This window comes from Candoia aspera, chromosome 2 (genome assembly GCF_035149785.1).
Source record: "Candoia aspera isolate rCanAsp1 chromosome 2, rCanAsp1.hap2, whole genome shotgun sequence".
Lineage (NCBI taxonomy): Eukaryota > Metazoa > Chordata > Lepidosauria > Squamata > Boidae > Candoia > Candoia aspera.
The window spans coordinates 206,459,033-207,035,748 of NC_086154.1; the positions used below are offsets into that span (position 1 = coordinate 206,459,033).

The 576,716-nt window shown below is 41.0% G+C and overlaps 2 protein-coding genes across 3 annotated transcripts; one reads left to right on the plus strand and one right to left on the minus strand.

The window, feature by feature from the left end:
- The first annotated feature begins 90,207 nt into the window (after positions 1 to 90,207).
- GADD45G (growth arrest and DNA damage inducible gamma) lies at positions 90,208 to 92,397 on the plus strand. Of its 2 annotated transcripts, none has more exons than XM_063295242.1 (4): positions 90,208 to 90,395; positions 90,625 to 90,762; positions 90,939 to 91,152; positions 91,664 to 92,397. In XM_063295242.1, the coding sequence occupies exons 1-4, from the start codon at positions 90,343 to 90,345 to the stop codon at positions 91,772 to 91,774; spliced, it is 516 nt and encodes a 171-aa protein (XP_063151312.1). In that variant the 5' UTR covers positions 90,208 to 90,342; the 3' UTR covers positions 91,775 to 92,397. The 2 variants fall into 2 exon arrangements, with proteins under 2 accessions (XP_063151312.1, XP_063151313.1); XM_063295243.1 differs by having other exon boundaries at positions 90,628 to 90,762.
- Positions 92,398 to 527,402: 435,005 nt separating this feature from the next.
- Positions 527,403 to 543,379, minus strand: DIRAS2 (DIRAS family GTPase 2). The gene is made up of 2 exons (XM_063295247.1): positions 543,226 to 543,379; positions 527,403 to 528,625 (listed from the first exon to the last, which is right to left on the minus strand). The coding sequence occupies exon 2, from the start codon at positions 528,590 to 528,592 to the stop codon at positions 527,993 to 527,995; it is 600 nt and encodes a 199-aa protein (XP_063151317.1). The 5' UTR covers positions 528,593 to 528,625; positions 543,226 to 543,379; the 3' UTR covers positions 527,403 to 527,992.
- Positions 543,380 to 576,716: the final 33,337 nt, after the last annotated feature.

The window sequence follows — 576,716 nt, forward strand, 5'->3', positions numbered from 1 at the left end:
TCCCTCACAGCACATCATCTGATAGGCAGCAATATGTTTGTATTATATCTGTGGAAAAACTAAGACATGAAAGTAATATATCTTTGCTGCCAGCTTTACAACTACCAGCCACTCCTTGTTTAGCAGCTACCTCATTTAGCGACTGCTCAAAAACATGACAGTAATTTTTTAAAAAAATCATTTTTTTAACAGTCCAGAGTCCCACTTTTTGGGGGGAGATGGGTGGTGACAGAAATTTGAATAAATAAATAAATATTCCTGCCAATGAGTGCACTTATCAGCAAATTTTGTGCGCAGTGCCAAAAAGATCCCTTCCACAAGGGCACAAGAATATTTACTCTACAGCACCACCCACATGATTACACTTTTAATCAGGTATTCATTTCTTGTGGTATAAAAGTTGTACATACTTCTTGATAAGATGCAAAATCGCCATATGGGAGTTACCCAGCATCATCAGCTCACTTCCAAATAAGGGATAGCCATCAGCAAAGCTTTCCACTTATATCAACTTTGGAGATCATCAAGAGAGCCAATGTGATGCAACATCTAAGGTGCTGATTAGAATCAGGGAAAGTGAGCCATGGAAGCTCACCAGGAGATGGGATATAAACCTAACATATAAAAATCAATGAACAAAATACATTTAGAACAATCATGGCATCTGGTGCCATGTCTTCCATGCCTGAATGTCAGAATCACTGCAGAGAGTTTGGTTCAAAATCCAACCACATGAAGAGATCACATTTTTAAAATAATAGCCAAATTAAGCTTTATTCGAATAAATGCTGTGAAAAAACATACTGGTAGAATGTAGTTTAGCATGAGAATTAGTAAAGTTCCTAAAGACTATAATGAGGGGAAAAAACAAGCTCATGTATTACACACTTCTGCCAATAAGCAAGAGCTCACTGGAGAACAGACATATGCTCACAACAGGTGCAGCTCAGCCCCACGCCACATCCCCTTCTCTGTTTGAAATAGCAAATTCCAAAACACAATATTCATGACCTGAAGAAACACAGACTGAGAAGGCACTCTTTGCTTTAGCCATCCCAGCTTCCTGAGGATATTATTACAAATCCAAATAATACCGACTCCCACTGGACAAAATGTGCCAAGGTCCCAGGTCAGGGAAGGTTCTCCTTTTACTCGTTTGGTAAAGCAGCATTATGAGAGAAGAATAGCTACTGTACTCTAGACAGGAATACTGTTGACTGCTCAGACTGCACTCTTTTTTTTTTAAATTCTATCCACAGACCAGCCAATACCTGATTATTTCCACCAAGAAAACCAACAGATCGAGTGAAGTCTGAGGCTACCAGACTCTCAGCACAGTGGGAATCTGGCCCTCCAGAACTTGGTGAACTGCACCTTCCAGCATACTCTCCATTGGTCATGCTAGCCATGGCTGCTGGGGATTCTAGTTCAGCAAACATCTGGAGGACCAGATGTTACCCACCCTGTTTAGAAGCAGCATTTCGCGCTTGAGCCCAAAAACATAAAGATGCAAATATCAACGTAGAAATTTAAAACAGCCTTGTATAACTCAAATTAAAATGTAAAGCTATCACAGGATTTCATATTGATTGTTTCCTCTTCTGCTCCTTTACTCATTTTTTTTTCTCCCTATACTATCTCCATCTTTACAAAAGGCCCTTTTTTTTCAGCCTCCTCCTCATGGAAGTGTCACTGGGGCAGCAGAAAAGGTCTTTCAAATGGCCAGGAACCTAACAGTGTAAGGTTGGGCGGCCCCCGTAAATCATGACAGAGCAACAGTGGAAATCCACCTCTTCCATTGAACCCTAGACACAAAGGGGGTTGCATATTCAGACTGTAAAAAGGGCGGGGGGAGGGGGTGGTTGAAGATTACTAGAGGCAGGTGAATGTATGAACACTGATTGCTAAGAAAGAGAAAACGTGCCTTTGTAGCCAAAGGTCACGTCACCAGATATTTCTGGGCAAAAGCAAGAAGGGGCGTCAACCATCCTACGGAAGAGACTGAAATAAACTGAATACAAAATGCAGACCCCAAACCAATCAAGCCCCCCCACACGCTCGAATGCAGCATCGCGCTCTTGTTTTCCCCTTCAAACCTAAGCCATTAGGCAGTGGAAACGTTTTGGTATCCGTCGTAAGGAGATCCGCCTGTGGAAGGTATGGGATGCGTTTCAGAATACCCCGGTCTACAAACCGCTCCACAGTGGAAAACTAGGGCGGCCAGCCACTGCAACTCCACATTTCCTTTATACTAGCCCGCGACTGCCAAGCGACCGCCACTCCCTGCAAACTAGATCGAAAAAACACTACCATTTTCCAAGGACCTTTTCCGATCATGTAATCTGGCAACCTTCGGCGCTCTCGGGTCTAATTTGTGCCTCTCTCTAAGCCAGGGATCTACTGTTTATTACACGCCTGGCGGGGGATACATTTCCAATGCAAACACCCCGCCTCTCCCGTAGCTACGACCGACCGCACACAGATTACTCTCCACCAGCTCGCTTCAAATGCCAGCGTCGCCCTGGTCTTTCAAAAGGATCGTTTTTTTCTTTTTCCTCCACGACCTCCAGCGTTCTGCAAATACGAACCTGGCGAAGAATCGCCGCTCACGAGATCCTCCAGCGGCTGAAGCGGTTGCAAAGAAGGAGAGTTGCTCCTGTCTGCCTCTTTTCTCCTCCTCCCTCCCCGCCCCCGCGCTCCGCTGCAGCAGGCTGAAAGAGGGAGGCTGCGGTCAGCGGCACGCACGGGATACGCTGGGAAGGAGCTTACCTGCTACTGCCCTCCAACTTCTTTATTCACGGTTTTGTGAAGACCCCCGCCCCCCAAGCGGCAGGAACCGTTCCGCTGGGCCTCGCCGCGTGCACGTCAATAGATGGGAATAAAAATGAACCCAGCTGCACCGAGAAGAGGAGGAGTTGGTGCCAGCGTGTAACAAGTTTGGGTTGCCCCGCAGTTATGGCGGCGATACAGCGGGGGAGGAGGCCAAGCGAGCCTATGCAACAGCGGGCGGCCCAGAGAAGCTTTTCTGCCCTCCAGCGGTCCGCTTCGGGACGAGAGGCGGGAGGGGGGATGCCTTGGGCAGCGGTGGGGGGCGGAGATTTAAAAAGCAGGGCTCAGGCGAGGAAAATCAGCGGGGGACTAAGGCTGGATTTGGGTAGGCTGGGATTTTTTTTCTCCCTTTCTCATCCCGTTCATTCAGTTCAGATCAGGACGATTAAAAAAAAAAACTCCAACACCCGACCTTTTAGATTATGATCTAAAGTCGACCTTTGGGGGCTCGTGCCGGGAAGACCATAGGCGGGATCTACGAGGGCGCGCACAGACTCGCGCAGACATCCCTCCTTGGCTCCCCACGAGGTTGCACCGGCCCTTCCCTTACAGACACCAGGATTCTTCTTCACGTGCTATTATTGTTACAGTCTCGCTGCTGGCTTTTCTGGGAACTCAGTGCAGACAGGCGGAGGTGTTGCCCAATATAGGTATGTTGCAAACAATGACCATGGGTCACTCCGGAATGGCCCGTTCCTCGTGGGGGTGGGGGAATATTATTTCCTATTTTTTAACTATTTCTACATCTTAAAAGTTGGGGGGGGAAGTGGCCTGTATATTTTTAAAATAGTATTTGCATGCTAAGGGAAGCAACATAATCACCGGTTATTTATCCTGTTATATTTATACTTTGTGTAGGAGGTGCTGATTCAGAGAAATTATGCGGCCATCCTCCCCCGCCCCCGAAAATTTAGTAACTGAAGGCCTTCATTTCCCAGAATCCTGAGAAAAGAAAATATACAGTAACTGACGAGATGAAGCAAAGAAGCACCTGCTCCTTAAACCAGTTTGCCAGTTTCTTGATAAGTTAGAGTCAACGGGTCGTCTGCTAGGACTTCGTAGGCAGAATTTTTATTCCACTAGTGCTGTTGGTATTTATACACCAGCCCCACTGAGATGCAGGAGAATCTTGGCCTACCCTTGCTAATAATGTAAACCAGAATAATACCTGTTGGTTCAGGACAGCCTTTCTCAACCTTTTGATCCTGGAGGAAACCCTGGAAATATTTTTCAGGCCTTGGGGAACTCCTGTACATTCAGGCTCAAATGTAGGCTAGAAGTCACAAAATTATATTTTTTTCATGTGCAGGCCTGTAGATATGCATTGACAAGTATTCTTAAAAATAAAGAATGAAGCCTCTTTAATGTGAAGTTGCCCGAATTTGAAATAATTTTTAAAATAAAATGATCTCTCAGGGAACCCCTAGTGACCTCCCTCAGAACCCTAGGTTGAGAAACCCTGGTTTGGAAGGTCTGTTCCCTCAGAAGTTTTCACTTACCTTCTCCCTGTACCTGGTAAAATGGAGAAATTAAAAAATAAAAACCAATCTCTAGTGATGTTCTCATGAGTAGTGATTTTTAAAAAATAATTAACAGTTGTCTTACTATGTAGTTGCAAAGGCTTATAAAAAGCCCTACAGAGGCAAATAAAGTATACAATGAAAATCGTACTTTTACACAACAGATAACATCCAAATCAGACCTTCCAGAATATACTGTACTGTTGTTCTATTAACAGAAACACAATGTGATGCAGCCTTACAATGCTTGCTAAACAAACAGACTTTTTAATTTCTTGATCACCTTTTTCTGGAGAACACTTTGGAAGTGTGAGAGTCCACTTTTTAATCTGTTGTGAAGTTCCACTGAATCTGGCCCAGTAGTCTGCCATGTTAGGGTTGCCGACTGTCCTCTTCCCCCAGTCGCATTTCTGTGCATATAAAATCTGCATGATGGGCAGAAAATACAATTGCTGCATCTTTGCATCATTGATGAGTATTGGTAAGCTAAATGGTAGAGCACATGTTTTGCATTTCCTATTCTGATCTTCTTACCTTATGCAAGATTTTTGTCTTAAACTCTGGAGAGCCACTGCCAATCAAATGTAGGCATGGAATATATTCAGAAGAGGGAGTTTCTGCCTTCCAGATGTTTTTGAGCCTAGTAGACTCATCTGTTATGGTTAATGGTAGAGGATATGAGGTGTTAACAGTTCAGCAAAATCTGGAGGACCAGAGGTTCTCCACTAATGGAACATATGTGCCAATAGTCTGACTTGGTAGAAAATCTTCTGCCCGATATCCAGGTTGACAAACCAAGAAGATCCCTACTGTCACAACTGCAAAAAAAGTCAGATTATCCAAATGTGGCTCTCTCCTTGGGAACAATATAGAAGTGTTTCATCAATCTCACTTTTTTTAAAGTCTAAGCTATGCTAGTCTGCCATCCAAGTACTAAACAAGTCCACACTTGTTTAATTTTTTATAAAATCACAGTGGCCCAATATGTAGCTCTTTAAAGAAATAGAGCAGGAAAAACTAATAATAATCCTGTGCTGTGTATGGCTGTGACAGTATTAGCATCCACAACCTATTTCAATTGTTAAATGCCGTACTAACTTTTGCTGGCCTTTTGAATGCTAAGAGTATTGTTTATCATTTGTATATTGTGCTTTCTTTTCAGAATAGGTAAGATAGTGTTTATACTTTGCCACCCACCCCTCCGTTTTATTCTTAAAACCTCACTTTGAGCACGATTAGGACAAGAAGATGTGAGTTGCCCAATTGTCTAATGAGCATGATGGTTAAGTAGGGCTTGACCCCAGACGTAGATCACATTCACATGACAGATCATGCTATTTTGTGGTTTTGCTTAGTGTATCATCCAAACATAGAAGCATGGTCATTTTGAGGTTAGGTACAAGCCCTAACCACAGTGTGGCTTTGCGTAGCTGCAAAGTGCAGCTACTCTCTGCTGCTCTGCTTTTGTTTCTTACTCCTTGTGATACATAGAAAGGTATCTTAAAAATGGGGTGGGAAGATCATTAGCCTTCAGGGACTTTATGCCCTGATTTATCTCTGGGTCACCAAAGGCTTTTTGTGGTCATTTGCAAACAAAAATAAAACAGAAAATGCTGAAGACCAAACAGCACTGACAGAGAAGCAAATTGTGGATGGTCATGTTTTGCTTTATTTCCTGTGGGGGTATTCACTGGGTGATGCTTTTATCATGCTATCATTAAGTCATATTTAGTATGTCTTGTCAACGTGCTCATGGGCTCTCATACTACTAATTCTGGCTTTTCTACTTCATACCTTTTTTCTCAGACATGGGGAAGAAATGCATCTGTTTGCAATGTTTGCTTTTCCCATCTTCAGAAAATAGTTAAATTATGATACCATCCTGCTGTCTTGTTGGAAATTTTGCACATCAGTCACTGAATGATTATATGACTTTCATCACTGACCAAAATGGAGGGGTGGGTGGAAGAGTATAAACACCATCTTAACTATTTTGAAAGGAAAGCACAATATACAAATGGTAAGTAATACTCTTAACATTTAAAAGGCCAGCAAAAGTTAGTATGGTATTTAACAATTGAATTATTCAATTGGTTATATCCTCAGAGGGTACTGAACCATACAAATACGTATAAGGGTGACCTGATATTGTTTTCCTTCTCTCTCCTTATTGCTGTAGGTCACTGATAGGTAGAGGTGTTTTTAGGGGCAGGAGGGGGCAACGGGGGTCAAATGACCAAATGACCATTACACTCTTGTGATGCAAGCTCCACCTCTCTTGTATGTGCACCGTGATGTCACAGTCAGGTACAAAAGGGCAGAGCTTGCATCACAATGGTACAACACTGCTTTCATTGTTTTGATGAAGGACTTTGATCTTACAGATCCCTGTGCTTACTGAAAGTTTGCGTTTCACTTCATGCAATACACTTTGTATTACACTGATCATTTGGGCAAAGACTAACAGCATTCTATGTTTATGTTTAAGTACCTGATATGGAAAATTAGATTAGATTTTTTTTTTTTAAAATGATGCACACTTGAAGGTAACCCTATATCCATCCATGTAAATGTGTCCAGGTCAAAAACTGGAACCAATTTAGCTCCTTTTCCATTAGTTTATTCCCATAAATTTCAAATAAGCTGGAACAATCTAGTAAAGCAAATTGAATTTCAAATTCAAAGTAGAAGCAAATTATACATGTTTCTAGCCCTGCTCCCCTTTTCCGCTCTGCCTGAAGGCCACAGTTCACTACAAGAAGGAGAAAATATTTTAATTAGATAACCACTAGATTGATTTTAAAAAAAAAGATGATAGCCTTGCTGGATCAGAGCACTACCTAGCTTCCCAGAGTGGTCAGAGATGCCTCTGTGAATGTCACAAATATGGCATGAAGTTCTTCGTTTTTCTCTAGCTAATGATATTTGGCTTTCAAATTGGGAGGTTTCATGTATCCATAAATATCCCTTAATAGAGCTGTCCTCCAAAGCTATACTAATCCTCTCTTAAAGGCAGCTAAATGAGTTGCAATCACTGTGTCTTTTGGCTCAAGCATTGTCCAAATAATGGCTTTCTTTTATCTATCCTGAATCTGCCAATCAATTTTATTGACTCTTTCAAGAGGAAGATTCCTAATGCTACCAATCAAATGGCATTGTGTGACTATTCCATTTTTTTCTCCTTAATGGATTACTCTGTGGTAAGAAAAAAGGATAGAAGAAGCAGTAGGAAAACATGAGAGACTTGTAAGTGGGAGATATTACCTGGATTCCCTGTAAAACAGTCTGAACAAAGCAAGGCAATTTTATGTTAAAAGTCTTGCTTGGAAACAGCCCTAGAATTATGAAGGAAGAGGAAAATCTTTCTCTGTCCCTTTTCTATATATCTTGGATAATTTTAAGTTTTGTTCTTTCCATATAACCTATCTCATTTAATCTGGAGCAACCATGTCAAATCTGTGTTCCAAAGATGCTACAGCTGAATTTCTATAAGAGTGCTACAATATTCTTCATATCCTGATATTTCTGCGAGAAGCCTTACTGTAAGCACTACATTGGCCATGTGGTACAACTGAGTGTCAGCATTAGAAGTGATGAACACAACTTTGATAAGAAAATTCCACCCAGAGCAGTTTGTTTCATCTGTCTTAACTGCTAAATAGGGTGATCAAGAAGCGAGAAGATTGGGGAATAGAGACAAAAGGAAGGAATACAGAGTTGTAAAGAGTGCGAAGCCTCAGTCAATAGCTGGAAACTTTCCCAGGTCATCTCATTTCCTGAGTAACACTTTAAACAATAATGATGTCTAGTAACTTGTTCCATTTAAACAAACAAACAACTGGACCTCAATGTTACAGGGAGAGGATGAGACAGTATGAAAAGGGGAAGGCAAATTTAGTGGTACTTCAATGTGAATGTGACTCTGCAGAGTCAGCTAAAGTCCTGCCATCAATTTCTCAAGAGTTCAGCGTTTTAAATTATCTTTGATGAAAGCCCACATTATGGGACTGAGTAATTGGAATGAGAGTGCAATTAGGTATAGTCTTAAAATGCTTTTCATTTCAAATAAGGGGCCTTCCAGATGACAGGGCACTTTCAGCATCATCACTGGCCTTTGCAATTGTGTTGCATTCTTGTGTCAAGCTGTTTTATCATTGAATGAGGAAGTATTTTGTCAGCCTAGCAAATGTTCCTTCAGAAGTGGTAAAGTATTGCTTCCCTGACCTTCAAGGGGCAGTTTGTGCTTCCATGGGCGGGAAGGAAAGTTTAAGGCAGTGTTTCTCAACCTTGGCAACTTTAAGACATGTGGATTGCAATTCCCAGAATGGCTGGCTGGGGAATTCTGGGAGTTGAAGTCCACATGTCTTAAAATTCCCAAGGTTGAGAAACACTGGTTTAAGGGATTCTTGCCTCATTCCAGCTCCCAGCTCCTGGGCTTCATTATAAGGAAATGCTGACATTATGGCCATGGGTCTGAAAGCCAGTGGAGATTCAGACTTTTTATTTTATTTATTTATTTGTATTTCTTTCTAACAAACTGTATGTGACATTTTCCCCTCAAAGCAATGAGAAATGTTCACAAACACATGTTTTTATGCAACATAGGAGAGGGGGAATGCTAGCATTTTTTTTCCTTTTAGTTTGTGAAGAACAAGATGGATTTTTAAAATATTCTTTCCAAGCCAAGTGAACATTGGAAAGAAATGGGCTTGAGACTCTGCCTATCCCATGTCATCCTTTAATTTAATCTAATCTAATTTAATCGCCTTTTTTGTTAATTGATCCAATCATATCAATCAGGACAGTATACCACAAAGTTTAAAAAAACAGACAAAAATTATAAACCAATGTAACATAGCACAAATTGCAAACAAATATTCAGATGCGTGTCCATAGCCAATCAACTGGAGCTCAAAGATTAGGAAAGTTTTAATAATTTTTCTAAATGTAAGAAGAGAGGATGCTACTTGAGCTTATGAGGGAAGAGTCTGCCATAATATGGGGCCAGCACAAAGAAGGCCTGCCACCTCATCCAGGTCCCAGGAATCCCAAGAGGCACTCACAGCAGGCTTCATGAGATGATTCTACCACACGGGTACAGTCAGCTTTGGCAAGGCAGTGCCTGATATAAACTGGTGCTGTGTTTAAAAAGACTTTATAAATAATAACTAGGATTTTGAATTGGGCCCAGAAACTAATAGGAAGGCAGAATAGCAACTTTGAAGTCAGTGTTGCTCTGCAACGGAGAGACTGTGCCATCAGCAGTCTGGCTGCTGCATTCTGCATTTATTGAAGTGAACAGATGGTCTTCAAAGGCTGAAGTAGTAGTCCAACCACATGATGACCAAGGCACGTATTACAGTTGCCATGGCATCCTGGTCAAGGGTGAGCTGCAACTGGTGCACCAATTGAAACTGGGCAAAAACTCTCCTGGCCAGTTATTTTCCCCTATGATTAAAGCAAGAGCTTGAGTCCAAAAGAATGGCCAAGTTGCAGAGTGGACCTCCTTCAGGTGGAGCACAACCCCATCCAGACTAACTACCAGGATCATTGTCAATAGATTGTCTCAAAGTGTATTGACAAAAGGCAACTCAGTCTTGAAAGGATTTAATTTAATTTGAGAATGTTTTCCATCCAGATTCTGACAGCCTTCAGATGCTCATCAGAATAACTTTTCAACCCGGAACGGAACCAGAACAAATTGATTATGCTGGAAGAAGCTGACGAAAGAAAGATTGAGTTCAAACATGAGGCAGATATTTCCTGAGGTTTGAACACAATCTTTCTTTTGTCAGCTTCTGAATGTTTTTTGAAAAACATTCAAAGAAAAATCCCCAATGCATCCCTATGGGAGAGGCAATCGGACAACAATTCTGAATGTTGCCCATTGCTCCATTCTAAGCCCCATCTCCTATTTCCTCTAGTCACATGACCAAAGTGGAGTGTATGCAGCTTATTTCCCAGGGCACATCTAAACAAACCTCACACAGTTGCAGCATGAAGTAAAAAATAAACACACACATAGAGGCACAATGTCTTCATTGCAGAGAAGGACATATAGACCTCCTCCAATGGCCATTGTTAGTAAACAAAGAATTCCAGAAGTCATGCTCTGCAAGCTTTCCCTAACTTTTCTTTTTTGGCACAGACCCCATGGAACTTGAGGGGATGGGACTAGGACTCAGTTCATTGACCAGCTCAAAAGAATAGCAGGTAAGCACTGATTGGATGACAAATTTCCCATGCTTTTTTATTGACCTGAAAGGGTATGTACTAGTTGACTGAAGGATTCATTCATTCATTCATTCATTCATTCATTCATTCATTCATTCATTCATATCTTAAAAACACCCAACTCCCAATGACTCTGGGTGCTTTACCCCATAAAGAAGCAAGGACAATAAAATAAATGAACAAAGAAATGTGTCCCCCCACCCAAAGAACCATACAGAATAAAACTAAACATCTTTACAGGGGCTAACCACTACCCTACCACAAGGCTTGGGAAAATAACCAGGTTTTCAGTGCCTTCCAGAACATCACCAGGCAGGGAGCCGTACAGATCTCTAGAGGGATACCATTCCAGAAGGCAGGCACTGTGACAGAAAAGGCATACTTCCAGGGTCCCACTAGATACTATTTGTTTCATTGAGGGCACCCGGTGCACATCCATTCTGTCGGCTCTTACCAGATGGGCAAAAGTTGTTAGAGATAGGTGGTTCCTCGAGTAACCAGGCCCTATATTATGAAGGGTTTTAGAAGTAATATGCAGCACCTTGAATTCACCCAGAATCCGACAGGCAACCAGTGCAGTCACCGTGGCATGCCCATTACTGCCTGCAGTGCCATATTCTGGATCAGCTGTAGATTCTGAATAATTTTCAAGGACAGCTCGATGTAGAGTACATGTTCTCAAGAACACATAGACATGTGTATTGTGTTTAGATGTTTGAAAGACTGCAAATAGCCAAAACCAACCAGATCAGTCTTGTACATACAGTAAACTGGATTGAAGAACCTATAATTCCCACCATCCCTCCCTCCCTCTCTCTCTCTCTGTTATAGCCTAGCATTTTATTATGTGTGCTCTGTGTGGGTGTCCGTAGGTGTTGGGGGGAGGGAGGTAGCTAGATATACTTAGGGATGTTTCAGTAAGTGTTTGCTTGTTTGTTTTTGCAATCCTCTGGACACAGTATCTGTTTTGTGAAATAGGCGGAGACAAATCCATGACATTGCCATTACTTTCTTGGTCTAAGTTTGTGTCCCTAAGTTTTACGTAAGGAAAAGATCAGAAAACTGAATTTAAAGGGTGATTTTGTGTTTTAGAGCTCAGGCCCCACACTTCTTTTCTGTTTATATGAAGTGACTTCTCTTATAGCTTCAGTGGTTCACATTCTGGGAAATGGTTATTTTCGGTAGCCATATGCACCAAGGCAGAGCTTGTGTGACAATTACAAATGTCTCCACTCATGTAAAACAGTTATTAATCCTTTGCTAATTCATATGATAACTTTATTTTTTTGTTATCTTGGAAAGATGTAACAAAATATATACAGAATGATTCCTAAGAGAGGAATTTATTTTCAAGCATAATTATTTTGTTAATATTTTAACTGCTTGCTGGCAGCGTAGTTGCTTGCCTGTTCGTTTGTTTCTGTGTTATTCACATGCCACTTCCTTCTTTAAATTCTAGGCAGCTTACCCTACAATTCAAAAATAAACAGTTATAAAATTGAAATGACTAACTCAAATTAGGATTAGTACAGTTATCAGGCTCCTTTGTAAGCACGGGTTAACACAATTGCAGCATTGATTCCTCACTTTTTGCAGAAAAGCAGCATTTTCACTGTCTTCTTGATATTAGTAACAAGGGATTCATCCTGATTTCAGGAGGGAAGCTATTCCAAGGGGAGGAAACAATAGCAGAAAAGGTTTAGTTGTGGGAGGGTTTGCGGGGGGAATGTCCATTAGCTGAACCGATAAAAATAATTATCTAAGAATGATTCTGTGTAATATTTAATCATGTGGCAGAGTAAAGGCAAAAGCCTGTGTATACTGACTTGAAAGTAAATCTCAGAGAACTCAACGAAGCTTAATTCCAAGCAGACAAGTATAGGATTGCACTGTAAATGAAATGCTTCAATCTGTTGCATTCAGTAAAATTTTAATAGCAACTTGCTGTTGTCTTATCGGCCTCATAACATTATTTGTATTAAATTCGACTGTTTTGCCTAGGGACATCTTGATGTTGTCTTCTATAAGAAGGGACTTACACCTATGAATTAGTATTTAGAATCTGTTTTAAAAGCTGAAAGAACCAAAATGCAATCAGTTTAGGATTCATGCTTTAATCGAATGTGGAAGAGGATAGATAAGGGACTTAAGGTGCATTCTTGAAACTGGTTCTAATGTGCTAAGTTAGGGTTCAAAGAGTAAAAGTTGCTTTATGACTTTTTTTATTTAGATTTCTCAGCCAGTAATATGTACTGCTCAGCAGTGTTGCTAATAATGGGCTTCATATTTCAGGTGTGAAGGCAGGGGCAACAATGGGGGATTCACCGGTGTCAAATGGTGGAAGTGCCTATGATGATTATAACTCTACATCTTTTTATATGTATGTGATGCATATTATAAAGGGATGGGGCTCAATCACACAGTAATGTCTGCCATTTTGACTGTGTTGACCTCCCCCCCCATGGATGCCCCCTCATAAATGAAAATTTCTAATAACTAAATTTGAGAGGCACAAAAACAGGCCTACATTTGCCTACCAAACTGAATGGAGGCTAATAGCCATTTACTGTGACAACCCCTATTTTTCCTAGTCAGGAAGCAAAAACATGTCTATCAAGTTCCAGTTGAATTACTAGATGTCACTTGTAATCTTGTGTTCAGCTTGGAATACAAATTGTGCTGATTTGCTTACGCTGCAAAATAAATTAATGTCAGTTGCCCAATATTCACTGTATATTGAATTTTTAGAACAAGAATGAGAATTTGCAAAAGATGTTGGAAGTGCAGCACAATCAAGTTCCCAGATATTACAACATCACCATTCAGTACCTGGCTGAGTGAGTCCCAAGACAACATGGCTGAAAGCTGTCAGAGTCAAACAAATTCCGTATTTTGTCTCTTAATAATGTCAAGAGATGTGTCATAAAATAAAAGGCAGCTAAGTTCTAGCTTGTCTAATCCAAAGATGCTTCTTTGTTCATTCAGCTCTATGATTCAGTCATCCTCTGCAGAATGAGTACTGATAAGATCATTAATAATATGATGTGTGACATGGAGCTGACTTCTAACTAATACTTTAAAGAAACCACAGACATTTTCAAAAGATTCATGACTGACCAGACAAGTCAGGTACAGACAGTAATCATAGCTTTTCTGCTGAATCTTACAAAGCTAGGGTTTTAATGTTAGTTTGGTTAACTATCCAACTCACCTCTAAAATACAGAAAATATAATTAAACCCGTTCATAAGCTATACACATTATATTAAGTAGGTATGAATAAGTGCCTCAAAGAAAAATCCATGTTTATTTCAGTTGGAATATACCTCCTAATCTTAAAGCTTCAGAGGAGCCTTATATCCCAAGGCAAACAAAAATATTTTAATTAAATACTGTGGTTCTACATATTAGATGGAACACAAATTAAAAATGAAAAACTGAATTAAAGTAATCTACAAAGCCTGAGTATACACATATAGAAAGTCTTCACACATTCAGGAGAAGCTGTTATGTCAGTAGGCTTTGGTAGTGACAGTCTCTCAAATTATAATGACATGCCAAAATGGCAAACTTTTTAACTCTGGCAACGCTGAAGATGGTAGTGGAGGAAGGACAACGTATCTCATTTGCAGCATATCTAACTGGTTTGCAATAGGGAAAAACACATGCCCCACTGGCTGGGATTTTTTTTTTTAGGAAACTTTTTAAAATTTTCAGCATAAAGATAAAATACAAAAAGAGAGAAAAAGATTAAAGAGAGACTGAAGAAAAAAGAGATAAACTAAAAAGTGCAGAAATAAATATACAGCAAAAATAGTGACTTCTGACCTTCTCCAGCACAGATATATATAAAAAATACATTAACCTCTTGCCCCTATTTTAACTATAACAAACGCTATTTTTATAATCTCTACCAACCTAATCTTCAAATCCCACAGTCAAAATTTCATCTTTTTCAGTTACAAGCAGAAACTCCAAAAGCGGTTTCCAAGTAGAAACAAAGCTAGACAAGTTATTTTCTTTAATCAGTACGGTCAGTTTCGCCATCTCTGCCAGTTCCATTAATTTTATCATCCATTCTTCCACTGTAGGAATTTGTGAATCCTACCTGCTGGCTGGGATTTTGATACACAGATGATAGGCAACGCTGGCAAAGAATATTAGAAGTCTGCTGTTTAAAAGCATAGTCAGATGAACAACAAAATATATGTGGAATGAGATCAAATGAAAAAGCTTAGTGTAGAGCTTCTAGCAAGTGCAAAGTTCCACATTTGTCGTTCCCTGTCAAGAAGGCTAGTGAATATGAACTCCTAAGTGACACATGAGCTTGATTTATTCAATGTCACAGTGAATAGAGAAGCAAAATGGCCACCTTTACCAGGAGATATTAAGCAACCTTCCCTGACCTACTGTTTTCATTGAGCTACAAATCCCACAATTCCAAACAAGTAAAAGAGTTGCAGTTCATCTGTAATGAATGCAATGCATCTGGAAAGGGGGGTGCTAGGTTGGGAAAACCTGCCAAAAATGATGTGCTGAAGCATGTACGTGACTGAACTGTAGCATTCAGTCTCTTCTCTATAGCTGTGATGTTCCGATAAACATTAAGTTTGTACAGATACAAAATTGAGACATGGAAGAAAATTCCGTTAAAATTCATCCTATCCTGACATATAAAATGCTGGTTTGTTATTTTCAAGGGATAGATTAAACTCAAAAACATCTGCACCATGGGACATCTAAATCTGTGACTGAACTCTTATTGACTTACCTCATTAGTTTTCTCCCACATCAGTTCATAAATGGAGTTCAGTCATATCAACATTATAAAATATAAATTGGCTACTTGACACAAAGGAACAGCAAAATCTTCATTATCATTTAGATATACTTAGAGCTGATCTCAGTACTATTTGTTGGCACATCACATGAACTGCAGACTCAAACCACAAAAACCACATTGTTTTCATGAGTAGACAGCTACTCCTCCACTGACTATAAGGAAATGGACAGACAATACTTTTATGCAGGCATGCGCCCGTACACAGATACATATCCTGTACCAGGTATATGAATCTGCTACATTCCCTGCAACAATTGCACATCCCCAAACTCTTGCTATAGCAGACCTTGGTTTAAGACTAGGCGGACCATATTTCCTTGAGACAAAAACGGGACATTGGGATGGCAAAACAGGACGGGGTTAAACGTATGTAATATTCTGTATTCATGAAAAAGTAAGACAATAAAAAAAGTTTTAAAGAGTTTTTAAGATCCATTTGCTGATCCTTAAACAGATTACTGTTTATATAAAAGGATTTTTGTTTTCATTAAAATGAAAAATGTTTATTACATGAACATATTGAGCTAACAATTATTCTTCAGTGACAGAATACAAAAATTTAGGTAGACGTAGAGGGGGACTGTATTTTATTGCTTTCGCTATCACCATCACGTCTCATAAACAAACTGATATTTTTAACTGAAGCCAGAGTCTTTTCAGCATCCTTATGTTTCTGGCTATGTAGATATTGGTTGATGTCACTTCTACCTCCATGAACAATGGAAAAATGGATATTACAATGTTGGCATACCGCTTTTGTTCCATCACTGCTCAGTTTGTCCAGTTTAATAAATTTGAATTCCTTCTGGAGGTTGTCATTAAAACTGCAGGTCCTCCTCTTTGTCTTTGGCATTGCAAGGGTAGACTTCAGGCTATAAAAAAATATGAGTCCAGTTCACACTAGGTACAAGGCAGGCACTAGGACTGGCATGGAAGCCAGCAGGTTCAGGCATGGAGCTCCAGCCTGGAAACCCTTGGAGGCTTCAGCAGCAGTGCGGCAGCAATGGAGGCAGTGGTGGAAAGCGGAGGAGGCGAGGAAGGGAAGACTTGGTGGAGGATGGGTCAAAACAGGACACAATTGACATTTATATTAAAATGACGGGACAGTTGGGAAATGTTAAAAAAACAAGACTGTCCCGTTCAAATGGTCAGCCTATTTAAGACAGCAGCAGAAAGCAAAGCCATGCCCAGTCTGAGAGGGTGAACTGCATTCACTATACAAATGGAAAACACTGAAATGCTGTAATGGTTATGGTCCCTGACATTCCCATCCTCTAAAGCAGGGACGGGGACCTGTGGCCCTCCAGATGTTGAGCAGTAATGCCCATCACCATTGTCCTCATTGGCTGGGGCGGAGGAAGGTTGAAGTCTAGAGGGCCGCAGATTCCTTTTTCTTTTTTTAATCCAATCAATCATGTTTGATTCTTGGAGGCTGCCTGGACAAGTTCCTGCAGTTTTCCTGGTGAGGTTTTTCAGAAAGTGGCTGAGAGAGAGAGACTGGCCCAGGATCACCCAGCTGGCTTTGTGCCTCAGGCGGGACTAGAACTTCCAGACTCCTGGTTTCTAACCTGATGTCTTAACCACTACACCAAACTGGCTCTCACAGGTTCTTTGCAGTATTATGAATGCGTAAGACCAGAACATTGTAGTCGGTTACTAATTTTGTTGCTGTCATGACAACGTTACGTATGGCGTTATATACCAGGTCTTTGCTTCAGTATCTTGTACAAGGCCTTAGTGGGTGCAGAAATGACCACAGAAATGAAACATGCACACATCAAAAGGGAAAAATCTTTATATAATCTGCTATCTAAAAATATGTCATATTGCTCTACTGCCATTTTTTAAAGTTCTTCTGTTTGTTCGTTTATCATATTTATATGGCCACCGTCTTACTTATAATTCCACTGTTTTCATCTGAGAAGACATTCCACCAGGGCACTGGACAGGCTGTCCCAGGGAAAGGAGGATCAGCAGTTTTTTGTCAGTCCCCATTTCTGGTCCGGTGGTCCTCAGTACAGGGTTGTGGTGGCCAAATTGCTGGTGACCTTGGCCTCAAACTATTGCTGATAAACACCAGTTCTCTCCATAATATGGTCCTGCTCATCCACAGTTTGGTGGTGGATGGAAAGGTGGATATGGCATATAATACTGAAACCTGATTGGGTGAGAATGGTGATGTCAAGGAAATCTGCTTTTCTGGGTTTCAGCATCAGCACCAAGGCCTGGCATTGATCTATAAAGGCACGTTACTTATGACCAGGGGCCCTGCTCTTGAGATAGTGGCTTGTGAATACCTGTATGTTCAGCTGTGCCATAGATACAAGCTAGAGTTAGGATTAATCTTGTGCCAGTATCTGGAAGCAGTAGAAGCCTGGATAACATGAAACATATTTAAATTGAACCAAACAAGGTGGAATTACTGTTTCTCCATAAAAATTTGGTTAGTTCCAATGTTGTCTCTTGATGGCATGGCACTGCCCCTGAGGGAGCAGGTCCATGACTTAGGAGTCTTCCTAGAATCACAGCTATTGCAATTGCACAGGTATACTATTGCACAGGTGGAAGCTGGGGCTGGGAGGACTTTTGTCCAGCTTTGGCTGGCATGTCAAGTATAGCCCTGTCAGTGACTCATGCCCTCATCCCTTCTCAACTAGACTACTGCAATATGTTCTACATAGGGCTGGGTTTGAAGACCACCCAGAAACTGTAGTTGATACAAAATATAGCAGCCCAATTATCCGCCAAGTGCATATTTTGCTTGTGCTTTGAACTTTTCATTGATTACCAAATAGTTCTGGGTGCAATTCAAAGTGCTTGTTTCAACCTATAAAGCTCTACATCACTTGGCACCTACAGTAGGTACCTACAGAACTGCCTTATCTTATCTGGATTGGCCCATTTAATATGTTCTTCCTGGGTCATACCATACTTTCATGAAGTAAGGGAAGTGGAGGCCAGGAGTTGATGGTCTGGACTTGTGTGAAATGTCTTCACCTTAGAATTAAGACTTGCCTTATCCTTTCTAATATTTCAGAAGCTACTAAAGACAAAACCTTTCCAAAGAGCATTTGATTGAATCGTTTGTTATTGCCATATTTAATTTATTTCACTTTGAATTACTCATACTGATTTAATTGTTGATATTTTATTTGGTTCTCTGATGATTTGTTTTATTTGTTTTCCATTAACACTTCGTTAATTTGTTTTCCATTAACACTTCATTTCCCATTGTATTGTAACTTTCATTAGTTATCAATTGTTTTAATTTCTATTGACTGTGGGCTTTTTAATTATTGTGGATGTTTTTGTCAGTTGTTTTGTAAATCTCTGTGAGTCTGTATGGATTTAGCAGTACACAAGTTGAATAAGTAAATAATAATTGAAATCACACTTTCAGTGAAGAATAGTCTGTTCAAAATGCTAATAGTAAGTACAGTAATGCAGGATTCTATAAAAGTGTTTTAGCACTGTAACATACCACATTGTTAGCTCTACAAGGCTTAGGAACAGATTTGGAGAAACAGGGAATAAAACTGCTAAATATAATATTGTGTTCATGTAATGAACTGCTAACATACAGAACAAACAGCCAAGTGAATAAAAAGGGAAGGAAGAGTTCCTTTTCATCTGTTCCCTTCCTTAACCTGCCTTTGTTGTGTTGGCAGGATTTCAGTCCCTGTGATCTTTGTCCTTCTAGTTGAAAGGCATGCAAAGACCTGATATAACATGCTGCCCTATTGATTGAATCCCTTTTGCCCAAGCCAAACCAGGTCATTGTTCCATCAAGTATGGAGTTACAGAAGTTTTTCTTGAGATGTGGGGAGGATTATTATTTTTGTCAGGCAGAAAGATTTTACTTTCCCTCCACTTGCATTTATTGGGTTTCTTATTTGAAAGAGCAAACAGTAGTACAATATCTGGTTACTTCTCAAGCATAAATTAAATAAAATGCTACATGATAGCATGCTAAAGAGAGATTTATTTATTTTTTCTGGAGGAATGTTTTCAACAAACAGCTCTACCAGGAACAGAATTCTGACTGCCACAGACTCATAAAATAGGCTCAGCAAGATAAAGATCAGTCCTTTGATGAAGAGCTATTACAGAGCATAAAAGAACATTTTATTGTGGCATAAAATGTAGAGTGAATCTCCCATGCATAAAAAATAAACAGGAAAAGACTGGAAAAACTCTTCAGAATGTACAGGTAGCCCATTTAAATTATACTTACTCAGTTGCACAAACATTTTCCTTCCTCAGTATCCTTTAGGAATCATCAGTGGTCACAACTAGGCTTAATCCCTGGCCTTATAATTATTGTAATGAAGAGTTGGATTATCCAGATCTAAATTCTGGATATTAAATGAAAGTATTATGTATTCATTCAAGACTTTGTTGCGCTCTCCTATTTACTTTTATTTTCACCTATTTTTATTTGTAAAACTTATGCATTTTATTTTATTTATTTGTAAGATTTACACTACAGTTTCTAAGAAGTGCTTACAATTTTTAATGATTTAAGCTTGAAATTATCCAATTTAAGCTTTAGGTGATTAATTATTGACTACTAATGAGTGGAGTAATTGGCGATGGCCACTTTTAATTGGTGGATTGTCAATAAGGAAAGTGTGTATTGTTTTGAAACTATTTCAAACAATTTTTTTCTCCTGGTAAATTTACATTTAGGTAAATATTAATATTGTTTGGAAGATAGGTGACTGCTTAACTAAATAAACCAAGGGAATTTTTATTAGGATTTTTTTCTCCAGAGATTAAACAGTAAAACTGGAGCACTGCACTTAAAACCTGCATTCTGTCCTTGTACAGTGGAAATAGCTAAAAGTTTTTCCCTTTGCATAAGCATTAAGCTAAACCTAAAGCAAATGAATGCTTCCTGGAAAATAAATATATCTGAGTAAACTACTCAAGCTGTTTTACTGAACCATGACATACCAAGAACCTTTCCCTGGAGGGGATTTTTGATTGAAACTTGCTGAATCATACAGATATAATCAATCAATACATATTTTTGAGTCCCAGACTGAAAAACCATTGTTTGTTTATAGTACATTTTAAATTAAGCTCAGCAACCTCTAACTCCAGGGACCTGTCTATATAAGATTTCTTGTCAACAACAATTGGGTGTGTGTGTTTCTTTTGGCCTTTTCTTGGTGCCCCCCCCCCACCATCTTTCCAATCTAGCCTACAGCTCTAGGATTCCCTGGTTTTTTCCCATCTAACTACTAACCATGTCTGATCCTGGTTAGCATTTTGCAATCAGGCAAGCTGGCAATATGCTGCTACCTACATAGGCATGCATTTATTTAGGTTGCCTCTAATCTATAGCTGTACAAGTGTAATTTTAGCAAATTGAGTTGGACTGGTACAGAAATTGAATCCTTATGAAGGTTCTTACATATATTGTAGAAGGTTTATTGTTTGTTTGTTTGCTTATTAAATTCCAGCTCAAGCCAAGAGACTATATTGGCAGATGGGTCATGTAGTTCTGCTTTTTTTTGTAGTTTTTTTCTTCTTTTGCCAGAATTCCATAGCTGAACAGGATGTCTGGGTATGAAATGAAATAGAGAAAGGCTTCAGAAAAGATCAGTGAGGGTTGTTTGTCTTCACTGACAGGCATGACAGAGCCAATCCATCCCTCAGGGATTCCTGCCCTGAGTTAGAGGATGGGGATGGGGAAAAGAAAAAGGAAAAAAAATAAAATAAAAACAAAATAAATAGAATTGATGAATATCTAATAGTAATCACAGTTTAATCAAGAATTTCAAATTGATTTTATAAATGTTCCAGCTTTTATCTATAATACTGTAAATACATTGTGCTTAAATTAAGTAGTAGGCAACACACCAGCAAAGTACTAGTTGCTAGTAAGCCTTTTCATTCTGTACAAGTAAGCAGTTGTTAAAGAAAACCCAACCAAAGGGACAACCTCCCCTTTTATCTCTATTATTTGTTGTTTTCTTCCTATTTTCAAATGGTATTAATTTTCACAATGGCAGTACAATAAAAAAGCAGATATTAAACCTGTTTGTGACTTTCTTTTGCCAGATCCTTTATGTCTTGTCTTGTTTTCTTTTTCTTTTAGCCTGTATCTCAAGAATTACAGCCTCTGAAAATACATTGCCTGGATACTGAAGCTCAGCGGATAGTTTATATCAAGCCACTTCCTGACTGTTGGTCTGCTACAGCAATTTTGCTTACAAAATATGATTTTTATGTCTAAAGCAAAGATAACTGTTAAATGCTGCATCATGTCTTCATACTTACTCTACATAAAAGATGTTGGATGCTCTGACTAGGTTGCTGCTTTTTTGTTAAATAAGCATGGAGTTTAGTGGGACCAGCTATATGTTCTGTAAGAGAAAAAATCCTGCTTCCTGTTTTGTGAAGCATCAACAAAACCATTCAGTCTTTGAAATAACTGGTCCATGTCCCGACCTGCATTATAAAGTCACTGTCATGTGCATTTCTGAACATTTACCCCAGGAACATGGTTAACATTGCCAAATTCTCAATGTATTTATGAGTCATTGCAGCAGGAAGCAGATTGATTGTTGAAGAGCCAAAAGGCTGCATCCAAACATCCAATTCATAGATGTCTCTGGGATGAAAGAATGACAATGGTAAACAGGGTATATAAGCATTTTACATTTCATCACTTAATAGAAAGCATTATTTCCTTTACACTGTGTTAAGCCTAATGTAAATTCAAACAGACAGACCTTTTAATTGTTCCTATTCTATAAAAACTATGATCATGCTCCTGGTTTAAAGAGTTCTTCACTGTAATTTCAGAATTAAGTACATGAATCAACAGAGGATCCAGGGTGGGGATGTTTCCATGGTCTAGCAGGATTCATGGCATAACAAGTAGCAGATCCTGTATCACTTTCAATTCCGTGCCAACTAATGTTGACCAGAATGGAAATAGAGAGGTATCCTGCATTTATTTTATTTTATTATTTTATTTATTTTCTATCCCGCCTTTATTATTTTTATAAATAACGCGCAGCGAACATACCAAATACTCCTTCCTCCTCCTATTTTCCCCCACAACAACCCTGTGAGGTGAGTTGGGCTGAGAGAGAGTGACTGGCCCAAGGTCACCCAGCTGGCTTTCATGCCTACGGTGGGACTAGAACTCACAGTCTCCTGGTTGTTCTTTTAATTTCCCCACTTTGCAAAGTGGCTCCAACACCACCAGTGTTCTGCTTCACTCTGTTTCTGGAGCACTAGTTTGGAGCCTTATCATCAACAGGAACTGATACTGGTGAAGAGCTAAGATGGCTGTCTGAGATGGGATGGGAGGTTTGATTACTCTGGCCATTATCACCCACTTAATCTATAATTCCTGTGTCTCTGGAGAAGAAAAAAGTTGAGACTGTATCACCACCAGGTTTGATCAGAAATAACTCTTTTCATGATTGGCATATTACTATGTATTGCACTAATGTTCATTTGTTAATTTTAAGCCATGTTGGGAGGCAATCTTAGCCAATATTTAAGTAATAAATATAATTAATAAACTGAAGGATAAGATAGCTGGGAAGCACTAGGAGGTGAGTGGGATTTTTTTAAAACATTAAATTATATAACTATAATATTACTAAAAAGAAAAAAAAAACCAAATACAGAGAAATAAGAAAAAAAAATAGGGCAAACCTACATTTACTACAATAGGTTTACAATGCAACTGCGTTTTTAAACAACAAATCTTGCCCACATGGAATCATAGTGATCTTTCTTTTTCTTTGGCAAAGAGCCAAATTCATAGGTTGAAAATACACATATTCAGCCGAAGATTTTAAGTCTGAAGTAATAGTCTCTTTCTAACAAAACAAAACCATTTTCTTGAATCTAAGCTCATGAAGTCTAAAGTTCTTTATAGACTAATATTCCAAGTTTTTGGTATATAGTTTAATATCACATTAACATTTTTAAACCTTATTTTTCATTGCCAAAATTATATTAACAATAGTTTGAATATCAGACCAAAACAGAACAGCTATAGAACAAGACCAAGTCATATGTGACAAACTCCCCTCAGTACATTATATCCCCAGCATAAAAAGGTTGACACCCAATTCTTCTTAAGCATTCAGTGAGGTGTCCAATAAGCAAGAGAATGAATATGTTGATGAACTAGTCTTATCTTAAGATCTTAAAAAGAGTATTTAACATACATTAGGTGGTAAGAGTTGCCAAAATGTATTTTGAGAACTGTAACTGTATTCAGCATGAGCCAGACTCATACCACACATCAAATATGCATCAGAATATTGGCAATGCTCAGTGTTTTAGACTGCTTAGAGCAGCCTTTCTCAATCTTTTGACCCTGGAGGAACCCTTGAAATTTTTTTCAGGCCTCAGGGAACCCCTGCACATTCAGGCTCAAATATAGGCCAGAAGTTACAAAATTAGTACATTTGTTTCATGTGTAGGCCTGCATATATGCAATAGCAACATTCTTAAACTAAAAATAAAGAATGAAATTTACCTTTTTAATGTGAAGTTGCCTGAATTTGAAATAATTTTAAAAATAAATTGTGATCTCCCAGGGAACCCCTAGTGACCTCTCGCGGAACCCTAGGGTTCCACAGAACCCTGGTTGAGAAACCCTGGCTTAGAGTCTACCTCCTGGGATGTGTCTAGTTTGGTCATATTAATGAGGATTCATACAAAGTGGAACATGTCAAAGAAAGGCAAAGAAGACAATCAGCAGACTGGAAACTAAGGTACAGTATATAAGGAAAAACTGGGCCATCTGGGTATGTTTAGCCTTGAGAAAAGACAACTGAGGAAAAAAAAACTTATTTGGTTTTATAGCTTGCACAAATCAAAAGACTAGATTACAGCGTATGAATGTTTTGTTTTAAAAACAAAAACAATAAATCAATAAATCAATCAAAAATAATAGTTCAGTTTGTATTAGTTTTTATTACTGTAATTAAAATCTCTAATAAATAATTAATTTATTATTTTCAATAATAAATCAACCCTCTCTTCAGATGGACGAAAATATCCTTTAACTAGGTGAAATAAAACTCTTCAATGGTCTTCTAAATGTCAAGTGAGAGGGGGGTTTACAAATCTCAGGAGCAGGGAGTTTCAAGTGTACGGGCCACCACATACAAAGACTGTTGTCTCATCTATGCCCTTCTAACCTTAGATAGAATGGGAACTCTTAACTGGACTTCTTGAAATGTTCTCCCCAAATAGGGAGATTCAATTCTGGCAAAGTGGTGCCTGATGTAATCTGGTACTATGCCATATAGGACTTTGTTACCAGCACTTAGAACTGAGCCAGGAAACCTACTGGTTGCCAGTTTTACACAGCAGAATGTCAGGACCTGTTTGCTAACATTCCAGACTGTAGGACACAGAATAATGGTCTTACCTGACAGGAAGGCAGATTCCAGCTGAAAGCTAAGAGGTAACATTGGTTTTTTTCTTGGTAATTTGCATTAGAATCAATGAAGTATTGTGATTCTTAATGGTTTAACAAAATGTAGAAACTAAAAGTTACAGGTTTCTTGAAAAACATATGTATAAACAACCTGTCCGATATGACTAACCTTACGTGAATTGCTTTTCTCTTTAACCCAGTGTTCTTCACCTATAAAATGCAAGTTTGAAGAGGGCTTCTGCCCATATTTTGTTACCCTCTAAAAGTTAGTTATGGTGTCCAAACACAAAATGCAAATCTTTTCAGCACTTTAAATCATGCACCCATGGTATGCAGCCATTTAAGGCTCATCCTCATGTCCCGCACTATAAGGACACTTGACTAACTGCTTTTTTTTATTCCTCGTGACATTACCTCAGCCTCAGCCTAAAGCTGTCTTTAATAGCTGCACCATTAGTGTAATTTTCCCTCTTCTGGCATAAGTCTTTCTATATAAACAATCCAATTTGATGAGGTTGGCAATGGCACAGTCAGGGACAGGGATTTCCTTATCTCCTATTGGCCACCTAAGAATCACCCCCCCTCCCCAATTCAGATGTTGGACACTGCCCTTCATTGCCATTTTAGCTTGGGCTGTGAGAAAGAAGCCACACATGATTTGATTATTTTGATTATGGGAATATTGATCACCTGAAAGACTGCTGCTTATGAATGCTGGTCTTCCATACACCCATGCCAGGAACAAGAAAACAAGCAAACAAAAAATAGCTGACAGGTTGTTGAGGATTATGAGGGGTGCTGGGTGAAGAGAGAAGAGATCGGTTGAATTGCTAGTGAATATTTTTTATGGATCTAGCAGTCTTCTGGAAGACTGAAACTTTTAGTTTTTTAAGATACAGTCTTGCTTCCTCCACATCCATTTTGGTTCTGATTAATGGATCTTGGAATTCTTCTGAAATATAAAGGAGAAGCCACAATTTCTGTCATGCAGAATCTGACCGTATATGTGGAGGTCATACTGAAGTTGCATGATCCAAATGCCAAATGATGAAAAAATAGTGAGGGAGGAGGGTGGGGTTTTTGGTAGGATAAAACTGTTTCAACATTCTGTTATAAACATTCAACGTTGTCATGGGAAAATGATAATATCTTTTATGGGGCCATTGTCTTACACATTTACAGTAATAAGAATATTCTGTGTTTGGATGAAAACAGGCTTTCTTATCTGACTTGAAGAGTTGTTTAGCATGTGAAAACTTTGCAAATGATCAGTCTTCAAAGACTGCTGTGCAAAAATAAATGGTGTTGAGAGCAATTTTACATTTTTTTTGGTGCTATGCTACACATCTTCAAGGAACAGAAGCAACTTTGATAGGTTTAAAATCTAGGTAACTGTGGAAAGCTACTTCTGAAGATACTAGCATTTTTGCATATGCTATTATTTTGATACACACACACACACACACACACAAATATTTATGATGGGGCTAGATTAGGCTGATAGGATGTTCAGGCTGCTGATGCAGTCAGAGGCAAAAGGAAAATTTAATACTGCAATTTTACATGCATGCATGCATACAAAAGAATAATTTTTGCCAAGACTGAACACTGACATTCTGGAAAACAATGAACTAAGATGGACTAGAATGGGTCACTCACATCAGCTCTTCTACTACAGACAAGAAAATAATAAATGGAATAGCTAGCGTTGTTAAAAAATCAGTGCTTGCATACTACCCAAAATGATAGAATGATCTAAATTAGAATCCAGGGCAAACCAATCAAGATTATGGTGATCCAAGAATCAAATACCTTCTTCCAACAGCTTGAAAGGCAATGCTGTGTATGGCTATAATCTGATAGACAACACTAGAATCACACTGACTACGTTTTCCACCAGTAAAAATGGAGAAGCTGTATTCAGTCAGCAAAAACAAGAACTGATGCTGACTATGGCTCAAATCATGAATTTCCTCTTCCAAAATTACAGCTTAAACCAAGATTATGTCAACAGGCAGACAACCCAATGCAAATAGGCACAGAAGAACATATATTATCTTCCTAGGCTTAAAGTCACAATGATAATCACTGGAGCCATTAAATAAAGACTTTTGCTACTTGGGGGGAAAGACTGTGACAGATCTAGACACAATATCAAAATGCAAAGCTATCACACTGACAAGAAAGGTAATGTCAAGGCCACTGTTTTTCCGATTGTGACATTTGGCTTTGGGATCAGAAAGGCTGAATGAAGAAAATTTGATATTTTTTTTGAACTGTGGTGCTGGAGAAAATGATTGAGAATACTTTACATCACAAGAAGAACAATCATTCAATACTAGGTGAAGTAAAGCCAGACTGCTCTTTAGAAGCAATCATAATGAAGCTAAAATATGTGAGACACATGATACGAAGACAAGAATCACTGGAAAAGCCACTGATGCTTGAGAAAAATCAAGGGCAGTCTAAAAAAATCAATGGTATGACAAATACAAGCAATAAGTCAATAAACTCTCTTGTTCTTTCTCTTGAGTATAGGACAGATTTGATAGAAAATTATTATTATTCTGGGATTTTGACAGGATCAGTGGTATAACATGGCTATTTCATATAGCGTTCTATTCTCTCCACATAATAGGAGGGGAATTATACTGGAACTCTGTCCAGTGTGTATATACGTTATTCTGGTCCGGGCCCAGGTACCCACATTCAGATTCAACTCCTTTAAATTTAAAATAAAGCAAAAATCAACTTGTTCATTTGGTTTCCTTGTCTTCATTATTGCAAGGTTCTTTTCATTTTCAAAGAAGTTCCCCTCCACTCTTATTCTAATTTTCTACTCATTGAAAGTCAGACCACTATATGCAAAAAGGCCAAAATGGAAATGAAAGATACACAACAGCAGAGATTAATAGAGTTAAACTTTATGAATTACTGCAGCAAACAGTGCAGCTGTTTTGAAAAGGGCATGCTTGTTTTTACATGGCCAGGAGATATTATCACTATTTCCGGGTACAGATTGGGAATTTTATAAGCAGGTGGCTGGCTGGGTATCAAACTGATATGTGAAACTACTTGGTCTGTATATATATCTATAGTAAATGATCTCTGCAAACGCCTCTTTTTCACTAGCAAGACTGTGTTGCACAGAGAGGCTGATTACCTAACACATGGATCTGCTGGTACCTGCCTCGGTTGGCAGCTGGAGCCACCTAAAGGCCTCAGCCACTCCAGAGTTGATCTAGATAAGCAAGGAGTGAGTACACCAATCCCATTTTATCTTGTGCACTATATTCCCAAGTTTTCATTTAAAAACAGTGATGTTAATATCTACCTAGTCTGGAGGGCAGGCTTTGCTGTTTACAGTACTTCAAAGAAAGGGAGGCAGGGAGATGTAAAGAATAAAAAATAAAAAGTTCATGCTGGAGATGCTAGGAAACAAATAAATGGCTCCAGTTCAAAGGTAAAAGCATTCCATATCTGAAGCAAGAGTCAGAGGATGAGGCAAACAAGTCAATAGCTTGACTTCTGCTAGAACTTTCAGTCATCCAGGTAGTTAGAGCAGCAGCTGACTTTAGGCTATCACAGATACTGTTTCAACGTAGGAATGAGCCACAGCGAAGAGCCCCAGATAATGTTCTATCTCTATCTAAGCACAGCTATCACATCCTGCATTGGATGGTGCAGCGGCCTTTTTCTGAGTAGACCATTACCCACAAGGTGCTGCTCCCAGTAATCTGGCACTTCCTGGTTCTTTTTCTCTTGACTCAGAGATGCTCTTGTGACTTGGTGGTTCTATCCTTGCTTCAGGGTTTGAGTTGGGTTGGGGGCAGTAGAAGGTGATTCTGACAAGACCTCAAAGCTGAGATAGGGGCTTCTTTGGATTGGTTTTACTAGGCATTTTATCCTTGGCTCCTCAGAAGAAGGCTATTTTTATTATTAACTTTGTTATTAACTAGGGATGTTATCTGGAAAATCACAACATAGAACTAAAGGCCTAACTCTTGTTCTTTGTGAAGGTTTCAGCAGAAGGTTGGTGGACTTTGTACTTTAGCTCTCTGAGCTGAAGGACTGCTAATCAGGGCTATGACTGACTGAATATAAACATGTGCCCAAGAGAGTTATGTGCATAAAAGCTGCTGACAAGCAATCACAAATATTTGATGAATTAAATCCTCCCTAGATATTGAGGGTTGGATTCAGATTCCATGCACTCTAGGAACCATGTATGCATTTTTGTCTCTTCCCTTTTATTTCTTCTGCCTGTACATAATCTCAGAAGATTCTAGAGGGCACTTCAGCTTTCTAAGAACTCTTTTTGAGAAGTACCAGGGACTGCAAGGGAAAGGAGGAATCACAAACATGGCCCATCCATTCCCACCCTTCAGTACTAGTTAAAGTGCTTCTCTAAATCCAGCCTTCCACTAATTAGAAAAAAACAGCAAGGGTGAGCTTGGTGGATCCTACATTGGCATTTGCTTTTGCAGTCTCACAAACAGGCTAAACCTTCCTGGACTAAAAGGAACCTGCTGGGGATGGCAAAGAATGTTTTGACAGCATACTTAGGGGTACCAAATCTGGGCTGGAAAAAGCTGGATTACCACTAGGTGGAAGCTGAGAGTTAAGGGCTTTATGTATTTCTAAGTGTTGGCATTTAGAAATAACTCTAACTTTACTACCATCTAGCCAACCAGATATTTGCAGCCTAAATAGGATAGCCCTCAACCTGACAGCACCAGGAATGTCTATTTTTTATGCATTTTGTATTCTAACTGTTTCACTGAATATCTTTGGAGCAGGATGGTTTGCCAGATTTCTGGTATAAACAAGAAAACTGTATAGAAAAGTTGAGAAACAGAGCATGCAAGCTAGGAAGGCATATTTAAGATACCAGTTGTTAAAAGAAAAATAGATTAGTGGATGACATTTTTTTAAAAAAACATTTTGGCTCTGAACAATGGCCTGGCCTGCACTCCATGCAGTTTGCTTTATTGAAACATCCATAGCACTGGGGACTTCTGGGGAAGAAATGGAGAACTGAAGATGGCTTCGTGAAAAATAGAGCCGACAACCGCAGCAGAAAGAAGAGCCGGAGAGCAGACCGGCTGTTGGATAATTCCTCTCCAGAAAGGAGAGGACTTGAGATCACCCACAAGTGCTCAAGACAGTTGCTCCCCATGAGGAGGCCACAAAAGAGTGGTCTCTGGTGAGTTTAGAGCTCTGGGAATGGGGAATAGCCATCTTGCTCAAACTGTGGTTGGCACCTTTAAAAGGACACTGGGTTGACATATGTCCTTTTCTAATCACTTTCGGAAATTGCTTGTTAACTGTTTTTCAGCTATTAGGAACCTTTGGACTGACAAGTTTTACAGCACTGGGTGAGTTTCCTTCAATCCTTAGCAAAAGAAGTTGTAACTACAAGTTTAAGAACTTAAAAAAAAATTTTTTTTGGAATAAACAGCAAAAGAGTAATTAAAACTTTGATTTTAGAAAGTTACAAACGGACTAAGGGTCAAGATAAATTTGAAATAAGATTTTGGAATTAATTATAAAGAATCCCTTCTATGGGAAAATGCTTTTGTTCTGAATTCTTAAAAAAAGATTTTAAAAATTGAACACTAGAGGGAACTAGAAGAAACTAAAGATTACAATTAAAGGAGAATAACACTCAAGGTTGACTTACTAATACAGAATGAAAAAAATATTTTAACATTGGACACACTGAAGGATATTTTTGAACAATGGACCCACAAGTTAATTTTAAGAGTGTCTGCCTCTATAGATAGACTGTGTTTAAAAGATGCTATGGAAGAGGAACAAGTATTACCTGACATGATTGAGACTGATTTGAAAGTGGATTTAAAAATGACAGGCTACAAGAATGACATGGAAAAAGATGTTACACTGGACATACAAAAGAAACTCTTTTTTTCCCTGCATCTTCTATTTTTTATTCTTTTATTCCTTTTTGTTTGTACTAGTTTTTATTGTTGTAAATTGTAATCTTTAATAAAATTGCTATTAAAAAAAAGAGACATCCATAGCATGCAGCTTCTATCATCCACATAAATATAGAGGTTTTTGCTTTGGAACAGTGATCCTCAAATGGTGGTCTACAGACCACTAGTGGTTCATGAAGGTCACCTCATGGTCCAACTCAGCCTTCTAGCAATCACTATCAGTCAGCTGGTTTCTGAAATATATTACAAGTAAACTTGAGTATTAAAATTCAGAAACTGATAATACCTAACAGGTTTCAAGTGCAGTTATTAACTGTGAGTCCATATGCGCTGTGCTAAGTGGAACTGTGATCTTGCACAGGCAATCCAAGTATAATGAATATATTAAAATAGAAGTTCATTGGGCTGGAGAGCCACTTACCCTAGCCCCTTATTACTCAAAGAATCCAGCAAGTTCATGCTAACAGTAGTTATTATGGTATGGGGTAGATAAAATAATTCAAGTAAATTTGGAATGAATATTTTGGTACATGATTTAGTTTAAATAAGCCTTTAAAAATCAGTGGGATGGGAAGGCATATATACATGCAACTGTTATCACTATCTTATTTGCAAAAAAAAAAAAGTATTTCCATGTTCTTTAGACAAAAATGTACAGAGACAGGGTGTGCTTCATTGGGTGGTGTCCACATTTTCAAAACTTATATGTAGTGATGCATACAGAAAGTCTGAGAAAACAGTGCTTTAGAAAATGTACTCTTTACTTCCATTTATTGCTTTAAAATTATGTAGTAACAAAAATCCTTCTAATCAATAATTTGAATGATTCCTACAGAGGACAAAGGGAGGATGCATTGGGTATGTTGCTTCCAATGCACATATACCAGGGAGTACATTTTCCCTGTGATTTTTAATTTGCACTTTGGGAATGTTTACTAGTGTAGCTCCATTAGCTTCATCAAGAGAAATGATAATCCCAACTTATGATTCTATGCAATTATTAAGTGTTACTGTAGAATAGTCTATCATATTTCTTTACTACTCACGTTCCACAGCCTAGAATGTCCTTGTAGATTCAGGCAGTCTTAATGCATACTCCTAGTTCCTCTACCCAATGGCTGCCATTCATTTCAATAGTAAGAGACAGGTCTGCTCATGGTAGTGAAGAAATTTCTCTGTATAGGTTTCTCAGTTAACAGATGGGAAGTCTTGCTTGCATAACATCTTATGTAGACTCCTCAGAGTACAATACTAGAAGATTGGGATTACCCAATGAAGTTGACTGGCAATAGGCTCAGGACACAGAAAAGAAAATATATGTTGACATTATACATGTCGATTTATAGGACTCATTACCACATGTCATGGAAATGCCCACAAGCTTAGCTGGTTTTAACAGGATTAGATGATTTAATGGAAGTTGTACATCAAGAACCATAGGTTTTAATAGCTAAATGCACAAAGGTAATACAGCTCTGAAAACACACTTCCTGAAGAAAACTACCTGCCTATAGAAGCATGTGGCTGGCCATTGTTACAAATTGCTTCCTAATCTATATAAAATTTCAGTCTGATCTAACATTTTTTGGGGTTTTTTGTTTGTTTGTTTTAATGTTAACCAGTTTCTGGATTGAAAGATCTGAATTGCTATGGATGGATAGATGGATGGATAATAAGGCTGTGCAGCAGTTTGGAATCAATACCAAAAAGGGATTTTGGAGCACATATGTAGCACCTGTCTGCAAATCTTTAAAGATGCCACCTTTTCCTAGGATTATGCAGCTGTTCCTGCAGCTCCTGGGTCAGCCTGGGAAATGACACAGATGCTTTAAAGAGTTGGAGATAGGTGCTATGTTTGGACCTGAAAACATACAGTATTTTTGGAACTGAATGTAAAACACTACATAGCTCAAACTGATACCAAGCTATGTCTCATAAATAGCTTATATATAATAAGAGATATCAGCACATTTAAATGTATTATAATAGTATAATTGAGGAAATTAAACCAAGAGGCAAGTCCAGTGCTATTTATGCAGAATGAGGCAGCTGCAGATGCTGGTGTCATGTTCATCGTTCCAATGTTCTGAATACATTGTAACGTTTCGCATGTCACTTTCCTGATACGTGTTTGCAGAGTGGGGATTTCCAGCCGTGCCAGGCTGTAATCTCCTTGCTGTAACTGTGGAATGTATGTTTGGGTTATGGAATGTCTTCAAGGTTACTTTCTCAGGCCGATGTGGGCAACCGTTGCTAACACCTGGGAGGGAGTGGTTGCTAAGCGGGAGCGAGGGCGGAACCGGGTTTGAGGCGAGGGTTTTTAGTTTGTATTTGGCGCGCTGTTGCTCATTCTCAGCTTTCTTTGTATTTGCACACTATTCTTTCAATAAATCAGTTTTCATTAAGAACCCGCTTGTGAGGCTGAGTATGTCAGAATAGGCAACCATTACAGCTGGAGGTGAAGAGGTAGAATTACAAATAGGGGTTATGTACAGTATATGACATGGTAGAAGGAAAATACAATTTATCTATAAACATGCTTTGTGCTTCTTAATGCTGAGTATTGTGAATGCAAACAAATGTAGTTTGATTTAAGATTGGTGTGTTATTTTTTTCTGGCTGAAACCTTAAAATCAACTGATAGATGGATTGCCGCCATGCCACTTGGTGGAAAGGACCACCGTGTGCCATTCATGTAGTCTAATTACTCCTAAGCTTTGATACTACTCATAGGTTTGGCAGAGAGTATCACAAAGAATAATCACAAACCCATTTGGCTTCTGTATATGAAAGTGGGACAAAGGGCAATCCCAACTAGGCAGCCAAATTAATTATAGCATGAAATAATAAAAGGATAAGAAATACAGCTAAAGCTAGTTTACCACAAATCATTCCACATACCCTCTCCACACTTTTCTGTCTTTGCAAACCATCCTTCATTCCACAATACACCACTTTATGCTTGTTGTTCTTTAAACTTCTCATCTTTCCTTTTTGAAGATCACATTGTCTCCATCTAACCACAATATTCTCAGGTCTCTCCTCTCCTCTCCTTCATTCTTTTTTCATATACTTGCTTTCCAATTCAGTCCTCATTCATTCTCTCTATATGACCAACCACCTAAAAGTACTTATTTTATACTAGTCACTCACGTTTGCATTCAGTACACATTCATTCATTCATTCCTCATTCTTAATATATCCTTTTGTTTTATTACACAAACATCTTTTGTACCCAATCCCCACTCCATTCAGCTTCCTTTTATTTTCCTCCTGATATACCCAGCCCTCATTTCCATATAATTTTGAGAGCATAAGCATGCTCTTATACACAGCCATTATTGCTTTTTTAAAGAAATGGATGGATAGATGATAAGGCTGTATAGTACTTTGGATTCTATAGTAAATATATGCTTTGAAGCATGTACATAGCACCTGTCTGCCACTCTTTAAAGGAGCCACCTTTTCCTGGGATTATGCAGCTATTCGCCGCAGGTGTTGTGCCAGCTTGGGAAAAGATACAGCTGCTTTAAAGTATGGGAGACAGGTGCTTTGTTTGCACACAGAATCACCTTTTTGAAAATGAATGTAAAGCACTACATATCTCTAATTCCTTGCATCAGATAATATTTTACCACTACCTTTCTTCCAGCATTTGTACACATAACATATTTTTCTCATCTTTTGTAAATTTTCTGCAAAATGCACAAATTAAACTACCTGCTATAGTTTTTCATCCTTTATATATAACTTGCATCCATTAATTCCCTTTTCCATGTCAAACACAGCCAGCTTGGTTTTTGATACATTTATTTTCAGATCCATGCTCTTTATTTTCAGATTATACTACTGTATCTGTCTAATATTCATTGCAAATTTTTTGAGTTTTCAGTCAACAACATGGTATTATCTGCATAAAAAAATACATAGACATTCATGTCTCCAGGAAACATGGTTCTTACATGACCTCTAACAGTACAAACATTCTTAAATGTGATGTAACTTCTTTGAGGTCCCTCATATTGTATGTTGAATCAGCCTTCCTTGTTATCTATTAACATAGGAAACAATACATTTAAAGAGTAATTCTGAAATATATTATTGTTTTTCTTCTCCAATGACATCCTGTGTGTGTGTGTGTGTGTTTTCTAATTGTAAAATATAATAATAATGTTCCTACATCTAGGTTCTGCTAACCTGAGAAAAAAGTAAATATATTCAGCAATATATATTTAGCAGCACTATTGTATTAAAACTCAAGTCTTTATATACTATTTCCTAAAGGGTAAATTCCAGACATGAAAAAGATCATGATTTTTAAATGAATTGTAAAGCATTAACCCTTTTGCAAGGTCTTGTGTTTGAAGTCTATCCCTCTGAGTTCTCCTTCCTCCCCAGCCAGAGAATCCAACTGGGGTAATAGGATATAGGCAATGACATGGTCATTAAGAACTCTAGTGTGAAAAAAAAGCAAACATTAATTTCATAAGGTGTTGAAGAAAGGAGTGTAATTATTTCTAAAAATGCTTCAATTATTGCACCCAACTCTGAGGGGCTTCCACAGGAGGATTTTGGGCTGCTCCTGGATCAGTGCTACACCCCTAGGACCCCACAAAATTGTCCCATTTCATTTATTATTTATTACTTTAATTGATTTATTACGTGCTTCAGCTGCCAGAGCAACTCTAGGTGGTGTATAAGGAATAGAGATTAAAAACTGAACTATCAGAAGAGAAAGCAGCAGATACATCAGACTAGATTAAGATACAGCAATACCATAAAAACAGTCACCAGGAGGTGGAGTTCCAAATCATTGTGCCCCAGAACCTGCAGAAGGGCCAGGTCCTTATGGCTCTTCTGAAGGCCAGCAGGATAGGAGTCACATGGAGCAATGCTATTTCATAGGGCAGGAATGGTTGACGTCTGGCTCAACTGTGGTACAAGTAGCATTACTCTGAGGCTAGTTTTCAGCTGAAAGCACTAGAGCTTTGAGGAACACAGGGACAGGCAGGAAAGCTTAGTTCTGTAATAAATGTGAGCTAACTCTCCCTTCCAGAAAAAATGGTTCCAAATCAGTGTCATCTGAATTAGCGTGATGCATGAACCTAGGTGACAGCTGGGGAAGGCAATGGCAAACCACCTCGCTATACTCTGCCAAGAAAACGTCGCAAAAGTGGCATCCCTCCAAAGGGTCAGACATGACTCAGTGCTTGCACAGGGGACCTTTCACCTTCACATGAACCTAGTCTGGAACTCTGGCTGAATATCAGCTTATTTACAGCAAGAATAAAGAATCTTGGGCATGATAGCCATGGTCAGCCAGCTCCTTCTATCCATCCATCCCTTGGTGGGTGTTCCAAAATATATTTTGCTTTGGCTTAACCTTGCTGTGAGGAAACAGCCCTAGTTGGCCAGTCATGCTTAAAACCTCTGAATTTTCTGGGAAAGCTATTCCATTCCCTGTCTCTCTCAAGTCACCTTCTGCTAACATTACTTTGCAAAAAAGACACAAAACTGTCTGGCAGAAGGTTGCCACTTCCTGGCTCATTCACACCTACCTAAGAAAAAATTGACAATAATTACTCCACTGCCTAAGGAAAGAGACAGCTATCCATCAAAGTCATCCCTTTTGAACAGCACAGAACCTAGCCAGAGGCCTTTAGTTGTTATTTTTTGCTGGTCCTTACTGGCCCATTCCTGATGTTCCTGGCTTGTATCTTGTATCTGGAGTCACTGGCTAAGAGAAGAAAAAAATAATAAATACAATTAAATCAGGAACCCGAATAAGTTTACCTTACTTTGGTATATACATTTTGTTAGACCAATTTTTTTTTGGTACAGGATTTCGTATGCTAAACCTCCCCCCCTCTGCCATTATAAGATCAGAAGAATGGGAGCAGCATCCCGATTTTAATGTGTAAGTTCTATGTTTACTGGCTTACTTCACAAGGTGAAAGGATGCCCAAAAGAGCCCCCTGCCTTGCTGTTAAGAATATGATTCTCCAACTTCCACATCATATGACTTCAACCAGGCATAGAAAGTCTGCCAGCATGTCTAACTAGGAAATGATAGCAAAGTAAAAACTGCAGATGGGAATTTCATTTCATTGCTCTACGGATACTGCATTCCAATCAAGATCGTGCACCCTTATTTATGCCACTACGAACGAGACTGGGCATCTGTCTGTTAGTTCAACCAACTGGTTACTTATTAGGCCAAAGACATTTGTAGCTAATCTACAGTCTGGATTGTTTCTCTATCAGAAACAAGCCTCATATGTATCAAAAGACAATGGCTTGACCCCCAAATCTATCCTACACAAATGGAAGGCATTCTTGGTTTTGCCTGGTGACATGGTTACAGATTCTTCCTCTGGTACAACTCTTGCAGCCTGAGGTGGGGTACAGAAAATCCTTATTTTGATGGAAGCAACTTTGAAACAATATGTAAACAAGAGAGTTGCAGAAGCAGGAAGGAATTCATTTGATCACCATTTATAGCAAAAGAAAAAAGCAGATAGAAAATCTACAAAAAGAGGAAGACTTATTTGTTCTATCCAAAGTTTTAGCTCCCAGTGATTTCATAATCACATTCATGGCAACAATATCAAAGTGATTTGCCATTGCCTTCTTCCAGGAATTTTAAAAAAAACTTTCCAGTCTAGCTTGGCATTTCCTGATGGTCCCCCATTCAAGTACTAATTAGGTCCAACCCAACTGAGATTTTGAGGTTAGCTAAGATTAGCTGCAGTCCCATAGCTGGATTGATTGACTGATTATGTGCCATCAAGTCGTTTTCAACTCCTAGCAACCACATAGATAACTGGATGCACCAACCAAAATGACACCAAAGACTGTGCAAGCTTTCAGTTTCTCCAGAATGCATCTTTAGGCAAGATATTGCAGGAAGCAGGGGATGAGGAAAAAGGAACTCCCCCAAATTAGCTAATTGTTGCAGCCAAGGTCTGAAGTTCAGAGTCACTCTGACATGGCATTTTTTAGGTTGATGCATTTGCTAGTGGAAGGTGTCATGAGCATCAAGTTAAACAATGCATTCAGGGGTAAAGAATATGACTGCAGCAAAACATACACAAAGGGAAGGATGGGCTTTTTTGTTTTCACATCCTGGTTTTTGAAACCTCTTGCCTATGTAAGAGTTCTGGTGGAACTTCAAAACTTGCATTCAAGTGTGGGAGATGAAGCTGCCCTACCATTTCTGCTTTGAAAATCTTTTCCCCTTAATTGGGATGGGGTGGGATGGGGTCTCTTATGCAACATGGAATCTTAAAAAGAACTGAGAAAGCAATTGACATATAGCTGTTGACTTCCTCAGCAGGTCAAGTTTCAGAAGTGTTATATCTTCAAAGCAAATGGCAGGAAGCCTCTCCTCACTCAAAAGCAGTATAGAAGTGGGTACTTGCTCTTTAGTTCTCTGATGTTTGTCCATTTAATCTGAATAATTTCTCAAAAGTTCTTTACAGTTTTTTTTTATTTTGCCTGTAGGTGAGAAGTGACCACATGAATCTATGCATATTTATTTGGAATTATGTCAGTTGAATTCTGTGGCGCTTGAGTCCATAATTTGCAGCCTTAGTCATTTATATAAAAATAACATAGTTATACTGCTGTGTAATACTTTTAGACTAGAATTCATTCATATCTCTCAGTGGCATGCATATATGTGTGTGTGTGATCAAGTTGTTGTCAACTCTTAGTGACCACATAGATTTTCTTTTACACACACACACAGAGGAAATATATACAGTACATAATGGGAGTTGTAGACCAATATATTCAGGGATCACCTGGCTGGAAAAAGCTGCTGTTCTACTAATTGTACTTTAAAGTCAATTGTGCCTAGAATTGCCATTACAAAAAAAAAAATCATCCCTCTAACAGCAGCCTAGGTGGGTGAGAATGGCTCTGTTTACATGACAAGTTAACTATGGTTTACTGAAATAGCCAGTTGGCTTGGCTTATACCACATCACACCCTGAACCATAAACAAGCCAACCACATACCAGCAGACATGTTGTGTGGATTCAGTCATTAGCAGGACATGATATTTATTTTTCTCTACTGCTATGAAAGTATCATCTACAGATTTTTGTGAGCTTATGCCTTTTAATAAAATGTGTTAGTCAGAAAAGGTGCTACCAGACGCCCTCTGATTTTCTACAGATTCTTTCAGATCAAAGTGCTTTAAAAGGCATAGAAGCCGATCTGGACAGTTGGCAACCTTAATGTTGCCCACTGCACCAGCACCCAAATAACTGATTTCCTGTCTTCCGCATCTGATAGAGCTTACAATTAAAGCAGCAGGTCTGCACCTCTGAGGGAATGCCAGCTTAATCCCTTCTTTTTGCTGTGGTATGCACGGAAGTGAGATTGTTAGCTTGGCCTCTGTGGATTTCACCAGATGGCAATGGGTGCAGATTAGAGACAGGAAAGGGAGTGTCTCAGCAGCCAGTAGTTGTCTTTGCTAACATGATTATAACCTGCGCAAGTACCAAAATATATGCTAGAAGATACCCTGCAATATTAAACAACTGATGCCGTAACACAGTCAATTCAAGGCTGTCATCTGCTCCCTAATAACCCCTTTGTTTTTCCCCTGAGAGGGGACTGCCTTCAGGTTCTGAGCAGTGCAATATGGGGAGGGGGGAGGGAACAGGGACACTACGTGGGTTGCTGATAATAACTTTGCTTGGTTTGCAATTCAGTGAATGGAGGAGGTTTTTAGGCCTTGCATGTGAAAAATGTATACACAACAGAGCATAAATTATTCACTCCAGTGGACATTAATCAAAGAATAAGAAGTATTAGCAGGTCAGAATGCTTGAAATTAGGTTGGTGGAAGCAAAAAACCATGATGCATGAGCCCCTCAGGGTAGACAAGATGACCTAAGAGTCTACTTGTGTTTCTCTGATTCAATTAGCTTAACTGCAACAAGACTGATCTTTTGCTAATGGAAATCTCTGTGAGTCAATCTGAAAGTATCTCTCCTTCTGCTATCCAAGTCCTGATCGTTTAATTACATCTTAATATTTAAAAAGAATATTTTGGCAGCTTCTGCTATAAACAGAAAATTGTAATCAGTCCACTTTTCTTTCATGCAGCATCAAAACAGAGGACAAAACAAGAATTGTTAGAAAAACAAACAAGCAAGCTGTCCATGCCATCCTTAACCATGAAACTTTGCTAAAATAACTAAAGCATCCAGTACCCTGTAATATAAAAAGTTGTTCTTAGCTTCAAGGAAAACCTCTGTAGATATTATGCTGCCCAAAACATGGTCTTTAACTTTGTGGAAAGAAAAAAAATGAAGGAAAAAACTTTCTAAGGATAGACATTTGAAATGAGGAGGCCTGGAGGTTAAAAGCTGCAGAGGAATTGGATTATTTGGTGACTGCATTAGTATGCTTCCCATCAGCTTTATGGATGAGCCTTTAAGTAAATAAAAAAGAAACAGTCAAAATGTTATATAGTAATGTATGGGGTTGACAGTGTCAGCACTGGCTGAAAGATGATTTAATGTGTAGTACAGTGCTTCCCAAACCTGGGTGTTGTTGTTTATTCGTTCAGTCGCTTCCAACTCTTCATGACTCATGGACCAGCCCCGCCAGAGCTTCCTGTTGGTTGTCAACACCCCCAACTCCCCCAGGGACGAGTCCGTCACCTCTAGAATATCATCCATCCACCTTGCCCTTGGTCGGCCCCTCTTCCTTTTGCCTTCCACTCTCCCTAGCATCATCATCTTCTCCAGGGTGTCCTGTCTTCTCATTATGTGGCCAAAGTATTTCAGTTTTGCCTTTAATATCATTCCCTCAAGTGAGCAGTCTGGCTTTATTTCCTGGAGGATGGACTGGTTTGATCTTCTGGCAGTCCAAGGCACTCTCAGAATTTTCCTCCAACACCACAGTTCAAAAGCATCGATCTATCTTTGGGTAAATTACCCAAAATTGGGAAAAAGTGGTTTTTCTCTGGGCAATGACACACGAATCAATTAAATTGGCTTCAAGTGTTTTACCTACATACATTGGGTGAAAAGGACTTTCAGATAAGCAGTTTTGGGTAATGAAGGAAAAGGTTTGGGAAGCACTGGTATAGTATGCCACCTTGTAGCGGGGGGTTTGCAATCTTCTGAGCCCTGTGCAGGCTGCAGTGATGAAGGTTATTCTTTTTTTTTAAAGAGATCTCTTTATTGTGGTCATTAACCAGCACAAGGAAATTGTTATCCAAATATCCAAAATATCCAAAACAAGATTGAGAACATCAGGATAATTAGGAAAAGTACATACTTTTGGCTAAAAGACAGTATTAAATCAAAATATGCTAAGGGGCTTGTTCAGGCTACACATATGCAAAAAGAAAAAAAAGAGATTAAAATTAGCAATCTAGGTAATATAAACTTTAAAATAGCAAAATAAAATGCAAACACAATACATATACATATATATATACAGTACACATACACATCTATCTATCTGTCTGTCCATCCATCCATATATACATTGCTATCTGATCAGTATGATTTAGTTTCTTTGAACGTAGCTAAATTTTGTTATACTGCCTGTAATATTAGGCAGGCTTTGATTGCCCACTGATGATCCCGCCATCAATATTATTATGTTTTGTTTTGTTTTATTTTAATGCATTTTTATAAATTTGTATTTTATTTGTAATTCTGGTCTCTGACCGTAATAAAATATTGATTCATTGCTACATACATGCATATCCGTAAATAAAACAATAAAATTATCCAAAAGGGATTTAAAAATTATAAATTTCTCTTACAGACCCTTGTCAAACCTGGGAAGGATGTAGTATGATAGCTGACAGGGCAAGTATACACCAAAGCATAAAATAAGTTAAAAAGTAGCCAATGGTTAATAAAAAAAACCCAAATCCTGTGTTTTGATTTAATATTAAATTGAATCAATTTAACATTAAATTGCAATAATATCATGGATAAGAGAGGAAATACAGATCATTCTCCTTGGAAGACTATTGATTATTTCTTGCTACAAATTAGGAGGGAGTGAAGGGAAGGGAAGGTGCTGTGAAGGTTGGAGGGCAAGGGTGTGGGATAAGCCACACTACCAGCTGCTGGTGGAAGAGGGGAGAAAGGGGGTGATGTGCCCCAGACTTACGCTACTCACACAGCCTGGATTTTCTTGTGATGGAAACACTTCAGGCTGGTGCAGGCATGTCCATTCTCTTCCACTGCTATATTGTTTTTCCTCCCTGTTGAAAAAGCTGGGCACACCTATAGGGCCACCATAAGACCTACATTCTCATAGTTGTTCCAATATCAAAATGCTGTTTTACTCTTGCACCAATGGCAACCCATGACACTTTCAGGATGTCCACAATCTGATGTGCTCTCTTATCAGTGATGCAATCAGGTGATCATAGGGGGTGGGTTAGGTCTATGAGAAACAGTTATTTTTTTATTTTAAGAGTTGATACTGCATAATAGAAGCAGGGACAGTGGTCTCCAAGGACTGGCATGAGACTCAGCATTGTCAGACAATACTGACCAATTACATTCAAAATTTCTAAATGGCAAGTAGGGAGACATACCGAATGCATATTCATCACAAAGCCCACCCTATCTTTGCATGGTAGGCTAAGCCAAGGGCAGGTATCCTATTGCGTAGCAGTTACAGACACTATCCAGCACCCATCTAAATTGCACCACAAACATTTGGTGGTAGATAGCATCATTCCCACCACCAATTTTTAAATAAAAATACAAGCCATGGTGTCTACATTTAGCTCACAAAGCTTAATGTACCCATTTTGCAAAGAAACTCTTTCACCTCACCCCTTCCAAAAATAACAACAACAAATGAACAGTAATGTTTGGCCCATCCACTCATAACATCACTGTGTTTCTAGCCATGCCCTCTATGACCCTCAGGCACCATAAAAGAAAGTAGGGAAGGCCCCAAACAGATTGGCTACCTCTGTCAAAGCCATATTGTGAATATGCCTAAAACATGGTCATTTTGTGCTCCTGTAGGGTCATTTCTGATTTAGCAGGTGGCATCTCCTGGCTACATTTGTCTGGATTGAGAACCTAAGCATTGGGCCTGATTAGTACTAGGCCAGGAGACCACCACAATACTAGGGCTATAAGCTAGAATGGGAAGTCAGATAAACATTCTAAAACAAATCTTTGGCAAACAATTTTGTACTAATGCTCTAAGATGAAATCACCAGGAGTTGAGCTCCACTTGAAGGAAACTTTACTTTTTAAGAAGCATTTTCGTTGCTCTGTTTTTGTTTAGGCTTACAACATTAGCTTTCTGGACTTAACTGTAAGCCTCGATAAATTTAAAGATCATCTGTAGATGATACAATTAAATTCTTATTCTATATTTATAATTATCAGCATGGTAAGCTGCATGAACCTAGCAGCTTATTGAGCTCCCATCAACAAAAAGTATGGTCTGTAGAGCCATAGCAACTATGCCCACTTTTCCTATGGGCTAGCTGATCAAACTGGTGGGCAGGAAATATTTTGCAGATGTCATCCTGCCATTAATAGAAGCAAACCAATAAATCCAGAAACTGCCAACCAGTTGATCACACAGTTACCTAATTGGTGAGGAACATAGCACTGATTTTCCACTGTTAATGAGAACTGGAAGGGAAGGGAACACTATAGGAGAGGGATAAAGTATGTATACAGAAATATGTGTAAAAGTGTGCATGCGACAATGAGTAACCTTCATCCTTGCAACCTGCACAGCGTTCAAAAGATTGCAAACCCCTGCTACAAGGTGATATACTACACCAGTGCTTCCCAAACCTTTTCCTTCATTAACCAAAACCACTTATCAGGTTTTTACTATATAACTTTTTGACTTTAAAGCTGATGGGAAGTCCATGACACTTTCAAGATGTCCATAATCTGATGTGCTTTCTTATCAGTGATGCAATCAGGTGATCATAGTGGATGGGATTAGCCCAACACCTCAAATCAAATCTTTATTATGGTCATAGACCAGCATAAAGCCCAACACCTATTAGCTACTTCAGGCTGGTGTAGGCATGCCCAGCTTCCTTCCAGTCCTCAGCAATCCCCTCCAAGACTCGTTTGATTTGGGGAGCCAAAGAATCTTGCTCTTTCAAATTGGGCTCTCCTGCTATTCATGTCCCAGTATCCACAGATCAACTCTCTGATGTGTTCTGGGAGAGAAAGAGTCTGAATCAGTGTTCAAAACAAGGTCACTGGACAGCTGATTTGGGAGGCATGGGTGCTGTCTGGCAAAGAAGTGATGTTCTCCTGCTTTATCTGGCAGTTCTGATGACCTGGATGGGGTTGTTTTGATCATAGGTTTAGTGTTTTATCAAAAAATAGCTAAATGTGTGCTCAAAACAAGCTCTCTACACAATCGGTTGTCAGGCTGGGGAAGCTGCACAGTAAAGTGGGAGAGCCTTACTAGGCAGCATCCCTTAACCTGACAATCAGCTATCCAGTGGGCTTGAGGAGGTAATACCGTTTTGACAGATAGCTGAACCCGATATCAGCACGTGTGGCCAGATGTCAAAACCATACACCTATCACACCAGTGCAGTGTTTGGCTGATGACATCTTACCAGCTGATGTTCAGAAAGCTAAGGTTAGCAAAGGCAACACCACCATCTTACTTCATAACACATAAAGAATAGCGAGATAAGGAAAGAATGATGTGGGTGAGAAAATACTTGTTTTTCATGCAAGGAGACCTCCACAAAACAGTTGCCTAACTTTTCTGGTTTTTCTGAGGAGTGGCTCATACTTACAGGCTGATATATACAGCTGGGAATAGATAAAGAGAAAATACAGGATAATGAACCACGCATAGCTACTGCACTGATAGACTTGTATCCACATGGTATGCAAAAATTCTCTTTCTCATAGGGTGTCCCAAAAAGTTAATCAAAGTTTTTGTGTTATAGGCAGATCCCCAAAACACTGAGTACATGAGCTGAGCTGAGCTGACCAGTATTTTCCCTTGCTGTCAATGGAGGAGGGCATTTTCTGTGTATTTGTTCATTTTGTTTAAAAGACTGGGGTTGCGACTTACTCCTGAGTAAATGTCTATCCAAATATAAATTTGGGGGTGTGTGTGAAATTCTACAGAAGCCACAAATTTCAAAATACATGCAGGGGGCCCCTGGGTTGACACACAAACCTTTGGTTGAGTGAGCCAAGGTGTGGCTGCACTGCAGGCAATACATTCTTTAAATGTATATCATCTGGCTGTGAAAGGTTGAACACCCCATGGGTGAGGTAGGAAATGATTTTAATGATACAACTTCATACCCAGCTGACTTGGAATGATAATAGTTTGTTGCATCAAACTGTGTGTCTGCTTCAAACAAGTTCATTCTTGCTCCAATTTCTGCAATGTACAGGCTCAGCTGTCACAAAATTTGAGGCTGCAGCCCACACAAATTATCTGCATACAGTCTTAAGAATCTTTTACCTCCTAAGCCAATGATCTTTTAGAGCAGCCTTTCCTACCTGCTACTCATCAGAAGTATTGAGAGTGCAATGCATATCTAGGGGATATGCTGTGGCTATGATTGTTTTACGTACATTACAGCAGAGGTGGCCAAGCTTTGTTCCTGATTTCATCTGGCTACCTTGTTTATTTGTGCTTATTAGATAACATTTTGGTCTGAACTGAGCCCTATGGTGATCAAATGAAATTGTGAGCAGGCATCTATTCATTGCAAACAATTCTAATTTGTTTTCATTTGTTTCCTTGAAAGGGGAAATTTCATTTCAAAGCAGCAGATGGGGAGGAGACAAAGATACCAGGGACATCTATGGGAGAAATCAGCAAGATCAAAACCTGCAAGGTGGCATGTGGACTTTGTAGTTGAAGCTACACCACTTCTGTACATGCCTCCTGTCTTGCAGATTTTGACACCCCTCCTCCCTCCAAAACCCCTAAAAGATGCCCAAACTTTCAGCCTGGACTATATAGTGTTCACAGGTCCTAGGGAATAGAGATTCACAAAACTGCCGGAAAATTACAGAATTTGAGGATGGGGAAGAAGAGAAACAGAAGGAAGGGAACTGCTTCTCTCTCCCCCCCTCTCCCCCCCCTGTGTGTGTGTGTGTGCGCATGATTTCCCACCATGGTAGAGAGGAGGAAAGAAACGGGAAACTCTATCCTTCCACTTGGGAAGCCCTGCTGGTTCTCCAGCTCTCATCCTTCATCGCTACTTTTCTTGGGGCCCAGCCAGCTAGATATCTGCTGTAGATAAAAAAAAAAAAGTCACAACTGCCTCCATCCGTTTCAGGTGCATGTTAAAATGCACCTGACTTGGACTTCAACTCCCAGAATTCCCCAGCCAGGCTGGGTTAGAAGCTGCTTGAGTGTCTTTATCAGAAAGCCAAGACAGGTATAAAATGTATTCAGGAAGGCTGGGAGATGAAAAGGGTAGTAATCTGAAAGTACTGTGTTGCGTATTTTATTCTTGCAGCCTTAGATGGAACTCGGGTTAAGATTCCCAGGATATGTTTGTACCAATACCTGAGAGCAGGCCATCAGCAAGGAAATAATTGTTGAGAGCTAGCAGTTTGTGCAAAATGCTCTGTTAACTATGATTAGGGCTACCAGATGTGAGTTGCAGAATTCCAAACATCCACTAAATGGAAGCAGAGAGATACAAGAAACTCATAACATGTTATTTTCAAGACACAGTTAAATTTATATTGTTCCTTGTCTTATTTTAAAGCAGTATTTTTCAACCTTGGCAATTTTAAGATTAATGTGTGGACTGAGGGATTCTGGGAATTGAAGTCCACACATCTTAAAGTTACCAAGGTTGAGAAACACTGCTTTAAAGTAAGTGCAGGGGAACTAATCTGGACAAAGACCTAGTGCAGAATGTAAGAGGATTTGTATCTTTACTTCTATAATAGGCTTTACAGAGAATTTTTTTAAAAAATGGAAATAGGCAACAGAAAAATTGTTCCACATTGTTGGCAAGGATCTAATTGGACTTGTCCATAGAGTCACCAGGAATCAAGTTTAACTGCAAAAAAACTTTTCTTAAATTTCATGAACAAGATCTACTCTTCAAAGCAGGTTTTCCCAGCCTAGTATCATCCATATATGTTGGATTACATTATTATATGTGATGAGAAATGTATTCCACCAATCTAGAGAACAATGGGTGAGCAAGACTGGTATAGACAAAGGCAGTACTGTAGATAAATAAAGTAGTAAAAATGTAACCATAACGTTTGGAATTTATATTTCCAAGAATGAGGTATACATCTGAATGTTTCTTCTTCCCAGCAAACTTTAGAAGAGCCTATAATGCAATCTAAAAACTACTCTGAATCTATTTAGCCTTGCTGGAAATGTGCCAGAAAAATTCCCAAAGATTTAAGGAAAAAGAAAAAGAAAAGAAAGCATCTTTAACTAGGAGGAGTTATCTGATTAACATCTTTTGGATAGCTACACATAGATAATTTTTTACAACACATAAATTTTCATTTTTTAGCTAACTGCATAGCATCAAAGTCTTAGTTTACATGCCATGAAGGGACATTTAATAGGCTTGAATAATGTTTTGATGAATGCAATGTTTTGATATGAAATCACAAAATATATGTTCCATCTTACTGTGGAAACAATATAATAAAGTGTTTTCTTTGTTTCTTATTTTTAGACAGATAACTTACACATTTATGCCAAGACAGCCTCCTACCAGTACTTACAGCTGTTAGCTGCAGCTGTTGACTCAAAATCCATCCATCATCAGGCCTTTAAGATGGAAGTCTCTTAACAGTTACTCATAACTTTTTATTTAGCTGAAGAGGAGATGTCACACAAGGTTCAGTAGACTCCCGGGAACCTTATCACTAGAGTGTTTGATCCACATAGTAAGCAGATTGCAAATGCTGTGTTGCATATCTGGCAGTCTGCACATGGGAGCCATAACCATTTAAATGTCCCTTCATTCAAAAAGTTAGGTCTGTGACTCCAGTATTTGGAGAATGAATCTGTACAACTTGAAAAAAGGTTTACTAGGCAGGGGAAAGTTTAAATACTTGATTCATTTAGTACCATAACCTTTTAAGGGATGTGGATACAATCATATACATGTTTATTCAGAAGTAAATGCACTCTATGAAGCATCTGTAGAACTGCAGTGAAAATGTTTTTCCTTGTGTGCATCTCAGCTAGCATTGTGAACTGACTTTGTTTTCTGTTAGTTTAGTTCTATCAGATCAGGAACTCCAACGCTGACCTTGGTCCAGAACTTTATAGTACATCTTATTCAGGACCTCCTTCATTTTTGCTCCCATTGCAAAGCCTTATTAGGGTGAAAGTTCTTGGTTCTATGTTTAAGGCACTGAGGTTAGCTGTTTACAACTACCTATCCCATCTCCTATCTTGACATGGTCCTGTTTAGACAACAAATCAACAAAACTGGGAAATCCAGGTTCAAGTTCCAATTTGACTAACGAGTTTACAGTCTTATTATCTTGCAGCCCAACCACTTTACAGGGTTATTGTTATAAGACTAACATGGGAAGAAATCCCCAAGTTTACTATCTTGAATTCTTAAATGAAAAGTGGGATAATAATAAATCAATAAACAAAATTGGGTAAGATTGTGCTGTATATGAATGAAATACTTTGGGCAAGTGTGATGATTCCTATGCTAAAATAAGATAGAATGGTTCACTTAGAGCTTTGTAGGCTGCATAAACATAGGAAGATCTACTAAAATCAAATAATTTCTAGGAGTGTGGTTAAACTAAGTCTGGCTGTTTTATAGTTAAACTTTTGGGTGTTTATTTAACATTTAGGAAAGATTAAAAAATCATTAACATTTTATTAAAGATGACTTCCTTTCAGCTGTAACACCCATTCTAATTGTATTCCTGAGGTTTTGCTGAATAAAGAAAGAATGTGCCTCTTCTGCCCTCTAGTGGTAAAGATATATTGTAGTATTTATATTTTCAACCTGAGAAAATCCATTGTTCTTTCTCCCTAGCATGCCCCCTAGCAACTGGAAACTTTTTTGCAGTAGCGTAGTCTATGTATAATTAAATTAACCTTCAATAGTGCAAGGAAGCAGTAATAGCTTATGTAGCCAGCTCAGATCGTGACATGCTTGAGTTACAGATCTATTCCTATATGACACAGGGAAAACTGGAATAGATTACCTTTCAACCATGCTATAGAGTAGCCTTCCTCAGTTGGTACTCTAGATATTTTGGACTTTAATTCCTTGAATTCCCAACCAGCATGATCTTTGGAACTGACAATAATGGGAATGAAAATCTAACACAGCTGAAAGATGAGAAGTTTGAGGACAGTTGTTTAAGAGGAAAGGGGGGATTTTACTTTAATGACAAAGTGTGTCATCCTATAAATGAAAACTCAAAAGGAAACTCCATTACGTTCAATAGTGCTTGTTCTCAAGGAATTACCCATGGTATGCTTACTTAGTAAGTAGTACTGGATCATGTGGAATTAACACCTGAGCATAAATATGCACCCAAAGGTGATGATTCTGTACACATCAAAATGGGAGTAAGCTTCACTAACTATATAAGTTGAAACTTGCTTTATAATTCAAATTCAATATTATCACAATTTGCTATGAAAATTGAGTGTTGCAGGAGAAATAGATGGAGTCAGTGGAGCTTCAGTGTGACTCCATTCTGAAGCTGAAATACATACTGCAGATGTTGGAATTCTAGATTTGTACAAATTTCTTTCCTAAAAAAAGGTTTTCCAAGTTACTCCCTGCTTCCATAAACATATTAATAGTGCTTGAAATATACATACATATGTATGTATTGTTAATGTTTTCTACTACAGATTAAGGTTACTATGGTAACTAATCATTTTGGCTGGGTGCAGAGGTTGAATTCAACTGTCCCCTTTTCAGATGTTGATTTTTGCACCTGGGGGGAAAGAATGTGCCTGAACTTGTTTTAGTTTTCTGTTTCCCTTCTGTGTAGGCATGTAGCTGCTCTCACTGAGGGCCTGCAAGAATGCAGAAGCCTTTAAAGATGTTTTGCTTTCTGTAAATAAAATTATTTTTATAGAAATGCCTGGTGTGTGATTTTTCTGATCTCTCCTGGGCTAAAGGCTTTCCCAGCAATCTGCCAACAGGTTATGGGCCCAGTAAGCCCAGTAAAACCCAGAGAGAATAGAGAGATCAGCTCCACACCTCATGCACAATTTAAAGGCAGGTAGCAAAGACCTGTGAAGATTTTCTTTTGAGCCACCTGGAGATTTTCCGGCAACTGCCGGTCTACAGGACAAAGAAGCCAGCTGAGGTGACTTGCAAAAGAAGGAAGAAGCCATGGCTACCTCCCAGCCCTCAGCGATGCCTCTGGAGCACCTATCAGAGACCAACTATTTGAATTGGGCCCTGAAGATGGAGATGTATCTTCGCAGAGAGAATCTTTGGCTGCCAATTGGTGAGCAAACCCCCCAAAATCCCAGTGCTGAATGGCTTAGACAGGATGAGTGGGCTAGAGCCACCATTATCCTGGGAGTTGAGGACAATCACCTAGTCCACATGCGAGGTATGCAGTCTGCAAAGCAACTTTGGGACGCTTTGAGAGACTTGTATGTAAAGGCAACAGCAGGGAGTAAAGTTACCCTGACAAAAAAGCTGTACAAAGCCTACCTTGCAGAAGGAGATAGCCTTCCTGAGCACCTGCATCATATTCAGCAGCTGTTTGTTGAGTTGCAGGAGAGAGGAATGGAATTTACACCTCTCACAAAATCCTATATCCTCACTAAATGAAATGTGGGACACACTGATTTGTACCCTGGAGGCTATGCCTGAAGCAGACCTCACCCCATTGTATGTTACACAGCACTTACTCACTGAATGGGAGAAGAGAGAGGAAGGATCCTACCCCCTTCTCTTCTGGAAAGCTGCAATACCAGAAAACAAGGGAAAGGAAGGGAAAGGAAGCTGAGGCCACAGCGCTAGCCAGCCAGTGATGCTTCACCTGTGGTTCAGCTGGACATTTGTAGAAAGACTGTGCCTTGAGACCCAAGAGTAGAAAGACAGAGAAGAAGAACACAAGGGCAACACAGAAGAAGGCTCTTCAGACAACCCAAATTGCACAGGTTGCTGAGAAGGGTAATTCTGATGTATGGATGTTAGATTCTGGGGCCAATTGTCATTTATGTAATTGTAAAAGCTCTTTTGTGTCACTGTCTAAAACTGAAAGACAAAGTGTAACTTTGGCTGATGGGTCTGTGACCAAAATTATGGGACAAGGTGACTTGTATTTATCCTGCTTAGGAGAAACTGTAAAAGGTGTGTTGTATGTGCCAAATTTACAATCAAACCTTTTATCTGTGGCACAATTGGCTGCATCAGGGTATGTCATAACATTTAAGAAAAATGGTTGTGAGATACGTAAACATGGAAAATTGTGTGCTACTGGTATATTAAAAGACTCCTTGTACATTGTGCAAAATGCAAGGAAGCCAAGCTGCAAGGCTGCAGTTGGCAACACGCCATATCATGACCAATGTGTACACCTGATGCACAGGAGATTTGGTCATGCTAATTTCAAGTATATAGCACAAATGCCACAGCTGTGTGCTGACCTAAAGATAAAACCCTGTGATAAATACTTAGACTGTGTAGTTTGCAAAGAATGCAAAACACTAAAAGCTCCTGTGAGTAAGCACAGTGACAGAGTTACAACTAGACCTTTGGAAATTGTACACTGACATTATTGGTCCTTTTGCTCCAAGTCTTGGACAAGCAAGGTAGGCAATGACCATCATTGATGATTTCTCAAGATACACATTTATCTACATCTTAAAACATAAAGATGGAGCATTTGAGAAATTTAAAGGTTTTGTGACATGGGCAAATGGAAAATTCCCTAGGCCTGTATCTGCACTCCAATGTGATAGAGGAGGAGAATACCTTTCTCACAAATTCAGAAGGTTCCTAGTGGAAAAGGGGATAGAACAAATTCTTTCTAACCCTTACACCCCTCAGCAAAATGGTGTTGCTGAAAGAAAGGGCAGAATCTTGCAAAATGCGATGGAATGCATGCTTAAAGATTCACATTTATCTTTTAAGTACTGGGGAGAGGCAATATCTACTGCCACTTATGTTCAGAACAGGTTGTATAACTCTGTGATTCAGGACACTCCATTCCATTTGTTTTATGGTGTGAAACCAAAGGTAAGCCATCTTAGAGTGTTTGGTAGCACTGCTTGGGTTCACATTCCAGAACAACAGAGAAGGAAAGGAGGCCCCACAACAAAGAAAGCCATCTTTGTTGGCTATGAACAAAGCCAGAGGAGCTACAGGTTCATAATGGGAGAGAAATTAATAATTAGCAAAAGCGCTTCTTTTGCTGAACAAAACTGGGGGAGATTAAATTCTAGCTCTCCAGTTGATCTGACCACCACAAGAGAACAGCAAGGACTTGCTGATGGTGATCTTTTGCCTGATGAGGACATTAAAACAGAAAAGCAAACTGAAGATCTGTCTGATGAGACAGATGCTTCTCAGGAAAGTGATAGGAGTCAAAATTTAAGCCCTGTATTACCTCGCAGATCTCAGAGGAGTAATAAAGGCGTTCCTCCATCACGTTTTCAGGCTGAAACAGTAAAGGCTTTTCACATATTCACAGAACCTGAGTCTTTAGAACAAGTGAATGCTTTACCACCTGAGATGCACAAAATTGGCATTCTGCCATGCAACAGGAGTGAGCATCCTTGAAAGAAAATAAAACATGGAAACTGGTAAATCTACCTCCCAACGAACGCTGTCTGGGTTGTAGGTGGGTTTTCAAACTGAAAAGAGATGCTGATGGCAAAATCCAAAAATATAAAGCAAGATTAGTTGCAAAAGGGTTCACTCAAAGGAAAGATTTAGATTTTGTCAAGACTTTTGCACCAGTTACTAAAGGTGAACCAATTAGATTACTGTTAAAAGTTGCTGCACTCAAAGGAATGTCAGTTCACCACTATGACATTCAAACTGCATTTCTCTATGGTGATTTAGACCACAAATTATACATGCAGCAACCCCCTGGCTATGAAAAAGGGGAGAATCTAGTCTGTGAACTGCAGAAGTCAATCTATGGGTTAAAACAAGCTGCTAGATCCTGGAACCAAAAAGTAGATGAAAAACTGCAGAATTTTGGTTTTGAAAAAGGAAAAGCAGATCCATGGGTATATATGAAGAAAGACAAACAAGGCTGTATGTATCTGTGCATTTATGTTGATGATTTGCTGCTGTTCACACCAACAGAAAAACAAAGGCTTGATTTTGAAGCCTGCATGAAAAGCCATTTCATATTAAAAAGCCTTGGAATTATAAAAACCTAGGTTTAGAAATACACAGGAAGAAGGATGGTAGCTTTCTGTTAAACCAAAGGGAAATTAATGTTAAAATAATGTGAATGGAAAGACAGAGTTGTCAAAGAAAATTGGTTTGCATCTTATTCTGTAGTATAAAAAGGGGAGTGTTAATGTTTTCTACTACAGATTAAGGTTACTATGGTAACTAATCATTTTGGCCGGGTGCAGAGGTTGAATTCAACTGTCCCCTTTTCAGATGTTGATTTTTGCACCTGGGGGGAAAGAACGTGCCTGGACTTGTTTTAGTTTTCTGTTTCCCTTCTGTGTAGGCATGTAGCTGCTCTCACTGAGGGCCTGCAAGAATGCAGAAGCCTTTAAAGATGTTTTGCTTTCTGTAAATAAAATTATTTTTATAGAAATGCCTGGTGTGTGATTTTTCTGATCTCTCCTGGGCTAAAGGCTTTCCCAGCAATCTGCCAACATGTATGTATATACGTATGTATGTGTATACTGTATATATATGTGTGTGTGTGTGTGAACAATTTTGCTTATCAACTAAAAGAAACAAATCTATATTGATGTTAAGGTTGATATATTTACCATTGCAAGCAACACCAAGGCTGGCTTTATCTCACAAAATAAGACCTAATACAGATATTCTGGTTAAGGAAAAATGCTGTCAAATAATGGTGAAAGTAGAATACAGTATAAAAAAATAACGTTGTTTCCCACAAAATAGTTTTATTCAATACATTTATATTTAATAGCATCCTCTGATGCTCTTCACTTTCTTCATGTTATAACCTCTAGTGTGAAAAGGCTTTTGTGTTGCCACCCTTGGGTGATGAACTAGTTCGCATGTGTCACTCATGATATGAATCTGAGACTCTCACCTTAACCCTTATCCCAACACACAGCCCCATCAGTAATATAAACCTAAGAGTGTCACCAATCATAAAACTTTAATTCTGTCACATTAAATTTAACTATAAATCTCAAAAAGCAAAACCCTCATCCAATACAAATATTTACCCTAACCTTTACTCTAGCACTCAACTGCAACTTTAATGTAAATCTAAGACTACCATTAACTGTAAAACTGACCTGAGTTGTAATCCTCACACTAAATTTAAACATACACAGTATCTCAAGGAAATTTAACCCTAATTCTAATTTCACTCTAAAACTAATACAAATATTTAGTCTAACCTTTATCCTGGCACTGAATCCCAACAATAATATAAATTTAAGGTTTCCATTGTCCATAAAAACTCACCCTAATTCCAAACGTTACACTAAATTTATCTATAAACTTCCCTGAAGCCGATTTTAGGCATAAGAGCCTTATTTCATCTGTGAAACATGGTGGCAGCAGTATCAAGGTTTGGGCCTCCTTTGCTGCCTCTAGACAGGATGGCTTGCCACCATTGTTGGAACTATGAATTCTGAATTGTACCAGCAAATTCTACAGGAAAATGTCAGGGTATCTGTCTGTGAACTGAAGCTCAAGAGAAAGTGGGTCATGCAGCAAGACAATAACCCAAAACACAAGTCATACAACCAAAGATTGGTTAAAACAGAAGAAAGTTAATGTTTTGGGATGGCCAAGTCAAAGTCCTGACCTTCATCCTAGAGAAATGTTGTGAAGGAACCTGAAGTGGCAGTTTATGTGAGGAAGCCCACCAACATCTTTGAGTTGAAGCTGTTCTGTAAAGAGGAATGGGCTAAAATTTCTACAAACCGATGTGCAGGATTGTCCTCTTCGGACTAAGAAATGGCCAGGCAGTATACACAAGGAATCCTTTATTTACAGTCAACTATTTACAATAATTAAGAGTCCAAAGGTGAGACAGTACACTTCACTCAAGTCCACTCAGGCAAGGAAGGGGAACAAGGCACTGCTGCAAGATCTGAGGTAGCAGAAGTTTGTGGCAGCACAGCGAGACAGAACTCGGCTAGCCCTCTCAGCAAGGTAGCAAGACCAGGTGTGGCTAGGGCATGAGGCAAGGAAGAAGCTCAAGGCTCGACTGCAGGGTGCAGCACAGGAAGGGAATGAGGCTTGGTTCTGGAGGCGAGGCTGGACTCTGCTGGAGTGGCAAGGCAAGACTCAGGTCTAGAGACAAGGCAGGACTCGGCTGGAGTGGCAAGGCGAGGCTTGGAACTGAAAGACTGGACTTGGTTGGAATGGCAGATTGAGGCTTGGAACGGAAGGCAAAGCTGGGCTTGGCTGGAATGGTGATATGAGGCTTGGAACTGGAGGCAAGACTGAACTCGGCTGGAGAGGCAAGACAAGACTCGGAGCTGGATACAAGACTGGACTCAGCTGGAACGGCAAGATGGAGCTTGGTGCTGAAGGCAAGATGGGACTTGGTTGGAGAGGCAAGACAGGATTCGGAGCTAGAGACAAGACTGGACTTGGTTGGAATGGCATGCAGCGGAGGAGAGTCCACGCAGATAGAGGAAGCTGGTCTGATTCCGTGTTGGCTATAGGCAAGGCTTTGGGCTCTGACTCTCAAGAAGAAGCTGTCAGCTCGAAGGATCGGTTGTCTCTGGTGGCTTGCTCTTGGCGCTGGTGCCTTTTTAAGTGATCCTTTTTGCACTCTTTCTCCTCTGTCACCAATTGGGCTGCCTTCTGCTTCTAGCGCTTCTCTGCTCTCCTCTCTTGCACACTAATTGGAGGATTCAAACCTCCCTCTGGATTCTGTCAATCAGTGTCTCTGAATCCTCCCGCTCTGCTGAGTTACATCTGGTTTCTAATTCCTCGAATCCTTCTGGATAGGTTCTACTTTCCCCTTCTGGCTCAGCACAAGTTTCGTTTTCAGAATCAGGGTCAGACTCAGACCTTACAAGGACTGATCAACAGTTATCAGAAATGTTTAGTTGCAGTTATTACTACCCAAGGGTTACAGAAAGCAAAGGTTCACATACTTTTGCCACACACAATTATGTAGCTTTGGATCATTTTCCTCATAAATAAATGAACAAATATAATGTTTTTGACTCATTTGTTTAATTTAATTTAACTCTTTATGTAGTTTAGGATTCATGTGAACAGATCACGTTTTAGGTCAAAGTTATGCAGAAATATTGAAAATTCAAAAGAGTTCACAAACCTGACATACTCTGCAACATTTAGTCTCAACTGTAACATAAACCCAACACTAAGCATAAACACGCACCATAATACTAATTCTCACAGTAAATTTAACAATAGACTTCGGTGATAACACTAAGCCTAACTTCACCATAACACCAGCACACGTATTTATCCTAATCCTTATCTCAGGATGCAATCCCAACCATACAGAGATGAAAGTGATATAATATAGTTAATGTTAGACCTACACCTGCATTCGTGTTCAGAAGAATTCAGGCACTTGGAAGGTAGAAGAAGGAAAGAGCACTGTGTGTCAATGGGAGAACATGTCCCATGGGAGAATTGTCCCCAAACTTCTATAGGAGTGAAGTACTCTGGAACATTAATATCTTCATACATTTCCATTTCTAATTTGGATCTTTCTGCCTAAATGTTTTATCCCTGCTCAGAGAAAAAGTGGGTAAGATAAAATGTGGGCTACTTACATTTAGATGAACAAAAGAGAAGTAGAGTAAGTTTGAAGCCAGATATGTTCATCAAACTCATTTCATTAGGAAATTCCTCTCTAGGCAAACTTTCTCAGTGGTTAACAGCAGGAAGTCAAGTCATTGTAAAGATAGCAAAGATTCTTCATAGAATAGTAAACGAAGTAGTTTTTTAATGTAATGACTTCCATTGTAATCTCAGGTTGACAGAGCTTGGTTTTAGGGCAAAACAAACTTTATATAAAAGTATAAAGTAGAGTATAAAATCTGATATTTAGAGCTTTCTCTTCTACCTTTCCCCTAATGAAAGGATTATCAAAACAGAGAATATCAAATCCAAACCCAAACCAGCCCTGAAAGAAAGTTTTGTAACTAGCTATTTTTCATTGCCATCTACCCATTAAGTTGCAATTGCACTTGGAAAAAATTCTGCTTTAGGCTGAACTCATACATCAAAGTGGATCTCACTGTTATGGCCGCCATGCTGACATTTTTCACCACATCCTGTGGACATCCTCGAGCCCTAAAGTAGACTGTGCACTAGAGCATTGTAGCAAGAGTTCCTAACCCCTTTTAGATCAGTGGGAACATGTGGAATTTGGAATGTACGTTGTAGGTATTCTTATAAAATGATTGCCATGGTGTTCATGATCACTCACAGAAAATAAAACAACTAACCTAAATTCACACACACATACACAGAGTTTAGGTAGAATAAATAAACTGGGAAAAAAAACTTAAGACAGAAAGTCTGGCAGGCAGCAGAGGAAGAACTGACAGGCACCAAACTGTAACTTGAGGCTTTGGCTATTAAAGTTCATTATTATCTCATTTCAGCTAAGACAAAAATGGATTAGAGCTGAGTCTTCTGGGATATGAAAACCAAGAGAAAGTTGGGGGGTAGGACAAAAGAAATTAAGGAAGAAGGAGAGAACAAGAAGCAGAGAGAGAATGTGTGCACAGATGGAGAAGAAGGAAGGAAAATTTCTCATTGTTTTTCTTTTTTCGGATGGTGCCAGATCTTCCCCAAATATTCTCTCATTTCATAAGCCTGGAAGAATGAAGAGAAAGGACCAAAGAATTAGAATTGTTCAGCTAGCCATTGAACACTTCTTACCTTCCATCCAAAAGTAACTTACTTTTCTGCTCCCATTAGTTTTTTGGTCTGGCTAATTCAGGGTTGACTAAGAAAATGTTAATTTCACTTGTCTTCTCCAAGTGGCAAGGAGCAACAGCCCATAAAGCCATCTTTAGGAGGGATCTCCACTGTTGTAGATTTGACAGATTAAGTAGGAGCAGTGGTGCTTTGAACCCACATCTTATAATTGTTTCCCATACTAGATCTTCAGATTCAAATCATGTACAAAGATGCGGTACTTACATCATAATGTAGACCAAGGTTATGGTAGGCTTCCATGAATAGATAATTGGTGGCCTTGATAGCCTGGACCTTTTCTAGATGATTGCTGGATGTTATGTACTTTGTGAAATGCTGTGGAGGGAGAAAAACTACATCAGAATAATTTGAGAATAATTATGAGTATAATTATAATTATCTCAATAATTTGAGAATAATAGAGAATAATACTGTAACTCTCTTTCCAGAGTACAGATAGCTGCACACAGAAAAGTGCTGATCCACCTAGTTGTTGATCATAAAATATTCAAAAGAGGATCTTTTAATCAGGAAAAAACCTCCATGGAAGTGACTTTGAGATTTGGCTTCCCAGCCAAATTATAATAGCCATGTAAACCCTGAGCAAAATCAAGTGCTAATACTGGTTTTATCAGGTGTCATGGGTTACTGCATCTCAGAATATGTAGGAATGAAAAAAGAAAAGAAAAAAGAACAGCTCTCCATACTGAAGTAATAGATTCCATACAAAGGAAAAAAGGATAGATGAAAGCATCTCCCTAACACATCCTTTTTTGTTAGACAAAGACTTGATTGTATATTCGCTTTCCTATCAACAGTGTGATGTGATAGAAAGTTTTATCTCAGTTATGTAAATGGATAAAACTGCTCTATATTACCAAAAGAGAAATTACAGTAGCTTCTTCTGATTGCTTGGAAATAAATAGAAACTCATTAATTCCTTCTGTCTCTCTCTCTCACTCTCTTTTTTACCTCTCTGGTTATTTATTTACAAAAAAGCTGCATATTTAAAAAATTCTAAATAACTTAGAATAGTAAAAATATTAGGTATAAGATGATACACCTCATAAAATCACAATAAAACCATGGACTATATCCACTGCATTCTGCATACCACTATTTTGAAAGTTCTGTGAAAGACGACGGTTTTCTCCTCCTTTCTGAAAAGCATCAGGGATTGGGCCATTCAAATGGAGGTAAGTACCCATAGAATACCGTCTCAATTAGATTGTGTTAGGCAGGCAGATTCTACCTGGAGTAGACAATTCCATTGGTAAGTAGGGCCCAAGTGTATAGAACTTTAGATAATCATCAGAAACTTGATTTGGGCCTAGATGCCTATGGCAATCAACATAGGTCCCACACAATAGATATTATTCTATTAAACTAGTCAGTATCAGTCAATAGGTAGGCAACTGCATTCTGTGCCAGCCACAGTTTCCAGGTGGTATTTAAGGGCAATCTTGCTACAAGATGACAGGAACATGAATCACTGTCTTTAGTACTTCCTGGTCCAGGTTGCATTATTGTAGATGCAATAAGTGCAAGAAGTATTGATCCTTTGCCTTCCTGAGCCTAGAGATGTGAGCTCATACCTGTTTCTGGGCATCATTTCTCCTAATTTCACCACAGTCATTCCAGGTATCTCCTTATATGCTTCATTTCCCAGAGCTTCTCAGTAAACCCGAGAACAAGAAGTTGTTTGGAAACAACCTTTTCAAGCAGTTTTGCTGTCTCCATTCCAGAGTTTAACTAGGCATCCCACATCCATAAGGCTCCTGGGGTGACCATCTTAATAGCTCTGCCACCTGCATCAAGTTTGGGAGTGGCCATGAGCCTCAAGGAGACTTGGGAATGATCTGACCCCAAGAATGGGCTGTTAATGTTCTTCACTCTCAGATCATATCCTAATTGTCCCAAGGTGAAGACTATTTGGGTCCATTAGGATTTGGGAGAAGCCCATGAGTGTCATAGTGGCCATAAGTACCTGAGATATTCCCAGTCTGAAACCCAGAATATGGAGGCTGAAATAATCCAGGATGCAAAGTCTGTGGGAATCTATCACCAGCCTGGCAACAATGTCAGGGAGCTTGGGAATGGAACTTGCTGGAGGTACATCAATATCCCCAGCTTGTTCCAAGCTTCCACCTTCACCTATAGGACTTCACATCTGATCACCTATGTCACAGCAGAAATAGACACCACTAAGTTCTTGTGAAATATAATTGCCACACCGCCTCCAAGCCACGTATTGAGGCTGGTGTATCACATGAAACCCAATCAGACACATTTCAGAAAGAGGCACCCCTCCATCATTGCCCAGCTTAGTTTCAGTGACACATGCCAAGTCTGCTCTCTCCTGCAGCGCTGAGTCATAAAGAAGGGGAGTCTTACTTCAGAGGGATCTGGAATTCAGAAGTAGCCTGAGTCCAGAGCTTCAGAAAACCCACACCAGGACCTTGGGTTGATGTTGAGAAGCCAGAAATGAGGATAAGAACCTGATACCGTCTACTCTTTCTGCTATCTATTCATAGACTGTTATTCACCCTCATCTTCTTTTTAACACTTACCCCCAGGATATTATGTAGATGCTCTATTGTTGGCACCTCAGCCAACAAGCTCTTGAGCATTTCTGCAAAAGCCATGGAAACTTGTCTGAATAGGGTCTGCAAGAAAACAGAGAGCAAATCATTGCTGAATTATAGTTTGATCTCTAGAAATAGCACATCTGGGATATGCTTTTTGGGTTGTTTTTTTTTTGGTTTGGTTTATTCCCTTCATGTTAGTCTTGATTCTTGGTGATTGCCAAGACAGATTGTTTGCCATTGCCTTCTTTCTGGGGCTGAGAGAGTGTGACTGGCCCAAAGTCACCCAGCTGGCTTCATGCCTAAGGCAGGATTAGAACTCATGATCTTCCAGTTTCTAGCCTGTTACCTTAAACCACTATGCCAAACAGGTCCTCGGGAATATGTTATAGAAAACTATATTTCTCTGCCTCACAAAATGAAATCCTGTTTTAGAAAAAGATTTACACTGTAAGAATCATGTGGTAGGAATAATGGATTACATATGTTGGCTTCTTCTCCTTATCTGAAAGATGCAAGATTCCCTCCTAGTTCAAGATTAAATACATATTAGCACTTTTGATCAGCAAGGAAACAAATACTATAGACCTGGACGGTGCATATTCTAATATATTCAAGATTAGTAGAAATTTACCTTGTCACAGATTTCTGCTTGCCGTTCAGGTCCATTTCCTATGAGACGTCTCAAAACAATATCCAGCAACCGTGTTTCCAGGTCTGACGTTATGGGTGGCTGGATTTTGCTGGCAGGAGGTGTGAGATTCTGAGTTAACAAGATGCTGACCAGAGCTTGTAACTATACACACATACAGAAAGTCTACTATTAGGAAGAGGACTCTGTGCTCCTGATGCTGCCAAAAGCCTAATTATCTGCTCATGAAGCTGCTATAAGACCATGGTCTTAAATAGCTCACATTCTTTCCTGTCAGGGAGCAGAAGCTCTATTGAAATCAACATTGTTCGGTTTGCATGTAGATATGTAGCATCATATTCTAATATTTTCTTTCCTATATTTCTGCAATATAAGCAATTTTCAGTGTGTTCATCATAGAAAAATGAGTAAAAATCCTAATATGGACAAAGCAAACATTCTTGGTCCATTTTGGTATGGGAAGGGGATAAAGCTTGCTTGAGGCAGATTCTTTACAGATTTCTGTAAACAGTAAATTTGAGAATCCAGAATTTATCTTTAAATCTTTTGGAAGAGCCAATGATACCTAATTTATTGCCCATCAATTGCTGAATTGTCAGGCTTTATGGTCACTGAGGTACCTCCTCACTGATTTGTGGGCTTTTTTTCTTTTGCACTTCAGTTAGATTTTCTGTTCATTTTCCTGAAAAGCAAAGCTTACCTGCTCTCATCCAGAGAACTATTTCTATTCTTATGCCACATCACTTTGATTATTATTCTCTATAGAATGAGTGCTGCAGATAAGACCCACCTTAAGTTAGCAACTGCATTCATACCATTTATCAGAAGAAAAAGAGCAAGAGGGTGGTTATAGTGTTCCTCCAAAATTTCCTAGAAGAAAACAACACAGAGAACAGCGAAAGTTAGTCCTGTGTGGCTCTTCCTAACTGCCTATTACAGCATTGGCCCGTTCTCCTGCACCTCCTTGAGGGTATTCTAGCATTTCCAAAACAGAAAATACCTGCAGATAAGAGGCTAATCTAGATGTTCCTTTCCTTGGGATGCTGCTGTCCTCTCCTTTCATACTCCTCCTTTTTCCCCTCATAGAAAATAATCTGCATCAAAATCTGTTTTCACACCAGCAGAAGCAAGAATTCATGGCCCAGTCCTCTTCCCTGCCTCCTCATGGGACAGACCCTTGAGTCTTTTTCCTCCAGGTATTAGCCCTGCACCCAGAATATAGATTACAGCTCCAAAATAACCAGCTTCAGTTGTTAACCATGTGACGAGGGCTTGATGAGTAGTAGGAAACAAGGTAGCATAGGTTTCTTATACCTGCTCCCTAGATTTGTGGGCGGATGTACTGACTGAGCCCCTGTGCTCCTTCCTCCCCCTCCCTTCTTTGTCCTCCCCCATCAGCAGGATGACCCAGCTGCCAATCACATAGCAGCTGCCAATCAAATAGCAGGGTTAGGAGGAGGCAGGGAGGAGGAGAGGAGGAGGAGGAGGAGGGAAGATAAGATGGTTGCCTGGGGCCTCACAACAAATAGGCTGAATAAGCAAAACCAAGGCCCCAGAGTCAAATAAGGAGGCAAACTAAAAGACAGGCCTGATGAGAAGAAGCAACAGGAAAGGAGGCAGCAACTGAGAAAACTGGGGGGAGAGAGATGTTTATTTCCTTCCCTCAGACTGGCATGAAGTAAAAGTTCTTCAAGCTGTTTCCCTCAGATGGAGCAAAGATTGGGAAGAAATGGAGAAGAATAAAGAAGCCCAGCCAGGAACAAACCAGGAGAAAAGATGAAGAAAAGTAAAGACTTTGGCAGAACAGAGAAAGCAGAAACTAAAAAAGATAATAGACAGACTGCTCTGTAGGAAAAGTGCTGTATAGCTCTATACGAAGTGACAGTAGAGATATACTGGGATTAAGACAACAGAACTATAGAAGTCAGCCATAAACAAATATATTAGGCTACTGCAATTAATCCAAAAATGTTCACCAGTGACCTTGCATTTTGTGAGGTATCTGCTGCTAACTGCCTTCTGCTACTATCTCTCCTTCAAAGGAACCAACTGAGCTGATGTTTCTATGCTTATCACCAATGTTTCCACACAAAGCAAGCATGCATACATCTCTGTATACATAAACTTCTACAGCTGGTTCTGGCTTAACAACCACTCATTCAGCAACCATTTAAACTTATGACGATGCTGAATGAGTGGTACTTACAACTGGTCCTTGCACTTACGTTGGTGACAGTGTCCCATAGTCATGTGATCGCCATTTGTGATCTTTGCTGGCTTCCTACAAGCAAAGTCAATGGAGAATCCAGCAGGTTGCAAATGGTGACCCCGTGATGTCCTTGCTTAACGACCCACAGTGATTTGCTTAACGATGGCCACTGGAAGTGCCAGAATTTAAGTTGCTAAGCAGTGTGGTCAAGTGATGTCGTACTTACGACCACATCACTTGGTGAAAGAAATTATGGTCCCAATTACTGCCGTTACGTGAGGACCACTTGTATATGATTTGGAACCCTGATACTGTTGGTTTTCAATTGTACAGAAGGGTACACTCACCACAATTTTTTCCACAATTTTTCCTTTTTCTGCCAAAGGGCCATAGACAGTATTCATGGCGTTCAAAAAATTGATAAATATATCAATGCCCTGGAAGTTGCAAAAGTCAGAATGTTAGTCAGAAAGAGAGATGTTTGGCTCTTGTCTGAAATGATCAAAGCATGCTTTCTATATACAATGATTGACTCTATATGAGGTTGAAGCTGGTACAGATTTTTCCTTTCTGCTATGGTAGAAGCTCTTTCTGGACAACCTAGCACAGAGAAACAAGTTGCTTTGGAGAGTGGAGAACAACATGAATTTGGAGTATAGTCTCCAAACACTCGAAGACAGTGTTTTAAGACCTTCCTTCCTTCCTTCCTTCCTTCCTTCCTTCCTTCCTTCCTTCCTTCCTTCCTTCCTTCCTTCCTTCCTTCCTTCCTTGGTTCTACTTATGCAAATACTCATAGTTATAAAACTTATAAAAATAACTTAGACTTACAACAGTTGGGAAGCTTGATACTCTTAAGGGAGAGCAATGCCAAAATAACATCAGGAAGTACACTCTTTTTATACATGCTTATTGTTCCTGATTGGCTGGATAGTCATTTTTGTGGTGGGTGGGTAGGAAGGGGTGGTTATTGTCCTTCCAGGTAAACAAGACAGGAAACATGACTAGATGAACTAATTCTACTTTATTGTAAGGCTACATTAACAGAATCTTGCAAATCTGAAAGTACAAATCTCCCACCCTCTCTATTTATCACTTGAGTGTTCAGGGAGGCTCTTTCCTCAGTTTCTTCTTTAGACCCTCTCTTGCATTCCCTTTATTACCCAAAAGGCCTCATGGTGCAGTTGAGTTGAAGGGTGGTTTGTGAACAGAAGAACATTTGGAAGGACCAAGAATTGGACATGACTGAACAGATAAAAAAAAAAGCCAGTGAAGCCAATATGGTGATTTACTTTTATGTTCCTTTCATCATAAATAATTGTTTTCTGCCAAGGTAAAAAAAATCTTCTTTTCAAAGTTGGCATAGTAAAGTAAAATAGCTCATCCAAGCCAATATTTTATTTTCAAAACTGCTGCATAACTGAAGTTTAGCTCTTTTGTCATGTAGAAGAGTGGTTTATTTTCAAAATCTTATTGTTGCATTATTCCCAACAGAAATCCAAGTGAAAACATCATAAAATTGCATTCAGTTCCTCAAATTCTGCAGAGGGCAGGGGATTTATAAAGCTCTTCAGAAAAAGAAACATAGATGCATTTTGTGGAACACGTGCCTCATATTTCTCAATATGCCATGGTGGGTTTCCTGATGTGCACCTGCCAATATGTTAAGATCAAAAAACAGGGACATTGTTTATTCCATGCACAAAATCTTATTTGTTTATTTTGTTTCTTCCTCCCAGAACACGTTCTTTCTCTCAAGTCATAAGGGACAAAACAATACATTGGTAACTAGGGCTGAAGCAGTGTTTGTCCTGAGTATCTGGTTGATTCTGTCAGTAATAAGTATATTCTTGTCTCAGAGATTAAGCCATGCATTTCTAACTACATTTGGGTGTTACAATAAAAGTGCATAGTGCAGCAATAAGATTTTTAAAACAAAACTCTGTTCTCTTTTGAAATGCCCTCAGCTGGAAAACTAAACAGTATAATGAAATGAGGCTATGCAGTCCTTCAGATCTACTTTAGAACAAACATAGCACCTGTCTGCAACCTGTTAAAGCAGATTCAGATGGGGCTCATGTGTTCCAAAGCACTTCTTCCAAACTGAATCCAAAGCATTGCCCAGCCCTATTATAAAATAAAAAGGTATTCAGTTTTATAAAAGGCCTAGTTTGGAGATAGATGCTTTGAGAAATACCATTTGAAAGTTTCTCACACTAAAACCATTGACTCACCTAACCAACCTCTGGAGCTCAATGCTCCTTCCAGCTGCTAGTGACCAATACTATATAATACATCCGCTGCTTACAGTAACATTAAACCTTCTCCAGTTCTTCTCCTGATTTTTGTAATTGGCTTTGGCACCAGATGGAGGCAGAGATGGGGCATTGCTGCCTTGATTAGATTGTTCCCATTCCTGCTGTTATTAGGATGCACGACCCTTACACCAAGGGGCCAACCGAAGATTTTCTCAGAGTGCCTTTTTTGGGAGGTTGACCTGCCCCAAACCATGACTGTCCTGGCCGAACCAAAAGAATTGGCAGATATAATGATGCAAAGAGACATATAGCTGCAGTTAAGTATAAGACAAATGCAGAAAGTCAAAAGAATTAAAATCCTCCTGAATGCTGATGAGCTGTTAGACCAATCCACCCAGCAGAGTGACAAAGCAGTGAACACAGAACAATTTTTTAGGGAATTCTTCTTGTGGTAGTGATGGTGATGGTTGATATTACAGTATTTCCACCCAGGGCTGCAACTGGGGTGGGGGGCAAGGAGGGCATGTGCCCTGGGCGCCGTGTGGGAGGGGGCGCCAAAATGAGTGTTGAGGGGCATCAAAATAGGTGTGGAATCCATGTTTGCCCCGGGTGACACAGACCCTAGTTGCGGCCCTGTTTCCACCATCATCCTTGTAGTACAATTGTCCTTTCCTGTGAATTACACGCACAAAATGTTTTCAGACAGTGAAATATCTAAGAAACATCAATGTGGATATACAAAAGCCAGTTACCTCATCCATTCCAATGAAAAAAGAGCATAGGTACGATCCAAAAGCAAAGTTATGGTCATTAAAAAAAAACTATTGAATACAAATGGCAATTTTGAGAAAGGACTATGGTTCTGAGGTTCAGTTATTGCTTACTTTCTGGATATGCCCATAATAGACCAGTCACATGCTAACAATACTGGAAAAGTCATTGAAAAGTGTCTCCCTGATTCAGGATTCAGCCCAGAGAACTGTGCACCGTTTATCCTAGGTAATACTTCTCCAATTATTTGCAGGTACAGCTGAGTTTTGAAGCTTCTATAGAAAAAAATTAAGTGATGGAAAACGTATAGTTTAGCTGCCATGCATGCCATTTAGCACAATAAATATGGCATTTAAACCTCTTTCTTTTGATCTACAATTTTCCATAATTATTTTTAAAAAGTATTAAAATAAATTCTAATTTCATTTTATAATCACATAGGTGAAAAAGATCCTCAAACTTGCATAACATGTTAGTTAAACATGTCTCATACACTTGAAAGAGTCCTATATATTTGTGATGGACTTAAATACTATTTGTATCTCAGTATGCTGATAATAAGCCTATTACATTATAAAACTGGATAAATGTAGGATCCAAATGTAGAATAGACTAGCAAATATATTAAAGGATTCAGTTTATAAACTATATTTTTATTTATTTATTTATTTATATTTCAGATTTCTGTCACCGCCCATCTCCCCCAAAGGGAGACTCTGAGCAGTTTACAACAAAATATACAAATTAAAACCATAAAGCATAAATTACTATACAGTCTACCACTATGAATAGATAAATATACAATCCTTGTGGCGAAAAGCTCTCATTCAATGGGGAGCGCACTATGGCGCCAACCACCCCCAGGAAGAGCTGTTGCCCTTCCCATCCCAAGCAAGGTGGCAGAACCAGGTTTTCAAATTCTTCTGGAAGGTCGGGAGCGAAGAGGCCTGCCTCACCTCCAGGGGCAGAATATTCCAAAGGGTGGGCACCACTGCAGAGATGGCTCACCTCCTGGACCCTGCTAGATGGAATTCCCTTGCTGATGGGGTCCGTAGCATGCCCTCTCTGCATGACTATATGCTCTGTTTCTGCATGAAATTGTACCTTGATTGGAGAATGTTATTATGTTGCTTCTGCATGAGAAACCTACGATCCACAGTCAGTATGTGGCCATGATGAAGATATATCTTGACATAGTAGGATACTTTATTAGATTATTAATTAACCTGAAGGAAATACACACACACACACACACACATGCACGCACACACATATATATATACACACAGTCAATAACATCAGGCAGGTATGTCTGCAGGGTGTGGTAAAAAAAGTGAAGATGATGGCCACGATGATACAAGCAAAGCTCTGCAGTTTTTACAGTATATGTGGAGCTTTGTTTGCACTGTTGTGGTTCCCATCTTCACTTTTTTTTTTTTACCACATCCTGTGGATACTCCTGTCATCAAAAAGACCTCCAAGGGTCAGACTACAATATGTTTATTCATTCTGCTCCATCGTAGTTGATCAGGAATCTGGCTTTTGATGGATGATCTCTACAATGAATGAGGAGATACTGAAATAATCTGCATATCAAGCAAAAAATCCATGCAATCCATCCAGTGACCCAGTATTGAAGACAGCAATCGTGCTTGATTTTGTAGGGAGAATACTAAAAAGACGATTTGGAGCAATTACTTGATGTATTTGCTTGGTACACACAAATATACCAATATTCATATGGAATTCACATGGTACCTGTCATGAGTGCCATTGAGCTGAAGACATCAGCGCAATGGCACACATGACAATAGCAAGGAAACAGGGGAAGGGGCTCAAGATAAGTAGCCATCAACTCACAAAGACTGAAGGACAAGAAACAATGGCTAAACGGATCGCGAGGCACACCCAAGCTGTTAGCGCTAACGCAACGGAGATCGCCCAGCTGACAGCAATCACCGGAGGAATAGAGAAACCGATGATGGGCGATCCTGGAACGCCAGCGGGGCCTCGCAACCCCTCACCTACCGGCAGGACAACGTGTTGGACAAAGGGGGGTGACGTAACCGCGAGTGAGGGGGCGCAGACCGGCGCGGGGTATTTAAACCCCGCACCGGCACGCTCCTGTCACTCTCAGCTTTTTTCCTATACTGTACCTACACCGTGAATAAATCAGAGCCTGTTCCACAGAACCAGTGTCTGAGCATTATTCAGAGGTAGGCAGCGCATGACATAAAGCTGAGAGTCATAAACTCAGCCTCGCCGAGCCCCACCGGACGACAACGAGCCGCGGGAGGAGTAGACGGCGAGAAGACCAGGAAGATGAGGCCGGCGCGACGCGGACAAGGAGGGCGAGCCGCACGGCAAGAAGCAGAGGAGGACTGACCGAGGCCAGAGGCACCGCGGACTCCCGGAGCCATGGACGCCCACCCGACCCAACCCGAGCCTCAGCTCCAACCCCAAGGGGAGATGGCGACGGAGGCAACCCGACCACGGGAAGGAGCAACATACCTTCCGAAACCAGCGGAGAACCCCGCGCCCCACATCGCACCCCAGCAACGGGCGTGGAGCGACAGCCCAACGGCGGTAAGCACGGAGGAGGACGATGGAGACACCTAGCAGACGGCGGAGGAAGCGGACCAACGGCCGAGAGAGACTGAACCCCACCGGCAACCCACCCCCGCCGACACACCGACAGAACCGGCCCCAGCGGCGGCGCGGATCGTGGACGAGGAAGCACGAGCTGGTCTCGCGGCCATGCAGACCCAACTGGAGGAACTCCGGACCATGCTTCAGTCGCTCATGCCCCCCGCGCCGCCCAACGACGTCCCCGCACAGGTCCGCACCCCGAGCGAAGCGCCGAACCCCCACGGGCCAAATGAAGGTCAACAGACGGCCCAGGCGGGCGACACCACAGGCCGGGAAGTGAGAGGAAGGGCCGCACAAAACGCCCGGGCCCCAAAGGACTTCCCCATCTTCTTTGATGGGAACCCCGCGAAACTGTCGTTCTTTATCACGAACGCCAGGGAGTTCATGGGGAGGCACGGACACTCCTACGACTCCGAAGCGGACAAAATCGCTGCCGTGGCGATCAAATTACAAGACCGGGTGGCGGACTGGTACGTCCAACTGTACGAGTCCAGCTCCCCCGCCCTCGCCAACTTCCCCGCCTTCATCAAGGAGATGAGAAGCTACTTCGAAGACCCACTAGCCAAAGTGAGGGCGAAGAGAGCACTCCAAAGACTTAAACAGGGCACACGCACTGTCCCAGACTACGCCCTCGAGTTCAAAGCCCTCGCGGGGAAGGTCAGCGACTGGTCCGAGACCACCCTGCTGGAAATGTTCAAAAAGGGGCTCAACCGCGACGTACTGCAATGGGCCCTCTACCGCGACGACCCAGAAACTCTACACGGGTGGATCCACCTCGCGGGGAAAGCCGAACACGCGCACCGCACCTTCCTCATGACAACTACGGAAGACGCGAACTACAGCTGCAAAAAGGTACCCGCACCACACGTGGGGACGGCCGGCCCCACATACCCAAAGAAGAAATTTAATCGGGAGCCCTGCGGGAGTGTGGAAAACTTGGGCACAAAACGGCGGATTGCTTCGCCAACCGACTGCCGACCAGTGCGCCTAAACCCACCCCGAAAGCTAGCCCCAAACCACCTAACCTGGTGCCGCCCCCTCATCGCCGAATGACCGTAGCCACAGCGACACCAGAGGAAGGCTGGGACGCCTACTGGGGGGAAGAGGACAACGTAGACCCAGACCAGCCAGCGGGAAAAGCTCCCCGCCTGCCCTGAAACGCCTTGCGAGGCAGGCGGTGGGACAGCAGCGCGGACCACCTCGACGGAACGGCGAAATCTCCGTGATAATGGCGGCAATTAAACTCTCTGCCGGCAACGGAGCCACCACGGCCGCGGCACTAGTGGACTCGGGGTGCTCAAAAAACCTCATCCACCCCGACTTAGTCGCCAAACTCGACCTCCGCTGCTTCCCCCTCCCCACGCCGCTGGCATTCCACCAGCTAGACGGCTCTACAGCGGGAGGGAAACCAGCTACGATGCAAACCGAGCCGGTCACCCTGCAAATGGGCACTCACACCGAACGCACATCATTCGTCGTCACCCACATCGGACGGCCCATTGCAGTCCTGGGAATGCCATGGCTCGCGACAAACAACCCGCGCATCAACTGGGAGACCCGCACCTTCACATTTGGCGACGGCAAGTATCGGGCACCAGTTCCAGCAGGCAGAACCAACCCCACTGTGGGACGAGCAGAGGCGACTACACAGGACAACGCCGCTACCACAGCAGACCTACCGGAACAATACGCCGACTTCTCCGAGGTCTTCGGAGAGGCGGAAGCTGACCAACTACCCCCCCCACCGTAAGACGGATTGCCGGATCGACCTGCTGCCCGACGTCCCCTTACCTAGACCGAAGATCTACTCGATGACCCCGAAGGAGATGGCAACCCTCCGGGAGTTCATTGATAAAAACCTAGAGAGGGGATTCATAGAGCCAGCATGCTCACCGGTTGGAGCCCCCGTCTTATTCCGGGAGAAGAAAGACGGCACCCTACGACTCTGCACCGACTACCGGGGCCTAAACGCGGCTTCCCTGTCCAACAAATACCCCTTACCCCTGGTGAAGGACATGCTCGCCCACCTGTCCACGGGCAAAGTCTTTTCCAAATTGGACCTTCGCGAGGCATACTACCGCATCCGAATCAGGGAGGGGGACGAATGGAAGACTGCGTTCAACTGCCCCCTAGGCGCCTTCCAGTACAAAGTGCTGCCGTTTGGACTCGCGGGGGCCCCCGGGGTGTTTATGCAGCTCATCAATGAGGTACTGCATGAACACCTGTTCAAAGGGGTCCTTGTCTACATAGACGACGTCCTTATCTACACGAAAACGCACAAAGAACATGTGACCCTAGTCAGGCAAGTCCTCGACAAGCTCAGAAGGGCACAGCTCTATGCCAAACCTACAAAGTGCGAATTTCATAAAGCGCGCCTAGACTACCTGGGGTACCGAATCTCCAGAGACGGCATAGAAATGGACCCCGCAAAAGTCGAGGCGGTGCTGAACTGGGAACGCCCCCGCAACAGACGCCAACTCCAGAGCTTCCTCGGCTTCGCGAATTTTTACAGGTCATTCGCCCGGGGGTTTGCAGAGATAGCCCTCCCCCTAACGGACCTCCTCAAAACCAAAGGGGTGGGGGACACCCGACGCGCTAAGAACCCGGGCACAGTATTGAATTGGACTCCCGCGTGCCAGACCGCATTCAACAAGCTGAAAGCGCTGTTCACCACGGAGCCAATCCTCGCGCACCCGGACCCAGAACGGCCGTTCATGGTCCAAGCCGACGCCTCAGACTTCTCCCTGGGGGCCATCCTACTCCAAAAGGACCCCACGGGACTCCTGAAACCATGCGCCTACCTGTCGAGGAAATTTTCCAAGACAGAAAGGCGATGGCACGTCTGGGAGAAAGAAGCCTTTGCGGTAAAATCGGTGCTAGAAACATGGCGACACCTACTCGAGGGAGCCACCCAACCATTCGAGGTCTGGACTGACCACCGGAACCTCGAGGCCCTCTGAACGCCCAGACGCCTTAGCCCAAAACAGGTCCGATGGGCCCAATTCTTCAGCCGCTTTAAATTCCAGCTGAAGTTCATGCCGGGCAAAAAGAACTTCATGGCCGACGCCCTCTCCCGACTGCCCCAGGATGAAGAACCCGCCCCAGACACCATTGGGACGGTCCTATCCGCCTCGCAACTGGGGATGGCCGTGACCACCCGAAGCAGCGCTCGGAGGCAGCTCGACTCTACGGCGCAGCCGACGGCGGGACAACCTGCGACCAGACGAAGCCCACCGCAACTACCAGGGGGAATACGCACGGACCTCGCCGCCGCCCTAAAAACCGACCCCTGGTTCCTGGCAAACCCCGACAAGGTAACGATGGCACAGGACCTGGCATGGGGGGAAGGCAGAATCTATGTCCCGGACTCGCAACGCCAAGCGATCTTGCATAGGTCACACGACGCCAAGCAAGCGGGACACTTTGGGTTCCTCAAGACCCTACACCTAACAAGGCATCAATTCTGGTGGCCCGCGCTCAGACGAGACGTGAAAGCATACGTAGCGTCCTGCCCAACGTGTGCTAGGGCCAAACGGGCACCAGGCAAACCCGCGGGGCTATTACAACAGGTGGCAGAACCCTCCCGCCCATGGGAGGAAATCTCTATGGATTTTATAGTGGACCTCCCACCCAGCCAGAAGAAAACGGCCATTTGGGTGGTGAAGGATTACTTCTTGAAACAGGCCCACTTCATCCCCTGCACGTCGGTCCCGTCCGCACAACAACTAGCCAAACTCTTCCTCATCCACGTGTACAGGTTACACGGATGTCCCGCACGTGTGGTGACCGACAGGGGCACACAGTTCACCTCTAAATTCTGGCGGGCCTTCCTAAAGCTGACGGGGACCCAGCAGGCCCTATCCACTGCCTGGCACCCCCAGATGGACAGAGCCACAGAGGTCCTTAATGCCACCCTAGAGCAATTCATATGCTCATACACCAACTATCATCAAGACGACTGGGCCGAACTGCTCCCGTTTGCCGAAGTCGCATACAACAACGCCGTCCACACGAGCACGGGGAAAACTCCGTTCGAGGTAGTCTCAGGGCGCGACTTCGTCCCCATACTGGAGCTACCACAACCCCCAGAACCCCAGGTGGACGCTAGCGACTGGGGACGGAAGATTGCGGAATCGTGGCCAATAATCACGGCAGCGCTGAAGGATGCACAGGCGGCCTACAAAGAGCAGGCCGACAAGCACCGGCACCAACAACCAACGTTCCAGGCGGGGGATATGGTCTACCTATCCACCAAATTTCTAAAGTCACCCCAACCCTCGAAAAAACTGGGGCCTAAGTACATCGGGCCGTTCCGAGTCACGCAAACAGTGAACCCGGTGGCAATACGCTTGGACCTGCCACACAACCTACGGAGACTCCACCCGGTGTTCCACACCAGCCTCCTGAAACCGGCAACCACCTCTCGATGGCACCCAAGCACGCCACAGCCCTCACCGGTGATGATCGACGGGCAACATCACTTTGACGTAAGGGACATACTCGACTCTCGCAGGCAACGGGGAACTTTACACTATTTGGTCAGGTGGAAACACTTCCCCCACCCAGAATGGGTGGCGGCGCACAACGTTAACGCGCCTGACCTGACCCGGGCTTTTCACCGGGCATACCCCGACAAGCCAAAAACAAGGCTAGCAAGCCGTCACCTGCAAAACCCCTCCCCCGTGGGCCCCCCCCACCTACCGTGCCCCAAGGGAAAGGGCCCCCCCAAGCCCGCGACTTGGGTGGACCTCCCCCCCCCCGCCCCGGGCCCACGAGGCAGTAACAAGCGTTCGCCAGCACCCTCCCCCCGCCCCGGGCCCACGGGGGAGTGGCAAGCAAGCCAACAGGGCATCCTGGGGGCAACGCCCAGGAGCACACATAACAAAGGCGACGCACTTTGAATAAAAAAGAAGGGCCCTACCTGGAGCCGATAAGCACCCGACCAGCCACGCCTCTCTCCTCGCCGAACTGAGCCAAACTAACAGGGTGTGGCCGGAGCATGCGCACCCCAGGGTGTGACCTGGGCATGCGCACTAAGGACACACCCTAGGGAGGCACGTGGTAGAGGGCGGAACAAAAGGAGGGGCGAAAAATACTCCGGCGGGAATTTCAAAAAGTTTCTTTTGACAGCTCTCCTGGAAAAAAAAAAAAAAAAAACCAGAAAACCGGGGGGGGGCACTATTCGGACAGGGGGCAGTATGTCATGAGTGCCGTTGAGCTGAAGACATCAGCGCAATGGCACACATGACAATAGCAAGGAAACAGGGGAAGGGGCTCAAGATAAGTAGCCATCAACTCACAAAGACTGAAGGACAAGAAACAATGGCTAAACGGATCGCGAGGCACACCCAAGCTGTTAGCGCTAACGCAACGGAGATCGCCCAGCTGACAGCAATCACCGGAGGAATAGAGAAACCGATGATGGGTGATCCCGGAACGCCAGCGGGGCCTCGCAACCCCTCACCTACCGGCAGGACAACGTGTTGGACAAAGGGGGGTGACGTAACCGCGAGTGAGGGGGCGCTGACCGGCGCGGGGTATTTAAACCCCGCACCGGCGCGCTCCTGTCACTCTCAGCTTTTTTCCTATACTGTACCTACACCGTGAATAAATCAGAGCCTGTTCCACAGAACCAGTGTCTGAGCATTATTCAGAGGTAGGCAGCACATGACAGTACCAAAGTTTCACCAATTTACCCCTTTGTGCCTTCATGAAATAGGAGTGATTAATTTTGGCATCAGCTTTCCAGACTGCAAGATCCTGCTACTGAACAATCACAGTTTCTAGCACTTACTCATCTTGCAAAGTATATAGTTGCTCCACATAGTAACATATTCTGTGAAATGTATTTCAATGTGGTTAGAAAAAAATATATAACCAAGGTCAGTAGCAGCAAAAGCATATGCAGAATTAGAAACAGTATGCACAGAGATGGCACCCAAGAGGAATATATTCAAGAAATACAATTATATTGAATAATCACTAGCCACTGATCTGATTCACAGAAAACCTGTTTCTTGTAGAAATTTGCAGACAAGGAAAAAATCATCTTGAGATTTGTGTGGCCTGGTCAGTGACAAGATCTGCTTCAGCCCAAGTTAGCTGTCACTGTTTGGATATATACCTTGATTTTGAGTTAGGGAGTCTGCTCCCACAGTATCAAACACTGTTTCAGCTCCAGTTACTACTGTCTTGTTCTGTTGGAGCTCTTCTGTGAAGCCTTGAGAGACAACATATGTGCTTTGGGTTGTAGAGGATGGAGCAAAATCAGTGAATAAATCCACCATGTCCTTATTTCTGCTCTTGACATGTTAGCACATATAACTTCATAAATGTATTTAATTATCTATTTAAAATTACTTTGAATTCAATGTTAAGAATGATATTGGCAATGCAGATGACATAGTAGAAGGAAATGGAGAAGCAAGCCTGGAATACTACAGGAGGACTATAAGAATGGCTAGCATGGCCCAGATCCTTTCCTCCCCAACTTCAAATTTTTGTTTCTCATATAATTATACCCCCAAAAAGAGCAAAAGGGTTACCCTAAGTAAATGCACAGACAGTGTGGGCAATAAAAAACCCAAGATGGCAATCCCCACTGACGTAGAAATCTGACCTGATACTCAGCAGAACGTAAAAATCTAGCTAATTCTGCAGCCAATCATGGTCCTCTAAAATCAGCCGACCAATGCCAGACTGGGAATCCATATTTCCAGTGATGCTATGTAGCAGGCATTCAGTCACCTCAAATGACTAATGCCATATTTCACTGGTTTTAAACCTCATTCAGAAAGGCCTGATATCTGAACCTGTGCATCTGTAAACATCATTCCCTTCGTTGTATTAATGTCAATAGTTTATTAGCAGATGACTGCAAAATCTCACCCATCCTGATTTAGCCAGTTTACTGGAAGAAGGAAGCAATGTGAGTTCCTCCTTCCTGCTGCAGAACCAATGCAGATTGCTGACTTTCTGCTCCCATTATCAGCAGGAAACCAGGAATCTGTTTCCCAACAGGCAGCTGATCACCTGATCTGATGACTGATAGGAACAGTTGCCAAAAATCTGAAGGATGCACATATTTGCAGCTATAGGCATAGGCTGATACTTGGCCATGCCTAAGTAGTCAATGCAAGTTTCCAGTAGCTGATATTCTTTTTTTTCCCAGTCCTAATGTTATTTTTACTATACTGGTGGGGACAGGCATAAATGTCCAGTAGTGACATCACCTGTGCCATGATGTCATCAGACACATGGTGTGAATTATGCAAATTGTGCCAGTCCTGGATGGATGCAGATTATAGAGCTTGCATCACTTGTGTAATGATGTCATGACACATGTGATGTTATTTGCCCCACTTGGCCACCCCCCCCCCCGCAGACACCCATGGGGAGAGGGTACTTTTTGTACCTTTTCTCCATTATCTATCCGGATATCGGGGGAAGAGGCTGGTGGAATATCTCCCCTGTTGTCCTGCTTGCTGGTGTGTTTTTCTTGATTATTTTTTCCTTCTTTCCGAAGTGGGGAAACCTTTGAGGTCATTTTACGAAAGAAGGACCACACTTCTCCTATCCTAGAACAACAGGGGGAGGGGATGAGCAACAGGATTTAAAGCACTTTCCTCTCCTACATGACAGCACTTAGTTGTTATTCAATACATCAAGTATGATGGAAAGATCCTAACTGGCTTTTTTGCAGATGCTTCCTCAGGATTTGAGATTGTGGGCATGTCGCTCTCTCCAGTTGTGCTGTGATGTATCTCCACAGAGAGGGCTCTTTCCGCATAACTGGCGGCTATTAAAGAGAGCAGCCACAGGAACCAAAAAGTTCCCCCGCTTTATTTGAAGAGGCAATCCCAGCCCCCTGTGACTGCTATTGGTCCTTTCTCCTCTTCCACTCTGCTCTGGAATAAATAAGCCCTAAAAAATTTCTACTTACATTTTGTGTAGCTTTCGCTGCCTTGTCTTTCTAAATCAACCAATTAGCAAACAGTCCTAGATAATAAATACTTATGCATGACCAACAAATAGCTATAAAAAGGTAATGTAATGAATCAAGGGAATAAATTATCCCCTTTATTAAGCAAAGGGATAAATAAATAATAATTACATTAATGCAAGCACCCTAACTAATCGGTAATGATAAGTATGTAATAACATATTGAAAACAAGTCATTCAAAATCTCATGGATCCAACTGGCCCTAGAAGACTATCAAAGGGCCCTTCTGACCCTTGATGTGCCAGGAGATGATTTCACAATGGAGACCTTATCATAATGGTGACACAGCAGAAAACATGTCACAATAGCCTTATCAAGCTGATTCAACTTTAGGCATTAACCCTGTTTAGCCCCAAGGTTATTTGTTGCTTTCCACAGTTTTTTTTAATCCATGTTCAGGGTGTTGTATTGTGACTTTGTTATCTCTCTCTCTCCTCTATGATCCACCATCCTATAGTCCAAAATTATGAGAAGTAATACTCTACTCTATTTGCATCGGGCAGAACTTACTTCAACTAGGGTGGCCAGAACTGGATATCACACTTTTATAATGAATTGGACAAACTGAAACAAGTTCAAAGAAGGGCCAAGAAGATGATCAGGGCCTAGAAACTATGTCTTATGAAGAAAGTGTGAAGAAATTAGATAGCTTTGGCCTCAAGGAGAGAAGACTGAGAGGAGGTTTGTCGTGTACTCATCAAGTATCTGGAAGTTTGTTACCCAGAAGGTCAAGATTTGTTGGAATAATGGATTTAAATTATAGAAAGGTAGACTCCACTTCAACTGGAATATTAATACTGAGAAAGTTCAACACTGGAATCAAGTATCCAATGCAGAAGTCTGATTTAAGATTTTGTTTGTTCATTTGCCTGTTTGTTTTACAGATTTGGAATTTTGAGTTTGGACAGAATTAGAAATAAGCTTTTGACTGTGACTATAACATCAGATGAATTGCTATAAATAATTATATTATTTATTAATAAATAAAAAATAAATATGTATTTTTATTAATAAATAGTATAATTAATATTTAAACCATCATCTTCAAGAAGGAACTGATATTTTATAATGCATTTCCTCTTTGGATGTATTCAAGCATGCATCTGCTGTGTACATTTTAGGTTGGATACTTGCACTGAGCATGAAATTGGATCTGATGGCCTAAATGCCCTCTTCTGATTCTCTGATTCTATGAAAAGGCATATCTACTGATTAACTTGGAAAGAAATATAAATTGAACTCTTCATTTTTTCCAGTTGAAGTTCTATTAAAAAAACAAGTACTCCTTTGTTTTTAACCCAGATGCTGATGGGTGTATCCTATTAAACAGAAAAGGAAGATATATGTCCCTTTTGAATAGATTATTTCCTTCTCTCAGTGCTCTACAAGATGTTTGCTAATGGCACTTTTATAGCCAGAGAAATGCTGACTGACAAAAAGTCATTTGGTGACCTTTGAAAGCTCTCTTTTGTGTCATTTGTTTTAGGTCAGGCAAAGCATACGGTCTTTGAACAACCTCCCAGCTGTTCAACCTACCTCTAAATATGCCTTTTAATTCTGAGCGCTATCCTTATTTTTTGACTGTTGTGGGAGGAAGAAATAAGATACAGCATTTCTTTCTTATGTGAATGAGCCAAACATGGAGCTCTCTTCAGCTGAACTAGTGACTGAGCTTTGGGTAATATGGCATGTTGTGCTACTGATATAATCGTCATACTTTAACTGTTTTTCCAGAAAACCGACTTTTCTATCTCCCAATCCTGAACCCAGTTTATAACATGCCTAGGGCTAATCTGGACTGCTTTGACTATTTTCAGGTCTATTCAGATATCAGAAAGTATGAGTGTGGCTATGTATACACAACTAGAGTTTGTGGAGAACCTCCAGACGAACAGTACCTATACTGTCTGGCCAAGAGTAGAGCACAAAGAAATGAATTGGTACATGCTTGCCAACCAGGAACTGGATATTTAATCCTACCTGCTCAGGCCCAGGCTGAAACACATCTCCCCAGTTCACAAAAAGAATAAGGTACTAGCTTTCCCCCTTATTTCTTTACTCTCCATGGTTGCAGACCAGGGTTTCATTGTCCTCCAAATTCTTAATGCTAGCGTGCCGACAGTTCTGTATTTCGACTTGTTTATCTAATCATGGCAACATCTTGCTACACTGGGATCCTAAGAGTAGGAAGTTGGGGGAGTCAAGACTCCCATTCAGGGGGAATACAGACTAGCGCTTCAAATACAAGACAGCAGCACTCTGATGTTTCTGAGGTAGCGTTTACTATCTTGAAAAAGTCTTTCCCATCCATGGATACAATGCCACTGGCACAGAAATACCGTATGTCAAAATCACTTGCAATTGCAAGTCCTCAGCTATGACATCATATGATCACCAAGGAGCTCACCTCATTCTGCACCTTTGCTGAGAAAACATTTACGTCCGCATTGAAGTCTGTCATGTTCAGTTTTAGTATCTGAGGATTGTTAATAGTTTCGTTTTAATTTGTGGCCATTGAATATGTTATACAATTTCTTTGATATTAGTATAATAATGGTATTATTACTGTACACTACCTGGATTTGTTTAACATGAGGAACAATATAATTTTTAACAATTGAAAACAAATAAAGCAGTCTAATAACTTCAGGTTGTCTGCATCCATCTGATAATCTCTATGCCAAGGATTATATTAAGCCTCATTTTATAAACCTTGTTCGTGTCACCCAAGTCACCCAAGTCACCAAATCAAATCAAATCTTTATTACAGTCAAAGACCAGCATAAGGAGGTTGGGATACAGTCAGTTAAAAGCATAGAAAATATATTAAAATCTAAAAATAATATAAAAGCTTATTGTTGTTGTTGTTTATTCGTTTAGTCGCTTCCGACTTTCCGTGACTTCATGGACCAGCCCACGCCAGAGCTTCCTGTCAGTCGTCAACACCCCCAGCTCCCCCAGGGACGAGTCCGTCACCTCTAGAATATCATCCATCCATCTTGCCCTTGGTTGGCCCCTCTTCCCTTTGCCTTCCACTTTCTCTAGCATCAGCATCTTCTCCAGGGTGTCCTGTCTTCTCATTATGTGGCCGAAGTATTTCATTTTTGCCTTTAATACCATTCCCTCAAGTGAGCAGTCTGGCTTTATTTCCTGGAGGATGGACTGGTTTGATCTTCTTGCAGTCCAAGGCACTCTCAGAATTTTCCTCCAACACCACAGTTCAAAAGCATTTATCTTCCTTCTGTCAGCCTTCCTTATGGTCCAGCTCTCGCAGCCATATGTTACTACGGGGAACACCATTGCTTTAACTATGCGGGCCTTTGTTGTCAGTGTGATGTCTCTGCTCTTAACTATTTTATCGAGATTGGTCATTGCTCTTCTCCCAAGGATTAAGGGTCTTCTGATTTCCTGACTGCAGTCAGCATCTGCAGTAATCTTCGCACCTAGAAATACAAAATCTTTCACTGCCTCTACGTTTTCTCCCTCTATTTGCCAGTTATCAATCAAGCTGGTTGCCATAATCTTGGTTTTTTTGAGGTTTAGCTACAAGCCAGCTTTTGCACTTTCTTCTTTCACCTTCATCATAAAGCTCCTCAGTTCCTCTTCGCTTTCAGCCATCAAAGTGGTATCATCTGCATATCTGAAATTGTTAATGTTTCTTCCAGAGATTTTAACTCCAGCCTTGGATTCCTCAAGCCCAGCATGTCGCATGATGTGTTCTGCGTACAAGTTGAATAGGTAGGGTGAGAGTATACAGCCCTGCCGTACCCCTTTCCCAATCTTAAACCAGTCTGTTGTTCCATGGTCTGTTCTTACTGTTGCTACTTGGTCATTATACAGATTCTTCAGGAGGCAGACAAGATGACTTGGTATCCCCATACCACTAAGAACTTGCCACAATTTGTTATGGTCCACACAGTCAAAGGCTTTAGAATAGTCGATAAAACAGAAATAGATGTTTTTCTGAAACTCCCTGGCTTTTTCCATTATCCATCGGATATTGGCAATTTGGTCCCTAGTTCCTCTGCCTTTTCTAAACCCAGCTTGTACATCTGGCAATTCTTGCTCCATGAACTGCTGAAGTCTACCTTGCAGGATCTTGAGCATTACCTTACTGGCATGTGAAATGAGTGCCACTGTTCGATAGTTTGAACATTCTTTAGTGTTTCCCTTTTTTGGTATGGGGATATAAGTTGATTTTTTCCAATCTGATAGCCATTCTTGTGTTTTCCAAATTTGCTGGCATATAGCATGTATTATCTTGATAGCATCATCTTACAAGATTTTGAACAGTTCAGCTGGGATGCCGTCATCTCCTACTGCCTTGTTATTAGCAATGCTTCTTAAGGCCCATTCAACCTCACTCTTCAGGATGTCTGGTTCTAGCTCACTGACCACACCGTCAAAGCTATCCCCGATATTGTTATCCTTCCTATACAGGTCTTCCGTATATTCTTGCCACCTTTTCTTGATCTCTTCTTCTTCTGTTAGGTCCTTGCCATCTTTGTTTTTGATCATACCCATTTTGGCCTGGAATTTACCTCTGATGTTTCTAATTTTCTGGAAGAGGTCTCTTGTCCTTCTTATTCTATTGTCTTCTTCCACTTCCACGCATTGCTTGTTTAAAAATAATTCCTTATCTCTTCTGGCTAACCTCTGGAATTTTGCATTTAATTGGGCATATCTCCCCCTATCACTGTTGCCTTTTGCTTTCCTTCTTTCTTGGGCTACTTCTAGTGTCTCAGCAGACAGCCATTTTGCCTTCTTGGTTTTCTCTTTCTTTGGGATGTATTTTGTTGCCGCCTCCTGAACAATGTTGCGGACTTCTGTCCATAGTTCTTCTGGGACCCTATCTACTAAGTCCAGTCCCTTAAATCTGTTCTTCACCTCCACTGCATATTCCTTAGGAATATTAGTGAGCTCATATCTAGCTGATCTGTGGGTCTTCCCTAATCTCTTTAGTCTGATCCTAAATTGTGCAATAAGAAATTCGTGATCTGAACTACAGTCAGCTCCAGGTCTTGTTTTTACTGACTGTATAGATGTCCGCCACCTTTGGCTGTAAAGGATGTAGTCAATCTGGTTTCGGTGTTGTCCATCTGGGGAAGTCCATGTATAAAGCCGTCTCTTAGGTTGCTGGAAGAGAGTGTTTGTTATGCACATTGAGTTGTCTTGGCAAAATTCTATCAGCCTATGTCCTGCTTCGTTTTGTTCTCCCAGGCCATGCTTACCTGTAATTCCAGGTGTCATTTGACTGCCCACCTTAACATTCCAGTCTCCCGTGATGAAAATAACATCTCTTTTAGGCGTGTTGTCCAGTAGGTGCTGCAGATCCTCATAGAACTGCTCTACTTCAGCTTCTTCAGCCATTGTGGTTGGGGCATATATTTGGATCACTGTGATGTTAGATGGCTTGCCCTGAATTCGAATTGAGATCATTCTATCATTTTTTGGATTGTATCCGAGCACTGCTTTAGCCACTTGACTATTAATTATGAAGGCTACTCCATTTCTTCTGTGGTCCTCTTGTCCACAGTAGTAGATCTGGTGGTCATTTGATGTGAAGTGGCCCATTCCAGTCCATTTCAGTTCACTGACGCCCAGAATGTCTATCTTTAATCTTGACATCTCAGCAATAACCACATCCAATTTGCCCTGGCTCATAGATCTTACATTCCAGGTTCCAATGGTGTGTTGATCCTTAGAACATCGGATTCGCCATTCACCACCAGCACCGTCAGTTGCTAGCCGTCCTTTCGGCTTTGAGCTAGCTGCGTCATCATGTCTGGGGCTAGTTGAACTCATCCTCTGTTCCTCCCCAGTAGCATTTTGACCATCTTCCGACCTGGGGGTCTCATCTTCCGATGGTATACCAACATATCTCTGGTTGTACTGATCCATTTAGTTTTCACGGCAAGAATACTGGGGTGGGTTGCCATTACCTTCCCCAGGGATCGCATTTAGTCTGACCTCTCTGTCATGACCTTCCCGTCTTGGGTGGCCCTTCACGGTTTAGCTCATGGCATCATTGAGGTGCTCAAGCTCCAGCACCACGACAAGGTAACGATACTTTGCTGAAGATAAAAGCTTATATATATAAAAAATTTCCTTCTCACCCCTATGGTTGGTATGTGTCTTCCTCAACCTTGGGCCCTCTACCAGTGGCCTGGGAGTTTGAGGGTTCTGCACAGTATCTTAGCTATTCCTAGCATTGCACTCTTCTGGACAGAGAGCTCTGATGTTGCTCCTGAAATCTGTCGGAGCCACTCTCCCAGCCTAGGAGTCACAGTCCCGAGTGCTCCCACCACCACTGGAACCACTTTGACCTTCACTTTCCACATCCTTTCTAGTTCCTCCTTCAGGCCCTGGTACTTCTCCAGCTTCTTAGACTCCTTCTTCCTGATTTGCTGTCACCTGGCACTGCTACATCTATCACCACCACTGTCTTCTGGTCCTTGTCCAACCACAATGTCTGGTTGATTGGCCAGAAACCTGCCTGTCCGTCTGGATCTGGAAGTCCCATAGGATCTTAGCCCTGTCATTCTCCATGACCTTCTGTGGAATCTCCCATCTGGACTTGGGAAGGTCTAGCCCATATGCTGTGCAGATGTTCCTGTACACTATGCCAGCTATTTGGTTGTGCCATTCAGTGTATGCTGTTCCTGCCTGCCTGCCACTATGTGTTGGACTGTCTCTGAGGCCTCTGCACAGTCTGCACCTCATGTCCTGTCTAGTGTGGTAGACCCCTGCTTCTGTGGATCGGGTGCTTAGTGCCTGTTTTTGTGCTGCTATGATCAGTGCTGTCTTTTAGTCCAGCCCTTTCCAGCCACTGGTAGGATTTCCCAAGGTCAGCCACCTCAGCTATCTGTTCATGGTACATCCCATGCAGGGTCTTGTCTTGCCATGGCACTTCCTCAGCTTGATCTTCCTCCCATGTCTGCTGCTGCCTCAGCCATTCTCTCAGTAGCTCATCTTTAGGTGCCATCTTACTGATGTACTCCTGCATGCTTGGGTCTCCTCCAGGACAGTGGCTTTGACACTCACCAGACCCCACCCCGCCTCTTTCCGGCTGGTGTATGGTCTTTGGGTGTTGGGCATGGGGTGGAAGCCTCTGTACATTGTGAGGAGCTTCTGGGTCTTCACATCAGCAGCCTCCATGTCCTCCCTTGGCCAGCTCACTATATCAGCAGGGTATCCGATGACTGGCAGGGCATGACTCTTCAGGACCTGTCTTATCCTTTGGTGGTACTTGGATGTTGCTGTCTTCCTTGCCTCCTCATCATGTTCCCATGTGACTGTGGGATACCAAGGTACTTGTAGCTGGACTGTATGTCTGCTATGTGGCCTGTTGGTAGTTCCACCCCATCAGTCTTAACTACCTTCCCTCTCTTTACTACCATCTGGCCACACTTCTCCAGTCCGAATGACATCCCAAGCCCTTTTTCATAAGGAAGAAGTTCAAGCCACCTAATAATTTTTTCCAGCTATAATAAATCCCTTTTTAAATGTGGCAACCAGAACTATAAATTGTATTCCAGATGCAAACATATCTCAGATTTATGGAACAGCATTACAATATTGGCAATTTTATTCTCAGATGCTTTCCTGATTCCTAGCATAAATTGGCCTATTTCATAACTGCTGCTTACTGATGCAACATCTCCGCTGAGGTATCCATTATGACCCCAAGATCTTTTTCCTGATTGGGCCCAATGTATATATAAAATTAGGGGGTTTGTCCACATTTAAGGTAAATTGCAGTTGCCACTTCACCCACTTTAAATTAATCTTTCTATAGCCTTTAATGGTCAGTTTTGGATTTCACACTGAATAGTATGGTATCATTTGCAAACTGGGCCAATTTGTGGCTTATGCCTAAGATCATATATACACATACTGTACATATATGAACTTAAAATGTACCAGTCCTAATATGGATATGTTGAGAGATGCCACTTAATTCTGTCAAATGAGAAAACAGGCCATTCAGTCCTACTCTTTGCTTTTTTTTTGTTAGGCAGTCCATTGTTAGCAGTCCATTAAAGCAGCATTTCCCAACCTTGGCAACTTTAAGATGTGTGGACTTCAACTCCCAGAATTCCCCAGTTTGCATTAAGGGACAGGTCCTCTTTTTCCATGGCTATTGAGAGAGCTATTGATAAGAAACTTTGTCAAAGACTTTTTTTTTAAATCAAAGCATATAGTGTTCTGAGGGACACCTCTACCTACTGTATGTGTATGTTGACATTCTAGAAGGTTGGTGGAGCAGTATTCACCTCTGTACAATCCATGCTGAATTTCCTTCAGAAAGGATTATTCCTCTGTGTGAGTATTTAAATTATTATTATCATTTCTATCATTTATAGAAATATAAAATGCCTGGCTAATAATTTCCCAGGTCTCCCTTGGGTTCCTTTTAAAAAACTGGTGTCACATTGGCTACCTTCTAGTCTTCTGGCACTGAGTGAATCTGAGAGACAAATTGCATATTTTTGCTAGGAGGCCAGTAATTTCAGATCTAAGTTAAGAATTTGTAGGTGGATGCTATCAGGACCTGGTGATTTATTCCTGGGTATTCTCTCAAGATTGAGAGCCAGTTTGGTGTAGTAGTTAAGGCATCAGGCTAGAAAACAGTGAGACGTGAGTTCTAGTCCTGCTTTGGGCACAAAGCCAGCTGGGTGACCTTGGGCCAGTCATTTTCTCTCAGTCCTAGGAAGCAGGCAATGGCAAACCACTTCTGAAAAACCTTGCCAAGAAAACTGCAGGGACTTGTCCAGGCAGTCTCTGAGAATCGGACGTGATTGAACAGATATATCTATATACAGTATATCTATATATATCTCAAGATGTCCTAGAACAATGCTTCCCAAACCTGGGTAAATTACCCAAAATTGGGTAAAAGTGCTTTTTCTTTGGGTAATGACACACAAACCCATTTAAGCCAAGTGTTTTACCTACATTGAGTAAAAAGGGCTTTCTGATAAGTGGTTTTGGATAGTGAAGGGAAAAGTTTGTCCTAGAATACCTTCCCTTGGTACTTCAAATTGGTTTAATTGTTCCAATTTCCTTACTGAGAAAGTCAATGCAGGCTTAGGTGTCTGTCCCTTATCTTCTCTTGTAAAGAAAGATGGAAAATAAATTCATTCAAATTCTCTGTAATACATCCTTCCTGAGAATCCTTCTTGCTCTTTTGTTATCTAATGTCCCAACTATTTCATTGGATTAGTTTATGCTTTGAATATATTTAAGCAAGTTCTTATTCCTTCACTTAATATTTTTGTCATATTTTTCTCAAATTCTTATCTGTGTTTTGGGTGTGTGGGGTCGGGGAGACACTTTTTTTTCTTTGCTTATTAGCACTTAACATATTTTCTGCCAGAGTTTGTGCTCTTTTTGTTTTCCTTGTTAGGACAGTCTTTTCTAAAGGAAGTCTACTTAATTTCCTCAGCTTCCTAGGCACTGTGAGAAAGCCATATGGACTTCTTGGAGATGCTTGACCCTTTCTTACATTGCATAATACATTTCAGTTGAGCTTCATTTATTTTGTTTTTAAATAAACCTCCAGGCATTATAAAAAGATTTCACCCTCTTGACTTGTCCTTTCAGCCTCTTTTTCACAAATCCCCTTACATATATTTTCAGAAGTCTCTTTTTTTGTACTCAAACATGGCGGTGCTGGACCCCACTGGTAGTTTCCCATGTATGTGTGTGATAAATGTAATAACTTAATGGTCAATGGTCCTGTTGCTTCCACCACATTTACTTCTCACACTAGATTATGGTCACCGCTTCAGATTAAACTAAACTGCCTCCCCTCTGGTCAGTTTCAAGACCCACTCTACTAAAAGAAATATCATTTATCTAGAGATGTGGATTCTTTGTTGTAGCCTGAACACGAACATACCAAGGCTATGTGAGGATATTTGTAATAATCAACCAATATTTCAACGATTTCTCCTTTGCATGCCTTTCTGATTTGTTTTTCTCAAGTTAGCATTTGATCAGATATATTTCTAGATCCAATGTACATGTGTGGCCAGTTATTGCAATCCACAGTGATTGTCTTGCAATGTTTTCTACTACATTAAATTGTATATCTTCTTTGATATAAGAACAACAGCATTCTCACTCTTCCTGTCCTTTCTTTAAAGTCTGTATCCAGTAATCATTGTGTTCCACTATTTCAAATTATTCCACCAGGTCTCTGTTATAGAAGTTTCTATGTTCTCTTTTGCAACCAAACACTCTAATTTCCCATCTGGACTCAAAGTTTGTTTGAAATAACTAAACTACCCACAACCAAAAGTTGTCCATTTTCCTGAGGAATATCCTTGATATGAATGTGAGTTCATAATTCAAAGACCTTTCCCCTGCTATGAAAACATCACCCTTATCCTTGAAATGATGTCCTTCTTCCTCAAGACCCTTGTTCTCCCTGACAGCTATCATCTTGGGAATGGGATGAAACAACCAGACCAAATAAGGTCTTGTCTACATGTTTCTCTGGCTCCCTAACCTGCTCCAATTGAGTTACCTTTGTTTCAGTGGGATAAACTTGTTTCCTGAGAGCTTGGACCTCACTGCACCACGCCCAAATCCATGATTTAGTCTAAAGACATACTGTGCAATTCACTGGAAATCACCCAGTCCTCTGGCTTTTTAAATACTAATTACTATTGGTAACATCATACTAATTATTATTGGTAAGTTGGATCCCTTCTTCTTTAGATACTCTTTGGTCTAAAAGCCATATGTTATCCTTTCACAGCATTTGGAACTCTGGGCTCCTCAATGGGTCATTAAATTCACCTGGGCACCATACCTCTGGAGGGGGGAGGCTGGTGTGCTTCCTTCTGTCTTCTCCTTTGCTGCTACATTTATCTGGCCCTATTTGCTCTTTAATGCAATTGCTCTGATTGGGAGCTCCCACCTGCCTCTCCTCTTTTTAGAAAGAGTGCTGGCTAGGAACAGGCTGGACAGCTTCGTCAATTGACTGTATTAACTCATGGCATTTCTTCTCATGTACAGCACGTGATTCAGGTAGATGCTCTTGGAAGTGTATTTCCAATAGGACTTGGTTACGATTTTGTAAGCTAGATTGCGTCCAACTCTCTGCTTTTCCCTGGAAGCCATTGAATGGCATATCCACAAGGTGGCACAATTCTATTTGACATAGAAAGTCATTTCTCCTTTCAAAGGAGCCAGTACGTGGCAACAGCTGCTTTCATGTGCCAGAACAAAATGACTACTAACTCCCAGAGTGTATGTAGAGAGAATACGTACAAGGAGTTAGCACAGGCTTTCTATCTGTTGTCAGTCAGCAGACTGAAAAATCTGTGTTGGATCTACTGGGAGGCTTTTTTCTTCTCCTCTTAGAAACTTGGCTTCAGCCAACTGTTACAACCTGAAATATGTGCATCGTCACCCAGCAGGTAGCGCTGTTAACCTAGAATTGCTGAAATGAAAGAAATAAGACACAAGGAAAAAGGAAAGGCGGGGAGACCTCGGCACGCATGGGATTTTCATTTCTTTAATTCACAAGATAAATTATTTGTGCTCTTTTCCCTGTTGGAGGCTTCCTGCCTTAAGCCTTATCATTAATGGCAAGGAACACTCTGCCAGCCTGTCCAGCATTCTGTTTCCTCAATGAAAAGTCTACAAGCAGGACTGGAGGACAAAATAAATCTTGCACCCCTGTTCCCCAGTCACTCATTCACTAATATTGGAACGTTTGGCCATCCTGCCTACTAGCCACTGATAACCTCATTGTCCATGGCATGTCTACTATTTTCCAAGCTGGCGTCTGTTATATCTTGTTGCAATGAATTCTGCAAGTGAATCATGGGCCACCCAAAGAGGTCCTTCCTTTCATCTGTCCTGAATCTTCATTCCTCACAAGAAGATGATCTTGGAGTCCTCCTCTTTGAGAACAGGTGTAGCACTTTTTGCTTTCTACCTCATTTGACTGGTTGGGCCTAGCAGAGGGGGCCACAGGCCAAGTGTGCTTGAGTGATGTCCTGCAATGTCTGAAGGTGTGGTTTAGGGGCAAAGACAAAGGCCAAATAACAGAGCCTTTTGAAGAGGCGGCTCCAAAGGCCTCCAAATTCAATTGCACTTTGGAAGCGTGTGCGCAAGTGGAGACATTCATCAGCAGGAGCAGATTGGCCGACCCAAGAGAGTAATGCAATTGTCCCCCGCTCCCGGCCTCCCTCCTCGGCCCCCTCCCACCACCCTTCAGCCCAAAGCAAATCTTCACCCAGTGGCAGGTGGACAGTGCAGCTATGAAGAGAAAGCCTCAATTGTCTGCGCTCCAAACTGCCACACGCCAGACCTCCGCTATTGTGAGGTCTCCATAGAAATGCAAACGAGCAGCGTGTGCCTTCCACAATCTGCTCCCAGCAGCAGCTCATTAGACATGCCGGACTGGATCTACAGTACTCTCATTCTGGTGAACTTTGCAGGAACCTCCCCCTCCCCCTCCCCCTCCCCCTCCCCCTCCCCCTCCCCCTCCCCCCCCCCTCCCCTCCCCTCCCCTGCCCACAGGTTCAGTCTCCTCTCCTAGCAAAACGTATTTCGGATTGCTTCTGCAAAATAGCAGCGTTTTGAGATTTGAGACGTTAGAAGACTGAGCCATCGTACAAATGTGGAGATGAGGACCACCTGACCCACTACCCACACGTTGTTAATTTAGTTTGGACTTGGTAATAGAACAAATTATTTCATTCGGGAACAGGATGGGACAGAGTTTTTGCAAATAGAATTGCCTCGTAAAAAGAAAGGACTCAAGATAAACTCCCCCGTGTTAGCGCAGTTGGCGGAACTTATGCCACAAGTTGCCCATCTAAGACAATCTCCCTCCTTTGAGTCATTCGCTCTTCCCTCCGCCCCGCTGCAAAGATCAAGTATGTCGGCCTCAGTCTGCCTAGTAACATCATAACAAAAGCACCCGTAGCAGATTCGAGGCATTGTAATCCCCCGTCCCCTTCCACATTACCCGCTCCCCGCACCCAGTTCACCCACGTGGCCTCCCGGCACGAGCCGGGACTACCCGACTGTCTGCTTAACATAACAATACACCCCAAGCTCAGCCAATCAGAGGAGGCGAAATTCCGGCAGCTGCCGGCACAGTAGCGCCGCAGCCTATATATAGGGCAAGCGCCGCTCTTTGCCACTCAGACTCGACTGGGAGTTTTGGGAGTAGGAGTATCCGAGGAGCTTCGACTTTGGGTTTTTGTTGTACCGCTTTCCAGATTATTTTTTATTTGAAGCGCGGAGCCAATCTTGTGTGGATAACCCTCGTGTTTTATTTTTCCTTGTCTTTTGGACCATTATGACTTTGGAGGAAATTCACGGCCAGGAACCAGTGCCTGAAACGAGCGACAGGTAACTATCCTCCGGAGCCTGTTTCTTAGGGCTCAGCCTGGGGAAGGGGAGAGAGGACGGGGACTCCTCGGCACCCGGGAAGGGAGCCTGGCGCGAAGCCGTTCCGTGCCTTGGCAAGACTGAGCTGGGGAGGGGCGCGTCCGTTGCCGCGCAGCGTGGATAGACTGGCCCCCCTTCAGGGCCCCGTTGGGCTCCCGCCACTGACCCGCTCTCCCCGCTTCCCTTGCAGTAGCGCCTCTAGCAGCAGCGGCGCGAGCGGAACCAGGATGCAGAGCGCCGGCAAAGCTCTCCAGGAGCTGCTCGTCGCCTCTCAGCGCCGAGGCTGCCTTACCGCAGGCGTCTACGAATCGGCCAAGCTGATGAATGTGTGAGTATCTGGCTCTGACTGCGCAATGTGGCCGTTGCTGGCAGGCCACACGGCCAGCCTTAAACGCCAGCTTGGTCCTTGGAGCGAGGGGCTTAAGCTCTTTTCCCCTCCCCCGTGATTGGAGGATCCCCGGACCCCTGCTAATTCCTTGCTTTCCCCTCTTAATTTTCCTGCAGTGATCCAGATACCGTGGCTTTCTGTGTGCTGGCTGCAGATGAGGAAGATGAGGGAGACATTGCCCTCCAGATCCACTTCACCCTCATCCAGGCTTTCTGCTGTGAAAACGACATTGACATTGTTAGAGTAAATGACATCCAGAAACTAGCTGCCATCGTGGGCGCTGCGGAGGAAGCTGGGGAGCCCCGAGATCTGCACTGCATTCTCATTACGGTAAGTGTCTTGCATCTGCTTAGAGAATATTTAGATAGGGCTGGCTGCAGTCCTTTGAGCTTGCAAAATTTCCCAGTGTTTTTTGTATCTTGTAGTACTTGACCTTTATGCAGGATTATGCAAAGTGTGGGATTTCCCCTACATCTCTCTTCCTCCCTCCACCCTTGAGGTTGTTTCTCTGTGTCACTAGTTATACTTCTCAGGCAGACAAGTGACTGCTAGAGCAATTTGAGCCTCCCGGATGTATCCAAGGCATACCTGAAGTGTTTTCAGCAGTAGACTATTCCCAAGGGAACCAATTTTGTACATTAATTGACAGGCCTGAGATGGCATGTGCATATTGAATAGCACATTGAATTCCATGCAAAAGCATTACCACTGATATTTGGGGACATCATAGTTGTTTTTATTATTCCAAGTAAGGAAAACATTTTGCTTTGTGCTCTAAAATACTTTGATGGCTTCTAGCTTGACAGCTTTCACTAATAGATCCTGGTTTTTATTATTGTAGAACCCCAATGAGGATGCCTGGAAAGATCCAGCCTTGGACAAGCTGAACATGTTTTGTGAGGAGAGTCGGAATGTCAATGACTGGGTGCCCAATATTGCCCTGCCTGAGTGATGGAGGCTGAAAATCCAATGCATAGAAGAGGTTCACACCTTTTGTTGCATTCCCTTGTCCTGGAGTTACACATCTGGGCAACCCAACAAGTGGCTGGTTCTGGGGATTAGCCTGGTCAACAGCTTGGATTAAGTCGCTCAGTCAGCACACAGTGGGATCTTATGGAGAAGAGAAGAAAAGAGAGATGGGGATGGCTTATGCCAACAGGAAGTCCCCACTAAACTGCAGTGGTAAAGAAGCTGGCATGTCTGGAGCTGAAGAAGTATTTCATGTTCTAAGGAGCAGAAGAAAAAAAAAACTGTTGCAGGTTTCCAAGTCAGATGAAATGGTTGTGATAGCAAAATAGGGGAGGAAGTTGGAAAACTGGACACAGGTGGCATGGGAATGCATGGACGCTGTAATCAGGAATGGTTGATGGGGTACTCAAAGTCCCCAAGAGACTGGAAGCTTAGTACACACTGGTACCATTGCATTTATATAAAGATTTTAAAGAAGACTGATCTGTCAGAGGCCTTTGGACTACATTCTGCATTGAAAATCAACTTTGCAATAATTATTTTTAATTGAAATTGATGCTGCTATTGAAGATCTTATATTTTATAATAAATTTTGAATTTAACTTCTTATGTAGTGATGGTCTTGATGTGGGGAAATGGATATGCGATCAAAGTTTAAATGAAGCAGATGGGGGACATTATATACTGACATACATATAGGAAATCTTCAAAAGGTGTAACATGTACTCAGGTACTAGGGGTTGAAGCACAATTGATCTGATACAGTCTTGGGCTTTATACCTGCTGTTTTTAGTAAGTATATATTTTTTATCTATGGTGTGTAGCTCCAGAACATTTAAGAGTGGTTGAAATGTACACACGTCAGCATATACTATGGAGATAACCACAGCTCCTGGAATACATTTTAAGTTACAATACTGATTAAAGATGCACATGGCTTAGCTATTTCTGTATATCATAATAAGATACCTTAAGTACCTATTCACATTTTAAAGATTGGAGCAGCACACAATTTTGTATCATTGGCTGAAAAGATTTAGGCAGTGAGAGTGGCTGGACAAAGGAAATACCTTCCATTGAAGTGACTTGACCTTTCACCTACCACATTGCAACAGCTGCTTCTTACAACAGCTTGCGAGACTAAAGAGCTGCATGTTTAATGAGTCCTAATGTAGGTTGCCTTTGTTGTGCATTGAAAGCACAGCACATGTTACTAGCCAGCTGAGCATTCAAAACACTGAAGGAATAAAACATTACAAAAATGGTTTTGTAGTATCGGATGCCTGACATTGAGATCAGCACTATTAGTTCAAAGATAAAAGCATTGGAGAAATGTTTCATACCCATCTTTCTCTTCAGACACATTTTTCCCTGCAGAGTTGATTTTTGATAGATGCAGGCAGACTTTTAGGCTGAACCATTGGACACAATTGCACTGGAAATATGCAGATGGAGTGCCAAAAACTTGCAACTGCTTCAGGCTGTCTGCTTGTTTGTCCATCTGCCATCTGCTGCAACAATAGAATCAGTCATTTTAGCTTCTCAGTTGCTGGAAGAATATTTTTAAAAGGCAAAATAATGATAAAAGTGTGGACATTTGGTTCTTCAAAGAATGGCTTATTTGCCTTGGTATGTTTTGAATTGGATACTACTCTGTGTCAGTTTCAATGAAGCAGTAAACACCCCTTTTCTCTATTTAAAAAAAAAAAATCTATAGAAGATCAGCCACATTTTTCATCTTTAAAATTCTGTAGTGGGACCCAAAAAAGAGAACAGGATTTAGTGACATTAGATGCCTTTGGGGAATCAATACCATTTTCTGATTTGTCTCTCTGGTTTCTTCATTTCACTCCAGTGAATGAGCATTGTGATGAAACTATCTCACCAGTTTCTGATACCACTTATCCTTACATTTGGACCAGAATAGCTGGTTGCATCTTAGGGGGAAAAATCATTTGCAGCCCTGGCATTTAAAACTATTCCTGGCATGATTGTACATATCACATTCCTCACGGTGCCATTTGGTATATGCTTTTACTATGAAAAACCTTTTAATTGGTGTTGCAGCTGACATAAGGAAAGGGCACTGCACCGTGTAAACAACAATATATAGCTCAAGTTAGTAGCGTAACCCCCCTTTCTGATGTAATTATGACTGTGTGTGTGCATGCGCGCACACACGTTCACGCTTTCGAGTCAGTGTTGACTCCTGGTGACTACCTGGAGTTTTCTTGGCAAAGTTTTTCAGAAGTGGTTTGCCATTGTCTCCTTCCTGGCCTCCTTCCTAGGGCTGAGAGAGAATGCCTGGCATAAAGCCAGCCTAAGGTGGGACTAGAAGTCACCATCTCCCAGTTTCTAGCCTGGTGTCTTAACCACTACACCAAACTAGCTCTCTATTATGACTTAAACTTTGCTATATGAACTCTACAATAAGCAAGAGCAACAGGATTATTTACATTAGTGAAAGACTCAGCGAAATGAAATTCCATTGGTTCTCGATAGTCAAGCTTAATACAATAATCTATTAGTGAATCATATTTCCTGTATATGAACAAATAAATTCAAACTGAGAGATGCTGAAGCTCAAAACCATTTCAAACCCTTTCTTCTAGTAACAGATGTAGTGAAACTCAAAACCATTTGAAAGCCTTTTCACAAATGGCTAGGACTGAGGATATTCATTGGTGAACATTTGAATGAAGTTGCTTAAGTAGCTCTTTGACCATGCCTTTGGCAGAAGATCATATAGGATACCTCCATAATTACTTTGGGTTGATAAAAGTCTACTTTTTGAAAGACTTTACAGGATTCTGTTAGTTTCCCTTGTATATCTCACCTGATGAGGTCTGTAGCCAAAAACCAGGGAAAAACAAAACACTATCCTGGAATAACTTTATGCAAAATATGAGTCAAAAGCAATGGCCTTAAATAACTTAATAAACTGTTGATGTGATAAGATGGAAAGAAGACCTTAAAACAAAGCAGGCATATTGTGTTATAACTGGAGAGCCAACTTGTTGTGCATACTAGTTATACTTGTCAAGAGCAAAGTTATACTTCATTTGTCTAAGCAGGAAAGCAAAACAACATTCAATGAACTTGCTGCCCTGAGGTGACACTGCTTCAACCACGTGACAAGATGTACTGTAGAACAGGTTGGTGAATGGACGATCAAAGCTATGGTTGTTTTTCTTGATAATTCACTCCAGAATGTACTAGCACTCTAATCCTAGAACACATCTATTAAATAGAAAATTCAGGGAGTTCTATCTCTAAAGCTCATTGGATCTCACACATATCTTAGATTGGAGATGTCCCCAAACCCTTCAGGTAAAAGCAGTAAATACTCTGCTTTCTGATTATCTACATCCGAACTGGACAACCCATTTTCTCAGTTATTGCTGAACCCCATCATCCTTAACCACTGGCTGAATTAACACATAACAGGACTTCAACAATAACTGTAATATCCTTAGTCCCCCATTCCTGCTCTTATTATAGATATAGCAGCAACAACAAACAATATGGCTCGTAGAATATGTTATACTGTCACAGTTTCAGTAACACTCTTCCAGTGATCCACATATTGCAGCAGATTGGGATATGGCGCTGTTATTATATGGAAACAAAGTGTGTAAAATGGCAACATAGCTTGGGTGTGCAGGTGAATTCATATTTAGTTTTGGAATGTAACATTTCCAGACCTGCAACTGATAATGCTGATTACAATGTACATATATATCTTCTCAGACAAAAATATATATGATTCAAACCATTGCTAGAGTTTTGATTTTGTTAGGCCAGATCCTGTGGCTCAGCATTCAATAACCTGCTCCTTTCCAGATGTATTCAACTTCAACTCCCATGATTTCCAGCCACATTTTGGCCACATTATCTGGGAATTATGGGGCCTGCATCCAAAATGTTTGAAGGGCACCACAAAGCAAAAGTTGCTGCAACTTAATTAGAACCTTTCTGTATATAGGCTTCTAGATCTATTCATTTATTTATTTTCTATCCCACCTTTATTATTTTTATAAATAACCCAAGGTGGCGAACATACCTAATACTTCTTCCTTCTCCTTTTTTTCCCACAACAACAACCCTATGAGGTGAGTTGGGCTGAGAGAGAGGGACTGGCCCAAGGTCACCCAGCCGGCTTTCATGCCTAAGGCAGACTAGAACTCACAGTCTCCTGGTTTCTAGCCCAGCACCTTAACTACTAGACCAGACTGGCTCTCACTAGACCAAACTGGCTCTCACTAGACCAAACTGGCTCTGTATATGCTGGGATATGGAATTGGGTCTCAGGTTTACACCTAGGCATATAGAATGTCATGTAAGAAGCAGTGGCACATATTTACACAATCCATATGACCCTTTATGTAAGCAAATTGCATGAATGGAACATACATGCATATAGATGCTCTTTAACCAATGACATGTGGGGTATGCATACGTGGAACTCTGCATGCACATGAGTTCCATGTTTGATTCTAAAGTGTGCATGCTAGAGCAATTGTGATTTGACTCTCAGTATAATGGTTGTTTCCTATATGTACTCTAGAGCCTGCATCTAGTCAGATAAAAGGACTAGGCAAGGGTCATCAAGGTAATTGATGTTCTCAACATCCTCCTCAACCAATGTCAGGAGCAAAAGTGCTGTCAAATTACATAGTATCTTGGTTCATATCCCTGGATAGAAGTGTGCCTTTTGACCTGTCTGATCAGGAATGAGATGGGAAGGATAGCATCTACATTCTGAGCTCATCACATGGATCCATTGCGTGGATCCATTAATACAAAGATTAACACCACCTAGACCAATGGAATCCTGCATATTGTACATAGTGCATGTGACAACCAACAAGAACTGGTCTCCAGTAAGCTTGTACAATATTTTATTTTACTTTTCAGAGAGAAATCAAGCATGACAGGAAGTCTGATTTTACAATCAGGTCATCAGCTGAAGGAATATTGGGATGTGTGTCTATGTGTGTGCTTACAGATATATGAATATAGATTACTATGAAATAAATAAAACCAATACATGGAAATAACATACTGAGCAAAGTACAAAAAGATTGTGCAAAAGGTATCTATCCCCACAGTATCTTCTAGATATATTATTTTCAGTTATTTACCTTTACAACAACAAAGCTAAGGCAGAGTAATGTTAGAGGCAGTAGACTCTGCAAAACCGCACAGCAAAGTCCAAATCTAAAAGCCCTGACCAGAGTGACATGCAGACTTTGTCTCCTGGAACATGCTGTTTCATCTTTGGAGGCATATCATACTAGTGAACTGATTCATTTGTTTAGCCATATGCATACCATTGGCCTTAAGAATCAAATGTGAAGCTTCTCTTGGTAGGTTGTATCACATCTGACTGCAGAGGAGATGAAGATTTTGCTTCCTGAAAAGAGAGAGGGAGGGAAGTGGGGTAGAGGGGAAGAGAGGGAGCTCTACTAACTTTATATAATTCCCCACCTTTCTATCTAATACTGCCATCTTCTATGTGCAATGACTTTTTATTTTTAATGAACCCAATGAAGCATCTGATTCCTCATTGCAGCCCAAAGTAGAACTGACACATCATGCGAGAGAGTATTTTGTCACTTAATATTAATCGGTTCCAATAGGTTTATTAGGCACTGTCCAGTCTGGTAAGTATCCAAAGCCATTTTTCCAACATGATCCCTTCACATGTATAGGACTAAATTTCCACCAGCACCAGCCTGGAGAGCACCAGATTAGAAAAGATTGCTAAAAGTATGGCTCCTCCTCTTATAGGCAGGTGTCAGTTTTATCTGTCCACATACTCTGAGTGCTTTGGGCTTGGAAAAGAATGAAGGGAACATCGTTAAAAGAATGCCTTTTTGCATTCCTAGGTGTGACCTCCACTCCTCTGTTTCAAAGGTGGTCAACTGTGCAGGCTGGACAAAAGCTTTTGCTTATGTTACTCATACCCTCCCCACCTTTTTAAAGAGATCAACATCTGGTGTTTAGAATTACAGTGGCTGGCTTCCAGATATGTAACTCCAGCCACAGAGCTGTCTTGAATCCACATTGGGACTCCAGTAGCCACAAGCTTGCCATAACAATTAAAGCACTTGATATCAACTTCTAAAGCCCTTTCTCTAGTATCTTCCTATTTGGGGTGAGGTCAAGGGTATGGGTGGTCTGTTGCCTAGTGGGAAGGGTATGATCTGTTTTTATATTGTTTTTATTGGTTGCTGTGAGCTGCCTAGAATCACTGTGTTAGGCAGCCATATAAGTTAAATAAATACTGTAAATAAGATCTGCTTTAGGTGCCCTCCTTATTGAGGTGTGATGAGGAACTACCTGGGAGTGGATTTTTTTCCTGTGACTTTGGAATGCCCTATTCAGGGAGGAACGCCTATTAACTTCACTGTCCTTTTGTACCAGGCAAAGTTGCTTTCACCCCCTCCCCAGGCATTTTAATCAATTAATAAAGGTGATTCTCACTGTATGTGTTATTTAGAAACCTTTAAACTACTTGGGTGCTGCTTTTCTTGTCTCATTACTTTAACCTTCTGTATTTTAATTACTTCAATTTCTTGTGTATTTGAAGCATCTTACTAGAAATTTCATCTAGTGAAGTTAGTTACATTATTCTTTTCAGAATTACTAATTAATCATCACTCTTCATGCTAAAGTCAAAGGCTTAAATCATGTAATATTTTAAGCATGTGTATGTTTGTGGAATATGATCAGCAGAATATAGGCCATATTGTAATATCATACCTGTACTCTCAGGGCTAATTCATAAATATATACATGTCACTCAGTGACATACATTCTAAGGACTCATCTTTGCTTTTTTCCTTATATATCTTCTATTTCTCCAAGAAGCTCAGGGTGGTGGGCATTATTCTCTCTCTTTCCCCCTTTTATGCACACCACAGCCTGATCATCTGGATATGGTAGAGTCACAGCACATCTGGCCTATGTGTGTTGTTTAAATTCACATGCTGATAGACAATTATTATTTGCTTTCATGTGTGGAAACCACTGTTCTCAAAAGCAATGGCTTTTCACTCTGATTCCAGTATTAACCTGAGCAACTTGTGAAAGAAAAAAAAATAAGCTTAGGGCTCCCAAATCTGAGATACAAAGATCCAGATGGCCACCAAACGCAGCAAAGAATTAGAGGATTTCTAGATGTGGTAGAGAAAATAAATCTAACAAAAAGAAGAAGAAGAGGTTGTACCCTTTCTCCTCTTTGCCTATTGGACATGACAAGAGTCAAATCCAGTTCCCCTCTTTGCCTAATCCTATCAGACCCTAACTGACCCTCCCTGCCCCCAGGCAAAGCCCCCTGCACTCCCATCTAAATAAAAAAATAGAAGCCTTGCTCATCAGCTCACAGTAGAGGCCAAGAGCAGCCCTAATAAGGGAATTTCCATCTCCTTAACAAGGGACTTCCCCAGCTCTGCTGCCCCTCCTGAAAGGGTTGCTTAGCTTAACAATAGAAACAGCCCCCAGTACAGTACAGGAACAAGGACCTGCCCCAAACTGGCCAGCAAATCAGATGCCTAGGATTTCCCACCTTGTAGCCCTCTATAAAAACCTTTACTTTCCTATTGTTTAGGGTTCCTCTTTCTTGTAAAGGCAGGCACCCAACGACTGCAATAAACATAGTTCTTTCTCCTCAGTGTTGTGCTCTGTACTTCTGAATTTCCCCCAACACAGATTGCTTTGCTGCATCCAATAGTCGTCTGGATTTGTTGCAGCCCACATCGGTAGTCCTAATCAAGTGGCTTAGAAAGATTTCTTTCCTAAAACTGTGTATTTTGATTTAGCTCAAGCGATATGCATGCTTACTTAGTGATGGATATGTCTTTTAGGAGTCAGTTCTTCAAAATCTTCATGAGCCCAGGAGAAGATAACAGGAGAGAAAGCAGGAAAAACTCTGGTCTCTTATTTTAGCTGAAAAAAAAAGCCCCTTGATTCAAGTTTTAATCGCTGTAGCCACCTTGTTTTCAGAGATAAAAACAGGCTGCAGCCACAAATTCAGATTACCAAACACACTTACATAAACCACCAAGAAACCTTTCCCTGCCCTTCATGGCAACTCCTGGAGCAAGTAAAAGAGAAACTAAATTTTTGAGAAACTAAATTTTCTTAGTTTCTCTTTCTCTGAGCAATTGTGTGGCCTGTTTTCCTGTAAGAAGCATCTGCCTTCCAAGTGAGGGCTGCCAAGAGATCTGTTTGTTCAGGGAACATTTGACTCCCAACTTTGATTTTCCAAATATAAAAATATATCAGACCATGGAGAAAAATTCAAATAACTCCAAGAACATTTGATACCTTCCCACTCTTGCTACTATAATTATTTCAGCTAGTTTCTGAAAGTCATGAAATCAGCATTACAGGCATTAGCAAGCACGTGGCTTACCCCCCTCCCCCACCTCAAAAAAGCAAAAGCTCTTGCTGAGTCATACAGTTGTAACTTTCTTCCAGTCAGAGTTCTGTACCTTTAACAGTGGTTAACAGGCTGAAATTCTACAAGTGAACCTTTCCCTGGCCTGGAGAACAAAAAGGCCCTGCATGATTAGATTTGGCTCATTGTGTTGCTGTTGAAGGGCCAGGAATCCTCCTAGAAGAAGCAGACAGTTCAAACCATGGGGAATTGCCTTTGGGATAAGATCAAGTCACTGATTCAAGTAGCAGAGTTTATTGCACTGACCATTTCCCAGGCTTTCAGGCAGGAGTTTCTATTACATTTGTATCTTATCTTTCCTTCTGAAAACTCAAGGTAGCAAGCATTTTTTTCCTGTTCTCCGACTATATATTCCAACTGTAAGTGTATACATGGATAGGCAGGAAATTAGTCATTGGTCAAAATTGCCCAGTAGGCTCTTCTCATGCCTACCTTATATTAAATATGTTACACTTGTCTTGTTGATAGATAAGGATAAAACCTTCATACAAAGAAAGAAAAATACTAGATTTAACTGAGTTCCTGTTGGCTATGGATAACTCTGTGGCGTTGAGAACAATCCGGTTGTGTATCTTCTCTCTCCTAACCATTTTTCTACTATTCTTGTATCCTGGAGGACAAAATGGACCTCTTTTTTTCTTGCACCCAGAGGAACAAATAGCTTTTCAGAAACATCTAAAGAACATGTGAAATCTATGGCTGCTTTCAATCAGGTGGCTCCTATGGACAGCATCTCCTTGAGTAGGTCATATGACTTTTGTGACATACATACCAGCATTGTGATAATCACCTGAACTTCACATCTTCAGTTATAAAGGCACAGTGATCATAGTCACCTGATTTCAGTGGGGAATTGTCACATATGATCTTGGGCTACAAAGCTACAACTCAAAGATTCACCTTTTACCTTTACCTTAAACTAAGGGATTATAATCTAAGGCTCTGGGGCTTCTAGCATCTTTCTCCCAAATCTTTGTTAGAGCCTCCAAAGCCCCTACAAACATTTCTGCTGAATTATTATCTTTTAATATGGCATAAGAAAAATATTCAGAACATGTCGTTTAAGGCTTTTTGTCCTGATCCTGTATACCTCTTGGGGTGTAGCCCCTACTATACAGCAGACAAAGAGCAAGTGCAACTCTGTAGCTGAAAAAGGTGACAAGTTTTTATTTAAGCCTAACGATGAAACAGCAGGTGGACCATTTCTTGATGTTCCTTCCTGATCTTTTTTTCATGTAAAAATTCCCAACTCTGCAGTCTGATCTCCTACTTGATCCTTAATCCATCAGAACTGAACTTCACTTTGGCTGTTAGCCTTCTGAGACAGTCCTCCCTGATATGGTGAATCTTCCAGTTGAGACTACAATTACCAGAATTCCTATCCACTAGAATATAAAGCATCTGCCTTACGATGTTCATAAAGAATAAACTATGAGTATACCCAAACAAGCATGCTACTGGAAACAATTAGAAAACAGGAACGCTTCCTTCCAATTGTATATTTTAAGGTTTGTTATCATGGTATAATGCTATAAATTGTTGTATATATCCTATAAATTCTGTTCTATTCCTGCTTTCAAGAAAATCTTGAATGGGTATGAATACACTGAATGCATCTCCTAGTTGGTGGAATACAGGAATCAGTCTGTTGGGTTGCAGAGTAACTCTAGATTTTTGTTAGAATAGAATAGCATGAATGCGTTTGGGACAAAACTGGCCATTACTTTGCTTGTGTCCAAAATGTGCCCAAACTGACCAATACTCTCAATACTGTTGGCAGAGAATGTCCCAAGCATGTGGATGAAATTAAGTTTGGTAACTTAACTGTAATGGTTGCCTATCCTAACAGACTCAGACTCACAAGCAGGTACTTAATGATATCTGATTTATTAAAAGAATAGTATGCAAATACAGAGAAAGCTGAGAATGAGTAAAAGCGCGCCAAATACAAACTAAAAACCCTCGCCTCAAACGTAATCCCTCCCCTTGCCCTGCCATTACAAACTCCCCCCCCAGGTTCTGGTAACCGTTTGAACTGCCATCCTGGGAAAGTAACCTTGAACACATGAGATAACCCAAACACATTCCAACCCAGCAGCCAACAGATAACAACTCCGCCCTTCCCAGATGAAACACGTATCAGTGAAATGACATGCGAAACGTTACGATGTACCAGCAACATTGGAACGGTGAACATGACATTAACTTACACATTCTCTTACAGAAAAACATTATATAAAAGCATTGGATAATCAAAGCCATGATGGATGGTAGAGATAGATATCTATGGGCTCACCTGGTGACAACCATGGCATAGGGAAGATGGAATGTGAAATGTATGAGGTGAAAATGATAAACAGCATGTATGAACAGGCAAAATGAAAATAAGTCATATAGATATGTTGCATATTTGTGAAGCTAAGAGAAAGGGGAAGGATGTAATTGATCAGAATGAAGATGGCCTGCTGTTATGGAATGGACTTTATGAAATCATTCAGGAAAATGATGCTGTAGGTTTGATTATGAATAAAAGGCCTAAAGCATATGTCCAAAAATATGAATTCACAGTGTTGTGGGTGTGTATGAAAGTAGGAATCCATAGGCAGGTGATGACTGCATGCTATTCTTGCTTGTATGGCAATAATGGAGTAATTAGGTTTGAATTTGGGGTAAAGTATACAACATTCTAAAAGACTGCAATCCAGGGAAAAAAGATACTCTGTTGAGTTCCATGAATGGCTGATGATGAGACAAGTTAGACAAAGAAGCCGGGCCATTTGGAGCCCTAAGAATGAAAAAGAATGCTTACTTGTGAGCATTTAGAAACAGTTCTGTTTTTTTCAAACACGTGATTTAAGCATTTGTATGTACATACAATTGGAAAAGAAATTGTAAAAGCATAATCAGTGTGACTGGTTGTAGTGAAGGACTTACAGAATAAGTAAAGGATATGAGTGATGAAAACTTCAAAAAGTGGGACAGATCATTCTTTGGTAGAGTCACGAGTGGATATTAGGAAAAAATAAATGTGGAAGAAAAAAAAGAAGTGAGGTAGAATGACTCCAGGATGAGAAACCATGAGCCATGTATGGAAAAATATTAGAAGAGATATTAATCTATCTTCTAATAAATTAGACAGTATTTGACAGAATTCTGGTTGAATGGGCACAAAAGATTGTTAGTGTATTTGGGAACAGATGAGGTTTTTGGCCTTTGGTTTTTGACTGACTGATGTCACATATACCATACAATGGTTATACTGTTTCCTGACCCAGATTCTTGCTTTTTGTTACATTTTTTAAGCTGTTGTTTTAATTTGTATTCATCATATTGTATGCTGTCTAGAGTTGCTGCAGCAGTTGTGATGGCTTGTAGATTGATTAAATAAGTAAATGCTAAAACAATTACCTGGCACCCTAATCCACTCAGGTGCATAAGACACAAGCTTCGTTTTGGGATCAAGAGTTGTTAATAACAAATACAAAATGGGGAAGTTATTTCTTGAATTAAAAAACTTAACTGGGACCTGCTATTCCAGCATACTTGGAGGACACCAGGATCGGATTACTAAGGATAAATTGTTGGTACTGTAGAAGCACATATGAGGGATAGTATTTTTAGGAAGATGTTTTCAATTTCCCTCACTAGAACTCTCCATATAAAATGTTCAGAGCTTTCATTTAAGTTTAACAAAGACATAACAATTGGTATGTACATGTGCTATACAGTACTTCCATTCACATAGTTGTTTACTACTCATCATTCACTAAGTTGTTTGCACCTAGCCTACCCCATGGCTACAGCAATGTTCTGTAAATAAATGTAACAGAAAGCATGTTTTATAGCGAATAGCACAGCTGAAAGATATACTAATACTAATACCATTAAATACAACAAGCAATCAATATTTTATTCTGGTCACAGATCAGAATTAAATATAACAAATAAATGGAGAAATAGGTTATTTTTGTTTGGATTCTCCTTGTATGTCCAAACTGAGAACAGCTGCCATCATACTGCAATCAGACCTAGACAGATGTAAGACACTCTGTGTTGTGTAAAATAGCACTAGCAACTTTAATCCACTGGAGATTTTGTAGCAATTCTGTGCTCTGAAAACGAAACACAGAAGTATCAAAGTAGTAACTGTTGCAATTGGCTGTCACAACATTCAGGTCTGAATCTTTTGTATGGAATCATTAGGAGGGAAAATGAGCTTCGTCGCTTGATTTTGCAGTGAAATGGAAATCATACAGGAAAGAATGGTACTAGGTACTCTTCCATCTAATGTTTGTGAACATCTGAAGAAGCCCTCCACTGGGTATTTCAATAGAAAGCAGCTGATAGCCAACTACTTTACAATGTCAACTTTCCTTCCTATGAAAGCACCGAAGGTTATTTAAGGTCCTATCACTTTACAGGGTTGTATGAACACTTGCAGCATTTGTCATCATCACATGTTTCTTCTGGAATAACAAACAAAACTTCAGAGGGTAGACTCTAGGGGCATTGTGACTGATGTCCTGTAGAATAAGGTACAGGTCTGGTAAGAGGACTTTCCATTCTTTCTGACCCCAATTTTGCATGCTATTCATTTCCCATTTTCTTTATTCTGTAAGCTGGTAAGAATGTACACCTTCAGTGCAAAACTATTTGATTTCTTTCTGGGTCATCTTATGGTTCTTCCACTAAGGGAGAGACAGAGTAAATTTTCTAATTTGCAGGAACTGAAGGAATCTCTGGGCTTTGCTTGGAAATGTTACTCTGGCATTATTTATACAGTGAGTTACTTAGGGCAGAGGGGAAGGAGTCTGAATGGAGGTTTTGCTGACTCTTGACTGAAGTGCAAGTCTGCTATTGAGAAATAAAGAAATACATTGTGGTATACCCAGTAAGCACTAAGTCAATTAATTCATACCCTATTTGTCCTAGATAAGTCTAGCACTGAACAGATTACTTTCATGACAATGGAACAATTTGATCTATAGCTCTCTGTTTCTCAATATATGTTCCACCTTTATTTCTTATAGGGAACAGGGAGTGGCTGATTGAATTGTACGTTGTCACCTGTATAATATTAAATATCCTTTGCAGATCTGTGGGATGACAATTGTTTATAGTGTTTCATGATATGGCTGTCTGAGTTTTTCCTCCTCCTCCCCCTTTCTTCAGTTTTATGCAGCTTTAATCCACAAGCTCTTACTTGATCACAATTTCAACTTCCAATAAATAAAATTAAAATATAAAAAATCACAACAGTAATCAGAAACAATCAAATATGTCATAATAATCAGTAGCAGCAACAGCCATCATGGAAATAAATACTAGCCATCAGTGCACCTGGATTCCTCCTCTCAACTTTGGGAACGGCTAAATCATATGCCCATTTCATTCCCCAGAGCCCAACAGAAGAGGCAGAGAGTTAGTCCTCCAAAAAGTAATGGGGATGAGACTATCCTTTTCTCTGTGAGCAATGGCTCTAGATGGGGGGGGGGATGGAATGAGTGAAAAGGATCTTCTCTGGGCCTGCTCTAAACAACACTCTGTAGGATCTGGAGCCCCTTAGGAAGTCCTCACTGGATGGGCAGATTCCACATGGAACAGGTGCTGTCAAAGATTATTTCAATTGTTTATCAAATTGTTATAGCTGTGCATTACAAACGGGCACCTACATCTCGGCCTGCAAATACAGGATAGGCTCTAAGGCATCAATTTATTTGGAAGAAGTGTTACTATCAACTTTATGAATAATAACTTGTTTGGATATGAGGAACCCAAGCTTATGGCTTCTATATAATGGATCCCTTTTCCAGAATTTTCTTTAATAGCCTTAAGATCATGTAAACATGTGTGGCCAACAATTAAAAACATAAGAAAGATCAGTCTCAGGCTAGGCAAGAAAACTATCTCAACTCTGGAGCTACCACATCTGGGTTGCAAAAATCAGGATGGCCACTAGACGGATGCAGAAGTAGAATTGCCTGGATCTCTTTGCTGCCATCTAGTGGTAATCCAGAGTATTGTAGCTTTCCATTCTGGAATATTGATTAGAGATTATTGATGAGATGGAGCTTGGGGCTGAGGGAGGAGAGCACATTCCAGGCTGATAAGCATTCTCACAGCTTGGAGACTGTGGATGGGCCGAGGAAGAAAGTTAGACTAGCACTGCCCTAGATTCCCAAGGGAGACTGTGAATTTTAGTCCTTCCTTAGCCACAAAGCCAGCTGGGTGACCTTGGGCCAGTCACTCTCTCTCTCAGGCCTAGAAAGAAGGAAATGGCAAACCACTTCTGAAAAACCTTGCCAAGAAAACTGCAGCGACTAGTCCAGGCAGTTGCCAGGAGTCAAAAACTGACTTGAAGGTGCACATGTGCACGCACACGCGTGCTCACACACACACAGAGTATTTCTAGGAGATGATTGAGTAGCTTGCAAAGGACACAGACTAATCAATATCTGGGGTGACCTGCTCATGTGTTTTCCATGTGGTTAACTCCCTCTGAAACATAACACTGTGTCATAAGAGAGAGTTGGCCTTGGAGGTGACTGGGTACAGTATAGTCTTTGGTCAGAGCTGTGTTAGAGCATGAATGGGTGAGTGAGAGGGCTGAGTTCTTCACAGGATAGGATACTTTGTTCCTCCTCCTCTTTAAGCAATGAATAATGATGTACTTACCTAGGATGGAAAGCATCCTCACAGAACTTCCTATGCTATAATAATTATGTGTGAGTTAATTCCTATAAATGGCATGTGTACACAGAGGTACAGATAGGCACCTCTGAAGACAAATGAATTTTCATGCTGCTGAAAACTCATGCCAATATGTATTGATGAAACACCCTCTCCCCTCCTCAGTTTTCTGAAATGCCCAATTTTCTTGAAAATATGCAAGAGAAATTATCTTCTATACATTTTAACAAGGATCAGTAAAAAGTCAAAATGACACATTTTATTTTACACAAACCAGCCCAGTCTTGAAGGTTCATGGCAGACTCATGAAATGGATAGTAGGTTCAACTAGACAAGGTGGAGAATATAAGGACATTGGAATACATGTAAAGAGATTTTGAAAACTATGTGGGTCACAACTTGGGGTGCCTTATTTGAGGGAAAACTTGTTTCCAGTGGTTTCTGCCTGTTGAGTAAGGTTGGACAGAGTGTGGGGACTCTGGGTCCCTTCGGTGAAACAGGGTCATCTTAGTGGGATCCCAGAAGCATGTCTTCTCTGTCATAGTGTCTGCCCACTGGAAGAGCATCCCCCCAAGATTTGCATGGTTCCACAAATCTTTAAAAACTTGGCTTTGCTCCCAGGCCTGTGGTTAGTTTGTTTGTTGGGCCTCTGGGAGGTTTTTTTTTATTTTTGGGGTGCATGTGCGTGTATGTATGTACTGAGTGATTTTGTCTGGGCATACAAGTCCTTTTCTCTTTCTCTTTTCTCTTTTTCTTCTTTTTAACTACATTAGCCACTCAGAGTCATTTTGGAGTCAGGCGACCTTCTAAATCAATAACAACAACAACAATAATAAATTGATAACTATGTTCAACAGAATAGAACATCCTCCTACTCTACCATGAATAATTTTGTTGTGCTGTATGTCTTGGCTTCTTAACATCTGGCTAAAAAGAAAAATACTTTAAAAAACCTGGTGGATATACATCTCAGTTGGTTCATCAGAAAAGAAAAGGAACACAAATACCATCCTGGAGAGTGTTTCACAATATAAGAGTAATTAGAGTTTGAGACTTTCTCCTCCACTTCATTCCTTTATGTAGAACTACAGTGTAATGGTTGCCTACCCTAATAGACTCAGACTCACAAGCAGGTACTTAATGATATCTGATTTATTAAAAGAATAGTATGCAAATACAGAGAAAGCTGAGAATGAGTAAAAGCACGCCAAATACAAACTAAAAACCCTAGCCTCAAACGTAATCCCTCCCCTCACCTTGCCATTACAAACTCCCCCCCCAGGTGCTGGTAACCATTTGAACTGCCATCCTGGGAAAGTAACCTTGAACACATGAGATAACCCAAACACATTCCAACCCAGCAGCCAACAGATAACAACTCCCCGAGATGGAATCCTCCGCCCTTCTCAGATGAAACACGTATCAGTGAAATGACATGCGAAACGTTACGATGTACCAGCAACATTGGAACGGTGAACATGACATACCGCCCCCCCCCCAAAATACTAAGGAGCAGGTTTCATAGGATAAGCCAGATGAAAACGTCTAACTAAAACAGGAGATTGAACATCGCGGGCAGCCACCCACTCAGGGTGGGGAAAATGCTTCCAGCGAATGAGGTACTGCAGGGTGCCACGAAGCCTGCGAGAATCAAGGACCTCCTTCCCCTCAAAATGTTGCTGTCCGTCAATCATAATTGGCGCAGGACGTGTAGGCTGCAGATGCCACCAATCGGAGTGGTTGACAGGCTTGAGCAAGCTGCAATGAAAAACAGAATGTAAACATCTAAGATTGTGAGGCAAATCCAATTTAAACGTGACAGGGTTCACAACTCCCACAATGGGAAAAGGACCAACAAACTTAGGAGCCAGTTTTTTCGAGGGCTGAGGAGACTTAATGAACTTGGTGGAAAGGTAGACCTTATCACCAACTTTGAAAGCAGGTTGAAGGGTTCATCGCTTATCAGCATGCAGTTTGTAGGCGGACTGGGCATCTGCCAACGCTTGTTGAATAACTGGCCAGGAATCACCCAGGTGCGCAGCCCAATCAGAAGCAGAACAGGGCGGTGTTGTGGGTTGAGGTAAATCAGGAATGGGAACAAAATCCCTGCCAAACACAGTACGGAAAGGTGTGTGCCCTGTGCTCTGATGGATGGCGTTGTTGTAAGCCACTTCAGCAAAAGGCAGGAGATCAACCCAATTGTCCTGCTGATAGTTGACAAATGCCTGCAAAAATTGTTCAAGGGTAGAATTAAGAGCCTCTGTAGATCCGTCAGTCTCCGGATGCGACGCAGTGGACAATGCTTGTTTAGTGCCCACCAGCTTTAAAAATGCCCTCCAAAACTGAGAAGTAAACTGTGTTCCGCAGTCTGTGACCAAACGGGAGGGGCTCCCGTGAATCCTGTAGATGTGGACTAGGAATAGGCGGGCTAACTGTTGAGCAGACGGAATGGAGGCACATGGAATGAAATGGGCTTGTTTGGAAAAGTAGTCTTTCACCACCCAAATCACAGTCTTTCTCAGACTAGGAGGCAGTTCAACAATAAAATCCATGGAGATCTCCTCCCAAGGGCGGGAGGGACTGGCCACAGGCTGCAGCAAGCCTTGCGGTTTGCCCCCCTTCCGTTTAGACATGGCACAGACAGGACACGAAGCAACATATTCTTTGACATCACGTCTCAGTGTAGGCCACCAGAATTGGCGGCGTACCAGGTGTAAGGTTTTCACAAAGCCAAAATGGCCAGCCACTTTATCATTGTGAGATCTATTCAAAACCTCCCTTCGCAAACTGTCAGGGACATAGAGGCGGTTCTGCTTCCAAGCGAAGCCTCTGTCAAATGTAACATTATCTCTATTCGCTTGCAACCAAGAGTCAGGTTTCAGTTCTGAGAGAAACTTTTGTTGCAATTGCAAAGGAACTGCCGGCCTTCCCCCAGCCAGTGAAACTGAAGCTGAGGGCAGCTGCGCACGAGTCTGACTGCAAGTGACAGCTTGCAATCCCAACTGGGGTTCCGTCCACAGTGTACCCACAACTTCAGGCGCCTGGACCGAATCCTGGGGCAGGCAGGAAAGCGCATCAGCCAGGAAGTTTTTCTTGCCCGGAATGAACCTCAATTTGAAATCAAAGCGACTGAAAAATTGAGCCCAGCTGATCTGCTTAGGACTGAGTTTACGGGGCATGCTGAGCGCTTCCAGATTCCTATGATCAGTCCAAACTTCAAAAGGACATTTGGCCCCCTCTAAGAGGTGGTGCCATGTGTCCAAAGCAGCCTTGACTGCAAAAGCCTCTTTTTCCCAAACATGCCATCGCCTTTCCATCTCAGAAAATTTGCGGGACAGATACGCACAGGGCTTCAGGCAGCCCGCAGCATCCGCCTGAAGCAAGTGCGCACCAATTGAGAAATTGGAAGCATCCACTTAAACCACAAAGGGTCTAGTGGGATCAGGGTGTTGCAGAATAGGTTCAGCAGTGAACAGGCTTTTGAGTTTGTCGAAAGCCAACTGGCATTCAGGTGTCCAACTGAGCAATGCTCCCGGGTTCTTCACCTTTCGTGTGTCCCCCAGCCCCTTGGTACGTAATAAATCAGTGAGAGGCAATGCAATTTCTGCAAACCCCTGAATGAACTGGCGATAATAGTTGGAAATGCCAAGAAAACTCTGGAGCTGCCTGCGAGTGCGCGGGCGCTCCCACTCCAGAATAGCTTGAATCTTTGCAGGGTCCATTTCAATACCCTTGTCCGAAATCCTGTACCCCAAATAGTCAAGCTGAGTCTTATGAAATTCACACTTAGACAGTTTAGCATAAAGCTCAGCCTTTCTCAGTTTGCTAAGTACTTGCTTCACCAAGCGCTCACGTTCCTCCACCGTTTCAGTATAAATCAAAACATCATCCAAATAAACCAGTGCCCCTTTGAACAAATGCTCATGTAACACTTCATTGATCAATTGCATAAACACCCTAGGTGCCCCCGCCAATCCCAAAGGCAAAACCTTGTACTGGAATGAGCCCAGAGGACAATTGAAAGCAGTCTTCCACTCATCCCCCTCCCGTATACGGATACGGAAATAGGCTTCCCTCAAATCCAGCTTAGAGAAGATCTTTCCCTTGGCCAGATGTGCTAACATGTCTTTTATTATTGGCAAAGGATATTTGTTTAATATCAAAACTGCATTTAATCCACGGTAATCTGTACAAAGTCTCAATGTCCCATCCTTCTTCGCTCAAAACAAAACGGGGGCGCCCACTGGCGAACTAGCTGGTTCAATAAAACCCCTGGCCAGGTTTTTGTCCACAAACTCTTGCAGCGCCGCCAGTTCCTTTTGTGTCATGGCATAGATTTTTGGCTTTGGCAGTTGTGCATCTGGGACCAACTCTATTGCATAGTCAGTTTTTTGATGAGGTGGGAGTTGGTCCACCTCCTTCTCACCAAACACATCTGCAAAACTCTGGTATTGCTCCAGCAAGCCTTCCAGTGGGGTGGCAGCCAAATGCGGGGTTGCTGCCGCCGCCCTCCCCACTGCTGCCTGTGGAGCGTCGTCCTCCCCAGGGGCTTGATAGAAACCATCCCCAAAAGTCAAAGTCCTATGCACCCAATTTATATATGGGTTTTGCTGGACCAACCAAGGAATCTCCAGAATGACAAAAGGACCCCCCACAGGCGCCACTACAAACGGCAGCCCCTCACGGTGGCTGCCCATTTGTAACGCCACCATGCCCATGGAATGGGTGACTGGCTTTCCCCCCGCCATAGAGCCATCAAGCTGAGTAAAAATCATGGGGCGTTTTAGAGGGAAACTGGGTAACTCCAAAGCAGTCACCACGTCAGGGTGCATCAAGCAGCGCGAACACCCTGAATCGATCAAGGACCACACTTCAACAGTTCTTGTGCGGGAGCCTAGCTTCACTTTCACTGTCAATGTGGGATAGTTGCCACTCACCGAAATATGGTCACGCCCTTCCTCTACCACCTGCCCAGAGGCGCCCTTTAAAGCAGGTGGCTGGTGTTTCCCGCCAGCTGGAGTATATCGGGCTCCCCCTCATCCCCGAAGTAAGGAATTTCTTCCACTTCAGTCTCAGCCAAAGCCGCCTTCATTTTCCTGGGTAAAGAGGGAGATTTCCCCGATGACTTTCCCGGACGTTCCTCGGTCTTTCATTTCGGGCACGCCGCTGCTCGGTGACCGTCCTTCCCACATTGGAGGCATTGTCCCTTCGCATAGCAGCGTTCTTGCTCCTCTTCCCAAGCACGTTGGCCGGATTTCCCAGTGGGTGCAGCAGTGCGGGAACCCTTGCTGAGCCTAGCATATCTCATCACCCTCCGGTGAGCAAAAGTTTCATGGGCATGCTCAGCCTTCCCTGCCAGCTGTATCCACTCATACAGGGAATCCGGGTCATCTCGCCCAAGCGACCACCTTAGGTCCTCCATATTCAGACCACCCTTAAAAAGCTCTATCAGGGTGGATTGGGACCAATCCTCAACTTTCCCAGCCAAAGCCTTAAATTCCAGAGCGTAATCTGCCACCGATCGTGGCCCCTGGCACAGCTCCCTCAATGCCTGTTTTGCTCTTTCCTTAGCTAACGGGTCTTCAAAGTGTAATTTTAATGCCCACAGGAATTCCTCAAACTCCTCCAGCTCAGGGGCCTCTGATTGACATAACTGTATGTACCAATCGGCCGCCCACCCCTTGAGCTTAGTGGCAATGGCATTAATTTTGGCTCTTTCTGAGCGGAAACACTGTTCCCATTCATCCATATAACTCCTTGCATTGGTAAGGAAGAATGACAGCTTAGTTGGATCCCCATCAAATTTCACGGTAAAGTCCTTTACCCCCACTCCGGGTGGTCCCTTCGCCACAGCTGGACGGTCGGGCTTCCTCCTAGCCCCCAAGGATCTCCGCTCTCGAGGAGGGGACCTTGAAATTCTTACCCTCAGTGCTCTCACTTCCTCTCGGTGCCGGGTTCTACTCCTTTCCTCCAGGGAAGGTGGGGGTGAAGAAGGAGTCGAATACCTATGACTAGACTCCTCTCTCCTCCTCTCCCGTGTACCCCAGTCCATGGACATTTTCCGAAACATGAATTCCAAGGACTCCAATTTAGCCTCCACCAGTTTTATACGATCAGGGGTTTGGGAATCCTCCTTTCTCTCTTGCCTCACCACGGTTGGGGACAACGGGTACCGCTGCTTCCAAGACGTTCTTGACATCCCTGGTAGGGTTCCCTGTGTCTCATCCCAGGTGATCAACTCTCCTGGTGACTCGCCGGTCGGTTCAGGGGCTCTTTTACCTCCAACCTCCTCATCTCCTGGGCTGAAGCTCGACCCCTCCCGAACTTCTGAAGTCTCTCGAGGAGGGACTCTCTCCATTCTTATTACTGTAGAGTCAGGTTCCCCCTCGCTCGAATCCTCGCTTTCAATGGTTTGTGGAGTTGGTTTGCTCATCGCTAGCACTTCCCCTCACAAATAAATTTGGAAAGGGGCTAACAGAAAAAAAAAATTCTTTTTGATTCTCAGCTTTATGTAGTGGTTGCCTACCCTAATAGACTCAGACTCACAAGCAGGTACTTAATGATATCTGATTTATTAAAAGAATAGTATGCAATTACAGAGAAAGCTGAGAATGAGTAAAAGCACGCCAAATACAAACTAAAAACCCTCGCCTCAAATGTAATCCCTCCCCTCGCCCTGCCGTTGCAAACTCCCCCACCCCCCACCCCCCAGGTGCTGGTAACCGTTGGAACTGCCATCCTGGGAAAGTAACCTTGAACACATGAGATAACCCAAACACATTCCAATCCAGCAGCCAACAGATAACAACTCCCCGAGATGGAATCCTCCGCCCTTCCCAGATGAAACACGTATCAGTGAAATGACATGCGAAACGTTACGATGTACCAGCAACATTGGAACGGTGAACATGACATACAGCTTCTTCTAGATTTGTTGGAATTCTAAAATGAGACACATTTTTGTCAGGGTTGACTCTACATTTCTCAGAATGGAGCAGCAGGAGTTGTGGGACAGGACCTGGTAGAGTGATGCTGGATGACAAGACTGTATATGTCCTATACTCCAGACAAGGCATTTGCTCTCAGATCTAGTTGGGAATACTTCCTATCACTAGCTCTGAAATCTGGTTATGAATCTGGTGATATTTATACATAGTATTGTAGGCAGAGATGGGGCAGGCATGTGCTATATATAGCCAAAATCATGCATATCCAGAAGTATCTGCAGAGAAGGTCAACAAAGTCAAGATGGTGTGATCAAAGCTCTGACTCTGTTCTACGTGTGTTGTGTTGATACATGTGTAGTCCAGGCAGTTGCCAGGAATCAACACATGTATCACACAGTCATGGCTTCCATCTTGCTTTTTTTTTTTTTACACTCGCTCCCCCCACTCCGGTAGTTACCACATCTATTTAAATACTTTTTGTTGTTGTTTTTCTTCCATATTTAAGAGAGCAATTTAGCTGACTCAGAGTTTTGAGAAAGCTTCCTCGTCAACACTGTGAAGTTACTTCAGCTGAGCAGCATCTAGTTCATAAATTCAAACCGCCGTCAACCCCAGCTATTTCTATTCATAAAGCCTTTCATGGACACTTCTAAGCAGTTGTCAGCATTAAGAAAGTGAGGCCTGCAACTGCTATGCTGTGAGGTATGAAAGCAAGCCATATTCATTTCCAGCCTCATAGTCCCAATGCCATTCTCATTCCAATGTGCAACAAGTGAGCGGAGGCTTTAGTATTAGTGCTCAGCGTGTGTGGGAGCTTCAGCAATGTGGAGCACTGAATCTGGATTCCCATGGAAAAGCTGGCTGTTCAGGATTGTTCTGAAAGATTGATGTGAAAATACTGCTGCTACATTATCGTATATTTCCAGGGTATGCAGAGAAACCACAACAGGTGACTAAAAATGAGTTTTTATGAGAGGCTTCCTTTACTTCAGGGAATCAGGGGTTATCTGAGGTTGTTTCACAATAAATAAATAAAATTTATTTAGTGCACCCACATATTTCAGGACCTTAGCAGCTACACCCCATTTCTAGAGATGTTTGGGGGTAAACTGCATTGTGGTTACTGTTACAGGTGAAGTGGGCAACCTGGTATTTGTGTGCCTGATTTTGGGATTTCTGCAGCTCTTAAAAACCTGTGAATGAGATTGCTGAAAATAGTTTCCCACCATTTTGGGATAGGAAACCCATGAAAAGCCTAGAATAACCTGCCAGATAAGGATTACAGTTTAAAAACCCACCTCCCCAAAACTGAGAGAAAAAAAATCTCAACCCTGCCCAAGTGCATGATTTGTCCATGCCTGCTTTGTACCATTATCTGTTCACTGTGGCCCTCATGCCCACTACAAATATTAAGTAGCACTCCCACCCTCCAAAAAGTTGCCCACTTTTTTGAGATAAAGCAACACATCTCAAATGTTTGGACACAGATCCTCATAATAAGCCCTTCCATTAAAAGAGTCTGGTTACCTGAGGGACCGCCTCTTCCCCGTATCAACAGCCCGTCCCACCCACTCATGCAGAAAGGGCATGCTGCGGACCCTGTCAATAAGAGAATTCCATCTGGCGGGATCCAGGAGGTGGGCTTTCTCGGCAGTAGCGCCCGCCCTTTGGAACATCTTGCCCCCATAGGTGAGATTAGCCCCATTGCTTTTAGCCTTCCGGAGGAAGTTGAAGACCTGGCTCTGCCACCAGGCTTGGGGCAGGGAGGAGAATCAACATACTTGGGGTTGGCTAGTGCCTTAAAGTGCCCCTCCTACATAATGATTGAAGAGATCATAGCCATCTGGATTTTATGAGCTGGGGTAGTTAAGAAATCATTTTAGTTTTAATGGGATTTTATTAGAATTTTATTGTATATTTATTTGAATTTTTATTGTATATTTATTCTATATTGTAAACTGCCCAGAGTCCTTCTGGTCAGAGGAGATGGGTGGTGACAAATTTGATAAATAAATAAATAAAATAAATAAACAGAGTATCTTTGCTTAGTTGTGAAACATATGGAATGAATCTGGGCTGGTCACTGTCATGCTGCCTAACTCACCTCCTAGGATTGTTGTCAAATTAAAAGTTTTGGGGAAACTATGCCTTACCTTAGCATATTAGAACAATACTTTTTAAAGGAAAGTACTCTACAAATTCCATGTGGGTCAATAGAACAAGGCTCCAAAAGTGGGGACATTTAACCTACATGGGTATTGTTTGGACAGGGTCATTCTAAATTTTAATTTATCATCCCTGGAAGTCAACACAGGTCTTTCCATGCCCCTGCCCCACCCAAAATCAAACCATTAATTGGAGAGTTGCTGAAAAATGGACAAAAATCGTAGTGTTAATGATGTTAATGTTAAGGTTAATGATCAATAAATTTAGGTTCTACCTTTCACAGGACAGTTTAATCTCATTTTTAGAGTCTCCATCTTCCAGAAAAGAATGGAAATATTTTAACTTGAATGAATGCCTGTGTATTTCAAATAAGCCACATCTAAAGATGTCATTGGATATTCAGCCACATACTTTGTTTTTGTATTTCACATTGTGTAGACTTTCCCTCTGCTCTTCATGTTCCTCTTTAATGAAATTCAGCATAAAAGGATTCTGAATGTTCTTATTCTGCAGATAACTGCAGCATACAGGGATTTCAAACAAGAATCCAAATATCGTTACTCTACTTTCCTAATAATGATGGAACAAATATCAAGCCCTTCCCCGTCCCATCATGATCAATCAAACTAATATCAAAGCATAAAAGAGCCTGAACTGACGTGAAATTCCATACCATGGGGTCAATGAATTCATTATTTCCTAGACCTTTTAATTGCTAGAACACTGACAATTAGAGAAACTAGAGACTGTTTCTTGTTTTATATGCTTCAGAGCACTGATCTCCATTTTTGTGATACCCACCAAAAATCTACATTCTACATCCAGGATTATTTATTTATGTATTTATTTGCTGGATGCCGTGAAGATGTATATGTGTATGCATGCATTATTTTGTTTGGAGCAAATTCCTGGACAGTTAGCTAGTCTTTTAGACTACTGAGTGCTCCTTGACTTTCAAGAATTCTGAGTTTTGACCATTTTGTTTCCAGAACTGCACTTGCTGACAGAAAGGTGTGTTTTTATTTGATTTAAAAAGACTGAACATAATGTATCTTTTCAGTGCCTCAGAGGGAGACCTTACTGATATCATCATATGAAGCTTGTCCAGGAAAAAAAGAACAACAGAAGAGGGGAAGAAACACCAAATAAGGAGTTTAGGTTGACTTTGGCTTTGTAAAGTCTTCAAAAAATCTTGTGTTATCCTTTTGTGCATCCATTTGATCAATAGTCTCTTTCTCTAAAGACTGTCAAAAGGCAAAGATAAAATTACCGTCCCTGCTTATTTTGCTGTCTACCTATGGAATAAAAATGTAGTATGGCAGGTTGGTGATTGCACACTTCCCTGCTTAGAGAACAACTTTGAAAAGTTGATCATTCCTTCTAAATAGAATGAATAAGAAGGTAACACAATTAGAGTGTGTTCTATAAATGTTTACTCAGAAATCAGTCACACCGCTTGCATAATACTATACAAACTGAGCTTGTGTTGAAGATAGTGAACATAGAAGTCCACCTTTGGAAGAAAGAGAAACAATCCCTGGACAGTTAGCTTGGCTTTGGACTATTGAGTGCTCCTTTGCATACAAGAAGGACCATTGGAAAGAGTGCTGAAGTACTAGTGCTCCCTGGGAGGCCCAGTGTGATTGGGCATTTTCCATTTGTCTTCTTTGTATTGGTTCTGACTGGGGCTGGAATTACAAAGGACTCACTGCCCTGATGAAGTGGTATCAAGTGGGTTGCCATTTTGGAAGCTCTTGCAGCAGGCTGAAGGCATGCCCATCTGATCATATTGGTTTGGTTATATATGTGTTTGTCATTGTACTGTTTAGCTTTATGAGAGCATTATAATGAATGTATAGCTGTAGAAGTTGGTCTTGAGGGTGGGGAGTGTAGAGAGACAGAATGGGGTGCCTCTCTTGAAGTGCTTTCTGCAGGGATGGTACATCATTGGCAGATGGGCTGTTAAAATAAGGAAAACTCAATGTAATTGCTTGAAAACTATCCTATTTTTGGTATCTCCCCTACCTTTCAGGAGTAAAGCAGCCAGGTCAGGTCAGTATGTCTTCTGATCTTGCTCTGCTATTTTTAAATACTAGGTTAGTCCATTATATGACAATTTCCATTCATAATTTGAGGATGAGAAGGCTAATGATGTTTATTACTGAGATCTGAGTGGATGTCATGCGCTGCCTACCTCTGAATAACACTCAGACACTGGTTCGCGGATCAGGCTCTGGTTTATTTGCAGGGCAGGTACAGCGTTGGTAGAAAAAAGCTGAGAGTGACAGGAGCGCGCCGGTGCGGGGTTTAAATACCCCGCGCCGGTCAGCGCCCCCTCGCTCACGGTCACGTCACCCCCCTTTGTCCAATACGTTTCCCTGCCGGTGGGTGAGGGTTTCCGGGATCGCCCATCATCAGGTTTCCCATTCCTCTGCTGATTGCTTTCAGCTGGGCGATCCCCGTTGTATTGCCGCTGATGGCTTGGGTGTGCTCCGTGATCCGTTTAGCTATTGTTTGTTGGCCGTTAGTCGTTGTGGGTTGATGGCTACTTATCTTGTACCCCTTCACCTATTTCCTTGCCATTGTCATGTGTGCCATTGCGCTGATGACTTTAGCTCAACGGCACTCATGACATACTGCCCCCTTTTCGAATAGTGTTCCCCCCCGGTTTTCTGGGTTTTCCCCGTGGAGCTGTCAAAACGCCACATTTTTTTTTTTTTTTTCAAAGTTCCCGCCGGAGTAGTTGTCGCCCCTCCCTTTGCTCCTCCCTCTACCACGTGCCTTCCCAGGGTGTGTCCATGGTGCACATGCTCGGGTCCTGACCTGGCGTGCGCATGCTCCAGCCACACCCTGTTTGTTTGGCTCAGTTCGGCGAGGAGAGAGGCGTGGCTGGTCGGGTGCTTCTCAGCTCCAGGTAGGGCCCTTCTTTTTTCTTATTTAAAGTGCGTCGCCTTTGTTGTGTCTCCTGGGCATTGCCCCCAGGTTGCCCTGTTGACTTGCTTGCCACTCCCCCGCGGCCGGGGGGCGGGGGGAGGGTGCTGGCGAACGTTTGTCACCACCCCGTGGGCCCGGGGCGGGGGGAGTGAGTCCCGGGGGGGGGAGGTCCACCCAAGTCGCAGGCTTGGGGGGGCCCTTTCCCTTGGGGCACGGGAGGCGGGGGGGGCCTGCGGGGGGGGGGGTTTGGTTTTGCTGACCTTGGTTGCGGTTTGTCGGGGTATGCCCGGTGAAATGCTCTGGTCAGGTCAGGCGCGTTAACGTTGTGCGCCGCCACCCATTCCGGGTGGGGGAAGTGTTTCCACCTGACCAGATAGTGTAGAGTTCCTCGTTGCTTGCGGGAGTCGAGAATGTCCCTTATCTCGAAGTGGTGTTGCCCGTCGATCATCACCGGTGCGGGCTGTGGCGTGCTTGGGTGCCATCGGGAGGTGGTTGCCGGTTTCAGGAGGCTGGTGTGGAACACCGGGTGGAGTCTCTGGAGGTTGTGTGGCAGGTCCAAGCGTATTGCTACCGGGTTCACTATTTGCGTGACTCGGAACGGCCCGATGTACTTAGGCCCCAGTTTTTTCGAGGGTTGGGTTGACTTTAGGAACTTGGTGGATAGATAGGCCATATCCCCCGCCTGGAACGTCGGTTGTTGGCGCCGGTGCTTGTCGGCCTGCTCTTTGTAGGCTGCCTGTGCATCCTTCAGCGCCGCCGTGATTACTGGCCATGCTTCCGCGATCTTCCGTCCCCAGTCGCTAGCGTCCACCTGGGGTTCCGGGGGTTGAGGTAGCTCCGGTATGGGGACGAAGTCGCGCCCCGAGACTACTTCGAACGGAGTTTTCCCCGTGCTCGTGTGGACGGCGTTGTTGTATGCGACTTCGGCGAACGGGAGCAGTTCAGCCCAGTCGTCTTGGTGGTAGTTAGTATATGATCGTATGAATTGCTCTAAGGTGGCATTAAGAACCTCAGTGGCTCCGTCCGTCTGAGGGTGCCAAGCCGTAGATAGGGCCTGTTGGGTCCCCGTCAGCTTCAGGAAGGCCCGCCAGAATTTGGAGGTGAACTGTGTGCCCCTGTCGGTCACCACACGTGCGGGACATCCGTGTAGCCTGTACACGTGGATGAGGAAGAGTTTGGCTAGCTGTTGTGAGGATGGGACCGACGTGCAGGGGATGAAGTGGGCCTGCTTTGAGAAGTAGTCCTTCACCACCCAAATGGCCGTTTTCTTCTGGCTGGGTGGGAGGTCCACTATAAAATCCATAGAGATTTCCTCCCATGGGCGGGAGGGTTCTGCCACCCGTTGCAATAGCCCCGCGGGTTTGCCTGGTGCCCGTTTGGCCCTAGCGCACGTTGGGCAGGACGCCACGTAGGTTTTTACGTCTCGCCTAAGCGCGGGCCACCAGAATTGACGCCGTGTTAGGTGTAGGGTCTTGAGGAACCCAAAGTGTCCCGCTTGCTTGGCGTCGTGTGACCTATGCAAGATCGCCTGGCGTTGCGAGTCCGGGACGTAGATTCTGCCTTCCCCCCATGCTAGGTCTTGTGCCATCGTTACCTTGTCGGGGTTTGCCAGGAACCAGGGGTCGGTTTTGAGGGCGGCGGCGAGGTCCGTGCGCATTCCCCCTGGTAGTTGCGGTTGGCTTCTTTCAGTCGCCGGTTGTCCCGCCGTCGGCTGCGCCGTAGAGTCGAGCTGCCTCCGTGCGCCGCTTCAGGTGTTCACGGCCATCCCCAGTTGCGAGGCGGATAGGACCGTCCCAATGGTGTCTGGGGCGGGCTCTTCGTCTTGGGGCAGTCAGGAGAGGGCGTCGGCCAGGAAGTTCTTTTTGCCCGGCATGAACTTCAGCTGGAAATTAAAGCGGCTGAAGAATTGGGCCCATCGGACCTGTTTTGGGCTAAGGCGTCTAGGCGTTCGTAGGGCCTCGAGGTTCCGGTGGTCAGTCCAGACCTCGAATGGTTGGGTGGCTCCCTCGAGTAGGTGTCGCCATGTCTCTAGTGCCGATTTCACCGCGAAGGCTTCTTTCTCCCAGACGTGCCATCGCCTCTCTGTCTCGGAGAACTTCCTTGACAGGTAGGCGCATGGTTTCAGGAGTCCCGTGGGGTCTTTCTGTAGCAGGATGGCTCCCAGGGAGAAGTCTGAGGCGTCGGCTTGGACCACGAACGGCCGTTCTGGGTCCGGGTGCGCGAGGATTGGCTCCGTAGTGAACAGCGCTTTCAGCTTGTTGAATGCGGTCTGGCACGCGGGAGTCCAATTCAGCACTGTGCCTGGGTTCTTGGCGCGTCGGGTGTCCCCCACCCCTTTGGTTTTGAGGAGGTCCGTTAAGGGGAGGGCTATCTCAGCGAACCCCCGGGCGAATGACCTGTAGAAATTCGCGAATCCGAGGAAGCTCTGTAGTTGCCGTCTGTTGCGGGGCCGCTCCCAGTTTAGCACCGCTTCGACTTTTGCGGGGTCCATTTCGATGCCGTCCCCGGAGATTCGGTACCCCAGATAGTCTAGGCGCTCTTTGTGAAACTTGCACTTTGTAGGCTTGGCATAGAGCTGCGCCCTTCTGAGCTTGTCGAGGACTTGCCTGACTAGGGTTACATGTTCCTCGTGCGTTTTTGTGTAAATAAGGACGTCGTCGATGTAGACCAGGACCCCTTTGAACAGATGTTCATGCAGTACCTCATTGATGAGCTGCATGAACACCCCAGGGGCCCCCGCGAGTCCGAAGGGCAGTACTTTGTACTGGAAAGCGCCTAGGGGGCAGTTGAACGCCGTCTTCCATTCGTCCCCCTCCCTGATTCGGATGCGATAGTATGCCTCGCGAAGGTCCAGTTTGGAAAAGACTTTGCCCGTGGACAGGTGGGCGAGCATGTCCTTCACCAGGGGTAAGGGGTATTTGTTGGACAGGGAAGCCGCGTTTAGGCCCCGGTAGTCGGTGCAGAGCCGTAGGGTCCCGTCTTTCTTCTCCCGGAATAAGACGGGGGCTCCGACCGGTGAGCATGCTGGCTCTATGAATCCCCTGTCTAGGTTTTTATCGATGAACTCCCGGAGGGTTGCCATCTCCTTCGGGGTCATCGAATAGATCTTTGGTCTAGGTAAGGGGACGTCGGGCAGTAGGTCGATCCGGCAATCCGTCTTGCGGTGGGGGGGTAGTTGGTCAGCTTCTGCCTCTCCGAAGACCTCGGAGAAGTCGGCGTATTGTTCTGGTAGGTCTGCTGTGGTAGCGGCGTTGTCTTGTGTGGTCGCCTCCGCTCGTCCTACTGTGGGGTTGCTTCTGCCCGCTGGAACTGGTGCTCGATACTCGCCGTCGCCGAATGTGAAGGTGCGGGTCTCCCAGTTGATCCGCGGGTTGTTTGTCGCGAGCCATGGCATCCCCAGGACTGCAATGGGCCGTCCGATGTGCGTGACTACGAACGATGTGCGCTCGGTGTGAGTGCCCATTTGCAGGGTGACCGGCTCGGTTTGTAGCGTGGCTGGTTTCCCTCCCGCTGTAGAGCCGTCCAGCTGGTGGAATGCCAGCGGCGTGGGGAGGGGGAAGCAGCGGAGGTCGAGTTTGGCGACTAGGTCGGGGTGGATGAGGTTTTTTGAGCACCCAGAGTCCACTAGTGCCGCGGCCGTGGTGGCTCCGTTGCCGGCAGAGAGTTTAATTGCTGCCAATATTACGGGGCTTTCGTCGTTTCGTTGAGGTGGTCCGCGCTGCTGTCCCACCGCCTGCCTTGCCACGCGTTTCAGGGCAAGCGGGGAGCGTTTCCCGCCGGCTGGTCGGGGTCTGCATTGTCCTCTTCCCCCCAGTAAGCGTCCCAGCCCTCTTCTGGTGTCGCTGTGGCCACGGTCATTCGGCGGTGAGGGGGCGGCCCCGGGTTGGGTGGTTTGGGGCTAATTTTCGGAGTGGGTTTGGGCGCGCTGGTCGGCGGTCGGTTGGCGAAGCAATCCACCGTCTTGTGCCCTAATTTGCCACACCTCCCGCAGGGCTCCCGGTTGAACTTCTTTTTTGGGTATATGGGGCCGGCCATCCCCCCGTGTGGTGCGGGTACCTTTTTCCCGGCATAGTTTGTGTCTTCCGTGGTTGTCATGAGGAAGGTGCGGTGCGCATGTTCGGCTTTCCCCGCGAGGTGGATCCACCCGTGTAACGTTTCCGGGTCGTCGCGGTAGAGGGCCCATTGGAGAACGTCGCGGTTGAGCCCCCTTTTGAACATTTCCAGCAGGGTGGTCTCGGACCAGTCGCTGACCTTCCCCGCGAGGGCTTTGAACTCCAGGGCGTAGTCAGGGACCGTGCGTGTGCCCTGTTTAAGTCTTTGGAGTGCGCTTTTCGCCCTTACTTTGGCTAGGGGGTCTTCGAAGTAGTTTTTCATCTCATTGATGAAAGCAGGGAAGGTGGCGAGGGCGGGGGAGCTGGACTCGTACAGTTGGACGTACCAGTCCGCCGCCCTGTCTTGGAGTTTGATCGCCACGGCGGCGATCTTGTCGGCCTCGGTGTCATAGGAGTGTCCGTGCCTCCCCATGAACTCCCTAGCGTTGGTCACGAAAAACGAGAGTTTTGTGGGGGTCCCATCGAAGAAGATGGGGAAGTCCTTTGGGGCCCGGGCGTTTTGTGCGGCCCCGCCTCTCGCTTCCCGGGGTGTGGTGTCGGCCGCCTGTGCCGTCTGCTGACCCTCCGCTGGCCCGTGTGGGTTCGGTGCTTCGCTCGGGCTGTGGGCCTGTGCGGGGACGTCGTTGGGTGGCGCGGGGGGCATAAGCGACTGGAGCATGGTCCGGAGTTCCGTCAGTTGAGCCCGCATGGCCGCGAGTTCAGCTCGTGCCTCCTCGTCCACAGCCCGCGCCGCCGCTGGGGCCGGTTCCGTTGGCGCGTCCTCGGGGGTGGGTTGCCGGCGGGGTTCATCGTCCCTCTGCCGCGGGTCCGCTTCCTCCGCCGTCTGCTGGGTGTCTCCGTCGTCCTCCTCCGTGTTGACCGCCGTTGGGCTGTCGCTCCACGCCCGTTGCTGGGGTGCGATGTGGGGCGCGGGGTCCTCCGCTGGTTTCGGAAGTCGTGCTGCTCCCTCCCGCGGTCGGGTTGCCTCCGTCGCCATCTCCCCTTGGGGTTGGAGCTGAGGCTCGGGTCGGGTGGGGTGGGCGTCCATGGCTCTGGGAGTCCGCGGTGCCTCTGGCCTTGGTCGGTCCTCCTCTGTCTCTTGCCGCGCGGCTCGCCCTCCTTGCCCGCGCCGCTCCGGCCTCATCTTGCTGGTCTTCTCGCCGTCTACTCCTCCCGCGGCTCGTTGTCGTCCGGTGGGGCTCGGCGAGGCTGAGTTTATGACTCTCAGCTTTATGTCATGCGCTGCCTACCTCTGAATAACACTCAGACACTGGTTCGCGGATCAGGCTCTGGTTTATTTGCAGGGCAGGTACAGCGTTGGTAGAAAAAAGCTGAGAGTGACAGGAGCGCGCCGGTGCGGGGTTTAAATACCCCGCGCCGGTCAGCGCCCCCTCGCTCACGGTCACGTCACCCCCCTTTGTCCAATACGTTTCCCTGCCGGTGGGTGAGGGTTTCCGGGATCGCCCATCATCAGGTTTCCCATTCCTCTGCTGATTGCTTTCAGCTGGGCGATCCCCGTTGTATTGCCGCTGATGGCTTGGGTGTGCTCCGTGATCCGTTTAGCTATTGTTTGTTGGCCGTTAGTCGTTGTGGGTTGATGGCTACTTATCTTGTACCCCTTCACCTATTTCCTTGCCATTGTCATGTGTGCCATTGCGCTGATGACTTTAGCTCAACGGCACTCATGACAGTGGATGAGCTTGGTGGAATTGATGCTATCCAACTTTGCCTCCTAGCTATTTGGTTCAGCACCAGGTAGAGTGCTTTCTCTGTTGGCATTCCAGTTTTGAGAGCCAGTTTGGTGTAGTGGTTAAGGCATCAGGCTAGAAACCAGGAGACCATGAGTTCTAGTCTCACCTTAGGCACAAAGCCAGCTGGGTGACCTTGGGCCAGTCACTCTCCCTCAGTCCTAGGGAAGAGGCAATGGCAAACCACTTCTGAAATCTTGCTAAGAAAACTGCAGGGACATGTCCAGGTAGTTGCCAGGAGTCAACAATGACTCAAAAGCATGATGGATGGATAGATGGATGGATGGATGGATGGATGGATGGAAGGGAGGGAGGGAGGGAGGGAAGGAGGGAGAGAGAGTTTTTTAAGAGCAAGTTTGGTATAGTGGTTAAAGCATCAGGCTAGAAACTGGGAGACCATGAGTTCTAGTCCTACCTTAGCCACAAAGCCAGCTGGATGGCCTTGGGCCAGTCATTCTCTCTCAGCCCTAGGGAGGAGGCAGTGACAAACCACTTCTGAAAATCTTGCTCAGAAAACTGCAGGGACCTTTCCAGGCAATCACCATGAGTTAGTACTGACTTGAAGGCACACACACATACATTCCAACTTCGGAATGTCCTTCTCCTGAAGGTCAACCTACAACCAATATTATTTCTCTTTCAGTGCTGGATGAAGATGTGACTTTTTACTACTGAATTAAGACCTTAATCATCTACAATGAAGCTTTTGTCCCTTTACTTCTCTGTCAATGTTGTTCTGTTGATTATTCTGTTTCTCATTTTATTTATTTTATTTGATATTTTGCTTTATATGCATTGCAGCCCTCCTCAAGTTCTTCTGGATAATGGACAGACTACAAATATAATAAACAAACCAATAATGATACTTTTAAAACTTCTGAGATTTTAAAAAACAATACAATTTTCTTAGAAAGCTGAATGGCAAAACATATAATTAAAACACTTGTTATGTATATTGTTTGGTCCCAATGCCCTCCCAGCCTCTAAAGCTTCAGAGGCATTGGGGATGTTAGAGTAGGCCTTTACTGAATATAAACAATTTATTATTACCATTTTTAAAAATAATAATAATTTGGACACTATACAAGAAATTTGGAGTAGAGCATGGCTTCAGGGTTTACAGCATGTTAGATATATTTCTTATGATCTAAAAACTTGATTAGTTCTGCAAAACATCTTTTTAGGGTATATTGGATGACTCAGAGAATATTTTTAAAAGGTTGGCTTTTATTCTTTCTATGCTGGAGCTGTATTAAATTTAAAGGAACTTTGATATACAGTATAAATTAATGATGTCTCCACTTGGAATTCCTTATAGATTAGGCACTATTGCTATGGTGAACCCAGGTTCTTTGAAAGCAGTTAAGGGCTGAAATTATTAATGTTTTGTTAAATTATATTCCCCAGATTTGGAATCTTTCATTCTGTAAAACACTGTGGATATAGTAAGCTTAGACTGTTGCAAAATGTGCTCAATGAAGAATATTCTGTCACAAATTCTGTTGGCTTAACATTTTTCATTGATCTTCCTTTGAATCATTCTTTGTACCAAAATTCACTGAGTTCAATCAGACTCACTTAGTAAATATGTTCATGATTGCTCCATGACATCCAGTCCTATTCATATCTTTTCCAAGTCCAACTATGTTTGATTACATTCATTCCCATGTACTGTAAATACACAGAAGTGCAGCCCATATTTTATTGCTGGATTGCACTCAACAGATTGGAAAAGAGGACTGGATTTCAACTATCTGGCTAAAAGTGACAGAAGCAAACAAGAGATATGTGTGCCCTTCTAATTTCTTGAGCATTTTCAAACAACCAAACAAGTAGTGGCAGATGCTGTCTTGTTTTCCTAGATCAACTATGTGGTACTTTCAATGGCATGCTGGGAGATAAAACATGGCTTCTAGTTTACCAAGCCCTTTTTATACATACAGAGAACCATCTGTGTTGCTTGACTGCTGGCGAGTCTCTTCTTCACTTCCATGGTTAAAACCATCAGTTACAACATCCATTTTAAGGCTTGGACTTCTGCCAACTGCTCTTGATCGATGCACATCTAAGTGTGGACTATATCGCAGAACCTAAATGAATAAGTCTGATGTTAAAACTGCCACAGAGTCGCATGCAATACAAGTCCTATGGAATATTAAAAACATGAACCCCAACCTAAACTTTGAAACAGTTCCCACTGCTCCATACACTTCAGATTCTACCATGTCCTCAAAAAGATATATTAGTCAAACCTACATACCTTAGGTCTTTCAATTATTCTCAAGTGAATCCACTGTGGGGAACTCTTTAGGAAAATGAAATCACTTAGTTAATGGCTTGGAAATGTCATTAGGGAAGGTGTCATTTTTATGGTCCTTCAGTGACATGAGCCATTAGGATTAAAACTGTGGGCCTAGTACTATTTCACTAGGGATTATTTTCTGGGTGTAGTCCAGGCCACTGACTACACTTCGGTTTTAACTGCTTTATCTTTTCTCTCCTCATTACTGAAAAAAGAACTTATATCACAGGAAGGGTTCAATAAGTGAATTGTGAAGAAGGCAATACTTAACAACTATTCAATGAAAGAGGATGCATTATTGTAGAGTTACGAAATCTGGGCTGCAAAGACCCGGAAAAATCACTCTTTGGCAGCAGACAGATGCAAAACATTCCTGTTGTGGCCATCTAGTGCTACCTGATTTTCACAGCCTGGATCTGGTAGTCTTAGCTAATGTGAGTTTCAGTTAATTCTCCAGAGCAGTGCTTCTCAACCTCAGAAACTTTAGGATGCATGGAGTTCAACTTGCAGAATTCCCCAGCCAGCATGCTGGTTGTCCACATATCTTAAAGATGCTGAGGTTGAGAAACACTGCTCTAGAGCTTCCATTTCTGTATTTTCAGCTGCTACAGATAAGGTTCTGCATGCTCTAACATCTCCAAAATCAGATAGCAAAAGCTGATTTTAATTTTAAAATATATTGATGCCCTATCTTATCAAAATCATTTTGATAAAATACACAAGTGTGTATTTGTTCTATGCTTAGGCTAGTATGTGTGCAATAACTATTGAAATGGAGATGAACAGGGAACTGTGAATTACTCTCTGATTATAATAGCTCAACTGGATTCCTTGTAGCTTGAAATTAATCTGGCCTGATTTTAAATTTACACTCACTTTTCTTTCCCTCCAGTCTTTCAACCAATAAATGGGTTCACTCAACAGTTTGAGCAATGATGTCCTCTGAAGTTCAGTACACAAAGATTGCACTCAGGCAAATAATCATAGCCTGTAATATCTGATTACAGTAGGACTCATTGTTTTGGGTGGCCTTTTTCCAACCTGGAACCCTCAGATACATTGAGACTGCACTGCTCGGAATGATTGGCTTCACTGGCTGAGACTTTGAGGAGTTCCAGTCCTAAAACATCTGATGCCCTTCTCAGAAGTAGGAAAAGCAATCTCAAAAATCTGATTGATTGCAGGGGCCTTATTCCATGGCTACATGCTTCAGTTAATAGATTCCCCGTGTAGCAGCATTCTCTCACTAGTCACAATCACCATTATCTGATGCTGAAATCAAGCCGTTTCCCATTTAGTTGTAGATTATAGGTTGCTCCCATACACTCATCTGGTATCTTGATAACTGCTGCTACTCACTGGCTCAGTGTTCTAATACTTTTGATGGAAGTCTTTCAAATCCTCATTGGAAACTGCCAATACTTAAGTATATTCTTTCCATTCTTCTGTGATAGAATTAATCACTCACCATGTGAAACTATCCTGTCCACTAGGGCTGACCTACTTCAGAAATGCTTTGGAAGAAATTATTCAAATATTGTGCCAGTGTGGAAACTATACTTCTCTGCTCTCTGCAAAAGTTGCCCTATTTTTTTCATGCTTCTGGGTGAGCGTGAAACAAAAGGAGCCTGTGCTTTAAGGAATTTACTCATTAAAGCTAATGCATCACTTTAAAGCAGCTGCACCTTTTTTCAGGTTCATGTGGATGCCTGAAAAAAGTCAGACTGTATTAATAAACATTAGAGAGATGCTGTGCTAGTGCTGGCATGAGATGTGAAACACTTCTTCAAGAACATTTTCAAAGTGTGCACAGTCCACCATCCTGGTCACAACGTCAATCTCTTTAACTGTCATTTCTCTGCAGGATTTATACTGTTCTATAATAACAGTAAAGATTTTGAACATACCATTTCTTAGCATTTATATAAAATTATAGAGTTTCTTTGGTTTCTTGGAGAGACACAAAGGTTGTTTAAGTTGGCAGCATAAGAAGTTCCTGCAAACACAAAATCTCTAGCTGCTGGCTAATGGGACAGGATGACCTTAACAATGTTTTTGTTAAAGGCAAGGTGTTGGCAAAGAGTAGATGATATTCGAACCACTGTTCATTCAACATGCAGGCTTGTACAGTGAAATTTAAAAACAGTTGCCAAAATGAGGAGTGAGGGAAACAGATGGAATTGCAAATAATTTCACAGAAAATTTGATGTTACATTAATTTAAATTATAATAGTGCTTCTTAATGTAAAGCTTACATATGACATACTGATTGAATAAAATAGCTACGTGTCTCCTTAAGACAATTTCTAACCCTCCTCTGTATATTTCCTCCCTTCTCCTAAATTCTTGCATTAAATCAAAATCTTACATTCAAGCACTAGGGTTCCCCAAGCATCTGCACTGAACTGGTGTTATTTCACTAGTTACAAATCATGAACTTATTCCATCATCATGGCTTTGTTGGGGCCAAGTAGAAAGGAGTATGTTACAAGTTGGTACTGAACCTCAGGAAATAATGTGAAGATCCTGAATATATCCTTGATTTGATCTATATGAGCCTTTTGTTGTTCAATCAGTTGCTTCTGACACTTCATGATCTGATAGACATCATTTTGCCAAGATTATCTGTCATTAACTCATTCTCTGAGTTCCTATCAGATCATGTTTCCTTCATTAATGATAACATCTAACTATCTTATCTGTATTCAGTTTGGTGTAACTTAAGGCACTGGATTAGAAACTGCAAGACCATGAGTCCTAATCCTCCCTTAGGCCACACTCTTTCAGCCCAACCCACCTCAGAGGGCTGTTGTTGTGGGGAAAATAGGAGGTAGGAGCATTATGTATGCTGCCTTGAGTTGTAGAAAAGTAAATAAAGTTCTCATGATATACTCAGCCTATATCTGAGTGAGATGGGCAGTGACTAAATTTGATATAGAAATAAAATAAATATATATGAAATAAATAATGTGATAGCATGCAGTCTTGGCACAATCCACTCCCAAATTAGCACAAGTTAATTTCTCCATATTCCATTCTGTTACTTTCTGTTCATCATGCAAATTCTTCAATAGGTAGATGAGGTAGTCAGTATACCCAATTTTTTTTATTTACTTAGTCACAAGTGTTTGCATAATCAATAAGGCAAAAAGTATGTCTGCCTTTTCCAATATTCCTCAGATGCTAGCAGTGTGATCTCTGTTGCCCGTGCCCCTTCTGAATCTAGCTTGTACATCTGGCAGTTCTCATTCCATGCATTGTTGAAGCCTGGATTGCAAAATCCTGAGCATTATCTTACCGGCATGTCAGATAAGGGCAAGTGTTCAGTCTTTTGAGCATTCTTTAGCATCATCCTTTTTTGGTAGTGGAGTATAACCTGATCTTTTCCAGCTCCTTGGCCACTGCTGTGTTTTCCATACCTGCTTACAAACTGAAAGTAGCACTTTCACTGCTCATCTTGTAAAATTATAAATAGATCTGCTGGCAAGTGCAGCACCCATCCTCTGGAATGACAGTCCCCCAGAGATTCATGCGACTCCCATCCTTATGACATTTTGGAAACTGTTAAAGACCCGATTCTTCTCCCAGGCCTGCACAGGGTGATTGTGAAGCCCCCTTTAGTTATAGTTGGTTTAATAGTTGATGTATTCTCCCAGGCAGTTGTGACTTTTTATATTTATTGTTTTCTCTTTATTTATAAGCCACCCAGAGTTGTCAAGGAGAGTTAGGCCACCTCAAAATTTTATACATTTGATAAATAAAAATAAATTTCATCAACTCCTGCAGCTTAGTGGTTAGTGATATTTTCTAGAGCCCATTTAACTTCACTATCCAGGCTATCTGGCTCTAATTCAGTGATCAAACCCTTATATGCATCAATTTGGGAACTTTTCGTACAGGTCTTCTGTACATTTGTGCCATGTTTTCTTTATATCTTCCTACTCCAGTAAATTTTTGCCTTCTTTGTCTTTTATCATGCTCATCTTTGCATAAAAGATTGATGTATGTAATTTTCTAAAATAAATCTCTTGTCCTTCCTCTTCACTTGGAATTCTCGATTTCTTTGCACTGCTTATTTATATATAAAACATCTTGCCTTTTTCTGATTTTCCCTGAACACAATATTTTGCTGGGAGCAAGTCTTCCTCTCCCTCTGTTGTCTTTTGCTTCCTCCCTTCTTTCAACAAATCTACATACTGTAGTGTCATTTCACCTTCTTTTGCATTTCAGAATATTTGTTCTTCATCTTAATAATGCCATGAATTTCAGTCCAGAGTTCTTCAGGCACTCTATTTTTCACATCTAATCCATTAAAGCTATTCTTTACTTTCACTACAAAATCTTATTGAATATTGTTGAGGTCATATCATGCTGATCTGGTGATTTGTTCTTTTTAGTTTGAGTTGTGGTTTTGCAAGAAAATTGTGATCTAAGGCACAGTCAGTACTGGTTCTTGTTTTTATTGACTGAATACAGCTTATCCATCTTTGCTTGCAGAGTATATAATCAGTTTGATTTTGGTGTGGTCCAGAGTTATCTTTTAGGCTGTTGGAAGAAAGTATTTGCTATAAACACTGAATCGTCTTGACAGACCTTGATTAGTCTGGCTTCTACTCCATTTCATACACCAAGGCTATTACAAATAATTTTCAACTATTTCAGCTATTATTTGACTTCCAACTTTAACATTACAGTTTCCTATAATTTGTGTGATGTCTGTTTTTGAAGTTCTGATGATAAGAGGTTGCAAGTTGTCATGGAAATGTCCAACTTCTATTTTTTCTGCATCTGTTATTGGATAATAGACTTGTATCAGTATAATTTTTATTGGCTTGTTTTGGAATCAAATTGAGAATTTTTGTGTTTTACTGGAACACAGATTTTGACACTCATTTATTAATAATGATGGCTACTCTATTTCTTCTATGATTTTTTCTTTGGTCCACCACCATGCTCCTCTGATATGAAGTAACCTATTCCAATTCATCTGAGTTTGCTGATTCCCAGAACATCAGTGTTCGATTTTTGACATTTCTATTCTGACACAACATCATATTTTCCTTAGTTCATGAGCCTGGCATTCTATGTATCAGTCGTATACATATCTTTGCCATACTGAGTTCTCTTTTTGCCTCTTGGTACACCAGCATCTGGATGTTCTTTTAGATATAATCTAGCCACATCACATGCACTAGTGCCACTTATACTTATCATCTGTTCTTCTCCAGTAACTTGTTGGCTACCTTCTGACCTGGGAAAATCATCTTTTAATATAATGTTGACCTTGTCTTAGTTGTGAATGTCCATTTGGAATTCTTGGCAAAGCACGTGGGGGACTGCCGTTTCCTTTTTCTGTGGATTGTATTTAGTCTAATCTCTTATCTACACCCTGACAAGTATGGGTGACTCTTCTGAGAGTATATATTCTAAACAGTATAGCTCACAGTGTCATTGAGATGCACAAGCATCTTCATCACTGCAAGGTAATGTTCCATGAAGGGAGTTGAGCTTTTACCCTGTTTGTCTGTGCATCAGAGAATGAGAACAGGATCTGCTCCTTTAAGGAAAATCTTATTGACTTTACTGGGACTTACTCTTATATTAGCTAAATATGTAGCTATATTTATTGAGCTCCTTCAATGAAATCAGTGCTGCAATCTAAGGAAAGTCTAGACACTATGTGGATGTTTGCTATGTTTCCCTAAAATGTTTTTAAAGCCTTCAAAAAACCTCTCTGTGAGCTTTATAATGACCATCTGGTTGTCCACACCTGACATACAATCATTATTTTTGGCATTTATTTTCAGATCTCTTGTTTAAAAGCTGATAGCCAATGAAAGAGCCAAGATGACTCTCAGAGCTTATGGTCTATGTCAACAACTACAGCAGAAAATAATGAGCAGCTGGAGTGAATACATCCCAGCCCCATGTTTAAGCTCATGTTTTGTTCATATGTGAAGCTGTTGAACAAAATACTGCTTTGCTACAAAGGCAAAGCTCTTTGTAGAAAGCAAGTTCTATTCATGAACAAGATAAAGAGCTAAATTTGCAACATATGTTATTTACAACAAACCAATTGGCTTCCTTTAATCAGAAGACAGAGCAACTTCATAGGAACAGTAATTGTTTTCCTCCCCATAAGGCATGATGCTTATTTGACTCTTTGTAATTCATGTTTTTCTCCTTTTCATAACATCATTTAATGACAGTACGAACCCTATGACTAAAGAGTGAAGTCTTACCATTTTCTCTTATGAACCTCCTCAGCTGTTGCTAGACCCTTGGGAAAGTCTTTTAGAGACATTCTTGCTGGCTTTTTCTATCACCTGAGAAAAATTCACATATTTATCAGCTGTCAGTGTAATGAACAGTATAATGAATTCAAAGGCTAAAAGGCAGAAAGGTAGGGTGGCCATGAGACCTGAGTTATGGGGCTGAAAGTTCCTGGAGCAATAGATGTCAGTGATGGACATAGAAGATGCCATATCTTCCTTAGGCACCCACACTGGGAGTCTTGGATCAGAGAGTCCTGTCTTAAAATTTTGTAGCATGAAGTCAATTTGGTTGACCTTCATTTTCCAATAGAGAAGACTTAGTTTCACTTGGTTCCTTATACCATGTAGAAGAGGAGTGGATTTAAAGCTAGCCCTTATTTAACCCATCACCATAAGACAGATATGACTTTAGACATTTAAGCCTGGCCTTCTGTCAAGGCTTGCTAACTTTATTTTGACAATGTGGGTGTGGTTGCTAAATATAACTTCCTTAGTAAGCATATGGCATATAATGAAGTCTAAAAGGATAGGACCTTGTCCTAATATTTGATATGTGGGGAGTCACTGAAGAGAGGTAAAAAGATGGAGGTAGGAAAAATTAAAGAAAATTTACACACTTAAAGAAAATGATACATACTTAACCTTAACAAGAACAGAGGGTGTTAAAGTGTGACCCTTTGGCTAGGAGTTTGAGAAACAGCAGCAGTTCAGCCAAGCTCTTTGGAAAAGCTTTGTCTTGCTGGACTTCTGCAGAAGTCATGAAATGGCAGGACAACAAAGAGGGGGATGGATATTTCGGTTGTCAACTTTTTATTATACATATAAATTAGCCATCCTCTGGAATGTACAAATGAAGCATGACAATAAAATATTGGGGAGAGCTTTACTGCTTCATTTCATAATATATGGCATAGAAACGTAGTACTGGTTTTAAAGGGGATTTAATTTAAGGCAGTTGCCTTAAAGAGTGAGCATTCATTCTTATATTGTAGTCTATGAGAAAAGCACCATCAGTGAGTCTGAGAACTGAATATTAAACTAACATGAGATCAAAACTTTATGTCACTTCCTTAATATTTCACAAGCATTATCCAATAGACCAGTGTTTCTCAGCCTTGGCAGCTTGAAGATGTGTGGACTTCAACTCCCAGAATTCCCAGCCAGCCTTGCTGGCTGGGGAATTCTGGAAATTGAAGCCTACTCATCTTAAAGTTGCCAAGGTTGAGAAACACTGCAATAGACAGACATCTATTACAATAGAAAACCCTAACCTGGAGATGTTGCAATCTGTAATATAATGCAGTTGCATTTCTTCTTGTCCCATTTCCCAGTCCCCCTGGTTCTCTCCGTCATAGCCTTGGTTTCTTTGCAGTGGCACAGAACTGGAATATCCTTTGCTTTATCAATTCTGTGCACAAAAGGCCTTTTTTTTTTTTGCAAACTTCTCTGAATTTTACGTTATCCTTGGAGAACCCTCACTGTGCTGAATGGGAGATCTCTAGAGGGAATTTATTTCAAATGTTGTTATTTATTCGTTTAGTCGCTTCCGACTCTTCGTGACTTCATGGACCAGCCCATGCCAGAGCTTCCTGTTGGTCGTCAATACCCCCAGCTCCCCCAGGGCCGAATCCATCACCTCTAGAATATCATCTATCCATCTTGCCCTTGGTCAGCCCCTCGTCCTTTTGCCTTCCACTCTCCCTAGCATCAGCATCTTCTCCAGGGTGTCCTGTCTTCTCATGATGTGGCCAAAGTATTTCAGTTTTGCCTTTAATATCGTTCCCTCAAGTGAGCAGTCTGGCTTTATTTCCTGGAGGATGGACTGGTTTGATCTCCTTGCAGTCCAAGGCACTCTCAGAATTTTCCTCCATTATTTCAGATATCCAAGGTCAAATTATTTTCCAGCAGAAAATCTCACAAATACCATCTTTCCCTGATAGTAAAATACTGTCATTAATTCCATTAATATAGTAAATAATTAGAACTTGTTGCCTTTTCATTGCCCCTAAAAACAGCTGCCTGAAATAGATGCCTTATTCTGCCTAATAGTAGAGCTGGCCTGTATCCTCCCTACAAAAACTCAACTGGAGGTCTTAAGGCTTTCTATAACTACTCTTTCCTACAGTACTAGAAATGTTACTGTATTTTTCCTTCTACTTTTTGTATTCTTGCATTTCTCATATTGAAAGCAACTTTATAAACAAGCCACCAAATAAACACATCCATCAGTTTAAGAGCTGGCAAGTTTGCAGTGGCTGAGGAATTAACTTTTCAAAAGAGAGGGAGGAGGTGGCTGCAGGGAACAGGATCATGATGACAAGACAAGGCAGAAATAAGATTTGTGCATTTCGCTGTAAAACTGTTTTATGGGTGTAAAATGAACAGGAACTCATGGCTGTTACATGATGGTTTCCTGCTGATTTTCAGTGGCCTGATCTCAGGAATATTTAATCACAATATATAACAGGTTTGTGGGCCAGATGCAGCCTGCTGATTGCCTACAATTGTATTAATTGATGGGAAAACTTGACTAACCAAAACACTGTTAACTCTGGTCTATGCAAGAATGTATTAGACTCTGAAGCTGAAAGAAAAGAGATCCTTCTCATATGCACATTCCCTAAGGCTGTGCTTACTGAAACAAAAATAAGCCAAGTTTTATTTTCTTTTTGTTTTAAAGCAGTAGCAGCAGTAGCAGCAGCAGCAGTGCCTTTTATTACATATAATTACCCCAACAGAAGGACAGAAATTCAGTCATCATTGTCCTTTAATAGCAACAAAGGCAAGGGTGGAAATGTGCTATTCTAGAGGAAAGAATGATAGTTCTTTGCTGTCAGATTTGATCCCCTCCCATTTCTCTGTAGTGACTGGGGTGTTCTGTGTATGCAAAGCACATTCTCATGGCTGGCTGGGGAATTCTGGGAGTTGAAGTCTACACATCTTCAAGCTGCCAAGGTTGAGAAACACTGCTCTAGATTCCCACCCCCAGCCATCAGGCAGAGTTCCTGGAACAAGAGGCGAACTGAAACTGGCCTTGTGGACATTGGCCAGTCTCTTCTCGTTATTTTAGCTCACGCTGCCCTCCCTTAGCAGGAAACTTCCCTCAGAGGGAAGCCGGCAGCCGCGTCAGCCCATATTTACTCTTTTGTACGCTTAACCGATACAACGCAGGCTGCTTCTCACCTATTACTACCCACATTGGGATATAGCTGTCTGTCAATATTTGTCATAGTTACCTTGAGCCTTTATGAAAAATGTAGGCATGGGATTTCTTTCCTCCCCCCCACCCCCATTTCTGAGATTCACCTTTGTGGAGGATAAACAGCTCACACTATCTCTGTTTTGTTTTTCAATTACCTAGGAACCAGCAATAAAAACATTCTGTGGTTTCATGTGAATATGCATACAGCCAAACCATAAGGAATGTGTCCAAAGTAACCTGATTTTAGAATGAGAAGAAAAGTGATTCAGAAGATGTGTAAAACAACTTTTGCTGCACCTGCCTGAAACTTTTTATGTAAGTAAAGAATAGATTATATCTACTGCAGCACTGCTGAAATTGCATGAATCATAACACTGTATTGCTCCAGCTACATGGTCGGATGTGCAGAAACAAATGATTAGAACTGGGATATTTGGTAAGCATAATTCCTCCCATAGCAAAAATACAGAGGTGTTGTGTGCATGCAAGCAGATTTTATGTAGTCAAAACACACTATCAGTGCACAAGCAAGGGGAATCAGCAGACAGACAGGAGCTCCGAGATTTGCAGAAGTGCAACAAACAAATCTGAGGAAAAAACCTTAAGAAAACTCTACAAATAACACCATTAAGTCTAGGTTTGTTTAGTGCTATGGAATGCTGAATCACTCTTGAGAGAGAGAGGAAAAAAGGGAGGAGGGAGCTAGAATGGCACATCCTCAAAGAAGGTATGGATGACTGAACAGAAGCACACCACACTGCAATATTTTGTTGCAGCTCCTACTCCCACATGCCAAAGCTTTCTAAGTTTAGACCTACTGTCTAAACTACTGATGAACACTGTGTACCAGTTATGAATTTCCCTTACATTAAGTAAAATCAGGGGGCTGTCAAATATGTCAAATGCTGGTGGGGTCAGGGGACAGAACTGTGCTTGCAACACATTCTGTCTTGTATGGCTGAGATGCTCCAGTGGTGAACCCTTTCCCACCCTTGTGCTGAAGCAAGATTTAATTACCACTCTAGTCTACCTATGTGGCATGGACAGCAAATATTTTAGGCCAATCCCGTTGGCTTGGTGAATCATGCAGATCTACCCAGATCCACTTGTACACAATTGGATCAGGCCAGCTTGGGCCTTGTCCAATTTTTTTTCCCATTCAGTTGTGTCTGATTCTCAGAGACTGCCTGGACAAGTCCCTGCAGTTTTCTTGGCAAAATTTCAGGAGTGGTTTGCCATTGCCTCCTTCCTAGGACTGAGAGACAGGGACTGGCCCAAGGTCACACAGCTGGCTTTGTGCCTAAGGTAGGACTAGAACTCACGAGTCTGATGTCTTAACCACTACACCAAACTGGATCTCTTGTCCAATGTTAGTGGAAAGCAGATCAAAAACATTAGCTACATAAAGCATTTGGACTGAACAGAAGTTTCCCTGCCTATGATTTCTTCAGACATTTGAGAAATGATCAGAAATTCTTGGGACCTCATGAACAGTTTTGCAAATAGGACAGCTAACACATGTATAGACCATCAAGAGATGCTCAGAGTTTCATGGAAAAGGTATTTCAAAGCCTTCTGGAAAGTTAAGTTATGATCCATTTTTCTAATTTATTACTGGGGCATAGCAGGTGGGATTAACTCTTAGTGGATGTTAATGTTAATAATAAAGTTACCCAACCCTCTTTGTCAAGGGAGTTCATCTTAGAGCAGTGTTTCTCAACCTTGGCAACTTTAAAATACGTAAACTTCAATTCCCAGAATGCCCTAGCCAGCCCTGGGAGTTGAAGTCCACATATCTTAAAGTTGCCAAGGTTGAAGAACGCTGGCTTAGAGTGTAGTGAAATCGACTACCTTATACCCTTCATTATATCCTTTGTTCTTGGGGGCTAGGTATGTGGGGTAATTTATAGATGAGATTTACCTTCTCAAAGCAGTTAAGCAATAACACATATTTGATGTTGAAAATACTGCTCCTTTGTGGTTTGTGTAAAAACTTAGTGCTTAACAGTCTGATTCTGAGACATTGGGTTTTGGAATTTTAATAAACTCCATTATTTTGCTTGAAAATACAAACAAGTGACTTATGCAATTTTCAGATAGTATGGGAAAATGACTTCAGGAAGTACTTAGCACTTTGTAAGTTGTGCTGTCACTAGCATTCTCTGGTGTATTCTGCTGGATTTTAATATCCTGGCAGATATTAATGCCAAGCCAACAGTGTGCAGTAGATCGCAATCCAGTTGTACAGAAAGGTAGTTGTTACAGAATTGTGATTAGCTGTGCCATAGTATGGAAAGAGGTGGGCACCTGAATGGGCAACTCACTGCAAGTAATCTAGTACAGACATAGAATATCAAGATCTATATGTGCATAGAATTAACAAGTGCCTCATGTTCCAACAGTAGAAATCTGCTTCCCCATGTAGATTTACCTCCTGTGCATCAGTTGTCAGACTTGTAGCCCAGCTATCTGCAAGCTACATAGAAAGAAAGGAGACCCATGTCAATGTTGGGAACTGTTTGAAGAAGGGTTATATATTTTGTGTGTGTACATGTGTGCACGTGCACGTGTGCATGTGCATAATAAATACAATTATTGTATGGTAAAAGTTGGTGACAATTTTAAGGCTGCTATGATAGCAAGATGTAGTTCAATGCAATTCTTTGCTTAAATAGCTTAAATAATGGCCACTTAGAATGCTGTCTCATTCAGTTATTCTTCCCATTATTTTTTTCCTGAAAACTTTTTTTACTTCTGCAAACTCTATTTCTCCCTCGATGCCTGCTCAGACTTTCCTTTAGTGCTGGGATGGTGCCAGTTGGCTCTCATAAGGATCCACAATTGGAAAATGAGTTCTCTGTTAGTATATCAGCAGCAGTTGTGATCCTGGCAAAGGCAGCTAACTCTTCCCTGCACAGAGCATTTGCACTGGCCAGTCCCAACATGTGGAGAAATATAGTTATGGGAACCAACTCATTGTGCAGCATCATGAATGTTTTTATCACTCTTAATTCTGCAGATTCTGTTTGCCAGGGACCTTGGGACAAGAAACCCCATGACTGATAGTATCATGGAATTGTGGCTAGCCAAAGTACAGGCAGTTCCTTAGTGCATTTTGTTGACTTTCAGCTGAATTGTGCAACTTAATCCAAGATATGCTCTTTGCTCCTGAGTTAGTGCCTCCAATTCTGCTTGGAGTTGCAAACGAGCCAGGTACCTGGCATGCAGCTTTTTTTTTTTACTAACGTAATATTTGATACCAAGTCTGCTGTATAGGAGTTGCGTGCTGATGAGGCAAAGGAAGACATACATTCTGTACTGGACATGCTGACTTCATAAGAGTGCCTGATAAGTAATAGGAATAGTCAACAGCTAACTCTCCCAAGGCAAGGAAAACAAATTGCTGCAGAACTTTCCCTGTACTCCATCAAATAGTCTGAGTAGGTGGATAAATAAACTTTAAAAAAGGACCGTTTTTCTCTAATGAGACTTAGGTGGCTGTGTTTATTTTAATATTTAGAAAATTCCCATGCAACTGTTTATGGTTTGGGGCAAACACATAATGCTTTGCTTTATGCACAAATCCACATAATGATCAACAGAATGTGACTATTTATTGTATTGGCCCTGGAGTATCTCTCCTGTTTAATAATCTTGCTGAGCAGGAAATAATTTTTATTCAAAATTCATCAATAAATTTCTTAGCAGCATTTCTAATTCTTCCCATGCCCAAAGTTTGCAAATAGCATAGATGAAAATTTGCAAAAGTAACCATATCCTGATAAATCTGATCCAGACAATACTCTAGTATCCTGTTATGACACTCACATTCATCTTGGGGCAAATGCATGATGAAATAGGGCTCTTTTCATTTGGTTTTGAAATGCAAGGAGGGTTAGAGCTGCCTGTAACTGTGTGGGGAGAGAATTCTGCAAGGTAAGAGTTACTGCCAAGAAAGCCTCTTGTGATGTTCAACGCCAATCTACCTTGCAAGGGTTACAGAGTTACAACCCTTCTCTTAATGTTCAGATCAGACATTCAGATCCAATTCTGGCAAAGTGCTACCTTATGTATCCTGGCGCTGTTCCATGTAAGGCTTGAAAGGTAATGAGCAGCACTTTGAATTGGGTCCAGAAATCTACTGGTAGCTAGTGCAGTGACTTTAAAAAAGATATTATTCTACACCAGTGTTTCTCAACCCTGGCAACTTGAAGATGTGTGGTCTTCAACTGCCAGAATTGGGTGAATTGGGGAATTCTAGAAGTTGAAGTCCATACATCTTTAAGTTGCCAATGTTGAGAAACACTCTTCTACACAGATAAGCTTGTCCGGCCAGCAGCCTCACAACTGCATGTACTTGGACTTGTTCCAGAGGATCAGTCTGAAGCAGAATAGATGCTTCATCTGTGTCAGATTTTTCATAAAAATCCACTGAAATATGCCTTCTTTAATTCGATAAAAATGCCAAAGAATGCCTTCATCCCAAAAGACAATTTAACTAATGCAACTGGGAGAAGGTTGTTCATTATTTTTTTTTTTTTAAAAAAAAGAAACTTCAAGGCCTGAAAAGGAAAGAGCCAAGTGCTTTTACAATAGGTGATTGGTACCTTCTGGGATCGAACCTCAGGCTGCCAGACATGTCCACCCGATTGTGGAGGGTGGAGTTTGATATAATGGTTAGCTTTAGGGTTAGGGTTAGGGTAACCTAACCTAACCCTAGCTTTGCCAGATAAGTGGGGCCCTGGATACTTAGAGGAACACCAGCTGGATGTATTAATGGTAACAGGATGAAAATGTTATTGACAAAATGCTACATATATACAAGGACAGCTTTACGTCCCACTGAGTAAGGTCACCAATAAATAAACATGCCCCTGCAAAGGGCATCTGCTATGCCAATAGCAGCTGCAAGTGGAAGAGTGTAGCCTGGAATAGTTGCAGTGGCACATCCAAGAGCTGGGGTGAAACACATTCATTCGTACTGCAATGCACTAGCAGGGCAGAAGGCAATGAACAATAATCACCGATGTTTGCCCAAGAAAGTAACTAATGGCTGAAATAGTTTTGCTGGCTGCAAAACCCTGGTAGAAAATGGAACTAAAAAAAAGGTAGAAGATGGGGACCTGAAGTGTGGTGTTTGGAATTTAATAATGAATTAAACATATCATCAAGCTAACCTTTAACTATTTTATTGATTGATTGATCAAATTTAGCCACCGCCCATCTCCCCCAAAAGAGGGACTCTGGGTGGTTTACAATAAAATCAAGCGCAAAATATAAACATTAAAATCTCATAAAACAGTTATTATAAAATACAGTAAATAAATAGAATCCAAGAAAGGTATAAAATCCAGGCTGGTGGGTGGGACTCTAGGGTGCGAGCCACCCCTAAGAATGGTTATTCACTTTCCCGCCCCAGGTGAGACGGCAGAACCAAGTCTTCAGGGCCTTCCGGAAGGTCAGGAGTGAGGGGGCCTGCCTCACCTCCAGGGGCAAGATATTCCAGAGGGTGGGGGCCACTACAGAGAAGGCCCGTTTCCTGGACCCCGCCAGATGAAATTGTCTTACGGACGGTGTCCACAACATGCCCTCTCTGGATGATCGGGTGGGGTGGGCCGATGTAATGGGGATGAGACAGTCCCTCAGGTAACCTGGCCCTATGCCATGTAGGGCTTTAAAGGTAATAACCAACACCTTGAATTGGACCTGGAAGCAAACTGGCACCCAGTGCAGCTCGCGCAGCAGCGGTGTTATATGTGCCGACCTAGGGGCACCAAAAATAGCCCGCACGGCTGCATTCTGGACCAGCTGAAGCTTCCAGATACTCTTCAAGGGTAGCCCCATGTAGAGCGCATTGCAGTAGTCTATATGGGAGATAACTGGGGTGTGAGTGACTGTTCGGAGGGCTTCTCGATTCAGGAATGGGCGTAACTGGTGCACAACCTGAAGTTGTGCAAAGGCCCTCCTGGCCACGACTGCCACATGCTCTTCAAGCAGGAGTCGTGAGTCCAGAAGAAACCCCAGATTATGCACTGAGTCTGTCTGGGGCAGTGCAACCCCATCCAGAACTAAGGATGACAATTTCCCAGAAGATGAAGCACCATCAATCCACAGCCACTCCGTCTTACCATTTGTTATGCATATCATAACAAAATTTAGAGAAAAACCTATGAGAACTGGAATACTGCACTTCTAAGCTGAATAGCTTAAGTAGGGAGGGAGAAACACAAATGAGCAGAAGAGTAGATCTTATAGTTAAGTCCAGATGTCTGTCTAGTGCAGCATCATGTTTGCCCCAGTGGTGAACAAGAAGTTGGTATAAAATATAAAAATATGAGGGCATTTCTTCCTACTGTTGTATCCCAGCAATTACTACCCCAGAGCAAACCATCACGGCTAGAAGACTTTATAGAATAATATATCTGCTTCGTTTGTACAATGATGCCATGATGCAAGCAAGATCATTTGCTCCCTACTGTCTCCTTTGTGGATGCCCACAGGTCCACATTTGAATAACTATCGCCAAAAGCATTTGAACATTTGGAAACTCAGTACTTTTCTTTTTTTTAATAGCCTTTATTAAAAGATTTTACATATATCATAAGAAGTACATTCAAAGAAAAAGATTTAGTAAATGTGAAAGAAAAAACAAAGAAAAAAGGAGATAGAAAAAAGGAAGAGAAAATAAAAGAACAGAAAACACAAAAAGAAATATAAAGAAATGGCTTCCAATCTTCCTCAGCAGTTAAACACACAATTCTAATCAAACCTCTCTTTTTAAGATTACATCATAATTCCCTTTTTATTACAACCTATTATTTCTAATCATCAAAAGCATAAGTCACAATATCATTTTCTTTTTTACAAAAAAATCCATAAGGGGTTTCCAGTCATTAATGAATGTCAATAATGACCTTTCTCTAATCAAAGAAGTCAGTTTGGCCACCTCAGCAAGTTCTGTCAATTTCACCAACCATTCCTCCATGGTGGGCAGTGCTGAATCTTTCCATCTTCGTGCATATAATTATCTCACCACGGTAATCATATTTTGAAATAATCTTCCATGATTCTTTTCCAACTGTGTATCCATCAGTCCTAAAAGGAAATGTTCTGGCTTCAACTGAATATTAATCTTTAAAATCCTCTATATCAGTGTGTGTATTTGAATCCATTTTTTTTAGCTTTTTAAAATGTCCACCCAGCATGATAAAATGTCCATGTTGTTCACATTTTCAGCATACATTTGGAATGCCTTTATACATTCTAGATAATTTCTCTAGCATCATGTACCAATGATACATCATTTTATAAGAATTCTCTTTAAGGTCATAACATAACATAAATGTTGACCACATATTTTCCCACTGATCCATCTGTATATTATAACCAAAATTCTTAGCCCGCTTTATCATACGTTCTTTAACGTGTTCTTCCATTTCAAATTTCAACAAAAATTGATACCTTTTAGCAATTACATGTTCATCATCTGTACACAACTGCACTTCAAATTCTTTGTTCTATATTATAAGCCTTTTTATTCATTTTAAATCTTTCTGATAGCTGTAAATGGGAAAACCACTGAGAACTATATCCTTCTGCCATCAGTTGCTTTCTTGATTTAATTTTATATTCCCCTTGGTGATTCTCCAATAATTGGAAAGTCAGTACTTTTCTGATCACTCTAACACATGTGTGTTGATACTCTCATAGAACCTACAAGGTTACTGAGATCAGCTTAAGTTGGCTGAATGTTTTAGTAAGATTTTTTCTTCTGTATAACTTTAATAATACATTCTAGTAGTATTCAGCCAATCTGCCTGTAACTCTCTATACCCCATTTGCCTCAGTTCATTTGACTTCTGTCCTGAAAGCATTTGTTTGTATGTATTGCTTTTTATCTTCTGCCATGAAGAAAGATAGAAAGAATCCACTGACTTCTTTGCACTCTTATTTTACCTCTCTGTGACTTACCTAGTGAGCACCATTCACCTAACATTCTTTTCCTTTTTTAATTTTAGTCTTGTTCTTAATAAAATACTACTAAATTTCCTCCTCCTCCTCATTTCCATTATTGTCTACTTGCATCTCCATTGCCCAATTTGTATCTTTCTCATTTCATCAGACTTTATCTTTTTAAAAAGTTTCTTCAGCTGTTTGACAATTGTGTTGCTATTCTATTGAACTTGATTTTATTTTATGTTATCTGTGGTACAGTATACATTCTCAGTTCCTATTACTGAGTCTTTTACTCCCTTGACTTTGTATGTCTCCTTATGACCAATCCCTTCTTTTTGAGAAATTTCCACTTTTAAAGTCAAATGCAGTTCTAGGTGTTTCCAAACAAGGTTCTTATTCTGGAATTGCTCTGTATAATTCAATAACTTTTATGGGTAGTGGTGGTTCCAAATACACTGTCTTCTATTTGGAACCCTCCAAGGTATACCTAATCGGACACGATTGAATGGGGGGGACAAAAGCTTGCAATGTAAGCAGCAGCTAGCAGTGGTTGGTTCAGCTGAATCATGCAGTAAAAATATGACTCTGCAGATTTAGAGGCAAATTCTTTCCTGGCTGTAGTATTAGCAGAGCAGCTGCTCCATTGTGAGAGATTGTAAACCTATAAAACATTAACTTTGGGGAAGAACGCTTGACTTCTTGCAGAGCTCACAATTTATGTCACAATTGGTCAGTCCTAACAGTGCTGAAAACTCCCCTCATGACCCTCTGTTTGCTCGGGGTTCTAAGAGTTGTACTCCAGTAACAGGGGACAAGAGTTCTCAGATGGAGCCAGTGCAAAGTCTCCTTACTGCTTTTTAAGAATATCCCAAAGTAACAAAAAATAAGGGTAGCATTATTGGTTGTGCTGCCTCTTACGCAGCATTCGTTTTTGTTTTTTTCTGCTAGAAGGACTAGCAGAAAAAAAAAGATAGTATAAGATTGTGCGTCCAAGTAGAATGGATTACCCGTGTCTGATAATCAAAATGTATTTCATTCACTGAATTTCAGAGTATGATTTGTGCATGTTCACTTGTGGAGATGGACTTCAGCTTCCAGCGGTTTGCTTCTGTCTTGGACCTAAGGATTTAGCAATTTACAATATCTTTCATTCTTCGCCTCACCTTCTCCTTTCATTTAATCTTAAAGCTGCTATGATGTACATATCTTCTTTCCTTCCCAACTTTATCCTCTGTCAAAACACACACACATTGCAGTTGCTGCTGCCTTTTGGCAGAACATCTTGTTATGACACTTGATCAAATGCAAGTCTTTTGACACTGTCATTACAATGATTCAATCACATGGCATTTGCTGTTTGTTATCCAGGGACAGGTCCTGAAAATCATCTTTGCCCTTATTAAAGATCCCAACTAACTTGGAAAGGACTTCTGAGCAGAGCAAAGCTCTTGCATTTCAACAAGTAAGGCTATTCTTTTGGCAAATCTTCAAGAGACCCCTCCTCCTCCTTTCGTACCTTTGACAAAAAAAAACAACCAACAACCTTGCATCCAAATGTTGTAGTCTGTGGTGGCAGTAGGGTAGAGAAATCTAAGTTGGGGAACTCTCTGAGGAATGTCATGACACCAAAGGTTGCTTCAGCTGTTTGCTCCTCGGTACAGATGGAGAAGTAAACAAAACATATCTTAGGAGAAAGAGAGAGAAAGGGGATCTCTCCTGTTTATTTCCACTTCTCCAAACTCATCTCTTCTCTCAACAGACAACGCAGAGAGAATTAAGTGGTGATAATCATCCAGAGTAAAAAAAAATAAGCTCCAGCAGGACTATTTTGAAACTTCCAGTATGTCTATCCTTGCTATATGAATTCCTGTGAAAACAGCCTTGGTTTCAAGCGAACTGCGAGAGCGAGGTTGGCTATGCTCTGCATTTTCATCAGCTTCGTTGAAGGCAAGGCCTGTTTTGTAACAACCTGGCTTTCAAATGGCCTCCTGTAATTGCTTACAGGACTGGGCTGAGCTTGCATGCAGCACCCGTAGTTTGGAGGGCAGCAATGATTATTATGCTGAATGCCGCTCAATAATCATATACGTGCTGTTCAAGCACCAGGCACAGAAGCTTGCAGGGTTCGAGGCTGGGGCTCCAGCAGCTGAAGCAGTGTTTTTCTTTTGGCAACGATTTGCCAGCCAGTGCTGCAGGGTTGTTTACCTGGTGAGGATGACATTATGTAAGGGGTATGATTACCTCGTGCCTGGGAGTTATTTGTAAATAGGAACTTTGCAGCTAATCCCCCAAATGCTTGCTACACTTCGCTGCTTCACAACAGTTATCGGGCTATGGCACGTGGAGAAACTCCTGTGTTGTTTAGCTCTCATTTCTACATAAATTCTACTGCAAGGTAAGGACACATGTAATGCAGAGAGGGCCTCTTTGCCACCTGGCTAGCCAAGCACATTGCGTTTTCTTTATCCTGGAGAACATCAAGCCAATATCACTTTGCTTTCCTGAAACTCTAGTCCAGTGTTTCTCAACCTTGGCAACTTTAAGATGTGTGGACTTCCACTCCCAGAATTCCCCAGCCAGCAACGCTTATAGCAAGACTGGCTGGAGGAATTCTGGGAGTTGAAGTCCACACACCTTAAAGTTGCCAAGGTTGAGAAACACTGCTCTAGTCTGAGTAGGCAGATGTTAAAAACAAGGATGGAGCTCCTGGATTCTCCATAGTTGTGTTGAAATGGGACTTTCAGCAAGTGCAGGTTGCTGCAGAAGCCCTGCCTCCTTAGTACCCAGCCACCTTAATACACATGTACTCCCATACGTGTCTTCTTATGTAAATCTTTGTGCTCTCAGGGAGGCTTACTGTCAGATGGCCAACATAAAATAATCACATTTTCAAAAATACATGCAAAATGGGCAACACTACTTCTAGCTATGATGCTGGGGACTTTAACTGACATCAGTAATGGACCCTGAATCCATACAGCTGACCTGAACACATGAAGAGGAAAGAAGCACCAGTAGACTAATTCCTCGGTAAACATGTAATACTATGTACTATATATTTCTTAGGCAGGGTCATCTCTGGAAGGTCATCATTGCAGCCCCCTTAAGAAGTTACTCTTGAGCAGGCTTTCCCAACTTTTGGGCCTTCTGGGCTTACAGACCAATATATATGTAAGATGCCAGGGGAAAAAGATGATTCTTAAGAATGCAGCCAATGATGACCTTCCAGAGATGACCCTGCCTAAGAAATATATAGTACATAGTATTACATGTTTACCGAGGAATTAGTCTACTGGTGCTTCTTTCCTCTTCATGTGTTCAGGTCAGCTGTATGGATTCAGGGTCCATTACTGATGTCAGTTAAAGTCCCCAGCATCATAGCTAGAAGTAGTGTTGCCCATTTTGCATGTATTTTTGAAAATGTGATTATTTTATGTTGCCTTTGCTGGCAAACCTTGAAGCTGCATTTTTCATATGCTTTCCATGATAATTATTTAAAAAAGTACTTGCCTTATTAAAATAAAGCGAGAATGTGTATGAGGGATTTTGTTTGGGAACATACTAGGTGGGTGTCTTCTTGAAACTGTATCAGATTCAGATAGTCTTTCTGATTATACATGGCATTTCTCTCTAGGAAATCAGTTGCTAACTTCTAGGAAATGAGTTCAGTGTTTATGATTTTCCAACTGCTAATCTCCCCCGTCTGCCTACATACAAAAAAAGTGAGCATGACTATTTAACTTCCATTTATTTATGCTGTCTACAAAATCCACCTGGCCATTTCTTTTCTCTTCAAGATTAAATACCCACATTCTTTTCTACTCCTTAGAAATTGCCTGCTCTTCAGCAGGGAGAGGAGATACTTAAAATTCAGATCTAAACTGAACGATATAAATCAGAAATGAGGGTGGAGAGAACCACAGCACAGTGATTCCTATTCAAATCAGATCTAGCCAATACCAGTTTTAACATTTAAAAAGCCAAACAAAATCTAGAGATCTCAAATCCATCTAGCTTAGCCCCAAAGTCCAAACTACATCTGACATGGGAATTCTGTGACTTAATAAAATGGGATTCTTCTTTTTTTTACATCATTGAAGTATTTTAAAGTTTCTCTGGGTGTTGTTTCTGAATGTACTCTACTGTTGTGAGGTGGCAAAGAAACCTCACTGATGTTTTGTATAGTGCAAAAATCCATTGCTTTGCTCTCTCCCTAGGGGCCCAAGTGCCCTGAACTAAAGAAACTTCATGGGCTACTCCCATGAAGCTTAACTGCCTCTTGGTTTCTTTACTTAAAACTTCATTGCTGTGTGGAAAGACAGAGAAACTGCAGTCTGCCAGAGTGAAAATAGTACAGCAAAAGGCTGGACACTTACTCCCCGCATGTCTGTTATTTCATAACTAAAATAAGGTTAAGAATCCCATACCCAACCATCAGAATTTTGCTCAACATGACTTGCCTTTTGGAAAAACAAATAACAAATAAAGCAATTTCTTTCCATCAGCGCAAGGGAAAGTGCTTTCATTCCAATGGAGAACAAAATTCTGGCTCAGAATCAATGGAAAAAAAAAGTTGAACTTTGGGAGGAGTCAAAAGTATGATTTCCCCCGCTTTAACTGTGTAAGATGAAAGTTGCCTGTGAAGTTCTGCAGCTGTCACATCTGTTGCAGGACCCTCTTTTTATAGAACAACATGTGCTCATTCAGTACATTCAGAATGTAATCTGTGTTGCTTCAGAGCATAAGTTGAGCTCTCTGGGCCCAAAGCAAACTGGGGCTCCCCAATGCTAAGAGAGCTCAGGTGCCAAGTCCACCCCCAGGCTGTGGCAACTGAGGGTGTGCAAAGAAGGGGCATATGGTCCCTTCCTCCCTGCTGCTGCCACACAACTAGGCCAAAGCCCCACAAGAGGCTCAGAAAGAGAGCAGCCAGCACTAGTGAAGCTGCTAGGGCCTCTGAGGGCTCCATTTCTACCATCCAGTCCAGCCCCTCCTTGGCCCCCTTCTACAGCAACAGCTTGGCAACAGCTCTTCCTTCACTTGCCAGCAGACTATGTAGAGCAATGTGAGTGGCTGGCTGGGGAATTCTGGGAGTTGAAGTCCACACATCTTAAAGTTGGCAAGTTTCAGAAACACTGGTGTAGAGAAAGACCTATAGAGTGATGGCAGTGGAAGTTCATCTTGAATACAAGGTGCTTTCTGAGGGGTTGAGGGGCATAATTATTGTCCATACACTGTCCACTGGCTTCTGTGTCCCCACCCATTGTACCACCTTGGGCCAATCAGGTTTCTCTTATAGACAAGTGTGTATCTTGACCAAGGCTATTTTAAAAAAGGGATGAAAGGCCAGGCCAGGCCCCATTTCCCTACAGGCCCCAAAGTGGACACTTTCCTTGCTTTTATTATAGTTAAATCAGAGGAAGCAATAGAACTCATTGGCCTCACTCACTTGACTCATGTCAGTGTTGGAGAGACCATCCCATCACTCAACCCCTCCAACATTCTCCATATTTGAAGAACAGTTGCAAAGCAACATTATATACTGTATAGTCTCTGTAACAACCCCAGAAGCAGCAGTAAAAGCCATCAAATTCACAAAAAGCTTAAGAAAGCTGCAAACTGCTTCCCAGTCAACTGGTTCAATTTGCTGCATTGGAGTGAGTCTCAGCCTCACTTCTCAAATCTCACATGTATATGAAATTACTTTTTCCAGCATCAGAAAGACTGGTTTCTTCAATGGCAGGAATGTGCTAGAACCAGTTAGGAAACAAAAGCCTTCAGTCAGTAACTGATTAAGGTCTTGTCAATTTCAGGTAGCCATGCAAGGTGGCTGGAAGGTACTAATCAACTAATTAAGGTCACAGAGCTGAGTTTGTTAACTTGTGGTTGGCATTTATTAGGGAAGCGAGAAAGGCTGCTCAGGAAGAGATACTCAAAAATCAATATTTGATTTCAGTACCATGCCTTACAGACGGAGGACATGAGGACAAAAAGGAGGACATGTCCTCCTTTTGCTGAACATCTGGTAACCCTATGTAAGAATTGATTCCTGCACCATGTCCAGGGTTGGACTGCATGATCTCCAAGATCCTTTCCAACCCTTATATTCTGTGAATCTATGCACAGGAGTTGTAGACTGAATTATGCCATGCTGTTCCCAAAAGAATGTTTTATATTAATGTAGCCACAAAGAAATACCATAAAACTGCCTGTTCAATGGATTATAGTGTGAGCTCAGACAAGGGTACATTCAATCTCCCCCACATTTCCAAAGCCTTCCAACTGACATGTGATAAAGAAGACAGCCCGCCATATATTTTGAACTTGATACCTTCTTCCTATTGTTGGCATATTTATTCCAATAGTTGAAGTTCAGTTGCAACATTATGTAGCATATTCACAAAATTAGGTTACAGAGCAACACTTTCATGTCACTAATTCAGGAACTCAAGGGGCAGGAAGTTTCAAAAAGCCCAGCTGGATAGTTTATTTATGCCCTGGTATTGCAATTTCATTAGCAAGTAAAGCCTTTCCAGGAAATCTGAATTTACTTGATAGGAGGGGGGGGGGGGGGGGAGAAGGGAGGATGGTAGTTTTACCAGGTGGCCTGTTTTTTGTTTTTATTTTGAATAGGCTTCTCTTGCTGAGTGTAGCTGGGGATTATCATAACTGGGAGCACACTTCCTGGATTCTCGAAAAGAGCCTGGATTGAATGGCGCTGGATGCCTGCCAATCCAACTGGCTGGCTATTACTGCTAATTTGCCAAGAAAAAGAGGGTAAGGTGCTATTCAAATGACAACAACAACTTCAGCTCCCTAAATTACTCCTTCAGCTTCCTTCTTTGTAAACTGCACTGTGATAGATATCCATCCATTGTGATAAGCTTTGTTTATTTTTTTAAAAATATGTTTACTTTGAGAAGGGAAGGCTTACTTGGGAAAGGATATAAATAGTTCACAATGATAAACACATGAAAAACACCTTGATAAAGCTGTCTGTCAGACACTTTGGGTTAGTCACTCTAAGCCCAGCTTACCTCAAAGGGTTGTTGTTGTGAAGATATAATGAAGTAGGATCCCCAGGCAAGCTGTCTAAACCCCAAGAGAAAAGAGGGAACCTAAATCTAAACATTAAAAGCAAAAATAAAATAATAGTCTGAAAAGTCTTTGTGCAAAGTACTGTAACTCCTGCAAGTCTCCTTGTTGATATTCTTCTGTTCCTGGTCCTGTAATAGGCCTCTCCTCTTTGCTCCTTAGCAAAAGATGCCTCCCTCCCTGGGTAGTTTTGGAACCTTGATCTAACAGAGTTATATGCTCTTCATATCTAGCTTTCTGACAGAGCTACACATAACTTCCTTGAACTATTTATATCTTTTCCCAGGTAAGCCTTCCCTTCTCAAAGTAAACATTTTTTTTAAAAAAAGGAACAAGGCATATCACAATGAATAGATACTTATAGCAGTGCAATTTGCAAAGAAGAAATGCCTACAACATTTTCAAACTGAGGGTTCCACTTCCCCTTGATGGTCCTCTATGACTTGTGCCTGAAAACAAAACTTTTAGGAATGCCTGGAGACTGGCCACAGCAGGACTGTCGCTGCCCATGTGACTGGGCTGATAGATAGAAAATGCTTTGGTATTGTTATCTGGTGTAATGTTGGTGGAGGGTTCTAATGGGAATATGTTCCTATCACCATGAGTTGATTGGTTCCCTTCATTTGCAGGTGGCATGAGATTTTTTCTGACACATCTTAGGTAGTTTGATGGATGTAGAATGGAGCTTCAAGGCATGCTGTGAGCGTACGGTCTTCTAATGATCTTGGAGGATGTTCTGGTTGTGGATTTTCTTTTTCTACTCTTATGTTGAGATACATGGGACATGGCAGTCATTTGGCTGCATGGTGAGGACATCTCTTTCCCCTATTCATCCACTCCCAATGTAATGTGAGCATATTGGCTTGCTGTGCTATTCTGGCTAACTCTGTGTAGAGAGACTTGGAAGAAATTAACTGAAAGCTCTCTAGAGTTTAACCTTATTTATCCATACAGACTATGGCGTAGCACTGGATAAAGCTAGCAAGTATCAAGCATCTGATGTACATTGAAAATTCTTTGTTACATTTTTCTTTAAATAAGAGAAGTTATCTGAATAGTAGTTTATTTAAATGAGAAGTTCTACAACAAAGGCTATTTCAGAATGCAGGGACTGTACTATTGCTCTCCTTATTTCAGAGATCTTTGGTATTTCAAGAAATATATTAAGATGTATTTTGTCTGTGAACAAAAAAACATATTGCAAAGGACAGTAGGCTCAAAAGCAAAATGAAACATCCCTTGTTACCTTTGGATTTATAGGAGAAAAGACACAAAATAAACACTATAAAGTCCACATTTGTTTTGTCTTACAAAAATGTGAATTGTATCAATAAACATGGTGTTTTTATTGCAGCTCTCACTAAGCTAAAAGCATTCAAGACTTGGGTCATTTATTATTAGAGTGGTACTTTTTCAGAATATTAGATGTGAATGCTCTATGACTCTAGAATTCTGCTTGGCAACCAGACCACACTCCATCTGCTGCCTCACATAATGTGATAAGCCAGGATCTCTGGCACAAGCCAACTTTCATTCTTCTATTCACTCAGATTCACCCTTTCAGTTTCCCATTGTTCTTTGCTAATGGCCTTACAGTGGGTCTCCCTGTTGCCTTTGGAGTTATAGGGAGGCCACACTGGGGTAGGGAGAAAAAGAGCCTAATCGCCCTTTGAATTTAAAGGGGCTTCTCCACATGAATAATGCAATGGGGAAGAGGCTGCCAGAAATGTGTCCTGCCTGCAGCAAGAGGATGTTGAGCAGCCCCAGCAGCAGCCTTCTCAGGCCATCAGCTGCTGTGATGAGTTGGGCCTTCGAGTGTCCTGTTCCAGTATTCCACCCGAAGCTTCTCCCCCCTCCCCCCATCTGTAGGCACGAGTTGCCACATGGCCAATCTCGCATCATCTTTTCAAGCCTTGTGCAAAGATGGCCCAGATAGGGTGACAGATGGGGCTAGGTTAGTTTTGAAGCCAATTAGTGGCCTGCTAGAACCACTGAATGAGCAGAGTTTAACACAACTGAGAAGCTATACTCAGAAAAAGAATATTATCTTAGATAGCTTCAATGAGCATGTCAGAGAAACACAGGTTATTGATCTTACACACTTAATTCTCCCAAGCATAAAGAATTACATGCTTAGACATAGTAAGTTCAAAGTAAAGTAAAATAACATTTTACTCATTTTTATTCTTGGTTGTTACATCCATCTTTGGTGGAAAATGAAATTCCTTGTATCTTCTGTTCTTTCTAAACTTAATTCACCCTAAACTCTCAGCCCAATAGCTGCCAAGAGCTGCGTGGAAGAAAAGCTAGGCTCATGGCTTTAGGCCCAAGATGGAGACAGAGGAGTGCAGCAGGCTTGCTGCCTCCTCAGTAGGTGGAAGGAGGAGGAAGAGTGAGAGAGGAAGTGGGAGCGGCAACAAACAGCTTCCTCAGAGTTTAAGCGTGGGACAAACTCAATTTACACGCTAATACACATGCTAATGAGGCATGCTGATTTTGCCAGGACTTCCAACAAGATTATAGCCAGACTGAAGCCTGGGAGCATGTGCTGATAGCTCAATTCCGGACCAAAGAACAAGAGAAAGAAGGGGAGGGGGGGGGTGGAGGAAGGCAGAGGGGAGTGAGAAGATGCTGAAGGGAGCTCTGTTTCAACCTGACCAGTTGTGCACCAGAGAAACCACCTGTATTTGCAGTTTGTTTGTTCTGCTGCCAGAGTCTCTCAAAATACACAAAAAGGGAAATGTTCTTTGACCATAAGTTGTACCTAAATGCAAACTGGTACGGACAGTTAATTTGTAGGAAGTGGGGGAAGCAAAGGCAGAAGAACAAGGAAATATACTTACTTTGCTTTAATGTTCAGAATCATTATAAGTGGTTTTATTGTCCAAAACAAGATAGGCAGAAGACAGCTAGTCTGCTAATTAAATCTTGGATCTTGGACATACTGGTAATAGGGCAGCAAAAATAGTTTAGAGGGTATGTGATAGGGTACCACATCTGGTCATCCAGCAGATGGCAACCAATCCATCTGGTGCCATCTAGTGGTCATTTGGGTTTTTGAACTGCAGAGATAGCAGCCCAAATACAGGCCAGGTGCCTGGGACAAACAGCAGCCTCCATTATATCTATCATCTGGTATCTAAGGAAAATCTCTCAGTCTGTCTAATGGTAAAGCTTTGGAAAGAGAAACACTGAGGAATGTTTCTCCCTCGGGTTAATAATAGTACAAAAAATGTTAACTCAAATGAAGAATTAATGTAGAGAATCTTCTGAGAATTTCTATGCAGTATCCAGAACATGACTATAAAGCTATACAAATGTGTACAGTGATGTCTGATGGGGGGACATTGTAATGGGGGGTGCTGTGGTATTGTAATGCAAGCCCCATCCCTTTTCTGCGTGTGTTGCATTGTTGCACACATATCTGACAGGTGCAGAACTTCAGGAGCATGGCTGCAATGTTGCTTCTGTCAACCTGAAAAAGCAGCAAGAGCCTGTGGATGCTCCTGCTCTATGTGTGCATTTATTACTTGTTACATTAGATTCTTTTACAAATATATTTTCCTCACTAGCTCCATTTTGTAACAAGTCCTCAAGGTTTGCAAACACTTTTTGCTCATCTAGCTAGTCATGTGACCTCAGTTTCATAATACGTATGCGTTCTGGTTCTTGCAGAAATGCCAAACACATTATGTCCCTTTATGCCTTATTCCCGATGCAATGTTTAGATATACCAGTTGTTTGTTTGTTTGAAAAAGGAAAAATATCCTTTAGACCAGTGTTTTTCACACTTGGCAACTTTAAGATGTGTGGATTTCAGCTCCCAGGATTCCCATGCCAGCATACTGAAAGCTGCCAAGTTTGAAAAACATTGATTTAGATTATATATGGTAGGGCAGCCATTCGCTCTGTGCTGTATATTCAGAGAGCAAGCGGAGATGTTTATTTTAATTCAGCATCCTGTTATGTTCATCGATTTGCTGCCACTGGGTCAAGTGTGCATAAATGTAAATTGGACAAATTTTTAGCACAAATCTATAGTAGACGGTTAAAAGCATATAATTTGCAGAAAGAATGCATAGGTGTCAATTACCACGTGCAGAATGACTTTATTACTTAACTCTTAAATCCATTAAATGCAGATTTTTAGGTGAGAATTATACAAGATATTGTATTACTATTTTTGGGCTTAACTAATTATGTTGTTTTATTTTTGAGCAAGCCAAATATGGCAGCTGAATCAAGTTTATCCAGAAAAAAAACCTCACTGATTTCATTGGGATTTACTACCAGGTATTTATGAGTAAATGTATAGTGACAGAATATAAGTATGATTGATCAGAGTCAATGGAATCTTATTTAGCTGGAAGTACTATTGCAGCCAAACATTATGACTGAAAGCCAGAATCTACTGTGAAGCCTATTTGTGTTTGCGTGCCTTGATTTTAATCAGGCCAAATCCAAAATTATGAGTAGGAATTATGTTCTGTAGGTTCCCCAGATAGCCTAGTCCTGCAACTTCACAGAGTGGGCTATATTTTCACTGTTTGTCAGTCCTCCTTAAGACCAAGGAAGAATTCACAGAACCAACTGATTTCTGTTAGGGTGGATGGCTAACTTGTGGAGGGAGGTTCAAGTAGACATATAAATAAGTAGGATGACCTCCTTATGCATCATCCAAGTGTCTGTTTCACGTGTCTATTTTAACGAAATTAAACAATTTAGAACTCTTTATATCTCTTTGCTAGCGGATGTCCAGATCTTTGCAGCACAGATATGGTGTTCTATTTCAACACCACCTGGGTATATGGATTCCTTAAGACTCCTTAGACATTTGTTTTGTTTGTTGCTTGTGTTTAGAGTTTGTGTTACCAGGTGAAGGGAAAGAAAAGGCAGGGTTTGTCATAGAATAATAGCTGAACATTTCACACAGTTTTTCATTAGCTTCAAATCTAGTACTTCTTTTAATGGAAAGAGTTTTTTAATTTCAAGAATTAATTTAGATCCAACCTATTTAATTCAGCTGGACTTCTAAATATGGTTAGAATTACTGCTTAAGTCTATATAGAATTGAAAGCTCAATTAAGTTTTAAAAAGTGATAACAAACTCCATGAGGATTAATTCCACTTGAATTAACTGCATTTACTGTATCTTGAATTAGTTGCATTTATCTTGACCTCAACTTTCTCTGACCATGAAGATCTGTTTTATTTTCTGATTTTTGCATTGGTGAATCTCACTACCATGTCTGCTTCCTTCATATTATCAGTTGTATGACCGATATATGAATGCTCTTAATGAATTAACAATACTCAAAGCATATAATATTTAAATGGCATTTTTGGTTCATGACTGCCATTTCAATAGAACTCTTGTATCTGATGTGTGTATTGCATGTTCTTGATCTCTGTAGTTGTCTGTATGCTGATGGTTTTGACAGAGAATGCTGCCACTCTTTTTGGATTTGCTAATAATACTGAAAGCCCCACCACACTGCTGAGTTAGCCGCCTCCAAAGTCCAGGCACGTGGCCTTAGTCCGGCATGCAAATGAGCCAGAATGCTTTTGCCCCCTGGCCCTCAAAGCTCCAGCTAGAAGCCTGACTCCCGCAGAGCCATTCAGCAGGTGCTAAGCAGAGGGCAGGTGTACCACCAGCCATATGTTGCACTTAGTATAGTGTTTTCTTCAAGTTCTGTAAATTGCAAGCCAGGTGAGAGGAACCGAGTAAAAATATGCATGCTTAAAGAGCAGAGCTAGATGCGTGTTCAATATGCTAATAAAGGCTGACTATTATAGGCAGTGATTTAATACTGGTTCTTCATTGCTTATCTTGAAATAAACACGATTCCCCAGAAGCATTTATGAAAGGGATTCTTCTTTGCCCAGTTAAATATCAGAGTCGCTTTGGTGAAATGTGTGGTGAAGAAATGTGAGGGCTAAATAGATAAATAAATAAAATCCAGGAAGCACATATCAGATGGAATTGTCATTCTCAATTTCCTCAAGCCTTGTATTATTAAGGATTTTGTTTAATCAGTAGTAGATGTGTTCTCTATAGATTTTCTGTACACATTTCAACAATGCCAAAAAACACCAAAGCAAATGTGTTGGTTTTTTCATGCTTTCTCCACCCCCAAAACTGAATTGTCTCAAATGCTCAGGGGAGCCTTCTTTGATCTTCCTGCAGCTGCCGTCTTGTTGCTGCCAACCCAGAGCTCAAAAGAGACAGATTTCAGAAAAACGCTGCATACACACACACACACACACACACAGGGTGAGGGGGGGGGGACTTTTAAGTTGAACTCCTGTATTCTCTTACCTGCAAGGCTGCTGCTGAAATTTGTTCTACTTACATCTGAGTAATATAGAGAACTACAGTCAAAATCCTAATTTGAATCTTTAGGATTTTCATTTTCCTTGGTTATAATTTTCAGTCACTTAAATTGTTTAAAGGGTTTCACTTGCATGCATACCATTTACAGCTGTAAAATAGTGCAGGCATCCCTGCAGTCTTCGCTTTTGCAAAAGCAGAATTATATATGCAATGTTAAAATATATGTGCATTTATTAACAACCATTTTTAAAAATTGACAGAGGACTGCTTCTCAAATTGTACTCTTAGCAGGTGCCTAATAATCCTGTGAGTGTAGATGTTCTCAAACAGAGAGTCCCTGAATTTGCTTTATCACTTTTACACTTTGCCTACATATGTTTGTTATAGTAGCTCTGCTCTGGAAAAGGTGTGGAAATCATAGAGTAGAAATTCACATGGAATAATTGCACAGGTATTATTTTTAATCTATGCAATTTTCAGGTTTGACAACCTACCCATGAGCAGTGGCCTTTTTTCAGCTGCAGAAATGCTTTCTGTGCAGGAAATGAATCATGTTCAAGGATCCTGATGTCTGCCAAATAAGAAAGACAAACTACTTTATATTCAGAACTGGGCCTTGTTTTTGTTATCCAGACAAAGAGTGCAGATCTTGATATTTCTATCACTCTTTATACATTGTAGACTGCATATTCTACTTCCACTTGTATGAGAGCAGCAAAGCATTATCTGAAGGGTATGCAAAAGGTCTGAGGGAGCACACCTTAAGCTACTGGCCGCTTGTTTCCATCTTACCCTGTAATTTCACAGTTGATCATTTCAGTGTGGTAAAGTTATAATGCAACCAGACAGGATGCCTGCCCTGCCTTTTCAAGATGAACTTTTTTGTTTCCACCGAACAAAGCTGAAGTTGAACGTGCCTGAAAATGTGGACCGCGACTGGCCAAAAGGTGGCCTTTGGGGAGCTCGTGCTGCCAACTGTTGAAAATTTACACCCATGTGTATCTTCTTACTTGCCTACCTCCCCCCTCCCCCTCGTGTGCCGCTTAAGGAAGCCACAAGCCTGCAGCTGACAGCTGTGCCCTGGGCGGCTCAGGAACAGCTGCTTTTTTTCCTGGGGTGAAATTAAAAGATTAGGGGGATGTGGGCACGTGCTGGCTTCTGGGGGCCGAGAGGAGGCTTGATTTAGGGTGGAACTTGTCTGCAGTGGCTGACAAAGGGGCTGGATTTGCACTAGCCGCGGGGTCAAAGGGGGAGCACGCTTTGCCAGAGACAAAAGATGGGAAGTGGGGGAGTCTCTGAAAAGAGCGCTTCAGCTCCGGCAACAGCTGCTCCTGCACCAGAAATTTGAGAGTCTCCTTTCACGAATACAAGAGGCCCGTCAGAGCAAAGAGGCAGAGAGGCCACGCTTTGCAATGATGCCATTGTTGGCAGCTGAAGCGAAGAGAGCTTCCAGCAGTCCTTCCAGATCACCCCTACTGGGCAGAGACAAGCAGGAGGAGGAGGAGGAGGAGGAGGAGGAGGGGGCGTGGGCTAAATGCAAGGCCCAAGGAAACAGAAAAGTGTGCCACAGCAGACCACGCAAGGGGGAGTGAGCCTAGGGGTGAACCTAGAGGTGAAATGTGTTCATCGTTCTTGTACATCGTGGGAGATACACGTGGCTATTAAATTTATTTTATGTTATCTGTAGGTTTCTGAAACTTGAAAGCTTATGCATGACATCAGTGTTTCTCAACCTTGTCAACTTTAAGATGTGTGGACTTCAGCTCTTTTCAACCCATGCTAGCTGGGGAATTCTGGGAGTTGAAGTCCACACATCTTAAAGTTGATAAGGTTGAGAAACACTGATTTAGAGAAATAATCTAAAGGCCACAACTGTTCTTGTTATTGCATAGGGTAGGAAAATTCATGGTTACAATTCATTCAGAGAAAGGAGTCCATTATATTGTTGTTCTGCGCAAAGGCTTTGTCACTGCAAGTTTCATGAATCCAGCTTTTACAATTTTGATGAACCTGATATGAATCTTAGTATTATTTTTGACACAAAACTGCATTCACACATGAGTACCCAGTTCTTCAATATAGCAATTAAAACTTAGTCTTGAATGAATGAATGAATGAATGAATGGATAAATAAATAAATAAATAAATAAATACAATTGCTTCTCTGAAAAAGACTGCAGAAGAAGTAACATTAGGCTGTCTGTCCCCAACTTGTTGCTCTCCAGATACGTTGGGACTTCCGGTCCTTTCAGCCCCCAGCCAGCATGGCATTCTGGGAATTATATTTGGGGCATTAGATTTAAGGTTGCATTCAGCAATGCAGAGATTTTATGCTCATTTTAAAAATGTTATTATCAAAACAAGTGGCCAGTTTTAGTCAGTTTCTTCAAAAGATTTTGTTTATTAAATGTAACTTAAATAATAGTGTAGTACAGCCTTTCCCAACCTGGTGGCCCCTAGATGTTTTGGGAATGTTCTGGGAGTCTTGAGGATGCCAGATTGAGAAAGGCTGGTGTGGTGATTAAGAACTTGGACTGGACTGGGAAAACCTAGGGTCAGCTCCCCAACTGACCATGAAAGTGACTTTGAGGCAGTCACTTTTTTTGTTTTTTAATCCAACTCACTTCACATAGTAGTAAGGAGAAAAGTCAGGGAGAGCTCCAGGTGTATTGCCTCAAATGTAATAAATAAATACAAAATATATCTGCATTAGTTTAGGCATCCATAAGCTTTTGAGAAGGATTCCAGTCCTTGCCACTGGCCATGCTCTTGGGGCTAATAGAAGTCCAAAACTTCTGAGGGGCACCAGGGTGCTTTTCCCAGGCAAATCAACATTAAGGATATAATATGAAACATGTAAAGGAGAAGTAAGAAGGTGCAAGTTCTTACAATCATGCTTAAGCAATTTCTTTTTCTGTATCAAAAAGCTCTTACTCATTTGTTGTATAAAAACACGTTATGATAATGCTTTCCTTTTTGGGGTGTGTGTGTGTGTGTGTACACACATAGAAATTCTAGTATCTTTCTCTCTCCCTCCCTCCCTCAAAAGACATGTGAACATTGCATGCGATTTCTGGTTGTAGCGCAATACGTTAATGGCAAAGAAGTGATTGAGGACTGCAGCTGGGACAATGTGTTTGCTTTGACTGGTGGTAAGTTATTAGACTATAAACATGCTTACAAGATCTTGCAAAAGACATTGCTTCTGACTTCTAGAAGTCAGGACGAAAATGTCAGGTTACTTTAACCTTGGCATACGTTTTGCCTATGATCAGAGCCATTTGAAGAAATGGAGATAGTGCAGAAGAAAACAGTATGTAGTATTCTTGAGCTTACCCAGATCTGCTGTCCTTCCAATTTGTTGAACTATAGCTTCCACCCCTTTCAGGAAGCTCAGCTGTGCTGGCTAGGGAAAAATGGGAGTTGTAGTCTAAGGTCATCTGAAGCACACCAATTTGGGAAATGCCCATCTAGGTAGCATCTGGTGTATTAGACTAATTCCTGTATAGTAGCTTGTCTTCTACCTGCAAAGTAATAAATGATTAATTACAGAACAAACCTGAGATCATTTGTTCAGCAGATCAAATGGTTCTGAGGAGGATAGCTAAATATGAGGTTTATTGGAAAAGCTCAAAGGATGGCAAGCTTTTGAAATGCTTGTTCCAAATGAACAAAAACACAATTGTGTTGGTTCCTTAAAGTGAATATGAGTTAATAAAGTTAATAAGGCAACATCCTTTCCTTCTGTTTGTAGAACATGAATTTTATGACCCCCCAAGCTGTTACACTATTAAATTATTCCTGCATTTCACATTTTGCCACCAGCATAGTTCAAACTGCAGCTGCAAGCAAAGAGAAAAAAATGTGGAAAAAGAAGAGGCCAAGAAGGAGCTGTATCTCCTGGGCCATTATTTGTGGGAGTGGAGAGATCTAGTTGGAGAAGTCCAAACTTTTTTTTTTAATTCAAATGGTGTGGGGCACAATTCTTTAGTATATGCCTGAGACTTGACTTGAGATTTGCAAACAACCAACCAACCCGAAACTCTTTCTGCTTCTGTCCTGCAAGATGAAGCAAAATACATGCTAGGCAAGGTGAGCAGAGCTAACCATTTCTCCCTCACTTCCTACCTGCATTCATATTGATGTTCTTTTTGATCTAACAACCTTGCACTGATGCTAGGGAAGCAGATTAACTCTGATGCCCCTTTGGGGCGTTACACTGCTGCACAAAAAGATCCCAACTTTCTCCTCTCTCTCACACTAAAATCAAGTGTGTTAGAACTTAAGTGATGTGGACATGGGCAGAACATTACTCCAACTATCAAGTACAAGGCAAACTGTTCAGACCCAGATGAGCTCTTCACTTGAAGTCTATCAGCTTAACTTGTTCACTTGGGTTATTTGCAGCCATTAACTCTGCACAGACTTTTCTGCAGTCTGCATAGAGCACAGCATGAGTTGATCAGTACTGGGCTCAGGGATAATTTTGACAGCCTAGAAAGTGTTTCTCAACTCTGGGAGTTGAAGTCCACACCTCTTCAAGTTGCCAGGATTGAGAAATACTGCCCTAGAAGGCAGGACCAGATGGGCTTTGCTTTCCCACCCCGTTGTGATTCTGTGATACAGCAGGTAATCTGGTGTAACCCACATGTCACATTACATCCCTGGACAATGCTCTAACAACTGTCTCAGTGTCCATCCAGTGCTGAACCAAAGCTGGCATTTACATCTCATATCTGCAGTGAAAGGAGTGCTAGAATGTGAGTTTGGAAATCATAATGTTGAAGTTGTGTTATCAGTTCTGCCATTGCCAGTAATAATAGATGAGAAGTTAGCAAGCAGACCTCTGCTGTGTACAAGTGCTCTGTACTGTGGATTCATTATCCTTCCACACAGACGTTTGGCAATGGCTGCCATTTCTGTATTACTAACTCAAATGCACCAAAATCCACACTGGTAATTAAGGACACAGAGTCCTTGACAATGGGGGAGGAGGACACAAGCAACCCATCCCTGACATTTGCAAATTGTGGTACTCTCCCCTTGCAGTACAAAGGCAGCTGCCTACTGATAGCATCAATTCATGCATGTGGAGATCCAATTGTTTCAGTCTGCCTCTTGGTTCTCTCACTGAGAGAGCAGATGACTATCACCAGACTGGTTCTGCCCAGCCTAGATGGCTGGTCCCATGAGCATCGTGATGCCAAAAGAGCCAAGACTGACCTGTTTGCAACCAAACATAGATGAATTAAAACTAGAAGCATCCCTTTCCTGCTAGAATCTACCCACCCAGTACATGCCTGCAGAGAATGTATGCTAAGTGTCCCGAGCTGGATGTGTGACAGCAGGAGGCTATGTGGAAATGAGCATGTTCTGTGGGGTATCCTTCCTCAGGAACAGCTTTTCCCCCTCCCTCCCTGAGGATGGATCAGCTCCTTCCCTTAAAACATTCAAGGAAGACCTGGTTATTCCACATAGGCTTCAAGGACTGAGGGGTGGAGAATGATTAGTATGTTAACTCTGGGATGAAAGAATGGTACTATGGATATTAGGGATTTTGTTACAGTATTACTGATTATGAACTTTTATGGTTTAGTTTTATTTTGTGGTTGTCTAATTGTGTTACAGGATTCGGTCAGCCAGTCATTTTGAGTGAAGCAGCATAAAAGATGCAGAAGTAAATAAATATATGGTGTAATGGTTAAAGGGTTGAACAAGGAGTGGGGAGATCTAGTCCATCCTCAGTCACAGAAGCTCACTGGGTGACTTGGGGCCAGCCACTCAGTCCAGTGTACCTTATAAGGTTGTTGTAGTTGGGAAAAATAGAAGGAGGGAGCATGTGTATGCCACCTTGAGCTCCTGAACAAAAAAGGTTGGATACAAATGAAATCAATAACTCATTAAGGTGCTACAGAGAGTTAAATGAGCATTATTGCTTTGGTCATCACATGCTCATGACTACAAAAATATATACTAATTGCCTGAGCTGAAACAGCTCTGTAATTGGGTCTGCCTGGTGATTGTCCATGAGCACACATGTAATTTTCCTCATGTTTTTAAAGAAAGAAGGCTATTTTGTTGAGGCCCAACAAGTCAATGTTAAGGCTTCTGACTTTTATTAAGGTCCCCAGTATATGCTGCACTGTTCAAGCCTTTTATAAACAAGAACTATAAACAGCAGCATATTGGTGTTAAGTGCTAGTCTCAAAACTGCATAAGATCACTTTGGAAGCTTCTGGGCATATAGGTTACTTTGAAGAAAGGGTATGATGCTCAACAAAGTGCCTGTTGGGAAAATATGTGCCCTTAAATGAATTGTGGATTTCTTTTGCCTAATGCATGAAAGCTCTAATCAACTAATTCATACTTGTGACATTAGTTACACAGACATTTTCTTCACACAGGCATCTGTTCTAACCACCATGGTGCCAAAATGATGAAATGTGCATTGTGACATCACAGTGCAAGCTCTGCCCTTTTCTACTTGCATCACAACATTGCACCCAAGTATGTAAGGGGTGGAGTTTGTGTTACAATGTCATCATGCCTCCCTTGCCCCCTGTCCTCCTTGCAAATGCCTATGTGTCTTTATTATGCATGGTCCCAGACCAAGCCATTGCATAAGCCTCAGACAGTTTATCTTGTGCTTTCCTCCATATGTATCAATCTCTTTTAAATATCACACTAAACCAAACAAAGAAAATGTTTCTTGTTTGTAATCCTAATTTGCTGTGTCATAGCTTATCCTTTAGTTAAAACATTCATTGCCAAATAAGGATAATAAACTGCGCAATTTGAGAAACGGAATTCTACATCGCCCACATGTTCTAGAAAGGATTCGTGTCCCTAAATCTGAAGGAGTGAGAGGAAGCTGAATTGATTCAGCGTTCCCCTTTCCCCCCACCTTATTATGTGGAGATCTTCTGTTGTCTCCACTCCCCCACAGAAAAAGAATCTCTATAATTGAACGTAGAAGAAAATCAGAGCCTGTGGTGTGTAGGTGACAGACCATGTTTTAATGACTATCTGGGCATTTGTGCAAGAAAGCCTCAGAAGCTAAACAGCCTGATTATTGCTTGGCTGGGAGACTGCAGGGAGGAGGGGCGGGGAAGGCGGATGGCAGGGAATCCTAGACAGGAAAGTTGAAAGTACATCCCCAAAGACAATGGCTAACCACATCCACACTGCTGCCAAGAAAATTGCACACATACTTCTTCAAAGTTACCAGAAATCAAGCTTGACTTAAAGGAGCTTTACCTTTACCCTGCCAATCATCCTCTATCAAGGGACTGAGCAGTTTTGAGAGAAGCCTAGTGAGGGCTGGGTGCAGCCATAACTGATTGGCAGTTGGTAAAGCTGTGATGTTATCTCCTCTGTGCACAAAAGTCACAGCTGTCTGATGCTAACTTCAGAGAGGGGGGAGTTCCCTCTTTCTTTCCACCTTCCTTGCTGGGGAAGCAGGTGACCGCCAGCTGTCTGAAACCACTTGACCCTCTGTGCCTGGTCCCTTGAGAGGAACAACTCAGAGAACCAAACAATGCAGGCCTGCTGACCCAAAGACAGCCCAGCCCAGAGACTGACAACCTTGATGGGGCTTTGGTGTTCCACCGAACACCCCTGTATTTTCAGAGAGAGACTCAGCAGGTGTGTTTCCCCCAAAGAGCTGCAGCCATACAAAAGCCACACGAACCCTTCCTTGCTGGGCCACAGAAGATGTCTTCCATGCAATTGGATTCGCTGCCAGAATAAAGAGGGCTGTGGGTTCACTAGACTTGCCGTATCTGAGTCCAGAATCCTCTTTCTAATTTTCATCTTGGATATATGGTGTAATACTGAAGGAGTAAGTGCCTCTGACCATGTGCAAAGTGCCTTCACAAACCAATGAATAAGTACCATCAGTTCTCCTGAATTTGGAAATAAGACTGCAAAATATTTCTCAGGGAATATGTTTGGTGCATGTGATAGAGCTTGGCTCTCTCTCTCCCTCCCTCTCTCTCTCTCTCTCTTTAAAGGTAATAGCATTGGCTGTAATCCACAACATTATTTTGATTCACTTCTTTGTAAAGTGCTTTCTTCTAGACAGATGGCTTTTAGAGCTTCCAGTTATAAGAAATTACGCAGGTTTTCTCTCATCCTCTCCTGAACTGAAAAAAGTATACAGAAATGAAAGGAAGGTGAGTTACAAATGGAATTCATCATTGTGTGGAACCTCCTCCCAATAAAATGTTATATTCACGGACAGGGGATTGTATAATAAATGTACCCCCAATCTATCATCTTCAGTATGACAAGCAGTTGCAGGCACATAGGCTTTTGTTGACTAGCAACAGGTTGACCCTAAAGGTTCATGTTTGGGAATCAATGTATTTATTCTGAAATGAATCTGTGTCAACGACTTTAGAAGCCTGTCTGGTTCAGCAGAGTATTTCCCCGTTGTATTTTTACTGAGTGGTTATTCTTCCAGGCAATATCAGTCTGTCTACCAATTAGTGACATGGAACAGACACTAAGTTCAGAAAATCATAGTTTTTTGAATATTATTATAAGAAAAGGAGACCAATTCAGAAAGAATCGGAAAACATGGCTATACAGAATACAAGTGAAGCCAGGAAAGACTTATTCAGGCGTTTCTGAAAAAAATAGTGGGACACAGAATCAAGCAGGCGTCTTGACCCTCAACTTCACCCATGCCATATATCCCCCTCCATCCCTATATAGCCCATGCATATAGGGAGGAGCTATCTATCATGCACAGTGTTGAGGGCAGAACTATTTGGTTTTGCCTCAGAACCTACTTATCACTAGTTGGACGGTTTCAGTTTAGATCAAATGAGTCCCACTGACCTCTTGCCAATGACTGCCAGAGCAAACACGAAAAGCCTATCATGGGCATTGGTGCAGATAATAGTACAGGGGTACCCTTTCCATTTCCACCACTGTTACATGTCATTATGGTTCCTACGATGGAGGGTTCACATACCAGTGTAACTTGAACCTTCATGGAGAGCCAGCCAACAGCCTGTCACCTCTGGTGGTACAGGGGGCAACTGTTTACACATTCCTCGAATCCAGGAAGAGAATGCCTAACTACATGACTTGTTGTACAGTACATCAGATATTTAAGTTTCTATATAACAGGTAGCTGTAAATAGTCATGTAGAATAAAATTTGCTGCCTGATAATAATCACATCCTGTACAGAGAAACTATTCTGTGGGAGTGTAGTGTTCTGAATGCATAGCTCATATGGTTGTTTTTCTAGGTCACATTTTCTCCGAAGCAGCTCTTGGAATTACTTTGTCTGGTCCAACATGCAGAAGGATTTTGTTCTCACACTGAATACCAGCTGGAGATGCAAGACCCACAGGTCTCTAAATATTCCAAGGGCTGCAGAAACAGTGCAGCTTCAGCTTTTCTCCTCCTCCTGCTTCCTGCATGCCTTCACAACCTGTTACAATCAAAACTCAAATCCCGCTTACTAAAGGCATGAGAAAGTCTGCAGAATCTGCTTATCTCTTCAAGTACTGGAGAATATTCTGTCACATGACCCATCTGATTATATTAGTACCTCAAGTCATTTCTTAAAGCAAGGAAACTGATTCTTTTGAGTTCAAAATTAGATTTAAACTGCTGCATGTAACTTCTATGCCAATCTTAGCTGTTGGATAAATGTGAAATAACCGCAATACTGTTCACGGGCTAAAAGATTTATTATGATCCCTGAAATACATTTCAGGGCAAAAATCCCTGTAAAGCAGGCTCCAATATTCTTTTTAAATGAAATTATACAACAAAGCCATAAAAATACTCCTTAAAATGCAATGCATACTTTGCTGAAATGATAAACAAAATTATAAATGCAGAATGTATTTAATAATACTCTAAAACTAACAAAGTGCATACTGGGATTTTCTTCTGAAATTGGTGACTTTTAATAGAAACTAATTCTATTGTGCTAAGCTAATTAACAAAAAGAAAATATAATACATAAAACAATATTAATGAAATAACGTAATTCAAAACTAATAATAATAACAAAAAAAATGGGCCTCGAAAATTATGTCATAAATAGTCCTACGTTGTCAGGCACTGCTTCCCTTGTACTTTTGTCATTAGGAGAGAAAACAACAACAGAAATTAGTTGACCAATCACACTTATGACAAATTGATTGCTGCAAATCAACCAAAGCTTTCTGGTTTTTTAGCCAACTCCCATGGCTGGACAACACACGCAAAGAGCTGCATTTGCTTGGAAAGGCAGTTCAAAACACTATTCAATAGCTGAAAAGGCCCTGTGCCTGCTTTGTGCTTACCCATCCCACCATTCTCACTGGTGGACTAGAGTGTTAGGTTACAAATGCTAATTTTAAAAGCAAGCTTTCAGACCAGGGTCTAACTCAGTGTTTTTCAACCTTGGCTACTGTAAGATGTGTGGACTTCAATTCCCAGAATTCCCCACCCAGTAAGGTTGAGAAACACTTGTCTAACTGAAGGCCATATTGACTAAATAATCTAGGTGTAATGGTTGCCTATTCTGACAGACTCAGTCTTACAAACAGGTACTTAAGGAAAACTGATTTATTGAAAGAATAGCGTGCAAATACAAAGAAAGCTGAGAATGACCAAAAGCGCGCCAAATACAAACTAAAAACCCTTGCTTCAAACCCAATCCCGCCCCTCGCCCCACCATAGCAACCACCCCCTCCTAGGTGCTGGTAACCGTTCCACATCGGCCTGGGAAAGTAACCTTGAACACACGCCATAACCCAAACATACATTCCTCAGTAACAGTACGGAGATTACAGCCCGGCTCGGCTGAAATTCCCCTCCCCGCAAATGACAGACACGGATCAGGAAATTGACATGCGAAACGTTACGATGTATCCAGACCATCCGAACGATGAACATGACATACTGCCCCCCCTTAAAGAAACTAAACTAAGGAGCAGGCTTGGCAGGATAGGCAGCGTGAAACTGGTCAGTTAAAACAGGGGAGTGAACATCGCGGGCAGCAATGGATGACCCACTCAGGATGAGGGAAATGTTTCCATCGGACCAGATATTGCAGGGTAGAACGAAGTCTTCGAGAATCAAGAATCTCCTTGACTTCAAAGTGCTGCTGACCATCAATCATAATGGGAGCAGGAGGTGAAGGCTGCGGGTGCCAGCGATCTGACTGGTGGAACGGCTTGAGCAGGCTGCAATGAAAAACGGGGTGCAAACGTTTCAGGTTATGAGGTAAATCCAACTTAAATGTAACAGGATTAATCTGTTCCACAATAGGAAAAGGGCCCACGAACTTGGGTGCCAACTTCTTAGAGGGCTGAGGGGATTTGATAAATTTGGTGGAGAGATAGACTTTATCCCCAACTTTGAAAGCTGGCTGTGGCGCCCGCTTGGAATCAGCGTGGTGTTTGTAAGCAGCCTGGGCATCTGCAAGAGCCTGTTGGATCTTGGGCCAGGAGTCCCCTAGATGTGTTGCCCAGTCCGTAGGGGACGAGGGAGGAGACGTGGGTTGAGGCAGCTCAGGAATGGGGACAAAATCCTGGCCAAAGACGGTACGGAAAGGGACTTGCCCGGTGCTTTGGTGCACTGCGTTGTTGTAGGTGACCTCAGCAAAGGAGAGGAGATTGACCCAATTGTCCTGCTGATAATTAACAAAAGCTCGCAAATACTGCTCCAGTGTGGAGTTAAGAGCCTCTGTAGATCCGTCAGTCTCAGGATGCGACGCAGTGGAGAGCGCTTGTTTAGTGCCCACCAATTTCATAAAAGCCCGCCAAAACTGGGAAGTAAATTGTGTGCCTCTGTCAGTCACCAAACGGGCGGGGCTCCCGTGGAGCCTGTACACGTGTACTAGGAAGAGGCGGGCCAGCTGTTGTGCAGATGAGATAGATGTGCATGGAATGAAATGGGCTTGTTTTGAGAAATAGTCTTTCACAACCCAAATCACAGTTTTCCTCTGACTCGGAGGTAAATCCACAATAAAGTCCATAGAGATTTAAGGACTGGCCACCAGTTGCAGTAATCCCTGAGGTTTTCCAACCTTCCGTTTGGACATGGTACACACTGGACAGGTGGCAACGTAGTCCTTGACATCACGCCTTAGCATGGGCCACCAGAACTGACGCCGAACCAAGTGGAGGGTCTTTACAAACCCAAAGTGACCAGCCACTTTATCATCATGAGAACGGAACAAAATGTCCTTGCGCAAATTGTCAGGGACATAGAGACGGTCTTGCTTCCAAGCAAAGCCTCGGTCCCAAGTAACATTGTTCATATTCGCTTGCAACCAAGTGTCAGATTTCAATTTGGAGAGAAACTGTTGTTGCAAGTTAGAGGGAATTGGCAAACTTCCTGCACGGGGCGAAAGTGAAGCGTCGGGCTGCTGTGCGCATGTTTGGCTGCGCGTCACAGCTGCCATACCCAATTGGGGTTCAGTCCACAATGTGCCCACCATGTCAGGAACAGAGCTGGAATCCTGGGGCAAGCGGGAAAGGGCATCAGCTAGAAAGTTTTTCTTTCCCGGAATAAACTTTAACTTGAAATCAAAACGGCTGAAGAATTGAGCCCACCTGATTTGCTTTGGGCTGAGCTTTCACAGCGCACTGAGCACTTCAAGGTTCTTGTGATCAGTCCAAACCTCGAAAGGGTGTGTAGCCCCTTCCAGCAAGTGGCACCAAGTGTCCAAAGCAGCTTTGACTGCAAAAGCCTCTTTTTCCCAAATGTGCCACCGCCTTTCTGTCTCAGAAAATTTACAGGATAGGTAAGCACAGGGCTTTAGACACCCCGACTCATCTGCCTGCAACAGGAGTGCTCCAATGGAAAAGTCAGAGGCATCCACCTGAACCACAAAAGGCTTGGTTGGATCAAGGTGTTGCAGAATGAGTTCAGCAGTGAATAGCTGCTTAAGTTTGTCAAAAGCCACCTGGCATGCAGGCGTCCATTTAAGCAACGCCCCAGGGTTCTTTACCCTTTGGGTATCACCCAACCCTTTGGTTTTGAGTAATTCAGTGAGGGGCAACGCTATCTCAGCGAACCCCTGGATAAATTGCCGATAATAGTTAGCGAATCCCAGGAAACTTTGGAGCTGCCTACGCGTGCGTGGCCACTCCCATTCTAGGATGGCTTGAATTTTTGCTGGATCCATCTCAATACCCTTGTCAGAGATTCTGTAACCCAGATAGTCAATTTGAGACTTATGAAATGCACATTTGGATAGCTTAGCATACAGTTGAGCTTTTCTCAGCTTGCTGAGCACTTGTCTCACCAGTTTTTCATGTTCCTCCCTGGTTTCAGTATAAATCAACACATCATCCAAATACACCAAGACCCCTTTGAACAAATGGTCATGCAAGACCTCATTGATCAGTTGCATAAAAACCCCAGGCGCTCCCGCCAACCCAAAAGGTAACACTTTATACTGGAAGGAGCCCAGAGGGCGATTGAAAGCAGTTTTCCATTCATCCCCCTCCCGTATGCGAATTCGGAAATATGCCTCCCTCAGATCCAACTTAGAGAATATTTTCCCCTTCGCCAGATGTGCTAACATGTCCTTGATTAACGGTATGGGGTATTTATTTAATATTGATACTGCATTTAATCCATGGAAATCTGTGCATAGTCGCAAAGTCCCATCCTTCTTTGGTCTAAAGAGAACAGGAGCACCTACCGGGGAATTGGCTGGTTCAATAAAACCCCTAGCCAAATTTTTGTCGACAAACTCCCGTAGCGTTGCAAGTTCCTTCTGGGTCATGGCATACATTTTTGGTTTAGGTAATTGTGCATTAGGGATAAACTCTATGGCACAGTCAGTTTTTCGGTGCGGCGGCAGCTGATCCGCCTCCTTTTCGCCAAACACATCTGCAAAGTCCTGGTATTGTTCTGGCAGCCCGTCTAGCGGACCGGTGAGGAAATGCGGAGTTGCCGCTGCCGCCCTCCCCACTGTGCCGTCGTCCATATCACCCCCCTCAGGGGCTTTGTAGAACCCATTTGCAAATGTCACAGTTCTGTGCACCCAGTTTATATGGGGGTTTTGTTGGACAAACCAAGGCATTCCCAAAATGACAAATGGACCCCCCACAGGGGCCACCACAAAAGGCAGTTTCTCCCAATGGCTGCCCATCTGCAACGCCACCAACCCTGTGGAAAGAGTCGCAGGCGACCCTCCCGCTGTAGATCCATCCAATTGCGTGAAGATCATAGGACGTTTCAAAGGGAATGTGGGTAACTCTAACGCAGCCACCATGTCAGGGCGCATTAAACACCTAGAACACCCCGAGTCAATCATTGCCCACAATTCCACCGTTCGAGTGCGGGACCCCAATTTCACCTTCACTGCCAGTGTAGGGAAATTTCCACTCACCGAAGCGTGATAGCACCCTTCCTCTTCCACCTGCCCAGCAGCACCCTTTAAAGCAGGTGGCTGGTGTTTCCCACCAGTTGATTAAGAACAGCCTCCTCCTCATCTCCAAAGAAAGGGACTTCTTCAGGTTCGGCCTCCGCCCGCGCCGCCTTCATCTTTCTTGGTAGGGAAGGAGATTTTCCAGACGACTTTCCTGGCCAGTCCTCGGTCTTTCCCTTCAGGCATGCCGCTGCTCGGTGCCCCTCCTTTCTGCAACGCAGACATTGCCCTCTCGCATAGCGTCGCTCCTTCTCTTCCTCCCAGGTCCATTGGCTGGATCTCTCTGGAGGAGCCGGGGTGCGGGACCCTTTACTAAATCTCCCAAACCTCATCGATCTTTGGTGGGCAAACGTCTCTAGGGCATGCTCAGCGCTGCCCGCCAGCTGAATCCAGTCGTACAGGGTTTTTGGGTCCTCTCGCCCCAGGGACTACTTCAGAACCTCAGTTTCCAGTCCATCCTTGAACATCTCCACCAATGTGGATTGGGACCAATCCTCCACTTTCCCAGCCAGTGCTTTAAATTCCAGCGCATAATCCGCTATGGATCGTGACCCTTGGTACAGTCCCTTTAATGCCCGCTTCGCTCTTTCCTGAGCTAACGGGTCTTCAAAATGTTGCCGTAATGCCCACAGGAACTCCTCGAAGTCTTCTAACTCCGGAGCATCCGATTGGCACAGCTGTACATACCAATCGGCCGCCCTCCCCTTAAGCTTGGTGGCAATGGCGTTTATTTTGCCCTGCTCTGACCGGAACCCCTGTTCCCAATCCTCCATATAACTGTTAGCATTAGTTATGAAGAAGGACAATTTGGTAGGGTCCCCATCGAACTTTACCGTGAAGGGTGGGGGTCTCACCGCTTCTGGTCGCTCAGCCCTTTGCACAGCCCCTAGCGAGCACCTCTCCACTGGAGGGGACCTCAAAATTGTCACCATCGGGCCCCTCTCCTCCCCTCGACGTCGGGCCCTGCTTCTCCCTCTGGGGGATGGTCGGGGTGACGGTGGGGTGGAGTGCCTGCCGTGGGACCCTTCTCTTCGTCTTTCGGGCGAACCCCAGCCCATTGACATTTTTTTCAGCATGAATTTGACCGAGTCTAATTTTGCCTCCAACACCTTTATACAGTCAGGGGTGGGTGACCCCTCAGGCGCCTCTTTTCTGACCACAGTAGGTGAGAGCAGGTACCGCCGCTTCCAGGAGGCTTGAGTCGCCCCAGTGACCGTGTCCTCTTCCCAAGTGAGGTAGTCACTGCCCGAAGTACTGGTCGTTTCTGGTACTTTTTGACGGCCCTCCTTCCCCTTCGGGTTGGGGTTGGTTTCTGCCTGAACACCCGGAGCGTCGCTGCAGGGTACCTTCTCCGCTCTCACCACCTTGGAGTCCGGTTCCCCTTCGCTCGATGCCTCGCTCTCCATCTCTTGCAATCTCGGTTCGTTCATCGCTAGTGCTCCCCTTCACAGACGAATCTGGATAGGGGCTAGCGGAATAAGTTTTTGAGATTCTCAGCTTTATGTAATGGTTGCCTATTCTGACAGACTCAGTCTCACAAACAGGTACTTAAGGAAAACTGATTTATTGAAAGAATAGTGTGCAAATACAAAGAAAGCTGAGAATGACCAAAAGTGTGCCAAATACAAACTAAAAACCCTCGGTTCAAACCCAATCCCGCCCCTCGCCCCACCATAGCAATCACCCCCTCCCAGGTGCTGGTAACTGTTCCACATCGGCCTGGGAAAGTAACCTTGAACACACGCCATAACCCAAACATACATTCCTCAGTAACAGTACGGAGATTACAGCCCGGCACGGCTGAAATTCCCCTCCCTGCAAATGACAGACACGGATCAGGAAATTGACATGCGAAACGTTACGATGTATCCAGACCATCGGAACGATGAACATGACACTAGGAATTGTAGTACTATAACATATCTGGAAGATACCACCTTGGGTCTGCTCAAAATTGTCATACTGGCATTACTTGCTATAGCAAGAGGTGTACTGTAATGAAGAATGCTTTCAACATCAAGTCTAAACAAGAACTACTGGTTCTTCAGATGAGCTCTGTTGCTAATTTTCACAGCAACAATATTTTTTTAAAAAAAGGCACAAAGCTCCATATGATTTTCTTAGCTCTCTTACCTTCTTAAAACAGATACATAAGGATATGGCTTTCCTGTTGCATAATATTGCTAGTAATAGGCATAACACCACTTGCACATCTTTTTAGAGCCTTAACACTGGATGTTTGAGGGTCTTCAGCCATAACTGGACATAAAAGCAAATCCATCATGCCCTCACTGTGTCAGCCTAAATCCACTGATTTTACACTTTCAGCAATTACATTAGCATGAGGAATGTGAAAGTAAGCATGCCCTCTTAGCTACATTATTGACAATGATCTGAGCTACGTTAAATGGAAATGACCTGTTGACCTCAGTAATAAAAGTCTCCAACTCATCGCTGCAACTTTTTTTGAGATGGATGAAATTTATCTAAGAGCAGTTTTGTTGAAGAGTCCATGTTTACAAGAAGAAACTATTTGTTTAAGGAGGTTTAGATATCATCATTAAGTAGGGTGATTTGAAGAGACAAATACTTTTAGCGTCTAACACATCTGAAAGGTTGGGGAAGGCTACTGTAGAGGAATGAGGAAATAAGGAATCTGCAGTAGTGTATTGTTCCTGCTTGTGTAATCACCTCTTCGTTTGCTTTGTACCTGTACTTCTGAAGGTTGAACTAGATCCTGAGTTGTACAAGTGCAGTGTCCTTTGTGCACAGTCACACACATACTCTGTTCTTGCTTCAACATGAATGCATCCCAGTAAGTAGTTGGGCATGCTACTGTTGTGTTGCAGTAGAAAGAATGGAATAATCATGTGAGCCAAACACAATTAATTTCTATGAATTAACCAGAAAAGACTGCTGATGAAACTTCAAGCAACCATACAATTCTTTCAAACTACGTGAGCTGCAGTGGGTCCAACAGGTATTAATAACACACACACACACACACACACATGCATGAATAACAGCCATTTTGCCTGAGGCCTCACACACACTCATTGACCACTACTGGCCGATGTGGTGGTCTAGCTTTCTAAGTCTGCTTTGCTTTGCTGATCCACATTAGATTTCTTTTCCTAATAAGCCTTATTGAGTTGCATCTGAGCTCCAGTGTTTCTTGAAACAGTGCAGGTCTGATCCTGAATCCTCCTAGTGTGTTTTCCAGTCCTGGTTTGTTCTTAGTTCCTGACTGCTTTTTAGTTCTGGCTCCCATTTCCTCACTCCTGACCCTTCAGGCTGCTTCCATTACCAGGTCAAAGGGAACAATTCCATTGTTTGGAATTCTAAACAATGAGATCATCCTATCAGGAAATTAATAGTACTGATTTTAACTGCTGTGGCCCCACATAGACATTATAAAAATCCCTCATGGCATTTTTGGAATTAAAAGTACTCTTACTAACTAACAGTTCTGCTAGATTAGCAGGTGATATAGGTGGGTCAACACCAGCAAATATTTATAGAAAAGATAATGTCAATTCACAAACATCTAATTAAAATGTTAAGAGACTAGCAAAGTCTATTTCTGTATATGCATGATTCTTCTACTGACAGAGTAAAATGCAAAGTTATAATCTACTTTTATGTCTGTTTGGGAAGATTAAAAAATAAGGTTAAAAAAGACATGTCATCCTGCTAATCAATTGACACAAGAACTTTCTGTACATACAGGAGAACTCAGAGTCATTAAAGTATTGTACACACAAGTCATAACGTTCTTTGGCTGCACAGTCTAACAAAATCAATATGTAAAAAGAGAAACACGCAAAGAATAGAACTAGCTTTCCAAATAGCAAAGAAACAAGCAAAAACTGTTACACAACATCCCATCAACATGCAGAATTTGGGTACTAGATAAACTGGCTGTCAAACTCTTAAAAGACTTAGTCAATAAAATCGTAGCAATAATATCCATAATCAATAGTCTATTAAACCATATGATGATCAAAAGCCAACAGTGTAAGGTATGAATGATTATTTCAACTGAACTTCAGCATTCATTTTACGTTTGCAAATTAATCTCCATCTCTCCACTCAATTCAAGACCTCTCCCAGTTTTTCTTCCCCTCCCAGATTCTTGCCTCTTAATCAGATAAACATGGTTACTTTGCTCATCTTTAAGAAGGGCTCAGTTTGATGCCGTACAATAAACCAGGATTAAAACACTATGGCTTAGGGTGATGTTTGCTGTATGCATATGAGAGAGAGAGAGAGACCTGAAAGGTGAAAAGAAATTTGTTACTTAGAAAACAAATAGGGCAAATAGCATGTCTACATTAATTGTTGTGTATCTCTATGTATTTGGTTCCTATAGTAGCTAGATATTTGCTCCCCCCCCCCATTTGTAAACAGGGTGCTGCATTGGTACAGTCTCTGGCAAGTCTGTCCTGGCTGTTGCATTGGACTGATTACCCAACCCTACTCACTGCATGAGGGAGGCGGGGCAGGAAGGCAACATGGCTGCTCCCCCTCCTGCTTCTTTCTATTCCCAAGCCAGCTACCACATGATTGCAGCAATTTCATTCCTGTCACTGCACAAATGGAAGAATGGAGTGACCTGGCCAGAACAGAGGAAGAGTTTCAGACAGTCCCAAGAAGAAGACTCAATTGCTTACTATTAATTATTGTCGCTGCTGTACATAACTGCGCCTTTCATATTCAGTGGCAATGTTTGAGGGCATTCTGGGGGCTGCATCCAAAGTTGGGGGGGGCACACAGTCTGGAGTCCATGGTTATAAACCTCTCTTAGCCAATGGTTTTCTTGTCTTGGGACTGGCACCTCAGCTAATTGCATTTAAAGACTCCAGCAGCTGGCCAGACACTCTAACAAACACAGTGCTGAGCAAATGAATGCCAAAGGTTCATCACATTTTCCACAAATATTACATTACCACAACTTAACTTATTGAAGTAGTTTGAACTAAATAAAGCTTTGGCATAGGACTGATAAATCTCAGGATTTATAGCTAATGCTTCCTATGTGTCTGAGGAAAAACAAACAGCCACACATTTGCCATTCTGGATTCAAACATAAGAGATGAATCTGTCGCAGGCTTAGTCAGAGCTTTCTCTGAACCAAATTATTACCCCAGTTCAATGTGGTGCAATTAAACAGAAGTTCAAATGATTAGTTGGGTACATAATTCAATCTTATCATAAACTTATGATGATGAAAACATGTTCTAGGGCTAAATGTGTTGCCCTTAGGATGTTTTGTCCAAAGACAAAACATGGACTCAGGCTGGAAGCCAAACCTCCTTCCATGAATATCAGAAAGAATAAATAATAGATTATCCTTCTCTTATTGTATACCAAGTGTGTGGCCCTTGAAAAGTTTGAGTGTGGACCTCAGAGAGCTTCAGCAGTTGCCTCCAAATTGTAATGTCTAATGTGACAGAAAGGAAACATTTTTTATATACATGGCTAGGGAGTAATCATACTGTATCTCTTGTTCTAATTACATTTAAATGTGAAATTGCCTTATTCAATTTTTTTTATTGCACTTCCATACTGTCCTTCTGTCAAATCATCTAATTCTAGCAATGCCAATCATTGGAATGTACATATACTATATTTTTGGGCTTGAAAGTCCAATAACTGTACTTTGGACCTCTTTCAACATCTTGGCATTTACTGTATTTAAGTAACAAGGAGAAACAAAGTACAGGAGAAACTAAAGCTGAACAAGTAGGTATATACTAGGAACTGTGCTCTGGCATTTAGGGAACCTTCGTTTAAGAACTGAGTCAGGATGAGATCACTTGAGGCTCTGACTTTTTCATTAGAGAAATGAGTTCTGATATTCAGAATAATGCAGCAAAAAAGACTTTGTGGGAAAAAAATCAGTTAGTTTTAAAGGAAGTTTGCATTTTGAGAGGATCAAGGAAGATCAATTCAGTGACAGTTTTTTAAGTAGCTTGCTTCCGAAACCATTTCTGCAGTGGTCTCAGTCATGCTTTTCACCAAAACATGGATTGGGTAACATAGTTTTGTTGAACGAGCCAGAAAAAAGCCAGTTCAGTCTCACCGATGAGCAAAAATGGCATGATCTGTTTGTGGCTTCCTGGCCAGTTCCAGATTTTCTTTCCATTTTTTTTAAACCATGCTACTGTGGATGTATTAGAGGACCATTGCAGGAGAAAGGAATAATTGTTAGAAATTTTCATCCCTTTTCCTTGCAAGGGATCCCTACTGATTTTACTCATGTCTGCATTACACCTCATAATAATATTAACAACAACTGTAGTAATCTTTCTGTTTCTCAGTGCTGATAGTGGCATTGACGTCTTCAAATAATCATTATCTAAAACCTGGTGTATTCAAAATAACATTATGCCAAGCCCATGAAGAATGCTTGTTCAAACAAAACCAAATAAAATCACTTGGTATCATCCTTCCACCTGAAGATTAGGGACAGATTATCATGGAGAAAATCTATCTATGTGATTACACATGGAGTAACCAATGAATTAATATTCTCCTTGGTCTGTATTAATTAAAATAAGATATTTGCCCTCCAGCCTATTCTCATGTGATTCTCTTCAGTGGCTCGAATGCAGAATATTTCCAAGAACTATTAAATGAGATCATATGAAATTTATAATATGCTTTTTCCCACTTTCATGAGCTATGAGGAATCTAGGAGCAGCTTTACATTAATACTATTCAGTTTTCTGGGAGATAATGTATAATTTCTTTGTAACATCTGTTACCTGTTCACCAATTAAACATTTTGGAAGTAGAGTCCTAGGGCAGGAAACAAAACCAGGATCCTGACTCTGATTCTCTCCAAAGCAGCTTTAATGTCATAAAGTGCTTCATGTCAGCCAGTTCTATCTAAAACACTCATCTGTGTTTCTTTTTGTTGCAATTTGAACTCTATATTCCTTGGTGCCTTTTGATGGCCGAATTCGTGTTTATATCCTGTCCTTCCATCTCACCACCAGATTTTAATGATGTCACTACCAAAAGCTAAAGAGTCAGCTGTTATGGAAAGAGAAGCTCTACTGATCAGCCTGCTAGATATAGTGAGAGGTAGCCTTCTTAAAATCTGTTATCTGCAGAGATGTAAGCATGGATATTTAGCATGGATATTTATCAATTGTGGCATGTGAGAACTGTGAATTATGTGAGACAGTGGGCAATGGATTGGCATATGGGGATCTCCTTTCTATATAGGTAATGGTTTTTGATGGAAAAAAATTGACTATAAATTAACAACTTCAGGTGCTTCAGTATGTGAAGTTGAGGACATGACCGAGCTTTAGGGTGTTGTCTAACTTCCAAACATTCCAGGAGGAATGGAACAATGACTCATTGCTACTGGAAATAAGAGTTCACCTGGATGGGCCCTTAGATTATCATCACACCCAACAGTCCCTGTTTTCATATATTGTGAGTCACCATCAGATTTCCTTTCATGACCCGTGTTTGTTGCTTGGTTTATTACTTGGTCTTATATGCTGCTTCAGCTTTCCAACTGTAAGCAGTTCACAAGATTTCCCCATCTGTAATCAAATGTAAAACATCACAGAACAAAACTCCAATGATAATAACACTCAACTGGTGCCCTACATTCCATATCTGGGATCAACCTTCACCAGCCCTCACTTTCTGTCCACAAAGCCCCTGCAGAAGATCCAGATTTTAACCATCTTTCTAGAAGTATGGTACGGACAGGACCATTCTTGCTTCCAAGGTTAAACTGTTCCAAAGGAGTGAGGGCAAAGCAGAAATTTGCCTCCAGGTCCCAATCCCAATTGGATCTGCCATGAGTGGGGGCAAAGAATGCCCCCCTGCTGGCTTCTTTTGGTTGGGAAGATTCCACTTGGAGCAGAAGATTTAATTCCTGGCTATAGGAGAAGGGGAGTTAAGGGTCTGTTCTAGATGGCAGGCCCCTTCCCAGGGACAATCAATGAATGCCTTTGTTAATTTCCAATCCATTTGTAACATGGATTATGCTGTCTCTCTCTTTTGGGGAGCTATGGCAGTCCCAGAGCTAGGATCATGAGAAAGGAGTTGTATAAAGGTTTCAGAAAGAATAGGGAATGCAGAATTACAACATTTAGGAGAAAGAGATGCACAGATTTTATTCAGTTCTCATTTTGAATGTGTTTTTCTTGTGTGAGTGTGCCTGTGTGTGCACCTCCTGTGTGTGCACCTCCTGTGTGTGATCTCTCTTCTTCTCATTAACTAGTAATTAGGGAAATTAAATTTCTCAGCACATTTGGAAACCTGCTATGTGCAGAAGCAATTAATAACTCTGAGTTTTCTTGCCCTGTCAGTACCTATTTCATATTCACTCATTGTCACAGTAACCTGCTACGTGACAGAAGGCATATGACGTTGCACAGGAAGCGCTTAGAAACAGAGAAGAGATGTTTTGCTGACCAGCTACCCAGGCATGCAGTCCCTACATGGTACAGTTTTCAAGAATGGAATGTTCCATCCAAGGCCTTTTTCCATCAGGATAAGATTTTCTTCAGTGCTGAAAAGAAGCACAGTATTTTCTATTTTGGTATGTACTAAAAACATTTCTAGGCCATTCCTTTCTCCCAAATGTTCAGCTGATGCCAAATCAGTGCACTCTTAGAACAAAAATACAATCCCATCATCATAAAAGCTTAAATAGCTACCAAATTCATCACAAAGATTCAGCTGTGAATTGGGACAAACACCCATCCCAATACACACATGCTTTGCACCCTTTATGCTTATGGATGCAAGAAGAGTGGCCTAACATTATTCCTTCTGTGGCCTCCAGAGGCTGTCTAGAGTGGATGAGGTCATATATTTGAGCCTTTTTTTTATTGCATTTTTAAGTCTTCAAAGAGTTTCAGGCATCTGTTTTACCCCCTTAAAAATACTGAAATTTGTCTTCCCCCAAAAGGCTTAGTACCTGTTCACTTTGGGTGTGTGGCTGATGTCATGCCATGCAGTCATCTTTTATAAAGCTATGCCTGGCTAGTGAAGTGCATTCTGGGTATCTTAATTTTGGCAGAAAACAGGAAGGAACCACTTCTGTTTGTTTTACCTCAGGAACACCTTTCTTTCATACAGCTGCCCTTTTACTTTTGACTAATACATAGAAACTGAAGTCAAAGTGGACAGCCTCCAGTGTGATGAAACTAATTTTGTCATAAGTCACCAGAAAACTAACCCTTCCTAGAAACCTGCACCTATGTTCTGTTTGCTTCTTAACACAGGATTGCAGCATAATTACCGGCTTCCAAGGTCTTGTCAACCTGGTTTCAGTTAAAAACCCAGCTTTCCTGGAATGCAGCTATGATGACACTGCTTGCAATGCAACCAATTCAAGAGCAAATTTGGGATTTGAAAAATGTCTTGTGGTTTTCTTCTTAATCATAGTGGACAACACCAATGATGGAGTTTTTAAAGGTTAATAAAAGAATTCCAAGCATCTAACAGCAATCTTGCAGACTAGAAGCATGAACCAAAAGAGAACTTGCACATTAAACTTAATTATGTTCAGAAATAAATTCAGTCTTCACAATGTAGTTAGATGCACTAAAAATAGAGATAGCTTACTTTTATTCAGTAGATCTGGATACAGGTAGGTTCATAGTAGAAAGCACTTGATCATCACTGGTTCTTTGTAGACACTTTCTATGTGGAATAGAAAGTCTGCATGAAGGCGAGATGGTAGGGGGAGGGCTACATTCCTGCAGCACCTCCTGCTTGCATGTGTGCCAGAAGGGTAATGGAGATTGTTAATCCCCAAGCCCAAGAAGGAGGAGGAAGTGGAAATCAGGTGACCCATGTGACATCCCACAAGCACAATGGAGATGCTTTTGCTAGAGAGACCCCCTTATGCTTATGAGACAATGCTGAGTTGACCCCTGATAATTCCAACAACCAATGCTCACCAAAGAAGCAAATATATCCAGCCTTGCTGCTGCAGAAAAATGTCATCATCTTTCTGAAGACTTCCAAACATTTGGAAAATGCTAGTGCTATCTCTCACTAGCTAAATGTTTAAGCAGCTGCATACCGCTGTTGTATTTCAACGTGATATTTTTAACACATGGCCCCATTTCCATACTTAAAACTGCATCTGTCGCAGAGTATCCAGTGGGAGGAGCAATCCATAAGAGTTTTGATGATTAAAGTGGAGGACAGCTTGCCTTTTCCCACTGTGTGACCTACATTTCCTGGGTGCACTTCCATTATCCAGCCTTCATGCTACTTTCCATGTACTGTATGATGTGCTTTTCATGAAACAAACCACAGCAAAAAGAGACAGACAATCTCTTTTAAGAAGCAGAATTTCAAAATGCAGGCAAAGGAGGTGAAAGGAAATAGTTTAAGTGAGTTACAAAAAATTGGGAAGAAAATAAAACATTTCAAAAGTAACTTCAGGAAAAGTAGTAACTTCCTGTAGTAACAAACTGCTGTGCGTGCAACCCACTGAAAGAAAATATTTATAGACTCCAAAAGACTTTGAAGAAAATGTCCTGCCCCTTTCCTGCAAATAGGTTGCCTGCTTTCTTGTCTCCCTCCCCACCCCAGAGTAGAAGCCTCATCCTCTCTCTCTCTCTTTCCCTTCAGTGTCTCTCCTTTTAAGTAGCCGTGTGGTTCCTGCGGCTTTTTCCAACATTCAGGATGGCAATCGGCCATTTCCTAATTAAGAGGAAGCCTTTCCTGATGACCTTATAATTGGTTAATATTGAGTCCTTCATGATTTTATTGTTAAAAGTTGCTCCATTTCAGCAGATACATTTCTTTTCAGTATAAATCAGTTGAAAAGGAAAGAGATAAAGAGAAATGTGTTTATTCCTATCAATTGTGAAGTCTACTTTCTATTAAAAGTAATTGCAGAGTTGAACAAAACAAAAGCATTTAAAGTTATCACAGAGGAAACCATACAGGGTTATAAAATTAAAATCGTGCAAGAGGGTCATGGTAAGAGGGACAGAAATTCACTAAAGGACTCAGAAGCATGAGTTCAATATAAAGCAGTCTTTTTCAAACCTGGTAACTTTAAGATGTATGGAAGGAGCGTATGGGAAGAAACTTTCATATAGATATTATGGTCCCAAGCCAAGAAGGGCTTTATAGATTAAAATTGCCCCCTTGAATTGGAACTAGAAATGATCTGGAGCCATTGTAGGCATGATTCAATCTGGAAAGTCCTGTTTCCTTCACTTCTTGTTTTCCAGTCCAAAATCTCTTTTGTCCAAATGTACTGATTTGTTTTGAAAGTGTCTGTTGCATTTTTTAAAAGTCAGTGCTAAAATTAAAATGACTTTCCATGCGCATTTCATAATGTCTGCATTTTGTTTGCAGTTTTGCCTAATGCCTACACCTTTCAAGCATTTCCCTAGATACAGTGCATTTTATACTATTTTAATGAATACTAAATGAATATATTGTGTTTCAGGGGCCTGCTTTTGCCTAATATGCACATCTCTAATACAAAAAATAGTGAATGTAACAAAAAGTAGCAGCATTTTATTTTGCCTGAGAGTATGAAATCTTTAAATTAAATAGGATTATGTGAAAGTGTGAATGAATCTAATTTCTTCTTTATTTACTAAAGTGGTGGAAATTATTGCCATGTGTGTACATGTGCATGTATGTAGGTAAATATATGGACACGGATGCTTTTAATGTATCTTTAGACTTCAGAGCAAGATTCCTGGGGTGGCCTATAAGTGACAATGCAAAACATGCCTCCTCCATTCATTCATTTCTTCTCAGGAGCAGCGGTGACCTTCTTGCTCCTCTTTTTGAATGCCGCTTAGCAGTAGTAGCTAAAAAGTTCAGCACGTGTCTTAATGCCTCTTTGAGTGATGTGTGGAAGACTGACAGAATCCCCATCACCTGCTTTAGATGCTCTAAGTGCAATCTACAACTTGCTTCAGGTTGAAGGAAAGGTAATAGCAGCAGTTACTGTGAGTACGTAAAGTGTCAGAGTGGCTTTGTATAGAGCAGTGTTTCTCAACCTTGGTAATATTAAGAGGTGTGGACTTCAACTCCCAGAATTGGCTGGCTGGGGAGCTCCGGGAGTTGAAGTCTACACATCTTAAAGTTGCCAAGATTGAGAAACACTGGTGTAGAGGAAAAGCATTTGGCACTAACATTTTAATGTTTTAAACCTCGCCACACACCATATTACATCAAATCCTAGAAATGTCTGACCGTAATTGACTCTTGGGATCTACTACCATGGTACTGCAAGAATGAGTAGTCCTGTATAAGATGAACTGTAGCTTGCTGATACTTAGAAGAAATAAGTGATACGTGAACACATGTTATATAAACTGATCATATATTTGGAATTTCTGATTTTTAACACTTTGCTATGCAGCTTTGTATAAATGCTGGCCTTTTATTTCAAGGACTGGTTATGCACAGACTTTAAAGTATATGTGGTTCTGAAGGCATTCTGTGTTTTTCATCAGTTATATATATTTTTCCAAAGAAGGAAATCCTTTTAGTCCTCATGCTTGCTGATATATTTGGAAATGTGATGGAGAAAACAATATGTAAAGTAAAGAGAGGTCCCAAGCAAAGTTTAAAATCAACATTATTTAAAAGGATGCTGTAGGCTAGATTCTTTTTAGACCTTAGCTTTGGTAAATCAGCATATCTAAGATTTGTAAGGTGTATCATTTTCTTAAGAATATACAGAAGACCCGTATAGGAAGGATAACAATATCGGGGATAGCTTTGATGGTGTGGTCAGTGAGCTAGAGCCAGACATCCTGAAGTGTGAGGTTGAATGGGCCTTAAGAAGCATTGCTAATAACAAGGCAGCAGAAAATGATGGCATCCCAGCTGAACTGTTCAAAATCTTGCAAGATGATGCTGTCAAGGTAATGCATGCTATATGCCAGCAAATTTGGAAAACACAAGAATGGCCATCAGATTGGAAAAAATCAACTTATATCCCCATACCAAAAAAGGGAAACACTAAAGAATGTTCAAACTATCGAACAGTGGCACTCATTTCACATGCCAGTAAGGTAATGCTCAAGATCCTGCAAGACTTCAGCAATTCATGGGGGGAGAATTGCCAGATGTACAAGCGGGGTTTAGAAAAGGCAGAGGAACTAGGGACCAAATAGCCAATATCCGCTGGATATTGGAAAAAGCCAGGGAGTTTCAGAAAAACATCTATTTCTGTTTTATTGACTATTCTAAAGCCTTTGACTGTGTGGACCATAACAAATTGTGGCAAGTTCTTAGTGGTATGGGGATACCAAGTCATCTTGTCTGCCTCCTGAAGAATCTGTATAACGACCAAGTAGCAACAGTAAGAACAGACCACAGAACAACGGACTGGTTTAAGATTGGGAAAGGAGCACGGCAGGGCTGTATACTCTCACCCTACCTATTCAACTTGTATGCAGAACACCTCATGTGACATGCTGGGCTTGAGGAATCCAAGGCTGGAGTTAAAATCGCTGGAAGAAACATTAACAATCTCAGATATGCAGATGATACCACTTTGATGGCTGAAAGCGAAGAGGAACTGAGGAGCCTTATGATGAAGGTGAAAGAAGAAAGTGCAAAAGCTGGCTTGCAGCTAAACCTCAAAAAAACCAAGATTATGGCAACCAGCTTGATTGATAACTGGCAAATAGAGGGAGAAAATGTAGAAGCAGTGAAAGACTTTGTATTTCTAGGTGCGAAGATTACTGCAGATGCTGACTGCAGTCAGGAAATCAGAAGACGCTTAATCCTTGGGAGAAGAGCAATGACAAATCTTGATAAAATAGTTAAGAGCAGAGACATCACACTGACAACAAAGGTCTGCAAAGTTAAGCATTGGTGTTCCGTGTAGTAACATATGGCTGCGAGAGCTGGACCATAAGGAAGACTGAGAGAAGGAAGATCGATGCTTTTGAACTGTGGTGTTGGAGGAAAATTCTGAGAGTGCCTTGGACTGCAAGAAGATCCAACCAGTCCATCCTCCAGGAAATAAAGCCAGACTGCTCACTTGAGGGAATGATATTAAAGGCAAAACTGAAATAGGTTGGCCACATAATGAGAAGACAGGACACCCTGGAGAAGATGCTGATGCTAGGGAGAGTGGAGGGCAAAAGGAAGAGGGGCTGACCAAGGGCAAGGTGGATGGATGATATTCTAGAGGTGACGGACTCGTCCCTGGGGGAGCTGGGGGTGTTGACGACCGACAGGAAGCTCTGGTGTGGGCTGGTCCATGAAGTCACGAAGAGTCGGAAGCGACTAAACGAATAAACAACAAAAATCATTTTCTTCTTGCTAATATATCATTCTATAGCAAGGAGACTATTTGAGAATATTCCTTTTCCTTAGGGGTATCAAACTTATAGTCCATGGGCTAACTGCAATGATACTTACTGTTCAAAATAACAAGCCATAAAATAAACATTTACACCATATAGATTAAAATCCCCTCTCTACTTTCTCATTTAATGGTGGGTTCCATTTGGTGGGTGCTACTAGCTGGTTATAGTGATGAAGTACATCGCCAGTTGTTTTGGTCTAAAACTTTATATGCCATTCAATTATTATCATAAGTGTATGTGGCAAAGTTTAATTCAATAGGCAGAGTCTGTAATAAACGCATTGTGGGATAGCTGGGTGGTTGCATAATGGAAAATGAGAAGAAAAAGGGCAGCCCATCTTGAAAACACCCAAGTAGCTAAACCAGCTGGCTGTAACATTATTGCAGAACTACTTGATGGGTGGCCTGTAAAGTGGGCCTTGATAGGTTTGGGTTCCTGCTTCTCCAGGATGTGAAACCATGGCAGGATGAAGGTTTATATTTTGCTCGGGAGGGGTTCTTTTCTCCCCCACATTTGTTTTGATCTTGATATTGGGTGCACACTTTTCCAGGCAAACAAAGTGGGAGAGAAAAGCAGCTGCCACAGTAGCTCCAGAGAGGAGGAAGGCTTTGTGAGTTCCCACAGCAGACACCAAGGCGATGACCATGGCTCTTTGTACATGAATAGTGAGCCAGACCTTGGAGATCTGTCTGGGACTCATTTCATTTGCTTGAGGTAGATGTTTGTGCAACATCTTGCTGATAAAAATCACTCAAATTTGTTTAAATCTGGAATCTGCATGGGCAAGTTCTGAGGAGATGAGTGGAATCATGTCTTGCAACATTACCTGGGATTATTTTTTGGCTTGTTGGTGCTGAGGATGTAAATCAAGTGATCTCTAGGATGAGCACTATCATCTGTAGAGTAGACTGATGACCAATCTGGCTTCTGTATGAAGCCAGTCAGGGGTAAATGGGTGGATCAGGGAGATAGTCAATTCCTCATTGGGAGAGGAAGTGATGTCAGCTTCCTTGAAAGAGGCAGTGGTGTACCCCCTGTTAAAGAAGCTTGGATCCTTGGATCCTGCCTATTTAGAATACTATTGTCCAGTTTCCAATCTTCTCTCTTTTAGAGAAGATGGTTGAGAAGTGGTGGTGCTTCAGCTGCAGAGTGCTTTAGATGAACTGGATTATCTGGATTTCTTCCAGTGAGTGTTCAAGCCCGGTCATGGAGCAGAGACAGCACTGGTCAAACTGATCGAAGACATTTGCTGGGACCTAGATGAGGGTAGTGTGACCCTCCTGATTTTGTTAGACCTCTCAGCAAATTTCAGTACCATCTATATCATCTGTGATATCCTTCTGAACTATTGTGAGGGCTGGAAATTGGAGGCATTATGCTTAAGTAATTCCATTCCTTCCTAAATGGATAGTTGGAAGGTGGAGGAGGAGAGTTTTACATCCTTGTGGCATTCCAGACAGCTCATCTCTCCCACTCCTGCTTTTCAATATTGACATGAAGACAGTGGAAGAGGTCATCAGCTGATTTGGGTTAGGTGTCAACATGTTAATGATACTCAGTTATACACAGCCACCCTGGGTTGGGCTGGGGATATGGTGGAAGTCCTGACAATTGTCTTGGTTGCTGTGAAGAACTGGATTGGAAGGAAAAAGCTGAAAAAAAAGATAGAAGTGTTGTTTGGTGAGAAATTCTCTGGCTCTTGTGTGGCTCCAGCTTTTATTCTGAATGGAGTAGGACTCCCCATGAAGGAACAGATCTGTGACTTATGGTCATTCTATGCTCATGGCTATTGCTAGAAACACAGGAGGAGGCTGTGACCTGGTGGCCTTCACCAGCTTTGGCTGGTGTGTCAATTGTGATCCCACCTGGAGCAAGAGGACCTGGGAACAATTACCAATGTCTTATCATTTCTAAGGTGGACTATTGTAATGTGCTCCACTTGGAGCTTTGAAGACTACTTGAAAATTGCAATGGGTACAGAATGAAACAGTCTGTCTTCTACCTGGAAACGACAAGATTTTAGTTTAAAATGCTTACATTACTCCAAGGCAATCACTCAGTAGAATCACAGGTCAGTAGGCAGGTAGATAATAGTTTTTAGCTTTTAAAAGCAAGAATTAATGTCCCTATATCATATACTTGCATTTACCAAATAAATGAAAATGAAATGTGTAATGATAAGGAATTAGATGTCACCAAAATACTGAATTACTGCAACCAACCCTTCAGCTTTGAACATGTTTAGAGGCTAAGACTCAATAAGATACCCATCCTTGCCCTACCACAAAGTGGAAATAGATCCAAATCCAGATCTTTAATTTGCCCAAGAATTAGATGCAGAAGTAAGCTTTATAAATAAAAAACATCCTGCAATTTTCTGCTTTTGAGTCATGTTGGACTCTTTCCTTCTGAAAGCAAACTCCCTCTTTGAAATCTGTTTAAAAAAATAATAAATCACCAAATGCTGTGAAGGTTATTTGCTTAGCTGCCAGTTCTGGTGAGTAATCTGCCCAGTGTTGAAGGGAAATTTTTCTTGTGGTGATTCAAGAAATATTCTGACTTTTTTGGTTAAGCACCACTGTGTGTGTTTCTTTAAAGTCTGTGGGTTTTTCATGAGCTCACAGGTGGTTTCAAAAATGTAGCACTTCACTTTTAACTTTTTTCCCACCATCCATGATAAAAGGAAAGCTAGGATCTTTTTCAACAAGCACTTTTGAGAAAAGGAAAGAAAACTTCAAGAAAACGAAACTCGATTTGGCTGGAAAAACATAATTAAAGGCTGGTTTCAATGCATATCTGGTCATTTATCTCCTATCTGGAAATTCCTAGTGGTGCTGCTTTCTTCTGAAAGTAATATTTCTTTTGGGTCATGTTTACATGCTACATTTCACAGTGACCTTGAGGTCAGGGTAAGGCAGTGTCATGAGATAACACCCCCTCTCCCCAGTTTCTGTTTCCCCCCCTTTTCCCCACTGGAGATGTCCGAGGCTGGTTGGAGCTTTTCCTGAAGGGCACGAAAAAGAGATTCTCAGATAATGGAAAGCTTGTAGATAATGGGAACATCCTAGCACACACACCCATAATAGTTATGTGGCCTGACTCAGGCAGCATAATTTGAATCACGATAGCACTTAGAGACAAGAAGGGTTAATCTCCTGGTTCCAGTAAGGGCGAAAGGCGTTTCTTTTCAGGAGCCGTCCTCCTCTATCTGCCCATTTTTAAATGCACACAAATTCATGTGCATTTTGAATGTTACTTTCTGAATTATACATATTTGTTGCCTTTTTTCTGAAGAAAGATTTTTATAGGCAGTTTCAACCAGAAAACTGTCAATGCAAACTTTTAAAAAAGTCATCAACTAGCTTATAAGGGTGTTTGGATCCACATATTAACCTGGGAAGTGCAAATTAATTTATTTAGAGATTTTGGTTGCATTTAGAAATTCTGGTTGCAAAGGATAATAAAAATTTCCATAAACCATTCTTTTCCCCACCTCATGCCTCTACTTAGTAGCCTAAACAGACAGGCCCACAGGGAAAAAATTTCCACTGATGTCTTTCCATTCTTGACTGAATCAAGGCAGAGATTTTCCCACTAACACCTTTTTTTATTTTTAATCAACAAAAAGCAAAGACTTCCTTCTCTGTCTTTGACTGAATCAGTGCAAGGCTTAATAACACATTATTTCTGGTGCCATTTCCTAAAAAACCCACAGTGATAAGCTAACAATTCAAAGTTATCTGCTGTAAGCTCTTTGAAGTTAATTGCTTAATTGGGAAACCCCTTTCAACCTCTATGCATGACCAATTCTTGGAACAGAGTGGGCCTTTTTAGGAACTGTGAAACCAATTGACATTTAGCCCATTACATTAACAACCAATTGTGCTGTTTGTACTGGGAATCCAATTCTCTAGATAAACTTACCTTTTAACAATGTTCCACTTTCCCTGTAATTTGGAATTCAATGATAGTTGGTATAATAAATCATTAGCTTTCCTTCTCAGTGTTGTGCTCCATTCTCATTCTTCCTTCTGGGTCTGGTTCCACTTGGTGTTGATGTGGGGGAGAGGTCCAAACTGCAGCCCCTGCTTTGCGGGGTGCTGCAGAGCTCAGTATATTCCCCCATCCTGTTTAACATCTACATGAAGCTTTGGGTGAGGTCATCCTAGGGTTCAGGATGAGGCATCATTAGTATGCAGATAATACCCAGCTCTATATCTCCACCCTGGGTTGTCCAAGTGATGCTGTGGAGGTCCTGTTTTGGTATCTGGAGACTGTGGGTTGTCTAGATGGGTTTCAGCCTTGCGAGGTAGTCCAGACAAGAAGCACATCCAGAAGTATACTAGCAATAATTTTATTGTAAGGTTGTATGCTGCCCAGAGTCACTTTTTGTGAGATGGGTGGCTATATAAATTCGCTAAATAAATAAATAAATAAATAAATAAATAAAATAAATAAATAAATAAATAAATAAGATTATATTCACAGTACCTTGAAAATCTGAAAGTACATCTTTTCCCCCTTGCCTTTACAGTCCAAGAAACTAGAGACTGTCCCTTCTGAGAAGTTTGCCATGTTCACATTCCTCCTGCAGACTCCGCTGCCACTTGTCTGACTTCTGTCTAGTCTATGGCTCTTCCTCCTGTCATCCATGATCACTCCCACATACCATTACAATGCAGAACAACAGGCTTCAGATCAACCCTAGCAAGACTGAGTGGCTCTGGGTTTTAGGGCCTCCTAGTTCTGGGAATTGTCCAGCTTTAGTTCTGGATGGGATTGCACTATTCCAGGTGAAAACTGTATGCAATTTGGGGGTCTTTCTGGACTCATGGCTCTTGCTCAAAGAGCAGGTGGCAGCCGTGGCTAGGAGAGCCTTTGAATACCAATGGGTTGTGTGCCAATTGTGTCATTCCTGGACCAGGAGGCTCCTGATTGAACTACTGCAATGCACTCTACATGGGGCTACCTTTGAAGATCATTCAGAAATTCAGCCAATGCAAAATGCAGCAGTGTGGGCAGTTATTTGTGCTTCTTATTTGGCACATGTGCTATCTCGGCTTTGCAGTTGAACCATTCCAGGTTCAATCCAAAGTGCCTATAAAGCCCTTCACGGCTTGGAGCTCAGTTACTTGCAGGACCGTCTCTACTCAGTTGTATCTATCAGTCCTGTCAGATCCAATAAGAAAGACATGCACTGGGTCCCACACATTAGGGGGTGTTATCTGGCGGGACCAGGTGGAAAACATTTTCTGCTGTGGCACCCAACCCCTGGAATGCCACCCTGTATATTAGGCTTGTCCTGACCTTGCTGGCCTTTCATATGGTCTTGAAGACCTGATTTTGTTACCCAACCAGGGGTTTGGGCCCTTATCATGATTGTGTTAATTGTGTTGGTTGTTCTTTGATTTCAACTGCTGTATATTTTATTTATTGGTTTGTTTATAATGCTTTTATCTTGTTTCTAATTATTGTTAGTCACCCAGAGTTGTGTATTTATATAGGCAGCCAAATAAATTGAATAAATAAATAAAAAGAAAATAAAAAGTCACATTAACTTTGAATTGGCTCTCTAAACAGCCATATCTTTTTCCAGGCGCATGTGAAAGCATGAGAAAAGAGGGGCTGTTTTAATGGGTAGTAGAAAGATGCTATGTTCATGTGAAGCATGCAGCAATTTTTCAGAAGCATTTTCAAATGCAGTAGGCACAGTCTTAATATACATTCCAGTTGAAATTGATCATCAGTAGCAAGTGAATAGACATGTACTAGAATCCCTGCTCAGAATTTTCCCCATAGTCTTGAATGTTATTCCATTTCAGCTTAAATTACTGATTTCTAAACTTTCACTTCTACATTAAAACTAGCATGAACATTTGTTTTCCATGTTGCTTTTGCACTTTTTGGTAAGGTTGTAGGATCATACAGTGTTTATTCTACACCTTTCTGGTTTATTACCACCGTATTAATTCTTGTATTAACTTCTCTTAGCTAGAGAATTACAAATGTCTGTAAGGAATTGTAATTTGGTATTCTCCTGGGAACCAAAACTCTTTATTTCAAGAATTGAACCTGTACTAACTCAGGCAATGTTACTTCTCTCCCTTTTTATTGCTTTCAGGTTTTCTACTTTTTAAAAGTGTGTGTATGTGTGTGTGTGTGTGTGTAATAATAATAAAATCATAAAAAAGAGGGAAAAGACCCTGAAAAAATATGTTATACATAGAACAACTCTAAAAACATTGGCCATTCCCTTAAAAGGCTTGCCTCTTGTCAAAACAAACAAAGGAACAAAACCAACAAATTCATATATGGATTGAATACTCATATCAACTTTCCATTATTGCAAATCTGCTGTGAAGTTCTTCCTGTCTTGTATGATAATTCTTTTAGTCAAGTCCAGGTTTGCTTCTGTAGGATTGAGGACCATAATCTGTTCTTTTTTAAATTGACAAAATAGATTCTCAGCATTTAGGGGAAGCTGTCTAGTTTCAGGTTAAAGCCATAATTTTGTGATCCAGAAATACAGACATTTGGCTAAGAATGTAACCCAGGGCTTCTCAGATTTTCTGATACCATTATCCCCTAAAATGATAAATTCATTTCTGTGACTTCTCCTACCTGCATAAAACAAATGAATAAACAATATTTAAATAATGAAAAATTAAAAGCACTGTTGTAGTTGGCAGATAGTTTCAACAGATGGCTAGGCCTATATACTTAGCCATCTGTCAAAACTTGCTGGGGCTTTGCTCTCCCCTTTGTCTCACAAAGGGGTATGTGCGCTGTCAAAACTTTATTTGGATTTCGCTTCATCGTTTTCTGCTGTCAAAAGCCAGTCTAGGATTTATTCCCCACTTTGCCACAGGTTTAAGCTTTAAGACAAGTCTAGGCAAAAGAGGAAGCAAAGTGAGAGTGAGTTTGGACAGTTTCCCAGCTTTGCATGTGTAGCCTTGTTTCAGTTTCTCTGATTCCCTCTTATGGTATGAGGCCAGAACTTGAGGAGAGATTAACTGTTTTCGAAGTATCGGCCACTGGAAACAATGCCAGATGTGGAGATCCCCCTGGGGGCTATGTGACAGCCTTTGTGATCTTGGAGGAAGCATCTGCCTTCCTTCCCCTTTGGCCCTATAACCTCTCTCTATGCAGTGTGTTTGCTGCTGCCATCAGGCAGCAAAAAATCCAGCATTTGATAAAGTGACCCACATAAGAAATGTGCTCCTTAATTATGGAAGGTCCTTTAACCCCTGCCTGAATTAAAGCCTGGTGGGAGATAGATACACACACAGAGAGATTTAGATTTAGATTTAGATTTAGATTTAGATTTAGATTTAGATTTAGATTTAGATTTAGATTTAGATTTAGATTTAGATTTAGATTTAGATTTAGATTTAGATTTAGATTTAGATTTAGATTTAGATTTAGATTTAGATTTAGATTTAGATGATTTAGATTTAGATTTAGATTTAGATGCTAGTACTCCGTTCCATTAGAGACAAGTGCATTTCCAGAAAGCAGATGTCTGTCCTGATGGCCCTCCTGCATTGGAGGAGAAGGAAGGCTGAGCTGATCTCCTCATGTTGTAGTCCACCCCACCTCCCTGGGCAGCATACTTCCAGCTTTTCAGCACCTGCTCCTCTGAGGATTTCTTTATTACCAGCAGCATCAGATCTACCCTGGAGCTCCTTGAAGAGCTTGGTTTTTGTCTGCCCACAAGTTTTGCTAAAGCAAGCAAAAGCTGTCCTTGGCATCCAGGCAGCTCTGAGAATGGGAGCCCACCTCCCTGCTAGATGTGGAGGTCACAAACCATGGACAATGTTGATGTTGTCCCATGGACTGTGGGTACTGAAATGGGAAAGTGGATGGCAATTTTTTTTCCCCCCAACCCCTGTAAAAGAGGAGGCTGAGTTAAATGCAGAGTAGGCTCACCACATGCTTCAGATCTCGATGAATGGCACCTGCTGCGCCTGAGTCTCAGTCCAGAATGGCCAGGAACTAAGTTGGCCTGTGCACTCCCACCCTGACAATGCACCCTCCCCATAAGTCTTTTTCTGCTTTGGATGCATCTTGTTTGTTAGCCTTTCCTTGCTTTTGGTGTTGACTGTTGCAAGGACTTCCTTTCCTAGCAATCTCAGTGGCAAATTGGGCAACCTATTTTTGCCTGCCAAAAGCCTGGCTCATGCAAGGCAGCAGCAGAAGGAATTCTGAGGCTGGCCTGAAATCTTAAGAGCAGGGCAGCTCTGGAGGAGGGGAGGGTCAGGCTCTGGGCCCAATTCTAACCCTCCCCTCCAGTGCTGGCAGCATCTCCATGGTCATTGGCAGTCAAGGGGTGACCAGACCATGTGCCTGCCCCTGGGGCTTTAAGTCAGTGCTGTGTTGTTCCCTGCCAAGGGCTCACAGACATGGTACTCTGATCCTTTCCTGGGCCCTGGAAGAAATGGTGCTGTCAGAGCTCACCTCTCTTTGCTTTAATTGGGCAAATCAGCATGCCCGGGCACTGGTGCAATGAATTTTGATAGTGCTCCAGCTTTCAATGTGCAACCCTCCTCCTCTCCCCAATTTACATCCCCTGTCAAAGTTGCCCCTAAGCCCTGGAGGGTTCTGATCTGTAGCTTGAACATCCTTGGAGTAACCCATATGAGAATCATACAGTATGGAAGGATAGATTTTATCTTGTCCTGCAGAGACAAAATTAAAATTAAACATGTACAGTATCTCAAGGAAAGAGAATTGTGCAACCCAAGAAGTAACATTTATTTGCATTTATCATCCACTGAAAGCTGCTGTGGGGGTATGCTTGCAGAATAGAATTGCACACTACAGGGCTATACAGTGGGGTTATTTAAAAGCTGGAATGTTACTACATGAAGTTGCATCATTGCCTGCTGACACTGCTTTGGCTCCACTTTATACACTTTTAAGTTGCTATATTTAGCAACTGCGCTTTTTTCCCCAAGCAGTTTTATTATAGGCAATTGAATTGTAAAAAGAGGCGTGTCTCCTTCACATTCAGAGTACAGTGATGCTACTCAGCCATTTCTAACTGCAGACTTTGAACAACTTATGAATCATAAGGGAAAAACAGGCCAGCAGGTGGGATGGCTTTATGTTGAGCTTGGTCAGGGAGCTGCTGGGAGACACACAAATGATGCCTACAGTAGAAAGCAGCTGCTAGGGAAAGTAGATGCTGGAGAGTGTTCAAATATTAGAAGAATGCCAGTGAGATGGAGAACACTTGCTTTTTCCAGCTAATTTGTGGAAAAGGCATTTTTCAACATTCTTGTCCAGCAGCCTTTGGCTCCATAATCTAGCAGCCTTAAATGGCATTCTGGCATCCATCCAGAGGCTAGCAATTCAACTAGGCCACCTGGATTTGCTCTTCAAATGGTAAATATGGTGGAATTTTGGGCTTTTACACATCACTAAAAATGGCTTGGTCTGTAATCAGATTTTTTTAAAAAAAAAGTTTCACTGGACTGAAAAAAGAAAAGAAGCATGATTGAAATGCAGCTGCCCAAGAGCAATGTGTGCTTGCAGATGCAGCCATAAACTCAGTTCAGATGGTCTGTGTTAACATTGCCTCTTTGGTCCTACATGCACATTTGTACCAAATCTTTGCTGCTGAACCCTATGTTAGAACGTTTACAAAACAGAGCTGGTTCTTTGTCACAAAAATGTAAGGAAGAAGATTGAAATACATATGTTAAATGTGTATTGCCCTTACAGAATGGCCAGATTGTATCACTCTTACAGTGAATCACACTTTACTTCAAGCACAATAGTGGGTGAAATCTCTGATTTAAATGTATGTTTGGCCTAGTAACAACAACATGATGAAACATGTTGATGTCTTTGGTTGAAAATCCTCTGGGCAAGTTTAATCAAGCCTTGTTTACATTTAAAAGCAACTTATGCTCATTTATTGGTTTTCAGGGATGTTTTGCTTCTTCCTTTTGTTTTCTCATATTATCCATTGTAAATAATGCACCACAGACATGTTGTAACACAGATGCAATTTTATTGGCTCAACATAAGTGGGTGAGACACTTCTGATGTAGGAACATACTATAAACACATGACAGCTGGGAGGCTCCTTTTGAAAATATATTTTCAAGATGAATAAAACCTCCATGTAGAGCAATTTGTATAAATCACATGCAAATCATAGTGTTCCTGCATACATGTGTGTATGAAGTAAAATACTTGAATGACTGGAGAAACAATGAAATAGGACACTGCTGGACATTTTTAAAAAAGCCCAGGGAAAAGTAGGTAGCTCAGGGAAAGAAAAATAGTAATTATAAACCTCCCATTCCCCACTCCCTCCCCATTTTTCTACCAGGTTTCCAACCAACAACCTTTTATTTACAAGACAAATGTTATTACCGTTGTGCTAATGTAGCTTACTGGTAAATGGAGTTCTGGAAGACATTAGAGACCGTAGTGATAATTATCTCAATTGAGGGGGTGTTTTTGCCTCTGCAAGTAACCAAAGAACTGATGGGATTAATGTATAATGAAGTAAAACACACCAGGCAAAATGGATAGGCCTACTCAAGGTGACCTAAAGAGGAAAAGAACACTTTAAAATCACAATAGGAAAATATACCCAGAGGTCACATATGTGATGGCGGTAGGGTGAGTACAGAGTGACAGCATCCAATTCTACCCTCAAAAATGGTTGCTGGCCCATTCTGGCCATGGGACAACCAGATATGTCTTGAGTAAGAGTTGAAAAAAACACTGTTGATTGCATCACGGAGTTCATGCTCTAGTTTGGCAATCATTACATTATTGTTCTGCCTCAAGATAGACACTGGAGCATTTCCATTCAAGAAAAAATAAGTGTGAAACAATATGAAAAGCTAAGGACATAGAAATATGCTCTGTCCATTAACTGACAATGCTCTATGTCCTGATGGACAGAAAGATATTCTGCATCAATGAATACTGCTGGAATTCTGAAAGTGTTATCCTGGCATCTTCTACAAGATAGCTGTCCCACTATATCTGATATCTACGATGTGGGATTGAAGGTTTACTCCATTATAAAATCATGTTCTCCTAGTTAGAAATACTAGAAAAATGTTCGTAAAAGGAGGAAATAATAATAATAATAATAATAATATAATTTAAAAAACATTTTACACTCTGATATTTTTAGAGAGAAAGGGAGGTTTGAGTGAGACACAAACGTTTCTTGAAAAGACATCCTTGCTTAATGTTGAAAGGCTATTCAGTATTTGCAAATCATTTTCTTGACCTGCAGCTTTAATGTTTGCTGTTTAAACGGGTTTCTTGTGATAGTGGCAGCAGACAGGAGATAATTTAGATAATATGTTTAGACATTTTCTTTCTCCAAATCCAGAATTGACTATGTGATGGCATCACAAAGCCAAACTGGAGGATAAGAAATATTGCATTTATTCCCGCTATATTTCCTTGTGATACCATGCGGCTAATAAAAATTGGCTTTGTACTAATATTAAATAGGTCTAGGTAGTAGTTTGGAACTGAAGGGGAAATAGTGATTTGGTGCTTGTGGGCAACTGAAGCTGCATTTTTTCCTGAGCTTGCATGGCTGCTGCAGGACCCCTAGAAAATACATCTTTAAGAAGGTGTTGATAGTATGAAATGCTCCAAATCACCTTTTTTCCTTCGAAATGAGATTGTCACACAGCCCTGATATCAGAGAAATAAACTAGATGGGGAGTAATACAGTCTTCCATATTCTAAAACAGAGTTTCTCAACCTCAACAACTTTAAAATGTGTGGACTTCAACTCCCAGAATTCCCCCAGCCAGCACACTGGCTTGGGGAATTCTGGGTGTTGAAGTCCACACATCTTGAAGTTGCTGAGGTTGAGAAACTCTGCTCTAAAAGGACACCATTTTACTTATTTGCTCAAAGTTGCTGAGACTGAGAAACACTGCCCTAAAAGGACACAGTTTTTACTCATTTTGTGGGGCCCTATAAAAATTAATCAAAATGTATGTATGTGTACATACTGTATGGGGTAACTTGTGGTGTGGGAGCATTCTGTGAGCACAGGCAGGACATGTAGCTCATGAGTCCCCTTCACAGAAAGATGAGAAAGAAACTTGCTAGCAGTCCTAATATATATTTCTATGTAGGTATGTGTGTGTATATGTGTGTGTACACAAACACATATAGAAAAAAACACGATGCAAGCCTTATAGCAGTTAGGCATTAATTCTAAGCATAAAAGGGAAAAAATACCATCAAGTGAGCATCTGAGTGAATGAAGTCTTTGGATGTGAACATCACAGTAGGAGAGCTCTCTAGGAACTGGGAAGCATTGTGGAATGTACATGCACCTGAGTGATGTTAAGAACAGGGCAGGTTCCTGAAGAAGACATGGACTTTCCATGGCATGGAAAGATGCTAGGTTCTTCTTCTTTCGTATCCAGATCAAACCTTAAGCTGCCAAATATGATGCCACCTTCTTGGCTTTGTCATTGGCCAAAAACAAGTTATTTTCAATGCATACTATACAGATGTTAGGTGTTACAGCTACTCAATTGATTATTGTTACTGAAGACCACAATCCTCTGCACCATTGCCCAGAAGTATCTTTGAAATCAGTGACATTCATTTCCAACTAAAAATACATAAGAAGGGGCTTTTTAAAATCATTTGGCCAACACTGAAACAGCAAGGTTAGCAGAAAGCCATATTTGATTGGATAATTCTGAGCTATTTAGGCTAAGCTGGAAGTTTTATAAATGAAAATGATAATGGCAATGCCCTTCTTATGGAGGTGACAGTTATTGATAGAAGTCAAAAAGTTGATAGAAAGGGGTAGCTGTTGGTAATGTAGTCCTCTGGTCAATGAGCATGTTGTTTTGGCTCTTGTGATCATGGAATGTGATCTCAGCATGAGTGAAAGGGCATAAATCATCTTAGTAATGGAAAGGTATATCCTGTGTATCCTTTGGGGCTTTTAATTTTGATTGGTCTGACAATGACAGATAATTACAACATAGTGACTCTTAATGATTCATGTGTATCAGTATTAAAATTCATGAACTATAATGTTCACTATCTTCTCACAACCCTACCAGACTAAAGGCAGAGCTGTATGATTCACAAACTTTCCAATATAGCTGTTTAATACAAAGCACTTATATAATAATACAATAACAACTTACTGTTAAGATTATTATGATGCTTTTTAGGTATTAAAGAGATAATCTAGATCACCTTGCAGAAAACTCTAAAATGTAGATACCAGCATTCCACTTAGCTCTTCTCTAAGACAAGTGTAGGCAATCCAAAGGCCAAAGGCAATCCTCACTCCCACATCTGCATTCCACCAAATCCCTCACAATCATGGGGAGAGAATTGAGGTGTTAACAGAGAATGACTTGCTTCAGTTTGTTGGCTTTACTAATTGTGGCTTGGTGTCACAAGGTGCTTGAGGGAGATGGGGGAAGTGAGGCAAGGAGCATAAATATTGATATAGTAGCTGGCAGGGGAAAATGTGCTAGGAAGATGTGGGCCATTTCAAGAAAAGGAGAGCAGACCACTGATTAGACACTTTTCCTTCAGGTTGCAGACTAACCAAGGAAGTGAATATGACAGTGAAGATGGCCATCCCACCTAAAGGTCCTGCTTTTTAATTCCAGGTCTGTTGCTGATGAAACATCTATTACCCAAAACTGAATCCTGGATGAAAGGGCTAACTATGTGATTAGCCAACTGTTCTCAGACACAACTGATATTGGCTTTTAAAGCCCTAAAGGGCTTAAGGATTGACTATTTGAACCAAATCTCTCCCTATGAATTTGACCAGTGATTTAGATCACCAGAAGAGGCCCTTTTGAATATCACCCTGCTGTCAGACAGTCATCTGCAACACAGGATAAACATTTTCCTCTTTAATTCCCAGTTTCTGGAATGCTATTCCCATTTGCCTTCCCACCTTCTCCCAGTACTTAGGAAAACATATCTAACTCACCAAACTTTTAGATGTTAATTGATTTTAATTACAATGATTCCAATGATGATTTTAATTTGATGTTACTACCTTGGTTTATGTTTTGTATTTTGTTTTATTGCTATAAGCCACCTTGACTGCTTTTGGAAAAAGATGCATGGAATATATAATAAATAAATAAGTTCATACAACATATTCAACAACAAAACCACCAATGTTCTTAAGTGCTATTTTTGCCAGGTTTTCTTGTTGGTGAAACTTTGACACATTCTTTCTGCTTTTTAAACAATAGCCCAATTCCATATAAAATTGATCCATAATTGTTTAGACCTGGCATCTCCATGACATTACTATGACACCAGACCTGTACACTGCAGCCCTGAATTTTTCTTTTTTTAAAAAAAATTCCAATGTCTGAAAATACTGTCTGCTCCTTTTCAATTCAGAAGCTGAATTGGTCATTGAGGTCAAATGTGTCTGGCAGGACCAGCAAAAAATGCCTAGTTGATGACCCAAGAGTACAGGGTGGACTATACAGGAGTAGGCTATTCTGTAAGTACCTTGGAGTTAAGCTGCATGATATTTTCCATGCCCACACTGGAAAGTAATCTGATAGGTAAATAGTTGTATGAATAGAACCAAGAACCTTATCCACTGCTCAGGGACAAGGAATAAAACTGATTCAGATATTAATAGCTAGTGTAGTAGATACCCTTTGTATAGCCATTTACAACTCATTTACAAGTAAACATGACCCCACTATATAGGTTACATTTCTTCATGTTATTAAGCCTGTTTTATAAATAATAGGTTTGAATGTTTTCTGATCCAGTTTTCCCTCCTTCAACACACCCTCACAATAGATTTTAATAAGTAGGTTATCACAAGAAGTTCAAATGACTCAGTTGGAGACATTTTGTAAAAAAGACATACAAACAAACAGAATTCAATTAGAGCTTTAGTGACAGATTCCTGGAACTTGTCACTGCAGAAGACAGAAAAGGAAGAAATTGCATTTCAGAATCAATGAACAGTATTAGAAATTAGAAAGGGTAGTGTTGTCAAGAAGGCCAAAAGGTACATAAGATTAGTGTTACAAACTCCTAGGACAGTTAGATTAGCACTGAATGTTTAATTAATTGCTGCTCAGTGTTAGGCTACGAAAGAGAGAGAGAGAAGGAGAGATGCACACACAATATTTTCTAACATGTCCAGTTACCAACTCCATTTGGCGATAGTAACTGGACATGTGACTGGACTAAGAATGTTACATAAAGATGAGTCTAGCATTCTGTGCTGTGTTGGACAGAGTGATCTAGCTTTGTTATTATGCAAGCTTATCAGAAGCATTTTCAGTGCTCTTAGCTAATTAGCAACATTGCCAGCATCCTTAGCTCTACTGTAATGAAGTCATTGTCCAGAGTTCAATCTGAACCTGCCTCACAGGGACTTGTCCTTTCCCTCTCTCACTCTCTCCAAGAAATATTGTTAGCCTACCTGAAATGATAATTCTTGGAAAGGTTGTTAATAGAACATCTTATATGTTGCCTCAGTCTTTTGTAAGAGACTAAAGTTGGCTACTGATCAGTTTGACCAATCCTATCAACGTTTGGGCAGGTGTCAGTGTGTTTCAATGCATTCCTCAGAGCATATGACCCATGTCCTTTGCTGTGCATGATGGGAGGAGCATAAGGTAATTTGCACCAAAAAGAGGATAGTTAGATATGTAGTCATTTTTGCTTCAGTATAGAAATAGGATGGATGCAACAGGCTGTGGCGGAAATATGTCAGGCAGACAGCAGGTCAACATTTCCTGTCCTGTATTGGAAATCCTACCATTGTATGCTTGAGATGGAACATTTGCACGCCACATGCAGCCTATCAACACCTCTTGTATGTCCCTCTAGACATGGATGGGTAGGGTCAAAGGTTTGAGGCCTGATTTTTGTGTCAAGGAGGTGGTTGGAGAGATTTTAAGGGCTTTCAGCTTTGCACGAGGACCTGAAATTGGATCTCTAATCTTAGTCCAATATTCTAACTTCTATGACATACTAGACTGATTCACTTTTTAATCCTGTACACACTAAATCCAAGTTACAGTCTTTGCAAGCATATAGGGAGCAAGCTCCAGTGAAGTCACTGAGATTAACTTTTGAGTAAACCTGAGTAGAATTTGGCTGACAATGTTTTATTTCCATTGTAATAACAATCAGAGCCCTAGTGGAAGGTCGAGGGCTTTCAGAATAAGCTTTTTATTGTGCAATCACCCTGTCCTGAATTTTATAAATGGCCCATTTGCTACTGCCCTCCATGAGAACCTCTCAGTTTCTTCCTTCTATTTCTTCCATCTCTTTTTATTACAGGAAAAAAAAATAAGAAGGAGGAAAAGCCAAAATAGGGGCACATCTTTTGATTTCCATCACTAGGAGTCTACCAACTGGAAGTACTTGTCGTTGTGGAAGTATAGATGCCAGAGTAACAATACTACAGAAAATGGCATTGTTTTACCTACACTAATTATACAGCATATAAGCACTCAGTGACAGTGTCCTTTTAACCTCCAATACATTCACCCAACTAGTCATTTCAGAGAAAACAGTTTCTCCGTATCACATTTAATGAGATAGCTTAGAATTCTGTGAAACTCAGTGAGGGCAGGCAAATAGCACATTACTGAAAATTGGTCACAATTAAAACTACCTAAGACACAGTGCTGAAGTTCTGATAGTTTCCAAGTACTGTATATCATTTGTGGAAAATAAATGCAAATAATTTAAAATCACTGGGAGTAAGGGAGGAATTTTTAAATAGGGAAAACTGTCTTGCTTTTTCTCAGTTCAAGAATGGATGTAATGCCTGTTTCCAACCAGTACAACAACCTGTTTTTTTATACAGAGATAAATGGGGATACTTCTTTAAAAAGCAGAGAAAATGTGAAATTCAACCCTGGAAAGGGAGAGTAAAGTCTGCAAAGGACAAAATATATAAATGATTTAAGGGCACTAATATTGTAGGGCAGGGTTCCTCAACCTTGGCAACTCTAAGCTGTGCGGACTTCAACTCCCAGAATTCCCCAGCCAGCTTTGGAATTCTGGGAGTTGAAGTCCGCACAGCTTAGAGTTGCCAAGGTTGAGGAACCCTGTTGTAGGGGATAAATACTGTGAAAAAGCAGATCCATTGGTGTTCCTACAACTTTTCAGGCACCCCCAAATCTACTTACATGACTTTAGATGGGAGAGCAAATGTCTTCTGCCGAAGTTATGCAGCAGCTGCAGCTGCAGCAGTAGCTAGCCAACTTTGGCTGATTTTGAAAAGCTAAGCAGAATCAGACATGGGTAGTACTTAAATCAGGGACTGCAAGGAAATATTTAGGTTACACTGGGAAGTAAAAAAAAATATCTGGAAGAAGTCACTAACAGACTGCTTTACTGTTGCCAAATAAGCTATGTAATTTGACCAGGAACTGAGCTTGACATGGAGATCTTATCTGAAAGCAACTGCAGTTATTTTTCATTATTAAAAAGTCAGCATGAATTTGCACATTTTCAGTCTTACATTATTATAACCCAAGCGTTAACTGAAGAAGACTTGACTGGATATTCCATAACAACTGAACTAATAACATAAATGTGAAGGAGCCATTGCCATCTTTTTGGTTAAGGAAGAGGATATTCTTCAGTTATGGTCGAGAATAAATGACTACATGTAGCTTTATTTTAGAGTACTTGCATCAATGTAAGATGCTCTGATGAACAACTGCAAAGATCTTATCTGCCTATTTATTTATCTAAGTGTATCTGAGCTCTATGCCAAAAATGGTGCTCAAGGTAATCAACAATAGGAGGTATAGATAAAAATAGAACTATAATTGAAACATAAAAACATTGGCAACCACTTCTGTACTGCTGCCAGGGAAACCATACTCATGTGTCAATGAAGCCAGGAGGATCTACACTCAACTTTAACTTTACTTTTTTTAAAAAACAGGTATATTTAAAAAATGCAATTTCAAGGGAATCAGTACTAAATAATACTTGCATTTCCATTGCCTACTTTAATATATTTAGTTTTTATTTTCATTTGGGGTTTTCTTTTTTGTTTGTGGCTATCATGCATCCGAGTCAGTTTGTTGGATATGACATAATACATCACTGATTTAATTTATCAGATCCTGAAAATAGATTTTCCAATCTTAACATGGATTTTGGATATAAGTATTTCCACTGAGTAAGGGAATACTCAGTTGTCTGAAAGGACAACTCCGTATTGGAAGGTTAGGTTATAGTCAATCAATCAATGGCTTTAATTGCATATGTTTTCTATCATGTATTATAAATATTTTTATTCATATTGAATTGAAGATTAACTTCTGGTAATAGTACAGCTGTCAGGGTTTTATATAGATCCTGTGTCAGAACCAAGATGGCAGAAACCAAATTCAGAAATGTAGTGGAACAGAAAACTAATGCTTGGAAGAAACATACAAGAAATGTAAGTAGTAAAATCTTTTGCCATAAGCCCAGCTGAGGTGAGGCACACGGCTACCAAAGAGAGCAAGTGGTCAGCTCTGACACATGAGGTCTAGAAAACTTGATAAAGTGCAAACTTTGCTTTATCTTTTAAAGTCCCTTTATCAACAGCCCCTCCTCTTCCTCCTTCTCTTCTTCCTCCTAAACTGGGACTGTGTCAGCCCTTCAAGGTAGGAAACTGAAGTCATGCATGCCAATATTATTTTTATTATTCAGATATAGTAACAGAATCTTGCAAGTCTGAATCTGCTTCTCCCCTTCTCCACTTTATCTTTGTGAGAACTAGGGAGGGTCTTACCTGACACATTTTCTCAGATTAAAATTCTGCCTTGGACTCAGGTTTCTGTTAACTGACCATTGTCTTGGTAGCAGCATTTCCTCCTGTCCCTCAAGGCCATTCCATCTTCCCACCACAGACTGACTGAAGGGAGATATAAAATTTATACCTATACTTATATTGAACATATACTATATTTAGCTGTGCTGATTAGGACTGAGATAACTCAAATTCAAACAAAATTTGAAAGACCCTAGTTTGTTATTTATATCATACCTGTTCCCCATGAGCTCATGATGGCTTACATAGGAATCTTCCTTCATTTCCACAGCAACCTTTTGAAGTAATGTGGACTCAGTTTAGACTGAGAATGCATGACTGGCCCAAAATCACCAATGAGCTTCTGTAGAAGAGGATCCATTTTAAGAAAAGTAGAATGGAAAGAGAATGCCTATAACAGCTTTTTTCAGGTCATTATAAAAATAAAAAATGTTTATTATTATTATTATTATTATTATTATTATTATTATTATTCAAATGAAGACTATTAAAGAATATCTGTCTTGATTTTGATTGGCATTTCTGAAGCTCATTTTACGAAAGAAATGGATACATCTCATTTAATGGTATCACATGTCTTTCTCCACCTATATACCTTTACCCAGTTACTTGATGATGCTGTAATAGACTGAAAGTGACTTGGCCATGTTTTAATAAGCAGTTGGCAGCTTCCCAGGTGCCACCGACCTCCTTAGCTCTGTACAGGCAGTAAACTGCCAGACAGCTCTTAGTGTTTTTCCTTCTGCTACAGCTTATGTCAATTAATTCATAGAAGCTTCAGATCTGGAAATATTTATCTGGCATTCTCCTGCTTTTTTTCTTTTGGCTGATGCCACTGCTCAGTCTTCCTGAAATGGAAATTAAGGTCTTAAAACTTCAGCAATAGGGGGGTTACACATAAATTTTTGAGCACAATTTGGGGACTTCTGCTGAACTGGTTGTTTTTCCCCTTCATCCACAATTGGAAAATGGACACTGAGGAATACATTGTAGCTTTTCTTTTTAAAGAATTTGTGGGCAAAATCCATGAGAATTGGAAAAGGTTTTAGACACCCGACAGCGTATCTATTCAGGCATCTAAATTCCCTCCTTTCATATAGAACAACCTTTAGCATTATGAGTAACAGAATTGGAACAGCAAACTGTTCAGCTGAACTGTGAACCTGTGGTTGGCAACTGCCAAGGACTCAAGGACCACACTGGGTATTGCTATGGCATGTTGAGAGCCATACTTTAGAGTGAGTGGGATCAGGTTGAAAGTGGTCCCAATTTGTCTGAAGGATGGAGTTTTCAAGGAGTGAACTGCAAACCCTATGTAAAGAATGAAGCAGGTAAGATAGGCTCACAGAACAGTTCTATCAACACTGAGCAGTGGCCTCCAGACCTCAAGGCCATGAAGAGAATGGCTAAGCAACTGCTGACTTAAAACAGCAAAAGGAAAAGGCTTAGTATTTAAGTGCCAAAGGGTAGACACATAGGGTTTGATTTCTGTGAACTATTTCTGAAAATATATGCCTTCATTCTTGTCTGCAAGAAAGCAGCTAATATAGCCATGTAGGGTTTGTAATTTTCTGTTGTATAAAAGTTCATGAATATGGGGTTAAATGTATGGAGAGTTGAGATTTTGTGGTATGTCCGGTATGAAGCCCGACAGCAACTGCCTACTTTTACTGAAAATGCATTCAGTTTTTCACTTTTCCTTTCTGGTTCTAGAATGTCCCCCACCCCCCATCTCTTATGCACATCTGTCCCCATAAGACAGATCTCCTTTTTTCCTCATTTCACCTTTGTCCTATCCAGCTGCCAAAATAGACTGTTCACATTTAATCAGGACTGGTTTCAAGTCTGGTGGTGGTGGTTCATCTTGTGTATGTCTCATGTCCAACAAGTGTCTGAAGCCAAGCAATGCTGGTGAGCAGAGAAGCGGCTTAATAGTTACAGACTTCAAAGTTATTCTGGCTATTTCCATAATCAAGCATCCATGGGTAGGGGAGGAGTAGGTGTCAAAAGTTAGGATAGTGTCTTGATTGTGCAATTGAAGCTCCACTACTTTTGAGTGTGCAACAGGAGAGGGCTTTGATTGTCCAGTCATGGTACACAATCTTGACTTTTTTTACCCACCTGTGGATATTCCTGTTCACAGTAGTGTTCACTGTCCTTACACTGCTGTGTCAATATGACACTATTGAACACAGTTTTATATCCCACATTAATGGCTAGGTGAGGCCATAAACCTGTAGTGTGAAAACAAGCCCTGTTGTCATGCATCCATTGTTACTGGAACTATGCCTTTTTCTACTCTTTCTTCTCATGATGTGGCAGCAGGGAGATAAAAGCTTCTTCTTATAATGATTTCAAGGACTAAAGGCAACTGTCCATGTTATGATCCCATAATGTAAGCTTCTTCTGCCTAAAACATCCAGCTACCCATGAACTTCCATCATAGTTGAGGCTGTTATAGTAACCCAGTATAGCATCACCAACTAATATTCAAACTGGATGATAACTTTTGCTAAGTGATTCAGTACAAATCAGTAACTTTTTAGATATTATAATGCCATCTATCTCTCCTTAATATGCCATGACTTATGAAAAGGATGTTGAATGGTACAAGCATGCATCCAATTTAAATTTATCTTAAAATATGATAATTAGTTTTTAGGTTCAGGAATGTACCCTTACCTATGATTGGCCAATCACTTGTGAGTCCCTTCCTCCTCCTTCCTTTGTGATGTCCAAATTGGTTTACGTGCTTTTTTTCTATCAGTATCTCTCTCCAGCAAAGCAGCTCTGCTTATGAATCATGAGAGTGGTAAATTTGATGTAGTCCATTCAGAAAGTTGTCTATTGAACGATCACATCTCTATCACTTAAAGGTTTTGCAAATCCTGTGAAAATTACAGTCAATAATCGCTGTGAAAAACAACTGGGATAATTATGAATTGTCCAGAAGATTGCCTATCAAGCTTTGTATTTTCCTCCACTTGTAAAAAAAAAAAGTTTGTTCAACAGGATGATGGAAATCAATTATATAAAAGCCTTTCAGTGGATTATAAGCATCAGATATGAAAAGTATTTCTCTTCAGTATATCTAGCCATTGAAATATACTTAGCACTAAACTGCTGTACAGTATCAAATTATTTGCTGAACTGCATTGAATTTATCAGCTTATTTTACATTGACCTCATTGACTTGGCTAGTCTAACCTTAGTTGGCTTCATCTAGTTTAATGGGAGGAGAGAATGAAAAAGTATATTAAAACACAGTTGGAGTAGAATAATCTGCTATTTTAAGATGAAAGAATATTTTGTTCTAGCAGGTTGTGACCTACCATAAGGGTCCTTGGGGACAGTAAAATAAAAAGATCTTACAAGTAAAATACATAAAGGAAAGGTTTGGAAAGGCGACCATGTGGTGGCCATGGCTCACTGACAGAGTATCTGCTCTGCATGCAGGAGGGCAGAGTCAATCAATTTCTTCTTGAAGTCCTGATCAGTCTATTTTGGAAAGAGTCAATAATACTGGGCTAGATAGACCAATGGACTGACTTATTATTTGGCAACATCCTGTAATCTTGGGTGGTGTAAAAAGTTATTTTCTGGTAAGATGAACAACTTTATTGTGTATGCCTGGGCAACCCCTGATGGTGCTGAAAAAGTTACAAACAGACAGACAAGCAACTCTGCATCTGAAAAGCAATATTTTTAGCTCTTGGATTAATTAGAAGAACAGATGGAACTCTTGATGGGGGAGGCATACAGAAGATTAGAAGGGCTGTTTGACATTCTAGATTCGTGATCTTGATTATATTGTTAACAAATATCTAATGAATCTACAAAACTGAAGCCAGAAGCACAGAATATTGCCCATATTATCTTCTAAATGAAGAAGAATATTTTCTTTCTGCTTGCCCAAAGATTGTAAGAGTAGAAACAGGTCATTTAGTTAGCATCTAGATGGAATGTGCAGAATGGCTTTTAGACCTACTTTTTGCTCAGGGGATGAATGATGCATTTTTCCACATGTGAACAATGACTTCCTTCTGACATTGATCCTACTGAGGAAGAAGGTCATGACAGAAAGGAGGCAAATTAAGACCTTTCTTGCTTCCATGCTGTAAAAAGTCTCAGCAGGAATGCAGGAACTCTGTTGCTGTCATGATGCAGCCAGTCATTAACCAATATGTGGCACTAGGCTGCTGTTTTAAAGGCTAGAGTGTGTTTAGTAAGACAGAAAATGAAAAGGCTTTAGAAAACTCACTCTCCGGGGTGGGGCCTGGTGGGAAGGAGGACAGGAAGAGAGCAAGACATTGATATAGAGAAGGAGGCCAGAAAAAAGAAGGTATAATGGAGGGAAAGCCCGAGGGAGATTCACCTGCTCTGTCAAATTGAGTTTATGAAACATAAAATAGGCCCCTTTGAGGTGGTGAGAAAAGAGGAAGTGAGAAAGAGGGCTTGAAACAGCAGGCAACACAACACCTGCAATGTGTGCAGGTACAGGCCTCAACAGATGCTTCTTAGCCCTGTTTCAGTTTCCCATCTGGTCCCAAACTGCTGAAAAGCTCTCTATGAGAGGGAGGTGTGAAACACACACACACACACACCCCACAAATGTTATTTCTAATTCATAACTCTGGAGTGTTGGAAACAATCTAAGCAGAGCAGGAGGTCAATTAATCCCCAGATAATTAATCTGAAATTGATGGACACCATCCCTCCAACTACTTAATAAACAGGAGAAAAAAAATGGGTCACGCTGACATGTTTTAGGGTTATTGTTACCTAGTTGGCCACAAAGCAGAGGAAACGCCTTTGCAAAAACAAACATGCTGTAATGGCTAAGGAAGCAACAGCAGCAGGTACCGCCAACAGCAGCCTGTTCTAAATCTGTGCAGAAGCCTTTTTGCTGTTGATGCCCTTCAGATCTGTGGGCTGTTGCAATAATGGCATGCCAGCTAGGGAATTCTGAGGATTGCTGTTTGCCTATTTGGAGAGAGCCCAGATTAGGGAAGGCTGGTATAAAATTTTAACCAATATTAATATGTTTTCCCAGATTCCTTGTCTAAGGCTGCAGTATTGAAAACATCAGAAGTTTTCTGAGCCAGTGAATAGCACCTTTGGGCAAAAACTATTTGCCTCTATTATCTACAGAATGTACACATTTTTGACATCTTGTTGCAGGATACAATTTGGGGATGGAAATGGGTGCATTAAACTGCTTAACTTTGAAAAGGGAACTTTTGAACAGGGTTTTAAGACACTTCCATGCAGGTACCAGCTTTTCCCCTCTTAGTTTCTACAGAAGTTTCACTTTGCCACATGGGTGGCCTCATTGACACTCCTGGGGCTAAGAAGGATGAAGGATGAAGATGTCAGATGGAAAGACCAACTAGCTGGCTGGAGGACGGGGACAGAAAAATCAGCGTTTCCATGAGTGCCTTGCTTCCCTTCCCCATCATGTTCTTGCACCATTTACTTTCTCGTTGAGGGGGAAAAAACCCAGTGACTGAATGAAGGAAGTGGCAAAGGTTCCTCCTAAAGGAAACCTGGGGGAAGATGCTATCACACCTTGACTTCAGGATGGAGAGAAATCCTGGGAACACAGAGAGTGGATTGGATGGATGAGGTTCCAATCAGTAGGAAACTGTCTCATTCATAATTCCAGAGGAAACACCACAAAGATAATTATAGAGTCTGCAGCCTCAGCTGAACCAACAATAAATATCAATGGTGTTGTGGGAACACAGAGGTGCAGTGTCAGTTCTGGATCAGTGCAGCCATTTAATATTAAAAGGCTTTATACATAATCTTTTTTGAATATACTGTGTGTGTGTGTATACATGCATGCATGCGTGTGTGTGTGTGTGTGTATTAGAAAATTTTATATGAATAAAAGATAAACATCAAATAAATATATGAAAAAAGAATTTTAAAAAGAGAAAGATAAAAGAAAAACTGCAGATTAAAGGAAAAGAAAAAGGCAAAAGTAAAAGATATTTAAAGAAACAACTTCCAATTTTCTTTACATCAGTTACAAACTTATTGTCTCTCCTCCCCCTTTAGGATTATATTACATAATTCCCTTCTTTCCACATTCAACCCTTTTTAATTAGCAAATCCAAAAATCGCCAACTCATTTTTTTCCCATCTTCAGCAAAAAGTCCATAAAAAGTTTGCAGTCTTTTATAAAAGTACTTATTGTTTTATCTCTAACCAAACAGGTCAGTTTTGCCATTTCTGCATATTTCATCATCTTCACAATCCATTCCTCCCTTGTGGGTATTTCAGTATTTTCCCATCTTTGTACAAATAATAACCTCACTGCAGTTAATGTGTACAAAACCAGTCTTCCATGAGCCTTTTCTGTTGGTTATCCATAAGTCCCAATAAGAAAAGTTCTGGTTTCATCAGAATATTGATTTTTAAAATTCTTTGCATCATCCAGGGCTTGACACATAACCAAGAAGCTATTTAGAAGCTATTAAACCACTGTTCATTAAAGATATAAAACTGCTGTATATTAAAAATTGTAATAAATACAGTAAATGGTAAAAACAATAAAGCCCACCATTTCAATAATACGTGAATTATATTTAGGGCAGCTGATAAAATGAGGGAAAGGCATTTTTAAGCACTCCCCTGGAATTGTAGAATAAAGTGGGTATCACTAGAGAGAATGTCTGCTTTCTTCTCATCCCACCTGAGTAAATCTCAGCAAGGTTTGATATGTTCAGCAGGACATCCCCCTTGAATGTAAAGATAAGATAGAAGGAAATATGCAGAAGGAAGTGGCCCCTTAAATAATCTGATGCTAAACTACTTAGGGCCTTGTACACTATCTGCTGAAGATGTTGCATTTTTAGTAATTAGAGAGAAAGGGCCATTTTCTTTCTAAAATACCACCATTCCAGATGGTAAAACCCCTTAGTTATATCCCTGAAACTTGCTTACTTCATATATGAAATATGGAATTCTCAAAACTCTGAAGATGCTGGACTAAAGGATTAGACCTCCACTCAGTGATTTGGTTCACTGATGATCTTAAAGTCCCAAAAACATTGTGAGTTATTTTTCAATCAGAGCTTTCCACCTCAGGGAAATCTATGAACCTGGGTAAGTAGTGAGGTTGGCCAGAGGATAATTTGAAGACAATTGGCATCAGTGGCTCATTTCCTGCCATTTCAAGAGAGTGGAGAGGGGAAGACTCCAGTGCTTGCTGAAAGACTTTGGAGAAGAATTTGAAGTTGACAACAACCAGAGTTGCTTTGTAATGGTACCATTCTGGACCAGCATTTTGCATCATAGAAAATGAAAGCCATCTTTAAATTTCCTCATGCACTTTTAGGCCCATAAGTAATGCTATTGGCATTATCTAATTAACAAGCAGCATGGCATTATGAAGCTTTAGTAAATTAGGCACTGGAACCTACTATTCCAGTTATGATTTATGAGTGAACCTTGTTATTTTGGCAGGTACTTAATGGAAAACAGGATGTGATTTAATCTCTTTGTAATGTATAGTTGTTGTTCTCTAGTTTTTCCTCTCTTTCATTGACATTTTTGCTTGTGATATTTGTATTTTGAGTTATGTTTACTGGGAATGAAAAGGAGATAGGTAAGCAGATGTGGTACTATTGGTAAACATGAGAATTGGATTGGGAAGGTCAGAATAAGACATGACATTACAGAGGACACCAGAAGCCATGGTACCATAAGATGTGTGGGAAGTGATTTTTATCAAGACTATAGCACATTGGAAGGGAAGCATTGACAGTTCCCAGCCTTGATCTTGATGAAAAATTATTTCCCCTTATGTCTACAGTATTATTAAAAAAATAAAGGTACTGTTAGCCTCAATGGAAGCTTTTTCTCTTAAAGACAATAACCATGACTATGCGAATGTGTGGATTTATTTGGAGTGCAGCAGGAAAGGAAGACTTAATATGCTACATACTAACATGTTATCTCCCAATATGCTGCTGTCCTGATAGAAATCCTAAGTACCCAAAGAGTTTGCTGCTACAAAATTATAAAATTACAAGAGCCATAAGGAAAGGTTTGCAGTAGGTTAAAGAAAGGAGTGTCTTGCCATAATCATATGTTGAATATAGGCACTGGACTAAATCTCAGTCTTTTCAAGCTGTAAATGGTTTCTCTCTCTCTAGGTTAACTGTGAGGTTAAGAGTACAGTCAGATGTTCAGTCTCATGATTCTCATATAATTCTAGTTGCATCATATGTGACATCATAGAACTCCCCAGTAGCACCTGACACCTAGTTATATCAGCACTGTCTCTATAGGAGAGCAAATTATATTCCTCCTCAGCTCAATATGTTCAAATTTTTGTATCTATTATAACTTGAACATGTAATTCAATGAATGGCTGTCATACAGTCTTATGGAGTCTAGTGTTTGACTCTGGCAGTAATGCAAATATTTAGTTTTAAAAGATACAGTACAGAGATATAAATGCTTATTTGAGAAGATTTTGTGAGCATATTTCTTCATGTTAATCAGATGAGTGATCATGTGTATATGTATTTTTCTTGTGCTAATCACATGAGAAAGGCAAATAGGTTTTGATCACCTGCTGGTACATTGGGGAACATTTATTTACTTAGGAATGCTCTTATAAAAGCTCTCTAAAAAGGAAGATTTCTCCCATGTGAACCTGGCAGGGGATGAAATATGGCATTTCCAGCACAGGGTACATTGAATAGATCTACAACTGAAAGCGTCCAAATTATTTTTTTGTTTTTCTTGCCAACTTCTTTGCTAGTAGTTTTGACTATGACAAGCCACCTGCAGTAATGCCTTCCTCAACTTCACCTATCTGATGCTTATTAACTGACACTTGTTATTCCTCTGTTATTGTTCTAATTAAATCTGCAGCTGATTGAAAAAGAATTAATTAACACAGCAAGAGATTTCCTCTGGGAAACTATCAAGCTTCAACCTTCTTTAAGAATTCAGCTGAACCCAAAGTGATCTTGCAAGTTGGAAAAACTGTACTTATCACTGATCTTCTCTATTTAGGACAAAGGTTAAGAGAAACGTACTTGCATGTAGTTATTCAGTAATAAATGCCTTTGGCAGTTCAAGGGGACCTCACACCATGTGTTTTCCTTTTTTGAGTAGAGTTCACTATTGGAAGGCACAGGGAAGGAGTGCCCTCTGTTACAATTCCCTGTTGGAAGAGGTTATCTGAAGAGCAGTCACAATTAATTCCCATTTAATAATAAAGAATAATAAGGGAGAGCCAGGGCCTTGTAATTGCTCATCATCAACAGTTACCACCTGGATGTTGGCCTGAGCAGGCACATAAGGTTACATTGTCAATTTCATCTACTATGGTGAGATATACTGTATAGTTAGTGATCTTAGCTGATCTTAAAAAAAACAAACCCTAAGAGAGCTAAATTTATTTAGTTGTTGGGTAGGAATCCATAACAAAATATCAAGGTTTTAAAGCTGGACTGAAAAGTTAAAGAAGCATTCCAGAAGGCAATGGCAAGCTCCTGTACTTCCATATTATTGCCAAGGAAACTACATGTCTATAAGGTATAGTCACTAGGAGTTGAGCTTGACTTGAGGAAGTCTTCACTGTTACTTATAATTGCCTATATAATAATTATATCTACAGTACCAATATAAACAATCATATATGAATTTTGTACAAATCTTTCTCCTCTTACATTTATGTGAGCATTTCATTGTATTTGGGTTTGTGCACATAGATGAAATACACATACATACAATATACATACCATATAAGGATATAATGCATAAGTGGCCAACCTAAAATCGTATTTTTGAATCACCAGGCTTGTACCTTCCAATCCTTTTGATTAAAATGATTGGCAATGTATTGGATTTTCAGGAGAATTTGTGGCTGGTACTCATAATACTAATAGAAATAAAAATAAGAATATGAAAATTTTCCACACCCTTATCCAAGATAGGGTAAAAACTATATGTAATGTATAGTTTACATTGTACTGGGATTGTACTGGGATTCATTGTACTGGGATAGACTGGAATTGTAGTTCTAACAGAGACAATGTAAGAGGTGAATGCTAGTTCATGCTAAATAAATCTTTGATTGCAGGTGAATGATCTTTTGTTGAGTATCTAACATGTAGGTAAATGTTTCACTATCATTCAGATCCTGTATTTCTATTTTAATTTATGAAAAAAGTCAGGCAATACCAAACTGTGTGTTAAGCAGAACAAATAGTGTGTGTTTCAGTCCATTAAGGAGATTGAAAGTCATCCTCACTTACTGTTGTACTTGATGCCCTGTAGCGGTACTCCTGCAAAATACTGTGCAAGTCAATTCAAATAAGTAATATGATTATGTTCACATCTTTAGTTCACATCTCTTTGATGTGGTGGGTAGGAAATCAGGGAAGAACCTGAGTTAGACCGACATCTTTTTAAACCTTAGCACTTGACACTGGTTAAAATGGCTATATGTCAGTGGTCTGTTACACTCAATATTATTTCTGTATCATCTTTTCTTAATTTTCCACACTTTCATCCATGGACTAATTGCATGTGTACAGAAGATTCTACTAAGTTAAGGGTTAAAATGAAGTCCATAATAAACTAGGACATGAATATTATTTTGACTTGAGGTCTCATTTGTGTCTTTTTAACAGAAAATGAATAAACTTGGGTTTAAAATTTTTTTTTTATATATATTGAGAGAGTGAGAGATAGAGAGAGAAAATGCATTCAAAATGCTTATTCAAAGCCTTTTTAAAAGTATTTTTTAGATACGCAAAAGAGATTTTACTTATACAATGTTCTGTAATATATCCAAATAAATTACAGAGCTTGATCCCACCAACATGCTGTGAACATGGACCATGTATTTCTGGCACAGCAGCAGTATAAATCTGACATTAGTAATTTAAATAACTAAAACCAAATTTAAATACTTCTGCTTGGGCTGCTGACATTCCAAAGATTCCATTTTTCCTCTGGGAACTTTTTGTTCTGTGGGGACTCACTGGCTCTACCTGCTTCCTACCCGCTCTTTTTAAAGCATATTTAGGAATAAACATTATAGACCAGGGTTTCTCAACCTTGGCAACTTTAAGACATGTGGACTTTAAGACCCAGAATTCTCCAGCCAGCATGGTTGAAGTCCACACATCTTAAAGTTGGCAAGATTGAGAAACACTGTTATAGACCATCAGCTATGTCTGTTCTCTGTTCCACAGAGGAAAGGCTAGCCCTATAAAACTAGCCCAGATTGTCCCATCACTCAGGAAGGTTGAGAATATGAAACAACAATAAATGAGAACATGATCAAGGAGTCTTGGGCAAAGGTTGGAGCAGAGTCTGAGGCAAGGCATACATATTTGTATATTTTATTGAACATAAAGAGGAAATCTGCAGAGAGATTCATGGTATCAGAGAATGGTTAGCAAAAGGCATTTCTTTATAGCCCTTCTGGGTCAAAAGAAATATATAAGCTTGGATTTGGGGATCCTTTCTCATTTAATTAAACACCCCTATTGCTCTTAATGCTTGTAGTGAAATACCTGGATTTCAGAGATCCAACATCAAAATGCTTTTCATGGTGTTCATAGTGTTGAAACAGGTGGAGAAATATGATAAGCCAATCAGGCTGAGTGGGCCCTTGCTGAGTGTGTGTTCTCTGGCTATTTGTTCAAGAGCTCTACTCCCACAGACATAAATGATTTATTTTAAATATAAGACATGATTTATTGCACAAAGATCATCTTTGGAAGGAGGGCTGTTTTGCTGCTACTTGAAAGAAAAGCACTGGAAAAGGTTCATATTTCAAATATCACCTTTGTTGCCAATAAACCTCTGGGCTCAGAGGAGCATCAGGCAAAGTGGGATTTTCCTTCAAGTGTGCTGGGAAACCTGAGTCCTTTTCTGAGACATCCAATATTCCACTTGGCCTGACATCTTTTATAGTATTTTATGACATCTTTCAAGACTACACCTTCATATATTCTGATGCTCTGAAGTGTAAAGCTTTTGAAAGAGATTAAACCCTTTTCCAACCAGCTGCTGTAAACTGGTGTCTGGCATATGGACAATGGATAAAGTTGCCTATTTGCAAGAGAACTAGAAAGTCAGCAAATACTCTTTAGCTGGGACGATTCCATATTTAGGACAAAAAGGCTGTTAGCCTAAATGTCTTTAGCTCAGGGTGCACCCCACACTTTAACTGATGCTGAGTGTTTTTTTTTCTTTCCCCAAACTCCATGGCTCTATTCTCACAATCTGCTTAATCCAGTCAGCCACTAACCCAGTCAAATCTCCCTATTGATGGTTCTAGCAGCACAAGATTACTCTCCTCCATTTAAAAGACCCCATTTTAGTGCTACAGAATCCCTACCCATATTTTCCCAAACTGACTTGGTAGCCTATGAGACTCTGCACCCAGGGGGCATCAGCAAGGTTTCACAACATCACCAGCCCCTTCTGTATGTCATGCAGGCCGCAGAGGGCATGGAAGGAAAAGAACAAGTGCAATAGAAAACAAGTAGAGCTCCGTGCAGGGGTACTCACAGGGAGGGAGTAAAAAGAGTCAATATGGTGGTCACAATCATGTGATCAAAGCCCCATCCTTTTTTGCATGTGGTCACATGACTGTGGCTGCCAGCTTGATTTTTTTTAACCTCCTGAGGACACTCTTGGCTTCAAGCTCAATTCATACAGAGAATACTGCTTCTGATCATTTGGGCTTGTCTTTTGGCTTGTCCCCGCTGTCTTTCTCTTTTCCAGCAACTCCTTCCCACCAATTTTCATCATACTGTTTCATTGATCCCAGCCTAACACTAACCCTTTTTCTTCCCCCAACTTGGCCACAAAGGGCAAAATATAAGCTGGAAAATCTCTTACTTCTCTCCTTAACTGCCAGTGCAATCTGCCACAAAATGGCCCATGAAAAGTCAAATTCTCTTATACTCTTTGTTATGGCTTCTAGATCTGGACTGAAACAGCTGTGTTTCACTGGGGCCATAGCCAAAAAGGAGAGACTGGTGCTGGTGGAAGCAGGCAGGAATGGGAAGATATATAGTTCAGCAGCACCCAATAAAGTTCTGAAAACCAACATTTTACCCATATATCTGGTTTAGAAAATCATCCACAGGAATTGTAGGAATTTTAGGGAAAACACTAAAACCTGCTTTCAGAATGTATCTTGATTAGATGAAACAGAAATAATACAAAAGTGTCTTGGTGTCAAGCTTTCAATCACTCAGATGATATGAAAAGCAGGGAAGAGGAAAAAGCAAGTAAGTGTAAAAGAAGCAAGAAAGTCATAGCTTATTTTGAAGTTAGTCCCAGGATGTAGTTTGGGAACTGTATGCAGAATCAGGGTTAGGTGTTCCAAGTATCAGATTGCAGCTATGTTTGGCAACAACGGAACTAGTCATTTCCTTCCAGCCATGAAAACAGAGAGAGCCTCCAGATTTCAAACTGCAGACTCATGGCCTAAAGCTTGGACTTCTTTACTTTTTTCTCTAGCTCCAATTTTCTGTAACAATTTTCTGGATAAAGTGTTCTGGAAAACCTAGAAGCTTTGATAAACTTTTGCATTTTTTGGGTTTGTCCTGGTATAGATATCACTCACTGTAAATTCTGGGCGTTTTGTCTCATGGATAATAAACATATAACTGCTTTTCCCAGTGAGCTGGCTCTAAACTGTAAGTAGTTCTCACCTAAGAACCCTAACTGGGACCAGCAACTCTGTCACTAAGCAAAGCGGTTGTTAAGCGAAATATCAAGTGACCATGCCAACTTACCATGGCAGTTCCAGTAGTCCCGGTTGTGGTTGTTAAGCGAGACATCACATGACTTGCGACCTCCTGCAGGCTTCCCCATTGACTTTGTGTGTTGGAAGCCGACTGGGAAGGTCGTAAATGGTGATCACATGATTGCAGGACACTGCGACCATTGTAAATGCATGATTTACATTTGTAAATGTGCCTGAATTACGATCACCTGACCGCAGGGTAACTGAGATGGTTGTAAGTGCAAGGACCAGTCATAAGTAGCTTTTTTCAGTGCTGTCATAACTTCGAACAGTCACTATATGAATGGTCATTAAGTGAGAACTATCTGTATAAACAAGTGCTATATGGAGAACATTGTATGGAAGGAGAACATCTAGAAAGTCTATAATGAAGGCATGAATAAAAAATTAAGCCTCAAAGACAGTTGAAGCAGGAATGGGGAGGTCTACTGTCAGGATGAGTAAGAGTTAAATGGGTCATGAATATGGCACATTCATTCATGACAAATGTTTCTACCTAAATCTGGCCTCTAATTTCTTGAAAGTTTTTTTCTCCCCTCTGTAAATAAGACATTTGTTTTTCTCCCTTCTTCTCAAAACGTTCCCATGCTATTACCCTTTTTACTTCCCAGTTCCTTGGAGCTGATCTATGCTCCCCTTAAATTCTGCCAATCTTGAGAAGCAGAAAAGATTCTGAGAACACTGTAAACCAATAAATGTTCTTGTTTACAGATAGAGAGCAGAATAGAAAAAGTACAGTTTAATTGGCACTCGATCACATGAGCCACCCGAGGAGCCAAAATCACAAACAGTCCCCTGATCTCCACCTCACTCAAAATGGAAAGAAAATAAATTGCCAGCACTCCACACACATATACCCAACTACATCTATGTTTTTAGTTCATGTTCTGTGCGTTTGTCTGGCCATATGCTAAATAAATAAACGAACTGGCTGGTTGCTGAAAGGGAGAGCTACAGAACTTCAGTCCACCTTTCCTCCATTATGTTTATCAACCATGGTGAGCTATGATGCAGAAAGGACATTCAGTTGGCATCTTTGCACCAGACATTTTTCCCAGTAATGCCAACCATGATTACATGTTGCTGCAGAAGTTGAGGGCGGAGGGTGAGACATATTCTAAACAACAGGATGCTAAAGCTCTGGATGATGGGGACAGGTTGCCTTCAGTGCAGGAGCTGGAGCGAGACCCATGGAAAAATGGACTGTCCAAAAGTTCATCAGAAAGTCAGCATTGTAAAGAAAACACCAGCTTTGTTCCAATTTCAAATAAGCAGCAGCAGCAGCAGCAGCAGAGCCAGGTAAGCACAAAATCAGCCAACATCACGTAAGTCTGCAGTTGACTTCAAACCAGCTCAGAAACCTTGTTCAGAGGTATCCCCCATGTCCATGGGGATGGGGGTGGGGCTAAATGACAAACATTTTTGTATCATTGTGGCTGGCTATGCCACCCACATGGTGCTTTCAATTTATTCCAGTGCTGGTATTACTATTGCAAGATGAAAGAGGAAGTTGTTTTCTATAACCCAGCTTTTCCACTATCCTTGCTGGCTATCTACATCTTCTCATCTTAAAAACTTGCTGGAAAGAATTGCCTTTTGAGGACTTGAAGAGGAGTATAGAATGATTGCGTACACACGTGCACACATGTGTCCAGTATAACAGTTCTTAGAAATGTTTTAGCTTCTTTTATAACCTCATTGTGCTACTGTTTGTTGGCTTTGCTATGCGCTAATTTTTTTTAAAAAAATTCTGGAGTAGTATATTACATCGATAGTAAAATTATTTCTGGAATAATAGCTTACATCGAGAGATTTGGTTTTAAAATGTACACAGTGTGGGCTGAATACAGGGCATCTGCTTTGTACAAAATGGAAGGAGAAGATATTGGAGAATGTTCCTTTTTTTTTAAAAAAGTATATTTTAAGATGGATCCAGAATTAACAGAGAAAGTACTTTGTTTTCATATTTTCAGAGCTAAAACAAACCAAGCCAAGCTGTTCAGTATTACGATTTTGCTTTTATATAGCAGGCTTGTGAAATCATTCTATTAGTAACAAGATTAAAGCAAATGAGAAAATGAGAGTACAGGATGGGTTCAGGCCTATTCCTGCTCCATATCAGAACAAGAAGAAACCATAAATAAAGATGTGACGTCAGGAAGTGACTGGTTGAGGTGGCTGTATAAATAAACACCATTTGTTTTAAAATCTCAGCAGATCTCACCTTATCAAATTGTGAGTTTGTATAGCATTGTGTCTGCCTATATTCTGTCTTCGGTTTCCTTAACGCAGGTTCATTTCCATGCATCCATCCATATTTACAAGCACATATTCTCAGGTTCAACATCTCTTGCCCAAGCACCAGGTTACATATCTGATTTAGTGGGAGAAGGCAGAGGCTGAATTTCAACATTGCTGTGAATTCACTGGCCAGGTGATAGATCCATGCCTCTTAGTTTGAGTTTTACTTTGAGGGAAGGGATGGTCGCATGATTTAATTTCCTGAATTAAAATCATAATGGTTTAACCATAGTTAATTTTACATGATTCAGATGTCCCTTCTGCCCTACTGTGCTAATTGGTTATGGCTAGTGCTGGGCTACCTCTCACTCCCCTCACAAATCCTATCTCCAACTTCTGTTGTTCCTCAACACGTGCCTCTCCTGATGTTTCAGAAACTTTAATGGCTTCTGTTATTGCTGCTATTGCCTTCTCTTTTAGGATCAATTGCGAGATCAAGTTTTCTGATTCTTTATCACTCCTCTAACACTTTCTCTTCTCACCCCATACCTCCCCCCTCCCCCTTTCTCTGTGGACTAGGAGTCTTTGGCATGGCATGTTGGATGACAGTATTTCAAATGACAATTTGGAGGAAAGATCTCCTTACTTCTCATCACTATTATTTCAGTCAGAGCAGAGGAATAGTTGTGGGCATTCTTTTCTAACCCAAGAATACCTCTGCAGTGGAGAAGCTGGTGGGTAAGGATAAATGCTTCAGGTGGGAATACTGGCATATGCCAGATTCACATTTTGAAACAAGCAACTACAGTTGGGAAATTACAGTGGACCATTTCCAGTTTAGCTTGCACCCAGCACACTCCCAGTCAATCCCTATATCCAGTTTGGGGCAAGAACACATGCCACTCAGTTTAGCTGGCAAAATTATAGCTTCATGTTTATTCATTAAGCATCAGCAAACATCAAAACAATTAACTGGTGGAAGTCAGATATAAGCAGGGAGCGAAAGACATGAACAACTGGCAAGTATTTACATTATTTATGTGTCTATAGCTATATATCAAAAGGCACAGAATTTTCCAAGGCCACTGGAAACAATACTGTGGGCAGTCCCAAAGGGAGTGTGGCATTTGGACGTTCCAGCTTTAACCCTTTTATCTACTCAACAGCAGCGGAATAGAGATGGAAAGGTGGACAGCAGGTGATTCCTCTTTTATTCTGCCCCATGAAGAAAACAGTTTTGTGGGTGGGGTTGATGTACTCAAGAATTATATCATTTGGTGATATCACTGGAAAGTCCTGCGAAATTATATTTCCATTGTTTCCCAGTGGCTCCTTGGATAAGGAAATTGGTCTTTTCCGAGCTGGTAAATATACTTAATAGAATTGCAATTTTTTCTCTTTTCATCTGTATAGATAGTAATCACCAATTCATTATATTTCTCTATATAATAACACTAAGTTGTTGGAATTAATAGCCTTTAATACACTAGAACAGTGTTTCTCAACCTTGGCAGCTTTCAGATGTGTGGACTCCAACTCCCAGAATTCCCCTGCCAGCCCACACATCTGAAAGCTACCAAGGTTGAGAAATGCTGCACTAGTATAAACATGAACTGGGAACGTTGCACTGGTGAAATGATATAGGACCCTGCTGACAACAGGTAAAGCCACTATACAATACATGAAGAGAAGAATTCCCAGTCAGAATCACTTACATCATTTAGGAGGTTTAGCATAAAATCAGATTAAGTAAGCTGGAGGGGCAGCACTGTATAGTATTATGCATATCATGGAGCAAATGAATAGAGAAGAGGTTCTATCTCAACGTTAGAAATAAAGGTCATTCAGTGAAACCAAATAAGGAGACATTCAAGACAGGCAAAAAGGAAGTCCTACATGGTTAAACAACAAAGGCGGCTTCTTCCTTGTTTGGACATGGCCACCAACTTGAATGAATTTTAAAAAGCATAATGCTATAAATAATGGTAACCAGAGGCATCTGTAGGATCCAGTTCTTTTGTCAAAATGATGCAAACAGTGTCGTGCTATCACAATGTCCCTTTCATAGATGGATGTGACATCAGTGCATGTGCAAAAGGCAGGGAGCTTGTCCTACATCAGTGAAGTGCTATTCCTGATATGTGCCTCCTCCTGACACCTGTAATGGTATGTGGGAATGGCCTTGGGAGGCAGAAGGAAGAGCTACAGCCTCAACAATGGTCTGATAAACAAAATCTGATTCCGGGGCAGAAATGTAATTTGAGTAAGTATCTCAGAAGGGACCCTCCCTAGATTTCAGGGGGGTAAAACTAAGGGAGGGGAGAGGTACTTTCAGACTTGCAAGATTTCTGTTATTGTACACTTACAGTAAGGGTAGTGTTAGTACTCATGGTTGGTGCTTCTTGTCTGGACTACCCTGTAGGGCTGACAACACCCTTCCTCCAGGGGTGTCTGCAGGGAGGCAATTAAAAACAAAGTCAAGATGGTGACCACAACCATGTGATTGAAGATCCATGATGCAGATGCTTTGATCGCATGGTTGTGACTGCCATCTTGAATGTTGAGCCCCCCCTGTAGAAACCCCTGCCCCCCTCTGATGACAAATCATGATAGCTGCATTTGTACCGCCAGGAACATAGGAAGTATATTACCTATGTATGCCAGTTACTGGAAAACAACTGGGAAGAAGTCAGCTCCCCTCATATCTTCTTTATGGGCTTCTAATAGACATCTCTTTGGTCACAGCAGGAAGAGGAGCTAACCTAGATAAGCTTTGGTGTGAGGAGTTTTCTTGTTACATAAAAAGTAGATCACACAGTGTTCACAGACTATGAGCAGGACAGGGAAGAAATAAGAACCTGTTGGACAATATGACACAACATTATGCATTGTACAGGTAGATACTGAATTCTTTAACAAGATTCCTGTTGACAGACGGTGTAGGAGGGTGGTTCCAGGGTATGCTGAAATGACAAAACTGCATTGCACTTATTCTCTGGGCAGCCCAATACCTCACTAGTTACATCTAATGAGAACAAGCCACTCATTGTCATGATAACACAACAGCATCATCCATTTGCTCACACTTTGGGGAGCTTGTTGTTCTTCCCCTTTCATGAACCATAGTTTAACTGGGAGCCTCTAATCAAGTCCAAATCAATTAGGAATTAAAAAGAAATCTACACAAGTCTTGCTTGAAGTGCTTGTGGGTATTCTTCTGAGAGTGGTGAAATAGAGGACGGAAGGAGTTGCACTCACTTTCTTGTTTGTTCAGATTTATGAGATGGCCATGGGAGATTTTCTATATACAATAGGTCATTCTAGGAATCATAGAAAGGCAAAGACTGGCACCATTATTAGTGTATCAGGGTTTTTTTTAAGAGAGAAAAAGAAAGAAAGAAAGAAAGAAAGAAAGAAAAAGAAAGAAAAAGAAAGAAAGAAAGAAAGAAAGGATTCATCCACAGCATCCCCAGTTACTCTGTATATTTTTTAAAAGTGTACACAACCATCATCCACCCCTATTCTGATCTGGTGAATTTTATCTCAGATATTTAATGAAAGATTGGTATGTAAATTGCCAAAGTGAACAGTTACATGGATCAGACTTACTCTGGTTATTTATCCCCATTGGACTGTAAATAAATTTCAAATCATGGCATACATAACACTTCAGTCATTAGCCATATATTCCTGATTTAGACATGATGAGAAAAATGGTTTATTACATGCTGAAGTTTAAGCACCAATCCCAGCAAAAGTAGGAACAAAGGAGCTGTACGTGTAGCCAAACCCTTTACCCATCTACACTTTATAAGTCATCTTATTATCTAAAACAGAACCAATTAACCAATTAAAACTTGAGCGATAGGGAAAAAATACTGCGTTTTGAAACTGTTTGAATTTCTGGAGACTAATCTATCATCCTGATGCCAGGCCTAATCAAGAGTGATATTCAAGCAGAAGATATATTCAGGCTTGCTATGTCTAGTAAAAATTAGCATAAGAAAAGCAACATCATATGCAAAAGTCCTTGTTACTACTTATATATATGCTTCTCATAAAACGTATACTTACTTTTTTATTTGCATCATCCATCACCCTTGCATTTCATATTTTGTATACAAGGGAGAAGTCTTCAGGGTGTTGTCGCAAATTTTATTGGTTTCTCCATAGAATGGTTATCTATCATGACATTGCCTTTACTGGTAACATTATGCAAAGCATAGAAAAAGAGTAAGAAATAGTAAGCCAAAGACATTAAAGACATGGATAAAAAAACAGAGAAGGAAAAAGAGCAAAATCTAGTTTACCTGAACACCATTTACTCTACCTCTCCATATTTTTATATCATCGCAAGCCAATCTTGCACCTACTGCAGTCTTATAATGCTTCACACATTGCCTTTTGCTCTTAAATTTATCACCTCTCTCTTTTTGAGTATTTCATCAACTTCATCCAACCAGGATCTTCTTGGTCTTACCCTTCGTCTCAGCCCATTCACCCATCCTTTATGTATTTGTTTTGTAATTCAGCTTCATTCATTCTCTCTCTGTGACCAAATCAATTCAAAGTACTTTGTTCATACTGTACTTTTATATTTGAATTTTGGATTCAATCCACATTCATTCAGAACCCATTTGTTCCTCACCCCATCTCTTCTTATCTTAGACTCTAAGTATCAACTCTCACTGTATTCAAAGTTTATGTTTCTCATTCCATGCATCAATGAGGGCATGTATTTACACAGCCATTTTCACTTGTTTTGCAAATATTCATTCCTCACTATAGACCACATATGACTCACTACCTTTCTACTAGCATTTGCACATCTCAATCTTCTTCCCCATATTTACTATACTCTCTACAAAGATAAACAAATTCATCTACTTGCTATAGGGTTTTTTTTTAAATCATTCCCTCACTTGGTTCTGGCCAGGTGCTGACTGTGAAGCAGATCAGAAACTGCTAGTGTGGTTTGCATCCTTTTTGAAATGGTTCATATTGGAACTGTCCCTCAGAAACACAAGCAAGAACTTAAATGATGAATAATTCTCAGCTAAATTTCTGATGGCATTGGTGAGAAACCTAGAATTAAAACTAATATCACATCTCACTGGCAGTTAATCAATTAAAAAAAATGAGGTATGCCCATTCATGTGGATCTAGCTTTTAGACTGAAGGTACAGTTCCTTAGAAGATGTAGAAGAGAGGCCATTAGTTCATACAGGACAGGTAGTGCAACAAAGCTGTGAGTGAAGGAAAAAAAAGTATTTGCATGACAGTTTCACTATGTGTGGGGAAAAAAATGCCTTCATGACATATGTACATCTTGTCTCATTTGAGTATGCCAAGTCCTAACTGAACTTCTTTGTCACCTTGACATCAGTGATATAATTGTCCCATTGGCACTTCCCTGAAAGAATACTGTGTACTTCTGTTTTGTTGATTATAGATAGAAACCAGTGATATTTACTGACCATGATTATGCACACTTGGTTAATGCAAATAGAAGTGCTCCCATTAGTAAGTCATCTAGAAATATTAGTTATGGGGCTGGCTTTCATGAAAGACATGCTTTGCTCATTTCAATTGCCATATATCAGAATTACTTGGAGCAGTGTTTCTCAGACTTTTGGTAATCATGGGCCACTTTTGGAAAATGTGAGGACTGACCAACTAAACAAATATCACCCCTTAAGAGCATTGGAGTTGAAATATTTTAATAGGATAATGTTACAGATGTATCTGTGTATAGCTCTGCATTCCCTTCATTTTTAACAGCCTTTTAAAACTTGGTTTTGTAGATGATGATGATGATGATAATAATAATAATATATTTACAACTTGATTTTTCTTATGTACTCCATGTCACAATCACAACTACTCTTAGCACAATCACACAGGCCAAACTGTTCAATAGATATTTCAGAATACTAAGGGCGGGGGTGCAAGTTGATCCTGAGCCTAAAGAAATGCAATATTTAGATATACTGTATATTTCTGTAATTCCTATTTGCACTTTTCTTTTGGCACTGCTTGTGCAAGATCAGAGCTCTATTTAGCACAGCCCTTTTGGACCCACAGTCAGGAACTGCATTCAAGACATGTTCACTATGGTCAGTTTTCTGAATTTTAGTACACATGTTGCTCTTCATATTATCACTTGTGCTATTAAATGAACCAGTTGCCAGGTTTTCCCACCCAACAAGCAGGCTGGGCTGGAAACAGGTAAATGGGCACATGAGAAGCCAGGAACTTCTGAACAATAGGTTTTATTGTAGTAGAACTAAGGAGCTATGACAAAGGAATTCCTGTAACTGCTGTGTGTCAAAAATGAATGCTATTTAGAATAAAATCAGAGTTCATATGTTTATACCTCTTTCTTCTTCCTGAATTATGCCAACAGTTCTTTCTTTTGGATTGGAGGCCCAGTTTCCATCTGTCTCTTGTTCTGGCAACAGACAGTTTTGATTTCAAGTTACTTTCTCTTGTGTGAGACTTCTTATGCCCGACTTGGGCTACTGATCAATTCTGGGGGATCAGCTACAGTCAGAGAACAGAGAGGCAGTGGCTGAGACAGTGAGCAGCCTCTGCCCAGCCACCTGGCAGTGAATGTGGGAAGGTGTGGGCTGAGCTTCCCAAGTGTCTGATCTAGCCAGCTTTGGGGCAATGAAACTAGGCAGGAACTCTGGCAGCAGAAGCCTTGATTGCTGACTAGGTGTGACTATAGGGAAGCAGGGCTGATGTGGGAGTGGCTCTGTCTTGTCATCTGACTGGCAATGAATTCAAGGATGTAGCAAACCGAAGTGAGAAGAAGGCTTTGGTTGGTGAAAGTGGGGAGGCTGCAGCAACCCATCTGGTGGTTTGAGGATCACTGGCTTACAGCATTGGGAATGAAACACATTTTAGCAATTGTTGGCCTACAGGTCTGTTTTAACAATCATGTAGAAAGCTACTTAATCAAAGCATATCAGAACATTTACCTTTGGTTGCTCACACATGCTTTGCAAACCCTTTATGATTCTGTTATGATTTTTGACTCGATGTCTCTGTTCAAGAGAATTGTAACAGGGCTCAGACCTGCATAAAATCAGGCTTACCACAAAATTTAGATTTTAAATGGAAATACATTACATTCCATGTAATGGGAAAGACTGATTGATTCACCTGCAAAGTCTGCATCAGTGCTATCAGTTTATGGAAAATCTCAAGGCATCCTTCTAATGTAGCGGTGGGCAGCCTTTTGGTGGCTGAGATTTGCACTTAAATTTTTTTCTGGGCATCTGAGGGCCTCAGAGTAGATGAAACTGCAAACTATAGGGAGGGGTAGAAATATAGGGGGCTTTCTTCGTTGTTAAACTTTGATATGCCCAAACCACTACAGTTTCTGAGGGGTTCTATTTCAAAATGATGGGAAGTATGACATCAACTTTTGGCAGTAGTGATCAGAAGGATCCCTGAGGTCCTCAAAAAGAGGCCTTGGGGGCGCAACTTGCCCGTTGTTTTCCTAACAGACGTTCTCAGACAGAGGTCTGTCCTTTGTAAAATAGACTAAAAGTCTATTTATGGGCCTGCATGCAATATTTAAAACAGTATTCTTTAATATGTTTATAGTGGGGATAATCTTTGAATGGGAAATATGGCTTCTCCTTTATCATGAATTTTAAGTAGCCAGGTTAATTATGTGAGCTAACTTCTAGGGCTCTGTGAATCTCTGAAGTTTTGAAGCATTAAATTGGATGCCTCCAAATCAATTCAGACCCAATTCAGAGAGTTTTGGCAGTTTTTCTAAACTGATTTGATTCTTCAAAATGAGTCAAAAGTTCAAAATTGATTTTCCAGTCTGATTAAAAGTCCAGATTGAATCAGTTTGATTTTTCAAATACATCTGAATTCAATCAAGACTGATTTGTATACCCTTACTATCTTCATTAATTGCATGGCTGAAAATAATTTGAGATAGTTAATAGGTCTGGCATCACATTTGTCATTCCATTTTTTAAAAAGAAAACTTCAAAGTGCCACATTTGGATTAATTCTTCTCTCCTCTTTATGTCACAATATATTTCTAGCTTGTAGACAGTTATCTTAGGAAGGAGCAATGTCTGAGCTCCAGATGGGATTCAAGGTGTGCTAAGTTTACAAAATGCTGTTTTTGTAACTGTTCACGTGCTATACAAATGTGATTGCTTGTGCTCCTCTTTTCTTTAGTGCCTGACTTTATATCTTATTGTGGTACGACTTAGGAGCCCATGGCTCTGTAAATACATCTCTTTTAAGTATTCTATATTTGGTTTGAGTTACACATTAATTTTTTAATGCAGCCACATAATGGAAGGAGAAGGAAGTCAACAGAGGGGAGAATGAGTATCATTATTCCATTGAATGCCCTAGTTTGTTTTCTTTCTGTTTATTGGAAAAAAACCCCCAACCCTATGATGTAAAAGAAATCAAGATAATTATGTAAGTCTGAGTGATCTTATTGGATGACGATTCTCTTTAGTTGAGATGATAAGCACTTCCTGAAGTTTGAAACTGAGAAACTTAAGAAGAAAGAATCTATAGACTTTTGATATGTCTGGAATTTTAAAAAAAGACCACATTATTAGTATTAAAGTGTAATCCTACTGTATTTTGTTTCCATGGTTGGAGATAATTTCATATACACATTACTCAGGAATGAGCCCAATGAAATAGTTTGGAATCAGGTTGGCTTTTAGGTTATAATGCTACAGATCAGGATGAGAAATCTGTAGCCCTCCAGATGATGGTAAAGTATAATTCTGAATGTCCCAAGTCAGTATGGCCAGCAGTGAAAGACGATGGGACTGATATTAAGGAATATTATAAACCATTATTACATGCACATTAGAAATTTAAAAAATGGTTTATTGACTATATCCACTTTTCTATTTATATCCAAAGCAGCCAATAATTTGGAAAAAAAATGAAAAAAATAAACACCTAAGAAGAATAGTTGGATAAGAGCAGAGAGATAAGCAGGGGTAAGAGGAAAAAAAAAACAGAAAAAATCCCACCAGGTATAAGTGTATGTTAAGGGAGGGTAGAAAGCATGCAGGTTTCAGTCTGACTGAAAGTACATGGATAATGATGAAAACAATACGTAAATATAAATTAAGAAAAAGATCATGCTAGTTTGGAGATAAAATCTAGTATGGCGAAAGAAATGAAAGCATGTATTTGTAATAAGGCTGCCCTCATCCACGATTTGATCGTGGATGATAAAGCTGACCTGGCTTGTATTATGGAGACCTGGCTGGGAGACCTGGCTGGGAGGCCCCCTTTCTGAAATGTGCCCAGCTGGTTACTGGGTATGGCACCAGCCGAGAGTCCAGGGTAGGGGCGGTGGGGTGGCGGTGGACATCTGAGACACTTGGGAGGCGTCCAGGGGTGCTGCTCCTCAGATTGCCGGGTGCGAGACCCTGTTTGTTAAGTTGGGCACTAAGAGGGATCAGCTGGGACTGTTGCTATTGTACCAGCCTCCCTGCTGCGTAGCAACCTCCCTGTCTGAGCTCCTTGACTCCGTAGCCGGGTTGGTGGTGGAGTTCCCCAGGCTTATGGTCTTGGGGGATTTCAACCTGCCTTCCTTGGGGTCAGGGTCGGAGGTAGCTCGGGAGTTCATGGTTACCATGACAGCTATGGGCCTGTCCCAAGTAATCCAGGGCCTGACATATAATGGTGGTCATTCGCCTGACCTGGTTTTTCTGTCGGAGCAGTGGCAGAGTGCTCTGAAATTGGGGGAGATCTTGGTTTCTCCCCTGTCATGGTCAGATCACTGCCTGGTGAGCCGCCAGTTCTCTGGCGCCACCCCCCTCCACAGGGAGGCCTGGCCTATGAGATCGGCCAGCCCCTGGCGACTGATGGACCCAATTGGGTTTCAGAGGGAGCTCGGGGTTGTTCCGAGAAGTCTGCTGCACAGTCTGACTGAGGCCTTGGTGGCCGCATGGAATGAGGGAGTGGCCAGGGCCTTGGATCGGATCGTGCCTGAGCGGCCTCTCCATGCCCACAGCTCTTGTGGCTCCCCATAGGAGCTGAGGAGGCTTAAGAGGGCTAAAAGACACCTGGAGTGCTGCTGGCGGAAGATGGGGAGTGAAGACGACCAAACACAAGCTAGAGCCGCTATTAGAGCCTACCTCGTGGTGGTAAGGGTGGCGAAATGTGGTTATTTCTCCACCCTTATTACATCTGCAGATAGCCGTCCGGCAGCCCTATTTTGGGTGACTCCGTCCCTCCTTGGAGGGAGTAATACCGAGCCTCACCTGCAGGGTCACTGTGAGGAATATGCTGCGTAACTAGCAGATAAAGTCTCTCGCATTCGCTCTACATTGGACTCCAGCTTTAAGGCAGGGCCAGTGGAGGATACGGGGGCAAAGTCTGGCATGGTTATCTGGGGGGAGTTTGATCTGGCTGCACCTGAGGAAGTGGACAGGGCCCTCGCAGTTACTAGTTCGGCCACTTCTGTATTAGATCCATGCCCCTTCTGTTAGGATGGAGACTGAGTCGGAGAATGAAGAGGACAGCCTGGAAAAACCGTTAAGCAAAGCCCTGGATAAACCACAAGCCAAGCTGAAGAAAAAATGGAGGCAGACTTACAAGTGAAGAAAAGCCTCGAGTGGGAAGAAGCTGAACAGTTGATGAGGCCAGACAGTGAACCAGGTTCACCACCACCAATCAGTGCGAGAGAGAGATGTGCAGCAAGGAGGGCCGAGCAACGTGAAGCCCGATTGGCTGCCAATCAGCAACAGGGCGATCTTGCAGCCTATAAAAGGCGCAGGGAGAGACTGAAGGGCACCGGAGACAACCGCTCCTATATTCAGTTTCAAGAATTCACCTCAGCACTTCCTGCGCCGTCATTGGATTCAGATAAAGCCCTTAAAATTGACAGACCTGATCTTCCTGCAACAACAATCAATCTCACGTCCGCTTCTTACAGCGAATCAACTACTATCTCCACAATTACTTAAGATAACTCGCTCAGTCTCGTTGCCACTTCTCTACCCTCAGAATCCTTATCTGAGGCGGAACTTCAGCGCTGTCAGTCTCTGCCATAACAGATCAACTGTCAACTCCTGAAACCCTATATACCATTATAACCAGAACAATCCATTTACCTCAGTTTCTGTTATTTTATTTCGTTTCCTCAGAATATCCTTTGCTACCGTCTTTCAATTATCTGCCTCACCATCGCTCAATTATCTTCTGTCACCATCGCTCCCTAATGTTCTTTGTTGGTTTGAACAGATTCCTCCGCCTCAGATTCCTACAGTGTTTCAACTCATTCAGAGCTGCCTGTTAGCCTCAGAGTTAACGACTTCTACCAAATTCAATTAATTGGTAATGCAGTATTGCACAATCAAATTGATTTGTTTCTTAAATTGTATTTTACCTGTTTGCCTACAACTATCTCTCTGTTTTTATTTAATTATTTTAAATTAATTTACCTCAGAATTAATTACCTTATTCATATTAATCCATTCTTGTTCTATTCTTAATTCATAACAATCTTCAGCTTACTAAAATTAAATAATAATTTTCAGATTAATCATTATAGACCTTCCAGATATTGTAAATTCTGTTTAATAAAGAACTATTATATTTATATTCTGAGTCAGTCGCTTAAACAGGACACTTTCTGGTTGGTCAAGGCTGCCCGGGAGGAGGGACGTGATTGGGTGTGGGCGGTGGTTAATTCCTCTTGAGAGAGGGGGTGCTCCTGCCAGCTCTTAAGGAGGCGGTGGTGTGTCCTCTCCTCAAGGGGCCATCGCTCGACCCAACCAGCCTGGACAGTTTTCGTCCAGTCTCCAACCTCCCCTTTTTGGGGAAGGTTGTGGAGAGAGTGGTCGTGTGGCAGCTGCAGAAGACCCTGGATGAAGCGGATTATCTGGACCCTTTTCAGTCAGGGTTCAGGCCGGGTTATGGAACTGAGATGGCATTGATTGCACTCTTAGATGACCTCTGGTGGGAGCAGGATGGGGGCAGTGCGACCATCATTGCTCTTCTTGACCTCTCAGTGGCCTTCGATACCATCAATCATGATATCCTTCTGGACCGGCTTCAGGAGTTGGGGTGGGCGGCACAGTGTTGTGCTGGTTCTCCTCCTTCCTCCGGGGTTGGTTCCAGTTGGTGTTGATGGGGGGGAAAGGTCCAGCCCATATCCCCTACTCTGTGGGGTGCCTCAGGGCTTGGTTCTCTTCCCTCTCCTATTTAACATCTACATGAGACCGTTGGGGGAGATGATCCGACGGTTTGGGGTAAGATACCATCAATATGCTGATGATACTCAGCTTTATATCTCTATCCCAGACCACCTGAGTGATGCCGTGGATGTCCTGACCCAGTGCCTGGAGGCTCTAAGGGCCTGGATGGGGTTCAATGGGCTTCGACTCAACCCAAGCAAGACTGAGTGCCTTTTTGTTTGTGGGCCTCCCGGTACTAAGGTTTTTCCACCTTTGGTCTTGGATGGGGTTGCACTGCCCCAGACAGACCTGGTGCGCAATCTGGGGGTCCTTGTAGACTCATGGCTCCTGCTCGAAAAGCAGGTGGCAGCCGTGGCTAGGAGGGCCTTTGCACACCTTCGGGTTGTGTGCCAGCTGTGCCCACTCCTAGACAGAGAGGCTTTGCTCACAGTCACTCATGCCCTCGTGACCTCCCATCTGGACTACTGTAATGCGCTCTACATGGGGCTGCCCTTGAAGAGCATTCGGAAGCTTCAGCTGGTGCAGAATGCAGCTGCACGGATAGTAAATGGTGTCGGGTGCTCGTCACATGTAACACCACTGCTATGGGAGCTGCATTGGTTGCTGGTGTGCTTCCGGGTGCAATTCAAGGTTCTGGTTGTCACCTTTAAAGCCCTTCATGGCTTGGGGCTGGGTTACCCGAGGGACTGCCTTCTCCCAGTTGTTTCTGCCCATCCAATTCGATCTAGTAGGTTGGGTATGCTGTGGGTCCCATCAGCCAGGGAGTGTTGGTTGGCGGGAACTAGAAAGCGTGCCTTCTCTTCCGTAGTGCCTGCCCTCTGGAACATCCTCCCTCCAGAAATTAGGATGTCCCCAACCCTGCTGGCCTTTCATAAGGCCGTGAAGACCTGGCTTTGTGCCCGGGCCTGGGGCCTCGTGTGGATGGTCCCGTCTCTTGGCTGTATTAACATTCATCCATTGCTCGCTTGGCAGACATGTATATTTATTCTGTATTTATTTTATATTTTAATTGTTTTAATTGTAATTGTTCTAATTGTTCTATGGTTTTATTGTTGTAAGCTGCCCAGAGTCACTCGCTGAGATGGGCGGTTATAGAAATCAAATAAATAAATAAATAAATGTAAGCTGAATAGTAAATGATACAAGCAATTGAACATAAATTTAGCTAATGTGCCTTTATTTTTTTTAGTAATGAGGACTCAGATGGGTTCAGGAAAAGTGAATTACATTTAAGAATATAATCCAAGCTAAACAGACATTTAAAAAAAAAAAAAACAGGAGCCATGGTTGTTTTTCAGTTGCTGAGGACAATAGGCTTAACACAAACTAAAACAGGCTTAACACAGTTTTAAATATGAAGAAAAACTCCAGAAGTCTTCCCCAAAACCTGGACAAAAAAAAAAAAGATGAAACTTTGGGTCCAGCTATGCTGTCATTGTCTACTTTGAATCACCATCCTATCCCCTGGGGTCCTTGGCTGCTAAAATTTAATATATTCCTGGTCTATCTGATATTTTTTCTGTGGTGACATTTGGAAAATCAACCTAGAACACACAATGCTACTGGACATTCCATCATTCTGTGGAAAGAGATGAGTTTTGCAGGTATACAACATCAAGACTCTTTCTTTGCCCTTTGGCAAACATAGCAGTGAAAACACTGTTGCTTACAAGCAGTGGAAAGTAAAGTGTGATTTACTAACTGTATTTTCAGAAAAAAAAATTAAACAGTGAAGATTCTCATTTTTGGGTGTGGGAAGTTATGCTTGGATATAGTTCCCTATTTCTGTTCTATAGCAATATGGCAAGTCTTTTTCTTTTTTTGCCTAATTGCAAAAAGGCAATAAATTGGCAGCCATAACAATAGGCTAATACTATATTGTTAAATCAAGGAGAAAAAAAATTAATAAAAATGCAGGAATGAGTTATTCTTTATGTCTGTCTATTCAGAAGATACAGACTGAAAGCAGTAGAATTCTTTACCAGTTCCCAGGACTGACTTTCCATGAGGCAGTGGGTAAACTGCCTCAGACATCAAATGTGGGGGGCTGGGAATGGTAATAGGCTGGCCTTTCTCTTGAGGACAGAGATGTGTGTTCCACATGACCTGCTGTGGTCTCCTAAGCACACATCAACTCAGGCCATGAAACCTTGCAATTACCTTTTAGGGTAGGTTAGTGATGATATAATTTTTTGGCTTTGACCAAGTCGCAGAAGGGCAGAGAGGAGACAGTGGCATCTGGAAGGTTGCCTACTGAGCTTGTGGAAAAAACAAGATTTGAAATGGATGTTTTAAGTGGTACTTGCTGCAAGTTAAGAATAATTTGACTTCAGTTTTCTGTTCCACACATCTACCGTAATAAGCATAAAATGAGCTGTAGTTTACAAAAGACTAGACTGAAAAGGTGCTACCAGACTTCTTCTGATTTTTTACCAAATCTACTTTATTATAAAGCTACATTAACAGAATCTTACAAGTCTGAAAGTACAAATCTCCCGCCGGTGGGAGCAGCCTCTCTTCACCCCATCTCTAAAGGTCATTCTCACATACCATTACATCAGAGTCCTGATGCTGAAATTGTGTCCATTAATGCTTTTGTGCAAAGTCTGACCTGTTTCTCCTATGTAGAATCCAGAGGGACATTGCTAGTACTGTAGATGATGGCATATATCACAATAGAGAAAGAGCATATGAAGATGCTTCTAAGGTTGTATGGAGTTTGTTGGAGTTTGTGCTATTGGTATGAGGACAAAGTAGACATTTGGATTTGTTGAAAGGTCTGGTTCTGTTTGTTAAGGTCTGGTTCTTATACCAGCATAACTGTTCTGTTGTTACTTGTGAGAATCTGCTTCAGGTTGGGTGATTGTCTATATGCAAGTATGGGTTTGCCATCCAGTGCCTGAGAAAGTGCAGTGTCGTTGTCCAGGATGGGCTTTAGCTTGAGTGACTTGGCCTGTAGATGACAACCAGCAGTGCTCTGTTGTTCTGTTTTTATGGCCAGTCTTTTAATAGGTCCTCTGTGGGAACTGATTTGTCTACTGATCTCATTGGGTGGATAGTTCAGTCTCCTGAATGCCTGGTTTAATTCCATCAGTTGAGCACCTCTGTCAAGTGAGTAAGAACAAATATAGTTGTAGTGTACAGCCTGGCTATAGGCAATAGTTTGGTGGTGTGTTCTGCATGGAAGCTGGAAGTATGTAGGTATGCACTGTGATATATAGGTATCTGTATAATGTAGTGTTTATATGTCCATTATATAGTTCTACTATGACATCAAGGAAGTGTTCTGTAGACAGGTCAAGGCTAAACTGATAGTGGGGTGGAAGTTGTTAAGGTCTTGATGGAATTTGCTGTGAGATTTTTTTCCCATGGGGTCCTGATGATGAAAATATCAATTAATCTAAGGCAAAAGAGGGTTTCAGTGGGTAACAGTTGAGAAAGTATTGTTCTAGGTCAACCATGTCAGCTGGGGTATTCTGGGAGCTGAAGTCCACATATCTTATACCTGCCAAGGTTGAGAAACCCTGGTTTAGGGTGACTACTTTTTTTTAATCTGTTCAATTGTATCCAGTTCTTGGAGATTGCCTGGACAAGTCCCTGTAGTTTTTGTGGCAAGGTTTTTCAGAAGTGGTTTGCCATTGCCCTCTTTCTAGGACTGAGAGAGAGTGACTTTGATCACCCAGCTGGCTTTGTGCTTAAAGTGGGATTAGAATTCACAGTCTCCCAGTTTCTAGCCCGGTGCCTTAACCACTACACCAAACTGACTCTCAAGGCTGACTACTAGATAGTTGCAAATAGATGCCAAATATTTTAACTCTTTGCTCCCATCTAGTAACTGTCCAGACCTTTACATCCCAGATCTGGTGCCCCTAGTACTGGTACTACATGCTGATGCCTACCCACCTGCAAGAGAGCATCCCACATTGCCACTGCTTCAGTTCTTCCCCTTGAGTGGCTTCTGTGTACAAGTTCTGGTACCAGAACATATCTGCATCCCTAAATATAACCACTAGTGCTTAAACCGATGACTAGTTTTGGAATGGTAGCTCCATCTGCAAGGTTTGCCTTGAAGTCCAGAGAGAATTCAATTTATGCCCCTAGTCAAGGAACTTGTAAGTAAGTAAGTAAATAATTCTGTATGTTAAAGTCTACCCACTTCAGTTTGGTATCATTCATGAAGGAAATGCAGGCAATGAAATTCAGAGCTGAGGAGTCATTTCATGTTACAGTAGCAGTTCAAAGACAGCATTTTCCTATCAGTGCTGATTAATGTCTTTCTAATTGCAGTCAACATCTTATCTTTAATTTCTTGAAGTTTCTGCCACCCTTGGAAGCTGAGAAAGGATTGCCTATATTTAGGCATCTTTATAGCACCATCAGCTGCTATGCACAGAAGAAGGATTAGTCATCTAGAGTAATATTTAAAAGGATTTCCCCACTCATTCTAGGAATATTCATTTAGGATCTGTCTGTTTGTGTGCAGTTTCCAGAAAATACTGAAATGGACACATTATTCTCGTTATTTGCTAGGGGAGAATTTCCCCCAACTGTTTTGTATTTTTTATCTATCAACATACAGTAATTTATTAATATGAATTAATGCTATTCTGGTTGACATTTATTAATCAGATTTTCTCTGGCCCAAAATGATTTGAATTTCACTGGGTTTGCTTATACTTTCTTCCGCTCCAACCACCTTGATCTGGCTGAGGATGATATAAAATGTATGCTTATATTCTCTATATAACATCCTTATTCTTTACTTATATAATATGTAAAGATGGCAAGAAGCATCAACCATGATGCCAATGTGTTTTTCTATATCCTGCCCAGGAAAGACTAAAGGCTAAAGGCCAGAGGGTCTCCGAAGCCAATATGTTCCTACTAGGAAACAAAAATCAGACATTTTACAAGACTGTTGGAAGCTGCCTTTGATCAAGGCAGCCCATTAGAATCAATTCTATCTATACCAGGATGCACAACTTTTGGAGAACTGAGGGCCAGGTCAAAAGCTCAGTTTGATTTCATTTCAGCATCAGTGAAATTGAATCAAATGCAGTGAATCTTACCATTTGCCATGTATTCAGTAGGGTGCAATAGTGAAGACCAGAGTAGGCAGGACCAAGGTTCAAATTCTCCTCTCCCATCAAAACTTATGGGATGACTTTAGACTTCAGCCCAAATTACCCCCCACACAATTGTTCTGGGAAAAATTGGAGGAAGAAGAACCTTGGGTGCCTGGAGGAAAGGTAGGATATAAAGTTAGCCATTAAAATAAAGAGCTAGTTTGGTCCAGTGGTTAAGGCACCAGGCTAGAAATCAGGAGACTGTGAGTTCTGGTCCCACCTTAGGCATGAAAGCTGGCTGGATGACTTGGGCCAGTCACTCTCTCTCAGCCCAACTCACAGGGTTGTTGTTGTGGGGAAAATAGGAGAAGGAAGGAGTATTAGATATGTTCACTGCCTTGAGTTATTTATAAAAATAATAAAGGCGGGATAAAAAATCTAAAAAAATAACATACAGTAATATTTTCCCTATTTCTCAAATTAAAATTATAACCCTGGGCAGCTTTCAGATGTGCTTGGAAGGTTGCATTCCATTTTTTTTTGGGTGTGTGTGTCACATGTGGCCTTGGGGTTGGGGTTGTGCACCCCCACTTTATGTTTCCCAGCACTACCAGGAGATGACATGGACTGAATCTGGGGCCTTTCTGCAGGCAAAACATGTGTACCACAGCTATGAAGGATTACCCTCAAACTCTGTTGGCTGTTTGGGATTTAGTTTTGTACAGTTTGCTCCAGAGGCATTTGTGAGGGGCAGTGTCAGAAAAGTCAACATGGTGGTCGTGACCATGTGATTGAAACCCTGTCCTGTTTTTATATGTTTTGTGCATGCAAGGCATGTAAAAAGGGGACATGGCTTTGATTGCACATTTGTGGCCACCATCTTGACTTTCTCTGACACCACCTCCTGCAGATGACCCCAGTTTGCCGCTTTTCTTAGGCAGCTGCTCACATGTCCCTGGAGTTATGGCAACAGCAACTTCTGTGTCAGAGACAAAGGATGAAGAAGTTTCTCTTCCCCTTCCCCTTCCCCTTCCTCTTCCCCTTCCTTTATTGACAATTGGAATAAATACTGCTGTAGCATCCTTCCTTGCTTTGATGGCAATCCTTCCAACTGTTGTCTGAGTTCTTAGGGATTTCAAAATAGGCCATTTTCCTGGCTCCAGGCTGAAGCCAACAGGCACCAAGAACGTTAAATTTGCCATAATACTGGGTGGGTGCCTTGCGGGGGAGGAAATAAACTATATCTTTTCCTTTAGAAATATTCCTTCAGTCTCTACATTGAGTCTTGTAAATTCACCTATGACTAGGTTAGCTTATTTTAGCTTTTTTTTTTTTAATCATATGGCATAGCAGTTTGGTGTTCATGCTGCTTTTTTTTCTTGCTGGGTAATCCTTGTGAGGTCCAGCAGCCAGATGTGTAGACTATTTAGCCGTGACAAGTCATGTTGCCCGGAGTGCACCATGAGGAGGCTAGTCTACATTGCACCGAGTTGGGCTCAGAGAAAGTGACTAGCCCAAGGTCACCCAGCCGGCTTTCATGCCTAAGGCAGGACTAGAACTCACAGACCCCTGGTTTCTAGCCCAGCACCTTAACCACTGGACCAAACTGGCTCTCTTTATTTTAGCTGATTCAACAAAACTAAACTCTAAGCTGGGTTGGTTCTGATTAGAATTAGTATTAGTATTGGATGGGCAATGCCAAGCTATTGACTAGACTGGGAAATCAGAAAAACATTCTGGAAGGAAGGGATGGTAAATCAGTTCCATATTATTGCCAAAAACACTATATAGATATGTCTATAGGATCATCAGGGGTTAAATTAATCCTGAGGGTATATTTACCTTACTAAAAGGTTCTTACCTGCACTTTTAGAAAGAAACATTGTGTCTCAATAACAACTATCCCCAGTGATGGAACAGGAAAAAGCCCCACTAAAAATATATTTCTAGGAAGAGTCAGCTAGCATATCTGCTAACATATCTGTTAATGATTGAATTGATGATCTTCATTTGGTAGCTTGAACTAATGCAATCAAGAGATAGATTTGGTACCCTCGGTATGATTCCAGTGTCAGAATCGCTTTGGCACTCTCTTGCTCTCTCTCTTTACATAGATCTGTAATCTGATTTTTTTCTTTTTTAAGAGCATAAGCAGTATGGGCTTCTCAGAATATTGAAAACCTACATGAGGGAGTTCTCCAAGTGGCTTGGGTAAACCTCTGGTCAAAATTGCTCCCATACTGTGATTATTAACATGCTTGAAAAGGGAAGTATTAAATATACCAGGGAGTAATAATTTTAATTGTATTTCAGTAATTTAAAGTAAATGAAGATTCTGGCCTGCCCCTGCCTACATCTCTGTCCTAGCTCCACCTTCTTTTTTAGAATATGGCCCCAGCATGCCACCGAAAGACCCAATGTGGTCCTTGGCTTCTGATGCTTAGCGGAGGGATGATGGCTGATGGATGCTAGGAAAGTGTGATCTAAAAAACCATTCACAGCAGGCTTGCCCAACTGGTTCTGTCCAGACTGATAGCACTGCAACACCCAGAATTCTCCGCCCAATTCTAGGAGTTCCAGCACAACATATCTGGAACTCAAAATAGGCCAAAATGGGGAAAGCTGATCTATTACATTCATATGCACTGTTCTGTAGTTGCCATGGAAGCAGAAAGAACCATGAGAATCTTGAAAGTCAACGGAGATTACGTTAAAATCCTGATGCCTCATCATCATCTGTTGCTGGAACAGCACTGTTCCCATTGTCATGATTCTGGTGTGGGGAGAGGAAGGGAAGGGAGGAGCCTATCTAGTGATGTGATCGGACTATAGGAAATGCCCCACAAGATGTTCACCCCTGCTCTAGTAAATGCAAAGAAGAAAGTTCTGGGGAACAGCAGAAACAGTGAACACTGAAGGATTTGGCATGGGTTTGCCACAGATAGTGTCACATTCGGTTTACTTGTCCTATATTTCTATGGCATCATTTTACAGTGTTTACAACAGGCATTACATAATATCTGAAAATAATCTTAAAAAATAAACCAGCAAGTAGAGTTAGCTAAAGCCTTCAAGGAAACTTTGTGTTTGAATGAAATACTGTATGTGGAATGAGTATTAAAATACATGAGGGCAAGGAGAGGTGTTGCCAAAGAAGCAGATTATAAAGATGGGAGATAAATTAAGCATACCTGATGAGTCCTTTTATACAGAGGAGAGGATTATTGTATCACAAAATCTAAATAAAGAAATACTGAACAACAGGTGCATGATCAACTGTGAATTAAACTATGTAAAAGTAGGCTGCTAGAAGCTATTTTACTAGTGAAGCTTCTGCATTCAAACAGAAGATTTTATGTCAGCATGTATAAGAGGCCAAACCCTCAGAAATAAAATCTAAGAAGAAACAGTTACCATCTGGTTGGTCTTTGGGGATACATAAAACTTATTAACATAGGACCTCAAGATGACATTCCGTTTGGATTAATGATATAGTTCCCTATGGTGGGAACAGCAAGACCTGCAGTGTACAGAAGAGCTGTGGATCAATGTCACGTGAAAAAAAATGAGTATGCCTATGTACCAACATGAGATTCAGAGCAATTACTTTGTATGACATTAGAATTTCATAAAGAACAAATAGAACTCTTATAGTACCAAATGCCAAATGGATTTTAGAGAACAATTCAAATTACTACTTCAGTAGGCAGAGTGAAAAGAAAATCTATTAGTGGAAATATTAAGGTCACAGGATGGATGGAGCCTATTGAAGATGTGGTAATAGTGGCATTCTTTAAGCAAGTGGTTAGACTACAAGAAGTCCCTCCCAGCTCCACAATTCTCTATTCTATGGACAACTGTGCAGACAATCTAGCAGAGTCCACAAAATTATATGATAGCAAAGTGTTCAGTAGTTAGAGGCTTTAAAAGAGAAGCAGCAGTTGAAATGGGACAATTTCATAAAAAAATCTAGTTTGGGAGAGAACATTAATAGCAATAACTATTATTAGTGGGATAAAAGATTCTGCTATGCACAATAAATTCTCACCTTATTAAATGGGAATATATATAAATATAATTAGGTGTGCTTGTCATGAGGCACAGCAAATTGCTCAAAAGCTGTTTTCAAGTCAAGAGATTTTGATGACATGTTTTCCAATAATAATGACAATAAAGCTCTATTTTATTTATTTATTTATTTATTTATTCATTCATTCATTCATTCATTCATTCATCATATTTATATAGCCACCCATTTCACAGAAAAGTGACTCTAGCCATCAAAGGCTTGGGAATATCCTTTTGTAAGTAGTAGGAATGCTCACACCAGCTCATGGAATTTGCATTTTAGTTATTTTTTTTTAAAGAAACTATAGCAGACAGCGTTTTTTTTTCCTTTGGGATATTATATTGATTACTGTAGTGATAACAATAGTTTGTATAGAATAGAATAAGCACTCATGGAGTAGAACTGGGCTTTAGCTGCGCTCATAGTTTACTGGCCAAAATGTGCCAAAATTGACTGGTATAAGTCCTTACTACTAGCAGGAAATACTTCCTATATTTCAGCGCAATTAAGACTGGTAATCTAGTCTACACTTTCTCTATATTACTAAAAAGCATTTTGTGGAAACCTCATTTGACCAAATCTATGACAGAAGGCAGAGGTCAAAATCTGGCAAGTTGTGTATCATCAGTGTTGTGGTTTTGCTTTACTCCAAACTGATGGATGACCCAACAGTTTCATGTAGATGTTAAAAAATAATGGGGAGTAAACCAAGACCTGCAGAACTACATACTGGAGCGCCTACCAGCTCAACTGCTCCTTACTCCCCAACACTGTCTGGAACCTCTTCCCACCCCCCACTAAGTTGGAGTGGAACCATTGCAGAATGGTGCTTCTGATATTCAGTCTCCATGGGCAGTCTAGTAGGATACCTTAATTGATGGCAATGGAAGCTACTGAGAGGATGTAATAGGTGGGCTGATGGGTGGAATAAAGGTGGGCTGATCTTGTGGACTGAAGTTGATGAATACATGCAAGTTAGTTATCAATGAAAGGGCTAAATATATATGCCAGAAAGTATGAACAGGTGCCAACTAGGTTGTCGTGGGTGCATATGAAAGTGGAATCCATAAGTTGGTAACAGTTGCATGTTATATACTAGTGAATGGTGATAATGGAAAGAGATAAATTTTGGAAAGAATTGTCGAAATGAATGCAATTTGTAAATGAATGCAACCCGTGGGATAATGATTCAATTAGATAACATGAGTGGATTGGTGGGAACAAGATGAAAGAATACAGAAAAAGTGATTGGGCTATTCAGGGAACAAAGAATGGTTATTGTTTGGTCAGTGTCTTCTTAGAAAATGGTCAATCTTGAATATGTGGTTTAAGAATAAATCTACTCATATGTACAAATGGAGAAGGAATGACAAAAAACATCACTGTTTCAATTGCACTCAGAAATACTGAGACATTTAGTGATGAGTACACGAGTGATGACAGGTTCTATATGTGGGACAGGCCATTATTCGGGTAATATCAAAAGCAGATACTGTGGTATTTCTTTTTCTTACCGCATGCCTTAATTTCTTTGCCTTGTACTTCTTTTCTGCACTTCGTATAACACTGGTTACCCAAAAAGGAAATTGTGGTATAGAGATGTATGTATGAGTTTTCTTTCAATTTCCACACAATCTTTCTTTTCTCCAGAATATCTTCAAGTGTTTTCACTTTCAAAAGAAAGAAAATTCTCACACAGGGTTGAAGTAATTGACACTGATGAAATAGATGTATTTTCAGGAAATCTTTAAAGCTCTCCAGTTTCACTTTGAAGCAGTGTTTCTTGAAAAAATATTGTTTTCACCTGAATTCCCATTATAACGTTTTTAGGCAACTGGTTTGGTTCAAGCTTCAAGCTGTGGCCTGAACTGGTCTTCCAGTTGATGACCTCGAGGTGTGTTGGACTACAATGGCCACCCTGGTTGGAAATTATGGGGTTGTCATTCTGAAGGTACCAGCTTGAAAGAGGCTGATGGAAATGGCTTCACTCCAATTTAATCCACTCAAGATCCCCAAGCCTATTATTCTAGGTTCTGGCAGAGATGGGACTGCTATGAATCAGTTTTGATTGGCTGGGAGCACCTTCCTGGAATGCCATAGAGCAGAACTAACTTGAGATGTGATATCCTTCCAGATTCGGCAATTTTTCAACAGAAAGGCTAAGGTCTCAAAGATGGGCCCTCTTGGGTTTGTTGAGGGCATTTGGGGATAAGCATGTTTGGAAGGAAGGCACACTTAGATGCTTGTAAATATGGCAACCATTGTTGAATTTGTTTTTCTCTGAAGAATTTGGTCCCCACAAAGTTTCTGCTATAGTTCATGAATGGTTGATTCTGGAATCAGATATGATCAGTGTCATGCCTCAAATCAGTGAACTGTTAACTGATGGAACAAATAATATTTGCCTTGAATTCATCCATAGGTAGCACATCTTCTCCATTTTTTTTACTGTGTTTGCATGGCACAATGAATCTTAAACTAACTAACCATATTTTAGTCTGCTTTGGTGTACAGATCTAACTCATCTGAGTAGTTTATGATTCCTTGTGTCCTCCAAACTCAGAAAAGTGGTTTATTTCCATAAATCATGGTTAAATTAATATGGGTAAATGTGGCATATGAACACAGCTATTTGTGCAGAAGCACATGAAACAAAACTGTCCAGTTAGGCAGAGTCTGTGCTTAACACATTGTTTCTCCATTCTTACTTGTCAGTTATTGAAACAAGCATTTACTGGATTTTGATATTCTCGAAATCTTGGATTTGCAAGTGCCAAATGAATTTGCAAATTGAGCAACTATGTACATCTATAGAAAACATCACAGCATGGTGCAATCTGGGAGTAATCTGGTTATGGATGAACTTTGTACAGGGTTTGTAGAGAAGCACAATGTGACTGTGACTAGCGACGGAAACATGCCATATGTTTATTCCTTCTGATACTGGAAATGGTTGTTTGTGTTTTTGTGCTTCCTGAATTGAATTCTTTGAAGATTGTCAGATGGCTTTCCATTTTAATTCTACAGTCATAGTACTGAGGAATGAATAATGAGGTAAGACTAGGAGCTCTTAGAGATCTATTTATGTTCAGATCATAGTACACCAGAAGCAGAGAGCAGAAACTCAGAGAAAAGCTCCCCCTCCCAGATGAGTTATGATTTTTGCATGATCTTAAAAGATCATTTGCTTTAAGCAATTTTGTCCCAGCATGAAACTGGAAGTGAGCCAGAGAGGAAGAAAATTGCTAAATGCTGTAAAGCTTATTAAAGTGGAGAAAAGTGGGTGGATCTTACACATTACTGTTGATGTGAGTGTAGATCCTACATCACTTTGTAGAACACCTCACTGCCCAGAATCAAGGCAGATGTTCTACAAAGATCGCATTGTTGTAATAATAAGAATTACATATAAGAATCAGGACCAAAGAAAGGGGTATTAAACCCTACAGTTCCATGAATTGTCCATACTGTGCACCGAATATAAATTAAGTCAGGTGGAAATTTCTCTCCACATGGAGTTCCATGTATGATTGGTTTGTAGTGATTTGAGTGCAGTAATGAGCTTTCCATCGACCCAGGAGAGACAACTTGGCATTCCTTGGAATTAGAAGTTCTTCCACAGATCACAAGAATACTTATTTACCATGTATAATTTTATTCCTGCTTCTGTAAGTCAAAATCTTTATTTTGCCTTTGGGGGCACTTTTAGGAATACCTTTCAAAATGTTTTGAATACCTCAAATGTTTTGAGTTCCCATTTTTTGTTCAGTTTTATTCTCCAGTCATCACTGGTTTTGAGGCATGACTACATCTTTTTGTAAGCACAAAATGAAAGAGTACATATGCAAACGAACACAATTTTGTGTATGGTAGAGTACAAGATGCCATACACTTTTCTTTATTGGTGTTATTTTAGATTTCACAGGCTAGACAGGAAATTTATTTAAAGCCATTGATGACATTACAGGAGAAGTATGCTGTATAGAATGTTTGTTCTAAACCATTCATAAACAACAGTCTTTTTCATTAGCTACTGAGATGAAACAAACAAAAGCAAAGTGAAAGAATCATCAGAAGTTCTTCTAGGACAGTCATGATAGAAGTTAGGGAAAATCTTTTTTAAATGCATAGAAAATCTGAATTCCATTAAATTCCAGATTAATGCTGGAAGTATTCTAGATAAGTTTCATTTCAACTGCCTTGCACTCTATGCAAGCACATGTAAACAGAGTAACCCCAAGGTCTGCGACACTGTCCAGGGAGATTAAAATGACTTGCTCTTTAGTGTTTAGGTTTTTCTGTTTTTTGTCTTGTGGCCACTGAATCTTTGCCTTAAAGATTGGCTTGTTTTATAGTATAACTTACAGTTGAACATCTGATGCATGAAATGAAATTCACCTCATTGATAGTCTCCCATGAATGGAAAGTTTCCTTCCTGCTGTCAGAGGTTCAGTACAGTTAAGGATGATACAAACCTATTGACTCAGAAGTTGGGTACAAGTTGAAGGCAATGTCAGGGGCTGAGGTGCAAGTGAGAAAAGGCCCTACGGGTTGTAAACCATTAATATAGTGCTGCCACTGCTGTTGCCAACTGGAAATAGCAAGACACTTTTGTCATTATAAACAATGGGCTGCAAATTCATACTGTTTCAGGAAGGGGTCTTTGTCAGTCCTTTCCCTTCAGATGCCTTCAAACAGAAGGTCCGGGGGACTGAAGTGTGAATTTAATATTCAGGCCAAGTACCCTGAATTATACATCTATACAGAAACTCTCCACTCATAGAAGATGGGAAGATCTAGAAATTGGGAAGATCTAGAGATTTTGGGGTGGGGAGGGGGGAAGAGTAATCACAATGATAATCTCCTCTTATATGTCTATTAAGTTGTCAAAAAGGCAATCAGAATCTTTTGGGCAACTTTCCACAATCTGATGGTGGCTCCAGATGTACTCCACCAGATCTTAGCTCATATGAGCACCAAGTTGGGGAAGACTGTCAGAGTTGCCTTTTTAGATATATTCCATGTCATCCCCCACTCCCTGCAATGGAGTTCTGGAATGCACCAGGCCTCTTAAAAATGCATTAGACAGATCTTTCCTCTCCATTATGGGAGAATTATAATCCTGTTATTGCACTAAAATCTTCCAATTTCTCAGTGTGTTTAATTTCTCTTCTGGCACTCTGTACAAGTAAAATGGCTTAGTTTTCAGCAGTAGCAGAAACAAAAACCTAAGATTCTCTGATGGAGCAAGAAATAATATGAAAGGAGAAGGAATGGTTTTATCCAAGATATGAATAATTTATCATTTAACTTCTTAAAAAAATTAAAACCCCAAACACAAGACTCCAAATGTATTTGCATTTCAATCCAGGAAGAAGCAGAGTGTTTACCCTGCAATTAAAAGGTATTACATTCAATTGTATCAGAGTTGTTGGCTTATGCAACTTCATGTAAAGCGATTGAACTTGTGCTGGCTGATGCAACAAGAATGAGCATTCCAGAAATATGGATGAAAGGAAATATATACTTGATGATTTCACTTCTGTTTTCCAGGCCTGCTATTAAAAGAGTAAAACTGCAAATATGGCAGTAAGTGGATTTTTACCTCAAGTAATTGAAACCAGTGAAAAATAGTTATCAGCCAAAAAGGTTCTTAGAAGAATGTTCTAACAAGCTGCTTCCAGTTATGAGAACCTTTCTGTAGATGACTAGCAGAACCTTTTTCAATTTTCTCATGTACCCCACCTCCCCAGTGTCATGGATACATATTCTGTGCAGAATTTAGCTTTCTATGTTATATGCTACAATTGGCTAGAGTCGCCTACCATTTGTAGGGTGTTTAGCCAGGACATAGTTCTATTAGCTGGGAGGTAGTTTAGTCAGGAGTAGTTCTATTAACTAGTCCCATTGCTCCTGGCCTTCCGGAGGAATTTTAAGACCTGGCTCTGCCACCTGGCTTGGGGCGGGGAGGGGAATCATCATGTTTGGGGATGGCTAGTGTCCTAGAGCGCTAGGACTGAGTTATTATCTGCCATGTGGATTCTATTTTTATCTATAATTATTGTTTATTTGTAATTGCTTTTAAATATTGTATTTTTATATATTGTAAATTTATTGCTTATTTATTGTTTTATTGACTATTGTTGTAAACTACCCAGAGTCCCTCTGATGGGAGGAGATGGGTGGTGACAAATTTGATAAATAATAAATAAATAATAAATAAATAAAAAAGTGCTAATATTTGTGAGTCTTGACTTCTTCAACCATTTCATACATTGATTCTTCTGTATCAATATATAGGCCCTCAGATCAGCTCATAACCTATACAGGTACTAGAATTATATAGACACTGACCTAGTTCATACATCGTGCTGAGTCATGGTTTGTTTAAGTTTGTTCTGTTGCATAAGTCACAATTCATTGGGTTCACACATAACATAAAGTGTGAATCATGGTTTTTCAACACAGTATTTGGGTTTATGCAACACGATAAGCCAAAACCAATCAAATCATGTGTGGCTGATTGGGACATCTGTATCTTGTTACTGGGTGCCATTATTATTATTATTATTATTATTATTATTATTATTATTATTATTATTCTACTGCAATTGCATAAATCATACTAGACCAAGTTTGTACAGCTGCTTTTGTATGATCAATATCAGGTTGCTTTTAATTCTTCCAGTGGTCCCAGGCAATCCCTGGTCCTCCAGATATTGCTGAAGTGTTAGCCCTAGCAGTTCCAGACGTTTTGACAAAGGCTGTTGGGAGTTGTAGTTATAGTTCAGCAACATTTTGAGAAACACAGATTTTGTTCCTCCCTTCTTTGAGAATGTAAGTGTAGAGTGTTGGTGTAAAGTTTAGCAAATACCCTAGACCAGTGTTTCTCAACCTGAGCAATGCTGGACTTTAAGATATGTGGACTTTAACTCCCAGAATTTTGCTGAGATTGAGAAACACTGCTCTAGACCATTCACATTAAATATTTTACAGGTGTTTGGCCAGTGCCACTGTTATTGCTACCATCTATTTTTTTAATGGCTGTCCTGCCATTTCCTTACAGGTGTTAACAACTGCTAACTGCTACAGAACACAAATACAAATCAACAGTTGTAATAAATAAGATAAAATCCAACATTGCATAAAACAATAAAAGAACAGCAAGTTAAAACAAAACTTCAGATTAAAATTAGGAAACCTCAGATCAGTGTGACCACAGAGGTATTTCAGAAAGTTCTGTCAGATTGGTAGCTAGTTAGAAAGACTCCTGTGGCACTTCATAGGCTTAAAAAGCATAGTCTCACACCCTAGCCCCAGCTATTTTTACTAAATCCTTCCAACTGCTTCAGGGGAAAAAAAGGAAAATAGAAGTCCTCTTTCTCAAGGAATAGAATGTTGTGCAAAAATAGGGGCAGGTTTTGGCCCAGCACTGTTTCAAAACAGAAGTATTTCTGAGTTTGAACGTCAAAGCAGTAGGACATTCAGCAAAAGAGGGGACATCTTGCAAGGATGTGCTGTATATTTTATTCTTAAAGCCCAGTGGATTTTTCCCATATGTTTTGGGTTCAAATTCCAGGAATGACCCCCTTAGCATAATGTAAGATCTCTGCAGATCACCACTTACTTCAGGGGGGGTGGGAAACACTGTGGCCTGAGGCCCACATGCAGTATATCAGCCTCCCTTTTGTGACCCCAAAGCAAACATTCGAGGGCTTTTTTGGTTATTTTTTTCACTGGGGTCTGGCCCCACACACTTTTGGGTGGGTCTCAATCTGCTGCACAATGTCTGGTGCAGACCTGGAGCTGACAGAAGTCACATGCCCCTTAGTTTGGATCAGTGTTTCTCAATCTTGGCAATTTTAAGGTGTGTGGACTTCAACTCCCAGAATTATCCAGATGCCAAGGTTGAGAAACACTGGTGTGGACTGACTGCAATAAGAGCCACCACTTATTTTCTGGTCTGAAAGGGTAACGCATATTTTCCTCTCTTGGGGTCAGACTTATTTTGGCTATTTTTTTTAAAGAAGTGGAGTGTCACACGAGGGTGTCTCACTGGGCTGCCAAAGGGAATACATGGCTAAAGGAAGATACTCAAATGGATATGAAGCCGAGATTTCTCCTCTCCCCACTCAAATATACTACTTTCCTTTTGGCTGGGCTGTGTATCTCTGCAATACCAGTTTTACTTTCCAGCCCCAAGTCGGTGCCATTGGAGACTTTAAAATATTGTTTTGCTTAGTATTGCCAGAGTTTTAGGCTAGCCAAAGTTCAGAGTCTATATTTAGTCTCCTTATTTGGAGACTGGTGCCATTTCCAAGCTTCCATAAAAATAAAATTAAAAAAGAGCATATTGCAATTCTGCACAGTCTATTAATAACTCTGCTGTACTACAAATGGCTGCCCCCCAAATACGCTGACTCAATAATTGTGATAAAGACATTCTGCAGCATGCTGTTCTTCTTCTTCTGAAGATCAGGATGAAATCTAGGCCTCCCCACCAGTTCCTATTCAATCCCTTCTTTTTTTAAAGCAGGAAATTTTAAATATTCAGCTGCATAATAATTGCCTTTTCTTATTTTAGCTGAAAGACCTGTTTGTTTTATTTCACAGCAGAGGAACCTTAGTTGCTTGGATTTGGGGGCAGATTGGAATATGGGTAAAATGGCAAGAGTGCCAACGCCAAATTGTTGACACAAGGCAGGACACAATATTTATGAAATAGCTTCAGGAACAGATGTAGATGATAGAAGTAAAGATGCTATCAGTTTGAGCTGAACTCCTCCTGAGTACTTAGATGCATTCAGCAATCTTTGCAGGCTTACGCTGATTTTATCAGCAGACACTGCGTCTCTTGGGTGTTTGTGTGACATCCCGATCCATATACAAAAGAAGTGGGTCTTGCATCCCAACACTGTGACGCTGTGTATTACAGGCCACCAACAGTTCCTAGAGGAAAGGAATGGATGTCACTGGGCCCTGTGCGACAACATGTTGTCCAGTGGTGAGAAATACCGAGGTTCTGCACCTAAGCAGAAAAACCAGATCCCCAGGTATGGCTTGGCAACAGTACTTGCAACAAGGATCTGGCAGTCTTGGTAGGCCACAGGCTAAATATGAGCCAGCCTACATACCAGAACCATGATGATGTAGTGCCCGTTGTTCAAATTTTTCCATGAAGTTGGCTGTGACTGGACTCAGGGGGCTTCCCATAGTGACTCCCTCAATTTGTTCATAAAATTCATTTTTCCATTGGAAGTAGGAGACTTGTGCTGGCTCAAGTATTTTGTCTTCTGTGCTTTATTTTGTTCTAAAAAAAACTTCCTGCAGCAAACTGATTATTGTGAAGGGATACAAATGCCCTCTCAGTTCATTTTCCAAGTGTTTGCAAGAAGATCTGCTGCATAATTTTTTAAAAAAATTCTATTTTTCTTTCCTTGAGCTACCTCCTTTTTCTCTCAGCATTTTTTCAGTAAGTCCACTGAAAAAACAGTAGTGCACTGTTTCATTCAGTGCACTGTATCATCTAGTGCACTGTTTTATCTTCTAGTCACTTCAGGTAGAAGGATTTTACCCCCAGCTCCCGAGGTTTCTGCTGGATTTTAAACAAAGCTGTTCTGCGTATCAAGCAACTGCTAAGCCACTGAGAAAGACCTGTAATAGATGCAGCAGCAGACCATCTTTAGGAAAAGTTGGGAAAACAAAAGAAAGGAAAATTGATTTTAAAGCTAGTATGTATGTATGTATTAGTGTGTGTGTGTATACATATAGGTGTGTGTGTGTGTGTGTATGCACATTTTGTGCTTTAGGTCAGTGTTTTTCAACCTCAGCAAATTTAAGATGTGTGGACTTCAACTCCTAGAATTCCCCAGCCAGCATGCTGAGAGTTGAAGTCTATACATCTTAAAGTTATTGAGGTTGAGAAACACTGCTTTAGGTGTATGTGTGTATACAGTATATAAATACACATGCACACACATGTATATATGTCCAGTGAAATCCACTGACAGAAAACAATTGGCAATTTCAGTTCAGGGATTGTTTTCTGCTGGGTGTTATAGTGCTTGCAGTCTGCTCTGAATCCTTTATAAGCTGATGCCAAATCATCTCAGTTAGGATGAGTTTTTCTTAAGATGGCATAGTGTTAAGCCAGTATTTGCACAGAACAGGAGCAACTTATGAGTCCTGTGCAGATATGCACTCAATGCCTGAATCTCTGGAATTCTCTGGCAATCTCTCCCTAATTTCTCCCATCACATTTTTCTCTTACAGCTTCTCTCATTATCCTCCAAAGTCCTAATCTCAGTTTGCCTGCCTCTCTACTGTCACAAGCAGCAATTATGGGCAAATCCCACTTTCTCAGAACCTTCTAGAGTTCCTCTGGAGTCAGGTTGCACCAACATCAATTTAAATAAAGAAATAAAGACATTTATTAACATATGATTTCCATTGTCCCCAGCCAATAGGCAAACTGCTGGTGTGTGAGGAACATTGTAGTTCGATCAATCTGCAAACTAAGAAATGTTGTTATATCAGTAATTGATTAGCTAGCCCATAAGTGTCCAGTTATAGTTCATTTAAATATCAAATTTTAAATAAAAATAATCTGGTTGTAAATTGCTTCTAGAGGGTTATGCAAGATGCAGCAAACACTAGAATGCAAGAGTGAATGCTTGGTCATGTATTTATATGAAGAGGGACAGAATACGTTTCCTTGCTGAGCAGCTGAATGAAGTTTGTACAGTACTATCCCCTTTTCAGTGCTGCAAAAATGGCCCTGTGCATGGCTGGAATGGAGTAATGTGGTCAACTCTTTACCAGACAATAAAAATGAAGATCTAGTTTAGATAGAAAAGCCTTGTTGCAAATGTCATCTGATTGACAGCGTCTGCCATTTTTGGTTTTAATCATGATACATCTTACTTGCTTTGACGTGGCAAAGGAATCTGGGTGTATTTAACTTCTTTCTCACTACATCAAGCTTTTTGTACTTCAGATTACAGGAGAAATGAATAGCCAATCCAGCATGACATCTTTTAAGTGCCCAAGGCAGAAAATCATGATGGACTCCTAGCAAGACAAAAAAAGGAAGATTCTAATGAATAATAGAAAACATGCTATCCTCCATAAATTTATCACCTCCACTACTTATGTCAACTGCCTTAGTCTTTTATCTCAGGGACCAGTTGTCCTTCCTCTTAAAAATGAAAAAGGTGGAAGAAGAATGGAAGAAAAATGGATTATCCTTAGGTTGATCTACAGTCTGTTGATATTTTGGATTCCCACTCCTATCAGCCCCAGCAAATAAGGGTTTGGGATGATGGGATGGCTAGTTGAACACATTTGCAGGATGACTTGCTGTTACCCTTAACTTATACAAACCCTAAATCTGCTTAGCAGACACTTGTGCACAGAATTGAAGAAAAGAGTGTGTGATGTATTTGTCAGCCAACATAGGCAAATGTGCTATCCCTGTATCTTTCAGCAAAAGCACAGATGACAGCTTCCATCTTGCTATGCTGGCCACATTATTGTGTCATCTCTATATTTGGCAAGTTCTATAAGAAATCGCATGGCTTGTCAAGTAGCCCAAAGTTTAGCTGAGTGCAAGGACTGAAGCAAGCAGGATCAAAAGGCGAGGAGGGAACACACTCGGCATGGTATATTTAGCAGTGAAATAGAGCTGTAGTTTTAAGCTGTTGCCACAACAAAGTTCAGTTGATCAACAGCAGGCCTTGGTCTGATGCTGAGCCAAAGCTGCACTTGGGCACTGGCTTGGATTAAGAATTGCTTCATTATCCAGATATGATTATTAAATGGACTCTAAAGTAAAATATTTCAGTGCATGTAGCAAAGGGCTGCTTGAGAAGGCTCTCACTGATTTAAGGCCATTATTCATCACAGCTGGTGGATGGCTGTCCTCATGCAACTCTCCCATCCTGTCAGCCTAATTCTTTGCTGAGCCCTATGGTCAGATTTCATTCCGATGCTATGTTAGAAGCTCACTTACAGGTGCCCATATTGCAATAAATATCAAACAAATTGAGGCAGAGTTGAAAGGCATGCATGCATGCATATATGTATGTGTGTGTGTGTGTGTGTGTGTATATATATATGAATGACTCCTGGCAACTGCTGGACTACTCCCTGCAGTTTTCTTGGTAAGATTCCAGAAGTGCTTTGCCCTTGTCTTCTTCAGAGGGCTGAGAGAGTTTACTGTCCTGAAGTCACCAGCTGGCTTTGTGCCCAAGGTAGGACTAGAACTCATTGTTTCTATCCTGATGCCTTAACCACTACACCAAGCTGGCTGTCATGGATCTATTTGTTCCAAGCTAGTGTCTTTTGGTTACAAGAAAATGGCAAACATACTCTACTGAGTATATGCTTTTTTTGCATGGAGGTGACAGCCTGGTGTGATTTCCAGCCATATCACTTTTGGCAACAGAGAGGCTTCTGCAGTTTTTACATGTAGTCTATGCTTGGGCTTTGGATTTGAAAGCAGAAAGGTACTTCAGAATGCAAAGGAACATGCATGTAGCACCATCTGCAACTTATTAAACTAAACACATCTTTTCCTGGGCTTGCATTGCAGCTGCGGAGGGCACAATCCTTGGAGAAGATTCTCCTTGGTATTGTGGCAGTAAATGCTTCAAACAATTCATGGGAAACTATCTTTAAACTTTCCATAGCCAGAAAAGTGGAGCAGCACGTATTGTGGCAGTTTTGGGGATCACTGTTCTGCAAGTGGCCAGATGGGAAGCCGTATTTGTGAGGTACAGCTTGAGGAAAGCTGGGGTGTTTCTATTGTACCATCCTCCTAGTTGCATAACAACTTCCATTCCCAAGCTACTCAGTCTCATTGTATTGGTGATTAAGGATTCATCCAGGCTCTTAATCCTGGGTGATTGTAAACCCACATCTCTAGGTCAGAGGTGGCTCAAGTATGCAGGGCCACCATGATAACCATCAGCTTGTCCCAGGTCCTTATAGGCATGGCCCATAGAGCTGGACCCTTCAGAAGATGGAATGTAATCTAGTGTTAGAGACATTTCCATAAATCCCTTTTCATGAGTAGATCACTACTTCATGAAAGTAGATCAGAGCTATTAGCCTCTGTAATTCAGACATCTTGTTTTCAGGTGCCTGAGGAATCCAGAGGTTTTCCAGATAACATCCAAAGGACAGTTCTGTTGAATGATTCATCAGCCCTTAGAATCTGGAGGTAACTTAGGTACTACATAGGATTCCTCTTGAGCAGCCTCTCATCACTTGCTGATCCTGGACTTTTTTTGATCTTTGGTTTTCAAGGGAGCTTCAGGGGATGAAGTGAGTGAAGAGATTCCTGGAGTGGCACTGGAAAAAAGTGAGAATAAACCAGGACCAGATGCAGATATGAGCTCAAATGACTTATACATTGTTACTGCATCTGCAGAATGTAGGCTAGCTGCATTATCTAGAGTTCTTGATCTGTCTTAGGGAAGGACAGGCCAGAAGACCCAATTAGTGTAAATTATGATCATCTGGCTGAGCATTTAGTGGATAAAATTACTTGTATTTCCCTGGACGATCAGGGAGTGTCTGTAGAAGGGTGGTTTTTTTTCTGTAAAGTGCAATGGGAGGGGACTTGTGGCAGATATACTCCATAGGAGCTTACTTGCTCCCCAAGTGATGTGGTTTCTACTCTTATGGTGTCCTGAAGGTTAGTGAAAACTTGAGTCTTTTGGGCAGCCTTCAAAAGTGATTGTAAAGACCTATCAGTGCCAGAATGGCTGTTTTTACTGTGTATGTTATTATATATTATTTTATTAATTATGCTTTATATTTTGTACACCAGCTAGATCTCCTTGGTATTGTGGCAATAAATGCTTAGAACATTTTGTGTAAAACTATCTTTAAGGCTTCCAAATCTTATGATGCAGCATGGCAGACAGAATTCAGGTTAAGTGTCCCTAGTGTGACATGCATCTGATATGTAGTATAGCTCCATTTCTGATGCAACACTTCTGGATAGGAAATAGATGGGAGACTTTGGGCTGGTAAGACTGTAGTGACAATTAAACGAATTACTCCTGGGATCTTGGTAGGAGCAAATTTGCATATTTTTCCTCCAATAGAGACAAAGGCATTCTGCAAAAAAAAAAAAAGGAGATAGGCTCATTTGCAGGTTGTAATGATTGTCTAAGCTTTACAAGTCTATTCAGAGCTAATTTCTTCCCTTAAAAAAGACTAGCAGGATTATAGCAGTAGCAGACTATTTGAGAAGTAAATGGTTCTGTCCTTGCCTTTTCTGATCACGTGGCTAGTTCAAGAAGCACCAGTAAGGCAGCTTCTAAACATGCCAGGCTTTTAAAATATTAAACACTTTTTAAAGTCTGTTTAATGTTTTAATGTTAAAAAATTGGGCCAGATTTTTTTTCCTAAAAGCAAGCTGGAAGCAAAGTAGACTTATTCTACTCTATCCCACTCCTAGTGCCTTTATTAGAAAAGTGGGATTTGTTTCTACCAAGAGATGAATTTAGAAGCCATGAAATTTATTTTAAAATGCACCTCTATGGACTTTTTTTTTTTTTTTTAAATGTAACTCATAGTGCTATCATGATTTTAGGCTTGCCTCCAAAACACTGAAGTTTGCAAATTAAGCTGCAGCCGTGTATGCTAAGTACAGATGCTGAAGTTGGCTGGCCTTATTAAGTGCCCCTAGCAACTGAATAAGAAAGCAGAAGACACGAACCATCTGTTACTACCCACCTGATGAGACTTGGCTTCTATTTCTCTAATAACTTAAGTTTAAAAAAAGAGAAGGTTTTGCTCTAAGACTAATGTTGTATGTATCTGTATAAGTTCTTTTCAACAGAAAATACCAAACAAAATTCTCATCATCTGCACTAGCTAGATTTAATAGTTAATAGTTGATGATCCTCTGTGGAGGGACATATCAGATCTGCCTGCCCTGTAGCTTTAAGGAGGAGGAACCTCTCAGAAGGAAAGTTGTAATTGTAACTGGCACAAGAGGCATGGCTGAACACACTGTATTCATAGAAAGACTTTTAAGAACTAAAGCACCTTTCCCAACCCCAGGCATCCAGATATGTTAGTCCTCATTTCCTACAAATCCCCAGAGAACATGGACAAATGGCTTGTATCTGCAGCAGTTCTTCCCAGCTCCTGCTCTCTGATGGAGAAGGTTAGGATATTAGATGATGTAACTACTCCAGGAAGACAGTGATGTAACCAGGAGGCAGCAGGTTTGAAAAAGGCAATTGGGCAGCAACACTGTTTTTTACATTGGGTGCCCACTGCATTCAGGTACCAATCTTATTTAAGCCCCCAGTTCCTTTTGCAATGCTCAAAGCTCCACAACCTTGTGCTGCTGAAATTGCCAATGTTTGATGGGTGATTTTGAACAGTTTTTCATGAAAATAACTATACAGGTTTGATAGCCTTAATGCATCCCTCTTGCATTAACTCCCTCAACACCCATCCAAAATAAAGAAAGTAAAAAATACATCCTTTCTATAAAAACAAAGTTGCTAGCTTTTGCAATGAAGTGTCCTCATCATAGTGTCAGAAACTGGCTGTTAGAAACTGATTGATTATATGCCATCAAGTTGATATTGATTCTTAGTGATTGCACAGATATTCTCCAAGGGATGTTAGAAATTACATATTCGTCAGTGATATTGTGGCACTTAATAGGAACACAGTGCTTTAGTTTGTGAAAGGCTGTAGAAAGACTTGAAAGCTTGCATACTTTTGTGGCATTTTGGCTTGCCTTATTAAATTGAGCTCTGGAATGAACTTCCTCCTCCCTACCCCATATATGATAGGCCCCAACTCTGCCTTTAGGAAGGTGTTATGAAAGACCCAGATTTTCCCCCAGGTGTTTGGATCCAGATGCATAGACTCCCCTGTGGTTCCATTATCATGTTGGTTGCCTTTATATATTTTAGATATTTGGTATGTTTTTCAAAGTTATGTGGGTATTTTTTATTCATTTTTTGTTGTATGCTGCCCAGAGTCACACTGTTTGAATTGGGTGGCCCTATTAATCCAATAAATACTGCCAGTTTTGGATATTTCTAATCACTCTTGGAGAAAACAAGCATATTTGAGAGTTCCTACAGCTACTTATCAAGGCATTTCAAATGAACCATCCAGTTGCAGTAAGTCAACCATGTGGAACCCAGATCTTGAATCTTTTTGAGGTGGTGCCGTTTCCCACAGAAATTCACCAAGTCTTTCTCATTCTCATGCACTCTATGGATCTAATTTAAAAATCAGAACAAATGAATTGAACAAGGTTGGTGGTTCCTTTTTAAAAGTTTTCTTTAGAAAAAAAGTCATCAAAAGTCAATATTTTTCACAGTTGGAGCTCCTGACGCATTGTTGTATGTCTTTGCAGGGGTGGACCACAGTTCAGTTTAATTACAGCTTTCTGGGGGCTGAAATTTGTCTGATGCTTTAAATTACTTACATGGCTTTAAAAAATAATAATAATAGGTTTCAGCAACAGATTTTAGTGTGGGCGTTCTTCCCATAGTTTGTTTTGGAAATTGGGTGTATTTGGAACCCTACTATCTGAGTGTCTTCTCAATACAGCTGCTAGCTTCTTCTTGATCTCAAAAGCTCTACCACATGGTGCTTATTTGCACCACCATGTTCCATAAACCTCTTTGAATTCCAGCTGTCATCATGTCTAATGCATTACATCCATTAGATCTGGATAGTTCTGCCTGATTTTCAGATAATTTTGAGGATAGTTTTTAAATATCCAGGAATGGAGAGAAGGTAATGTATTCACTTCATAGTAATAGTTACTTTGCAAATGTAAGCATAATTACTCTGTAAGAATTGTCAGTATAAATCTGTTACTGCAAATTCAGTTGAGATTCTGAAATAATTTGCAGAATAGCTACATGTCTACAGGGACTTGAGACCCAGCTCTTCATACAGTTTGAATTCCTAGAAGACAAATACTGTCATGAGTGCCGTTGAGCTGAAGACATCAGCGCAATGGCACACATGACAATAGCAAGGAAACAGGGGAAGGGGCTCAAGATAAGTAGCCATCAACTCACAAAGACTGAAGGACAAGAAACAATGGCTAAACGGATCGCGAGGCACACCCAAGCTGTTAGCGCTAACGCAACGGAGATCGCCCAGCTGACAGCAATCACCGGAGGAATAGAGAAACCAGGACACACCCTAGGAAGGCACGTGGTAGAGGGCGGAACAAAGGGAGGGGCGAAAAATACTCCGGCGGGAATTTCAAAAAGTTTCTTTTGACAGCTCTCCTGGAAAAAAAAAAAAAAAAAAACAGAAAACCGGGGGGGGGGGCACTATTCGGACAGGGGGCAGTATGTCATGAGTGCCGTTGAGCTGAAGACATCAGCGCAATGGCACACATGACAATAGCAAGGAAACAGGGGAAGGGGCTCAAGATAAGTAGCCATCAACTCTCAAAGACTGAAGGACAAGAAACAATGGCTAAACGGATCGCGAGGCACACCCAAGCTGTTAGCGCTAACGCAACGGAGATCGCCCAGCTGACAGCAATCACCGGAGGAATAGAGAAACCGATGATGGGCGATCCCGGAACGCCAGCGGGGCCTCGCAACCCCTCACCTACCGGCAGGACAACGTGTTGGACAAAGGGGGGTGACGTAACCGCGAGTGAGGGGGCGCTGACCGGCGCGGGGTATTTAAACCTCGCACCGGCACGCTCCTGTCACTCTCAGCTTTTTTCCTATACTGTACCTACACTGTGAATAAATCAGAGCCTGTTCCACAGAACCAGTGTCTGAGCATTATTCAGAGGTAGGCAGCGCATGACAAATACTGCTTTTCCTAAGTACTGCTGGGCTGAACAGCTTCTGAAATAATGAGTCCACAAGTTATCCCATGTGCTGAGATCTGTTTTTTGCATGGCCATAGCAGGTGCTCTGAATTTCGAGGTCAAATGAAATGAGATTAGAAAAGAGGCACGCAGCAAACACACAGCTTAAAACGTATCTCCTTTGCTTTATTATTACTCTCAATTGCTTTTGTAAAAGCAATACACTACCCACTGAAGTTGCTGCTGGGGCTGGGGGCCTCTCACTGATTTTCATGGAGATGATTCCTACCCTTGAGCACCTTTATTGGAAATTACAAGAGTGGCAAAGCCCCAGTTCAAATCTGCAATATATTGGAAACGCAAGACATACATGGAAGGCAGATGTTTTTTCTTGTTAAGAACTGGAAGTGCAGTGATTTCTTTAAGCCAATATTCAATGGATTCTGCATGGCACATATTGAAGAGGTGCTCCACTATATTGGCTCTTAGTTTTGCTTGATGCTACCTGGAAAGATCATTTCAGAATTCCTGCCTAGTTGCTCATAATAAGGCTCCTTTGCTGGAAGAACTGAAAGGACTACCAGGAACAAAGCTGTCTGATATGTTACACTTCTTCCCTGAATAACTGAAGGGCTCCTGCATACTCAGCTAATTAGGTTTGGGGGAGCTTTTACAAATACTGTGTAAGTTTCATATGGCTTATCTACTTTGTAACCATGGACTTGCCAATAAACTCACAAACCTATAATTGAGCAAACTAGAACCTGGAAGGTAAACAGTGCAGTTATGAGGTGGTATTGCCACCAATGTTGAGGTAACACAAAGTTCACAATAGTAGTAGAGTTTCAAGAATATTCTTAACCCTATGAGATGCTAAGGTGGGCAGTCAAATGACACCTGGAATTACAGGTAAGCATGGCCTGGGAGAACAAAACGAAGCAGTTTTGCCAAGACAACTCACTCTGCATAACAAATACTCTCTTCCAACAACCTAAGAGACGGCTTTAAACTTGGACTTCCCCAGATGGACAACACCGAAACCAGATTGACTACATCCTTTGCAGCCAAAGGTGGCGGACATCTATACAGTCGGTAAAAACAAGACCTGGAGCTGAATGTAGTTCAGATCACGAACTTCTTATTACACAATTTAGGACCAGACTCAAGAGATTAGGGAAGACCCACAGATCAGCTAGATATGAGCTCACTAATATTCCTAAGGAATATGCAGTGGAGGTGAAGAATAGATTTAAGGGACTGGACTTAGTAGATAGGGTCCCGGAAGAACTATGGACAGAAGTTGGCAGCATTGTTCAGGAGGCGGCAACAAAATACATCCCAAAGAAAGAGAAAACCAAGAAGGCAAAATGGCTGTCTGCTGAGACACTAGAAGTAGCCCAAGAAAGAAGGAAAGCAAAAGGCAACTGTGATAAGGGGAGATATGCCCAATTAAATGCAAAATTACAGTGGTTAGCCAGAAGAGATAAGGAATTATTTTTAAACAAGCAATGCGCGGAAGTGGAAGAAGACAATAGAATAGGAAGGACAAGAGACCTCTTCCAGGAAATTAGAAACATTGGAGGTAAATTCCAGGCAAAAATGGGTATGATCAAAAACAAAGATGGCAAGGACCTAACAGAAGACAAAGAGATCAAGAAAAGGTGGCAAGAATATACAGAAGACCTGTATAGGAAGGATAACAATATCAGGGATAGCTTTGATGGTGTGGTCAGTGAGCTAGAGCCAGACATCCTGAAGAGTGAGGTTGAATGGGCCTTAAGAAGCATTGCTAATAACAAGGCAGTAGGAGACGACGGCATCCCAGCTGAACTGTTCAAAATCTTGTAAGATGATGCTGTCAAGGTAATGCATGCTATATGCCAGCAAATTTGGAAAACACAAGAATGGCCATCAGATTGGAAAAAATCAACTTATATCCCCATACCAAAAAAGGGAAACACTAAAGAATGTTCAAACTATCGAACAGTGGCACTCATTTCACATGCCAGTAAGGTAATGCTCAAGATCCTGCAAGGTAGACTTCAGCAATTCATGGAGCGAGAATTGCCAGATGTACAAGCTGGCTTTAGAAAAGGCAGAGGAACTAGGGACCAAATTGCCAATATCCGCTGGATAATAGAAAAAGCCAGGGAGTTTCAGAAAAACATCTATTTCTGTTTTATTGACTATTCTAAAGCCTTTGACTGTGTGGACCATAACAAATTGTGGCAAGTTCTTAGTGGTATGGGGATATCAAGTCATCTTGTCTGCCTCCTGAAGAATCTGTATAACGACCAAATAGCAACAGTAAGAACAGACCATGGAACAACAGACTGGTTTAAGATTGGGAAAGGAGTATGGCAGGGCTGTATACTCTCACCCTACCTATTCAACTTGTATGCAGAACACCTCATGCAACATGCTGGGCTTGGGGAATCCAAGTCTGGAGTTAAAATCACTGGAAGAAACATTAACAATCTCAGATATGCAGATGATACCACTTTGATGGCTGAAAGCGAAGAGGAACTGAGGAGCCTTATGATGAAGGTGAAAGAAGAAAGTGCAAAAGCTGGCTTGCAGCTAAACCTCAAAAAAACCAAGATTATGGCAACCAGCTTGATCGATAACTGGCAAATAGAGGGAGAAAATGTAGAAGCAGTGAAAGACTTTGTATTTCTAGGTGCGACGATTACTGCAGATGCTGACTGCAGTCAGGAAATCAGAAGACGCTTAATCCTTGGGAGAAGAGCAATGACAAATCTCGATAAAATAGTTAAGAGCAGAGACATCACACTGACAACAAAGGTCCGCATAGTTAAAGCAATGGTGTTCCCCGTAGTAACATATGGCTGCGAGAGCTGGACCATAAGGAAGGCTGAGCGAAGGAAGATCGATGCTTTTGAACTGTGGTGTTGGAGGAAAATTCTGAGAGTGCCTTGGACTGCAAGAAGATCAAACCAGTCCATCCTCCAGGAAATTAAGCCAGACTGCTCACTTGAGGGAATGGTATTAAAGGCAAAACTGAAATACTTTGGCCACATCATGAGAAGACAGGACAGCCTGGAGAAGATGCTGATGCTAGGGAGAGTGGAAGGCAAAAGGAAGAGGGGCCGACCAAGGGCAAGATGGATGGATGATATTCTAGAGGTGACGGACTCATCCCTGGGGGAGCTGGGGGTGTTGACGACCGACAGGAAGCTTTGGCGTGGGCTGGTCCATGAAGTCACGAAGAGTCGGAAGCGACTAAACGAATAAACAACAACATTAAGTTGGACTTTCCAAAATACTTATTTTCTTTTAAGCATAGGCAAAATATTAATTACAATTCCGTGTTGTCTCTAGAATGATCCATTGAACTCCCATAAGAGTTCAATAGCATTTTTTCCCTATTGTCTGGAGTTCTCTTCCTAAATGAATATACTTCTCTGAGCCTGGGCAAGAAAATAGCTGTTTCCAAAATACTACTGAACAAGAACAGATGGACATTTTTTGAGGTATCAGATAAGTGATTAGTATCCTCCTCATGAAATCAAGACTCAGAAAGATGATCAAAGGTAACAGGAAAGGCGCCACCTTATTGTATTGATTGAGAAATGAGGGTCAAGGTACACAGTTCCAAGATTATGTAACCTAACTCCTTTTTTGATTCCAATGAACAGCCTACTCAGACTGAGAATTTTTCTTTTTTGATTGTGAGCTGCTGAAAGGGGCTTGAGAGTGTACTTTGTAGTCTGTACTGTCTTGTCCTGTTCTAGGCCTTGATCAAGAGACAAAGACAAACATCAGTCACATGAAACAGACCAGAGGTTAGTAATCCAAGAAACCCAATAATTGGACAAACAATCCCTGAGCACGGTCAGCAAAATGTAGACTTAGGGTACAGGGGATCAGCTACAAAGACCCTCAAGATCAGGCACTGGGAACTCATGATAGCAAGACTGTCAGAGATATTATTTCAGCAGGTGGCTTGCTCCAGTTGAAGAATATATTTCTATCTTCAGTGCCTCCACCTAGTCCCAATAGCCATTCATCAAGGACTAACCATTTTGCAGCCCAAAAGACCCATCACTTCTAAGGGGCTTTCTCTTGTAACCAAGTTCTCCTGCATCTCTCAGTTGTCTGGCTCCAGACTCTAAGCTATTTATGTTCCCAGGAATTCAGTAAGGCTTCAGCAGGGGCAATATACTGTTTATCGTTCTAGAACTATTTTTCCCACAGCTGTAGGAAAGGAGAAGTTTAGAGGTGTTGTCTTACATGTCCTTTCTCTTTCTTTATGTGCCAGGGGCATCCTTTTTATTCCACTGCATGCAGAAAGATACTTTGGGGAGATTAGTCCTAGGTTTTGGGGACTTCTTGAGTATGACACCTTCCAGTTTAAGTCCTCCTGTTATGTTTAAAGGCAAACAAATATACAAAAGAAAAAAAAATCATCATGCATTTTTGTCATTTGCCTGGTTAAATTGCTCATTCCTGGGAAAGTAGAAAGCGTGCTTCAAAAAAAGACCCAAAACAGCCCCACCTTGACCTCTTTGTCCTTAAAAGGGGGCAAGTGAAGGTTTTGTAGAGGCTTTCAAGATATCTTACAACAACGAAGTAGCATTCCTGGAATCTCTGTGGTGTCTGTTTCTTGACCTGGCTTACCTCAAAGGGCTGACAGTCTGTGATATGTGCAGCTTGCAAAAAAAGGAGTGGGGCTTTGATAGCCCTGTCATAACCAGCATTTTGATGCTGTTGACCCCCCTGCTCCAATTATTGAAAATCACCAAAATTTTTCAAACATTGTCATGGAGACAGAATACATTTACAGCGTGTGGGCTTTGAAGCAGTTGGCAATAAACAAGCTATCTAAATGTGAACACTGGATGAAAACTGAAATTCTGTTAAAACGGATTTCTGAATTTTAAAAATCCCAAATTAGATTTCCTCAAATCCAGAATTTGAACCTTCTCATCCAATCCAAAAACTTTTAATTTCACAATTGAGACTCAAACTTTGCTCCTGGCTTGCAAATTACATATGAAAATCTGAATTCATTTCAGAACTCAATGTATAAGACAAACTGCGTGGAAACATTAATGTTCCCACATGATTTTTTTTAATCTTCCCACAGGATGATTAAGTGTAATCTTGATTCCTGCTGGCATCAATGAGCATATGCACCATAGTTGGCTTCTGCAGAAAAAATGACCTAAGCAATAACTCACATTCTTGCCCTCCAGAGTAGCAGGAACAGCCATTTATCTGCACTGTCTGGCTTACTCAAGTATGGAACACGTTCTTCTTTGGGATCACTGGAACAATCATGGAGTAAACAAGGACATGAACTGACCGAATGTGCTGAAATTATTCAGTGAGAGAAATGGCTTCTAAATTTTAGTTGGGATAACAGCAAGAAGATGGATTTCGTTGAATCACCACACCTTTTGTCCCTCAGGCAGTGCAATGGGTTTTCTTGATCTTTCAGGGACTGATCTATAAAATCTGCATGTCAATTCTTTGAAATTATTCACTGCAGAGTTCTGCCATATCACAGACTGCAGACTAAAACATTTTGGCCCCAGTGCAAAGGCACGGCTGATATTTAAGGCCAGGGAATAAAGCATGCCATTTTTCTTTTCCTGGAAGAGTTCTTCCCAAAAGCCAGATCCCTGCAGCTTATTTTTTCAAGAGTTGAATGCCCTGCAAAACACAATTGTTCCTGCAGACTAAACTTTAAAATTACAGAATTTTGCTACTATTCATATCATTATTTCTTTGGATATTTTTAATTTATTTGATCTCTAAGTCATCTAATCATAAATCAACTCAAGGTGACTTATAGAAGAATTATACAAAAACAAAAACAAAAAAACAATTATACAAAAAACTTCATACAAAAAAAGAAACCAGTAATGAAAAACAAAAGAACAACTCACCACATCAGGGAAATACAGAAAGATTGGGTTTCTAATGCAGGTTAGAAAGATTGAGTTTCTAATGCAGGTTCATAGTTGCCCTGGCCTGGGGCCTGCTTGAAGTACCAAGTTTTTAAAACTTCCCTGAAAGACAGCAGGGTTGGTGTGTCAACTTCATTCTCCATGGCAGCTTCAGCTAGAATGCTGTTCTACTGGCAGGACCAGTGACACAGAAGGCATGCCTCCAAGGTCCCATAAAATGACATTCTTTTATTGGTGGGACCTGGAGCATACCAACCCTGCCAGATCTTGTAGGATGGGAAGAATCAATTAGAGAGATATTAAATATTGAATCTCTCTTAAATACTGAATAATTTTAAATATCCAGGCCCTAAGTCATGAAGGGCTTTATATTATATTATATTTAATATATATATATATATATATATATATATTGTGTGTGTGTGTGTATATATATATTTTATAAACATAATATAGTGTAAATAATATATTATTTATATATATATATATATAATATTTTTTATATTTCATAACTTGCACTCAGAAACCAACTGGCAGTCAGCACTGCTCATGAAGATGAGGTCTTAGATGGAATAACTACTCTTGCTGCCATGTTCTGGGCCAGCTGCAGCTTCTGAGTGATCTTCAAGGGTGATCCCACATAGATCACATTGCAGTAGTACAAACAAGAAGTGACTAAGATGTGAAATATTATGAAAAGGGTCTTTAAATCCTGGAAAGGGCTTAATTGGTACATCCGGCTGGGTCTTCGCAAATGCCCTCCTAGCCACAGCTGCCACTCACCAGTTCTGTCTGGGGAAAGGCAACCCATCCAAAACTAAAGCTGGAAAATCCCTGAATCCAGAGGATCCTTGCTCCACAGCCACTTAGTGTTGCTAGAGTTGAACCTAAGCCTGTTCCTCCCCCTTCAGAACCTAGCCACCTCCAAGCATTAAGACAGAACCTCAGCTGCATCACGTGGCTGGGCAGGGGTTGAGGTATACACTGGGTATCATGTATTGATTTCTATAGCCGCTGAGATGGGCAGCTATAGACATCCAATAAACAAACAAACAAATAAATAAATCATCATCATATTAATGATGCCTGATCCTGTGCTGTTGGATAACCTTACCCAGCAGCCAGATACAGATGTTAAATAGGAATGCAGAACATGTTGAGCCCTGAAAACCCTCCAGAGCAAGAACCTCAGGCTTGACCTTTCCTCCTCTACCAATACCAGCTGGAAACAACCATGGAGAAAAGGAGAGACCAGTGCCTTCCACTCCTAACTCGCAAAGCTGGTGCAGAAAGATACTGTGATCAGTAGCATCAAAATCTGCCAAGAGATCAAGAAAGACAAGGTGAGTTGTACCACCCCTACCCTGGCATGAACATAGGTTCATACACATGTTCAGTTGGATTGAGGTGAAATAACTGCTTTGACTGCTGAACCCTATTCTTCTTTAGTGATGGCAATGAGTGCTGATGTCCTCATACTTTTAATGCAGGATAAATTAAGGAAAGCAATTTATGGACTCCTAGGTTTCATTTTCCCTGCTACTAAATGGCCCTTGATGATAGAAGAAACCATAACCAACTGCTCTATTTAATGTGTGGTGGTGGGGGAACAGGACCGGGTAAATGTAGGTGAGTTTAGCCACATTTCAAGTTGTCCAAGCAAAAGAATGGAGGCGCAGAGGTACTTTGCATCTGTGACCTGTCACTTGGGCTATTTCTGAAAACAGGTCTAGCATTCTTCTGGGAGACCATTAGACCCATGTCCGAAAATAGCCCAAGTGACATGTCAGAGGCATGGTGTAGGAGTTGCAAAAATCATTGGGGGCACTCCCTGCCTTATCAACCAATGTCCCTTCACTACAAGTGTGATGTTGAGGTATTTTTCGACAGAGGTCTAGTACTCTACTAAAAGCATTCTGAGGATCTCTGAGCATGTTCTCTCACTTCACCCAATGTCCCATTGTTTGTGCCTGCGACCTGTCACTCAGGCTAAAAAGGGAAACTGACAGAACCCTTGACAAGTTCACCCCAGCTCCCTTCACCTTGGCTCCTGTGCCCACTGGAATGATTGCAAGGACCTGGAAATAATCAGAGACTGGCAGAAGCTTAATATACCCATCAGGAACAGAACCAGCAACACACAGCTGTCAGAACCTGTCTTTTTCCCAGATCTTCTGAGCAGTATGGGATTAACACTTTCTAGGCAGAGCACTAGATTTTTAAACATGCTTCTGGTGTTTTTTCAAAATACCACTAAATCCATGTTTAAAAAACAAGTCTAGTGCTCTTTCAGGTCTAGTGCTCTAAACCTGTATGTATAAGGAGCTCACATTATGCCTGGCTGGTGTGTGAGATCTGTGCTACAGCCCAGGTGGCCATGGAGGGCAGTGCCCAGAAGGGAGGGGGCATGTCTGCAACAGCCTTAAGCGGTCAAAAAAGGCTGGTTAGATCCCAGCTCCTAACCCCATTTTCAACCCACATTGTAGAGGAAGTGTTGTAGGTGATACCCATCACAAAAACCAATAGAGTCAGTATCAGTATCAGTAGAATCAGTATCAGTATCAGTAAAAAGGCAAAAGACTACTTAAAATCCAGAACAACAAAATACAGTGTTAAGATGCCTTCCCAGTGGGCTGGGAACAGATGAAAGCAATGTCTTAAGGAATGTCCTTTAAAATCTTCACAGGGCATCTCTGTGCTGCTATTAGAATGCCCTGAGGATAAGCACATAGAAATATGGACAGTAGAACTGAATGAATTTATACAAGTTCCCATAATTTTTTCCCCCAAAATGTTTTTTTGTATGTAACTTTCCCAAATGTACAACTTTTTTCTATGCATTTCCCCCCAAGAGATGTATTTTTCCAGGGAACTACTTTGAGAAAGATGCTAGCAGACTCCATGCCTGACTGAACTAAGACAATTTCTATTCTGGGAGGTCATGATGTTTCACTTGAAATCAATAACCAATTTCCTTTTAATCCTTCCATCAGGGTTTGGACATGATGGGCAAGTTTGAATCTCGAAGCTCAGTGGAAGAGCACATAAGACCCAACTAATTTGGATAGTTTTCGTCCAGTCTCCAACCTCCCCACTTTTAGGGAAGGTTGTTGAGAAAGTGGTCGCACTGCAACTTCAAAGGGATCTGGATGAAGTGGATTATCTGGACTCCTTTCAGTCAGGATTCAGGCCAGGATATGGGACTAAGATGGCATTGGTCATGCTCTTGGATGACCTCTGGCAGGAGCAAGATGGGGGCAGTGCTTCCATCCTTGCTTTTCTTGACCTCTCAGCGGCCTTTGATACCATTGATCATGGTATCATGGTATCATGGTGCACTTCTGGACCAGCTTCGGGAGTTGGGGGTGGGCAGCATGGTGTTGTGCTGGTTCTCCTCCTTCTTCCAGGGTTGGCTCCAGTCTGTGTTGATAGGAGGGGAGACATCCAGTTCACGGCCCCTGTTGTGTGCGGTGCTGCAGGACTCGGTTCTCTCACCCCTCTTGTTTAGCATCTACGTGAGGCCACTGGGTGAGATGATATGACTATTTGGGGTGAGGTATCATCAGTATGCTGATGATACCCAGCTTTATATCTCCATCCTGGGCTGTTTGAGTGATGCCGTGGATGTCGTCTCTCAGTGCCTGGAGGCTATAGGAGCCTGGATGGGGCGCAACGGGCTCGGCCCAAGGAAGACTGAGTGGCTTTGGGTGTTTGGGCCTCCCAGTACCAAGGTTTTTCCTTCTTTGGTCCTGAAAAGGGTGGTACTGCCCCAGACAGACCCGGTGTGCAATCTGGGGGTCCTCTTGGACTCATGGCTCCTGCTGGAAGGGCAGGTGACAGCTGTGGCTAAAAGGGCCTTTGCATCTTTGGGTTGTGCACTAGTTGTGCCCATTCCTGGACTGGGAGGCTCTACTCACTGTCACTCATGCCCTCATGACCTCCTGTTTGGACTGTTGCAACCTGTTCTACATGAGGCTGGCCTTGAAGAGCATTCAGAAACTTCAGCTGGTACAGAATGCAGCTGCATGGGTTATAAATAGTGTTGGCTATTCGGCACATATAACACCACTGCTTTGGGGGCTGCATTGGTTGGCAGTGTGTTTCTGGGTGTAATTCAAGGTGCTGGTTGTCGCCTTTAAAGCCCTTCATGGCTTGGGACCGGGTTACCTGAGGGACCATCTTTTCCCAGTTGTCTCTACCTGTCCAATCTGGTCCAGCTGGATGGGCATGCTCTGGGTCCCATCAGCCAAGGAATGTTGGCTGATGGGGACCAGGAGAGGTGCCTTTTCTGCTGTGGTGCCTGCCCTCTGGAATACCCTCCCTCCTGAGAGTAGGATGGCCATGACCCTTTTCGCTTTTTGGAAGGCCTTGAAGACCTGGCTTTGTGCCTGGGCCTGGGGCCCCGTGTGTGCGAAGGGTCCTGTTTCATGGTTGTGATGACACTGATGTATTTTAATATTTCTAGGCTGTATTTATATTTAATTTTCTGTATTGTTTTAACTGTTTGACTGTTTTTTATTATTGTTAGCCACCCAGAATCATGGGTCTGAGATGGGCGGCTATATAAATCAATTAGTTCAATAAATAAATAAATAAATAAATAAATAAATAAATAAGTAAGTAAGAAAGAAAGATCCTAGGTTCAGTTCTCAGCACCTTGAGTTTTGACAAAAAGGATCTGCCAGTGAAAGAAGAGAAACTCTTCTGCCTGGGACCCTGGAATCTCACTGCTAGTCAAGACAGCCACTCTTCAGCTAGAGAAACAGTCTGGTTTAATGATGACTCGCAATTTCTCAAAAGCTTTCCTCTCTGGCTTTTGGCTTTTTGCCTTGTTACCAGAATGCATTAGAATGTTGCTTGAGTTTCTCCTGATGTTATTTTCACCATATTTGATTACTGGAAATGGTCCAGGTTGCTGTACCATATGCTGAAGCTTCCTGGACTGTCCACCCATCTCAGTCTAAGACAGCCATGGGGAGTAGCTCCGCTTAGGATGGTTTTCCCTGAGATTTCAGTGAAGTGCAGGAAACCAAGGAGACTGTTTAATGAAAGAATAGTCACGAATAACAATGGTCACCTCATATAACTAAAATACCCAAACACCTCATGTTATTCAAGAGAGTTTCACCAGTAATATTGAAAGCAAATTCTCTTTCATTAAACTGAATGAACTTTCTATATGTGGTCTGGCCTACTAGACAGTAACATCTTACATCCCTGCAGTTACAGTAGCTATCAACACTGCTGTAGGTCAGGCCCTGTTATGAGGCTGAGTCAGGAAGCACTTCTCAGTCCACAAGGGCTACAAGAAAGGATGTGAGCTATTTAATGTATTTATTCATTGTGTTTTTATAGGCAAAAGGGAGGAGAAGCACTTGTGGAACATACACCAAAATAACCTGACTGGCCTTGAATCTGATGCACATTGACTTGGAAGAAAGAAAAAATGTTTTCTACTCCGCCTTAGGCAGCAAAATGTCTTGGGCTGGGCTTGTTCCTTAGCTCCTATAGGCAAGTCACTCTTTCTCAGCCTTACCTGGCAGTCACTGGATTGTAATTAGGATAAAATGTGAACTATGTTATAATTCACACTCTGGGATAAAGCATGAAAGAAATCTATATGGATAATAACCATATTAATAGGGAAAGCAGTCTGTACATGTTTTGGTATCACTTTGCTCTCTGCTGCTAGCTCATTGTCTGGAGAAATGTTCCCTAGCAATGTTCTGTTCTGTGGGAGTCAGGTTCCCCATGTCCCTTGAACATGACTTGGGTGTGGGAGAGAAACTCCTCTGAATCACAATGAAACCTTTTAATACTGTCCTTCTCTTGGGAGTGTTTCCTCAAGGCATCTTTCTTGGGAACGTTTCTCCAATAATTAAGAGTCTAATTGAACGGAATGTCCGGGTGGACAAGTTTCTCTGATAGAACCTGGCAATGATTTAGCAGTTTCAGATTTTAAGTGGCTATAATGATAATGTGGACTTCAAAGGTAATACCTGCCCAGAACAAATGGAACAAGTTCATACTCCCCCCCCCCCCCGATGGTAACAAGCATATGTACAAAATAATACATACTGGTGTCAAATTACCAAACACTTTCTTCACATTGTTCATGTTCTGGAGTAAGAATGTGCAAATCAGGATAAATCTAGTCTGCTTACATTATCACGTTAGAAGAACAATTCCAGCACATTAGGATTCGAATGGATTTGTTTTAAAGAATTAGTTTAAAAAACCTACAGCCACTGTATTCAAACTTTCCTTGACATATAATTCTCTTTAGACAGCTTTCCCCAATATGTGTTATAAACAACCTCAAAATGTTTTTAAAGCAAGTTCTACTTTTAAAGATGCTCTTTTCCTATGGCTACCTTTTCCCAGTGCAAGCTGTTCTTCTAATGTTAACTATCATTTTATATGGAACTTTCCAAAATGTACCTTATTTTTTTTTTCAATTCTTACAATTTTTCTGCAGATTTTTGACCAGAGAAGGGTGGGCATATAAAGGCCCATACCCTGAGACGCCAGAGCTGGGAGTCTTGAGCGTAGCCCTTAGAATTTCTCCAGAAGTTATTTTTAATCTGATAAAATGGAGAAAATATTCAATATGTGGAGAATAATTATTCCAACTGTAGTTACTGAAATAACCTTAAATAGTGGGGGTGGAGGAGTCAACTTTGAAATTGCTTCCAGTAGAATTTAGGGTAAGAATGATAGTTTTATTTTTTCCCAAAGCATACTAGAAACTTCAGAGGTGATTTTATTTTAAACTTTGGACAAGCTACTATAGCTGGATTTTTCATGACAGCATGATATGCAGTGATTAGCACAACCTTTACCAAAGTTGACACCCTCCAGATGTGCAGTCTTCAAGAATTCCTCATAGTTGGGAGAATCTGGAAGTTAGCTGACACGTTTAGAAGATGGGCATTATGAGAAGGCTGCATTCATAGGTACATAAGAACACATGAAGAACCCTGTTGGGTCAGGCCAGAGCCCACTCTACTCCACCATCCTGGTTCTCATGGTGATAAATCAGAAGAGCATGGAAAATTGGCAATGGTAATCTCATTTTGCCCAGTTGTACACAATTGCCCTTATTTTGTTATGCACCTCTTAGCCTTTTCTAAACTCTGAATTTCTTCAACAAAAGGTGTGGTGGATGAGAACTTCAAGCACCAAAATTTCCCACTGATCATATGTCTAGGTGATGTGTTTTTTTGTTCCAAACCTGGAACTAAGTTATAAAGCTTTACAATTGCTTCAGCAAAGTTCTGATAGGTGGGGCAGCCAAGACCCCACCTTAAGTTTGGCTCCCTTCCATACCAGTGTTTTTATTCTGATATAATGTATGGTGTATGTTTGTTCCCAGAGGTACATGTGTACATGACACAGCATTGGAACTAAAAAGCTAAATTTCTGTTTGCTCTTGAATAATTGCATCATTTAGCTTCCACACACCTTGTTTCACCTCTAATATATATATAAGAAATGACTTGAAGCCTCTCCTGCCTGATTTTTTTATCTGTTACCTGCTACTCACACACATGCATATCCTTCACAAATTACTACTGCATCTGCAAGGCAGCACAATATGCAACACCCTGCACAATGCTGTCTTGCAGGAAATGAAGCTACTTTCTAAAGGTTGCTGCATCCACACAATACTAGCACTGCCATTTAGATGCATGGCATAGAGCAGTGTTTTTCAACCTCAGCAACTTTAAGAAGTGTGGACTTCAACTCCCAGAATTCTCCAGCCAGCATGCTGGTTGGGGAATTCTGGGAGTTGAAGTCCACACATCTCAAAGTTGCTCATAATGCCCATCTTCTAAAGTCCACACATCTTAAAGTTGCACATCTTAAAGTTGAAAAACACTGGCATAGAGTAAGTAGAAGTAGTAAAGACACCAGAGCTCCCTTAGCGGAATGGACGGTACCTATTCATACAGAGGATTGGTTCTGCCATTTTAACAGGAGCAGGTGAAAGTTTCCCCAGTGTCAAGAAAAGTCTCAGTGCTGCTTGGTTGTGCCTCATAGGACGTTGCTGTAGGAATATGAGCAAGGACATTAAAGTGGTTGCTAAGGAAAATACCCTTGAAACTGGCTTGATGTTTTGAAAAAATGAAATAGTCATTTGGATATTGGGTCTAGATAAATATTCAAGGCTCTGAATCACTTTGGACTGATTTGACGTATAACATCAATTTGGTGGACATGAAACAGAAACAGACTGATTTTCTGAATCAGTTTAACATTTGAATCATATTGGACCCCGTCTATCTTAGGCACCCTGTAGATAAGGAACTGGCTTGCCTGTAATGAAATCCCAATTCTCTTTAAAAAGAGAAGAGAAAAAAAGAAAAGCTGTGAGTAAGGAAGCATGATGCTTCCCTCGCCTATCGTTTAGCTCTTCCCAGTTGTTACCCCCAGTGATCTTATTCTCTTTGGGATTCAAGGTATTTCAGATATCTATACCTGCAGGGTAAGCAGAGATCATAGTAGACTCTCTGAACCAAGAATGCTGCTAGATTTGAGGGACTCTAGCTAAGAAGCCTTTTGGGCTTCCCCACTATCTGCATTTTTGCTGCACTTTTGTTTCTCTTTCTCCTCATTCTCTGGCACTCTAGTCTTCTTCCACTTCATAAGCTTTCCTGGTAGAAGAGGAAAAGGGATTTCTCTTTTGGCATTGGAGAAAAAATTGGACCTGCTTACCAGATGTGCTATATAGTGAAACATCACTCATGACAGCCAACATTTTGAAGTGTTTCAGAAATTAAGATGAGAAAGCTGGACTTCTGGAGGGTGTTTTATTCTGCAATGTAAAACATAGTATTAAAAATGAAAAAACTGGCGCTGCAGTAACTAACATGCTGGGAATGGAAGCTAAGTAAGTTTTGGTATTATTGAAATGGAGGGGAGGACCCTGGATTGACGTCCTAAATATGCCTCTCATAGTGACACTGCTCTGATTTCGACAAGCTAGTATTTCTCAGTGGACTATTAACACAGCCATGTATAACTATTAACATTTGTGAAGAGAGAACGCCTCTAAAAAGGAATAATATAAATGATAAGAGTTTTTGATTTTTAATAAGATACTAAGTTATTACCACTATTACAACATCTATGTTCATTCCAGGTCCTAGAATTTTGGAGTACAGTAAATCTGTCTTGCTGCTTCTTGACCAGAGTAGCTGAATTCATGCAACACATTCATCTATGATTAACTTTGTAATGATTTGCTTACACCAATTTTTGGTTCATAGAACATACTGGATCACAAACTAACCATGCAGCTTGAGTTGACACATAAGGTTCAAGTTTGCTTTGCTAGTTTGTGGTTTGTTGTGTCATCTGAATACAGCCAATATTTTTAATTGGTGGAAGCTGTACAGATCAGGAGAATTACATTACATCTAGAAAGCATCTGCAATAGACATTGATGGTGGGATATGGGGCTTCAACTGTGTCTCCAGCAACTGGCCTGTACAGCTGTATAGTACAGGTACATCCCTGAAGTGGAGAGCATGCAAATGAATCATTTCAGTGAGTAGTAAAGAAGGGAGTGGAAAAGGTGAGGGCACCTGCTGCTGTCTCACACATGACTCTTCCAATGAAATCATCACTGCTGTGGATGGTTCATTCTCTAATGGCTTTTGTACAGTTCAGCACATGGCTAAAGCCTGACTCATTGTTGGTACAGTACAAGGAATGCACTTCAGTTATTCTAAAGTACCAACATGCTGATAATGGCACAGAAGCAAAAAGTCAAGATACGTTATGATTACATGTATTCCACTGTCCATGATCTTTACTCAATCTACATGATGCACAGAAATCTTCAGGCTTCATTATGCAATCGTAAAAGACCAAAAGCTTTTGTCTACCCACTCATCCACCACCACAAATGATTCAAAGAGAGATTTCTGAACTGTTCTTTCCTCTCCAAGCTTAAACAATGAAATGAAACAAAGACAACAACCTTGAAATGTTTGTGCAGACTGATCTTATGAATCAACTCAATATATAGTTAAGCATTCTTAGCCCTCATGCAACATTTGCTGGGCATGGTGGTGCCATATACAGTAGATTCAACAGCAGAAAGCAAATTCCCAATTCCCAATTCCCAGGGAAAACAATGACAAAATTCTGTCTTCCACCAATTGACATGGGAAACTACACCACTCAGAAAGCTGACTTGGGGTTCTCTTCATGCTATATACTGTATGTCCCTTTACTCTAGAGTGTCTGCTCTCTTAGTTCCTCCCCATAGATCTCAGCAGAGGCTTTTCTTGTCCCCAGTATCAAGTCCTTTGGGGTTCTTCTACATGAAATGCTTCTTTTCTGCTGCAGATGATCCATCCTATCGAATGAGTCCCCCCCCCGCCCCCAAATATGCCTTCAGTTCATTGTCATCCAGGTTCTTGGGATTCTAAATATAGTTCTGCATTCCAGTCTTTATATATATTCTGATATGATGATACATACTCTGCTGCAGGTGTTTGTCAAGGTGTCATGCAGACCAGGATACAAGACTGGACTCTGCCCCACTTTTATCTCTCTGCCCTCCAATCTTGACTTTACCCTGTTGATGGAGATAGGCTGCACTGGGGTTGGAACGGCTTGTAAGTGAAACCCACAGCAATCCCTGTGGGATGAAAAATTCAGTGTTCCTGATCCCAAATGTAACTACACAGCTTTGTTCTTGAAGTAGGAAAATCAGGAGTGGAGAATTTAGGAGTCATAGCATATGTCCCATCTCTTCTCCATACATTATGCTAATGATTATTTGAAAAAGACTAGTGTAATATATGTTTCTGTTTTATCTGAATACAAGTGATACTATATAACATTCTTGTTATCAAATTAAATGTTACTTTTTAATGCCTCATGCCTGTTCATTGTTAGTTGCTACTAGGTCTGGGAAAGGTGATCAGTATTTACCTAAAGATAGAACTTCATCTTCAGGAACTAGCACAATTATTTTTATCAAGCAAAAAAGGTGATGTAATGTGCCTTGGCCAGCACTTGCAGAAGCTAAGTAGGATTCCAATAGGAGACTGAAAGTGTTGAAAAATGTCTTCTGGTGATGTGTAGAAGCCTCTTCTGGCCTTTGCTGCTTCAGTTGGTAAAGCAAACCAATGCAACTGCTATACCTGCTCTCTGAATCACAGAGCCATGTTGCTTCACAAAGCTTCAAAGTAGTGCTTCCCTTGAACTTTGAAGTGAAGTGCCTTCTTGAAGCTCTACACAGCTCCACTTGCCACTAATTTCCCTGGATGTCCTCATTGGTGTAGGTAATTGTATTATTTCCATTTTGATATGCAAAATTAATAGTCCTCTTCTTTCCTTTCTGCCATTCTATAGTTTACAACTACTGTAGTCTTTCCAACTACTTTGGAAAGAAAGACACTTTCCAAACTTAATACTCTGAATGTATGCAGCTTTGCATTTCGATCTCAATCATGGCAATATCATCAGTACTGCAATTAAATCAAGTTTGTTTCTGTTGCTTGGATGATAAACAAATGTAGTTGGGATTAAGTTCCATGTTGTAAAAGGATCTCATATATTTTAAATATGCAAAACATTAAAAATAGAATAAAATGGGTTGGTGGTGGTGTGACTTGCTATGTTTTTTATGTTACTGAAATAATACTGCTTTTTAAAAGAAGTGTTGGTGTGTCTTGAATATTAACTATTTGATATTTCTCATTTGAATGGCTAATATGAACTTGCTGTTGCCTAATTTAGATATCCTCCCCACTTTTTCAATATAGTGGATACTGTCCAGAGTTAATTAATTAAAACAATTGTAAAGGCTTAACTACATAGTTAAGATGCATCAGTTGTAATCTTAAACTCACTTCTTAGCTAATATTGTGCCCAGAGTCCTAAATAGCCATGTGTACATATAAAAATGTGCAGGGTTATGCATATCAAATTCTATTTAAAAGTAATTGGTAGGAGTTAACATTTTCATTAGCTGCTTAAGTTCAAGTATTTATTATGCTAATAGAACTAAGATATAAACCCATATTCCCCCTGCCCCACCCCTGTTATACCTGGATAAGATGACTGTCAGGAACACCTGGAGCTTGATTCTGTCAGGGTGTAGCTTTGAATCCTAGCAGATGCACTGCAGACTTTCTTTCCTGCTTTGCAAAAACTAACAGCCAGTTCTCACAAACCAGATCAAACCAGCTAGATTATACCCCTGTTCTGGTCTATTGTAATGCCCAAGAAAAATAACTAAATGTTCTGGTACACTGAATACAACATTGCCTTAATATTACATTTTATTAATCAAAATAATTATAGATAGTTCTGAATGGGCTATAATCTGCTTAGTGCACATTAGCATCTCCATTAGTTACTCATTTGGGTTGAAAGTTTTTGAGGAAACTTTCAAGCAACTTTAGGTTGGCTTAAGAATTTTTTAAATAAAGAGAAAAGTAAAATATGTGCTTATTCTAAACACATCCATTTAATAATATGAACCAATTCCACTGTTACTTCTCTAAGTCTGGAGCATTTATAATAACTGTTAATGTTTGCTTGCCCCGGTCCCTTCTTCCCAGTACTGAAGTGTATTTTAATATTGTAGTTCCAATTAATTTTATTTTGGGGATCCAGGGATGCACCTGTTGAGGTTTGTTTGTAGCTCTTTGACTTGTAGAATATGCCATACAGTATAAAAGAAAAGAAAACAAGGACACAGATAAATGGCAGCTTTTAATTCAGTAAAATGGAACAGTCAATTGATGACTGCCTGTAGACATACCTCTTTACTGACATCTGTGTTTTATTTTAACTCAGATTGTCAAAGAACTATGCATTCATCTTTGTATGCCCCTGTGAGGATGTTTCCCAAGGCAATCTGAATACAAAAAAGCCATTTATTAAACAGCCCCTCTTCAGGACAACGAAGCTATAAACTCCCTCAAAGTAACCAAGCATCTCTTCATGGCCAGCTTCTAACAGGCCCCATTGCTTCATCTCCACATAGCTTTTTCATCCTTTTGTTTTATGTAGTTCAAAAGTGAGGAGGGGGAGTTTTTTGTCTTCTCTCTGCTGTCTGGGAGGTGAGGGATGGTTCCTGTGGCTTAATCACATTGAGAGATTTTAATTTCTTCCTCAAACAAAAGCGAGGCCTGGCAAAATGTTCCACTTCTAAGACAGTGATCCAGTAATTCTGAAATGCTGGAAGAGAGGATGGGGGGGGGGGGGCAGCAGAGAGAAAAAGAATGTAGTGGGGCAGGAAAAGCTGAGGCAGCTTTTTCAAATTGGGTTATTGACTAATTTCTCTAGGAAAAGACAAGGAGTGCTTGAATTGCTAAATGTTTGATTTGTTTTCCTTTTCATGTGAATAGAAGGAAAAGAAAAGAAAGGAAAAGAAAAGAAAAGAAAAGAAAAGCTCCAATTCCCATAAGGCAATAGTACTTTGTTCTTCTAATTCCACTAACCCATAAGAATAGAAAAAAGATAAATAAGGGTCAGTAGTGTGCATTTTGCCCTGATTTTTTTTCACTTCCTGTTTACAAAGTATTTCCATGATTACTTCTTTTGAATATTTTTTTCACCAGCAAAGGCAAGACTTAGTTAATGCACTGATATACAGTATATGTTTTTCACAACATTCAACCATGAACAAAGCTGAAACAGGAACTGTTCTACTACAGGAGCTCAATGAAAGCAGCATCCTGGTATAAGTTCCACAACTTTTGGACACAGGTGTGATGTCACGACACAAATAGAAAAGAGGTGGGGCTTTTGTTAAAATCCTGCAATTCTGCTTTTGTCAGTCTGACCTCCTTTCCCCTGTGAACACAGTTGTGGATTTTTGTTGTTTATTTATTCAGTCGCTTCTAACTCTTTGTGACTTTGTGGACCAGCCCATGCAAGAGCTTCCTGTTGGTCGACGCCACCCCCAGCTCCCCCAGGGTCGAGTCCGTCACCTTTAGAATATCATCCACCCATTTTGCCCTTGGTTGGCCCCTCTTCCTTTTGCCTTTCACTCTCCCTAGCATCAGCATCTTCTCCAGGGTGTCCTGTCTTCTCATTATGTGGCCAAAGTACTTCAGTTTTGCCTTTAATATCATTCCCTCAAGTGAGCAGTCTGGCTTTATTTCCTGGAGGATGGACTGTTTTGATCTTCTTGCAGTCCAAGGCACTCTCAGAATTTTCCTCCAACACCACAGTTCAAAAGCATCTATCTTCCTTCTCTCACCCTTCCCTATGGTCCAGCTCTCACAGCCATATGTTACTACGGGGAACACCATTGCTTTAACTATGCAGACCTTTGTTGTCAGTATGATGTCTCTGCTCTTAACTATGTTATCGAGATTTGTCATTGTTCTCCTCCCAAGAATTAAACATCATCTGATTCCTGGCTGCACTCAGCATCTGCAGTAACCCTTGTGCCTAGAAATACAAAGTCTGTCACTGCCTCTATATCTTCTCCCTCTATTTGCCAGTTATCAATCAAGCTGGTTGCCATAATCTTGGTTTTTTTGAGGTTTAGCTGCAAGCCAGCTTTTGCACTTTCTTCTTTCACCTTTATCATAAGGCTCCTCAGTTCCTCCTTGCTTTCAGCCATCAAAATGGTATCATCTGCATATCTGAGATAGTTAATGTTTCTTCCAGCGATTTTAACCCCAGCCTTGGATTCTTCAAGCCCAGCATGTCGCATGATGTGTTCTGCGTACAAGTTGAATAGGTAGGGTGAGAGTATACAGCCCTGCCGTACTCCTTTCCCAATCTTAAACCAGTCCGTTGTTCCATGGTCTGTTCTTACCATTGCTACTTGGTTGCTATACAGATTTCTCAGGAGGCAGACAAGATGACTTGATATCCCCATACCACTAAGAACTTGCCACAATTTGTTATGGTCCACACAGTCAAAGGCTTTAGAATAGTCAATAAAACAGAAATAGATGTTTTTTTGAAACTCCCTGGCTTTTTCCATTATCCAGCAGATATTGGCAATTTGGTCCCTAGTTCCTCTGCCTTTTCTAAACCCAGCTTGCACATCTGGCAGTTCTCACTCCATGAGTTGCTGAAGTCTACCTTGCAGGATCTTGAGCATTACCTTACTGGCATCTGAAATGAGGGCCACTGTTTGATAGTTTGAACATTCTTTAGTGTTTCCCTTTTTTGGTATGGGGATATAAGTTGATTTTTTTCCAGTCTGATGGCCATTCTTGTGTTTTCCAAATTTGCTGGCATATAGCATGCATTACCTTGTCAGCATCATCTTGCAATTTTGAAAAGTTCAGCTGGGATACCATCATTTCCTGCTGCCTTGTTATTAGCAATGCTTCTCAAGGCCTATTCAACCTCACTCTTTAGGATGTCTGGCTCTAACTCACTGACCACACCGTCAAAGCTATCCCTGATATTGTTATCCTTCCTATACAGGTCTTCTGTATATTCTTGCCACCTTTTCTTGATCTCTTCTTCTGTTAGGTCCTTGCCATCTTTGTTTTTGATCATACCCATTTTTGCCTGGAATTTACCTCCGATGTTTCTAATTTTCTGGAAGAGGTCTTTTGTCCTTCCTATTCTATTGTCTTCTTCCACTTCCGCACATTGCTTGTTTAAAAATAATTCCTTATCTCTTCTGGCTAACCTCTGGAATTTTGCATTTAATTGGGCATATCTCCCCCTGTCACTGTTGCCTTTTGCTTTCCTTCTTTCTTGGGCCACTTCTAGCGTCTCAGCAGACAGCCACTTTGCCTTCTTGGTTTTCTTTTTCTTTGGGACATATTTTGTTGCCGCCTCCTGAACAATGTTGCGAACTTCTGTCCAGAGTTCTTCTTGGACCCAATCCACTAGATCTAGTCCCTTAAATTTATTCTTTACTGCCACTGCAGAGTCATTAGGAATATTAGTGAGCTCATATCTAGCTGATCTGTGGGTCTTCCCTAATCTCTTTAGTCTGATCCTAAATTGTGCAAGAAGAAGTTTGTGATCTGAACTACAGTCAGCTCCAGGTCTTGTTTTTGCCAACTGTATAGATGTCCGCCACCTTTGACTACAAAGGATGTAGTCAATCTGATTTCGGTGTTGTCCATCTGGTGAAGTCCATGTATAAAGCCGTCTCTTAGGTTGTTGGAAGAGAGTGTTTGTTATGCATAGTGATCTACTACTGTGGACAAGAGGACCACAGAAGAAATGAAGTAGCCTTCATAATTAATAATAAAGTGGCTAAAGCAGTGCTTGGATACAATCCAAAAAATGATAGAATGATCTCAATTTGAATTCATGGTAAGCCATTTAACATCACAGTGGTCCAAATATTTGCCTCAACCACAGATGCTCAAGAAGCTGAAGTAGGTCACTTCTATGAGGATTTGCAGCACCTATTGGACAATATGCCCCAAAGAGATGTTATTTTCATTACTGGAGACTGGAATGCTAAGGTGGGCAGTCAAATGACACCTGGAATTACAGGTAAGCATGGCCTGGGAGAACAAAATGAAGCAGGACATAGGCTGATAGAATTCTGCCAAGACAACTCACTATGCATAACAAACAGTTGTGGATACCACTATATTTTTACTGACTATTGCTACTCCAAGGTTGAAATATCAGTGTTACTGTACCTCAGTGTTTCTCAATCTCAGCAACTTTAAGATGTGTAAACTTCAACTCCCAGAATTCCCCAGCCAGCATGCTGGCTAAGGAATTCTGAGAGTTGAAGTCCATACATCTTAAAGTTGCTGAGGTTGAGAAACACTACTGTACATCATTGTTCTTTATCTTTTACACTGAGCTAAGTAACCTTTAACTTCAGGGCTACAGGCAGCCTTTCTTCTTTCATTTTTTTTGAAACCCCAGCTGACTTTGTGACCAAATTTTTATTGTAAAATTGCTGAAATGCAGCTTTCTGCCATTTTGAAATTGAGAACATGTGGAAGCTGTAATACACATTTATAGAAAATTGGAAATTTAAGGTACTGAATAAATATATTAGCCTTTATCCTTTATCTGTCTCAAATTAATCATTAGAATAGGTCCTATGGGAACCTAAGGGTAAAATTAATGCCTTAGGTCTTACAAAAGTCCAAGGAATGGATGTGTCCCTCAAAATCTCCCAAAACAGGAAATTCAACCAAATTTGGAGCTATTGGGATGCTTTTAAGGACATCATTTTCTCCCTTTAATCCTCAACTCCCCCCCCCCCCAAAAAAAAAACCAAACTGAAAGATTTTCGCAGGGGCTGTGCATATACTCTGAGAGCTACACAATTAACTCTGGGAGGTTCATGTTACAATCAGGTGAAGAGAGCTACATTACTGAAACATGTACTTTAAGGGCTTATCTGAACTGCCTGATTGTCCCATCACCAGAATGGGCAAGGAATTGTTGCTGGAAGCAAAAATGGATTACGTTACTCTCTGTTCCTCTATTCATCTCCCACTCACCTTCCAAGCAAATGGGGTGTATATCTCTGCTCCATTTCTGAAGTACAGTTTACCCTCTTGTGGATGTTTTGTGCCTTTGAGTCAGTCTTGACTCCTGGCGACTGCCTGGACAAGTCCTGGCAGTTTTCTTGGCAAGGTTTTTTGGAAGTGGTTTGCCATTGCCTGCTTCCTTGGGCTGAGAGAAAGTGACTAGCCCAAGGTCACCCAGCTGGCTTTGTGCGTCAGGTGGGACTAGAACTCACAGTCTCCTGGTTTCTAGCTTGGTGCCTTCACCAGTGCACCAAACTAGCTCTCCTTCTTATGTCACTATAAATTCTATTGGGGCTAGAGCACTTCAGTTTGTTGCAGGCTAACCTTAGCATTCATTGGCTATTTTGCAGAGGAAGGACCACCCCTTCAACTGAGACAGAGCTTACCATTATCTGTAATAACTTTTAGATCTCACATTTACTCTGATTGTTGTAATAGCATAGACAGTATAACTTTTGCCCCGTAAGACAAATATTGGTTGATTGAAACTTAGCAAAAACCTTATTTTTTTTCTTTCCAAGCTTGCTTCTTCTCTACTTTCTTTTGTTTTTGTTTGTTTTTAAATAAGATCAGTTCCACTGTGCTTTCAGTTATCCAAGACAAAACGGTACGCATAGCTGCCAAATAGTGAAGCTGTGGATAAAAATCGTATCATAGATAACTGGAAAAACAATGGAATGGGAGAACTGTATTTACTAAAAAGATAAAGCAAAGGGAGAAGTAGGAAGTTCAGAAAGAAAGATAATTACAGTATTAGCTTGCAGTATGGACCAAAAACCTTGCAATCTGTTGCCAAAGTGTCTTAGCATCAATGGGATTTTTAAAAGCCTGTTTAGAGTCAAGCTGGCATGAGCACAGGACAGGAGCAGTTTAAACAGTAAGTAGGTATATGCTGTAAGTATTAAGTTGATGGCTCTGAATCAGAAAAGACAGGTGATGACATCTGAAGCCATTCTCCTCAGGGTAGACTGCAGCAGTGTTTCTCAACCTTGGCAGTTTTAAGATGTGTGAACTTCAACTCCCAGAATTCCCCAGCCAGCATGGATAGCCTGTTGAAACATGAAACACTTGCAGGAGCTTCATAATGCCAGCTGATTTTCATTCATTCTATTAAAGCCACACTAAGGACAAGTGAGCAACTTCAAAGCAAAGAAGGATGTTCCAGTTACCTCCACTGAATTTGAGAATTCAAGGAACATTTAGTCCAAATTAGCTAATGTAGCTTTTGTTAAAGACCAGAAATGTAATAAACAAATCACTTACTGTACTTGAGCAGAAAGTAATTTTTATGAGTGCAGGAATAATTTCTTGTCTATAATTTTAATGAACTTTGATGCTGCAGAATTTCCCAAGAAACAGATGTGATAGGGTTGGTTCCCAGACTTTGACTGCAGTTCTCTATTTCATTTTCTAGGAATAAAGCTGTTAGTCATGGTTTTAGAAAAGGCCAAGGAGCAAGAGACATTATTGCTGATGCACCCTGGATAACTGAGAAAGCCAAAGAATACCAAAGAGAAGTTAATGCTGTTATGCAGGGCCTCATTTATTTGTTTCTTGCATTGTGTTATTTTAATTCTTTTTTTTTATATTGTTTTTATGTGGACAGTTTGCCACCCAGAGTTATGAATATAAGATGGGAGGCTAGATAAAGTTTCATTGACTGTAGAAAGGCCTTTGATTGTGTCAACCATGTGAAGCTGTGGACTATCCTTAGGAAAATGGAAATTTAAAGAAATCTCATTGTCCTCATGTAAAATCTATATACAGGACAGAAAGCCACAGTCCAGATAGAACATAGTGAAAGAGCCTGGCTGTAGGTTAGCAAAGGAGTGAGACAAGGCTACTGTATATACTCTTTCCTTATATATTCTGCCTATATACTGAATATATATTGAAACAGTCTGGATGACAATGGTTTAAAATTGGAGGAAGATACATCAATAACCTGCACTATACTGATGACACTACTTTGATAGCTGAAAATGCAAATTAGCCCTGTTGTATGCCACCCAGAGTCTCTTGTTCGTGAGATGGGCAGCTATATAAATTGTATAAATAAATAAATAATAAACACTAAATGATCTGCAAACTCTATTAATGAAAGTCGAGGACCACAGTAAAAAATGGGAGTAACAGTAAATATAAAGAAGACCAAACTTATTTATTTATTTATTTATTTATTGCATTTCTTCACCACCCATCTGTAGTGGCAAAGTGAAAGATCATTGTTATTTCAAGGAGTTAAGTGATGCGAGTCCCTCCTTGAGGGGGAGATGGGCGGTGATAAAAATTTGATAAATACATAAAATAAAACCACAAAACTGAAAGTTTGTAAGTCCACTCCTCCAACAGCCCTCCAGAACATATCTTTGTTTGGAGTGGGGAGAGCGATAAGAGAAAACTCCCAGATTGTTTTGTTAAGATCTGTAAGACTTCCCAGGGTCTTGGATGATATCATAGAAGGTGTTTTGGGGCCTTGGGAAGCTTCCTAGTCAAGGTCAGGTTTCGTAGCCTACAACCATGGAAACATGGTCACAAGGTTTAAGGGCCAGGCTTTGATAAAAACCCCTGGAATTGTTTGGAATTTTGGGAGCTTCTGTGCAGACTCTTAAGTGCTGGGGTGCTGCAGAACAAAGAAAGCCAGCCTTTTGGGGATCCCTGTTGCCTTGGTCAGGAGGCTCCTGGCAACATAAAAGGGAATAAAGGCATCACTTTGCTTAGGTATGTTATGATTTGTTTCTTTATGCTATGCTTTCTATGCTTTTGTTTAATCTGCCTAAACTGTGTTTCTGGTTTAAACTGTGTTTCTGTTTAACTCTGTTTGCTTAAGTTTGTAATAAAGCTTAAAGTTTCTTTATCCACTGGCGTGCTTATTGTCTCTGGATCTAAAAGAACCAATTGCCTGAGCACCTGATCACTGCTTGGACACTTGGCAGAACACCATTTTGACAAATGACTCTACTAATGACAACAAGTACAGCAACCAAACTTTGGATTGACAAGGAAGATATTGAAGTACCTTATTTTAGGACTGACTATCAATAGTCAAGGAACAAGCAATCAAGAAATATGCCACAGTCTAGCATATGGTGGGGTAGCAACGATGGCCTTGGAAAAGATACTCAGATGCCATGTTATGTTTAAATCTACAAAGATAAGAATTGTGCAGGCTGTGGTGCTCTATGGAAGTGAAAACTGGACTTTGAAGCAGGATAGAAAAAGTATTGATTCTTTTGATCTTTGGAATTGAGAAGACTCTTGAGAATACCAGGAATAGCCAAAAAAAGAAACAAATGTATCATACAACAAATCAATCCAGAAGTCTCACTCATGGCACAAATAACCAGGCCCAAATTATAATATTTTGAACATATTATGGGAAGAGCCATTTTCCCTGAGAAGTCCATAGTGCTGGGAAAGGTGGAAAAAAAGGGAAGATGATCAGCAGCAAGAAGGATAGATTTGATTACAGAGGCAATGGGTGCACCATTGGAAAGGCTTAATGGCCAAGTTGGGGATAGATCATCCTGGAGAAGGATGATTTGTATGGTCACTAAGAGTAGACACTGACTTGATGGCATATAATAAAATAAAATTCCTATGGCTTCAGTGAAGTTAAGTGCTCTTGGCTTGGTCTCAATGTACAGTAGATAGGGCTTTTTTCCAAATAAATTCCAATTAAATTTCTCAGTATATGCATTTGTGCTAAGAGGACTTTCTTATAAATTAGTAAATAATTTTTGACATTTTTGTGAATATTAACTGAATCAACCCTGGTGATCAATGGGGTGATAGCTGTCGCAGCCAGATTGCCTCACCTATCACTTATTGGCTTTTTGACTAAGATTAAGTGTAGTATCATTTCTTTGTTAATTAGAAATGGTTGAAGAATGAGACTGATGTGGGGGAGGGAAAATTATATAAGCATTAGTTTAAAAAAAAAAAAACAGTTGGCTTTCATATCCAATTACCATTATAGGCACATATCTCACAAAATGATAGAAAGATACATTTAGTGTAGATGGAAAGGAAGGAAGCATTTGGAAATGGTACCTTCTTAAGCAGTGTCCTAGATATAAACCTTTCCTGCAGGCATTTGTCCTAGTTCACAGTGGCCTTTTCTTTAAGGTACAAAAGGTAACAATGTCAAGAGGAAGCAGAGAGGGTTGTACAACAGATGGTCTGCTTGTATCTTTTCTGCTGATGTTCTCTGTAGCAAATATTTAGCAGTTCAAGATTTTCTAAATTATTTGCCAAATAAGGACACCTATATGCCAGAGGTTTACATCATTTAGGAACCAGGTTCTCACTTGCATAATTGCAGAGTTGTTTGGTTTTAATAGTTGAACTGGTTCTATCTTCTGACTCCACTGCTGTTTATTTGAAACCAGAACCAAGACAATATACATATTTGCAACACTTGCTCTGCTGAGCTTTTCAGAGGTCTGTTTTCCTGTTGGGAGCCCTTGGCACTCCCCAAGTCTTGCCCCTCCTCCCCTGATAATATGCCAGGAATGAGGAATAGGTGAAGAGGCTGCAATTCACTGTCCCAACCTTTTGGAGAGACACAGGAGTCCATCCAGGGATGGGGTGACGTCACCAGAATGGGTGGGGCCAACACCTTTAGGCCCTGTTCTTGTTTTTGGGGGGGGGGTTAAAGATAGCAATAAAAATGGGAGCCAAACCACTCCCATCCCATCTTTAACCTGTAAAGACTCCAAATCATGTTTTTAGGTAGTCCTTTTGGGGGGGACTGGAGGTTTTAAGGGTGCGAATGGACCCATTTTGTCCACCAAATTGTGGCAGCTGGATCTTAAGAGTACTGGATGGGATGCTGGGAGTGTCTGTTTCCTGCTCCTGCAGTATGCTGTACTTTCATCTTTGGAAGCTTTAATATATTTTGGCAAATAAATCTTGGATTTTTAAAAGAGTAGTGGAAATGCTGTGGCATGGAAGCAACCTAAAGGCATACAGTTTCTCTGTTTGATTAATGTAGGACTGAATACATCACTATGTATGATTTCAGAACAATGAAATATTCAAAAATATAGCCTTGTGTTAGGACAATGCTAAAAGTTCACATTCTCACATTTGTAATTTTTGCTTTGAACATGATGGATGGGAAGTTGACATCAGCTGCTTGCAGTTTCTGCTCTCTGAAGCACTTTGGATCCAGGCATCCTTATTTCCAGTATGTTCTCTTTTTTATGGCAATATATGAATAGTAGACAACTTTTACCAGGTAGAGAGCTGGACTTGGCCTTTTAGTGGCATGCATTCCAAAAAGTAAGTGGACCCAAACAACATTTGACTGAATTTAATTACCACCCAAACTGGATTAAAATTAAATGCAATTAATTAAACACAGTTAATTACATCCGGTGTATTTTGCCACCGTTACCTTCAATTACATTAAACAATTACAGCTTTGGTAACAATGTTTGGAAGGTCACACCCACTGCTTCTGGGAGCCTTCAGTTGTGCATTCTCATAATAGCATATACAGTATACTGGAAAGAACAACAACTTTGAATTTAAGGGAATCCTTCCAAGAATCAATATTACTGTGCTGGTTTCCCTCCATTTCCACATTCTCAGCTACTCTAAGGGTTCTTCCTCATAGATGTACTGTATCAGTGAGATTTCTTCCTGTCCTTCAGTCAGGAGGAAAATGCACTGACATAAATCGCACTGACGCACAGCCTACTTTCATCATGCCTCAGCAACAAGGCTGGCAAGGAGTACTTTTAGTGTAGCACTTGATGTGTTCCCTGCCCTTCTTTCTCCTTCCACATAGTATCACTTGCTTGCAGAAAAACCAGCCACTAATGATCCTCCTGAATCTGGTGTGTGTGTGTGTGCGTGTGTTCAGAAGGGTTTATTATTTAATGATTTAGCCTTAATTTTTATTATTTACTGTGTACTTTCTTTTGAAAGTTTATTATCTCCCAAGAAATTGATAGCCCTATGATTGTGTTGTCATAATGGCCGCCATCTAGGGCAGGTCTGGGATTACTGCAAGCTGGAATCAGATGGCGAAGGCTCTTCATGCCACCGACATAGGAACCCTTCCACTTTAAAGACAAATTAGTTGTGGTAGTGGGCATATGCTTTATAGGTAAACACAGTTTGAGGAGGAAGACAGCTTCTGAGGGGCTGCATGTTATACTGCCTCACTTTAAGAACATGCATCAGAAGAAGAAGCAGGCCCACAACTAGGGTCTGTGCCACCCAGGGCAAACATGGATTCTGCGCCCATTTTGGCACCCCCCCCAGCACTCATTTTGGTGCCTCCCCAGTGTGGCGCCCGGGGCACATGCCCCGCCTGCCCCCCCTGGCTGCATCCCTGAGAATAAGAGGCTACAGTGAGCTTCCTAGGAAAGATCTGCAGGCTTCCTTAAATGCTCTGACACACAGGCACAGGTACAGCACACATTGGTTGACATTCAAGGTGCTGACAAGGGGAAGTGAAATCAGGAATAGGATTTGAGACCATTGCTCCCCCTTATACACACTGATGCTAATGTACTGCAGCATTTTTTTTAACACCAATCGATGCTTTGTAGAAACTGTCATTCTAACATATCAGAAACGGTATCTGTGAGTGAGGCTAACCATCTCTGTTATTTCTATTTTTGTTGTTATTGTAGTTATTTTGGAAATGGTTGAGCACTAAAAGGGACAGCATGGCAGTTCAACAAATGTGTTGTCATTTCAGAACTGAGGAAGGAATTGTACCAAATGTCAGAACAGCTTAGAACTGCCACTTTTAAATTTGTGAATGTGTCATTAATGACATGAGAGAGCTGGGTTTGTCGACAAAGCCTCCTTTTGGAATCTGCATTATGTTCTGAAATGTCGTAGTGTTGTCATTTTCTGAGCATCTTTGAAATTCAGCCTGTGTTTTAAGTAGACAGAAGTCAAGGTTGTTGTTTTTTCAACTGATTTGTTTTCAGAAATCATTCTTGCTGCGACATTTGCATCAAGAGTCTTGGCTGAACAGTGAGCAGACGCATACATTGCCAGTTCTTTACTTGGCCTTGTGGGCCTATTGGGATTCCCCCCACCTTCCTGCTACGGAGGTTGCTGCAGAGCTGTTCTTCTGGCCTACATACAACTCATGATTAATTTGATGAAATCTCTCCGTTCTTGTTAGTGGGCTGGTAGTGGGAAGACTGAGAATCAGCCTCCACTGTCGTTTTGGCACTGAACACTTTGGTTGAATCAAAAGGTAGGTTGTGGTTGTGGCTTGGGAACAGAAGGAGAGGTGTTGGGTGGCTGCGCAGGCGCATGGACTCATGAAGGCAAAGCCAACCTGACTGGCAAGATGAGTAAATTGTACTCTCTGAACGCCCAGTTGCTTATTCATGCTGTGAATGAGAAAGCTGGCAAAGGCGATTGCAGCCTTCTCACGGTTGCTTAGAGATAGCTGTCTATAAAACTGTGCAGCAGCTTTATTATTATTATTATTTTAATCCTCTTTTCATGGCCAGTAGAAATATCAGTCATCTTTATGAGTTGGAAATCTGCACAAAGTGGCAATTTAATTAGCATCCTTGTCTGGAATATCGAGTTTTGTGTTGCTATTGAAAATACTGAGTTGTTTATTGAAATGAAATGCAGTTTTAACAGAACGTTTACTTTGCTGTCTGACCTCCTTCCCAAACATATACTGGTGATTCTGAACTGAGAGGATTTAACTGCTGAACCAAGAAAAACTGGATGCTGCAGCCAGTTATGCAAATATGGATTCCTCCCTTCCTCCCCTCCCCTCCCCCTTCATTTTGTTTCTGTATCACTTTTAGCATTTTTATAGGGGTTAATGCAAAAGTTCAAATGCATTTTTGCACATTTGTCCTATCAAGCATGTCTTTTGCAAACAATATTCTATAATAAAAACCATTTTGCTACATTATTTTCATAGAGGACACTTTCCCATAATATAAGCACTTAGAATTGCACTTTTTGATTAGAGAATCATATTACAAAATTTGAAGAAGTTGAATTAAAATGGATAACTGTTAGGTACATTTGTAATCCAAATTAATTTTTCTCCATGCTGTTAACAAGGGGATGGGACTAGATGTCCCATATGGTATTAAACCTTTGCCTCTTACCCTGGAACCAGAAATTTTATCCAGCTATTTCTAACATTTGGGATATGAGCATGCAGGGATCACAGACTTTCAAGTGCGTGAGCGTGAGAATATTTTTGCAAGAATCTGGTATCCAGTACTGAGCTCATCTGTCTCCTTTACGTTACAAGCATCAGCTAGAAGAGATGCAGGAGGAGGCTTTTTTATTGCTAACACCTAGAATGTAGAACTCCCTGACCTAGAATGTTGGGCGTGTTGTGAAGTCAAACTGCCTTCACCAAACTCCAGAATGTCAGCTGCTTGTCATATAGATTACAGATTTTCTAAATACCAATCCTTCTGTCTCAAGCATGATCATCCTGAATCAGGATACTTACCTTAGCATCTAGCCAAAGGAGTTTCCCCCACCTTTTCTGTAGGGATAAAGCATGTTCTGCGCAGACCGTGTTTTTCCTACCTGTGTATGAGTTTTGCAAGACGACAATGAGATGTTCTGGAATTCCCATTTTTTCTCAGCACATTCCACAGCTTCACATGATCAACACAACTGAAAGCCTGTCTATAATTACTTAAGCCCATGTTGACTTCTTTTTCTATTCTTTGGCTTTCTCAATTATCCAGCATGCATCACCAGTAATGTCTTATGTTCCTTGCCTTTTCTAAAGCCAGTTTGAACATCTGGCATCTCCCTTCTATGAAGGACTCTAATCTGCATTGGATGATCCTAAGTATAATTTTGCCAGCATGTGAAATTAAGGATATTGTATGATAGCTTGCACACTCTGTCAAATTGCCTTTTTTTGGTATTGGAATGTAGATTTGCCTCTTGCAATCGACTGACCACTATGTCATTCTCCAGATTTATTGGCATAGCTTGGTTAGAACCATGACTGATTCTTCTTCTGTTTCTTGCCATATTTCTGTGGGTATTTCATCAGTTCCTGTAGCCTTCCAACTTGGTAATGACTGGAGTGCTGATCTAACTTCATCTTCTAGCACTAAACGTTTTTGTAAGGAGGGAATAACTTCTAAGGTATCTTGAATGTTGACATCTCTACTGAACAGCATTTCAGTGTACATCTTTGATCTCCTTTGAATTAATTACTATCTGTCCATTAGTGTCCTTTAGCACATCAGTTTGAGTTGGAACCTTCTTCTGAGTTCACAGATCTTCTGAATGATTTTCGTTGTTTTTCCATCTCTATTTCTATCTTCAATGTCTTTACAGATGTTATTGTAATACTGCTTTTTGTCTCTTCTAACAGTTCTCTGAAACTGTTTATTAAGTTCCTTCCTGAGATTTTTGTCTTTGTCTTTCTTGGCTTTGGCTTCTGTTCTCTTCTTGGCAATTTCCATGGTTTGTTCTGACTCCCAGTTTGCATTCATCTCTTTCTTCATCATTGACAGTCTCTTTTCACATTCATCCTTAATGACTTCTTTAAGTTGATTCCACAGCTCCTCTGGTTCTCTATTAATGAACTTCAGGACTTCAAAGAAATTCCTGATGTTCTTGAAAATGGTGGGTATATGTGTCCTAACAGTCAGGAACCACGCTGAGACAAGGAATAGGTCTCTAGTGTTTTATTACTGCTACATTAGACAGAAAGTCCTAACAAACTGAAGAAGCATGGGAAAAACCCAGACAGATAAACCCCAAAGTCAAGGCAGGTCTGATCTGTGTCTCTTTGAATGGCTGCTTAACTCCTCAGTACTACGCATGCGTTTTCCCCCCTTGATAGGGGCCCCCTCCTGCTCACTGTCAGTACTCATGACATCACCCTCCCCTCCAGATTCACATTCCATTTCAGCCCCCTCCCTTCCAGAGTTCCTCCCTCCCTCCAGGGTCTCATGAGAGTCCATCTCCCCCTCCAAGCTCCCATGGGAACTGGGCAATGATGGAAGTTCTTCAAAGGAAAACTCCTCCAAGGATGAATCCCTGTTGCTCTCCAGGTCTGATAATGCTTCTGGCCCAGGTGGCTGCTGCTAGAAAATAGCTAGATAATTAGAAGATTCTTCCCCCCTCCCCCTTGGGAAATGCAAGCCGGAGGTGGAGGGCTGCGGCTCCCCCTCCTCCTCTCTCTCTGGCCTCAGAGCCTCTGGCGGGGGTGGAGGTTGCCAACTTATGAACTCCTCTGCTTGGAATTCCTCTGCTTGCTCAGCCAAGTGAGGAATCTCTGGTAGAGTGCAAGGCTTGGGTTTGTGAGGGAAAAGCTGATGGAATCGTTGAACCAATGCTGGTGCATGCACATCTCTGGCATTTTCCCACGTGCACTCTTCCTCAGGGTACCCTTTCCAGTGTATTAAATATTGGATGCCCCTTCCCCTCCTCCTAGAGTCCAGAATCTCCTCGACATCGTAGTCCTCCTCCCCCTCCAGAATTACTGGAGGGGGGGGCATTTGCGATCGTAAGGTACTTGGGGGAGGTCTTTGGCTAGCAAGGCTCTGTGAAAGACTGGATGGATTTTCATGGATGCTGGCAGCTTTAAGCGATAAGTCACTGGATTTATCTGCTGTACCACAGTGAAAGGGCCCACAAACTTAGAGACCAACTTTTTGGAGGGCCTGGTAGAGGTCAAAAACTTAGTAGAGAGCCACACTTTGTCTCTACTGCAATCTCTGGCCCCTCTTGTTTGTGAGCATCTGCAGCTCTCTTGTAAGCACTCTTTGCCCTGTTCAGCTGCTCCTTTAACAACTCTTGTGCGGCTTGTTGCTCTTTAAGAAAATCAGCTGCAGCTGGAACAGTTCCCTGCTGGGAGGAGGTGGGTAACACCCGACAGTTAACCCCGTAGAGTGCTTGGAAAGGAGACATCTTGGTAGAGGATTGCACAGAGTTGTTATAAGTAAATTCTGCCATGGGGAGCAGGGCTGGCCAATTGTCTTGCTGATAAGTGGTGTAACACCTGAGATACTGCTGTAACCATTGGTTAATTTTCTCAGCTTGCCTGTTACTAGCTGGATGATGTGATGATGATAGGTGGATCTGGACCCCTAATGACTGGAAAAGGGCCTTCCAGAACCTCGAAGTGAACTGAGGGCCTCTGTCACTCACCAAGTGATTTATCATGCCTCTATACCTAAAAACATGGTCCATAAACAACTGTGCTGTGGCTTGCGCAGATGGGAGGCCCTTGCAAGGAATAAAATGTGCAATTTTAGTGAAAAGGTCGACCACCACTAGTATGGAAGTCAGCCCCTGGACCGGGGGTAAATCAGTGAAGAAATCCATGGAGATTGTATCCCAAGGCCTACTGGGGGTGGGTAGGGGTTGCAAGAGTCCTGTGGGCTTCCCTGGGAGAGGCTTGGCTCATCTACAGGTATGACAAGAAGCAACGTAACCCTTTATGTCTGCAGTCATCTTAGGCCACCAGTAGTCTCTCAGAGCTCTATGGAGAGTTTTGAAAACACCTCTGTGGCCTGCTGTTTGATGGTCATGGCAAAGTCTCAGTACTTCTTCCCTCAATGAGGGGGAAATGTATAATCACCCGCTATGCCAGAGGATTCCTGCCTCCACATTAAATGGGCAGTGTCTTGCGGGGCCCTCTGGAGGTCATCCATCCTGGCCCTGGCATACGAGTCCTGTTGCTGCTGAGCTCTGACTCTTGTAAATAGGTCCTCTGCTTGTCTGCCTGCTGCTAAAATCTCTGTCTGGTTCCCCCTCATAGACTTCTGAAAGTTGTGAGGTTGTAATATGGTAGCCTGTACCTCCTGGTGAGTAGTGGGGGTTGCCTGAATGGATTGAGACAGGGCATCTGCCAAACAGTTCTGCACCCCAGGAACATAAGGAATAACAAAATTGAAACGGGAGAAAAACTGGCTCCATATGATTTGGCGTGTGGTGAGGGATCTGGTGTTTTGCAGAAGCTGTAAATTCTTGTGATCAGTGCAAACTTTCACAGGAAAGGTTGCACCTTCTAGCCAGTGCCTCCACTCTTGAAATGCTGCTTTAATTGCCAGCAACTCCTTGTTAAAAACATCATAGTTTCTCTCTGCTGGTGAGAGTGTGCGGGAGAAAAATGCACAAGGGAGCAATGTATTCTCTGATTTGTTTGTATATTGCAATAAAACAGCCATGATAGCAAAATCTGAAGCATCTGAATGCATTATGAATTGCTTCGTGGGATCAGGGTGCTTTAAAAGTGGCTGGGATGCAAAGAGCTGCTTAAATTCTTGGAAGGCTGCTTGCTCCCTCTCCCCACAAATGAATTTTGATCCTTTCTTCAAAAGCTGTGTGAGGGGTTTAGCCCTGTCACTAAATTTATTTATGAATCTCCTGTAAAAATTGCAGAACCCTAGAAAGTTTTGTACCTCTTTCACATTTCGGGGGGGGGGGGGTTGCCAAGAGAGAATTGCCTGGACCTTAGAAGGATCCATGGATATGCCATCTATTGATATTTTATAGCCCAGGAACTGTAATTCAGTTAAATCGAAGGCACACTTCTCTAGCTTGGCGAACAGCTTGTTCTCTCTCAGTCTTTGTAAGACATTACGTACATGGGTTACATGAGTTGTAGCATCCTCAGAGAATATTAATGTGTCATTTAGATAAATGACCAGATACTTATCTAGTAAATCAGAGAAAATTTGATTCATAAATCAGGAAAATATGGCTCCTGCATTAGATAAGCCAAAGGGCAAAACAAGGTACTCAAATTTACCAAACCTGGTATCGAAGACAGACAGATATTCATGTCCCTCTTTCATCCGGATCAGATTGTATGCATTCCTGAGGTCCAACCTAGTAAAAATGTGTGCTTTCTGTAAGCGATCCAGCAGATCAGATATTAGGGGGAGTGGGTAATTTTCCTTGACTGTGACTTTATTGAGGGAACTGAAATCATGCACCACTCTCATGGGTGCCTCCTGGTTTGCCGGTGCCAATGGGTCAGGCTTCTTTGGTATGAAGAAGGTAGGAGCAGACACTGGGGAAGTAGATGGTCAGATGAAACCCTTTTGGAGATTAGAATCCAAGTAATCCTTTAAGGTGGCTAGTTCCTTGGGGGACATGGGATATTGTTTCCTTGCTGGAATCTTGGCTCCTGGTATCAACTCAATGGTGCAATCACAGTCCCTATGGGGGGGGGGGTAGTGCTGTGGCCTCTTGTTCGCTGAAAACGTCTGCAAAATCTGCATACTTGGCTGGCAACTGGACCCCCCTGCTTCCGTGACTGCGTTGGTTGCTGGAGAGAGAAGAGCGGCTTGAATCTTGTGGTGCTGGCATTCCTTAGCTGGGAAGGAGATTGCTCCCGTAGTCCAGTTCAACAATGGGTTGTGGATCTTCAGCCAAGGTGTACCCAGGACTATAGGCACATTAAGTGATGCAGTAACAAAGTTGGATCCACTCAGTGTGGTCTCCATTGTTAGTTGCACCGGTTCTGTGAACCTTCTAATCGGCCCTGCCTTGAGGGGCTGGCCGTCAATGGTCTCCACTTCTATGGGACATGGCAATTCTCTGGTCGGGATGTTGAAGTCTTGTACAGTCTGCACATCAATAAAATTGGTGGAAGCTCCGGAATCCACAAGGGCCTCTAGCTTGAGTTTACATGCTCTGGGTTTACATGCATTATGACTGGTAAGTAGTAAAAGGATTGCCTGGAATCCTTGGAATGAGCCCTTCTTAATTGATTGATGGTCTCCCTGCTGAGATCTGTGGAGGGAGACCGGCGGAGTTTCCCTGGTTGGAAGTCAAGGTGGAGGTGGCTCTTGGTTCTGCTGCTTGCCCTGGGGCTCTTACCGAATTTGCTTGGCTTCTCGCTGGGCAAGCTCTCACCATGTGCCCCTGGACTGCGCAGTAGAAACAGAGGGCTCTCTCTCTCCTTCTCTGTCTCTCAGCCTTGGAAGTAAGCCTCCTGCTTGCCCTGATCTGCACTGGCTCCTCTGGTCCTGAGTAAAGAGATGCTGCGGAGAGAGCTGGAAATCCTGGAAGCGCTCTGAGGCCCCTGTTTCTCCCCGGCTGCATCTGTCTGAGCTCTTCTAGCCTGGCGTCTATGACCACAGACAGTTGATATAAACCTTCTAGGGTAGCTGGTGTTCCCTGGTGCACTAATTCATTTTTAATTTCTTCATCCAGCCCCTGTTTGAATTGGTCTTTCAAGGCACTCTCATTCCAGTCCAGATCTCCTGCTAACAGCTTGAAATCAGCAATGTAAATTTCCACCCTCTTGTTGCCTTGCTTGAGCTTCCGACTTTCCCAGCTGGCAGTGACCTCTCTGATCCGGTTGTCAAAGTGTGCTCGGAACCCTGCCAGAAAATTCTGGTAGTCACTGAGAATTGGGTCGTTGTTCTCCACCATGGGAATAGCCCATTTGGCTGCTGGGCCCTTTAGCAGACTTAAAATGAAGGTGACTCTGGTTCGGTCTGTGGGAAACTCTGCCGGTCTGCTGTCGAAAAACATTGTGCACTGTGTGAGAAAGGTTCTCAGCTGTCCTGCTTCTCCTCCAAACTTCTCTGGTAGACTGCCCTGGGATCTCAAGACTACTGGTGGAGCTGCTGCTGCTGCTGCTGCTGGCACCGGTTGTGGGTTAATTGGAGCTGGTTGTTGTAACTGCTGCAGCATGGCTGCTTGTAATGTGTTGATCTGGAGATCTACTTGTTGTTGATGTTGTTGCAATGCTGCTGCCAGTTGTTGGATGGCTTGCCGAATTTCCTGGTTTTCTGAAGACATTTTCCCAAATGTCTCTTCCTTTTTTTCTTTTTCTTTTGTTCCTCCCTCTTTCAATGGGAGTAGTTGAGTTTGTTAGGATTGATGTCCTAACAGTCAGGAACCACGCTGAGACGAGGAATAGGTCTCTAGTGTTTTATTACTGCTACATTAGACAGAAAATCCTAACAAACTGAAGAAGCGTGGGAAAAACCCAGACAGATAAACCCCAAAGACTAAGGCGGGTCTGATCTGTGTCTCTTTGAATGCTGCTTAACTCCTCAGTACTACGCATGAGTTTTCCCCCCTGGATAGGGGTCCCCTCCTGCTCACCATCAGTACTCATGACAATATGCTTAAGGTCATATCATGGAAACTAATTGGTTTTCTTCTTCTTTAGCTTAACTTGGAACTTACACATGAACAGTTCGTGATCTATCCCACAGTCGGCACCTGGCCATGTCTTTGATGGTATAATTGAGTTCCTCCACCTCCTTTTAGCAATGATATAGTCAAATTGATTTCTCTGTACTCCATCTGGTGATGTCCCTGTGCAGAGGTATCATTTTGGTTGTTTGAAGACAGTGTTAGTTATGAAGAAATCATTGGAACGTCAGAAATTGGCTTACTGCTTCATTTCTGTTTCCTAAGCCATACAAGGCAACTACATTTTCCTCTTTAATGTTTCCGACTTTGGTGTTCCAGTCTCCAATCACAAGCAGCATATCTTGCTTGCATGTTCTGTTGATTTCAGCTTGATCATAAAACTCATCAACCTCCTCTTCTCATGCATGGTGGATGGAGCATCAGCTTGGATGATAGTCATATTAAAGGGTTGTCTACTATTAAAAAGTGATGGCTGAAAGCGAAGAGGAACTGAGGAGCCTTATGATGAAGGTGAAAGAAGAAAGTGCAAAAGCTGGCTTGCAGCTAAACCTCAAAAAAACCAAGATGATGGCAACCAGCTTGATTGATAACTGGCAAATAGAGGGAGAAAATGTAGAAGCAGTGAAAGACTTTGTATTCCTAGGTGCAAAGATTACTGCGGATGCTGACTGCAGTCAGGAAATCAGAAGACGCTTAATCCTTGGGAGAAGAGCAATGACCAATCTCGATAAAATAGTTAAGAGCAGAGACATCACACTGACAACAAAGGCCCGCATAGTTAAAGCAATGGTGTTCCCCGTAGTAACATATGGCTGCGAGAGCTGGACCATAAGGAAGGCTGAGAGAAGGAAGATCGATGCTTTTGAACTGTGGTGTTGGAGGAAAATTCTGAGAGTGCCTTGGACTGCCAGAAGATCAAACCAGTCCATCCTCCAGGAAATAAAGCCAGACTGCTCACTTGAGGGAATGATATTAAAGGCAAAACTGAAATACTTTGGCCATATAATGAGAAGACAGGACACCCTGGAGAAGATGCTGATGCTAGGGAGAGTGAAAGGCAAAAGGAAGAGGGGCCGACCAAGGGCAAGGTGGATGGATGATATTCTAGAGGTGACGGACTCATCCCTGGGGGAGCTGGGGGTGTTGACGACCGACAGGAAGCTCTGGCGTGGGCTGGTCCATGAAGTCACGAAGAGTTGGAAGCGACTAAATGAATAAACAACAAAACTATTAAAAAGAATAGTATAAACAAATGAGATCAATTGTTGAAAATGACCCTAGCTTCATATGGTTCCATTTTTCTGTGAAGCATTGAAAATAATTAAAATGATTAATTATTTTGAAGTTGGAAGAGAAACTCCATATTGATTAGTTTTTAAAAAAAAAAAAATCATCTCCTGGGGAACAGAAAAAGAAGAAAGAATTTGGATAACAATAATAAAGCATTCACAAGTGATGTATTTGAATCATCCTTGTGACCAAATGGTTTATCCTATGTGCTGAAGTTTCTTATGGATTCACCATTACACCAGATTGCAAAGCAATATAATTTCAGATGAAATTAATTAGGTCCCTTTGAGTCAAGCTTAATTCCTGGTGACTTCATGGGACCATCTCAGTGTGTCTCCAGCAATAACTTTTAGCTCTTAGAGAGAAAGCCAATGAGAAACATAGAGAAGATTATGACAGATAAGGACATTTCAGGCAAACAAAGATTAGAATATTAGAAGGACCATCTTGTAAATCCATTATCTTCTACTTCATTCAGTCTTGTAAAACATAGCCATTTTTCTAGTTCATTCACTCACAACACATGATTCCAGTATATGAATTTCTGCTTGCTGATCATTGCCTTAAGGGAGCAATCAGTCTATTGGGCCAGCATGGATAGATTGATTCTTATTGCAGTTGATGGTACTTTTAGTAGCCAATGCCATAATTTGAAGATATCTGCATTCTTTCTTTCACACTCTTCCAATGTCCAGCTTTCATAGTTGTATATTGCCACTAGAAAGTTCTCTGCTTTAAATGTTCTAATCTTTGTTTGACTGAAATGTCCTGATCTTGTCTACATTTGTCATTTGCTTTCTCCCTAAGATTAATATTCTCTTTACCCAGATTTTTCCCTTGACCTTTTTAATTTTATAATCAGCTCTTCTAAATCATTTTACTTTTGGCTAACAATTTCGTGTTCTCTGCTTATCTCAAGTTAGTTTTCATCCATGTCATCATCTCCAGATCTACTCATGAAACTTTGACATTGTTCCTTAATAACTAGAGGACTTCCTTCCATCTTGGGGGTCTCATCATCTGCCAACCAAACATGCTATATAATGCTCATATTGAGCATAGTGTGTGTGTGTGTGTGTGTGTGTGTGTGTGTCTACATATATGACACAGGAAAAACATTAAAATATGATTCCCCAATCAGTCCAAATTCTAAACAATCCCTCTTTCCACAAAGCTAATATAACCTTGCTGAATAGTTCCGTATGACTAATTTTCTACATATCCTACTGAAATAAGTTAGATTGTGACTGTCTAGTATTTTAAAGGATCAAGCTGTTCAAAAAAGTACTAACATTGTACAATGTACAGAGTTATATGAATGGACTTCTTCTTGTGAAATGGGACTTCCCCTCTTTCTCCTCTCTGTTTCACTTGTAAAGCTGGTGTCTAATGGGTCCCCAACTCACTGGATCAGATTTGAGGAGTTCCCAGTGGAAAGCTGGAGAGAAGAAGAGGAATCAGTTGCTGTTCTGCCAATGAACAATGGTCACAGCTGAATACAACCAACAGAAATGAATATGTTGGAAAACAAGACCCAGATTAGAATTCAAGCTATGTTTGACACTATAGTAGAAGACATCAATTTCTTTTCTAAAAATTCTCCAACTCAGTCATGCTACTCTGACCTAACTGGGAAAATCTATTTGCCACTGAGTTGAATTAAAGCTCTGACTCTTTTTTTTTAAAACTTTGTGACATATGTTGCAGTCCTACCTACCCCAAACTTGTTCTGTTTGTAATAATTTTCCAGGAAACTGTAATGTGTTTGTTTTACATGAAGCTCTTAATTTACTGCAACATTCAGCCTGAATAGAGTTTCTTTTGGAAATAACAAGAGGGAGCATTTTATAATGAGACTGTGAGAGAGCTTTTCAAAGCTAGAAGTTAGCAATTCAAGGAAAATACCAATTTTCCTTGAGCAAGGGGAATGACTGACATGACCATAAGTTTAAATCACTTAAAATGTTATGTTAGTCATAGGGCTATTGAATCAACATTGTCATGAGTGCCGTTGAGCTGAAGACATCAGCGCAATGGCACACATGACAATAACGAGGAAGCAGGGGAAGGGGCTCAAGATAAGCAGCCATCAGCTCACAAAGAAGAAAGAAGAAGAGACAAAGGCTAAGCGGATCGCGAGGCACACCCAAGCTGTTAGCACTAGCGCAATGGAGATCGCCCAGCTGACAGCAATCACCGGATGAATAAGGAAATCGATGATGGGCGATCCCGGAGCACCAGCGGGGCCTCGCAACCCCTCACCTACCGGCAAGACAGCATGTTGGACAAAGGGGGGATGACGTAACCCTGAGTGAGGGGGCGCTGACCGGCGCGGGGTATTTAAACCCCGCACCGGCGCGCTCCTGTCACTCTCAGCTTTTTTCTACAACTGACACTACGTGATGAATAAAACAGAACCTGCTTCAACTGAACCAGTGTCTGCGCTTTACTCAGCAGTAGGCAGTGCATGACAACATTGTGTAGATTACTTTGTCAGCAATAAGGCTGATACTGCTCTGTTGGAAATGCAATCAGTGAATCTAAACTATGAATCATCTAGGGGAAATTTAGATGGGTTAAGGATCACAAATAAAAAGGCAACAATGTATTAAAAAAAAAGAAAAACCAAAAGAAATGGGTACTTACATTTTCTCTTGGTCCTGATAACCATAGTAATCATGGGTCATTGTGATCTATGAATGATTAAGACCAGCTTGTTAATATTATTTGTGTTTTCGGTTCCTTTAATGAATCAATTTATATGCATTGTGGGATGCTTGAGAACTTTATTGATGTGCTATGTAACCTATATCCTACAGAGTCATGACAAGCTTGACATCTCAGACAAGCAAGTAAAAAAGTAAGAGTTCAGTTTTTAAACATTCTTTAAAAGTTTTTTATTTTTAAATTGGGTTAGGACACTTTATGCATTGGTTCACTGCAGCATCAGCTCTTTGCTGAACAATTTGAAGCTTGTCAGATACTGTCCTCATCCCTGTTCTCTCTGCCTATTTCAAAAAATTATTACAGTAAATATTTGCCTGAATATTGGTATAGTCAAAGACCCCTAAAGCAGTGTTTCTCAACCTTGGCAACTTTAAGATGTATGGACTTTAACTCCCAGAATTCCCCAGTCTGCTCTAAAGGTTTGACTCTCCCTGGTATTTTCATCATATTGTGCCAAAAAATGAAGCAGCTGCAAGCTCTTTAATAGTTCCCCAATATAGTCCAGAGATATTTTTTTTCTTATGAATACTGAGTTCCAATTAAATCACTTCCTTGTGGAATCTCACATCACAAACTGAATCATGCTTGATTCAAAACTTGAATGTAAATTATGTCAAGGGTGATTTGCACTGGTTTACTAATATGCATGTATGTTGTATTCACTCCAACAGTTTTTAAAGTCAGCTCTCCCAAGTACATTAATATTTTTGTGACATTCCCAGATGCATTCTAATGGCTCTCTTTTATATCCCTACTCTGAGTGTGGTAGAGGACTTCCAAACAGCAGTGAACAGGTAATGTAGAAACAATTTCTAAATCTGCACATATGTTGAAATACCTGGGTTGCTAAAAGTTAAATCTGGGACATAATGATATAATTGACAGCATATACCTGAATCCCAGGTCAAGCATTATTAAGTTGGGTCTAGATTTACTCCACTGACTTCACTGAGTTGATTTGGAACCATACCATTCAATTTTGTTGTGTAGAAAGCAAAAAACCCCAACATTTAATTATTTATTTAAAATAGTTTAGCCAGACTTTCAGGGCAGAATATGCCCACATTGTGGGCTTTAGTTTTCCATAGGCTCCAACTATCCGAATTCAATCTTTATTTAATACTTGGCAGTGGCCTCTTGCTTTCTTTTCTGAAAGCTGAAATACACAAGGAAAAAACCTTAACAGCCTTAAAAGAATGATAGGTTGGGCATTAGTAGCCTCTAAACCATTTTGGACAGACTTGCAGACTCCTTTGCAATATGGTATTTTGCTGTTTTTAGAGTGATATCACTTTATCCTTAGAACTGAAGTTCGCATCTCACTGTCTGCATACGTAACTCCTTTCGGAAATGCCAGGTTAGAAGGAGCAGATTTTCCAGGCCTATTTTTAAATATATTGAGTGATTTGGGGGAGAGAGGGTTCCCCCCCCCCACTTTAAGCCCTCATTTAAACTGCCCCAAATACAGAAACACTGTTCTGAAACATTCAGCTTTGGTCTTACTGGAGATACCTGGACCTCATTGGCCATGCCTTCTACAGTTTCTGAGCAGGACAAAAAATCAAGGTATACCCTTCCATCCTACAAGAGGGACTAACCCCTGCCTTAAAAGTTTAACCTAAACTTTTAATCCCCAAAGCAGAAAGAAAGAAGAAATAAGGAAACTGTAGAAAAAGTGTGTCTCTGGCTAGCAAAGTTTGCCTACCTTCTTACACAGGAAGTTCCCATGTGACATGGGAATATATATATGGTTGTATATATGGTTGTATATGCTTCTCACTAATTTTAAACTTCTTAGATGTGCATGTAAGGTGGCCCACCATGGGTAAACCGATCTTAATTTTGAGAGATGACAAATTTCGTGTTAAACAAACAAAGGAACAAACACCAACAAAGTCAAATAACAGAACAGATCAAACAGGACACATTATACTGGCACTAGCCAAGCTGTTAACCTTGTTAGTATCATACATAGAACAAATTCCTAGAAAACTGGACAGTGTGTCAGCCTGCAGCTAAAGAAAAGCTAGAGCTGCCTGGACTGTTTTTTTTTAATTTCCTTATTCTGCTTTCTCTCAGCATATTTCAGAGGTGGGATGAATTTTCAGCATTGCAAGCAGCTGCCTTGCCTCTCTAATATAGCAAAGCTAAGCAAAATGCCAGAAGGCAGCAGGTAATTTAATAAGACAAGGTATGCAAGGCCCTGGCTAACCCTGTGCCCAGAGAAATGAATGATGCTATTGTATTCTGCTGCTGCAGCACCACTGACAGCCAGGCACTCTTTGCAAGGAGAAAAAAATATGTTGATTGCTCCTGATAAAGGTTTTCAATGCAAAAAAAATAATATGATTGATTTCCACAGTTTACTATATTTTTTCCTCAGGAAATTAGGTAACGTTAGAGTTAATAATGGAGAAATCCATCTTGTCTTTCAAAAACCTCCCTTTTTCTTCCCCTCTTCCTCTTTCACTCTTCTAAAACCCTTACAATTTTACACTTCTACAATTTTACACTGTGGAGTGGAGAATTTGTTACTACAGTAGAAGGAAAAGGGAATAACAGCTGTCTTCTTTTGATAGAGTCACCCTGATTTTGCACTATCATGGTAACTGCACCAGTGAGTTTTAATGCTTCTGTTACAGCTTTCTGGAGAAAGAGAGAAAAAAATGGAGAATGGAAATATAATAGCATTAGAAAGTATCTTTAGAATCATGTTATGCAGGAGAGATGAAGTAACCGTGGAATTCCATGGGTTGCTGAACTACAATTCCCAGCATCCTTTAGCACTGTCCATATTAGTTGGGTGCTCCTCAGAATTTTCATTCAGCTCCATATGAAGGGTCATACTCTTCCCACCTCTGACATATCCCATTCTACTGATTGTGCTTTGTTCTTAAAATGAAGTGTTCTACCCAACATTACTCCTGTGTATGGACTTGGTTGCCTATTTTCTGTAGCAAAGTATTTCAGTATTTAAATTATTTTATCTATTTAAGATGAAGCATATAATGTATTTAAAATAATTTTATTGCTCATTCCCCAATAGTCTTTTTAGTTTTTCATTTGAATTATTTTATGAATGTTTTGTTGCATATTAGTATGTACATTTTACCAACTTTAGGTGAAATATTATATAAATTAAATAACTAAGCAACATGTTAAATAAAAGAGAGAATTTACATGTCTACTGACTACTATCCATGACCAAAATAATCCACAAATTACAACAAGTTTAAAATGTAGTGACAAGGTTCTTAAGTACAACTGTTACTGTTTACACACTGGCAAAAAAGGGGAAATGAATAATTATAAGAGAGCAAAACAAGATTCCAAAATGGCTATGCTAGTGCATATGAATACATACAAATGAAATATAAATATAAACCTAGTCCATTACATCAGCCTTGCCTTCTGGTACAGCCCCAAAGCAGAAGAATCTACTGGGCTAAAAGACCAAGATGACTATGCAGTCCAAGTTCTGCTTCTTTGTACATCTGTGTGAGACATCAGTGCATGTCCAAAGGGATGAGGCCTCGATCATAACATCATGCCCCCATATTTGCCTTTTAGAGTATTTGCCCAGTATACCTACGACAAAGCAGTCAGGGCATATTATACTTCTAAGGAGCTGGACAGATTTGAAACTCAATATAAGTTTTTGAAGTCACAGTAGAGGTGGAAAAATGCATGGGCTATCCTGTGGTTATGTCTCATTCCCCTTTTAGTGCCCACTTTCATGGCTGTAGACAGAGTTCCTTTCGTGTGAAGCTTTCAGGTCAAAGTGGAACAGATTTAGAGAAGGGCAGCGAAGGTGATTGTAGGATTAGAAATAATTTCCATGAACAGACATTATGGGAACTGGGTATGTTCAATGTCATGAAAAATTATTTAAGGGGGATAGTATAATACTTTTCAGGTTATTTAGGGGGTGCTACACATAGAAAAGATCAAAACTAGTCTTTGTCATCCTTGAGTGCCTGGCATAAAACAATGGATTCTGACTGATTCTGGTTGAAAGTTAGAAAAAAGTTCTTTACTGATACAAGCAGCTGAAAAACAGCATCAATTACTAGAAAGGCAGTGTGTCCCTTCATTGGTTGCATTCACAAAGAGCCTGGGAAACCACGTGTTCATGGATGCTTCAGTGTGGATTCCCACACTGAGCTGGCATTACATTCAGTGACCTAAGTGGCTTCCTTCAACTCTATGAATCCATTCCTTCCTTCCAAGAAATGTGAACAGATCAGTAAAACAAGTTCTGGTGAGGAGGGAAGCACAAAGTATTTTCCTCCGCCATAGATTATAATCTGAGCTAGAGAAAAAGACATACATCTCATGTTCATGTTCCAAGCCAGGGAATTTGAAATTTCAATGAATACCTTTACTTTAAAAGTTCAATATCCCTGGCTTCATTCCTCCATATGACTGCACTCCGGTAGAAGAGAATCTATTTTAATTGTCTGAATTGTTAATCCTTTTCTATTGTACTTGGGGATTTCGTTTTTTGTGGGATGCCAGTGAAGATTGCTGTTTACAAGGTGGATGGAGATATTTTTGCTTCCCATTTGGCAATCTGGCTGAGTATAGTTAACCCTGGAGCCAGGCTGTTGGTTGTTTTCACTTTTTATTTATTTTTAGTGCATTGTTGATGTATATTATTATGGCTTGGCTTAAATGAGATTTGCTTTTAAACAACAAATCAGAAGATATAAGAAAGCAAAAAGAATTACAAAATCTGGAGAAGAACTGGCTGATTAATGCAAATATTATCAATTGTCTTTTTAATAACAACCACTTTGATTCTTTACTGTGGCTGAATGAATGAAATTATCAGGAATAGATAAGGCTGTATAAGTTTCTTGCTGCTGGAAAGCAAATTAGTAGGCAGAAATATAGGCATTGTTTACTTATCATCAACTAATTCTAGCACTGTGCCCATTGGAAATATATTCGTAATGAATTACTGATCCAAACAATTACTATTTTTTAAAATCTGTGGTTAATTGCTGCTACAGGTAGGAAAATGAGGAAATTTACACCAAGGAACATTGAGTTCTAACATGTCACTAAAGTACTGACACCACCTTTTTCAGTTACTTGCAAGGACCCAGCCTACATATTTACTTCCAGGAGACATTCTAATCTCTCCAGCTTTTTGTCTTGGCAGTTCAACTTGTTAGGCAGCTTGAGTCAGTTACTAGCTGGCCTCTTAGCTGGAGGAATCCTGTTGCTCTCATAGTAAATCTGATCAATTTGCATGGGAGAAAATCTAGTAAAATGTAAAATGATGTCAATTCATGTGCAAAGTATCTTGGAAGGCTACCTACCTACCTATCTACCTTACATCCTACCACAAAGCAGACGCTCAGAAAGAAAAGGGAGAAAAAGGGAAGATACTACTAGTTCTGCTAGTCCAGTGTTTCTTAAACTTGGCAACTTTAAGATGTGTGAACGTCAGCTCCCAGAATTCCCCATCCAACACCTTGTTAGCCTAATCTGAAATACAGTGTAGAAAAATGATGCAGCAATTAACCACAGATTTTTTAAAAAATTGTTTAGATCAATAATTCATTATGAATATATGCATAACTAAATCAATGTAATCCAGATAAAAGGCATTGCATTTGAATGTTCCTCCGATTCATGAATATGAAATAAATGCAATAGGTATCTTTACATAGATCCCAGTGTAATATTATCAGATAGCGGTGCACCTGGATTTGTGCCTGAAGAGACCATTCGCCCCATATTGTAACTCAGCTACCACACACAACTGTGCATGGCTAAAGAATCTTAGGGAAGTCTTTGGACAAATCTAGATACCAAATGGTCCAAGAATGAGTTTTATATTTAGAAAGCAAAAATGTGTACTCAGTTGAATGACAATTATATTAGGTCAGGTGATCATGAATCTGTATTCTTCCATTAGAACATGAGAAATGGCTTGCTGGATTAGATCAAATTCCTCTTCATCCAGCATTGTTTCCAAGAAAGGATTAGATATACCACAATAAATGGGTAGTAATCCACTGGTGAACCTTCTGCTCATTTTGTTTCAGTTATTCAAGCATGCACTTATAAGAGGACAGTTTAAGATCTGTATGAGGAAAATAGCTACAAGATACAACCAAGGATGGAGAAGAACCACACTGGTCTTGCCTTCAGGAAGAAAGAATGAAAGAACGAAAGAAAGATTTTCATTGACAGGAAGCATTTAATCTTAACAAAACTATCTGAAATGGAGCTTGCTTTATAGCTAACGTGGTTTAAAGACAATCAAGGAATGTTTCATTAAGCATTACAGCACAGACACCGACAAAAAAGTTGGTACAGGGCATATGACCTATTGAACATCTGTCTAATTATCTATTGAGCATGATTCATAGCATAGCCAAGCATTATGAGTGGAACAGATTCATGTTGAAAACTAATCATCATGATACCATAACTAAATATGAATGACACCATTAAATGACATCCCCATGGCAATGTTTGCTCAAGTTTAGTGTTTTTCTTATAGGCTGGTTGGATACCATGCATGTGCTGGAAGCTCAAAAATTAATCAGTTCACATCTTGGTTGGGTGTTGTGCCTGCTGTGGTGATATCCAGAGTATTAAGTGGGACAGTCTTTCTCACCATCCTATATAGAATTTGTGTGTCTTGGTTTTTTTTACCAGCTTATTAATTTTCATCCTGGTCTTCCTAGTAACTTTTTTTCCACAACCCCTTTGGTTGTTGATTCAGGAAGAGATTCGGGGTTGACCTATTATGAATAAAAGGGTTCCTTTTCTTGGTAGAAGGAATCTGAAACCAGCAAAAGTTTCTTGCTCAGGAAGGGATCAGAGTGGAATATTTTCCCAATACCTATTCCTCACTCAAAATCCTGGCACTTCACACACAGTTCTGGCATGTTATCAACCCTCACAAGCAAATTTTTTATTGTCTCCTGTGAATGGTCAAGTTCTTATGCTATGCATTTTTAATTCAATTTATTGTAGAATATGTAGCAGCGTTTCATATTGCCCAATAGCATACAGTAAACTGAGGTACCTTGAAATCTACTTACTGAAGTTGGAATTAATCTAGATCAGCCAGGATGACACCCACATATTGCTTGACAAGTACTTAAGGACTTAATTTTCATTTGGTTTAAAATTTTATGCTCACATACCATCTGAAAGGTCTTTTTGCTGACCCAGTCTAACACTGACTAAGGATTTAGTTTTTGGTCTTTTCACTGAAGTACGAATTTAATGCAGCATCTGATAGAAGGAAACGCTATGCTTCTAAGTGTAGACATGTATGCTATCTGTTTCTATAGGGACAAATTAAGACGATTTATTATTAAAATTGTATTGCTAGACTTGCTTATCTCATTCAAGAGAATGCAGTGGGAAAGGTGAGGATTTAAAATGAAATCCTATGCATTTCTACTCAGACACAAGCCACACACACACACACAATCCATTTTTATATATTGTAGCCTTAGGAATGGAACCAAACTTAACTGTGGTTGTCATGTCATCATAGGCTAGAAAAGTGGTCACTTTCTTCTCTTCAGTTTACTCACTGCAGTAGGCCATTGGTTTGTTTTACCAAATTCACACATGATATTAAGCCCTAAACTATTGTTTATGAATTGCAATAGCTAGGTTTGCATATCACATGAACTCAAAATCAAACACATTATTTATCAGCACTGTATGAAAATTCAGCAGCCTCATGTGCCTAAGTGCTTTATGACAACTGTTTGGATAATTTGGTGTGTTCAGAATCCAGAATTTTCAAAGGTATCAAAAATGGCTATCACACCAGCCAATGCTCAGAGGTTTCCATCCATATTCAATTTGGCTGTGGCACATTTCCAAAGGCTGGTTTTGATCTTTAAAACCTTGAATACTTTGCATCCAGAATATCTGAAGGACAGACACCTGTCATATGAACTTGCCAGAAGTTACAGATGTTAGAACCCTAGTGTTGAGTGGAACACAATTTAAGACAATCAACCAACTGTCTGAGGGCAGCTAGTTGGAAAAGGCTTTCTAAGGTAAAGTAGATGGTAATTGGAAACTGAATTATCATTAGTGGCACTCCTTTTCCTGACTGGGTCACTTGGGGCTAACCAAAAATAGTTTCATATTCCTGACATCCTTAATGTTTTATAAACCCATAAGGATTTTTAATAGTTTATAGCTGCTGTTGCTTATTATGTGCTGCTTCTTTTTAATATTGTTTTATACATTATATTTTCATGTTTAAAAGAATGGGATACATCAGTTTAGAACCTGATACGAATGGTAGATATTTTAAAAAACAGTTTCCTTTCTAAATCTGACATTTCAACAGTTTGCCTTCTGCAAAGGATAGCTTACATTTTAATAGAGTTGTTCCTCTTGTTTAAGTATTTCTCAGATTTTCAATCTATGAGAAACTGGACTTTACAAAACCAGGTGTGGAAGGTTAGATTACGTTTTGCAATGCAAACAAATGTGGCATATATTACACCAGGGCAAGCACATGAGAATTAAAATTTAAATCCCTGTTTTACAAACACATTGCACAATGAAAGGTAGGATATTTATTTATTCATCCATCCATCCATCTATCAAGTTTATATAGCCACCCATCTCTCAAACAAGCAACTCTGGGAGGCATATAAAGAGCTAAAAACAACCTTAAAAGGTTTATTTTCAAGTGACAGATATTCATACATGCCCTTGGCTACCTGTTAATAAATGCCAAATATCCACACACCACTCATCAAGCTGCATACATTATAGTTTATAAATTGCCATTTGTAATTTAGGTCCAAACCCAACAAATGGTGGTTTATTCAAACTATAGTTAAGCAAAAACAATCTACACTTATGAACACAATTTCTCCTTATTTTTTGCCATGATCTTGGACTGTAGGATGATTACTCATTGATTATACTGAACAGACTTAATATATGCATTAGTCAGGGTGGAATGTTAAAAAAAGAAGCAGCAATAATCAGATTGCTATTTTTAGTTGAAATATGACAATGAAAAGAATTACAAAAGAAAGATACAACATGTTTGACAATCTGACTTTATGGAACTTCAGTTTGCTTTTATGTGTTTATTTTCAAGTGACAGATTTGTTTAACATTTACTGTTTCAGGCATGCAAATATCTAATTAGGCCTAATGAAACTTTATTAGAGTCCTAACAACTCAAAGATGTCATGGTGACATTCATGTTAGATCTCAGTAACAGAACTGACTTTTTCCTTCTCTTTTCTTGGCTTTGTACCTGAAACCAACATTTAAAGTGACAGGAGGCAGACTAAATTATTATTTTGCAAAGGTTAAATCAAAGTAAGAGAAGTCATATTTCTCAGATAGTAAGGCAAAAAATTGCCTTTCTAGCTTGTGATTTGAGAAGTTGTGCTTTCTCATCCAAGAAATGAAATGTTAAGGGAATCATTGGAACCATGCCTACAGGCTCAGAAAATGTTTCCATTCTGCTGTTTCTGTGAAAGGAATAGAATCAGTGGCAAAGAACTCTCCAAAATTGCCCAGTGCTACTTCCATGTGATTCTTTGAAAAAGAGCCATGATAGATATGCCTCAAATGAACCAATCTGGAATAGGTTTTAAAATGCATACATTTATTCTCTATGACTTCCAGGAGGGCTACCAAATAGGGGCTGCAAACATCTAGATGACAACAAAATGGCAGCAGAGAGATACAAACACTCACCAATCACTGAGATAATGTGCAAAAGGCTTAGGTAACCATGGCCAGGTGCCTGGGATGGAGGTTTTAGTCCTCTTTCAGGTTGCCTGTGTAACAGGCCACCAGGAATAGCTTTTTAACACTGGTGATTTTTCACTCAGGTACACCCAAATATAGATCTACTACTTTTTTGGAGGAGGGCTAAACCATGTGCAAAGGGAGGCTGTCTGAGAGGTTGGTGGACTGGAGGCATGGTGTGCAGATGAATTAGAAGGAGCTGCCCCAGATGATCTCTGATTCTAGCTCCTTGATATTATGTAGTGGTCATTCAGAGTTTTGGAACCCAAAGATGATAGCCCTGTGAAATACTGAGAGAGATGCTTAGTACTCATGCTATCGCAATTTCAAAAATATTTTGCATATAGTTAAAAAGTGTGTCTGTTTGTGGGTTTCAGATCTGTCAAATGAAAAGTCATCTGGGCAATCCTTCTTACAGGGAAAACATTTTTGTTCTCATCTTTTTCTACCATAATATTTTTTGCAGATGTACACTCTCAGAAGATTAATGCTTAACTACCCACACTGAGAGATGTGAATATAAGGCATCCTCTTTGGCCCTTTACCTGTAGAAGTTGTTGGGAGAAGCTGTGTGTTGTTCCTTGGAAATCTTATAGATAAAATTTTGAGATCCCCTCAAAATTTATTGGAATGTCAAAATTTAATTGGAATGTCCCTAGAGGACAGTAGCCAGGAGAGAGGGAAGGGAACATCCCCACCCCAGCTTAAACTACTCAATAGGAGCTGCAGTGACCCCACCCCCAAGGGGTAGCTGCTGACAGAATGGTCAGTGAAGCATTTCAGGTTGCATCCTTGACAAAAATGCATCAGGATGCAACTTTAACACTGGAATAGCTAAGGATGAGTTAAAGCTGCCTCAGGTGTGAACTGGGTATGAGATGAAGGCAACATCAAGAAAGCCAGCAGCAAAAAGAGGTTGCCAGGGTGTGTCCACACTGTGATTGCATGCAAGTGCGGAAAGGCCCTGTGTTTACCTGTCTACCAATCAGGGGAAGATAGAACATTAACAAACACAGAGGGAGCCCTTGCTTCTCTACTCCCATGCCCCAGGTGACCAAGGGGATAAATAAGGCAAATAAAGCAAAAAAATTAATCTTCTGGACTTGCATCTTCAACAAATATAACTCAATAACCTAGCACATGTATTCCAAGCTTCCCCTGCCAGATATATACTCTCTCTCTGTGTGTATATACAGTATATATATATATATATATAGAGAGAGAGAGAGAGAGAGAGAGATTTTTATTAAAACCAGATTGAGAAGTAGTGTCAAAGCAGTGCATTTGAAGGAATACTATAAGCTTGTTTATTGTAAATAAACATCTTTGGCTTTGAAGATTTAAGAGGCAAGGCATAAGAAATCAACAGTAATAACAACAGTAGTCATTTCAGAGAAAGATAATAACAGAATGTACTAACTTTTCTTTCATACCAAGAAAAACTAATTCTCAGAACCAACTGTTGTATGCATCAATTAAAACAGCAAGACTAAATGTGCTTCTAACATACAGAAGAAAATTTGTCACATTATTTCTTTTCAAGAGATCCATCAAAATGAAATGCAAGTGGGTACCAAAAAAGTGTTCTCTGAAGAAAACTGCATATTAAGGGGGAAAGTGTACATATGACAAGTGGTGAACAAATAAAAATGAAAAGTTTTGTAAGAAAAAAGTTGCTTTTGGAACTTGCATGCAAATAAACACTATAACATCTATTCATTTACATACATGCATTTGCACTGATATACTGATTATGTGCCATCAAGTCAATGTTGACTCTTAGTGACTGCAGAGACAGATTTGTGGAGTTTTTGGTGCTCTCTGAGCTTGGTTGTTTGCTTGCAGATGTTTCATTACCCGACTAGGTAACCTTATCAGTGCTAGACTAGCACTGATGATGTTACCTAGTCGGGTAATGAAACATCTGCAAGCGAACAACCAAGCTCAGAGAGCACCAAGGACTTCACAGTTCAACCCTGAGCTTCCATTAGAGATAGATTTTATCCAGGACAATTTGTCCCCAGGGTGCACCTATAACTGCTTAATTGAGTTCATCCATCTTGCTACTGGTCATCCTCTTCTTCTCTTTCCTTCCACCTTTCTCAGCATTATAGACTTCTATAGGAAGCTAAGACTTTGCATAATTGTCCAAAGTATGATTATTTATGGTTGGTCATTTGTATCATAAGTGAGAACTCTGAGTTAAATTTTTTGATGATCCATTTGTTTGCTTTCTTGGTTATCCATGGTATTCTTTGGACTCTTCTCCAATACCAAGATTTAAAAGTGTCAATACTCTTTCTGTTCCACTTCTTCAAAGTCCAACTTTTGCATCCATAGAGCATCACAGGAAAAATGATGGTCTGTATGATTCTCATCTTTGTAGGTATAGCTGTATCTAGCATCTGAGTATCTTTTCCAAGGCCTTCATTTCTGTTGTACTTTGTGCTAGTCTACAGTGTATTTCCTAATTGCTGGTTCCTTCATTGTTGATAGTCAATCTTAAACATTGGACGTTATCCATCACTTCAATATCTTCATTGTCAATTGTTGGACCTGTTCTCATGGGGCTGGTCTTCTTTATATTTAATTTTAATCCCATTTTTCACCATGCTCCTTGACTTTTATTGCTACAGCTTGCAGATCATTTGTATTTTCAGCTATCAATGTAGTGTCATCAACATAGTGCAGGTTATTGATATTTTTTCTTCCAATTTAAAACCATACTTATCTTCTCCCAATCCAGCCTCCCTCAATACATATTATACATATAGAATAAATATATAAGGGGAGAGTGTCCAGCCTTGTCTCACTCCTTTGCCAATCTGGAGCCAGTTTGTTTTGCCATGTTCTGTCCAGACTGTGGTTTCCTGCCCTGTGTATAATTTTTCCATGAGGACACTGAGATGTTCTGGAATTCCTGTTTTTCTAACCACATTCCACAGCTTCACATGATTTTTTTTATAAAGCTTTATTAATTTTTTCAACATATACATAAAGTACATAAAAACTAAAAAGAATGAAACAAAGAATACTACAAGAAAAAAGAAAACTAAAAAAGTGCTATCTACAGAGAAGACTATTACATGGTGGCTTCTGACTTTCTGCAACAAAGATATATATACAGTGTATGTATGTTTGTGTGTGTGTATACACACATACACACACATATCATTATCAATCTCTTACTCTAATTTAAACTGAGACAAACATTATTTCTATAAAGCATTTCCATCTCTATATGACATTCTCCTCTAAAACAAACTCTCTCTCCTTCTTAAAAAAATAAAAAACCTTTTCTAACATACTTATTCACCTAATAAGCAAATACTCAAATATTATCCTACTTCACCAAAATTTTACTCCTCTCTGCCTACTAAAATAACAAAAAATAAATTATCTACATTTGGTTAATGCCCTTTTAGCCAAGGTAAAATCATTATCCCCAAAACAAAAACATCAGTCTAAACCTTTAAGAGACCATCCTGATAAATACATTTAAATAATTATCCAACTTCAAAATAGACTACGGCATTTACATATCTCAGTATTACACACAAAGCTTTCCTCTTACAAGTCTCAAATTCAGCAGCCAGCCTTGATTCTTGGTCTTGATTTTCCAGGAACACAGCCAATTGTATCTCTCCCTTTGTGCCAAAACTCTTCTTTCTTCAGAATCAAAGTTAATTCTCCACAGTCCCTTCACTTTTTAACTTGGAAGCATTAATCCTCATTTTCTTCTTTTAAGAAGGAGCACTACTCTCAAAGTAGTTTTCATTCCTGTCTTCTTTTTCAAGTTGTTGGTAGGCTTTAGACTCCACAAATTCTAAGAGATGATCCAGGGCTTGGGTGATGTCAAGATAGAGTTCTTTAAAGATCGCTTTCATTTCTTCCATGTCTCTCCTCAGTGTGTTATCAGGATTAAAAAGATGTAAACAAGAGCCATTCTCACAGGAAAGCAGAGGCAGACAGCTCAAAATTCAACTGTGGATTCAGTGAACTAGATAAATCTTTTATAATCTTCAAAACATTAAGACAATGGCAACAAAACAGCAAAAATCTTTAAATCTCAATATTAGAACTTAAAAAGTAAAAAAGCCAACTTTCCAAATTAATAAATTCCAAAAATAATGAAAATCACCAAGAGCTTCGCATTTCTTTGTTGCAAAAGGCCTCTCTTTGATAACAAATAAACAAAACAAAACAAAAACGCTTGGTGTTTTAGAAATGGGGTGGCAAGGGTTAGTGTCCATTTTACAGCTTCGGTGCAGCCTCGAACTTGATGACATCTGCGCCTCCCAGCATTCTCAATCACGGGTTGATCGAAGGGACTCCATTCCACAACACCTGCCCCCCCTACAATAAAATGCTGTCTGGAGAACAAAAGCGATGATTTCCTGGATTCTCCTTACCTGGAGAATTCTTCAGGCTGCAGGGACCCAACCCATGCCCAGAAAATGCTGCACTGTTGGTTCTGCTTAAAAAAGCAGTACCACTCAGTCTGCCATTCCCCATAGGAAGCCCCACAGCTTCACATGATCAACACAACTGAAACCTGTCTATAATCACTGAAGCCCTTATTGACTTTTTTGGTCTATTCTGTGGCTTTCTCAGTTATTCCCCATGCACTACCAATAATGTCTTGTGTTCCTTACTTTTTCTAAAGCCAACTTGAACATTTGGCATCTCCCTGTCCATGTGGGGCTCTAATAAGCATTGGATGATCCTAAATATTATTTTGCTAGCATGTGAAATTAAATATATGTTATGATAATTTGCACACTCTGTTAAGTCTCCTTTTGGGGGAGGGGGGTATTGTAATGTTATTTGATCTGTTGGCCATTGTATCATTCTTCAGATTTGCTGGCACGGCTTGGTTAGAACCTTGACTGATTCATCTTCTGTTGCTTGGAAAGAGAGGGAAGAATGAAAGGATTCATTGGCATACAAGTATCGTGGATTTACTCAGTTTCAATCAACGGCAGACAAGATTTCTCAATTATTATCTAAACAGAAGGTTTTATTGAAGTTGCCAGCAGGATGATATATTTGAACTTTGGAATGACAGATAATTCTAATGTCTAAAGATTTCGTCTTTTTCTGTCCAATTCAAATCAACGTCAGAAAAATAAAGAAGTTGTCAGTATAGATATGTGTACAATTAAGTTACTGTATCATATCTTCTCTTCTAGTTTAAATAGGAGAGTTAAAGTCAGCATTGCAATTACTTGGTGATTATTTCTATGGCTCTTGCCAGGTGTTAACAGAGAGAAGTGGAAGGATTCCAAGAAGACAAAAGAATCCAGGAGTGGCACTTGCAGAAGCTCATGGACATTCAGGTTTCTACTGTATTAAGTCCTGTTTTGCCTAAGATCCAGCAATGAAAGGGCTTCCTCATGTCTATGCCAAAGTGGAAGGGATCCCTTCTTTCCTAGTGCAGGGTATTTTTAACAAAATATTTTGGCATTTCCATACATAAAGGGCTACCTTTCAGTGGATTGTGGATGAAAAAGGATAGATTACAGAAAGTTACATACAAAATGACTATCTGAGGAAAAGTAACATATAACAACAATTCTTTGGGCGTGCTTTTAATGAACAATTTGCACAAAATTTGGCAAAACGGAGTTAATTATTTTAATTATTTTTCTCTTTCTTTTCCCTTCTTCTCTTTCTTTATATTAGTTTTTATCTATCTATCTATCTATCTATCTATCTATCTATCTATCTATCTATCTATCTATCGGCTCCCTGGGCTAGGAAACTTGAAAGTTCAGGCTATTTCAAATCAGAACGAAATTTCATGTGAATAAGAGCTGACTGGAAATATGTTAAATACAGTATAAAAATAAATAAGAATGCAATATAACACTATTGAAGCTTTCACTAACAACAACAGCAATAAAACAGGACACTTGATACCATGCAGAACAACCAAGGCCTAAATTTCTGGGTTGTTTTTGCTTTCAGATGAAGCTTCTATTGTGCAATAGCCATATAAATATTCTGTCAACTCAACTATGTTGTCATTAAATGATTGGGAGTTCTTGGTTTCTATATAAATGTGTAGTATTGCTCAAAATATTTGAATAACCAAGATACCAGAATGTTAAAAATTGAGGGGAAAAACTATATTCCTTGTCATTGAACAATAACAATAAATTAAATTAAATTATTAAATTAAAGGCACACTGGTAGAACTGTACTTAATTGAGTGTTCACAGTGTTCTCTGTTCAGTTGTTTGTTGGATGCTTTGACACATTCCCCATCCAGACTCAAAACATCCTGAAAGCAAAACACTGTTCAATTGGGAACAATTTGTTACACAGTGTATCTTTCAGAAGAATTCCAGTTTTAAATCCTTGACGTGCACACCTCTGCAGTAGACTTTCCAATGGGCCTTGACCTCTGTAAATACCACTTCTCTCAGTTATCATATTGTTTTTGGTGCCCTGCCATAGATATGCTGTAGAGGAAGAAAGCAGCCACCCCCCATGCCTTGAACTATTCACACACACATTATCAAAGGACCTAGCTGAAGCTGGTGTTTTATGTGATGCTTTATAACATAATTTTATAATCAAATATCCGTTTGAACATCTTAACAAGCTTTTACATCTTTTAATTCCAATACTGGATTGCACGTAAACTTTGTAGGCAACCAAGCATGTAGCTTGGTTACTTGACTGAAGAAACAGGACACTTTTTAAATCCCATGCTGGCCAATAATTCTTTGTGGGAGCTGCTACAGCTGGGATGGAGAAAAAATCCAACTCAAAGTCACTTATGCCTTACTCATCTTGCATCTGGATTACTGCAAGTCACTACACAGGAAGATGCCATTGAAAACTACGTGAAAGCTACAGCTGGTCCAGAATGTAGCAGTGCGAACAGTTGTGGGTGCACCTTGCTGCCCCCATGTAACACAGCTACTCTGTAAACTGAGCTGGTTACTGGTGTGGGCCTCATCCCTACTTGCCTTTCAGAGGCCTCTGAAGACCTGGCTTTTCCTCTGGACATTGGGTTGTGAGATGTGGTCCTGTTCTTGATTATTCTGATTGTTTGGGCTTGGATGAAGTTGCCTCCTATATGAAAAGTTTTTTTATTTTTTATTTTTTAAAAGTTATTTTTATATGTTAATTTTATCTTGTACCCAACCCTGAGGCACATCTCAACTGGGCAGCTTTATAAACCAATGTAAATGAATGAAGAAATAAATCCTATGATGACTGCAAATGTCTGTAAGCCAAGGATAGACTCTCCAGCTGTCAAATTCTAATTCCCATCAGCCTATCAAACATGGTCTGTGATAAAGTTTCATGGGAGCTCCAGCCCAGCAACATTTGAAGAGCTCACCCCTCTTAGAAACCTCAAAATTTGTCCTAGCCCAGTATAATTTGCAAACTGCACAATTTTATATTAACTGTAAAAGACTTCCATATATTTTTCAATTATGAATCAATGAACTAGAAAGAAAGTTGTGGAAGACCTCATGTGGAATATTTGAAATCTTTGGCTTAACCTATTTAGAGACTGTCATTTTGGCTTGCAAGAAAAAGTGATAGCATGCCAAACAGCTTTGAACCAATGGTGGAAAAATAGGTGCACAATAAAGATGAGCTTAAGGAATACAGGAGAAAATGGGATCTTTCCATGTGAGCAGAAATTGTAGGGGAATATTTGAATGCATTTTCTGCTTGCCTCCCTCTCATTGTTCAAGATGACCTTTCATAATCAGGTCTCCCTTAATAAGGCAAAGTCTTGCCAAAGCTAACATTTGTACAATGTTTGCTTCCTTTACCACCTTACAGGATCACTTTCCTTGCAGCGTGGGTAACTTTAAAAAGGAAGAGCTTTACTGTAAAGCTGTAGGCCACAACAAGCTGTGATTTTCCACTGCTTTGTTTGCTGATGAGGAAATGTTCACACGCTCACATACAACATTCTACATGAGGAAAAAAAGTGCGTCAGAAAGGAGGCCGCTCTGACATTTTTTCTGCGTAGAGAAATGTCCTATCATCTGCAGAATAATAGTGCAGAAACAGATTATCACTTCTGTGAGAACTGAACCATAGTGACTCCTCTTACTTTTTTTTAAAGGTAAATAGAATAAGGTCCTTGATCAAATAATTTAAGAGCTGCTCTTGTAGAGATAGAAAACCCGTGGCACTTCAGATTTTCTGGAACTGCAGCTCCAAGCATCTTTTCCTGTTAGCCATGCTGACTAGGCCTGAAGGCAGTTGTAATTGTAATGTTGGGAAGGTCACAGATTCCCCAGGCCTGCAGTAGAGCTTGTAGGAGCTCCAATTTTAGAGAATGAAGGCTGGAGAGTTAATCTTCCCTGCAGAGTTTTTTCAAGTGTCTCAGGCATTTATCTGAAACTCCTTGGCACTTTATGCTTTGTAAAACTGCCCTAATCAATAAATAGTTCCTATATCCTTCTACAGGTAGTCCTTGTTTAATGACCATAATTGGGACCGGAATTTTGGTTGCTAAGCAAAGTGGTCATTAAGCAAATACAACCTGATTTTACGACCTTTTTTGTGGCAGTCATTAAGTGAATCACCACAGGTATTAAGTGAACCACACAGTCATTAAGCAAATCATATGGTCCAGCCATTGATTTTACTTGCCAGAAGCCAGCCAGGAAGGTCGAAAATGGCGAGCACATGACCACAGGACACTATGATGGTCATAAATGTGAACCAGTTGCCAAGCACCCAAATCGTGATCATGTGACCACAGGGATGCTGCGATGGTCTTAAGTGTGAGGACCAGTTGTAAGTCGGCACTGTCATAAGTCTGAACCACCACTAAACGAATGGTTGTTAAGTGAGGACTGCCTGTAGTTTGTCTTTTTGGCTCTAATTCAATCTTGCTGATTACTATAGGCTGCTTATTGTCTGCTACACCTGCTGTATTATGCCATAGAAAGGAACCCTCTAGACCAGTGTTTTTCAAACTTGGCAACTTTAAGATGTGTAGACTTCAACTCCCAGAATTCCCCAGCATGAGTTGAAGTCCATACATCTTAAAGTTGCCAATTGAGCAGCACAGCACTCAATTGGCAAAAGGTCTTAATTGCGTAGGATGTAACCCTGAATAGCTCTCTGACTCTCTGCTGGATGCCTAACAGAGTGGAGCAGTGTTTCTCAACCTTGGCAACTTTAAAATGTGTATACCTCAACTCCCAGAATTCCCCAGCAAGTCCACACATCTTAAAGTTGCCAAGGTTGAGAAACACTGGAGTGGAAAGTTTGGACAGCTTTGTGCTGCACAATAAGATCCCCCCACCCCCAAACTGAGAGATCCCAAGGTTGTACACTTAAACAAGAGATAAAGAAGTAGTTTTATTCCATGTTATCCATCAATCTGCAAGGGAGGATCCAACATTCCCTTGCAATGGGAGCTGCTTCTAGGTAAGATGCACCCACTACGGAGTCCTTGGATGAGTCCCATGCCCCACACTCGAAGTAGGATTTTATAGGTTAAACCATGCTTCTTGCTTACAATCAGTATTTACAGGACATAATTGCCCAACTATCACATGCAGATTCTGTGATAGCCATCCCTCATATATACAGCAGTTGTATTTGCTTTCAGTTACCCAGGATTCAGCCATTTTCTCTGTGCAATGATGAGATTTAGGTTGACTTTTAGGTGAAATTTTAGATGGCACAAACATGACCACTAGCTAATTTTCATGTGACAGTGTCTTTCAGGCAATTCCCTACACTACACCTCACAATATGTGCCATGCCTCAGGCAGCCAGGGTTGATTTTCAATAAAAACTAAGCAAGGTCAGACCTGGTTAATACTTGGAATGGAAACTATCCAGAACTCTTAGGATTCTAGGCTGGATTGAGAAGCAAATAGCAAAACAGAACAAAACAAAACATGGAAGAAGGTCCTGCAAACTACTTCTGTATCCTAGTCAACAAAGCTGCCTGTGTGAATCCCCAGGAGGTGAGTTCAGCTCAAGGGAGCCTTCACGTTCTATATTACTTTATACTATTGCAATTATTGTTTTTGATATTTTCAGTGTTGCATACTTATTGTCAATAAAACTATAAGATTGTGTCCAGGTAAGTACCAGGTTTCAAGCTTGATCAGAAGGAGTCTTTGTTTTTAATTTTTATCTGCTTATAAATTTGGGACCTTAAGGTCCCAAGAAGCAACTATCACTGCTCATATACTGTCCTCCACTTACACAATTCTACTGTGTTCTTCTTCCAGCTGCTGTCACTGCAGATCTTTGTGTTTTCTTCAGCTGTTCCTCATAACTCCTCCTCCACCTGAAGATACCTGCACAGGAAATCCCTTTTTCATTTATGTAGAAATGTTTTACATTTCATAATCTAGGGATGGGTAGCTGAACATGCATATAGTTACTGAGGTTCGTTTTTCATTTCTGCAGCTCCCTAGTATATATTATTTCTTTCTACAACAAAAGAATGTCTGTCCAAAGCAGAATACCTATCGATCTAAACAGGGGTCCTTGTAAATCTTTTTAGTCTGCCTTTGTAGAGACATTTGTTATCCATTTAGAATTAGACAATAACTAAAACAATGACAACAACCTATTCCCAGTCTTACAACATCAGTTTTAACTTAGGCTCTTCAAAGACAACTCCAAACTCCTCAGGTCTGCAGGTTCAATCCAAAGCACTGAAAATGGGACAGGACATTTCAGAATAGCTCAATCTGGTCTGAGGACTTAGCCACACTGCCAGGCTGCCCTGTTGCCATTATGGGCCAGCAAGCATTACTGGAGTTCCAAAATGGACATTGTTACCCTTTATTTACCCCCAACACTGCTAATGCCACCTCTTGTCATATTTTCCTACTTACTTTCAAAGTAGTATTTTGTCTTGCTATCTGGTTTGCCTACTATGCTTTACCTTCTTCTAGGCTAGGGATTTATTGAATGAAATTTAGCTATTCATTCAGTAATGTATGTAGGCAACAAAGTAATTTATGGCCTCTAGACTCCAATAAATGTCACTTTCTAAAATTAAGGGCATTATAATTTTGATGGCTCATTTTTTCCATGACTTCCATTGTCCCTAGCCACTAATCATTACAGTACTTATTTGTACTTTTCTTGAAATATTGGGACATTGTTGCTAATATTTATTGAAATCATTTTGTCTGATAGTTTTTAATTGATCTCTTAACTCCTTTTCTTAAACATATGACATAAAACATAAAACATTCTATATTACAAATGTCTAAACCTGCCTTGCTATGTGATGTATGGTATGTAAGGGAGCCATTCCTGCTTCAATTTAAACTTCTGTTACAAATACATAGTACAGTCAGTTTTGCCATCAAAGTGATGTTTCATCATTTTTCCAGTCACTGGGTGAAATTGTGTACTGGTGGACTTTTCTTTTAGGGCCAGTGGAAAAAGTAGGTAAAAAAGTAGGTAGTTTGGGAAAAGAAAAATAATAAATTAAAAAATCTACCAGTTTTTGAACCAGAGATATATTGCAAGCAAATGTTATAACCATTATACTAGTAAAGAAGACTTAGTGTACCGTAACAGAATCTGCTGGCATGCCTGCATGTATGTGTCTTTTCATTCTTTAATTCTCTCTCTCTCTCTGTGTATGTGCATCTGTATGCCTCTATGTCTGTCCATCTGTCTCTCCCTGATAAGATCTACCCATTAGAAAGAAAGGGGGAAGAGAGGAGAGAGGGCAGAGCAGCAGGGAAATTGTCCAATGAGGTGGACATCGTAGCCTGCAACCTGGACTGAATTCTTTGCAAGTTGCTGCCGAAGTGTGGATCCAGGTAGAATTTTCTTAAATTAGCTTTAAGTCAAGCTGTAATGAGCACAAGACAGGAATCAACTTGAAGGTGCAGGGTGGATATGCCCTAAGATTCATCAAAATGGAACTCTGCTTTCCCATAATCTGGCATGACACAAATACATAAGGTCTTTTGATTATAACCAAAATAGGTTGAACATTTCGGGAAAACTAATGGGATGGGGTGTGATAGATTTCTAAAAATTAGTGTAAGCGTTTGTAAGCTATGCTCTCTTATTTACAGTGGCCTCTATTAGTGGCCCAACAGGCTGAGCTTTGGTTTTCTTTTGTTTAAATGAAAGGGGGAGAATATTTTTAAAGCATCATGACGTCACTTTCCTGAATGCAGCTATAAGGATTAACCAACTAATCCTTCCATAAATTAAAAAGGATGGGTCAGTTGGCTTATACTGCTCAGAAAAAAAAGTGTCATACCACCACTCAAGATGAGCGATTGGTGACAATGAGGCAGAACCCCCCACCCCAAAATCTGTCTCTGCCACTCCCCCAAGTCTTTGCAAAATCAGTGTGAATATGGTGAGCAGTGATGATCTGGTGGGAAGGATTCCTCTAATTCAGTGTTTCTCAACCTTGGCAACTTTGAGATGCCAAGCATAGCTGGCTATGGAATTCTGGGAGTTGAAGTCCACACATCTTCAAGTCGCCAAGGTTGAGAAACAATGCTCTAATTTGAAGGAAAATCTGTTGGCCAGTGAATCTAACACAAGCCTTTTCTCCTCTTTCCTCTCCTGTCACAGCAGGTACATAATGATACTTTATTTCTATTTGCTTTATTTCTCTTCAGTTTTCTTTTCTCACACTCTCTTTCTCTCACTTCCCTTCTTCCCTCTCTTTCTTCTTCCTCTTCCCCTTTCCCTTCCTCTCCTCTTCCTTCTTTCCTTTTTCTTTTGTCTGTAATGCAATATTTCTCCTGAATATTCTTAATATTTCTTTAAAATTGGCTTATTCGGGTGATGTGGGATTTTAATGGAAATTTGGGTTGCATTATTTATTGTATTTTAGTCAGCTTTGCATCTATAAGTACTGGAGAATTTATTTTGTGAGGCTCTAAATAGACATAAGATGTAAAAGAACAGTAAGTGATAAAATTAAATACCTTGCCTTCATTCCCCCATTTCTCCAAAGCCGCTGATAATACTGAGTTGATTTCTCCTTCCTTGAATTTCAAGGCAGAACAAATTAGTCAGCACTCTGCCAGCAGACTAGCTTTTTCCTGCTGATGGCACTTAGGAGTTTATTATAACATCTGGTCATTTCCTGGTGTCTTGCTAGACCATACATTTCCAAGCCCTGGAAATTATTTTTCTTTTTAAATTGCAGGCTGGTAAGTCCCACTACTGTTGGCAGAAAACAAGCTGTGTTCTTAGAATGTGCCCAGGAGAAAGCTTCACATCTTTTGACTTGTCATCAAGCCAGATTGCTCAAGGAGGGCTTCGTGGAAAAAGCATTTGCTTTGCAGAGAAACCATCAGCAAATTTTCTCTCCTGGGCCACTGGAGGCCTTTAGCTCCACCTGCCCGTGTTTCCCCCTGTTACAGAGAAGCTTTCCAGGAAAGCAGAAGGTGGTAAGTGTTTAGAGGAAACCTCATTCTTCCGCCATGCCACACAAAGTTTCTCGTAAGCAGGCTGTTTGAATGCCTCTTCGCATTCATGTCAAAGCAGTATTGGGAGCGTGAATGCTCTGGCATTCTGGTTGTCGGTGTTCAGGAAATAAAAACCATTTTTTAAAAATGCATGTCCAGTTTGAATTAGGACAAGGAAAGGCCTAAGCCATGGGGTTTGTCACTGTGGTAACAATTCACAGTGGTGTTCTAAAGCATGCCCTTTCCTCATTCGCACCCAAGAATTGTCTTGCAAAAGAAAAGTTGTAATAAAAGCAAAGCAGGCTGCGGGGCAAAATGGCATCTTCCGCACATGGAAAACTGATCTGTGGTAACTGGATCTTTCTTTCTTGTGGTTTTGAAATAGTGGAAAAAATGCTTCTGAAGATTATGAGGCTTTGAAGAACAGTGTGGGGTAGGGAAGATGTTTGCAGGAGAAAGGGGTAAAAGGTGAATATGTTTTGTTTTCTGCTGGGGGAAGCACTTTCTGCACATGCAAGCAAAGTGCAAATCAGTACACACTGCTTTCAAAGGTGGAGCATAATGTTTCAGATGATTGCATTTTCTTTATAATTACTTGCTGAGATGTGTGGCTATAGAAATCAAATAAATAAATAAATAAATAACCAAGGGACAAGCAATTTTTCTTTCAAGCCAGAAGTACATTATTATTATTATTATTATTATTATTATTATTATTATTATTATTATTTTACTAACCCAAGTTAAAAAAAGCCGTGCCTCTTTCACAGGGAATAACTAATCCCATAAATCAGGAGACAGGATTCAGTCCATTCTTATAGAACCTAGAGGGGCATTCTCTGAGTTGCCCACTCATATACTGTATATGAGATGGGCAGCCTATAAATTTACTACATTAAAAAAAAATATATTTTTTTGCTTCATACCTTAAGGCAACTCTTCGGGGATCAAACTGAATACCTATCTAGTCCAGCATTCTGTTTCTGCAGGGACCAATTTACAAACAAAAGGTGAATTCCACAGCATTTTACCATTTATATTCCCAAGCAACTGGTTTTGAGAGACATACTGACTTGAATATTGAGGCAATGTGTGACAATCGGACTAACATTATTCTCCGTAAGTATGTCTAATTCCCTTTTACAACTGTCCAAACTGGCAGCCAGTCTTGTGGCAGTGTTAGCTAAGCATTATGTGATAGAGTTATACACCAGTGCTGTGACTCCCCACCTTGACAAGTCATACACACAGACATTTCCTACAATGAGACATTAAAATAGCCTATGTTGACATTAATGGAAAATATTTTAACCCTGCGTTGCTATACTGGGAAAAAATTTAAGGAGTGAGTTATTACTGATCTCCCTTTTTAAAAAATCAGCTGTGTGTGCGCACTCGCACACACACTTAAACAAACTGAAAAGAGGCTTTAAAATAACTGCCATTTACATAAATGGAGATCAGCTGTGCACACACAGCGTTTCCTTTTCTGCAGAAACATAAATTGGAGCAATGCAGCAGGAAAGTTAAATCTAAGAATCACATGGAGTCCCAGCTATAATTGAGCTTCTAACTAAATGTTACAGCTTGTAGGATCTCCTTAATGTGCTTTGAGGCACAGTTCAGGCAAAAGAAACTCTGGTGTTAAATTAAAAATAGATTATAAAAATTCAAGCATGTTTTAAAGGTCTTCTATTTGAAACTTGGGATGGAAGTTTACATGCAAGCCTTCTAAACAGGCTTCTTGGAGAAAACCTTGATTCCTGTATCTCCTGATTTCCAAAGCAGGTCTAAAACTGCACCAGAATAAAGCAAAGTAATCTTCCATTTACCAATTTGACCTAACTGGCTGTAAACTGAACTGCTTGAAAAGGCAGTTTCCATTTAATAGATTGCAATCCAACCAACCTTTTCCAGGAGGTGGATTTATAGCCTGGATATAGATTAATTAAATCCTCCAAATCGTATGAGGTGGCCAAGACTCATACAGAAGATCTCACATGAAAATGCTAAAATGTCATGAGATTTGGGGCATTTTACTTTTTTAAGACATACTTAAAAGTATTGTAGAGGCAGGGCTGCCAGTGTGTGTTTTAACCACTTACATCACAATGAACCTCATAGAATGTGCACGTTAAGCATGCGTGTAGAATTACAGCCTAGTTAATGTCTTGAAATCATTTTGTGGACTGCTGGTAATCCCTCAATATAATCCATTACTGTGTTCAGCCTATTGCTTTGAACTACTCCTTCTGTCAATATTTAAAGAACCATTAACCTGCACATTAAAAACAAAAGCTGGGTTGTGAATGAAGCTTGACCCAAACTTCCACAATGATTGGTCAGAAAATAGATTTTAAGCAAACAATGCAGATGAGAGCCAGAAACGTCAGCAGGGATTATGTTTGTTTGTGCAGTGTGTATCTCTGACCTTGAAGCCAATGACAGAAAATGCTCACTTAACTTCCCTGCTTCATATTGGCTGAAGGGCATCGCTGCATGCAGGGTCAGTTCTCTGGCTCAACAAACCCGAGGAGCTGCCTGAGGCAACTTTTTTGCTGCAATAAGAAATTGAAAGTGCTTGTTTTTCCTAGCCCAGGCCCTGTGCACTTGCTTCAGTTCATTAGGACAACCTAGGACACTGAAATGGTCTTTTGGGTTCATATCAATGTCCTCTGGGGGACCAACCAGATGTCTGCTTTGGGGTCTCTAGTATTTTTAGCTCTATTGGCTGAAGGATATTATCCAGTGCTGTAAAGCTTTTCTAAAGCTGTTAATGCTTTTCTTTTCCTGGATAGAGCTGTATTTTAAGAAGTAGGACTGGTGGTTAGCACAAAGCTCTCCAGCACTTGTCTAGAAGTCTCCGAGCCAATTGCTATTATGTTGTGTCCCCTTGCATGCATCTTGGAACAAGGTTATAAATAAGGAAGCATCTTTACTGGGTATCATTCTGAGACAATCAGCCCTCCCTCAAAATATGAGAAGAACACCAGGGACTTAACCTTAAAATGTCAGCATCGCTTCTAAAGTGCAAAAGAAATGGGCACTTTCACAAGATGCAGGAAAGGAGAGCCCAAATTGCCCCAAAGTTCTCAGCTGAAAATCAAGGCCCAATCCAAGCTTTAGGAGCCAGGGAGCTTATTTTTCTTGATCCTGTTGCTCGTATTATTAACCTTCATGTCTCACCCATAAAATTCTAATGCAGGAACTCTTTCTTCTCCTTCCCTTGGTTTCTGAGAGAATCACTTTACAGGGTTTATAACTGTCTTTGCACTTTCTTCAGAATGGCTATGCCATCAAGTTCATTCCAAAAATATATGTTGATTCAGCTAGGAAAAATTAACTTGAGTGCCTGTTTTAAAAGACATATGAAAAAGCAATTTAGTATCAGATAACACCATTCCAATAGAACAATGTGAAATTTTATCAGCTCTTCAGAGAAAATAATACCAATTTTTGCAACTGATTGTTTATTTGGAGAAATCTTTAACTAAAACTATTTAGAAATGAGCTTGAAGATGCTATTATGAGAATACTTTTAAATATGGAAACTCAAATCCCCTCTGTGATCCATCCATCCATCCATCCATCCATCCATCCAAAACATCTTAAGTATTATAATATAATTGGAAGCAAAGTGTTTGGGGAATTATACTTTTGACAGTTTAAAGCCTTAAGTACCAAGTGAATAAGTGGAAAGAGGCAGATTATCTCTAAAACTGACAAAAAATATAATGAGGCCAAACTCATAATTCTTGCACTCCCTGCTTTTCTTAAATAATTCTGACAATGCCAGTTTTAATTGAAATAAATTATTCTCAGTCCAAAACTTCAGCAGTTAAGCATAGCAACTTTCTTAGAGTTATGGTATCTCCAATCACTATTACAATCTTTTTTCACAATCTTACTCCTATCCACAGTAAACTCTAACTCTATAGTCCATTTGTTCTTACTTTTAACTGGAACATGCACCAGTCCCCTGTGCATCTGGTGGAGGGTGAGAATGAACAATTCTCAGGTAATATTCACTTGGAACTTACCCAGCCATGCCATTCCAGAAGTGGAAAAGATCCACAAATAAAGTCCCTGCTTCTGAGTCATCTTGACTAAAAGGAATCTGCCCTTAGAGAGATATGTGGTGCTGTCACATAACACTACAGAATTCCAGATCATTGGCTAAAGGCCAAGCAAGTTGCCAAATCAAGATCACTTACACCAGAACTATAAAAATCATGGACCCCTGGAGCCCTAAGTACAGACTTACTAGGTCCTATTTTGCTCACAAGGGATGTGAAAATAACATTCCTCTTCCATAAATTACGAAGCATTCTTAATATATATGCAGCATTACAGAGCCCACTGAAAGTCTATTTTGTCATACACTGGCCAAGGTTTGCAGAACACAGTAAACTCAATCTGGTTTTTACCCCAGGTGAATAAGATACCCAGTGATATGACACCAGATGATTTAGGGAAACAATGGTTGCCTCATCTATATTGGGAGAAGCCATCTTAGATAGTACATTAGCCACTCTTGTGGTGGCTAACCAAATGTTACCTCCTTTTCCTTTTTTATTGGTAAAAAACTCAAGTTACCCAATGGGGGTTCAACACATCAAAAAATGTGATAGGGAAGGCTTTGCCACTCCAAAGCTTTTCTGCCCACAGTTCACACATATTATAGTCTTTCAACTCTTCTGTCCAGGGCCAGAAGAAAGAACTAACCTCAAATTAATCCTTGCTTTATGATTTGAATGATCAAAGAAGTCCAGGATTATGTAAACTGTCTGCTATCTGACTCTGGGACTCTGGAGTCAGAGCATGATACTGGTCCAGAAATGACCAGGCAGTAGAGTTCACATTACATGTTAAGTCTTTTACTGCATGCAAATGCAACCATTCTTTATACAGTGCACCCCACATCTTAACCTAGTGTACGGTACTGGCGTCCTTTCCACTTTGCAAGATGAAAAATCTGACCAGGCCACCACAATATGAACTCAAACTTGAGCCAGGTTTTCCTTTTATTTTGATGGGCTCTCTCTTTTCCTCTTTGCAGTTTGTTTTGACTACCTTATTGAATTGAGTTGAAAAGAAACTGCTTTTGATTCCTCCCACCCTCTATAAGATGAAAGATTTGGATAAATTTTCATAGATGGGATTAGCTACAAGGTGGATCCCACAAACTCTACCAGGTATGGCCCTTCTGGGGGAGTTCTAAATTACAGACCTGACAACTTCTTTCTAAGGGAAGAGAAAGGCACAAAAGAATCAGCTTTCCTTCAATTGATAGGAAAGGGAAGACCTAGCTGAGTAAATAGAAGTAGTGGGGACATTGTGTGACAGTAAACATGGAATGCTGGAGTTTTTGAGTCTCAGGGAAACCAAAAGCACTTGCTATTCAATACATATTTTGAACTTTGAAAGAGTGGAATTTAATACACTCAAAATAATGATCAGCAGGATTCCATGGCAAGAAAAGGTAATAAGAGAAGAAGTTCAAGATGGCTGGAAGTTCCTAAAAATGGAAGTACTAAAAGCACAATTACAATGAAAAAATGGAGGACTGTAGATATTTAGTGAAGATCTGAAAAAAACTGGGGGGAAGGAGTGGAAAGAGAACTGGTAACCAAGGTAGAGAACAGACAGGTAGCTTACAGCTGTGAAGAAAGAGTCAGGAAAGCAAAAGCTCAGAATGAACTGAGATTGATGAAGGATGGCAAGAAAAAGAAAAAGTGTTGCTTCCTATATGCTCAAAATGAAGGGAGAAAAATCAGTATACCAGCTGCTCAGTTAGGATGGCAAAATACTAACAAAGAAAAAGTCAGCTGAACATGATCAGGCAGTAGCTAAAAGGTTCAGCACAATATTGGACTGCTTCAACAAAAACCGCATTCAGATCATGGGAGGTAATAGCTGCACTGTGCCATGTGCTGGAACTGGTTAGAACTTTGATAGGAGATCCCCAGGAAAACCTTGTACTGTAGGTTGGACTGTGGACCTAAAAAAAGGCAACAGCAAACCACTTTGCTATTCTGTAAAGTTCTCATCAGCAGTACCCACTGAAAGGTCTCAAAGTGAACATCTCAAAGGCTAGGGCTAGGGAAGCTTTGGAGTGATATTGAAAGCCCCACTGTCTTAGTGGGAGGAAAAATATTAAATTAGGAAACCTCAGAAGGGAAGCTAGTCAAGAATTATCCCACCTCCCACTTTGGCTGTGCTCCACACGATGGCTTGGCTCCACCACAGGTCACCACAGGTTTCCCCAGGTCACTTGCCCTGTTCTAATTTTAACAGTACGATACAATAAATTAGAGGTATACCACTATTAACAGTTCCACAGTTCTGGCTGAAAGAGAAATTGGCCAACCCAGCTAATGTCTCTTGAAGCTTGAACAATTCATGCATCCAGACACAACTGATTCATCATCATCATCCTCATATTAATAGGTTTTGTCCCAAGGTGTGGGGAAAGCATGGTGTATAGATAAATAAAAAAGAAATCTCCAAAGATAAGCTCAAGATTCCTCTTCTCAGCTGCACTGTGTAAACCCCAGTGCGCCCCCAAAATGGCCTGAGTCGTTGGAGGTTGCCAATGCCAAAGATGATATTGCCGGTCCTCCCAACCTTCTGGAATGTGAGAAGATAAATGACATCCGCAGTGCAGAATGCTGAAATGCACCGTGCTGGAGTACAGCTGTGTCATCACAGGGCTGGAATGTACAGTATTGCTTGGTCTGTGAACAGAGCTTTGGGCTGAGACATGTACCAGATCAACAGCACCTGCCTCCAGGGGAACAGCTCAGCTGTTGTGAGAGCTGATGGTCTAAATTTAAGGCACACATATGCTTGATTCTATTTAGCCATCTGCAGATAACATTCAAAAGGGGAAAGTGTTGTTTTGTTTTTTCAGTGGCCATAGTTCTGTAATGGGAAAAATAATCCCAAGCTGTTTTGAAAGTTACATCTAGGATGGGACAGTAAAAAAGGAAATAATGCTGATTTAAGTATGGCTTGTGGTACACACAGGCTTGCAAGAAGATCTGGGAATTGAATAATACCAGGGAATCCACTTTTGTAAATATTAGATGACTGCACATTCCATAGAAACTTGTAACTTTTCCATCTCCTCTCCCTTATCCCATATTCCTTGTAACATCTCAATTTGATACATATGTTCTTTCCACAGAATTTCAGCACTGCTATGTACAGAGGGCATAACAATATTGCATTTGTTCTTTTGGACATATTCAAGTATGAAAGACATATGCTAAATGTGGTTTATTAATCATGATGGGAATTAAGATACTGCAGCATACTTTCGGGATGAGTGCAAGCCAAAAAGCCTTCTTCAAATTCCTTTCCTGCTCTGGCAGGGTAGACTGAACTAGCTATGCAGATACTTATGTACATTCTTATTAGCAGTAACAGAAAAGTTTAAGATGTTTTCAAGGGCCAGGGCATAGGATATTTTAAGACATCAACAGAACAATACTATGGGGAGCTGCTCAGGAGTTCCACTTTGTTATGTGCAAGATGGCACTCCTGTTCAACCATATACCAGACTTTCTCAATTGGCATCCTCTGGATACCTTGGATTATAACCACTATCACAATTAACCATTATGCTTGAAGATTATGGGTACTGTAGTCTAGCAGGCCTGGGCACAGAAGTGGCTTGGGACAGGCTATTAGAATGAGGCTAGAGAAGTGGGTAGAAAGCCTTTTTAAACTACCTAGCTTATAGGGCTAGACATAAATGGCTTTTCAGAATTATCTATCAGATTGGTAGCCAGATCAGATATGTCCCTGATAAATGCTTAGTTTTCCTGAAGAGTTTCTCAAGGACAGGACTTTCCCTTAGCAAAGATAGTGGCACTGTGGGTTTTCATGATGCCTTCCTTTGGGATTTAATGGAAATGTGAGAAGCCAGGAAGGATGAAGATGACTGAACAGTTGATTATACGAAGAAAGAGAGGCTATCTCATATCTGCGTGAATGCAAAAACAGCACACTGTGCTCATGATTTCTCCAAAAATGTCTCCTTCAAAAGGAATGTCTAAAACATCCATCACACTGAATGAACACCAGTAGGGGAAAAGCGCAGGTTATTTTCTTTGCACAGAGCTACTAGCTAAGAAATATTTAACCAATAAATCTTTCCATCTTCCATCCAATCATTTCCCCCAAAAGAACATTCCTTACCAATGAACTTTCCCTGGCTTTCATTTGGGACAGTAGCTGTGTTTAGCCATACCATTGCACTGACCCTGAGGAGGTTAGCATGGGAACACACTATTAGCTGCATGATTTAGGCAAGCTGAACTACCCCTTCACAAGCCATGATTCTCCCTGCTTTCTGTACAGTAGTGGCATGAGGTCACTGATTCAGGTGGGAGACATTTAATATTGGTTGCTATGTCACTATTGTGGCTTCATATTAACAAGTGACTTTTGCTGTTACGGTCTTGAATTGGGTCTCATCCAACTAAGCTGTCATCAGCTGTGCCTGAGGGATGTCAAAAAAGTTGTGAGGGATGTCAAAAAAGTTGAGATGGTGGGTGTGACCACCTGACTGAAGTCTTGCTCCCTTTTTACGTGCATCTGCAGGTTTTTAATTGCCATCTTGACTTTTTTGATCAGCCTGGCAAATATCCCTGCTGTCAGAAAGCTCTCTTGTGAAGACTTCCTGTTTTCTGGTACTTAAAAGTATATTTCCTGAATCTGTCTTTTATCCCTGGTGGATTCACATTTTCATGACTGAATCTTAAGAAAAACAGGCAAAGCCTCAGCTAACTGATACTCATCTTTAAGACCTCCAAAGAACTGGTTGTCTTCTATGGGAGGAAACTGGTTTTTTTCTATGGGATAGCATGGAAATAGCATGGCAGAAATGGGGCAGTGTTTATGTATTGACCATCAGTGCCTCGGTCTCCATAGCTGAATACGAATCTATGGAAAGTGGAGCTAGCAGCATGATGGTATGACACTGATGTCATCGTTTTGGCAAAAGCAGCAGGATCCTGTTCATGGCTCTGGTTAAGATGCTTCTATACATACAGTCTTTGTTATACATATTGATTGTGGCATGGACTGTAAGACCAGCCTGACCATTATAAGCATGCAAAATGTTTTAAGTTTTCATCAGTGGTTTCTAGTAGGGGGAGAGTATCAAAAATGCAAGATGGCGGAAGTGGTGTTGCAATGCAACAAGCCTTGCCACTTTTGAATGTGCAGTGATGCTGCATGCCCATACAAAATAGCGGTTATGCAAAGCTGTTCAAGCCACATCACTCTGTGTGAACTTTCACAGTTACTGGAACTGGAAAGGAGAATTTGCAGATCTAATATATCTGGTAGTTTCCTCCATCATATACTTTAACCATCCATCCATGGAATTACTTCTGGCGTCCCATGGTCTATCATTACTGTACTCCGCAATATGAGCACATGCTTCATTTGCATATTTGTGTCCAAAACCCAAGCATATTTTTGGGAGTAATTCCATGCCTGAAAATGGTAGCATATGGTCTTTCAAGAGGATAGTTGTACTAAGACTAGAAAAGTGTGAAATGCATCAGGTGTCTCTTTGCAGTATACATAAGCTTTGAATGTGCTTACTCAGACTGTTCTTCATTGGATTCCACTGTCTTATGAAGGGACTTCTTATATGTTTGTTAAAAGGAAAAGTTAAACTGGCAAACAGAATATTGCAGGAGCCAATGTATTCAGAAAGAAAATGCAGAGTCAGTTTTAGATGGCTGTCCAATCATAAGAGAACTCCTGGCATAGCTTCTCCAGATAATTACTTTTTTGAGAGAAGAGAATTCTCCAGATAATTACTTATTTGAGAATGAATATATATATTGCAACAGGCTTAATCTTGCCATTCTCAGTGCTTCAGTATTTCAAATAAACATACTGTAAGCTTTGGCGCCAGGTTGCCTAGCTGAGCTACCAGGAAAGGTATTGCTTGTGTGTCAACAATGTTGTAATGCCAGAGCCAGATTATAGTCTAGGTAAAACTAAAATGCTTATGATGCTGAGCAAACTACTTTGGAAGCTAAATCCATCTATGCATTCCTTAAGAGCAAGTGCCAGTTTGTGATTCTGTTAAGCCTTTATCTAACCTGTGTGCATTTGGACAGGAAGCATTTATGATATATTGTAGATATCAGCACTGTGTTTTGAAAAGACAGGTAGTAATAGCCTCATGTATTTGATCTTTATAGATAGCAGAAATTGCAAGCATACTGTAATCTACCAAGCCCATAACTTTCTTTTTTCACTCTATCTCTCTTATTCACTATGTATATGAATTTTCAGTGCCAATGTATTAACATATATCATCACAATCCTTTTACTTATTTGTTCTTCCATTTTAATGTTCGTTTATTTTTTTTTCAGAATAAAGGCCTTTCTTTAATCTCCTCTGTCCTCTGATTAGTTTTATATCACAGTATTTGAATGATTAGGGGTTCCCCAGACAAGGTAAGTCTTCTGGTTTCTATAAGCAAGAGGGTTTGAAGCTCTGCTCCATTAGGAATACTCGTGCTCCATTCTGAATATTCATTCCAGACAGGTCAGCCAGTATTAATGAGCAGGTGGTAACATTCACTTACTATATGTTGAGAGTAAGTGAATAGAATTCTTCTACAACATTAAAAGCAAAATAATTGGCTAGCACTTCAAAGAAACAGAGTTTCTCTCATGAACAACTAGTCAAACACCTTTTAAAGTCGCCAAGTCAGAAGAAAGGAAGACTGGTAATTAATAGAAACTTGCAATACCAGGCATTATGAGGTTACTAGATATAATACCTGCTGATACGGCATCTCCTCTTGTTGTTCACTCTGCTAGAAAAGTTGGAGAAACGTATTTAGAAATGTTTGGTATATTAAAATACATGATGCAAGGTATTTCTATTAAAAGAAGGGACCAGAAAGGATTGGAAAATGTGATAAAGTACAATAAAAATAAGGAGTTTAGACACCAGGTTGATGTAAAACGGGGTTCTGATTTACCCGGACCCTTTTAGAATTTGGTTTCAGAGCTAATTGTTGTTTTCATGCCTACTCCTGTGCTAGAACCTCATCTCAACTCGTCTGTCAGATCCGCTATTTTCTTTTTTTGTGATAAATGAAGGCTATCATTGGTAGTTGCAATACAATAACCAAGCAAATTTGGGGTTAAAACGACTTTTTGATAAACATATGGAAGATGATTGGTGAAGCAATCACCTGTAAATGCTTTAGACTGCTTTTCACCTTTAATGGAAAGAATGGAAGTTTAAAAAAGCTATCTATCACTACTTTGAGTATTTTACTTCTCAGTCTTCTGGAGAAATCCCTTTCTTTTTCAGGGTCCTCAGAAAAACTATATGAGCTATCAAGAGGTCATTGATTGATTGATTGATTGATTGATTGATTGATTGATTATGTGCCATCAAGTCGTTTTTGACTCCTAGCAGCCACCTAGATTGATTTTCTCCATGAGGACCTATCCCTGACCTGGTCTTTCAGGTCTGCCAATGGTGCATCCATTGCCACTGTAACTGAGTGCATCCACACTGCTGCTGGTCATCCTCCTCTTTTCTTTCCTTCCACCTTTCCCAGCATTAAAGCCTTTTCCAGAGAGCTAGGTCTTTGCATAATGTGTCCAAATCAAAGGGTCATTACAGGTTATGAAATGTAAGTTGAAATGTAACTATCAGTTAATACAAAGAGAGAAATAAAATTTAGGTGGATTCAGTTAAGGTATTAATTCCCTTCACTAGGGATTTATGTTTCAACTTTCTCGGGTTATTCAGGACATGTTGCTTAACTTTAATTATGTTGTGCCCTGTTGATCTTACACTTGGAATAGTGTAATTACTTCTTTATTATGTCCCATAATATTGCTCTAGAGGTCATTATGGATACAGTTTTGAATTCAAATCACTAAAGATATGAACCCAAACACATACTCAAGGGTACATACCAGAGAAGTTTCAGACTTCAGCTTATGCCAATTTGATGTTTATAATGAAGGATTGGCTCCAAGTAAAAAATAGTTTCCCACATGAGTGTCCTTAGGTATGCTTACTTGCTGGAGTAATCCAGGAGTTGTAGGCAGAATGTCTAACTAGCGTCATAGCATTCTACTTCCTTACCCAGATATTACAGTATATCTGCAGAAAGTAAGCTCTGAATTTCGTCTTTCATCTCATGTCCTAATAACAGTTTCTGTTTTTTAATTTTGTTTTTGCTTTTTTAGTGCCTTTGAGTCAGTCTTGACTCCTGGCAACTGCCTGGACTGAAACCCTGCAGCTTTCTTGGCAAGATTTCAGAAGTGGTTTGCCATTGCCTCCTTTTTCCTAAGGCCCAGAGAGAGTGACTGGCCCAAAGTCAACCAGCTGGTGTGATGGTTGCCTTATTCAGAAAAAACACAGATTCACCAGCCAGGGCTAAGGATATCTGGTTTATTAAGAATAGAATGCAAACATGGAGAAAGATGGGAATGAGCACATGGCGTGCGAGGTAGCCGGTAAATACCCGCGGTGCGGACCTGATCCTTCCCCACCCCCCATTGTCCCAAAGTCCTGACCGACGGTGAACCCGGAGTCTCAATGGGCGATCAGGGGATGATTCCAGAGTCTCGATGGGTGATCAGGGGGATTAGTGCTGATTACCTCTGTCCTCTTCCTGTGTCCGGAGCAGGTGTGTCCCCCGTGGTAATGCAGAGATGTCAGGGAGATAGGATGATGGCTTCCCGGGTCAGGGCAAAGGTATGGCTCCTTTGTCCTTTATCTGTATTGTCTTTCAGTGCTTATGGGATTAGCACTGATTCTTTCCTCCCCCCTCCCCTTCACCGGAAAGGCATGTTCCCCGTTGTGATGTATGTATACATCGCAACGGGGGACATGACATACTGCCTCCCCAAAAACTTTAAGGCGCCGGTTTGGAAGGATACGCTGCATGGAAGCGTGTGACTAGCCGTTGCGCTGAGACATCCCGGGCATGCACCCACTCAGGGTGGGGGAAATGTCTCCAGCGGACCAGGTACTGAAGGGTGCCCGTAGCCTTCGGGAATCTAGAACCTCCTTTATTTCAAAGTGCTGCTGCCCATCAATCATAATGGGAGGAGGCGGGGGGGTTTCGTTATGCCACTTTGAGGAGGTAGCCAGTTTCAGTAAGGCACAATGGAACACCGGGTGTATGCGTTTCAAGTTGTGTGGCAATTCTAACTTAAAAGTTACCAGGTTGATTATTTCCACTATTGGAAAAGGGCCAATGAACTTGGGGGCTAACTTCTTTGAGGGCTGCGGAGACTTAATGAATTTAGTGGAGAGGTAGACCTTATCTCCCACTTTGAAGTCTGGCTGCGCAGCCCTGTGGTTGTCCGCATAATGCTTGTAGGTTGCTTGGGCTTTGGAGAGAGCCAGCTGAATGATTGGCCAAACGTTGGCTAGCTGAGCAGCCCAGTCATCTGGGGAACAAGGCGGGGTAGCTGGCTGTGGCAACTCCGGGATCGGGACGAAGTCTCATCCATAGACTACCCGGAAGGGGGTGTGGCCCATGCTCTGGTGCACTGCATTGTTATATGCCACCTCAGCAAAGGGGAGTAAGTCTACCCAATTATCTTGCTGGTAGCTTATGAAGGAGCGCAAAAATTGCTCCAGGGTGGAGTTAAGGATTTCCGTAGAGCCGTCTGTGTGGGGGTGCCAAGCAGTGGACAATGCCTGCTTGGTGCCAATCAACTTCAAAAATGCTTTCCAGAATTGTGAAGTAAATTGTGTACCCCTATCTGTGACCAAGCGGGAGGGGGTACCGTGTTATTTGTAAATGTGATTTAAAAAGAGGCGTGCCAGCTGTTGAGCGGAGGGAATAGAGGCGCATGGAATAAAATGGGCCTGTTTCGAAAAGTAGTCCTTAACCACCCAGATGACCGTTTTCCGCTGGCTGGGTGGCAAGTCTACGATGAAATCCATTGAGATTTCCTCCCAAGGGCGGGAGGGGCTTGCCACCGGCTGCAACAGTCCCTGGGGCTTCCCCACTTTTCGCTTGGCCATAGCACATGTAGGGCAAGCAGCGACATATTCTTTTACATCCCTCCTAAGTGTAGGCCACCAGAATTGTCGCCTTACCAGATGTAGCGTTTTTACAAAGCCAAAGTGCCCTGCCGTTTTGTCATCATGAGAATGGCTCAGAACCTCTGCTCGCAATTGCTCTGGCACGTACAAGCTATTTTGTTTCCAGGCCAAATCATTTTCAAAAGAAACATTGTTTTTATTGGCTTGCAACCATGTATCCGTTTTTAAGGCTTGTACGAACTGCTGTTGCAATTGCGATGAAATTGACATGCATCTCCCTCCCCTTGCGGGCGGTTGTGCCGGAGTACGCTGCGTTCCAGTTTGGCTGGGCATGACAGCTTGGCAACCCAGCTGTGTGTCGGTCCACACAGTACCTATAATGTCTGATGCCTGACTGGCATCCTGGGGCTGCCTAGAGAGAGCGTCAGCTAAGAAGTTCTTTCTTCCCGGTATGAACTTCAGCTGAAAATTAAAGCGGCTGAAAAATTGAGCCCAGCGAACCTGCTTGGGGCTGAGGCGTTTCGGGGTACTGAGCGCTTCCAGGTTTTTGTGGTCTGTCCAGACCTCAAAGGGGCAAGTGGCCCCTTCCAGGAGGTGTCGCCATGCCTCTAAGGCAGCTTTGACAGCAAAAGCCTCTTTCTCCCATACATGCCATCTCTGTTCTGTTTTGGAGAACTTGCAGGAGAGGTACGTGCAGGGCTTCAGCTGATCATTTGGATCCCGCTGAAGCAAGAGCGCCCCAGTTGAGAAATCGGAGGCATCTACTTGGACCAGAAAGGGCTTGGTGGGGTCGGGGTGTTGTAGAACCGGTTCAGCTGTGAACAGCCTTTTGAGATGATCAAAAGCCTTTTGAGATGATCAAAAGGTGTCCAGTTAAGTAGTGCTCCCGGGTTTTGTGCCTTGCGCATGTCTCCCAAACCCTTGGTGCGGAGTAAATTAGTTAGGGGCAAAACGATTTCCGCTAGTCCCTTGATGAACCCCCTGTAAAAATTAGAAAATCCCAGAAAACTTTGTAGTTGCCTCCTAGTGCGCGGGTGCTCCCATGCCAGGATGGCCTGGACTTTCCCAGGGTCCATTTCGATGCCCCTCTCAGAGATTCTGTAACCCAGATAATCTATCTGAGATTTATGAAACTCGCACTTAGAAAGCTTGGCAAATAGCTTGGCTTTGCGAAGTTTCCTGAGCACCTGCTTAACCAAGCGTTCGTGCTCCTCTTCAGTCTCAGAATATATCAATACATCGTTTAAATACACAAGGACCCCCTTGAACAAGTGTTCATGCAAGACCTCGTTGATCAATTGCATAAATACCCCTGGTGCCCCTGCCAAACCAAACGGTAATACTTTATATTGGAATGATCCCAGTGGGCAATTGAAAGCCGTCTTCCACTCATCCCCTTCCCGTTTGCGTATGCAGAAATAGGCTTCTTGCAAGTCCAGTTTAGAGAATATTTCCCCTTTGCCAGATGTGCTAATATGTCTTTGATTAGGGGCAAGGGATATTTGTTTGATATGGAAACCGAATTCAATCCGCGGTAGTCCATACAGAGTCTTAATGTCCCATCCTTTTTTTCTCTGAACAACACTGGGGCTCCAACTGGCGAGTTTGCGGGCTCGATGAAGCCTCGTGCTAAGTTCTTATCCACAAACTCCCGCAATGCTGCCAGTTCTTTCTGGGTCATTGCATAAATTTTTGGCTTTGGCAAGGGTGTGTTGGGGACCAGTTCTATCACACAGTCAGTCCTTCTGTGGGGTGGGAGTTGGTCTGCTTCGTTCTCCCTGAACACATCTGCAAACTCAGTGTATTTGTCCGGCAAGCCTTCCAGGGCCGCTGCAGCCAGATGTGTGGTTGTAGACGCCGCCCTCCCCACCGCAGCATGGGGAATTCAGTCCCCTGTAGGTGCTTGGTAGAAGCTGTCTGCAAACGTGATCGTCCTGGTTTCCCAATTTATGTATGGGTTCCTTCGTACCAACCACAGAATGCCTAAGATGATTAAAGGGTGGCCCACCGGTGCCACGACAAATTTCAGTCTCTCCCGGTGGCTGCCTAACTGCAGCGCCACTTCTCTGGTGAATTGGGTGACCAGGCCCCCTCCCGCTGCTGAACCATCCAATTGCGTGAACACTATGTGGTGCTGAAGTGGAAAGCAGGGGAGATTTAAATCGGCAACCACGTCCGGGTGCATTAGGCACCTAGGACAGCCCGAGTCTATTAGGGCCCAGACTTCAACCGACTTCTCAGTGGAACCTAACTTAACTTTTATGTACAGGGTGGGACAGTTGGCACTCACCCCGACGTCGCTGCGCCCATTCTCCTCCTCCACCTGCCCTCTGGCGCTTCTCAGGGCAGGTGGCTGGCGTTTCCCGCCGGTTCTTCCTGGTCGTTCTCCTCCTCTTCACTGGAGTAAGGTAGTTCTTTTGCTCCGATCTCTCCCCTGGCCGCTGGCATCTTTTTGGGTGCTGCGGGTGGTTTGCCCAGCGTTTTTCCTGGCCTGTCAACTACCTTTGTTTTAGGGCACACCACCACTTTGTGGTCCTCTTTCCCGCATTGAAGGCACTGCCCCTTGGCGAACCATCGCTCCCTCTCCTCTCTCCAGGGTTGGGATGTTGGCCTCACCGGTCCTGCAGTGGTTCGGGGTCCCTTTACCGTCGCCGCTTGTTGCGCCGCCCTCTTGGCTTGCAGGAAGGTTTCCTGGGCATTTTCCACCTTACCGGCCAGCAGTATCCACTCGTGTAGAGTGTTTGGGTCGTCTCTGCATAATGCCCACCTCAGAACGTCCAAGTTCAGGCCCTCTTTGAAACGTTCAATTAGGGTAGACTGCGACCAGTCCACCACCTTTCCAGCCAGTGCTTTAAACTCCATGGCATAATCTGCTACAGATCGTTGCCCTTGGCTGATTCCCCTTAGGGACCTCTTCGTTTTCTCCTTTTCTAAGGGGCCTCTGAAGTGCAGATTTAGTGCCCAGAGGAACTCGTCGAATTCATCGAGCTCTGGGGCTTCTGCCTGGCATAGCTGCACATACCAGTCAGCCGCCCTTCCTTTAAGTTTGTTAGCAATGGCATTAATTTTGCCCTTTTCTGAGCAGAAATATGGCCCAAATTCTTCCATGTAGTTCTTGGCATTTGTTAGGAAGAAGGATAATGTTGCTGGGTCCCCGTCGAATTTGACCCTGAAGTCTTTCACCCGCGCTCCTGGTGGGCTCCAAACCACATCTGGTCGTCTGGGCGTACCTCGGGCTGCTGGGGTTCTCCGGTCTCGGTGTGGGGATTCCCCAAGCTGGACTCCGGGCGGCATTGCCTCAGTTTCGTGCCGGCTCCAGCCTCTTCCCAGCGGTCGCGTCTCCAGGGTGGGAGGGGGGGAAGATGACCTCCTGGCGGATTCCGTGAGGTGAACTCTGCTCGGCGCTGCCTCAGCCTCCTGCCATCTCCTTTCTCTCCCCAGCTGTCGCGTCTCAGGGGTGGGAGGGGGGGTGATGAACGTCTGGTACCTGGTTCCACCTCACCCCTTCCTCGGGATTCCCACGCCACCGACCATCTCAGGAACAGCTGTTCGATTGACTCCAGCCTCGCCTCCATTATCCTCAGCCTCTCAGCTGTCTGGGAGCCTTCCTCGGCTCATCCGATCTGGTGCCTTCCCTCGGCTCCTGCGATCGTCGAGGACAGCAGGTCCCGTGGCTTCCTAGACGCCCCGAGCATCCCTGGCAGGGATCCCGGCATCTCATCCAGGGTGACCCACTCACCCTGCGACTCTCTGGTGGCTTCAGGTGTCCTGCTCCTTCCGGCCTCCTCCTCCTCCGAGCTTGATCTCGAACCCTCCTGGATTTTGTACCATCTGGGAATAGTGTTCTCACCGATTGCCCGTGCCGTGGAGTCGGGTGCCCTGTTGCCGGTCCTCTGGTAGCCACCTCTTCGTGGGTTGAGTCTTTCCATCGCCAGCTTTGATCCCTCACAGACGAAATCTGGAATGGTGCTAGCAGAAAATTTTTTTTTGATTCCCGTCTTTATGTGATGGTTGCCTTATTCAGAAAAAACACAGATTCACCAGCCAGGGCTAAGGATATCTGGTTTATTAAGAATAGAATGCAGACATGGAGAAAGATGGGAATGAGCACATGGCGTGCGAGGTAGCCGGTAAATACCCATGGTGCAGACCTGATCCTTCCCCACCCCCCATTGTCCCAAAGTCCTGACCGACGGTGAACCCGGAGTCTCGATGGGCGATCAGGGGGCGATTCCGGAGTCTCGATGGGTGATCAGGGGGATTAGTGCTGATTACCTTTGTCCTCTTCCTGTGTCCGGAGCAGGTGTGTCCCCCGTGGTAATGCAGAGATGTCAGGGAGATAGGATGATGGCTTCCCGGGTCAGGGCAAAGGTATGGCTCCTTTGTCCTTTATCTGTATTGTCTTTCAGCGCTTATGGGATTAGCACTGATTCTTTCCTCCCCCCTCCCCTTCACCGGAAAGGCATGTTCCCCGTTGTGATGTATGTATACATCGCAACGGGGGACGTGACAGCTGGCTTCATGCCTAAGACGGGACTAGAATTCACAGTCGCTAGCCTGGTGCCTTAACCACACAAAACTGGCTCTCAGTGACAGTGATATGAATATGATATAATACATCTTCCTGAAATTGCAAAATTCAAAGCATATACTTCAGTGTAAAGTAGCATGATGGGTGCAAACTGGTTATTTAAAGGAGCATTTCCCCCTGTATTATTATACTGATAATAATTAATATTTAATAAATTTAATCATTACTAATTATTAAAAAATCTAAATATGAAAATAAATAATGCTCTGTCTGTAGCATGAAATCTTCTAGGTTAAACCGTAACCCAAGTCCATAGTTCTTAAACTCCTAATAGGTGCAAAACCCTTACTTTCAAGGTTAAAGAAGTACCAGTGTTGATTAATATTCAGTGATGGTGAAAAGTAATTTTTCCATCAGGTATTGTAATTAACTTTTGGTCTATTTATTGGAGTGGTGTGATTGGAGGACACTTTTTAAATTTTATATTGATCAAATAGCATATATTTTATTGAGATCTTAAATAATTCTATATATTGTGACTCTCTTGGAATTGCTGTATGATGAATAGTGACAGATTAATTTTTTATAAACAAATAAAAGTTTATTGGTTTTGCCCTTAAGCAGTAACATTTACCTAAGTATGAAAATTCACATAAAAGGAAGCCTCATGTTTTAGTAAATGGCACAATCTAGAGAAAGACACAGGGGTCCCAAAATAATTAGAAAACATAACTGGGAATAAGGCATCTGTCATGACTAGGCAATAACTAGCCAAACAGTGCAAGTGAGCCAAAAATATGTATTGGATTAAATAAAACATCCTGCTGATTATATTATGATGTATTGTTATGACTATATTGAACGAAATTAAGAATGTAGAAGGCATTACATTTGAACTTTCCCTGCAACAAAGTGTAACCTGCAACAAAACATTGAAGGATGGTGCTCCTGTTCAGGATTCCAGCCAGCCAGCCAGCAGCCAGCCCTGTCCTCTTCTATGACACCCAGTCAAGTTTCTCCTGTTATAATGGGGATGGCTTGTCAGGGTTGGGAGTGTCAAGGAGGAGCATCTAAATTTCCTCTCAACTGGTGGGCTACCTCTGCAATGGACAGGAGGCCACATGCTTGACAAGACACCACCTATTACAACAAAAATGATGAGGATTTCATCATGGTTCCAGGGAGGGCAATAGAAGGACAGTTAAGCATATTCTATTCCAGTCTAGTCCTCTACTTATTTTAAATCCCATCCTAGTGATGAATGAGCATTTGGTGGCCACTGAACATGTTTAGTTCTTCTCAACCAACCAAGATGGGGTGCCATTCCCAATCTTAAAAGTTTTTACATCCATGCAAAACATATAGGAAACAGATTTTGAAATCCTAATACAAGATGACAAATAGGACATCATGGGCATCACTGGAAGATGGTTGGACAATATGCACAAAGACAGCTCTGGAATCACTTATTCAAAAGGGACATACTGAACAGAAAGGGAGAGATGTTTGCTGTACAAAAAAGAAAGCATATGGCTGCATGGGAATTCAAGAAGTGGAGCATGGACATTCTGTTAAGAACAATGGAAAAGGATAACAGGAGAAAGAAACAAAAATGATATTGTTGTGTGAGTGAATTACAAACTGCCTGAACAAGATTCTGTGAAAGAAGATACTGAAGGAATAACAATTCCAACTGGAAGAAAAAATGAAGAGACATCTAAAGAGGCCAATATAGATACACACAGAGCTTTCTAAAATGCTGAAAGAAAAAGGGACATACAGGAAATGAAAGAACGGTTGTGTAACCAAAGGAGGATACAGACCTCTTCAGAACTATTCTAAAGCATAGAATGAGCTGAGGATAACAAGAAATACCCAACACCAAAAAAGGTTTTTCAGATATGACAGCAACAAAAGAGACAGTAGGTCTTTTGTAAGGAGAAAGGAGTATAATTGTAAGAGGTGATAGTGAGGAATCAGAATATCTTAACTCATATTTTACATCTGCATTCTCTCAGAAGGGAAACAGCCACAGTTGGCCATTGTTGTGCCTCTCTGGAAAGGAGGAGATATAGTTCAGGATAGACGAGAAGAGGGTAGAAGAAAACTTAGTTAATACAAATGAATTCAAGCCTCAAGGCACGCCTAAACGCCTCAGCCCGAAGCAGGTGCGCTGGGCACAGTTCTTCAGCCGGTTCAATTTCACGCTGAAATTTATACCGGGCAGGAAGAACTTCCTGGCAGATGTCCTCTCCCGACGGCCACAGGACGACACGCAAGCCTCAGACATCGTGGGGACGGTATGGACCGACAAACAACTGGGCTGCCCAGCTGTCATGCGCAGCCAGATGAGGAATCAGCGCACGCCAGCACGAACGCAAGAAAACGAACGGAGCTGCCGTTCAATTTCACCCAACTGGCAACAAAGACTCGCACAAGCACTACAAACAGATACATGGTTACAAAACAACCGACACCTTGTATCTATCAAGAACAGCCTAGCCTGGAAAGAGAAAGCCTTGTACGTACCAGAGTCACTGCGGGGAGAAGTTTTAAACCGCTCACACAATGACAAGACTGTGGGGCATTTTGGGTTTGTAAAAACCCTACACCTAACAAGACGACAATTTTGGTGGCCAACCATGAGAAAAGACATTAAAGACTACGTAGCCACCTGCCCCACATGTGCCACCTCCAAACGGAAGGGGGGGAAACCTCAAGGGCTGCTGCAGCCAGTAGCCAGCCCCTCTCGCCCCTGGGAAGAAATTTCCATGGACTTTATTGTAGACCTCCCACCCAGCCAAAGAAAAACAGTCATCTGGGTGGTAAAAGACTACTTTTCAAAACAGGCACACTTCATTCCCTGCGCAACCATCCCCACCGCGCAACAGCTGGCACGCCTGTTCCTAACGCACATATACAGGATCCACGGCGCCCCCTGCAGGTTGGTGACCGATAGGGGCACACAGTTCACGTCAAAATTTTGGAGGGAGTTTTTAAAACTTATTGGCACCAAACAGGCACTGTCAACAGCATGGCATCCACACACAGACGGATCTATGGAGATCCTGAACTCAACGCTTGAACAGTTCCTGAGGGCATTCATAAATTACCAACAGGACAACTGGGTGGACCTACTACCTTTTGCAGAGGTAGCCTATAATAATGCGGTACACCAAAGCACTGGCCACACCCCATTTAAGGTGGTCTATGGAAGGGACTTTGTACCGATACCAGAACTACCTCAACCAGATGCCCCACCCTGCTCACCAGACGACTGGGTAGCACAGCTGGCGACAACCTGGCCAATCATCCAAACGGCCCTAGCAGACGCACAAACTACGTACAAAAAATATGCGGACAACCACAGGGCAGAGGCACCGAACTACAAAGTGGGAGATAGGGTCTACCTCTCCACTAAGTTCACAAAAACCTCACAACCCTCGAAGAAGCTGGCACCTAAATTCATCGGACCCTTTAAAATCACAGAGGTAATCAATCCAGTCACATTCAAACTGGAACTGCCTCACAACTTGCGACGGGTCCACCCGGTATTCCACTGCGCTCTACTGAAACCGACAAACACATCCAAATGGCATATGGAGGAACCCCCACCCCCTCCCACCATGATAGACAACCAACAACATTTTGAAGTACAAGAAATACTGGACTCAAGAAAGCAAAGAGGCAAGCTGCAATACCTAGTCAAGTGGAAACATTTCCCACACCCAGAGTGGGTCCAGGCACAACATGTCAGGGCAAGACAACTAACCAGACGTTTCCACGAGGCATACCCAGAGAAACCAGCACCCTAAAGACATCTTCGGGGGGCAGCATGTCATGACCTCGTTTCAAGGCACAAAGAGCCTCACAACGTAGATCATGATCATTAAGGAATAGAGGAAGGAGATAATTAAATCAGTGCTTAAAACAAGCACCCAAAGCACCCACACCCATGGACTCATATACAGCTGAAAAGAAGGGCTTCAGATAAGCAGAGATAAGCCGCACCTGGTGCCCTGGAGGACACACCGGAATCAAGAGGACAAGGAAAGACACCGGGAAAACGCCCACACAGCCATCAAGGAACCCATCAAGAGGGATTGGGGACAATGAAGGGTGGAGGAGCATGGGACCCTGCAAGAGGGTATAAACAGGGCACCTCACCACCGCACCCCCGTTCCCGTTTTTCGTTCTGTCAGCTACCATTCCAATAAACCGGAAATCCTTAATACCTATTAAGTGAGTCCGTGCCTTATTGCAAAGCAAGCCTGACCCTGACAGTTTTGCAGCAGAGTTGAACAACAATAATGGTTGCTTGCTGCTATTTTGATAGCAACTTCTTTCTTTTTGCTAATGGGGAGAAGGCTACCCTCACATGTAAGGAATGATTTTTGCCGTTTTCATCCCCTTTTCATGCCCTGAATGATACCTGCTTATCTCCTTTGCAAATTTCAAGGGAGGTTCTAAACCAGCCTTCTCCAATCTGGTGTTCTCCAGATGCAGTGAACTGCAGTTTTCAACATCCATGGCCACAGGCATGATTATTAGGGCTGATGGAAGTTGCAGTTCAATATATCTGGAAGGCACAATCATTAATTTTTCTTGTTTAGGAAAAAAATATAGCATAATTGCTGGGAAAAGAAGGTAATTTCAGAAGGATGAAAACACTGATTGAATCCTTCTTACCCTTCTTGCCCTTTGTAAATGAATGGGACATTGGTCATTCGAAGGAGCTAATCCACTTCCTTTTCATTCCATTCCATACAGTTCAGGTGAATCTGTTACTTGCTGTTTATATACATGTTCCTTTTGCAAGAAATTTTGGCATTCCCAATCAATGCTTACTAGTGACCTTCCCTTCCTCCCTCTTAACACATATTCAAAGACAATGAACCTGGACAGATATTGTAAAGTTTCTGAACCAGGACAAATTTTTCAGGTCATAGTTTTCTGGAGGGAAAAATGTGGCTATTTAATTATTTAAAACAATTACGGTACTTGAATCATGCCACTTTCTTTGGCAGCTGTCTTTCAAACATTAGGATTCTCTGTCTCTTTCAAGTGTACAATGGAAACAATAAGACGGTTTCAATCTTCTGGGCATCTTTAAAACCTGTAATAAGAATAGAAACTTAGATAGTAATTTGATACAATTATGGTTATCATAGCCTACTAAAAAGGAAATGAGAAAGTGGTATGGCAAAGGAACTTTATAAATGAAGTTCAAGGTATTTTTAAACAAGACATGGAAAACATCTGGAATTCCTTTCAAAGCTTTTGCCAAGAGGGCCCATAAGAGGTATCTGTCCTTTGTTCTGTGTAATAGAGTAATGTGTGGGGTTATATTGTGTGTGCACATGGTTGTGTGTGCATATACTCATGGCTCTGGCTGCATACACTCAGCTGTGGGTCATGTGACCAGGAGATAATGGGGCTTAGGACAGGGCAGTCAGCAAGCTTCTGCCTAATTTCCTCTTCCAGAGGGATGCACTGGGAGAGTTTTCTGGACTTTTGTTCCTCCCTAGCCCTTGGCTGGCTCTGGCTCTTTTTTAATCTTCCTTTTGCCAGTTTCTACCTCCACACCAAATTTGATCCACCTCTGTTCTGTTCTGGAGGTGTTATCCTGCTTTTGGGAAGAAAATCAGTCTTGAGCCCCTTTGCATAATTTATTTCCAACATTCCTTTGGTTTGGAAAGAATAAAAATGGGTCTAAAAGATCAATAGAGCTGTACCATGTCTGTATGGTTCATGGTCCTCTATAGGTGCAGCTTCATCATAGAGCTTTAAAATGTTTCTCTCCTACAATAGGGCAACATTAATGATTTATTTATTTATTACTTTCTATCTGCTATGCTTATCTATTTAGAATGTAAGAGGAGCTTACCAACCCAGGCCCATTTAGGGAACTGTTTTGTGACCCACAGGAGCCAAAGAGATACACCTGGGAAGCTGCCTATCAGGACATGTTATTGGTGGCTAAACTGACTGCAGGTGTGATACCAAAGAATGAAATCACAGTAGAACAGTTTTCCTCAACCTTGGCAACTTTAACATGTGTGGGCTTCAACTGCCAGAATTCCCCAGCCAGCAAGGGAATTCTGGGAGTTGAAGTCCATACATCTTAAAGTTGCCAAGTTTGAGGAACACTGCAGTAGAAGACACCAGAATGACTAAAATTAATAAAGATTTATTAATTAAGTCTATATACTTACAACATCGGAGAGATCCCCCCTCATTCAGCTATGGTGAGCACAAATAGTGGTGAGGAAGGTCTGCCATGGCACACCACTCATAAAGGAGTTGCCTCACTGGGCAAGTTTTATAGCTTTTTGGCTGTTCTTCCCTCCCCCACCAACCCCAGAGTTGCTTTGTTTAGGCAACAGCAAAGGAAGGTTAGTGAGGATGATTATTAGTGAGGATTAGCTATATTGTTAAGCATCTAGCTGCAGGTATTAGGCACCTAGTTAAGGCAAAAGTGGAAAATAATTATCTAACAAGTCAGAGCTGGGAGTTTGTATTCTTGCAGCTTGCACAAAGAAGCAGCTTGCCAGTTTGGGAAGCAAATAGGAAGAGCTGGCTTGTCTAAGCTGCCTCTGTTCCTCATGTTAATTAAAAATATGGACAAAAGTGATAGTGGGGCATTTTCAGTTTGAAATGTTTTGTACACCCACCACTAAAAAATTCCAAATGCTGTAATCTTTCATAGTACTGGAGCTGTTCTAACTCCCTAATCAACTTTGGAAGGACCTTTTATAGTTGCAAAACTATATACTATACAGTATTCCAAATGCAGTTACATCATATGTATAATCAAAGGCTTGGCTATAGTGGCAGTTCTTTTTCCATCCCTTTCTTAATTCCACCCAACTTTTTTTTTACAGGACATTGCCACTGAGGTAGCTACAAATTTATATTATTGTTGTTGTTGTTGGTTGCACAGTCAGCCAGATGTTTAGACTGGTTTTGGCATTTTTATCCACCTATCAGTCCTTCCCAAGGACCTGGGATAGGCAGATGTTGTTGTTTGATGATGTTAAAGGAATCGTTGCAGAATGTAAGCTGTTCCAAGGAAAGCTGCCTTTTGCAATTGACTGATGGTGATTTTGTCAATGCCAGTGGTGTTCAAGTGATGCTTCAGATGTTCTGGGATTGCACCCAAGGCACCTATTACTACTGGTACTGTCTTTGCTCTCTTTTGCCACAGTCGTCCTACTTCTATTTGCAGGTCTTTCTATTTTGTGAGTTTCTCCAGTTCTTCCTCTTCTCTTCTGCTGTCTCCAGGTATTGCAAAGTCCACTGCCCAGACTTTTCTGTCTCTCTTATCAACAATTCTTAAGTCTGGGGTGTTGTGTGGCAGACGCTTGTCTGTCTGAATTCTGAGCACTTGAGCTTCTTCATTTTCTATTACCTTGTCTATTTTGTGCTCCCACCCATTCTTGCTTGCAGGCCAGTGGCATTTCTTGCAGATATATACTCCAGTGCACCATTGCTGCTACTTTGTCATGCCGTTGTTTGTAATCAGTCTGTGCGATCTTCTTGCAGCAGCTAACTAGGTGGTCCCCTGCTTTTTGCAGAGATGGCATTTGCTCTCTGTTGCTGTCTTCTCAATTCTGGCTTTGTAGGCATTTGTTCTTAAGGCTTGGTCTTGTGCAGCCAGACTTAGCCCCTCTGCCTCTTTCTTCACCTTTCCTCTTAGCCATTGCCATTGTTGTTATCTGCTTTGCCTGCTAGTTTTTTTTATGTACTGGCCATGTAATGCTTTGCCTTGCCATGTCTCTTTTCTATTCTTCATTTCGTCTTTTTTATAAGCCAGTTTGGTCTCTTTGGTATTCAGTAAGTTTTCATGGTGTACTAGCTTCAGTGCATCTTCTTCACTGTCCTTCAGATGTTGTTGTTGTTAGTTACCATGATTCCAGGATCCTCTTTCTCATCCTCATGAGTTGAGCTCTGCCACAATACATGATCCTTTCCTAATAGGAAAAAAAAACCCAGTTGTTTTTTGTCTCTGTTCTCACATGTTGCCTGTTGCAGTCCCAGGAGCTAGGAGCTAGAGTTATGGCAGGGAGTCAATTGGTCCAATAAAAAAATACAAAAAGGGGAGGGCACACATGAATGAGTGTTCACGTTGCAGCAGAAGTGCAGCAGGCCCAAAATATCTCTTTTTCAACATTTGCTGAACAGCCGAGTGTTTTGCTGACATCTGACACACCAGTCCCAGATTGCCGGAGGCTCTGTGAGATCACTGGATGCTCTAGAGGCAGCAGGAAGTTATCCCCATGCCTGGTAGGACTTATTGCCACCTCCATCCCCAGCAAGGTATCTCTGAAAATAGGATTGATTTATTTCACTTTGACGTACTCCGCTGTGCCTTTGCTGAAATGCATTTTGTTGTTTTAAAGCCCACTTTTTCACCAAGTTTCTCTTTGAAGCTTTTTGCAATATTTTTAAAATGTTATTTTATCATGCTGAATTACTTGTATCATCAGCAAACTGGATCATCATTAAACTGCTCAATCCTAACAGTAGATCATTTATTAACAAATGACAAAACCCCAGGACCAATAAGGACCTTTGGGGGACCCCACAATTGGTCCTTTTATCAGCTCAGAATATTCACAGTTCATGTGTCATTAGATAAGTCTGAACAATTCTGAATCTTGACCGATGTACACATGTAATGGCATGCATATATTGAGTTTTGTTCAGTCGTTTAGTTGCTATTTGCTTTTTATGAAAGGAAATTGCAACTAAACAACTTTTTCCCTTGTCCCCCCCTTTTTTTAAATCTCCCTCCCTCCCAGCTTTCTTCCTTATGGTGAAAAAAAGTAGGTTTTTTTCACAATATAGGACTAAAAGTTTAAGTTTGTTTTTAAATATGTATCATTACTTATATAATTCTAATATAGTTATATAATACTACTACAACTTAATAACTGTAATGTTTTTAAAGTTTAATAATTGTCCTTGAAAACTTTTTTCTTTGAGAAAATAACCCCGAAGGACATGGTTCTGAAGCTTTTCTCCCCAGTGCCAGTCAAGCCAATGAGGCAGAGCGAGGCAACTATCTCAGCTGACAGGCACTGGGCGGGCAGGGAGATGCAGGGAAAGACTGGAGGAAAAAGAGGGGTGTGTGTGCCAAGTGAACTGCCCTGTTCCCACAATTACTCTGCTGCCCCCAAGCATAGTAGAAAATGTGCTCTTTGAACAACCTGGAAGTCCTTAACAGTTTTGAATTATGAAATGGGCAGGGGTGCCATCCTGTCCTGCCCCTCTGGCAGAAATATTCTGGTGTCTAGGAAATAATGAACACAGCAACCTCTACAGGCTGAAACTTACCCCTCTCTACCTAAGTATGAAAGAAGCAGGGCCTGCTTCCAACTGCTGCCCCCTTCTTCAGAGCCAGGTAAAAGAGAGGGTCAATATAACCAAGTGAATGTGGTGCAATCTGTTTGTGCTTGAAACAGAAAAGCGTCTGTTAAAACAAAGAGTGGGGTTAGGCAGTCCTAGCCAGTAGTGACCTACAACAGACAGGTTTATTTTGAGTGACTGTCTACAGCTTAAGCAGAGTTTAAGCAGAAACAATAAAGATTCTTAACAACCCAATCTCAGTCTGAGCAGGTTTATAAAGTAAGCCATCTATTTTGGCAAATCAAGTTTCTGTGTTTGTGTGTGTGTGTTTGTGTGTGTGTGTGCATACGTGTGTAGTTCCCACTGCTGCCCAGCATCCATTGTTCAAGGGTAATGACTTCTTTCTTCTTGTTTGTCTCCTGCCAAAATGTCCATGCTTAATCTCTCAATATTATTGTGGCTGTCAGAACGAATAGTTCTCTTTTTCTAGCTGCTGCTTTACAATTTCATTAGGAACACAAGGCAATGTTGTCATATTGATTTGCATATAGTAATAACAGTTTCTCTTCAGTAGTCATTCTTCATCACGGGGTGTTCTGTATCTTCCCAAGGTCATTGCACAGAATCTTCTCCACAGTTAAATCGTAATTGCCAACACAACAGCAAAAAATGCCAGGTTTCAGTTGGGGTGTTCTCAAATCAACACTGGTATTTGTACTCCAATATAAACTCTTACATTTCATGGCAGATATTTGCACAAGCCACGCCAGCCTTTTCTGGAAAGCAAAGATAATCTGAGATACTTTCCCATGCTGCCTAACACAATAACATCCAAAGTCAACATGGAAACCACTTCTGATGATGAGAAAAAGAGGGAAAAATCTTGCTTTTATTTGATTTATTCTAAATATTTATGTCCCTCCCCCTCCCCCCAACAAAGTTCTCTAGCCTTACAGCATGTGTGTATCCTCTCTCTCTCTCTCTTTCTCTGAATGTCATTCATGCTGGAGTCTTGGTTTCCAAGTGTCTGGCTTTCATTATGAATAAAAAAAGGCTTTAGGTTTCATGATTGGACCCACAGATTTTACGATGTCCATGTGTTCCAGAAGAGGAGCGCAGATGATCTGCTTTAGCAAAACCAACAAGGAACCCTGGCTTAATTAGATCTGGTGAGAACAGTCCAGGTGTACAGAGAGAATAGGTAAAACAGGACTGCCATTATGTCTGCATTTCCTCCAGCTTCCCACAACCCTGCTATGAAATAAAATAAAACAAACAGTTGGGAAATAATTTCTGATGCTGTAAAACTAAACCAAAGATGGAGCGAGCAAACACTAAACTATAGGTCTGATTAAAGGTTCCAATGCATTTTGAAGACTCCAGCTAGTTTATAGAAAGCACACACACACTGGCATTGGCACATTTTGGGCAGCCCCCACCAGACATGTGGCAGCCACAGATAGTTGCTAACCTTGTCTTCTGCTGTCCTCCAGGGAAGCCTGTAACACATGTGTGCATTGCCAACACATTCTGTTTATCCTTGGGCTACTTGGGCCACATATAAAAACTTGTCCACTGGGCAATGGGGCTTGTAAAGTCTTCCCTAGACTGCACAACTTTGGTTTATATAATGACTATTACCAAAATGAGGGGGATAGGATGCTTACATGTTTTCCTCCTAATCACTGCCTGAACATAAAAAACCTAGCCAGCCAGGGGAAAGAGTTCAGATTAGGATTTTTTTCTCCACTAACATGTTTTCCTTCTATCTATACAGTGTGTTTGCTGAGCAAAGGTTCAAATATTTGTCCCATCCCGTCCCGTCCCGTCCCGTCCCGTCCCATCCCATCCCATCCCATCCCATCCCATCCCATCCCATCCCATCCCATCCCATCCTTTGTAGTTTCAAGAGGACAGATGTTTCTACAGCTTTATATTCAAGAGATACTTTGGAAGTGAGCTGCTGGACATGCTGACTTTCAACTGTACCAATCAGAGTAATCAAGTGAGCTACCAATACATGGAAAGTCCTCTCCTTAGTACCCAGCATGGAAAGATAGATCTGTATCCCTCTTCCATCAGCTACAAGGTGGATAGTCTTTGGAGAGCAAATTTACTTTCAATGTGACCTTGCCACTTACTGCTGATCAACACTCATTATCCCCAGCCATGTTTGATGCTATCTTGGGTTGATGGGAGCTATAATCTAATATATCTGGAAGGTATATAGTTGAGGAGGGGTACACTGCATGAGCCATGAGTCAGGAGTGTTCCATATCCATGATGTGAACCAAATACTGTAGCTAATAAAGGAGGAGAGAATTGATTTTGTTAATTAATGCTGTGTTCTGAAGAAATGCCAGTTCCTCATGTTGTAGAGTCCAAAGTTAGCTTTATCATCAGCAGAGCACAGGTTAGCAAAGGGAGATCATAAGATATCATGTCCTCCCACTCCAAGTCATTGAGTGTAATCTCCAGAGCCTCTCTCAAAGTTACTGACAAATTGTAATTTTTGCTGCAATAAGAAGGAAAAATTATTAAATACACGAGAAGTAATTGTATTAACTGCATTTAATTAATTACACATAAATGAATAAATCACTTTTTTCCTGTCTTGACTGTAATCACTTTCTTGGCCTGGCCCTCTGACAAAATAAAAGAAACAAAAACCCTGAAGAGACAAAGTATATATAAAATCAGAAAAATTACAAAAATGATAGTTATCCATCTTTGATACTTCTAGCTAGAAAGACATTTGTACAGAAGAAGGCCTGAACAAACACAAAAGACTGTGCACATCTGAGGTAGAAAAAAGCTGCCTACTCAGAAGGTGCTGGAACAGAACAGCAACACCTCATCATTCCCTGCTAAACTAGCTTACTTTACCCAGGGACTGTCACACTTTCATCACTTTGCAGTGAGACTACCAAAACTTGCTGCGCATGGGGCTGCTTTCAAAGATGACATGGAACCTGCAGTTGGTCCAAAATTCAGTGGCCTGACTGAGGACAGAAGGTGGTAGATTCAGCAGTGTGACACATATATTAGGTCATTGCTTTGGATACCAAAAATGTTCTGGGCCCAACTCAAGGTGCTGGTTTTAAATTATAAAGCCCTTTGTAGCTTGGCATCTGTGTACTTGCAGGATTGTATCCCCTACCAGAATTAGCCCACACCATGTGCTCTTCTGGAGAAGGTCTGCTCCAAATCTCCACTCAACATGAGCTTATGGCCTACTTGGTAGAACACCTTGCCCTTTGAGGTAAGGGGAGCCCTCACCTTGCTTCCATTTCTCAAAGAAGTAAGAATGATCTTACTCTTTTTATAACAAGTGGGGAACTGGACTGTCTTGATAATTTTCTGTGTATTTGATATTGATTTTGTATGTAAACTGCCCTGAGTTGTGAGAAGTTAGGTAGTATAGAAATGTGGTAATAAATAAATAAGAAAAGAAAACACTGCTGCCAGACTAGTGATGCTGTCACCAAATGGCATTCTTTGTAAAAAAAAAGAAAAAAAAGATTCACTCTCGCTTGAACTTCATTATTGGGGTAGATCAATACAGTGAAACACTGGTAACTGCTTATCCACCTGCACTGAATTCCCTGCATCTTGTAGATTTCAAAATTTAATCAGAATGCCTAGAACAGTATCTATTGTCACCCCTCGGTGATTACTTCAGTCCACCAAGAGCTGACCTGATGAATAATTGTATTTAAGCAAACATTACTGACTTAAAATATTAGGAATAAATAAATAATACACATATCTGTAACTCCTCATTCTTTTTAAGGTCCAAGGAAGAGGAAGTGATGGCACATGGAAGCAATAAAGAAAATAAGTTCTAACCAAATAGATAAATTGAAGCCTAGACTTCTTTCCGTTACCAGACAGAAGGAAAGTAATTGTTTGGAACGTGATGTATTTGCCTACCCTACACAGTCATGACTAACTTTGTCATGACTGTGTATTCCAGCTCATGTGAGAATGGCAAATGGTGCTGTTGACATAGCCATACCTTAGAGCTTCACAGAATGGATGGAGAAGTGTGACTCATTAAGGAAGTCACACTATCCTTTGGGGGGATGTACCAATTATTAGAATGAGAATAGGTACAACACTTCTGAACTCTTTAAAAAAAAAAATACAAATGTACTCCTACAATCAGAACTTGTGAAAGAAAGAAAATGGGTTTGTACTTGTCTGCTTACAATAAATGCCCAAATACAGCATATCCCAAAATGATTGCAAATAATCCACTTAGGTGCAGGGATGCTGTTTCACAGGACATCCCCTGTGTACATTAGGCAAAGTGAATGGTCATTTGTTTCTGGATGGGAGAGCAAATCCAATAAGATTTTCAGAGAGGGCTATGCCCTTAGGATGCCCAGGGTATTTCTACATACATTAAAAGGTGAATCCAATATAAGTAATGACTATTTACCTCACATTTATTTTAAAAACTCCTGGATTTAAGCTGTGAAGAAAATTTTAACTTCAGTGAAGGCAGCCATCTCTACCTGCATCACAGGGATCAAGGCTAGTTTTTGTTTTTTCTCCAACACATATATGCCACAATGCAACTACTGTACTGAGAAATGATATATACTACTGGTAAAGGGGAAAGCCCCTGTGCTTAAACAAACTTCCGGAGTTGTAAGGCAGCATAGTGTGAACAAGAGATGTGCAAGCCAAGAATTTGATTTGAATTTGTGATTTGATTTACATGTGCAATTCAGTTTAAAAGGTCAGGTCAATTTGATTGGGATTTTTAGTTCAAATTGTCAGACTGAATCAATGCCAAGGTTTGATTCAGTATAAGTGCATTTGTGCATGTGCAAAAGTCCATTTAATTTTTAAATCAGCATTAAGGCACCTGGTTAAATTCAGCACCTCAATTTAATTTGATGACCCAATTTTAAGATTTTATTCAAATATTCAATTCAAAGTGGTGAGTCAGTCAAATCAGCTTCTAATCAAAGCTTCACACGGCCCTAGTTTGAAGATTGATTGATTGATTAATTATGTGCGATCAAGTCATTGTTGACTCTTAGTGACCACATAAATATATTGTCTACATGATGATCTGTCCCTAAATCTGATTTTTCAGGTCTTCCAACAGTGTACTTATTGCCAAGGAGTTATCTACCTTGCTGCTGGTCATCCTCTTTTTCCTTCCAGCCTTAGAGCCTTCTCTGTGGAGCTAGGTCTTTGCATAATGTGTCCAAAGTAGGATAATTTGAGCCCGGTCATTTTTGTCTCAAGTGAGAACTCTGGGTTGATTTGTTTGATGATCCATTGGTTTGTTTTCTTGACTGTCCATGGTATTCTCATATATTGCTTACAAGATATCAAGCCTTAATGCTTCTGTAATCTAAGTAGTCAATAAGAAATCCATCTACAGTTACTTTTAGCATATGCTGCAGAAGCATATATTTCATATTGCTCAAACCTATTGGACTACTCTTGTTTTGTGTAATACATTTCATGTATTATCCAAAGCACACCCTGGATATGAGCACATTGTGCAGGAACATCTCCCTAAGTAACTACATGAAAAACTCTCTGCTCTTTCCCTAGTGGCCTGTCAGCATCCAAGCACTGGTACTTATGTAGGAGGTGGTTAATGACACTATCTATGTAAGTGATATTAGTCATCTAAATAAGCATCCATGAGATTGAGTGCTTACATTACCAGGTAAAAGTGTCTGCAGGCCTGCTCTTCAAAAAGTGGAAGATCACAGCCTATTGAATTGTTTTCTTGTCATACTCCCAGGTAGGAAAAGGTCAAGGAATGATTAGGGAACACATCATACATGCCAGTATCTCCCAAAATGCAGCCTCAAAGAGGAAGATAACAATCCATCTCTTGCATTTTTTCTATCCACTGTACGGTGAATCAGATAAATGGCATTTCCCTGTCTTTGACTAGACCAGGTTTTCCCAGCTTGGGTTCCATGGAATCCTAGGGTTCCACGAGAGGTCACTAGGGGTTGCCTGGGAGATCATGATTTATCTAAAAAATTATTTCAAGTTAGGGCAACTTCACATTAAAGAGGTAAGTTTCATTCTTTATTCTTAGTTTAAGAACACTGTTAATGCACATCTACAGGCCTACCCATGAAATGAATATAATAATTTTGTAACTTCTGGCCTATAGTTGGGCCTGAATGTGCAGTGGTTCTCTGAGGCTGCAAAATATTTCAAGAGTTCCTCCAGGGTCGAAAGGTTGAGAAAGGCTGGATTAGACTTTTCATTTTACTAAAAACAACCAATTTCACAGTGATTTCTTAAAGCAGGGGTCCCAAACCTTCAGATAGAAGGCCAAACGTGACATTAGAATGGCATGCTGTGTTCGAAAATCAAAACAGTAGGAAGAACCCGGATTAATTTAATTATGTTAAATTAATTGAATCATAGTAGAGCAATTACTTCTCATTTATTTAATGATGTTTTCCATGATGTTGCATTAAAATTGTTTTTTAAAAAATCAGCAACCTTTGGAGGAACTCTGGGAGATATACCAAAAACAGTCAGGGAACCACACATCTTCCAGGAGCCAGGACTTGTGTACCCCATCTTAAAATGTAAACTTACATGTACTAGATCTTATATTATCAGGGGCACCACTTCATGTATCTCCTCTTAGCTAAGTAGCTAAGGCTGCAATCATTTACTACATTCCTAGATATAATAATAAACTGAATGGAGATTGCTTCAAAGAAGATTCATATAATACTGCAACGTTAGAGCATGAGTTTAAGTCTAGCCTCAGCCACCAACTCAGTCACCAACATTAGATATCAGTTTCTGCTCTAGAAGAAATATTGCAAAGAATTCTGCTGTGTTTCATCTGTAGATGCAAAGCAAATGGTTTTGCACTGATGAGAATATTTGCTTTGCCCCAGCTCCTGCTTTCCCTTTCACTACAGAAGTGAAATTACCATAGGGCCTTGCCACTATTCCTGTTCCCTTCCGGCTTCTCCGGGAGATGGCTTTGTCACACCCCATACAGTGGCCATATTTTTGTTTATTTATTTACTTAGGCTGCAAAAAGCAAATATAACAAGGAAACATAAGGAAGGGGGCAGAGTGTCAGCTAGCTGCAACTTTTAGTTCTTCTTCATTGGCCTGTTAGAGAAGTGCTAATCATTTTAAGGAGAGGAAATTGAAGATGTATGTCAAGTCCCATGCAACAGACAAAACTTCTACATAGAGCTAGCTGGATGAAACTATGAAAGGGGTTTTATATAAACTGTTTCAGTTTCAGCCCACCCAGGCATCCCCATTTGCACCATAAGAACATTTTCTTTTTACCTTTCAGACTTGACATCAGTGCTTTTTTGTTGTTTATTCATTTAGTCGCTTCCGACTCTTCGTGACTTCATGGACCAGCCCACGCCAGAGCTTCCTGTCGGTCGTCAACACCCCCAGCTCCCCCAGGGACAAGTCCGTCACCTCTAGAATATCATCCATCCACCTTGCCCTTGGTCAGCCCCTCTTAGCATCAGCACCTTCTCCAGGGTGTCCTGTCTTCTCATTATGTGGCCAAAGTATTTCAGTTTTGCCTTTAATATCATTCCCTCAAGTGAGCAGTCTGGCTTTATTTCCTGGAGGATGGACTGGTTGGATCTTCTTGCAGTCCAAGGCACTCTCAGAATTTTGCTCCAACACCACATTTCCAAAGCATCTATCTTCCTTCTCTCAGCCTTCCTTATGGTCCAGCTCTCGCAGCCATATGTTACTACAGGGAACACCATTGCTTTAACTATGCGGGCCTTTGTTGTCAGTGTGATGTCTCTGCTCTTAACTATTTTATCGAGATTTGTCATTGCTCTTCTCCCCAGGATTAAGCGTCTTCTGATTTCCTGACTGCAGTCAGCATCTGCAGTAATCTTTGCACCTAGGAATACAAAGTCTTTCACTGCTTCTACATTTTCTCCCTCTATTTGCCAGTTATCAATCAAGCTGGTTGCCATAATCTTGGTTTTTTTGAGGTTTAGCTGCAAGCCAGCTTTTGCACTTTCTTCTTTCACCTTCATCATAAGGCTCCTCAGTTCCTCTTCGCTTTCAGCCATCAAAGTGGTATCATCTGCATATCTGAGATTGTTAATGTTTCTTCCAGCAATTTTAACTCCAGCCTTGGATTCCTCAAGCCCAGCATGTCGCATGATGTGTTCTGCGTACAAGTTGAATAGGTAGGGTGAGAGGATACAGCCCTGCCGTACTCCTTTCCCGATCTTAAACCAGTCCGTTGTTCCGTGGTCTGTTCTTACCGTTGCTACTTGGTCGTTATACAGATTCTTCAGGAGGCAGACAAGATGACTTGGTATCCCCATACCGCTAAGAACTTGCCACAATTTGTTATGGTCCACACAGTCAAAGGCTTTAGAATAGTCAATAAAACAGAAATAGATGTTTTTCTGAAACTCCCTGGCTTTTTCCATTATCCAGCGGATATTGGCAATTTGGTCCCTAGTTCCTCTGCCTTTTCTAAACCCAGCTTGTGCATCTGGCAATTCTCGCTCCATGAATTGCTGAAGTCTACCTTGCAGGATCTTGAGCATTACCTTACTGGCATGTGAAATTAGTGCCACTGTTCGATAGTTTGAACATTCTTTAGTGTTTCCCTTTTTTGGTATGGGGATATAAGTTGATTTTTTCCAATCTGATGGCCATTCTTGTGTTTTCCAAATTTGCTGGCATATAGCATGCATTACCTTGACAGCATCATCTTGTAAGATTTTGAACAGTTCAGCTGGGATGCCATCATCTCCTGCTGCCTTCTTATTAGCAATGCTTCTTAAGGCCCATTCAACCTCACTCTTCAGGATGTCTGGCTCTAGCTCACTGACCACACCGTCAAAGCTATCCCCGATATTGTTATCCTTCCTATACAGGTCTTCTGTATATTCTTGCCACCTTTTCTTGATCTCTTCTTCTTCTGTTAGGTCCTTGCCATCTTTGTTTTTGATCATACCCATTTTGGCCTGGAATTTACCTCCGATGTGTCTAATTTTCTGGAAGAGGTCTCTTGTACTTCCTATTCTATTGTCTTCTTCCACTTCCGCACATTGCTTGTTTAAAAATAATTCCTTATCTCTTCTGGCTAACCTCTGGAATTTTGCATTTAATTGGGCATATCTCCCCCTATCCCTGTTGCCTTTTGCTTTCCTTCTTTCTTGGGCTACTTCTAGTGTCTCAGCAGACAGCCATTTTGCCTTCTTGGTTTTCTCTTTCTTTGGGATGTATTTTGTTGCCGCCTCCTGAACAATGCTGCGAACTTCTGTCCAGAGTTCTTCCGGGACCCTATATACTAAGTCCAGTCCCTTAAATCTATTCTTCACCTCCACTGCATATTCCTTAGGAATATTAGTGAGCTCATATCTAGGTGATCTGTGGGTCTTCCCTAATCTCTTTAGTCTGATCCTAAATTGTGCAAGAAGAAGTTCGTGATCTGAACTACAGTCAGCTCCAGGCCTTGTTTTTACCGACTGTACAGATGTCCGCCACCTTTGGCTGCAAAGGATGTAGTCAATCTGATTTCAGTGTTGTCCATCTGGTGAAGTCCATGTATAAAGCCGTCTCTTAGGTTGTTGGAAGAGAGTGTTTGTTATGCAGAGTGAGTTGTCTTGGCAAAATTCTATCAGCCTATGTCCTGCTTCATTTTGTTCTCCCAGGCCATGCTTACCTGTAATTCCAGGTGTCATTTGACTGCCCACCTTAGCATTCCAGTCTCCCGTGATGAAAATAACATCTCTTTTAGGCGTGTTGTCCAGTAGGTGCTGCAGATCCTCATAGAACTGCTCTACTTCAGCTTCTTCAGCATCTGTGGTTGGGGCGTATATTTGGATCACTGTGATGTTAGATGGCTTGCCCTGAATTCGAATTGAGATCATTCTATCGTTTTTTGGATTGTATCCAAGCACTGCTTTAGCCATTTGACTATTAATTATGAAGGCTACTCCATTTCTTCTGTGGTCCTCTTGTCCACAGTAGTAGATCTGGTAGTCATTTGATGTGAAGTGGCCCATTCCAGTCCATTTCAGTTCACTGACGCCCAGAATGTCTATCTTTAATCTTGACAGCTCACCAATAACCACATCCAATTTGCCCTGGCTCATAGATCTTACATTCCAGGTTCCAATGGTGTGTTGATCCTTAGAACATCGGATTCGCCGTTCACCACCAGCACCATCAGCCGCTAGCCGTCCTTTCGGCTTTGAGCTAGCTGCGTCATCACGTCTGGGTCTAGTTGAACTCATCCTCTGTTCCTCCCCAGTAGCATTTTGACCATCTTCTGACCTGGGGGTCTCATCTTCCAATGGTATACCGATATATCTCTGGTTGTACTGATCCATTTAGTTTTCACGGCAAGAATACTGGGGTGGGTTGCCATTACCTTCCCCAGGGATCGCATTTAGTCTGACCTCTCTGTCATGACCTTCCCGTCTTGGGTGGCCCTTCACGGTTTAGCTCATGGCATCATTGAGGTGCTCAAGCTCCAGCACCACAACAAGGTAACGATTCTTTGCTGAAGGACATCAGTGCTATTGGCTGGAATAATGCATAAGAAGTAATTGGTATAAATGCTACCTTGTATGCTGTATATGTGTGTGTGATGCATCCACCCACCCAATGGAATTATTTCAGATGTACAAACTTTAGTACACCTGATTGACTCTACAGTTCATCACTGTGCATGATGGGCTTTGCAATCTGAAGTACTTCTTTGTATGCAAATGTCTGCTGATTTTGTGCCTTCTCTTGTGCACCCTAGATGGCATCATGATGCTGGAACCACTGGTATAATAGATAATTTCCTAGGAGATGAGTGCAAAGAATGTGTAACTATTTTATTATGGAGTGTTACTCCTTGTTCAATATTTCTAATCCAACCAGAAAGAACAAAATAAATGACAAAAGACCTTGCATCCAAGATAGTCCATCCCATCCTACTTTCAGAAATCCAAGATACACGTCCTAAATATACACTAAAGGCTTCAATGCACATTGAAAAGGTAGTGTTCTTTGACATTGGGTGTATCTCAGTATGTGGCATACACTGGTTGGTCCAGTGAGATCATTCTTTGATTTCACTTTCAGTGAGATTCAGGCAAACAGGGAAACACGTTTGGCTGTACATAAACTGAAACCTAAGCTAGGGAACCTTGAATTGCAAGATCTCATTTTCTGGGCTATTCACCAGGGTTTATACTTAGACCAGGGACATTTCTGATTTTGCTGTGATCTCATCTTTCTATACTGCTCTGTTCAGTCTGGGTATTTTATAACAAAGAGTTCTAAAGTTTCTCTCCTCCCCTCAGGGCAAGATTGTTCTTAAGTAGCCTGGTGGAGGCAGAAGAAGCTGAAACTACCAAGAAGGGTTGCTCTCCTTTCTTCTCTCCCTATACTTTATACTTGCCACCTTCCTAGGGCTGAAAGAGAGGGACTGGGCCAAGGTCACCCACCTGGCTTTGTACCTAAGGTGGAACCAGAACTCACAAGTCTCCTGATTTCTAGCCTGGTGCCTTACAGTACACCAAATTTCAATTAAGTATTAATAGAGATTTAATAAAAGCCTTCTCCCTCAGCTTGCAAATAATAATTGCAGTCCTTGGGGTCATTGAACCCTAAATCAGTGTTACCTATAAATTTTAATCACAAATATGTTAAAAATGACATACCAAAAGACAGTGACGAACTACAGCATTAAATAGCTCTATTAAATAAATTAATAGACTTCATGTAAGGAAAAAAAATACAGCCCTCCTTGAAATTCTGAGCCACAGCAAATGTTTTAACTCCACTATTAAGTATTAGTGTAAAAGAAAATGATGTACATTAAAAGTAGACCACTTGCTGAAAAATCTTGTGGATTACCATTTCACCTTATTACCAAAATGTCCCACTTAATTTGCTGGTAATCCAGGACAGCATACAAACGTTGCTGATTACCCAGATTATGCAAATACCTTCCATTCTGCATCCTAATATTTATGTGTTCTTCACCTGGACCATTGTAATCTAGAGTTGTTTTAATCCACAGAAACCTGCCCATTTCTAGCATAACTCAAATGTCAGGAAATGTCATAATGTTTCCTCTTTACTAGAGGACACTTGTTCTTGGATATTATATCCAAGGAATTCATTCACTCAGATCTTGTTTTCTCCCACTTCCCCAATGTTAGAACTCATTCAATCACCCAGCTAACCTCCAAGGGCTTCCATTTTGTTTATGGTAGACATATAGTTGATTCTGCCCTTCGGAGGGGAAGAAGAAAACCATATTAGCAAATGCATTTCTTGCCTTTCTGTGGAATGGGAGAAGGATCATTAGCTCCAGGACCCATACACTGTGGGGAAAGACCTGCAAAAGAGCAGCACAGAAGTTAATTGTCAATCTGAAGTGAGAAGAGGCAGTTATTGATTGGTGTGCGCTTGGTCAACAACACTGTAATATTCATTGATCATTGAAGGGACAGAACATTAATGAAATGGTTATAAGAAAGCAAAGAAGGTAAAGATATCTTCCCCCACCCTCCCCTTTGAATGAGTGCCTAACCCTGAATTTACAAGCTTTGGATAATATGAGCTTCTTGAAAGCAACTGGTTTGCCAGTATGTGACACAGATTGCTGGACTAGATGGGCTCCTGGTCCAGTTTAACAGTTCTTATTTGGAAAAATAAAATCCTTATGCAGTCAAAATGTGAGAATTGATGCTCAAGAAGTCACCTGAGGACATCTTAACATGTGAAGTAAAATTTCCTCTCCTAAAACAGTGTAATAATGATTGAGCAATGGTCAATGAACAGAAAAGGAAATCTGGGGGTATGGGGGAGGAAGGACTGAATGCTTGGAAATACAAATAAAAGTCATCAGTGTGGTTTCTGAGGAAAAACATGGTAAGTGGCTAGAACACATTGTAATATTTTATTGCAAGCCATTTATTATGTAATATCTAGTGATATGCCATACATTAAATACTACTAAAATATGTGATATATTAGAAATAACAAATGCCCATGTGGTGCTGAACACTGATTATAAATTTTAAGCAATCTACCAATATCAAAAAAGTCAAAGAAAGACTGTAAGAATGTATAGAAAATCCGTTTTAGCCCTTGAACCTACATCATCAGCTCTCTGAAGGGTAGCCATTCAGATAGATAGTTGGCTCTGAAAAGCTGTAAACTCAGAACTGGAGAAAAGTTACTGATTGAAAGAATACAGTGGAAAAATGTCATTTATTCAACAACCAGGAGACTTATTTGTTTGTTTGTTTGTTTAACTTTTATCCCACCTTTATTATTTTTATAAATAACTCAAGGTGGCAAACATACCAAATACTCCTTCCTCCTCCTATTTTCCCCACAACAACAACCCTGTGAGGTGAGTTGGGCTGAGAGAGAGTGACTGGCCCAAGGTCACCAAGCCAGCTTTAATGCCTAAGGTGGGACTAGAACTCACAGACTCCTGGTTTCTAGCCCAGCATCTTAACCACTAGACCAAACTGTATTATCATGCAATAATACCATTGTGAGGTTTCAGCCAGCTTCTGACTCAGAAAACAAAACCCTTTCTCAGTCAGAAGGGGAAACAGAAACTTACCAGGCAGAAACCAGGAAAGCAAAACCCAGAAGTGACTCAGCAGCACGGGAGAAGTTACAGATGCTGATTGGCCAGTCTTCGGCAGAGGATTTGAATCCTCCAATCAGTGCACGGGAAAGGCATGCAGAAAAGCACTCAAAGGAGACGGCAGCCTGATTGGCTGCAGAAAGGAATAGGCGCACAACGGATCAGCATAAAAGGCAGACGCGCAAAGAGCAAGCTGCTGGAGACAACCAATCCATTGAGCTCGCAGCCCCAGCAGAAGAGTTCTTACCTGCATTGGAAACCTCATCTGTAGCCAGAGGGGAATCAGCGCCTGCGTTTCCTACTGTGGAGGCCCTGTATCCTCCACCCGCTGCCACAGAGGATCTTCTCCCTGCTGATTCTGACAACCTCAGCCTTGCTTCCTGTTCCAGATCTCGCCGTCGCCATCCAGCACATTCCAAGTGCGTTCCCAGCCTAGTTCCTATCTCTCAGCCTAGTCCAGGATCTCCAGTTCAGTCTCATCATACTCCAAGCTTCTGGCCCTGCCCAGGATCTCCAGTCCAGTTTCACCATGTTCCAAGTTTCCAGCCTCACCCAGGATCTCCAGTCCAGCCTCTTTGTGCTCCAAGCTTCCAGCCTGGCCTAGGATCTCCAGTCCAGTCCAGTCGCACTTCAAGCTCTCTGCCTTGCCTAGGAATTCCAGTCCAGTCAAGCCTTGCTTCAAGCCCGCAGCCTTGCCTCAAGTCTCTAGTCCAATCCAGCCTTGCTTCCAGTTCTCAGCCTTGCCTAGAATATCCAGTCAAGCCCAGCCTAGCCTCCACGTGTCAGCCTAGTTCAGTCAGTGTTACAGATTGCGGACTCTTATCACAGTGTTCCAGCCTTGCCATGTTCCCTAGAATCATCCAGTCCCACAGCTCCAGTCAGCGAATCCTGCCCTGCAGTTTTGCCACAGTGTGATTCTGCAACCTTGCCTGTTCTTCCGTTGTTGCCTGGGTAGTCTTGATCAGAAACCAGTATTACCTCATTTATCATATGGACTATTCGTTGTAAATAGTTGTCTTAATAAAGAGTTGTTTTGATAATAATCCTGTCTGGCTGCCTCATAGTCTGAACAGGACAACCATTAGTCTGACAACGGGCTCTGTTACAGCCTATTAATATTGCATGGTCTTGCAAAATCAGAGTTGATGACAATTCTGCTGTATACACAATATTAAAAAAATCTTGACATACCTCAGCACTGTCTTTTTTAAGAAATTCAGGTTGTTTGTTGAAGTCAAAGCCTCAACACCTTGCTAAGAAACACAAACACTTCTAAAATGCTCTCTCAGAGAGAGGGAAAAAATGAACAAATTAAAAAGCAGCACTAATGTCACCTGTTGAGAAGGCTTCACAACACATGCAGAAAATTTGATGATATAGTTTTCTGAAATGGACTACTTCAGAACACGAAGGACATTTTAGAGCAGATAACATAAAATGAGTTTGCTGGGGAAGGTGACGACTGGGGAAGGCAATGGCAAACCACCCTGCTCTATAGTCTGCCAAGAAAACGTCGCGAAAGCGGCATCCTCCCAAAGGGTCAGACATGACTCGGTGCTTGCACGGGGGACCTTTCACCTTTTCACTTTCAACATAAAATGATCAGTCTTATGAGCACTGTGAAAACATTGCCACGTTTACTAGTATGTATGTAATTAGTATGGATTTGTTACAAACCTTGCCAGGTCAATCTGATTTTATTTTTGATTGAGTAACTTTCTTAGTAATTGGGAGAATGCTTTGGACATCATATAACTTAACTTCAGCAGAGTCTTTGACAAAGTATCCCATGACATTCTGATTAGCAAGTTAGTTAAGTGTGGACTAGATGGCATGACTATTTGGTGATTTTACAGCTGGTTTGAAAACCGTCCTCAATCATCCATGGTTTCTCATAAAACTGGAGTAAGTTGTCAAATGAAGGGCTACAGTGTTTGGCCCTGGGTCCAGTTTATTTTAACATTTTCATTAAACACTTGGATGGAGAAATGTTTATAAGAAATGCTTTATTTCATTAAATACTTGGTGGAGAAATGCTTATAAGGTTGCAGATTGTATAACACTGGATCGTATACTTAATACCATAGAAGAACAAAATAAAAAATCAAAATGAACTTGAGAGATTAGAGAGAGGGGCTGAAAATAACAGAATTAAATTTTAACAGAGAAAAAGTTGTTTGCTTATGAAAACAGAAATCAAATGCCTCGATACAGAATGGAGAAACCTGAGAATCTTGAAATTGTAACTGATTATAAGCTGAATAGGAGTCAGCAGTGTAACATGGCCACCAAAAAGGCAAATACAGTTTTAGGCTGCATCAGTTCTAGTACAGGGCAATTCTACACTGCAACCTAAGCTGCTTGTCTCCCATGCTGCTCACGGCTGTTTCTTAAGCCTACTCTAGAAATTCTACTCTGGATTGCAGTGGGTTCGTCCATTGACATGGTGCACCGTTGTTAGATCAACCTCAGGGTTATTTAAAAAATATAAACTCCTGATGGGTGAGAACAAAGCAGCCCAGCAGCCCATGATCAAATGGCTGCCCACTGGAGGGGAGGATAGGACCTCATAGAGCTGAGGCTGCTATGACAAGGGAATGAAGCCCTAGAGTCCATCTTCTCTAAACTGCTTAAGCCAGTTTGGGTCAGAAAACAGTAGTTTTGAATCCAAGGTAGAAAGCACAGGTGCAGGGCCCATTTTCATTAAGCTGGGAGTGAGGGGAGAACAATGTTCTCCATTCCAGTACTCAGGAAGCATTGAGTGACCCATACTGGCAATGGGCCAAACAGAAAATGCAGATCTGCCAGAGTTTCCAAATAATTGAAAGTTACAGTTCTACAGTATTCCATATTGAGCAAGTCCTACCTCAAGTACGCTGTCCAGTTCTTGGCACCTCTTTTTAAGAAAGGCTCAGAGAAATTAAGACATGTGCAAAAAATGATGATAAGAACAAATATCAGAATTTCCTGAGCATATTTAACATGGAAACCCTGACTGAGCAAGCCACTGTGTGGGCATATCACTATTTTCCTGGTTACATAACTTTTCACTTTGTATGTATTAAGTGCATAAGATTGATGCCATGCATCTCTTATTTGTGCATATTAATTTTAAATGAATTACATCTTGTATCCTGAGCCATAACAATGGACTTTCATTATGCAGAGATGCAATAACCTTAAATGAATATGCATTCTAGACAGTTATGCAAGTATAAAGAGCTAGAGAAGTGGTCCTGAGAGCTTTTTAAATGGGTTATCACCACTGGTGATGGAAAAAAGCACCACTTTCCCCCATTACTTTTTCTGTTAGTCCCAGAATATCAATTATCAGTCCACAGCAACTCTACTTGTGACGTTGTGTGTTAATGCCTGCTTTGTGTCTACCCCCAGGTATACAATTTCACAGAAGCAAGCACCTCAATTAGGCATTATTCAAATAGTGTCTGGCTGTGCATTCCAAGCCATGCACTGTGCACTTAACATCTGCTAGAATCCATTTGGATGATCATTGTCCATATGCTATGGGCATGAAAGAATGACACCCCGGTGATGGAAAAACTCATGATTGCCACCTTTGTTTGTAAGCCCCACCAAAGCTAAATGCTCAGAATCATGTTAGCAATCTCTTCCATGAGTATAGTCTTAATTAATTTTCAAGCATCATGTATTGCATATGAAGCTCTGTAATAATTTTGCACATAAAAGCATACAACTTCACCAAATACAGAAAATTCAACTGAAAAAAATAAATAAATAAACGAGCAAGAAGAGTCAGAGGGAGAATCAGCAGCTGAAAATCCAAGATGGGTTATACAAACAGATGCTCCCAAAACCTGGGATGAGTCTTCAGAGCCTTTCCAAAAGCTGCTAGCATAAGGGGAAAATTCCTGAATAAATATGGAGAGACTGCATTGGCATAAATTTAAATTAAAATGTTTTCAGGACGTGACTTTTAAGACACCACATCCCTAAATGCACTGGTTTTCTATTAGGGCAAATTATTATTTAAAATAATGAAGTGCAACCTAACTGAAGTGAAATGACGGGGGAACGGAGAAGAAAAAAGAACAGAAGTTGATGCAGGTGAGAATTCTTAAATAATATTATAGTGTTCTTCTACTGACCTGATGAAAAAGTAATTGGGAGACAAGAACTAAAACAATAGGTCACCCAGTGAAGGGAGTCTGATTGTATCATGGCTATTAAGGAAAACAGTCTGGGGAGGGAGGAGCAGGAGATGGCAGCTGGTCTCAACCATGTGGAAAGAACCTCTGGGGACTGTACCACTTCAGAAGATTGGGGGGGGGGGGGATTGTAAGTTTGAATCCCTTCCAAGAGTATTTTTCTTAAATGCCTGAATATGCCCTCTGTACCGTTCCCCCCAGAAGACCACATGTCAAGGAGTAAACTAAGATAAAGCTATTTTTGTTAGTGCTCTAGTTTTCCACTATCTGGGAAATTTTAATTTAGGGTTTAATATTAAATCCTCCATTTTCTGAATGTATTGAGTCATTTGACATTTTTCATGGTGACTTGTGGCAGATCCACACTCTCTGCTTGGCTCATCATCAGAATGGGCCACACACCTCTACCTGGGTGCAGGAATGGATGATGTGATTCATTCCTATCCCATTGCAAATGGACCCCACGCCCATGATTTCTAGCATCAATTCAGAACTGCTGCTTTTAGACCAGAGCCATCTTAAGCCCTTCAGAGTGGATACTGTCTAAGTATCATTCATTAATACTTCAGTCCAGCCTAGCGGAGCTCCAACAGCAATTCGTTGAAGTGCCGGGCATGCCATCTCTTCTCCAGTGGCTGGACATTTCCCTAGGCAGCCATTTAGCTTGGGCTGCTGGGCAGTCAGGCTGCTACATTCTCTGCTGGTTGGCAGTTGCTTTTTTTTTTTTATGCAATTGATCCAATAACGACCCATTAAGTCAATGCACTATCTTCAACCCTAGAAGCTCATTCTCCATTCAACCCTTACATCTCCCACTGTTTTTTTTCCCAGGCTGGGTGAAGCATGCTCCCCTTGCTTTCCCATCCTTTGCCCAAAGCTTCCTTTCCCTTTTCTTTGTTTTTAAAACACCTTTAAATTGCAACAAGGGAGTGTTGCTGCTTTGTTTCAAAGCTGAACTATCTGCTCTTCTTTGCTGCAAACTTTCCATGGACCTACTGAGGAATTCAGGAAGAAAAGAACAATCTGTTCCCTATTGCTTTGATTACTGTGGCACTGGAGCTAGAATGGTACCATAAGTAAAAAGGAAAAAAAAACGATCAGTATTAACATCAAAGGAGATAATGAAGAAAAAAGGATGAATAAAGAAGGATGGAGGTATCCATGCTTGCAAACTTCTGGGAAATCAAAGGAAAGGCAGGGAAGCTAGTGAGGAGGGAACTATCCCTAGAAGGGAAAGACAGGAACTGGTAGACTGGTCCACACACAGGCCAGCCAGTGAGATTTGCCTTCCCTACATGGATGCAAAGGACAAGAAGAAAGAGAATGACCAATCTGGTCTTGCAGTAGCTGCAGTTGGACTGAGCACCAAGTCCAGCCCCATTGCCAACCTGCTGCAATCAGATTGACATTTCTGAAGGTGTCTTAGGAAACAGCCAGGATCAGCACAGAAGATAAGCACCTTAGGCTGCACTGTGGAACTGTTCATGGCTTTTGTGATTTATCATAAAAGTGTCCTTTCTGATACTGTAATGTAGAAGGGCTGTATCTAAGGTTCCATCCCTTGGCTTCTCTGTGTGGACTTGGAAAAGATGTTTCCATGATATGAGCACCAGGGCTTTCTCAAGTGAGCTTGAGCCATTTATGCAGTTGGCAAATGCTCAGGTTATTATGCTAGAGCAGGGATCAAAGCAATCTGGCAACAGTCCTATGTTGTATCTTAAGTTATATTATGTCAAATTGTAGAAAGCAAGGAAGAAAACCTTGACAGAAATATGCAAGAACCATCATCTAGGCAAAAGGGGCTGTGCCAGCCCCACTAGGTAGACTAGACCATGAAATTTCCACAGGAACACTAAAATTATTTTTATTGAGATTGGCTATAATAACAGAATCTTGCAAGTCTGATTCTGTTGTACCTTCTTCTTCTTATAGTTCAGTGAATTAGGGAGGTGTTTGAGCTGCTTCTGAACATTATCTGGACATTCTGGACTTAAAAAATGTTTTAGCCCTTGTTGCCTTGGCAACAGAGTCTGCATATCTCCATCAAGGTCATCTTCCTTACTTTCTACAGGCTGAAATCTTCTTTAAGCCCTGCGAAACAAGATAATATTCACAAGTGGCTCAGGCAGGTGCCTCCCTGATTCACTGGAGTATAAGGGTAGGGGCAGGGAGAGGTACAGCACAATCAGACTTGCAAGTTTCTGTTATAGCCCATCTCAATAAAGGTACTTTAGCCTTCCTGTGGAGTTATTTCCTGGTCTACCTAGTGGGGTTGACACTAACAGAACCCTATTATTATTGACATACAGGATGCTCAATATCCGGGGATAGAGTAAGATTTTGGTTCCAGTGAATATAATCCCCAAGCAATTTAATTGTACACTTGGATAGCAATGAAAGTGCTTCATCAACACAAGAATCTGAACAAACACCGCTGAAATGTGTAGGTAAACCTCCCATTAACTAAGGCAATTCCCGGACCTGTAGGTATGTTCCCCCGCCATTAACTGCTCAAATTATAAGGACTTGATTTCATTGTAACAAGCTCAATGGGAACCATTGGGAACTGGTAGTATTTGTATTGCCTCAAATCCTAATATCTATATATCCCTGCTTGAAGACACAGTTCTTGATACTGCTGGACCACGACTCTGGAATGTGATGGAAAACTCTAACCTAAGTGAAAACGTAGATCTAATTTTTGTGGACTTTATGGTTATATTCACTGCAGTTCTCTTGTATTTATGTAAGCCAGATAGCAACCACTTCCACTCATATGTAGGTGCATTATTCTCTTCTAGAGAAAAACAAAGATGCTACAAGAAAAAACAATGCAGGAATTAAAAACAGATCTGCCAGGGAATATATCTAATATATCAACAATCTTCCTATTTCCATTTCCAAAAACTCATATCTTTTGAAACAGCACAATTTGGGCCAGCTAGCCACCCAGAACATGATGTCCTGCAAAAGGTGATGGACTTCTGATCGCTGAACCATCTCTTGAATTTCCCACCTCTTCGCTGGAACATATTGTTCTTGTGGAAGACACCTTGCTGATGTCAACAACAAACTTATATTTGACATAGGAACTTGGAACCTCAAGCTGCTTTTGCCATTTAACAGTGCAATTAATATAATGATAGGCATTTAATTATAGCATGCTCTCTCAGAGTAGAATCCTACTACCTTTGTTTACAACCATTCAATGACAGAGTACTAGAATAATAACTGAGACTAGCGTGAAAAAAGCATTTCCAGTCTGTGCACCTTTGGAAACTATAGAGCTATGGGGTATCTAAGACACAGGCACTTGGTTAATCATCCAGTCATGTCTGCTTTGTGCAATTCTGCACTGCAGCCTAAGCTGCTCACAGCTGTTTCTCAAGCCAACTCAGAAATTCCAGTGTTGATTGCAGTGGATTGGAAATAGGACCAGCCTGATGCTCAGTTTGGACTATGGGCAATGCCTGATTAGTGTTCCCATACTTCTTGCACTTCCCATCCATGCAGGGAAGGCAAGCCTCAGTGGCTGGCTCCTGTGTGGACCGACCTACCAGTGCCCGCCTTTTCTTTTTAGGGATTTTTCACTTCTCCCTAGTCCTCATTCCTTTCCTTTGCTTCCCCAGATATTTGCATACATGGATGCATTCATACCCTTTCTCCTTCCCACATTATCTCCTTTGATACTAACACAGAACCTTTCCTTTCCTTTCCTTTCCTTTCCTTTCCTTTCCTTTCCTTTCCTTTCCTTTCCTTTCCTTTCCTTTCCTTTCCTTTCCTTTCCTTTCCTTTCCTTTCCTTTCTTCCCTTTATGGTTCCATCATTGCTCTGATGCTACAATAATCAGAGCAATAGGGAACAAGTTGTTCTTTTGCTCCTATGTCTCTCTGTAGGTCCGTGGAAACTTTTGCAGCAGGGAAGAACTAATAATTCAGCCTCATAGAAACAAAGTAGCAATTTTTTTGCAATTTAAAGATATTTTTAAAAAGGAAAGGAAATTTTTGCAGTACAGTGTGCAGATGGTGAAAAAGGATGGGGACCATGCTTCACCCAGCCTGGGCAGAAACGGAAAGGGTGCCCACTGGGAGAGATAAGATTTGAATGGAAGAGTTGATTGACTTAATGGACCATTGCTGGATCAATAACAAGAATCTGTCTCTTGTTGTTTCTCTCTCTGTGTGTGTCTCTCTCTCCAGCAAGTAGTGACCAGCAGAGAACATAGCAGCCTGGCAGCCCAGGACAAAAGGACTGTCCAGGGTGGTGGCCAGCTTCTAGAGGGAAGGTGCCATGCCAGGCACTACAGCCAATCAGAGCTGTGGCTGTGTAGAGAGTAAGGAAGGTGACCTTGATGGAAATATGCAAGCTCCGTTACCAAGGGCTAAAACCTTTTTAAGTCCAGAATATCCAGTTAACATTCAGAAGTGGGTCAGTCAGAGGTTAGCTAATTTATGAACAACAAGAAAGAGCAGAAGGTACAGCACAATCAGACTTGTAAGATTCTGTTATTATAGCCAATTTCAATAAAAGTAGTTTTAGCCTTCCTGTGGAGTTGATTTCCTGATCTGGTCTACCTAGTGGGGCTGACATGCTGCTATTAGAATGGCATGAAGCACCAGAGACCATCCACTCTGAAGGGCTTAAGGCAGCTCAGGTTCACAAACAACATTTCAGAATGGGAAAACACACGTGTGGAGGGCATTTCAATAATGTGGGAGTGGAAGGAGGATTCCTGCACTCGGGAAGTAGTAAGTGGCCTGTACTGGTTTTGGAGCAAGCAGGAAGAACAGATCTGCCGTTAGTGTGAAACTGCCATCCAGTAGCAACAACTAGTGCAGCACTAGTTGCAAATTGCTTACAATCCTATCTTACTTTTCCCTATTAGAAACCTCACTTCCCAGTTAGTTCTTGTGTGTGTTTGTGTGTGTGTGTGTTTTCTTTCTAGGTTCTTCCTTCCCACGTAAGGTATTGGTTCCTCCTCCTCCTCCTCATTAAGGATCACATTTTAGCATCTTTCCTCCTTTGAGTCATAAACTATATGTACTCTACATTAACTTTACCTAACTGTGTCAGTCACCTTGAATAGTACCTGGGATATTATTCTATTCCAGTCAGTGGTTATTTCTAGCTACACAAATGAATCAGTATAATGTAAATCCTCCCTCTACAAATCATGGATTGTGGGCTTTGAGAAAGGGAACAGAAGATGGTTGGATACTGTCATCCATTGGTGATACTAACTCAGTCTCAGAATTTTGATCCATTGGCACCCTTCTCTACTTGGCCCTGTTTCTGAAAGTTCTTGTGAATCTGAGGATTATTGCTTCTCTGACACTAACTGCAAGTCCTTTGTTCCTCCTAATTGTGCCAAAAGATCAGGGTGTCTGACACAATTCTTGTACAGTCAGTGCTTCTGATGGTCTCTTCTGGTCATCTAATTGAATTCTCACTTTGGATGTAGGATGCAATTGTGGCAAAGCACATAGTCCATTGTGATTATTAAAGTAGAGCTGGGAGATTTTTGCTTTTACATATGATACATGTATTTCCTTGAAATCAAACCAGGGAGGGTGTAATTTTTTTTCCAAAACTGGAGCTGAAGTTCATAGCTGTCTTTCCATAATTAGCTGCACAGGCTGCTACTTAGTGGCTCGGAGGGAGGTGCTTATAATATAAGAAAACTAAGAATAGATTTTCCTACACTAGAATTTGCTTTGCAGTTTTTGCTGCTTTTCTGCTTCCTTGTTGGTTTGTGGATAGTGGAAGAGTGTTTCTCTGTAAACAGTGTAAACTCCATCCCTGTAAATTATATCTGCAGCCAGCCATTTTTTTAAAGCAGTCAGTGCAGTAGATCACTTAAGACTGACCTTGGAAGAAGTCTTGAAATATCTGAAAAATACTGTATGGTAACTAAGTCCTAAGCTTTTTGTCTTTGTGTCTGTGTGTGCCTTTGAGTCAGTGTTGACTCCTGGTGACTGCCTGGACAAGTCCCTGCAGTTTTTTTGGCAAGGTTTTTCAGAAGTGGTTTGACATTGCCTCCTCCCTTGGGCTGGGAGAGTGTGACTGCCCAAGGTCACCCAGCTGGCTTTGTGCCTAAGAGGGGACTAGAACTCACAGTCTCCGGGTTTCTGGCCTGTTACCATAACCATTAGGCCAAACTGGCTCTCAGTCCTAAGTACTAATGATAAATTCACAGTCAGAAGCTCCAATTCTCTTTCTAGTTGGCATTCATGTAAACATCAGTGGGTTTTTGCTGAGAAGTTTTGTTATAAAGGTTTTAAGGTGTTTTTTTTTTTTTGGCAGCCGGATGGAATGTCTTGCATGTGTTCTGCATGGAGTTATGTCTAAGTGTTCCTATGAAGTTTTTCAAATAATTGACTTATCAGCTGGAATAACCATTTTGTCACCATAGACAATTAATCCATGTGATATTACCTCTCTGCAAAGAATGAGTTGAGTGTAGTGGGCATGCTGTGTGCATGGGATGATCAACTATTCTGCACAAAGTTCAGTATGGCCTGTAGCTTAGGTCAAGAGCAGTATATGGTGTTTATGTGAATAAAGCAGTAAGAAACATAGCACAGGTTACTGGTCTGTAAGGCTCCATGTCTTCTAACAGTTGAATTGAGTCTAGATCAAAATATTTTGGTATCAGGACAAAGTATCTGCTACTTCAAGCATTTTGATGGGATGATATTCAGCAGGAGGAGGAGGAGAACACTCTAAATCTCATTGGTCTTCAATCCAATTGTTTGTACTTTATTAGCAGAACCCATATCCTGTAGCCTGTATTTCTAGAAGTGTTCACATGCCTACACGGCTTTGATGCATTCTTTTTCAATTTGGGCATTCTACTTTTATGGATCTATGAATATTCTGAAACAACAGACTATCATCTTCAGCTCTCCTTTATGATCTTGAAGCAATACCTGCACAAGTGTCTGCAGAATCTGACAATGTTATGTGAATAATGATATGAATGTTGCATTGCAAGCTCTGCCCTTATGTAACAAGTATAGTTAATTTGACACAATTATTGGTGGCCTGTTACACTAGGACTGAGACAAGCAAGGTTCAACTCCATCCTCAGCTGTAGAAGTTCACTGGGTGATTTTTGGGCCAGTCATTCTCCCTCAGCCCAATGCACTGTACCTCCCACAGTTGTGGGGACAAAATGGAGATCCTCTCTAAGCTACCTTGAGCTTCTGGAGAAAAGGCAGAGTATAAGCTGTACATCTCTCTTTTCGTGGCTCAGTTTGGCTATTTCATTTTTATACATATGCATACTATGCATTTTCCTTTGGATGTGATATCATTAGTGAGTCTGTTAGCTCAGTCATCATTTCAATCATCCCATGCTGAACTCTGAAACCCCCTTTTTACTTCGAGGAGAACAGCTTCTTCCTTAAGCCTTAAATTTATTGGAGGAAATTTTAAGGTTCCTATTTCCTCATAAGTCTCTGCAGAGAATACTTCCACATGTCACACCCAGCCAACTGGAACAGATGCTTCTTAGCCTAGAAGCCTTTTTATCTGATTATTAAACACATATGTTTTAAACTCATTCTCTGCCTCTATAATGGGGATCCCTATTCAGTTTCCTTTTTTGCTGCCATGATCTGCAAAGGATACAATAGTATGTTGGAGAGGAGACAAGACTTGGTAGCTTCTGCAGATAGATTCTGAAATCATGTTATCTCAGCTGTGGAATTAATCATAGTCACTGATTTTTTAAGCTACTTCCCAAGAACGGGTACAGTCAACAGGCTAATTGATATTCCCATGTTTGCTGACTTCTCTCACTTCTCCAATATAGTAGGTAGTTGCAAAGCTGTTTTCTGAGATTTGTAACAATCAAGAATAATAGCATGCCTTTCTGTCCTCTGTGCCTGTCCTTTCTCCCAGTTAGTATCCCTAGACTTCTTAAGCCTCGGTGCTGTGATAATATTTACCCCATGATATTCCCCCACCCAGACTTGTGGGGCCTGGTTCCTCTCTGTTTCCCTCTATAGGACTGATTGCATGCCAGGAGCATTTTAGCAACCTCTTCCAATCCCTTAAATTTTCTGGAACCTGAATCTGACCCTCAATCACTTCTGACTTTCTTATCCACCCAGCCCCTTCTAAAGTTAATTTCTATTTGTAGCTTTTGAACTAAGCCTTCTACAGTCTGTTGTGGATAAGTTTATTTCTGCTGGCTTTGTCCTCATGTTCATCTGCTTTTTCATGCAACAACTTCATAGATGCCTCAGCAGATTCTCCTGGCATCTCTGCCCTTTGATCAAAGCAAGCCCTCTCATGGATCTGGTTCATCTTGGGGTGGGGGGGAATCATCAAATTTTTCTAAGAAAAAGTCATCTTTATCTGTAGCACAGGCAAAAGACTAAAAACTGTACTGTCTATGGCCCAACTGAAATTGTATTTCTTCTGCATTCAGTTTGGTGGCAATTCTGTAGCAGAACTATTTCTAACCATGCCAACCAGCTGTTATAAAACAGACTTCTAGTATAGAAAATGTTACCATGATAGTCCTCAAAGCTGAATAATGTAAAGCTTCAGACTGGAATTCTACTGACATTCAGGAATCTCCAAAACTGTAAGGTGATTCAGACTTCTGACCTCTTATCTTTTTTCCACCTCTTTATAACATTACAAAAGCTGAAGTATATGGCTTGTCTACAGTCTTCACAGTAAAAAAAAAATGCCCTGATTCTCCGGTTTTATTCCAGCTTCTGTTCCTTCTGTTGTTGTTTTTTCCTTTCCATAGAAGATATTGGCTCCTCCCTGTCTTACTAATTGGGATTGTATTTCACTACATTCCTACCCCAGTGCAAACAGCAAATAAGCAGCACAACAAAAAATAGCACAATGGATAAACTAGGACTCAGAAAGAGTAAACCTAGATGGGGCAGCCCTCACACAGAGCCCAGCTACATAGAGAACACTTTGCATATGCCACAGACACATTCTTAGTGCTCTCATGACGTCCACAAAAAGGCATAGGTGGCTCAGTGTAAATGCCAAGCACTCTGCTGCTGGTCATGGCTGAAGAAACAGGTTCTGCATTCTTCTGTCACCTCAGGCATGGAAGGAACGCACTGTTCTCCAATTTTTTTTTCTTTTTTCTGCAGAGCAAAGCAGTTGCAAGCAAGCAGCTCAACTAAACTGAAACTGCTTCACATAGGAAATGATTTTTTTCTTCTTTCACACTTCTCCCTGCCCCTGGGTCTCTGAGGAAAGTGTAATGTGTTTAGAGCAAGATTGTTCAGGGGGAAACGCAGCTTAAACTTGCAGAATCTTGGGTGTGCTGTGAAAATTGAATGGACTACTGGCTGGTAAAGCTTACTGCTTATCAATTGTGTGATTTTTTTTTAAAGAGCAGGCATGGTTTGAATGTGTAATCTGGATTTTGTTTTGGGGAGAGACATGGGGGTCAATGGGGAGCAAGCGATGAAAGATGCATCATGATGCAAAACCTTCAATGTACATATGTGCACCAGATGCCAGCATGCAAGGATGTCAGGGCAGGATTTGTCTCATGATGTTACTCCATGTGTCTCATGATATTTAATCCAATCTTGGTTTCCTGAAGATGCCAACAGGAGAGGACTGTTACTTGTGTACATCTATCTTGAACTGTCTAACAAATAGCACAATTTGGGCTTCAGAACTTGGAACTGCACTTTGAAGCATGGTTGCCAGTGAAGGCAGGTGTCTTGGACCTCCCATTTACTTTCTCTCTATCACATGTAATAATGCAAAGTGACTCACACTGCAACATTACATTGCAAACGTTCATGGCCAAGCTCCCCTTTATGGACTGACTATAGACTTCCTTGTGGTCTCATGACAGGCCCAGGTTGCCCCACTGGAGGCTCCCACATTCCAGTTCATGAGTTGCTGCTTTCTGAGTTATGGAGTATTACAGCATAATGATACAATATCATGTGTTTGCAACAAGGAAGACTTTACTGAAAAGGAATGGGAGATGTGATTTTCAGTGGCAGCCATGCTTCAGCCATAATTGCGTCAAAAATCTAGCCAAACATTAGTCTTCCTGTCAAGACTTTTATTTGACTTTTGTCCTACCTCATTCAGGAAATTCATTGTATTTATTTCTACTCTTCCTGTGTTATATCTTCTTTGCTTGCGAACAAACATACAAAAAACACCTTTAAGGAGAGAAAGATGGAGTAACCACATATTTTTGATTGATAATACTAGGAGGGATGTTTAACTGGCAACACTCTAAGAATAATCTTCAAGTAAAGCAAGAAAATAAAATATGAATAACAAGCATTAGTTCAAGTAGAACATTCATGTAGACTTATGTAAACAATAAACATTTTTAAAAATAGGATATGACTAGCATATACTAGTACTGATAAGATGCTGAGAATCAGTTAAATTATATTTTACAATATTGCTTTTTGTGAAGTGATTTTTCATTTCCTGCCTTCTTTCCAAAGAGTTTGAAATTAAAAGTACAGTGAAGAACCTGGTATGGATGTTCAATGTTTTATAGGACTAGCCCACATCAAAGGGTTAATCCCTGTATTCTTGAATGAAAGGGGAAAAAAAAGAACTCAGTGTGGAGTAACATGTGCTAAATCAGAGCAAGCCACTGAACAGACTTCAGCCACTACTCAAGGGAGATGCAACTGACCGTTTGATGGAATTAATGCTATTGTCAGGGACAGCTGGTGCTCTGGGTGGTAAAGGAAGACTGCTTCCCTGTCTTTTAACATCACCTTCAAAGAGGTTTGCATATCAGACTGAGGAGAAGTCTGGGAAGGAAAATGATGGGATAAGTATCCAGATCTATTGCTTCCATAGCTATAGCATGGCTTAACGTGAAATCCAGTGGAAGCTGAAGAAGAGAGACTGAGAACCAGTAGCTATAATATTGGACATTCCAATACTGCTTGCTGACATGGTTGGTTTTGAACCTCAGTTCTCTGCTTGTAAAATAAAATAATCATGTTCTTCCTTGGATGACTAGGCCAGAAAGTGATGGATAAAGTACTTAACATGTTACCATGTACTAGATTAAAAATGGGGCATACATGGTAAGCATCTGAATCCATCCAATATGTGAGGGCAACATATGGGGGTAGCTTTTACTGTGGCCTTCCCCAGCTTGAGGTTCTCCAGATGAGTTAGACTTCATTAGCTTTGGCCCTATAGACTTGGAATTATGGGGTGAAAATTCTAATGGGCTATCCTACTGAGTCAAAATGCATGATCAAGTTATTTAACCTGAAGTGAAGAAGCACACACACAACTCCTGAAAACATTGGTTGCAGCCTTTAGAGACCTAAAAATATTGTGACCCAATTATAATGTTTAATTTTACAGAAGGCAAAAATTATTAACCACATGACTGGATCATATTGATCAATCATGTTAATTAAATTAAACATTAATGAAATAAAAATCAATTAATTGTTGCTTGCCCACCTCTTCCTAATTTTGGAAATGTGGCTTCTGACACAACAGTTGAAAGCAAATGACATGTTAGGATCTCTTGACCCCCCCAAAATGTATATATCTCTTCCTTAGAGCCCTAGAGTTCTGTTGCCTGGGATCTCTTCGGATGAGATCAGCCCTCGAAAGTCCTTCAAGCATCATGTACTCAGCCATAGAGCTATATTGATCTGTCTCAATAGGAAATATTACCTAGTTCACACCAGCCTCTGATACTTCTCTCATCACATTAATGGATCCTTTTTTGGCCTATTAACTTACTCAAATGGTACATGTTTATATCTAAACATGACCTTTACCATCTTGGCTGTGATTGGGACAAACTACTAGTGCATAACATCTTTTTCATCCTGGTTTTTCTAATCAATAAGCCTTTCACAGTAGGTATGCCTGGTAATTCCCAGCTTCAAAGATTCTCTCTTTAATCACTAACCTACACTGCAATTTCCCTCCTCTGCTTACTGTTTCTAATTACAGGTACAATTAAAACAACAACAGAGAAGATATTTTCTCAAGAATTATATGTATTATACTTCCTCCTCCTATTGTTTTATACTTCTGGGTAAGCAATAGTCTGAAAAGACATGTATAGGATTGCATTGTTAAAAATATGCACTTGGAATCACTTTAATTATATGCTTAAGAAGATTAAGTTAAACCTTGACTGATCTATTGACAGTTACTTTTGCAACATGTATCATTTTACCTGGATTATGTATAATTTCAATTCATGTTCCTTTGGATTGAAAGCCTTCCTCTCTACTTCATATATCGGCCTTGAACAACTTTCAATTTACCAACATGAATATCGCATGCCGAGCAAATAAAATAACTGCCCCATTACTGGATTGTTAAACCTTTGTTTTTACTACCTTGCCTAGACTTTATCAGTCACCTGTTAGGCCTAGGAACAGGTATAGCTTGTCTTCTACAACTTTTAATTTCTAAAAAACCAGTCTGTGTAGTAATCACCAAAAGAAAAATCTGCATGTACAGTTTCCCCCAGCCACCTCAACTTTTTCAAGAATATTTCCCTATGTATGACTTCTCTGTAATACATCGTACATGCATTTCACTTTAATATTTGCAATATTCATATACATTTTGAATGGAGTGCTGCATCACAAAATTCAGAGAAATATAAAACAGAATAATTGCATGCCAGTTTGTATATTACTTAGTGGTATGGCTAATGTTAAGCTTAGTTTTGGGCCCCTAACTCTTCTTAGAGTCCCTTTAGACAACCATACATTTTACTTGGAATAACCACCATTTTGTTGTGAAAAGAGTGTTGTTTTGAAGTTAAACAATAACATAAAATGAAGACTCATAACTGTTCAGAGTGCTGGAAAGCATTTGGCCCAACTATATCTATATCATCTATCTATCCATCCAAATCATGTGGGGACTATCTTAGCTAATGGGCCATGGAAGTCTGCCCTAATGGCCCTATTGCAATTAGTTCAGGAAGTGCAAATTATCTTGGCTGATATTTAGATGTAAACCAAACAAAAATTTTCCCCATCCAAAGATAGGCTATTTCATATGGCTAGTATCTCACATTCATCTCAGGGGATCAAGTGCTGAGTAGGCCAGGTGCACATGCATACACATTCATACAATTTATAACCACTAGGGGCTTTTTTGCTCCTCTTGATCTGTTTCCTTTGCATACATAGTCACCCTTTATTCTGAAACCAGCAGGCTGTTGCTGGGTCTCTGGGTCTCTATCATTAGAGTCCATACTTTGAGGAACTGAGCCTGGCTCCATCTGCTGGCCTTGACCAGATTTGCCTCAAACTGCAGCATGCCTGCAAGGGCCATGCTCCAGTTAATTTGACCTTTGTTTAGAAGTCTCAGTGAGAAGCATGTATAAGCCATCAACTGAGATTAGCTAAGCATAAATTCTGTGTTTCGTTTTGTGAAGAACTTTTACAATTAGTCTGTTCTGTTATATATTGGGTCGCCATGAGTCGTAGACAACTCGATGGTAACTAACAACAACAACAACAACACCTTTTCCGGGGAGATGGGTGGTGATAGAAATTTGAAAAATAAAATAAATAAACAAACAAACAACTCTTAGTTGCAAGAACTTATTAGCATGGCTGGCTGGGGAATTCTGGGAGTTGAAGTCCACTAATTTTCAAGCTGCCAAGGTTGAGAAACACTGACTTATTAGCCTTTCAGTCAGCTTCTCTTATGGGTAAAGGGAATCCACAGCAAATTGTTGCTCATTAAAGAGCTCCCAGAGTTTCATCCAACCATTCCCTCTAATCAGGGTATTCGATTCCATTCTATCCCTAAATGTAACTCTAACCCTATGCTATATTCTATGGTTCCAAGTATGCTCAGCCTTCCATCAGGCTGCACTTGGATGTGGAAAGATCTCCCAATATATATCTGAGTAATGTTTAATTAAGATACACAAGGGTGTGATGGCCCATGCCTTTAACATAGCATGCAATATGGCCCTTGGGACACATTGTTTATGTCTCAGAAGGTATTTCAAAATTGTTTGGTGGCTTCATACCTAAATGACTTGGGATGGTGGGTCCACTGTTGTTTCTGGCTTGCAGAAACATTGCATAAACCATGTGGGGGCTTGGGCATTTGATAAGTCCATCCTAAGAGGTACTGTTTGTATAAGCAGCTTCTCTACTCTATTTGTAGGTCCAAACATGAACTATTAAGCCCGGAGGGAGGGCAATTGAAAATGTGTTCTGGTAAGGCACATTTAATCCACTCTGTTGCCGGTTTTCTATCTAGTGATGACACTGTATGCACAGAGCTTCCAACCCAATTGTACAGGTAAGTGACAGTGTAAAACAGGAACATCTCGTTTTGCAAAAAGTTTTGGAAAATCCTTCAGTTGGGAAAATATTACCAATGGAGTTCTCCTGCCACCCCCTGGCCAATTGCTTGAACAACAGAATTGCCAATTCTCTGATATGCGATTGGTGGAAGAATGAGAACTAGGAATGCTGATATGGTCATTTTGAATATATTTCCTTCCTACACTTTTAAACAGGTTTTGGTACTAGATGAAAGAATCAATGGTTTTAGGGCCAGACTTATTCAGCAGTGCATGTAAGGAAGGTTCCTGGTCAGAGGGGAAGAACTGGCTTTCCTTCTTGACTCTTCCTCAGCCCCCATCCTGAGGCTAGTGCTAGCATGGTAAAAGACAAATTGCTGGATGACGTCACACTTAACTGGGGAAAGATAAAGGCAGGAGTTGGTGTGTAAGTGACTCAGCATTGCATCATTTGGAGTAGCTCTGAATAGATGTACTTGTGTGTATTTTCCTGGTGATTAATTTATCTCCATAAAATGCAGGATGTAAATGCCTTCATTTGAAACAGAATATGATGAAAATGCTAAAAGAAAATTTTCAGGGAAATTGAGTTCTTCACGTAATGAAGACAAGCCTTCCCAGTCAAATCAAAACACAGAAAAGAAACAGGAGTATTATTAGCATTTGCCTAAATTTACCTACTGTAGATCAAAGTAGGCATTATGAGAAATGCCTGAGAAGCAAAAGGAAGTGAGTAAATTTGAGCAAAATGCTAGAATAGGCTATCATGGGATCCAGCAGTCTGTGGTTGAGGATTCCTATATCAAAGAGTTCAGTTGTCCTACCTTCAAGGACAGCGCAGGGCCAAGCATGTTTACTTCCCTCCCTATCATTGTTCATGCTGCTTTCCATGTGCTCAGGGCAACTTGAGGAAACCCCCTTTCATGTGCATAGGGCAACATGCTGCGCACTTTCCATCTGCAAAGACTGTGCCATCCAGAGACTCTCCATACTAATTTTCCATAGTCCTGAATTAGTACCCTGATTTCCATTCCTAGAAATTGCACACAGTTATAAGGTCAAGAAAGGTTAATGTTACGTGCTGATATACCAACAGTCTTGCCCAGTTAGGTGGAAGCAGCTAGCCAAATCTGGCTGATTTTAGAGAGTAAAGTAGGGTTGCATCTGTACTTGAATGGAAGACAACTAGGACTGTAGACTAGCCTGGAAATTTGAAAAAAAATAATCCAGGAGAGGGCAGTGGCAACCCACTTCTGTATTGCTGTCAAGAAAAGTATATGGCCATGGCCATGGTGTGCAGTTACTAGAAGGTGAGTTCAGCAGGGTCTTTGCCTTTGCCATCATTCCAAGGGCTTTCAGTAGAAGTCTGTGGAGTAATCAGGAAGGTAGCTACTAGTTGGCAGCATGAAAAGCATTGTTGGGTTCATTATATTCACCCTCAACCCTTGCAGACTTTTAACCTCCTCTCTAATTCATCATATAGGAAGCAGGCTCTAATGTTGAGGAGAGAGGGGATTTTTTTTCAGTTCAGCTAATGATGTTGGTTTGGTCTTACAGAACTTAGGCAAGGCCTTTGCACTTAAGATGACTATGCATTCATTTTAGGACCTATCCAGATCCTGATGTGCAGTGGTTGCAGGAAAAAAAAATACAGAAGCCATCAAAATGGTTTATGCAGTTCACTTTCTCTTAAGCTTTCAGAGCAGAGAGGTATCTCTCTATCTCTTTTCTTAATATGTAAGTTTCCCTGCTTGCTTGCCATCTTAATAGTAAGATTCCTGCATGCTAACTTTGGCTAGGATATGAAACATAGTTCCTAATCAATGGAATCTTAAGACTTGCCTCTTCAGTATAGAGATAGATCAATGAGGGTCATTTGAATATCGAATATTGCTACCTTGGATCAAATGGTAGCAAAACTTGGCTTAGAAATGGCACCTGTCCTCAAGTACCTTACCATCAGACCCTGATAATATCTCTTTGCTGGTCTCCAAGGGAATAACAGCTTCATTAAAGGTTGCTCATCCTCATTAGTCACATTCTTGTTTTGAAACGTGTGTGTGTGTGTATGTTATTAAGCTGAACATGGTGTTCAAGGGCATAATTGGTGCTGTGCCAATTTACTGTGGCTCAGGTGGATTCTAGCAAGCAACTCTTCTCTGCTTTCACCAATTCCTGAAACGATCAACTCTAAGTTGAGGTTACGGATGGATGACTTGATTACCGGCTCGGAAGCTACTGATACGGCTCTTCCTTTTCTCATCACTCTCTCTGAAGTGGTGCTGTTGCCTGCCCAAAGGGAAGAGTGACTCAGATTCCCAGCACCACTGCATCTTCCCAGCAGCAATTACATTGCAAAACAGTCCTAGGCCTTGCAGAACTGAGAAGAGAACACTGGGGGACAGTTTAGCAGTGTAACTGAAATGTCTTTAATTGCTTTTCCACGCTGACTAGTTTTATGTTACCTCTGCAGCACTGCGTTCAGCATTCCTTAGAAAAACTCAAAAGAGATTATTGTTTTGACCCCCCTTTGCTCATTATCTTTCTGATTCACAATAAAATGGAGGGAAATAACTCTTTTATTTTCATAGTTTGGAAAAAAATCTGTAATTATTTATAATATATAAAGTGGAAGAAGAACATTTAAATAGAATTATTAGTCTGATTTGGAGATGTCTGATGAATTTCTATAATAAGAGTTCTGCATAAATGGGATTCATATAGTGGATAAATAATAAACTGAAATGTGGTTAAATTAAAATATTGTGGTAGAATTTGACATGAGAAAGTGTACAGATAGAAAAAGTGCATACAGAACTATGTATTTTAATGAAAAGAGTATGTTAAAAACACATCAGGTTAAAGAAATCAGCAAATAAGATTAATTTGCATTCACACCCCACCAAGGTAATATCCATAATATCCTGTATGATATTGTAATGGTATGTGGGAAAGAACTTGGGAGAAAGGGTCAAGAAATCAGATAAGAGACAGCATAGCCTGCAGCTGGATAGTGGACAGGGCAAGAGGCTCAGAAGAGACCCTCCCTAGTTTCTCAGGCTGTATAGGAGATGGGGGAGAAATGTACTTTCAAACTTCCAAGATTCTGTTAAAGTAGCTTTACAATAAAGTAGAATTATCTCATCTGGTCATGTTTCCTCGCTGGTCTACCTAGTAAGGCTGACATCAATCTTGCAAGTCTGAAAGTTATCTGAACATTCCCTAGGCAGCATTTCTTGGCCCATTCTGTGACAATCCCAGTACCAAGATCCCAACTTAGAAATTCTCCAGACAGTCCATGAGGAAGCTTGAAGAATTTTTTATTGAGGATCTGATTAACACAGGATAGTAGCCAAAGCTCCAAGTGAGGATTTGGTGCCAAGACATTCAAAGTGATTCTTTCCCTCCTCTGATCTCATCCTTCCTCCCTGTCTCGCAAACAGGCTGTTTCTCACTCCTGGGTCCCCCCCTCCCATCTCAGCAGTTCATTAAAGCAGGTGCCCTATCAGCAAAGTGCCCTTGGCTAAATGCCTGAAGCAAAGGAATGTAAGCTAACACAGGTTGGTTCTCTGGGAATGCGGTGAATGCGTGAAGGCAGCTAACGTGTGTAGGAACTTCAGGACAGGCAGTTCCAGTTTCCCTGAAACTGGAATTCTTTGTCTGCTGGGTTTTTTTCAACGTCGGAAAATTCCGTAGGCACGAACTCAGAGCTTTTTTTGCCAGGCATGAGCTCAGCCCCAATGAAGCCACTACTGGAGACTTTTTTAGATGGTGGTTTAGGCTTAATGCTGGACGGTTTCTTCTGTGGTGCTGTGTTGACCAAGGGACACTCAGCAATGCAATGGTCTTCTTGGCCACATTTAAAACAATTTCCCCTTTGGGTATGCCGCTCCTTTTCCTTCTCCCCATCCTGGTGAGTCTCTCTTCGCCCAGCTCCCATGGTAGCAGGTGGGTGGCGCTTCTCAAATGTATGCCTGCATTGCTGCAGTTTCACTTGTGCTCGGGTCTCCTCTATTTCCCCAGCCAGGCAGATCCAACCTTGCAGGGTGGTTGGTTTCTCTACTCCAAGACCTCTGATTTCAAGCCAGCTCTAAAATACTCAATTTTCAGCAATTCTGGCCAATCAGTCATTTTGCTTACCAACTTCTTAAATTCAGATGCATACTCCAATACCAACCGGTTCCCCTGTCTAAGGGTTTGTAGACTGGTTATGGCCCTCATTGCAATGAGGGGGTCTTCAAATCGAGTACACAGTGCAAGCATAAACTCATCGAAATCTTCCAGCTCTGGGGCCTCAGCTTTGAACAGGTCCACAGCCCAGTCAGCTTCCTCCTCTTCTAGGTGGGCTGTCACATACTGGACCTTAGCTTCATCATCTGGAAAGTCTCTTCACCATTCATTCATGAATTGTAACGGTTGCCTAATCCCAAACACTCAGTCTCACAAGCCCGAGCTTAAAGATAACTGATTTATGAAAGGAATTCCTATTCCTTTATGCTCCTTGGGCTACTAGTACACTGTCAAGGGTTAATTTGAACCAAACATCAGATTAGGGATTGTGGCCATGAGTCAGTTCTGAAAGGTAACACTAACTTAATGCTTTTGCATATACCTTCTTTTTGAAGAAACCATAAATTACAGAGAATAAAGGGGCAGCAACATATAGAGCTTCAGCAAAGGATTGTTACCTTGTCGTGGTGCTGGAGCTTGAGCACCTCAATGATGTCATGAGCTAAACCGTGAAGGGCCACCCAAGATGGGAAGGTCATGACAGAGAGGTCAGACTAAATGCGATCCCTGCGGAAGGTAATGGCAACCCACCCCAGTATTCTTGCCGTGAAAACTAAATGGATCAGTACAACCAGAGATATGTCGGTATACCATCGGAAGATGAGACCCCCAGGTTGGAAGATGGTCAAAATGCTACTGGGGAGGAACAGGGGATGAGTTCAACTAGCCCCAGACATGATGACACAGCTAGCTCAAAGCCAAAAGGACGGCTAGCGGCCGACGGTGCTGGTGGTGAAAGGCGAATCCGATGTTCTAAGGATCAACACACCATTGGAACCTGGAATGTAAGATCTATGAGCCAGGGCAAATTGGATGTGGTTATTGCTGAGATGTCAAGATTAAAGATAGACATTCTGGGCGTCAGTGAACTGAAATGGACTGGAATGGGCCACTTCACATCAAATGACCACCAGATCTACTACTGTGGACAAGAGGACCACAGAGGAAATGGAGTAGCCTTCATAATTAATAGTCAAGTGGCTAAAGCAGTGCTTGGATACAATCCAAAAAACGATAGAATGATCTCAATTCAAATTCAGGGCAAGCCATCTAACATCACAGTGATCCAAATATACGCCCCAACCACAAATGCTGAAGAAACTGAAGTAGAGCAGTTCTATGAGGATCTGCAGCAACTACTGGACAACACGCCTAAAAGAGATGTTATTTTCATCACGGGAGACTGGAATGCTAAGGTGGGCAGTCAAATGACACCTGGAATTACAGGTAAGCATGGCCTAGGTGAACAAAACGAAGCAGGACATAGGCTGATAGAATTTTGCCAAGACAACTCACTCTGTATAACAAACACTCTCTTCCAGCAACCTAAGAGATGGCTTTATACATGGACTTCCCCAGATGGACAACACCGAAACCAGATTGACTACATCCTTTGCAGCCAAAGGTGGCGGACATCTATACAGTCGATAAAAACAAGACCTGGAGCTGACTGTAGTTCAGATCACAAACTTCTTATTGCACAATTTAGGATCAGACTCAAGAGATTAGGGAAGACCCACAGATCAGCTAGATATGAGCTCACTAATATTCCTAAGGAATATGGAGTGGAGGTGAAGAACATATTTAAGGGACTGGACTTAGTAGATAGGGTCCCAGAAGAACTATGGACAGAAGTCTGCAACATTGTTCAAGAGGCAGCAACAAAATACATCCCAAAGAAAGAGAAAACCAAGAAGGCAAAATGGCTGTCTGCTGAGACACTAGAAGTAGCCCAAGAAAGAAGGAAAGCAAAAGGCAACAGGGATAGGGGGAGATATGCCCAATTAAATGCAAAATTCCAGAGGTTAGCCAGAAGAGATAAGGAATTATTTTTAAACAAGCAATGCGCGGAAGTGGAAGAAGACAATAGAATAGGAAGGACAAGAGACCTCTTCCAGAAAATTAGAAACATCGGAGGTAAATTCCAGGCCAAAATGGGTATGATCAAAAACAAAGATGGCAAGGACCTAACAGAAGAAGAAGAGATCAAGAAAAGGTGGCAAGAATATACAGAAGACCTGTATAGGAAGGATAACAATATCGGGGATAACTTTGATGGTGTGGTCAGTGAGCTAGAGCCAGACATCCTGAAGAGTGAGGTTGAATGGGCCTTAAGAAGCATTGCTAATAAGAAGGCAGCAGGAGATGATGGCATCCCAGCTGAACTGTTCAAAATCTTGCAAGATGATGCTGTCAAGGTGATGCATGCTATATGCCAGCAAATTTGGAAAACACAAGAATGGCCATCAGATTGGAAAAAATCAACTTATATCCCCATACCAAAAAAGGGAAACACTAAAGAATGTTCAAACTATCGAACAGTGGCACTAATTTCACATGCCAGTAAGGTAATGCTCAAGATCCTGCAAGGTAGACTTCAGCAACTCATGGAGCGAGAATTGCCAGATGTACAAGCTGGGTTTAGAAAGGCAGAGGAACTAGGGACCAAATTGCCAATATCCGCTGGATAATGGAAAAAGCCAGGGAGTTTCAGAAAAACATCTATTTCTGTTTTATTGACTATTCTAAAGCCTTTGACTGTGTGGACCATAACAAATTGTGGCAAGTTCTTAGTGGTATGGGGATACCAAGTCATCTTGTCTGCCTCCTGAAGAATCTGTATAATGACCAAGTAGCAACAGTAAGAACAGACCACGGAACAACGGACTGGTTTAAGATTGGGAAAGGAGTATGGCAGGGCTGTATACTCTCACCCTACCTATTCAACTTGTACGCAGAACACATCATGCGCCATGCTGGGCTTGAGGAATCCAAGGCTGGAGTTAAAATCGCTGGAAGAAACATTAACAATCTCAGATATGCAGATGATACCACTTTGATGGCTGAAAGCGAAGAGGAACTGAGGAGCCTTATGATGAAGGTGAAAGAAGAAAGTGCAAAAGCTGGCTTGCAGCTAAACCTCAAAAAAACCAAGATTATGGCAACCAGCTTGATCGATAACTGGCAAATAGAAGCAGTGAAAGACTTTGTATTTCTAGGGGCAAAGATTACTGCAGATGCTGACTGCAGTCAGGAAATCAGAAGACGCTTAATCCTTGGGAGAAGAGCAATGACAAATCTCGATAAAATAGTTAAGAGCAGAGACATCACACTGACAACAAAGGCCCGCATAGTTAAAGCAATGGTGTTCCCCGTAGTAACATATGGCTGCGAGAGCTGGACCATAAGGAAGGCTGAGAGAAGGAAGATTGATGCTTTTGAACTGTGGTGTTGGAGGAAAATTCTGAGAGTGCCTTGGACTGCAAGAAGATCCAACCAGTCCATCCTCCAGGAAATAAAGCCAGACTGCTCACTTGAGGGAATGATATTAAAGGCAAAACTGAAATACTTTGGCCACATCATGAGAAGACAGGACACCCTGGAGAAGATGCTGATGCTAGGGAGAGTGGAGGGCAAAAGGAAGAGGGGCCGACCAAGGGCAAGATGGATGGATGATATTCTAGAGGTGATGGATTCGTCCCTGGGGGAGCTGGGGGTGTTGACGACCGACAGGAAGCTCTGGCGTGGGCTGGTCCATGAAGTCACGAAGAGTCTGAAGCGACTAAATGAATAAACAACAAAGTTGAGAAGATGATGTGGTTGCAGTTATAGAAAGCTCTGGAGTAATTGGATTATCTGGATCCCTTCCAGTTAGATTTAAGCCAGGGTACGGGACTGAATCCATATCCATCGCTTAAAGATTTTTCAGTTACAAAACAATACATTAACCCAACTCTCCTCAAATGTTTTGAAGTGGGCCACACCAATAAACCCATTTAATTTTTTCAGAACCATCTATTGCTAATTTGCTAACCACTATTTATCCCTTCCTATAGATATACTGTATATGTTAACAGTCAATATAGAAAAATGTTTTATTTTTCATATTTTTGGTGGATATATAGATACTAAAAGTCAATATACATTGAACTGAACTTGTTAAAAAACAAAAGAAAAATACCTATCTGAAAATGGGCACTGAAGACCCAATTTGAGAAGTACCACATTAACCAACTTTTTCGTATACGAACCACTAACCAAATTTCACTTGGTTTCTTTCCAAGCAAGTTCCAATGCTATGATGGTTGTTGTTGTTGTTGTTTGGTACAATTTTCTGTCACTGAACTTATACAGCTTTGTTCCACTGTTCCTGTGGTCCTGTGTATCTACTGCAGGTTTAAAAACATCCCAATCTTCTTCTGCCCTTGGGGAAAGTAAAGACAGGGAGTGCCTCTTTTTCCCATCATCTTATTGGTGCTTTCCTACTCTCTAATTGGTTTCCCAGGACAAGCAATGTGGTAAGTCCTTAATCAGTTTAAAACCTGGAAATCTCCACCCTTGGCTTTCCCTGTTTTTATAAATAGTGTGCTTCTTCCCTTTTTATGCAAAACAAATAGTACCACACCACGCATTTGGCAGCACTTGTAGATGCAGTTGCCCAAAGGAGTCTTCATAAAAGCAGCTAAAGGAGGAATAAAAGCAGCTGAGAAAAATAGCATGAGGTCAATGGAGTGGAACATGCACTGTATGTTCTGTGGGTGAAGCAGTCACCCCTTTGATAGATGTAACATTCCTATAGGTCCATCCCAGGTTTATTTGCTTCCATCATGAAGTTACAGAATGTGAGGAGGTAGGCACTGCAGTAAATTGTGCTGACTCATAACACATTGCTTTGGGCCTTAAAATAGAAAGTCCTGCCTATAATTCAGTAATGACAGGAAACTGATGAACCTCAAAAGTACCATGGAGGAGATTTATACTTGTAGGGTTACTGCATGCAGCAGAAGTGCAAATAAAGCCACTCCCCAATCCACCCAAACTCAAGATATACAAAGCCAAAGCAATTATTCTGGTGCACACAGTGGGAATGGAATTTATTTATTGTTTGTATATCCCTCCTTTTCTCTGAGAGCTCATGATGATGTACTGTAAATGAGGATCTTTCCTAATTTTATCCCTGCTAGAGAAATCTTAGGAGGTGGGTTGGGCTGTGAGAACATGACCAGCCCAAATTTTCTCCATAATAGAGTGGGGGATTTGAACCTGAGTATCCTTGTCGTTGTCAAAGTGCACTACCTGAACTACTGCTTTAAACAAACTTCTCTCCACCCCAGCATTAAATAGGCAGTAATGAAAGAAATGGTGCAATCTCAAAGTCAAATATAGTTGCTATTTTGCTGATGGGGAGAAAGCATTGTGGAAAGTTTTAACAGCATGGACATCCCACCAATTCTGTTCTGCTGGCAATGTGTCTCAAGTTATTTGTCAAGACAGGGGTGACTGAGGAGTTGCGCTTTCCACTGATCCCTTGTTCTGTGACACACCTGGCTGGGGAATTCTGGGAGTTGAAGTCCACACATCTGAAAGCTGCCAAGATTGAGAAACACTGCTATAAAGTAAGCAGCTCAGGGTAACTTATGATTCCAGAATGTTTCCTTAAATGTAATAATAGCACCTTGAGATGGTATCTCTCCCAATGATTTGGATGGTGAAATAAGCAACAGGTATGTTTGTGCAGCACTTCGTATATGAAGGTTATGTGGAAGCCTGCATGGAGCATCTCTCTGAAACTGCTTAAACCAAACATATTTTCTCTGGGGTTCATGGGCCACATGATCCTGAGAAAAGTTGGCACACAGTTCCAGGAAAAGATATATTTGGATTAAGGAGTTACAGACAGGTGCTAGGTGTGTATTCCCACCAGCCCTAAAAGTACCTTGGAATCCAAGAAGCTGCATAGGGCTAATAGACAGGGGTGATCATTGTGTTTTGCAGGAGTGAGAGATGGGCTGAGTGCTGACATGTTCACAGCAGAACTGTGGAAAACAGGTTGACTTCACTTAATAGAGCTGCCTTGACTCTAATCACCAGAAAAAAGCTGTGCCACTGCACAGAACAGCAAGGCTGTCTACTTTGATGCCTTCAGTCAATATGTGGAGGTGGCTGTTTTTCTTTGCCCAACAACGCAGACATCTTCAGCTCATGCACACACCTGCACATCTGAAAGCCAGCAAAATGGTATGGAGACATGTCATGATGGTTCCAATGAGGTGCTGAAAAGGGGGCCACTCTTTCACTTTGCAAAGGCAAATGAAAGACACATTTTGTCAAAGGGCCAATCAAAGCAACGACCCCATTTGATATTACACATACTCTTGTTAGAACTCTTAAGTGCTGGTAGAGGTCAAAAATTAGGTTCCCGTATAACTATACTTAATGCTTTCTTTATGTTATATTTATGTTCACATGCGTACATAACAAGCAAAGTGTATTATTAGACAGCAGTGTTTCAGTATACTAAGTAAACTTTCCATTTGAAGCTTCAGCTTAAATCTCTTCATGATGGTCTGAAAGGGGCAAGTCATAAGGAATCAAGGCTTTATGAAGAGCACATTGAGACACATGAATGCGTGTGAGTTAACAATTCAAAATTATATGTTTCCTATTTGCTTAGTTACTGTGCTGATAGTTTAATGGGTTGGGAACAGACTTTACAAGCCACAGTGACAAAGTATCCTTTAAAAAGCAGCATGTATACTCCTCTTCATATATGTTCTGAGAAGAGAAGGTCCTAAGAAAGCAAAATTGTTCTTCTATGTTATGGCCATTGGGCAGATTGAGCTGGTACTCAGAGAGGAGCAAATGGGACATCAGGAAAATCTAATGTTCTCATGGATGTGATTCACAGGCTGTCTCTGCATGCAGTCTTACTGGATCCAATTTGTTGTTCTGTTATTTCCAGTTACGATTAAATTCATACCAAGCCACTAGATGTCAGGCTTGAATGGCACTGTGTGCTATGCCTGTCCAAAAGGATATGTCCTACTGAATCTGTACGCTTAGATGTGCTGGCTAAATATCCTCTTGTTCTGTTCTTTTTCATGTCGTAACGTCTGCTTCTTGAGCAATCCTCCGACATGGATTATGGCATTTTCCAGAAGAGATGTACTGCAGTTGGAACATCCCCAGCTGGTAAGCTTTGTTAGGCCTAGTGTCTTCTTGCTTATGTATTATTTCTGTTTTCTGTTCTTCTCAACTAAATAAATTATGATATAGACATTCAAGGGAAATGTAAAAAAAAACAAAACCTCTATCTCTTATTAAGAGTTGATTTCTGTACTGCGATGCTGAAGCCAGGCAGTTGGTCACCACTGTTCTAGGTATTAGGTGAGGTCACTGTTTCAGGGTACTTAATATACCCAGAATTCTCTTCCCAGAATGATTGCAACCAGCTTCTGCATAGCTCAATGGATAATACTGTAGAAGGGTGACACTGCTTGAAAATTATAAGTGGGTCAACATGCCTCTCGAGATATCACTTTTCGCTAAGGATGCACATGTTTTTCTTGGCTCTGTCTTATGGACCTGGAAGGTATCACAACATCAAAAATCAATGTCATACAGTTTGGCCACAAGAATGATTATACAACACCAGAAGAATAAATCTGCATATACAGTAATTTTCCACTGTGTATTGCTGCATATGTTCCTTATGAACATTTTGTTGTTGTTTATTCGTTCAGTTGCTTCCAACTCTTTGTGACTTCACGGAACAGCCCATGCCAGAGCTTCCTGTTGGTTGATGCCACCCCCAGCTCCCCCAAGGTCAAGTCCATCACCTCTAGAATATCAAATATCATCCATCTGTCTTGCCCTTGGTTGGCCCCTCTTCCTTTTGCCTTCCACTTTCCCTAAGATCAGCATCTTCTCCAGGGTGTTCTGTCTTCTCATGATGTGGCCAAAGTATTTCAGTTTTGCCTTTAATATTGTTCCCTCAAGTGAGCAGACTGGCTTTATTTCCTGGAGGATGGACTGGTTTGATCTTATGGCAGTCCAAGGCACTCTCAGAATTTTCCTCCAACACCACAGTTCAAAAGCATCTATCTTCATTCTCTCAGCCTTCCTTATGGTCCAGCTCTCGCAGCCATATGTTACTACGGGGAACACCATTGCTTTAACTATGTGAACCTTTGTTGTCAGTGTGATGTCTCTGCTCATAACTATTTTATTGAGATTTGTCATTGCTTTCCTCCCAAGAATTAAACATCTTCTGATTTCCTGGCTGCAGTCAGCGTCTGCAGTAATCTTTGAGCCTAGAAATACAAAGTCTGTCACTGCCTCTATGTTTTCTCCCTCTATTTGCCAGTTATCAATCAAGCTGGTTGCTATAATCTTGGTTTTTTTGAGGTTTAACTGCAACCCAGCTTTTGCACTTTTATGAACATTTTATAAACAATTTTATGAACATTTAGACTACTCAATTTTTGACTTAAGGGCACACATTTTTCCAAATCTGGAAGGATTTTATGGAATAATTTTGTTTATAATGCAAATTTAAATATCTAAGAAATCTGTATAAATACAAATATATTGTATTTATATTATAAATATAAATGTTCAGGCATCACCATTTTATACAGTATACTAATATGTCACATTGTTTTCTCACTATTATATATAATATTTATTCTTTAATAAAGCACATACAAAAATAATTTTAACATTAGCTGGGAGAATCAACTCTGCTATGAAGTTTTCAAGATAGCCTGCTTTTTAAATTAATCTACTTTGCTGGATTATTGTGAAAAGAAAAGGTGATCTGATGGTACCATTTTATGAACTCCTCCAGATAAACTTTCTTGGAAAATAGAAATAACATCATATTTCATAAAAAGGAAAATAATGTGAGGCTAAATCTGATTCACTTATTTTTAAACACTTGTTTTACTCATTTACCATCCATTTAATTATTTCATATTTATCAAACTTATAAGATGATACCATAGTTGGCTTCTGGTGGGAATGGTGGACTGAATGACTGTGTCCCCTGGTTCAGCAGGCAGAGCGGACAGCTCAGTAACTTTTTTTGGGCTCAGGCAGGTTTTCCTGAAGCCCAGAAATGTTCTCTGGATCAAGGAGAATACCTGGAATCATCCCATCTGTCCTCCGGACAGCTGCTTGCAGCCAGAAGATCGCAAACAGCATTTCACATTTGACTGGTAAGAGCCAGCTGAGAGGTGGGGACTTCATCACAAGCCACACTGTAGCCTTAAAGGGACACTAAGTCTGGCCACCTCATTTCTAAATCACCAATTTGTATTTTTTTTTTAAGCATATGTATCCCAAGAGAGGCTTTCTACAGCAAGGAGAAGCTGGTTCTCTTGGTGCTTAACATTAATTTTGGGATTACTTAAAAAAAAAATCTTTTAACTTTTGGAATTCATTTTCCTTCCAAAGGAAAGTCCAAAGGTTGAGACTAAAACAATTGTCTTCCTGTTATTATTTTTGTGGTAAATTTGAAGATACTGTGAGAATCAAGCCTGCCTCTGACTCAGAAATCAAAACTCCTTCTGAGTCAGAGGAGGAAATAGAAACTTACCGGCCTGAAACCGGGAAAGCGAAACCTGAAGATGAGTCAGCAGCGCAGGAAGAGTCTAAGGCGCTGATTGGCCAAGATTCGGGGGAGGATTTGAATCCTCCAATCAGCACGTGCCAATGATGGGCAGAAAAGTGCGCAAAGGAGAAGGCAGCCCGATTGGCTGCAGAAGGGTCCAGGTGCGTGAAGGATAGGCATAAAAGGCAGAAGCACAAAGAGTAAGCTGCCAGAGACAACCGATCCGACAAGCCTGTAGCATCTGCAGAAGAGTCCCTACCAGCATCGGAGACAGCGTCTGTTACTGGAGGGAAATCAGTGCCATTGTTCTCCACTGAAGAGGACTTGAATCCTGCATCTGCTGCCATTGAGGATCCTCTCATTGCCGAGCCCAGCAACCTCAGTCTTGCATCCAGCCTTGACTCTCCGTGGTTATCTTGTGCACGTTCCAGGCATGCTTCTCACCCTGTTTTGAGATTCATGCCATGTCCAGCATCTGCAGTCCAGCCTTGCCATGCCTCCAGTCTGCAGTTTCACCCCAAGTCTTCGGTGCAGCCTTGCAACGTTTCTAGATCGCTTCAGTATGCCTTCTATCTCCAGTCTTGCAGCGATTCTTTGATACAGTCCAGCCATGTTTTGAGTGCTCAACCTTGTTCTGAGTTTCACACCTATCTGATCGTGAACCCGAATTCTGCCTAGTCCAGTGCTTCCAGCTGAGTCCAGCCTTGCTTCGAATCTTCAGCCTTGCTCCAAGTTCCCAGCCCAGAGAATCCAGCCTAGTCCAGGGCCTCCAGTTAAGTCCAGCCTTGCTCCGATTTCTCAGCATTGCTCCGAGTTCCTAGTCCAGAGTATCCAGCTTAGTCCAGGGATTCCAGCTGAGTCCAACCTTGTTCCGAGTTCTCAGCTCTGCTTTGAGTCTCCAGTCTCCAGTCCAGCCTGGGTCATCGAGTCCAATCCAGTCTGGTCCTTAGTCCTCAGAAGAGTCCAGGGGGCTCTGGCCAGCCCCATCCGGTGTTCCAGTGCCAGCTTGATTTGAGTAGTATTTCAGTTTGAGATCTGTTGCCTTCAGCTTCAGTGGCATCTTGCACTCCAGTTTCTTCCAGCCTCTTAGTCTCTGTTGGAGAGTCCTGTTCTGCAGCCTTGTTGCCGCCTCCTCCTGCAATCCTGCCGGTCTTCTTGCCACTGCCCAGTTAGTCTTGATTGAACCCAGTTCTTTCTTGATTCTAAGGACTTATCTATTGTAAATAGTTAATTAATAAAGAGTATTTTTGATACTTAACCTGTCTGGCCACTTCTCGTCTGAACAGTACAATCAGCATTTTCCTACATGTTGAATCAGCTAATTTGAACCTTCAGCTTTCTGTTCACTTTCCCTTGACTGTCTGTTTACATAAAGAGAGACTGTCACTCTCACTTTAGGTAAACACATTCCGTAATTCCTTCATATCTTTGACTTTCAGTGGTTAAGCTCCTAGTGGGCGCCATAATCTACTGTGTAAGACATGGAGGATTTCAAACAGACTCTTTCTGACCTTCACCAGGATTTTAAACAGATTTCTTCTGACTTCTATCAGGCTTTTATGCAAGATATCCAGGATATAGTGGAAAATATGAGATCAAAAATGTGCCATCAGGTTGGGAATATGGTGGATGAAACTGAGGAATGTAAGAGTGATAGAAATGTTTTTTTCAAGACTGAGATTGGGATTTTTATCAAGATGCTGGATGAAGATTGGATAATGGAGTTGGAGAAATCTAAGGGAGAGAGTGATCTGCAAGCCATAAGTAAAATTGATCTCCTGGTGGAATGCCATGAAAAGAACCTGGAATCTTTGAGGGGGGCAGTTGGGCTGTCTGATTCTTTCAAGAGGAAAGCTCTGTGCATATTGTGGGGATATGTAACTGCTTTGGTTTATTTTGAAGTGTGATAAGGGTTGAAGAATGTTCATCTGGTTTGCTTTATTCCCTTTCAAAGATATGGAATTACTATTTTGAATTGTTTCTGTTTTTTGGGTTTATTAAGATTGGGATTATTAAAATTGTTGTATTATTAAGTATAATAGCAGACAACTTAACGTGCTTTTTAATTTGATTCTTATTATAGTAGACAGAAATTCATAGAATAGTGGTAGGAAGGGAATAATTAAAATGTTTTATCTTTTGTAGGGGAGAAAGAGGTTTAGGAGGTTTATATGAACTTTTGTTTCTTTATTTTAATATAAGGGGGAGGAGTAACCGTACTTAGTGATTTTTATTATGTGTTAAAGTGGAATGACTTACAGAAATAATGTGGTGTTTTGGTTTAATATACAGTAAGAAATTGATTATGGAAATGTTTGTATATCCTTGCTGTTAAAAGTCAGAAACCATATCTTTCTGTAAATTTGAAAAAAAATTGTGTTTTCACTTTTTTTTAGCTTTTTTTCTTTCTTTGTAGTTTTTTTTTGTTTTTATAGTTTTTATCCTTTTCTTCAAACTTAATAAAATTTACTACAAGAAAAAAAAAAAGATGATACAATAGTTATGTGGCAAATCTATCCACCCCTGTTCAGAAATTAAATGAAGTTTTTTAGGACTTCATGTAACATAAGTATGTATAAAATGGCAGCATTGGGCTGCAATCAGATATCTATTTACTTGCGACTAAGCTTCTTGAACTGAATGCAAGTTATTTGGCACTGTATACAATTACAATTTTAGAATCAGTGAAGGGGGCATAGTTCCTAGGTTATCTAATCCAATCTTCTTGTTGCTTCAGGAAATTAACAGCTCAAGTACTTCAGATAGATTGCTGTATAGTCTCTATCCGAAGATCTGAATTTTAAAAAAGCCTGTTCAGTGTTAATGGATCCAGGATGTTCACCATCTGGATATACACCACCTCTTACTGCTGCTCAAATGATGTCATTTTCCTGTAGATATCCATGTATTTAGAATGAAAGTCTTCAGGTCAAAAGCCTTCCTACATATGAGACCTGTTTTATGGCTGCAACTGCCATTCTAAGACAGTATTTCATTATATACTCCTATAATGCTCTAAATTAGTTAGAATAGCTAGTCTTAACACAGAGGAAAATCTGGCTAGAAAAAATCAGGGGTCAGAGGCTTCTAATAGATAGTGCAGTCTGTAGCTGGGACTTGCTCTTGCTTCAGTGGCAAAATTCTGGTTTTAAGGGGCAGGTGAGAAGATGACATCACAAGTCAGTCTGAGGGTCCTAATAATTAGATCTGGACAACAGAGGATTTATGAGATGCTTCAGGAAGTGTCTCAAATGTAAGCAACATAAAGGAGAGTCTAGAAACAGACATAGATTTGCAAAGCAAGGGTCACACAGATGTTGCTTAACTAAATTGCAAGAGAACTTCTGGTTCTTCCAGCTCTGAACTTCAGGTGCTCATCCCATCTTTACTCGAGCAACTCAGTGTCCCTCTCTACTCTTGGACCTGGAGGAGCAGATTCTGGCAAATCCTCCTCTCCTCTCCAGTTGGGTCTCCTTTAGTGGAAATGGCCTTCTTATCCTCTTTCCCTTTCTGCAAGTCCTAATCCTGAAGAGGTACCAAATTCTCATCAGAGGCAAGCATGACTCTACGCAAGGTCCTGTCTCATTTTGAAGGCAACATGTTTAAAGCTGTAACTGCAAAAGCTGTCCTTCATCAATAACTGTGCTGTCTACAAGAGCCTGGTGTGATTTGAGTGTTTATTTTATTTTTCTGGTCAGGGAGCTTTTATAAGGAGCTTATTGACACAAATCCTCTGGATTTAACCATGCTTCAGCAAGGCAACTGAGACACCATCCCACCAGGTCATTTGTTCCATTGTTGATCTGCTCTTGCCATCAAGACGTTTTCCCCAAATTTCAGCTGAATTAGATTGACAGATTACCTGCTGTCAATCGTTAGGTCTAGTCTGACTTCTTCTGCTAAGGGATCTATAAAAAGTGCTATTTAATGAAATGGGTCTATTAATGCCTAAAAACAAGTTTAATTTTAGAATAGCATAGCTTCTCTGGCCCTCTAAATTCCTCAGTATTTATGAGCCAGGACTGTCCACAATATGGTGCTTTGGAAGTTCGGAGGATTTCACTTGCTTTATCTTACTAAAAATCCTTATAAGTATAAACCACAGTCCCTGTGGTTAAAGTTGTTAACGCTTTTATTTCAGATGGCCATCTGGAGCTTGCTAAAGATGATCTAGCTGCTAAATGATCTAGTTCACATCAGAGATAGCATATGAATTCACTTCAGCTTCTTAGTAAGTACATGACATCATCTTTTGGCATTTTAAAAATTTTTATGGAGGCATAAAATCACAATCAGTATAGCAATAGTTATTCAGAAGACTAAGTTTCTGAATGGAAAAAGAATGTTAATCCTGCAGTTAGACATACCCAAGATGTAACTTTTCTTGCCATAACATTTATTATACAAAACTTGTATCATTTGCAGTTAGATAACTATAGATCCAGTCCAGGAGGTGTTAAATTCCAATTGATTTGCAGCAATTTTATCCTTGAAGAATTTAGCAAGTGACTCATTGCTCCTCCCCAGCCTGGAGCAGGTTATTCTAATCAAAGCTGCTGAATAAGAATCTTATATGCCACTGGCAGCTCTTGCTGAAAGCAGACAAGCCGCTGCATTTTGTACCAACAGCAGCTTCTGGATAGTCTTCAAAGGCAGACCTACATAAAGCACATTACAGTAGTCAGTATGAGAGGCCTATGTAATCCTTGCCAGGGCACCTATCCTGCTTGAACTAATGGCTGCTTGAACTAATCTATATTAACTCTTTGTTTCTTGCTGATGGTGTTGAAATGAGTATTTCCTTGTTGTTTCCTTAATACCAAAACACCTCTGTCCAAAATGTCATCTTTCTGCCACTTCCTTTATACAAACAATTTTCAATAATTAAATTTTGGAAGGTAATCAAATTCATAAAATGGGCATTATACAGAAGAGCAGCAAAGTTATAGCTTTGTAATGCATAGTGGACTGAAAATTCTTATGCTGTGTCAAAACTAGCTTTGCCATTTTTTTAAAAAAATTACTTTCCTTTTGAAAAAGGCTTCTAGTTTTCTACCTTATTCTGAGATAGACTTCCAGATTTCTTCTGCTGATCTTTTTGAGTGATTGTGCCAAGGTCACCCAGCTGGCTCTGGGCCTAAGGTGGGACTAGAACTCTCAGTCTCCTAGTTTCTAGCCCAGTGCCATAACCACTACACCAAACTGTCTTATTTGGCACATTAAGGAAATCTGTCTGCCTGTCTGTCTATCTAATCATCTATTTTTCTATCTCCATCCATCCATCAGTTCAAATTCTGCCCTAAACAAGACCTAAACAAGGCTAGTTCTGATTCTAACATAATCTTTATTTTGCAGCCCTTGTTATCACCCTCCCCCAATCTAGGTTTATGCTAAGTCCTCTAGGTTTCCCTCTGGTGGGAGGAGATTGGTGGTGACAAATCTGATAAATAAATAAAAATAAATAAATAAAATTTCCTAGCTACCTGCAGCCCCAATGTTTCTGGATGTTGTCATGCTGAGGAAAGCTGCTTTTTATTCACAGTGATATAATGCCTTTCCCTTCAGAGACCTTTAGTCATTTTTCCGGGAACCAGTTTCTGAGGAGTTTCCCAGGTTGGGAAGGACTTGCAGTGTGGGAACAGCACTCTGAGCTCACACCAAGGTATGTCTTAAATCATTAGAAAGAGAATAATCAAGGATGCATCCAAACATTCAGACAGATGTGTAGTCCTAATTATACATATGACAACTGCCTTGTCAAAAAATGTCACGCTGAGCAAAAGAGCTTACACTTTATAAAATAATACATCAAGTAGATTTGACCATCAGTGAAGACCATCAGAAAATCCTCTGGGATCGGGGTCTATAATTAATTGCAACCCAGGAAGAATACACGGAAGCTTTACCTGTATCAAGTGTATTACTTCCAGTAAGTGAACATAAAATGAAGCAGCTCGCAGACTTCTCGCTTCAGAAGATCATTGGAGCCATCTCCTGACCAAATGATGACATTACATGAATGAAGTAGAGGGCAAAGGCAGGCCCTAAAGTTACTGTGTTTTTGGGGACTGAGAATAGAACAGGGTCCCTGAGTGAGATAAGGTAAAAGAACTGTAGATGTTCTGCCAAAAAGGTGAAGGATTGGCAATGGTAACACAATCTTGTAAGTAACTGTCTGTGCAACATATTTCCTTGTGCTCTTGGCATCTTGCAGCCTAGGTTATAGAGCTTTAGGATTGTTGTGCTTTTAAAAAAAGGAAGGGAAGAGAAATTGGTCTTAAGAACAGTTGACAATCCCAACAGAAGAAGAGTTGAGGTCCAGCCTTGGTCCAGGAGTCACTTCTGCCTAGCGCCAGCATTTGAACTGTAAGGAAGACAGTGATGCTGACTGATGTGTGATATCCCTTATATTGGAAAGTGATCACAACAAAAGCAAGGGAGGATTTTGCCAGGTTAGAAGGAGATTTCCTCTGTTGAAATGGGAAGAAATTGCGGATATAAGGTAGCAGCATTTATTTTGAAAATTGATATTCTATTTCAATTCATAAGCAAATCCCATTTCATTTTAGGGAGCCAAAGAATTTCTCCATGGCTTCCCAATTTGATGTGGGATTTTGTTGAATCTGATGCAAGTTCTTAATATATAATATGAAAGGATAAAAGTGTAGATGCATTATCTTTACAAGGTACTTCTCCCCCCCCCGCCCCCTTTCCCCCACTTGCTTAGTAGCTGGTTCAGTAATGTAGAAAAACATGTGGGTAGTTCTTCTTCTGTGAGAATGTTTGTCTGAATGCATCCTCAAGTCAACATCACTTCAACTGGCTAAAGCTAACCAAAATGATTGCTTGATAAATTTCTCAAAAAGCTTGGGCAGATGCCTCTGTGGGCTTTTCTTCATTGCTGAGTTGTTCCATCAACTTCCCCTGGGTTTGGAGGCAAGGGTGCAGCTTGCCTATCATTCCATGCTTGCACCATTTTAATCCAGTGCAGAAATACTGAAATAAAATGGAAAGCATGTGACAAGAATGCTAAAATAGAATTGGGGAGTGGGTGAGAGAAAAAAGGTTGATGCCTTCAACACAGAGGCACCAAATTATTGGATTACTGCATTAAAATGCACTTATGTCGGCTCAGCCCTGCATGTTTAAGGTGACTGGCAAACTCAAGCATGGGTAACTCACTGCAGCTGTTCCTTAAGGACAGCGGTCCTTTAAAGGAAAAAAGCTCACATTATCTGCAAAAAGAAACATTTCACTCCTGTCCTTTGATAAACATTACAGGCAGGGGGAGGGAGAAGGAATCTTGGATGAGCCCTATGCATAATTCTCCCCTATCTGTGCTTGTAATGTTTATCAAACAGGGAAGCATGGGTCTCACATTCTTCCACAACACCACACCTCTGCATATGTAGAGATTGCCCATGGGTCAGCCTTCACAAGCAGTGGAAAAGTAACAGCTGTACCTACATTTTCAGAGTGGAGAGAAAAAAGAAAATAGAGGAGATTTCCCAGGGTCTGAAAGTGAGGGGGACCTTGACCTCATCAACCATGAGTGCCATAAGACCTGCTATCAGTCACCTGATGTTAAATTAATACTAGCAGATAAGGACAACTTAAGACTGTCTTGCTGATGGGTTGGGGATAAAATACAGGCAAAATCATGGGGACATGCAAACCATGTTTATGCCATAGTTAGATTTAAGTTTGATTTCTGGGAACTACTTGTTTATGACCATGTAATTTTACTGAGAAAAATACAGTAGTAGTTTGCCACTACCTTCTTTTGGAAAGTGTTTTGGACTTCTCAATCTAGTCTTCAGCCCTGGGATTTCCTGGTGATCTCCTATCCAAATACTAAGCAGATCAAACTGTCTTTAGCTTTTCTAGGATAAACTAAGATCATGTAGGTGTTGCCACATACAAAGGTAGGATTTGGAGGAATGAACATAAAAGGATGTCATAAGGTCATAAGATGCTGCCACCTCTGTGACTACTGGGTTAGGAGTTCATGTTGATTCGGCCAAAACTTCCAAGCATTATGTAATGTCAGAAGTAGCAACAGTAGCAGGATATGCAATTCTAACATATCTGGAGGATATTATGTTGGGAAGACTGTTTCAGAGGGACATGAGAATGCTGGAAGCACACATTGTCTTTGTCACAACCTGTTTATTTGAAAAAAAAAAGTTTGTGCAAAAATACCGGGGTGCAGAAAAATACATACAGTAGGTTTATGGCTACATTTGCCAAGTTGTTCCAAATCCAAATTCTGGAAAGTAGATGATTTCCACAATTTTCCCTGCAGTTTTCTTGGCAAGATTTTTCAGAAGTGGCTTGCCATTGCCTCCTTCCTAGGGCTGAGAGAGAAGGACTGGCCCAAGGTCACCCAGCTGGCTTCATGCAAGGTGGGACTGGAACTCACAGTCTCCCAGTTTCTAGCCTGATGCCTTAACCACTACACCAAACTGGCTTTCTGCTGAACCATTTAGAATCAGACTAAACTAATAGTTCCAACCACATCTCATCCTGAACTAGGTTCAGTATTGGATACATTTCAAAAGAAGCTGATTGACTTCTCAAGAATCACACCATGTACGCCATCTGCCACTCACTTAACAGCGCGGCACATAACTACAGTAATGTATTAATGAACCCCAAAGGCTACATGGTTCTTACAAATCAGCCATATAAACCCATTTTTGTTTGTGCCAGCAAAACAAATGCAGCTTCTCAGCTCTCCATGGATTTCTGCATCAGCATAGAGCGTTGTATCCTACAAAAGGGTTCAGCTAATCACAGAGGAATCCTTCTAGATGTCAATCTTATTGTACCTATCATGTAAATCTCCCCAAAAGGATTTTGTAAGCAAGAGATGTTCTTTCAATTGATTCATAAATCTTTGTTCCAACAGTTAATGAATTCTACAAGGTGCACATGGATATTAGGCATCCGTTGCTCCTTTAGTGAATAACCAAAGCTATCATTAAAGTTAACTGAAGTCATACAATTGAGTTGTGAAGCAAGCCAACAGACCTCATTTTATTTAGCCAGTTGGAATTCTATACCTAAAAAGCAGATTTTTGCTTGGAAATTTTAACATGAATTTGTGCAGTTGCTTTTCAGACCGACGCATTAAAGCTATGTGGCATTGAGGTTGTTACTGGCATGGCATAATGCTTACAAACAATACATTCTTTTGTTTGCACCTATCTGCCAAAGTAATCTTTAAGCAGTAGCTGCCTGATTAAAATCTCAGTAGATTTTTCTGAAAAAAAAAAGTGTAACAAAAACTCAGCATCTCCAGCACTCCAGTATTCATGCAATAAACCACTGCCTTTTATTAAAAACAGCCAATCCTAATGTGTTGGCCATGGGATATTGCTAATGGTATAATGGAGCATTCACGAATGTTTTATATAAAAGAAGACAACATAAATCTATTGGGCTGCTATATTTTTAATAGTGAGATTTAAGAAGGTCTTCAGTAAACGCAGCCTTTTTATTGGGAGCCTGTTCGTAATTCTTAAAGCTTGGTTTATAAAAAATTGTGTATTTAAGTAGTGGTCCTTATGGTCCCAATATTCTTGGTGGGTGGATACAGGGAGTACCAAAAGTGTTGTCTTGCAGCTTATATTTCTATTTGAAATGTATGCACTCATCTAAGCCAAGGATCTACCCGCAAAGAGAATTTGCATGATTCCTGTCAAGAACATTACCATAATTAACATAAACCCTTCAATTTTCAGTGAAACTCCGCTAATATTGTCAGGATCCTCAACTTGGTCAATTGTGTGCTAAAGTATTAGGATTATTCAGAAGTCCCATTGCGTTAGGTAAAGAGATGGAACAATTCTTTTTTTCAGTTTCTTATATCTCTCCACTAGATCATGCTGTGACACACTATATGGCTGTTCCCCATCTCAATAAAGCTAATTTCATCTGTTATCTAATGTTGTATAGCAGTGCAGGCCTGCAGAAAATGGCCCATTTCCCCCTTGGTTCGATAAGAGAACTCTTATCTGGAGCAATGAACAGGAATTTAATGTTTCTAGAAAGAAATGATTAAAGCTTGTACAGACATTTGGCTTTCAACGGCCATTACTTATCTAAACTGATTTTCGTTTTACACATTTCATTTTATGCACTGGATTTGTGGGGGAATGGGGCACCCTAGGGAGATAAAACAAAATGGATTGGATTTATTGAGATAAGTGAACAGAACAGTTTCCTGTTTTTGTGGGAAACAACGGTGTTTTACAGAATTTTAAGCTAATTTTGCAATAAAATGTAATCAAGTTATATCTTTTGTTTTTTGCCAAATAATTCTGTCTCGTTGTTTGGCTTATCAAGTTATGTAGAATTTTTTTACTTTCCAAACAGCACATACTGATAAGGAATAGCTGCATTAAGTCTGTGAATTCAAAGCAGTTACTGTTGAGTTTTTAAGTTTAAAACTTAACTTTTAAGTCCATATAGTGACATGATGCACCACCAACCATTGCATCTGCAAATCACCCTCAACAAAATTTAAACCTTATTTGCCCTGAGTCCTACAACTTTTCTTAAACATGAGTACTTAAATAGCATAGTAGCTATGACCTTTGTCTAGCATACAGAGTTATGCAAATATAAAAGAAAAAGAAAAAGTGCAATAGATAAGACAAGAAAAAGAAAAGAAATATTTAAAGAAGCTACATCTGATCTTCCTTACAACAGTTACAGACATACTGCCACTCCTCCCTCATTGAGGTTACATCACATAGTTGACTTTTTCCCATATTCAACCCTTTTCAGTCAGCAAATCCAGAAATCATCAAGTCATCATCCATCTTCACCAAAAAGTCCATAAGGGGGTTCTGATTTTTAAAGTTTTAGCACTATTCTTAAAGGAGAAATAGAAGAGTATAACAATGGGGCAAGAAAGGAATCTTTATTTTAAAGGTGGTTTTTGTGCTTGCATGTGTATACACTTACCTTTGTGTAGATGTAGAAATATGTAAGTATATCTCTGTACATAGAAAGTCATGCAAAGTATATATGTCTGTTAAGACCCTCCCAGAGGAAGGAAAGACCTGGCAATTGCTTTCCAAAACAGAAAGGTGGGACGGCACAGCAGAAGAATTGCCCATTGAGAACAGCTGGTAGCTGCACTCCAGAACTGATATTTTGCCAGCTGTTTCCAGGGTGTCTCAGTTCAGGTACAATCAAGCTGGCATGGACACAGGCCAGGCGCAGCTTGAGAGGAGTGTCTATGTCCATAGACTCTGTATGAGGAAAGCTAAGCAGATCAGGGAGAAAGATTTAGACCAGTACTTTTCAAACTTGGCAACTTTAAAATGTGTGGGCTTTAACTCCCAGAATTCCCCAGTCAGCCATGGCTGGCTAGGGAATTCTGGGAGTTGAAGTCCACACATCTTAAAGTTGCCAAGTTTGAAAAACACTGACTTAAACTAACATCATGAGGGAGAATAGACATACTACCGTGATTAAATCATGTCCCTTTTCCTTTCTTTGCTTATCCTCTTAAACAAAGTACCTTTTGCTGAAATATGTTCAATATTTTATTAAAATATATTCAGTGCTTTAGCCTTAGATTGGATTGTGTTCCCTGCGGAAGCAGAGATGAAATACGCCTGTGAATTTAGACTGATTGGTTAGATAATATCCCAATCAGTAGAAAAAAGAGGACAGGAGAGAATTATTACCTCGTTAGTTCAAACAAATGGCTAATCTTGCTAATTTCATGCAAAATGCTGTACTTATGATGCTGAGCAAGTGCAGTCTCCACATCATTCACCCACAACCCCTAAGATAAACCACACCGAATCTCACTGAGTAATGAGCTCTGGAAGCACCCTTGACAGCAAGGGCCATGGCTGTGCTGATTCCTCAAAATAAATAAGAACATAATGGCTTTCTTCATGGTGAATTCTGCACTGCAAATGGACATTGTCACCTGTGAACTTCCTTCACACTGTTCCTCAGTGAGATTGCAAAAGGGTTGTCATGCTTTAATAAAAGCACTTGGCAATGTCAACAGGAAACCTGGGTCAGGAAAATCATTTTTCTCTTGCTTTCCTTCAAATGTCAAGAGGATCCTGCTCCTTATTATCTAGCATATTTTTGCCTTCTACTTTACCTTTGTGAGATCTCCACAATAAAGCTCAATTTTATTTTAGTCTTCTTTGATTGAAATTCAGTATTTTAAATCTGCAGTTGCATTTAGTTTCAGAGAAAAAGTAATAAGCTGTTGTAAACAGGAACAGGACTATCTCATAATAGTGATAACAGTAAGATAAAGGCTACAGTCCAGTCAAGTGTGACTTGTGAAGAGTGGAATACCAACATGGGCACAGCTAGGAAAAGAGAATGGAGGAATTGTAGAACAAAGAAAGCAGGATATAAATGAGTGAGGGCAACCTTGCACCCAAAACAGATGGACAGTCCCCAGAAGGGCTCCCTAAAGCCTCTCAGATGGGATGGGGCTGAAAATTTTGGACCTACAGTATTTATCTTTACTGGAGAACAGGTTGGGGATAGTTTAAGGATAAATGAAATACTTAATTCCCAGATCAGGAGTCTCCACAAGCTATAGTAAAAAAGGTCAGGATGGCAGCCACAATGGTATAATCATACTGTAGTTCCATCTGCTTTTTATGTGACCACATCCTGCAGACACCCCTGCCTCAAATGGTCTAATTTTTACTGTTTGGGGAGAAAAAAAAAGCTTTGTGTTTAAGACACCCATTTGCTCCTTAAAACTCAAAAGCCCCCCAGATCCCTCAAAAGCACCCAAACCAGAAAGTAATGTACCTCACTGGTCATGCTTGCTATGAGTTCAGTGCAGGGCAAGTATAAAAAAAAAGCTTGCTTGCTCCCAGGATAAATAACATTGTGGAGTCTTTGGTGCTCTCTGAGCTTGGCTGTTTGCTTGCAGAGATTTCATTACCCAACTAGGTAACATCATCAGTGGGAGGATGTGTGGGGTTTGCTCCCTGTTTATATATAGTAGCTTGCCCTGTCAGTTTTGGTGGGGGTGTGGTTTTCTCCTTGGTAGTTCCTTGATTAGGGTGTTGTTTTCTGTGTGATTGCTTGTCTGCTTGATTGTTTGTCTCCTTGGTAGTTCCTTGATTGGGGTGTTATTTTATGCTTGATTGTTTGTCTGATGTTAATCCCTGCTTGTGTTGGTGTTGGTTGCTGGAGAGGATGTGTTCTGGTCTTTTTGTTTTCTTCTTAGCTTTTTTACTGTCTCTTTTGAATGGTATGTAAATATGGTTTATTTCTATGTGTCTGTTGATGGCTGATTGGTTTCAGGTTGCTGCAGTGTGTTTGTGCTCATCTGAATAATCTTCTTACACAGCTCCTCTTGTGGGATGTTGGGTTGTTACTTTGGTAATGGAGCACTTGGTTAGTCTGGGTTGTTTTTCGATAGACTTGTGTTTCTCATTTGCCATCATTTGCTCCGCTGATGAGAATATCCAGGAAGGGTAATGTGTTATTATTTTCTTTTTCCCTTTTGAATTTTAGTCCTTTGTTGATTGAAGATGTTGTTGATTGTCTCATGTGTCTTCTCTAGTTGTTCCTTTTTTATTATGACAAAAGTGTCATTTACATACCGGAGCCATACTTTTGGTTGTATGTTTGGGAGTGCTGTAGTTTCCAGATGCTGCATTACAGTCTCTGCTATGAGTCCTGAGAGTGGCAATCCCATGGGTGTTCCTCTGATTTGTTGTTACATCTGTCCATCAAACTGAAAGTAGGTAGTGAGGCAGAGGTTGATGAGATCCATGAGTCTGGGTATTTCAGTCTTAGTGTATTTGGCTAGGTTGGGTGTGTTGTGTAATACTGCTGCCATGGATTCTTTTGCTCTGCCTTTTTCTGCCTTCCTAAGGTTTTGCATGCTCAGTGTAAGGAGCAATTAGGAACTCTTCAGTAAAATTGCACACATTACCATCATTACCATGATTCCTCTTATCAGTACACAAACCAGTTCCCACCCTGTCCATTTGAACAGGAATGGATTCCACATTATCCTTCCCAAGAAATGTCCTATGATGTCAGACCACCAAGAACATATAATAGTTCATAAAGAGGCTATTCATAGAGCAAGATGGCTTCATCCAAACAAGATAGCTTTACTCTGGTTCTTTCTTACATCAGTAACAATGCTTCTTGCTCTTCTTCATTTCGGGGGCAGGGGGTTGTCTTTGAGTCAGCCTTGACTGCTGATGACTTTCTTGCAAGTCCCTGCAGTTTTCTTGGCAAGATTTTTGGAGTTGACTTGCCATTGCCTCCTTCTTAGGACTAAGAGAAAGCAACTGGCCCAGCTTAGTTGGCTTCATGCCTAAGGTGAAGAACCTAGAGTGTCAAACATGCACTGGACCTTGTAGAGATTGATTGATTGATTGATTATGTGCTATCAAGTCATTGTCAACTCCTAGAGACCACATAGATAGATTTTCTCCATGACAATCTATCCCTAACTTGATCTTTCAGGTCTTCCAATGGTTCACTCATTGCAACTGTAACTTGGCCCTTCAAAAAAAATCGGCAGCTGTTGCAATGAAGGTAATTCAAAAAAGGACAGGCAAATAGGCAATGTTGATCTGCCAATTTGTTAACAAGTGGAAATGGTTGTGTAAACCAGGGTTTTTCAATCTCAGCAATTTTAAGATGTGTCATGTCCCCCGTTGCGATGTATACATACATCACAACGGGGAACATGCCTTTCCGATGAAGGGGAAGGGGAAGGAAGGAATCAGTGCTAATCTTATAAGCACTGAAAGACAAAAACAAAGGACAAAGGAACATACCTTTGCCCTGACCCGAGAAGCCATCATCCTATCTCCCTGACATCTCTGCATTACCATGGGGGACACACCTGCTCCGGACACAGGAAGAGGACAGAGGCAATCAGCGCTAATCCCCTTGATCGCCCATCGAGACTTCAGAATCGCCCCCTGATCGCCCATCGAGACTCCGGGTTCACCATCGGGCAAGACTTCGGGACAATGGGGGGTGGGGAAGGATCAGGTCCGCACCGCGGGTATTTACCGGCTACCTCGCACGCCATGTGCTCATTCCCATCTTTCTCAGTGTATGCATTCTATTCCTAATAAACCAGAAATCCTTAGCCCAGGCTAGTGAGTCTGTGTGTTTATTGGAATAAGGGCAATCATCACATAAAGACGGGAATCGAAAAAAAAAATTCCGCTAGCACCATTCCAGAGTTCGTCTGTGAGGGATCAAAGCTGGCGATGGAAAGACTCAACCCACGAAGAGGTGGCTACCAGAGGACCGGCGACGGGTCACCTGACTCCACGGCACAAGTGATCGGTGAGAACCCTATTCTCAGGCAGTACGAAGTCCAGGAGGGTTTGGGATCAAGCTTGGAGGAGGAGGGGACCGGGAGGAGCAGGACACCTGAAGACACCAGAGAGTCGCAGGGTGAGTGGGTCACCCTGGACGAGATGCCGGGATCCCTGCCCGGGATGCTCGGGGCATCTAAGAAGCTGCGGGACCTGCTGTCCTCAACAATCACAGGAGCTGAGAGAAGGCGCCAGATCGGACGAACCAAGGAAGGCTCCCAGACAGCTGAGCAGCTGAGGATACTGGAGGCGAGGCTGGAGTCAATCGAACAGCTGTTCCTGAGATGGTCGGTGGCATGGGAATCCCGAGGAAGGGGTGAGGTAGAACCAGGTACCAGAAGTTCATCACCCCCCCCTCCCACCCCTGAGACGCGACAGCTGGGGAGAGGAAGGAGATGGCAGGAGGCTGAGGCAGCGCCAGGCAAAGTTCACCTTGCGGAACCCGCCAGGAGGTCATCTTCCCCCCCTCCCACCTTGGAGATGCGACCGCTGGGAAGAGGCTGGAGCCGGCACGAAACGGAGGCAATGCCGCCCAGAGTCTGGGTTAGGGAATCCCCACACCGAGACCGGAGAACCCCAGCAGCCCGAGGTACACCCAGATGACCAGATGTGGTTTGGAGCCCACCAGGAGTGGGGGTGAAAGACTTCGGGGTCAAATTCGACGGGGACCCAGCAACATTATCCTTCTTCCTGACGAACAAAAGAACTACATGGAAGAATTTGGGCCATATTTCCGCTCAGAAAAGGGCAAAATTAATGCCATTGCTAACAAACGTAAAGGAAAGGCGGCTGACTGGTATGTGCAGCTATGCCAGGCAGAAGCCCCAGAGCTCGGTGACTTCGACGAGTTCCTCTGGGCACTAGATCTGCACTTCAGAGACCCCTTGGAAAAGGAGAGAGCGAAGAGGTCCCTAAGGGGAATCAGCCAAGGGCAACAATCTGTAGCAGATTATGCCATGGACTTTAAAGCACTGGCTGGAAAGGTGGTGGACTGGTTGCAGTCTACCCTAATTGAACGTTTCAAAGAGGGCCTGAACTTGGACGTTCTGAGGTGGGCATTATGCAGAGACGACCCAAACACTCTACACGAGTGGATACTGCTGGCCAGTAAGGCGGAAAATGCCCAGGAAACCTTCCTACAAGCCAAGAGGGCGGCACAACAAGCGGCGACGGTAAAGGGACCCCGAACCGCTGCAGGACCGGTGAGGCCAACATCCCAACCCTGGAGAGAGGAGAGGGAGCGACGGTTCGCCAAGGGGCAGTGCCTTCGATGCGGGAAAGAGGACCACAAAGCAGCAGCATGCCCGAAAACAAAGGCAGTTGACAGGCCAGGAAAAACGCCGGGCAAACCACCCGCAGCACCCAAAAAGATGCCAGCGGCCAGTGGAGAGATCGGAGCAAAAGAACTACCTTACTCCATTGAAGAGGAGGAGAGCGACCAGGAAGAATCGGCAGGAAACGCCAGCCACCTGCCCTGAGAAGCACCAGAGGGCAGGTGGAGGAGGAGAATGGGCGCAGCGACGTCTGGGTGAGTGCCAACTGTCCCACCCTGTACGTAAAAGTTAAGTCCATTGAGAAGTCAATTGAAGTCTGGGCCCTAATAGACTCGGGCTGTTCTAGGTGCCTAATGCACCCGGACGTGGTTGCCGATTTAAATCTCCTGTGCTTTCCACTTCAGCACCACATAGTTTTTACGCAATTGGACGGTTCGGCAGCAGGAGGGGGCCTAGTCACCCAATTCACCGGAGAAGTGGCACTGCAGTTAGGCAGCCACCAGGAGAGACTGAAATTTGTCGTAGCACCAGTGGGCCACCCTTTAATCATCTTAGGCATCCTGTGGCTGGTACCAAGGAGTAAAGGTAAAGGTTTCCCTTGACGTAAAGTCCAGTCGAATCCGACTCTAGGGGGCGGTGCTCATCTCCGTTTCTAAGCCTTGGAGCCGGCGTTGTCATAGACACTTCCGGGTCATGTGGCCAGCATGACGACTCGGAACGCCGTTACCTTCCCGCCAAAGCGGTACCTATTGATCTACTCACATTTGCATGTTTTCGAACTGCTAGGTGAGCAGGAGCTGGGACGAGCAGCGGGAGCTCACCCCGCCGCGCGGTTTCGAACCGCCGACCTTCCGATCGACAGCTCAGCGGTTTAACCTGCAGCGCCACCGCGTACCAAGGAACCCATACATAAATTGGGAAACCAGGACCATCACGTTTGCAGACGGCTTCTACCAAGCACCTACAGGGGACCGAATTCCCCGTGCTGCGGTGGGGAGGGTGGTGTCTACAACCACACACCTGGCTGCAGCGGCCCTGGAAGGCTTGCCAGACAGGTATGCGGAGTTTGCAGATGTGTTCGGGGAGAAAGAAGCAGACAAACTCCCACCCCACAGAAAAACTGACTGTGCGATAGAACTGGTCCCCAACACACCCTTGCCAAAGCCAAAAATTTACGCAATGACCCAGAAAGAACTGGCAACATTGCGGGAGTTTGTGGACAAGAATTTAGCATGAGGCTTCATCGACCCCACAAACTCGCCAGTTGGAGCCCCAGTGTTGTTCATAGAAGAAAAGGATGGACTTTAAGACTCTGTATGGACTACCGCGGATTGAATGCGGCTTCCATATCCAACAAATATCCTTTGCCCCTAATCAAAGACATATTAGCACATCTGGCGAAGGGGAAAATATTCTCTAAACTGGACTTGTGAGAAGCCTATTTTCGCATACGCATACAAGAGGGGGATGAGTGGAAGATGGCTTTCAATTGCCCACTGGGATCATTCCAATATAAAGTATTACCGTTTGGTTTGGCAGGGGCACCAGGGGTATTTATGCAATTGATTAACGAGGTCTTGCATGAACACTTGTTCAAGGGAGTCCTTGTGTATTTAGACGATGTATTGATATATTCTGAAACTGAAGAGGAGCACGAACGCTTGGTTAAGCAGGTGCTCAGGAAAATCCGCAAAGCCGAGCTATTTGCCAAGCTTTCTAAGTGTGAGTTTCATAAATCTCAGATAGATTATCTGGGCTATAGAATCTCTGAGAGGAGCATCGAAATGGACCCTGGGAAAGTCCAGGCCATCCTGGCATGGGAGCGCCCACGGACTAGGAGGCAACTACAAAGTTTTTTAGGATTTACTAATTTTTACAGGGGGTTCATCAAGGGACTAGTGGAAATCGTTTTGCCCCTAACTAATTTACTCCACACCAAGGGTTTGGGAGACACGCACAAAGCACGAAACCCAGGAGCGCTACTTAACTGGACACCTGAATGCCAAAGGGCTTTTGATCACCTCAAAAGCCTGTTCACAGAAGAACCGGTTCTACAACACCCCGACCTCACCAAGCCCTTTGTGGTCCAAGTGGATGCCTCCGATTTCTCAATTGGGGCGCTCTTGCTTCAGTGGGATTTAAATGATCAGCTGAAGCCTTGCGCGTACCTCTCCCGCAAGTTCTCCGAAACAGAACGGAGATGGCATGTATGGGAGAAAGAGGCTTTTGCCATCAAAGCTGCCTTAGAGGCATGGCGACACCTTCTGGAAGGGGCCACTTGCCCCTTTGAGGTCTGGACGGACCACAAAAACCTGGAAGTGCTCAGTACCCCGAAACGCCTCAGCCCCAAGCAGGTTCACTGGGCTCAGTTTTTCAGCCGCTTTAATTTTAAGCTGAAGTTCATACCAGGAAGAAAGAACTTCTTAACTGACGCTCTCTCTAGGCGGCCCCAGGATGCCAGTCAGGCATCAGAAATTGTAGGTACTGTGTGGACCGACAGCTGGGTTGCCAAGCTGTCACGCGCAGCCAAACTGGAACGCAGCGCACCCCGGCACAACCGCCCGCAAGGGGAGGGAGAGGCATGTCAATTTCATCACAATTGCAACAGCAGTTCGTACAAGCCTTAAAAACGGATACATGGTTGCAAACCAATAAACACAATGTTTCTTTTGTAAATGATTTGGCTTGGAAACAAAATAGCTTGTACGTGCCAGAGCAATTGCGAGCAGAGGTTCTGAGCCATTCTCATGATGACAAAACGGCAGGGCACTTTGGCTTTGTAAAAACGCTACATCTGGTAAGGCGACAATTCTGGTGGCCTACACTTAGGAGGGATGTAAAAGAATATGTCGCTGCTTGCCCTACATGTGCTATGGCCAAGCGAAAAGTGGGGAAGCCCCAGGGACTATTGCAGCCGGTGGCAAGCCCCTCCCGCCCTTGGGAAGAAATCTCAATGGACTTTATCGTAGACTTGCCACCCAGCCAGCGGAAAACAGTCATCTGGGTGGTTAAGGACTACTTTTCGAAACAGGCACATTTTATCCCATGCGCCTCCATTCTCTCCGCTCAACAGCTGGCACGCCTCTTTTTAAATCACATCTACAAATTACACGGTACCCCCTCCTGCTTGGTCACAGATAGGGGTACACAATTTACCTCACAATTCTGGAAAGCATTTTTGAAGTTGATTGGCACCAAGCAGGCATTGTCCACTGCTTGGCACCCCCACATGGACGGCTCTACGGAGATCCTTAACTCCACCCTGGAGCAATTTTTGCGCTCCTTCATAAGCTACCAGCAAGATGATTGGGTAGACTTACTCCCCTTTGCTGAGGTGGCATATAACAATGCAGTGCACCAGAGCACAGGCTACACTCCCTTCCGGGTAGTCTATGGTTGAGACTTCGTTCCGATCCCGGAGTTGCCACAGCCAGCTGCCCCGCCTTGTTCCCCAGATGACTGGGCGGTTCAGCTAGCCAACATTTGGCCAATCATTCAGCTGGCTCTCTCCAAAGCCCAAGCAACCTACAAGCATTATACGGACAACCACGGCTGCGCAGCCAGACTTCAAAGTGGGAGATAAGGTCTACCTCTCCACTAAGTTCATTAAGTCACCGCAGCCCTCAAAGAAGTTAGCCCCCAAGTTCATTGGCCCTTTTCCAATAGTGGAAATAATCAACCCAGTAACTTTCAAGTTAGAATTGCCACACAACTTGAAACGCATACACCCGGTGTTCCATTGTGCCTTACTGAAACCGGCTATCTCCTCAAAGTGGCATAATGAAACCCCCCCGCCTCCTCCCATCATGATCGATGGGCAGCAGCACTTTGAAATAAAGGAGGTTGTAGATTCCAGAAGGCTACGGGGCACCCTTCAGTACCTGGTCCACTGGAGACATTTCCCCCACCCTGAGTGGGTGCATGCCTGGGATGTCTCAGCGCAACAACTAGTCACACGCTTCCATGCAGCGTATCCTTCCAAACCGGCTCCTTGAAGTTTTTTTGGAGGGAGGCAGTATGTCATGTCCCCTGTTGCGATGTATACATACATCACAACGGGGAACATGCCTTTCCAATGAAGGGGAAGGGGAAGGAAGGAATCAGTGCTAATCTTATAAGCACTGAAAGACAAAAACAAATAAAGGACAAAGGAACATACCTTTGCCCTGACCCGAAAAGCCATCATCCTATCTCCCTGACATCTCTGCATTACCACGGGGGACACACCTGCTCTGGACACAGGAAGAGAACAGAGGCAATCAGCGCTAATCCCCCTGATCGCCTATTGAGACTTCGGAATCGCCCCCTGATCGCCCGAGACTCCGGGTTCACCATTGTGAGCTGGGGGTTAAAAGTAAAATAAAAAGTGTCTCGATTTCATGAGGAACAAGGATGAAAAATTTGACCTTTAAAACATTTTGCATATGCATCAGAAGGAACAGGGAAGTGACAGCTTATCTATTGTAAAATTGGTGATGGGGCAAGGTAATGTGCCTAAAACAAAGGGGAAGTATGCCTCCGGACCCTGAGGTGGAGGGAGGGGGATGAAAGATATATGAATGTCAAATATAGTCAATAGGACAAGAATTTGTAGTCAATGGTGTATAAACTGCTGGCTGGCGCCGGCAGAGATATGTTTGTATTAGAATGAGACCCTGAAACAAGTAGGTGATAAGAGTTGCAGGAACATCCTGCTAACATATGAATATGGCAATTAGGTCATAAAATTGTTTTGGAATAGATAGAAAGATTGTGAGCTGAGCCCTCGAATGAGGGGGAGGACAGTTAGGGTATAAAAGTTTTGTGTTAACTTCGTTCAGGGTTCCTTCTTGCACGGAGGGACCCGCCTTTGCAAACGCGTTACAAATAAACTCTTTTCTCTGTATCATCAAACCTTGTGAATTGGAATTCTTTTGGGAGGTTTTCCCGCTGACACCATCGGGCAAGACATCGGGACAATGGGGGGTGGGGAAGGATCAGGTCCACACCGCGGGTATTTACCGGCTACCTCGCACGCCATGTGCTCATTCCCATCTTTCTCAGTGTATGCATTCTATTCCTAATAAACCAGAAATCCTTAGCCCAGGCTAGTGAGTTTGTGTGTTTATTGGAATAAGGGCAATCATCACAAAATGTTTTTAACTTTTAACTCCAACTCCCAGAATTCCCTAGCCATTTTAACATGCTTGCTAGGGAATTCTGGGAGTTGGAGTCCACACATCTTAAAGTTGCTGAGGTTGAGAAATATTGATGTAACAATCAGCTGCTATACATCTGTGTAGTCATTGGGGTGGAGCAGTTTAATTGAGGCCCTATTTATCTTTATATTTTTACTGTTACAGAATCTATAAATTCCTTTGAACTTTTCCTCAAAAGTATGATTGTACAGTATAGCTGGAGCTGATCAATTGATCAGCATTGTGGGATCAACTCCTTCCAATCAGTCAGGGCAAAGGTACTTAGCCAATAGTAATATTTTATTTCTTACCACCTTATAGATTTTATTTCCATTTTTATATTCCAAGTCCTGCTCTGGGGTAAAACTTAAATAAGCAAGTAGAAGACTGAAATCTTTGACATTTGTAGCATCGCCATATCCATTTTGGCATCAGTCCATCAACATGTCAACATACCTGCGTTTAACACGGCTGAAACAATATACTCTTGTTTGTCAGAACACGGCTTTGCCATGAATGATATGGTGGTTGCATTCAGCTACTATGGCTACTGGCAATTGTGAAGCACTCTCTTCCGTGATCTGTTTTTGCATTTCTTCTAATCCATCTAAGCACATGACCATTACCACATCCTGTGATAGTAAATGACATAAATTATGGATTCAAGGAAGAAGTACTTTCTTTTTTTCTGTCCTGAAACTTTCATTGAATGACCCCCAAGCATTAGTACTGTGTAAAAGCAAGAAAATGTTCTATCAACTTTCTCTGACTCATGCATAATCTTACACATCTTTATCAAGCTCCATCTTCTTCTTTTTCTCTAAGCTATAAAAATTGTTATTACCTTTCATCATAGGGATAGTGCTATGATCCTTTGATCATTTGGTTGCTTTTATCTGCAGATTTTTTCAGTTTTTCAATATGCTTTTAGAAATGACTAGAATATTAGAAAGCACTTCATATGCAGCTGCACCATAGAAATAGATTGTGAGTTTATTACAATGGTGATTTCGTTTTTGTCTCTTCAACCATGGCTCCAAGATTGCTATTCTTTGAGCCAGCACAATTCATTGTTGCTGTTCTTGTTGAAAGTGCCTAAAATTTAAAAATGCTGTCCAATTATTGAAAGAAAAGACAATCCCAGCTCACAATCCCATGCACTTGCCAAAAATAGGAGGAGATGGGGATGGAAAAGGAAAGTCATACTGGAGCAGCACGCTGTTTGTTAGAAGAGCCACAGGTTCATTAATATATCTCTCAGTGGTATGTCATTTGAACCAAGGCTTTTGTTCATTTTTGTTGAATCCTAAACTGATTCAATTTTCAGCTGTCCTCTACTTTTTAAAAAAAATCAAACTTCAGATATCCTGTCAATGTCTGGTTGAATGTCTGTCATGTATCTTCCATAGGGAAGACTGAAATTTTTTTTTTATATTATCTCTAGCCTCCCTAAGCAACCTTTTCATTCTTCTCTCATCTAATATTCCATCTGCCACCTGACCTATTTTCTGTTCTTAGTTTAATAAGCTTTTATTTTTTTTAAAAAAATGTTCCTTCTTTCCCTCCTAACTTACCTTCAGCTTACCTCTGTTTAAGCAGAGTCTGTGATTTTTTTTTCCTCCTAGGTCATTTGGGGAGGTTACACACATCTAAAACAAAAGGTTCTTGCCTTCTGTAGAACATACAAGAAAAATAGCTTGATTATGTGCTATACATGCCGAGCAGTATACCAACAGTGATTTCAGCAACTGAAAAGAGAAGAGAACTTGGCGGGCAGGACTTGTGCAGCAATCAACCTGTTTACCATGAAGAACTATAGCTCTGTGAAAGACACGTGCTTGGAATAGAAGAGATCCCCTTCTTAGTTTCTTCATGTAGAGCTGAGAAGGGTCACTGTCAGGAAACACAACCAGCTGATTTGTTGCTTCTGAATCTTCATGGCATAATGGACTTCATTTTGTCAGGATCATATGTCCATAATAGCTTCTTTAAGGTCTTATGCTTATGTCCTCAGTGAAAAAAAATCTAGGTGCCTTGTCTTCTGTTGACCTCTTTGATTTCTCTAGATACCGAGTCTTTGGCACCCACTCTTGCCTTCACATTACATGTCCAAAATATGTAAATAATGAATAGATTCATCATTAGTGTTTCCAGTAAGCAAATAAAGGTTAGGTAGCCTTTGAAGGTAGGGGTCTGGCAGAATTTTGAGATTCTCAAGTGGCATCACAAAATGAGAGTTTGCCTTTACCAGATCTCATTCTCTGATAAAGTTGCCTTCCACATCTCCTGTACCTCAACTATACCTCCTCCAAATGCTTTATTGGGGTACCATATTTGAGTTGCAAAGATTTGGACAATGACTTGATAGTAGCAAAGTTATATTCCCTAACATTGCTGTCATCAACTGATTGTCTGGATCTTTGCAGTCCAGATATGGGAGCCCTATCTCGATGCCACCTTGATTTACTTATGTCTTCCTCTTCTTCCTGGCAGAAGAACACACAACCAAATGAAGTGTCCGATTGCAATCACCTACTTAAAAAATATATATATTATCCAAGAATGCATTATTGAGCTGGATTGAGATACTGTAGGATACTTGGAACCAAAAATAATGCTACATTCTCATTTGTCAAATACTGTAGGACAGTGAACTTGGTGGCTTGTAGGGAGAGGTCTGGGTCACAATGGTACTGCAATTGCCAAGTTGCCTACCCCCTGCAGTAAATAATCCTCAGCTACTGTAATGGACTGATTTACTAAAAAGCAGTATCTGACACTGAAGCATCTGAGCTGCCTAAACAAGTAGCAGCAACTCAGTGGCAGGTCTAAATGATGGGCCCTGTGAAGCATTAAATCGCCTTAAGTAGAAGGCAGCAGGTGTTCCTCTGTTATTCTGTGATCCTCAGCAAATCAAACACCGTTGCTTACCGCTTTCTCAATCGACTTTTTCCCATTGCTCCTCTAATATGTTATGAAGAGAGAAACTAAATGACTGTGGAGGCTCTGCACCTCTGCACAATAACTCTATTGGCAAGAGACTGATTAACATGGTTGCAAGTTAATCAAATGCCCAGACAATATTTCTATAAGCTGGGACGTTTGGAGGAAATAATTGGAAGAAGTAATTTGAAGTCCTGAGATTTCAATTTCCCCACTTGCCACAGGCAAGATATAGGGACACTGATTGCCTTTTCAAATGAAGTGCAGCCTTCGCTTTCTTTCCTGGGTGCTGAGGGAGCGCTTGTTTAATTCATCGACTGCATGAACAAATTCAGTGGAAAAAAGTATATATGGCAAGCCTTGACGAGCGAGAAGACCAGTTCTCCTTGTTGTGCAGTGCTGTGCCACATCAGTTAAAGGCAGGGGCAGAAATGCTTCAAGATCGGGACTCGAAATCTTTGGCCATTGCTTGGGAGGGAATTAAGCTGCTACAGTGATCAATTTTTAATTACTTTTGTTGGCAGCATAATAATACGGTGCTTCATTTTCCTGACAAGAACCTGAACGATCATTATAGGCATGAATTATTCAGGAAAGCAAAGTCCTTGGTGATGAGAATAGTAATAAAGGTAGCATATTTTTTTTCCCTCTTCCAGCAGGATCTTGTGGAGATCCTTCACCGAAGGATGTTATGAACCCCAAAGTGGCCAATCATTGTCTCTGAATGGATTTGAAAGCATTACTTAAAGAAAGAAACAAACACACAAAAATTCAAGCACAATCGTGGTTCGAAACTACATTAGTGTAGGCAAATATATATCTCCAAGAAACTTTTCTTAAAAGTCCATTGAACATTCTTTCTTCCATTAATAAGTGCATTTGAGTCTGTGTTGAGCTTCTGTTTGTTTGTTTCTGTTTTGCTTTGGGGAGCCAACGTATTGATAAACATATAAAACCGACCCAATTCACACACCCTAACTGAGAATAAGCATTTCACAGCTGGCTGCCCAGTAAACAGCTCATCTGCTCATTCCATTACAAAGTAAGTAAGAGATATTTTCAGCCCACAGTGAGATACACAGGAAAAGTTAACAGGCTTAGAGCTGAAAATTGATCCGAAAATAACTCACCCGGCAGAATAATTAGCTAACCACTTCACTGTATATTCAGTTGCAAAATGTATGAAATTCACTGCACTACCACGGGCAATTTGAAGCAGATAAATTTGCCTCAGTAATCTATATTTAGGTAGAGTTTGTCTTGTTCTAATTTGCTTTTTGCATTTATGTGGAAAGATTCAGACCTATATATGAATAGAATAGATCTATTGAAATGAGTGGAACAAGTTAGTAATGAGTCTACCCTAAGCAAGGATAAATTTGGATCTAATCCAAATCTGTTTTATTTTTAAAACTCTAAAATAGTAATCGGACACTAATTTTACAGCTATGTTTGTTGTATCGCTTATTTGCAATGGAGGCATTAAAAGAAACTTTCTCTGAATTTGTGGAACAAAAATATGTGTTCCAAAACTGCAAAAAAAATTTGTTCAGTTATTTTCATGCTTCTACTGAATAAACCACTATATGAAATAAGCCTTCGAATATTTCTTTTTCAGCTCCTTCTAGATGATTTTAATCAAATGAACTCAGTAACATTTTGGATGTCTTTTGACCACATGGCCTTTTGAAAATTCAAGCCAATCCTAATTCTGAATTTTGCTATTAATAACTTTCTTACTTATTACTATTTACTGCTCCAAGATAAACAAGCAAAGGTATGTTATGTCTGAATCCAGGGTAGGCAATTATAAAGCCTGACACTTAAGCAAAACATACTTGTGCTGCAAAAATTCAGGTGACCACCAGATGGCAGGTAAAAGTTATATTTTTACAGTTCTTTGTTGCCATCTGGTGGTCATACAGATTTTGCCATCCAGATATGGTATGCCTAGATTATTGGATACTAAGTCCTCTCTCTTGAGCATGGAAAAGGAATCCCATTGCTAGGTCCCTGAATTGCTACAGAACTTTCTGCTGCTAGAGGAAGTAGTTTGGTGCATTTGGAGACTAAATGTATGATCCAAAGCTACCAAAAGGCTCCAACTGGGCTGGAAAATGTCCTAGTCTGAGTGATAGTGAAATTAATTCATTGCCTATCACCAGCTCCAATCCTCCCAATGTGAACCAGCACTATAATCTCCTGTTCATTTAAGAGAATATTAGAAAGTTTTAGTCTCCAAGTATGAATATAGAACTCATCATTCTACATGTATGTTAGCTATGTTGAATTATTCCAATAAGTGTTCATCATCAGGAAGATTTCATTGTCCTGAAGTTTATTCAATTGCAAACAAGGATTGGGAATGGCATATGCAAGACTTCCAGGGGAGGTATGGTGAACTAGCACATCTCCAAAAGAGCGAAGATGACAACTATGGCAAAGACCGAAGAACCAGCAAGTAGACTGGTTCTTCAGAACCTCTCTGGATAAGGAGAGGATGAGAGATTACCCACATGTGCTCCAGATGGTTGCTCCTTGCAAGGAGACTGAAGGATAAGGACTTTTTATTGGATTTACAAAACAGATTTGCTAAAGCCTTGAAGAAGTATTTGGGATGGGAAAAAGAAAAATTGAAGAGAGACTAAATCCTACAACAACATCTGAATGAATTAATGATTAAGGTTGCTAGAAGTAAAAGGAAAGAATATAAAGTTGGTTTGTTTGACCAAGGTTAAAATAAGACATATTTCTATAAAGCTCTGGGAACCCTTTATGGACTTTTTGCTGACACCAGGCCTGAAAAGTTGATGATTTATGGTTTTACATACAAATCAGGGACAGGTTATGGGAAGAAAAGATATTTGTTTGTAACCTTATAAGGGATGAAGAGTTGTTAAGTTTGTTTATACTTGCTGTGATAAAGATCAGAAGTCACTTCTTTAAATATTCCTTTTCTTTCTCTTTCTCTTTCTTCTTTTTCTTTTTTTTTCTTTCTTTGCACTTTTTATTCTTTCTGTCTTTTTCTCTTTGAATTTAGTTTATATTTGCTTTTACTATTGCAATTAAAATTATCAATTAAAAATCAATTTAAAAAAGAATTAGGAATGGCATATGCATTGTTCCTTGAAGAACTTTCTAAGGGAGCAGATCTGAGCCCATCTTCTTAGTATTTGGTCCGATTGTACATGGGAAGTGTGTTGATTTGGAGGAGACTTTGTGCTATTCCTGTTGGCTATCTTTGGGAGTTCACAGGTTTAGTAAATTAAACTGTTCATTCTATCTATTAGTTTGTGTCATTGCTCATAGGGCAGTAGATGATACTAGACAGTCAGCATCAATACATTGTCTCTGGATCCAGTAGGAGGAAGGAATGTTCCATAGAGGAAATAGCTTGCTTCTTGTCTTGGTCACTAGCAGCCTGCACCCAGTCCTTGTGATTTATGGAGCATTTATACTGTCCATAGGGATGTGCAGCTGTGCATATTCAAAGACAAGAAGATATTTTGGAACAAGCAGGGGCACTCATTTACCACTTGTATGAAACTCATGAAAAAAATTGCATCTTTTCCTGAGATCACTCAGCTGCTCTCTGCAACTGCTGCATGATCTTGGCAAAATATACAGTTTATTTAAAGGGTTGCAGATAGATGCTAGATATGTGCCCCTGCATCCTCTGAAGCACCTGTTTGCCTTTGAATCCAAAGTGCTGCATAACCCTGATCACTAACAGCACTGTCCTTTGCATGAAGAAAAATGAAGGCAGTGGAAACTCAAAACAATGACCCATAGTCTTAAAATGGAGAAGAGTCTGAACATTCTAAGCTTGTAAAGCTTACCATGTTTCACTGTGTATGGGAGGAAATGGCATTTCTCATTGCAGATCTCATCACTGCCAAAAGAGCAATACTGGGCAGTTGTCATCCACATGGAAGTCATTATCCACACATACAGCAGGACTGGTTTTGGGAGACTAGTTTATAGTTTAAGCTCAGTAATGAAGATGGATGAAATGTTTTCCTTTCTTTTCTGAAATCTACTGTGCGTTGTTTATGTTCCACTACTGGTCACTATTTAAATGTTGAACTATATAGAGAATATTGCAAAAATGTTTCGGAGCCATTGGTACCTCTGCTAAGTATTATTGCCTAGAAAATTTGTTTAATCTAGTTAATAAGATGTTACTGGGTTATAGCTGACCTTTGGAAGTGGTGAGGACGAAGCTTGACCTATCCATGGTGACAACTCAGATTTTCCAAGGACATTTAGATGATCTCTTTGATTCTGTCCACCTACCTTATCTGTTTGTCTTCTTTTATTTCCCACAACCTTGCCAGGCAAAGTCATTTTATTCCAGTCCATCATCAGTCACATTACATGCTCCAAATTTCTGCTTGCTGCTCATTGCCTTGAGAGAGCAATCAATCAATTTCATCCAGGATATATTGATTGGTCCTTCCTACAGTCCATAGCACTCTTAAGCAACTATCTCCAAATCCATAATTCAGAGGTGTTTATCTTTTTTCTCTTGTTCTTCTTCAGTGTCCAGCTTTCACAGCTGAAAGCTGATGTACCATTGCTTTAATTATCTCGATCTTCTTGCTTTGTCTCTATTAATGCATGTAAGTTATTATTTCTTCCATTGGGTTAATAGTGATGTCATGTGTTTCAGCCTCAAGCAAAACAATTTATTTTTCATCCCAACTGAGCTCATGTATTTATTCACAATATACAGATGCATTAACCCCCCCCCCCCCACACACACACACATCTGAGATTCAGCTATTTCAGTATCCCATAGGAACAAATGGGCTTTTAGAGATGGGCTTTTGGCTGCAGATTCTGCTATCCATATCACCAGATAAGACTTTGCAGATGGAAAAGGAACAGCAGTAAGAGGCAAAGGTAGCAGTTTGATGGCTGAGAAAGTTTCAGGAAGGTTCCTGAAAATAGTATTTTTAAGGAGGTATTTTTGCTCTAATGAATGTTGAGGTAGTGTCATGACTTGCACATACCATTTCCAAATTTTCAAACTGGCCTTAAAAAGTGTTCTGGTTTTTTTTCTTCCATTCTTTCTGGAAAAAAGTGCTGACATTAAGTCCATATTGTTTACACATTTCAAAAATTAATGCATGTGTATCTATTGGTCCTCTGTGCCTGCACAACTGTTTTATTTTTATTTTAATAACCCTGTTACTGCTGAAAAGGTCCCACTGAAGAATCCAGCATATTACCCAGGAGATTTTTCCCAATCAAACGGATCAACAAGGAGTTAAAGGATCAAAATTTGAGCCCAGGGACCCAGATGGCTGTGGTATTTGGAAATGCAAGTAAACAAAATAATCTCATATTGCTTTAATAAGAGGAAAAAATCTAGTAATTAAAAATCAATTATGAGCAGCTGGGTTCATGCATCAGTTCAAATAGTACAGGAGTCTTCAGCATTTTCTAAGCAAGAAGTCTCTTCTCTCCAATCTTATTTTGACTTTTTACATTTGCACTCCACCCAATCCAGCATTACTCACAAGGAGGTAGAAAAAGAGGAGGCGTCTTACTCTTCCAGGCAGCAGCAACCCTTCTCTTGAGTCTATATGCTGGTAAAAAAAGAATGCAGTTCCAGTTTTTAGTTTCACATGATAGAAACGCAAGTGCTACTTTGCAGTTAAATTGTTGTGGTCTTTGTAATTAACCCACATGGGTTATGCATCTGAGCAGAGCTCCATTTGGGACCTTTCAGAGCCCACCCCATGCATTCCTGTAAGAATGGCTCTAGAGGTGTCTTTTGAAGTCGTTTAGTGGCCTGCTAGAGCCACTGAAATGGAGCAAAACTTAACACAGTGGAGAAACTGTACACAGAAAAAGAATATTATCTTAAAACAGCTTTAATGAGCATGTCACAGAAACACAGGTTATTGATTTTACACACTTAGCCCTCCCAAGCATAAAGAATCACACGCTTAGACAGCGTAGGTTCAAAGTAAAGGTAAAAAGACTTCTTACTGACTTTATTCTTTGGTCCAGTTACATTTATCTTTGGTGAAAAATGAAGTTCCTTGTTTCTTCTGTTCTTTACATATACTTAATTCACCCTATCTTCCATGCAGCCCTATAGCTGCTAAGAGCTGCATGGAAGATAGGGGCAGAATTCTTCATCAAGGCCTGAGCACATGGCCCTGATGAAGAAAGCAGCATCCTGTTTGGTCAGTGGAAGAAGGAGGAAAAGAGAGAGAGGAAGTGGGAGTGGCAACAAACAGCTTCCTCAGAGTTGCATCATGGGACAAACTCAATTTACATGCTAATGCACATGCTAATGAGGCACGCTGGATTTGCCAGGACCTCCAACATCTTTGTGGAGGACTTGCCCTCAGAGTCACTTAGGCAAAATCTTCCCTTCTGCCTTCATAGGTTATCCTATTCATAGGAGTAACAACAGATAATACAAGCAGAGTTGCTTTTCTATCATTGCCATGATTTCATACACTTCAGATGCTATACACAAGATCTCCCTAACAAAGGTCAGTTACCATATCATTCCCCAATTACTGGTCCATATGTTAGATACAGCTTTGCCAGTTTTCTGATGTGCCCTCCACTGGCATGGTACTTCTGGGCTTGGGCATAAAGCACTTCCATTGGTGGCTGATTTTAGACAATGCGACTGGATATTTTCTTTTCATGACTGCCTCCAAAACTTGTCCTAACACATCCATATGCAAATAAGGAATTCAAATCCACCTTAGGTGCTTGGAGTATGAAACAATACAACACATCAACAAGGTTGAGCTCCTCATAGTTTGGAAGGTACTCTGAGCCTTCCAGGCCTGTCTCTGGCCAGACTGTCCAGGCCTTGTTAAAGAATTCCAATGACCAGTTGATCTGTATAAAGCAATAGAAAGTTCAGGTATGTAATTTCATACTGCATCCATGGCATTTATGAAAATCAAGTGTGAAGATAGTTCACTGACTTTCAGTGAACCTTACACAAAAGGTCCACTGAAAAATATGCAACAATAAAAAGAAACACACATGTTCATCCCATTAAAAGTATGTGTTAATTTATTTTAGGAGCTTCATATTTGTTTTGTGATAATGGACAAATTCAGCTTGGCTGTTATCCAGACCTGCTTCTTTTCTTTTAATGCACGCATAGGATACTGAAGATTAACTGTGGAAATCTTGTGTCTCTCTAAAAGACATATGTTAAACTCAGCCTCTTTTAATAATTGTTATAATTAACACAAATCTTTATTTTTTCAGTTGAATGGGCCTCTTTTCAGACTCCCAAGATAATGACAGGTTGAAACGAGAAAAAAATTCAAAGGTTGATCAGTTTTGGTCTATCAAAGCAGCCAGATACAGCTATCTTGGTGTTCAACAGGCTACCTACCCTGTTTAATTATGATGACTATTACTATTTTTTACTACTTTTTACAAAACTTTTATTATCTTTAGTACTTTTCTTTTAAAAGAAAGTTGTCAAGTTTAAAAACAAAACACTGTCTCCTTGCATTATTTTTATTTTCAAGAGTAGTGTTTGGTATTATACAGGTCTAATAAAGCATTTTTATTAGGGTGGTGGAGGTTGTAATCAAGACTAGTGCTTTGTTTGGAAGTAAGACTACTGGCCTAGAAAAAAGATAAAAGTAAGGTGGGATGATGGGAAGTATCTTTCTTAATTTGCTTTTTTATTAATGGGTATTTTATCATTGGCCACATCTATGGTAGTTGCTGTATTGTGAATCCCCCACCCCAGCATTTTGTTAGAGAACCTACAGAATTGTCATGAGCACTGATGGTGAGCAGGAGGGGGCCCCTATCCAGGGGGGAAAACGCATGCGTAGTAGCGAGAATTTGAGCTGTCATTCAAAGAGACACAGAACAGACCCGCCTTGACTTTTGGGGTTATCTGTATGGGTTTTCTCACGCTTCTTCAGTTTGTTAGGATTTTTTGTCTACTGTAGCAGTAATAAAACACTGGAGACCTATTCCTCATCTTGGCGTGGTTCCTGCTTGTCAGGACAGAATGCCCTTAATATTTTAAATTTCCCACTTGGGAAATTCGGAATCCCTGACCTGAAATATTTATAGATTAGAGTCACCAAGCAGCCTGATATAGTTCATTTGGAAAACTCTTTAGTCTTAGAGAATGATGCACCAAAACCTGATATACTGAAATGGATTGATTACATCACCCAAACCTAGCAGTGTTCAGCACGACACTGACTTCCTTGGATCCACTGTGAATCTTTTCTGGACTCCAGCTGGGATCCAGTAGCACAAAAAATCCTGAGAACTACCTCCTGGAGGGAGAAATCAATTCTGCAATTTGATGGTGTTCTATAATCAATGCCATTAAGAATCCGTTGTGAAAATTGAATATCCCATTATCTAATGGGAATATGGATGAGCATATGATTCAAGAGGCACTCAGAAAACTGCATGGAATTCGCCTTTAAACAGCTAATTGTCACATTTAACATTTAATACAACCATATAACGTGACAAAACTAGTGCTGCAATCAAATTCTTCTATGTATGCTCAATAGATTTGGTAGATGGCATAGAACACACTGAAAATTATGCTGTCCATACCTGAAAAACTTTATAGTGTCTTTTTGGGTTCTTTGGCTCCTATAGTGCCCAATTGCAGTCTCAAAGTATCTACATGGAAGGGGCAACCTAGAAAATCCTGGGGCCTTTCTATATATAGTTTAACAAAAAGAAAACTCAATTTTTGGAACTGCAGCAGGAAATGTATATTTTTCCCAACAATGAAGCCTAGATGGCACTATATGTTCATTGGTAAATAAAAGAAAATGTGAGATGGTTACATTAAATTCATTTCCTATTTTAGAAAATGTAAACACGTTATTTATTTCATTTCCTCATGTATTAGAAGATCCATGCACTTTAGAAACACGTTTTAAAAAGAAAAGCAATATAATGCAATGGGCTGTTCCATTAAAAAAGTTTAAGTACAAAAATGTAATCTGTAAACAGAATCTAAAAACAGCACTAACACATACCCAGTTCTTAACTATGCACAGAGTCAACAGTGTCTTCTTCCACTTCCTCTTTCACTGTCTTTCTCTATCTCAGCTGTTTCTTAATCCATTCATTCACAGGCTTGGACGTATATAGTTACTTACTCACATGAACACATACCAACATAGAACTGTGATCCAATCCCCTGCTTAGTGAGGGAATCCTAAGGGCACCTGTGCCCTGCTACCACTTCTCAATCTCTCAGAAGCAGTTTCAGCCAGTCTAGGATTGTCTTCACTTCTACTAATCTTGAAACACTGAAAAGAACACTGAGGTGACTGAAGCTTTGTGGGAGAAAGAAAGGAGCAGAGAGATGAGATGAGATGAGATGAGATGAGATGAGATGAGATGAGATGATGAGGTGAGGTAAGATGAGGTGAAGTGAAGTGAAGAAAGAACTCTCCCTAATTCTGCAGATCTGTCATTTTGAAACCCAAAAAATCAGTTTTGCTGTGATTTCAGACACACTGCACCTGGTAGAGCAATAAATCAACACAGCTTTTGGACAAAGGCAGTATTTTGAGATTTGACAGATCTGGAGGTGATTCTGAAATGGTGCAATGATTTCATGTAGAAATGTCCCTAATATCATCATCATCATCATCATCATCATCATCATCATCATCATCTGGGTGCAATTCCAAAACATCTGGAGCACCACTTGAACATCATTGGCATTGACAAATCACCATCAGTCAGTTGCAAAGACAGCTTTACTTGGAACAGCTTACATTCTGTGACGATACCTTTGACTCCTTCAAACAACATCTGCCTATCCCAGGTCCTTGGGAAGGACTCGATAGGTGGATAAAAATGCCAAATCCAGTCTAAACATCTGGCTGACTGTGCGGCCAACCATAATAATTTATTAAACTTATATGCTGCCCGACCTCCAGCAACAACTCTGGGTGGTTTACATTTGTTAATTTTTTTTTTTAAAAGAACAATATACAGCAAAAACACAAAAACAGCACAAGACAAAAGATTAAAGATGACAAAGAAAACAAACCAGAGGGGGAGAAGAAAAAGGAAGGGGCATCAGTCATTCTTGCCCTGACATGAACAGCAACCCTCTCCCTCCATAAGTGGCAGGTTCCTTAGATCCCACTCTCTTACTGTTAGGAAGTTGTTCCTCATATTCACTGGGAATCTGCCTTTTCTGTGACTTCCATGTTTTTCACTCTTGAGACAGTACTACAGAGACTTTGGCATTCTTTTGTATGACACATTACCGAGTACTTGAAGAATGTGATCATATCCCATGTACACACTACTTTTGTGTATTCTAGCACATCCGTACTCTCTGGAACTCTCTGACTCTCTGAACTCTCTTTCCGTATTCTCTGGTGTACCTTTTTTTTTCTTTTTGCAAGTTCAAGGCATATCAGGAGAATTTCTATTTTTGCCACTAATCAGCACAATAATGAATTGAAACCGTGAGATTTATGCACTGAAGAGAGGGAGTCATCTTCCGTATCTCCTTCTCCATCTGCATGTATCTGGAATGCAAAGGAAAGTTATTGTAATGATTGCCTAGCCAGAGAAAGACTGACAGTTAGTATGTACTAACTGATAAAGAGAGGTTCAGTAGTTTTAATCAGTGACATCATCAGAGTTATCATCAAACAAAATCCACATTCTGCAAATGTCACCAGGTCATGCCAGATATGACATGTTACCTAATTCCATCCAGAAGGGCTGCTGGCCAGCCCTAAAGTCAGGGATTAGCAATATCCTCTGCTTGCTTGTACTTAACAGTATTGAGAACCTACAGTATGCTTTCGAAGTAAACTCTATTTTGAGTGCTCTTGAAATAAATAAAGCTCTAATAAAGTTTTCATTTTGTGGTGTTTTAAAACCAGTATCTTAAATGCAGGAAAAAGGAACTGTTTAAGCTACAGCCTACTTTTTTTTTGCCTTTTCTGAAAACTTAAGTATTTTTCAAAATTTAACTGGAAATACACATTGCCTTAAATGAAGGAAAAAAAGAATGTTTTCAGATATATCCCCCCTTTTTTTGCCTTTTCATATATATATTCACACAGAGACTTTTTAATGAGCTTTAGTTTTCTTCAGAAAGTCTCAAAATAGGGTTCGTTTACCATGCTCATTTTTTCATTGCTTGCTGAAGGATTGGATCAGTGTGTGTCTGTGCCTTTCCAGTAAAACATTTATTTATTTACTTATTTATCTCTCTCTCTCTCTCTCTCTCTCCAATTTGTCCCCGCCCATCTCCTCCCATTGGGGGACTCTGGGCGGTTTACAACGATAAATTAAAACAACAATCACTAATATACAATATAAAAATACAATAATAAATAATATAAATAAAAGTAAAGATAAAAAGTCCAAGTGGCGAAAGAATCTAAAACAGTCCAAGTGTGGGAGGAATGGTCTATAGCAGCCATCCCCATGTAGATCTATTCCCCTCTCCACCCCAAGCGAGGCGGCAGAACCAGGTCTTCAGACTCCTGTGAAAGGCCAGGAGTGATGGGGCCAATCTCACCTCCAGGGGCAGCATATTCCACAGGGTGGGAGCTACTGCAGAGAAGGCCCACTTCCTGGACCCCACCAAATGAAGTCTTAAAGACGGGGTCTGCAGCATGCCCTCTCCGCACAATCGGGTGGGACGGGTTAATGTAATGGAGAAGAGGCGGTCCCTCAGGTAACCTGGCCCCATGCCATGTAGGGCTTTAAAGATAATAACCAACACCTTGAATTGGACCCGGAAGCAAACTGGTACCCAATGCAGCTCGCGCAGCAGTGGTGTTACATGTGCCCTTCTGGGGGCACCAAAAACAGTTCACATTCTGGACCAGCTGGAGCTTCCAGATACTTTTCAAGGGTAGCCCCACGTAGAGTGCGTTGCAATAGTCTATATGAGAGATAACAAGGGTATGAGTGACTGTTCGAAGGGCCTCCCGATCCAGGAAGGGGCGTAACAGGTGCACAGCACATAGCTGCACAAAGTGTCTCCTGGCCACGGCTGCCACCTGCTCTTCAAGCAGGAGCCGTGAGTCCAGGAGGACCCCCAAGTTACGCACCGGGTCTGTCTGGGGCAGTGCAACCAGTAAAACATTTATTTATTCATTCATTTATTTATTCGTCTATGTATATGTATGTGTGTGTATCTGTGTGTGTGTGTGTGTATGTATGTGTGTGTGTGTGTGTGTGTGTGTGTGTATATATATATGTTTAACTAAGGTCTGCAACTGAACAGTGATACACCTTCACAATGACTGCAGACATGCGCAAAAGCATGTTCTGTAATGGGAGGTCAGTTACATGTCTGGACATGTCTCCATATAGCACAGGGTTCTTACACATGCACAAAATATGTCCTGCAAGGGGAGGTCATTAATATGCCTAAGCACATGCAGAATATTGTGCACAGAGTGTATGCCACAAGGGAAACATAGGTCACTTTTAGCAAAGGAGATAGTGGTTAAAGACCCTGAAACATTTTGGCAATGACCACATTTCACTTTGACTTTTTAAAAATCCAGTGTGCTTTTTTCAAAAATAAAGGGCTATATTTTTGAAGAAGTCACCTCAGGTATCAAAGAGGAATTTAAAGATTCTACAAATCTTTTTTACATCATCAAAGACATCCTCCAACACCCAGAACAATTCAAGGTTGTGTTTCTCAGGGTTTACTGAGTTATAGTCCCCAGTAGCAAAGAACCTTTGCTACTGACAAACTGCATACAATTACTGTGGTGGTTTCAGTGAAGTAAATTGGTTACTTGGGCCAATCTTGTTTGGTTGTCATCGATGCTATTGCAATTCTAGTGAAGCTGAGGAGGAACAGAGCAAATGGAGCAATATCATATAATACTTACTAGACAGCCTGTGAAATTGTGAACAGTCTCCCTTTAGATCCCTACAAGGAGCCCAGGCAGGTAAATAATTGGTTTTTAATGCTTGTTAGGTAAATACCAGTGACTTGGTGTTCCCCTAAAGGATTTGATTTATACTTTGTGGTCTCTGAATTAATGCACTGCAAAGAAGGCTGCTTTTATATTAACTGTGATGAGCATTGTACAATAAGTCACAATAAGGATTTTTCTGATCTGGAATATGGCTCTGTTTCTACTCCATCAAAGACACTGTACTATTTCCACTGTGCTCTGGAACAGTATTTTTCAATCTTGGCAGCTTTAAGCTGTGTGGACTTCAACTCCCACAATTGTTAAAGTTGCCGAGGTTGAGAAACACTGCTCTGGAATCCTGTATTCAAGGAGACTTATGACTATGGTTCTCATTCCTAGGATACAGACCAGCTACAAGGCAGTGCATACTGTAAAATGGTACATCACAACACTTCTTTATGTGAAGATGATGATGAAGGATTCAATGCATTCAATGGCATAGAACTGCCTCTCTGAATTATTTTTGACACCTCTACTCCACCAGATGTTCCTGCCAGCCAATATGCTAGAATAATATAGGCAGAATGATTAGAACTTGTAGAACCATCCGTTTTTGGAGGAACTAGCCATCTTTAATTAAATATTCCTCTTTTACATCTGGCCCACCCTATTTATGCTTTTATATTAAAAGTAAAAGATACATTATAAATTTGGCTGACATGTAAGATGAGAGAAGCACTGTGGATGAATTTTATTCCCCAAGTTTTTCAGCATATGCAATCAAGACTTTTTAAAAGCTCTGTGAGCTGACTAACAGCAGGGGTTCCCTTTCATGCCAAGAACAACTTCTACTTAATAAAAAAGTATGCTGTAATGCAAAGTTCAAAGAAGGACTGAGAACTAATCAAAGGAGAGAAGTCAAAGATGGAGGATCAAAAGGTCTGGTTGCTGTTTGTAGAAGGTATGGTTGGATAGCAATAATACCTTCCTTAGTAGCTGTTGAAACATCCTAATGATGGAATGATATTGGGGGAGGAGAAGGAGGAGGAGAGAGCCAGTTTGGTCTAGTGGTTAAGGTGCTGGGCTATAAACCAGGAGTCTGTGAGTTCTAGTTCTTAGGCACGAAAGCCGGCTGGGTGACCTTAGGCCAGTCACTCTCTCTCAGTCCAGCCCACCTCACAGGATAGTTGTTGTGGGGAAAATAGGAAAAGGAAGGAATAATAGGTATGTTCCCCACCTTGAGTTATTTATAAAAATAATAAAGGCGGGATAGAAAATAAATTAAAAAAAAACTAGAGTGATTATTGTGTTTAGAATCTGGAAACGATGATGTGGTAGAATGATAAAAATCACAATTTAGATAAATATAAAAATAAATAAAGGCTTCAGGAATTTGACAGCTGTAAATCTGGAGAAGGTTCTAATGCTAGTAAAGGTAGAAAGAAGAGGACAACCAGCAGCAAGATGGATGGGCTCGGTTACAGTGGTGATGTGTACACTGTTGGAAGACCTGAAGGACCAGGTTAAGGATAGATCATCACGGAGAAAATCTACAGTATCAATGTGGCTGCTAAGAGTAAATTTGATGGAACATAATCAATAAATTAATGTTGGAAGGGAAGGGAGAAACATTTATGAGGGGCCTTTTTATTTTTATTTTGTAACACTCAGAGGAGGTCTTCTTTAAAAGAACTGATAAGTACAGTTTTCAGCTACCATTATGATTATGAACAAGCGTGACATGTGTGTCATCCATAGTAAAATTGTATTATGATGCTAGAAAGAATTACCTAGGGTTTTTTCTTTTAAGTTCCCCTTACATAGTTTACCTGTTTGGTAAGACATGAACTAATACAGAGAAGTACCATGAATATCTAATATATTAATGAAGTCTTTGAGGAGTTATTTTTATTTTCATATTTTATAGTGTGTGTGTGTGTGTTTATGTACAATATCATCAGCAAGACATAATACTTTTATTTAGGCAGACAAATACAGGAGAACCATCAAAGCTAAGAAGAGATGTGAGGATAAAATTGGGGCTCCACATTTATTTCCACAGCCACATCTTTTATCTCAAATGTGGATCATATTGGCTGCATCTGAAAATTGGGGTACAGTGTGCTTAGCTTTCATGTGCCATTTTTATGTGTTTTTTCATTATGAGACTCACAAGGCAGAATACAGTCCTCCTATAAAGGCAATGCTATAATTGAATTGATATTTCAAGTCTATTTTTCAAAGCTGTTTTGATGATTTGAACTACACCTGAAGTCTGTATAAGTCTATCGTTTTCCAGAATGAATGACAATTCTCCCCCATTCTACCTAGTAGTTATTTCTGTTCAGCATTAAGCAAGAAAAAAAAAACTTTGATTTTTAAAATACAAAGTGGTTTGTTTGTTTTACTGACAAAAATAACTGCTATTAATTTTTTCTTCAGAAACCAGGGTCCAAATATAATATGTGTATGTGTTTTTGGAGAACTCTTTGGGACAAGAAATCATTAATGGAACATTAAAGTGGTGTCCTCCTGTCCTTGAGCAAATGGAAAAACATGCCAGCTTAAAATTTGCTGCCACTCAGTAGCATCTACGGAAGGGGTCAAAAAAATCAAAATGGTGATCCCTGCCCCTTCATGACACTCAGAAAAAAGGGGAAAAGGCTTCAATCACATGATTGTGGCATCCATTTTGACTTTTTATACACATACACCCATACCCCAACATCCCTCCTGCCACTGCTGATCTGCCATTCTGAGTTGCCACCAAATGTAAGGAGTGCAGGGCAACTAAAAAAAAAAGAGATTGGATTGGTCGCCCCCAACTTTGTTTTCCTCCCACCAAAGTCACCTGCCAGGGGAAAAACATACATCCCTCCTTCTCAATGTGGATTAGGGATGCAGAGGAAGTGAATGGTGACAGATGATGGGTGTTACACTGATGCATTCAAAAGGAGCTTGACTGTCAACTGACCAGCTGTGGGAGGTGGCCTGCAAGGTGAAGCCACAGAAATCCTTTTCTCCCTTGTGATGTGCCAAGCAAATTCACAAAACAGTTTTTCAAAGCAGACTAAGCCTTCTGCAGTTTGGCTCAGGCAATACACTAAGCAGGGAAGTAGATGAACAAAAACAAGTTGAAAATGAATTTGATATAGAAACTATGCCTGTGGCACACTGAATATGAAGAAAAGCGGTCAAAGGCCTAATGGGACTTCTATCTAATGTTTTCAAATAATAGATGAGGCACTAACATATTCAACAGAAGGTTTTCCAAAACAAAAAAATGAATCCAGCACCAGACAGATCCATGCTTCTTTGTAATCCCAAGCATGTGGTCTAACATGTAACAGTTAATTGATCTTTGTAAACAAGAGGACAAAAATAAAAATTAATTTAACATGAATTAGCCTACTTATAAAACATTTGCAGCTGTGTTGGTTTGTTAGGAAAAAATAAAGTACTGTTGGGATAATACGTTTACTAGAACCAACCCCAACATTATGATAAGTCAGCAAGCTTTATTTGACACTTAGGCTAGATGCCAGGTTAAACAAAAATGCTAAGAAAAGCCCCTTTGTCTGCTCAGAGTAATTTGAGAAAATCCCCAACCCCAAAACACCCATAGTTAAAATATTAAGGAAAATTAATGGATTAAGGTGGAATTGTAGTATGTATGTGTAATGGTTGCCTATTCTAAAACACCATCAGACTCATGAGTAGGAATTCAAAGATACCTGATTTATTAAAGAATAGTATGCAGGATCACAGAGAAAGCTGAGAATGATGAAAGCGCACCAAATTCAAACTAAAAACCCTCGGTGCAAATGAAATCCGTCCCCCTGTAGAATCTTCTCAAGTTCACAATCCCAGGTGCTCCTAACGGTTTCTGATGGTCTGCGGGAAAAGGCCTTGAACAGATAACATAACCCAAACACATTCCATTGTACTGATTTCACATACAGAGCTTGGTACAAGGTTTCACAGCAGCTCCCTCCCAAACAGGGACGCACATCAGCGCCATGGCATGTGAAATGTTATGATGTATAAACTACATTGAATCAGTGAACATGACATACTGCCCCCCCCAAAAGAAAGATTACATTAAGCAGCAGGCTTTAAAGGATAAGCAAGGTGGAAATGGTTAACTAAATCAGGAGCATTAACATGGTGAGCAGACACCCATTCAGGATGAGGAAAATGTTTCCATCGGACGAGATACTGCAGGGTGCCTCAAAGTCTGCAGGAATCAACGATGTCCTTGACTTAAAAGTGTTGTTGGCCATCAATCATGATTGGAGCAGGAGGAGGAGGTTGAGGGTGCCAGCGTGAGGAGTGGTGCATAGGCTTAAGCAAGCTGCAATGGAAACAGGGTGCAAGCGTTTCAAATTGTGAGGCAGGTCCAATTTAACGGTAACTGGATTGATAAGCTGAACAATAGGAAAGGGACCAATGAATTTGGGAGCAAGTTTTTTAGAGGGTTGAGGTGATTTGATAAATTTAGTAGATAGATACACCTGATCCCCAACTTTGAAGTCGTGTTGTAAGGAATTATGCTTATCAGCTTGCAACTTGTAAGCAGCCTGGGCATTAGCCAAAGCTTGTTGAATCACCAGCCAGGAATAAGACAGTTTAACAGCCCAGTCAGATGCAGAACATGTTTGGGAAGGGGGCTGTGGCAGTTCAGGGATGGGAACAAAGTCGTGACCAGAAATCACGCAAAAAGGGGTTTGTCCGGTACTTTGATGGACAGCATTGTTGTAAGCAACTTCAGCAAAAAGTAGTAACTCCACCCAATTGTCCTGATGGTAGTTAATGTATGCTCTAAGAAACTGTTCAAGAGTGGAGTTCAAAATCTCAGTAGAACCGTCAGTCTGAGGATGGGACGATGTGGACAGCGCTTCTTTGGTGCCAATCAATTTTAAAAATGATTTCCAAAACTGGGAAGTAAACTGTGTCCCGCGGTCACTGACCAAATGGGAGGGGCTACCGTGGAGGTGGTAGATATGGAGGAGAAATAGGCGCGCCAATTGTGGGGCTGACGGGATGGATGCACATGGAGTGAATCTTTTACAATCCAAATAACAGTTTTTTTCTGACTGGGAGGAAGATCCACAATAAAATCCATAGAAATCTCATCCCAAGGATGGGTAGGACTGGCCACTGGCTGTAAAAGCCCCTGTGGTTTCCCTCCTTTCTGTTTTGACATGGCACAAACAGGACAGGAAGCAACATAGTCTTTTATGTCACGTCTCAAGGTTAGCCACCAAAATTGGCAGCGAACCAAATGTAAGGTTTTGACAAAACCAAAGTGTCCAGCAAGTTTATCATCATGGGAATGCTGCAAAATAGCAGCCCTTAATGTTTCAGGCACATAAAGGTGATGTTGCACCCACGCCAGACCATTTTCAAAAGAAACAGTGTCTCTATTAGCTAGCAACCAAGTGTCAGATTTCAGTGCCTGGAGAAAGTCCTTCTGTAACTGACAAGGAACTTGCACTTTCCGCTTCCCAGACTGGGCTGGGGGCGGGGTTGCCTGTGCACGGGTCTGGCTCCAAGTGACAGCAACCAAGCCCAGTTGTAGTTCAGTGAGAACAGTCCCAACCACATCTGCCACCTGGTCAAGGTCCTGAGGTAAACGTGACAAAGCATCAGCCAGAAAGTTTTTCTTTCCCGGGATAAATTTTAACTGGAAGTTAAAACAACTGAAAAACTGAGCCCAGCGATTTTGTTTAGGACTGAGACGCCGGGGGGTGCGAAGGGCTTCCAAATTCCTGTGATCAGTCCAAACCTCAAAAGGGCATTTAGCGCCTTCAAGGAGGTGACGCCAGGTTTCTAAAGCAGCTGTAACGGTTGCCTATTCCAATAAGAGGAGCCTTACCAGTAATTACTAGAGAAAACTAATTTATTGAATGAATAGTATGCAAAGTACAAAGAAAGCTGAGAATGAGCAAAAGCGCACCAAATACAAACTTAAAAAGCCTTGCTCCCGTTGCGAACCCTCCCCTCAGGCTAGCATAGCAACCACCCACCCCAGATGCTAGCAACCATTAGAATCGGCCTGAGAAAGTAACCTTGAACAGCAGAGATAACCCAAACATACATTCCAGAAGATCACAAGTCAGCACAAAGGAAATTTACCAGCGTGGCCAGGCAGGCACGCAACTGCAGATATGACATGTGAAACGTTACGAGGAACCATAAACATTGGAATGGGAACATGACAGCAGCTTTTACAGCAAATGCCTCCTTTTCCCAAACATGCCAACGGCGTTCGGTTTCAGAAAATTTCCTGGGCAGATAAGCGCAGGGTTTTAAGTGATTTTCAGAATCCCTCTGTAACAAAATAGCCCCAACTGAGGAGTCAGAAGCATCAACTTGGACCACAAAGGGGCGTTCAGGATTGGGGTGCTGTAGAATAGGCTCAGCAGTGAAAAGGATTTTCAACTTTTCAAATGCTGCCTGGCATTCAGGCGTCCAATTCAGCATGGCACCAGGGTGTTTTACTTTGCGTGTCTCCCCCAAGCCCTTGGTACAGAGTAAATCAGTGAGGGGCAAGACAATCTCAACGAACCCCTGGATAAATTGGCGATAATAATTACTGAACCCTAGGAAACTTCGCGATTGCCTCTGGGTGTGGGGACATTCCCAACTTAGAATTGCCTGAATTTTTGCAGGGTCCATCTCAATGCCCTTGTCAGACACTTGATAGCCCAAATAGTCAAGTTGGGTTTTGTGAAATTCACATTTGGAGAGTTTGGCATAGAGTTTGGCATCTCTAAGTTTGCATAACACCTGTTTGAGGAGGCGTTCGTGTTCCTCCTCAGTTTCAGTGTAAATGAGAACATCATCTAAGTAAACCAGGACCCCTTTAAACAAATGAGCATGTAAAACTTCATTAATCAACTGCATGAAGACTCCGGGTGCCACTGCTAACCCAAAAGGGAGGACTGTGTACTGAAACGATCCTAGTGGGCAATTAAAAGCAGTTTTCCACTCATCCCCAGCTCTTATGCGAATGCGGAAATAGGCTTCACGAAGATCGAGCTTGGAGAAAATCTTGCCCTTTGACAAATGAGCTAACATGTCCTTCATGAGAGGGAGGGGTACTTGTTGACAACAGAGATGGAATTTAACCCTCAATAGTCCGTACAGAGTCAAAGTGTGCCATCTTTCTTTTCCAAGAATAACACAGGGGCCCCAACTGGGGAATTAGCAGGTTCAATAAATCCCCTGGACAGATTTTTGTCAATGAAGTCCCGTAATGCCTCAAGCTCCTTCTGAGTCATCGGATAAATTTTTGGCTTGGGCAATTGAGCATTGGGGACCAACTCTATTGCACAGTCAGTTTTCCGGTGGGGGGGGGGTAGCTGATCTGCTTCCATCTCCCCAAATACGTCTGCAAAGTCTTGGTATTGATCAGCCAAGGCTTCTAAATGTGCCAAGTTAGGGCACGGCGTGGCGATCGCAGCCCTTCCAACCCCCGCACGTGCAACTATCTCTGCTGTAGGAGCTTGGTAAAATCCATCTTTAAAAGTCACAGTTCTGTGCTCCCAGTTTATATAGGGGCTTCGATAGGTCAACCAGGGGATCCCCAGGATTACCAAGGGGTTGCCAACAGGTGCCACCACGACTTTCAAAGTCTCATGGTGGCTGCCCATTTGCATTGCCACAGTTCCAGTGAAATGGGTTGCAGGGCCCCCCTTCGCCATTGAACCATCCAACTGTGTGAAGATCAAAGGCTGCTGGAGGGGGAAGCTAGGCAGGTCCAAAGCAGCAACCAGATCAGGGTGAGTTAAACACCTGCAACACCCAGTCCACTAAAGCCCATACCTCTGTAGTTTTTGTGCGGGAACCCAATTTCACTTTCACTGCTAAAGTGGGACAGTCAGCACTCACCATAGCATCTTCGCACCCATCCTCCTCCACCTGCCCACAGGTGCTCTTCATGGCAGGTGGCTGGCATTCCCCACCGGCTCCTTGGAGTCATCTTCAGCCTCTTCCGAGAAGTAGATTACTTCCTCAGCATCGGCTGTACCTTTGGCTGCTGTCATCCACCGCGAGGGGGGGGGGATTTGGCTGGTGGCTTCCCCGCTCGCTCTCCAGCTTTGGCTTTTGAGCAATCAGCTGCTCGGTGGCCCTCCTTTCCGCATCGGAGACACTGAACCCTCGCATAGCGCCGATCTCTCTCCTCATCCCAAGCTCTATAGCTTGGCCGGGCAGAAGATGTAGCACTTCGGGGTCCCCTCATGGTGGCGGGTGGTCTTTTAGATTTTCTAGTTTGCATGAAGGTATGCTGACCGTGCTCAGCCTTGCCTGCCAGACAGATCCATTCATACAATGACTCTGGGTCGTCTCTACACAGCGCCCACCATAGGACGTCCCGGTTGAGTCCCTCTTTAAACCGTTATATTAGGGTTGACTGAGACCAGTCAGGGATTTTCCCAGCTAGACCCTTAAACTCTAGGGTGTAATCAGCTACGGACATTTGGTCCTGGGTAAGATCCTTCAGCGCCTTCTTAGCTCTTGCCTTGGCCAGAGGATCCTCAAAATGCAGCTTTAACGCCCTCATGAAATCATCAAAATAATCAAGTGCAGGGGAGTCAGCATCACTTAATTGAACATACCACTCAGCCACTTGACCCTTCAACTTGGTGGCAATGGCAGTTATCTTAGCCTCTTCGGAAGGGAAGTATGCTCCAAACTGCCTCATGTAACTTTTAGCATTAGTTAAAAAGAAAGATAACTTTGTTGGATCCCCATCAAATTTGACAGAAAAGTCTCTCACCCCCACTCTGGTTGGAGCAGAATTGGCAGCTACTTGAGTGGTTCGGCCCCAGGTTACAGTAGCTCTCCCTCTTCGGGGTAGGGACAGTGGTGATTGAGCCCTGCGGGGTGGGGATTCATCCCGGAGCGGTCTCCAGCCCCTCTCCGCCAGCGGTTTGGATGGGAGGATGGGGGATGGTTGCGGGAAGCTGGGATCTCCTCTGCGTCTCCCCTGACCCTCCAATGACAGAGACAGGTTTCTTAGCATGTACTCTATCGATTCTATTTTGGCCTCCATCACTCTTAGCCTTTCAGGAGTTTGAGAGTCCTCCCTCCTTCATGTGTTCGGCTTTCTCTCTGTTGACACCATAGTAGATTCTTTGTCTGGGGTTAGCGGGAACTGATACTTCCAGGATGCCCCTGATGTCCCTGGCTGGGGTTCCTCTACTTCATCCAAGGTGATCAACTCTGCGAGCAATTCGCTGGGGGCCGGTTGCTCTGGCTCTTCCCCATCGTTAGATTCCTCCACATCAGAATTGGAACTCGATCCATCCCGGGAGTCTGAAGGTTCTGGGGTGAAGTTCAGTTCTCCACTCTTGACCATCAACTCGGGCATCAAGCTAGCCATCTCCTCAAGTCCCCCAGTCGTGAGCTTGGACTCAGCCATTGTTAACTATTTTCCCTTGCAAGAAACTGATCTTGGTAGGAGCTAACGGTACAACTTTGGGGATTCTCAGCTTTATGTAATGGGTTGCCTATTCTAAAACACTATCAGACTCATGAACAGGAATTCAAAGATATCTGATTTATTAAAGAATAGTATGCAGGATCACAGAGAGAGCTGAGAATGATGAAAGCGCGCCAAATTCAAACTAAAAACCCTCGGTGCAAATGAAATCCCTCCCCCCATAGAATCTTCTCAAGTTCACAATCCCAGGTGCTCCTAACGGTTTCTGATGGTCTGCGGGAAAAGGCCTTGAACAGAGAAAATAACCCAAACACGCTCCATTGTACTGATTTCACATACAGAGCTTGGTACAAGGTTTCACAGCAGCTCCCTCCCAAACAGAAATGCACGTCAGTGCCATGGCGTGTGAAACGTTACAATGTACAAACTACATTGAATCAGTTAACATGACAGTATGTGGGAAAGGGCTATAAAATGAGTTTGTCTTGAAAGTTTTGTCACCTTGCTCTCCTCCCTCCCCAAAGATGTTTGGAGTCATGACTAAAAGCAAGAAACTAATTACAAATCTCATTGGTTGCTATTTTTAAAAAACTGATTTCAATATTTTAAGTCTTTAAAAATAATCTCCCTGTTTCAAAATACAATTTTGTTTTACTTGCACTTTATACCTTGTAATATGACCATTGAAATTAAGGGTTAATCATGTGTTCTCTCTTGTGTTATACTGTGAATAATTCAATATTTGCAGTTAGAAATTTGTAGTGCCCTCAACCTCGATTACCTGTCCCATGGGGAAATAGACAGGATGTGAGGTTTGCTTCAAAATCATCCTATGCAGTCTATATTTTTTATCCTGCAGCAGTTGGTTAGGGCCATTTTTTGAAATGTGATATTAAGGATGGATGATTGCCCAATAAACAAAGTTTACAATGAAACCAAAGAAATCAGCATCCTATAAAAGGAATACTACTGCACTTAAGTGCTTCCCTTCTCCTTGGGACATTTAGGTTACCAACCTGGTAAAAATGATCTTTGTAGTTGAGTGTGGTTTCTGATGACTACATGGATACACTCATCATATTTTATGACGTGCTTAACAGCCATATTGATGTGGTTTGCCATTGTACATTACCCGAATTCCTGTCAGTGACATAGAAACAGATTTTTTCCCCCCTAAGGCAGAGCTGTTTTCTGAATGTAGAAGATAAGCCTGGCTTACAACCACTTTTTTGGTGACATTTTTATCCTGATACATTATCGATGCAAGAAAAAGAGGAAAGAGAAAAAAGTCATCCTAGCTCCCTTTCTCTGATCTTTGTATACAACTGGGTGATCAATGAGAGTAAACTCTTCTTCAGCTCCAGTTTTAGCATGAAGCAGATTTTTTTTAAAAAATCATGATTTTCACCTTGGAGCCCTTGAAAAAAACTTCTTTTGGTTTAAGCAAGAATTAACACGTACTGCAAGCCAAGAAAACATTTCTACCAGTGGACAAAAAATCAAAGTGCCTCCTAGTTGCCAGCATATTGCCAATAAGTGTTTATATCCTATATCACATAAATGGACTGCATAGAAACAATCCAGATGTAATTTCATGACATGTACAAATATGGAATATTTCTTCTTTTTAATTCTACAAGAAAATGAGTGCACCTGCTTTGTGAGCATCAATATTTAATTACATAGCTATGACCTTGGTTTTACAATTGACTAGTTGCTGCAAATTAGCATAAACTCAGTCTTTATCTCTGCAGTCTGTGGCATGAGCATCTCTCCTTGGTTTAAGGAGAGATGCTCATGCATTTAAGGCTTAAAGATTTTCAAGCATAAAAATATGGAATATAGGAAGATTGTCATCTCTATTAGTACACCATCAAGGTTTTGAAAGAAGAAATAAAAACCCTACAATGCCTCCTTCTTCTCAGTGGCTTCACTCATCAGAAGCAAGTGGGATATTTTCTCATTGTCCCAAAATCAGGACCAGAAATGGTCTTCCTAGGTCAAATGGAAAGATCCTATCCATTTAATTAAGCAGCTTTCATTCAACAGCTTTGATTTAGACAAGCAATGCCCATTGTTCATCTTAATGTTCACGAACCCTAACATATTCATCAGCTGGAGTTTAGTTGTGGTGCTGTGATAGCTAAAGCTCATCATTTTAGTATTGCTGGTAGAAGGGAATCTCAAACCACAGGACTTTTATATTTTCAGCCTTTGGGAAAGAACACAAGAGACATAACAACCAAGACAAAAACAAGATAGAGGAATAAAATATTCCATGTGAAATCTTTCATATATGTTTCATGTATGTCTATTATGTGCACAAGAAAAGCTTGAACAGAATTCTATATGTTTTGTATTTAGATATACGAAGGCTAGAGCACATTTTGCATACCCATGTTAGCATTTATCAATAATTATAATAATCTTCCTAGGGACATGTGGCTATATATGTGCTTTTACAAAGAAATACATTTGATTGTCATAACTCAGACATCCCCATTACTGTCTCTAAAAAGTGGAAGGAGTCAGTAATGCCAACCTGTATTTAACTTGCTGAAGTATTTGTTTGATTCTTCATTTCTGCAGGTCGTGAGTGATATATTTTGTTCACTGAAAGTCAGGGGAGGGCACCCAACTTTTTTTTAAAGTGGATTTGTCTTGTGTTCTAGCAAAATAATTTCTCTTTTGCAAGTTTGACCTTTACACCAACTGATCCCATGACTCACCACAATAAAAAGCAGGTCTTTTTTTGTAATCTTTCATCACCAGTTATTTGCTGGAATCATAACACAATACATTTCTAGCAAGCATCCTAGCAGGAGAAAAGGTCACCATAACAGCCAGGGTGGTAAAAAAAGAGAAATTTATCTAAGTTATATTTTAATGCAAATCTATCATCATGCAACATGCTATAGAAATACTATTGTGCTTCAATATTCATGAATTTCTGAATTTTGCAGATCAATTCTCCAATAAAAATACTGTTTAAAATGTTTATATAATGAATCAAAAGAATGACTTCTGGAGAATCATAGTTGCCCATCCCTTGCCCACTTTTCCTATGTTTGAACTAGGAGGACAAAGGAACCACTTTATAACCACCATTAATCAACTCAGTTACCAGATGTTTCCCTCAAAAAGGTTGTTCCCTCATAATGGGTGTTCTTTCAGTGTCAGGGTATTCCATGGAACTGCTTTTCCATGGCTGTTGTAAGACATGGATCAATCAAACTTACTGATTGATTAGATTAATCTTAATTAATTAACTGATTAATTAAAGATCATGAAATCTTCATTCCAGCCAGACAGTAATTTTGTGGTAAACAGAATGTGGTTGATCCACCCATATGGCTACAGGCCTTTCATCTGCAGCTATGTGAGGGAAGAGTGGAAAAACAGATGATGCAGTCCTCTCTACGACTTTTCAGGAAATCCTTCTCTGACAGAAACCTGACACTCCATCGTTCTTTCTTTCCTTGCCTCTGCAGGAAAGAAAGCCCAGCAGAGAAGTTATTTTGATTGTTTCCATCAGCAATGGAAAAAGGATTATGACCCAAAGGGGACTGTTTGCTGGCACTTACCATGTTTTGAATCAACCTACTCAGTATGGAGACATCCGTGTTTTCTGCAAAGGTTTTTTTTAAAGTTAATTAATTAGTGTACTTATTTTAAGCCACCTCAAAAGCTAGACATGTTCGTATCTTGTTTAATTCACTGTAGCTGTAATTAATTCCAACAGGATGGTGGGATTGTGTGGGTGGTATTTGTTTGAGAAGCCTAAAATATCATTTGAAGCAATTACTTTAGGCAATTACTCCTGCTATAATTCAGTGTATGAGGACTGTATTTCTGTGCCGGCCTTGTCCTTTCTTTCCTTCTTTCTTTCCCATGACTAGATCTCATCTCACATAAGAGTGGGAAACCAAATATCAAAGGATATCTTTGATCCACGATACATGGTTTGTACTGCCTTAAAAACGAAGTCATTTCCCTCTATGTAAGTGGTATTGTTGACTTCAGCTGAAGGGCATTACTGGGCATATTATTTAGTGCTATCTTGCATCTACTCAAGCAAGCTGGTTCCAAGAGATAGTACCGTGAAAACAATATGTGAAGTAGAGAGACAAAGGCGTGACATTAATAGAACTTAAAAAAGCAATTAATGTGACCAGTCTCTTTTCTCAACCTTTCATAAATTCTCAGTTTAGACAAGGGAAGGCATTTTGGACAGGATAAGAGGCTAAAAATAAACTGAACAATATTATATAACATCGATTTTTTGTCTCGAGTAGTTCTACAATGAGATGGTTATTTATATGTCTGGATATTGATTATTTAATCTAATATGCAATTTGTTAATCAGAAGAACTTCACATTTTGCACTTTGATAACGTGACTCTCTTTCTTTCTCTTTCTCTGTCTCTCTTCCCTCCAGAAAGGCCATTCAGAAAGGCAAGATACATGTTGTAAGGTACAGCTTCCATGCATAGGATTTGGGTTGAAATCCAGCTGCGGTACAATTCTTTGAGTAAATTACTCTGGAAAAAGCACAGATATTTTGAATACAATTTTCCAAGGCATAAAAATAGTTCTGGATCACTCCCTCTCTGAATTCCTTTTGAAGTTCCACTCTTAATTATTCCATCACTACAATGGAATTTGGAATTCCTACACCTATTTTTGTTTTGATGCTTAGAATGAGTACTTTCATTTCTGAATCTAAGGGGGTTTCCAGATGATATTTTTATTGATTAATTGCCTGGTTTTATTCATGAAGTCTTACAGGAAGGTCCAGAGGTACTTGTATTCTTTCCATGCCATTTCTTTCTTTTTCATGCCACTTCTTTACTCTTTCCTAATCGAAAATATGTTAAGAAGAAAAATGGCAGTAGTTGTCTAATGTCTTTTGTGACACTATGAAACAGCCATCCTGTAGCACCTAGGAATCCAAATATTCCTATCCCTTACTTCAGGATAAAATGTCATTCTGCAAGATTGACCTTTAAAGACATGAGACAGGCACCAATTGGGGGGTGGCAGAGACTGAAAATACATTTTTAGGCAAGTAAGGGCCATATGAGGTGAGGTTGTTGTGCTGCAAAGTGAGTGGGGCTGTGTCATACACACAGGGAATGCTGTGATTTTCTGGATTTCCCTATATTGATTTATTTTCCCTTTTTTTTAAAAAAATGTTGAGCCTAAATTAAAGTTCACTTTTCAGTTTTTGTGTGTCTTCCATCTGGATATAGTGAGAAACCAAGACAACAATTTTGGAAACGTGTTCAAGTGGGGGGTCTGGTGGCCACAAAAAGGAGCTTGGAGGCCATATGCCATGCTGGGGATTCTATTTATCAGCTCTTGACATAGCTTCTCATGCATGAACCCCAAGGAGAAAAGTTCATCAGCCCCATCATATTTATGAATATTATGTGTTAGAATATGTAAGTCAAAGCAAAGTATGTGTTCATACCAGAGACTCTAAAAGGTGCAGTTTTCTAATCACCGGGATTTTATTCTTAACACCTTAGAGGAACAGATGCCATTGTTTCAAAAACAAAACACTACAGTAGCAATAACAGGACTGAAATTGTCCAAGAAAGACAACTGTGTTTTGTTGTCATGGAGGACTGGTTCTCAGAGGCCAACTAGTTGTGATTTTAATTTAATTTAGAAACCATATATCTTCCAATTTAATATTAGGGGGATGGTTTTCACAGGACTCTGAAACAGTGATTCAGTGCCAATGGGAGTTTGGGTATCTTCTAAGGGAAATTGCTTTGGAGAGGGAAGATGGTCATGGCTGGGAAAGGGACAGTTAAGCCTCCACTTCCCTCATTCACCTCATATTAATTTTTTAAAAATCAGTCTAGTTTCACAGCCATACAAGTAAAATATCTAGCTTTGCTTCCATTAGCCTGGCAAGCCATTTTTTGTCTATGTGTGCCTTCCAGTCAGTATTCGCTCCTGGCCACTGCTTGGACTAGTTTCTGCAGTTTTCTTGGCAAGGTTTTTCAGAGGTGGTTTGCCACTGCTTCCTTCCTAGGGCTGAGAGAGAGGGACTGGGTGACTGAATGCTGCTCTGTACAAAAGAAAAAAAGAACTAATTCACTTACTGTGAAAAGCAATCAGCCAGAGAAAGGACTCTCCTTTGTCTTTTTCCTGACCTTGGGAGATAGGGGGTAGGAGAAGGTGGTAGACAGCTGTACTGTTCCCGCCCTCAGGGCTAATATGTGTCATATTTCAAGATCTAAGGGCTGGTCTGCAGTATCATCTTGCCCCAGAATGAGTATTAACTGTCATGAGTAAGGATGGCAAGCAGGGGGCTCCCATCCAGGCTGTAAAGCGCATGCGTAGTACTGAGGAATTAGGTATCCATTCAAAGAGACACAGATCGGGCCCACCTTAGCCTTTGGGGTTTATATGTCTGGTTTTTTCCCATGCTTCTTCAGTTTGTTAGGATTTTCTGTTATGTAGCAGTAATAAAACACTAGAGACCTATTCCTTGTCTCAGCGTGGTTCCTGGCTGTTAGGACATCAATCCTAACAAACTCATACTCCCATCAAAAAAGGGAGGAACAAAGAATTTAAAGAGGAGACATTTGGAAATGTCTTCAGAAAACCAAGAAATTCGGCTCGCCATCCAACAATTGGCAGCAGCCCTGCAACAACATCAACAACAGGTAGATCTACAGGTTAACACATTTCAAGCTGCCATGCTACAGCAGTTACAACAACCAGCTCCGATTAACCCACAACCGGCACCAGCAGCAGCAGCAGCAGCTCTGCCAGTAGTCTTGAGATCCCAGGGCAGTCTACCAGAGAAGTTTGGAGGAGAAGCAGGACAGTTGAGAACCTTTCTCACAAAGTGCACAATGTTTTTCGACAGCAGACCGGCAGAGTTTCCCACAGACAGAACCAGAGTCACCTTCATCCTAAGTCTGCTAAAGGGACCAGCAGCCAAATGGGCTATTCCCATGGTGGAGAACAACGACCCGATTCTCAACGACTACCAGAACTTTTTGGCAGGTTTCCGAGCACACTTTGACGACCCGATCAGAGAGGTCACTGCCAGCCGGGAAATTCGGAAGCTCAAGCAAGGTAACAAGAGGGTGGGAATCTACATTGCTGATTTCAAGTTGTTAGCAGGAGATCTGGACTGGAATGAGAGTGCATTAAAAGACCAATTCAAACAGGGGCTGGATGAAGAAATTAAGAATGAATTAGTGAGCCAGGGAACACCAGCTAACCTAGAAGCCTTATATCAGTTGTCTGTGGTCATAGATGCCAGGCTAGAAGAGCTCAGACAGATGCAGCCGGGGAGAAACAGGGCCCTCAGAGCGCTTCCAGGATTTACAGCTCTCTCTGTAGCATCTACTCACTCAGGACCAGAGGAGCCGATGCAGATTGGGGCGAGCAGGAGGCTTATTTCCGAGGCTGAGAGGCAGAGAAGGAGAGAGAGAGCCCTCTGTTTTTACTGCGGAGCCCAGGGGCACATGGTGAGAGCTTGCCCAGCGAGAAGCCAAGCAACTTCAGTAAGACCCCCAGGGCAAACAGCTGAAACAAGAGCCATCTCCGCCTCTGCTTCCAACCAGGGAAACTCCCTCCACAGATCTCAGCAGGGAGACCATCAATCAATTAAGGAGGGCTCATTCCTAGGATTCCAGGCAATCCTTTTACTACTTACCAGTAATAATGCACGTCAACCCAAAGCACCAGGTCAAGCTAGAGGCCATCGTGGATTCCAGAGCTTCAACCAATTTTATTGATGTGCAGACCATACAAGACTTCAACATCCCGACCATAGAATTGCCATGTCCCATAGAAGTGGAGACCATTGACGGCCAGCCCCTCAAGGCAGGGCCGATTAGAAGGTTCACAGAACCGGTGCAACTGACAACAGGAGACCACACTGAGTGGATCCAGCTTTATGTTACTGCATCGCTTAATGTGCCTGTAATCCTAGGCACGCCTTGGCTGAGGATCCACAACCCATTACTGAACTGGACTACGGGAGCAATCTCCTTCCCAGCTAAGGAATGCCAGCACCACAAGATTCAAGCCGCTCTTCTCTCTCCAGCAACCAACGCAGTCACGGAAGCAGGGGGGTCCAGTTGCCAGCCAAGTATGCAGATTTCGCAGACGTTTTCAGCGAACAAGAGGCCACAGCACTACCCGCCCATAGGGACTGTGATTGCACTATTGAGTTGATACCAGGAGCCAGAATTCCAGCAAGGAAACAATATCCCATGTCTCCCAAGGAACTAGCCACCTTAAAGGATTACTTGGACTCTAATCTCCAAAAGGGGTTCATCCAACCATCTACTTCCCCAGCGTCTGCTCCTACCTTCTTCATACCAAAGAAGCCTGACCCGTTGGCACCTGCAACCAGGAGACACCCGAGAGTGGTCCACAATTTCAGTTTTTTAAATAAACTAACAAAAAAAGAAACTTACCCGTTGCCTCTAATCTCTGATCTGCTGGATCGCTTACAGAAAGCACGCATTTTTACCAGGTTGGGTCTCAGGAATGCGTACAATCTGATCCGGATGAAAGAGGGGCATGAATATCTAACTGCCTTCGACACCAGGTTTGGTAAATTTGAGTACCTTGTTTTGCCCTTTGGCTTGTCTAATGCAGGAGCCATATTTTCCCGATTTATGAATCAAATTTTCTCTGATTTACTAGATAAGTATCTGGTCATTTATCTAGATGACATATTAATTTTCTCTGAGGATACTACAACTCATGTAACCCATGTACACAATGTCTTACAAAGACTGAGAGAGAACAAGCTGTTCGCCAAGCTAGAGAAGTGTGCCTTTGATTTAACTGAATTACATTTCCTGGGCTATAAGGTATCAACAGAAGGCATATCCATGGATCCTTCTAAGGTCCAGGCAATTCTCTCTTGGCCACCTCCCCAAAATGTTAAAGAAGTACAAAGATATCTAGGATTTTGCAATTTCTACAGGTGGTTCATAAAAAACTTTAGTGACAGGGCTAGACCCCTCACACAGCTTTTGAAGAAAGGATCAAAATTCATTTGGGGGGAGAGACAGCAAGCAGCCTTCCAAGAATTTAAGCAACGCTTTGCATCCCAGCCGCTGTTAAGACACCCTGATCCCACGAAGCAATTCATAAGGCATTCAGATGCCCATTGGGGCAGTGTTATTGCAATATACAAACAAAACCGAGAATACATTGCTTCCGTATGCCTTTTTTTCACGCATGCTCTCACCAGCAGAGAGAAACTATGATGTTTTTAACAAGGAGTTGCTGGCAATTAAAGCAGCATTCCAAGAGTGGAGGCACTGGCTAGAAGGTGCAGCCTTTCCTGTGAAAGTTTGCACCGATCACAAGAATTTACAGCTTCTACAAAACACCAGATCCCTCACCCCATGCCAAATCAGATGGAGCCAGTTTTTCTCCCGTTTCAATTTTGTTATTTCTTATGTGCCCAGGGCACAAAACTGCTTGGCAGATGCCCTGTCTCGATCCTTTCAGGCAACCCCCGCCACGCACCAGGAGGTACAGGCTACTATATTACAACCTCACAACTTTGATCAGTCTATGAGGGGGAACCAAACAGAGATTTTAGCAGCAGGCAGACAAGTAGAGGACCTATTTACAAGAGTCAGAGCTCAGCAGCAACAGGACTCGTATGCCAGGGCCAGGATGGATGACCTCCAGAGGGGCCTGCAAGACACTGCCCCCCTATTCAATGTGGAGGCAGGAATTCTCTGGCATAGTGGGTGATTATATATTCCCCCTTCATTGAGGGAAGAAGTACTGAGACTTTGCCATGACCATCAAACGGCAAGCCACGGAGGTGTTTTCAAAACTCTCCATAGAGCTCTGAGAGACTACTGGTGGCCTAAGATGACTGCAGACATAAAGGGTTACGTTGCATCTTGTCACACCTGCAGACGAGCCAAGCCTCTCCCAGGGAAGCCCACAGGACTCTTGCAACCCCTACCCACCCCCAGTAGGCCTTGGGATACAATCTCCATGGATTTCATCACTGATTTACCCCTGGTCCAGGGGCTGACTTCCATACTAGTGGTGGTGGACCTTTTCACAAAAATGGCGCATTTTATTCCTTGCAAGGGCCTCCCATCTGCACCAGCCACAGCGCAGTTGTTCATGGACCATGTTTTTAGGTATAGAGGCATGGTGAATCACTTGGTGAGTGACAGAGGCCCACAGTTCACTTCCAGGTTCTGGAGGGCCCTTTTCCAGTCATTAGGGGTCCAGATCCACCTGTCATCATCGCATCATCCTGCTAGTAACGGGCAAGCCAAGAAAATTAACCAGTGGTTACAGCAGTATCTCAGGTGTTACACCACTTATCAGCAAGACAATTGGCCAGCCCTGCTCCCCATGGCAGAATTTACTTATAACAACTCTGTGCAGGCCTCTACCAAGATGTCCCCTTTCCAGGCACTCTATGGGGTTAACCCTCAGGTGTTGCCCACCTCCTCCCAGCAGAGAACTGTTCCAGCCGCGGCTGATTTTCTTAAAGAGCAACAAGCCGCACAGGAGTTGTTAAAGGAGCAGCTGAACAGGGCAAAGAGTGCTTACAAGAGAGCTGCAGATGCTCACAGACAAGAGGGGCCAGCGATTGCAGTAGGAGACGGAGTGTGGCTCTCTACCAAGTTTTTAAACTCTACCAGACCCTCCAAGAAATTGGACTCTAAGTTTGTGGGCCCTTTCACTGTGGTACAGCAGATAAATCCAGTGGCTTATCATTTACAGCTACCAGCATCCATGAAAGTCCATCCATTGTTTCACAGATCATTGCTAGCCAAAGACCTCCCCCAAGTGCCTTACGATCGCAACTGCCCCCCCCCTCCAGTAATTGTGGAAGGGGAGGAGGAATACAAAGTTGAGGAAATTCTGGACTCTAGGAGGAGGGGAAGGGGCTTCCAATATTTCATACACTGGAAAGGGTACCCTGAGGAAGAGCGCACGTAGGAGAATGCCAGAGATGTACATGCTCCAGCACTGGTTCATCGATTCCATCAGCTTTTCCCTCACAAACCCAAGCCTCGCACTCTACCAGAGATTTCTCACTTGGATGAGCAGGCAGAGGAATTCGTAAGTTTGCACCTTCCACCCCCACCTGAAGCCTTGACTCCAGTTACAGAGGAGGGGCGGGGGCCCGCAGCCCTCCACCTCAGGCATGCATTTCCCAGGGGGGAGGGGGGACAACTCTTCTAATTATCTAGCTATTTTCCAGCAGCAGCCACCTGGGCCAGAAGCGTTATCAGACCTGGAGAGCAGCACTGACTCGTCCTTGGAGGAGTTTTCCTTTGAAGACTTTCCATCGTTGCCCAGTTCCCATGGAACCTTAGAAGGAGACGTCGAATCTTATCAAGCCTCTGGAAGGGAGGGGGCTGAAATGAAATGTGAATCTGGAGGGGAGGGTGATGTCATGAGTAAGAATGGCGAGCAGGGGGCTCCCATCCAGGCTGTAAAGCACATGTGTAGTACTGAGGAATTAGGTGGCCATTCAAAGAGACACAGATCGGGCCCGCCTTAGCCTTTGGGGTTTATATGTCTGGGTTTTTCCCACGCTTCTTCAGTTTGTTAGGATTTTCTGTTATGTAGCAGTGATAAAACACTAGAGACCTATTCCTTGTCTCAGCGTGGTTCCTGGCTGTTAGGACATTAACCTCTGACCATTTCTCAAGGGCAGAATACACATCATCCTCTACCGCACCTCGCCCACCCGGAAGTCAACCTCCACCATCGTTTTTTTTCCTACTCATCTAAAGTAATGTTTTATGACTTGTGCAGCTCAGGAGGTGCTCTCTGATTCATGTCCTGCACTTCATTTCATTGTAGGCAAGCCCTTCTACTCCAATTGGGAACTGTATGATGTCAGGAACACCCCTTCCCTCCAGATGCTGTCCTCCGTGGCCTTTTTTTTTCAAGTTTACCAGTGGAACAATGAAACAACAGACTTGAGTTTTTAAATTTTTCTTGACAATTTCATTGATGAAACAGTGAAAACGTGGGCCTGTCTTCTTTTTCTAAAAAAGTAGGTAAAATTGAGAAGAGTTCTTCCATTTTCTCCTTCTAGCCCAAGTGACAGGAAAAATGGTAAGATTTTTATTTTCAAAGTATAAAATCTTGAGGTAATTGAGTATTCCTGCATGAGATATTATGAGATTTCTGGTCAGAATGGAAAAATCTCACATGCTTTTTGGTATTCATGCATGAAATTGTGCAAGCTATCAATGATCAGCTTGCAGAAAACCTGCAAGCTTTAGCAATCTTGAATGGATTTTTTTAAAAAGTAATTTGCTTCCATGGCATTGTGCAAAATTGTGAAATGGCACTCAGCACCTGAACAGTGTTGATCCCTGATACATCTATTAGCCTTGTGAAAGCTGTTGGGGAATCTGTCTTCTAACATCTCCATATATATAATTGCTTTTAAAAATATAAATATGTAAAATATTCTGTGATTATGAATTTTTCAGAGCAATATGCAAAATGTATGAAAACTTCTACCAGCCCAAGTAAATAGTTGATCCCAAAGGACGTCAGCAGAATTTAGTTTCCTTTTAAAGAACCTGAGGTTCTTTAAAAGTGAAATTATAGTTGCCAAAGTCCTTCTAGCGGTATAGAAAGGAGAGGGAAGCCCAAGAGCCCAAGGTTTAGTTCAGATTCATAAAAGCAGTTCTATGAAGCATGAAACTGTAACTCTACTGCCATTTGCCACTTGAACAGTTGTGCTTTTTCTAACACAACTGATCCAACTCTATTAGATTTCAGTGACATCTTGAGATTCTCTTGAGAGCTGGACTTCTTTCCTGTATCAATCACTGTAAAAATTCTCCTTTTTCCCCCAAATGTGAAAGATGGCACTTGACCAAGTGATGCAGTCCACTGTGTGGAGTAGCAGGGAAGCAGCTTACCACACAAAAGCTATTTTTCCCTTTGAAATGCCAGGGAGAATGAATGAGTTGTGAGCAAATGATTGACAGAACATTTCCTGAGTTGATGTTGGAACTGTTTACATCTTGAAAAAGAGTAACAGCAATGCCTGCCTTTACAAATAAAGCTGCAGGAGGCTGGCTTTACATATGAATGTGGAGGGGAAAAAAGGGAATAAAAGTTTCCCTTGCTGCTGCAACAGTGGAAAAATAGCAAATTTGTGGGTTATGAGGGAAAAGCCATTCTGCTCTGTTGCTCCAAAGTTATGAAATAAACTTGGTTGGGAATTGTGTTTGAGTGCCACTCTCTCTGCCTTAGACGAGCAGCTAAGGCACATCTCATCAGTTAAACCTATACATGTCAGCAGTTTTAATAGTATCTTTCTATGTGACTGTTCATTTTTAACCATTTGCATTTTCTTTTAATTTTTGAATATCTGCATTTATATTATTAAGTGCCCTGAATGTTCCATGAAGAGAAAGGTGGAATATAGTTTGAATGAATGAATATATAACTATAACACAGAGTCACTGAACTTTGCTTGATTAAAAATATCCCCTCCACACCTATTACCTCCATCTTCCAAGTGGAAAACTACCTAAGAAACAAAACAGACTTGGCATAGCCTCATATTATGAGGTTGCAGCAAAATACAGTCACGGTCCTTACTGGAAATATCGTACATGACATTTCAAAGGTATACAACTATTCTCTCAGAATAGCTATCTTTTGGGACAATCAAATTGGACATGTACTCTTGCTGAAGGTTGGAGGTGTAATTTACATTTTCAGGTGCAATGTTAAAAATAAAGGTGGTAAGAGTTCTTGTGAAGAAGAACAGGTTATTTTGGTCGTGACACTTAGTGTCAGAAAGAAAGATCAGTAACTTTTCTCCGTTAGGAAAGTTACCTTTAAAAAATAACAGTGATTATTTAAAAAAATGAATAGTGTTGATTCCCTATTCTAGCTATCTGATTTGCAGGTGACAAAACCAGGAGATCCATCTTGTCAGTTTTCAGAAGGGATGAAAATAGAAAATGAAACATTGAAGGAAGATTTAACAATTATGGACTTGCACCTTTTGGCCCATATTATTTCTCCTTTTCATCAGTGCTGGGCAAACATCATGCTATGATGTACCACTGTTCTCTATAAATAAAATCACAGTTCCTGGAGAGGAAGTCGCCATATTGCTTTGAGTCAGTGCTGCTCTTTCACAACAGAAGTAGCACTGCCACTGCCAGCTGCCATTTTTTCCCAATCATTTATCTGAAGAACAAAGAACTGGGGAGCGATCGTTACTTGGTTTTGGCCCCAAAAGTGGCTCACGGGCTGGAGTTCCCAACCCCGTGATAAAAGGTTGAGGTCTAAATGCTGTACTGGCTTGGACTGAATATTTAATTTACACACACACACACACACACACAATAATCCGATCAATCATGTCCGATTCTTGGAGACTGCCTGGACAAGTCCCTGCAGTTTTCTTGGCAAGGTTTTTCAGAAGTGGTTTGCCACTGCCTGCTTCCTAGGGCTGAGAGAGAGCGACTGGCCCAAGGTCACCCAGCCGGCCTTCATGCCTAAGGCCGGACTAGAACTCACAGTCTCCCAGTTTCGAGCCTGGTGCCTTACCCACTACCTCTCACACATTTATATAAAAGGTAGTAAAATGGGTCCTTGCTCAGCTACTTTCCTCATTCAGTTCATTAAAAGAAATATATAATTCCATGATACACAAAAGCTCATGCCTTTTAATGAAATTTGGTATTCTGCTACTAGACTCCTTCTGATTTTTGGCTACCATAGACCAGCATGTCTCCCCTCAATATACAATATACCTGCTCTATGTAATCCTTTGTCTTCCTGGCTCCTACAGAGGGGCTTAGGGAAAGCCATCCAATACTTGATTTGCTACCTCCTCTCTAAACTGCACCTGCCAGCTTGACACAAAGCTTAGGCAGCCTCAGTAGTCTGCTCAAGAAATGAGGCCAAAATGCTGTTTGCAGCCAGCAGCCACTCTTCCAATATAGCTGGCACCCTTATGTGCTAGAAGACGACTGGCAGACTTGTCTGGTTAGCTTGCAAAGGGACTCGAGCCTGGCACAGAACTGAGGTGCCCTCAGAGCCCCTTCCGTGACCCCCTGCTCAGCCAGGAGCATTAGGGAATAAAATGGTATGAAGGTGAACCCTGGGTGACTTTCCCAAACAGATATATGTCTCTAAATGCAAAGACCTCCCTGCCACATCTGTGCCTTTTCCCATTCTCATCACTGACTGCTGGATCCTGATGAAAACAATGACAGATCTATGAGGAAGACATTTATATAGGAATGTAAATGAGCCACAAATTCTTCCTGGGCAATTTCTTTTGTCAGCCAAAAAAAAAATCAAGCTATTAACTTCTTATTTTCTTCATGCCAGGAAGACTGTCATAAAGCAACTCTGATACTCAACAAAATCCCTTTCTTTGGCCTTTCCTGATGCTCCTTGATTAATCTCTGCTACCTTCCTTCCCCCATTTTTTCCCAGGTACACAAACCTGAACTTGTACTACTTGTGTCTCAGGGCATAAATAATGCCTCTTCCAAGGAGTAGGTTGTGCTCCTCTTAGTCTCTCTCTCTCCCCACCTCCCTTTTTCAGGCCCCTCCCCCTATATTTTAGTGTTAACCTCCTTTCCCAACATTTTCCCTTTTTTCTTGGCAAAAAGTCAGGATCCTGGAAGCACTTTTTCCAACTAACACATTTTTATTAAGAGGTATAAGCTTTAGTAAAAGGTGTACATTTTCATGAGCAAAACAAAAGCTCATGCCTCTTAATTAAATGTGTTAGTTGGAAAAGCTGCTTCCATGCTCCTGACTTTTTGCCACCGTAGACTAACACATCTCTCTTCCTTTTTTCTTGGACAACCCAGTGCCCCATATGCAGGCAAATGATCCCCAGTGCTGCCAAGAAAAGTGATTCTTTCTCTCCCTCCTTAAATCAATAATTCTTTTCCCCTTCCTCTTTTATTGTCCTCTATTCTTAAGCTAACCTGTCTCCCTTCTTACCTTTTAGCACATTTGTGGATGTGTTCATACTGCATCTTAAAATTCCTTGGGTTTTTTGCGATGGCAAGAACTTAAGTTATCTGATCTTTTCTCCATTAATAGGTGTTTATTAAAGTGATTTGCTTTGAGAAGTTCCCAGCTTCTGCTGCCTTTCTTTGAACTTGCCTTGTTTTCTCATTGAACTGAATGCATTAAATTCCCCATAGGCTGTCAACTACCTAAGATCACTGTAAGTAAAGGTTTCCCTTGACATTAAGTCCAGTTGTGTCCGACTCTAGATGAGGCGGTGCTCATCTCTGTTTCAAAGCCGAAGAGCCGGCGTTTGTCCGTAGACACTTCCGTGGTCATGTGGCCAGCATGACAGTCACAGAACACCGTTACCTGCCCACCGAAGCAGTACCTATTAATCTACTCACATTTGCATGTTTTCGAATTGCTAGGTTGGCAGGAGCTGGGACTAGCAACGAGAGCTCACCCCGTCACGCGGATTCGAACCGCCAACCTTCCGATCGGCAAGCTCAGCAGCTCAGCGGTTTAACCTGCAGCGCCACTGCATCCCTAACATCACTGTGTTTGCCAGTAAACTTCTCATTAGAACTAATGAATATCAAACAATTATTTGATTGCCTTGTAAACCATTAGACTCAAATATTATTTAATAAACTGTATTATTAGTTATTAATTATAGTTTCATTTTCTGACTCCCTGTTCAATAATCCAGACAGAACTGGTGCTATGAGAGGTCTGAGTTCATTACACAAGGAAGAGACAATTATTTCACACAGAATATAAAGCAAAGGAAAAATGTTTTAAAGCCCTCCCTATTCTCCTGGCTAGGGAAGTGGCAGGGGCTGGAGGGAGGGAGAGAAGTTTTTTTCCTCTTGAATTTTAAGTAAACTATTAACTTTGTTATTTTGATCACGTCCTCCTACTGTAGTCTGAACAGCCTTCCCTGGATAATTAAGATCTGATCTATTTTTGAAATTTTAAAAACTTTTTTAAAAATTTACTGCATTCCTAGATCATCTTGAACTTAGAATAGTGACAAGATGATTTATTTCCCCTTTCTACATCCAATTAAAAAACAATAATAAGAAATCATATCAAAAAAAGTTTTTAAATGTCTAATGCTTTAAATGCTAGGAAGAACCTTATTTAAAACTTTCCAGTTCCTTCAGTGGATCCTCCTGGGGATGTCCAGATATGTTAGGAAAGGTGAAGACCAAGCACAGCCTTAGAGAATGCATTGTCGTCAGGTGGAAACAGCAGCTCCTATGTAAGCAATCTTCACTCATTTCTCATGAACAGGAAAAGGTGGCTTCCCCTAAGCCCCTTAATATGAGCCAGGAATACAAGCTGGCATTCATGGTGATGTCATTTCAGAGAGCTGATAAATTTTTCCTCTTCTCCCAAATGTTTACAGTTTTTGTGGTTAATGTAATTGTAAGCATCATGCTACATAGTAATTGTGTTTGAAAAGCTTTCTTTCTATTTTAAATGTTCAAATAATTTTGTAGGCTACCTGTGAAAGAGGAAGGGTTAAAAATGAAAGTGTGAGCTAAACAAGATAATATATGAAATACGTATCATTCTACTCTACTTACCTTTTTATTGACTTTATTTTACTTTATTTTCTCAATTTTTCCAAACAAGGGTGCTGGGAGAAAAAAATTAGGCCTCCCTTCCAATATATGGTGATCCTGGTCACCAGCAGCTTTGTTTTTAAAATTCATCCATTTTATTTCACTGGATTTAGAACAAGCAATTGCACTGTGTCATGTTCGCCGTTTCAATGTCTTTGATACATCGTAACGTTTCGCATGTCATTAGCTGGATGCGTGTTTCATCTGTCTCGGGAGGATGGGAGTATTTATCTTTTGGCTTTGCTCTGGAATGTATTTGCATTATCTACTGCGCTCAAGGTTACTTTCCCAGGCTAGCAACTCTGACGATTGCTAGCACCTGTGACGGGCGGGGCTGTTACGAGGGAGGCGGGATACGTTTGCACCAAGGGTTTAAGTTTGTATTTGGCGCGCTTTTGCTCATTCTCAGCTTTCTCTGTATTTGCCTTTAGTTCCTTAATAAATCAGATTTCATATAGCAGCCTCTTGTGAGTCTGAGTATTTGGGCTAGGGCAATCATTACATAAAGCTGAGAATCTAAGATCCCAATTCCGCTGGCCCCTGTCCAGGAGAAGACAAGTGTCTAACCCTGTGAGGGAGAGCGCCAGCGATGACCGAACCCGACATCATGATGATGGAAGAAGGGGAACCGGACTCGACCGTGAGGCAACCCGACCGACCGTCCCAGGGGGGGGAGCTGTCAGCCATCCTCGAAGAGGCGAGCTCCGAGTCGGAGGGTGAAGCCGGGGGCATGAAAACCACCCCGGAGACTACCGTAACTTCTCCGGGTGAGCTGGTCACCTGGGATGAGACCCAAGGGGATGTCACGGTGGCGGGGGGCCCATCCTGGAGGCAGAGATACCCACTATCCCCCACCGTGGTTCAGGTGCAGCCAACAGAGAGCTCCCCCACCCCGGATCGTATCCGAGTGCTGGAGTCAAAAATGGACTCGTTAGAAACTATACTGAAGCAGCTGAGTCTAGATGTGACCTCGTTGAGAGAAACCCGGGAAGGATCAAGCCAACAGCATTCAACCCCTTCGTCCCATGGGCAGTCCCCGGAGTGGCGACGGCCGGTGTGGGTGCGCGAGGGGGACCAGACGGTCCAGATGGAAATAGCAGCATCGCCGGTGCGGCCGCCCCAGGGCCCCGCGCCGCCGCGAGCCCGGGAAGCACAAACCCCTGTAGCCCCGGTGGCGGGGCGCAGCCCGGCGGGGGGCGGGATGAGAGACTTCCCTGTCAAGTTTGATGGGGACCCAACCAAACTCTCATTTTTCCTGACGAATGCTAAAGCCTACATGGAGGAATGGGGGTCGCTTTTTCAATCGGAAAAGGCAAAGATCATCACCATTGCCACCAAACTGAAAGGGAGGGCAGCAGACTGGTATGTCCAGATGTGCCAGTCGGAAGCGCCTGAACTGGAGAAATTCAACGAGTTTCTCTGGGCATTGAGACAACACTTCGAGGATCCCCTGGCGAAAGAGAGGGCAAAGCGAGCTCTGAAAGAACTTAAGCAGGGGTCAAGATCCGTGGCTGATTATGCGCTAGAGTTTAAAGCACTTGCTGGGAAGGTGGATGACTGGTCCCAAGCCACCATTATCGAGTTATTCAAGGATGGCCTGAACACAGAGGTGCTGCGCTGGTCCTTGGGGAGGGACGACCCATATACACTGTACGAATGGATCCAGCTGGCGGGGAGGGCTGAGCATGCCCATGAGATCTTCGCCCATCGAAAGACCGCCAAAGCGGGGCAGGAGGTGAAGCCCAGCCGCCCATCGAGCACCGGGGGGAGACCAGGGCAACGACCCTGGGATGAGGAGCGAGAGAAGCGGTATGCAAAGGGCCTGTGTCTGAGATGTGGTAAGGAGGGGCATCGAGTGGCGGCGTGCCTGAAGGCAAAGGGAGAGGAATGGCTCGGCAAGCCGCCGACGAAGTCCCCTGCCCTGCCGAGGAAGCAGAAAGCCGCGGTGGCTGAAACTGAGGGAGACGATGTGATGTTCTACGAGGATGAGGGTGAGCCCGAACTACTGCAGCCGGTGGGAAACGCCAGCCACCTGCTTTAAAGGGCGCCGCAGGGCAGGTGGTGGAAGAAGGACGCGAGCCTTCATCGGTGAGTGGCAGTTACCGCATTCTCACGGTGAAGTTGAAGTTGGGCTCCCGATCCAAGACTGTAGAAGTATGGGCCATGATTGATTCGGGGTGTTCCCGGTGTCTAATGCACCCCGATGTGGTAGCGGCTCTGGAGCTACCTACTTTCCCTTTACAGCGACCCATCGCCTTTACACAGCTGGATGGGTCCATGGCAGGGGGCAAACCGGTCACCCATTTCACAGGGCGGGTAGCTTTGCAGCTGGGCAGCCATCGGGAAGGTTTGTCTTTTGTCGTGGCTCCAGTAGGGGGTCCCTTGGTGGTGTTGGGGGTGCCCTAGTTGGTTCAGCAAAATCCCCAAATAAACTGGGTTTACCGGACTATCACGTTTAGGGATGGGTTCTACCAAGCGACAGAGGGGAAGGGTACCCCAGAGGAGATGGTGGGGGTTGCGGCAGCTGTGACTCCGCATTTCCCGGCCCTTCCTCTGGAAGGCTTGCCGCCGGAGTACCGGATGTTTGCTGATGTGTTTGGCGAAAAGGAAGCCGACCAATTGCCCCCCCATCAAAAGACGGACTGTGCCATTGAACTGGTGCCCAACACCCAATTGCCCAAGCCAAAGATTTATTCCATGACACAAAAGGAACTGACTCTGTTGAGAGACTTTGTGGACAAAAATTTGGCGCACGGATTCATTGAGCCAGCGAATTCACCGGTGGGGGTGCTGGTTCTCTTTCGCCCAAAAAAGGACAGGACATTGAGACTTTGTACCGATTTCTGTGGATTAAATGCCATCTCAATTTCCAATAAATATCCCCTGCCATTGATCAAGGACATGTTGTCACATCTGGCTAAGGGAAAGGTCTTCTCTAAACTTGATTTAAGAGAAGCCTACTACCGTGTACGAATCAAGGAAGGCGATGAGTGGAAGACTGCCTTCAATTGCCCGTTGGGAGCCTTCCAGTATAAGGTGTTACCTTTTGGTTTGGCCGGGGCCCCTGGGGTATTTATGCAATTGATCAATGAAGTACTGCATGAGCATCTGTTTAAGGGGGTATTGGTGTATTTGGATGATGTATTGATTTATACTGAAACCATGGAAGAGCATGTGTCTCTAGTAAAAAGAGTGCTGAGTAAACTCAGATCAGCAGAATTATATGCCAAACTGTCTAAATGTGCATTTCACCAGACACAAATTGACTATTTGGGGTATAGAATTTCAGATAAAGGTGCAGGCTATCATGGACTGGGAAAGTCCCCGCACCCGCAGGCAACTTCAAAGTTTCCTGGGGTTCAGTAACTACTACAGATTATTCATAAGGGGATTCGCTGAAATTGCCTTGCCACTAACCGATTTGCTCCGAACCAAGGGTTTGGGAGATACTCGGAGAGTAAAGAATCCAGGGGCGCTGTTGCGCTGGACGCCTGCTTGTCAAACGGCGTTTGAGCGGCTTAAAGCAGCTTTTATCAAAGAGCCCATTTTGCAACATCCTGATCCCTCAAAACCTTTTGTGGTGCAGGCTGATGCCTCCGATTATTCCATTGGGGCATTGTTGATGCAACAAGACGGGACAGGATGCCTCAAGCCATGTGCCTACTTGTCCCGCAAGTTCTCCGAGACTGAGCGACGTTGGCATGTATGGGAGAAAGAGGCATTCGCAGTAAAAGCCGCGTTAGAAGCCTGGCGGCATCTGTTAGAGGGGGCGAATCATCCCTTTGAGGTGTGGACCGACCATAAAAACTTGGAGGCTCTTAGCACCCCTCGAAAACTGAGCCCGAAACAAGTCCGTTGGGCTCAATTTTTTAATCGGTTCAATTTTCAATTGAAGTTTATTCCGGGGAAAAAGAATTTCCTGGCTGATGCGTTGTCAAGGCAACCTCAGGACTCTGGGGCAGCGCCAGAAGTGGTTAGCACCCTGTGGACAGCGCCCCAATTGGGTATGCAGGCTGTGACGCGTAGCCAAACGCGCGCGCAGCAGCCACCCGCGGCGGACGCCGCCCAGCCGAGCGCTTTGTCAATTCCTTCCCAGTTGCAACAAAAGTTTCTAAAAGAGCTGAAAACTGATACTTGGTTGCTTGCAAATAAAGACAATGTTACTTTTGACCAAGGCTTCGCTTGGAAATCTAACCGCCTCTACGTCCCTGAAAGCCTCAGAAAAGAGGTGTTACTACGTTCACACGATGACAAACTGGCGGGTCACTTCGGGTTTGTAAAAACCTTGCACCTTGTTCGGAGGCAGTTCTGGTGGCCCACATTACGCAAGGATGTCAAAGACTATATTGCCTCCTGCACTGTTTGTGCGATGTCTAAGCGCAAGGTGGGGAAGCCTCAGGGACTGCTGCAGCCGGTGGCTGCCCCTTCTTGCCCCTGGGATGAAATTTCCATGGACTTTATTGTTGAATTACCACCCAGTCAACGCAAGACTGTCATTTGGGTGGTCAAAGACTATTTCTCAAAACAAGCCCACTTCATCCCTTGCGTGTCCATTCCGTCGGCACGTCACTTGGCCCGCCTATTTCTGGTACACGTGTACAGGCTACACGGATGCCCCTCCCGCTTGATTTCGGACAGGGGCACACAATTTACCTCACAATTTTGGCGGGCGTTCCTCAAATTGTTAGGAACGAAGCAAGCCCTGTCCACGGCGTGGCATCCCCAGACGGACGGGGCCACAGAGGCTTTAAATTCTACTCTGGAGCAGTACCTTCGAGCTTTTGTGAATTACCAGCAGGACAACTGGGTAGACCTCCTCCCTTTTGCCGAAGTGGCTTACAACAATGCGGTTCATCAAAGCACCGGCCAAACCCCATTTCGTGTGGCCCAAGGCAAAGACTTTGTACCTATCCCTGATCTACCGCAACCTCCAGGCGGATCAGCCACTCTGGGTGATTGGGCAACGCAACTGGCAGACTCCTGGCCAATGATTCAAAAGGCACTAGCTGATGCACAATTGGATTACAAACAGTATGTGGATCGGAAGCGTGCCCCTCAGCCGGCATTTCAAGTAGGGGACTCGGTTTACCTTTCCACCAAGTTCATAAAGTCCTCACAACCTTCCAAGAAACTGGCTCCTAAATTTGTGGGTCCTTTCCCAATTACCGCTCAAATTAACCCTGTGACTTTTAAACTTGACTTGCCTCATAACCTCAAACGCTTACACCCTGTTTTTCATTGCAGTTTGCTCAAACCGACTATTCCTTCTGACCGCTGGCATCGCCAACCTCCACCTCCAACCCCCATCATGATTGACGGTCAGCAACACTTTGAAGTTAAAGAAATTTTGGACTCTAGACGCTTTCGCAATACTCTGCAATACTTAGTTCGTTGGAAACATTTCCCTCATCCAGAGTGGGTCGCTGCCCCAGATGTGGCTTCCCCTGTCCTAGTTGCCTGTTTCCACTCTGCTTATCCCACTAAGCCGGGTCCCTAGGGATATTTTTAGGGGGGCGGTATGTCATGTTCGCCGTTTCAATGTCTTTGATACATCGTTTCGCATGTCATTAGCTGGATGCGTGTTTCATCTTTCTCGGGAGGATGGGAGTAGTTATCTTTTGGCTTTGCTCTGGAATGTATTCGCATTATCTACTGTGTTCAAGGTTACTTTCCCAGGCTAGCAACTCTGACAATTGCTAGCACCTGTGACAGGCGGGGCTGTTACGAGGGAGGCGGGATACGTTTGCACCAAGGGTTTAAGTTTGTATTTGGCGCGCTTTTGCTCATTCTCAGCTTTCTCTGTATTTGCCTTTAGTTCCTTAATAAATCAGATTTCATATAGCAGCCTCTTGTGAGTCTGAGTATTTGGGCCAGGGCAATCATTACACACTGGCCCAGTGATCTTAGAAGAAAACACCCTTTGGGGATGTAATTTTTATTAACAGTTGGGCTGGGGCAAAGGACCTTACCACTACAAATAGAATTCTAGATATGATGGCCCATCAGGCACTTAAAGGTGAGGAAATAAAATCCAGAAGTAGAGCATTACAATGCATATTTCATTATTGTCTGGTGAAGCCTTGCATCAGGATATTTGTACAATAAAAGCCTTGCTTGGAAGTACCCACTAGCATTTAACAGCCAGAATTTTCATTTCAATAAATCACATTTACTTTTGCCTCTAATTTTTTTAATGGAAAATAATCAATTTCTCATGCCACAGTCATTGGAAAAGGCAACCACCGGAACAAGACAGATTTCAGGCATGGATTTGGATACAGCTGCAATAGCTGAACACGATGTTGCTTTTTCTAATCCTGCCCCATATTTAAAGCTTCTATGTATCCAAGCAGAAAGCATTAAAAACGATGGTCAATCTGGATGGAGGGGAATTAGGTTGACCTTGAAAAGCTCTGCTTAATCTTTTCTCCCTCCAGCTCTCATCAACCAATAATTGCCATCCATAGAAAAGCCTCATAAACATCCACTCTGGTTTCAGTCAACAGGAGTGAATATGCCATCTGGACAAGAGGAATTATTCCACACAATTGGGCTTAGCCCCCTGTTACCTTTTTAGGTGGGCTGTGTGTATTTTGCTGGAGCATTCATAGGGTGACATTTTTTTCCTAGTGTTTGAATAAACTCCTCTGGCACCTCCTTTATTAACCATGAATGGCTACTTTAAAAAGATGCGAGCAGAGGCTGAAACAAATGAATAGCTTGTTAATCTTGTGTGCAGATGCACTGAGTTCTACTTTGCTTAGCTTGAGAACCAGTGGAAAGCAATTGTATAGACATTATTCTAGCTACCTTCCTGTATTATTTGAGGAAAGGGGACATCACCCAATTAGCATGATCTTGGACTGCCTCTGGATGTCCCTGTCACATATAGCGACTTTCAGCATGGAAAGCAATTAGGAATAACTTCTTTACTGCAGGTTGCTTTGGTGATAGGGGATGCTGGAGCACTGCTTCCCATCCTTAAGTGGTGTTGGGGGCTTCAGGCCTCTGTGAAATGTGTAAAGAATGATCCTGTGCCAGCACTATGAATTATATGAATCCCAAATGCTTATCACTGAGCATGCAAGTCCTTCCTCATATATTCCAGATGCAGAAGGTCACGGCCCTTACCGTTCCTCCTTGGTGAAGGAGAAAGGATAGAGGTGTTGAGACTGGCTGGGACAGTGAGCCTGGTTCTACCAAGTGTCATGGGGGGCTTGGATTCAGAGTCAGAAGATGAAGAAGGGCAGCCAGCTCCTGAAGTGGCCTTGGAGGATGAGCAGTCAGCTTGAGGGTCACCGGACGAACAGCCGCCTGAGCAGGCAGAGGAGGCAGGGCTGGCCAGTGATCAGTGGGGACAGCTGCCACTGCTCAGAGGAGATGAGGACTCGGAATTGCCATCCCCTCCCAATGCAAGAGCATGGAGAGCAGAACGAAGAGCAGAACAGAGGAAGTCAGTGAGGTTACTTGCAAGGAAGAAGTCTCGCCCTCCTAAATGGGCCCTGCCACGGCTGCTCTTATTTAAGCAGAGCTAGGAGCCCAAGACTGCTGCTGTAAACAACCATTTGTTAACTCCAGCTCTCTGCACCTTGCCTTTTGACTCTGAACCCGGACCAGCTGACAACCTCCCCAACACTTTGGACTCCTGGACTACCTGGCCATTCTTGTGCCTGCTCCCTGGACTTTGAACTCTTTAGGTTGCTGGACTTGTGAGAACTTGGTTGCTTTTATGCGCTTGTGTTTGCACATAACTTTTCGTTGCTGGTTGCTATAAGTAAAAGTCTGCAACTACCTCTTGTGTATTTTTGGGTGCCTGGCCTGAGACAGGACACCAACAGACTTGTTCCACCAACAACTCAGCCACTGGCACCCCCAAAATGTTATTTCAGATAGCACTTTGACCACAGTGATCTTGAGTTAGACACCAGACCACATAATCCATGAGAGAATCACTGGCTTCAAGTAAAGAGTCAGAAAACAGAAAGAAGAAGGAATGAACCTTTGTGAGGAGCTCATAGATGATGGTAGTAAAGCTAGTTCCCAAGCTATTAAACAATAAAGAGATAAAAAGATTCATTAGGTTTAAATTCTGCTGATTACATGGACATGTGTAAATTACCTGGACATAGCTCTGTAAATTGATTTGGCAGCAATATGGAACTGGCGTTCCATTGTCTTCTTCCATCTTACTTGACATACTATCAAATCACAGCCTCTACTAGCAAGAATCCTACCTTTTACTATGCCTCATTAATGAGGCTGATAGTTTTGCTGCCCTCATAGAAAGTAATGCAGGATACTTTTAGGGCACTAAAAAAAACCCCTCCACCACTCACTCTTCTGAATGTGTGACAAAGTAGGGATAAGTAACCGAGCTGTCATTTTATTATATAAATATTTTACTTTACTGTTTCACTGTGACAAGAAGGTGTACCACCCTGGGAATAGACTACTTTTCTTCTTATAGGGGCCAATCATCACAGTATATCGTTTAGGAAGTTCTACTTAGAGAAATATCAATCTCCCAAGAGTAGAGTGTTAATAGAAAACCAGTGGCAATTTTAACTCCTTCAGAACCTTTCCATTCTATTATTTACACCTTGGGACTTAATCAGGTTGGAGAGGAGAGGAGGAAGGGGATGTTCTAAAAAAGAAGTGCTGAGGGAAAATTTCCCAAAATTAATGTTCACCTATCTTCAAGAATAAAGGAACGGAGAATGAAAATTACAGCAATGAGCTGGTGGTGCTTCTCAAGTGGCAGGAAAGCCATGGTTGTTCAAGAAACAGACTGTCCAGGTGAGATCTATCTATGTGGTTGCTAAGAGCTGACACTGACTTGATGGCACATAATCAAACAGTCAATCAAGTGAGATCCAGTCTCTTGTGGCCAGAGACAAATGGTCTTGGAAGCACAGTGACCAGTAACGAGATGGCAGAGTCAGTCCCACAGACCTACCAAGCCAATTGAAGCTCATCCTCAAAAGGCTTCTTTTTCCACACACTTTAGCATATCCACATGGAGGCCCTATGCCGTGAAACCAGGGAAAACACTATTCTCATGCAGGACACTTTAGTCTGACTTAAGCCTTCCTCAGCAGTAGGCTGGTGGCAGCTGTATTATCAGGACATGTCCTTAACAAATAGTTAGTGGGTGTCTTCATTCAGCAGCAAACAGGAGTAGCTGTGAGAGGAGAAGAGAGAAAGATTTCATTTTTGCTTATTATGGCCCTCTAAAGAAGAAAGAGTTCCTCTAATGCAGGATGTACTCATATCAGTATAATAGATGCAGTTTGGAACTATAGATTTTGGACAAGTGCATCACATTTTACTGGGGGATGATGGTATTTTTTGAGGGTTTTTTTTCTCTTTTGAGAAAGAGGTTTATCATTTTTGTCTTAAACATTTTTTACATTTGAGTGGTTTCATTTAGGAATTTCTCTAATTGCTTTTTTTTCTGGGAGAAGATTAAGTCTAGCATTGCCAGGTACACTCACACTCTAAGTTAGTTACTAGAACGGTAGCAACATGTTCTTAGGCAAAGGCAGCTGCTAATGCTAATCCAAAATTATTGCATATTGATTTTATAGCTAAGTGATCCTAAGCAGCACATATTAATTAAATTAATCATGCTGGGTCACAACAGCCTCTCACTGGAAATCCAGTAACGACAGATGAATTAAACATGCTTGGCTTGTCACCTCCGAGAGATTCTTCCAGTGGAAAAAAATGGAATTTTCAACATCTACAGGTAATGTTTCCTGGGAAATTGGATCCAGGCCCCAGATTTGATTTGGAACAATTTTCTTTCTCCAACAGGAAAAACCCTGAATTAGAGCATGTAAGGTCTAATTCTGCACACCGCACAAAGCACAAAACCACATACAGTATTTGTGACCTACATTAGACCTATATACTTCAGCTGCTATAGGCTTCCAATTTATTATCGCTTTGCTGTCAGCTGGTTGGAGTTGCAACAAGCCATATCTTGCACCGCATTGCCCACCTCTTCACACCTCTTCACAGACTATCACTGTATAAAATTCCAACCACTTAAAATAACTCTGTCTGCAGTTGTTTACGGAAGTGAGCAGACAGTTTAACAGAGGAAAGAACTCCCCTATGATCTAGATGCCACAGGAGCTATGTGGGCAGAGGGTGAAGCTATACTGAAAAAAGGAGCTGTGACTGTAAAGCTATATTGAAAAAGGAGTGAGGAAGTAAAATACAGAAGGCCCTTGGAGCCAGAACTGCTAAATGTGGGCAGAGCTGACAGCAGATGGAGAAACAGAGCTGACAGACAAATGGGGAGAACAAACAGGGCTGAAGAAGGAAATTCAGTGGAGATGGGGAGTTGAAGAAAGGCAATTTGAGAAGAAGGAAGGTGCTGAGGGAAACCAATGTGAAGGTCTAAGATGGATAAAAAGATTAAAAACCAACCTTTACTGGTTCAGCAGAGCTAGTTTTTTCCAAGGTGTGTGTGTGTGTGTGTGTGTGTTTTAATCTCCAAAATAAATAAAGGTTGAGCCCAGAAGACTTCCACTGTTAGCCTATTATCTGCCCATTCATACTAAAATGGTGATATTAGGGATATGAGTGATGGGTGTAGTGAAAGCTAAGGGGAGGTATAGTGGGAGGCACAGGGCAGGCAGAACTCAGGGAACATGGCCCTGATGTCTTGTACCAGTGTCACATTCCAGTCCCTTATGCTCAACACCATTTCTTGGCCAACAGTTTTTCAGAGCCCCTGGCTTTCAGCTTCTGCTGTGGAACACCAGATCAGTCTGTAATAAGTACTCCCTTAGTTGTGATCTGATCATGGATGAAAAGGCTGACCTGGCATGTATTACTAAAACTTGGCTGGGCTCTGAGAGTGTGTGTGCTGCCTTTTGGAGATATGCCCACCCAGATTTGGGGTGTGGCATCAACTGAGAACCCAAGGCAGGGTGAGGTAGTGTCTATGGTTATTTAAGATTCTCTAATTGCATCAAGAAGCATTGTTCCATGGGCTGCTGGATGTGAGACCTGTTAGATTGAGCTCTAGAGATCAGTTGGGATTGTTGCTATTGTACCAACTCTCTGCTACATAGCAACTCCCTGCCTGAGTTCCTGGACTCTCTGGCCAGGCTGGTAGTGGAGATCCTCAGGCTTAAGGTACTAGGGGCTTCAACCTGCATTCTCTGTGGGAGGATTCTGAATCAGCTTGGGAATTCATGGCCACCATGACAGCCATGTGCCTGTTCCAAGTCACTTAGGGCATGATGCATGACAGTGATCATACACCTGGTCTGGTTTTCCAGTCAGAGCAGTGGCAATGTGATCTGTAGTCAGGGAAGACTTCTATCCCTCCCTTGTTATGATCAAATCACTCTCTGGTAGTGTCAGCCTAGCATGATAGTCCAGACAGGAAGCATGACCAGATGGACTAATTCTACTTTATTGTAAGGTTACATTAGCAGAACCTTGCAAGTCTGAAAGTACATTTCCCCCCCTCACCTTTACAACCCAAGAAACTAGGGAAGGCCCCTTCTGAGATGTTTGCCATACCTACATTCCTTTTGTGGGCTAAGCTGCCTCTTGTTTGACCTTCCCCTGACTATTGTTCTTCCCCCATCTCCCAAGGTCATTCCCACACACCAATATAGGTAGTCCTAGAGTTCTCTGGTGCTTCCCCCCACTGCAGGAATGCTGGAACTATTTGATCAGTCCACACCAGGTGACTAATGGATCCTAATGGATTCCAGAAAAAGCTTGGGGCAGTGGAACACAGGGCAGCAGGGGGAGTGGAGTGCAGGGCAGAGGCAGCAGGGGAGTCAGAACGTGGGGTGGTGGGGGTGGCAGAAACAGCAGAGTGCAGGGCAGCCAAAAGGGCAGAGATGGAAGGGAGATAGGCAGGTGGGGAGTTGAAGGGCACCTTGCAATTGTAAATGTGGGCAGGCTACCAAGAACCTGAATTTTGATCACATGACTGTGGGGGTGCTGCAACAGCTGTAACTTTGAGGACCAGGCATAAGTGCCAATCATTCAGCACCGTTGTAACTTTGAACAGTCACAAACAAATGGTCAATAGGTGAGGCCTACCTGTAAGGCTGAATACATCACTTTTTTTTTTCCATAACTCCCAAAGAGTGCTCCAAGTTCAACAGTTTATACATTCCATCCATCCTTCCATAATCTTTGTGGGTAGTCCTACCATCAGACTCTTATATTTAGTAGATTATAAATCTATGACTTCCAAATATTTTACTTCCCTGGTTTTTTTACTGTGCTATAACAGCTTTCTGGGATGTTGGAGCTGTAAAAGACCTAGTCAGCATGTTTCTTCACTCAGCCATATTAGGTTATCATTGAAAGCATATGAAAGATCATGCAAGATATGGTTCAGCTATAATATTCTGAATGTGTTGATGAGACTCTTTAAAACATTCAAAGTGCCTGATCAATTAATAGCATATTCCTTTGCAATGGCTCTTTTGAAGGAACAACAGCTCTTACCATTAGATTTATGGCCTCCTTAAGTAAACCTGCCTTAAGCAGCTCATATTGTAAAATCAGGTTGACTGTGCAAATTGGCCTGAGATAAACTGGAACCTCCTAGGCCGAGAAACAGGAGGATCCTTCATCTCTCCTATCCTGCGATATAGCAAGAGGCAGACATTGTACACAAATATGGCATTAGAACAAGAAGTCATAGCTTCAGTTTCCAATAACATGGATATTGCTTGGCTTAGTAACAACTCCCTGCTGAAAAGAGACCAAGACAGAGTAGTGTGTAGAGGGTTAACAAATGTCTATCTGGGGCAAAGATGTCCAAGGGCTTGATCAGTGCTGACTGAACCCTGAAAATGAAGTGGGAGAAAAAAGAGCAGAGATCTTTTGTAGCCCAAGGAGTTCAGGGAAATAGCTGGGATATCTTGGAAAGGGAAGAAGCAATAATTATTAGGAAGATGCCTCAAGAACCTGAGGATGTCATAATGCTGCCCACCATGCAGGAAACACTTCCTCCTTTTAGAAGCATAGACAGGAGACTTATGACGAGTCCTCAGTTGTGGTCATCACAGCATCCCCACAGTCACGTGATTGTGATTCAGGCACTTGGCAACCGGCATGCATTTAAGATGGTTGCAGTGTTCTGCAGTCATATGATCACCATTTGCGATCTTCATAGCCAGTTTCCAACAAGTAAAGTCAATGGGGAAGCCAGTGGGAAGTCACAAGTTGTGGTTACATGACATTGCACTTAATGACTGTGTGTGATTTGCTTAATGACCATAGCTGGAACTGTTGTAAGTCGGCATAGCCATATGATGTTGTGCTTAACAATTGTGCTGTTTAATGACCGAGTTGGTAGTCCCAGTTGCAGTCAGTAAGTGAGGACTATCTGTATAAGTCATATTAAATGGTCACTTAAACTTGGTGTCTCCATCTAGTAATGACAATTTACCATTGGCAAGAAATATAGACTTCATGGCAGAATGCCTCTTTAGCATTCCTCTCAGTGCCTGATATTTTGCAGGGGATTTCATTGTGATCATCTATTCTTCCTTTGACATGACATCATCAAATAATATCTGAACTATTGTTGCAGCAACTGCATGGCCACTCTGCACCATATTCAGACGAAAAAAAGAAAATACATTTTCAAATAGTATTCACTGGATCCAGTTTTCACTAATTCATGCTGATCATGAATGACCCCAAGTGTATATTGGCCAACAAGACAATCCCTACACTGCCTTTTTTGCGGTCAACCTATATGTTAATGCCTGGACCTCTGAACAATATAGCCACAGCAAAGGATAATTGCTGGAAATTTTACTGACAGTTTGATTAAAGAGAGTAACCATTTTCAGCCTACAGAAAATGTAAACTGGGAAAGAAAGGCAGTATCATACCATTTCAGAACAGAAACATATTGCTATAGCAACTCAGTATTTTCTCTGGGGCTCTTTCTTCTAAGAAATGCTATAAGTGCACACCACTAAATTGCAGGGTGTCTATGCATACTTCTCCAGGGATGGAGATGAATATTAAAAAGGGTTCACACAGAAAAACAGCTTTACAAATAAGCTTTGCCCAAAGATGTGGGTGGCTTTAAAATTGCTACTTAATTTTCTGAAACAAATGTGAACAGACATTCCATTTTTAAGGGTTCCAAAGACTTGACTGTATAGTGAAGACAATATGTTGACTGCAGCTAGGCTATTTTCAATATTTTTGTCTTGAATTAATATCAGGTGTTTTGTTCTGCTTCCTTTGATCTGTGATGGTGTCATTTCTTTTCCATTGTTCCTACTCCATGGTTCTCAAAGCCTCTTTCCATTCATATGCCAATCCTGATCCAATGAAAACTTAATTGCTTTTAACCCTTCACAGTTATGTTCATAAGCTAAGCCTTAATGCTGTCCCTGACTGATCCACCCTAGCTCTGTTGCTTTATTTATAAATTGCAATGTCCTTCTAAACTATAGGGTTAAATCCCCTCCAGACCACAAATCTGATCCAGTCAATAAAATATCAGGCAGGAAATCAGGAGTATCAGAGACCTACACTAAAGAAGAGAAAAACAATGGAGCAGACTTATTTATCCACAGATTTCCAGTGGGCATTTACCTTTTCGCTCAGAGTACAAATGTCTGATTCTCTCCATTTCTTAGGTTCAATTCAAATAGTTGGGAATGAGCTGGTAAATATTTGATGTTTACTTTTTCATGTATGAAGTAGCCTTAATATATTTCTTAAAAAAAAAAAAAGTCTTAAGCCAAGATCTTTTGGGTAATCTCTTTGAATGAGCAAATTCCTTAAAATAAACTTTTCTTCTTCCTCAAACTATTATCATCTCTGAAGGACACCAAAAGCCATAGAACAATGTCAAACCAGAACTCTGCCTTTGAGTAATACACAGTGAGGAAAAAATATCACAATACTTAAAATGAAAGAACTAGAAGTATAATACTATACATGAAAACAGAAGCTTTTATCAAATCTAAGACCACAGTTGATACAGCTATGATAATTGAAGAAAAAAAAATGCTTGTACAGAAGATGCATTCATTTTACATTTCTTCCTCTCTCTTTTGCTGGAGTCTTCTCAATTTCATCCAGTGAAAAGAAAACAACTAACAAAGAAAAGGCCAGTAATTTTTCATTCCAGTACTGAATCTGAAAAAAACAAAATGGCAGGCTGCCTCAGAGGCAGAGAGGAACAGTCGGCCTACCAAAATACACCCCAGCCCATTGGAAAAGAGGCAAATATGTAAGAGGGAATGAAGTGCGGCGGGCAGACCAGATTGCCCTGCTTGGACCAGTGGAGGTGGAAAACACTAATTCTGATGTAGAACAAGAAAACTCCAATGGAGGTTGTCTTCTCAGCAGGCTAGAGACAGACTGAAAACTATATCACCAGTTCCTGACTTCCAAAACAATAAGTAGCCCATCCTTGATCTGGGACAAGCAGGTAGTGCAGATCAGCCCTAAGTCTTAATAGCTTTGAAACCTATTTACAATAGAAAGATTACGGTATCTTCCAACTTGCTGGGTTTCACATCTTTTCTCTCCCATCAACATTCTATTGTTCCTATTAGCATATTGTTGTTGAACACTGTATGTATAATAAATGAACAGCTAGATCAAGCACTACTCCCTAAGTATGGCTTCTCCCTGCATAATGCTGCATATATTTGGGCTCTCTGTGTTGCTATTTGCATGTGTCAAACTCCTCTGTCTCAGAGGCAGCTGTCTCTCAATTATCCCTCCTTCTCTTCCTGTTCCTCCTGCTCCTGCTCCTCTCTCCCTCCTGCAGAGGGTGATATTACTGTAGAGGGATATGCAGATCTGCGTGAATCAAGTCTTCTTTACTGCCCAATTTGTAGGGCAGATATCTGCTGTAGAAGATTTATGACCAGGATTTTTTTCTTCTTAATAGTAAAATACCTGGAGATAAATTTGTTGGCATTTATGGGTAGAGAGGCTTTTTTATTTTTGAAAATGTACAAGGTAGCCACACCTTTTCCTTTTCACAGCAATATGGATCTCTGCAAAGACTTCACCTTTTTTGAAGGACTTCTTGGAACAGCAATATAGCCACATAAAGTTGTGTGGTCACTTGGCCAGTTGAAGAAGTTCTGCAAAGGAAATGTCTCCATTGCTATGAGCACATAGGACCTTTCTTGAAGTGAAAAGGACTCAGTCATTCCAACTTTCTTACACAGTTTTTGAAATTCTTTGGATTTTTTTCTGGAGGTAGGATAAACACTAGTTGGCTTTTGTTCATCTCCTACATTGCCTGGGCAACTGGACAACTTCTGTCCTTTATTTGAACATGAGAAAGTTGTTGTTGTTGTTGTTTTTAGAAGCTGTTCAAGTCCAGAATGACTCTGGGCAGCTTATTCTGAAAAAAATCATTAAGAAAAAAGATCATATGCATCTGCATGAACTACACTTCATAAATACAACCAACAAGGATTCCACAACCACCCTACCTCAATGCCAAGTTTTAAAGACTTTCAGAACAGCATTAGGGTGGGAGCTGCATAGACTTCTGCGGAGATATCTGTCAGACTCCACAATCAAATGATTGCTGAATTGTCTGATCATGTTTGTCTGCTATGATGAGTCAATGCATGTCAAGAAAAGGATAGGAGGGGGGAATTGCAAGCAGTGTGAAACTCTGTTGTTTGGGCTGGAAGGGGGGAGTCAAGGTTGTCCTGCCAGAGACATCTGTGGCTGGTATGGCTGACCATTAGAGGTTGGGTGAGAAAGAGATAGGAGGGGGGAGGGGGTGCTGGAAAGTTTTAATGAGTGAGCTTAGGCGGGAATCGTTTAATAACAGCTCTTTCCTTTTCTGTACACTTGTTCTCAATAAACCTGAATTCTGCATATTCCAGTTGTGCATGAGTTGGGTCAATATTGGGATTAATAGTGTCAGTTCTTACAATATCATTCCAGAGGGCAAGCGCTGCAACATTTATGAAGGAGAAAAAGAAATGCACTTTCTGGAGATTTAAGTACTACCATTTTATGAAGTGCAGGTCATTACTGTCTAAGGGAATAACCTGACAATGTGCACTAATTCATAGCTGACAATTTGGTAAGCTTTCAGAGTGGGCGTAAAAAGAAACATGAAGGTCCCGTTGCAAAAATACGGATGATATGAAGCCTGAGGTACATTAACTTCTTCCCAGTTTAATATATCATGTGCAGTAGGTGTTACTCAGGAAGCAAAACAGTTGGGAAGAATGGACAAACTCTTCCTAAGTATGTATGTATATATGTATATAGGGCTGTGTGTAGGGTGTGTGTGTGTAGGGGTGTGTGTGTATAGATTGCTTAGCCAGGCTTGAACAAACTTCATTCAAAGTGACATTTAATTAGAGGAGGTGTTCTCAGTATGATGGTTGGAAATTTGGCAATAGATGTTCCTCCCATCTTCTCTTTGTCTTTCACATACACCTATGAAAAGTGTATTTGAAGTAGATATATACTGTACATGAATACCCCTTCGATATACATCATACATTTTGGGCTTCTCTTTCATTAGACTCAGGTGAAAGTGAGAAGATACCCCATTTCAACAATAACCCTCTTCACATATTGTATGGAAGGCATGCAGATGAAACTGGATAGGGGGATGCTCACACATACTAGATTCACCCTATGTTTCTCCTCTTCTCCCTCCTAGAAAACTGGGTAGCAAGAGACAGGGTTTGTGAATTTTCTCCAGGCTATACAATCACATAGAGTGTTGTATTTTTTTTTTATTATTATGCATTTTATTAAGTTTGAAGAGAAAGATAAAAGCTACAAAAAAAGAAAAAACTACAAAAAAGAGAAGAAAAACTAAAAAGGTGTCAGAACACACACAATTTTTTTTTCAACATTACAGAAAGATGTGACTTCCGACTTTCAACAGCAAGGATATACAAAAATTTTCCATAATCAATCTCTTACTCTATATTAAACCAAAATCACATTATCTCTATAAATCATTCCCCTTTAGCACATTATAAAAATCACTAAGTACAGTTACTCCCTCTCCTTATATTAAAATAAAGAAAAAAAGAATTCATATAAACCTCCTAAACAACTCCCCCCCCCAAATAACACTTATTTAATGATTCCCTTCCTACTATTATTCTATACATTTCTATCTACTATAATAAAAATTAAACTAAAAAGCACATAAATTGTCTGCCATTATACTAAATAATGCAACAATTTTAATTATCTTAATCTTAATAAAGCCAAAAAAGAAAAGCAATTTGAAACAATGATCTTAAATCAAATTCTTAAAACCATCCAAATAAATATTTTATACTCTAATAATCTTAATCCATATCCTTAAAAACAAATAACATCAGTCAAACCCTAAAAGCAATCCAGATAAACATTCTTTAACCCTTATCCCACTTCAAAATAAACCAAAACGTTTACATATCCCCACAATGTGCACAGAGCGTTTTTCTTGAAAAAATCAAACAACCCAACTGCCCCCCTCCAACTCCAACTTCTCTTCAGAAAACCTCCCATACATAATAAGCCCTTCTTTTTCATGGCATTCCACCATGAAGTCAATTTCACTTATTGCTTGCAGATCTCTCTCTCCCTTAAATTTCTCCAACTCCACTATCTGACTTTCCTCCAGCATCTCAATAGAAACCACAATCTCACTCTTAGAAGAAACATTTCTATCACTGTTGAATTCCTCAATTTCATCCACCACATCCCCAACCAGATGACACATTTTAGAGCTCATATTTTCCACAATGTCCTGAATATCTTGCATAAAAACTTAATAGGAGTCAGAAAAGATCTGTTTAAAATCTTGATGGAAGTCAGAAAAGATAAGTTTAAATCCTCCATGTCTCACACAGTAGATTATGGCACCCCTAGGAGCTTAACCAGCGAAAGTCATAGATATGGAAAAGTTTGGAAGTGTGTTTACTCAAAGTGAAAGTGAGATAAGTAGACAGTCCCCAAGGGAAAGTAGAAACAGAAAGCTGAAGGTTTAAATCAGCCAATTCAACATGTAGGAAAATGCTAATATCTTCAAATATAATACCAAAAGAATAACAGGAAGACAATTGTTTACTCTCAATCCTTTTATATTTGGAAGGAAAACAAATTCCAAAATTTAAAAAATAGTTTTTTGAAAAGTAATTCTGTGGAGAGCATTGTATGCTATGCTGTTGGCTGGCAAACCACGACAGCTGTGCAAGATGCTTATTTACATTGAACCTTCCTTGAACTTCCATAGTGGATAAGGTTGTAGCAAAAACTTTCCTCACAAGCCAACACGAGCTGTAACCTGAGCTGTGCCAGGAGGCTATCGGGGGTTACATGAGGTATGCATTGCTATTTAGACCAATTAGCCTTCTGCTATGTGAATTACTGTTTTAGTGCACTTGCTTAGCTGGGGGAATAATAAAAGAGAGCTTACGGCTTGAATCGGGGCTCTCATCCCAAGGAAGTTGTGTCTGTGCATTCTTCCTACATTCTTCATGAGAGACCACAAGCTCTCATCCTGAGAAAACTTGCAGCCTGTGTATCCTTCATGAGAGACCACCACAAGTGGTGACCCCCCCGACGTGATTCCTTGCAATCCTTTACTCACCAGCTGGAATAGCTACGGTGCACCTCAACTGAATCGCTGGACGACTTCAGTTCCCTTTCGTGAGTATGGTGAGTAAACTTTCAGTAGGGCAGAAAGTTCATGCCAAAGAACTGAAATGTCTGCTAAGGAATATGTTTATTAAAGCAACAGGAAAGCCTTATGATACAGACTTAAAGACAATTGAGAGACCACCACATAATTCCAAAAATAATGATAAGCACCAAGACAGCCAGCTTCTCCTTGCTGTAGAAATATTCTCTTAGGGTACACATACTTAAAAATTTATATATAAATTTGGTGATTTAGAAATGGGGTGGCCAGTCTTAGTGTCCCTTTAAGGCTATGGTGTGGCTTGGAAAATGATGACGTTCCAGCCTCCCAGCTAGCTCTTACCAGTTGAATGCAAAACACTGTTTATGATCTTCTGGCTGCAAGCAGCCATCTGGAGGACAGATGGGGTGACTCCAGGTGTTTTCCTTTATCTGGAGAATACTCCTGAGCTTCAGGAAAACCTGTCTGAGCCTGAAAAAAATTGCTGCATTGTCAGTTTCACCTGCTAAGCCCGGGGGCACAGCTGCTCAGTCCGCCATGTCCCCACGGGAAGTCCAGAGTGTTGTATTCTTATTAAAGCTGATAAATGTCCATTGTACCTTCAGACTTCCTTGTGGAGCATGTTGAGATCAGGAGAGGGAGAGGCACAAAAACATAGATGGTCAGGTTAATGTCTCTTCATTCAGAAAGGTTTTTTTTTAAGGAATCCTAAGAGGCAATCAATCAGTGTATCCTTTGCTCCACCAAAAGCACAAAGACTGTTTAAATTTATTAAAAACAGTCCAGAGAAAGGCAGATAATCCCTACATACTAAAGTATGTGCAGGCTTCCAGCTGTAACCAAATAAGGTGTATGATCTAGATCTGGATCTAACAAGCTAATATGACTGAATGTGATTGAAAGTCACAAAAAGAGAACTTGGAGAACTTATTAGTTTGAGGCTAGCCTTCTCTCGTACATGCAGTCCAAAGGAAGACAACCTAATTATATACTTATCATTTCACTCAGAACTCATTCCTGTAGGGATGTTCCCTTTGTGTGCATCTGTAGAACACTTCTGATTGCCAATCTTATAAAAATCCTCCCAATTTTTAAAATTCATTCAGTAGTGCTATTGGGATGAGGGAAGCACTGATGTGGTAGGAGCCCTTTTACTTTACAGTAGCCACTGCAATTTGAGAGTCAATATTGTCCCTTTACTGAACAGTACCCTTTTATTAAATTAATGGATTAATTCAGAAGCGGGTATCCTAATTCATTAACATCCTAAGTCAATTTTGTAATTGTAATGCCATGAAATCAATAGCAGTTTGAAATAAAAAAGTACGGAACAAGGCCTCCAGTACCCACATGACTGTGCTGGGGGTCAATTATTTTGCCACCATTGTGAATTAATAGCATCCACTTTGTGACACTCCATCTGATGCACTCTTTTCAAGCAAAAGAGTTACCTAGAATTACTGCAGGAAGCAATGGATAAACTGTAATTTGCGTCTTAATTAACATTTGGGGGAATGAGGAGGCACAATGAGAGTTGCGATCAAATTATTTTCTTTGTACCTTGTGACACTGAAACAAGCAAAGAAAATTGCTATTTGGTAAACAAAGTGAAGTGACTAGAAAAAAAGCTCTCTGATTCCATGAACACAAAAGCTTGCAAAGTCAACGCATACACACCAAAGGCTTTATTCTGGTTTCAGCACATACTTTCCAAGCAACTGCAGGTAAAACAGAGAGGTTAATCCATAGGAGAAAATGGATGCATATGTGAAAATTAACCCTTCCCTGTAAACTCTTGTAGCCCCAACTTAAGATTTTCAGGTTACAGTATTCTAATGAGCACTGTTTTGAGACTAGGAGTGGGCAATCAGTGTGAGATACGTGAACTCCCGGGCTCATTTTGTGATCCCAGAATCCCAAGATTCCACCACTGAAACTCAGTGGCTAATTACTGATTGACGTCAGCACTGTTTTTATTGTTATTGCCATTGAAGTTAAGAACAAAAATGTGTGCATGAAGCCACTGATAAGTCCACATACTGTATGTTTTTTGCATTAAAATATTTCACCCCTACAACACATCGATAGACAATCCTTCAGCCTAGCTGAAGTATGGTAACCAGCAGCTCCGGCTCCCAAGGAAAGTGAACGGAAAACTGAAGACTCAAAATGGCAGATTCAATGGGTAGGAAAATGTTAAAGCCTTTCAATTAAATACAAAAATAATAGTGGGGAGATGATTATTAATTCTCAATCCTCCTTAATATTTAAATGGGAAATAAGCCAAAGTTAAAAAAAAAGATTTTAAAATTAATTCAGAAATAATGATAAATACCAAGAGAGTCCGCTTCTTCTTGCTGTAGAAAGACTCTTTTGGGGTACAAAAACTTTAAAAAAATATATAAATTCAGTGATTTAGAAATGGGGTGGCTCGACTTAGTGTCTCTTTAAGGCTACAGCATGGTCTGGAAATGATGGCATCCCTGACTCCTGTTGTCTCTTACCAGATTAGCACTAATGCTGTTCGTGATCCTCAGGCTATGAGGTGACATTATGGGCATTATAGCCTGAGGATCACGAACAGTATTAGCACTAATGGGATTATTCCAAGCATTTTCTGTCCACGGAAAAGATTGCCTGCGCCCAGAAAAAAAGCCGCATTGTCAGATCTGCCCGCGGAGCTCGCGGGCACAGGTGTTCAGTCAGCCATGTCCCCCACCAGAAGCCCAAGAACCCTATCAATAACTTGTAAGCAACAGAGCAGTGTTCTGTTTCTTAGCACTGGGAATAGCATAACCGTATTCAGTAGCAGAAACTTCATAGGCATTACTGCTGAGCCCCACATCTTATGAAGAGGTCATTAGTCTTTTCGTTGAAAAAAGGGAATTATTTCTGGACGATTTGGATCAAAGAAGAACAATCTTCACATATTTCTATTGAACATGTCTTTTTCTGAAATGTTTCTCTTCTCCTGCTTTTTGACATCTAAACATTAATTGAAGCTAATCTCTTGACTAATTATTCTGTAATGGCATTCTAAATGGCTTAGTCTTCTGTAACAGCCTGCATTCATGACTCACTGCATTTCTACATTTTCCTCCTGGACTTTTTCATTTCATTCTTTCAGCAAACAAAAACCTGGGGAATCCAGAAAAAAATATATATTTGCAAGCTGGGAATGATAAAGGGTTTTCCATAATACCTACTGTGTTCTTTTGGGGCAAAGGACAACACAAACACAACAAACACAAAAGCAATTTAGCAATACATCTGAAAATTTAGCATAGCCGAAGCCACCAAGAAATTTCAGGTGAGCTCACATTTCCTTCTGGATATCAAAAAAAATATACTACAATAATCTCAGATACCAAATGATACCCTCAAGTATGAATTATTCATAATGTCAAAATGGATTTAGGGGGATATTAATTTTGACTCTATAGTTAACAAGTTTTTTTTCTTTCTTAATGTATCTTAAATGTTCGGTGTATAGTAATGCTGAAAGAATACAGAGCTAGGTTAAACTGCACACACAAACATATTGGCAATTTAAAATATACACACACTCTCTTCAGTGTTTCTTTTAATAATGACTTTTCTTAATCAGACTTCCAATTCTTTTTGTCTCTAAATCATTTTAGACAGTCTTAGCAACATAGAAATAATTAGGTTTTTTTTAAAAAAAGAAGTCTCTATAAATAGTATTTAACCACCCCATTATTCTAAACTAATTATCCAAGTTGGATTTACATACTGAGATGGTTCATCAGTAAATCTATCATGTAAGAAGTTCCATGAAACATTCCCACCAAATAGCAGTTCTGTTTTGTTTCCAAAATTAAACATTGCAGATGTGCAGATCAGTTCACACACTTAGTGCTTGTGCTGCAGTATAGTTCTCTATAATGTTTATTTGGACCTCTCTCAACTGAGATTGCATTTTGATCACTAGTGGCAAGCTTCCTTCATAAATGATAAAAAATATGCTTTCTTTGGTTAAGAGTTATAAACTGGGTCACTGCATTCTCACAGTGCAATTTGGGACTGTTGCAAGAAGATGGTCAGGCCTTAGCTTCTGTCTTATATTCCCATACCTTGATACTTTGGATCTTGATTGACTACTGGACTAAACAGTGCAGGAGCAGGAGGAACCAGAGGAAGCAATAACTCTTACGGAATTAGGGGTTGCCTGCTAAATAGTGGATGGATAATAACCTAGAGCTGCCAATCTAGATTGGTTCCAAAGGATTGCACATTGCATTCATTATCCAGCCCAATTCTTCACATGTGGACAGAGACCAACAACAGTAAGACTAGAGAAGGTACTTCTATGATACCAGAACTGTAATTCTGTTGCAGAACCTGTGCTATAATTGGGAAGTCTCACTTCTCTTTTGGAAAGAAGGGTTGTGACTTAATATGACTGTATCAGGAGGCAGGGTCTGATGAGTGCCACTTGCCCAGGACCAAATAAAAGGTTCCATTCAAAGTAAGTCTCAGGATTAATTATAAAGGGAGTAAGAATGGCAGGGTAAGAGTGCTTTGGGGAACAAAACAAGCCTCATCAGCTGGGGAAACCTGCATTACCAGCTATTATTTGTTAACTTGATCAGCTGCACCATTTGAAAATAATTTCATTAGTTCTTACTCCCAAGTAAATATACTTTAGATTAAAACACAAGACTGACAGATGCAGTAGTTTATTGCTTTTAAAAGTAACAGTTCTTGTGCCTCATCTTATGCTTTTTTAAAAAATGTAAACAGGCTCAGTGACCAAAATGTGTGTGGCCAGCCTGTGATGGTCTCATCACAGTAATCTATGTTTTAGTAACTGCTTGATTAGATTTGGCAATATGCTTCATGCTGCTCTGCCTTTGAGGATGATTTAGAAGCTGCATTTGGTGCAAAATATCTGAACATCTTTTAGCTCTGGCTGCCTATGTGCTCCCATGTAGATTTACACTTTGGTAGTGACATTTAAGGCCCTAAATATTTTAGGAGCTGATATCTGAGGGAGCACCGATACCAGCGTGTACCTGCCCATACCTTAAGATCTATAGGGAGCCTTCCTTTATGCCCCACAACTGGAAGATGTATTGTATATGAGGATCAGGGAAATGGCCTTCTCTATCACGCCAAGCTAGATAAGGAGTTGGAAAGAATGCTTATCAAATTTGCAGATCATATAAAATTACGTGGGATAGCTAATATCTTGAAAATAAAAATAAAATTCAAAACGATGTTGATTTTTCTAAAAATGGACTAGGAAAAAAACCCTCCAAATTTAATTCAGATGAATAAAATTAACACTTAGAAAACAAAAAATAAACATGCATGTATTTATTTATGGGCTGGGCAATCATACTTGTGACATGGTACTTGATTACAAATGAATATGAGTCAGCAGTATGCTATGGCTGCAAAAAGGGCAAATTCAAATTTAAGCTGCATCGTGATAGTAATATATCAAAGAGTGGAATTGAGAGGAAGACTATAAACATTAGTGTTGAAAACAAAATGCTGACAAGAAGTTTATTTATGTATTCATTATATTGATGTGAGAATATTGAAAATGGTCGGGCTGCAGGTGGGAACAGTGTAACTGGAGAAATGTTAAACTCTGGAATGGCTGAGCAATTTGTTTAACTTGTATGCAAGGACTATATATGTACCTGCAGACTGGAATAATGCCAGTATTGTTCTCCTATACAAATGGAAAGCTAGCAAAGATGATTACAAAAACAACAGAGAATTAAGTTTGTTAAGCCTGTCTGGGAAAGTATTTTGCAGAATGATTGAGAGGGTGCAAGAGATAGCAGTAACCAAAATTTGTTTTTATGCTTTTATTGTTTTTTGGATTCAATACATTTTTATTTTTCAGAAAACATGTTGCAGATGAATAAAAAAAGATGGGAAACTCTTTCCTTCACTAGCAAATGTATGATGACTAATCTGTTTAAAAAGAGAATAGCATTTATACTTTTCCTCAAATACAGGGAGCCAGTGGGAGAAAAAATGGCTCCAAATTGAACCATTTCAGATCCTTGAATGCATCCAGGGTAGGGAGCCTTTCACCACTCTGGCTGATCTTTGCAAGTATTTTTTTAAGATCTTAAATTTGTTACCAAATATTTTGTTTCTCCATAAAAGATTTAGTGGCAAGATATGCTTTACCTATGCTGTAGTAGACCTTTAATATTTTACATAGGAAGCTAAAATCTAAAAGAAAAATACTTATTGAAATACCAGAGTAAAAATGAGACGAAAAAAAATGTGTACATGAACTGTATTTTTCTTAAAAAGCATATTATATGCATATGGAAGTTTCTTTAAAATATATATTCCTTTACAAGCAATTATTATAATCATAACAGGTTTGTTGTCATATACAGTACTTAAATCCCTTGTTCATCTGAGCCTCTTTGACAAGCGTGTTACCTGCCAGGTCCTGGAAGCAGACTTTATGTGCACAGACCAATTTAAAAAATAGGCCAGGCCTGCATATTTATAAGGACGATGTGATATGGTGCTATTGGAATGTGATTGATCTGGAAGAGACAGCAATAGTTTCCCAAATGTGGGTGATTGATGATTTATGAAAGAATAGTTCATCAATTCCAGTCTCAAACCTCAAGACATCTTTTGGTAATACAGTAAACAAGAGTCACAAAAGACTCAGTACACACTGCACAACATCTAGCACGCAGGTTAGGTACTTTAGATTATAAACCCACACACTGAATACAGATAATCAATAGCTAGATTATCTTTTGCCGCTATAAATCTACGAGTGAATGGCCTGTGAAGAGGAAGAAAAGAAACAGAATGCTAATTCTGTTTCTATGCCTGCTCAGATTCATTTATGAAAGGGCATCTCAATCTGTCCTCCTTACTACCATTCCATTTACAGTGCCAATTCAACTGGCAGTGTATTCAAATGGGACTGGAGAAGGATAATGCCCTCCATTATATCTGAAGGCAGAAAGCACACAAATCTATCCTCAACAGAGGAGAATGAAAAAAGAAATCCATCTGGACAGCTGACGCTGCTGGTCCTCAGAACTGTATCTGCTGCCTTAGGTAATTGTCTCCTTCCAGCTAACGATGGGGCCAACCATGCATACAGTCCTATTTTAGCATCTTCTCTGAATTTGCCATGTTGGTGGCTCAAGATTAGAGCTGGTAGGAGGATCACTTTGTCCTCCCAGAAGATAATGTACTGGTGTGTGTGAGTGTACCTTTGAGTCAATGTTGACTCCTGGTGACTGCCTGGACGAATCCCTGCAGTTTACTTGGCAAGATTTTTTCAGAGGTTGTTTGCCATTGCCTTCTTCCTAGAGCTGAAACAGAGTGCCTGGCCCAAAGTCACCCAGCTGGATTTGGGTCTAACTCAGGACTAGAACTCACAGTCCAGTTGCTAGCCTGGTGCTTTAACCACTACACAAACTGGCTCCCGAATGTGCTGGGCACGGGGGCTTTTAATTTCTTGACACTATTGTTTTAAGCAGAAGCATGCTGAACAAATGTTACTATAGTATATTGCCTTAGATATACATAGCTTGGTTCACATTTCAGGTTCTAACGTCAGTAGGAATGAGCTGGTCTTCTTGCAATATGTTTCAAGTTCCCAGGCTTCTTCATGGTGACAAGACATTCAGCATGATACATCATGATCCTGTTTATTCTACTGTACTTTAGCATATGTGGAGCAATTGGCCATACGGAATCACTGACAAACACAAATGTCATTTGTTTTCTTTTAGGAGTATGTGTCCTATAGGAATTGCAGCACTGACATTTATGAAAAGAAATTCTTTTCTGGGATATGCATGTCTCCCCTGTAGTGACATCAGTGATGACATTTGTGAGGGGAAACAAAGATGGCAAGGACCTAACAGAAGAAGAAGAGATCAAGAAAAGGTGGCAAGAATATACAGAAGACCTGTATAGGAAGGATAACAATATCGGGGATAGCTTTGACGGTGTGGTCAGTGAGCTAGAGCCAGACATGAAGAGTGAGGTTGAATGGGCCTTAAGAAGCATTGCTAATAACAAGGCAGCAGGAGACGACGGCATCCCAGATGAACTGTTCAAAATCTTGCGAGATGATGCTGTCAAGGTAATGCATGCTATATGCCAGCAAATTTGGAAAACACAAGAATGGCCATCAGACTGGAAAAAATCAACTTATATCCCCATACCAAAAAAGGGAAACACTAAAGAATGTTCAAACTATCGAACAGTGGCACTCATTTCACATGCCAGTAAGGTAATGCTCAAGATCCTGCAAGGTAGACTTCAGCAATTCATGGAGCGAGAATTGCCAGATGTACATCTGGGTTTAGAAAAGGCAGAGGAACTAGGGACCAAATTGCCAATATCCGCTGGATAATGGAAAAAGCCAGGGAGTTTCAGAAAAACATCTATTTCTGTTTTCTTGACTATTCTAAAGCCTTTGACTGTGTGGACCATAACAAATTGTGGCAAGTTCTTAGCGGTATGGGGATACCAAGTCATCTTGTCTGCCTCCTGTGGAATTTGTATAACAACCAAGTAGCAACAGTAAGAACAGACCACGGAACAACGGACTGGTTTAAGATTGGGAAAGGAGCACGGCAGGGCTGTATACTCTCACCCTACCTATTCAACTTGTACACAGAACACATCATGCGACAAGCTGGCCTTGAGGAATCCAAGGCTGGAGTTAAAATCTCTGCAAGAAACTAACTTAACATGGTCATTAGTAAATTAATGTTCAGATCTTTGCTTTTTATTCTATCATGCATACTCTGTAAAATTTGCTGTAAATCACTTGATTTGTCAGCAGTAAGACTTCGTAGCAGGCATGGAAATGAATTTTGACAGAAGCCTCACAGATTGACACAGTTATATGACTTGCAGAAATGAAAGAAATCATATATGCACATGCATCCACAGAAGATCGGCATATTGCTGAATGCAAAAATCAGGCTGTTTAAATTCTAGGCCTTTTCTTCTGGGCTTTTCAACTCAATGGACTTTGAACCATTCTTTTCCTTTTCTTGACATCATAATGGTTCTCTCTACCTTGAGAATCACTGGTTCCTATCTCAACGAGTTGTCTGTGTTTTATATTCCTCTTTTAACTCTAATTGTTCTTTACTCTTTCTGACTATGTTGTTTCCAGTAATTTTTTCTATCAATATACATTATGTAATAGTTTTCTCTAATCCTGTTTGTTTCTTCTTCCTCAGCTTTTCATTTCACCTTTCCATCAAGCATCCTTTTTTATATTTTCCATTAGTGCAACCCTTCTGGGGCATTCTGTAAACCCCTCCACCCACAAAAAATGCAGTCTGTTCCACATTCAGAACCTCTCATCACTCTGGTATCATTCACTAATTCTCTAACTCTTTTGCCATCAACAAATCAATCATGCTTTCTAATTTAGTCCTTTGCCCTGTGAATGTGTGAACAGTTTTATGCTTAAATCCCTTATTAAAAACTAACAGACTTTTTTCTAAGCAGATACCCTCCAGTATTCACCATCCTCATTCATTCTTGGGTCTCCAAATGGCTCTGTACTCTCTAGCTTCAACCTTGCTGGGGTATTCTGGGAATTGAAGTCCACACATCTTAAAGCTGCAAGGCTCAGAAACACTGATCTAGATAACCCCAATTCATACTTCCTGACATAATTTTAGCCCTTTCAATCATATATTCATCAACTCCACAGAACTATGACATCATCCATTTTCTCTTAATTTCCCAAGTGCAGACCCTATTTTTTTTTTCTTTTATCCATTCATTTGGTTAATTAATTCATACATCTTTACCACATATTCCTCTTAAATCCTAAGTCACAGTCTTCCATATTCCCTGGTTGTCAAGAGATGGACCCATAAATATTGAGGACTATTGCCCAACATAGCTGTGGTCAAGGCTTTCACATAACACCTTTTAGTAAGTGTCCTGTGCCTGACTGCCTAACTTGTATTTTTTTCCCTTCACAAAATTTCCCCCCTTGCAGAGGGCAAAGATTGCCTAAACAAGCTAACTCTTCCCAAGCTGTTTTTCAGCACAGCTCACCCCTAAAAGGTGGTAGCCACAGGTTAATTAGCACCCTTGGCCAGCTTGTGCTGCTATCTGGAATTGACAAAGACCCTAATCAGTTTCACCCTAAAGGCTTTCTTGTGTTGGCCAAGGCATTCCTTTCAAGGTGTATTCCCTTCACTTTGTACACCAAGGCATTCCCTTCAGTGTGTATTCCCCCATTGTGTACTTGCTTACTTTCTTGTAATCTCTTCCTCTTCAATGTATGTAAATACAAACATTAATTTCCCCTTGCTAGTTGTCCAAGGACTGAGGTAAGGATTCCAAGGAGTGGTGGAGTGGGGAAAAAGTGGTATAAGATCTACCCCTTTTTCCCAGCTTCCTGGTGAGTCGAGTTCCAGAACATGGACCTTCCCCACCGTCAGGGCTCACCCGGCTGTTTGGAGTCGTATCCTCCAGATGCTGTAAGTATTTAAGGGCGATTTCTTAATAAACCTTTTTTAAGATTTATCACCATCCTGGCATCTCTCTTGGTGTTCTCCTTCTTTAGTGTCCATCCTGCAAATTCTAAATTAAGTGTTGACATGCAGATTAACAGAAATGGTAAGAACAAGGCTAAACTTGATTTTGTGCAACATGCAGCATCCCATGCTAACAATAAGGAAAATACTGGTAAGTTCTGGCACATTTTCACCAGTATGCCACAACTGCAATCAAAGCCCAGTTTTATCCCAGGCATGCACTCTCTATTCCATGCATCTTCAGTCTAGATACTGCTTTGCAAGGCAACATGCTGTGGCTCAGACTTCACTGAGCAGCAGAGATATGCAGTATGCTGAAAAAGTCAGGATATACAAATAAAGTATAAATGATTTAAACAGAAAACAAATAAATAATGCTAGTTTCCTCTGAGCTGACCTGAGGACTTGGTTTTGTTTGCTTTGGCCTCCTGAATCCTGAATCCTTGTCTTTTATCTTTATTTTATTTTTTTCTGGGATCTTGTTGCTTACTTAACAATGATTTCTCCTTAAATTAATTTTTCAACTTACCTTTCCTTGTTCACAGATTCACTCTTTCCCTACTGACACTTCCCTATCCCCTTGCTAGGATCTACTCTGCAGTCTGTTTTTTTCTCCCTACCCTGACCATGTATCTTCTTTCTATCACAAGTCTAACAGTTTGGCATTTGGGGGATTTCATTATTTTACCTTGTAAATTCACCAGAGTGAATAACAGCTCATTTTTATATGTAATGAAGATATTTCAACCTAAAATCAGAATGATGTGGGTTTCAGTGGGTAGCATGTATTAGCTACTTCAGCCTAGAAGCTGGTGTTTGTTGTGTTTTGTTTCTGCACAAAACTATCTCCCCATCTTTCTTAAGCTCTTCCTTAGAAATGCAGTTTTAGAAATAGTCAAATTCTGGGACTTTTCCTTTAAGGGAGAAAATCTCCAGTGACACCACTGCATCATAACAATTCTCAGTTCATTACCATTGCAGAAAAATTTCTTTTTAAAGCCACACTTCTCTTCATGAAAAATATCCACCAGGATGCTAATTAATCCTCACTTATTAATATAAAATGCCATGACCTCTCTTACATGATTTGGATTGCACTTTTTTTACATTGATTATGACATAGACAACAGCATGCACAACAATTGCCAGAACAGGGAAAGGAAAAGGGCATATTCATGTAGCAGACCTTGTCCAAAGACACTTCAGAATCAAGTTATTACGCCAAATATGGATGAGCTCCCTGTGACCTAGAGGAATCCCTGTCAAACAAGAGAGATGGCAGTGGGCTGCATAGATGAATGGCCTTGTTAATAATAAGGAAATATGTACCATGAAGTGCTGAGGTTTCTAATTATAATTTAACTCAGTGTAATTTATTCTAAGTTTATTTACAAGTAAATGATGTTTAAGATCATGTTGCCAACTTTGAAGTCCACTTTATTTCTCTTTGGATCACTTCTTGTAATAATCAAAACATAAGTAACACACGTTATATACAGAATATTCTCAGAAGCTTCTCTCTGATGAAGCAAATCTTGACTTGTGCAAATAAATGCTTGGAAATAGTTTTCTACAGCTTTTACATTCAGTTTTAAACATGGAGTGGAAAATTGCATTAAACAGCAAAAATGATAAATGTGATTACCTTAATGTGATCCAGGTTTGGATCACCTTCCTGCAGTCTATCCCTTCATTCCTCTTTTGGAGCCCTATTTATTCCAAAACATTTATTTTACCCTAATATATTTGGATACATCATCCCCATCCTCCAAATTGCTTTCCTTCATGGTGCAGGATAGAGGAGGGATCATCTGGTATTCTACTTTCCATCTCTATTTTGTTGCCATTATGCACATAAAATAATTAAAGCCTGAATAATCAAAGGCCACTTCATTTGGGACTTCCCATGCTAATTACCCACAGTACTGTTTCCAGTAGCTCTGGAAAATACTATGTCTTTTAGAGATACAGATAATGTGGATCACTGATATTAAAGCGCTCTGTCCTTTTTATCTCCTGCTTGTTATTTGTTCTGTCTCCCTGTTTTGCCTGCCTTTTTTATCCTGTTTTTCCAATTATCTATTTTTTATATTTGCTTTTATATTTGTTTATGATTAATAAATAAACATCAAGCTATATTTTTACTAGCTGAATTTAATGGCACATGAGCTTGCTCTGATCTGGATGTAGGGATTGACTGGAAGTATGCTGGGTGCAAACTAATATTTTACAAATTGGACTTAAATTAATTCCTCAAAGCATTTTTAATCTTCAGGTGAGTGGATCAAATGAGAAAACCTGCTCTCCTAAGCCAGTTTGTTGTTATAGATTAACTACTAATCATTACAGTAATAGAATGAAAAGGCAACTTGTTATACAAACATTCTAATGTCTGTATCACAATTATGTATAAGAGGACAAAAGAGAGCAGATCTTTGCATTAAAAAGGGTACATATTAATATATAGATCTAAAAGCAAATCTAGAAACAATTACTATTATTAAAGTAATAATTCTTCCCATAGAGATGGGAAAATGCAATCAAGTGATCTTCCTTTTTGTTCAGGATGCTGGACAACTTCTCACTTTTTGTTTTCTCTTCATGTCATTCTTTACCTTCAAACAGGATTATAAGTGATCACCTCTTCAATCAGAGGAACCTCCCTCATCAGATGCTGTCCAGATAAATTGGAACTATTTGAAAGTTGATATAGAGGATGCTTACAAACAGAACTATCCTCTGATAGCTCTTCAAGTGCAGATTATGCTCTTTAATTTAGAATACTTTCCCCCTTACTAAGCATCTATTGCCTTTATCTGAATAAAAGCAAATAAGTGTTCACCAATGCTAATAAAAAGTGACAGCTTGTTTTATTACTCTATAGTAATTTTTGAAAAGCAATCAATTTTGTCCTGTAGATCATTTATCACAATGCTTTTCTCTTATATGGTACTCTGTATTAATGGACAGTCAGATAAATAGTTTTAAAAACTTGGTTGCAGACAAAGCAAACTTTCTTTCCATAACTGTTTTAATAATCTTGGTAAAGAATGCCTGAGCTAGACTGATGCAGGAATTTGCTATTTTTATTCTAAATGCTGGTAGACAAAGCTGACATGAGCATGTGATAGAAACAGGTTCACATCAAGAAACGGTATTTTTCTTTATTTTTCTTTATTTTGTTAAATTTAGAGGCTATCTGATTCCAAACAACCCTGGGCAGCTTGAGAGCAAGGCCAAGTTTTCAGCAGCTTCCAGAACACCATCAGGGTGGGATCCGTACAGATCTCCAGGGATCTACGGATCTTAAAAGAGAGTCTTGAAAATGACTTGGGATTTGTAATACATGCTAATCAATTCCCAGGAGCTACAAGCAATGCTCAGACTTTGCAGAAGTCACACCAGGAAGAGTTACCCCATTGCAGAACGTCCATCATTCGAGGACTACACCATGAAGTGAGCAAAGCTGGCTTGTCATTTAAATAATGAAGGGCTTCTGAGCAGGAACTGACAAAAATGTAATTGATCCACATATAGGTTTAAGTGTATTTCAGTGACCTATGAATACAAGAAGCTTGTAGCAAGTTCTTGAATGTATTTGTTAATGTTTGTGCCAGAAAACCTAAATCTTTAACAAGGACTCAAATAAAAAACAACAAACCCAAACAGACTTACTTAATCAGTATACTATATGATTGACTCATGTTGTCACTGTATTTATTTTCTTGTGGCTGAAAGTCCAAACTATTTTTGTCAAGCCTACAAAACGAATCCAGAAATATGCTTACACTAGGAGTTATGAACTTGTGGCCTTCCAGGTGTTGCTAAAACTCCCAACATTCACAGCCTTCAGCCAAAATAGCCACCAGTAATAAATGTAAGAAGCTGTAGTTCAAGGGTCTGACTCACCTTGTTTTGGGGGGAGTCCATTTCCTAATCAGAGTATGATCAAATTCTCTAAAATATCTCACACTGCCCTAGCATTAAAGAGCAAAACAGTTAAAATCAGCCTTCCAGCAAATGAAACAACCCAGTGTTGACAATATTAGCCTCAGATGGGGACGACCACTTGTCGTCTGATCTCTTTAAATGGAGGTATTGGAGTTGGACTTGGGGCTTTGTAGGCAAACCACAAGACCCATATACTGGGCCAATGGGGTTATGGTTTATGCAGATATTCTACTTGTAAAAACTCTGAATTCAAAGAATGAGAGATTTCCTCAACTAATTGGCAGGTTGTGCTGGAATAAGTCACGATAACAAAGAAAAGGAGTGTATCTTTTTGTATATACTGGGATGTAATACTTACTACAAGGCAGGACAACTCCTCCTCCTCGTCCTCCTGATCTGCGATATTCTACAAATCTAAAATACTCAAAAAGTTGGTGATGCAATTCTTTTATCTATAAGAAGCTCTGCATATTATTTAGCAATACCAACTTGTTATATGACAAGAAGTGAGCTTGCAAAAATGGGACAGTTGTCTAGGGTTGTGAAACATCCTTCAGGGAATGGGGATGCTGATAGAACTACTTGCACCATTTTTAAATCTACTGTAATGAAAAGATTTTCCTGATCACTTTACAGAATCCCAAAGGCCTGCAACAGAAGTGGTGGTGGAGCTAATAGTCTATAAGAGTATGACTTCAACCTGTGGCTAAGATGGGCACAATTCAAGCTACTGGTGCTCATCTTTATAGTGAAGTTATATACTGCACATGTACCTATATTTCAGGTAGCATATGCTTAGTAGCTACTGACAACCTCATCTTCCATTCATTCATCCAATCCTTTTAATGAATCAAGGCGGGAGACCATCATCATGTTTCTATTGGTAGATTTCATTTTGAGTTAACCATCCATTGTGTGAAGAGCTTCATTTTGTCTATCTGAACTCTGGACAGCAGTCCCAAACTAGTGCTCAACAGACATTTTTTGATAAAGTTAATGTGTTAATGCTGCTATACTATTGATTTGTTGTTTATTTTTTTAAAAAAATATTTATTCTTGCATTGTTTTATAGAAAGGCGAGATAATAAACCAAAGTTACTGTCATTGGTGCTGTGGTTACTCCAAGTACTGGCCACATCAGGATCCTGAGTCAGAATCTGTTTTTAGCCTCTTCAGACTTTGCTAAAAAGCTTTTGCCTCTAGTTGAGAATGGCCTAGAATAATTCTGTTACCAGGCTTCTTGATGTGCAGCTGAGCAAATGGAGTAGCTTTTGAACAGTGGTGCCATCAGATAAAAGGAGGGCACAGACATGGAGTTTCTCCATTGCTCTTCTCCTTGCACACTCATCCTCCTGTGTGCCTCAGTCTGCTCACTTGCTGACTTGCTTCTTCCTCTGATCCTTTTTGGTGATGGTGGCAGTGGCCTTCTCCATTACTACTACTACTTGAACTATATAACTCCACTATACCTGCATATCTAAATATGCAGGAAGAGCCTTATATCCTAGTTAGATATATAGAGCAAATATCACTCATATAGTTGGGAAATAGCCCAAAAGTGGGCTTTCACTGAGGAACAGAATTAGTCCCACATGTTCTACTGCCTCCTTAAAAGAACTCCTGGGTGGACTCTAAGGATAGAACAGTGAAGACTTGCTGGACAAAGGCTAACACATAAGGTTAGAAAATACATGGAATAATAAAAGACACTACTTTAAAAGACTGGAAACCTTTTATGGATTTTTTGCTATAAAAGAAAAAAGTGAACTGATTTATGGATTTAGTGATTGAAACAGATGAGGTTAAATAAGGAGCTGGCTTTCTGGAAGAGTTAAGAGGGAGAGGAGATGTTTGTTGATATCTGTTGAAGAAAGGGTTGGAAGCCATTATATTCTATAACTTTCTTTTTTCTTTCTTTTTTCTTTTCTTGCACCTCTTTCTTCTTTTTTATTTCTTTTCTATCTCTTTCTTTAGGAAAGACATTAGATACTAGGTGAGGTAAATCAGTCAAAATCAGATTCATCTTGGAAAATCTGGTGGGCAAAATGTACATGAGATAGACAGTTTCCAAGCCTCAAGCCATAGAGGTGATAGCTTGAATTGCACTCAGAAACAAACCAGTAATGAACATGGCTCCTGTAGGAATTGTGTTATATGAGAATACCATGTAAGTTCAATAAATACACAGGCAGCCACCTTTTGTACCAGCTGAAATTTCTAGGTAGTATTCAAGGGCAGCCATGTAAAACAATTTGGAGTAGTCCAAACATGAGATTGGATTGTGAGTGTGTCCTGTTCAATTGGCATACCAGGCAGAGCTGGACACAGCCTTCACCTCCTCCTCCAGCAGCAGCTGTAAATCCCAGAGGGCCCACACATTACATGATTGCTTTTTCAAGGGGAGCCCAACCCTATCAAGTGCCATCATTGGTATTACCCCAGAGTTGCCCAGTTTTTGAATCAACAGCCACTCGGTCTTGCTTGGATTAAATCTGAGGCTGTTTCTTCCCACCCAGGTCTGGAGAGTCTCTAAGCACCAGTTGAAGATTTCTAACTCATCTCCCATTTGGACATTTTCTGGATGCAGCTTCAACTTCTATGAACCCAGCTGGGTTTGGTTAATAAGTAATTTGGCAAACCCAATCTTATATAATGAAAAGAATATTATAGAAGCAGCCACTCATGCTCTCTCCATGCCATCTCAGTAGATGTCCTAAAGCAAACAAATATGGCATGGATGGCTTTCAACTATAGATATTGGCTCATATCAATCTGGATCTATGACATGGGGCCTTCCTGTGTGGGGGAATGGAGATGATGGCAATTGTAATGGAACTTAATAATCATAATTTATTGAGAATTAGTTACACTTGCCACTAATTATAATTCAGTATTTTCTTTTGCAGCTCACTGTCATAATAAAAAATATGATCTTCAAAAGCCAGATATCTGAAACAGGATGGGATGGAGTTGGCTCCTTGAAATCCCAAACCTAAACATTCTCAGTTTTACCATCTAATTTCCCACTGCAAGTTCTAGTTTCTTTTTCATTGCTTTGAACTGACACAAAGGCTTTAAAAACACAGCAGGATTTAGTTAATTATTTAGTTAGCATCCCACAGCGTTAATAAATTAGCCAACATACATTCCCTATTGAAACTGCTTTTTTCCCACTTTTTCTTTGATCATCATAATTTCTACAGGGCCTGCTGAATGATCAGTTTCATCATTTTTTCCCATGACAATGCAAACACTCATATATGGAATACAAATGGTTTGCAATTACTCATTAGATGGAAAGTAGATGAAACTCTGTCCGAGATAAAACATAGACTTATTGAGTATCTTCAGTGTATCTTTATTTCTAGACCCAGTACTTTGTAGTAGAGTGGATTTTTCCATAGCTATATTATTACTTTACAGAACAGTGTACAAAATGCAGAGTTGTAAAATTCTACAGGAGGCAGATGGTGAGAATTTCCAGCCTCACAGAATGTCCTCTGGAATTATTCATTTTGCTCAAGCTTAGCATTTGAGATCCATCCCAGGCATACATGTGGTGTTCCTTATATTTCCCATTAATAGCACCATAGGAGCAAGAAATGTACATGGTCCAGCATAGTGCTGTGCCTTTGTTATGATTACAGTTCGAATTTGGATAGAGAGCAGAAATAAAATAATGTTTACTTAGACATCAGGACTTTGGGGAAAGAGCCAGAACTCAGCCCATTTTGCATCCCTGGTATTTCCAGATGGTAAGACTACTGCCTGAAATCTCAAAGAGGTATTAGCTGTTGGTAAATAGGTTTGCACGTTGTGCTAAGTGAAACCAAAGCCAACCATGTTATTTCTTAGAACGATATATGAATCTGGAAAGCTGTTTCCTAAATTCCTAGTCCAGTCGATGGCAGAGAACTGATCAGCAACCGTCTATTGATTCTATCAGTCCTATTCTAGCAGGCCTGAATGTTACCTATATTTGATATTTTGTGCCTAGTCTAGGATGTTTCTCTGCTCATTTTAGCAAAATTATTCCTGTAATTGAAGCATAAAAGGGATACCTGCTGCCCCTTTTAACAGTTGTACAAGATATGTACTCATCGAACATACGTTTGCTGAGAATATATAGGGAGAATGTGGGAAGCTGAAAGATAACTTTCTTTTTGCTGTATGATGCCCTTGTTGCTTCTGTGGGCAGTACACCATCCTATTTTTCTTCTAAAAATGTTTTAGATTGGTGCACATTCCTTGTTACCACCCTGTTACTTGTTTCCTCTTTCCTTCCATTTGAGACATTTGGAGCTTCACTTGCAAAGAAAGTATTTCTAGACACATGTGCCAGTTTTGAGAGCAAAATGAAAGATGTGGATTTTGCTACTATGTTACTTCTTTAAAAATGTTTTTAAACAAACCCCAAGAAGGCAAAGCTAGGAAATTGCTTCACTTAATGATGTTCAGCTAAATGACTTTTTTCTTACCCCATTACAGCCAGTAATGAAAAGGAATCAGCACATTCATGCTACATAAGCTATTTAGGCTATGATCTTACAATCAGTCGCTTGAGGGTAAGCCTTATTAGTCCATGGGATCTCCTTTAAAGTCAGCTACAAGTCAGGGTTAAAGCATCTGACGCTCAGTGAAGCCTAGGGCCACCATATCAAGGCTGCAATACACTGGATAGCCAGAAGATGACAGCAATAGGTTAGAGGTTTTCCCTTTGCTATTATCTAGTTGTTGTCTGGATTTTTGCAGCCCAAATATGGCGGTGAAATCATTTTCACAGCTTGTTTTTATTAATATTGCCCATTAGCAAGCATGAGAAATTTAGAGCCTTCAGCTCAGAGGCACCCCCAGCAACCTCACCCGGGCTTCCCAGGCAGCCTGCTGTTCAGTGGATTACAGTGGGCCTCTTTGACATCACTTTTCTTCCCACAGAGGGAGCTAAAATCACACTCCTTTCAATTCTGCCAGGAGTGTGTTACTTTCATTCACTCAGAGGAAAAGGGAACTCTGAGCTTTTCTCTGTCTTCCTAAGTGAAAGAGATAATGGCCACGTGAATGCAGCAATGCTCCCCTCCTTTACTGGGGTGAAAAGGAAACCATCAATGATTTTCCTTTTCTCCCAGCAAAGGGTATGGAGATTGCTGCCTTTGGTGCCAGGGAGGGACTATATGTGGAAGGGAATGTGGAACGGTGGTCTACAGGCATGGTATACGTGGGGTTTTGCCCACTGCTGCTCTATAGGATGTCCTGAACAGGGGACTGATGGTCTCTGAAAACAACAACAGTTTATGGGAGAGAGATTTTACTTTTCCACTGGACACACATTGGTCTTTTGGTTTGTTTCTTTTTCTTTTTTGCTTTACTGGTTTAGTGATGACCTATGCAAATGAGATCATGAGATCATCTGACTGTTGAATGCTCATTTTATCAATAAAGAACAAGGAGGAAGAGAACCACATTCACCCAGTTGTAGATACCATGACTTTAAAAGCAGGCCGGGGTGAGGGTGGGGAGAAAAGCCACTCATCAATATGTTAGGATGAGGCCTCCACTAAATTCAGGATTGAAATTTGTATCTTACAATGCCTCTGTATGCTTTAACTTTACCTCACCTCTTTAATAAACAGGCTAAAACAGAAGCAGAAACTTCACTAGCCTTACTTTGGAAAGGATAGTTGATTATTTGAATCAGACTTCTACTTTTTTTTTTTAATCCATTCAATCATGTCCAATTCTCAAAGACTGCCTGGACAAGTCCCTGCACTTTTCTTGGCAAGGTTTGTCAGAAGTGGTTTGCCATTGCCTCCTTGCTAGGGCTGAGAGAGAGTGACTGGCCCGAGGTCCCCCAGCTGGCTTTGTGCCCAAGGCAGGACTAGAACTCATAGTCTCCCAATGTCTAGACTGATGCCTTAACCACTACACCAAACTGGCTGTCTGTTCCACTTGTTAATGTCCTGTTTAAAGAAGAAGCAACATAAGGAGAGGCTTTGAAGTTCTGTATCAACATCTTTCTCAAGCCAACAGAGTAGGTAGGCATGCCAGTCACATTTAGAAACATAAGCCCAATTATTGTTGTTCTCCAAAATGTGAAACAGATTCTGATAGTTTATTGGACACTTCATCTATTGTGCAGGGACATAAATGATTCATTCAGAAATGTAGCTTCATAAATCCAAATGATTTTCAAGTAAGATCTTAGGCTACAGTTGCCTAATTAGAAGAATCACCTGGATTTGAAGGCAGACTTGCTAATCCCTGAATCCAATATTTCTCCATTGTTTTGATCCATCACATTGCTTTACCTAAAGCAGAGCAGAACTTCAAAGAAACAAATCAGAGATGAAGCTTTATGAAAGTTCGTAAACAGATGATATCCAGATCAGATCTCCCCTCTCTGCCTTGAATAAATGAAGATCAGTTCCAGATTCCCCATTCTGTCTCATGATTGTGGTTTTAGCTAAACTGGAAATATACTCTAGTACTGAACTTTCCATATATAGCTACACCTACTTTTCAAGTCTGTGATTTATTAACTTGAAATAATTATAGACTGATAAGCATTACATAATATCCTGGAGGTCACTAATAAATATCATATGCAATTTCCAGTTTAACTGGAAATTCTACAGAGGAGAAAATTCTAACCAGTGTAATACTTTTACTTGCTTGAAAGGAAAGATGAAAGGACATGAAACATAAGGGACTTATTAATTTTATTGAGTTAAAAGGAACATTTATTTTATTTATTTATTCAAATTATTTATATGGCCGCCCATTTCACAACAGTGACTCTGGGTGGCGTACAAGGATTAAAACACAAAACCACAGCATACAACACCCAGACCAACTGCAACCCCATGTAGAGCATGTTACAGTAATCCAAACGGCATGGGTCACATGAGTCAACATGATCTGCTAATGAAGAGAAAGTCTAGAGAGATAATATTGTCCCTTGGGAGGATTGAATCTTCGATACTTTTTGTAGCATAAGAAAAATGTTATCATTTTCTCCTTTTTTATATGTTTAATAGGTGTCTAAATTTTGATTTTCAAAGAAGTTCATAAAGCATAAGGCATGAAGACTATTATGCAAAGCAAAGGTGGTTTCTGCATTGTGGAATGTATTCCTTTGCTGCTGTTATTTTTAAATTACTGGGTATTTTGTAGTCATAATAAATATGGCCACTCTTACACAAATTATTTATCTATTTTTTTAAAAAAAATATTGTCATTTTGATTCATAGGCAATATTTTGTTCTTAGTTTGGAAGGTTTGACATGCTATAAAGTGAAAGTTTTCTTTTTACTTTTTTTCTGCCATTAACTGGAATTTCAAAGGTGATTCTAAAAACAACCTGTGTAGTGTCATATACAGGTTTACTTTCAAAATGTCCAGTATGATACCAGGAGTTAAGATTAAGTCTTCTATCAGTTGAACTCTTCCCCTAGTGACTTCACAGAGATGCCCATGTAGTTTTCTTGGCAACAGTACAGTAGTGGTTTATGTCTGCCTATTTCTGGGATATTTTCTTGACTTTTCCGTTTAACCTGCAACTATAAAAGCTGCTTAGCTTCAGTGCCCTCTCCTGGTTGGATGTTAGAAGCAATTCCTCTGAGGCAAAATCAAATAAAAAATTCTCCAAGATATGCACTTCAAAGCATTGTTTCATTTTTTGATCTTTCAGTGGTTCTATTAGTATAACTTTGAAGCAATAAAAATAATATCTACCACAAGTTTTTAATTCATGGCTAATATGTGTGTGTGTCTTGTTCTGCTACCTGTGAATTTCCAGGTATATTTTCTCAGGAGAAAACTACTTAGGCCAAATTCTTTGCTTAGGCCAAAATCTTTTGCTTAGCCAAGATGGTCAATGTACTGCCTTACAATCTGGTGATTTTTAAACTCAAACCCGGAGAGTTTTATCTCTGGAAAATTTGGGTGGAGAGGCAGGGAAAAATTCTGAATCTGTATAATATTTTGGAGGAAGATCCTCCCAGTTTAGATTCAGAAGCCTATGCCAACTGGGTAACCAGTGATCTTAAACTCCAAGGGCTAATTATGAGTTGCTTAGATGGATCAATGTTGGTACAGATCCAGCACAGAGAAACTGCAAAAGGAATGATGGAGGAATTTTTTAAACTCTTTAGGGAAGGAGGAGATTCCCAAGTTGTTAATTTGGTGAGAGAGTTATCCAACATAATGCTACAACCAGATGTAGATATTGATGAACATATTTCCAGAGTACAATCATTATTGCACAGTCTTGCTTGTAATAATATGATTTTGAACAATAGAATTCAAGTTGGATTTTTATTAGGATCTCTCCCTCAGAATTATTCAAGTTTTGCTGCCAGCTATAGAGGGTCAAGGCAACCCCTTTCAGATTTAATTCAACAATTAAAGTCTGATCATAGCAGGCAGACATTCTACACAAATTCAAAGCAGACCCATCATGAAGCAGGCTATTTTTCAAAGCCTCAGGGCAAAGATGGTGGTCAGAAGCAGAAAAGTGATTCAGAGACAAAGAAAGCCATCAAATGCCATTTTTGTGGAAAGAGTGGGCACTTAAATTGTTGGGCCAGGAAGGCAGATCAGAAAACCAACAGAGAAAAGGCTCCAGAAACAACTCTTGTTGCATTTTCAGCAATTAATAAAAGTAAATAATAAAAAAATATTTAATTAATAAAATAAAAGGTATGTTGTTAACAAAGCCTTCAGGCTTCTGCAGGAGGAGCAGGGGGGCAAATGATGGAATATGTGTGACAAGATATTGCACAAATGCCACAATTTACATATTTGAATCTGTTGTCAAGATGAGTGCAAACAAAAGCAGCATTTGTGGGATGATGTTGTGTGTCATCAGTTGGCATCACTGCATTTTGCTGTAGATGCTGCTGATAATGTTGGCTTTGGAATACTCACCCTGACATTGTTAAGTGTTGCTTTGATATTTCTATGATGACAAGAGGGAGGAGAAGAACGTCTTTAAAACCTGCACTTTGCCATTTACTTCAGGCAAGTTTATGAGCTTACTTGCTAAGCTGATTCAGACTGGAATCCTAATGGGTCAATTTGCATTGACAAAAGCACATTCCTTGAAACGAAAGGGCTAAGTACAGAATGAAGGAAGATAATTGGTTTTTCAAAATTCTTTCAAATGAGAAGAGAATGTTGGTGAAATTCTCATGAGTGGAGTGTGATATTGTGATGGCCGCACATTTATTTAGTTATAAGGTGAGCCAGGGGTGTAGGTATCCCATCTTTCACTATATAATCATTTCTCTACCAGCAAGCATCCTTTCTGACTTCCCCTGTTTCAGTTAAATCTCAAGGGAAGACCATATGAGGGAGCTTTTCCTATATCATTTTTCCCCCAAATTGGGAATTATAAGCACCCAAGGAGGCTTCAGAGTGATGGAAAGGATTGTGAGAGAAAACAATATCAGGAGTAGACATTCTATGTCACTTCTCAAATATCCAGAAGCTAAATTGCAAAAATAAGCAGCCTCTTAAGTAATTATTAAAAGTTTGACCCTTAGAATTTGAATAAAACTGTAACATAGTTAGGCTAGGTTTTGTTCTCTTGCTTAGGTGGCATATCTGAAATGAACAGAATTTTTGGCAAAACAAATAAGTAAACAAAAACCAATCCTTAAGAAACTAACATCAAGTCATGTCTACCCACTAATATTCTGTTAGGAAGCATAGAGAGCTACTTTCTTGCTGCTGTTCTTGAATAATTGTGAGTCAGAAATGATTTGCAATAGTTATAGAAGGATTTCTGATTCACAGTTACTTAATAATACTTGTGAGTCAGAAATCCTTATTGATCTATTCACATCAATAAATTATCAGAAAATCCATCTATTTTTTCTTACTCTCAATCTATAATATGAATTATGAAGATAGCATCATTTGAATTAGCCAGGCAAAATTATAAAAAGGGGAACTAGATATGGGGTTACCTTATGAGAGGTCATTACAGTATGTACTAGTTTAGAGATAATGGAACAGCATTGTTTTCTTTTTTGTGAAATATATTGCCTGGGCCCTTAGTTACTGTATTTCCTTTCCCTTTTCTTTTTCAGTTGCAGAATGGAATTGAAAGCATCATTTTAAAACAAACAATTAGAACAAATCAAACCATGGTTTAAGAGCCTGGCACATTCTCACTAACTAGATTTTTAAAAAGTCCCTTAAATTGCAATCCTTGAAAAGTAGTTAGAGTTTTTTTGGATAAAATGTGGTTTGTACAAAACTGGATACAAAAGGTTTTGTTCAGATGGTTATGGCCAGTAAGAGGAGAGGAGGACAAAGTATTTCCTAAATGCAATGTTGCAGGCAGTGGTGTGTGTGCCTCTTTTGCCCATGTGACTCCATTGCTCAGGCTTGGCCAGATCCAAAGGACATCTTCTGAACTATTTTCAATGCTTGCAGAATCCTCCTGTAGATTATATTTATTGTTATGTAAAGCAGATAATTGCACTTCAGACAAATGACAAAGAACTGCATATAACCCATCTGAATTAAGTATTCTTAAATCTGTGTCTTCGTATAGCGATTCAGTGGAAGCATCTAGGCATATAGTATGCCTCTTAGGCATTCCATGGACCTCAGACCTTTACCTTTACTGCATTATGAAGTTGTCTTGAGTTACCCTCTTTACCTGAGGATGAATTTGAAGGTGAAGCACTATGGAGGTGTTGATGCCATCTGGTAGGATTGGAAGTCACTGCATGTGAAATCTTCCTCATCCATGACAAAGGGAAACTCATGTTTGGTACCACCAATTCCTTATAATTCTGACTCTCTGACCTCCAATATATTAATCAGCAAATCTTTTAGTTTAGTGGGGAACCTGAATGAATACTCTAAAGCTAAAACATGCTAGCTTGCCACTGGACACAAGCAATCCAAGAATACAATTCCTCTAAGGGCCAATAGGTTATTTCATCTAAAATATGCCACTGAAATCCAGACTTAACAATATATAATTGGGCTGGATTGCCTTTGGAATAAATCTTTCTTTTTATAAAGCCATCTTCGTTTTGTTACTACATATAGCTATGCCCTATTTCTGAATGCAGTTAGTTTTACCCCTCTTTCATGGCGTTTACATCTCTCTCCCTCCACCCCCTCATCTCTCCCTCCTTCCCCCTCTCTCTCTATATACGTACGTACATATTTGAAGGCACAGGAGGTTTTCCCTTTACTGATTTGTTTTTCACTTCAAATTATGTTTTGCCTCTGCAAGTTGGGAGATTCATGAGACTATAGCAATTACTCGGCACTGATTGCTATATTAACTTTCATACATGCTACCTTCTTACCCTGTGGCTGTCTTGGAATTGATCATTTATCTGCCTGCATGGAAAGATTACGGTTGTTATGAGGTCATCTCCCAGTCAGTTCCCATTCCTAGACAGAGAAGACAGTATCTGAATCTAACTGTACCTTCACAAGGGTAAGGCCTGTTTTATGGGAGGTAGGCACAGAGAAATCCAGGTATGCTTTTAAAAAACTAATCCAGAACTTGGGAGGAAATGGAAGAGAAATTGCTGGACTAAGGCAGAAATGAATGGGATTTTCCCCAGATGCTCAGAATTAATACTGGAATTTCCAGGAAAATTTGAAATCCAGATAAACTGGAGCATAAGGAGCAATTGTGAAGAGTTTTTTTTTTTTTTGGTAGTAATATGTAGGCAGGTTCTTATACTAACTGTTGATTTCTTATCAGTGTGGTGTTACTTAATTTTTAATGACTCTTGTTATTTCTCTGTACCAGCTCAAGAATTCTGTGTACGTTGATGTACTAGCTCACTGCTTCTGGGCTCCACATAAACCCAAGAGATATTCTTAGAAAATAAAATGGCGGAATCTCTCGTACGAACTACAGACCTACTGAGATTATTGGAGGGTGGTACAAGTTTACTTTGATGATTACTTTTAGCAGGCAGTATGGATTGTGCTCTCATTCCTCTTATTCAGGTAATCCTGAAAGCAGAAATGAAAATCAATAAAGTAATCATTTTTTAAATCAGGCATCTTCCAGAATTAAATTTCATATATATATATAGGAGTGAAAGGTCCCCTGTGCAAGCACCGAGTCATGTCTGACCCTTTGGGGGGACACTGCTTTTGCAATGTTTTCTTGGCAGACTATAGAGCGGGGTGGTTTGCCATTGCCTTCCCCAGTCGTCATCTTCCCCAGCAAGCGGGGTACTCATTTTACCGACCTCGGAAGGATGGAAGGCTGAGTCGACCTGAGCTGGCTACCCGAGACTCCAGCTTCTGCTGGGATCGAACTCGGGTCGTGGGGAGAGTTTCAGTTGCAATACTGCTGCCTACCACTCTGTGCCACATATATATATATATGTATATGTATATGTATATCTATATCTATATCTATATCTATATCTATATGTGTGTGTGTGTGAATTTTTTGATGTAGTAAAAGTATACAAAACAAAAAAGATAGAAAGTAAGAAAAAGAAAAAAGAAATGAAATGAAATGAAATGAAAAAAGAAGAAAACATAGTTATGCCTTCTACTCTTTTTTCTATTGACTAATTACCATCTTGGGACGCGGTGGCGCTGCGGGTTAAACCGCTGAGCTGTCGATCGGAAGGTCGGCGGTTCGAAACCGCGCGGCGGGGTGAGCTCCCGTTGCTCGTCCCAGCTCCTGCACACCAAGCAGTTCGAAAACATGCAAATGTGAGTAGATTAATTGGTACCGCTTCGGCGGGAAGGTAACGGCGTTCCGTGAGTCATGCTGGCCACATGACCCGGAAGTGTCCTATGGACAACGCCGGCTCCAAGGCTTTGAAACGGAGATGAGCACCGCCCCCTAGAGTCGGACACGACTGGACTTTACGTCAAGGGAAACCTTTACCTTTACCTAATTACCATCTTATTCTTTTCCTTATCCTCTTTGGCCCTTTTAAATCCCCAAATCCATAAATAATCAATTCAGTCTTTTATACTTTCAACAGTAAGTCCTTATAAGATTTATAGTCTTTCAAAAAAGACTTTGTCGTTATTTCCCTTGACCAAACTGGTCAGCTCAGAATTAATTATATTCAAAGGTGTAGAAACTGGGTTATTCTGAAATGATGAATTTTAACTTAGCCTGAAAGTGTTGAACTATCCATATTTTAATTGAAAAAACAGTATCTTGTCAGCAAGTTGGGCAGCATATAGTCTAAACATCAGTAGAAAACAAAACTTTAATGTGTTACTTTCTGTTTAATAAGCATTTCAGGTAGCTTCACCTGCAATAAAAAATGAGTTGACATTGCCAATATTATGCTTCTTTTTATACAAGGTCATGCCATCCAATATGATTAACTGGTCAAAAGAGAGAGTGGATGGAATAATCAGCTAATAGAAAACTGTGGTGAATTTTGTTGCAAAATGTGGACTTCATCAATTATATTAAACACACAAATTCTAAGAATAGTATGATCAGCATTAAAATAAATACTAGTTGCATATTTGAAAGCTTTCATCTTCTTATTGATTCTGTGTCTTGGACTGCCAGTCTATCAGCACTTGCCTGGGAGTAAATTCCCATAAATTAATCTTCTGAGCTGCCATGCATATGATTGCTGTGTCGCCTTATTTTCCAGTGCCTCTATCTATATTTTGATGTAATTAATTACCTTTAATCAATAGATTTAAAGGAAGTGTGACAGTTGTAGGGTTACAAATGCAACAAGCAAACCATTTAGATGTGACCATATAGAAAGAAGAAAAATCAGTTCTGGTCTGAATAGCTTTTTAGAAGGGAATATATGTACACAGAGAAAGCCCAAATCCTACATGTTTGAGCAGGTGCCAGCACCTCTGGCTATCAGAGAAATGGCCTCACCCGTGACTGGACTTTGCTTTTGTGCCTCCTTCCCTTCCCTTCCCTTCCCTTCTCTTCCTTTACCTTCCCTTCCCTTCCCTTCCCTTTCCAGAAATAAAAGTATAAGAATCAGTAAAAGTTTGGTGGGAAAACCTTACATCTTCTCTTCTTTCCCAGACTAAATGTACCTGTATATACAGAACTGTGCTGCCTGTCAAGCTCCCTGAACCACCTGACTTTCTTTCTTTCAAAGATCACCTTTTTTAAAAATGGAAACTGTTACTACAAAGCACAACAACCGCCTCTAGCTTCCTCCTGATTTACATCCTGAGGTAGCAATGGTGAGGCAGTGGCCTTGTCTGGTCACATATCTACCTGCCTACAAAGAAGACCAAACTGGAATGCTTGAGAAGGTCTAGAAGGGATGGTGGGGAACCAACTTACTAGTCTGCTTTTTAGTAAATATCATGTCCTCTATGGCAAACATTTTATGAGTTGAAAACCTCCCCCATTTCATGAGAGGTCTCATACCATGGTTTCAAAATTCAGGTTTGTGTCAGAGCTAGTGATTTGAGTGTGTTTACTTTTTTATTATTTATTTATTTATTTATTTATTTATCAAATTTCATCACTGCCCATCTCACTCAAGAGCAACTCTGGGCAGTGTTCCTGGAGAGTGGGAATGTAACCTGAGCAAGGACTAGTAAGATGGCTCTTTGTAATATTAACAGAAATAAAGTTTATTACAGGAAATGGAGAAATGGGCAGAGGAAGAGGCAAAGCCTAGTTGCCAGTAAGCTACATCCTGTCAGGCGGGGCTGAAGAGCAAGAAAGGCAGGAAGGAAGAACCCTGAGATAGCAGTCTCACAGGCAAACAGCAGGCAGAGGAGAAGATACAAGTGGTAACACAGAGGAAATTCCTAACTGTCTATTTACATCCAACTGCCCCTTGTGGTTAGGAGGCTGTGAGATATTTAAAGAGTCAATGCGACTAAGACACTCTTCCAACTTATTGCCTTGTTGTTTATTCGTCCAGTCACTTCCGACTCTCCGTGACTTCATGGACCAGCCCACGCCAGAGCTTCCTGTCGGTGGTCAACACCCCCAGCTCCCCCAGGGACGAGTCTGTCACCTCTAGAATATCATCTATCCATCTTGCCCTTGGTCGGCCCCTCTTCCTTTTGCCTTCCACTCTCCCTAGCATCAGCATCTTCTCCAGGGTGTCCTGTCTTCTCATTATGTGGCCAAAGTATTTCAGTTTTGCTTTTAATATCATTCCCTCAAGTGAGCGGTCTGGCTTTATTTCCTAGAGTATGGACTGGTTTGATCTTCTTGCAGTCCAAGGCACTCTCAGAATTTTCCTCCAACACCACAGTTCAAAAGCATCGATTTTCCTTCTCTCAGCCTTCCTTACGGTCCAGCTCTCGCAGCCATATTTTACTACAGGGAATACCATTGCTTTAACTATGCGGACCTTTGTTGTCAGTGTGATGTCTCTGCTCTTAACTATTTTATCGAGATTTGTCATTGCTCTTCTCCCAAGGATTAAGCGTCTTCTGATTTCCTGACTGCAGTCAGCATCTGCAGTAATCTTCGCACCTAGAAATACAAAGTCTTTCACTGCCTCTACATTTTCTCCCTCTATTTGCCAGTTATCAATCAAGCTGGTTGCCATCATCTTGGTTTTTTTGAGGTTTAGCTGCAAGCCAGCTTTTGCACTTTCTTCTTTCACCTTCATCATAAGGCTGCTCAGTTCCTCTTCGCTTTCAGCCATCAAAGTGGCATCATCTGCATATCTGAGATTGTTAATATTTCTTCCAGTGATTTTAACTCCAGCCTTGGATTCCTCAAGCCCAGCATGTCACATGATGTGTTCTGCATACAAGTTGAATAGGTAGGGTGAGAGTATACAGCCCTGCCGTGCTCCTTTCCCAATCTTAAATCAGTCCGTTGTTCCGTGGTCTGTTCTTACTGTTGCTACTTGGTCGTTATACAGATTCTTCAGGAGGCAGACAAGATGACTTGGTATCCCCATACCACTAAGAACTTGCCACAATTTGTTATGGTCCACACAGTCAAAGACTTTAGAATAGTCAATAAAACAGAAATAGATGTTTTTCTGAAACTCCCTGGCTTTTTCCATTATCCAGCGGATATTGGCAATTTGGTCTCTAGTTCCTCTGCCTTTGCTAAACCCAGCTTGTACATCTGGCAATTCTCACTCCATGAATTGCTGAAGTCTACCTTGCAGGATCTTGAGCATTACCTTACTGGCATGTGAAATGAGTGCCACTGTTCAATAGTATGAACATTCTTTATTGTTTCCCTTTTTTGGTATGGGGATATAAGTTGATTTTTTCCAATCTGATGGCCATTCTTGTGTTTTCCAAATTTGCTGGCATATAGCATGCATTACCTTGACAGCATCTTCTTGCAAGATTTTATACAGTTCAGCTGGGATGCCGTCGTCTCCTGCTGCCTTGTTATTAGCAATGCTTCTTAAGGCCCATTCAGCCTCACTCTTCAGGATGTCTGGCTCTAGCTCACTGACCACACCATCAAAGCTATCCCCGATATTGTTATCCTTCCATATATTCTTGACACCTTTTCTTGATATCTTCTTCTTCTGTTAGGTCCTTGCCATCTTTGTTTTTGATCATACCCACTTTTGCCTGGAATTTACCTCCAATGTTTCTAATTTTCTGGAAGAGGTCTCTTGTCCTTCCTATTCTATTGTCTTCTTCCACTTCCGCGCATTGCTTGTTTAAAAATAATTCCTTGTCTCTTCTGGCTAACCTCTGGAATTTTGCATTTAATTGGGCATATCTCCCCCTAACACTGTTGCCTTTTGCTTTCCTTCTTTCTTGGGCTATTTCTAGTATCTCAGCAGACAGCCATTTTGCCTTCTTGGTTTTCTCTTTCTTTGGGATGTATTTTGTTGCCGCCTCCTGAACAATGTTGTGATCTTCTGTCCATAGTTCTTCCGGGACCCTATCTACTAAGTCCAGTCCCTTAAATCTATTCTTCACCTCCACTGCATATTCCCTAGGAATATTAGTGAGCTTATATCTAGCTGATCTGTGGGTCTTCCCTGATCTCTTGAGTCTGATCCTAAATTGTGCAAGAAGAAGTTCGTGATCTGAACTACAGTCAGCTCCAGGTCTTGTTTTTACTGACTGTATAGATGTCCGCCACCTTTGGCTGCAAAGGATGTAGTCAGTCTGATTTTGGTGTAGTCCATCTGGTGAAGTCCATGTATAAAGCCATCTCTTAGGTTGTTGGAAGAGAGTGTTTGTTATGCAGAGTGAGTTGTCTTGGCAAAATTCTATCAGCCTATGTCCTGCTTCATTTTGTTCTCCCAGGCCATGCTTACCTGTAATTCCAGGTGTCATTTGACTGCCCACCTTAGCATTCCAGTCTCCCGTGATGAAAATAACATCTCTTTTAGGCATGTTGTCCAGTAGGTGCTGCAGATCCTCACAGAACTGCTCTACTTCAGCTTCTTCAGCACCTGTGGTTGGGGCGTATATTTGGATCACTGTGATGTTAGATGGCTTGCCCTGAATTCAAATTGAGATCATTCTATCATTTTTTGGATTGTATCCAAGCACTGCTTTAGCCACTTGACTATTAATTATGAAGGCTACTCCATTTCTTCTGTGGTCCTCTTGCCCACAGTAGTAGATCTGGTGGTCATTTGATGTGAAGTGGCCCATCCCAGTCCATTTCAGTTCACTGACGCCCAAAATGTCTATCTTTAATCTTGACAGCTCACCAATAACCACATCCAATTTGCCCTGGCTCATAGATCTTACATTCCAGGTTCCAATGGTGTGTTGATCCTTAGAACATTGGATTCACCGTTCACCACCAGCACTGTTGGCCGCTAGCCGTCCTTTCGGCTTTGAGCTAGCTGCGTCATCACGTCTGGGGCTAGTTGAACTCATCCTCTGTTCCTCCCCAGTAGCATTTTGACCATCTTCCAACCTGGGAGTCTCATCTTCCGATGGTATACCGATGTATCTCTGGTTGTACTGATTCATTTAGTTTTCACGGCAAGAATACTGGGGTGGGTTGCCATTACCTTCCCCAGGGATCGCATTTAGTCTGACCTCTCTGTCATGACCTTTCCGTCTTGGGTGGCCCTTCATGGTTTAGCTCATGGCATCATTGAGGTGCTCAAGCTCCAGCACCATGACAAGGTAACGTTCCTTTGCTGAAGAACCTATTACCTACCAGACCAAAAATGGCTGACTATACCTATTCAGCCAGGATTCTAGCTCACTGACACAGCCAGGACAAGATAACATTTCTGTGGGTTTTTTTTTTCCTGTTCCTTCTTTAATGTGTATTCTTGGGGCAAAACAGATGCATCCCCTTAAGCACAGAATGATTGCTGTGGCTATTGCTTGCATCTGTTCTCTGCATCTCTGCAATTTGTTTTAGCAATATAAGAGCAGCAGGAAGCTACAATTTTCTCCTGTTTTGAGGAAACATATTGTACCTTTTCATGGGAAGTGGTGATTTCTTTTAAAATATCTATCATATATCTAAGTGCTCCCCCCGCCTGTTTTAGTCCTGTAGGATGGTGACCTTATTTTGTTTTCAAGGTGATCAGCATAGAGGAGAAAGTGGAAATGATTGCTCCATATCTATTATTAAAAGGTTATAATCTGTTCACTTACTGCATTAACTTCAGTTGCTCTGTTTATTATGCAGCGATGACTGCAGTTAGTATATTTTAACTTTGACTGTAGGTGGATCATCTGGTAGAATTATTTGCTGTGGGTTTCCTTTGAATCATAATTCTTGGCAAGAGAAAACAATGGAAAGGACCAAATTATGATCTGAGAGAAACGTTCAATTTTCTAATCAACTTGTTTTTATCTGAATTTTGTGGGGGGAATATATATGGGTATGAGCTGTCTTTCTATGATTTATTAAGGTAATATAGAATTATAATCAAAAGAAGCAAATAAGGGTACTCAAGCAAATATAACACAAAAGTTGAGGGAAATTATGGCTAGGGTTAAACGTACCCTCAGACTTGTTGAAAAATTCAGAGGAGGAAGGCTTGGAAAAAAACCGGGCCCTTTAATTCTACTTTTCCACATAGACTTTTTCATATCATACCCTCACATGGGGAAATTTTCATCTCAAATGAAAGATTTGACTTCAGGAAGTCAGGTTTTATCCTCAGGAAATAAAACATGCACCTACCTTGGAGGCTTCAAAAGAGGAACTGGGTCATACAACTATTAGTTGTAATGATTATATATTAGTTCCAGTACTGGACACAGTCTTTGGGTAGCAGCAACAGAGTTGTGTGAAGATGTTGTAGTGAGTTTCTTCTATTTGCAAACTTCCTAGCAGCATCTGCAATGAGGAAGAGGACAAAGGGGGTCAGAGTGATGAAAGCAGCATTGTGGCATCACACCGCAAGCCCCACCCTTCTTCTAGATGCCTGTTGGTGTCACATGCATGCTCTATATGGATGGAGCTTATGGCGTGACACTGCAGCACTGCTTTCATCATTCTGACAAAAGCAATCAAAGACTGTGGACAGCAATGGGCTTTCCAGAGGCCTTTCCACAGTAGGCACAAAACATCACATTAGGTAAGCCTTTAATCTGATCCAGCATAGAATTTTTGATGTTCTTATTTTCTTCTTTGAATAAGACAGCTTCTTGATTTTTGTATTCTGGTTGTTATGGAAATTAAATGGCTTATTTTCTATCATTCTTGATCCCTAAAGAAAATTAGTATGCTTGTCATTCTACATTTTGCATAAGTAAACTGTGCATTCTGTAATAATATGCACTTTTCTGGAAGAAATTTTGGGATGCTTCTGAATCAACATATATTGCACTGCACTAGAAATATATTTTCCCTGACATTTCAAATATGCTTTAATCCCCAAATATAGCATTTCCAGTTGTTTCAAAATTTCTCAGCATAGACTGTTGCTGTCCATTAGTACATTAAACTACAGAGGTACCCACAGAAGAGATCAATTTCCTTTATTGTTTTGGATCCATGGACTTTCTCCACATAAGCTCTTTATATTAAGATCTGAAACAAGACTGTGGCAGCTATCATCAATTGCCCTGGTAGAGAAGACACTTCATTTCCACTGCACAAACTGAGTGCAATTAAAAATTGCCTACATTTAATGCCACTAGGCACTGCGGGTTAAACTGCTGAGCTGCTGAGCTTGCCAATTGGAAGGTCAGCGGTTCAAATCCACGTGACGGGGTGAGCTCCCATTGCTAGTCCCAGTTCCTGCCAACCTAGCAGTTCGAAAACATGCAAATGTGAGTAGATTAATAGGTACCGCTTCGGTGGGCAGGTAACGGCATTCCGTTTAGTCATGCCGGCCACATGACCACGGAAGTGTCTACGGACAAATGCTGGCTCTTTGGCTTTGAAACGGAGATGAGCACCACCCCCTAGAGTCGGACATGACTGGACTTAATGTCAGGGGAAACCTTTACCTTTACCTATGCTTAGACAAGTCATAATCTAAACATATTTTATTCCTATCTTTTAAAATTGCAATTAAATGTTATTCTGCTTATATGAACTTGCTTAGTGAGAATGTATGCTGATCTGGGTAGACCCACTCATGATTCTAACCAAGATAAGGACCTAGAATTCGGTTCAGCTGCTGAGAAAAAGCTGATTTTTTAAATGTGAATGAAGACTGGAAAACCAGCATAGTTTTTTTTTTTAAAAGCTATTGATACATGAACTCTAAAGTAATTGTTATTGATTGACAAATTGACAGGTGATAATTTAAAAATTTTATCCCTCCTCATGAGTTGGTTTTGAATATACTCTATTTCACTTCCATATCTTGAGGAGAAAGAAAAGAATTGTAAGTGATGTTTCTGGCCATGTACAGTTTTTCTATATGCTTGCTTAGGTTTCACAATATGTTGCAGTACAAGTTTATGTGAATGGGTTTCAGCACTCTGGAGAATATTGTGCAGGATATCAAATCCTACAATGCTTTATTGAAACATTTTCTCCCATAGTATAAACAGGATAATGTATGTATTGTAACGTACTTACCATCAAAATAATATAAATGAGCATATTAAAATCAATTTATTTAGAAGGACTGCCTAATACATTCCTGAACTACTTTTCAGCTCCCCCTCTGAACCCCACTCCTGTTTCACAAGAAGAGAGATGCACCATTGCAAATAACTTGGCTTTTGCCAAGATGAAACTTGGTATGCAATCCTGATCCTGCATAATAGTACCAACTGAGCAACTTTGCTCTCAACTAAGCAACTTCATTCTAAGGCTAAGCACTTTGCTCTGTCTTGGCAAGCTCTGAATTAATAAAAAAAAGCAGACACTGCCTGCCAAGTCAATAGCACTTTACAGGAGCAATATAAATTTCTTATTTGCTAATTATGAAAGATCTGTCCATTTGAGATAAATAATCATAAAAGCATGTTGGCTACTGATTTATAGCCAGTTTTATGGTGGGGTTAGCTCTAATCTTGCTTTGGTCCAGTTTATTAATCACAGTTTTAAGGAATGACTAGCTATTGTTGTTATTTCCCAGTGGTCCTCTAAGGAGCTGAAGCCAGTAAGATAGAAAAAAGATTATTCTTTTCCCTGCAGCATAATTGTCTCATCAAGTGCTTTTAAGATTCAGCGTTATACTTGTTGCCTGTTTCCCCTCATATCATCTTTTAAAGTCTGGCATAAAGAACAAACTCTTTGCCTTGGAAGAGGTAATAATGACTAATCTAAAAGTCTACCACAGGACTAAATCACAGATGGTGGAATACTTGGAGAAGAAAAAACCTCTTGATGATCTCAACCTATTATCCTACATATGAAACTATCAGTTCTGCAAATAGCACATCCCAAGTTCTCCTATAAACCTGGACTTGTCCTGGTTCTTACTGAACTCTCAGCTGCCTTGGATATGACAGATCATGATATCTTCTGGACCACCTACAGGGGGTTGGGAGGCATAGTGTTGCAGTGGTTCTCATCATTCCACATTCTGTGATGCCAGTTACACACACGTGGCCAATTTACGATACAAACGTAAGGTGTTTATTGCAGTCATAAATCTTCAACTGTTGTAACACAAACACATTGTAGATTTTCTCTTTAGAGAATGAAAACATGAAGACTTACTTTTCAGATAGTCAAAGAGACAGAACACCACTTCAGAAGTGATTGAAGCATGCTCAGTCCAGTCCAAATTTCAGCTGGGTCAATCAAGGAATTCAAACCAGCATACAGCAATCATAGGCAGGAGGTAGAACACTGATTGCCACAAAGAACCAGTCAAGCTGCAATTTCTTTATATAATCCTTAGTACCAATTTGACTAATTTTCTTTCAAGCAGATGGCTTGACTTTCTTTGCTCTTCTCTTCTCAATTTGTGACATGTTGCTGGGTTTGGGACTTTGCATAGCTGATGCTTGGGGTCAGCTGATAAGCATCTCTTTGGGTGTGCTGTCTTCAATTAATTCCTGTAGCACAGGCTGAGGCTCAGACTGGTCAGACTCTTCAGCTTTTGAATCTAGAGACTCAGACTGATCCCTAACATTCTAGAGCCAGCTTCAGTCAGTTGTGGTAGAAGGGAAGAGGTCAAGTCCTAAAGCTCTGTACTGTGAGATGCCGTAGGGCTCTGCTCTCTCTCTTCTCATTTGACATCTACACAAAGCCAATGGGACCAGGTTATCATCAGTATGCTGATATTCAGTTCTACATCCTAACCCCAGGATGAAAGGAGATGTGTCTGGAGGCTGTTAGGGTCTGGATGGGGAAGAACAGATTCAGGGTCAGTCCCAAAATATGGAATGGCTTTGGGTTCAAAGGCCATCTTGGGACCAGGGATATTCTCTTTATAGTTCTAGATGTGGTCACACTTCCTCGTTTGGAACTGGTTCATTACCTGAGGATCCTCTTGAACTCATAGCTCTTTCTCAAAGAGCAAGTGGCGACTATGGATAGATGTGATAGATTGTGGAAAGGTGGGGGAGAGTCAGTTGAATATTCTTTCTCAGAAAAGGCAACTCAATCTGTCTGCTGAGAGAGGTGGGAAAAATAATTTCAGAAAGACTCAGCGAAGCCATGAGATTCCTATTACAGTTTGCAAGAGCCCAAACTAGCAGTAAAGGGATCTCTCTGAAATGTACAGTATGGCATTCTGTCTTCCTTCACAACATGTGGGGCTAGACAGTAAGAAGGCCTTTGCCTAACTCTATCATGTGTACTAGTTATGACTATTCCTCTGTCAGGAAGCCCTGCCCATGGTCACTCATTCTCTGGTCACCACTCAGTTGGATTACAGTGGTAAGCTCTATCTGGGACTGCCCTTGAAGACCACTCAGAAACTACAGCTGCTTCAAAATACAGAAGGTCAAATAGTTATGGACTTGTCATATTTTGCTCACATAACATTATTACTCTGAGAGATGCCCTAGTTAGCAGTTGGCTTCTGAGTGGAATTCAAGATGCTGATTATCATGTTTAAAGCCCTACATTGCTCAGGACTGTTACAGAATATATCCGGGGTCTAACCTGAGCATCCTTGCCTTCTATTTCAGGATGTAGTGGTGGCAGCACTTGGGGACCAAAGTTAAAGGGTTTGGAATCTTATGTAACCACAGATACGAGAGCATAGGCACCAAAGTAATAAAAACTGGCTTAATTGAACAGTTTCAGTAATCAATTCCCATTTGTTCTCTCATTCACTCACTCCTACACACCGCTGCTCAACCAGGTTGTTTGGGAACTGGCTGAGGCTTTTGGAGAAGAGGCTATATGCTTCAGATTCACAGCCCAGGTCAGAAGCCTTCCAGCGAGTTCACGATTCCATATTCTTTTTATAGCCTACACAGATATACAAACTCTGCCCGAGTAAATCATCCTTGGAATTTCCTGTTAAACAGTTTGTCTTTAAATGCACACTCCTTTTTCCAATGGAATGTGGTGTTATTTCCAGATACCTACTTACTTAGACTCCTTCCTGTTACTCACCATCTTAGAAGGATTTATCTGTTTTTATTGGTGCTTGCCTTCCCATGGTCATTTATGGTCATTTGTAACAGGATTGGTATCTTTGAGATTGCCTGGTCCCAGCAGTATCTGCCCACCCTGTAAGATTGTCAGAGGATCCCTATTCTGAGGGAGTATTACATCAGGGGGTTATAAGGTGGCCTTCTCTGTGGCTGCACCCTTCCTTTGAACAGCCCTTCCCCTGATACCGGAGCAAGTTCAATCCCTTCAGGATTTAGGAAAGCCATTAAAACATCCCTGTTTCAGGAAGCCTTTGAAGACTGAAGCGGACATGGTCCCTCTGTGGTTTGTGGGTAATTTACATTGGGAGAGTCTTTTTCTCAGTGAAGTAGAAGTAATGATTTATGAAATACTGTTGTTATTTACTTTAATCTTTGTTACCGATATAGGTGTGATTTCATTTAGAGCTGTTGCAATTTAATTGACTTATAAACCTTATAAATAGAACAAAATCTAAAAATTGTCATTTAAAATGTTTATTTTCTCTTTCTTATATATAGAATATCACAGGGAACATAGAAACCTGGAGGCACAAAATACATGATAAACGCTATTGAATAAAATATTACTTAATGAAACTGTAACAATAAATACGCTTGAATAACTATGCATCTTAATAGCTTGCACACTGATATAAAATTCATGCTTTTTGAACAGCATACTTCTCCCTATTACATTTTCATGGTGCTGGCATCCCTTGACAAGTTTAAACATGTTATTTTTTGTGTGAATGTCAATTTTCAAACATCTCATATCTATTAGTATCACACTTGGAAATAAATCACAAATGTAACAAAGCCAAATAACTATTTATTCCCTAAGAATTTCTGTCTTCTATCAAAAAACTCCCACAAAACCTTACATCGTAAGAGTGAACACCTATTATTTTAAACACACATATATGTAAAATCTATTATAAATTACAACAAAAGGATATAATATAAAACATCCCTTCCTTAGAATTACTGGTCCAAGAATAAATATTGCTTGTATAGTAGCCCTGCCTGAGTAAATGCAAGGCAATGAAATATAGTCATGGCTTATTCTCTTATTACAAGAATGGGATCATCAAGCAACAGAAGGGTTCTATGCTTTCATTCAAATGGTGACCTCCAAGAGATGACTGATTTGACAGAGTCTACTATGCACAACTATCTAAAATATCTTCTAATTTCTAATCTAAAAAGGACAGCTAGATGTTTAAAATTGATTGTTTCGGTTTCTTTCATACAAATGATTAGATTTGCAATCACAGACTGGATTTGGGAAATAAATGAACTGTCCTTTTTTAGATAATATAGACTGCAATGAAGTTAAGAAGGATTTGTACAAGCTCCTTCATCAGGGATGTCGTGCATTTACAAGGAAAGTTCTATTAATAGCTCCTCTGGGGGTTACAGGCTGTTCTGTAGGATTGCTGTTAGTTATCTCCCAGCATTACAATGATGAAAATAGTAGCAGATTTGTAGTATCCAAGTGGAGCTCCTTTCTCACACACAAACATGCTATGAGATATTTCTGAAGGCTCTATTTTGTCTGTTCCTGATCATATTAAATTGAGTTAAAACCGTAGCTCTTCCTGGGTTAGTTCAAAGGAAAGTAGTTGTCCTGTCCTATTAGAAGGTCTAAAGATATTTTAGTATCTGCGAGACTATGAATTGGCAGGCCTGGTGCCTCAATATTCATGCACATGCATTGCCATTAGAATAAATCATGACTTGTATCTGCATGTAGTTTTATAGAACCAACTCATGAAACAATGGGACTTAATTTAATCATCACTAAAGCATCTCTTTTTCAGTGACACAACTGCAAAAATGACTCAGATTAAGTCCAACCCCAGCCATCTTTTCTACATCCTCAGAGTTAACTCAGAAAGGAGATAAATCCTGAAGAATAGTAAGTATGGCAAGTAACTAGAAAAGCACCCTCCAAATTACAAAGCGGAACACTGATTAACCAGGAATTGGTACTATAAAATAGGAAGCATCCCTGATAAATAGGGATAGTTGGAGCAAATAGCTATAGGAAGCCAAAGAAGTGGCTATCAGGTGACTTCACTGTTCATGGATGCCTTAAGGTACTGAATGATTCTAAGGAAATAGATTGGAGTTGTTCTATTCAGCTTCTGCAAGCTAGGAAAAATAGGCCTGGGGAGTGAAGTTAGCAGAATGCATGAAGGACAGAACAACCAAGAGCCATCTTTTCTTATATCATGCATAAGTTGGTCCTGAGATTCTAATTCAAGATATTCATTCATTGCTTATAAGTTGATGCTAACTGTAGCATGTGATTTTAGCAAGCAGCTACCAGATGATGTTCCAAATGTATTTCAGTGTTGATTTTTCATTTTCCTTAATTGAGTCCCAAATGGAAAAGATGAAAACCTTTTTAGTGAAGCATTGGCTTAAAAACAAAAGAAACCAATTATGTGGTTTTATATTGAATTATTACCCTACTAAATGTGGCTGGATTTTCCGATAGTTTGAAAATCAACTTGCTCAACAGAAAATTTTAAAAAATGTGCATATGATTACATATGGTTGTAAAAATACTCTTTCTATAGCAAGCCTGATGCAAAGAAATTAAAAGAAAATTTGAAAACAAGATATACTGTTACTTTTGAAAAGATTGAATTGGAAGCATTCTTTGAGTGAAACCATTGGGTGGGTTATTTATTTATTTATTTGTCAAATTTGTCACCGCCCATCTCCTCCGAACAGAGGGACTCTGGGCAGTTTACAACATAAAAACATTCATTATGCCCAATGAATGACTACATTCAGACAACATGCTTAACCTGGTTAATGAGTTAGCTCTATCTGGGTTCATACAATACCTTAAATCATAAACTAACCAAATTGGATGGGTTCTGACATCAAGGTAAGCTACAAAGGTTGACAAAGTTTAGTATATTATGTTAAATCAACAGCTAGGTTTTTAACTGACTAGATTGAGCATGTTGTGTGAACCCAACTCTTGGTTTCCTTCTCTTGGAGATTCTGACTCAGAAAAAAGGAAGCCATTGGATCCATCTATAGTTTCTAAATGTGGAGGAAGATGTTTTGATATGCTTTGATGTCCTGAAAACAAATGCTTCAAAATGCACTGAATGGGTGTTGAAATAATTTCCACCACATTTGAGAGGATACCATTAATCATCACCGGCATTCAGTCTGGAACAAAGAACCATATGGGAGGGGCACTATTACAGTAGTATTCCACCCCCTCCCCTCCTTTACTGGAACATTGGAAGACAGATTTTCTTGTTCAAATGATTGTGTGTAGTTCAGAGGTGCAAGTTGTTGCTGTAACACCCCCCCCCCACAGACACACACGCATTTGTTCTACCAAGATCAAACATTTGTAAAGGACATCTGTCTCCATCTTAGGTTCACCTGTTTTCGCTTTTTATTTCCATTTTTATTTCTCCTCTGCAAAAAATGAAAAGATGTTCCATTTGGAATGAGCTATGGTTTCATATGGCAGGCTCTTGCTTGTCTGCAAATCCTGTTTTTGTGCAAAACAGAAATTTGTTTGGGGCTGCTAAGATGGAAGGGTTCATGGCATTAAAATCATCATGAGCAATACCTAGTTAAAAGCAGACAATGCATTAAAAGCACCTCTTCAGTGACATTCACAGTGAAACATACATGCTATTTTTGTGAATACTTTGCTCTATTGCCTCACTTTTGATATATGTACTTGTCAAAACATTAATATGTTATTTCAAAAGACCCCATTCCCCTTATATTCTCTTTAAAAAAACCATAAATGTTCTGATTCATGTGCTATAATATAAATGCAGAGGTTTCAGCTGTCTATTTAACATCTTGAAGCCTAGCCCAAAATTGCCTACCTTGAATCCACATCTGTTTGCAAATAAGATTAAAATGATCTTACACTATTCTCCAAAGCAAGGGTGTGTATCTTCCTCTGAACTTAGGGTCATATCTGGACTCTGAATGGCAAGCCAGGGACTATTTAACTCTTCACAACTGACAGATTATAACTGTAATTCATTCGATACCCATATAAACTAGAAATTCTTCAGATTACAGAACATCATTAGTGTTATTTGGTATTTGGTAGAAATAAATATATAGAGAGTTAAGAATTATAGAAACATTGTTTAATTTTACCCTTTGGTTAAAAAAATTTCCTCTCCCAGGTATTCTATTTTCTAATAATACCATCTTGAACTGCCATCTCTGAACTGAACTACCTGCAAGTAGAGCTGAAGATTATTGAAGCTTGCCCATACAGTTCTCCTGGCAACAAGACTGATCACAGAAGGAAGAGGTACCTCACTTATTCCATACATTACTTTGCAGGGTAAGGGATTGGTGAGAATAAGACAAGACAGGACATAGTAGAAGAGGAAGAAACTTACAGTCTAGGAAAGTTATATTTTCTAATGCCTAAATTAAATTAAATTTGCCAAATATGTGTGTATGAATGTGTGTACACACACACATGTACATCTTTCATAATTCTATATATAACACTAGCATATATCTTTAAATGATTAATTACCAGATCCTTACATGGCAATAGCAATGCTAGTGGAAGTCCTTTCTTATGGATATATCATTGTTTATGATCTAGAAGTTAGACACCATTGGGTCTTTGGAACAATTTTTTGTTCTCGTTAATGGCTAATTTATGAAAAGACAACTTCTTGAAAGTACTTTTGCTTCAAGCAACTGCTTGATTCAAGTACTTTCAAGATTGCTATTAATAAAACAGTTTCACCTATTTTCCCATGGCTTAGGGGCATGAAACCTGGCACAGTCAGAAGAAGGCATCTACATGACTGCTCCAGAATAAGGATCTTTTCACATGACAATGCACTTTCCTTTCAGTTTTTCTTTCCTTTTCTGCTGCTTGCTTTTCTTGCCATCGATTTGTAAACTCACAGTCCTACGTTTCTCCAAATTCAGCAGCTCTTGGAACAACTCTTTCACATTGTGGTTCATTTTAGCTGAGGTCTCCATGAAGGCACACTTCCATTTTTTTGCCATGGCTTCTCCATCAGTGGTTTGTACCTCTCGGTTGTGGTCCTCATCATTCTTGTTTCCCACCAGCATGATTGGAATGCTCTCTGTATCCCCTTTGATCTGGCATATCTGTTCATAAATGGGCTTCAGTTCCTCCAAAGACTGCCGGCTGGTGACTGAATAGACCAAAATAAATGCGTGTCCTTTGGAAATAGACAAGCGCTGCATGGCAGGAAATTGATGACTCCCTGTTGTGTCGGTAATCTGCAAAGTGCATATGCTCTTATCACAGCTGATCACCTGCCGGTAGGTGTCTTCAATTGTAGGGATATAACTATCCCTGAAAGTACCTTTAACAAACCTCAAGACCAGTGAACTTTTGCCAACTCCTCCTGCTCCAAATACAACCACCCTGTAATCATTACTTTGTTCCGGCATGTTTTTTAATTTTTTTCAACCAGCAAAGAAAGCCTGCAGTGGGAAAAATATGAAAGGCATATTAATAATCTATTTTTAAATAGTTTATCAAAAATCTCAGAATAAAACCTATGAGAAGAACAGTTTGCAAAGTCATGAAACTTAACCATGAAAAAGTCTCTTTCATCTGACCTGGAACTTGCAATACAGATCAGATCAGTGAATTAATAGTAATTATTAATTTATTGAAATCATCATGAGTACTTTATTTCAGGTTGTAAAGTAGAAATGTTTATTTATTATCATATTCACACAGAAAGCTATATATCTCCTGAATGTTAAATATGATGATGAAAAAATGTACAGATCTGCCAGGCCTAATCCATTGCTGTGTATATAGTGAGGGTAACAGCCATATTTGTACATCTAATTATTTTCTTGGTTTTTGAACTAGTCAAACTTCATTGGGAGATGCAAAAACTGGAAGATGCTTTGGATTTTGCCTTGCTAAGAGGAGATTGCAAGATAAGACTTTCCTTAACAGACCCCTCTTAGAATCTTTTATCTCTTCCAGAAGCAAGAAGAGGCTTCTTCACTTTTGTTGTACTGGTGCAGAAGCTTCTCCTGAATCTGCAAATGATAGAGGAGATAAGAGGCTTGCAGAGGCTTCAAAGTGCACCTAAATCAATTAAATTAAATTAAATTAATTAAAGTGATGCAAACTGCTTCATTCACACAACTTACACTGTCTCTTTGCCTCAACAAAGAGAATAATGGCACTGCCTTGAACAGGCAAGCATTCATTATTCTTACCCACACTATCCTGTTAATTTCAAATATATTTTAATAAACACTGTAAAATTAAACATGTATCAAGAGGTTTGCTGAAAGACAAGAGTGATTAGTCTAAAATTAGGCTTGGAATTATGAAGTTCACTGGCCTACTTTATGGCAATTTTCTATTTGTAACTAATCTTACATATCAATTCTAAAAGTATGCAATGCAATATGAAGAGGATGTGATATTATCCATGATTTTAGATTTCAGAAACTTTCCATCAAGGATTTTTTGAAATCATCTATTAAATTTCTCCTCAGATTGAGGGAATTCTGAACTTCTTGATCTTGTTTTTGAAGTGAAATGGATGCATTGATAATCCTAAATAATTCTCTGTTTTATTTCTGATATGCAGAATCGGAACCCGTGTTGAGAAACCATTGCATTCATGTGTATTCATGTGCATTAATGAAACACCAACATGATTTGTGTGTGTAGTACTCTGCTAATCATAAAAGTACATGTGAACATCAACAAAATATTACATTAAAAGGAAATGAGTGACTAAATTACACATACCCTTTTCAGAGTTTACACATGCACATATGCACTATTGGTAACACAAAAAGGGATCTATCAAGGGAAAAAGAAATTGAAGAAATTAAATGCTGCACAGGCTACAAAACCTCCTAACCTGTTATTAAGCAGGATTAAAGGTTTCTAAAAATCAGAATTCCACAGCAGTGAGAGCCAAGCAAAGTCAACAGACCAATAAAAGAATAGAATACAGGTAAATCCTTTCATCTCACTTTAAAGATAAGAACTTTCTATCTTAATAAAGCCTTCCTTAGGTTACTTCCACGAGAAGTGCTTATGTTGTTCCAGTCTCTACTTCTGCACAGATCCCCTGCTGCTATTTCTTTATGGTAGCTGAGATTATTTATTTCCAGCTCAGCTGCAGCACAAGAACCATCCTGTAACAATTTTCCAGCAGAAAATATTGGACCATTGTCCTCTACGTAGCTTGGGGAATCACAATTTCCCCATTGAAATTGTCCCTGAACTTCACCCACCTTAGTAGGTCCTACAAGACCTACTCCCTCAGTAGACTGTAGAACTGAAGGCTATTATGAGTCATTTGCAAAATGCTTTTGAGGGATTGGAGAGTGCAAATAGTGATTATATCGAAGTGTCCTGAGAAAAAATTCAAAGCATTCTAAGGCGGATACAAAACGGATAGTAAAAGCAATACACTGCTTAATTGAGCCATTTAAATAGAAATGCAGCTCAACCTAACGTGGCAAAACAGAGATAGCATTATAGTTATCCCTCTCCAATAGAATCGTAGCTCCTTGGATAGTTTCAAGATGAAAGAATGGAGAAAATGGTAAGAGAAAGTAAGGAAAGCCTTGCGAAGGCAAAGACAAAGATGTCTTTAGTTCATGAGACTACGCAGCTGCAGGAAAATAATAATAATAATAATAATAATAATAATAATAATAATAATAATAATAATAATAGAACAACAACAACATCCTCAACATCATCGGCAGTCCAAAGGAGAATTTCCCTGGAAAATAAAACTGACAAAATCCATGAGACAACTACTAAGCCTAGGGTTTAGAAGGGGCAGGAAAAAACAATTGTGAGGATAATAATGTGGTAGTCATGGTAACAGCTAAAAGAACAAGGCTGATAGGATGATGCATCTTTGGTCCAAAGTGTATACAACAGGTTGATGACATGAGGATGGAGAGAAGGAAATTGAACTGAACACTCAGGCACATCCATTTGCATTTTCCATGGTGACTGATATGACTAAGGACCCATGAGGGTTTAGTATGCTCTATACTTGTTTTACAATTTTGTCATCACATTTCTGTCTTCTTTTTAAAACATCCAGTTATTCACATTCCATTTCCAGGCTAACAGTAAATTTTATTATATATCCTGAGGGGCTAATTCCACCAATTCCCTGTCAATGAACCATCAACCCAAATATCCAGTCCTGCAAGCTTTGCATTTCTGAATTCTATTGGTAGACACAATATAATTTGAATTAATTTATTATTTTATTTGATGAAAACTCTTTAAATAAAAATGGTTCCCAATTCATCATAGATACATGCGAAGAGAATAAATAGATATTAGGTGCCATCTTGGAAGACGTTCTCTCTAATTTCTGGTCAGCCTCTGAAATTGTTATGCAGTCTATGTGTGTTAAATAGATACAGTATTTTTTTCCCTTGAAAAAGGAAAACGTCACAGCTCAGTGGCGGAGCTTCTGATTTGTTTGCATATGAACCCAGGTATGAGCTCTAGACAGGACAGGACCTAGCAAAAGTCCTGGAAAGCCATTGCCCATCAGGGTATATGACATTGGATCTGATGGATCAATGGTCGTACTATAAGGCAACTTTCTGTATTCCTACCTACTGTTTTATTGACAATCAAACATATACCGATGCCACCAGTCAAATAATTAATTAAAGTTCATTCTTAATGGGCTAAGGGTGTTCTACTGTTCAGACCTAGTATGCATGTATACTTAAGTACAGGGCTGCCATTTTGGGGCAGCAAAAATCAGGACTACTAGCTAGCAGCAAAGTGTCTTTGCTGTCATCTTGTGGTTGTCTGGCTTTTTGCAGCCCAGATATGGTCACGGTACTTAAAAGGTCTACTGATTGAATGTCTATGGCCACCCAACTTGAACAGTGCAACTCTTGGTATAGCAAAAGAAAACAATAATCAACAATAACAGCCATATTTCATTATAAACAACAAGAGTTGTGTGGCATCATAAAGACTAACAGGCTATTGTCATATAAACGTTCATGGATAAGTCACTATCCATTAAAAATTCTTAAATGTTTTTTGCTTCTACTGAATAATGCAGTTACCCCTCTAGAAACCCTAGGAAAGTATTTATAGGATTGTGGCATTAATTCAGATGCTATCCTGAAAATTAGATTGGGGCTACAAAGATCGTTTGAGAGACAGTGAACTCCCATCTGTCACTAGCCATTTTATGTTTGCACACTTTCCTCTCCAAGGACTTGAATGTGTGTAGGAATTGACCCGAACTTGTGCGACACTGCAGCTTTGGGATATGAATGCAAATTGAAATGAGAAAAAATGCATATACTCAAACTAAATTAACAAAATGCAAATTAAAGTTTTTTTAAAAAATAACCATAAGAACTTGAAAATTGAAGCAAAAAATGTCAAAGATTGTTCTGAGATGTGCAGATCATACTCTGTACATGCTGCCAGACTTATTAGCACTGTACTTAAATTGCTTTTATGAGCTCTGATTCTGAAGGCTTAGGTACTTTAATTGCTAAATATGGCTGAAAAAGATAAGTCTAACGTTACAATTCTCATTAGTCAGCTCAAGTAATGATTAAAGAATCTCTGTAATGAACACTTTAATTACAGGCTCTAAACAGGCTGATTTCAGAAGAATTTTTATACTCCTTTCCTGTGTTTGTGGGAAGAAGGAGTTCTACAGCACATAACTGAAGGGTGGTCCACCAAGGAAAATAAAATCAGGGTATTCTAAGGCAGTCTTCCAACCTGGTTTCCTCCTCAGTTGCCTTCCCCCACAATACACATTTTGTGAAGACACAAATCCTATTTAATGGCACCCATTATGTAAGTGCACCCACAACGTTATCTCAAAATTCCAAATGTGTCTGTTAGACCCAGAAGGGTTCCCGCCTTTGACTGGGGATGTTGGTTTTATGAGCATCTTTGCAGCTTGTTTTCTTCCACATCTCATATTCAAGAAGTGCTTTTACTGTTTTGGGGATTTTTTATTATTGCCGAGAGCCACTCAGATTTGTGTTTCATAAGATGGACAGTCATATAGAGTCATATAAGTCTTTTGGATTAATTAATTAATTAATTAATTAATTAATCCACCTCTTGGAAATTAAGCTCTGCCTCCATCCATACACAACTTGCAGATTTTGTACATGCAAATATTACAAAATGCCAATAAGACTTCAGTGCCCTGTTTCCGAATAGAATAAAACCTGGGCAGGTGTTGCACATCTGGACATGTTATAATGTCAGTTGCCCATCTTGAGAGTAAAAGAGGCTTAGGTTGCAATTGCATACTTACCTGAGATTAAACTCCACCAAACTGAACTCCACCAAACTGGAGTTTACTTCTGAGTAGACAAAATAGGATTGCAGCATTAGAAACCAATCAAAGCGTAGCTTTTGCCCTATGCATATGCAAAATCTCACTGGTGGATCTGTTCCATTTTTACTGTCCTATAAAAGAAATGCATTTTAAGCAGAATTCCAATCAGAAGAATTAATAATTTCAACAAAGTTTCCTGAATCAACTTAATACAGTTTAGGAGACTAGCCAAGTCATACTAAATTTAGCTAAGAAGCAAAAATGTCAGATTTAATGAAATGTAGTTAGAATTCTTCTGAGTTTTTTCTGAGCAAACAAATCTTGCAGTACTGCAGATTCTTTAATAAGATCCCCATGGTACAATTCTTTCTGTCCTTGCATGCAATCCAAAAAAGGTTAGAATAGACTGAATTGTCTTTCCATTATCAAAGAAAGGTTCTGTTAGTTTGTATACCGCATGCCCCCAACTCCATGGGGGTAAAATTAGAGGCCAGCAGTAACAGCATTTATATCCTCTGAGAAAAAAAGTGGAGGTAGGATGGGGTGGCTTTAGAGTTGCCTTTCCAGTCCCACTGTAGCTCCAGAATCCTATACCCTCAAAACCAGCAGGGAAAATTTACTTCCATTTGGAACAAATGACTGGAGAAATAGAGAAATGCTAGGTAAAGGAGTCAGGAGGTTAAGTCCCTATTACTACCCCCCACCCCTAAATGGGGAATAATGGATGATTCACCATTTCATTCCCAACCAATCTTAGCTGTTCAAGCCACTCTGAACTAAACAACTAATACTCTAGATTCAGGAATGTTACCTATATTAGGCAACAACCAATACTGAAGATAATTCTGACTGCACAGGGCTCCTCAAGAGAAGGATATGATATGCCAAGGAATTAGTCCCCTAGAATTGCAGGCTAAAGGCAATCCTTGTTCATTCTCAAGGGCAGACAGTGTCCAGTTCAAGGGCAGAGGGTGCCTTCAGACCAATTTAGATGGTTTTAAAAGGGACTGGACAAAGTCAGGGAGGCTTGAGATATCAATGGCTATTGATCTTGGTAGCTGTTACTACCTCTAGAATCACTGTCAACATATCTTAAAAATCAGCTGCTAGAGAGCAACAGTGGAAGAGGCCTATTTCCCTCCTATAAATATTTGAAAGCTTCCTGAATGCCTTTGGCTAGCCATTCAGGAACATAGAATGTCAGGCTAAATGGACAGTTGGCCTGATTCCATGGGGGCTCTTCTTATGTTTCTATAGTAGTGATAGCTGCTCCTTTTGAAAGAACAGACATCCCCACCTTCCTTGTTTGCCACATTCAACCTTCACGGAATTTCAACAGCTTCCCCGAATTGAAACAAAAAGGAGGCAAAGGGCAGCAAATCATCTCTATGTTCATATCAGTTCACTCCAAACATCTGGACAACCTTGAAATATATTAATAGCATAGGGAATAAGAATCATACAAGTTTCTTCCATCATCATGAAAAACACCCTCAGTGACTGAATCACTGCCATTCATTCATTCATTCATTCATTCATCAGATTTATATGGCCACCCATCTCATGAAAAAGTGACTCTGGGTGGCATACAATAAAACTATAAACTATAGTCTACAAGTCCCTTGTAAACCAGAAATATATATATATATATAAAAATAAAAACACTACAAATACAATCATCAATTAAAATATTCTCACTGTTCTTATTTAACAGGCCCACAGAAGCAACAGAAAACACTCCCACTGTCTGTTCCTAGGACAGATTACACACTGGGTACTTGATATCAGAACTGAAGCTGAATGCCTGTGCAGCAGCAATGGTATCCTAGAGACTCAGGTTTGGCAAAAATGGGGATTGATATGTCTTTCTGGTAGTTTCCTAAAAGAAAAATTGAGGGTTATTCCATTGCCATATCAGAGAGACTCCACACAGCCAGAAGGCCAATTGTAGAATTACTTGGTAGCCAGCACAGACAGCCTTGAAAGAAAAGAGAAGATGCTCTGAGACCACCACCAAATCTGAAGCTTACTGGCAAAGTGAAAGCAATGACAATGCTTTTAACAAAGATTTATATTGTGTAAGGGGGCAGCTGGTTGTCATGAAAAAGAGAATGAAAGAAAAGAGCATTTTTCCTAACAGAAATGCTTTTGATATTTATACTTATATTTATGCCTGAAAAGAGAAGTGACTTTAATGCAGTAACTTTAATGCAGAAATATAAGGGTGTCTGAAGGATTTGTCTTCAGATCATACCTAAAAAAGAACATTGGGATTGTAGAGATATTTGTAATTGAAAGACTTGAAGCTAAAGAGTGAGCTTAGTGAATATGGCATGTTAATTTAATATTTGATCCAATATTAAATTGTTTGGGGCATAAGAAATGTGAGGGAGCCAGAATACTTTCTTAGAGAGATAAACTTACCTCTAGAAAATACTATCAATATATGCCAAACACAGGAGTTGTTCACTCACAATTGAAGATTATGGGACACAGCAGTGCTAATATTGGCAATCATCTGTTATACAAACTTAATGGAAACAAAGAAGACCAGCAAACTCTAGTTTGAAGCATGGATCTGGCTGTAACAAAGGAAGAAGCAGCAGACAGCAAAGCTTGGCAACAGGGCAAAGTGTATGCAGCCAATGCTACCAGTACAGTATGAACTATCCTTATGGTCAAGTGTACAGGGGAAAATGTTCTGAGTGTGGAAAGTATAACCACATGGATAAAATGTGCAAACTTATAGAAACAATTCCAGAAATATATGTAGAAGTGTCAAAGAATATGCATCTGTGAAGGTAATTTTCTTCATAGCTTAATGAATGCAAACATAATGAGATATCAAAAGGAAAACAGAATCCATAGCTTATAAAATGGATACTGGGGTGCAAGTCAGTCTAATTGCTGAAAGTGAATACAACAGATTGATGTCTAAGCCAGACCTGTATTCAGTAACCATGTGTCCAAAATTAAAGAGAGTTATAAAAAGTAATTTGTCTGTGAGATGGGTGGCCATACAAATAGAATGAATGAATGAATGAATGAATGAATGAATGAATAAATAAATAAATAAATAAATAAAATATGCGTTGAGGAACCAAAACCCATGTTACATGGGTCTGAACTTATTTTAAAATGGAATGGCACTCTATATGATATAAATGTATTAGTAGTACCAAATCTACAAAGAACCATTCAGCAACATCTGAAAAATTATAAATGGACAATTAGGTTGACTCAGTCAATCTAGAAATATCAGAGAAAAAAAATGTTCCCATGGATATGAAGGTGGTTTTTTTTTTCACTGTACTAATTACTCTTAGTAAAAATGCACAATTAGTAGTACATGGTATGAGCAATGTACTAGTATCTTTTAAATCAAAGCTGGAAGCAGAACTATATAGGATAGAATGCAAAGTAATTATTCAATAATTATTCAATTACTGAAGAGCAGTTGAAAAGGCTCATTTCATGGTTATAATTCACAGTTATAATTCTCAAGAAAGATGGAAGTCTGAGAATTTGTCTGGATCCCAAGGAATTAAACAAATGAATTCAAAGAGAGCATTATCACGTCCCAACACAAGTGGAACTCTTTGAAGAACCAAGAGGTACATATAAATTTTCTAAATCTGATGCATCAGCTGAGTTTTGATACCTACCACTGGATGAAGAAAGCACACACCTATATACGTTTAAAATACCATGCAGTCGATACTGCTTTAAATGCATGCCCTTTGGATTGTGTTTTGCTTCTGAAGTGTTATTGCACTATGCAACACTTGATAGAAGACATTTGAGGAACTGAGGTCTATATTTGTACAGGCCACCACAGAGAAAGAACATACAATTAAAACAGGTATTTAAAAAGTCAGGTCCTCAAATATTCATTTCAACAAAGTCAGATGTTTGAGAATTCAAGAAATACAAAGTTAGTAGAAATACTAACAAAAAGAAGGCATTAAACTGGAACAGGCTAAAGTAAAGGCAAATACAGAAATGCTAAACTCAGCATGCCAGAAAGGGGTCCAGGTAATCATAAGAATGGTGAATTATGACTCATTCTCAGCCTGGCTACCCACCCACAAATCTGAGGGTGCTACTTTGTAAAGGTGCCATCTAGCACTGGACTTCAGCAAATGACAAGGACCCAAATTACATAAATAATATTGTAAAGCATCTGTTTTGCAGAAAGCTATCATAATCTCCTGACTGCCAGACTGAAGAGAGGACTAATTCAGAATATAGCTACTATTGCCAGCACTTCAGTGGTATGATGTTAACTGGACTGTCAAACCAGGCAAAGATTTAATAAAGGCAGATGTTCTGTATTTCATAGATTAAATATCAAACAGGGCTATGATCACAAAATCCATGTGAATGGCATACAGAAGAGCCATTCCTGAGCTATCACATGTGCCAACGGATAACAGAGGCAATAGCAGATGAAGTTTTTAAGGCTATCCATGAAGTAATCCGAAGACATACACAGAAGCATGCACTAACTTTTTTTAATAATAATTTTATTAAAAGTTTTAGAAACAACAATAAAGATGCAATATCTAATATCTATTGTGGTGTTTGAATATAAATTTGGGGTTCAAATTCAGTATTCAAATTCAAATTCAGTTTAAGGAAAAACATTTTCATTTGGCTTATTTAATTTTATGTAGAACTTTGTAGATCATACTGACTTTTGGCAGTATGAACTTCATTGTTCTCCCAAGCCTTGGGATGTGATCGTGATCAAGTGCTAATGCAGCAAATTAAAATAATAATAGTAAATAAATGATAGAATTTTAGTAGATGCTAAATTTATTATGATAATGTGACAGGCTACAGCTTTGAAACTTTCTTTGATATGATTCCTAAACCCAATAATTCATGTTCTTTTTATTACATTTGCTCAGTTTATATCCTGTTGCCCCACTATAAAAGCTGAAATAATACCACCTTCCTCCTGTTTTGTAACTGAAGGAGAAAGATGGTTGACTCTTAACTTTAAACTTGCTGAATGCCTTCTTCCTGCAATTGTTCTGCACCCAGTATCTGCTGTCAAAACTAATTGCTTCAATACACCTAATGGTAGTGTAGAGGAGTACAGAGATGGCCTTGAAGAAAATATACAGCAGCTGGTCCAAAAACATCAGCTTAGCCTGGAAAGACAGGAATGGGCAAGGAAGAAACTCAAGACTGAGCTGTCTTGATTCTCTTTGGTATAAGACAGAGGGAAAGAGAAATTCTGTCAGGCTTTCAAGATTCTGTTATTATAGCCTATATCAATACAGCAGAGTTCCAGTATTTCTTGGGTGTCTGCTTTCCAACCAATCCGGCTTGGTGAGGAGTATGGCTTTCCCCAGAGTGTCTTACACAAAATTTATAGGTAGTTTTCTAGCCTAGTAGTGATCACACATTACTTACAAGTCTAGGCTAGTGCAGCATCACTTATGGACTCATGAGTACACGGTCACTCCAGTACTCATAAATTCCTGGACCATCTTCTTATGATCATTTCATTACATCTACCAGAGAAGGATATGTAAACAAAAGAAGAATCCTACTGAAACTCAGGCCAGTGGCATTATCTAATCCAGCATTTTGTCACACGATCTGAGGGCCAACCAGATAGATCTGGGAAATTCACAAACGAGACATGAGAACAATGGCATCTCTTTAGCCACTCATATTTTTAAATCTTTTTTTTAATCTGAACTTTAAAGAAAATATATAAACAAGGAAAAAAAGATGATGAAAAAAGAATAAGACAATATAAGACAACATAATTAGGTTAGCGCCATCCCTCTTGGTGTTCTGGAAATCTGGTGTTTTGCCTAGCAGCAAAATCCATACTTTATGTGGTATGTAAACAAATGCTTACTTCTACTCTTTCTGAAACTAATTTCTAAATGTTAATTTTTAGAACAAATCAAAATAAATTGAATTCATTTATAACTTACTTGACAATAATTTCACAATGGTTTATCAAACAATTTAAATATTTAGAGCTCTGTATTTAGCTTTGAGGGTAATTAATAAATATTTTAATAGTTAATAAATGTGATGCTTTAAAGCAGGGCTTTTGGAATTTTTGAAAAAAGAAAACAGATCACTATCAAAATACATAATTTTAAAATAGTAAATACAAAAATTGTGTTAGGTCTGGAATATGTGGGGATTAGAATCACTTGTGAAATGTAATAGTTTTGCTTATAGGGTTGACTGTAATGACTATAATGGAAAGGACAGTATATTTTTAAAATAAAATCTGGTGAGATTTTTTTTTAATCACTGGAATTAGAGTAATTTTCCAATAACCACTGGAAATCTACTTTAAGGAGGAAAAATAAAGAAACAGTCATGCAATCTCATTACTTGAGATTGAGTTTTAGCGTAAGCTGCTGAGCTTTAGAGAAAGGAACCTGATGCAAACTGGAAATTGATGAGCTTTTATCTTAACTCCTACACTTTAGAAAACATTTATTTTAGAAAGAGGAAAGGATGCTAACATTATAGTAGCAGCTAATTCACTTCTCTTCCCATAGCCTTAATGCAAAGTTTACTCTATTAGGTGAAAAAAAATTAAAGTACATTAGGCCTCTCAGTAAAGAAATTTAGAAGATGGTTTCTGGAATCTTTCCCCCACATTTTGGAAATGCTTTATAATCCTTAGCTTCTCACTTTGATCCAGATGCTCAGTGCAGCAGATACTGAAAATATGAAGTATCCTTTATTTTTTATTCAGATTGTAATAGCTATAGGTGTGGTTACAGGTGTAACTATTTGTTTCTTTTCACAACAGATAGACAGACAGACAATAGATAGATAGAACAATGACTCAATTTAGGGTAATCATCCAGTAGTTTTTACGTATTGTTTATAACAAGCAGGACAAGAGCATCACAGCTGCCTGACTATTTCTGAAGGAGACCATATGGTAATGCAAGGAAAGAAACTAAATACTAGCCTGAATCTTGTAAAATGAGTTGAGAACTGCAAGGCTGATTACAGAGCTGGCATCTTTGGCTAAAATTGTGGTTTTAAAAGTTTGAGCAATAAAAGACATAGGCAGTTGCTTTTCCCACTGGAATTACTCTGCAACATCTGGCACATTCTGTCGAACAGTCCCACATGTAATACTCATTTATTTCAATGGGGCTCCCACAAACCCACAAACTCTCAAAAAAACCAAGATTATGGCAACCAGCTTGATTGATAACTGGCAAATAGAGGGAGAAAATGTAGAAGCAGTGAAAGACTTTGTATTTCTAGGTGCAAAGATTACTGCAGATGCTGACTGCAGTCAGGAAATCAGAAGACGCTTAATCCTTGGGAGAAGAGCAATGACAAATCTCGATAACATGGTTAAGAGCAGAGACCTCACACCGACAACAAAGGTCCGCATAATTAAAGCAATGGTGTTCCCCGCAGTAACATATGGCTGTGAGAGCTGGACCATAAGGAAGGCTGAGAGAAGGAAGATAGATGCTTTTGAGCTGTGGTGTTGGAGGAAAATTCTGAGAGTGCCTTGGACTGCAAGAAGATCAAACCAGTCCATCCTCCAGGAAATCAAGCCAGACTGCTCACTTGAGGGAATGATATTGAGGGAATGATATTAAAGGCAAAACTGAAATACGTTGGCCACATGATGAGAAGGCAGGACACCCTGGAGAAGATGCTAATGCTAGGGAGAGTGGAAGGCAAAAGGAAGAGGGGCCGGCCAAGGGCAAGATGGATAGATGATATTCTAGAGGTGATGGATTCATCCCTGGGGGAGCTGGGGGTGTTGACCACTGACAGGAAGCTCTGGCGTGGGCTGGTCCATGAAGTCATGAAGAGTTGGAAGCGACTAAACGAAGAAACAACAACAACCTACAAACCAGCAAATATACATTGGGCTTTCAGAAGCTGTTGGGTTATAATTCCCCTCTATGCTGGTTAGGTTTGATTATGATTTGTAGTCCAACATGTGTGGTACGAAGTATTGTAACCTCCCTAAGCAGTTTATTCAGATTACTCATTATTACTAAGAATTTGGGTTTTTTTACAAAACGCTCCTGTAATGAAACTTCCTGCAGTTTAAAGCTGCTCCCTTTTATACTGTTCTGAATGACTAGACCAGTATTGAGTTGACTCCCTCAGAAAATTTAAAAATAAGAGGTATTGATGACATAGTAACACTTCACAACACTGAAAAAAGAGCTTCAGAGTCAGCAGATTTAAAAAAGAACAAACCATATAAATAATAATAGGGTTTCTTGATAAAATATAGAAGATTTGGTCATAGAGTAGCACTCTTGCAGGCAACACTCTATGCCCATACCATTTTCATAACTTAAGTGTGGAGTTAAAATCTTACACAAGATTTTGGCAAAAGATGCCAGTATGGCTAAATTCAAATGCTTCTGTGTATGCATTTCTTTGTTTGTTGGTTAGGATTAGAAATTGAACATTTGTGCTTCACTATTGAGCTGTAGTCCTTGTTCACAAATGATCTTGTATAGTAAAATGACAGCTATATTTTGCAGAATTTGACCAATGGCTATGCCTAAATTATTATTATTAGTACTCAATGACATAGAAATAAATACAGTTGAATACAGTGAGGCTTTCTTCTGAATACAGAGGTATAGATTTGTGTAGATATTGAAAAATGATCCAGAATTCGTATTAATATCAGCCAACATTCAATTTTTATTTTGTCAAAACAAGGAAGTTTATTACTCAAACTTTTTAAAAAAAACTATGAGTATATGGAACAGAAACATAAATACTTATGCCTATAAAGATAGGCACGTGTATTAAAACATGCAATGCCAAAATCTAAAGGAAAGACCTTATGATTCTTAACATATTCCTCTTTGAAAAGTTAAAAATAATGTGGAACAAAATAATCATTGAAATGCTGATTTTTCCCTCATTCCCTGATTAAAATTGATTTAGGGACAAATGATTATTTGGGTTATTAAGACATGCCTTGGCTTATAAATGGCAAGCCATCTCTAAAGTTTATTTACTATAAACAGACTAGAGACTTTTTGTTTAAAATAATATCCTGGTATCTGCCTCTTTCATTTTGAGTAAATTCAGACACATTTGCCAAGGCATGTGAGGCAAAATTCCTGAGCCCATCACTGAATATTCTGAACATTTTGAAAGATGCTGAGATACATAAAGTTCCCTCTTGCAAGTACGTCTTTGCCTTCCAAAATATATACCCCCCCTCTCTCTCTCACACAAACACATACACATATACACATACATACATACATACATACGGTCCCTCCCCATATCCCCCCCTTTCTTTCCAATAATTTCTTTCTCTTTTTTTTAACCCCTTTTTCCAATGCTTGGACAAAAGGAAACATCCATTGCACATTTATTTCATTAGATGAAAATTTGTAATGTTCAGTAGCATTAACATGTGCTCATTATAGAACAGAGATTTGCAGAATGGTTAAATTTAAAGCAACAACAACAACATAGAAACTTACCTGAGGGAAATAAGTCTGATTATATTCAGTTTTTGTCTGTCATAGTAGTAGGAAGATCTGGCAGGCAGGCAGGCAGGCAGACAGACAGACAGACAGGGTATTTTTGCTATGACAGAGAGCTGGATGATTTTCTTCTACCCAGCTGTAGCTCAGCTCCCTTTTCCTCTTTTATGTCCAATCAGCAACTGTTCTGGGGGGCTCTTTGCATTGCTTATGGGGTTCAAGGGCTTACCTTCTGCCTTCCTATTTGGATGCCAGGGTCGTGGTTAATGCTAATGCTAGGGAGTGACAAGCTCCCTCCAGTCACACTCCTTCTTCCTCTCAGTGGTGAACCAGCTGTAGTTTTAGCTGCTGCTTCAGCTGCTATTAGTACCTCAATGGCGACAGAAGATCTCATCTAAGCTTTTAACTGCCACCTACTGAATAAACAGGGGATGCACATCTTTTGGAAGGAGCTGCATTCTCCCTTTATATATTTATTTGGTGGCCGATTTCTGGTCACTCCTTTCTGCCACACAAGGAGTCTTCCAGAGCTCAAAAGTATAGGTAGTTATTCCATGAATAGCTCTAATTGTGCCTGGAAAGTGGCTTTCTTCTCCCAGCACCACAAAACATATAAAGTTGGCCAGGTTCATAGCTTTGACAGGCATACAGTAGGATGTACACTGGTGGCAGTTTCCAGATGGAGGTGCAGATCCAGCCACAGGCTAAGTTGATCCTCTGGAGATTTTAGGATATTGTTGGTGGGGAATTTCTATTGTGCTAGACTCTGGTTTCTTTCAGTTGAGCTGTGAGGTGTTTGTTCTATAACAGCTACCCATTTGCAAGCACAGAAGCTGTTATGTTTCACTGCATTGGGTTGCATGGAACATTTGGGGCAGTCACCGAGGGGTGGGCTGGCTTGCTCTGCTTTCCAGCCCACTAACACAGGAGTTGGGTAATTGGATGGATAAAGGAGTATCACAGTATAAGCAGATCAGCACCATTGCAAGTATACAAAACACCTGATTATTATTTTTTTATAGAGGGAAAAGGGTTATGGGAGGTTTCCAGCATGAACTGAGATGGGCAGGACAAGACATTTTTATCAGCAAGCAGCTAAGGATTGATTGACTGAGACCTCTCAGGATGCATCCAGAAAAAGGAAGGTCTTATTGGCAGTTAGTTCTTTACCAGCACCACAGGCTCTCAAACACATTCCTCTAATGTCCTGATACCCTAAAAGAATCAAAAGTGCCTGCTCTCCCCTTGTGAAATCAGAAGATACGGGGTCTAGAAAAATTGGTTGCCAGAAAATGCCCTGTGGTCAGTGTGGTGCTGAAGGAATTTCTTTGTCAAAACTCATTTTCTGCATTTTAGACTAACTTTTAAAAAAGCAGGAAAAAAGAATGCAAATAAGAACAATGAATGTCCTGTAGGTAGAAAGATAAACTGAAGCAATAACAAAACTGCCACTGCTATTATAAATTAGCAATAATGAATGTCCAGCTTTGGAAGATGCTGCACTTGGAGCTGGAAACCCACTTTCCCAGTCCTAGAAAAATGGAATCTTTGCTTGTTTCTCTCAGGAGTGCTTCTATTTTGGTTATTACTTTGCCTGTATTCAGAACACATGACCCTGTGCAAATGAATGTGCTACAGAGAGCTAGTGTGGTATAGCGTCTAAGGTGTTAGTTTAGGACTGGGGAAAGCTGAGTTCAAGTCCATTATCAGCCATGGAAATTCACTAATGACTTTGGGTGAGTCACTTTCTCTCAGCCCAGACTACCTCACAGGGTCATTGTTGTGAGGTAAAATGAAAAGTGATCCCTATGTAAGTTGCACCAAGTTTAGGTAAGGAGGTTTGGTTATAATGTAGGATACCATAAGAATGTATCTGAGTATCTAGAATTATGGCTGTATCACTGAACTAATTCCCAGCCATATACATTGAATTCATTCATTCAATGTATATGGCTGGGAATCTCACAATAGCAATTCTGGGCAGCTAATGTAGAATTAAAAAGTCAAAATGCAAAAGAGATAATTGTACTGGGAAGTAGGAATAACCTTGAGGAACAGGAGGAACAGCCACAACCAAGGTAACGGTCAGATAAAAGAAATCTGAATCCTGGGCAGAAATGTAATTTGAGTAAGTGTCTCATGACCCTCCCTAGTTCTCATGAAGATAAGTGGGGAGGGGAGTGTATTCAGACTTACAAGATTCTGTTACCATAAACTTATAATAAAGTAGGATTAGCATTCATAACTCTGGCATTCTTATTTAGTCTGCCTTGAAGGGCTGACAGCAATGCATGTCTATCACTAAATGTTTGTATCACAATTTATATACAAACCTAATGGGGAAAAAAGTAATCTAAAACATGTGTGTGTAAACAAATTGTTTTTTTGTAACACTGATCCTATATAATTCTTGAGGGGATTTTTGAATGTTGAATGCAGTACTTAATAAGAGCTAAGGCAACTTTCCCCCAGAACACCTTCTGGCTACAGACAAAATCCCAGATTTTCCACTTAGCATGGCCATTGCTGAGAATTATGGATTTGAAATCCATACAATTGGAAGGCTTCCCAGATCTGAGAAGATTAAACTAGGGTATAACTACATAATATAATTTTAAAACAACTCTTTTGTTCTCTGTGCTCATGAACTATATCCACACATGTAGATAAACAGAACATGGAAGGCTCAAAGGAATCATTTTCATCATGGAAGTATAACAACCTGAAGAAAGTTCTATGTGTCAAAGGATATAGGATAATTGGTGGAGTATGAATTAAACAAAAAATCAGGATTGTTTAATGAGAGCAGTAACATTTAAACTAGTAGTTTATTAGTTCCAAATTAGTAAACTAATCAACAAAACTAGCTGGTTAATTGATAAAGGTGAAGTTGAGACGAGAGAAAATACGTGGGGCATTTTAAAAAATTTTGTGGTACAGTAAACAGGAATAAAGATGAGAGCAAAACCACTAGTCCTATTTTTTTGCACACCATCTTGTACTTTTTTTAGTATCTCAAAATAGGACTTATTAAGGGTTCAGTAAAATATTACTGTATTTAAATGTAACTGAGGAATTAGTTAGAAGTCAGTAGAATTGGATTGACTCAAATATGCATATGGATTTAATTCTGCTGATGTATTTTCAGTGAAATTTGCTCCAAGTTGCATATCCTCATATGCTGGCTGAGCAACAGGGTTCAGCAGCAGATCAAGAAAAAGTATATATACAAAGACACATATGCACACACATGATTGAATAAAATGTGTGAAGGAAGGAAGGTTTCTTATCTCACCAAACATTTTTGAAAGAGTTTTGTACCTTCTATATATGAAGCAAAAATAACTGTTCAAAAATCTGATGTAATCTTTGTAAACTCTGCAAAGCCCATATAACAGTGCTATCTGCCTTGTGCATCAGTGTATAGACATACTGTACAAATATAACTGCATTTCAACAGTAGATTTTTTTTTTGAAGTGGAGTTAAACAGATAGAAATACAAATAAATGGATCGTGAATGGCCTCTGCAGGATCAGGATAGGTGCAGTGCTACCCTCATCTTCCTGCTTGACCTCTCAGTTGTACCATAAATCATGGTATATTTGTGGACATGGTATATTTGTGGACTGTCTCTGAGGATTGGGAATGGGGAGTCTGTATTGCAATGGTTCTCTTCCTTCCTCCAGGACCAGTTCCAATTTGTATTGGTAGATGGGGAGAGATCAGGTCCAAGGCCTTCAACATTTTCCCCACTCCTACATGAAGCTGCAAGGTGAGGTCATCTGTTGGCATGGGATCACGTATCATCAGTACACAGATAATGCCCAGCTTTACATCTCAACCCTGGACTGGACAGGTGATGTCGTAGAAGTCAAGAAGTCTTGACAGCCATTTGGTCTTATTTGGGTTCTCCAAGCTGCACTGGTTACCAGTGGTATTCCAGGTGCAATGCATGTCATTTATAAAGCCCTGTGTGGCTTGGAAACCCTGGTTGCCTATGGAAACATCTTTCTTCTGTTGCCATACTCCAGGTCCCAGCTCTAAAGCATTGCCATCTTGTGGGAGCTTGTGTGTCTTCTCTATAACTGCATCTTACCTATGGAACAGCATTTCCCCTGAGATTGTATGGCCCTGACCCTATTCATAATGCTGTGCAAACTTAGCTCTTCCAGCAGGCCTTGGATGGAGTATAATGATCTATTCTGTGGTAATTTATCCCTCATTGTTGTAATTGTTTTGTGTTGGTTATCCTCCCTAATGTGTGGCTATCTACTACTATTGTTTTGTATTTTATTTTTCTGTAGATGTTCTAATTCTAACATGTAAGCTTCCTGGAGTTACTTCAATAGTGGAGGCTCATCAAATTGACAAATAAATGAATTCTGAAAGAAAAAGCTACCTTCTTTACCTTGAGTTATACGGCTCTAATGAATCTCATGGGCCTGCCTCTGTTTCTTTTAATAATGTAATAGAAAGGGCTAGACAACTATTTTGGGCCAGTGGACACATTTGGAATTTGTGTTTTTGCACAAAATGACTGCTGTGGAGACTGGCTTAAGAACAAAATGTCTGCCAGGGTTAATGGGACAAAGTAGTGACAATGGTCCCCATCATTCCTCTAGCCTCCCAGGATATTTTTTACCATCCTGCCATGGGTATCCACAGGGTGGGAAAGGTAGAAAACTATAATGAGTCATGTCATCCCACAAATAATGTGAGTTACATACTTGTGCCAGATATCATGGTAGAATTACATAAACGTGTCATTTGCTCAATGATATCATGATACACGTCATCATCTTGATGTCATCATGGCTTGGTTTGGACACTGCTGCATTCCAGTCATCTTTCAATTCTTTCTCTCACCTGGTGGGCACATTTCCAAGTAGAGTGCTATAGAGTACTGACCTAATGTCTTCCTCCATTTTCTAAGGCTGGGTTCAGACAGCATACACAATCAGGTTAAAAACCTAGCAGCATCATTTGCACAAACCACTAAGTATTAATTTTAACCTTGCTTAGTAGATTCATAATTTAGCATGCTGTGCAAACAGAACTTATTTGGCTTATTTATCATTCAGTGTTCCGTGTGAGCCTTGTATGTGGGTGAATTTATTAAATGAATTGAGTGGATTATGTAAACGCCATCTCGGAACGCTTGAGACGCCTGTATGCTTTGGTTTGCAAAATGTCACTTCCTGTTTATTCACACTTTTAATTAAAAGAATCTAATGAAAACCGTAACAGGTGGGGAGAGAGCCTGGCAAGTCCCCAAAGAGGTGTCCACCGGTGCTGTCACCCGGTAGCCTATCCCTGCAGTGAAATTATGACCAATTGCTTTAGAAATGAGAAGGTGTTTTTTCTTCTTCAAACATCTGTCCTTTTGTGGAAAAAAAAGGAGTCAAAACAGATTTCATGGCGCACACCAATATTCTGCATTCTCTCAGATTAGTTCAGCACTGGTGTAACTCAACTAACTGTATTTCTGCATAAGCTGACTCCTTGCTGAAATCCAGACAAAGAAAGAAAAATATACCCTTTGCTATAGAATCAAGAGCCAGGTTCATTTATTCAAGCATTACTTTAACATTTTGAGAGGGTAGCTTATAATAGTTTAGTGTTAATGCTAGGTGGCCTTCATACATTTTTCTCAAAGGAGGGATGTCAGTGCATGCATAAACTGACAAAACAAAACAAAACAAAACAAAGCAAAGCAAAACGCCATATTTCTGTTTATCCTGCTTTAACTCAAGATCCCAGCTATGAGATCCAGCAGTCTGATTGTCTTACCTGTGTAAAAAAATTCATTTACATACCTGAAATGCCACCAGAATAGCATCTGTATTCAAGCCCAGAAGGAAAGCTGTTGAAAAACTAACTGCTTGATCAAATATAAGTGATGAAACCCACAAGTCCAAGGAAGCTCTGCTTGAATATTATGTGCACAGATTGAAAAACTATTGACTTTGAGTTCTCCTGGGCACAGCTGCTGCCAGATATCCCATGTACATCATAACTGAGTTGCTTCCAATTTGAAAATACTGGTTTGGGCAGGATACAAATGATTTTGCATAAGGGGACCACTTCTCCATAATTATCAGATACCCTGGGAGCCTATAAGCAATCTCCAGAAAGAGCCTTAATAAAATAAAATAGAAGGCCCAGATCAGATACTCAGTTCCTATAATGATAAGAACCACGATGGAAGCCAACATTTATTCATATTTGTGGAATCAGCTTGGCTCATATATGTCTTTTCTTTCCATTAACTGTTTGGATTTAAGAAGAACCATCAGAGAGAGTTCCCATTTGATAATCACCTGGAACAGTAGCAGAATTATTTGGCACCATTATGGATTGAATATTTGGTTTCCCCCCAAATATTATTCTTTGCACAGAATGTTAAATGAGATTTTGAGCATACGACAGCTCTGCCTAGCTAATCAGGTGCCCACTGTTTTCTAGATGTACGTGCAGAAGTTCTTCAGTCCTAATTCTTTGCTCATATGTAACTCATGTTAAGAATGAAACTGCCTTTTGTTTGGCAGCTCTCTTTCCTCTTTCAGTTAAAAATACATTACTTTTTATCTTTTAATTTGTTCCCTTCATCCTTCTCCTTACAATGGGTAAACTTTAGAATCCTACAGTGGGAGAAGGAGGAGGGAGAAAGGAGAAAGGAGAAAGCGAAGGAAGGGGAGGGGGGAAATTCTGGTCCGAGAATGTGAAGTATGGAATCTGTTTTGATTCATATTTTATTTGGCCAAAAACTCACTGAGTCTACAGTCTGGCCTATATCACTTCAGACTTTATTTAGGGGCTCCCAAAAGTCTCCTCATATAGAAAATTAGCAGTTAGGGGAAAAGGATAAGCTTGAACCCAGTGAAAGCTAAACCATGCCACTATGATTCTTCTTCCTATACTTCTTACACCTTACTTAAGTGCTAGAAGACTGGAAGAGCAAGGTTCAAATCCACCATCAATTATGGAAGCTTACTGAGCATCTTCAAGCTGATTGCTTTCTTTTACTCAACCCTCCATCTCACAGGCATTAGAGTTGTGGGGCTTAAATTGGAAGGAGGAATACTAGTATATAAATCGTCCTGAACTTTTAGAGGAAATATGGGTCAAATAATAAATATATAACAAATAAAATAAATAAGATTACACTTGTTATTGAAATTGAAACTGGGCGACTAACAAAGGCAGATGGACTACATGTTTAGCTTTGGAGAGCAACTGGGTAGGAGCATTTTGAGCATTAGCAGGAAGAGAAAATTAAGCGTCCCCTTTCTCCATACCAGTCCCCATCTGAGTTCATCTTCCTGTGGCTCAGCAAGTAGTCACACCCCCACTCCCACCCCACTTACAACCATGCAGGAACATATACATACATGCACTTATATATGGAGAAATGTGGCTCATCACCACCTATGGCTTCATCAGCAGCAAAGCTGGGTAATCGTATAATTCCAAGGGAATTTCAGTCTGGGTTCAGTTGAAAATAAGAATCTTCCACATCCAAGTTTTGAGAAGCTTTCACTGTTCCAAAATCCTTCTTCACTATAAACCTAGCTGCTCTTACAAACATTAGGGGCTCATAAGTTATATCTTGACTTTATACTGTATGTTCACACTGCAAGCAAGCTCTCTAATTCTGCTTCATATTATCTGTGGGAATGATACTGAATTAGTCTTTACATATGGTTGTCAGCAAGAAGGCTACATCTCTCTGACATGACATACCCTCTGAAATGGTGCAGCCTACACAATTGATAAATATTCTGAAGGGTTACAGTCCAATTGGTCTATGACTTACGAGGATTAGATCTATGACAACTGGGGTGGGGGTGAGGGGCAGAGAAACATGCATTGCTGCAGAGGCAACTTTTCAGATTAATGTCAGGCACTGCCTGTTAATCTTTCTGGCAAGTGCTTTTGATTTCCTGTGATTGCACAGCTCTTGAAACAAACATCTGTCATATTTAAAAACTAGAGCTCTGTGTTTAAAAACCATACTAAAAATAACACTGTCCTAGTTTTAAGGCTTGTTCTAAAAGCTAAGTTGAAAGGCAGCACACATACTATCTGTGTGAAATCTTTAAACAGATTCCTATTTATGTCTTAATTCTACAAGACAGCTTGGAAGTGATAACCCTGATACCTGAGATGACTATTTCTGGCAAAAAGCCCAAAACAGAAAGGAACATTCTCTTTTGTCAGCATGTAGCTAAAAGTAAGAACCATGTTCCACTGATTTAGAGGGAGAGCATGGTGAGAATCCTACTTAATGCATTCTCCAAATGTCCATATTTATCTGAGTCAGTCCTTCCTTCCTCTCCTAGGTAAGTAGCACAGTAAATATTTTTCTTGTTTTTGAAATGCAAAATCATCCTTAGGATACAACTCCTCCTACAACCTTTTCACCCCAGGGGCCATGTTCTATCAGGACCAACCTTCCAGGAGCACATAGGCATCTGCAGTAGCAGGCAAGGGGAGCCAAGCAACAAAATATGTATTGTGATGCAGACTCCATCCCTTACATAGTTGTTTATTACGCGGGTGTCATGAGTGCCGTTGAGCTGAAGACATCAGCACAACGGCACACATGACAATAACAAGGAAGCAGAGGAAGGGACTCAAGATAAGCATAGCACGCACAACAACAGACACAGACCCTAGCCGGAGGATGCAGCCATCAGAACACAAAAGAGAAAGAAGGAAAGACAAAGACTAGGCGGATCGTGAGGCACACCCAAGATGTTAGCAAAAGCGCAACGGAGATCGCCCAGCTGACAGCAATCACCAGCTGAATGAGGAAACCGATGATGGGCGATCCCAGGGCACCAGCTGGGGCCTCGCAACCCTTCACCTACCGGCAAGACAGCATGCAGGACAAAGGGGGGATGACGTAACCCAGGGTAAGGGGGCGCTGACCGGCGCGGGGTATTTAAACCCCGCACCGGCGCGCTCCCCTCACTCTCAGCTTTTTTCGCAACTGACACTACGTATGAAATAAACCGGAACCTGCTCTCCTTTGAATCAGCGTCTGTGTTTTACTCTGCGGTAGGCAGTGCATGACATAAAGCTGAGAGTCACAAACTCAGCCTCGCCGAGCCCCACCGAACAACGAGCCGCAGGAGGAATAGACGGCGAGAAGACCACGAGCGATGAGGCCGACGCATCGTGGCCAAGGCGGGCGAACCGCACGGCAAGAAGCGGAGGAGGACCGATCGAGGCCAGAGGCACCACGGACCCCAGGAGCCACGGACACCCGCCCGGCCCACCCCGAGCCTCAGCTCCAACCCCAGAGGGAGACGGAGGCAGAGGCGACCTGGCCACGGGAGGGAGCAACATACCTCCCGAGACCAGCGGAGACCCCCCCACCCCACATCGCACCCCAGCCACGGGCGTGGAGCGTCAGCCCAACTGCGGCAAGCACGGAGGAGGACGGAGAGGCAACCCAGCCGACGCACTCCCAAATGGAGGAAGCTGACCAGCGGACGGGAATTCCTGAACCCCACCAGCGGCTCAACCCTGCGGACACACCGATAGACCCAACCCCAGCTGCGGCGCGGATTCCGGACGGAGAAACTCAAGCCAGACTTGCGGCCATGGAGGCCCAGCTAAAGGACCTCAGGACCATGCTACAATCGCTGATGTCCCCTGCGCCGCCCAACGACATTCCCGTGCAGGTCCACACCCCGAGCGGGTCGTCGCACCCCCATGGGCCAAATGCTAATCAACAAGCGGCCCAAGCGGACGAAGCCATGAGTCGGGAAGCGAGAGGAGGGGACTCACAGAACGCCCGGGCCCCAAAGGACTTCCCCATTTTCTTTGACGGGAACCCCGCGAAACTGTCGTTCTTCATTACGAACGCCAGGGAGTTCATGGGGCGGCACGGACACTCCTTTAACTCCGAAGCGGACAAGATCGCAGCCGTAGCGATCAAACTACAAGACCGGGCGGCGGACTGGTACATCCAAATGTACGAGTCCAACTCCCCCGCCCTCTCTGACTTCCATGCTTTCATCACCGAGATGAAGCGCTACTTTGAGGACCCACTAGCCAAAGAGAGGGCTAAAAGCGCACTCCAAAGCCTCAAACAGGGCGCACGCACTGTCCCGGACTATGCCCTCGAATTTAAAGCCCTAGCAGGGAAGATCAACGACTGGTCCGAGACCACCCTGCTAGAAATGTTCAAAAGGGGGCTCAACCGCGAAGTACTTCAATGGGCTCTCTACCAGGACGATCCGGAGACTCTGCACGGCTGGATCCACTTCGCGGGGAGAGCAGAACACGCGCACCGCACCTTCCTAATGGCAACGACGGAAGACAAAACCAACACCTACCCAAAGGTACCCACGCCACATGTGGGGACGGCCGGTCCCACATATCCAAGGAAGAAATTCACTCGCGGGCCCTGCGGGAGGTGTGGAAAAATGGGGCACAAAACGGCAGATTGCTTCTCCAACCGAACCCCAGCGAGCACTCCTAAACCCGCACTGAAACCTAACCTCAAACCAACTAACCCGCCGCCACCCCCCCACCGCCGAATGACCAGAGCCACAGCGACACCGGACGAAGGCTGGGACGCTTACTGGGGGGGAGAGGACGCCGTAGACCCAGACCAGCCGGCGGGAAACGCTCCCCGCCTGCCTTTAAACATGCCGCGAGGCAGGTGGTGGGACAGAGGCACGGATCACTTTGACAGAGCGGCGAAAGCTCCGTAATAATGGCGGCGATCAAGCTCTCTGTGGGCAACGGAGCCACCACGGCCACAGCACTAGTGGACTCGGGGTGCTCGAAAAACCTGATCCACCCCGACATAGTCGCCAAACTCGCCCTACGCTGCCTCCCCCTCCCCACGCTGCTGGCATTTCACCAGCTGGACGGCTCAACAGCAGGAGGGACACCAGCCACGATGCAGACCGAGCCGGTTACCCTACAAATGGGTACCCACACCGAACGAACATCGTTTGTGGTAACCCACATAGGACGGCCCATCGTAGTCTTGGGAATACCATGGCTCGCAACAAACAACCTGCGCATCGACTGGGAGACCCGCACCTTCCGATTCGACGACGGCGAGTACTGGGTGCCAGTTCCGGCGGGCAGGACCAACCCCACGGTGGGACGAGCAGAGGCGGCAACCCAGGACAACACAGCTACCCCAGAAGACCTACCAGAGCAATACGCTGACTTCTCAGAGGTCTTCGGAGAGGCGGAAGCTGATCAACTACCCCCCCACCGCAAGACGGACTGCAGGATTGACCTGCTGCCCGATGTCCCCTTACCTAGGCCGAAGATTTACTCGATGACCCCGAAGGAGATGGCAACCCTCCAGGAGTTCATCGACAAAAACCTAGAGAGGGGATTCATAGAGCCGGCATGCTCACCGGTCGGAGCGCCCGTCTTATTCCGAGAGAAAAAAGACGGCACCCTACGGCTCTGCACCGACTACCAGGGCCTCAATGCAGCTTCCCTATCCAATAAATACCCCTTACCCCTCATGAAAGACATGCTCGCCCACCTGTCCACGGGCAGAGTATTCTCCAAGCTGGACCTTCGCGAGGCGTACTACCGAATCCGAATCAGGGAGGGGGACGAATGGAAAACTGCGTTCAACTGCCCCCTAGGCGCCTTTCAGTACAAAGTGCTGCCATTCGGACTAGCAGGGGCCCCGGGGGTGTTCATGCAGCTCATCAATGAGGTTCTGCATGAGCACCTGTTCAAAGGGGTCCTGGTCTACATAGACGACGTCCTTATCTACTCCAAAATGCACGAGGAACACGTGACCCTAGTCAGACAAGTCCTCGACAAGCTAAAAAGGGCGAAACTCTATGCCAAACCCTCAAAGTGCGAATTCCATAAAGCACGCCTAGACTACCTGGGGTACCGAATCTCCGGAGAAGGCATAGAGATGGACCCCGCAAAAGTCGAGGCGGTGGTGAACTGGGAACGCCCCCGTAACAGGCGCCAACTCCAGAGCTTCCTTGGCTTCGTGAATTTTTACAGGTCATTCGCACGGGGGTTCGCGGAGATAGCCCTCCCCCTAACAGACCTCCTCAAGACTAAAGGGGTGGGGGACACACGACGCGCCAAGAACCCGGGCACAGTACTAAATTGGACTCCCGCGTGCCAAACCGCATTCAACAGGCTGAAAGCGCTGTTCACCACGGAGCCAATCCTCGCGCATCCGGACCCAGAACGGCCGTTCGTGGTCCAAGCCGACGCCTCAGACTTCTCCCTGGGGGCCATCCTACTCCAAAAGGACCCCACAGGAGTCCTGAAACCATGCGCCTACCTGTCGAGGAAATTCTCTGAGACAGAAAGGCGCTGGCACGTCTGGGAGAAGGAAGCCTTCGCGGTGAAATCGGCGTTGGAAACATGGAGGCACCTACTGGAAGGAGCCACCCAACCATTCGAGGTCTGGACAGACCAGCGGAACCTCGAGGCCCTCCGAACGCCCAGACGCCTCAGCCCAAAACAGGTCAGATGGGCCCAATTCTTCAGCCGCTTCAACTTTCAGCTGAAGTTCATGCCGGGCAAAAAGAACTTCCTGGCTGACGCCCTCTCCCGACTGCCCCAAGACGAGGAGCCCGCCCCAGACATGATCGGGACGGTCCTATCCGCTTCCCAGCTGGGGATGGCGGTGACCACCCGGAGCGGCGCTCGGAGGCAGCCAAACCCCACGGCGCAACCGACGGTGGGGCAACCAGTGACCAGACGGTGCCAACCGCAACTGCCAGGGGGGATACGCGCAGACCTCACCACCGCCCTCAAAACCGACCCTTGGCTCCTAGCAAACCCCGACAAGGTGACGATGGCACAGGACCTGGAATGGGGGGAAGGCAGAATATGTGTCCCGGACTCGCAACGCCAGGCGATCTTGCACAGATCCCACGACACCAAGCAAGCAGGACACTTCGGGGTCCTAAAGACCCTGCACCTAACACAACGCCAATTCTGGTGGCCCGCGCTGAGACGGGACGTGAAAGCCTATGTAGCGTCCTGCCCGACATGCGCCAGGGCCAAACGGGCACCAGGTAAGCCCCCGGGACTTTTACAAAAGGTGGCGGAGCCCTCCCGCCCATGGGAGGAAATCTCCATGGATTTCATAGTAGATCTCCCACCCAGCCAGAAGAAAACGGCCATTTGAGTGGTGAAAGACTACTTTTCGAAACAGGCCCACTTCATCCCCTGCTCATCGGTCCCGTCCGCCCAACAACTAGCCAAACTCTTCCTTATACACGTGTACAGGTTACACGGATGTCCCGCACGCGTGGTGACCGACAGGGGCACACAATTCACTTCGAAATTCTGGCGGGCCTTCCTAAAGCTGACGGGGACCCAACAAGCCCTATCCACGGCCTGGCACCCCCAGACGGACGGAGCCACAGAGGTCCTCAATGCCACCCTAGAACAATTCATACGCTCATACACAAACTACCACCAAGACGACTGGGTCGAACTGCTCCCGTTTGCAGAAGTCGCATATAATAACGCCATCCACACGAGCACGGGGAAAACCCCGTTCGAAGTAGTCTCGGGCCGCGACTTCATACCCATACCGGAGCTACCACAACCCCCGGGACCCCAAGTGGATGCTAGTGACTGGGGACGGAAGATTGCGGAATCGTGGCCAATAATCACAGCAGCGCTGAAGGAAGCACAGGCGGCCTACAAAGAGCAGGCCGACAAGCACCGGCGCCAGCAACTGACGTTCCAGGCAGGGGATATGGTCTACCTATCCACCAAATTCCTGAAGTCACCTCAACCCTCGAAAAAACTGGGGCCTAAGTATATCGGGCCGCTTCAAGTAACCCAGATAGTGAACCCGGTGGCAATACGCCTGGACCTGCCGCACAATCTACGGAGACTCCACCTGGTATTTCACACCAGCCTCCTGAAACCTGCAACCACCTCTCGATGGCATCCGAGCATGCCACTGCCCTCCCCAGTGATGATCGACGGCCAACAACATTTCGAAGTAAGAGACATACTCGACTCTCGCCGTCAACGGGGAATATTACACTACTTAGTAAGGTGGAAACACTTCCCCCACCCAGAATGGGTGGCGGTGCAACACGTCAAGGCGCCAGACCTGACCCGGGCATTCCATTGGACATACCCTGACAAGCCAAAGGGGCATCAAGCCAAACCGGCCCCTGAACACCCTTTTCCCCGCGGGCTCTCCCCCCCAGGGGAAAGGGCCCCCCAAGCCCGCGACTTGGGTAGACCTCCCCCCCCCGGGACTCACCCTCCCCCCGCCCCGGGCCCACGAGGGAGTGACATTGGTCACCAGTGCATGCCTGGGGGCAATGCCCAGGATGCACACATAACAATGACGACGCACTTGAAAAAAGATAAGGGTCCTACCTGGAGCTGAAAAGCACCCGACCAGCCACGCCTCTTTCCTCGATGAACTGAGCCAAAAAAGCAGGGTGTGGCCGGAGCATGCGCATGCCCAGGGTGTGGTCAGGGCATGCGCACTGGGAACACACCCTAGATGGACACGAGGTAGAAGGCGGAACAAAGGGAGGGGCAAAAACACTCCGGCGGGAAATTTAAAAAAAAAAAAAAAACCATTTTGACAGCTCTCCTGGTGAAAAACCGGAAGGCCGGGGGGGGGGCACTATTCGGACAGGGGGCAGTATGTCATGAGTGCCGTTGAGCTGAAGACATCAGCACAACGGCACACAGGACAATAACAAGGAAGCAGAGGAAGGGACTCAAGATAAGCATAGCACACACAACAACAGACACAGACCCTAGCTGGAGGATGCAGCCATCAGAACACAAAAGAGAAAGAAGGAAAGACAAAGACTAGGCGGATTGTGAGGCACACCCAAGCTGTTAGCAAAAGCGCAACGGAGATCGCCCAGCTGACAGCAATCACCGGCTGAATGAGGAAACCGATGATGGGCGATCCCGGGGCACCAGTGGGGCCTCGCAACCCTTCACCTACCGGCAAGACAGCATGCAGGACAAAGGGGGGATGACGTAACCCAGGGTAAGGGGGCGCTGACCGGCGCGGGGTATTTAAACCCCGCACCGGCGCGCTCCCCTCACTCTCAGCTTTTTTCGCAACTGACACTACGTATGAAATAAACCGGAACCTGCTCTCCTTTGAATCAGCATCTGTGTTTTACTCTGCGGTAGGCAGTGCATGACAGCGGGTATGAAAAGGTGGAGCTTTCATTGTGACACCATGAAGCATGCCTCATTATATTGGCATTGTCATGGTAAGGATGCCTCTACAGGGGCAGTATGCCAGCAGAGGGTGAAGCCAAAAAGCTATAGGTAGCTGCACATACTTGTACATTGAACAATCTGTCATTCATTCATACATACAAACACATATACACTAAATTCAATTCTACAACTTCGGTTAATTCCAGATCCAACTGAGATTACAGTATCTGAAAACAAGGACTGAGTTGACATCAATATGTAGATAATATTTAGCTCTATTAATCCTTTTCTCCATATCCAGAAGAAACTATTAATGTTCTGAACCAGTTCTTGAGTACAATAAGGACTGTAAGAGGGTCAGTAAATTTTGACTCAGTCAAGACAAAATGGCAAGACTGTTAGTATTATGAGTGTGAAATCTGCCATGGATTTCTATGGCAACAGATTGTAATATCTGCCAAATGGATTCTGCAATAGCTCAAAAGACTATACTGAACAGTGTATAGTAGCAACTGTCTCTTTCTGGTCAATAGTTCACTTCAAAAACTCCAACAACCGTTTGTTTTTAATGAACTACATACAAAAGAAATTGTTATGTTAACAATAAAGAAATGTACATTAAGAAAAGTTATATTTTAAAACCCTGTACCAGGAAATTGATATAACAAGGAATGACATTGAGAAATTTGCATTAAATGAAAATTTCAGAAAGAATTATGTTAAGTACTAATGTTAGGAGTTCCATATGCAAGGGAGCTCCATATGCAAGGAAAACCAGCAAATATAAACAGAAGAAATCTTTTAAAAATCATTAGAAAAAAACAAACCAGAATGCTTCCATGCTAAGCTTTACAGGAAAAAGTTATTAGGTGGATATGTTTTTAGTATCATTTTATTGTAAACCGCCCAGAGTCCCCCATTGGGGGAGATGGGTGGTGACATAAATTTAAATAAATAAATAAATAAATAAATAAATAAATAAATAAATAAATAAATAAATAAAGGATTGTATTCATACTGATCAACACATCTCAGATGAATGGTTTCTAATCTGCTTTGAATGAAATTCCATTCCACCAAAAATCATTTTGGCAGAATTCCGTAACCAACTACAACCTGATTTGGACATAAATAACTTGGTCATAGGTATCTTACCCAGAATTTCAGTTGTCAATGACAATCTGTGCCATTATAATTACTCAATAGTGGTTAAAACCCCAGGCTAGAAATCAGGAGACTGAGTTTTAGTCCCACCTTAGGCATGAAAGCCGGCTGGGTGACTTTGGGCCAGTCACTCTCTCTCAGCCCAACTCACCTGACAGGCTTGTTGTTGTGGGGAAGATAGGAGTATTATTGTAAACTGCCCAGAGTCCCCCATTGGGGGAGATGGGTGGTGACATAAATTTAATAAATAAATAAATAAATAAATAAATAAATAAATAAGGCGTGTTCTCTGCTTTGAGTTATTTATGGACATAATAAAGGTGGGATAATAAATCTGAAAAAAAAAATTACAGGAGGGAACTATAATATATACTTTCCTTACAACTGCATTTTAGTACCAAAAAAAAATAAAAAAATCAGATGTAGAGGTTTTGAAAGTTCTTTCTTGTAAAAGAGGAGCATAATTCTTTGGAATTTAATCTGTTATAATAGTTGAACCCAGAAGCTGTCAAAAATGTGATGCATTTTTTTCACATAGAAAAAAATCTGATATTTAATCACCAGATGTGACCATTTCACACAAGTAAACATTTGCTACATTAACATCATGCCTTTCCAATATATGAGCATGTAGTAATTTATACGTAAGTTCAGTATCCTGGTCATGTGCAAAATGTATCTTCTGGACAAAATTTACAATTGCACTTCCATATCTCTGCTTTTATTAGGTCGAAGTGGCTATTTCTGTTGACCCAATTTTTTATCATGTGTGGTTGGTGGCTGTTTTGCTGAGAAAAGGGATATTTTGAGAAATAAAAATATTTCCTAAGAGCTGTGCTTGCCTAGAAAAATCTCCTTTTGAATCAGAACAGTAACTTACCTCCTCCTCTTAACAAATAACTAAGAGAAAGCCACATTTTGGTTCAAACTGTGATTTTCTTTTGGAAAACAATTAGAAGGACCCTTTAAATGAAATGCAACCTGAAATCTTATTGTTCTCTATTTACAGGAAGATAGCATCATCCCTTACCAGCTCCCAACACTATCCTCCCCTTCTTTGAGGAGGAGAATCCTCCTGTTAAAACAGGGATCTACAACATGATATACATGAGCACAGGGGGGATCCACTGAGAATGAAAAGTATCTCTGCACCTCTCAGTGAAATTAAAGTTAAAATAATTCTCATATATTTTAATGATTTTTTTTAAAAAAAGATCTTGGATATTTTAAAATCCCAGGGGGAGAGGGGGCTCCAGACTATTGGTAATGCCGGGGCCTAAAAATGTTGCTGTTCCTCAACATCCTATGTTTTCCCCTCAAGGACTACTGAAATGAGAGTAACTCTCTTTCTGTGGTAAAGAGAGCCCCCATTCAGTTATGTCTGAAAGCCTATAATGGTTATAGAAGCAATCATATAGTTACTACATTCTCTTTTGCCATTTCAGTCTTCATTGCAAAGCCAAGGATGAAGTGCTAATGAGCTTTTTAAAAATCTTCATGGGGAAAGGAGGAGAGCAAATGTGTTAAAAGTGAGCTATTCATGGCACTTCTAACATATTTCCAGAGCGTTAAGAATGTATAATTGTAAAAATGTTAATAAGAGGTATGAAGAGAGAAGAATGAAAGAAGTAGGCTTGCTCGGTTGTGATTAATAAAAGTTCCCAATTAACCAGCATCTTTGAATCTTCAGTGTATTTCAGCATAGAAAGGACTTCATAATTTGTATTTGTTTGCAGATGGATACAACCAGTTCCATGCTAAGAAAACATGACTTACAAATTTCTTGTCTAAAAGATGATTTGAAAATGGGCTTAGGAGTTTCACTATTCAGTCTCCCTTCTCATTCGGCAGCCCAACCTGCCTGCTCCAGCCATATGTGAGTATGGGAAGCCAGCGGACACAGGATTCATTATGAAAGAGGAGAAATTGTTCTATCTGTTGAAAGACGGGGCCAAAGAATGAGTGTTGATGGCAGGACAAAGGCTAATATTTCTTGGATGGTCAGAAGTGGTGGGGAGAGAAGCTGTGTGCATTTCCTTCCATTTGTAATGACTCCAAACCAGGGAAAGAAGGCTGTAAGCATCCCAAGTTCAATGTATCTTTTATCAGTTTGGTTTAATATTTTCTTACAGTTGCAAAATCCTTTGGCCATCTTTATTCTTTAAGCTCAGAACTGCTGTTCTCTGTTTCAGTATGATTAAACAACAACTTTTTCACAAAATAATATCTATACCTCATGATTCCATGTTATAAATTATCACCATAATACTTTTGAAGGATAGGCATTCAGGCAGGTAACATATGAATGTTGATGAGTTGGAAATTCTTATGAATTCATGTGAACTTTAATATCTTCTTTAAATTGTTAAAAGCAACTTAAATACAGGTGGTGCCCAAAACTACACATAGAAGAGCAAGCAGATGTTTCTGGTTAAAGAAAGTTTACAATTTGCCAGTTAGCATGCATGGATGAAACTTCCTTTTTCAGAAACATACTTTAATGCTATTTATAACTATTTGTGTTGAGAGTTCACATCACTTAAGATGTGGATGTAAAAAAAAAAAGAGCTCAATTTCTTAGAAATAAAAAATAGTTGTGTTACATACAGTGCAGTAATCTTAAATTATTATTGCAAATTCAAAATGATTATTTCTTAATGTTACATAATAATTTAATAAGATAAGAGTACCGAATTAGAGGGCACTTAAGCTTGATTTTTTTTAATTTTTTTTTTAATCCTGCCTTATTTTTATATATAACTCAAGGGGGCAAACATACCTAATACTCTTTCCTCCTCCTCTTTTCCCCACAACAACAGGGGGGACTAGAACTCTCAGTCTCCTGGTTTCTAGCCCGTTGCCACTAGTGGATTTATTTATTCTTGTGTTAAAGAGATTTGGATTTTTAAGCCTTTAGTTTTGATGACAGTTGTTAAAAAACATACTGTTTTCGTTTCATCCTATATGTTAGATGTTTATATGGCACAATCCTGAAAGTGCTTATCAAAAGTAGAGCAACTATATGTGGGCTATAAAAACCCAGATGATCACTTGATGAAAGGAAAAAGTTCTAACACTTTCCTGCCATCTAGTAATTACCTGGATTTTTGCAAGCCATACATGGTAGCCATAGGTAAATCCTTCTAATTATAATGGAACCCACCCCACATATTAAATGGACACATGATATTTATCACAGGCCCCTTACAAGATTCTAATAACTAATGAAATGTGGAATGCGATGGATGGCTTTTCGGGCTAAGAAAGTGTTTTTACAAGGCTGGCACCCAGTTATCCATTACTTTGTTTTAGAGAGGCTTCCTGGAATACTTTTGCCACTGGCTGCAGGCTCTTTGAACCCTTTTTTTAATAGAAAATCTTCCAAGCTTTAAATTTTCTTTCAGTGTATTTTAGATTTTAGACTCAGATTGATTTTTGTGTTGCTCATTGCTTCTTTCAGCTTGTTTGGTTTGTTTTAAACATTATATACATATGTCAAGCTGTTCTCTTTTGAGGTAAGCAGTGGTAGGCAAAGTGCAGAAAAAGAGAAGGAAATCATGGTGCCTAATGAAGTATGAGATAAGAAATTAAGGTATGAGATTAGAAAAAGCAATTAAGGTATGAGATAAGAAAAGGAAATATAGCTAACCTAATTCACTATATTTCTCTATAACTTTCCATCCTGCAAACCATTTTTGAACCTACCATGTCCAAACACTGGTTCACACACTGCCTTTTGTCCTTTAAATATCTCACCTGTTTTTTAATTATCATTGTTATTGTTATTATTGAGAATCGCCATTTAATTCCCTTTCCTCTCAGCCCATTCACTGTTCCTTCATATATTTGCTTTGTTGTTAGATCTGTATTCATTCTGGTACCTGACCAAACCACCTCAATATACTTCTTTTGAATTGGGTACTCATCTTTGTACCCTACTCGTTTAGCGACTGTATTCCAATGACCAGGTTAAGCAAAATGGTCACTAAGTAAAATGTGATTGAGAGAGAAACACTGTGAAGATCACTGGTTGCTGCTGTCATTATATGCTGTCATATAATGTTCTCTCATACAGCTCTGCCAGTATTACTCTCACTGTGGCATGCGTTGTTGTTAGGCACATGAAATTTGGTAGTAAATGCACCCATTGGTTGGACAATGAATTTTTATTACTGTTTATTATTGTCATATTTGCAAACGAGGAGTGGATATATTCAATCCATATTAATTCAGCACCTATTCATTATTAATCCTATCCTTATTTTGCCACCCACAGTTCAGTACCGGTAGTCCTCGCTTAATGACCATTTGTTCAGTGACTATTTGAAGTTACAATGGAGCTGAACAAAGGGTAGTTATGGCCAGTCCTTGAAGTTATGGCCATTGCAGCACCCCTGCAGTGACGTCATCAAAATTTGGGTGCTTGGCAGCTCACCTGCATTTACAACTGAAGTGTGCGCTTCAACTGCCCCCACACACCTAACTCCCCATCTCTGCCCTTTTGGCTACCCTGTACTCTGCAAAAGGCCAGCAACTGCTTTGGCCAGGCGCGCCTTGTCAGCAGTGGGAGGAAGAAGTCGGCAAAGGTCAGCTGGGGGCAGCAGGGGTGGCAGAATGTAGGGTGGCCAAAAGGGCAAAGATGAGGGGAGATAAGCAGGTGGGGGGAGTTGAAACAGAGGAGACTGTGGCAGGGCAGGAGAAGCGTGAGGCCCTTGCCTAACAACTGCAACCGAGACTACAGGAACTGCTGTTCCGAAGCGGTATAGTCATGTGACGTTTCACTTAATGACTGCTTCACTTAGCAACAGAAATTCTGGTCTCAATTAGTCATTAAACGAGGACTACCTATATTCCATGCCCACTGCATCCAATTTACTTTGTTTTTCCTGACATATACAACTCACTTCCATATAAAAAAGTAGGCAGTAGCATATTTTTATACGTAACATTTTCACTTACTTCCATAAACATTTATTCCTTGCAGCAGAACACACACCACCCACCATATTTTTAACAGCATTTGCACGTATTAAAATTTGTCCATATTTTCATCTTTCTTAAACATTATATCAAGATACAAATACATCTACTTACTCTAGTTTTTCAGTACTAATATATAACCTGTAATCATTCATTCCATTTTCCCTGTCAAATAAAATTACTTTAGCCTTTGATACATTAATTTCCAGATCCATGCTCCTGGCTGCATTGTATACTGTAATCTATCTAACACTGACTACAAATCAACCAGTTTGCAGCCAACAGCTGAGTATCATTTGCACACAAAAGTACACAGGCAGTCATGTCTTTTCCAACAACTCTTAATGTCACCTCAAGCATTCCTGATACACATATTCATAAATGCATTAAACAAACAAGGGGTCGTATCCACCTGCCTGGGGTGGCCGTGGAGGAAGTATAGCAATGAATCTGAACACAGGAACACGCCCATTTTCAGGTCTGCACTGTGGCAATAAGGGAGGCAGAGGGTGCTTCCTTCTCCTTCCTCATTGCAACAGATGGCTGCTGTCTAGCCACCCTCTATAGAATGGTAAATCTATTGGGGAGGAAACAGTCCTGTGAACTCCCACTTGGTTGCTGTGATCAGTTTTTGCAGCATTTTGCCAATAGTCACTCAGATTGAGGGTACATCAATGGTTGGAGAGAAGAGTCATTTGGTGTGCTTCAGAACTCCATTCTAGACCATGTGCTGTTCAACATATTAATAATTTTTTTAAAATATTATTAAATTTACATATGATGCAAAAGTAGGGAGACAGCAAACACAGGACAATATCAAGATTCAGGAGGACAGGCAAGCGGGAACAATGGGCAGAAATCAGCATGATGAGAATTTCAACAGGGACAAATGCAAAGACCTACATTTGGGTAAAATAACCCCAAAGCCATGAGTATAGGATGGAGAAGCATGTACTGGGCAGCAGTATAGGTAAAAGTGGTCTGTGTATCTTGGTGGACCAGAAGCTGAACATGAGTCAAGCGTGTGATGCAGTTGCAAAAAACCCAAATGCACTCCTAGACTGCATTAATAGAAGCAAAGTGTCAAGATCAAGGGCAGCTATTGTTGCTGTATTCTGTGCTGGTTCCTCACATAGACACCATATTTTAGGAAGGACACTGACAGCTGAAATATGCTCAGAGGAGAGCAACCAATATGATAAGGAGCTTGGAAGGAAACCTTTATGAAGAATGGTTGGAGTATTGGGTATGTTTAGCCTGGAGAAAAGAAGACTTACAGAAAAATAATTCACTGTTTTCAAATGTTTGAAGTACTGTCATATAGAATATTAGACAGGTTTGCTAAGAATTATTTCATAAGACAGGACAAAGAACCATACATACGTTTAAATTAGAAGGAATTCATTGCACCTCAGGAAAAAATTTCCTAATGGTAAGAGCTGTTCAACAGTGGAACAGATTGCCTCAGGAGATGGTGGACTCTCCTTCGCTGGAGCTGTTTAAATAGAGAAAGGTTGGGTGGCTACCTGCTTGGGATACAGAGGTAGGAGATTCTTACATTGGTCAGGGGGTGGGAGATTACCTCTAAGTAGATTACCTCTTTTGTAACTATTGCCTTCATCCCACCAATTAGGAGATACATGCAGTATCCTTATAATACCTGAGATATGAACACATATTTGGAACAACTACATGGATTGCTTCATTTTATTTTTTGGTGAACCTAATGCCATACATTTTAAAAATCTCCTACTGAATGCCTTCGTTTTCCTTTATCAATGGATTTCTTATATGCAACTTTCTGCTGAGTTTCATGAGACTGTAAGGGTGATTGAAGCGCCATCACCCTTTTATAAAATAATCTTTATTAATAAAAACAATACAAATTTTGAATTGAAGAGAAAAAGAACAGAAAAAAGTAATAAGGAAGTAAAAAAGAAAAAAAAAGAAAAGTAATAAAGTGGCTTTCAATCTTCTTAACAGCAGTTTTAAGTACATATACTGTACATTTTACCCTAAGGTTACATCATAATTTCCTTCTTTCCACAAGCTACCCTTCCTAACCATCAAATCCATAAATCACCCATTCATTTTTTTTCCTTTTTTCATAGTCCATAAGGGGTTTTTAGCCACTAATAAATGTAGTTCTAATATATTACGGTCTTAGACCAATACAAATAAATGTAGTTGTTGATCTTTCACTAAGCAAAGAAGTTAATTTTGCCATCTCTGCTAGTTCCCGTCATCTTTACCAACCATTCCTCCATTGTCGGTATTTCAGAGTCTTTCCATTTTTGCACATATAGATGTCTTGCAGTGGTGATCATATAAAAAAATAATATTTCATGGCTCTTTTCTAATTATCTGTCGATTAGTCCCAGCAAAAAAAGTTCTGGTTTCAGTTGAAAATTAGTCTTTAAAATTCTTTGTATCATTATAGAAGCTCTATCTCTCATTCACTCCCTCAATTTCTACATTCCCCAACTCAGAATCAGTCTTTCCCTCTCTGTCATCTCCCATCAGTTTCTAGTACATTTTGGGTTCATAATGTTGCAGTACACAGCTGGAATTCGTAAGATTCATAAATCATGTAACAAATCTTGACGGGAATAAAATAAACAGGATCTGCTTCATCATCTAGTTATGTGTTGGGATACTCAGTATCTTAAAGTGGTGTTTGAAGCTGTTTTATTTAAGATATTTTTTGTCAACTCTAAATGGCCGCAATCTGGGTTCTGGAATTTCTGGGTGAGTGTATAGGTTGTCCTAGCAAACAGTGGGCCCATGATTGACATGCCAGCCTTCCAAACACAGTTTATCTTAATAAACCACCATTTTATGTTCCTCCTTTTTGAGTATTTTTCTTAAATAATTCTTTTGTGTTCTACTCAGTTTCAAAATTGATAAACATTTTTTAATGGTTGGCTGTCTGTCATTGGCTATTTTCAGTATATGCCATACACTTAGGCACAGCTTTAAGATGTAAGTATTAGATTTTTCCATCCTAGCAACAAGGATAAAGGTTAGAATACGCTACCTGAATCAATTGTGTTGGCAGAGACAGAAAGGCTGAACTTTTCCTTAACTGCTGCCACTTCCTCATCCTATGAGTAACCTGATATCTCAAAATACAACAAATGTGCTCTCACTCCTCCATTTGCTGAATTTTCACAGATAACCCTAACATGGCCAATCTGTTTTGGTCATGCTGTTATGTGCTTACTTTCATAAATTACTTTTGGATATCTATAAGAATTGTGGTGATATATAAATAAATTGGAATATAAATTGGGAGTGGGGGAGTGGACTTTTCTTGATCTGAATGTAAGGAATGGGAAGCAATATTTCTGACTTGCCTAGAATATATTTCACAGCCTTTGCTGGAGGAGCAAAGAAGAAATGCACCCTATCTATGAAATCATAGTTGACACAAAGAAGGGAGACACCGGCTTCAGGAATGTGTAATTTGAAGAGTTCATTGTTTGCCATTTCTTCTCCCTTTTCCACCTGATATATATTTGGCCATCTGTTCAGAAATGCAATAATACCAGAGTTGAATACCCTCCAGCAGTTTGCAAAAGCAGCAGGTGATATATAGCCAAGAGGACACCATGATACCAAATACACCAATATAAACAAGAAATAAAATAGATAATATAATACAAATTGGAAAACAGAAGACAGCAGATGAAGAAAAAGTAATTTGGAGAAATAGTGCAAATGTATGTCTTAGAGAATGTTCTAGTAAAAAAGATAGTGTAAGAAGATTGAAAAACAATGTATTTTCTGTAAGACTTCTAGTTCCTTTTTAAAGCTTTTTTATAATGCAGAAAAAAGAGAAAAAAAAAATGAAATACATTAAGGATTTACAAAATATAGAAATGATTGAAGTATTTAAAAGAAAGAAGGAAAAAAGAAAAACATTCCACCATTATTCTTCCAAGTAACACTGAATTTTAGAACAAATACAAAGAAAATAATCTATTGGTTCAGAACTTTACAAATATTAAACTCAAATCAGAAATTGACAAAAACACTCCAGATTAGAAGTATAAGTCAAATTAATAAGAATTTAATAAGCATTAGCAAGAATTCCTAAATAAACTGAAGCAGTATCTTTAGGCCAATCAGACATTTAAAATGCTACATGCTGAATAACTTTTAAAACCTGATGTTGAATAAATTATTGTTTCTAATTAAGTAAATTTGCAAGTACTCAACTGTTTTAGTACTGATATTAAACTCTGTTGTTTGTTTTATACAGTATGCTGTTTTCCTCCTTTAGATCAATTACATGTAAATATCCCTGTCTTATTCTTGTTTTAATCCAGTATCCTGATATTCAATTGTACAGTTGTATATGTTGCATTGTAGATTCTAAGCAGTCCTTTAGTTGTGTGAGAACAATATCATCAGCATATCATTTTAATTTATGTTCTTGATTTACCAGTTTGATTCCTGAAATTTTACTCTCGTTATATTTTGCTTGCCAGTAGTTATAATGCCAATAAAAATAGAGGAGAGAGGAGACAACCTTGTCTTGTCCCTTTCATAATCATACATCTAATCCATTTACAGTAATCTTAGCTTCTTTTTCATTGTAAATACTGTCTGCCCATGAAAGAAAATTAGAGCTGTATTTCAAGCAATTCCAACTTATCAAAAGCTTTCTCTGAATCAAGAAAAATCATAATTGATTTCTTCTTTTCCTGCTTATTATTGTCAATGGGATTCAAAGTCTATTAATATTACTAAATTAAGTCTGATCAGGGTATATTATGTCAGCTAAAAGACTATTTAACCTCTTTACAAGAATAGCCATAAATAGCTTGTAGTCTACATTCAGTGAAGATAGGTCTATAAGATTCTGGATGGGCTGGGTCATTCCCCTCCTCATACATCAAAGATATGTTAGTCTCCTATGATAAAGAAGGAAGTACTTGATACTGTTGAATCTCATTCATTACCTGAATTAATGGTTTCATCAAAAAAAATTTGAAAGTGTTTTATAGTATATTGCAGAAAAAACATCTGGCCCTGGGGATTTATTCAATGTTAGCTTCTGTGTTGCTTCCTTTTTTTCATCTTCTGTAATTGGCTTGTTAAGTAATTCTTTTTACTGATCTGTACATTTCATAATCTGTGCTATATGAAAATACTCTGTACTCTTCTCCAAACCTGGAGTTTGTTTCCATATATAGCTGGGAATTAGTAACAAACTGATTCATCTTTTCTTCTGATGTTAAAACATACTTCTTATTGTCCCCAATTGAAGAACTATTTTTTTCTCTTGTTCTTTTCTCAGTTGATAGGCCAAAAATTCATCTGGTTTGATACTTTCTTGAAATAATTTCTGCCTAACAAAATTCATCTTCTTAAAAATCTAATTTATTTCCAAAAGATATAGTTGAAATTAATCACCTTAATATTTGTTCTATACCCAGCATCAGATCCTGCTTGTGTCTTTATTCTAATTACAGGTAGTCCTCGACTTACAACCACAATAGGGACTGGAAAATTCATCGTTAAGTGGTGCAGTCATTAAGTGAGACATCATGTGACTGTAACTTGCAACCTCCTGCTGGTTTCCCCATTGACTTTGCTTGTCAGAAGCCAACTGGGAAGGTCACAAATAGTGATCACATGACTGCAGGACGCTGCAACTGTCATAAGTGTGAGCCAGTTACCAAGTGCCCAGATCGCAATCATGTGGCCATGGGGATGCTGCAACAGTTGTATGAGGACCAGTCACAAGTCATTTTTTTCAGTGCCTTCATACGACGTATATTTGAAGTTACATTTTTCTATCACTTTCTATTCTATGACAAACAAAAAAATAATCCTCTCATAAACACTTTCCTGGATTGCCACGCTGCAAATAAAGAAGTATCAGAGTTGAATTAGTTTGGAAGAAGATATTTAATTCAACTTAGCACTTTAATTTGATAACTACTTACTGTATAATAATACAACTTTCAACCAGCAACTTTTTTAGCCAATGATGCCTCTGTGCAATTTTATAACTATTGGATTATGGCCTGCATAAATGAGTGCTGCAATTTCTACTTCTACAAGTTTACCCAATAATGAATTAGATATCCAGCACATAACTGTTCTTGAATAAGTTTTATGCAGAGGGAAAACATGAGTATATTCTTTCCTTAAAGAATTGTTATGTATCCATGCATCTGAAAGAGTAATTACATGTAATCTACAATATTTTTTGGCAATTTGCCAGAGCTCCTTTTGCGTGAACTGATCAACATTTGTGGAAAGAATCCCATTCACGTCTCCAAGAATCAGAACTTCACTTACTTGGATATGTTTTATTATTTCAGCCATAAATATATTTCCACTAACACCCCACTAATCATCTGGTCACAGCTCTTCTCTTATCATTACTCCCAGACAGTACTTCTACCATCAGCTCGTACATAAAGGACTTGCTACTCTAATTTTGGGGGACGCGGTGGCGCTGCGGGTTAAACCGCTGAGCTGTCGATCGGAAGGTCGGCGGTTCGAAACTGTGTGGCGGGGTGAGCTCCTGTTGTTAATCCCAGCTCCTGCTCACCTAGCAGTTCGAAAACATGCAAATGTGAGTAGATCAATAGGTACCGCTTCGGCGGGAAGGTAACGGCGTTCCGTGAGTCATGCTGGCCACATGACCCGGAAGTGTCTATGACAACGCCAGCTCCAAGGCTTAGAAATGGAGATGAGCACCGCCCCCTAGAGTCGGACTCGACTGGACTTTACGTCAAGGGAAACCTTTACCTTTACTTACTCTAATTTTATCACAACAATCCTGTGAGGAGGGTTTGTTGAGTGAAGTCAAGCAGTGAGTTTCCATGGCCAAGTACAGACTGGAAACTGATCTCCCATCCTAGTCCAAAATAGCTTATCTCTAATTTTTATTTTTTCAGCTAGTTTCAAAAGTCCATTTATTTTCTGTATTTTGGTTCTTCTACAGATATATAGGAGCAGAATACATAATTCTTTTGTAAGCTTTGAACATCCCTTCTTTCTTAACTGTATAGCTTGAAGCAATTTTTTTTTTAATCTGTTCAGTCATGTCCGATTCTCAGAGACTGCCTGGACAAGTCCCTGCAGTTTTCTTGGCAAGGTTTTTCAGAAGTGGTCTGCCATTGCCTCCTGCTTAGGGCTGAGAGAAAGTGACTGGCCCAAGGTCAACCAGCTGGCTTTGTGCCCAAGGCGGGATTAGAACTCACGGTCTCCAAGTTTCTAGCCTGATGCCTTAACCACTACACCAAACTGGCTCTCTGAAGCAATAATAACTGACTTTAAAACTTCTTAAACATTATTCCTCAAAATTTAATCACAGAAGTGAGGCATTGACCAAAAGACATTCTAGGCTGACTGCACAGTCTAGAAATGTTCCTGTTTCAGAATCAAAATTGCCCAACTTACAGGAGCCAATTAAAAACAAACACCACTACAAAAGTAGCCAATTGAAAGTAATTGAAAGTATTTATTCTTCATTCATTCAACTGAAATGGAAAGAAAGCAATAGGAAACAAGTAAGGCAGGTTTGGGTGCATCCATAAAATATATGAATTTGGCTTATTCGCTGGGTGTTTCTGCTAACAATAATTTTGAATGGAAACGAAAACAAATCAGCCTATGAATGAAAAATATCCTCAAAAGATGATTATTGGGACAATATGCTTAGCAGAGAATTGGGGTCACTATATGAGAAGGAGTGCTAGCATCAAAAGCACTTTCGCATGCCCTACCTCGACTTTCATCTACAGCCTCTGGATGCTTATACTTGTAGATAGACAGACAGACACACAGACACACACACTAGAAAAGCAAAATGGTGATTGCAGGAGTGTCTTCAATTTTTGGCACCACAGTCACTGGGACATAGTATTTTCTTATACAGAGAGGAGTGGAATAAAATTTACTTGCCAAGTGTCAAGATGACCAATACATCACTCCAAAGAAATATGGTAGCTCTATAACAGTCACAACAAAGCCTATGCTGAAATCCTCTTAATAAAATTGTTGTCTTCAGAGTAAAGTAAAATGCCTTGTATGTTCCTGTATTATTATTATTCCTAAATCAATCCACTGCAGGAAGAAAGTCTTCCTTTGAAGGTTATGGCCTATAATCTACCACACTGGTCCAGTACAAGTTGGTGGATATGCCTCCATAAAGTGACATCAGTGTTCCCAGCATGTCATAATTATTTTTTTTATAAATTGTTAATTTATTAATTAATGTAAGTTGTAATATATCATCCCGGCCCATTAGGTCCAGCAGACAGGGAATGCTGTGGATACCATCTGCCAGGGACCTACATTTGATGCATCCCAGGCTGCAGGCCTTCTCTGCCATGGCGCCCACCTTATGCAACATTCTCCTCCCCACAACATTTGGTTAGCTCCATTCCTTTTGACATTTCGGAAGTGCCCCAAGACCTGGCTATGCCACCGGGCCTGGGGGTCCCAGGGAACTGGAGATTTGTTGAGATGGCTCCACTATTGAGGTAGATGTACTCATTCTCTCTCTGCCTGCAGTTTGTATACATTTCTGTTTTAATTAATTTTTAATGTGGATTTTTATATTTTTAATGCTTTTTATATATGTATTGTTTTTATTTGATTATTGTACACTGCCCAGAATCACTTCCTGTGGAATGAGTGGCTATATAAATTTGACAAATAAATAAATAAATAGACTAAAAATAGAAAGCAAGCTCAGATAAATAGCCATATACTCTTCATCTTCTTTGAGATCAACTCTCTGATATGGGGTAGTGGTAGCTCAGTAAGATCAATTTGTCATGGCCAGTTCTGTTGTCTAAAGGTGGATTTACATACAACTGAATATTTTATTATGGTTTTAAGAACTGTATAACCAATAGAGAGAAAACAAAAATGTGAACGTTGCAATTACTGTTTTTGTTCGTTAAATTCTCTCTCGAAGACTGAATCTGATGGACAAAGGGTTATCCTTGAACAGAATGACAAAGTGCTGAAAGCTAAAATTAGGACATGAAAAATTAGCACTTTTACAAAGAGTGCCTTTTTGGAAATGCATAGATATGTACAAAATAGAGCTTTTAGCTGTCGAGAAGTCACATGGAAGTATATTAATAACAACCATTCTGAGTCTTTCCTTCACAAACCACTTTGGATTCTATTTTTACAGAAAGATCAACTGTCATCTGTTTAAGTGTGAGAAAAAGGCAATCAGTTTTGCCTTCTTAGAAGTCATGAAAATAATCTTTGCAAATTATGTGATTGGACAATTTCCTTTAGCATGAATGACAGGCTGGAGAGCTAAAGAGAGCCGCAAATTCAGTCGGAATTGGGTGATAAACCACTTATAGGTAAATGTCAAAGAAAAGAAACTGTTACCATTACATAAATTAGGTATTATATATGCATCCAAATTCCCTTCTTTATTGTGCAGTATAAAAGGAATGTATTAGTATTGCCACCAATGTATGGGGTCTGCTTGAAAAGACTGTCCTGTTCAGACTAAGCACCAGACCAGTTCTCAAGAAAATTCTTTATTAATAACTATTTACAATAAATAAGTCCTTGATATGCGAGACTGGGTTGAACAAGCCCGACTGGGTCGACTGGATCTGACTGGAACATGAAGGCTGGAGGCAACAGTTCTTGAACTGGAACAGTGTTGGAATGACATTGACGCTGAATCTCTGACTCACTGGATCTGGGATCGGGACTATGAACAGCAGACAGGGATGAACTGGAGACTTGGAGCAAGGCTTGGAACTCGGAACTAGGCTGGACTCGGCTGGAAGCCCTGGACTCGGCTGGATTCTCTGGACTGGAGAACGGGAGCAAGGCTTGGAACTTGGAACTAGGCTGGACTCAGCTGGAAGCCCTGGACTCGGCTGGATTCTCTGGACTGGAGACCGGGAGCAAGGCTTGGAACTCAGAACTAGGCTGGACTCAGCTGGAAGCCCTGCACACAGCTGGATTCTCTGGACTGGAGACCGGGAGCAAGGCTTGGAACTCGGAACTAGGCTGGACTCAGCTGGAAGCCCTGGATTCGGCTGGATTCTCTGGACTGGAGACCGGGAGCAAGGCTTGGAACTCGGAACTAGGCTGGACTCAGCTGGAAGCCCTGCACACGGCTGGATTCTCTGGACTGGAGACCGGGAGCAAGGCTTGGAACTCGGAACTAGGCTGGACTCAGCTGGAAGCCCTGGATTCGGCTGGATTCTCTGGACTGGAGACCGGGAGCAAGGCTTGGAACTCGGAACTAGGCTGGACTCAGCTGGAAGCCCTGGACTCGGCTGGATTCTCTGGACTGGAGACCGGGAGCAAGGCTTGGAACTCAGAACTAGGCTGGACTCAGCTGGAAGCCCTGCACACGGCTGGATTCTCTGGACTGGAGACCGGGAGCAAGGCTTGGAACTCGGAACTAGGCTGGACTCAGCTGGAAGCCCTGGATTCGGCTGGATTCTCTGGACTGGAGACCGGGAGCAAGGCTTGGAACTCGGAACTAGGCTGGACTCAGCTGGAAGCCCTGGACTCGGCTGGATTCTCTGGACTGGAGACCGGGAGCAAGGCTTGGAACTCGAAACTAGGCTGGACTCAGCTGGAAGCCCTGGACTCGGCTGGATTCTCTGGACTGGAGACCTGGAGCAAGGCTTGGAACTTGGAACTAGGCTGGACTCGGCTGGAAGGACCGCATGGGCCACAAACCCAGATCCTGAACAAGATAGATGTGAAACGTCAAAACACACTGGAGTCTGTGAAGCGCGGTCACGTAGAACTGTGGACAAGTGGCAGCACTGGGAAGATGAAGCCGACTCACGCTGCTTGGGTATTGTGGAGATTCACAGCTAGAAGCAAGGTGAAGGCTGCTGGGCACGGCTGACTCCGTTTCCTCACTGACAACAATTACAGGGTTCGGTTCATCTTCAGAATGAACCTCAAGTGCTGGTTCCTCTTCAGCGACAGACACTGACTCCGATACAGGTAAGGATTCTTCTCCCGAAGCTGCAGGGTTAGAGGATCAGTTGTCTCTGGCAGCTGTCTACACAGCTGCCTTTTATCCCGATTTTAGGTGCACTTGGAGTTCCCTGCAGCCAATTGGGCTGCCTTCTCCTTCGCAAGCTTTTTAGCCCATCTCTGGCACGCGCTGATTGGCGTATTCAAATATTCCTCCAGATCTCACTTAATCAGTGTTGTGGATTCTTCCTGCTCTGCTGAGTCATGCTGGAGTTTTGTTTCTCTGATTTCAGCACGGTAAGTTTCCAATTCTTCCTCTGACTTTCACTTTCCGAGTCAGAGGCAAGCTTGGTTCTGAAAAAGACATTGGTGATACTGTCCAACTTCACACCATGCTTTGAAGAAGGTGGGCATTCTGTTCCAAGTGCCTTGAATTCTTTAGCCCTTTTAATCTATCCTCCCATGTCATGCCTAGCATCAGCTACCCCATTCATATTTATAGCCATTCATCTATCCACATCTTGGCCATCTAAATTTTTAAATCCTCTAGTACTTAGGCAAAAGATCCCAGAGTTCCCTGTAGAGACCAGCTGCTCTGGGAACCTTTCATTGGCAAATGTGCCTAAGAGCAGCTGATATTTTTTATCCATGTTCTGCACAGTGATTGAAGGTTTCAGCAAACTGTTTTGTCTCTTTGCTTTGCCAAATAGATTTATTCTGCCTCTGCTGTATAAATCTTTTTACTGAGATAAATCTAGGTGGATTCCGCAGTCCTAGTGTGTCTATCTGTTACACCTTTGAAACTGTACACACTTGAGTTGTTTATCAGGACATTACCATAAGTCTTTAATAAATTGGTTCAACAGTAATTATATTTATTGATTTCTTTTGAGAAGATGGGGACACATGAATGTATCCTAGAATTACAAGAGCCAGGTGTTTATGAACCAAGTCACAGCTTTTGATGATAAATCCAGAATACAGTAGTCACAATTTTATCAGCAATTCAGGCAAGATTCTGGCACAGCTTCAGAATAATCCAAACCATGTTTCTATCAGTCTTGGCCCTTATAGATAGATCAGTGAAAAATTATGGGGATAAGTTTGGTTCTAACATCAAAATCAATTATTTCTTAGTTAATATTTCATTTTCAGCACAAAAGATGCTTTCCCCCAGAACTTCACTATTACTGTTAGGATGCAATAAAGATACTACTGCTGTTAAGTTGCTGTATTTTGCAATTCTTTCTGATATTCTATACTATCTCATCTTCTCAAATAATTTTATTTTTTATATAAATCATTTGGTGATCCATTTGAATAATTTGGATTTTTACCCCTCCAAATTGATATAAAAACATATTTTTAGATTATTCATACAGATGACACAGTTATCCCTTCTAAGACCCTCAAAGGACTCACAT

What these genes read in the sequence shown, in the direction of transcription:
- GADD45G (XM_063295242.1), top strand. Translation starts at nt 90,343, where the DNA reads ATGACTTTGGAGGAAATTCACGGCCAGGAACCAGTGCCTGAAACGAGC. An exon ending in GTGCCTGAAACGAGCGACAG is followed by an intron (nt 90,396 to 90,624) that starts GTAACTATCCTC and finishes CTTCCCTTGCAG; the next exon opens with TAGCGCCTCTAGCAGCAGCG. An exon ending in TCGGCCAAGCTGATGAATGT is followed by an intron (nt 90,763 to 90,938) that starts GTGAGTATCTGG and finishes ATTTTCCTGCAG; the next exon opens with TGATCCAGATACCGTGGCTT.
- DIRAS2 (XM_063295247.1), bottom strand. Translation starts at nt 528,592, where the DNA reads ATGCCGGAACAAAGTAATGATTACAGGGTGGTTGTATTTGGAGCAGGA.